This window comes from Sminthopsis crassicaudata, chromosome 5 (genome assembly GCF_048593235.1).
Source record: "Sminthopsis crassicaudata isolate SCR6 chromosome 5, ASM4859323v1, whole genome shotgun sequence".
Classification (NCBI taxonomy): Eukaryota; Metazoa; Chordata; class Mammalia; order Dasyuromorphia; family Dasyuridae; genus Sminthopsis; species Sminthopsis crassicaudata.
The window spans coordinates 236,692,639-237,136,276 of NC_133621.1; the positions used below are offsets into that span (position 1 = coordinate 236,692,639).

Below are 443,638 nucleotides of genomic sequence, written 5' to 3' on the forward strand. Positions count from 1 at the left end.
TTAAAATGGGTTGATGATTTAGGCATAAAGAATGAGATCATAAATAGATTAGAGGAACATAGGATAGTTTACCTCTCAGATTTGTGGAGGAGGAAGGAATTTATGACCAAAGGAGAACTAGAGATCATTATTGATCACAAACTAGAAGATTTTGATTACATCAAATTAAAAAGCTTTTGTACAAACAAAACTAATGCAAACAAGATTAGAAGGGAAGTAACAAATTGGGAAAATATTTTTATAGTTAAATGTTCTAATAAGGCCTCATTTCCAAAATATAGAGAACTGACTCTAATTTATAAGAAATCAAACCATTCTCCATTTGATAAATCGTCAAAGGATATGAACAATTTTCAGATGATGAAATTGAAACTATTTCCACTCATATAAAAAAGAGTGTTCCAAATCACTACTGATCAGAGAAATGCAAATTAAGACAATTCTGAGATACCACTACACACCTGTCAGATTGGCTAAGATGACAGGAAATAATAATGATGAATATTGGAGGGGATGTGGGAAAACTGGGACACTAATACATTGTTGGTGGAGTTGTGAAAGAATCCAGCCATTCTGGAGGGCAATTTGGAACTATGCCCAAAAAGTTATACCTTTTGATCCAGCAGTGCTACTACTGGGCTTATATCCCAAAGAAATGCTAAAGAAGGGAAAGGGACCTGTATGTGCCAAAATGTTTGTGGCAGCTCTTTTTGTAGTAGCTAGAAACTGGAAAATGAATGGATGCCCATCAATTGGAGATTGGTTGGGTAAATTATGGTTTATGAATGTTATGGAACAGTATTGCTCTGTAAGAAATGACCAGCAGGATGAATACAGAGAGCCTTGGAGAGACTTACATGAACTGATGCTGAGTGAAATGAGCAATACCAGGAGATCACTATACACTTCAACAATGATATTGTATGAAAATATATTCTCATTGAAGTTGATATCTTCAACATAAAGAAGATCCAATTCAGTTCCAGTTGATCAATGATGGACAGAAACAGCTATATCCACAGAAGAAACACTGGGTATTGAGTGTAAAATGTTTTCACTGTTGTCTTTTTACCCAGGTTACTTATATCTTCGAAATCCAATTCTTACCGGGAAATAAGAAATTTGGTTTTACACACATATATTGTATCTAGGATATACTGTAACACATTTAATATATATGGGATTGCCTGTCATCTAGGGCAGGGAGTAGAGGGAGGGAGGGGAAAATTTGGAAAAACAAATACAAGGGATAATATTGTAAAAAAAAAAATTACCTATGCATATGTTATATCAAAAAAATTTAATTATAAAATTAATTTAAAAAATAATTGGAATTCAAAAAATAAGCTAATTCTTGTTTTCAAGGAACTCACATTCATACATATATATATATATATATATATGTATATATACATATATATATATATATACATATATACATACATATGTGTATATATATGTATGATCCAAAAATTTAAGAAAAAAAGAAAAGATAAGTAAAACATAAGACTTTCAATAGAATACTTTTTCTCCAACTGGAGCTAATGCTTTTCTATGGGCAAAAGTGAAATTATGCCCAGCAAAGTGAATTATGTCAATAATCCAAATTACCAAAATTCAGAAAAAATCATATATTTTGGATTAAGTTGTTTGGGTGATTCAAGTGAGAGCGGGGTGGTTTGGGTGCAAATTAAAATATATTATCTATTTTACTTTGACCTTTACCTCCTTATCGTATCCTTCAACAGAGTTGCAAATTGGACTGTCACTTAAATATCCTATTAATGTCTTTTTTTTTTTTTTATGTGGTGAAGATCTGTAAAAGTCTGGTCAGTAAAAGACCCAAAAAGTAGTAAGTGAAAAAGGCAGCTCGCTATCCTTCTCATTTCATTGTAATCAGTGTTTTAGAGTTGTGCTCCAGAGGGTTTTAACATCTATGCTAGTGAGTCTTTGAATATAGTTCTGCAGAGAGGTGAAACCTGTTTTTTAGGGAAAACTAAACTTGTTATATAGAAACTTTTTATCGGTAAGTTTAATTTTTAGATGACAAATTCTTTGTCTATGCCAGTCAACAAAATAAAGAAAAATACAAAGTGGCCTCAGTTCTGTGTTGTGCCCTTCTGCTTCTAAGCTCATGATAAAGTTACTAATCAAGCAGTACCTAATGCATGATTATTCAACTATTTATAAAAATGGACTTCATATTTTACTTGTGAGATCTTTGTGTCAATTATCAATGAATTCCTTGGCATCTGTAAAGGAGAAGGATCTTAACAGTGAAAATGAAAAACAAACTTATGGTAAAGAGAGGAATACAAAATATACAATGACTATTTCAAAGTAAATGGAAAGAACAATAACCAATAAATGATAGAAAAAATGTTACAAAAATAATTTTTAAAATGATTGACCCCAAAGAGCAGTTATGAGAAAGCACCTCTCCCACTGATTTCTTTGCAAAAGTTTAGTATATACAAGGCTCTTAGATAATATTGGATTCTTCAGTTTGGTTTTGTAGATTTTTTTTCTTCCTCTTCTTTTTTCATTCCCCCTCCTTTTAAAATTTGCTATTATAAGTAATTGTTCTCTTGGAGGATAAATGTTTCCCCATAAGAAATTGTAGTCAATGTAGAAACAAAATATATCAAAATCCTATTAAATTAAAATAAGAACTAGCAAAAGTGATTTCCAAGCCACAGCCAATGAAATTCAAATGTCTGTGAAAAATTGGAGAAGGGCAAATGGACCAATATTCCAAAAAGGAAAGAGAACAGTATGTGAACTAGAGATCAACAGGCTTAACTTTGTTTTCTCAGAAAATTTGAGAATGGATCATTAAAGAGATGGCTAGTAAACAGCTGGGAAAAGAAACAGTCATTAACAAAAGCCAGCACAGTTTCATCAAGACCAGGCCATGCAAGGCTAATCTTACTTCCTTTTTTGACAGTGACTAAACAAGTATATAAGAAGAGGAAAGCTACAAGTTGGCAGAGTTGGTCATTTTGTCTAATAGTGAGCATAAAAAGCTTAAGCATAAACAAAGAAGAAAGATCATATTGTTTAATATCTGAATCAGAAGAGAAAGAAAGTAGGAAAAGTAACACAAAGAACTTGACAAAATGCTTAACCAGAGTATGTAGTGGTCAGAGTCAGTTCAAAGTATTGAATGCTCATTGTTATATTCTTGGTATGTGTATTTACAACACAGAAACACACAAAGTAGGGCTTGGTTTATTGTTTTGTTTTCTGGATTTAAGAAAGTGTTAATAATGCTGATCAAATTTCAGAGTATGTTCCTTCTTTTTTTCCTGGTTGCTAAATCCCAGTGGTATTTATCAGCATACAACTGTATTTCTCTATAAACATTGCTTGAGCACATTAGGAATGCAGTAGAAGCTCTGGGAAGAAAGTCATGACCAGATTGGAAGCGTGGTAATTGTAGTCTAACAATAATAAAAATGATACCTGGCATTTATATAGTGTAAGGGCCCTTTAAATGGGCAGACATGGTGCAACGGGAGATTGAGGCCCAGAAGAAATCTCTGTGGATATTAGGACTGCCTTGTAGGTGGGATCTTGGCCATACTGAGATAGCTTCCTAATGGGTGACTCTCTCACTGATTGGCTGTGTGTGTGACCTCACAGGCCCTATATAAGCCCACTGCAGACAACAGTCGCTCTCTTTAACCTGGCGCTCTTTACCCTGGCTCCCTAGCCTGGGGTAGCCAAGCCAAGATGGGTAGCCAAAAGAGGTAAGGATTTTGGTAGTGAACATGTGGGTCTTCTGACCAGGTGTTCACTTGGGAACCAACAAGTCAGGGCATCAAGTCAGGGCATTATGTGAGTAGGTATAATAAAGGCTTTTAAGATTACACGTGGCTGTCTTGAGTGCGCTACCGGTTATTAAGCTATAGATTCAAGAGATCGTGGCCAGAGACCTTTGAAGGCCTCAGAAGAGGCAAGCCGGGTAGAGTTGACACTGCAAAGGTCAGTGGTCAAAGGTACTCTGTTGGGCCTAGGGCAGACTAGTAATTGTAACTGCCAGGAGGGCATGTTACAATATAGCCCATTAAAATTTACAGTGATTTATATCATTTATACATATGAGGCATTTTAGTCTCACAACACATTTAATCTTAGCTTAGTCTCTAGCATATAGAAGATACTTAATAAATACTTGCTGCTTATCTGACCGATGACCATCCAAATCAAGTCAACATATACTCTGATACTTTGTGGTCTTCATTAGAAGATTTAAGGAAATTTTTAAAATATATTTTGGATTTTTATCAATCAAAAATACCAAAAATGTATCGATAATTGAATTCTTATTTCTGTTTTATGAATAATGTCTTCAATAAGTGTCAAAAAACACTAGATATGATCACTGAAAGATTTCCAACACACAAAATGATTTGTTTTTATCTTTCAAAATAAGAAGTGACTGGTTATTAAAGTGGAGGTCTTAGCAAAATCATCTGTCTTTGTACAATCAATTTAATCATCTTTGTTACAGATTAGTTTGAATAAATGTCAAAGTCAGCATCAAATAAGAATAGGCAAGAATGAAAAAGAAAAGAAATGAGTGTATGAGTGTAACAATTTCAGCCTAATCTTTGTAAATGAGCTAGGGTTGCTGAAAAAAAAAAGTGAACTAGAAAAATGAGAATTCCTTCTTATTGTTGTTTAGTTGCTTCAACTGTGTCCAACCCTTTGTGATCCCATTTAGGTTTTCTTGGCAAAGATACTGAAATGATTTGTCATTTCCTTCCCTTCTTACAAGTGAAGAAACTGAGGATTAAGTGACTTGTCCAGTCATGTAGATAATAAGTGTCTGAGGCCAGATTTAAACTTATGAAGATGAGTTCTTTCTGACACCAAGTCCGGCACTCTATCCACTGTGCCACCACTGTGCCACCTAGCTGCCTTTTCCTAGCTTATCATTTCCTCTAAGCGTTTAATTTATGTAAAGCAGTTTCTATAATAAGAAAGCTAAATGGGTTCAGAAACCACCTTAGTTTTCATATGCAATTTCTTTGCCATGCAGAGAGGCATGTCAGTAAAAGATAAAATTGATTTAGAATACAGATCTGCTTATAAAATACTGTAGAAGTTACTAATGGAAGATTAGGAACAGAATCAATTTAAAAAACATAGAAAAATGGTAACTCTATCAGATTTTATACATCTATATATGCATATGTTGAAGTTAATGTTAAAAGTGGTAATGAATTGTTTTTCATAAAATCACATTCACAAAATATATATGTCATATGATTTGCAACTCCACTCATTGCTCATCATGTTATTAGTACTATGAGGGTAAAAGATAAGAGAATTCCAGCTTGGCTGGACCATATAGTACAGGAAAGCTGAGGCAGCTGGATATCACAAGAAATAGAATGCTATTCTTGGATTCAGAAAAACACTGTTAGTGGATTTAATTTAAAAATGGGCTCTAATACTCATTATCTGTGTGCCTCCAGATAATTCATTATAACTTCTTTCTGCCTCAGTTTCCTCAACTATAAAATGAGGACAATAATATCACTTCCTCACATAGTGGTTCTGAGGATTAAATAAGATAAGAAATGTAAAGTGCTTGGCACAGTGCCTATTACATAGTAGCCACTTAGCACTTGTTCGTTTCCCTTTCCTACTTTTCATATAAATGTGATTGTAAAAAACCGAGTCTGTTCTATATTCTTAAGTAATTTCAATTGAAAAATGTGACAAGATGTAAGGTGATTTTTAGCTGTCATAATTTGATTTTCATCAGATTTTAAGTTGCTTGAAGGCATGGAGGTCTTTTGACTCTTTGTATCTCTAGAGTTTACAACATGCCTGTCACATAATAGGTATTTTACAAATGTTTATTGACTGACTGAAAGAATATTTTTCACAGAAATGTTTGAATTTTTTTTTCAATATCATGTGTACTTAGAATTATAGATCCAGAGATTTTATGAATTAAAAGCTGTAAAGGTTTTCATACATTGCTTTCTATGCAAAATGTTGTAATATTTTACCTTATTGCCTCTTTTGCTTAAGAAATACTAGAAATGTTTAGGATAGCAGGAAACTAGTCACTATACATCTTCCCTTTCATAGAGGGGATGAAAGCATACTTTTCTTTTAGTCATTGATTTCACTTTACTCCTTATGGGTTACTTTGCTGAAAGCAAGATATGAGGAAAGTAAACTTCATTGAAGTAATATTATAGTTCCTAAACCCCTAATTGCGATAGGATCTCCTTGATAGGGGGTCCAAACCTTTGTTCTTCTTACTTTCACTTGGGTATTTTGCCATAATGGGCTCAGCTTTTTCTAACTTTTTCTGACCAGTAATGAAACACATAGAATAGTAAGCGATATAATTAATGACTTTATATAACTTGCAAAATCAAAACTAATTAAACAGAAATTGTTAATATAACTTTAAAATGAGTAAAAACATGGGTTTTGGCATCTGCCTTCTCAGACAAGAAGGGGTGGTAGGCATTTCAGTCTGCATGGGTTGTCTGTCAGAATAGTTTAGAACAGATTGGATAAACCTCTCCCTCTGGCCTCAGGCTGTTCAAGCTGGTCGTGGTCCGGGAAGGCAATGGCAGAGACTGGTCTATCTTAAATAATGGCCAATCAGACTGTCCCTTCAACACTGTCTCACTATTCTCTTCAATCTGTCTCTTCTGTCTCCATTTTACTTCCTGGCTGTCATTATGGATCATGTGCTCTTAAGAATTCTGTTTTCTTTTTTTAGGATAAGGCAAAAACAGGTTGCCTTTTTCCTTCCAGTGAAAGTGAAAACCTCACTGTTTTCAGAGGCTGACAAAGATAGACATAAAGCAAGGCAGTGCTATGCAGAGTCATCAGTTTCACTCTTTCCTCCAGAAGCAGCTGAGTCAGGTAGCAAGACATGAATCAAGAATATTGGAGATGGCCCAGCTGAGGACTGTGCAATACAAGTAGAGAAAAAAAAAAAAAAAAAAAAAGGAAGGTTCCTGCCTGCAAAGAGCTTATATTCTAATGGAGTGAAAACAATATATAAAAGAAAGTTGAAAATGTGAAGGGAGGGGACAAAGGCAGCAAGAAGGAGGTATGGTAACAGGAGAGGTCAACCTAGAGAGGAATGACACATAGCTTCCAACCAGATGGAGAGACATCAAGGGCAGAGGGTACTTAACAATGTATGAATTCTAGGGCTGGAGTGAAACTTCTGGATAAAGAACTGAGTAATGGTAGATGAGGTTGGGAGAGAATCCTGGAAAGGAATGTTCTGCAGGTAGCTGGGAAGTGAGGTGAAGGCCTAGATCCAAGCAAGATAAGGAGAAAGTTCAAGTATTATAAGTTATAAGACTGTAGTAGGGTGAGTTAAGAGGATTAATGGAAAAATATGGGATTCTGCTGAGAGGGAATATCAAGGCCACCTTGACCCTTGATGCATAACAAGTTTTCTGCCATGTGCAGAAATGCCCTTGTTGAGCAAGGATCATTGATTTGTGTTGGTGGGAATGAGTGTAAACTGAGGGACACAGCCAGTGGTTACATGAACAGGTGTGCCTGAACAGGGTCTCTCGCCTGGGAGTGAGCTGCTGAATTGCTAGATTGGCTCTCCTCTCATTGGCAGTCTACTGTTTACACACTGATCACACTTGCAAAATGTATATCAACAAGGCTGTAAAGCATAATAAAGTGGAGCTCTTTTCATACCCTATGAGTCTCCTGCCCCATTTATTTTGCCTCTGAGATCAAAGGACTTATATGCCATGAACTCTTAAAAGCCCGCCACAACAACTGAGTCCCAGGGAAGAGGGATGAGAACCTGGAAGGGTGCCAGAGCCAACACTTTGTAGTCAAGTATTGCTACATGGTCAAGATAACCTCTAAGAGGATTCCAAAGGGAAAGCCCGCCAAACTGCACTGTTTCTGGACCAGACGTGGTGTGTCAGAGAGAGGTTAAGTAACCTAATGGGGCAGAAAATAGGCACCCTACACCCTTCAGACAGGGAAGCATGTATAAAAGAGCAGGGGTGCACAATTCAATGAGGAGACATTAGGAAATTCCTGGACATTGCTTACAAAGTTTCTCCATGGTTACCTAAGGAGGGCTGTTATAATTGTGATAGATGGATTGTTTTTGGTGAAAAGCTCTTCCCTTTTGATAAACAATGCCTAGGAAAAATGCAAAATTATCTCATTAAACAAAGTCTAAAATCAGAACCAGAAAAGGAGATCAGGAAATTTAGTCAGAGCACAGACAGGCCCATCCCTTAGCAGTAGATGTCCCTCTCCTGAGCTTGAACAAGATGATTTTGAATGGCCTTTCCCAATCCACCACCTTCGACCCCACCTTATTTTTGTGTCTATCCGGACCTACAGCCTTTCAAAACCTCTGCTAATATAAAAAATGAAATAAGAACTGAGGAAAACCAGGATCAGAAATATAAAACAAAGTGTCTTCCATGACACTTAGCAGGCAAAAAGCAAAAAGTAATCAGTCATAGTCTTTACCTTCACTTCAAAAAGTTTTGTAGCTGGCTAGAGATCAAGGAAAAGACATGGAGGGGTTGGAAGAATTATATCCTGTTACAGAGGAGGATGACCCTTTTAACTCAGGGCAGAGAAGACGCAGACATGAACCACTTCCCTCTAACATTCTAACCCAGCTTAAGGACTCAATTCATATGTTACAAATTTTTTATCCCAATGATTGGAAAGCCCTTGCACAGGCAGTGTTGACCAGGCCAGGCAGTGTTCTGGATGACAGAATTTTTAGAATGACTTGGTTGACTGCCACTCAGGTTGCTCCAGGAACAAACATGAAGTTATAACTTGACCAGCTTAGTGGCACTGGGGCCCCAAAACCAATCTGGGGAATGACAGCTCAAGTAGGGACAGATATAAATCAGGAAAGGAGAAACAGGTATGCAATTTAAGTGCCAAGGGACAATCAGAGTAATAAGACTCAGGAGCAATGATTATTACCACCTACCCCCTCATGCTATTTGTAAAGTGCCCTTTAAATAGTATCAAAGAGGAAAACAATTAAAAATCTTTATTACAAATCCTCCACTACTTGGTATTCATTAGCTATCTCAGTCATACAAATATATAAGGAAGTGCCTGTGTCTGTAACTATGATTAACACCAACAAAATTGAAACATATCTTAACAAGGGATAATGTATAGCTCAAGAATAATCATTCCATCTGAACTTACAGTTAGAACAGAAGATAATAATTGAGAATTAACCCCACAAATGGATCCAAATTTAAAGGCCATTATACAAATATATTTTACAAAGGATATCACTCTTACTCTGCCAATATTGACCCTTACTTTGAATAACCAACAGTTTGAAGGATTAATAGACACTGGACCTGGCAAGACTGGTGGTTGCTTCTCAATGGCCTCTAGGCAAAGGTAGGAGGCAGCATACTAGGCTTTGAGGTCCACTGAACCAGTAAGAAGGGCAAAAAGATGAAAAGACAAGAACCATTTTTTTTCTTTAATAATAGATGGATTACATATTAACTTATGGGGTAGAGATATATTTCATTAATTTAGGGATGAGATATAATCATAGGATTTTAGAAGGGGTCATTGCTGTTGTGGCTTCCACCACTCTAAAAATGACTACCAACACAGAGGTATGGGTAGAGAATTGGACCCTGTCCAAAGACAAAACAGCTGTTCTACACCAATTCGTACAAGAACAATTAGATTTAGGACATATTGAGGAAACAAATAGCCCATAGAACTCCCCTGTATTTGTTATAAAGAAAAAAATCTGGTAAATGGAGAATGTTAACAGATTTGAGACAAGTAAACTTAGTCTTGAAAGACATAGATTCTTTTTTTTTTTTTTTTTTTTTTTTTTTAATTTTTTTTATTATATATATATATATGTTTTATAATATTATCCCTTGTATTCATTTTTCCAAATTACCCCCCCTCCCTTATTCCCTCCCCCCGACGACAGGCAATACCATACATTTTACATGTGTTACAATATAGTCTAAGTACAATACATGTGTGTGAATATCATTTTCTTGTTGCACAATAAACATTAGAATCCGAAGGTACATGCAACCTGGGCAGACAGATATTAGTGCTAACAATTTACATTCCCCTCCCAGTGTTTCTTCTCTGGGTGTATCTACCTCTGTCCATCATTGATCAACTGGAAGTGAGTTGGATCTTCTTTATGTTGAAGATTTCCACTTCCATCAGAATACATCCTCATACAGTATCGTTGTTGAAGTATACAGTGATCTTCTGGTTCTGCTCATTTCACTCAGCATCAGTTGATTTAAGTCTCTCCAACCCTCTCTGTATTCCTCCTGCTGGTCATTTCTTACAGAGCAATAATATTCCATAACCTTCATATACCACAATTTACCCAACCATTCTCCAACTGATGGACATCCATTCATCTTCCAGTTTCTAGCTACAACAAAAAGAGCTGCCACAAACATTTTGGCGCATATATGTCTCTTTCCGCTCTTTAGTATTTCTTTGGGATATAATCCCAGTAGTAGCGCTGCTGGGTCAAAGGGTATGCACAGTTTGATAACTTTTTGGGCATAATTCCAGATTGCTCTCCAGAATGGCTGGATTCTTTCACAACTCCACCAGCAATGTTTTAGTGTCCCAATTTCCCCACATCCCCTCCAACATTTGTCATTATTTGTTCCTGTCATCTTAGCCAATCTGACAGGTGTGTAGTGGTATCTCAGAGTGGTCTTAATTTGCATTTCTCTGATCAGTAGTGATTTGGAACACTCTTTCATGTGAGTGGATATAATTTCAATTTCTTCCTCTGAGAATTGTCTGTTCATATCCTTTGACCATTTATCAATTGGAGAATGGTTTGGTTTCTTATAAATTATGGTCAGTTCTCTATATATTTTGGAAATGAGACCTTTGTCAGAACCTTTGTTTTTAAAAATATTTTCCCAATTTGTTACTTCCCTTCTAATCTTGTTTGCATTAGTATTATTTGTACAGAAACTTTTTAGTTTGATGTAATCAAAATCTTCTATTTTGTGATCAATAATGATCTCTAGTTCTCCTCTGGTCATAAATTCCTTCCTCCTCCACAAGTCTGAGAGGTAGATTATCCTCTGTTCCTCTAATCTATTTATTATCTCCCTCTTTATGCCTAAATCATGGACCCATTTTGATCTTATCTTGGTATATGGTGTTAAGTGTGGATCCATATCTAATTTCTGCCATACTAATTTCCAGTTTTCCCAACAGTTTTTTTCCGAATAATGAATTTTTATCCCTAATGTTGGAATCTTTGGGTTTGTCAAAGATTAGATTGGTATAGATGTACCCTTTTTTGTTCTTTGTATCTAATCTGTTCCACTGATCTACCGGTCTATTTCTTAGCCAATACCAAATGGTTTTGGTGACTGCTGCTATATAATATAGCTTTAGATCAGGTACACTTAGACCACCTTCCTCTGAGTTTTTTTTCATTAGTTCCCTTGCAATTCTTGACCTTTTATTCTTCCATATGAATTTTGTTGTTATTTTTTCTAGGTCATTAAAATAGTTTCTTGGGAGTCTGATTGGTATAGCACTAAATAAATAGATTAGTTTGGGGAGTATTGTCATCTTTATTATATTCGCTCGGCCTATCCAAGAGCACTGAATGTCTTTCCAATTATTTAAATCTGATTTTATTTTTGTGGCAAGTGTTTTGTAATTTTTCTCATATAATTCCTGACTTTTCTTTGGTAGATGGATTCCCAAATATTTTATACTATCAACATTTGTTTGGAATGGAATTTCTCTTTGTATCTCTTGCTGTTGCATTTTGTTAGTGATATATAAAAATGCCGAGGATTTATGTGGATTTATTTTGTATCCTGCCACTTTGCTGAAATTTTGAATTATTTCTAGTAGCTTTTTAGCAGAGTCTTTGGGGTTCTCTAAGTATACCATCATGTCATCTGCAAAAAGTGATAGTTTAATTTCCTCATTTCCTACTCTAATTCCTTGAATCTCTTTCTCGGCTCTTATTGCCGAGGCTAGCGTTTCTAGTACTATATTGAATAGTAATGGTGATAGTGGGCAACCTTGTTTCACTCCTGATCTTACTGGGAAAGGTTGCAGTTTATTTCTATTGCATATTATGCTTACTGACGGTCTTAAATATATACTCCTGATTATTCTAAGGAATAATCCATTTATTCCTATACTCTCAAGAGTTTTTAGTAGGAATGGATGTTGGATTTTGTCAAATGCTTTTTCTGCATCTATTGAGATGATCATATGGTTCTTATTAATTTGATTATTAATATGGTCAATTATATTAATAGTTTTCCTAATATTAAACCAGCCCTGCATTCCTGGAATAAATCCTACTTGATCATAGTGTATTATCTTGGAGATGATTTTCTGAAGTCTTTTTGCTAATATCTTATTTAAGATTTTAGCATCAATATTCATTAGGGAGATTGGTCTATAATTTTCTTTCTCAGTTTTCGATCTACCAGGTTTAGGTATTAGTACCATGTCTGTGTCATAAAAGGAATTTGGTAGGACTCCTTCATCCCCTATTTTTTCAAATAATTTATATAACATTGGGGCTAATTGTTCTTTAAATGTTTGGTAGAATTCACATGTGAATCCATCTGGCCCTGGGGATTTTTTCCTGGGGAGTTGATTAATAGCTTGTTCTATTTCTTTTTCTGAAATGGGACTATTTAAGCAATTTATCTCCTCCTCTGTTAATCTAGGGAGCCTATATTTTTGGAGGAAGTCATCCATTTCACTTAAGTTATCAAATTTATTGGCATAAAGTTGGGCAAAGTAACTCCTTATTATTTCTCTAATTTCCTCTTCATTGGTGGAAAGATCCCCCTTTTCATTTGTAAGACTATCAATTTGATTTTCCTCTTTCTTTTTTTTGATCAAATTTACCAAAGGTTTATCTATTTTATTGGCTTTTTCATAAAACCAACTCTTGGTTTTATTTATTAATTCAATAGTTTTTTTACTTTCAATTTTATTGATTTCTCCTTTTAATTTTTGTATTTCGAGTTTAATTTTTGGTTGGGGGTTTATAATTTGGTCTTTTTCTAGCCTTTTAAGTTGTAAGCCCAATTCGTTAATCTTCTCTTTCTCAATTTTCTTCAAATAAGCCTCTAAAGATATAAAATTTCCCCTTATTACCGCTTTAGCTGCATCCCAAAGATTTTGATATGATGTCTCATCATTATCATTATCTTGGGTGAAATTGTTAATTGTTTCTATAATTTGCTCTTTCACCCAGTCATTCTTTAAGATGAGATTATTCAGTTTCCAATTACTTTTTGGTCTATTTACCCCTAACTTTTTACTGAATGTAGCTTTTATTGCATTGTGATCTGAGAAGAAGGCATTTATTATTTCTGCCTTCCTACATTTAATTTTGAGATCTTTATGTCCTAGTATATGGTCAATTTTTGTATAGGATCCATGAACTGCTGAGAAGAAAGTATATTCCTTCCTATTGCCATTCAGTTTTCTCCAAAGGTCTATCATACCTAGTTTTTCTAATGTTCTATTTACTTTTTTAATTTCTTTCTTGTTTGTTTTGTGGTTTGATTTGTCTAAATCTGAGAGTGCAAGGTTGAGATCTCCCACTATTATAGTTTTACTGTCTATTTCTTCTTGCAGTTCTCTTAACTTTTCCTTTAGAAAGTTAGATGCTATACCACTTGGTGCATATATGTTTAGTATTGATATGGCTTCATTATTTATGCTACCTTTCAGCAGGATATAGTTTCCTTCCTTATCTTTTTTAACGAGATCTACTTCTGCTTTTGCTTGATCTGAGATAAGGATAGCTACCCCTGCTTTTTTGGCTTTACCTGAAGCATAATAGGCTCTGTTCCAACCTTTTACCTTTACTCTGTATGTATCTCCCTGCTTTAAGTGTGTTTCCTGTAGGCAACATATTGTAGGGTTCTGCTTTTTGATCCAATCTGCTATCCGTCTCCGTTTGATGGGATCGTTCATCCCATTTACATTTACAGTTAAAATGACTAATTCTGTATTTCCTGCCATCGTATTATCCCCAGATTATGCTTTTTTCCCTTGACCCCCCTGATCCCCTTCCCCGATATTTAATTTACAGACCCCCCTTGTGACGCGCAACCCTCCCTCTTTTTTTTTTTTTTTTTAGGATCCCTCCCCCCCTCCCTCCAAGTCCCTTCACTTATTCCCCTTTTCCTTTTCCCTTTTCCTCTCCCCCCTTTTAATGAGGTGAGAGAAAATTCTCTGAAAAACAAATATGTTAATTATTTACTCTTTGAGCCTCTTCTGATGAGAGTAAGATTCACACAATGATTCTCCCCCTCACTAAGTTCCCTCAGATATGGTGTATTTTCTATGTCTCTTCCTGGGATGTAGTTTCCCTCTTTTTATCACTCCTTCCCCTTTTTCTGAACCGACCTCCTTCCCTTTACTACACCCCCCTTTTTTTCTTTTATATCAGTAAAATCAAATTATCCTTGAGTATTTTTTATATACCCACAACAGAGTTACAGTTCTCAAGGGTTCTGTGTACCTTTTTCTGTTTCTCTTCAGTCTTGTGGATGTAGATCAAATTTTTTGTTTAAGTCTGGTTTTTTTCTTAGAAACATATAGAATTCCTCTGTTTCATTGAATGACCATCTTCTTCCATGGAAAAAGATGCTAAACTTAGCTGGGTAGTTCATTCTTGGTTGCAGTCCTTGATCTTTTGCCTTACGGAATATCAGGTTCCAGGCCCTTCTATCTTTTAATGTGGAGGCAGCCAGATCTTGGGTGACCCTTATTGTGGCACCTTGGTATTTAAATTGTTTTTTTCTAGCTGCTTGCAGGATTTTCTCCTTTGTGTGGTAATTCTGCAGCTTAGCCACAATATTCCGTGGTGTTCTTTTTTTAGGGTCTATTTCAGAAGGAGTTCGATGAATTCTTTCCACATCTACTTTCCCTTCTGTTTCTATTATCTCTGGACAGTTCTCTTTGATAATTTCCTGTAAAATAGAATCTAGGCTCTTTTTTTGGTCATAGTTTTCTGGAAGTCCAATAATCCGCAGATTATCTCTCCTAGATCTATTTTCCAGGTCTATAGATTTTCCCAGTAAGTATTTGACGTTGTTCTCCAGCTTCTCATTTTTTTTGTTTTGTTTGACTGATTCTTGGGTTCTCTGTGAATCATTCATTTCTATTTGTTCCATCCTGACTTTTAAGGAGTTATTTTCTTCTTTCACAGTTTTTAATTCTTTTTGTAAATGCCCAATTTCGTTTTTAAATGAATTATTTTGCTCTATTGAGTTTTTTTCCATTTCCCTAATTTTTTTTTTTTGAGAATTATTTTCTTTTTCCAATTCAGAAATTCTATTTTCTTGAGACTTTTTTATCTTTTCCAATTCAGAAATCCTACTTTCCTGTGTTTTTTTAACCTTTTCTAATTCACTAATTTTGTTTCCCTGCATCTCCTGTGAATTCTTTATTTTTTCCAACTCCAATTTCAGGACGTTGTTACTCTCTATCATAACTTCTCTTTCCTTTCCCCATTTTTCTTCGATCTCCCTCAATTTCTTAAGAGCTTCTTCTAGGAGAGAGTTATGTGATGGGGGGCAGGAATCGTTCCCCTTTAGGTTGTTATCTTCTGAATCTTTGCTGTTAACTTCCTCGGGGTTGGGTACCCGCTCTTTCTCTGTATAGAAGGAATCTATAGTTTTTCTAGCTTTTTTGCTCATACTTAAAAAATGTTTTGGGGTCTGTCCCTGGGGTAGGAAATTATTTACTTCTTTACCAGCTTCCTCCCAGACCGGATGGATGCAGCGGCCCCTGCGCCCGCGCTAAGAGAGAGCTCTGGGAGAGAGTTCCCCACCCCCTCCCTGGAAGTGCCTCAGAGGTGATTAGCACTGCTGTGCTTTGAGGGCGTAGAATAGTAAAGACAGCAAGAAGCTCAGCCTATGTGTCCGGGTGGGGAGTGGATGTCTGCAGCAGGTGACGTGAGAAGCCCCTGCGCTCAAACTGGAAGTGTCTGCCAGAAACCGCGGTCCCTAGTTCAAAGGTTCCGCTTCTCTGGGACTTCCTGGAGCTGAGTTCCACTCCCTCCAGCTAAGCTAGGCCGTGTGTGTTGCCTTGGGCCGTATCCACCCACTTGTCAGTCTCTTAACTATTCTCAGGAGGTAGCTGAGGCCACACCCCCTGGTGCCGATTCTCTGCTGAGTCACCCCCCAGGATCGGGGAAAATCTAATCTGACTTTTAAAATATTTTGGCTTTCTCTTCTGAACTGCTAAATAATTAGCAGAGAAGAGCTAACAGCCTGTGCCAGATTCCTTTACCTCAGTGGCTTCTCTGATCCCAGAGCCCCTCCCAGCGCAATGGGCGCAGTGTGCCCCTACCCCACCGTCTGTGCTGGTCTTTCTTATTCCTCCCCTGAGAACTGACCTTTCCTGTTGAAACTCCAGATTCTCTTCAGCTGGTAAGTCGTGCTTCCAGTCCTTGTGGTATCTATCAGTCCTGAGCTAATTCTGAGACTTAATTTATCTAATTGGTTGTGAGGGAGTGAGGACATTCACTGAGTAGTGTGTTTCTTCTCCGCCATCTTCGTAACTCGAAAGACATAGATTCTTTATAGGCAGGTTTGTCATCCCCAAACATGATCCCCAGGGAATGGCCCTTATGGATAATAGATATCAAAGACTGCTTTTACTGAATCCGTCTTCACCCTGAGGACAAGATTAAATTTGCTTTCTCAGTACTAACATATAATTCTCAAAGACCTGTAGGGCTGAGGACTAATCCCAGAGGTGACAGGCCAAATGATATATGACAAATGGATATTACATATATGGGAAAAACTATGCATTCATGTTACAGTTGACACTTATTCATGCTTTGTATCTGCATCCTCTTAACAGGGGGAAGCTGCTTCACATGAAATCACCTATTTCACTGTTTTGCCTCTATGGGTATCCCACATGCCATTAAGACTGTTAATGGACTTCATATACCTCAAAAATATTAAAACAGTTCTTACAGGAATTCTCTATACATCATTGTTTAGCATTCCTTACAACCCTATAGGACAGGCCATTCTAGAAAGGACTAATCAGACCCTCAAGAGATTTGTCAAAAAACAAAAACAGGGAGATAGAGGTAGGGTCACTCAGAAAAATATAGATAAAGCAGTGTACACAATAAATTACTTAAAATTTGATTCAAATGATTTAAGTCCAGCTATGAAATACTCTCTGGTGAACATAGAGAATCACTCAAAAATAATACCCCATCTTCCTTTTTTTTAAAATTTTTTTTAAATTTATTTTATTTTATTTTATAATTATAACTTTTTTTTTTGACAGTACATATGCATGGGTAATTTTTTACAACATTATCCCTTGCACTTACTTCTATTCAGATTTTTTCCCTTCCTCCCCCAACCCCCTCCCCCAGATGGCAGGCAGTCTTATACATGTTAAATATATTACAGTATATTCTAGATACAATATATGTGTGTACAACCGAATTTCTTGTTGCACAGGAAGAATTGGATTCAGAAGGTAAAAATAACATACACTCATTTCCCATTGTTCCTTTTCTGGATGTAGCTGATTCTGTCCATCATTAATCAATTGGAATTGGATTAGCTCTTCTCTATGTTGAAGATATCCACTTCCATCAACATACATCCTCGTACAGTATCATTGTTGAAGTGTATAATGATCTTCTGGTTCTGCTCGTTTCACTTAGCATCAATTGATGTAAGTCTCTCCAAGCCTCTCTGTATTTCTCCTGTTGGTCATTTCTTACAGAACAATAATATTCCATAACCTTCATATACCATAATTTACCCAACCATTCTCCAATTGATGGACATCCATTCATCTTCCAGCTTCTAGCCACTATGAAAAAGGATGCCACAAACATTTTGGCACATACAGGTCCCTTTCCCTTCTTTAGTATTTCCTTGGGATATAAGCCCAGTAGTAGTATGGCTGGGTCAAAGGGTATGCACATTTTGATAACTTTTTGGGCATAATTCCAGATTGCTCTCCAGAATGGTTGGATTCTTTCACAACTCCACCAACAATGCATCAGTGTCCCAGTTTTCCCACAGTCCCTCCAACATTCATCGTTATTTGTTCCTGTCATCTTAGCCAATCTGACAGGTGTGTAATGATATCTCAGAGTTGTCTTAATTTGCATTTCTCTGATCAATAGTGATTTGGAACACTCTTTCATATGAGTGGAAATATTTTTAATTTCATCATATGAAAATTGTCTGTTCATATCCTTTGACCATTTATCAATTGGAGAATGGCTTGATTTCTTATAAATTAAAGTCAATTCTCTATTTTGGAGACGAGGCCTTTATCAGAACCTTTGAATGTAAAAATGTTTTCCCAATTTGTTACTTCCCTTCTAATCTTGTTTGCATTAGTTTTGTTTGTGCAGAAACTTTTTAATTTGGTGTAATCAAAATGTTCTATTTTGTGATCAATAATGCTCTCTAGTTCTCCCTTGGCCACAAACTCCTTCCTCCTCCACAAGTCTGAGAGGTAAACCATCCCCTGTTCCTCCAATTTATTTATGATTTCATTTTTTATGCCTAACTCTTGGACCCATTTTGATCTAATCTTAGTATGTGGTGTTAAATGTGGGTCCATGCCTAGTTTCTGCCATACTAATTTCCAGTTTTCCCAGCAGTTTTTGTCAAATAATGAATTCTTATCCCAAAATTTGGGATCTTTGGGTTTGTCAAACACTAGATTGCTATTTTTATTCACTCTCTTGCCCTGTGAACCTAACCTATGCCACTGATCAACTAGTCTATTTCTTAGCCAATACCAAATGGTTTTGGTGACTGTTGCTTTATAATATAGCTTTAAATCAGGTACAGCTAGACCACCTTCACTTAATTTTTTTTTCATTACTTCCCTTGAAATTCTCGACCTTTTGTTGTTCCATATGAATTCTGTTGTTATTTTTTCTAGGTTATTTAAATAGTTTCTTGGAAGTCTGATTGGTATAGCACTAAATAAATAGATTAGTTTAGGAAGTATTGTCATCTTAATTATATTCGCTCGGCCTATCCAAGAGCACTGAATGTCTTTCCAATTATTTAAATCTGACTTTATTTTTGTGGCAAGTGTTTTGTAATTTTGCTCATATAATTCCTGACTCTCCTTTGGTAGATATATTCCCAAATATTTTATACTATCGACTGTTATTTTGAATGGAATTTCTCTTTGTATCTCTTGCTGTTGGATTGTGTTGGTAATGTATAAAAATGCTGATGATTTATGTGGATTTATTTTGTATCCTGCAACTTTGCTAAAATTCTGAATTATTTCTAGTAGCTTTTTAGCAGAGTCTTTAGGGTTCTCTAAGTATACCATCATGTCATCTGCAAAAAGTGATAATTTGATTTCCTCATTTCCTACTCTAATTCCTTGAATCTCTTGGCTCTTATTGCCGAGGCTAGAGTTTTTAGTACTATATTGAAAAGTAATGGTGATAGTGGGCAACCTTGTTTCACTCCTGATCTTATAGGGAAAGGTTCTAGTTTATCGCCATTACATATGATGTTTACTGAAGGTTTTAAATATATGCTCCTTATTATTTTAAGGAATAGTCCATTTATTCCTATACTCTCAAGCGTTTTTAGTAGGAATGGATGTTGGATTTTATCAAATGCTTTTTCTGCATCTATTGAGATGATCATATGGTTTTTATTAATTTGATTATTAATATGGTCAATTATACTAATAGTTTTCCTAATATTAAACCAGCCTTGCATTCCTGGTATAAATCCCACTTGGTCATAGTGTATTATCCTGGGGATGATTTTCTGAAGTCTATTTGCTAATATCTTATTTAAGATTTTAGCATCAATATTCATTAAGGAAATTGGTCTATAGTTTTCTTTCTCAGTTTTCGATCTACCTGGTTTAGGTATCAGTACCATGTCTGTGTCATAGAAGGAATTTGGTAGGACTCCTTCAATCCCTATTTTTTCAAATAGTTTACATAGCATTGGAGTTAGTTGTTCTTTAAATGTTTGGTAGAATTCACCTGTAAATCCATCTGGTCCTGGGGACTTTTTCTTAGGAAGTTGGTTAATAGCTTGTTCTATTTCTTTTTCTGAGATGGGACTATTTAGACTACTTACTTCTTCCTCCGTTAATCTGGGCAAGCTATATTTTTGAAGGTATTCTTCCATTTCATTTAAGTTATCGAATTTATCGGCATAAAGTTGAGCAAAGTAGCTCCTAACTATTGTTCTAATTTCCTCTTCATTAGTGGTGAGTTCACCCTTTTCATTTTCAAGACTAACAATTTGCTTTTTCTCTTTCCTTTTTTTAATCAGGTTTACTAAGGGTTTGTCTATTTTGTTGGTTTTTTCATAGAACCAACTCTTTGTTTTATTAATTAATTCAATAGTTTTTTTTTTTTTACTTTCAATTTTATTAATCTCACCTTTTATTTTTTTGAATTTCAAGTTTTGTGTTTGTCTGGGGGTTTTTAATTTGTTCCTTTTCTAGCAATTTTAGTTGTAAGCCCAATTCGTTGGCCCTCTCTTTCTCTATTTTATGCAAGTAGGCCTGTAGAGATATAAAATTTCCCCTTATTACTGCTTTGGCTGTATCCCACACATTTTGGTATGATGTCTCATTTTTGTCATTTTCTTTGGTGAAGTTATTAATTATGTCTATGATTTGCTGTTTTACCCAATCATTCTTTAGGATAAGATTATTTAGTTTCCAATTATTTTTTGGTCTATTTTCCCCTGGCTTTTCATTAAATGTAATTTTGATTGCATTATGGTCTGAAAAGGATGCATTTACTATTTCTGCTTTACTGCATTTGATTTTGAGGTTTTTATACCCTCGTATATGATCAATTTTTGTATAGGTTCCATGAACTGTTGAGAAGAAAGTATATTCCTTTCTGTCTCCATTTAGCTTTTGCCAAAGATCTATCATATCAAACTTTTCTAGTATTCTATTTACCTCTTTGACTTCTTTCTTATTTATTCTGTGGTTTGATTTATCTAATTCTGAGAGTGCAAGGTTGAGATCTCCCGCTATTATAGTTTTGCTATCTATTTCTTCTTGCAGCTCTCTTAATTTCTCTTTTAAGAATTTAAATGCTGCACCACTTGGTGCATATATGTTTAATATTGATACTGCTTCATTATTAATGCTGCCCTTTAGCAGGATATAATGCCCTTCCTTATCTCTTTTAATTAGATCAATTTTTGTTTTTGCTTGATCTGAGATGAGGATGGCTACTCCTGCTTTTTTGGTTTTGCCTGAAGCATAATAGATTCTGCTCCACCCTTTTACTTTTAGTTTGAATGTCTCATCCTGTTTCAGGTGTGTTTCCTGTAAACAACATATAGTAGGATTCTGACTTTTAATGCAATCTGCTAACTGCTTCCTCTTTATGAGGCAGTTTACCCCATTCACATTTATGGTTAGAAGGACTAATTCTATATTGCTTGCCATCCTACTAACCCCTGCTTATGCTTTTCCCCTTTCCTTCCCTCTTACCCCCCTACCCAGTATTAAACTGGTGAACACCACTTGCTTTTCACAGCCCTCCCTTTTTAGGATCCCTCCCCCACCTTAAAGATCCTCCCCTTATTTTACCCCTTTTCCTCAAAATTTCCGTATTCCCTTCCCCTTAGCTTACTCCTTCCCTTTCACTTTTCAATGAAGTGGAAGAAGTTTCACCATAAATCGAATATGTCTATTGATACACACTATGTTCATCTCCCTCCTTTCTTTCTCTCAGATATAATAGGTTACCTTTGCCTCTTCATGAGATGTAGTACCACCACTTTACACTTTTTTATGATATAATTTCCTTTCCACCTCTAGTTTCTAAGACAAATTGTACATATGTTCTTTACATATTTTTTTTGGCAGATTTGGCAGAACTCTCTTGAGTTCTGTATTTGAAGATCAAACTTTTTATGTAGGTTTGGTTTTTTCATCAAAAATAGATGGAATTCATTTATTTCGTTAAATGTCCATCTTCTTCCCTGGAAAACGATGCTCATTCTTGCTGGGTAAGTTATTCTTGGCTGCATACCAAGTTCCTTAGCCTTTCGGAATATAATGTTCCAGGCCCTGCGTTCTTTTAATGTGGATGCTGCTAGATCCTGGGTTATCCTTATTGTGGATCCTCCATATCTGAATTGCTTTTTTCTAGCAGCTTCCAATATCTTTTCCTTTGTCTGATGGTTCTTGAACTTGGCCAGTATATTTCTTGTCGTTTTGATTTTAGGGTCCCTTTCAGTAGGTGATCGATGAATTTTTTCAATGTCTATTTTACCCTCTGTTTCCAGAACGTCTGGGCAGTTCTTTTTGATAATTTTCTCGAAAATGGTGTCCAAGCTCTTTTTTTCCTCACATTTTTCAGGGAGTCCGATTATTCTCAAATTGTCTCTCCTGGATCTATTTTCCAGGTCTGTTGTCTTGCTAGTAAGGTACTTGACATTCTTTTCAATTGTTTCATTTCTCTGGTTTTGCTTGACTACCTCTTGGTTTCTCCTTGAATCATTCATTTCTACTTGTTCCAGGCTAATTTTCAACGATGTATTTTCTTCACTCACTTTTTTATATCTCTTTGTAATTGTCCAATTGAGTTTTTATCTTCTATGGATTTTTTTTTCCATTTTATCCATTTTACTTTTTAGAGAGCTGTTTTCTTTTTCCAGCTCACTAATCCTGTTTTCCTTGGAGTTGTTTACCTTTTCCAGCTCACTAATCTTGTTTCTCAATGATTTGATTTCTTTATCCACTCTGTCTTTGAATGCATGGGATGACTTCTCCAGGCTCTCTTGCCAAGCTTCCCTTTCCTTTTCCCATTTCTCTTCCAGCTCTCTTGTGAGAGCCTTTTTGATGTCCTCTAGGAGATTCTTTTGTATTGAGGAGCAGCTCATATCCCTCCCAGGGGATACATCTGGGGACAGTCTGTTCCTAGTCTCCTCAGCATTTGAAGTCTGCTCTCTCTCCATACAAAAGCTGTCAATGGTTAGAGCCCTTTTGAATTTTTTGTTCATTTTGTCAGAATAGGAATCGAAGAAAACAAACTGACAAGAGAAACAATTGGTCTGTTTTGCGGGGGATGGGGCTGGATGGTATTAATGGGCTTCCTCTACAGACTAGGGGTAGGGCAGCAGAGAGCCACTAACAGAACAGCAATGACTGTACTGAGTCTGCGCTCTGAGGCTCTGAGAACGCATTGAATCAGTCCAGGTGGGGGTTGGGGGTGGCCGGGTTCTGAGAGACTCTGGCTTTCCGGGGTTTTAATCTTCACCTCTGGTGTTTACACCCTCTCTGCTCATCCCAGCTTGCTGCCAAGATGGAGTATCCACACTGGGGAAAAAGTCTTTTCACAGAAACGGCAGAGATCGTACCCCTCCCCTTCAGGTCTGAGCTGTGTGAGCTGCCTGTCTCGCTCTGGCTGGCCTGCCCTCAGTCTGCGCCCAGTCTGATTGACCCTCCCCCGAGCAAACAGAGACCTTTTCTGGCGACTTTCAAGGATGTCTTCTCTTGGTGATTATTTGTGGGTTTCTTTCTGGGTCAAACATTAAGTCTGAGGCTTGTCATGAAGTAAGTTCTGAGAGAAAACGAGGAGCTCAAGCAGGTGTCTGCCTCCACGCCGCCATCTTGGCCGGAAGTCCACCCCATCTTCCTTAAGAAGTCTCCTTAAGAATGAGACCATGGTAATGAAAAAGGATCCTGAAGGATGGGAGGGACCCTATAGAGTTCTAATGTGGGGGCCAGGATATGCTTGTATTTCCATAGGAGAAAACCTTCAGTAGTGGATTCCCACCAGACACCTCAAAGTTGTCCATAGAAGTGAAAAGGAAAAGAAGGAAGAAGAGGCAATTTTCCAACAGGAGGAGAAGATGTGTCCCCAAGACTAGTAGATAGGTGTTTTCTGTACATATGGGTTTGTGTTACACACAATCAGGACTGGCAACAGAGGCCAAAAGGTGGGCTGGACCCACCATGGTCTAGGATTGTCTCATGGGGGAGGGGGTATCATGTGACACATGCTGGGCATTCAGGGGACGCCCTGTATAGCAACACCTTCATCTGTGGGAGGGTTGCAGCAGTGTGTCTACATAATGGATTATCGGTTGGCCCCTTATAAGGCACAAGCCTCCATGGGACACATTTTTGTAACAGAAGAATTGGGCAGGCAATTTGGTGCATGAAAAAAACATCTTGGGCCCTGTTTTTTGTACAAATGGCACGGGAATTGAATACCAGTGCTATACTAAAGACTGTCTGGGAGGGAAATATGCATTTATGTGGTGAGACTCTGTAACTGTTACCAAAGAAACATTAGATTTTTACAGTTACTTGTTGGAATTGTATACTAAATTTGAAACTATGTTTGTGATCATTAGAGCTCATGTATCAATGCTTCCTGTCAAAAGTGAGAAATAGACCTTAATCCCATTAGAAAAAAAAAGAGAAGTATCATTGGAAATAGGAGCACAAGTAGAGTTATTGAAACTCTAGGCTCAATTACAATGTGGATCCAGATAAAACTGCTAAAAAAAAATCAAACATTGGTTTTAATAATACCTTTTCATGGTGGTTAAAATTAGAATCATGGATTGCCCTGAATGCAATTGCAAGAATATGAGATTCTGCTGAGAGGGAGTGCCAAGGCCACCTTGACCCTTGATGCACAATAAGTTTTCTGCCATGTTGCAGAAACACCCTTGTTGATCAAGGAGCACTGATTTGTGATCGTGGGAATGAGTGTAATCTGAGGGTCACAGCCAGTGGCAACATGAACAGGTCTGCCTTAACTGGTCCTCTCACCTGTGAGCGAGCTGCTGAATTGCTGGTTTGGCTCTCTTCCCATTGGCAGATATCATGCATACGCAATGCCCACAAGCTGCTTCTCTGAATGGTAATTGGGGATTGTCTACTGTTCACATACTGATCATGCTTGCAAAAATGTATATCAATAAGGGTGTATAGCATAATAAATTGGAGCTCTTTTCACCCTATGAGTCTCCTGCCCCATTCATCTTGCCTCTGAAGTCAAAGGGCTCATATGCCATGATCTCTTAAAAGACAGTAGCAATAGATTAAGGCTGTACTTATTTGCTGGTTGATTGGCTTTTAGCCTTTTAATATCAAGCTTTAACTCTTTTACAATTTTGTTTATTAAGCAAAGGATACAGAGCTCCAAACTTAGATTTTTTTTCCCCCTTGAATGAATGTGCTGTCTAGTAATCAAGGTATTTGATAAGTCTCATGAATAGTACTTAAGCCTCTCATTGAAATAGGATTTCCTTGATTTCAAGGTAGAAGAGACATTAGAGATTATCTGGTCCAATCCTTTCATTCTACAGATAAGGAACAAATATACCCCAAATAAGAAAATATGTCCAAATTTACATCAGTAGAAACTAAAAGTGAGTGGGAAATGGATTTAAATTTAGGTTCTCAGTCTCTTTATTTCACATGATGAAAGAATCTAGAAAGAATCTCATGAATAATTCATTTCTGATCATTTTTTAAAATAGTATTTTCTTTTTCCAAATACATGCAAAGATAGTTTTCAATATTCACCCTCACAAAACTTTGTGTTCCAATTTTTTTCCCTCTCTCCTCCCCAACAACTGCTTCCCCCCCAAAGTAAGCAATCATGATATAGGTTAAACATGTGCAATTTTTCTAAAACCATTTCCATATTAATCATTCTGTACAAGAAAAAAGGAACAGATCAAAAGAGGAAAAAAAAAACAGAAGAAAACAAGCAAACAAGCAGCAACAACAACAAATGTGAAAAACTATGCTTTGAAACACATTCAGTCTTCATAGTTCTGTCTCTGGATATGGATAACACTTTCCATAACAAGCCTGTTGGAACTGCCTTGAATCACTTCATTGTTGAAAAGAGCCAATTCTATCACAATTTATTATCACATAATCTTGTTGTTACTGTGTACAATCTTCTTTTGTTCATTTCTTTTTTTTTAAATTTCTTTTCTTTTTATTATTAAAACTTTTTATTTTCAAAATATATGCACAATTTTTCAACATTGATCCTTGCATAACCCTGTATTCCAAATTTTTCCCTCTTTCTACAAACTCCTCCCCTAGATGGCAAGTAATCCAATATATATCATACATGTTAAAATATAGGTTAGTTTCAATACGTGCAAATATATTTATACAATTATCTTGCTGCATAAGAAAGATCAGATCAAAGAGGATAGAAAATGAATAAGAAAACAAAATGCAAGTGAACAACAACAAAAAGAGTGGGAATGTTATGTTATGATACTCATTCAGTTCCCACAGTCCTTTCTCTGGGTATAGATGACTGTCTTCATCATGAGGTCAGTGAAACTGGCCTCAATCATTTCATTTTTGGAAAGAGTCACATTCATTGGTTCTGTTCATGGTTTTAATTTGTCAGACTCTATTCAGAGGCTTAAGTTCATGTGTTTTTCAAGGGAAACTTAGGAAACTCTATCTGCTTTCTGGTTTCATTTCACCACCTTGGCTCCACTGCAGAACGTCCTGCTTCTACTTCTTTATTATGGCAAAAAGAGCTGCTAGACACAGCTTGAAGGAAAGAAAAAAATTTTAAAAATCAGAGGTCTGTTGAGGTGCATTTTACCATAAAGAACAACCAGCATAAAGACATGATAATGTATTGTGAAGGATGAAGAGCAGGACATAACATGAGGATAGATTTAGAAGAACTTTAAAACCCAGAGAACTTTGTACATTTTATCATGGAGTCATGAGGGAGACATTGGACTTCACTGATGAGGTAATGACTTGTTTTAGGACTGTGGCAATTGTATGAAGAATGGATTAGTGTGGGAAACACTTGACACAGCAAGAATAATTAGGAGGCAATTTTAGCAGTAAAGGAGAGAGGGATTAAGGATCTGACCAGTGTATCAGGTAGCAAAGCAAAATAAACCCAGATTTCATAATTTCCTCATGAATACATTTGTGTTAAAACAATTGCAAGAGAGAATGATAGTAATAAAGTTGATTCAGAAAACTTTATTCTTCCTCCCCCACTATTCTCTAAAAACCTAGATTGGTCCTGAGTTAAGAAGAAAATTTAGACACTAATAACTAGAAAAAGTCACATCATATACTCAAAAGAAAGCATAAGCTGGGAAAAGATGGTACTACCCACAAAAGTGAGAATAGTTAGTTATTCATTAGCTGTTTTCAGTCTCAGAGACATTTGGTATATAAGGATATCAAAGATTAACAAATGGGCATTTTATTTAAAAAATATCTATTGCCAGGGCTATAACCAGAATATTTTGTTTTTAGAAATGCATTGATAAACTGGAAAGCATTGAAAGGAGGACAGATAGATTGGTAAAAGATCTGTTATTTGAAGAGTCAAGTTAGAAAGGAGAACTTTTTTATATAGAAAAATGAAAATGTGAGAGACTAGAAGAGATGATAGTTGTCATCAAATAAGTGATAGAAAATATGGAATAAACTTATTCTGCTTGAATCCAAATTGCAGAACAATTAGCAGTGGCAGGAAGGGGCAAAGAACTACATAGGGTTTTAGGAGATGCTAACAAGTAAGATTATTTGGAAGTGGAATGGTGTGCCTTAGGTGGTAATACATTTCTTATCACCGAGTAGTTTAATAAATCTCATTCTTAAGGATGTTGCAGGGGAGAGTTTTGCTTAGAAACATATTTTCCTATTTTTCTTGAAATAGTGGTCAATAATGAGTTGCCAAGTGTTATATTGTTTATGGTGCCCATTATTTGCTACTACCAGTAACCAAATCACCAAAACTCTCACAATTCTTAATAGTAGTCTTTTATTATTAAACTTGACCATCAGGACTCAAGACTTTTCTGGATCCTGTCTGCACTCAGATAATGTAATGCCTGAAATAAAGAAAACCATTCTGCTAATCTTTTCAAAACCATTTTCTCCAAATGTGATACTGATTAATATTACTCCAAATGTGACAACCCATAAACTTAAGTTGTTACTCCGACTTACATGCTTTCTATGTTCCAGATTTAAAACAAAAGCCCATGCTTGGGATTTACAGAATGTTGACTGCTATTTTGTGTTATGTCTGTATGAAATATTTGTGCATTTGTACTCTTCTGAGGTTGGAATTATATTTATGTACTAATAAATGTTTTCATTTTACTACTTTTGGGTAAAATTAGATATCATATTTTGGAAAGGGTATTCTGTGATTCTATAAAATATTTACTTAGATATGGACACACATTTTAAACAATGGGATGGCCACACATTTTTTCAGAGATGGGCAGCTATGTTGAGAAAAACAGTCAATTGCTGAGTTTTAGGGGGAATAAATTTAGATATGAATCAAACTATATCAACAATTTATACAACAAACATTTTGAGTACTTATCATTTTGTTATCTGAGCAAAAAATAAGACCACTCCTACTCTGTTTAATTTCTGTGTCAGCTATTGCCACTTGTGTCTACAACATTTAAGGTAAGATGGTGTTGTGGGATAAGTACTGAATTTGACATCAGAAACTTGGTTCTTCCAACCAAGTTTAACCTTTGACAAATCACTGGATCTTACTTTCCTCTTTATAAAATGGAAGTGAAGGACTATATTACCTATAATCTACTTTTAATCTATTTAATTCTAATTTTAAATCTATTATCCAGAAGGAAAACCAGCTGCCCACATACATTTGTTATTAACATACTTCTGGCTAGTACCTCTTTATGAAAAGCACTTTCTGCATTTTTCTTGATAAGAATAAAAATCAGGACCAGATTTTTTGTGAAGATTTTTATCGTTCCCATTTTTGAAACCTCATAATGCTATTTGGAACTAATTGTTAGTATTCATATATTACACCTGTCAGATTATCAGATGAAGATAAGAAATATGACTTGGCCATCTTTTTATGTCTCTCAGTACTTTGCACATAATTGTTAGAAAAGCATGTTATAAACCATAATATATGTGATTTTTTTCACTTAAAATCAGAATTTTATTTTATTTTACTATTAAAATTGTAAACATTCTTATATATCTTATGACCACTAGATCATTATTTCTTTTTTTGTTATTATTGTAACTTTTTATTGACAGAACATATGCATGACTAATTTTTTACAACATTATCCCTTGCACTAACTTCTGTTCTGACTTTTCCCTTCCCTCCCTCTACCCCTTCCTCTAGATGGCAGGCAGTCTTATACATATTAAATATGTTACAATATATCCTAGATACAATATATGTGTGCAGAACCATATGGTTCTCTTGTTGCACATGGAGAATTGGATTCAGAAGGTAAAAATAACCTGGGAAGAAAAACAAAAATGCAAACAGTTCACACTCATTTCCCAGTGTTCCTTCTCTGGGTGTAGCTGATTCTATCCATCAATTGGAACTGAATTAGATCTTCTCTTTGTGGAAGATATCTATTTCCATCAGAATACATCCTTATGCAGTATTGTTGTTGAAATGTATAATGATCTTCTGGTTCTGCTCATTTCACTAAGCATCAGTTCATGTAAGTCTTTCCAAGCCTCTCTGTATTCATCCTGCTGGTCATTTCTTACAGAACAATAATATTCCATAACATTCATATACCACAATTTACCCAACCATTCTCCAATTGATGGGCATCCCTTCATTTTCCAGTTTCTAGCCACTACAAAAAGGACTTGTGCTATGTGATTTTAAGTTATTATCCTTATCATCATAACCATCATATTTTTTATATCTTGCAATTTTCTTAAAAATTTGCATTTGAAGTATTTCATAATATGCCACATATTCTCCTTTCTAACTATGGTATATACACATTAATTTACTTTTCTATTTAACCATCTGGGCCTCATAACCCTTACACATGCCATTCCATCTCTCATCTCCATTCCTTTGCATTAGATTGACCTTCATGTCTGAATTGCATTTTTTCGTTCTTTATAATTAATTTGTGTTTTTCTTGACAAAGATACTAAAGTAGTTGGCCATTTCCTTCTCCAGGTCATTTTACAGATTAGAAAACAGAGGCAATAGGGTAAAGTAACTTGTCTAAGATCACACAGAAAGTGTCTGAGGCCAAATTTGAAAAATTTGATTTTGTTTAGCCTTTCTGAGTTTAGGCCTGGTGCACTATCCTCAATTTTTAGTATCCTCAGTTACCCTCAAAGCTCATTTCAAATGTTACTTTCAACATGAATTTTTTCCTATTGCCCTTCAGCTGACAATACCTCTCTCCAAATTTACCTATTAGGCATATAAGTAATATATACATGTATAATATACTTTGTATATATGTATTAGGTAAATACTTATATTTGCTCAGGTTCTTTCCCTAAATGGAATATGGTTCATGAGGGCTAGGACACTTTCTTTTTTAATCTTTGTATTCTTTGCTCCTAGTTTGGTACCTAGCACATAGTAAGCACTAAGGTATTTGTTGATTAATCAATTAGTTGATTCTGAAATCTGTTTAACTATGCAAGTTACTACTATGTTTTTCTAGTTAATTTTCTGGTTCTAAAAACTTGTGCTGTAAATACATTATTTTTAAAATGTTGAGCTGAATGGATTTTGACCCAACTTGGAGATTTTGAATGAAAGATATGTTTTATAGAATAATCAAGATTATATTCACTAGGAATGAGTTTGTGGAGCAGTATATTTCATATCCTCTTGGGAAAAAAAGAACTACCTTGGATTTTTAGCATTCAGGAAGCTTTATTGACATGAGAGATGTGTAGCATTTTCAGATAAATCAGAATCTCAGATACCTACATTTTGCTCAGGCACATTGCATAGATTGAGAATGCTCTCTAGGGGCTCTGGCATCCATAAATCAATGCACAATTTGTGTCAGGAAGAGTAGGAGTAATAGATTTGTATTAATATTTAATAATATGTATAGAAATAATTATAGCCAGTACTTTGCTGCAGTCTATTTTAAAATGCATCAAAAACTATACAAGGAGCAACAAACAGTGAGATGCAGAGGCAACCATTTCTATAAAATGTCTCTCTGGGATAGTGCTTCCCATCCACTATATAGCACTTGCCCTTAGCACAATGCTATCTGTGCCCCCCTTTATCAAAATCCCAAAATGGATTTGTTTTTTGCACATTCCTAAATATGTAAAGGAGATAGCCAAAGGAAGAACTACCACTCCAGAGAAGCCAATATTGCTGTCAGGCTGCCTATTCAAAAGATAAAGAAAAAGAAAAGCTCATCTCCATTTCAATTAAGCAATTAATTCAATTAAGCATGATGCACTTGGAATCTGGAGAGACTGCCCAAGCTGTAATACTTAACACTTTATTGTTGCATGTTCTTTGGAAAAATATTTCTCTCAGAACATCAATTTTCTCATTTGTAAAATGAGGACAATGAAATACAATATGTATTCCACATAGGGTTACTTTGAGGAAAGCACTTTGCAAACATGTAAATAGATGGATAGATAGATAAGATAGATTACATGAAGAAAGAATACATAAACAGATGAATGATACAATTTATGAAGAGATGATAGGATATATAAACATGACATAGATGATAAAAAATATAGATGTCAGAATACATAAAGATAATTTATTGATAAAAATGCATCCATGCCTATGCAGTAAATAAATATTTATTTAGTACCTATTGTATGAGTCACTGCTAAACTTTGGATTGCTGTTGTTGTTGTTGTTTCTTCCTTTATTTTCAAAGAGGTCCAGTGATATCATAAGGTGATGTCTTGCTTTTTGCATGAATTGAATTTTTTTTTAATTTTTTAAAAGGTTTTCATTTTAAAAATATATGCACGGATAATATGTCAACATTGACCCTTGCATAGACTTGTGCTTCAGATTTTCCCCTCCTTCTCTCTACTCCCCTAGATGGGAGCATTCAGTTTCTGGTTTCTTGCCACTACTAAAAGGGCTGCCACAAACATTTTTGTACATGTGGATGGGGGTCCCTTTCCTGTGAATTCTGGGTTAGCTCCCTGGAGGCCTCAGAATCAGCCAGAGTCCTTAGTCTTTAGGGAGAGAAGTGAAGGAGGTGGACAAAACTGCAACAAACTCTCCACCAACCTCCTTTCTTATCCTCCTCCTCCAAAGTGACTCTGGCTTGTCTAGTAATCTCTCCTACAATTATCTATATACACCAAGAGATCAAACCAGCACAGAATAGTGAGAAGGGCCATTTTTCCAAGCATATGCTAATAGAGTATTGTTCATTAGGTAATTAGCCTTAAGTGCTCGGTTGTCTGATTCCAGTGCACCTATTCAGAGTTTCAGCCCTTTACACTTTCCCTCCTTTAAGATCTTTTTGGGATCAATAGAAACACTGCTGGATTAATGGGTATGCATAGTTTGATAACTTTTTCAGCATAATTCCAAATTGCTCTCCAGAATGGCTGGATAAATTCACAGTTCCACCAACAATGCATCAGTATCTCAGTTTTCCCACATCCCCTCCAACATTTCTCACATTCTTTTCCTGTCATCTTAGCCAATCTGAGAGGTGTATAGTGGTATAACAGAGTTGTCTTAATTTGCATTTCTCTGATCAATAGTGATTTAGAGCACCTTTTCATATGATTAGAAATGGTTTTAATTTCTTCATCTAAAAATTGTTCATATCCTTTCACTATTTGTCAATTGGAAAATGACTTGAATTCTTATAAATTTGAGTCAATTATCTATATATTTTAGAAATGAGGTCTTCATCAGAAACTTAAATGTAAAAATGATTTCCTAATTTATTGCTTCCCTTTTGATCTTGTCTGCATTAGTTTTGTTTGTACAAAATTTTTTTAATTTAATATAATCAAAATTATCTGCCTGGTGTTAATTTATGAGTTCCAATTCTTCTGTGGACACAAATTCCTTTTTTCTCCACAGATCTGAGAGGTACATATCCTATGTTCTTCTAATTTGCTTATAATAGCTTTCTTTATGTCTAAATCAAGAACCTATTTTGACCTCATCTTAGTATGTGGTGTTAGGAATGGGTCAATGCTAGTTTCCATACTAGTTTCCACTTTTCCCAGCAGTTTTTGTCAAATAGTGAGTTCTTATACCAAAAGTTGGGGTATTTGGGTTTGTCAAACACTAGATTCCTATAGTTATTGACTATTTTGTCCTGTGATTCTAATCTGTTCTACTGATCAACTACTCTATTTCTTAGCCAGTATCAAATGGTTTTGATGACTGCTGCTTTGTGAGTTAGTTTTAGGTCTGGCACAGCTAGGCCACCTTCATTGGCATTTTTCTTCATTGATTTCTTTGACATTCTTGACCTGTTGTTTTTCCAGATAAATTTTGATGTTATTTTTTGTAGGTCTATAAAATAATTTCTTGGGAGCTTGATTGGTATAGCACTTAATAAATAGATTAGGTATTATTGGCATTTTTATTATATTCACTTGGCCTATCCATGAGCACTTGATATTTTTCCAACTGATTAGATCTGTTTTTATTTGTGTGAAAAGTGTTGTGTAGTTGTGTTCATATAGTTACTAACTTTACCATGGCAGATAAATTCCCAAATATTTTATACTATTGATAGTTATTTTTAATGTAATTTATTTTATATCTCTTGCTGCTGGACTTTGTTGGTAATATATAAAAATGCTATTGATTTATGCGGATTTATTTTGTATCTTGAAATTTTACTAAAGTTGTGAATTGTTTCTAATAGTTTTTAGTTGATTTTCTAGGCTTCTCTAAATATACCATCATATCATCTGCAAAGAGTGATAATTTGGTTTCCTCATTACCTACTCTAATTCCTTTAATCTCTTTTTCTTCTCTTATTGTCAAAGCTTACATTTTTCCAGAATTGATTAGTAATGGTGATAGTGGGCAACCTTGTTTCACTCCTGATCTTATTGGGAATAGTTCCAGTTTGTTACCATTACATATGATGCTTGCCGATGGTTTTAAATAGATGCTACTGACTATTTTAAGGAAAATTCAATTTATTCCTATATTTTTTCATGTTTTTAATAGGAATAGATGTTGGATTTTATCTAATGTTTTTTCTGCATCTATTGAGATAATCATATGATTTTTGTTACTTTAATTATTAATGTAGTCAATTATGCTAATAGTTTTCCAAATATTGAACCAGCTCTGCATTCCTGGTATATCCTTGGTCATACTATATTATCCTGAGGATGACTTTCTGTAATTTCATTGTTACCTAGTTTGTTTGAAACTTTTGCATCCATATTCATCAGGGAAATTGGTCTATAATTTTCTTTCTCTGTTTTCAATCTGCCTGGTTTAGCTATCAGCACCATATCTCTGTCATAAAAGGAATTTAGTGGGAGTCCTTTCCCTATTTTTTCAAATAGTTTATATTGAAATTAGTTGTTCTTTCTTGTTAAACTTCACATGTAAATCCATCTGGCCCTAGAGATTTTTTCTTAGGGTTTGTTTTATTTCTTTTTCTAAAATGGTACTATTTCACCAGTTTACTTCTTTCTCTGTTAATCTGCGCAACCTATATTTTTGAAGGTATTCATCCATTTTATTTAAGTTATCAAATTTATTGGTATAAAGTTGGGCAAAGTAACTCCTAATTATTGTTCTAATTTCCTCTTCATTAGTGGAAGGTTCTCCCTTTTCAAGACTAACAACTTAATTTTCCTCTTTCCTATTTCTAATCAAATTTATATTTGATTTATATATTTTGTTAGTTTTTTCATAGAACCGACTCTTAGTTTTATTTATTAATTTAATAGTTTTTACTTCAATTTTATTAATCTCTCCTTTTATTTTTAGAATTTCAATTTTAGTTTTTTATTGAGTGTTTTTAATTTGCTCTTTCTCTAGCTTTTTTAGTTGCAAGTCTAATTCACTGATTTTCTCTCTATCTGTTTTATGCAAGTAAGCCTCCAAAGATATAAAATTTCCCCTTATTACCACTTTGGCTGCATCCCACACATTTTGGTATGTCTTCTCATTATTGTCATTCTCTTGGGTGAAATTATTAATTGTGCCTATGATTTGCTGTTTCACCCATTCATTCCTTAGGATGAGATTATTTAGTTTTCAATGACTCTTTAGTCTATTTTCCCCTGGCTTTTTATTGAATGTAATTTTTATTGCATCATGATCTGAAAAAGAATGGATTTATATTTCTGCCTTTCTGCATTTGAATTTGAGTCTTTATGTTCTAATTATGGTCAACTTTTGAATAGGTTCCATGGACTGCTGAGAAGAAAGTGTACTCTTTTTTGTCTCCATTTAGTTTTCTCCAAAGATCTATCATATCTACTTTTTCTAGTATTCTATCTCTTTGACTTCTTTCTTATTTATTGTGTGATTTTATTTATCTAATTCTGAGAGTGCAAGGTTGAGATCTCCCACTATTATAGTTTTGCTATCTATTTCTTCTTGCAACTCTCATCTTCTCCTTTAGGAAGTTAGATGCTATAGCACTTGGTGCATATATGTTTAGTATTGATATGGCTTCATTGTCTATGCTACCCTTTAACAAGATATAGTGCCCTTCCTTATCTCTTTTAATTAGATCAATTTTTGCTTTTGCTTGATCTGAGATCAGGATGGCTACCCCTGCTTTTTTTTTTTTTTTTTTTTTTTTTTTTTTTTTTTTTTACTTCACCTGAAGCATAGTATATTCTGCTCTTTTTACCTTTTATTCTGTATGTATTGCCCTGCTTCAAGTGTGTTTCCTGTAAACAACATATTGTAGGATTCTGGCTTTCAATCCAGTCTGCTATCTGCCTCCACTTTATGGGGGAGTTTACCCTATTCATATTTATGGTTAAGATCACTAATTCTGTATTTCTTGCCATCAAGAAATTATGCTTTTCTCTTTCCTTTTCCCCTTCCCTACTTCCCAGTATTAAACTTATGAGCACCACTTACCTCACATAGCCCTCCCTCTTTAGGATCCCTTCCTCCTCCTTAGAGTCCCTCCCCTTGTCTTAAACCTTTCTCTTTCAATTTCTGTATTCCCTTCTATTTATCCTACCCCTTCCTTTTTTGCTTTTCCCCTCCTGCTTTTCAATGAGGTGGGAGAAGTTTCTCTGTCTCATAATTTCTCTTTGAGCCAGTTCTGAAGAGAGTAAGACTCACATTATGAGCATCCTCCTCCCTTCTTTCCCCTCATATATAATAAGTTTCTTTTGCCTTTTTTTGAGATGTAGTTTTTCTCTTCTTACCTCCACTTTTCCCTTTTTCTGATACAATTTCCTTTTCACCTCTAGATTCTTTTTTTCTGTAAACCAAATTATAAATGTACTCTTTATGTATACCCATAACAGAAATACAGTTCTCAAAAGCTCTTTTTACCTTTTTATGCTTCTCTTGAGTCCTGTATTTGCAGATCAAACTTTTTGTTTAGCTCTGGTTTTTTCGTCAGAAATATGTGGAACTCACCTATTTCATTGACAACCTGGCCAGCGTGCAGACGGCCATCCAGTCCATGAATGGCTTCTAGATCAGCATGAAATGGCTCAAGGTGCAGCACAAGAGGCCGAAAGATGCCAATCGCCCTTACTGAGTGCCAGCGGGAGAGTCCCCCAGGGGAAACCAGGACTCACACAGGGCAGGATGCAAACAAACAAACAAAAAACATATTATATATATATATATATATATATATATATATATATATATATATATAAATGAGAACTGTTGGATGACACCTTTGACATATCAGCCAATATCAATATCAATCAAACTGAAGACTCCAGACACACTCTCTGACTGTAACATTTCTTCAAGTAAAGGATCTCGTCTATGGAGTTCAGAGGATACGTACTTGGGGGGGGGGGAAAAATATATATATATATAACAAAAATATACCAGAAAAGGAGGATGAAAGGGCAGAAATTGGGAAGAAATGCTGGTTATGGATCCACAGGTTTTTTCTGCCTATGGCGCCTTGTTGGGTGAGACAGGCTGGATGCCAGCCATTGGGCAAGGCAGGGCATGGTCCCCAGTTGTGGCCAAAATAGTGGCCATTGAGTATCTATATCTGTCATTCCTTTAGCTATTTAGGGACCAAAGGACCAAACTTTTCATTGCAGATGTGTAGCTCTATGTCAAATAGAGGGGGAGTTTTCTTCCCTGGAAGAAAATGCTCAGTTTAGCAAGGTAGTTTATTCTTGGCTGCATACCAAGTTCCTTTGCCTTTCAGAATATCAGATTCCAGGTCCTTTGATCCGTTAATATGGAAGCTGCTAGATCCTGAGTGATCCTTATTGTGTCTTCTCTATGTTTGAATTGTTTTTTTTTTTGTTTGTTTGTTTGTTTTTTTGTTTTGTTTTGTTTTGTTTTTGTTTTTGTTTTTCTGGCTGCTTGTAATATTTTTTCCTTGATCTGATAGTATTGGAATTTAGCCACAATATTTCTTGGAGTTTTAATTTTGGGATCTCTTTCTGTAGGTGATCAATGAATTCTTTCAATGTCTATTTTACCTTCTGTTTCCATGATATCTTGATGATTTCCTGAAAAATAAAGTCTGGGCTTTTTTTTTTTTTTCCATTATGTATTTCAGGGAATCCAACAATCCTTGATTGTCTCCCCTAGAGACAAGTTTCCAGTTTGGTTGTTTTCCCCACTAGATATTTTACATTTTTTTCTATTTTTTGGGACGGGGATTTGTTTGACTGATTCTTGTTACCTTATTGAGTCATTCATTTCCATTTGTTCAATTCTAAATTTTAGTGTGTTATTTTCTTCATTTTTTTTTTTTTTTTTACTTCTTGAATTTTTCAATGAGTTGTTTTGTTCTATGGAATTTTTTTTTCCATTTCACAAATTCTGTTTTTTAGGAGTTATTTTCTTTTCACAAATTTTGTTTTTCTGGGAGTTGTTTTCTTTTTCCAGTTTATTAAATCTATCTTTTAAGTATTTATATGCTTTTTCCATATCATTATGTCTATTTTATGTTGCCTTTTCCAGACTCTCTTGCAAGGCTTTCATTTCCTTTCCCCATTTTTCTTCTAGTTCTCTTTTAAGAGCCTTTCTAAGTTCTTCTAGGAGAGCCTTGTGTGATGGGGACCAGTTATTTAATCCCTTGGAGCTTCACGTGGAGACAATCTGCCTTTAATCTTCTCAGGGTTTGAAATCTGTTCTTCTCTTTCACCATAAAAGCTGTCAATTGTTAGAGTCCTCTTTACTTTTTTACTCATTTTTTTAAAGTTAAGTTAAGGTCTGCCTTAAGGGTAGGAGAGGTTTTTCCAAGCAACTGCAGCTATGCTGGGTCAGTGCTGATTCACTCCTGTTGCTGGCTCTGTCACATGGAGTCTTAGCAATGCCTTGGGGCTCTGTGCTGCTTGCCTTGGTGTTTGTGGTCAGAGTCTGCTCAAGCACCCTGAGACTGCACTGTTCCCTAACTCTGAGCCATCTGTGCTGGTGTTTGTGGTCAGCTGTTTGTGTTTCGCTGCCTCTCTCCTGTTTCTAATTGAAACATATCTTTTCTGGTTTGTTTCCTCTGGCAAATTCTCTGCACCAGGACACTGAGCTATCTGCACTGGCAATTGTACTGATTGCCCTGGCTACCTACCTCCCATTTCCAATTGAAACCAGCCTTTTTTGGCGATCTTTGAAATTATCTTCTACTGATGATTTGTTGCACTCCCAATATTTGTGGGTTCTGACTGTCCAGAGCTCATTTAGAGGCTGGATTTCATAATTATTGTGAGTATTGTAAATAAGATCAGAGAGAAACATGTGTGGTCTCCACCTTCTTGCTCGGTTTCTTGATAGATGAAATCCAAGATAACTTTGTTTAGTTACTCTCTGATCAAGTTAATGCATAAACTTAGAAACTATAAACCCACCAACAGTGGTTGCCAATGATATAAATAATGAACTTCTCAAAATTCAAATGAAAGATGTAAAGTTACTCAATTTCTCCTGTTTTTGGAAGATATGCTAAATGAACTGTCAACATATCACAGGGTCAGTCTAGCAACATATTATGGAATAATGAAGTGGAAATGTGTTGTCCAGATTTATATCATGTGGTTGGGTTACCAATCAATAAATATTTATGAAATGCCTACTATGCAACAGGCACTATGCTATTGCTAGAGATGCAAGAAGAGGCAAAAGAGTTAAAACGGTAGTAGTCATATATTTTGATCAAACATTAGATTAGTTGGGCCCAGAACTGGTCGGAAAGGAACCAGATTTGCATCTAGGAAATTATACAGCTGATTTCATTACTTTAATTTAATAAAAAAAGCCCAGGTTCAAATTCTATCTCTAACATATTATCTGCCTATTTTCAAGGCACTTAATCACTCAGTTTCCTAGGCAACTCTCTAAGGATCATAAATTGCAAAGAAATCATTGATCTGTGTTGGGTCACAGGCCTCTCTACATCAGTGAAATTTCAGGTCCAGTTCCTATATTTTTTTGGTATCATTGAAAATCTTCTCCTCTAACCAACTCATAAAAAGAAATATTATTAATTATTTATAATTTCCTCTAGATTTCCATTATTTATTTTTGTTTATGTGCTTAGAAGGCAGTTTGGGTTATTATTCCATTTTACATATGGGTAAGTCAAGTTTAAAACAATCTGCCAGAAGAAATAAAGGTAAAATTAGCTGTTGAACATTTTAATCCATAATATCTAGTTCTGCTTCTGTTCCATTCTACTTTTTACTTGCCATCTCTACTTGCCATCTCAATTGAATAGTAAGAAAAAGAAAAAAAAAAGGAACAATATTAGTAAAATTTTCTTTCGTCTTTTGAAAAGTGATCATTACTTAATTGGAATAAAATTGATTTTAGCTTAAATACAGACACTGATGTCCTTATTCTTGAAAATAGAAATGAGAATCCTTAAAATTGTAGATATTTGGGAAATTTAAGTAGGAGTGATAAGAATTTAACTTACATTTTGCATCCTAATGTTTCATTTCTAGTGAAACATAATTTGAATGTGGTCTCATGGAAAGAAAACTAGATTTGAAGTTCAAAGACCTGAGTTCAAGTATCAGCTTGAATATAAATTACTATATGCATTTTGTTACTTAATGAATGATTGTACAATTATTTTATCCCTCTGAGCCTCAATTCCTCCCTATTCTTCACAAAAGAGATAATATATATATATATATATATATATATATATATATATATATATATATATATATATATATACACACACACATATATATACATGTATATATATGTATGCATATATATATATATGTATAGCTTGGTTTTCAGGATTGTAATAAGGAAAACATTTAGTGACATGTTATAAATGTGTGAGTTATTAGTTCAGGGAATCAAATTTCTTGTTTTATTTTTTTTTCATGTACAAGCTCAGATCATGAATTTGTTTCTTCAGACTAATGTTGATTTACATTCATATTCCTAGTCAGTAACAGAGTCAGAAACAGAAATTAAATGTTCTATGTTCTGGCATAGTGCCTTAAGATTGACCTAATTTTATATAATCCACAATTACTTCTATTATCATAAAATAATTGGGGACCAAGAATAGTGTCACTTATAGATTTGCACATTACAATTTTTAAAACTATTTAAGAGTAATTCAAAAAGTAGAGAATGATATATTCTGTATGTACTTTTTTATGCTTTATGTGCTCAACTTGTGCATCCACTAGGGTATGGGGGGGGTGGGTCTGTTAGATTGACTGTCCTAAATTATTTATATATTCTCTCTTTACAAATAATAAATCTTACTTGAGAAGAACGTATTTTTACTCTGGGGCATGATTCTGTTATTATGTTACAATGGAAAAAAAAATTACTCTGAAGGGAATTCAGGTACATGCACCCTTAGGAGCTGCAAATAAGCTATCAGCATGCTTATTGAAAAAAATCACAGCCAATTACATTAATTGAAATTTACAATCCCCTCTCCAAAGGAAGCATTAGAACTACTTATGGGAAAACATGATGGCCACTGTCTTATTGTTTAGCTATTTAGCTATTGTTTCACTAATATGCTTGTATACCTTCTTCCTTTACAATTACACATTTTTTTTCCATTGAAAAGTTTCCTTTCCCAGAGACCTTCCTGTGTATGGAGATTGGATGAATTTAGGGAGGTAATGATAGAAACAACTCTCTTAAGAGGATGCTATTCCCTCTGTAAAGGATGGCAGTTTAAAAACTGCTAGGATGATAACATAGGTTAATTTTTTAAACTTTACTGCCAAATAAATGCTTTTAGATGTCTATTGAGGCTTCCAGAGAGCATGACTGTTCACCATCAAATAGATTTTGACCATCTAATATTTTGTCTTATCTTACTCAAGTCACAGGAGAGCTCCAGAATAACATGATAGTATTGTACAAATACAACTTATTCTTCACATATGCCAATGTAACTCTATCTTGTTATGGGCCAGAACTCCTGTATTTAAAACAAGGATTCTTACAAGGTGCTAACTCAGTGGAATTTGATGAGACAATGGTTATCTAGTTCAGCATGGTGCTTAATAGTTCTCCAAGTTCACTATGGTTGATTTAATCTTACAACAAATAATGGTTTCCTAGTGATATAATGATGGGTTTTTACTCAGTATAGGGCATATAAGCTGGGACAAACTCAGCCAGGACTGAGAGCCAGAGACAAGACTCAGAAGGACTCAGAGAAAGAGTTATCCCATCTTCATCAGCCATGTAGTGGCTGGTCTGTCCTCTTGCTCCCCTCTCTGAGTCCAAGGCCCTTCTGAAAGGCTCTCAAGAAAGCTAGCCCGGGCCCCAGGCAAGGAAACTAGATTATGAAAGAGATAATAAAGGATTTGGACTTTAACACCTGGTTATTCTTGTGATGATTAATCTGCTGAAAGGAAGGCTGCTCCCAAGACCTCCAGAAAACCAAAGGAGAACATTATACTGTCTCTTTCTATTACATTATTGTTTCTTTCTTTTTACTTTCTACTTATTACTTTCTATTACATTACACTGTCTACTTTCTAGAAAGTACACACTTTCTATGTGTGTGCAAATCAATCAGCATTGGACAAATTAATTAATTTTACTAAGCATATTGTTTAGAATCTGAAATGCTACCTAATTTAAACTTTTTGTATGTAATTGATCTCTTGTTATCCCAACTTCACAGGGAAAACATTCATTTAAAAATCCCTTTCAATTCAATAAGTATATATTTGTACTTGCTATGTCCATGATTATGTTATATCCTAGTGTGGATGCCAAATAATTAGAAATTCTTTAAGAAATCCATAGTTTAATTCAGAAGAAATAGGTAATGCAAAAAAAAAAAGATTTTTAAAATGAGTCTAAGTAAATGCATTTTCAAATATAAGATAATATGTGGGAATTCATTAATATAGAAATTTGAAGTGAGAAGTGGCATGGGATTAAATATACATGAAGTAGGTATCATGGATTGGGCCTTGTGCAGAATCTGTTGGTAGAGATTGGTGTGTTGGCATTACAATTCTCAATTCTTAGGATGACTTAAAAATCTTAGTATCCAAAGTAATTTATGATTGAATTGGATGGATTGTGGATGTGACGTACTTATGGCTTGGATACCATATGGCCTGGACAGTTTAAGTGCCAATATGTTGAGAGGCATAGAAAATCTGGGGAGGGGGAGATTGAGATGAGATGAAATTATTTCACCTTGTTGTATGTAGATTGAAAAGATAGAAAAAAATGGAGTTCAGGTAATTGTGTGGATAACCAAAAGAACTTCCACTTACTTTTGCTTCTGTTTTTTGGTTGTTAGCTTTTTGTTGTTATTGTTGTTTTTTAGTAAAAGTTAGGCTGAATTGTCTGAACAATGGCATCATTTGGTGTTTGGCTTGAAGACTCAAACTATGATGAGAGTAAAAGGAATGAAAAGGAAGCAAAGGAGAAAGAAATGGGAATGGAAGTAACTTTTGAGAGAAAACTAGGCAGAAATGAAGAATAAATAACACCTCACCTGAGCAGCAGAAAATCAGAGAACTAGAGAACCAACATTTCCCTCTGCAGATAAATCCTCTGGGACAATGCATCCAAGAAAGTTGGCCTCTTTAAATTAAGAAAAGAGGGGTCTGGGAAAGAAGGTAAAGCTTTATACTGTGCTTGATGTTTTCCCAAATGTTTTCATCTGTCTCCCACACTCTCTTAGGCCCAGAAATTACAGTCTTCTTGATAAACACAAAGCAAAGTCTCCTCTCCAATTCTGTGGAGTTTGTGTCCAACTTTCAGGTGCTGCTAAGAACAGGAGAAGTGAAATCGCAAGTTGAAACTCCAATGTGGTTTTAATATAGAAACTGGGCATGCTCAGTAGCCAAGGCAGGTTTAGATTGCAAATAAGAAGCTTTCTCATTCCACATGCAGCAGAACTGCCAGGCTAGGGAGGGACAGACAATGATGCGACCAGAAATTCGTTCCCTGCCGCGTTCGCAGTGAGTGCTTGTTCCCGAAGGCAATGACCAAAACTGATCAGGCATCTGTCTAGAGCCTACTTGGAACCCGATCCTGCATCTTCCTCCTGCCCTCTCTTTTTCCTCTATCCACCTCCCCTCCCCTCCCCTTGGGAAATCTAGGAAAGGAGGGTTTGCTGACGGTTGCTGTCAGCGCCACAGATCTTTCCACAACATCCAGGGTGAGATCTAGGAATCTTCAAACACGAACAATAAACAGCAAGACACTTGACCATCGACCCCTATAGCGTTTTGCCATCGGTGAGAGATCGCCGTGGGTTGATTCTTCTCATCTCTCCATGCAGTTACTATGCAGAGAGCAATTGGCTTTCCTGCACTGTGCCTGCTTGTTAATCTCCACGCTGCAGGTAAGATACTGTCGCGTTTTTAGCCAACGATCTAAATGAGCCTTGTAATCGCACATGTTTGAGGACTGTGGGAAGAATTGGTTTTAGGATATCAAGGATAGAAAAAGAAAAGGGAAGGCAACACGAATGTTTAGTGGGAAGAAAATGAGGGACGCACCTGTTGTTGGATGAAAGCAAGAAGCCTGACCTAAAATTGGAACTGCTAAATATACAGGCATATATACATGTGTGTGTATGTATATGTATGTATACATATATATGTATATATATATGTGCGTGTGTGTATGTATATATATACACACATACATATATGTGTGTGCATATGCATATATATGTATTACATAAGTACAATGCTATGCATTGTAAACATGTCTAATTCATAATAGTAATATCCAAATGTTCAGTGGAGATGCAGGATTTCAATTCCTCCCAGACCTCTTCATGTATGAAGACCCATGTACCTGGGTCTGTCTTTAGAAAGAATCTTATCTAAATTCTCCTGTAGGGAGAATTCCCATAAATGTAGTGACCCTAACCTGATGAACTACACCCCCGCCCAAGGATCGAAATAAATGGTCCACAGCAAACTGTTTAGAATACTATTCGGATCTTTGGTCTCTTTCCTTGTCAATCGAATCTTCACCAATAGCAGGAATGAGTATGTTCAACTGAGACCTGGTCTCATGCAGTCAGAACCAGTGCTTGCTGGTAATAAAAATCTGAACAGTAGTTTTAAATCCCTAACATTGGTCAGATACATATTGTCACTAAAACAAATTTGATACTCAATAGAAAAGACTAACTATGAGGACTGTCTAAAATCTTACAGCAGTTTATATTAAATTAGTCTTAAATAATATTAAATATTAAATAAGTCTCTTAGTGAAGAAAACTAGGGGATATAAGAATAGACTGGGATATTATGTGAAATCTCCAAAGGCCATGCTTTCTGGATGTAAAGCCTGAAAGGACCTGCTAAACACTGTAAATTCTTTATGCAAAATAAATAAATAAATAGACTATGGCAGGAAGGTTTTAGGAATATTGCTGCAACAGCAGTCTTCTTTTAGCACTGAAGCAACCATAAGACTGTGAATCTTTCATGAGCTTGCATAATTAAAAAATTTCATGAGAAAAAAAATAATCTTGGAATTTTTGTTGTTAATGTTTCTGAAGTAGCCATTAGAGGTTTTTTGTGGTTGTTGGTATTTTTGTTGTGAATTTATTAGACTGAAATATTTCACTTTTTCTGTTCTCCTTGAAGCTTTTTCTCAGTTTTAATGTATTATGAATCATGGAGGATGCAATAGATATATCTATTAAGATTATAATTAAACAAAAGTTTCAATGGTTATAAATAAAGCATTCCATTTTGAGGTTTTCTTTAATTCCAAGTGGTATGATTTGATTGCATCATTAAGTTAATTGCAAACACAATTTTAAATTTATATTCCTTAATTTTCATTGTTTCTTAAAATATCCCAACTGCACTGAGATCAGGGAAGGAAAAAATAGGCTCATATGGGAAGTTATAAGGTTTATTTCTAAAACATTCTATCAAATAATATGCTTGTATCTACATTTTGATAGAAATACAATTCCTCACTCTAATTTAGATATTAATCATGTGACCTGATCATATAGTCATATCAAATAAATCATTTTAAACAAGATAGCATGCAACCTATAAAATAAAGAGGCCAGCATTGAATGTCAAATTGAACATGTACAAATGGATTCTATTTTAAAATAACGTTTAAAGAAATTAAAAATGTACATATATATGTATATATATATATATCATTGATAACTTGCTGAAGAAAATGTTTGTAATAAGATGGAGTGAACACTTGTTTAGAGGAAAAGACTAGAAGTCTTAAATCCTAGATTATTCAGAGCTTTTCTAGGGGAATTTTGTAAAGAAATTTCCTTTTGGCACCAATGCCATCTTTTCTCTAACTGCCCAAGACATTCCAAAGGAAATGAACTTGATCTCAGATTATTGCACTCACTAGGACTCAGCAAACCAAAAGTAGTTTAGATGATTATTGACTTTTTCAGTTACTATAGATGTTATGTTCTAGGTTGTATGTTAGGTTGTACCTTCACAATGCCACAACAAAAATTCTTTTTAGTGATAAAATACATTTAATTTCTTCCAGGCCTTACACAAACCAAATCTTTACTACATTTTTTTAAATCAGTGGTTTTTGTGCTGTGTAGTATGTCCTTACTGACTTGAAAGGGTTGATGTAGTTAATTTACAAATACAACCAAGGCACTAATGAGAACCTGGCATCTGAATGATAGAGCATTCCATTTGGAATGGATTGGTTATAATGAAACCCAGAAGTACTAAAGATATTTTGGAGTTACTTCATCAATGACATTAAAAAGAAAAGGTGAAATTTTTGAATATTGTTGATTTTCTCAATGAAGTTCATATTTGTAATTTTAAAAGTAATGGGATGTGTTCCTTTAATATCTGAAACTCATATGAAACTCATATGAAAATTAGCATCACATCACAATATATTAAGTTTTATAATACTTCTTCAGTTTTGGAATTATATTCCAAGGTAAAGAGAAAAATATGTAAATGCAGAATAACAGTAACACCTTGTTACATCTTTTTTTTTTTAATACAATTTCTATTGCCCCCCCAAGTTTCCTATTTCTATTGATAGCATAACCATCTAGACATTTATTCATTTTGGATTTCTTCCCGTCTTTATTTCTCCATATTTGGTCATTCAATAAATTCTGTTGGTTTTCCTCTACTATGTTTCTGGGATCTGTCTCATCCTTTCTATTTCCATTCTTGCCTCACTAGTTCTTATTATTATCATTTTCATATTAGTTATTGCTGTAACCTCCTGAATAATCTTCCAACTTCCAGCTATTAACTTCTTCCCTCTGCCTCCCACATTGTTTCCAGATTAACTTTCCTAAAATATTATTTTGATCATGCAAATTGCCCTTCTGAAACAAAATAGACTTTGATTATAGGATTAAGTATAAACTACCTCATTTCACATTCAAGACTCTTTACAATCTATTCTCAACCCATTTCCACCCTTCCTTTTTTGCTTTCCCTAAATGAATACATGAAGGGGTTCTAGTCACCATTACTTCAACACATAATGTTAATTCCTGCTTCTGTGCTTTTTTTTTTCACATCATTTTTCTTCCTTTGATATACCTTATTTTTCTTTATATTCTTGGAATAACAATAGTAATATTTATATAATACTTTAAAATCTGTTATATTATATTTTATATATATTATATTTTTATAAATATCATCTCATTTTATATTGGGGAACTATATGCTATTATCATCTCAATTTTACAGATGAGGAAACTAAGGCAGACCATGGCTAAATGACTTGCACAGGGTCATACTGCTTGTAAATAAGACTGAATTTTAATTAAGGTGTTCCCAACTCCAAGTCCACTGTGCTAGTTAATTGATAGGAACCTATCCATAAAACCCAACTTAAATCCTGCTTATGATAATTATTATTTATATTTTTAGTTTAATCTTCCTCATATGCCTTTCTTTATACTGCATAAGTAATAACTAATAAATAAAAATAATAATAAGTAAAAGATATACTTAGAAAACAGGAAATAACCTATGAGAGATTAGAGAAGCAGGAAAATCTGTATGAATTGTTGCAAAGTGAAATATATAGTTAGGAGAATAAGTTAGGAGTATATAATAATTACAATGAAAATGTAAATGAAATTATTAAAAAAAATTAAGCCCTGAGCAAATGAAAACCAAAAATGGTCACAGAGAAGAATAATGAAGCATAGCTAAATTATCTTGACAGTAAGATAAAGTTCTGTATACATTGGTAAAGGTGGTCATTGAGACAGATGTTTAATAGTCTTACTTTTTACTGAGAACTATTTAGTCATTATCCTCCCACCTTGATGAAGTTCAAGAAGTATCATAAATTCTGGAAATGTTTATTGTGCATCTACTGTATAAATGTGACCCCTAGAAACACAACATTATCTATTGGACTGTACTTGAAATTCAGTAAATTATAATTAGCCCTACTACCTATTTACCCATTTGATGATTCTCTTTATAAGAGAAGGAGGTCTCTTTCATTACAAGTCTATAAGTCTGGGATAATTCAGATAATTCTCATTCATAGGAAAATGAGATTTTTAGAGTTGAAAGAGACTTTAGAATTGATTAAGGCTAAAATTCTCATTTTTTCCACTTATGAAACATTCATATAAGTTTGGTGACTTGCCCAAGTTTTCATAGTATGAAAAACACAATCTCTGGTATTCCTAAACTGTTTAACTTTGTATTATATTCTATTCTTCTTCTTCATAGAAAACTAAATATAGATAAAAGTTCTTTCATTATACTCTCAATTCTCACACTAATCCTATCTAAATGATTGGATCAAATTTCTACTTCCTTTTTTTGTTAATCATGAAGGAAGTCTTTACCAAGCAACAAAATAATTGGTTACATGAACTTGATAAACATTCATCATTTAGTACATGTGAGCATGTTAACACAAACAAACAAACAAGCTAAGGAACTTGTCTTCTACAGGCAGAAGGGATACGAAATATGTACAAATAAGTAATAAGTAGCAGATAATTTGGTAGGGGAAGAGAATGACTAATAGCTTAAGGAAATGGTTGACAAGATTGAGAGATAGGGGTAATGAAAAGGTTTTCCATGTACTGAGGATAGCATGTGCAAAGGCACAGAAATAAGAGATGGGAAGGCCAAGTTTGGCCAGAATATAGAGTTCAAGAAGCAATATGAAAGGTATGGAAAGTCTTACTAAAGTATAATTTTAAATTCTAGGCTGAGACATTTACATTTTTTTCTATAGGCAATGGGAAGCTACTTAGGCATATAGTTTTACCAGCTGTACAAAGGATGGATTGAAAAGAGGAGAAGTCTGGCAACCCAGTTAACAGATTGCACAGTCTAATTCCACAAAGAGTAAACAAATAGAAAGCTATTTCATACTCCAAGTTAGTGATGATGAAGGCCTGGTCTTGGGTAGTGACAAGATAAGTGAAAAAAGATACAAAATAATTTGGGTTCAACTATGGAATCTGGTTTATATACATTGTCTTAAAAGTTTTAGTGCAGTTTGAAGATGTAATGGCCTTAAGATCTAAGATTCTTGAGACAACCTGTACTTATTGTGATGAACTAGAATGAAACATTTGCCTTCAGAAGACATTGGCTTAAATGTAAAGTGATCAAAAATTCAAATATTCTTAGAACTAATGAGGGATTCAGTCCAATAAACATTTATTCTGTGCCTAATATTGAACATCCACATTATGGAAGATTGTGAGGACTTATAAAAGATACACAACAATTAAATTCTTAAGGAGCTTGCAGAAAAATTGGGTTAAGGTAAAAGTACATTAACAACTCTGATCAATTCAAGAGAGAGATCTAGGAAGTACTACACGAAATTTAAGAAGAAATCTTTTTCACTTTGGTTTAAAAAGTAAGAGAGTTCAAGAAGAGGTGTTCTCTGAGTTGGATTATTTAAAAAAAAAACTCAGTTCTAAATATTATGTGCCTATTTATATTTTGTAAAAATGTTTTTGTTCATTTAAATAATTTTTTGTACCTGTCAAAAGCAAATAAAGTTATAGGATGTTCCTTTCAGTAAAGATTTTTGAGACACATGGGCTCATTTATATAATGGTTATCAATTACATGTATTTTTAATCTTCAAATCATTTGTAAAGGATGAGACATAGGATAAGTTTTGATGTCAAGGGTTTTTAAAAATAACTTAAAGAAAGAGACTTATAGGATAAAATTGCTCCCTTTTCATATTTTTCCATAAATTCCCCAAGTAGTAAAGATCTTACCTCTCTGATCTAACATAAAACTTTACATTTTATTTTCAATGATCAAATGTTTATTGTTATTATTTTATTAGCATTATTGTTATTATTGTTGTTATTTATGTTTGTATTCTAGAATTTAAACTCAAAAAGGCAAAGGCTATGTCTTATCTAAGTTTTGTGGGATTTCGGTGTTTTCCCAGTGGGGAAAAATGTCCCATTCAGGTTAATGGTTTGTGAATGAGTTGTGTAATTGAATCTATATTAAATAGTTGTAAAATTCATTTGATTTATTTGTATATTCATTATCCTATTTGTAACCTGCATAGTAACTGAAGTTCTATTAGAAGATAATCATGTCTCTTCTAAAGAGAAAGTATTGACCTGAAAGGGTAATTGTAGTAATTTATATACATTTTAAGGCTTATTGAGCTTTTTTTTTTCTTTTTTCTGAGGTGATTGGGATTAAGTGACTTGCCTAAGGTCACACAGCTAGGAAGTGTTGAGTGTCTCAAATTTGAACTCATCCCTGACTTCAGGGCTGGTGCTCTATCTACCTTATACTGAGCTCTCTTCTCACAACTTTTTTTTTTTTTTTTTTTTTTTTTTTTTGAGGCTGGAGATAAGTGACTTGCCCAGGGTTACACTGCTAGGAAGTGTTAAGTGTCTGAGACCACATTTGAACTCTGGTCCTCCTGAATTCAAGGCTGGTGCTCTATCCACTGCACCACCTAGTTGCCCCCTACATCTTTCAAATAGTGAGCATCTAGGTAGTGCAAACAATATTATCATTATGTTACAAATGAAAAGAACTGAGGCTCAGAGAGTTTATTAGTCCAGAGTTGTACAAGAAAACAAAGAAGCTTAATCAAACCCAGGACTCTGAATCCAGTGTCCTTTTTACCTAACTCCTAACTTCAACCATTCTGCTTAATTCCTTATTTTATGTAAAAGTATTAGATACATTTCTGGAGGATATAATTCCATTTTTCTCTGTGGAACAAGAATTATATTTAAAAAGGGCATCAAGTGCTTTTTTCCATTAACTATATGTGAAATTCCTTGTATTGCATCTAAAAGAATCTAATTGCATCTCCTCAAGGGAAACTTTTTATAAATTTTTATTTTTATCTTTAGTAATGATATATCTTATGAATGGCTAAAAACAAAAACAAAGGGTTGTGCTTTTTTTTTTTTTTTTTTTTTTTTAACATTTTTTTAACAGCCAAATATCTGAAAATGGAAGGGGCTTCCTTCTCAGGTTGTGAATTTCTTGTCATTAGAAGTGGTAAAATTGTAGCTTAGATAGGGGTTGATTCTTCAAGTCCTTTCTAACTTTAAGAGTCTGATTCTAGGAGTCATTTCCTCCCATCTTGATTTTTAGTTTTATTTATTTATTTTTAATTTGTAACATAAATATTTCCACAACTTACTATAAAAAGATGAAAACTACAAATCTATTGTGTAAAACTTGCTATTTTTAAAAATTTATAACAAAGCTATCATGTAAATTTATTTTTAAAAAAAATTTTTCTTCCCTCCCTCCTGTCCTAGAGATGGCTATTATTAGATGCAAATGTCTCTGTGTGTGTTTGTATGTATAATCATTCTATACATACTTCATTTTTCTCTGGATGCAGATAGTCTCTCTCTTCATATGTTTTTAATACTTAATTTGGATATTTAGAATATTCAAAATGACTTATTTGTTTAAATTTGTACTTAATATAATACCGATATTACTGTATATTATGTTTTCTTGGTACTGCTGTTTCATACAAGTCTATCCATGTTTTTCTAAGATCATCAAGCTCAACATTTCTTATAGTATATTAATGTTCCATCATGATTATGGAACTATTATTATTAAACAACTTATTCTGCTATTTCCCAGTTGGTGGTATTTCCATAGTTTTCAGTTCTTTGCCAAGAGAGATGCAATAAATATTTTTAGAATATATAGTTTCTTTTCCTTTTCCCCTCATCTTTGGGAATAGTTCTAGTCAAAGGGTATGGGCAACTTAATAAATTTTTGGAAATAATTCCATCTTTACCTTTAAAAGTCCTATAATTGGCAAATTTACTCTGGAGAAAAGAGAAGGGAATAATCATTTTTATAGTGCTTACTATGTTTCAGATATTGTATTTAAGCATTTTTAACAAGTATTATCTCATCTGACCCTCACAAAAGCCTTGTTAGGTAAGTGCTATTATTAGATCCCCATTTTATAATTGAGGAAACTGAGGTAGACAGAGTCACAGAGCTAGTAACTATCTCAAATCAGATTTGAATTTAAATTTTCTTGACTGTAGGACCAGCATTATATCCATAATCCAGCAGCTTCTTTGATTATAATATATAAACATTGATATACCAACTAGTTCAGTATAGGCCCCTTAATAACAGGAATTACTTTGCTTTTTCTTCTTGAAATTGTATAACAGTGGTTCTTTAATCTAGGATCTATGGACAAATTTCAGAGGGTTCATGAATTGCGATGGGAAAAACTTTATCATTTTCTTCAATGAATGTAGGCAACAATGTATTAGTATAAAATGCCATAGACTTCCAAGACTGTCAGTGGACCCCAAGATACAAAAAGTTTAAAAATACTTGCTATATCAACCCCCAAAATTAAGTACCTTTTTACCCCCCCACTTTTCAGACTTCTGTGTTTTCTTCTCCCATTACATTTTCCTTCCTTCCTTCCTTCCTTCCTTCCTTCCTTCCTTCCTTCCTTCCTTCCTTCCTTCCTTCCTTCCTTCCTTCCTTCCTTCCTTCCTTCCTTCCTTCCTTCCTTCCTTCCTTCTTGTATTTTTATTTTCAGAACTTAATATAGTGCCTGACACATAATAAAGGTTTGAGCACTTGATAATTGTTATTGACTATTGGCTATACCAATATCTTGGATGTGTCTTGAGAAAGTACAATGAGACCTTTCTTCTTTTAGGTGCTATACTTACTGTAGTATTAGGTTATTATTGGTTGTCATGTCACATTAAATTCTATAAAGCTTACAATCTCACAAGAAACTATTACTTAAGTAGTGTTCCCCTCCCCCTCCCTCAATATTATGAGAAAGATATTTTAGATTTAAAAAATTCTTTGGATCAAGGTCCACAAGTCATGAGCCATCACCAATGTTTCTCTTTTGCTAGACTGAGAGGACACACTAATTTAAAAAAAAAAAAAAAGATCAATTAGTTAAATACCATAATAAAGTAAATAACAAAGACTACATTAGCAAGGACAACTCATGCTTCTAGAGTAGTAACCAGTTACACTCCTAGTTCCTTAAACTATTAGTTAATAGAACCTTATTGAACTACTACTGTCATCCACCTCTTCTTCTGTGCTATGAGCTATTGGTGTCATCTGCTGGGCTGCTTATTTCTCTGTATTGTAAGAAATGGTTATCTTCAAATGCTCTATTTTCCTCTAATACATTGCCATGTCTTGGTTCCCCAACTTGTTGTTTGTTACTTATTGATCTGCTGTTTCTCCATTAAATAATCTGTTTCGTAGTAAATGATATCAATTATTTTATCTTTTATCTTTAGAGCAAATATTTCTATGAACCGCTCCTATACACAAGAACAGCTCACTCCAGATTTTTTTGAGTCAGATTCATAACCATATAGTCAGAAAAAAATTTAATTTTTGGCTCAATTCTCTCTTTTAAAATTCCTTGATCTTTTAATTGCCATCCCTTTAGGTTAGAAATTTTCTTTCAAATTCCATTATGCTTCTGGCTGCTACTGTAGAATAAATGGAAATTACCATGAAGTTTCATTTAGTATAACTAACAGAGCAGATTTGCTTTTAAACCTTTATTCTGTATTCTTATGGATAACAAAATTGTTGTTCTCTCTATTTCTGCTATTTCTTAATTCACAGTTGTGGAAGGGAAAGGGAAAAATTATGAGAGATCAGTTTTGTGTAATTCAATACATACACATATATATATATTCTAATCTTTCTAATAATTTTTTTTCTAATTTCTTTCTACTAATTCTAATATTAATACATTCTAAAATTAAACACAATTTAAATTTTTATCCAGTTGTATGACTACATAGAATTAAACTTTCAAAATGTATATGTATATATTAGATGATCATATTTACAGATAATTTGATAGAAATATATTTTAACTGGTTAAGCAATATGAATTAGCCAAATAAAATTATCATTTCATAGATAAAATATTTGCTTCAATTATGCAGATGAAAATTTATGTCTGACCTTCTTTGTGCAACTCAAGTCTATCTCCTTTTATAAGCTTGAAAAATGGGGTCTTTCCTCAATTTCTCTTAGTACTGTGAAGATTACTATTGGAGTACTCAGGTGTTCACCATACAATTAGCACATTTTTTTTGATCATTTATTTCCCTATTGACATTGTTTATTCCATTCTTTGAAGTCCTTAACATATGTTAAATATTACAATATGCTTATACCCTCCAAATATCTTTTTATTCCACACTGTATAATTCATTTTTCTTTCTTTGGAGACTGTTGTATTCTTTGCCTCACAGCTATATTTTAAGGCTTAGGTAATACTGCTATTAAAAAGCATAGGTGGATAATGTTATCTATCTTCAGAGAAACAGAAGACAAACAAGTATAGTATGGCCTTATATAGATGTAAGTGAATGTCTATATGTATATAATTATATATATACACACATATATATATACACATAGCACATATATGTATGATTATATATGTGTATATATATTTATATATATATATGTGTATATATATATATATATATATATATATATATATATATATATATATATATATATGTACCTGCTTAATTGTATTGCTTAATTGCCTTCTTTGGGGAGGTGAGTGGGAGAAAAGGGGAAAAAACAACAAAGTAAAAAATACAAAGCAGAGAACAAAACAGAAAGCATAAGAAAGAAAAGATGAAAAATTCTGAACCCAATGTATAGTACTTAGTACAAGGCTTCCTGGAAATGGAAATTTATTGAATCCTGTCATGTTCTGCTACTCACATTTTTTCCTTTTTCTATTTTGTATTTAAGTTTTAAATAAATAAGTACATTTTGAAAAGAGTAAAAATGTGTGGCTACCTATGTATTGATGAATAAGGTTGTGTATTCAAATACTGTAAACAATTGATATTCTTCATCTACTTGTTTTTTCCTGGATAGATGGTACAGATAAAGTCTTTGAAGGGTTGCAGCTCTATTCCAGGAGGCTAAACAGTGTTTGGGGACTCAAATAGCCAGCACTTCACAATATCATTCCAAAACAAGTATATCTTGATTATTTCACTATCCAGACAAAGTCCTTGCTCAACGTGGATTCATCACTGCATCTTCTTTATTAAAGGGTCACAATTATAAAGCTCTGAGACTTTAGAAGCCATCTAATTTAACCTTATTTTACATATGAAGAAATGAGATCCAGAGGTTTTGACTTATCCAAGGTTATAAAGGTCAAGAATGCAACTCGGGTTTTATGACTTCAATTCTAACATGCTTGTCCCTTTTAGTAACAAACTCCTTTGGCAGTTATGCTTCCTTCAAATTCTTAGCATAATGTTTATGATCAGAAGGTCAATGAACAAGGACATTTATATTGTTATATTTTTGAGGAATATTTAATTATTTTGTTAAATGAATGAGAGTAATGCAGAAAAATTAGGACCTGTAGACATATACTTTATGAAAGCTCACTTTTTAATTGTTTAGATACTTTGCTCCAAATTTGCTTTCCTTACTGTAGGGTTGATGTTGTGAACTGTGAAAAGATATATAAATATGAACAACTGTTACTGTCTTGGTTTGGGTCTGTAATTTCTTTGGTATAAGAAACCCATCACCAATGCAGATCAATAACTACGTGGCAAGTTGCTTGGAAGCACTGAGAGATTAAGTGACTTCCTTAGAGTCACATACAGCCCATATATGTTAGAAGTGGTTATTTGAGTCTGTGACTTATTGTTCCCAAAGTCAATTTTCTATACTTTACCACACTGCTTCCCCATTGCTACCAGTATATCTTATTAATAATATATTATACATATGTATAATGTGTGTATACACACAAACAGTTGAAAAACAAGTATACCATCATATCAATATATTATTATGGCTACTAATTTTGTATGGTATAAATAGAAAAAATTATAAGGTGAAAAATAAGTATCTGTGTATGTTATAGTACTTTCTTGTAGATTTAAAATTTAATTCTGCTTTTAATTAAATTGTAACATTTTTTATTTTATTTGAAGGAAATATAAGAAAAATATTACTTGTATAACCTACTATGTAAGAAGTGGCCAGATAGTTTTTTGTTTTTTTGTTTTTTTTTCCAAAATGAGGAGTTGTTGTATAAAGCTTGGAAATCATTGCTTAGTAGACTACTTCAAAACCAGATTTGAGAGACTGTTCTAGAGATTTCAAAGAAATCATAAAAGAAAGATCTAAAGAAGTAACTTCATGTTGTTTCTTCAAGGGTTAATATTCATTAAGATGTATAGCTCTTTGAGTGGTTTCTTCTGGGTTAGAATTTCTCTGAAACTCTTCTGTCTGACTAAGTGTCCTTTCTTGGTACTTGAAGAGAATTTAGGTATAGTAGCATCCAGTATTATTAACCTTTCTCCCAGACATCACTCATATCTAATTCTTCACCAAAAGGATCTCTATCAGTTACAGAATAGCCTACATAAAAACTCAATCTCCTCCAAATGAAGAGTTAAGTTTTTCTTAACTCTAACACATGGCTTATTGTAAAAATCTGATGAAATAAGAAACTGCTAGATGGCAAAGTGAATAGAGCTCTGGGATTAGAAATAGGAAGGCCTGAGGTGAAATCTGATCTCAGATGCTTATACTAGCTGTATGACCCTGGGTAAGTCACTTAACTTTTATCTCTGTTTCTTTGTCTAAAAATTGGGGATAATAATAGCATCTACTTCCCAAGGTTGTCATGAGGATCAACTGAGGTAGTAATTGCAAAGTGACTATGTGGCCACTGGTACATAGAAATTGTTATGTAAACAATAGCTGTTATACTACTACTATTACAACTTATCTCTTTACTGTGAGCAATGCAAGTATTATGTGTAAGTTTCATGTAGAAAAATTTAATTGAGAATTAGAATATTGCATAGTTGTGTTAGTAGTAATACTAGTAATATTATAAAGTATTAGTAGTACTATAATACCAGTAGAACTATAATACAAATAGTACTATAATGATTTGGAGAAAAATCTATGTACAAATTCTTTTGAGACACCTCATGATTCCAATATATTTTGGGGGTCAAATCCTCAAACCTCAACAGTAGTAGTAGTAGTAGTAGTAGTCTTATTCAGCCCACCAAATAGAAGTTTTACAGCATCAGTTTTGGCTAAATGAAGGCTTAACAAATTTTAATTGTGAAAGGTTTAACAGTCTAGACTAGACTCATATTGAAAGAAGAGAATATGTCTACTAGCAAAGTTGGAATATTCCTTTGTAAAAATATTTAATATCCATGAAGGATTAGGTTTTTTGTTTGTTTGTTTGTTTTTGTTTTTTCTGACTGAAGACTCCCATAGTATTACACATGAAGCTGATGTTATGGAAGAAAATTGGCCATTTGGGTGTGATTTCGTGACCCAAGTTATAGAAATATTAAATAGTAATTAGTTAATAGAAATATTAGAAGTGTACTTGTACCCAAATTCATGGGATGCCTTGTTAAAACAGCAGACTTCAAAACCTGAAAACTATTAATGTTGACCCAAGGGATTATGTGTAAGATTTTTAACATCCTATTTTAGATAGCATTCCTGGAGTCAGGAATTCTTTCAATTATAATGTTATCTCAATTCTTTTTTGAGGAGTTGCTGATGGATAATATTAGTAAGTGAAAAATTTGACATTTTGTGAAGTTTCTTAATTTCTCAAAAATTTAAAAAAAAATGACTTTGAAGATCATGCAGTTATAGATTTAGAAGGAGAGAAACCCTTAGGGGCCATGCACTATAAATCTCTCATTTTGCAGATAAGGACACTGAGGGCCAGGGAAATACATAACCTGCCAAAGTTTCATAGGTGTTTGCAAGAGACCTGGAATTTGAGCTTAGGTCTTTTGACTACAAATCGCAGGCTCTTTGCATTGTACCATGCTAACTCCTTAATCCAAAACATTCATTTTGCAGAACTGGAAGGTGAAGGCCAGAGGGGTGAAGTAATTCATCAAAAACTGAAAAGACAGAATTCACATCAGGTCTTTTGATTCTATGGTGGAAAATTCTCCACAAAAAGCAATAGTTTATTTTATGTTAGTTAATATCAGAGTAAAAAAAAAACTGATTAACACTGACATGTTTAATACCATTGGATATTTGCTGCATTATAACAAAAATTGAAATTGATTTTTAAAAGGAAACTGATTTTAACTGTAAAAACAACATTTAATTAAAATCAGTTTATTTGTGTAGCCATAGCCACACACCATTGCTGTGATTAACTGAAGATAGTTCACAAAAGACAAAGACTCACAATCACTTTGCTTTTGATATCTTCTAAAAGTGAAATACATATGTATTCTATAAATTGCATTTCATCTTTTTTTGTAATTCCTTTGAAATATCTAGGACAGAGACTTCCAAGTCTCATTTTGAGATAATCTACTCTAGTGTGGTTTCCAAGATTATATTTTTGCAAAAATAAAGGTTGGGGTTTTTTGCACCATCTGCCCACATTTCACAAAAGAATCTACACAAATAATAATGTTTTTGTCTCATATTTATTTTAAATAAAATTAAGACCATATTACAATTTAAAAGCATAAATTAATCACAAAGCTACAGTGAAGCAATGTGATATTCAAAGATGCCTATTTCCATCTTATAATTTTCATATTAATAACATATATAATTAATAACCATCATAATATAATATGTCATGGGTAGGCTTGTTATTCATCATAAATTTCTTAAAACATGGCATCATTGATGATAATGCAACTCATAATTTATTTCAACCACTAATAAATATAATTTAAAAATCATCATAATATCTACAATAGACAACCCTTTCATGATAACGATATTATGAAAATCAGTAGAATTTTTATTATTTATAATTGTTAAGCTAAGTAATTATTTACCCATGGTCAAACTTTAAATTTATCTCAAATTTAAGCTTTTGTTTTAGTGTCCTATTATAAGACAAGCTCAAGCATAGGTTTTTGAAGTAACAAAATATCTCCTAACATCATTTTCAAAGTCATTCTGTACATATATAATCAAATAACATTTTTAACTACGGTTAGTTACTTCATTCATTTGTAACTACAAAATGGGAAGATTTTATTTCCTTAATAGATCACAAAAATTTTAGACTAATGGACAATTCTTCTTACTATCATATTATTTGCAAGTGGAACCATTGATGCTGATTTTCATATGACTTGCTAAGAATCATTTGAATCATATCAAAATCTTCAAGTAATATAAATATTTATCTTTTTAAAATCAAATTTTTTTGTTCTCAGCAACTGTGCATGTAAATGTGTATGTAAAATTTATGTGTAAGCATACACATATGATGCAAACAATATTTCTGTTATCACAAACATAATTTTTAAAGTATTCCCTCATAAAGGCATCATATTTTCAAAAAAATCCTATCAACTATATTCTACATGAACACTTTCAAGATGCTGCAATATATGAGATATCATGCTGTGACCAAAACAAAATCATGTGTGTAAAACAAATACAGTAAGTAGTTTTTCATCTCCAATAATAATAGTATTTGTCTATCCCTATGATGAATTTTATGGGTATGAGCTTTGGGGATTTTTTCAAATTCACTAGTTAAATTGCCTCTGTTGTCTTTGCTGTTAATAATTGCAATAACTTAAGGTGATTTACTCATCAAATCAGTTATTATTTCTCCATCACAGAGAAATATTAATTTACTTTTAAAAGTTAAAATGAAAACATTTAAATTTAAACTGTATTGTTGTAATGATCAAAATATTATCATTCTCAAATTTCAATTAAGTTTCGGGCTTTGTGGAAATCAGTTTATTATGCTCTAGCTACCTACATGAATAATATTGAGAAATATAACATATCAGAATACAAATATCATTTAACTTCAAGTTTACATTTTTCACTTTCAAAACCAGAGTACCATGCAATGACATAATATATCCATGTCATCAGCCTATACCAACCGACAGTATGGTAGAATACAATTCTTCAAGATTCAAAAAGTGCCCATATGTAATTTTTTGCCTCCTTTATGACTATCCTTTTATATACTTTAAAAACTATTGCAGAGTCAGTTTTTACCATATGCTAATACAGCTGTGGGTTTTTAATTTTGGATTTTATTAATATCTTTCCAAATATATCACTCTTTCTCTTCTTCTATCCAGGAAAACTTTCCATTAAATAAAGGACAAAAAGTTGTGGAAGGAAATATAACTTTTGTTTCTATTTTTTAAAAAAATTACATATATATATATATATATATATATATATATATATATATATATATATATATATATATGTGTGTGTGTGTGTATGTATGTATACTAGTTAGATTTGAAAACATCCATTTGCTTTGACTGTTGCTTCTTGAATCTCCTGAAAAAGTTTTTTCTGCCTGCCTCAGGGAGGGGACAGGGATAAAAAGACTTTCTAGAAAACTCTCTTGTACTGTTTCCACTTATTTCAATGAATGCTACAAAAATTATAGCATTTTCCAGAACAAACTGAGTTTCATTGATTTAAGCGCTCTTGATTTCTCTCTAGTGCTCTCTCCAATACATTTTGTAGCCTTCTTTTACTGAGTGAAATAAGCAGAACTGGAGAACAGCATTTACCATGTTTGTAATAATAAAAATGAAACAAGGCCAAAAATTACTTGAGTAATTCTTTTGACCAACCATCTTTGATCCCAGAAAGGAAATTGGGGAATATTGCCCTCCTTTCATTAGAAAGTGAAGAGTGAAGGGTACAGAATGATTACATGTGCTGTCAGATCCAGTTACCACATTGGTTGGGTTTGGCATAATTTGTTTTACTTCCAAGAAAACTTATAAAGGGGCTTATATGATGGCACAAGTTATATGCAGAAATAACTTTTATATAAAAAGAAATGGTACTTTTTTAAAGAAAAGATTTTCATTTATCCATACAGAAGATAGGAAGAAAAAGAAGGGAAGGTGTGATAGTATCACTTTAAATCACTTATCTAAGGCAGAAGGTGCCCATGATGCTTGAAACAAAATTATTCCCTTTTGACATAAAGATGAGGAGTGCAAGTCATTTTTTTTTTTTTTGGTGATTGTATACTTCTGTCTCTTTAAGAAAAGTAAGTTTGTCCTTTTTTTTCCCTTTCATAAACACGTAAATTGGCTTAAAGCAATTACACTCCAAGGCTTCATTCTGAGATTGATTGTATCCCATTCTGCCCAGCAAAAACAGGAATTATGTACATTGCTTTGACATAATAAATCAGAATATGATCTGCCCTAATGGCAATTCAACATATTTATCTGGATGTGTATAATATTTTTCTACATGAGTCCTTTGTTCTGTCTTGGATTATTGTGTTGCTGAGAAGGGTTGAGTCATTCAGACTTGATTATCATACAATGTTTTCATATTGTGTACAATGATTTCCAATTTTTGCTCATTTCACTTTGCTTCAGTTCACATAAGTCTTTTCAGATTTTTTTCCTAGAAATCTGCCTGTTCATAATTTCTTATTTAATGATAGTATTCTATATATTCATATACCACAATTTAATTGAGACATTTACAAAATTTTCAATATTCTGCCACGATAAAAAAGGATGTTGTAAATATTTTTATACATGTTGGCCCTTTCTCCTGTATCTCTTTAAGATACAGACCTAGTAGTGGAATTACTTGATCAAAAGGTCTGAATAGTTTGATTGCCCTTTAGACAGTTTCAAATTGCTTCCAAACTTATTAGATCAGTTTACAAGTCCACCAACAGTTCATTAGTGTCCCAATTTCCCCATATCCTCTCCAACATTTTTCATTTTCTATTTTTGTCATATTAGCCAATTCTATACGTGTGAAACCTCAGTTGTTTTAAGGGTTTCAAATTGTATCACTAATAGTATATCTTGAAAGGAATATACTCAGAGAATATGGATATTAGGTGAATTTGAGTGAATGACATGTAAAAAAATAAAGAATGAGAAAGAGGGTACAGAAGGCAGAAAGATGTAGAATGGTGTAAATTATTTAATATGAAGAAGTACAAAAGACCATTTACAGTGGAGGGAAGATGAGAGGGTAGACAATGAGCTTTACTTGAACCTTATTCTCATCTGTATTGACTCAAAGAGGGAATAATATTTGCAATCAGTTGAATATAGAAATTTACCTTACCTGGTAAGAAAGGAGAGGAGGACATATCTTGGGAGGTGGGAAGGCAGAAATACTAGCAGAAAGGGGTAAGAGAAAGGAGGAGGAATGATAGAAGGAAGGACAGATTGAGGGAGAGATTGGTCAGAAAGAAAACACTGGTGAGGAGGGTCAGGGTGGAAAGTGAGAAAAAAATATAAGCAAGAGAGATAATAGGATTTAGAGAAAAGCACAGCTGGTAATCATAACTATGAATGTTAATGGGATGAACTCTTTCATAAAAAGGAAGCAGATAGCAGAGTGGACTTAAAAAAACAGAAAGTGTACAATATATTGATTATAAGAAGTACATTTGAAACAGGTATACGCAGAATAAAGTTAAATGGCTGGAGAAGAATATGTTATGCTCCAGCTGAAGTAAAAAAAAAAAGTTCTCAGAAAAAACAAAAGCAAAAAAAGATATAATTAAAAGAGATAAAGAAGGAAACTACAATATGTTAAAATGTACCATAGACACTGAAGTGATATCAATAGTAGACGCATGTACCAAGTGGTATAGCATCCAAATTCTTATAGAAGCTAAATCAGCTACAAGAAAAAATAGATGGCAAAACTATACTAGTGGGGATCTCAATTTCCCCCTCTCAGAATTATATAAATCTAATCACAAACTAAACAAGAAAGAAGGTAAAGAAATGAATAAAATCTTAGGAAATTTAGGTATGGAAGACTTTTGGAGAAAAATTGAATGGGACAGAATTATACTTTTTTCTCAGTGATACATGGCACCTACACAAAAACTGACCATGTATTAGAGCCTAAAAACTTTACAATTAAATGCAGAAAGGCAGAAATATTAAATGTATTCTTTTAAAATCATAATGTAATAAAAATTACAAGTAACAAAGAGCCATGGAAAAATAGATTAAAAACTAATTGGAAATTAGACAACCTAATCCTAAAGAATGTGTGAGTCAAACAACAAATCATAGCTTATTTTTAATCAGTTATTCATTTATTTATTCTAAATCAAATTAATTGTAAAAATCATTAAATCAATAATTTAATCCAGGAGAATTGCAATAATGAGATAACATAGTTATGGGATGTAGCCAAAGCAGTTCTTTAGGGAAATTTTATATCTCTAAATAATTTCATGAATAAAATAAAGAGACGACCAATGAGTTGGGCATGCAACTAAAAAAGCTAGAAAAAAGAACAAAATTTTAAAACCTCAAATTAAATACCAAATCAGAAATTCTGAAATCAAAGGAAATATTATTAAAGTTAAAAGTAAGGAAACTACTGAACTAATAAATTAACTGCCAATTTTACAAAAAGCTCCAATAAAATAATCCTTTGTTTAATTTGATTAAGAAAATTAAATTATCAGTATCAAAAATGAAAAGGTTGAACTTAGCACCAATGAAGAAGAAAATAGCACAACAATTAGAAGCTATTTTGCCAAACTGCATGCCAATAAATCTGACAATCTAATTGATGAATACTTACAAAAATATAAAATGCCCAGATTAACAAAAAGAAAAAAAATTCTTAAATAACTAATATTACTCCAGCTTTTGGGATATGAACCCATTATATAACAAAAACTGCTGGGAAAACTGGAAAACAATAAGACATTAACTATGTTTAGACCAACATCTCATGCTGCATACTAAGTAACATAAAAATGGGTGCAATTTTACATGTATCCCTATGCATAAATATGATTACATGATATCATTAGCAAATTAAAAGAATAAGGAATAATCTATGTATCAGATCTATAGGGAAGGGGAAAATTCATGATCAAAATAGTGCTAGAGAGCATTCCAAAATGCAAAATTATATTTTGAATTATATTATATTAAAAAATTTTTGTAGAAACAAAACCAATGCAACCAAGATTTTTAAAATAGTGGAAAGCCTGGAAATTCTCTTTATAGCTATTGTCTCTGATAAAGGCTTCATTTCTCAAACATATGAAGAACTGAGACAAATTTATTTTTAAAAAATCATTCCTCAATTAATAAATGGTCAAGGCTATGAACAGGCAGTTTTCAGATGAAGAAACTAAAATTTTGTATAGGCATATTAGAAATCTCTGAATCACTTTTTATTAGAGAAATGCAAATTAAACAACTCTGAGATACCATTTCACACTTATCAGGTTGACTAAAATGACAAAAACAGAAAATGATAAATGATGAAGTGGCCACTAATGCATGGTTGGTGGAGCAGTTATTCTGAAGAGCAATTTGTAACTGTGCCCAAAATATTATAAAAACTGTTCATACCCTTTGATCCAGCAATACTACTACTACTATTTCAAAGAGATCATAAAAAATGGAAAAATTACCTAAATGTGCATTTTTCGTGTGGCAAAAATGGATAGGAAATTTTTGTTTACATTTTTTCTTTTTTTAAATAATTATAACTTTTTTATTGATAGTGCATATGCATGGATAATTTTTTTACATTATTCCTTGCACTCACTTCTGTTCCGATTTTTCCCTTCCCTCCCGCCACCCCTTCTCCTAGATGGCAAGCAGTCATACACATGTTAAATATGTTATAGTATATCCTAGATACAATATATGTGTGCAGAACTGAACAGTTCTCTTGTTGCACAGAAAGAATTTAATTCAGAAGGTAAAAATAACCTGGGAAGAAAAACAAAAATGCATTGTTTGCATTTAATGCCAATTTCTTGTATGCCATTTTTTTGTTTTGTTTTGTTTTTGTTTTGTTTTTTGTTTTTGTTTTTTTAAAAAAAACCTATGAACTTAAGAAAATCAGCAAACATGAGCATTTGAATCTACAAAGTATCAAAGAGGATTAAACATGAAACTAAATTTCTTTTGATAAAATCTAAATTATATTTGACACAATGACTTTCTTTGCTTTTCTGTCCCTTTCTGAACTTTATTTTTCTCCTTTGTGTATTTATAAAATAGTCATTGAGCTTCTTCCCTCCCTCTTTCCCTCCCTGCCTTTTCCCCTCACTCCCTCTCTCCTTCCCTCCCTCTCTCTCTTTCTCTCTTTCTTTTTCCTCCTCTTGCTCTTTCTCCTTCACCATTTGAAGATTGGTTAAAGAAATTACAAATGTTTAGCCTAGATAAAAATTTTTGTAATTGAGAGAGTATTAATTCCCAAATGCCTGAAGAACTGACGTGTAAAGCATAGCTTCTATTTGCCAGCATTAAGCTGCTGAAAGCAAGATGTAGAAGCAAAAGCATACCTTTCTGTATCTTGTCTGATCTCGCAAGCTAAGCAGGATCAGGCCTGGCTAGTATTTGGATGGGAAATTATAAAGTGCATTGCCTTCTTTGAATGCCATGATTGATAGTTCTGTGACATATCTTAAATGAATTCTAAAGTTCTTCAGCAAAACCTTAAGAGTATCCTTGAATCATTTCTTCTGATTTTCATATGAGCACTTGTCTTGTGTGAATGTGGCTATGTGAATAGAAAGAAAGAGATAAATGTCAAATATTTGTGGAGTGTTCTTCCCAGACCCTGGAGGAACTGAAGAATTCCATTTCATTATTTCCTACCCAGGTGTGTACATCTAGGGGTTGCTGAATGATATCCTATGATTGAAAATGGTAGAGAATGGACAGTGGAGAGCTTCTCCCAGATCTTCCTCCCAGGGCAGCAATCTCATCATTAATCATGTTGTTGCACTTCACTGGTCTTTGACTTCAGCATGCCTTCATTCTACACAAAACATTCCCTCCCTCTCTTTTTAGTTGCTTTTTGTATGTTGCCTTAGGATAGATTGTTACCTCCTTGAGAGCAAGGCCCTTCTTTTTCCTTTCTTTATATGCCCAGCACTTATCACAATTTCTATAGAAAGTTATGTATGAAAAACTGTTTTACTGCCCTACAGGATTCATGAAAAGGTTAAGCAATAAATAATAAACCTAAAAATTAAGGATAAGCTTAAAATGTTAAGGATTTTAAATGCCAGAGAAAGCTATATTTGATTCTAGAAGTAATGAGATAATATTAGAGGAAATTAGATCATATTTGTAATATGATATATGTATTAAATATAGTATAATATAATTTATAGTATATATTAAATTATATTACCTTTGTTGTAAGGATTTGCTGAATGCTTTTCAGGGCTGTTCATCTTTCTTTGGTATCCAACCAATCACCCAACTTTTACCTGTGGCTCCAAGAAGAAGTATCATGCACAATAGCCAGAATCTGATAAAATCTGTCTTGGTAAACAGGCCAAACTAGGTTGAGGGATAACCAAAAGGATTTAAGCCCATTATTAAGTTGGAGGATATCTATCCTAAGTATGTGAAGACCTTCCCTAGTGCAGATGAGAAAAATTTGTTCCAACAGCCAGAAGCAGGTACAGTGGAGCACTTAGAGTTTGCTTGGACATTGAAGATGCCAAGGTCATCCACTACATCCTAGGCATTTCCTGTCATTCTATCTTATGTCTTGCCACTGGATTTTGACAACTCTAGAAGAGAGAGAGTGAGGCTGACAACTTTGAGTTACTCTGCCTCACTTCAGTCCAATTCACACACAAGTTAAAATATCACACCATGATGCCATTGAACAAACAACTTAGCACAGTATCTGGCACACATTAGTTAATAAATGTTGTAAAGATAGAACTAATAGCACTTGGCAACTGATTTTGAATATAAGGATCCTAATGTTGTTAAGAAGGCTTTATACCTATATGACATTACATAAAATCAGAAAAAAAATCTTTTAAAAATAATAAGGCTTCTGGGAGGATATATATGAATGTTTTATCTAATAGGTTTGTCCAATTATATCAACAGGTTTCTGACTCTTATCTCTCTCCTTTTTTCCTTACAGGATGTTTCTCAGGAGATAGTGACCACCTTTTGGCAATTCATCAGCAGAAGAGTGGGAAGCCTGTATTTATCTACCACCATGTGCAAACTATTGAGAAGAGCTTGGACACAAGCCATGAAAAAAAATATAAACACGGCTTCCATTATCCTCATATACAAACAAGCAAACAACACCCTGCCATAACTGTTAAATCCACATTTCCTAAACCTGTCTATGACCCCTCTCTCAACTTGTTGGCAATGACTGGTCAAGATCTGGAAGTGGAAAACCTTCCAATCCCTGAAGCAAATGTAATTATTGTGGTGAGTGGTATTTTTAGTTATTCCTGCTAGTCTTGTTTTCTTTAGGAGGAGAGAAGGGTGATGAGAGGAATAACTTGAAAGGACTGGTTCATTGATGTCATGATTCACAAGGAAACTTGGTGAGGTTGTTTCAGGAAATGACTACTATATTTATAATGCATAATAGCTTAGGCTAAGTAATAGTTAGAAAGCTCAACTAAGCAGACTAGTCTTGCTCTTAGTTTCAGAAACTCAGCATTCTCAGTACTCTTTGATAATCCTTGAACCCATATTCTAATTCTAATCTTCCCTCTGTCCTATCCCACAGAACATGGATTCTTAACCTTTTTATGTCATAGATGACTTTGGAAGTTGTTGAGGTCCATGGTGATGTTTTTAAATTTGAAAGAAATATAAATTTTCAAATATTGGTGAAAATAAATATGTTCCAAATTAGCAGATCTTCTAATCTCACTTCCATTTCCCCAACATTTCATTTGTAGAGTTCATGGGAATTCATTGATTCCAGGTTTTTAAAAACTCTTGAGTTGAAGCTACAAAGTAATATAGATACTGAAACCCTTAATTGTGCATCTTAAGAAGTTTCATTATTTACTCAATCCAGGAGAGCTGAAAGAAACATGTTTCACAGGGCACTTTCTTGAAAAAATGATCTTGCAAAAACTTGAATAATCCTATAGTCTCTGCCACTCCAACATAGTTCTCCTATATCCTCCCTCACAAAATTATTTTCCTCCTTCTACACAGTCTTTGACTACAATAGTGGTTTTGTGCTTTTATTTTTTTCTGAATAAATGATTTCCTTGGGGGAAATAGATTAACTTAGATAACTGAGTGACTCTGAAGATTATCTTGGCAGTGGGAATGTTTATATAGACATTTGACCATTTGTTGTGGGGGATTCCCTAGTCAGTTTTCGTAGTTATTTTCAAGTTGACAAACTTCCTGATTGTCACTAGATATTAACAAAAGGGCAGCTATATTGACCAAATGTCTCAAAAGAAATCTTTCTCAATAATAATGAACATTAAGAGGGACTCTGGGATACAGATAATTTTCCCATCCCTATTATAGTCAGAGAATCTTAAGATGACTGCAATCTGAATTCTTTATATAGCCTTTTTATTCCCTTGGTATTAGAATTAAAGATTTCATAAGCATGGGCACCTCTCTGACACAAAATGTTCCCAAAATTAAAATTAAATTCCCTACTATAATTACATCTTTTGGGGGGAGAGGCAGCTAGTTGGTGCAGTAGATAGTATACTAGACCTGGAATTGTAAAGACCTGAATTATAATCAGGCTTTAGGCACTTACTAGCTGTATGACCCTGGGCAATCTCTGTTTACCTTACTCCATTGGAGAAGGAAATGGCAAACCATCATAGTATATTTGCCAAGAAAGCTCCATAGACTCACAAAAAGTCAGAAACAATACAACAATAACAATACCAAACAATAATGACAAATAATAAACAATAACAACAACAAATTAAAAAAAACAAAACCAAAAACAAATGGCCCTAAGATTTGGTGCTTCTACAGAGCAGGAAGGATATAAACCTTGTCCTGCCAAATCAGCTGGAACATTCTCAATGGACATAATCAAGCATTCTTGCCCCTAAGTAGAAAAAGTTTTCCTCGTAGAAAGAAAAAAAGGAAAGAGGTGATCCTGTAAAATAAGATGTCTCTAGATATTTAACCACCTCTTCCTATTTTTTATTGTAAACTCCTTGAGGGCAAAAGCTGTCTTTCTTTTTATTAATTTAATTCCATTGAAAGAATAAAATACAAGTAATTTCCCAAAGCTTAGTACAGAGTCTGGCATAGTTAAGTGTTTAATAAAGATGGATTAGATTGATGGATTTATAGATTGTTTATTATTGCCAGACATTGTGTTAAACCTTTGGAATACAAATACAAACAAAAAGAAAGACAGTTTGTGACTCAATGAGCTTAATTCTTAAGGGGAAAGATAATACATAAAAGGAAGCTGGACTGGTGGTAAAGTGGAAGTGGGAAAGATGTAGGGTCTTAAAAGAGACCTAACTTAGAGAGGAGTCTGAATTTTAGCTTGGTGACAAAACCCAGATGCCCTTTTTGACTGAAGATTCTGGAAAGGGATGTTTTATAATAGGGATGTGTTTCAGAGGTAGAAAATTATTTCTGAGGTTTGAAGTGCAGGGTTGGAGTGATCTGGGATGAAGAGTTTTTGGAGCATAGTGAAGAAGTCAGGAAGAAAGTCTGTTGAGAAATGAAGAGAAAGATGGGTAGATGAATGTATGGAAAGTAGAATAGGGTAAATTTGCACTTTTATAACTACTATCTACTTTAATAACACATTTATTTTTTTGTCAAGCACTATGCTAAACTCTGGAGATAAAAACAAAACAATTCCTGACATCCTAATGGGGAAGTTAACTGATAAAGATAATTATAAAATAATAGATAGAGACATCCTTAAGCAATTCTCAAGTAGGAAATGGATTAGAGGCCTCGTTCCAGGCAAGTAACGGTGAAAGATCACCTATCAAAACCCATTGTCCCAGAGGCAAAGTTCCATTGGGACAAATATGAGGATGAGTCAACATTACCTACATATATGAATGGAAAGTAGTCTGGAGACTTGATTTGGGGCAAGATAAGGCAAAAATACCTATTAATCTCTAACCTAGAGTTGTGACTTTTTGGAAATAGCATTGAAGAAATTTGTTTTGATTTTACCCTGCAGTTAATTGTTCTACTGCTTTTCAACTTCACCCTGAAATCCTGAGTCTAATCTGGTGATCACACTTCCAGCCAACTGACAAAATTTGAAGTACCTGGAAAGTTCAACACACCTAAAGTAAAACACATTCCCTTTTACTACAAACCTTCCCCTATTCTGAACTTCCTTATTATTGTTAAAGAACATTATCATCCTTTGACTTATCCAGGCTTCCAAACTGGGGGCCATATTTGACTTCCAAAATGAATGCCATGTTTGATTGTTAACTCTCAACTCATTTTACCTATAAAATATATTCTTAAATTTTATTGTTATGGCCTTTATCAAAGCACTTGTATGTGCCCCCACATTTTTCTTCACTCAAACAGACACAGCATTAATTACTTTGTCACCTCTTGCCTAGACTATTGCAATCACCTTCTAATTCTTCTCCCTACCTCAAGTCTCTCCCCTATGCAATCTACAATATACTCAGCTGCCAAGGTGATTTTTCTAAGAGTAGGTCTGCCTAGGTCACTCCCATCCCATTAAATTGTCCTATCACCTCCAGAAAGGTTTCATCACCTGAATCTTTTCTACCTTTCCATATTTCTTATATATAATTAGACTTTTTATATGTTCTATGATTCATCTACATTGGCCTTTTTCAGTGCTTTGAATACAGTGTTTTTTTCTTTCATCTCTGTATCTTTGTACTAGTATTCTTAGAATGTTTGGAAAGCTTAAAATGCTTCAGTCCATCACTTCTGCCATAATTTCCCTGCCTTCCTTCAAGACACAGCCATTTCCAGTCCCGCTAGTTGTTAGTGCCTTCCTTTCTCAGATTACCTTCCATCTACTCTGTATATATCCTGTATGAAGTACTATGGCTCTCATTAAACAATAAGTTCCTTAAGGGTAAGGTGGTCATGTTTTGCTTTTCTTTGTATCTTAGTGCTTAGCACAGTGTTTAGTACACAGGAACTATTAAATAGGAACTAACTCAGTTTTGTTTTGCACATTTTGAGTTTGAGTTATCTTCACAACAGCCAATTTGAAATATTCTAGAACACCAAGTTTAAAATATCCAATACATAGGTGGTGATATGGAGCTCAGGAGAGAAATGGGGCTATATGTATGCTTATGAATCATCTTTAGAGGATGTATATGTATGCGTATGTATATGTAATAATTAAACCCACAAAAGAAAAAGAGAATTATGAAAAGAAAACAATAATATCAATGCAAAATCTTAAATAATTTCCTAGGAAATGAATTAATTGATATATGGAAAATTACTATAATCACACTGAATTTATATGAGGGTAAAAAGGTGGTTCATTTTTAAGAAAACAAACATATTAATTAATCACAGTAAAGATAAAAGTAACTAAAACCAAAGTAACTTGATTATATTATTAGATGCAGAAAAAGCTTCTGATAAAATACAAAATTCTTTTATGCTAAAATTGATGAACAAAATGTTAGATCCTAGGCATATAAAGGCCATTAAAATAATGGCTATATATATAATGGCTATGTATGCATTTATACTAAAAGGGTAGAATTGTTTACAATAGAGAAGTACTAAAAGTTTTCTCAGTGAATAAAAGACATATACTAAGGACATATTTTTCCCTAGTATTTTTTGATCTAACTCTAATTAAGAGAGTAGGAGCAATTGTTATTGTTCCTTTGTTTCAATTATATCTGACTCTTAATGATCCCATTTGGGAATTTTTTGACAAAGATACTGAAGTGATTTGCCATTTTCTTCTCAAGCTCATTTCACAGATGTGTAAAATAAGGCAAGCAAGGTTAAATGAATTACCCACAGTCACATAGCTACTAATTGTTTGAAGTTAGATTTGAACTAAGTAAAATGTGTCTTCCTAACAATAGGTCCAACACTATCCACTGCACCAACTAAATGCTCAGCAATAAAAATAAGACAAGGACTAAAAAAGGAGGGCTTAAACAAAATAAAATTAACACTTTTGCAGACAATGTGATGGTTTTATTATGAATCCACAAAGAATATCTCACACTGAATGTCAAGATAAGGTTAAAATAGGTATATATGATTTACATATAAACAGTGATACCATAAGCAAATTAAGAGAGCATGTGGAATGGTTTGTTTGTCAGATAAGGGAAGAAATTAGGCCAAGGGCGATATAGAGAACATTATACAATGTAAAATGGATAATTTTGATTATATAAAATTTAAAAATATTTGTACAAACAGAACTAATGTAACCAAAAATTATAAGGAAAACAGAAAAGTGAGAGGGAATTTGCAATGAGTATGTCTGATAAATTTCAAATTATTTAAAATTTATAAAAACACAAATTTAAATTTATAAAAATCCAATTGATAAATGGTCAAAAGATATAAACAGGCAGTTTTCTTTTTTTTTTTTTTTTTAATAAACAGGCAGTTTTCAAAAAAAAAGAAATGAGAGCTATCTATAGTCATATGAAAAAATGTTCTAAATTACTACTGAACAGAGAAATGAAAATTAAAACAACTCTGAGGTAACACTTTGTACCTATCATAATGGCTAATATAATACAAAAATATTGGATGTTGGAAGGGATATGGGAAAACTTGGAAACTAATACATTATTGATGAATGTAATGTTCTGGCTAGCTTTCAGCAAAATAATCACCATGAGAATAGTCAGGAATAAAGTTCAAAGTCTTTATTATCTCCTTCACAGTCTGTCTCCTTCAACTGGGCCGGGAAAGCTTTCTTGAGGGACCTTCAATCTGAAGGGCTTTGGTTTTGGTGGAGGAATGCAGAAAGCAGGAAAACCACCAGGATGGTGGGAGATGGAATGTCTCTCTTCCAATCCTTGTTGGCTCTTATAAACCTTATTGTAATTACATCATTACAGCATACTGATTATGTGTGAACTTAAAGAACCATTATATCACCATCCTAAGTACTAAGTATATGTAAATTAGATAACCATTGTCTCATCAATTCCTCTGAGTTAATACCTTGTTAACTTGTATACTTCTCCAGAGTTCTGGCTCTCTACATCTCCTGCTTTCTTTTGTTTTAGAACATATGTGGTCACACCCTCCCTGACTTCTCAGGAAGGGAGGGAAAAACACCAAGAAAGAAGATGATCATGCCCTCCCTGATGTCTCAGGAAGGAAGATGGAAACATCAAAGGGAAATGGGGATTCAAACCAGATTTTGTTAGCGGGTTTCTGAAGGGTTTTACTTGAAACAGGTATACATAAATCCATCAGCATAAGAAGTTATTATACAAGCACATAGTAATATAACACAGGCTGGTAGTGATATAAGAAGCAACATGAATCAACATAGTAATATAACAAACTATGAATATACATGTCCATAAGTCCTAGAAGGAGGGTATATAAATAACAATTGCACACATACACTTCCTTCATCAGCCAAAAATAATCCAGAACCAATCTATTATCCATCACTTCACATGTCAGGGAATCCAATGATTCCTGCAGATTTTGAAGTTCTGCCATAGTCTTATTATGTGTTAGGGAATCCAGTGATTCCTGATTGTTTAAATCCTGCAACAATCTTATCATGTCTCAGGGAATCCAATGATTCCTGTGGGTTTTGAAGTTCTATAACAGTCTTATCAACAATTTTTGATGTTCATGAGTCAATTGCAAGACACATTGGGTTTAACAGTCATGCTTTTTCAGTGGCACATGTGGTCAGAGATGGAACCACCTGATGTTTATTGAGTTTCCTCCTTTGTTTGAAGGTTTTTCACTTTTTCTGTCTCTCTGGTGGAAAAGGTGAATACAACTTGTTAGCACCCATCTGCCCTCTCCCCCAAGCACTTTACCTATCTGGTCCCTTCCATTCACCACTCTGGATCTCTCCACATCACCTGGTGATTATATTGGAGCTGCTTGCACTGGACACTGCCTTTCTATCAATTATAAAAATCTGTATTCTCCCCAATTATAATCCCTTTCTCCCATCAGATTGCTTTTTGGTTGATTGATCATGTAATCCTTTTCTTCCATCAGATTGATTTTTGGCTACTTGATCATGACAGAATACTGAACTTCTAAAGACTCTTGGGGTGTAACCTGGAACTGGGACCCACCTCTCGTTTCCCTGAGTCAATCTACATTCTGATGCCCAATGGAAGCCTCTGTTGCATTTTGGACATAGGGTTTTGAGTCTTGTTCTCTCACCCTGTCTTCTCACTCTATTTTTATGCCAACATACTGGAGAAGTATACTTGAAACAAGGTGTTAACTCAGAGAAATTGATGAGACAATTGTTATCTTGGTTCTTAGTTCAGTTTCTTGGGGATCTCTAGGAGCAACCTTCTTTTCAGTTCAGTAATCACCACAAGAGTAGCCAGGGGTTAAAGTCCAAATCCTTTATTATCTCTTTCAAAGTCATGTCTCCTTTCCTGGGGCCCAGCTAGCTTTCTTAAAGGCTTTCCGGAGCCTTGGTTTCAGTGGAGAATTGAAGGAAGAAAGACTGTCACCAAGTCGATGTGAGATGAAGTGAATGAATCTCTCTGAGTCTTAGGGTTGTGCTTCAGCCTCCAGCTACCACAAAGGTGGATGATGGATTGAATCTGTCTCAGCCTTTGCTGGCTGTTATATACTCTGTTATCATAGGTGTGAATCTTGTGGAATTATATTAAGTACTAAGTACATGTACTGAACTGGAGAACTATTTAAGCACCATGCTAAACTAGATAACCATTGTCTTTATCAATTCCACTGGCTTAACACCCTGTAAGAATCCTTGTTTCAGAGTTCTAGCCCATTAAAAATTTGCATATATACTTAGTACTTAGCATGGTGATGTAATGGTTCTCTAAGTTCACACATAATCAGTATGCTGCAGTGATGTAATTACAATAAGGTATGTAAGAGCCAACAAGGAGTAGAAGAGAGACATTCCATCTCCCTCCATCCTGATGGCTCTCCTGACTCCTGCATTCCTCCACTAAAACCAAGGACTCAGGCTGGTCCCAAGATCTTCCAGAGTGCTAGTCTGGATACTATATTTTAATCCACCCCAATGTGAGGACTCTAGAAAGCAATGGTATATTTTGTCACCCCAACTTGGGGGCTCTAGAAAGCAGGATATTACATTTGGATGTACAGACTGCTGACTGGCTGACTGGCTGAGATTGCTGACGTAGACTGGGAGACTGAAGGAGACAATAAAGACTTTGGACTTTATCCCGACTATTCTCGTGGTGATTATTCTGCTGAGACCAAGGTTTGTCTGAATGTCCTCCAGAAAGCTAACCAGAAAATTACAGGTGAAGTTATGAACAGATCTAACCATTTTGGAGAGCAATTTAGAATCATGATCAAAGGCTTTAAAACTGTGTATACCCTTGATCTAGCAATATCTCTTCTAAGTCAATATCCTAAAAAACATCCAAAAAACAGGATAAATTCTCAATATATCTCTATTCTAACATAGAATGTAGCAAACCAGGATATGTTTGATCAGATGGATGTTAACTGAAGGATAGATGCTTGGGGTTTACAATGGGTAGGTGTTGCAGTGGTAGAGAACTGGACTAGAGCCGGGAGCATCTGAGATCAAATTTAGCCTCAAACACTTCTTAGCAATGTGATCCTAGGCAAGTCATTTGTCAGCCCTGCCTTCTGCTTTTCCCCATCTTTTCCCCCTTTTCTACTCTCCTCTCTTTCTACCTAGGGCATATGCTTATCAATTAATATTAAACTTTTTGCCTCAGTTTCCTCAACTCTAAAATGGGAATAATAATAGCACTACTTCACAAGGACAGGATGAGGATGAAACAAAAGATATTGCTTGTAAAGTTCTTAACAGTGTTCTGTGTATTCTCTCTCCTCTCTTTTCCTTCCTTTTTCCATTACACAAAAATACAGTCCTAAAAATATATACATATTTCAATCTGCTACAAAGTAGAATGAAAATCATTATTTTAAATTTATCAAAATCATAGTATGGAAAGGACATCAATTTCTGAAACTATTAAAATTTAATTCAGCATTTTAGGAATCAGTCAATTAAGTTAAAAAGAATGGTAATATTTAATTTAAAAATGTGCTTCCTGGAAAGAACTGTCTTCAAAGTGGATATAATCTTTGAAAAATTGTCTTGCCTTTGGACTTTCAGAAATTAAAAAACATGCTTGAAGATTAAAGTTGAATAATAAATGTAACATTACATAAAAGTGGGATAGGTATAAATCATTTATGACTTCTCTGCTTGTCAGGAATTGACTCTTTGATTCTTAATTGAAAGCTGGTGGGTCTAGATAGTCAAAAGAGTAAATTGGTTATGCTGATGACAGCTGTAATTAAGGCATTAATTACTTTTAGAAGACAGAGAGCTTAGTACATTAAAAATGCTTAACATTCACGAGTCATAAGCCTTTATTTAATTCCTGGCTTCATCTGGCCAATAAGGATTGTTCATGTTTTATTTTAATTTTGATCAACTTTTATTGCAGTATGAATTTCTGTGGGTTAGAATCTCTGTGCAACAAAAATATTGCAAAGAAGGGTTTATTCTAGAGAAAGGGGAAAAAAAAGTCTGCAGCCCTTAAGTCTTTTTATAGCATTCCTGACATTGTCAGCCCTCCCTTCTGCTTTTCCCATCTTCTTTCCTTTTTTAGTTACCCTTCTTCTTCAATATAGGACACATGTCCATTAATTAATGCCCCAAACTAAAAGATTAAAAACCAGAAACCATTGTGAAAAAGGAAAATTATTATAAGGGTTTTTATGTTATTGTTTTCTTCTGGAAAAATCAAGCAGTGGTTGGAGTGTGTGTGTGTGTGTGTGTGTGTGTGTGTGTGTGTGTGTGTGTGTGTGTATGTGTGTGTATGTTCCTTTTTTCATGGAATTATCCACCCAATTTTTTGGTTGTTTTTCTTAAAATTGCTAAGCATTTTAGCCATCTGCTTTCTGCTGTTAACTAATCCATTTGTATGTTTATTATGCCTTCAAAGAGCTCACATTCCAGTGGGAGACAGGGGACAATCTATAAGTGAGAACAAGCAAGATACTGTCAGAGTAAATGATTAGTAACCTTAGAGAGAAAAGCACTGGCATCTGGGGCTGGAGGGGAAAAAAGGCTTCTTGGAGGAACTAGTCTTTATTTATTCTTTAGTTTCAGTTGTATCTGACTCACCATGTCTCCATTTGGGATTTCCTTGGAAAAGATACTAGAATGGGTTTAACATCTCCTTCTCCAGTTCATTTTACAGATAAGGAAACTGAGGCAGAGTGGAGTGACTTTCTCTGGAACACACAGCTTATGTCTGAGGTCAAATATGAGCTCAGATCTTCCTGACTCCAGAGCTGATGCTCTAAACACTTCACCCCCTACTTTCCCTAAGTCTTATAAAAAGGCAGGGATTCTAAGAGATGAATTTATGAAGGAACAGCATTGGCATGCAAAAGTGCAGAGATGGAAGACGTAGTCCTAAAGTAAAGAACTACTACAGATGGGTGATGGAATAGGTAGAGGGGGGTAGAATGTAAAATGATTGGAAACTGATCAGGTTGTGAATACCTTTAACTAAATTATAGAAGAGTTTATATTTGATACTAAAGGCAATAGAAGACTACTGCAACTTAATGAAATAGTGAAAAAAGGAGAGTTTGGGAGAAGAGGTAAATGGCCTAGAAATGGCATTCTAAGACCTAGGCTCTGGTTCTAGTTTTAACATTTTTGGTGAAATCTCTGGTTTTACCACACTCCCTAATGTAGCATGCTTGATTATATAATCCATATGTAATTATGGGTTTATTAAGACTTATGGCTAGTTCACATGAAGGTGACCTTTCCCTTGTGCCACTATGCATTATTTTAAAAATCCTTATGATTTAGTCACTTAATATTTCCTAACTTAGTTTTCTCATCTATAAAAGAGGAAAGCCATGATAAAATCAGAACAATTAATACACATTGCAAGGGGAAGTTGGGGAGCAATAACAAAAGAAAAGAAAATAGCATCATAATTATATCTATCCAGAAAATAGGATGAGTCTCTGAGAAAGGCAATAAGCTTCCCATCATTAGAGATAAGCAAGCAGAAACTGCAAAAGGACTTATTGGGGATGCCTTTCAGATTGGGGTTGTGCTAACTTATTGATAGCAATGGTAGTTGGATTGATGGTTGATGGCAATGATAGCACAATAATAAAGCACTTATAGTTTGCAAAGCACTTTACAAATATTATTTCTTTTTTATTCTCACAATAACTTCAGAGATTATTATTATCCCCATTTTACAAATGAAGAAATGAAAGCAGAAAGAGATAAAGTAACTTTTCCAGGGTCAAATAGCTAATAAGTATCTAAAGCTAGAATTCAGAGGCCACCCAGTTACTTCTGATGCCCCTTTCTGAGATCCTGTGAAATCTGCTTTTATTGACTTCAGGAAACTATGATAAGGAAAATGTCATGGAAACTATAAAGTGCAATGCAAAGTAAGCCATTTGTATAATAGATAAATCTCTCAGAAGCATTCCCTCTAATATCCTAATATGCTACATCAAGCTAAAACCTTCCTCTACAAAAGTATCCCTCTTTTCTTAATAGATATTAATTCTTAACAATGAAGAGACCAGAAGTTGAAAGACCTTCTATACCACTCTAGGCAAAAAGTATCAGACTTATATATAGAGAGAACTTGGGTTTAAATTCCAGCTCTGCCGCTGACTACAATCCTCAGAAGATCATTGAAAATTTCTGGGTCTTAATTTTCTCATCTGTAAAATGAAGACTTTTCCTCTTTTATTCTCTCCCCTCCAGATATGGCTACTATTAGATACAAACAGGCATGTATTTGTGTGTGTGTGTATACATACACATATATACACATCTATGTAAAATTATTCTGCACATATTTCTATTTATCAGCTCTTTTTCTGGATGTAGGTAGTGTCTTTCTTCATATGTCTTTTATAGTTAGTTTGGATAGTAATAGACAAAATAACTTATTCACTCAAAATTCTTAAAACAATATTGTTATTATCATATTCTCTTGGTTCTATTCATCTTGCTCTTCATTATTTTGTGCAAGTCTTTCCATGTTTTATAAAAAAGTTAAGAGATTGGGCGAAGCTAAGATGGTGGAGAAGACAGACACTCTTTAAGCTTCTCTCATGCCCTCACTACCAATCTTTCAATTTAGCCTCAAAAATAGTGCTTGACTGGTGAAATTCTTGAAGATTAAAGGTGCAATGACTTACCAGTCGAAAATAATTTGGAAGACTGCCAGAGCAGGTTTGTCCTGAGGGGCAGGAACAGACCAGCGGCAGGCAGAGAAATAGGAAAGTCTGGCGTCCTGAGCTGACCAGGGACTGGGGTAGCCTCTGTGGCTAGAAGAGCAGTGGAAATGACCCTGCCATAGGCTGACTGCTTTGCCTTGATTGTAAAGCAGAGGACCAGCACAGAGATTAGAGCCAGAGGTACAGGGTACTCTAAAAACACCAGAACTGTACTCCCCCTTCCCCCCAAACTAGAAGTGACTCAGCATAGACCAGTGCAACTGTGCAGCTGCACGCTAAAGCCAGGGCAGCTGCAAATCTACATGGCAAGGGGGATTCAGTCTAGGGCAGTGTCTAATCTGCACAGTGGGGGACTAAGCCTGGGGCAATAGAACTTCCACAAAGCAACTGCGCTTCTGGGGCAGAAACACTTCAGATCTGAGCATGGCTATTCAGCTGGTCAGCTGCTAATACCCACAGCTCCACAGCTGACTTTGGATTGGGGTAGTGACAATTTCACTGCTCAGACTCTTGCCTCAGGGCAGTTGTTAACCTGCACAGCGGGGTTCTTAGGAGGGCATCCCCTGCAGCCAGGCGTGCAGACCTGAGTCACTTCCATTGGGGAACTATTTCCCAGAGCACTCCCATTTGGCCATTCTTTGTAGCCGGTTGACAGGCCGTCCATACACCTATCTCTGTTCTGCAGAGGAAGCTGGTAAACTCCTGGCCCTGAAGGCAGGCCATACAGGCTTTAAAAAATGAGTAAAAAAATTAAAAGGATGATTGATAACTTCTATACAGAAAGAGAGCAGGTTTTCAACCCTGAGGAGACTAATAGCAGTCTGCAGACAATTGTTGGTCCCCAACACAAAAGGCTCTCCTAGAAGAGACTTTTAAAAATCTTAAAAAAGAGCTAGAAGAAAAATGGGGAAAGGAAAGAGAAGCTGTGAAAGAGAGTAACAACTTCCTGAAAGGTGAACAGGAAAAGGTAAACAACTTCCTGAAAGGTGAATTGGAAAAGGTAAAAAACACCCAGGAAGTGCAGGGAAACAGAACTTGTGAATTGGAAAAAGGTAAAGAATTCCCAGGAAAGTAGGATTTGTGAATTAGAAAAAGAAAATAACTCACTAAAAAAAAAATTAGTGAAATGGAAAAAAAATTCCATAGAGCAAAACAACTCATTTAAAAACTTAATTGGATATATACAAAAAGAAGTAAAAAAAGCTAATGAAGAAAATAACTCATTGAAAATCATAACTGAACAAATAGAAATGAATGATTCCCTGAGACATCAAGAATCAGTCAAGCAAAACCAAAAAAATGAAAAAGAGAAAGAAATATTACATATTTACTTGGAAAAACAACAGACCTGGAAAATAGGTCTAGGAGAGATCTATTTTCAATAATCTGAGGATTATTGGATTTCCAGAAAATTATGATGCAAAAAAGAGCCTAGATACTATTTTACAGGAAATCATCAAAGAGAACTGCCCAGAGGTAACAGGAGCAGAAGGGAAAATAGGGATTGAAAGAATTCATCAAACACCTTCTGAAAAAAAAAACAAAACCCTAAAAAAAAAACAACTCCACAGAATATTGTAGCCAAATTTCAGAACTATCAGACTAAGGAAAAAATATTACAAGCAGCCAAGAAAAAGCAATTCAAATATCAAGGTGCCACAATAAGGGTCACTCAAGATCTGGCTGTATCCACATTAAAGGATAGAAGGGCTTGGAATCTGACATTGCAAAAGGCAAAAGAACTGGGAATGCAACCAAGAATAAACTACCCAGCTAAGCTGAGCATTTTCTTCTATGGAAGAAGGTGGACATTTAATGAAACAAATGAATTTCATTTGTTTTTAAGGAAAAAAACATATAAACAAAAAGTTTGATCTCCAACCAAGAGAAGCAGAAAAAGGTAAAAGGAATTCTTGAGAACTGTATTTCTGTTGTGGATATACATAAAGTCCACATGTATAATTTGATTTTACTGATATAATATAAAAAAAGAAATAGAAATGGAAAGGGCATAGTATAAGAAAAAGGGAAAAGGGGAGATAAAAAGAGGGAAACTACATCCTAAGAAGAGGCAAAGAAAACCTATCATATCTGAGGGAAGTTAGAGAGGGGGAGGAACATTGTGTGAATCTTACTTTCATCAGAGTTGGCTCAAAGAGAAAATAATTGACATATTTGTTTTACAGAGAATTCTCTCTCACCTCATTAAAAAGTAGGAGAGAGAAAGGGGAAAGGAAAAGAGTAATAAGGGAAGAGTACAAAAAAGGGGAAGGGATTTAAAGGGAGGGGAGAGGGATACCGAAGACGGAGAGCTGTGTGATGCAAGTGGAGCCCATAAGTTTAATACTGGGGAAGAAGTTCAAGGGGGGCAAAGGAAAAAAAAGCATAATCTGGTGATATTATGATGGCAGAAAATACAGAATTAGTCATTTTAACTGTAAATGTGAATGGGATGAACTCTCCCATAAAGCAGAGACGGATAGCAGACTGGATCAAAAGTCAGAACCCTACAATATGTTGTTTACAGGAAAAACATTTAAAGTAGGGAGATACATACAGAGTAAAGGTAACAGACTAGAGCAGAATCTCTTATGTTTCAGGGGGAGTCAAAAAAGCAGGGGTAGCCAGATTTATCTCAGAACAAGCAAAACCAAAAATTGATCTAATTAAAAGAGATAAGGAAGGAAACTATATATATATATGTATATATATAAATATATATATGTATAAGGGTAGCATAGACAATGAAGCCATATCAAAACTAAACATATATGCACCAAGTGGTATAGCATCTAACTTCCTAAAGGAGAAGTTAAGAGAGTTGCAAGAAGAAATAGACAGCAAAATTATAATAGTGGGAGATCTCAATCTTGCCCTCTCAGAATTAGATAAATCAAACCACAAAACAAATAAGAAAGAAATTAAAGAGGTAAATAAAATATTAGAAAAAATTAGGTATGATAGATCTTTGGAGAAAACTGAATGGTGATAGAAAGGAGTATACTTTCTTCTCATCAGTTTACAAAAATTGACTATATATTAGGACATAAGATCTCAAAATTAAATTTAGGAAGGCAGAAATAGTAAATGCTTTCTTTTCAGATCATGATGCAATAAAAACTACATTCAACAAAAAATTAGGGGTAAATAGACAAAAAAGTAATTGGAAACTAAATAATCTCATCTTAAAGAATGATTAGGTGAAACAGCAAATTATAGACACAATTAATAATTTCACTCAAGATATAATGACAATGATGAGACATCATACCAAAATTTGTGGGATGCAGCTAAAGTAGTAATAAGGGGAAATTTTATATCTTTAGAGGTTTACTTGAATAAAATAGAGAAAGAGAAGATCAATGAATTGGGCTTGCAAATTAAAAAAAACTAGAAAAAGACCAAATAAAAAATCCCCAATTAAATACTAAATTTGAAATTCTAAAATTAAAAGGAGAAATTAATAATATTGAAAGTTAAAAAAAAACTATTGAAGTAATAAATAAAACTAAGAGTTGGTTCTATGAAAAAAGCAATAAAATAGACAAATCTTTGGTAAATCTGATCAGAAAAAGGAAAGAAGAAAATCAAATTGTTAGTCTTACAAATGAAAAGGAGGAACTTTCCACTAATGAAGAGGAAATTAGAGCAATAATTAGAGCAATAATGTGTTACTTTGCCCAACTTTATGCCAATAAATTTGATAACCTAAGTGAAATGACTACCTCCAAAAATATAGGCTTCCCAGATTAAAAGAGAAGGAAGTAAATTGCTTAAATAGTCCCATTTCAGAAAAAGAAATAGAACAAGCTATTAATCAGCTTCATAAGAAAAAATCCCCAGGGCCATATGGATTTACTTGTGAATTCTACCAAACATTTAAAGAACAATTAGCCCCAATGTTATATAAACTATTTGAAAAAATAGGGGATGAAGGAGTCCTACCAAACTCCTTTTATGACACAGACATGGTACTGATACCTAACCCAGGTAGGTTGAAAAACGGAAAAAAAAAACTATAGACCAATCTCATTAATGAATATTTATGCTAAAATCCTAAATAAGATATTAGCAAAAAGACTACAGGAAATCACCCCCAGGAATATACACTATGATCAAGTAGGATTTATACCAGCAATGCCGGGCTGGTTTAATATTAGGAAAATTATTAGTGTAATTGACCATATTAATAATCAAATTAACAAGAACCATATGATCATCTCAATACATGCAGAAAAAGCATTTGATAAAATTCAACATCCATTCCTATTAAAAACACTTGAGAGTACAGGAATAAATGGACAATCCCTAAAGTAGTCAGGAACTTATATTTAAAACCATCAGTAAGTATCATATGTAATGGGGATAAACTGGAAACTTTTCCAGTAAGATCAAAAATGAAACAAGGTTGCCCACTCTCACCATTACTATTTAATATTGTATTAGAAATGCTAGCCTCAGCAATAAGAGTCGAGAAAGAGATAAAGGAATTAGAGTAGGTAATGAGGAAACCAAACTGTCACTCTTTGTAGATGATATGATGGTATACTTAGAGAACCCCAGAGATTCTAATAAAATGGTATTAGAAATAATCTACAACTTTAGCAAAGTTGCAGGATACAAAATAAATCCACATAAATCCTCAGCTTTTTTATACATCACCAACAAAATCCAATAGCAAGAGATACAAAGAGAAATTCCTTTCAAAATAGCTGTCAATAGTATAAAATATTTGGGAATCTATCTACCAAAGGAAAGTCAGGAATTATATGAGCAAAATTACAAAACACCACAAAAATAAAGTCAGATTTAAATAATTGGAAAGACATTAAGTGCTCTCGCATAGACTGAGCAAATATAATAAAGATGGCAATACCCCCTAAACTAATCTATTTATTTAGTGCTATATCAATCAGACTCCCAAGAAACTATTTTAGTGACCTAGAAAAAATAACAACAGAATTCATATAGAAGAACCAAAAAATCGAGAATTTCAAAGGAATTAATGAAAAAAAAATCAAATGCAGGTGGCCTAGCTGTACCTGATCTAAAACTATATTATAAAGCAGCAGTCAACAAAACCATTTGGTATTGGCTAAGAAATAGATTAGTCGATCAGTGGAATGAATTAGGTTCACAGGACAAAATAGTGAACAACTGTAGCAATCTAGTGTTTAACAATCCCAAAGATCCCAACTTTTGGGATAAGAATTCATTATTTGACAAAAACCGCTGGGAAAACTGGAAATTAGTATGACAGAAATTAGGAATGGACCCACACTTAATAACATATATATATATATATATATATATATATATATATATATATATATATATATATATATATATATATATATATATATATATATATATATATATGTATATATACCAAGATAAGGTTAAAACGGGTTCATAAATTAGACATAAAGAACACGATCATAAATAAATTAGAGGAACATATGATAGTTTACCTATCAGACTTGTGGAGGAGGAAGGAATTTGTGACCAAAGGAGAACTAGAGATCATTATTGATCACAAAATAGAAAATTTTGATTATATCAAATTAAAAAGCTTTTATACAAACAAAACTAATGAAAACAAGATTAGAAGGGAAGTAGCAAACTGGGAAAATATTTTTACAGTTAAAGGTTCTGACAAAGGCCTCATTTCCAAAATATATAGAGAACTGATTCTAATTTATAAGAAATCAAACCATTCTCCAATTGATAAATGGTCAAAGGATATGAACAGACAATTTTCAGATGATGAAATTGAAACTATTTCCACTCATATGAAAGTGTTCCAAATCACTATTGATCAGAGAAATGCAAATTAAGACAACTCTGAGATACCACTACACACCTGTCAGCTTGGCTAAGATGACAGGAACAAATAATGATGAATGTTGGAGGAACTGTGGGAAAACTGGGACACTGATACATTGTTGGTGGAGTTGTGAAAGAATCCAATCATTCTGGAGATCAATCTGGAATTATGCCCCAAAAGTTACCAAACTGTGCATACCCTTTGATCCAGCAGTGCTACTACTGAGCTTATATCCTAAAGACATACTAAAGAAGGGAAAGGGACCTGTATGTGCTAAAATGTTTGCAGCAGCCCTTTTTTTAATTTAATTTTTATTTTATTTTATAATTATAACTTTTTATTTTTGACAGTACATATGCATGGGTAATTTTTTTACAACATTATCCCTTGCACTTACTTCTGTTCAGATTTTTTCCCTTCCTCCCCCACCCCCTCCCCCAGATGGCAGGCAGTCTTATTACAATATATTACAATATATTCTACATACAATATATGTGTGTAGAACCGAATTTCTTGTTGCACAGGAAGAATTGGATTCAGAAGGTAAAAAATAACAGTTTACACTCATTTCCCAGTGTTCCTTTTCTGGATGTAGCTGATTCTGTCCATCATTAATCAATTGGAATTGGATTAGCTCTTCTCTATGTTGAAGATATCCACTTGCATCAGAATACATCCTTGTACAGTATCATTGTTGAAGTGTATAATGATATTCTGGTTCTTGCAGCAGCCTTTTTTGTAGTGGCTAGAAACTGGAAAATGAAGGGATGCCCATCAATTGGAGAATGATTGGGTAAATTATGATATATGAATGTTATGGAATATTATTGTTCTGTAAGAAATGACCAGCAGGATGAATACAGTGAAGATTGGAGAGACTTACATGACCTGATGCTGAGTGAAATGAGCAGAATCAGGAGATCATTATACACTTCAACAACAATACTGTATGAGGATGCATTCTGAGAGAAGTGGATATCTTCAAGAAAGAGAAGATCTAATTCAGTTCCAATTGATGGACAGAATCAGCTACACCCAGAGAAGGAACACTTGGAAATGAGTGTAAACTGTTTGCATTTTTGTTTTTCTTCCCAGGTTATTTTTACCTTCTGAATCCAATTCTTCCTGTGCAACAAGAAATTCGGTTCTATAGTATATCTAGGATATATATACTATAACACATTTAATATGTATGGGACTGCCTGCCATCTAGGTAGGGGGTGGAGGGAAGGAGGAAAAATTCAGAACAGAAGTGAATGCAAGTGACAATGTTGTAAAAAATTACCCATGCATATGTATTGTAAAAAAAAGTAACAATTATAAAATTAACAAAAAATGTTAAAAAAAAAAAAGGTGAAATCACCATTTCTTACATAAAATTAAAATATATAAAAACAGTTTCTAGACTCCAGGTTAAAAATCCCTGCTAGATGATTTATTCAAGTCCCTTTCAGCTCTGATGATCTTCTTGTATCCTATCCTTGACGTTTGTCTGGTCAAATGCTTACTTACTGTCCCTCAATAACACATCATGCAACCTAGCATCATCTTCAATTTGACTTCAGATCATAATCTATCTTCATACAATCTATCTGCTGAAGCATTTGATTAGAAAGAGCATTACCAATTATGGCTACCTGCCTGCATTTTTTATTTCCTTCACAGGCTAATTATACACTATTTCAAAGTCCGATTCTTTTTGTGCAGCAAAATAACCATATGGACATGTATATATGTATGTATGTATAGTATATATATGTATGTATATGTATGTATATATATGTATATGTATGTATAGTATATATGTATGTATATGTATGTATATGCATATATGTATGTATATGCATGTATATATATGTATATATATAGTATTTAACATATACTTTAACATATTTAACATGTATTGGTCTGCCTGACATCTGGGGAGGGGGTGGGAGGAAGGAGGGGAAAAATTGGAACAAAAGGCTTGGCAATTGTCAATGCTGTAAAATTACCCATGCATATGTCTTGTAAATAAAAAGCTATAAATAAAAAAAAAAATAATAAATATGTAAAGAAGAATTGGGCATGTTTTTAAAAAAACACCAATTCTTAACATTTATCTTCTGCCAATGTCGGAAAAAAATGAAAAGACTATATGGTATAGCATAAACTTGTTTAATTCATAGATTTCCATAAACTTCACCATATCACTTCAAGTCACCCTGCCTCAGGACTAATGGAATTAGTAGGTCTAAGTGGAAGGAGCAGCTGCTTTTTCTCTTCATTTTCTTCCTGATAGCTCCCCTCTGTAATGGCCAGGCTAGCTCTCTGGAGGATCTTGGGACCAGCTTTGATCTTAATTGAGGAGTGCAGGAGGCAGAAGAGTCACCATGAGGATGATCAAAGATGGAATAGAATCTAAAGTCTTTATTGTCTTCTTCACAGTCTGTCTCCTTCACAGTCTGTTCACTCTTGACTGACTCATCCTGTCCCCAGTTCTCACAGCTCTTAAATACCCTATTACAATTACATTATAACAGTATACTGAGTATATACCAACTAGAGTGATTATATCATTATAGTAAACTAGAATGACTATATCATTATATCATACAAGATATATGTGAACTAGATAACCGTTATCTCATCAATTCCACTGAGTTAACACCTTGTTGTAAGTATCTTTGTTTCAAGTATACTTCTCTAGTATACTCTACATCTCCTGCTTTCTTCTGTTTTAGACCACAAGTGGTCATGCCCTTCCTGACTTCTCAGGAGGAGAGGGAAAACACCAAAAAGGAGATGATCATGCCTTCTCTGACTTCTCAGGGAGATGAGAACAACAAAGCAGATATTGTTAGCAGGTTTCCTCTGGCCTGAAGGGTCTTATATATGGTATACATATAAAGTATATATACTGTGTACACCAGCATGGGAGGTATTACACAGGTACTTAGTAATATGACATAGGCTAATAGTGATGTAGCAAACAACAGAATCAATATGAGGAATTATACATGTCCATAAGTCCTAGAAGGAGGGTATATAAATAATATTCACACATATATCTTCTTCAGCAGCCAAGAGATAGTCCAAAACTAATCTATTGTCACTTACTTCATGTGTCAGGGAATCCAATGATTCCTGCAGATTTTGAAGTACAGCAGCAGTCTCATCAACAATTTTTGATATTTACAGTCATGCTTTTTCAATGGCATGTGTAGTCAGAGATGGAACCATCTGATGTTTCCTGGGTCTTTTCCTTTGTTTCAAGGGTCTTCTCTTTTTCTGTCTCTCTCTGATGGACAAGGTGAATACGACTCATTGGCATCCATCTGATTCCTTCACCATCTATAGAGATACACACAAACCCTCTCCCCCTAGCAGTTAACCTATCTGGTCCCTTCCATTCACCACTTTCTGATCTCTCCACATCACCTGGCAATTATCTAAAGATAGTGGAGCTGCTCTCACTGGCCCTTCTGGCAGATTATAAAACCTGTCTGCTGGAGCCAGTGCATATTCATCCTTAAGAACAGTGATATCACAAATTAATATTCAATTAGAAGTATTAAAATTTATGGTCCTTTAAAATTTTTCATTTAGGATATAAGAACTTTCCACTTCCATTTAGGGGCTGCTACTACATAATTGAGCTAAAGTATCAGATTTTTTATTGTACAATGGTAAGTCAGTTTCTTGTCTTATAAGAATGAATGAATTCATATTCCGGATCATCCCAATTTGAAATGATTAAAGAAAACTAGTTGAGCATATGTCAATTACATATTAAACATCAGAGAACAAGACCACCTAAATATATATTTCAAATTCACTTGTTACTTAGACAACATTGAATATTTGTAATTTTGTCTTTATAATAAAAAGGAATCTTTCACAAGCAATTTTCAGGTCTACAATAACCTTATGGAAGAAGCATAGTCAATATATTTTAATCCCTATTTTATAGATGAAGAAACTGAGCCTTAGAGAAGTAATAATTCATCCAGTATCAAGCCATAAAAGCTTTAAAAAATATTTATTATATGTTAGACACTATACTAAATGCTAGGGATATACAAAACAAAACAGTCCTTGCTTCAGGGAGTTTACAGTCGAATAATTGGAGACAACATGTACATTTACATCATCTGTATAAGTATATAGAAAATGGGCATATTTTGTATAAATACAAAAATTCTAAATATAAGGTAGTTATAGAAAAAAAAGAGTTAGAAGGCTGTGAAGAGACTTTCTGTAGAAAAAGTACTTGTTTTGTGTCTTGAACATAACCAGAGATTCTCTGAGGCATAAATAGGGGAAGAGTGCATCTACTCTTGGAGGGAATGCCAAAAAATAAATCTCGCCATCTGAATCCTTCTCATTTCAAACCTAGAGCTTCCAAAGCAGCCCATCACAGTTAAACTTGGTAATTGGGGTACAAAAGAAATTCTCCTTTTCTTCTTTCGTCCTCCAGGTGGCCCTGTTCTCAAACTTAGTTACATACATATGAGTGTTCTTGTATGTGTGTGTGTGTGTACACACATACACAACTGCAAATATCTACACATGCACAAATATAGCTTCCTAACGGTTTTCTGGCATAATTTGCCATGATCAATTATATATGTAGTATAGTATAGAATATAGTATAGAAGGGAAACAACAACCCAAATAAATCAAATATATTCAGGAAATTTCTCATCTCATTTAGACTAATGGGCATGTCAATTTCTGATATTGTATCATTGATAATACCAGACTTCTTTCTTTTTTGGGTCTTCAATAGTGGTAGCTATAGCATTTGTAGGAGCAATTGTCCTTCTGTATTTTCATAGACATTTCTCAAAATGGAGACTGTGAGCACCAGAATGGCAGCATTACTATTTTCTGGGATTTGGGGTTTATGTCCCTATCAGAATCTGCCTGGTACATGCTGCTTCCTTTTTTCTCCATCATAGTGCCTCACTACTGCAACTAGGCCATCTTCTCTGCCCTATATAGGTTGATTGCTGGCCTCTTCTGAAGAAGAGTTGTTTCCCTGGATGATTGCTATGAAGGAAGGGCTGGAAGCAGGAAGAGGGTACTGCCATTCTCCTGCTCCTGTGTCTATCTGCTTGTTGATGACATTTAATTAACAGTTGGTGCTGATGGTGTTGAGAAGATGAGATCCCTTCTCCACAATGATTTCTTCTTCCCATGGTGACGCTTATGGGGACTGGGTTGGAACCTAAACTAGTGACTTTAGGTTCTTGAGTTCAGGATCCTGGGCTATCTTCATTAGGATCTCAGGAAAAATTATAGTCAAAGTTTAATTTGTCTGCTCATGTTACCTTCTGTCACTTGGTGATTTGATGCTCAATGTAAGTAGCTTAAGTCTATAGCCTAAGTCCCTTGTAATATTATTCACCTGTTTCATATGTGTCTTATTTAATCTCTTGAGGGCAGGGACTGAATCCATAATCACATTGGGATATTTGGAAAGATTGTTTTATTTGGTGTAATCTCAGCTTTTGTTGGAAATTCATTCACCCTCAATCTTCTTCAAGATGCATATTTGTTTACATTCAACTGTGCTCAAGAACCATTTATAGAATTCTATTAAAGCCTAATTGCCATAGTAGATAGAATGCTGGACTAGGAATCAGGGAGACTTGGGTTTAAATAATTTCTCAGATTCTTGCTAAGTATGGAATCCCAGGTAAGCTGCTTAATCCCATCCAGATGGAAGAACTACCATCATCAAGGGACACATTCTTCCTTATCCCTCACCATTTATTTTTCTCATCCCCTCCCCCAGTTCTGGATAGTCCTAGAATCTATCAGAGAGCCAAAAAGCAAGAAGACCAGATACCACAGGAACTCTCTCCTTCCTTGCCTTCCCCTTATGTTTCCTTTCCATCTCTGGGACAACTGAAAACCCATCCAGGCTGTTTAATTGCTCCTATGTCTTGGATGGGATGGCAATGAGTAATTTTATTCCTTCTAGTGATTTGGAGAATAATTAATTTTTACCATCTGCCTGACAGTGATTGCCAAGATGTCTCTAGGCCTTATCATCTGACTTACTCCTGTTCCCAGCATACTCTTGGCCCCATTATCTGACCTACTGGCATAACCCAAGGTCACCTAGGACTTGCCATCTACATAATTGCTGCTATGTTAGGATTCCTTAGTCTTTTCATCAGCCCTGATAAGTGGGAACTCCATTTGTATTCCTATCCCTGAGCATAGTGCTTAATGAATGCTTTTTCATTCATTCATTAATTCTCTCAGTCTTAGTTTCCCCTCCTGTAAAATGTTAATAATAATAGCCCTTACCTCAAAGGGTTGTTATGAGAATCAAACACCTTATAAACCTTTAAGCAAAATATATATTTGAGTTATTAGAAATATGTTTTTAAATGCCTGCAAAAACTCTTTGCTTTGCATAGTAGCAGTACATGCTGGTACTTAACAAATATCCTGAATTATAGACCAATAAGGGAAAAGAAGAATCGCTTGTATAATACCCATTATGTACTAGATATCATGCTAAGCATTTCATAGATATTATCTTGTTTGAGCTTCACAACTCCTTCTGTAAGACAGGAGCTATGTTACACTTGAGGAAACTGAGGCAGGCAGAGGTGAAGTGACTTGCCCAGGGTCACATAGCTAGTAAGTTTATAAGACTGGATTCAAACTCAGGTCTTCTTGCCTCCAGGTTTAGGACTTTAAATACTATCATCTTGCTGCCTCTATATACTATGTGGCAGACATTGTGCTAAGCACTTTATTACAAAGTGCTTTAAGCACTAAGCTAAGTGAGTTATCTCATTTGATCTTATAACAACTCTGGGAGATAGGTGCTTTTGTTATCCCCATTTCACCTTTGAGGAAACCAAGGCAGTTAGTATTAAACTCAACTTCCTGAGGATTTGAGTCATCTCAAATGAAATAAATAGCCTTGGATTTAATGGATTCTTTCTTACTAAAGGGTCTTCGAGAAGAGACTAGATAATAATTGATCAGAGAAAGGATATTTATTCACCTAAAGTTTGGTTTTATAATGTCTTTTAAGTTTCCTTTGATCTCTAATTTTCTTAATAATTAATCTCTGAATATTTAAAAACCTCTTATAGATGTTTTGGCTACAGAATCAATCTTTTCATATCTATTTCAACTGGTTCACAAGACTCCTTTATGAGAGCAGAAATTCAAGCCATCAGAAATTAAAAAGCTTGAACTAAAATGTTGTCTAAAATATTTTATTTCTGTGTGGGACAGCAACGCAACCCCTGACTCAAAATGACTATTCAGAGATGTCTCAAAGTGAAGATTAGAAGTTTTATTAAAATTTCCTAAGAAGTTCAGGGGCAGTCCACTCACTGAGTTCTTCAGAGAGAGGGAGCCTATTTTACAGAGGTTAAAAGTGATTAAATAGTAGACCATAGGAACCCATGACACCTTCCCCTTATTAGTTAATTTTCACTGCCTGCTCAATGTTTGCTCATGTGGAAGTAGCAAAGGTTTGCTAAATTCTAGTCAAGCTGATATAGTTAACTCATTGCAGGTATGTTTGCCTAAGTTTATTGTGGTCAGCTTGTTACAATGTTTGCAAATGCTTGCTTGAGCTGATATGAGCATTCTATTGTAATGTTTGTACAAACAATTTCATTTTTTCCAAACCCATCAGACCTTCATATACTAAAATTTAGGTTATAGTTTCAAATCTACCTTAGTTGATGATTTTATGATAACTTAAAATAACTAAGGAGGCTTTCTCAATCAACAAATAGAGATAGCCAGTTTGGAGGTTTCTGGAATATCTCCAGGCCATTAAATAATTAGTCAGGTTCTTCTCTAAGCACTTGAGTAAAGGTCAAGGGATTACCTCAGGTATTTTCTACTGGAAAAGTAAATCTTTGCTCTTTTTCCCAGAGCCTAATGATTAAACAGGCCCTTGGTGCTGAGTCTTGAATTACCTAAAGTTATTATTCTGAGAAGTCCTCAGTTTCCCATTTCACTCATTTCCTAATGTTATGCCACAGTCTCCTTGAGCTGTTCTGCCTCAGTTTCCCTGCATTAGTTTCCCTTATTGTCCTGACTGAGTTTCCCTGAATTGTTCTATCTCAGTTTCCTTAACTGTTCTGCCTCAGTCCCTTAAGTTGTAAAACCCCCCTGGTTCATTAAGACTGACCACCATTTGCTCTAAGGTTATCAATGGGAGATGAGGAGCAGATCAGACTTTCTGGCTCCTAGGTCCTTCTGCCCCCAAGAATTTATGACACTATTCCTCTAAAATATTCCAAAAGATAAGACTATCTTGGATACTTCACTGACATCTTTACTTCTGTTCATTCGAACTTCCCAACTCTGGCTTTTAGTAAGAAATTATAGTCTTCCCCCATCTTGACAGAACCAAGCTGTTCTAACTTTTCCTGCTCTTCTTCTTTTTTTTGTCTGAAAAGCTATAAAAGGGTTTTTCATTCCCCCATTCGTTACTGGATACTTTGAGACGAGAGTCCTGTCCAGTCAATTAAACTCTCCAATTAATAAAATATTAAAAACTCTCTAATCTCTATCTTGCCTCAGTTTTTTCAGCATTACATATAAGATTAAGAAGTAGTTGTTTTTGAGTCATTTCATTTATGTCTAATTCTTCATGACCCTACTTGGGGATTTTCTTAGCAGATTTATTGTAGTGGTTTGCTATTTCCTTCTATAACACATTTCAAATAGTGACGAGTAACTTTCCCAGGGTCCCACAGCTAGTGTCTGAGGCCAGATTTGAACTGAGGAAGATGAGGCTTCCTGACTCCAGAATGGGCATGGGCCACAAAGTTCCTTTTTAAACTCTGCCATTTATTTTCTGTATGACTTAGCCATCCTTTCTCTTTTCTATGTTTCAATTTCATCATCTGTTAAAATGAAGAAATCAGACTAGATGATTTCTTTTTTTTTTTATTATATATATATATATATATTTTATAATATTATCCCTTGTATTCATTTTTCCAAATTACCCCCCCCTCCCTCTATTCCCTCCCCCCGACGACAGGCAATACCATACATTTTACATGTGTTACAATATAGACTAGATGATTTCTAAGGCATCCTTTAACTAGCTAATCCTAAGATTCTAAGTCCATAAATTTTTAAAAAATTATTTTGGAACCAATGGGAAAATCAATTTCAAAATAATTGAAACAATAAATCTCTGACTGGAGAAAAACAGGTCCCTGAAACTGATATTAACAAAGGAAATTAACAAAGCTAGTACTTTGTGTCATAAGGAAATTTGATCAGAAGGCACATTTATCTGTAATCAGCTGATTTGTTTTCATTTCTTTAACTGAATGGAAGATAAGAGGAAGGATATAAATTGTTTATTATTTAAGTGTAATCTGGAATTTAGTCCCAAATGCTGGTAAACCAATAATGTTATTGCATCCGTAAAAAATTAACTTCTGTGCTTTTGTCAACTCTGTAGCATTTTATTCATGAATAAGACCATAACAAAACATAAGCTTATGTAAGCTCTGTTTGGAAGGATCCTTATTAATTTAGAGTTAGTTTTTACAAATCTATCACAAATAGATTTGAGTTCCAAGAGTTCCTTTGTGAATTGGTTGCTTAGAACTAGAAATACATTTTTTCCTTATAAATGTTTCAGATGATGGTGGAAATAATTAACCTATTATATAATTGAAACTTTTGTGAGTACTTTTAAATATTTACATAGTAAGAATGTTGCAGCAGTATGGGTTCTTCAAAGTCAGCTACTTATTCCCCTATTTTACAGATAAGGAAGTAGAGGCTTGCCACTCCAAGTTCATCTAATTAGTAAGACAAAGATGAATTTTGAACCCTGATCCTCCTATTCCAAATTCTGTTCTTTCATTAAATGTGAAGTGCTGCTTCCTATTCCCTCATTATATAGACAAGGACTATGTAACATAAGGGATAATTCACAAAAATTCACACAGGTAGAAATAGAAAAGCAAAGACTTGATGAACCTTATGTTTTCTGATTCAAAGTTCAGTATGCTTTCTATGTTACTACAAAGGATGTGTAGTCAATGGGTTGTTATATTTGTAGTATTCATTCTAAAAGCCAACTCATTTCAGAGGTCTGAAAGCTAAATGGAGTACAGATGTTTTCCTACTGAGTGCCTTCCAGTTCTTATTGTTTGGGGTAGAGTGATGGAATTTGCTCTATTTCTTACCAAAAGTATGTAGTCTTTGAAGTTTCAGACCAAGAATGATAGTCATGTGAGAGGATCTGGTATCTAGCCATGGTCCTTATAATGAACTTTTCCAGTGAAGGGTTGGATATTGCTCCCTTGGTCAGAGCTATAGGAATTGTGTGTGCTGGAGATTCTAGAGAAAAAAACAACAGTTCAGAGATTGCTAGTTACAACCAGATAGGGAACAGGAGGTTCTTCGTTGCAGTAGAGAATTGCTCCATACTCATCTCACTTCATCTCTTTTCTGATTTACCTAAACAGGCTGAAGGCAAGAATTAATGCTATATACTCGCTTGTTATTATAGATTCAACTCCAGGTGTTTGGAACTGTTATCTACTTAAGCAGTATTTTAAATTTCTTGCTTTTCATTTGAAACTTTATTAAAACCAGAAATTTCTTCTACTTATTTGCTTGAATGCAGAGAATTTGGAAAGGAGTGTAGACAACCCAGAAGGGAGGAGAACTAAATTATTTAAGGTTTAAAAACCCAATTTTTATTTTTTTCCAGTTAAAAACTAAGTGGAAGTTTGGAGACACATATTTAATAGACATGAGAGCATATTAAGTTGTTTGAAAATTTGTCAGGAGAGAGATTGAACAAGTCTGGGTGGGGGGACATGCAATAAGTTCAAGTAGGTATAGCCCTAAAGGTGGTTGAATACATTGAAGATAGGCAGTATTTCTTCTCTCTAGGAGGAAGTACATATCAAGTATGAAAGAAAATCACAAAGTCCTATCTCAGAAGAAGAGGGTATTTCTTGGAAACTCAAATCACACAAAGCTAGTGTGTTTCCCAAGCCTGTTCACATAGATCCATAGGCACAGGAGTGATTGACATCTTTGTGTGATTTACTTGTCAGTATCACCTTATATTCATATGTAAAACATAAAAATATTTTAAAATTGGAAACAGAATCTGAATGTACACGGTAAATTCTATACATTTACTATAAGTAAATTTGGTGTCATATATGGAGGGTAAAAAGGGAACTGAAAGTACACTAGTTCAATACCCTCTTTTTACCAGATGAAGATACTGATATCCATGGAGACTAAATGATTTAGACTGGTCACATAGTGTAGTATGGGCCAAAAGTGGGATTTAAACTCCAGAGCCAGTGTACTACAAATTTTCTAAGAAGTTTCAATGGGGATTATTTTATAATTCATCCTTTCACAAACTACAAAAGAATTCATTAAGAGTAAGCTTTTAAGTGAAAAAACTTTGTCCCATTCTTGATATGTAATTATAAATGTAATTGATATGTAATTGATAATTACATCTTGATATGTAATTATAAATCTTTGCTCTTTAAGGCCATTGATGGAAGAAGCAGGACAGAGACATAAAACAGAAGGAGAGAAAATGAAGCTGAAAATGCATCCAGAGAAAATAATGTGGAGCTTGCAATTCTCCCTTTTCCCTATTGCTCTGACCAGAATGAATAAAAATAGTATTTGCATTTTCTGAGTTGATTGGAAGAATGCTTTTGCTTGCAGGGAACTGATTAGAGGGGAAAAGAATTCTCTGTTATTGGGCTGGGAAAAGCATGTAGCATGGTGAACTTCAAATCTGGTGAGAAAGATGTTTGAATCTTAGCTCTGACACATTAAAATGAAACTGTGGAAGAATCATTTAATTATTTGAAAACAAAACATTTATCATTAAGATAAGCAAAGTGCTATGGAAATAGGGATAGGTGCCATCTAACAGTACAATGAAAGTGTTTCCTTTGCAAATTATGGTCTATAGTTGCTTATGGAAATATCCACTATCCATTCTCTTTTCATGGTCATTTTGCTAACAAAAACAACAAATAAATTTATTGGTATATTTCAAGTAACAGGTAAAAAAATCTCTATCTTCTTATAGAGATTAGCTACAACCAGTACTTTTGACTTACCTTAAATTTATAACATGGCAATTGTCATTCCCATTGGGTTACAATTACTTATTTATCTTCATAAATGTTCTTATAATCAGATCTTGCTGGTTTATGATCCAATGCATAATAAAGATAATGAGGGTTTATTGTTATTATTTATCTTTTGTCATTTCTAGCAGAATGAGCCTGGAAGTTTTCACTCCTTCCTTAAGGTCCTAAGTAACAAAAATAATGGTCCCATAATTATTGGCTGCAAACCTAGAATATCACTAATCTTTTAAAAAAATCTAATTTATGAACACATTTTCATGACATAATAGAATAAAAAAGATCATTCATTGCTAATGAAACTGCAAATCTATTATGTATTAAGTCCATAGTAAAGTCATCATGTAACTTTCTTTTTTCTCTCTTTTTTTCTTCCCTCCAGCTGTCTTACTCTGGAGATAGCTACCATTACACAGAAATGTGTGTACCTGTGTGTATCTGTGTGTGTGTGTGTGTGTGTGTGTGTGTGTGTGTGTGTGTGTGTGTGTGTGTGTAAAATCACTTACTTCTATTTATCAGTTCTTTCTCAGGTTTCAGATAGTGTTTTACTTCATAGGCCCTTTGTAGTTAATTTGGGTATTTAAAAGTGACTTAGTCACTATTACTGTATAAAATTTATAGTCATGAAAGAATTATCTAAATCCTTATTAGTTGGAGAAATACAAATTAAAACAAACTTGGGATATAATTTTAAATCTATTAAATTGGATGAAATGGAGAATGTGACAAATGTTGGAGGGTATGTGGAAAAATTGAGCCACCAATTCAATGCTGTTGCAACTATGAACTGATCTGATCATTTTGGAAAGCAATGTGGAATTATGACCAGAGTTATTAAACTGCCTTTACTCTTTGAACCAACAATACTACCAGTAAGTTTATTTCTAAAGATGATTAGGGGAAAAGGAAAAAATATTCTAAAATATTTATTGAAGTTCTCTTAGTGTTACAAATAACTGAAAATTGTGAGGATGCCTGTTAATTGGAGTATGGCTAAACAAGTTGTGGTGTGTGATTGTAATGAAATACTGCTATACTATAAGACATGATGGGCTCATTGTAGAAAAATGTGGGTAGACTTACATGAAATAATGAAGAGAGAAAAGAGCAGAACACGCAGTAATCTTGACTTGCCTTTGATTGGCAGCAATGGACTAAATGTCATTTTCATTGGATGATTAGTACTTAATGATAGTAAAATCTTCATGATATATGTGTACTTATATGACCTTCCTCCAAACAACCACTTTTCTGCGGGCAAGCATGATTTCAAGAGTGGATGTAGATTTGATTTTGTCCTGCCTGAATGTATCATACTTTTCAACTACATAATGACAACTCTCCAGGAACTTTTAATTTGATCACTACCCTAATGATAACTTTTGCCTCTATTCAACTCATCCCTTTAAATGCATATTTAAAAGCATTTATGGTGATATGCCATATTTGTGTAAATCAGTGAACAATGAACATAGCACATATTGTAACATTTTCTAAGAATTGTCCCATAAATACTTTAGTTTAATTATTTAACACAATGAGTTGTTAATTGGACTCAAGCATATATTAAGCGTATACTATGTGCTAGCCTTGCGTTAGGTGCTGGGGATATTAAAAAAGAGCAGAAACAATTGAACTTAAAACAAGAACATTTTGTCCTTCTTAATATCCAATGGGGCAGACAAACATTGTTGTGACCCTCGATATCTTAGAATCAGCCCGAGTCAGGATAAGCAAAAGTCTTTATTCTTGGTCTTTTGGGGTCCCCATCAGGGGATTAGATCTAGCAATCTCCACACCTCCTTCCTCTCTCTCCACCACCAAAAGAATGATCCTGCCTGTAGTACTCCACCCTCTCATCTCTCTCTTTTCCTTCTTTGTCCACACCCACCGATCCAGCACAGAATAGTTGGGAAGGGTCATTCTCCAAGCATATGTTAATAGAGAATTGTCCAATTGGTAATTAGCCTTACGGGCTAGGTTACCTTGTATCTGCTCAGTTCTAGCCCTTTACAATCACTAATTAAGGATGGAACCCTGACTAGTGCATTCAAAGCTTTCATGGACCCATATCTCCTTTAAGTTTAGAAACCAAAAAACAATCTTGCAACTTTTAACAGTAGAAGATAAGGGAATATAAATTAGGCATTACAATTATTTTTTGAGAAATTTATAATTAATTTATTAACTTAATGCCAAACATGGACTGAAATAACCAATGGAACCAAAAGGAGTAGAAGTTATAAATATATAAGCACAGAAGTTACTGTTTTGTTTTTTTTTTTAGTAGATTATAGTGAAAGGCATAAAAGATCACCTTGATTACAGGACAATTCATATTGATCTTTAAGGTAGAAATCAACTTATTTAAAGTTATGGATTTTTTGAGAAAATAACTCATAACAGTTGGGCATCTGGGCATCTATAGCATATGTTTAATGTATGTTTGATAATTAAATAATAATTTATTATGTTGAATAATTAAAGTATTTATTTGTAAGGTAAAACTTGGTTGTTCCAACATGTGCTTTGTTCATTTCACACTGATTTACAAAATATGACTTAACACTATAAATAGTTTTGAATACACATGGTAGAATGGACCCTGTTAGGGGCCAGAACTTGAAACAAGGTGCTAATGCTTATGTACTTAGTTCACACCTTTAAAGGAGTTCACACATTAGTTCACACATCTTTAGAGAGCATATATAAGGAGGAGTTCATAAGCCCACTAAAGGACAAGCCTACTCTTGGACTTCAGGAGATTCACAACTAGGATTGACTTTGGGAGATTCATGAGTCAGAAGCCCACAAGCCCACTCTCTTGGAGGCAGAGTCAGATTCACTCCAACTTCCACCTTTGTGTTGGCTGGGGACTTCGGGAGATTCAGAGCCAGGATTCAGTCAAGGAGATTCACAAGTCGAGCAGAAAAAAGGAAGACAGAGAAGGGGTGGCAGGAGAACACTGAATGCAAGATTCAGAAGGCCTCCAGAAAACTAGCTGAGCCCCAAGTGAAGGAGATAAGATGGAAAGAGACAGTAAAGGATTGGACTTTAACAGCTGGCTGCATTTCAGGTGATTATTACTCTGAACTGAAAGGAAGGCAGCTCCCAGAAGCCCCCCAAGAAATCTGCTCCCAGAGAACATTATATTTTAGAGAAGAACATTACAGGACCCTGAAAGGGAAGAGTTAGGGAAAATGGAGACAAATTTCACTAGTCTAAGTGAGGTTTATTGTGGAAATTCCTTCCACTAAGCCAGAAACTTGATTCAATCTTGTATAATTCTCGGGACTCTGAGAGGATTGAATTTCCACATTATAACACAGTTAGCATACATAAGAAACTAAACTTGAATCTATAAGAAACTAAACTTGAATCTAGATCTTGTTTCCAAGAGTTGTCTTTTCACTTGTTTACTGTCTTACATTATTTCATTTGGAATTTTTTCTTAATAGAGCTCCACCAAAGCAAGAAAATTCCATGTATACAACTTAGTATAGAACAGCAGATAATCCTGAAATTAGAAGAAGAAAAGCTGAGTTCAAATCTTGATTGTCTCTTATTAACTGTCCTTTGGCAAGTTTTATCATATTTCTTGATCTTAGTTTCCCCATATGTAAAAAGGAAGTATGAGCACTTTGGAAACAGTGAAACATAGTATGTATAAGTAGGAATTATTATTACAATTATTATTACAATAATTACAAAGCCGTTTCAGTTAAACAAATACTTACCAGATGTGAGTTACCTTCCCTCCTCAGTGTTCTAGTCTTTCATATTTTTATAGATATCAAAAGAGAAGTATCAATCACTTTCTTTGGGAAACAGTTTGAGAACCAGACTTTCCATGACTCTGGTACCCCTTTCTGGTATCCAGATGTTTCATTAAATTTTTTTTTTCTTACTAATGTCTTTCCATTTTACCTAGTCATACTTCATTCTAAGCAATTTCTTTTCTTCTTTGGCACTTAGATCTTTCAGATATTTGTAGATTGTTATGCTATTTTCTTTTAGTTATAACTTAGTCAGGCTAGATCTACTATACATAGCACTTTTTACAAATTCATTTACTTAATCATTTTGTTGTGCCTTGGCATTTTTAAATAATTAAGTAATCTTTTAAAAATTTTCTCCCTAAAGACAAGCACCATAGTTTGTATCCTGTTCCCTAGCTCACCTGTGTGTCTAACTGGGAGCAAAAATTCATGGAGAAGGAGAAGGATAGTCATGGGAGAATTCTAGAGAGCTTAAGAACCAGATTTAAAACTATTTAATGATGAAGCCAGCAAATAGGGCTTCAGAAATAAAGTAGTCTTTTTCCAAACCCTTCTGGACTTTGTCCATCTAACTCATTCCCTCCTACTCTTTATTCCTAGGAATCACAAATTTTCTTAGTTGGAAGAGACCTCAGAAGCCATTTAATTCAACTTGTAGCTCCAACACACCTAATATGTAGTCATCCAGTTTTGAAGACCTCTACTGAGAAAAACCTATCTTCTAAAAAAACAAACATACCAAAAACCCCAAACTCATTCCATTTTTTTGAAAAGATCTAAGTATTAGAAAAAATTGTCTTAACATTGTCTTAATATCTGCCTTATCGTATTTTTTTTCATTGCTCCAAGTTTTATTCACTATAGCGAAACATATATTGAATTTCCCTTTCATAGGGTACCTATTCATCATTCCTTTCTCTCTACCTTAACCCCTCCAAAATTTACTTTTCTCCTGGCCAAAGACTCTAGTTAGGATATAACTCCATGTAGGTGACATAATGGATAGAGAGTTGGATTTAGAGTTAGGAAGACCAGAGTGTGATTTGTGCCCTTTATTCTCTGTGTGACCTTGGGCAAGTCACTTAATATCTCAACCTCAGGTTCCTCATCTATTTTACAGAATTACTACAAAAAAATCAAATGGCATGTAAAGAAATTTGCAAACCTTAAGATGTTGTAATTTTGTGATAGGTATTAGTATCATTTAATCAAATTTTAATGACATGATCAAATTATTTTAATCAATTGTTGATCATCATGCCCTTTAGAGATAGCATAGAGCAGTGACAAGAGTTCTGAACATGCAAGCAGAAAAACCTGGATTCAAATTCCATGTTAGATGTATTACCTTACTAGACATATCACCTGGTACAAACTTCTCCATGCTTTAAATTCCTCAACTGTACAATGAGAGGGTGGGACTGTATGGCTTCTAGCTCTAGAATTATGAATGACTGCTTTCATAGGATCATGAATCTAGAATTGGAAAGGACTCTAATAGACATTGATCTAGTCCTTTCATTGAACAGGTGAAGAAACTAAACTATAAAGAAGCTAAATGACTTAACAAAGGTCACATAGATAGGAAGTCTCAGAAATAGGATTTGAACTCAAATTCTTTGAGTTCAAAAGCCAATGCTTTTTACACTATACCATATTCTTCCAAAAATGTTACTACTATTAAAAAAATGATGCTACAAATATTTTGGTTCATACAGAACCTTTTTTTTAATTGATCTTCTTGTATTATTATGTCTAGTAGTGGGACTTAAGGGTCAAAGGTATGGAATTTTAGTCATTTAGCAATATTGCAAATTTCTTCTGAGAATTATTGGATATCCACATATATTCATTAGATGTTCATTAGAGTATCCAAATTTCTAGGGCTCCTTCATCATTGAATATTCAAATCTTTTTTGTAATCTTTGGAGAGCTTTAAATGTTAAATAATTTGTGTTTTATCTTTTTAATATTAAGGGGTCTCAAACAAGAGAATGACCAAATTATACCTGTGTTTTAGGATGTAGACTTGGGAGATGTATATAGAATGGATGGGAAAATGCAAAATAGGGAAACTGATTAGGAGCTTATGGCACTCGTGGTGAGGGCCTTAACTTGGAAGTTGGCTACATGGGTTAAGACAAGAGGATGGCTGAGAGATTATCGAGGTAGAATCAAGAAGATTGGGCCATTGTTTAGAGAAGGGATAGAAGGAAAGGGTGGCTTTGAGGTGACCAACACCATTTGGTGACTGAAGGAAAAGTGGTGCCTTAGAAACATAGAATTTATGAAGAAGGATGGTTGGAGCATTAAAGATAATTAGATTTGCTTTGAACATGTTAGGTTTCAAATATCTACCAGATCTAGGTGATATATTTATGGATCTAGAGGATCTAGCAGGAAGCTGATGACTAGAGAAATGAGAATGTGAATATTTCATTCTGGAAGTTATTTTTATAAAGATAATAATTAAATTAATGATGAACAGGTCACTGAAAAAATTAAAGAGAGAAGAAAAGAAGATCCACAGAGTTCTGTGATGTACAAGCATGTATGGAGGCAATCATATGATTTTACCAAAGAAGAATAAGAAAATAGAACAGAAGAGAACCAGGAGAGAGAATGGTGTCATGAATTGGGGGGAGGAAACGTATGGCTAAAATTAATAATGCCAAACATTGCTAAGAGGTTAAGGAAAATGAAGCCTGAGAAAAGACCATTGCAGTTGATAAGTAAGGAATCACTTGGTAAACTTGGAGTGGACAGTTTTAGATAGGTAGTAGAGTTGAAATTTTAAAAGGATTGAGAAGTGAATGGTATATGAGAAAATGGAAGCTATGAGTACACATGGTCTTGATGAACTGTTGTAAATTGAGAAAACATTTTGAGTTGCTGAATGTTCAAGGAGCTTGCATGAATTCATAGAATCAATATGTCTTCAAGGCAGGACTTGAACCCAAGTTTTCCTGAAGCCAGTATGCTTTGTTGCCTCTTTATGATTCTTATGTCTTCTGTGTACTTTGTCACAAAACTTTCTTCTCCTTTTCCTTCTCTTCAACCTTGGGCTTTCTCTTTTCCCACCTACTTCTTCTCCTTGAGAAGTTATTTCCTTTAATTTCCTTAGGAAAAATATTACCATTGTTAACTGATAAAGGCTTCCAATAAAATTAAATTCCTAATGACAGGAGATTTGAGTCCTAGAACTAGTTAAAGGAATCTGGGAATACTAATAGTGCAATCTGACAATGTTAATAGGGAGCTCTATGCTGACAATCAATATTAGTAAACAAGTTTATATGTTCAATGTGCCCATACATGTACCTACATTAATAAAATATTGATTGGACTTTCAATTTCCAGCAGAAAATGATTGATTCTAAGGAATAAAATAATTAAGTGGGGGCTGACATAGTCAATGAATAGTCAAACTTTAGGTGAGATTTATTATATCAAACTAGTAAAAGAGTTTATCCTCTTTTTGTTTAGTCTAAATGAGAGTTTGGGGAAATGTTTAAATAATGTGAATTTTTTTATTTTTTGCTATTGAATTTAATATATAATTATGAGTCTTATGTTCAAGGAACTATAATTTCCTCTGACAACAATTCTCTCCTGTACTTAGCTAGTGGATTTAATATACTTTATCATAATTTCTTTCTCCTTTCCCCCTCCTCTCTCTCTCTCTTCCTTTTTCTTTTTCTCCATCTGTTTCTATTTCTCTCATTTTCTCTGTCTCTGCCTTTCAGTCTCTACTTCTATTTCTCTTAATGCATTTGTGATTTCATTGATGCCAGGAGCTCCCTGCAAATATCCTTCTCCAGCAAAATAGGGACTTATAGGCTTACAGAGTTGCCTAAGGCCCTAGGAGGTTAATCTTTAATTTATTTATTTTTTTAACACACATTGCTTTATGAATTATGTAGGGAGAGAAAAATCAAGGGGAAAACCATAAGAGAGAAGAAAAAAAGCAAAAAAAAAAAAAAAAAAAAAAAAAAAAAGAAGGGAAATAGCATGTGTTGACTTACATTCAGTCTCTGTAGTTCTTTTTCTAGATGTAGATGGCATTTTCTGTCCAAAGTCTATTGAGATTGCTTTGAATCACTGAACCACTGAGATCCAAGTCTTTCATCATTGCATATTCTTGCTAGTATTGTATACAATGTATTCCGGATTCTGCTTATTTCACTCAACATCAGTTCAAGTAAATCTTTCCAGGAATTTCTAAAATCAGCTTGTTCATCCTTCCTCTTGGTAATTGTGAATTAGGAACTTTGCCCACCTTGTGGTAGTATAATAAAGCTTTGCCTCTAGACCTGAGAGATGGTTTGAGCCTGTGAATTCATTCCAGATAGCTCCTCACCTTCATAACTTGTTGGATCTTATTATTTTCTCTCTTTTATAGATGAGGAAAATTAAACTGATAGATGTTAGTAGGTGTCTGAAACAATATTGGAATTTAGGTTTTGCTGCCTTCAGGTTAGACATGCTATTCACAATGTCACCTTGCTGCTTTGGGGAACATTTTGGATATGATGAGTTGGATTTTGGTTACATTTACAATTATTAAATGTTGGGTCCTGCTTTTTGGGGCCCCACATTGGGGTGATAAAATGTACCCTGCTTTCTAGAGCCCCCATGCTGGGGTGATTAAAAGATATCATTTTAAAAGAGAAGTTATGAGGTTGGACTCCCGAGGATGGTGGAAATATGGAATCTGTTTATTTTAAGGACTTACCCCTTTTTATACCCTCATAACCTTATGTAAAAAAAAAAGGGCTGGGCATGCATCAAATATGTGCTGCACACATGGAAGAAAAAACAAAAAACAAATTAAAACAAAAAAAACAAAAAAAAAAAACAAAAAAAGAAAACAAAGAAAAATGATGTTTTGCAATACAAGCTTATGGTTTATGCTTACTGTGACTGGCATCAGAATTGTTTTTTAAAACTTCAAGTTTGAAATTTTTAGAACACAAGAAAACATTCATGATGTAATAAACTGAATAAAGATTATAAGTGCTAAGAAAAAAATCCATTTTTCTCAAGGTAATTTGTTTTATGATTGTGATTGAGTATTGAGGTTAAAGACATCTCAGTTTTGTTAAATGTTATTCTTATGCCAGAGTACCAGGAATGCTAACATGCATTTTGGGAGACATGCTTATAAAAAAAAAAAAAAAAAAATTGTTTATTTTCTCAATTACATGTAAAAAAATTGTTAATATTTGATTTTTAAAATTTTGAGTTCTGAAATCTCTCTATCCTTTCCTCCTTCCAGAGAAAAAGGGTAAGTTACATAATAAAAACAACACTTGAAAATTAACACAGTCTTTGTTACCTCAGCACTATGACTCTGAACCTTAGGCTGCATAATAACAGATCACATTGCTATAGAGTACAAAGATTTATAAAATATTTTCATTACTATAACTATTATAAAATATTTTCATTACTACAACTCCCTGAAGTAAGGAGAATAGTATTATTATGTGATTAAAAAATAAGAACATTAAAATCTGAAAGAGTGACTTGCCAAGATATGTAGCCAAAAATGTAGCGCCATTATAAATTATGGCATATGAATGTAATAGGATGTTGTTTTACTGGGGGAAAAAAGATGATGAAATGATGGATTCAAAGAATCCTGAGAAAACTTATGTCATTCAGACTAATGATCCCTCCCAGTAGAGTAATTTTTATAATGACATTTAATTAACAAAAATATCTTTGATAGATTATTAATCTTGATGTGCAATAACCAATTATGACTTCAGAAAACTAGCAAACATGAGTCCCAGTTTTTAACAGTGTTGATGACTAGGCATAAAACATAAGGTTTTTAGTCATAATCAACATGTCAATTTGTTTTGCTTGATTAAACAGTTGTTAAAAGGGAGGAGAGGGGACTATTTTTATGAAATGATAGAGAAGAGGTTAGTGGGGAACTATATTAATAAAAAAGAAAACTTCTCAAATTATCAACAGAAATTGTATTCCTGTTGTGTTAAATTGTATCATACTTTAAATTCAATATAATTTTTATAAAACCTGCACAACAAAGCTTTGATTTCATATCCAATCCTCTGTTCTGACCTTTGTATACTGAAATGTTTATACTTGCTCATGTTAAGTTCATAATAAGACTTTTTTATACCTATAAACAAAATCAACCCAATATAGTAATTTTTCCTACTTGATACAAAAAGGCTAGAGAGCAGAAGAAGAGAAAATAGATGCAGAGTTTACTCAGAGAGAAGGATTTCAGGTCAGAAATGTTGAAAAAAACAACAGAATGAGTGATTTGGTGTTCTAGAATCTAGAGGTCAGGTGGGGAAGAAAGAACTCTTTTAAATCTATCATTATTGGATATAATAGTGGTGTCAGAGTCAAAAAAGCAAGGTTCAAAACTCACCTTTGACAGTGAAACTTATGAAACTGAGCAGTACCCCAAAGCAATTTTCTAAATCTATGAATTGCAGATCCACTGCTGACCTCTTTGGGAAGAGGGATTTTTTTCACCAGGAGTTCCCTGAAGGAATAAAAGCATCTGTCTAATCAAAAACATAATTTTTTTTAATTTAAAAATTTAATTTAAAAAATATAATTTTTTTTTTATTCCTGAGGCACAAATAAAATAATTTCTGGACAGCACTTTGTAATATTTCAGACATTATAAAATGTCAGTATAAGCTATTATCTTGGATGTAACTTTTTATATTAATATTATCTCCTCTATTCTACTAAAAATCCTCCTGAAGACAGGGATTCTTTTTCCTTTCTTTATATTTTCCCACACCAAAATCCTGACTATGGTAAATACTTAATAGATAAAGCATACTCTTCGATTTACTTAATAACTAATTGAGGTTCTAAACTTATTATCTTAAAACTTGAGTATAGCAGTTTGGAAAGAATGATTTTTAAGAAACTCCCAAGTCAAGACCAAACAATTTAATCAACAGAGAATAAACAGTACAAGGTCCAGAAGCCATATTAAGAGAGGATTAAGAGAATCTTTTGGATTGGATTTAAATAATTTGATCCAAAGTAAAATGATTCCTAACAATACAAGAGACAGCACTTTAAGAGTGACTGTTGAGAATCATGGCAATGAGTCAGACACTATAAATATGATTGGGGAAAGGAAATGCTTTCTTAGCAAACAAGGCAAAATGCCAGTGGGTATGTGCAGATAAGCCAAAATCAGGGATGAAAATTACAGCCTGCCATCTGCCTCTTTCTCTCCAGAACCAGTAGACAAAATGAAAATGTAGCATTTGTTTGTGGGGGTCAATTTTGAAGCACTTGTAGCAACAGAATGCAACAAAATATTCAGTTAAGTTTTAAGGAAGCCAATTGAGGTTAGAGCCAGAATTTCAGATGAATATGCTCTGATGTTAGAGCTTTTACCCTGATTAAAGAGGCAAAAGTCAGGGGAACATTTTTTAAAAAGAAGTAATTTATGCATCACAGAAGCATAGTGAGTCTATTGGTGAAACCCAATCAGGAAAGAGCCTTCCATATTAGGGAAAATGTATTTTGAATGAATCACACAGTCATAAGTGCTGCTTTAGCATCTGCCTAAGCATTTTGAGTGGTCCACACTTCCTTTGTATTTTTTTTCCACTAATTTTGTTGATGTTCTTAATGAATTTTGTTATTTTTTTCTAGTTCTATAAAATAATATAGTTATTCTAGTTATATATATATGTGTGTGTGTATATGTATATATATTAATTCTAGTTCTATAAAATAATTTTTGTCAGTTTGATTACTGAACAAGTAGACTAATTTAGGCAGAATTATCATTTTTAAAAATATTAGCCTATCCTTGAGCGATTGATATTTTTCCAATTGTTTTGATCAGACTTTATTTGTGTGAGAAGTGTTTTGTAATTGTGTTCATATAGTTTGTGGGTTTGTCTTGGCAAGTAGCCACCCAAATATTTTATTTTGTCTCTAGTTATTTTAAATGGAATTTCTCTTTCTATCTCTTGCTGATAGGCTTTGTCAGTTATATATAGAAATGCTGATGATTTGTGTGAGTTTATTTTATATCCTACAGCTTTGCTAAAGCTGTTAATTGTTTTCAGTAGATTTTTAGATGATTTTGTAGGATTCTCTAAGTATATCATTATATTATCTGCAAAGAATGATAGTTTTATTTCCTCATTTTTGGCCCACATTTCCAATAAAGCTAAATGAGAATTATTGCCACATCTTATAAGAGGAAATATTTTTAGAGGGCATTCAAACTATCCTCTCCTGGAATACCATCATCCCCAAACTCAAGTGAGATTAAAACATGAGGATAGTTCATCACCAGTAGATCATTTTTTGGGGCAGGGAGAGCATTGTTGTTGTTTTTCTTTAGTCATTTCTAATCCTAATCTTAACTCTAACCTTAATTCTGACAAACCCAACACTAAATGTCCAACTCTAGCTCTAATCCTAACTTTACTCTATCCTCCTTCAAGTCCTTATTGCTTTTTAGCTGTGCTATTATAATAGTATATTAATGGGTTCTCCCTATAGTTTCTTATCTTCTTAAATCTATCCTATGTGATTCTAAAAGCACAAGTCTGATAATATCATGTAACTCTTTTATAAATTCCAAAGACTTCCTATGTCAATTCAAATACAAACTCCTCTAGTTTGGTATTGTAATTTGAATCCAACCTGTTTTCCCCATAGTTATTCTTTATTAACTCCATTTTACTCATTCTGTGGTACAAATTGTTTTTTTTTTCTTATCAACACATAATATTTCATTTTTCCTTTCCATGCTTTTGTACTAATTATCCCCCATGCTTGAACTGCATTTTGACCTCATTTCCATGTCTTTGAATTGTTAATTTCTTTCAAAACTCTTCTCAAATTCTATCTCCTACAAGAGACTACTAGTACCACCTATAAAATGTTTTATTTCTCTCTAGTTAGTTTAAATGTTGTATTCCCAAAGTAGTTCTTGAGAACAAGTATTGTTCCCCTTTTTTGTCAAAGTGTCATTATCAATGTGCCCTTCACAGTGCCTGGTTCATAATAGATGCATACTAATTGCTTGCAATATTGATTTGTGTGGAATCTTTTTAGTCATTTGCAAATTTGACACATATGTTGTTTGGGTCTTTTTCCTTTTGTGGATAAAATGACTGTCTAGCCTCAAGGACAGGTTTCTAGGGTATGCCATGAAGATCTCACTTTATGTTATCTAGACATGTAAACAATTCCAAAGCTACCTACACCATAATATCTATTCCATATCGTTCCATTTTGTCAACACAGATACTACAAGAAATTTTTTCAAATGCTTTATTAAACTTTATAGCACTTTTTGACCTACCTGTTACTGGCTATACTATGCCATACTGCTTCCTAATCCTGAAGAGTAATTTCACAAAATCACATAACCTGACTTTAAAGGGATTAAAGAGATCATCTAATTAATACTTGATTGTTATTTAGAATCTGTTCAGTAGTATACCCAACATATGGCCTTAAACTCCTTGTGAGGGACAACTCATCAGTGGGCTAAATTTAGAATTACAATGCTTGAATTCAAATCCATATTCTACCATTCATTATATTGTGATCTTGTACAGTCATTTAAATCCTCTAAATCTCGGTTCCTTCAGTTGTAAAAGGGGAGGGGTTGGACTAGATGACCTCTAAGTTTCCTTCCAGCCTTAAGTCTATAAAACTATTAAAAAAAAAAAAAAACTGAATTCAATATCTTATACAAGAAATGCTTAGGAACAAACTTTAAAAAGAGTCTTTAAAAAGAAAGAGAAAATATAATTGATAGCCCTGGAATTTGGAGAAAGTACTTGGTTGTTTGTTGAGCAATTGATTAAAAATAAGATATTGAGGATGTTAATCTTCGGGCAGTTATATTATTTAACTATTTCCTTAATAGATCAATTGAGTATCTTGATTGACTGGATAGGTGAGTTCCACATGAAGAGGGACATGAGTTGAGTAAACTCAATAAGGGCTTTAAACTCTGAATGTGTGATGTCTGAATTTTTCTTCTCTCTCTACCCTGTACTGTGCAGTGTTCTGGAAAAACTTCTGTCCTGAAATCCCACTCTCCTAATTGGTTACTGCTTTCCCTAACTGCTATTTCATCTGGGACCTTAATCTTGCTTCACTTTATACCCCAAATTTCTAGACTTCTCTTTCTACTCTATTTCAACCTCTTATCCCTTGTACAACATCCATCCCATATGGGTGAAATCATTGAACATTTAGGTATAGGTACTTAAAATATGTTTATGCCATGAAATTTGGTATTTACCAAGAGAATTATCATAAAATTCATGTATCATTTTATAGAGTTATGATTTAAATACCTCTCAGATTTTCTATTAGACTATATACTACTTGGAGGAAGGGGCTATGTCTTTTTTATCCTTATCAATTCATTGAAAATAATTATTAGATATATGAGATAAGTCTCTGCAAAGAGAGGAGGAAAGGATACAGGGGGAATTTAAAGTAATGTAAAAACAAAAGATATTAACAATATTTGTTTAAAAAACAGTGCCTTAAACATAGCAAGGATTAAAAAAAAATTCACCATATGAATATACTTTCAAATTACATCCTCTTTCTAGCAATTCCATCTGTGATGAAGAGGGTGAATTTTATTTATTTATTTATTTATTTTTTAAACTTTTTTTTTTTTAATTTTTGTATTCATTTTTCCAAATTACCCCCCCCTCCCTCCCCCCGATGACAGGCAATCCCATACATTTTACATGTGTTACAATATAGTCTAGGTACAATACATGTGTGTGAATACCATTTTCTTGTTGCACAATAAACATTAGAATCAGAAGGTACATGCAACCTGGGCAGACAGATATTAGTGCTAACAATTTACATTCACTTCCCAGTGTTTCTTCTCTGGGTGTAGCTACCTCTGTCCATCATTGATCAACTGGAAGTGAGTTGGATCTTCTTTATGTTGAAGATTTCCACTTCCATCAGAATACATTGAGGGTGAATTTTAAATACAACTAGCCAAACACAGAAGCATATCCTATGCCTGTGAAATAGTTTGAAGGTGACATTGTTATTTATTTTACCCTTATGTCAGATACTCTCATGTAATGACAGGAAAAAAATGTGGTTCATTTTGGGTATACACTCATCTCTCTGGTTCATTACTTTTGACTTTAAAAGTCTGGAAGCATCATTATAGGACACCTTGCAGTTGCTAATGCCAACTACCCTTGTATACACAGAGATTGTAAATTCAAGGAAGAAAAAGTTTTGTAAGGCAAAGGAAACAAGTAGCATTTATATCAGCATATGGGGGAAAATATTGATACATCATTGAACAAGTTTGTTTGTTTGTTTTTTGTTTTGTTTTGTTTTGTTTTGTTTTGTTTTGTTTTGTTTTGTTTTGTTTTTCCCAGAGACTTGTATAAATCATAGTCATTTACAGTTTTACAAATTACTAGGCAGATTTCCCAAAGGTTTTTCACAGAATTTCAGAAGACAACAGTTGCCCCAGCTCCCAGCATCAGTTCCTCTTAAACTCTGCAGCCTCTCCCAGATGAATTCCCATCTTCAAATCTCCATGGCTCCAGATAGGCACTATTATTAACCCTTTCACAAAGGGTGGGGAAACTCCAGGAAACCTTCTGTGGTGAACCTATCTCCCTATGGAAAGGGAAAATTTTTTTTTTAAATTTCCCATGTTCTTTCTTTCTGGTAGCTCTAAAGCAGTAAAATACAGGCACTCCTAAGACTTTGCCTTGAGTTAAGATCCCCTCTGACTTCTGACTTTACATGTGAGATCTTTCAAGAATTATGCTCTTTCTGCTAAGTGAAATGAGCAGAACCAGGAGATCATTGTATATGGTAACAACAATATTATATGATAATCAATTCTGATAGACATAACTCTTCAACAATGAGATGATTGAGGACAGTTTAAGTGATCTTGTGATGAAGAGAGCCATCTACACCCAGAGAGAGGACTGTGGGAACTGGGTATGGATCACAACATAATATTCTCATTTATTTTATTGTTGTTCACTTACATTTAATTTTCTTATTCATTTTTCCCCTTTTTGATCTGATTTTTCTTGTGCAGCAGGATAATTGTATAAATGTTTACATATATTAGATTTAACATATATTTTAACATGCATAACATATTTCTTAATTGCTTGCCATCTAGGTGAGGGCATGGGGGAAGGAAGGGAAAATTTGGAACACAAGGCTATGCAAGGCTCAATATTGAAAAATTATCCGTACATATGTTTTTAAAATGATAAGAAAGAAAGAAAGAAAGAAAGAAAGAAAGAAAGAAAGAAAGAAAGAAAGAAAGAAAGAAAGAAAGAAAGAAAGAAAGAAAGAAAGAAAGAAAGAAAGAAAGAAAGAAAGAAAGAAGGAAGGAAGGAAGGAAGGAAGGAAGGAAGGAAGGAAGGAAGGAAGGAAGGAAGGAAGGAAGGAAGGAAAGAAGGAAGGAAGGAAAGAAACAAAGAAATAATTATCTTCTTTCTCTGGACTGTCCCCCATCAGGTTGAGACAAAATGGATTCTCCAGCTCCCAAGTTTTATTCTTGCCTATATCAGCATTTCAGGCTAGAAATTTCATATAACACTTTTATAGAACACCTTTGACATAGTTTCCTAAAAGGGTCAGCTCAAGTGCTCCCTTTTATAGGAAGCCTATTGTAGTCCCAAGTTGCCAAGATACTAGAAATGACTTTGTGATAACTTCATCTACATTTTGTATTTATTTATGCATAAGTTTTATAAAAAAAAATGCAAACTCCTTGAAAACATGAACTGTTATTTTGTTTGTTTGTTTGTTTGCTTGTTTTTATAGTAGGCAAGTGCCTGCTAATGTTTATTGTCTTTCAAGCTGCTGAAGAAAGTATTGATTAAGAAAAGAAGTGTGATGAGAATTCTATAAAAGTTACTGTGTGGATGTTCGTCTGTTTTTAAGAGACACAAATGCAATGAAAGTCAGGAGAGAGTAGAGAAGAGAAAATCTAAGGAGCCAAGTGTTTTTCTTTATTCTTCTCTTCCATTGGAGAAGGGAATGCTGATTGAATTTATTACACAGAGGGAGGAGCATTATGACAGAGTGGGGAAAGTATTGGATTTGAAGTCTGACGACTTGCACTGGAATCTGGGCTCTTCTCTTCAACAATTTTAGCCATACGTCATTTTATTGCACTTCATAAATGTTGCATTTTTTTCTTTCTTTTTACAAATTGAACATTGAACAAGTATATAGGTACCATTTTCCAACAGCATGTGTTCATTTCATGTCTCTGTGTCACATTTTGATTAATTCAATATTTTAAATTTTTTCATTATTGTTATACTTGTTTTGGCAAAATATGGTCAGTGTTCTTTGATGCTACTATTGTAATTGTTTTGGAATGCCACAAAAAAAAATGTTATGTGTATTCTGATGGCTCCACTTAACCAGTCATTCCCCATTCTCCCTGAAGGCTTCCCTATTCCGGGAGACAGAGTAACATTGAAATTAGACCAGTTAACAATCCTATAATTGGCATAACTTTTATATATACTGGAAACAAAAGAAATCGTGCAACTTATTTTATTATGCTATTTGCTTTATTGAGATACCCACAGTATCTCTGAGGATCAGTCTCTTAGCTTTTAAATGATGGTATATTTGAAAATGATGAATTGGTCAATTGGTGAGAGCAAGGGCTAACTTATAGACAGCCCAAGACACATTCAAATAATATCCTCATGATGTCAAGAGAAAGCCAGGAAGTAGTTCATTCTGTTGGGTGAACCCCTTGATGATGAATTTATGACATCTCAATCATCATCTTGAACTTGAAACCTTTAGTGATTCCCCTTCCCCAAAAAAAGCACAATGCCTAGTTCCCTTTTTACGTATTTGTATATATCTGTATTTATTCATTTTATGTTGTATATGTTTTTATACGTACTTGTTCCCCCTCTTTAGATGTGAGCTCTTTGCAAATAGGAATTGTTTCATTCTTTATCTTAAATGTAATATCTGATCTGTATCACTGGAGATAATATTCACATGGAAGAGGTGGACTAACTGGACTAGTATGTGCCAGATCCTGTATTAGGTACATCTTTTCTGACATCAGCATCTGGCACATAATAAGTACTTAATAAAAGCTTATTTATTCATTGGGAAAAGTTGCATGGGATCAGTAAGCATAGATAAATTATGATCTGCATCACTGGAGATAATATCCACATAAAAGAGTTGGAAAATCTGAACCTAATATTTGTACTGCTTGTCTTTGAACATTATTGCAAAGAAAGTTATATGATGTCTTCACATAAGCATAAGTTATTGTATTATAAAATTTATAGTAATTAGCACATTAAAGCTTCAATCCCATGACACTAACCTTATTAGCATCATGACTTCTTCAGCTAAAACTAACAACCTATTTGCAATACAGAGCCAAGAAAACCAGAATTTAATAGACATGTTAGATCTAGAAGCGACCATTTAGATGGTTTTATTCAATTCCAACATTTTACATACTTTTACTGGAATTCACACATTTTTGAAAACTCTATCATGGCATTTCCATTTATGATAGTTTGACCCTGGTCCTCAGGGGCCAATTTATTCAAGATCAAAGTACACATTTCTAAGTCATATTTAGAATAAGGAATAGCACTTTTTATAGTAGCTGAAGATAGATTAATTTCATTTCCTATTCTTTGACTCATTCATTTTATTTCTGGAAGGTAGAAAGAGTTATTTTTTTATCAATTTCCCAGAAAGCCCATATCTTGTACTGTAATTTAATTATAGGTTTTCTGACACCAGTGTGAACTTGTCCTTTCTCTGCTTTATGGGTACAATGTGTCTATCACCAAAGAGATAAATAATGAAAAGATAACTAATTTGCTCAGTTGCTAGAATCTGTGATCTGTTTTTCATGAACAATAAAATTAATTTTTTAAATTGAGAAAATTAAATTCAGATTATACCATTAATTTGCCTTTTTTTCCTTCCTGGCTACATTCATTTTTATTATTATGATACAAAAATGTATAAATAACCTACTATTTTTACAATTTGAAAGACTTATCATTTTCCCCCTAAGGCTCCTGCTGTCTTTATAACTGAACAGTATCTCAAATAATTCCAATTCTTTTAAATTTATGAGGACATGTTTCTCCCCAGTAGCTCATGGTTCATTCCTCTAACACTGCTAGAAATTGTTCAGATGAAATCAAAGAGGGTCAGACATGCTGAAATTGTTTTGATAGAAACCTCTGAATTTGAATGCCATCCTCATTTGGACATTACTGTGTAAATCCAAAGTGTGTAGAATATCAGTGGATTCCATATATAGAAGACCTTTAAAATATAACAAATGGAATTTCAGGTCTTTAAAACATTAGATACTTTAAATCATCAAAAACTTAATGCTTTTAAACTATTTTTTTCTAAACTGTTGTCTTTAAATTTACCCTTTCCACTCTAACTCTTTTTTTTTTCCAGAATGAGAAGCTGCAACATAAAATGAATATTCTCCAATAATAATATAAACTCCTAGGGGCAAGAACTGATTTCATTTTTCTATTTTATCCCTAGCTTTTAGCACAGTGCTTAACACATAGTAAATGTTTAATAAGTACTTTTTCATTCATTCAAGTATGTATTGTATATGTACATACTCATTAGTGAAATGGCAGTTTTGCCATAAATGGCTAAGGATTCCTTCTAAACTTAATGTTTTATCACTTAATGAACCCTAAGTAATTCCATCATTTGGGGAGGCATGTTATAGGGATTATAAGGCTAAGAAATCTCAGGGATTTTCAAGTTCAAAGACTTCATTATGTAAGTGATGAAATTGAGACCTAGAGGTGACCTGAGTTTATAAAATTAGGTGTTAGCTGAGCCAAAACTAGAAGCAAGGCTTATTGGTTCTTGGTCTAGGGTTCTTTTTAGTACATTATACTTCCATTGACAAGACAATTCTCAAAAATAAGTGTTAGAATGGAGCTGGTCACCTAAGCTCCACTTATAATGTTATTTCACATTTCTTTCTTTCCAATAGCTTTGTCCACTCTCATCCTTTTTTCTCTTCTTTATCTTTTGCTATAGCATTTCTGTTTAGTGATTTTCCTAAAGTGTAATATGGTTAAAACTGAATACTTAGAATCCTTACAAAACTTTTGTTGAAGAACCTGGAAGTGTATGCATTAATGTATGAATCAATGTAAACACAGCAAATTTGTCAAATGGCTGAAACATCTTCAATATCTCTCCCATTTCTGTATCTTTGCCTCTTCTAGCATCCTAGTGCCATCTGCTCTAAAACTCTTATTATCCATCTATCTTCTACCTATCAAAATTCCCTTCTTCTGTACCCTTTTCTCTGCTGATCTGTAGGGGATTAAGGATCTGATGCAAGTAATTCAGTACATCTTAAGACATCTTTGGGCTAACACTTTTCACAGCAGTGTGGCAAAGTGAATAGGCAGCTAGCTTTAGCATCAAAAAGACCTGGGTTTGAATCCCATCTCTAAAACATACTGACTCTGATGTATATTACCTAACCTCTCAGTATCCACAAGCTATTCTTTAAAATTCTAAAGTTACAAAGAATGTGCCAATCTGTCAGCACAAAAGAACCATATAGAATGATCTCAGGACTTGTAAGGTCTAGGTTTATCAACAGGAATTACACATTCAGCTGAAATCACAAGTCTGGTCAAAATCGAAGAAGATAACAACAATAAAATTAGCAGACATTTATACAACACTTTAAAATATCTGAAATAGTTTTATAAATATATCTTCTAAATCCAGATCAATATATAAGCACTGTGCTAAGTAAGCATTAAGAATACAAAAATTTTGCATCCCTGCCCAGTTACAAGTATGTAAATATAATGCTTTGCATCTATTCCTATATTTGTCTATCTTTAGCTATTTGGTCAGCTAGGTAAGCCATAGATAGAGTGCTGGTCCTTTAGCCAGGAAAACTCATCTTCCTGAATTTAAATCTGGTTTTAGACACTTATTAGATGTATGATCCTGGCTCACTTAATCTTGTTTGCTCAGTTTCCACATCTATAAAATGAATTAGTGAAAAAAAATAACTAATTATTCCAGTATCTTTGCCAAGAAAACCCCAGATAGTGTAATAAAGAGTTGGACATGACTGAAAATGACTGAACAATAACAACAACAATCTGTTTGTTTATTTTGTCTCCCTCTGTGCTCTCGGTCTCTGTCTCTTTGTCTCGATCTTTCACTTTTGCTATATCTCTGTGTGTCTGTTTCTGTGTCTAAGTATGTTTGCCTTCTCCTCCCCTCTTTCTATTTCTCCTGACAGAATATAAGGTCTTTAAGGATAGTAAGTGTCTCATTTACATATCTCTATATTCATAGCATCTAGCATATCCTATGATTTTTCTCTTAGATATGATTTATTCTAGGGAATAAATATGGACTGGTATATTTTTTATATTGTTGCACTTCCTTTTTCTTCAAAAATAACACTTGAGGGTATCATTTTTATTAATATGATGGAGGCTTCAGTTCATGGACCTGGTTAAAGGTCAGTGTTTGCAAATGTGTTTATTCATTTATATCTGATGTTCACAAATATTTGTGAACTAAATGACTCTTACCTTCTTTACATATCATAAATATGTAGGGGAATCACTCCAGGAAACAAAAATTATTAAAACAAATAACTGAAAGCTATTTTTAACCATAAACACTGCCCTCATGAGTTGGCTCATTCAAAAGATATCATTTAAGAATATCATTCTATTTATATTTGTAGCAATTAAGTGTTCAGTACAAGTGAATAACAAAAAGTAAAGGGAAAACAGATTTGGCTATTTAATTCAATTGAACAAAAATTAAGTATCTCAAATTGTTTCTTACACTAAGAATACAAAAAATTCTTTGTCAGCTTAAAAAGAAGAGGTCTACAAATCAATGCAAGAGAAACAAAGATAGTAAAAATCATAAATTTTACAATTATAACCTTATGTGTAAATGGATTAAGCTATCTAACAAAATTAAATGAGTTTCAGAAAGGATTAGAAGAACAAAAGTCAAACATCTTTTTCATAAAAATATAATAATGCTGGTCTCAATGAGCTTCAACCTAGAATTTATATTTGTTTTTACTGTATCTTTAAAAGAAGCAATGAAATCTTGAGAAACTGACAATTTAACTCTTATTCAGAAAAGTATAAAGATAATGAGATCTAGAGAGAAAGGGATGGAGAATCTGTGAGAGAAGTTTTAATTTCTATATTACAAATAAATATTAAATAAAGAATTCTGAAAGGACTTTGATGACTATTATCCTAAGAAAACTGAATGGTAGATCTCTATTCTGGAAATAAGGAGAAGTAAGTAATTTACTTTTATCTTTTATTTTTAAGTTTTAGAAGCAACTCTGGTTCTGATCTTTCTCACACCTGAAATAGTGTAAATAATTATTTATGTCTTTGTTTTATTATTATATAGCTATTATATATTATACAACTTGATATAATATAAAATTATACAAATAGCTATTAACTTTCACAGTTTGATAAGTTTTTGAGCATACATAGTTCCAAATTGCTCTCCAGAATGGTTAGATCCATTCACAGTTCCACTAACAATGTATCAGTGTCCCAGTTTTCCCACATCCCCTCCAACATTGGTCATTATTGTTTCCTGTCTGTCATTTTAGCCAATCTGACAGGTGTGTAGTGTGTAGTGATATCTCAGAGCTGTCTTAATTTGCATTTCTCTGATCAATGATGATTTGGAGCACCATGTCATGTGACTAAAAATAGTTTCAATTTCTTCATCTGGAAAATTGTCTGTTCATATCCTTTGACCATTTATCAATTGGAAAATGGCTTGAACTATTATAAATTTGAGTCAAAATAGAAATGAGGCCTTTATCAAAACCTTTTAATGTAAAAATGTTTTCCAGTTTATTGCTTCCCTTTTAATCTTGTCTGCATTAGTTTTGTTTGTACAAAACCTTTTAACTTATCTATTTTATGATCAATAATCTCTAGTTCTTTGGTCACAAATTGCTTCCTCCTCCACATATCCACATATCTTCCACATATCTGAGAGATAAACTATCCTATGTTCTTTTAATTTCTTTATAATATCATTGTTTATGTTTAGCTCATGAACCCATTTCAACCTTATCTTGATATACAGTGTTAGGTGTGGGTATATGCTTTGTTTCTGCCATACTAGTTTCCAGTTTTTGTCATACACTGAATTCTTATCCTAAAAGCTGGGGTTTTGGTGTTTGTCAAATAATAGATTGTTATAGTCATTGACAATTTTGTTCTGTGAATTTAACCTATTCTACTGATCAACTTCTCTATTTCTTAGCCAGTACCAAATAATTTTGATGGCCACTGCTTTATAACAAAGTTTTAGACCGCTACGCCACCTGCATTTGCTTGTCTTTTCATTAATTTCCTTGAAATTCTAGACCTTTTGTTCTTCCAGATGAACTTTGTTATTTTTTTCTTGGTCAGTAAAATAGCTTCTTGGGAGTTTGATTGGTATAGCACTAAATAAATAGATTAGATAGTATTGTCATCTTTATTATATTTTCTTGACCTATCCAAGAGCACTTTATATTTTTCCAATTGCTTAGAGCTGACTTTATTTGTGTGGAAAGTATTTTGTAGTTTTGCTCATATAGTTCCTGACCCTCCCTTGGCAAATAAGTGCCCAAATGTTTTATCCTATTGACAGTTATTTTCAATGGAATTTCTCTTTGTATTTCTTGCTGTTGCATATTGTTAGTGATGTATAAGAATGCTGATATTTATGTGGATTTATTTTGTGTCCTGCAAATTTGCTAAAGTTGTGGATTACTTCTAATAGTTTTTAGTTGATTCTATAGGTGTTAATTCCAAGGTTAATTCCATGGAGGCCTCAGGATCAGCCAGAGTCAGGATAGGTAAAAGTCCTTGATCTTTAAGGGGAGGAGTAAAAGAAGCAGGCAAACCGCCAGGAGTTTGCCAAAAATGTCTGCTCAGTTCTGGAGTTTAGAATCTTTACCTTTCTCCTCCTGGTCCTGCTGCCAAGTGAAATCTTGCCTCTCTCACCCCACCCTCTAATCCTTGCCTATGATTATTTTAACATCAAACATTGAGCCAACACCAATGGTGAGAAGAGCCATTTATCCAAAATATATGCTAATAGAGTCATTGTCTCATATCGAATAGGTAATTAGCATTAAGTGCTCTGTTGTTTAAATCAAGTACGTCTTTTCATAGTTTCAGCCCTTTACATATACATATATGTATACCATCATATCATCTGCAAAGAGTGATAATTTGGTTTCCTCATTACCTACTCTAATTCCTTTAATCTCTTTTTCTCCTCTTATTGCCAAAGCTAGCATTTATAATACAATATTGAATAGTAATGGTGATAGTGGCTATCCTTGTTTCACCCCTGATCTTATTGGTAATGATTCCAGTTTATCCCCCCTTACATATGATGCTTGCTGGTGGTTTTAAATAGATGCTATTGACTGTTTTAAGGAAAAGTCTATACTTTCTAGTGTTTTTAATAGGAAAGGGTGTTGGATTTTATCAAATGTTTTTTCTGTATCTATTGAGATAATCATATGGCTTTTGTTAATTTGGTTATTGATATAGTCAATTATGCAAATAGTTTTCCAAATATTGAACCAGCCCTGCATTTCTGGTATAAATTCTATCCCTGGGGAAAATTTTTTTGTAATCTCTTTGCTAATATTTTATTTAAGATTTTTGCATCAATATTCATTAGGGAGATTGGTCTATAATTTTCTTTCTCTGTTTTTGTCATACCTGGTTTATGTATCAGTACTATGTCTGTGTCAGAAGGAATTTGGTAGGAGTCCTTCATTCTCTATTTTTTCAAATAGTTTATATAGTACTGGAGTTAATTGTTCTTTAAATGTTTGGTAGAATTCACATGTAAATCCATCTGGGCCAGAGGATTTTTCTTAGGGAGTTGATTAATAACTTGTTTTATTTCTTTTTCTAAAATCTGACTATTTAAATAATTTATTTCCTTTTCTGTTAATCTGGTAAATCTAATTTTTTGTAGATATTCCTCCATTTCACTTAGGTTGTCAAATTTATGGGCATAAAGTTGGACAAAGTAACTCTTAATTATTGCTCTAATTTCCTCTTCATTGGTGGAAAGTTCTCTCTATTTTCATTTTTGAGACTAAAAATTTGATTTTCTTCTTTCCTTTTCCTAATGAAATTAACTAAATGTTTATCTATTTTGTTGGGGTTTTTTTTTCATAAAACCAACTCTTTGTTTTATTTATTAGTTGAATAGTTTTACTTTCAATTTTATTAATCTCTCCTTTCATTTTCAGAATTTCAAGTTTGGTATTGGATTGAGGGTTTTTAATTTTCTCTTTTTCTAGCTTTTTTAGTTTCAAGCCCAATTCATTGATCTTCTCTTTCTCTATTTTATGCAAATAAGCATCTAGAGATAGAAAATTTCCCCTTATTACTGTTTTGACTGCATCCCACAAATGTTGGTGTTAGTGTCTCATTATTGTTGTTCTTTTGGATGAAATTATTGTGTATATGATTTGCTGTTTTACCCATTCATTCTTTAGGATGAGATTATTTAGTTTCCAATTACTTTTTGGTTTATTTTCCCCTAGCCTTTAATTGAACGTAATTTTTATTGCATCACGATTTTTTAAAAATGCATTTACTACTTTTGCCTTTCTGCATTTAATTTTGAGGTCTTTATGTCAATTTTTGCATAGGTTCCATGAACTGCCGAGAAGAAAGTGTACTCCTTTCTGTCTCTTTTCAATTTCCTCCAAAGATCTATTAAATTTATCTTTTGGTAGTATTCTTTTTGCCTCTTTAACTTCTTTCTTATTTATTTAGTTCTGAGAGAGCAAGGTTGAGATCTCCCACTATTTTAGTTTTGCTGTCTATTTCTTCTTGTAACTCTCTTAACTTCTTTAGGAATTTAGATGCTACACCACTTGGTGCATATATGTTTAATATTGATATTGCTTTATTATCTATATATTTTGCTTGATCTGAGATCAGGATGGCTACCCTTGCTTTTTTTGCTTCACCTGAAACATAATAGATTCTGCTCCAGTCTTTTCCCTTTACTCTGTATGTATCATTCTGCTTTAAATATGTTTCTTGTAAAGAACACATTGTAGGACTCTGGCTTTTAATCCAATCTGCTATCTGCTTTGGCTTTATGAGAGAGCTCACTTCATTCACATTTACAATTAAAACTACTAATTCTGTATTTCCTATCTTATTAATCCCAAATTATATTTTGCTCTTTCCTTTTCCCCTTTCCCTCTTCCCCAGTATTTTACTTATAAGAAATACTTGCCTCAAGCAGTCCTCTCCCTTTAGAGACCCTTCCACTTTCTTATACCTTTCTCTTACTATTTCTGTTTTCCCTTCTATTTAACCAACCCCTTCCTTTTCCCCTTTCCCCTCCCACTTTTCTATAAGGTGAGAGAAATTTCTTAGTGAAATATCTAATATTCTTTCTTTGAGTCAAATCTGATGAGAGTAAGATTCACACAATATTCATGACTCTCCCTTCTTTCCCTCAAATATAATAGGTTTTCTTTGCCTCTTCCTGAGATTTCCCTCATTTTTACCTTCACTTTCCCCTTTTTTCTGGTACAATCCTCTTTCCATCTCTAGTTTCTTTTCATATTATAACAGTAAAATCAGGTAATACATGTACACTCTATCTATACCTATAACAGAAATACAGTTCCCAAGAGTTATTTTTTTTCTTTTTACCTTTTTATGCTTCTCTTGAGTTCTATATTTGGAAGGTCAAATTTTTTGTTTAGCTGTAGTCTTTTCATCAGAAATAAAAGGAATTCACCAGTTTCATTGAGTGTCCATCTTCTTCTCTGAAAGAAAATGCTCAGTTTAGCAGTCTATTTGGGAGTCTATCTGCCAAAACAAAGCCAGGAACTATATGAAAACAGTTATGAACACTTTTCATACAAATAAAGTTAGAACTAAACAATTAGAAGAATATCAAGGCTCATAGGTAGGGTGAACTAATATCTACTTATAAAGTAATTTCTTGGCAGTTTGATTGGTATGGCACTGAATAAGTAGATTCATACCAATCAAACTGCCAAGAAATTACTTTATAGAGATAGAAAAAATAATCACAAAATTCATCTTGAAAAACAAAAGGTCAAGAATTTCAAGAGAAATAATGGAAAAATGCAAATGAAGGTACCTAGTCTAGGTACCAGACCTAAAACTATATCATAAAGCAGCAGTCTTCAAAAAATTTTGCACTGGCTAAGACATAGAATAGTGGCTCAATGCAATAGGTTTAATTTCATAAGACACAATAATCAATGATTATAGTAATCTAGCGTTTGATAGACCCCAAGACTCCAGCTTTGGGATATTTGACAAAAAATGCTGGGAAAAAGGAAAAATAGAATGGCAGAAAGTGGGGATTAACCAACAACTAACATCTTATACCAAGATAAGGTCAAAATGGATTCATGCTTTAGACATAAAGGGTGATGGCCAAAGAAGAATTAGAGAATATTATGAAATGCAAAATGGATAATTTAATTGTATTAAATTTTAAGCTATGTACAAATAAAACCAATGCAGCCAAGATTAGAAAGTAAGCAGAAAACTGAGGAGAAAAAGTTTTTTACATCCAAAGTGTCTGAAAAAAAGGCTTAATTTCTAAAGCATAAAGAGAATTGACGCAAATTTACTAGAATATGAGCCATTCTCCAATTGATAAATGGTCAAAGGATATGAATAGAATATTTTCAGATGCTGAAATTAAAGCCATCTATAGTTAGATTTTTAAAAATGCTATGTACGTCCAGCCAAGATGCCAGAGAGGACACATGCATCTATCTAAGTTCTTTCTCACCCTCAGAATACTTTTTTTTTTTTTAATGATATGGCCTCCAAATTAGTGATTGACTGAAAAAACCCACACATATATTACCAACAGAAGATATCCTCGAAATTCTCCAGAAAAGGTCTGTTTTTGTTCGCAGGTGGGGACGGTTAGACCAGGCACAGACTGCAGGCAGGCAGTGAGAGCATGGAAGGCACCTTACGCCGAGGAGACCAGAGTGGGGCAGGGTATCTTCACAGACGTGGGAAAATTTGCAGAGAGAACTTTACCACTGTGTGAGCTGCTTTGCCCTGGCAGCAAGCCAGTAGATCAGCAGAGAAGCTATAAACAAAGGGGGTAAAGACTTCAATCCTGAAACCCTGAGGTTTCTCAGGACCTGACACACCCACCCAAAACCCAGAGTGATTCAGCATGCTCTCAGACTCTCAGACAGTGGTTGCTGTGCAGGCAGCACAGCCATTGCTATTCCAATGCTGCTTCTTTGCTACCTCCTGTAGTCTATAGAGGAAGCTTGGCAATACTATACTGCCCAAAAAGCAGACTGCATTTGGGTTTTTTTTTTTTTTTGTTTGTTTGTTTTCTTTGATTCTTTTTTGTCAAAATTAGCAAAAAAAAAAAAAAAAGTAAAGCAAACTCTAATTGTAGATAATTCCTATATGGATAGAGAGCAGACTTCAAACCCTGAGGAGACTAAAAATAGATTGTCTCCAGGTGAATCCCTAAAGGGTGATATGAACTGATCCCCACCACACAAGACTCTCATAGAAGAAATTAAAAAGGCTCTTACAAGAGAGTTAAAAGAAAAATAGGGAAAGGAAAGGGAAGCTTGACAAGAGGGTCTGGATAAGTCATGCCACTCATTTAAAAACATAGTGGATAAAGAAACCAAATCCCTGAAAAACAGAATTAGTGAATTGGAAAAGGTAAACAGTTCCAAGGAAAATGGAATTAGTGAATTGGAGAAAAAAAAATAGCTCTCTAAAAAATAAAATTGGCAAAATAGAAAAAAAATTATAGAACAAAACAACAAAACTAAATTGGACAATTACAAAAAAATTAAAAAGTAAATGAAGAAAATAATTCATTAAAAATCAGAATTGAGACTTCTGGCAAGATGGTGGAGAGGACACACACATCTGCTTAAGCTCCATGTTTTCTCTCAGAATAACTTATTTCATGATAAGCCTCCGAATTAGTGCTTGACTGAAAAAAAAAGCCCACAAATAATTACAAAGAGAAGATATCCTCAAAAGTCCGGTTTTGCTCATGGGTGGGGATGGTTTTAGATCAGGCAGTGAAGTCAGGCAGCTGAAGCACAGCAGAGTAAAGGCAGACAGCTCACAGCTGAGCAGACATGAGTGGGTGGAGTGTGATCTCTACCATTTCTGTGGAGAGAGCTTTAACACAGTATTAGCTACTTTGCCCTGACAGCAAGCCAATAGACAAGCAGAGAAGCTAAAAACACAGGGTGAGAAGACTATAACCCCAAAAAGCTAACATCTATCAGGATCTGACCACACCCACCCAGAGTGTCTCAACACACTTTCAGAGTCTCAGAGTGCAGATACAGCACAGCCATTGTTGTCCTGCTAGTGCCTCACTACTACCCCCTATAGTCTGTAGAGGAAGCTCGGTAATACCATCCAGCGGCCTCCCCCCAAAAAAGCAGACCATATGTTTTTCTTGTTAGTTTGTTTTCTTTGACTCTTCTTTGACAAAATGAGCAAAAAATTAAAGCACATTCTAATTATTGATATCTTCTATATAGATAGAGAGCAGACTTTAAACCCTGAGGAGACTAAAAACAGACTGTCCCCAGATGAATCCCCAAACAGGGATATCATCTGTCCTCAGCACACAAGACTCTCATAGAAAAATTAAAAAGGCTCTCACAAGAGAGCTAGAAGAAAAATGGTAAAAGGAAAGGGAAGGTTGGCAAGAGAGTCTGGATAAATCATCCCACTCATTTTAAGATAGAATGGATAAAGAAATCAAATTCTTAGAAAACAGAATTAGTGAGCTGGAAAAAGAAAATAGCTCTCTAAAAATAAAATTGGTGAAATGGAAAAAAAATTCCATAGAACAAAACAACTCACTTAAAAACTCAATTGGACAATTAGAAAAAATAGGGATTGAAGGAGTCCTACCAAATTCCTTTTATAACACAAACATGGTAATGATACCTAAACCAGGTAGAGTAAAAACAGAGAAAGAAAATTATAGACCAATCTCCATAATGAATATTGATGCTAAAATCTTAAATAAAATATTAGCAAAAAGACTACAGAAAATCATCCCCAGGATAATACACTGTGACCAAGTAGGATTTATACCAGGAATGCAGGGCTGGTTCAATATTAGGAAAACTATTAGCATAATTAACTATATCAATAACAAAAAACATGTGATCACCTCAATAGATGCATAAAAAGCATTTGATAAAATCCAACATCCATTCCTAATAAAAACAATTGAGAGTATAGGACCAAATGGACTTTTCCTTAAATAGTCAGGACCATATATTTAAAATCATCAGTAAGCATCATATGTAATGGGGGAAAACTGGAACCTTTCCCTGTAAGATCAGGAGTAAAACAAGGTTGTCCACTATCACCATTACTATTCAATATTTTATTAGAAATGCTAGCCTCAGCAATAAGAGTCTAGAAAGAGATTAAAGAAATTAGAGTAGGTAATGAGGAAACCAAACTATCATGCTTTGCAGATGATATGATGGTATACTTAGAGAACCCAGAGATTCTACTAAAAAGCTATTAGAAATAATTCAGAACTTTAGCAAAGTTGCAGGATACAAAATAAATCCACATAAATCCTCAGCATTTTTATACATCACCAACAAAATCCAACAGGAAGAGATACCAAGAAAAACCATTCAAAATAACTGTTGATAGCATAAAATATTTTGGAATCTATGTACTAAAGGAAAGTCAGGAGTCATATGAGTAAAATTACAAAACACTTTCCACATTAAAAAAAAAAAAACAGATTTAAAGAATTGGAAAGACATTAAGTGCTCTTTAATAGGCTGAGCGAATATAATAAAGATGATAATACTCCCTAAACTAATCTATTTATTTAGTGCTATACCAATCAGAGTCCCAAGAAACTATTTTAATGACCTAGAAAAAATAACAAAAAAATTCAAAAGATAGAGAATTTCAAGGGAATTAATGAAAAAAAAAATCAAATGAAGGTGGCCTAGCTGTAGCTGATCTAAAACTATATTACAAAGCAGCAGTCACCAAAATCATTTGGTATTGACTAAGAAATAGATTAGTTAATCAATGGAATCAGTTAGGTTCACAAGACATATTAGTCAATAACTATAGTAATCTAGTGTTTGACAAACCCCCAAATCCTAACTTTTGGGATAAGAATTCATTATTTGACAAAAACTTCTGGGAAAACTGGAAATTAACATGGCAGAAATTAGGCTTGGACCAACACTTAACACCCTATACCAAGATAAGATCAAAATGGGTACATGATTTAATCATAAATAACAAGATCATAAATAAATTAGAGGAACAAAGGATAGTTTACCTCTCAGATTTAAGAACTAGAGGATCATTATTGATCACAAAATAGAAAAATTTGACTACATCAAATAAAAAGCCTTTGTATAAACAAAATTAATGCAAACAAAATTAGAAGGGAAGTAACAAACTGTGAATACATTTTTACAGTTAAAGTTCCTGATAAAGGCCTCATTTCCAAAATATACAGAGAATTGACTCTAATTTATAAGAAATCAAGCCATTCTCCAATTGATAACTAATCAAAGGATATGAATAGACAATTTTCACATGATGGAATTGAAACTATTTCTCATATGAAAGGGTGTTCCAAATCAGTATTGACCAGAGAAATGCAAATTAAGACAACTCTGAGATACCACTACACACCTGTCAGATTGGCTAAGATGACAGGAAAAAATAATGATGAATTTTGGAGGGAATGTAGGAAAACAGGGACATTGATGCATTGCTGTTGAAGTTGTGAAAGAATCCAAGCATTCTGGAGAGCAATCTGGAATTATGGCCAAAAAGTTATCAAACTGTGCATACCTTTTGATCCAGCAGTGCTACTCCTGGGCTTATATCCCAAAGAAATACTAAAGAAGGGAAAGGTACCTATGTGTGCCAAAATATTTGTGGCAGCCCTTTTTGTAGTGGCTAGAAACTGGAAACTGAATGGATGCCCATCAATTGGAGAATGGTTGGGTAAATTGTGGTATATGAATGTTATAGAATATTATTTTTCTGTAAGAAATGACCAGCAGCATGAATACAGAAAGGTTTGGAGAGACTTTCATGAACTAATGCTGAGTGAAATGAGCAGAACCAGGAGATAATTATATTCTTCAACAACGATACTGTATGAGGATGTATTCTGATGGAAGTGGATATCTTTGACAAAGAGAAGCTTTAATTCAGTTCCAATTGATCACTGATGGACATACTCAACTGTACCCAGAAAAGGAACACTGGGAAGTGAATGTAAACTGTTTGCATTTTTGTTTTTCTTCCCAGGTTATTTTTACCTTATGAATCCAATTCTCCCTGTGCAACAAGAGGATTGTTTACTTCTGCAAACATATATTGTATGTAGGATATACTATAACATATTCAGCATGTATAAGACAGCTTGCCATATAAGGGAGGGGGTGGAGGGAAGAAAGGGAAAAGTTGAAACAGTAGTGAGTGCAAACGATAATGTTGTAAAAATTACCCATACACATATTCTGTCAATAAAAAATTATAATTAAAAAAACTGGCAAAAAAAAAAAAACAGAATTGAAAAAATGGAAATAAATGACTCGAATCAAGAATCAGCAAGCAAAACAAAACAAAAAAAAAAAAAAAAAAAAAAACAATGGAAAAATAGTTAAATATATACATGGGAAAACAACAGACCTGGAAGATAGATCTAGGAGAGATTATCTGAGAATTATTGTACTTTCTGAAAATTATGATGAAAAAAAAAGAGCTTAGACACTATTTTCCAGGACATCACCAAAGAGAACTGCTCAGATGTTATAGAAACAGAGGATAAAAGAGCCATTGAAAGAATTCATCAATCACCTACTGAAAGAGACCCCAAAATCAAAACTTCAAGATATAGTGTGGCTAAATTCCAGAACTATCAGACCAAGGAAAAATACTACAAGCTGCTAGAAAAAAAAATAATTCAAATATAGAGAAGCCACAATAAGGATTACTCAGGATCTAGCACTGTCCACATTAAAGGATCAAAGGGCCCAGAATCTGATATTCTGAAAGGCTAAAGAACTTTGTATATAGCCAAGAATAACTTACCTAGCCAAAATGAGCATTTTTTCCAGGAAAGAAGATGAACATTCAATGAAATAGGTGAATTTCATCTATTTCTGATGAAAAAATAATAACTAAACAAAAAATATGATCTCCAAATATAGGACTCAAGAGAAGCATAAAACAATAAAAAGAAATCTTGGGAATTATATTTCTATTATGAATATACATAAAGAACCATGTATAATTTGGTTTTACAGTTATAATATAAAAAAGAAACTAGAGGTGAAAACGAAGTTGTACTAGAAAAAGGACAAAGTGGGGGTTATCTCATGAAGAAGCAAAGAAAACCTATTATATCTGAGGGTAAGAAGGGTGGGGGGGTGAACATAATGTGTATCTTACTTTCATTAGAATGGCTTAAAGAGAAAAATATTAGACATATTCAGTTTATAAAGATACTTCTCCCACCTCATTGAAAAGTGAGAGGAAAAAAGTGAAAAGGGAAGGAGTAAGCTAAGCATAAGAGAATACAGAAATTGTGAGGAAAAGGGGTAAGAAAAGGGGAGGAACTCTAAGGTGGGGGGGAGGGATCCTAAAAAGGAAGGGCTGTGAGAGGCAAGTGGTGCTCACAAGTTTAATACTGGGGAGGGGGGGTAACAGGGGAAGGAAAGGAGAAAAGCTTAAGCTGGGGTTAACAAGATGGCAAGAAATACAGAATTAGTCATTTTAACCATAAATGTGAATGGTGTAAACTCTCCTATAAAGCAGAAATGGATAGCAGACTGGATTAAAAGCCAGAATCCTACAATACAAGAAACACATTTGAAGCAGGGTGATACTCACAGAGTAAAAGTAAAAGGCTGGAGCAGAATCTCCAAGCTTCAGGTAGCCATCTTTATCTCAGATCAAGCAAAAGTAAAAATTGATCTAATTAAAAGAGATAAGAATAGGCACTATATCTTGTTAAAGGGTAGCATAGATGAGGAAGCAATATCAATTTTAAACATATATGCACCAAGGTTATAGCATCTAAATCCTTAAAAGACAAATTAAGAGAACTGCAAGAAGAAATAGATAGCAACACTATAATAGTGGGAGATCAACCTTGCACTCTCAGAATTAGATAAATCAAACCACAAAATAAATAAGAAAGACGTCAAAGAGGTAAATAGAATACTAGAAAAGTTAGGCATGATAGATCTTTGGAGAAAACTAAATGGAGACAGAAAGGAGTACACGTTCTTCTCAGCAGTTCATGGAACTATACAAAAATTGACCATATATTGGGATATTAAAAACCTCAAATTCAAATGCAGAAAGCAGAAAGTTAAACTCATCCTTTCCAGATCACAATGCAATGAAAATTACACTCAATAAAAAGCCAGGGGAAACTAGACCAAAAAATAATTGGAAACTAAATAATCTCATCCTAAAAAATGATCGGGTGAAACAGCAAATCATAGACATAATTAATAATATCACCCAAGAAAATGACAATAATGAGATGTCATACCAAAATTGTGGGATGCAGCCAAAGCAGTAATAAGGGGAAATTTTATATCTCTAGAGGCCTACTTGCATAAAATAGAGAAAGAGAAGGTGAAAGAGAAGGTCAAGTTGCAATGGGCTTGCAAACTAAAAAAGGTAGAAAAGGGAACAAATTAAAAACCCCAGTCAAACACTAGACTTGAAATTCTAAAGATAAAAACATAGATTAATAAAATTGAAAGTAAAAAAAAAAAAAACTATTGAATTAAAAATTAAAACTGAGTTGGTTTTATAAAAAAAAAAAACAAACAATGAAATAGATAAACCCTTAGTAAATTTGATTAAAAAAAAGGAAAGAAGAAAATCAAATTGTTAGTCTTAAAAATGAAAAGGGAGAACTCGCCACTAATGAAGAGGAAATTAGAATAATTAGGAGTTACTTTGCCCAACTTTATACCAATAAATTCAATAACTTAAATGAAATGGATGAATATCTTAAAAATATAGCTTACCCAGATTAACAGAGGAAGAAGCAAATTGGTTAAACAGTCCCATTTTAAAAAAAGAAATAGAACAAGCTATTAATCAACTCCCAAAGAAAAAATCCCCAGGACCAGATGGCTTTATGTGTGAATTTTACCAAACATTTAAAGAACAATTAACTCTAATGCTATATAAACTACTTTTTAAAATAGGGATTGAAGGAGTCCTACCAAATTCCTTTTATGACAAAGACATGGTACTGATACCTAAACCATGTAGGTTGAAAACAGAGAAAGAAAATTATAGACCAATCTCCCTAATGAATATTGATGCTAAAATCCTAAATAAAATATTAGCAAAAAGACTACAGAAAATCATCCCCAGGATAATACACTATGACCAAGTGGGATTTATACCAGGAATGCAGGGCTGGTTCAATATTAGGAAAACTTTTAGCATAATCAACTATATCAATAACCAAATTAACAAAAACCATATGATCATCTCAATAGATGTAGAAAAAGCATTTGATAAAATCTAACATCCATTCCTTTTTTTAAATTAATTTTATAATTTTAATTTTTTTGACAGTACATATGCATGGGTAATTTTTTTACAACATAATCCCTTGTATTCACTTCTTTTCCAAATTTTCCCCTCCCTCCCTCTGCTCTCTCTCCTAGATGACAAAACATCCATTCCTAATAAAAACACTTGAGAGTATAGAAATAAATGGACTTTTCCTTAGAATAGTCAGGAGCACATATTACATACGTAATGGGGAAAAACTGGAACCTTTCCCTGTAAGATCAGGAGTGAAACAAGGTTGCCCACTATCACCATTACTATTCAATATTGTATTAGAAATGCTAGTTTCAGCAATAAGAGAAGAAAATGAGATTAAAAGAATTAGAGTAGGTAATGAAGAAACCAAATTATCACTCTTTGAAAATGATATGATCATATACTTAGAGAACCCCAGAGATCCTACTAAGAAACTATTAGAAATAATCCACAACTTTAGTAAAGTTGCAGGATACAAAATAAATCCACATAAATCCTCAGCATTTCTCTGCCAAAGGAAAGTCAGAAATTATATGAGCAAAACTACAAAACACTTTCCACACAGATAAAGTCAGATTTAAACAATTGGAAAAATATTAAGTGTTCTTGGATAGCCCAACCGAATATAATGAAGATGACAATACTACCTAAACTAATCTATTTATTTAGTGCTATACCCATCAGACTCCCAAGAACTATTTCAATGACCTAGAAAAAATAACAACAAAATTCATATGGAAGAACAAAAAGGTGACCTAAAATTATATTATAAAGCAGTGTTCACCAAAACTATTTGGTATTGTCTATGAAATGGGCTAGTTGATCAGTGGAATAAGTTAGGTTCACAGGACAAAATAGTCAATAAGTATAGCAATCTAGTATTTGACAAAGCCCAAGATCCCAGTTTTTAGGATAAGAATTCACTATTTGACAAAACTGCTGGGAACACTGGAAATTAGTATGGCAGAAACTAGGCATGGCCTCACATTTGACACCATACACCAAGATAAGATCAAAATGGGTTTTTTATTTAGGTATAAGGAATGAGATTATAAATAAAAGGAAGGAATTTGTGACAAAAGAAGAACTAGAGATAGTTATTAATCACAAAATTGAAAATGTTAATTATTTCAAATTAAAAAGCTTTTGTATAAACAAAACTAATGCAAACAAAATTAGAAGGGAAACAATAAACCGAGAAAATATTTTTACAGTTAAAGGTTCTGATAAAGGCCTCATTTCCAAAATATATAGAAAATTAACTCTAATTTATAAGAAATTAAGCCATTCTCTAATTGATAAATGGTTAAAGGATTTGAACAATTTTCAGATGATGAAATCAAAACTATTTCTATTCATATGAAAGGGTGTTCCAAATTACTATTGACCAGAGAAATACAAATTAAGACAACTCTGAGATTCCACCACACACCTGCCTGATTAGCTAAAATGACAGGAAAAGCTAATGACGAATGTTGGAGGGGATGTGGGAAAATTGGGACACTGATACATTGTTGGTGGAATTGTGAATGGATCCAGCCATTCTGGAGAGAAATTTGGAATTATGCTTAAAAAGTTATGAAACTGTGCATACCCTTTGATCCAGCAGTGTTACTACTGGGCTTATATCCTAAAGAGATACTAAAGAAGGGAAAGGGACCTGTATGTGCCAAAATGTTTGTGGCACCCTTTTTGTAGTGGCTAGAAACTGGAAAATGAATGGATGCCCATCAATTGGAGAATGGTTGGGTAAATTATGGTATATGAATGTTATGGAATATTATTGTTCTGTAAGAAATGACCAGCAGGATGAATACAGTGAGGTTTGGAGAGTCTTACATGAATTGATGCTGAGTGAAATGAGCAGAACCAGGAGATCATTATACACTTCAACAACAATACTGTATGAGGATGTATTCTGATAGAAGTAGATATCTTTGACAAAGAGAAGATTCAATTCAGTTCTAATTGTTCAGCTACACCCAAAGAAAGAACACTAGGAAATGAATGTGGACTACTTGCATTTTTGTTTTTCTTCCCAGTTTATTTTTTACTTTCTGAATCCAATTTTTCTGGTGCAACAAGAGAACTGGATGGAACTGCACACATATATTTTACTTCAGATATACTTTAACATGTTTAACATGTATGAGACTGCCTGACATCTAGGGGAGGAGGTGGAGGGAGAGAGGGGAAAAGTTGGAACAGAAGTGAGTGCAAAAGACAATGTTGTAAAAATTACTCATGCATATGTTCTGTCAATAAAAAGTTATAATTATTTTAAAATGCTCTAAATCACTATTAATCAGAGAAATGCAAATTAGGACAATTCTGCGTTATTACTACACAAGTCTCAGAGTAGCTAAAATGATACGAAAAGATAATGATAATTATTGGAGGGGATGTGGGAAAACTGGGACACTAATGCATTGTTAGAGTTGTGAACTGATCTAACCATTCTGGAGAGCATTTTGGAACTATGCCCAAAGGTCTATAAAACTGTGCATACTCTGTGATCCAGCAATATCTCTTTTAGGTCTGTATCCTAAAGAGATTATAAAGAAAAGAAAAGAACTCACATATGCAAAAATGTTTGTAGCAACTCTTTTTGTAGTGGCAAGGGACTGAAAACTGAGTGGATTATCAGTTGGGGAATGGGTGAGTTTTGATATATGAATATAATGGAAATTATTTTTCTATAAAAAATTATTATAAGACTGATTTCAGAAAGTCCTGGTAAACTTTAATGCTAAGCGAAGTGAGTAGAACCCAGAGAGCTTTGTATACAGGAACAACATGATTATGGGCAGACCAACACTGATGTACTTGGCTCTTTTCAACAATGAAGTGTTTCAGGCCAATTTCAATAGGCTTTTGATGGAGAGGATGATGGGGACTGAATATGGATAACAACATAGTATTTTTCACCTTGCTTGCTTGTTTTTTTTTTTTTTGTTTGTTTGTTTGTTTTTACTTTCTCAAATTTTTCTCCTTTTGATTTGATTTTTCTTGTAGAGCATGATAAATATGGAAACGTTTAGGGGAAGACAAAGATAAATAAAACAAACAAACAAATCTAAAATAGAGTGAAATTTTTCTACATCATCTCCAAAAATAATCTGTTATCACTCTGAAAGTTGACAAAGACATGCTCCTCTTTCTTAAGGATTCCTTTTGAATTTATAGAAAGAACAGCAACTAAGGAGTTGGGCATCTGGACAGAGTACAGTAAACCACAACATGAGTAAATGTTATAAAAAGAATCCTGAGGGATGTATATTTGTGTACCCATAATTGTAGATTGGTTAGAGTCACTTATATAGGCAGAAGAAGGTATTCTGAGTTATTAACAAAAGTTCAGTGCTGCCAAGGCTATTATTGTGTAAAAGAATAAATGCCATCTTGCTATAAGAAAACAGAATCATTTGAATACAGGCATGAGGCTTAAGCAAGGACAGTAGAGTAAAAGTGGGATCCAAGGCTCCAATTTATATTCAGTTTTCTCAAAATTCAGCACCTTGGAAAAAGCACTGTTCTAATCTTGGCACCTTGACTTCTGAAGAGAACATCTTTTTCCCAGAAGAAGATATGAATCAAAGGTAAGGAATTGTGAATTTTGGGTGGTTCTAGCTCTGTGATTCTGGGCAAGTCTTAACTATTCTCAGCCTTGATTTCCTCACCTATAATATTGAGATAATGATAGCACTTTCATCACAGGGTTATCAGGAAAATTCAGTGAGATAACAAATATAAAATACTTTACCCTCTGAAAGCATCTTATGAAAGGCTACTGTTATTACTACCATAATTATCAAGTGGCATCATGGTACATATACTGTGACCCCCCTCCCCTTCATTCTAAAGAATCACCATGCTAGAAAATATTATTTCTTCATCGTGGGCCTTATTAGTTGTTAAGTCTTCTAGTTCAGGTTTTTCAATAGATATGGATCTTTGAATATGATTATAAGGCATTTCATTTTCTCAGTGAATATTTCAGAATAATATTATTATCCATATTGAAAATGTGTGTGTTTTCCTTCTTCACAGGTAAATAAGGCTAGCTGTGTTTCCTGTTTCCTACTGGGCATAGTAAAAATGATAAGAAAAGCCTTGTTTCTTTGCCTTCATTAATAGTTAATGATGTTAATTAACTCAGATGGGAGATGTATGTTGGGAAATCATCTCCATCTTTCCTAAAAGCACTGCAATATTATTAAAGAGAATCATAAGGCAACAAATAGATTTGATCTTCAGGGAATTAAAACTAGTGGGCCTATGGATTTTTCTTTCTCCCTACTTAAAGCACTTAGGATGATCATTGTGGTCAGTAAATCAATGTTAATGCTTCATGAAAGTGAGAACACTCATGTACTTAAAAGATTTATATGTGTGAGAGCCTGGCTGCTTATCCTTTGTGGTACAGCAGCTGGATGGGCCCCACCTTGCTGAAGGGAGTTTTGCTGTGGCTGTTGTTACTGGTGAAACTGAATTTTCGTTGGCATTTAGAAGGGTAGCATATTGTAATAGCAGAAAAAGGAGAAGATGAAAGAGAAGGAGAAAGAAAAAAAAGGAGGAGGAGGAAAAGGGAGGTGGAGTAGAAAAGAAAAAAAAAGAGCTAGAATTGCTATAACACTAAATTTGCAAAGTGTTTTACTTATATCCAGTCTTCTTACAGCCTTCTCCCTAACACATACTCTTTGATTCAATGACAGTAGCCTCCTGGTTATTTGATGATGATTTGATGATTTGATAAACATTTCTCAGCTCTGGAAATTTTCTCTCTGCCTCTCTCCTCCCCCATTCTTGGAATGCTCTCCCTCATCTCCTCACCTTTCTTGCATCCTTTAAGTCTCAATTAAAATCTCACTTTGTTTGGGAAGTCTTTCCTAACTCCTCTAAATTACAGGGCTTTGTATCTCTTAATTATTTCCTATTTATCATGTATATAATTTGCCATGTGTGAAAGCACATACGTTTGTTTGTATGTTGCCACCTCTATAAGATTGTAAATTCATAATGAAAAAAAATCAAATGAAGGTGGCCTAGCTGTACCAGATCTAAAATTATATTATAAAGCAGAGATTACAAAAACCATTTGGTATTGGCTAAGAAATGGACTAGTTGATCAGTGGAATAAGTTAGGTCCAAAGGACAAAATAATCAATAACTTTAATAATCTAGTGTTTGACAAACCCAAGGACCCCAGCTTTTGGGATAAGAACTCAATGTTTAACAAAAATTGCTGGGAAAATTGAAAATTAATATGGTAGAAACTAGGCATTGACCTACACTTAACACCATACACTAAGGTCCGGTCAAAATGTGTTCATGACCTAGGCATAAAGAATGAGATTATAAATAAATTAGAGGAACATAGGATAGTTTACCTCTCAGACCTGTGGAGGAGGAATGAATTTATGTCCAAAGAGGAACTAGAGATTATTATTGATCACAAAGTAGAAAACTTTGATTATATTAAATTGAAAAGTTTTTGTACAAACAAAACTAATGCAGATAAGATTAGAAGGGAAACAGTAAACTGGGAAAACATTTTTACAGTCAAAGGTTCCAATAAAGGCCTCATTTCCAAAATATATAGAGAATTGACTCTAATATGTAAGAAATCAAGCCATTCTCCAATTGATAAATGATCAAAGGATATGCAGACAATTCTCAGATGAAGAAATTAAAAGTATTTCTAGCCATATGAAAAGATGCTCCAAGTCATCATTAATCAGAGAAATGCAAATTAAGACAACTCTGAGATACCACTACACACCTATTACATTGGCTAGAATAACAGGGAAAGATAATGCACAATGTTGGAGAGGATGTGGGAAAACAGGGACACTGATACATTGTTGGTGGAATTGTAAATACATCCAGCTATTCTGAAGAGCTGTTTGGAACTATGCTTAAAAAGTTATCAAACTCTCCTTTGACACAGCAGTGTTACTACTGGGTTTATATCCCAAAGAGATCTTAAAGAAGGGAAAGAGACCTGTATGTACAATAATGTTTGTGGCAGCCCTCTTTGTAGTGGCCAGAAATTGGAATATACATCGATGCCCATCAATTGGGAGAATGGTTGAATAAATTGTGGTATATGAATATTATGAAATATTATTGTATTGTAAGAAATGACCAACAGAATGCTTTCAGAGAGGCCTGGAGAGAGTTACATGAACTGATGATGAGTGAAATGAGCAGGACCAGGAGACTGTTGTATACTTCAATCACAATACTATATGATGATCAATTCTGATGGATATTTCCATTTTCAACAATGAGATGACCCAAATCAGTTCTAATAGAGCAGTAATGAACTGAAACATCTACACCCAGCATAAGAACTCTGGGAGATGACTATGTACCACTACATAGAATGCCCAATCCCTCTATTTTTGTCCGTCTGCATTTTGGATTTCCTTCATAGGCTAATTGCACACTATTTCAAATTCCAATTATTTTTGTACAGCAAAACAACTGTTTGGACATGTATACATATATTGTATTTAATTTATACTTTAATGTATTTAACATGTATTGGTCAACCTGCCATCTGGTGGGGGGAGGAGGGGAAAAATTAGAACAAAAGGTTTGGCAATTGTCAATATTGTAAAATTACCCATGCATATATCTGGTAAATAAAAACTATTTTAAAATATTGTAAATTCCTTGATGTTAGAGGCTGTCTTTAGCTTCTTTTTGTACCCTAGCAGAATACATGGCACATTTGTTATTTAGTTGTTTCAATTATGCTCAATTCTTTGTTTGGGATTTTCTTGGCAAAGAATGGTTTGCCATTTCCTTCTCCAGCTTATTTTACAGTTGAGGGAACTGAGAGAATAAAGGTAAAGTGACTTCCCTAAAATCACATAGCTAGTGTCTGAAACCAGATTTAATCTGAGGTCTTCCTGGACTCCAGGCCAGGTACTCTATCTGTTGTATCACCTAGTTAACCTGCCTGGCACATAATATGTGCTTAATAAATGTTTATTGAACTGAATTGAAAATCTGAATCCCTGAGAGCAAGATTCTCATGGTGATGATGAAAACAACTGGCAAAGAAAACCCCTCGAGAGACTAACTTTTCTAACACCTGGAATAGTGTTTTCTAACAGGTGTTTTCTAATGGCTGAATCTGGGAAAAGTAAGTGACAAATTTAGAATTTGAAGAGGCCTTTGAGGTTCAGCAATCTAGTCCTCTAATTTTACTAGTTGAGATTGGTGGAATGACTTACCTCAAGTTACATGACTAGGAAATAAGAAGGGAGTCTGCAATTCAAGCTCAAGCTTTTTTATTCATTCCTCCTTGAAAATTTAGAAAGAAGAATTTATAATTGTCTTCAAACAGAAATCACATTAAAGATGACTCCTGACTTAAATGGATGGATGCCAGGGAATAGTCTATATAAAAGACACTTGAGCACTCTCTTGGGGCAACAGGTAGATGTAGCGTAGAGAGTCCCAGTTTAAATTTGGCACTTCAAAATTCAGCAAAAAAGCCCCAAACTAGTTCTGGCAATAATGTTTCTATGTGTTTTTCACAAAGGATCTCATTGAAGTGGTGATTGATGGATTTTTTCTATTTCTATTTTCCCCTCATACTCTATCTTCTAAGACAATTTTCTTGGATTATTTCTTGCATTATTGTATCAAGGTCCTTTTTTTGGTCACAACTTTCAGGTAGTTCAATTATTCTTATATTTTCTCTTCTATTTGTTCCTCAGATTTGTCATTTTTCTTATAAGATGTTTCACATTCTGTTCTATTTTTTTCACTCTTTAAAATCTGTTTTGTTATTTATTGATGTCTCATAGCTTCATTGACTTCTTGTACAATTCTAATTTTCAAAGAGTTGTTTTCATCTTTGAGACTGTATCCCCTTTTCTAGCTGGTTAACTTTTTTTCATAATTTTCTCATTTTTCTTGCATGATCTTTATTTATTTATTTTGTTTACCTCAATGTCTCTTATTTGATTTTTTTATTATTTATTGTAGCTTTTTATTTACAAGATTTATGCATGGGTAATTTTTCAGCATTGACAATTGCAAAACCTTTTGTTCCAATTTTTCCCCTCCTTCCCGCAACATGTTAAATATATTAAAGTATATGTTAAATACAATATGTGTATGCATATCCATACAGCCATTTTGCTGCACAAGAAGAATCAGACTTTTAAATAATGTACAATTAACTGTGAAGGAAATCAAGAATCAGGTGGACAAAAACAGAGGGATTGAAAATGCTAGGGGTTTACACTCATCTCCTAGAGTTCTTTCGCTGGGTGTAGCTGGTTCTATTCAATATTGAACAAATGGAACTGATTTGGTTTATCTCATTGTTGAAGAGAGCCACTTCCATCAGAACTGATTATCATATAGTATTGTTGTTGAAGTATATAATGATCTCCTGGTCCTGCTCATTTGATTCAGCATCAGTTCATGTAAATCTCTCCAGGACTTTCTGAAATCATCTTGCTGGTCATTTCTTATAGAATAATAATATTCAATAACATTGCTATACCACAATTTATTTAGCCTTTCTCCAATTGATGGACATCCACTCAGTTTCCAGTTTCTGGCCACTACAAAGAGGGTTGCCACAAACATTTTTGCACATATGCAAGCCCAGTAGTAACACTGCTGGATCAAAGGGTATGCACAATTTGATAACTTTTTGAGCATAGTTCTAAATCACTCTCCAGAATGCTCTCATTTGATTTTTTAATTCTTTTTTGAGTTCTTCTATAAATTCTCTCCAGGAAGGGAGCCTTTTAGGTTATTTTTTTGCATAAAACCTTTTTTTTTTTTTTTTTTTTTTTTACTTCAGTATCCACCTCTGAAGATGAACCCCAGTCTTTCTTATTCCCATAGTATGTTTCTATAATTGGGTTCTTTCTTCTTTGTAGTTCATTTTTTAAATAAGTTACTAGTGAAATATTTCTAATCCTGAGGTGACGGAAAGGTGCCTCAAGATTCACTTCAGCTCTCCCCTTTGATGTTGACTCCCAAACTAAGAGCTCCATCCTCCAGCAAGTACCTGAAGCCAGTAGCATCCCTGCCCCACTGCCTCTGCACTCACTAGTATGCTGGTTCCCTCTAGCCCAGGATCACATCCCTGCAGCACAGCTGGCCTAGTGTGTTATCACTGCAGTTCACACAGTCTTCCAAGATCTATATTCCAACTTCATGAAATCCGGGAGGTGAAAGTTTCTGTAGTTCCTAAGAAAGTTCCAGTCACACCCATAATAGCCCTAGGACTCTTCATTTGATGTTTCTATGGAGACAGCCTAGAGATGTTCACATTTTACATGAGTTAATCTCAAGCCCTGGATCTTTCTTTGGATTTTCTCAGATTGTATCAGGAGGGACCCCTGTTCTGCCTCAAATCTTCTTGATTTTCCACCAATCTATGTTCATCCTAAAGAGAAAATTTGTTCTATTTGTGGGGGAAATCAGGAGAGTTTGAAATTTACCAATCTACTCCACCATCTTCCCCAGAATCCTTAGTGGAACAATTTTTAATAATAATAATAATGGTAACTGACATTCATACGGGTGCTAGGAAGATTACAAAACACTTCCACATATAATCTCATTTGAGCCCCACAGCAATCTTTGGGGAAGATAAGTACTTTATTATTTCCACTTTCCAGATGAGGAAACAAATCTTGCAGGCTAAATGACCTAGAGAGTTAGTATGTGGCAGAGGAAAGAATGTGATCTTCCTGTTTTCTTGAATCTATCAAGTACTTACTTCATGCTGACTGAGGCAAAGAAAATTGAAGGACATTAGATAGTGCCATTCAAAATAGAACACATTAAAATATTAAAATAAATAACCAATGGAATTATTAATTATTTCCTTATTGATTTGAACTTCCAGCTACAATCTGCACTTGGGTCTGATTACATAGATGGTTTAGGATTTTAAAAACAAAAGCTGGATGGGGATAAATTTGCATTTACTTAAATTTAAAGTAAAAGTGCTTTTTTTTTATCCATGGAGACACAAGCCCAAATCTGAGGATGTTTTGAGATGTTTTGTAGTAGGTATTAACATTTGACTTTGATATTTAACATTTACCAAGGAAATTCTTTCTAATTAATAAAGACTAAATGTATGTACATATTCACATTTATATGCATCAACAGACTATGACAACTTTACTGTTATTTCTTTGCTTTGAAAGCTATCTGGAAGGTTTCCTATTTCCTATTTGAGAATGTTTACTGTTTCTGTTACATAATTCATCACAAACATAAAGGAGAATATATTCTATATGGTAGGCAGCTGACATAAGTCACTACAAAGGTCCAGCAAGCATATTGTGAGATGAAGTGTCTCTTTATCATTCCACCTTATTTGGCCAAAAAAAAAAAGCCTTGCCTATTGAGAGACAACAACTAGAAATGTATTTCATTTGTCTTTGGACTTGGCTGTTTTCCTGGAGGTAAGATTCTCTTATTAATGAGCTTTCAGAGAAGTGGAGATGAGACACGAGGGCAAGATTTGGCTTTCCTTTGACAATATTCCACTTCACATTCAATAACCAAGGCTCTTTGGAAGGCTAATAAGTTCATTTAGACCATTTCTAATGTTGACAAGACATGCAGAATTGAATTCTCGGGGTGCATTTCAATTAGACTTGAGTCAATAATCTAAAAGATCATAAAAGCTAATTGACACAGAATGTTTTTATCTTTCAATTGTTAAAGACAAAAATGTCATTATACAGTATGTCTGAGGAAATAGTAATATGGAGGTCAATAGTATTTACCATTGTCATTTAAAATACCAGGCATATTTGGGGCATGAATACTCTAGTTCTGGTTGGAGAGCTACTTATGATGAAATGAATTGCTTAAAGAAAATTCTCTCCTAATAAGTCACATGCTTTATGGGCATGAAATGTCACTGGTGGGTCATGTAGGAGGAATCAAAACCAATTTACATGTTCCTTAGTTACCACATAATGTTAAAAGACCTCCAACAAGTTGGATGGGACATAAGATTTTTGTCTTATTTTTGTCCCACAGGAGGGGCATCTAAGTTGCTATCTATTTCATGGGAAGAAGTATTTATATTTGTATTAAATTCCTAATATTGCAGTCAATATAATATATTCCAAACTCCATTGGTTTTGAGTATAGTTTGTTTTTTTTTTTTTTTTTTTTTTCTGAAGCCATTGGGATTAAGTGACTTGCTCAGGGTCACACAGCTAGGAAATGTTAAGTGTCTGAGGCCATATTTGAACTCAGGTCCTTCTGACTTCAGGGCTGGTGTCACCTAACTGCCCCTAGTTTTCATTTTCATTGTATACAACATCTTAGGCATCTTTATTTTTAATTGTAAAGAAATGAAAAATGATTTTTTAAAAATGTCATTCCATTCTATGACTAGTTTCCTCAGTCAGTTTCAAAGAAGTCTATCCAAAAGTGTTTGGGATAATTGTTTGCTATTAGTTTTTTTACTATTAATGGCTTCATTTGAATTTAAATCTGGCCTCAGACACTTCCTAGCGATATGACCATGGGCAAGTCGCTTAACTCTGTTTATGTCAATTTCTTCATCTACAAAATGAGCTAGAGAAGGAAATGACAAAACACTTCAATATCTTTACCAAGAAGACCCCAAATGGAGTCTTGAAGTCCTGGACATTCTGAAATGACTGAATAACAACAATAACAACAAAAAATTTTAATGCTTTCAAATTTTTTTTAATTGCTATTTTCTATAGCTCTCTGCCTAATTATGATTCTATTATGGAAATCAATTATAATTACCTGTTTGTTCATGTCTCATATTTTTGTCAGTGCTCTTGATTGGAATATAATTTACCCACATGGTTATTTTAGTCAGCACATGAGTTGATGATTGCTTATGTTCTCACAATCATCAAAGATTGAATACAATAAGTTCCTGATTTTCTTCTAGTTATTTTCTTTTTTTCCAGCTTGAGGGTATAGGTTTTTGTTGATTTTTATATTCTAAATGTAACAAACACCAAAAAAAGATAACATTTCCATTAAAAAAGTAGAACAGAAAAACTATTATGTATAAAATTATTATTTTTAAACAAATATATCATAAATTTAATATGTTACTATCAAAGTTCTCCAGCTTGTATGTTTCCTTCTGAACTTCCTTCTGTATTTCACCAGTTGTCTTTTTGAGAGTAAGGGACATTATCCCTGTCCCCAGCAGCTAAACTTTTCTCAAACTTTATAACTCATTATGACCCAACCACAGAATAGAACTCAAAAGAAAATCTCCAAAATGAAATTTATATATACATATATGTGTGTATGTATATGTATATATATATATATAGATATAGATATTCTTAAACAAGTATTTTAAAAATCCTTAAAACACAGAATAGTGACTCATGCCAAACAGATTGTTCATTCACTTTCACTCGTGACCAGTATAGTTTGTGTAACTCATAAGTCTAGATCTCATGATAAGCTTTCTTTTTTCTTTAGGTTATATCATCCTCCTGGAAGTTTCTCTTAAAAGTGATGGGTCTTCTCCAAGAAGAGGTGTATTGAGGGAAGCATATTTTATTTGGGACCTGGAAATCAGGAATCCCCAATTTCTTGAATTCATGAAGTAGCTGTCAAACTGGACAATTTCCCTCTCTCAAGATCAGTTTGGTGACCTGGACTGTGAGAAGGAAGCATATAAAGAGAGGGGAAACAGAATAGTCAGGAATCTATGTTCCAATTTCCAGTTCATCTACCCAAATACATATACTCACTGCTATGTATTTATAGCTCTCATGGCCAATGAGAGTAGAGAGGGAAAGAAAGGAGAGAAATTTGACATATCTAACTGGTGAAACAAACAGAGAGACAAACAGAAACAGAAAGAGACGGACAGAGAGTTGCTCAAAATGGAAGAAGAGAGCTAGAACATTTCTCATCACTTCTTCCAGTTGACCATGTAGACACTTCCTCTTGTCTCCTTTCCCTGTGCTCAAAAGTTTTTGGCTGCCTTATTTGTTTAGTACCAAGCTGGGGTGGAACAGCTAACTTTTGTTTCATTTTAATTTTCTTGATTATTATTTGACCTGGAAGTGCTAGTTCCTTCCATGACCTTTTTCTTCTCTATTTCATCCTAAAGTACCATATTGCTTTCCAAAATGTATAAATCACTTCACAATTCCACTAAAGATTTTCATACCTTTTTATCCCAGTTATCACCAACTTTTGTCATATTTTTAACCAATTACTTTTAATAGTTTGGTGGATTCAAGGTCATTCCTAAAATTGTTTTAATTTAAGTTTTTTTTTTAATTGATTGTGATATTGTATTTGTTTACAAGTAATTATCAATGTGGCAGCTAAATGGTATAATGGATAGAGAAATGGTCCTGAAGTAAAGAAGACCTTAATTCAAATCCATCCTCAGACGTTTCTTAGCTGTATGATCTTGGGCAAGTGACCTTGGGAAAGTCACTTTACTGTGTACATAGGAACTCAGCTAGTTGCTCAATAGATAGAGCACTGGGCCTGGAATTGGGAAGACCTGAGTTCTAATCTGACCTTAGACACTTACTACCTGTGTGACCCTGAATAAATTACTTAATCTGTATTTGCCTTAATCTCCTGGAGAAGGAAATGGTAAAACACTCCAGTATCTTTGCCAAAAAAAAAATCCTATGGGTAGTATGTTCCTTAGGGACATGAAGAGTCAGAAATGATTGACCAACAATTGTGAATGATGTTTATTTTTTTCTAATTATCACAAATTTGTATCAATTATCTGTGATTTCTATCTCACTTTTATCAAAAATATTTAGTACAATTTTTTTCACAGAGGTTATTTCTTTCTTATTATACTGGTACATTGCTTTTGTTTGAATAATAACTTATAATGGAGAAAAGCTGCACATTAATTAAAAATTCACAAACAAGTTCATTTAGCAGATAAGGTCCTGAATTTTACTTTGGGAATGAGTTAATAGTTTTCCATTTAAAAGTTAACACATTAAATTTTGTGCTAAAATGCAAATTAGATAAAATATAACACTAAATTTTACAAAGTGTTTTCACAATTGTATAGTATTTAAAGTAAGAGAAAAAAACACTGGTGTGAATGCAAATCAGTTTACAACTCTAATAATTGAGTTGTAAATTATTTATTAATGGACATTTCAATATTTTTACAGTTTGTTGGAATTATGAAATAATAAATTAGATTTTACAATGTTTTTAAAGTGGAAGAAATAATATATTTTGGTTCTTTAGGTGTTCCATTTGGTATACAAGTAAAAGTTATATTTATAATATTAAATTTACTGAGATTTTTGGGTACTGATGCATTTGTGAATCAGTGGGAAGAGAAAAATAAAGGGGAAAAGATGTCTTCAGAAGATCTGTAATCAATTATATTAAAAACATGAATTTCATAGAATCATAGACCTGCTACTGCAAGGTCTTAAAGGCCAATCTAGGACTTCTTAAACTTTTTCCACTAGCAACTCCTTTTTGCCCAAGAAATTTTTACTGAGATATAGAGATATATGAAATAGGTATACAAATCAAACATTTACTGATAATAAATCAGAATTTCACTACTCCTACATTCAGTTATAAGACCCTAATGGGTTTGCAACCTATTTTAAGAAGCTGGGATCTAGACGAACCCTTATTTTATTTTATTTTGGGTAGACAATTGGGATTTAATGACTTGTCTGGATCACACAGCTGGTTAGTCTGAGGCCACATTTGAACTCAGGTGCTCCTGACTCTACTGCTGATGTTCTATCTGCTATACCATTTAGCTGCCTCAATCTTTTCATTTTATAGAAACTGAGGCCCAAAGAGGTTAAGTGACTTACTCTAAAGTTATACAGCTAGTAAATGTCTAAGGTAGGTCTTCCTAAATCCCAAAACAAGTCCTCTATCCATGGAGCTGATGTGCTTTCTTTGATTATTAGATGGCATTAAAAAAAAATCATTGAATAATAGAATGATAGACGTCAAATCGTCTTTAGAAATAATTCAGTAAGTTTCCTCCCTCTATAGATGAGGATTCTATGGCCCAGAAAGGTGAATGACTTGCTCTAACTTACATAGTTAGTAAACTGCAGAATTGGGACAGGAGTCTAATATTCTGACTCTCATACTGCCCCTGAGGCTATAATTACAATTAAATTGACACTTGTGGTTTTGAGAAGAATGAGCAAAGATAGACTGAATTTCTAGTTGTCTTATGATACTATTCCAAATTCTAGAATATAACCTTAAACTTTCTTAGATTTTGGCAATTTCCCACAGGGTCCTTCCTACTTCTACAAATTACCAGAATTATTGTAATTATATGGAGGAGAACAAATAGATGAGGAGTTAACACTGGTTATACCAAAAAACCCAAGTTTCTGACTGCTAAAAATGTCCTTTTGTCAAAGTGATTTCATGTCTCCTTGGTTACTAAATATTTTATATTTGATTTTTATCCATACATAAATTCCCTTCCTCAGGAATTTTTTCAAAGAAGAACTGGAACTCATAATTGAACAGCAAATAGATAATTTAAATTATATTAAGTTAAAAAGTTTTGTGCAAACAAAACTAATACAGATAAAGTTAGAAGAGAAGCAATAAATTTGGAAAACATTTTTACATTTAAGAGTTCTGATAAAACCCTCATTTCTAAAATATATAGAGAATTGACTCAAATGTATAAGAATTTAAACCAATCTCCAATTGACAAATGATCAAAGGATATGAACAGACAATTTTAAGATGAAGAAATTAAAACCATTTTATGTCATATGAAAAGGTTCTCTAAATCACTATTAATCAGAGAAATGCAAATTAAAACAACTCTGAGATACTACTACACACCTCTCAGATTGGCTAAGATGACAGGAAAAAATAATGACAAATGTTTTCCTACTAATAAATTGTTGGTAGAATTGTGAATGAATCCAGCCATTCTGAAAACAATTTGGAACTATGCTTAAAAAGTTATCAAACTGTGCATACCCTTTGATACAGCAGAATTTCTACTGGGCCTCAATCCTAAAAAGATCTTAAAGGAGGGAAAGGGACCCACATGTGCAAAAATGTTTGTGGCAGCACTTTTTATAGTGGCAAGAAACTGGAAACTGAGTGGATGCCCATCAATTGGAGAATGGCTGAATAAGTTATGGTATATGAATGTTATGGAATATTATTGTTCTGTGAGAAACAACCAGCAGAATGATTTCAAAAAGGCCTAGAAAGACTCACATGAATTGATACTAAAGTGAAATGAGCATTACCAGATCGTTGTACATGGCAACAGCAATATTTATATGACAATCAATTCTATGGATGTGGCTCTTTCCAACAATGCAAGGATTGAGGCCAGTTCCAACGATCTTGTAATGAAGGGAGCCATCTACACCCAGAGGGAGAACTGTGGGAACTGAGTATGGATCACAACAAAACATTTTCACTCTTTTTGTTGTTGTTTGTTAGTATTTTGTTTCTTTTTTGATCTGACTATTCTTGTGCAGCAAAATAATTGTATAAGTATGTTTACATATATTGGATTTAACATATATTTTAACATGTATAACATATATTGAATTGCTTATCATCTAGGGGAGAAGGTGGGGGAAAGGAGGAGAAAATTTGGAACACAAGGCTATGCAAGGGTCAATGTTGAAAAATTATCCATCTGTATGTTTTGAAAATAAAAAGCATTAATGAAAAATTTCCCTTCCTCTTTATATTCCCTGAAAACATCATGCAACTGTGAAATATTATGAATACTATGTCCATAAGTATTGAATTAAAGTGAAATTGCTGGAAGGAAACGGAATATTCCAGGAGGTCTCCCCATTCAAAAAGAATTGATACAGAAATTTGTGAATACCTCACAAAGCTTTGAGCTCTGTATAAATATAAGTTGTTACTTGATTATTGAATATCACAGCTAGAATTTGACTTACCACAAGTAAAGAGCAGCTAGGTGGTACAGTGTATAGAATGATCAGTCTGAAATCAACAAAACCTAAGTTCAATTTCAACCTCAGACATTTATTTTCTGTGTAACCTTGATAATCTGTGGTTTTCTCAGTTTCCTCATCTGTAAAATAATAAGAACAAATACCTCTCAAGGTTGTTGTCAGCGTCAATATTGTAAGGCACTTAGCACAGTACCCAGAATGCAGTAGAGACTGTATAAATGCTATTTATTATTAATAATTATAATTATGGAAGTACCACAATGATGTGGAAAGAGCATTTGATCTAAAAAGGGATTTGAATCATGGTTCTGCCACTTCCAAAAGAAGTTGAACTTTACTGACAGATGAAAGTCATTGAAGAATTTTGAGTAGCTTGATATGAACAGGAATAAGAAAGATTATTGCAACTTTGTTCATGTTACATTTTTGAGGCTGCATTTCTGGGAAGCTGTTAAACTATTTAGATGCTTTTTCCTCTCTGTGATTATCTCTGTATTAGTTTGCTTTGGAGTTTGGATTTTCAGCTATATAATCTATGCATGTACCCAATCCAACCTCTATGGTTATGAAAATCTTTTTACTATAGAGGTGAATTGGTGGCTTGTCATGACTTCATCCTTGGAGAGTTTGGCTTTTCACTTAATTTTCACTAGAGCAGAAGGATAATGCTGATGAAAACAGAAAAGAATGTAACCTCTCTCGGAAGTCTGTGACTCCTAGGCTTATAGGAAAATAGGAGCAGTTCTAGTTTATGGATCTTTGGGGAAAAGAGAGTGCTGAAAGAACAAGGGCATTCACTCACATTGTTTATCAGCCACAACACAGGAAGCAAAGGTCAGCTACACAAAATACTGCTGCAAAGATTTAAACTGAAATTACCATGGATGAGTAAGATTTCTTCAGGATGCCAACATCCATGGGGGAGGCACACCTTTACAGCATAACTATTCCTGGGCCACCCATCCTGAGGTACCATCACTGTAGCAACCCTCTCTTGAGGTTTGCTATTCAAGCTGCTTTGGGGCAAGGACCTCCTCCCTTTACCTGACAGCTGAACCTGTAATTGGACTATGTACTCACTTCAGCCACTTCCTTCCAACTATTTTTGCCCTATATTAAAATATTCCTAGCTATGGTTCTGATTGTTTTTTTCCTCACCCATATCACTCCCACCCTTGCTTGTTCCGGAGCAATCTTTTAACTTAGATTTGGGAACAGAAATATTGCCTGAAATCCCACTGTGCCCATGGGTGTTGAATCATAGTGGAATTACTGAAAGGAAACTGTGAATATTCCAGGAGGGCTCCCTATTCAGAAAGAATAAATTCCAAGAAATAGATGTGAAGAGGGAGTCTGGGACTAGGTATTGAGGACAAGGTCATTGTCTTTTCAGAGTCCTACTCTAGGCTTAAACCCTACCCTAATTCTATTACCCCTTCTTGTTTTGGTCCCTCCATATCTGTCCTCTTAAGCAACTTACACATAACTAGAGTCTATCCCCAAATGATGAAGTAAGAAAGAATGACAACTGAGATCTAGAGAACCCAATCCCAGGATTGAAATGTGTACATTGAAATTCTTATCTGAGGACTGTTCTGTGGTTCCCTCTGATACTTGGTTAACTTTTCACTGCTGCCTATAGTCCAACCATCATCCATCCATTTTAGAGGCAGCTAAGTAATACAGTGGATAGAGGTTCAGTGTCAGGCCTAGAATTGGGAAGAGTTGAGTTCAAATCTAGCCTCAGTTATTTACTAGTTGTATGACTTTGGACAAAACACTTACCCTCTGATTCCTTCAATTTCCTCAAATGTAAAGTAGGAATAATGACATCACTTACATTTAGGATTATTAGAAAAATGAAATGTAATAATTGTAAAATGTCTTTAACACAGTTCATAGTAAAGCACATTGTGGGTGCTATATAAATGTTTATTCCCTTCCCTCATTTCTAGAATTTTGGAGCCCACCATTGGAAGTAAATCTGATAAATGTTCTTTCTTCTTGAATTAATTATTATTATTCCAATAATACAAGCCAAGTAAACCATGCCCGTATTTATGCAAAATAACTTCAAATAAGATGTTCATGTATTTCCTGTTGGGTGAGAATTGTTTGGATTGATGTGATAACAATAACAATAATATCAACTAATAGAATGTGTTTAAATAAGTAGATTAAAGCTTAAATCATTCTAGATATCTGTCCAGCATTTCAGAAAATGCCTTTTCTTGATAATGTTCTATGGCATGGCATATGACCAGAATTTAGAAAGAATGAAAGTTAAACTCTTTCTGTTCTCAAAGAACTTAAATGCAATGGTAAGAGTGGAGGGAAAGGGAAAACCTGGAAAGTGCTTTGTCTGATTTAGGTTGAGCTTGCTTCTCCTTAAAGGGTAAGGGAGCTAACCATAAGACTTGATTGGGCTTAGAACCTAAGGCTGACCTCAACACAATTTCCTGGTATTTTGTGCCAAAAATAGTCAAATTAATGAATTGGTTTTCTAGAGACTTGATGGAATTCTCATATTCATTTGAATCATTGCATCTTTCTGACCAAGTGCTACCATTGAGATAAATTTGGAGGCCTAGGGGAGCTGCATTTACTTTAGTTAATATTGTATCTTTAATGTATCTCTTTATTTTCAAGAAAATTTATTTTCATTGGACATTATATAACTGACAAGCATTTCATTACATTCCAGTACCAAGACTGGCTTACTTTCCTAGCATTAATTAGATCCTTCTTGGAATTAAAGAAATAACAAACACAGAGAAAATAGAATATACAATATATACAAAATAACTTTTAGAGGAGGGAAGTAACAAGTGGTGGATGGATATATGTATATATATATATATATATATATTCAGTTGTTTTCAACCATATCTAACTTCTATTCTTAATATTCATTAAATCTGTCCATTGTTATTAATTTTACTTTTTATCTTTCCTAATTCTAAATTATATTATACCACACATCACTAACCTAAGATTACAAAGAATTTAGAAATATTTCTCCTTCCATCAACCTTCCTTCAGATATTATCCTATTGTTATAAAAGAAAAATGTGATTTTTCCTTTATATTTACTGCCTGATTTCCTTTAACTACATCCTAGTTTCATTTAGCTCTTTTGTATAGTTTAATTTTCATGGGTGATTTATTTTCTGTTCTTTATTAAAGTCATCCAATAAGTAATGAGAACTTGGATCCAAACTTTTGAAGACCTGAGATCTAAGCATATGTTGGAGGTGGGAGATAGGGATAATCACTTAATCACTTAATTTAATGCTTGAAAATATTCAAATAACTAAGAAGCTGCTTGGCAAAGTGGGTAGAAATCCAAGCTTCTGATATACATTGTCTCTTTGGCACTAGGCAACCCACTTAACCTCTCAGTAGCTCTAAGTAACTCTTTAAGTATGTAAGTTGTAGACCTGAATTGGCAAAAAGAATTCCCTCTTTTAGGAGTTCCCTTTGTTAATAATAATAATATGTTAATGTTAATAATAATGATAGTGCTAATAGAAGAGAAAATAGAAGTAGTAGGGGAAATATATAAGAATGGAGAAGGAACTCTAAAAGGGAAGGGCTATTTGAGGGAGGTGATGATCAGAAGCAAAATACTGGGGAGGAGGGGAAGAGGGAAGGGGGAAAGGAAAGAGAAAAGCATAACAGGGTAAATAAGATGGCAGGAAATACAGAATTAGTTATTTTATTTTTATTTTTTTAAATTATAGTTTTTATTTACCAGATATATGCATGGGTAATTTTACAGCACTGACAATTGCCAAACCTTTCGCTGCAATTTTTCCCCTCCTTCCCCCCACACTCTCCCCCAGTCTGTCCAAACAGTTATTTTGCTGTACAAAAAGAATTGGAATTTGAAATAGTGTACTATTAGCCTGTGAAGGAAATAAAAAATTCAGGTGGACAAAAATAGGGATATTGGGAATTCTATGTAGTAGTTCACAATCATCTCCCAGAGTTCTGTCACTGGGCATAACTGGTTCAGTTCATTACTGCTCTATTGGAACTGATTTGGTTCATCTCATTGTTAGAGAGGGCCACGTTCATCAGAATTGAGCATCATATAGTATTGTTGTTGAAGTATACAATGATCTCCTGGTCCGGCTCATTTCACTCAGCATCAGTTCATGTAAGTCTCTCCAGGCCTCTCTGAAAGCATCCTGTTGGTCATTTCTTACAATACAATAATATTCCATAATATTCATATACCACAATTTATTCAGCCATTCTCCAATTGATGGGCATCCACTCAGTTTCCAGTCTCTGGCTACTACAAAGAGGGCTGCCACAAACATTCTTATACATATATGTCCCTTTTGCTTCTTTAAGATCTCTTTGGGATATAAGCCCAGTAATAAGACTGCTGGGTCAAAGGGTATGCACAGTTTGAGACCTTTTTCAGCATAGAAATTGCTGAAATTTCTCTCAAAAATGGATGGATGTATTCACAATTCCACCAACAATGTATCAGTGTCCCTGTTTTCCCACGTCCCCTCCAACATTGTACATTATCTTCCCCTGTCATTCTAGCCAATCTGACAGGTGTGTAGTGGTATCTCAAAGTTGTCTTAATTTGCATTTCTCTGATTGATAATGACTTGGAGCATTTTTTCATATGGTTCGAAATTGTTTCAGTTTCTTTGTCTGAGAACTGTCTGTTCATATCTTTTGACCATTTATCAATTGGAGAATGGCTTGATTTCTTATAAACTAGAGTCAATTCTCTATATATTTTGGAAATGAGGCCTTTATCAGAACCTTTGACTGTAAAAATGTTTTCCCAGTTTACTGTCCCCCTTCTAATCTTATCTGCATTAATTTTGTTTGTACAAAAACTTTTCAATTTGATATAATCAAAATTTTCTATTTTGTGATCAATAATGATCTCTAGTTCTTCTTTGGACATAAATTCATTCCTCCTCCACAGGTCTGAGAGGTAAACTATCCTATGTTCCTCTAATTTATTTATAATCTCATTCTTTATGAACCCATTTTGACCTTATCTTGGTATATGGTGTTAAGTGTTAAATATCTAATTTCTGCCATACTAATTTCCAGTTTTCCCAACAATTTTTGTCAAACATTGAGTTCTTATCCCAAAAGCTGGGGTCTTTGGGTTTGTCAAACACTAGATTATTAAACTTATTGATTATTTTGTCCTTTAAACCTTACCTATTCCACTGATCAACTAATCTATTTCTTAGCCAATGGTTTTGGTAACCACTGCTTTATAATATAATTTTATATAATATATTATATAATATAATTTTATATATTACATTATATATTTTATATATTATATGTTATATAATATAATTTTATATCTGGTGCAGCTAGCTTCATTTGATTTTTTTTCATTAATTCCCTTGAAATTCTTGGCCTTTTGTTTTTCCATATGAACTTTGTTGTTATTTTTTCTAGGTCATTAAAATTGTTTTTTGGGAGTTTGATTGGTATAACTCTAAATAAATAGATTGTTTTAGGTAGTATTGTCATCTTTATTATATTTGCATGTAATATTTTTCCAATTGGTTAGATCAGACTTAATTTGTGTGGAAAGTGTAGTTTTGCTCACATAGTTTCTGATTTTCCCTTGGCAGATAGATTCCTAAATATTTTATACTATTGGTAGTTACTTTAAATGGAATTTCTCTTTGTAACTCTAACTGTTGGATTTTGTTAATGATATATGTAAGAATGCTGATGATTCATGTGGGTTTATTTTGTATCTTGCAACTTTTCTAAAGGTGTGGATTATTTCTTTTTTTTTTTAATTTTTTTGACAGTATATATGCATGATTAATTTTTTACAACATTATCCCTTGCATTCCCTTCTGTTCCAAATTTTCCCCTCCTTCCCTCCACCCCCTCCCCTAGATGGCAGGCATTCTCATACATGTTAAATATGGTATAGTATATCCTACATATAATATATGTGTGCAGAACTGAATTTGATATTGTTGTTGTTGTTGCACAAGAAGAATTGGATTCATAAGGTAAAAATAACTTGGGAAGAAAAAACAAAAATGCCAACAGTTTACACTTTTTTCCCAGTGTTTCTTCTCTGAGTGTAGCTGATTCTGTCCATCCTTGATCAATTGGATCTGAATTAGATCTTCTCTTTGTTGAAGATATCTACTTCCATCAGAATACATCCTCATACAGTATTGTTGTTGAAGTGTATAATGATCTCCTAGTTCTGCTTATTTCACTCAGCATCAGTTCATGTAGGTCTCTCCAAGACTCTCTGTATTCATCCTGCTGGTCATTTCATACAGAACAATAATATTCCAAACCATTCATATACCATAATGTACCCAACCATTCTCCAATTGATGGGCATCCATTCATTTTCCAGTTTCTAGCCACTGCCGGTGGCTGCCGGGGTGGATTATTTCTAATAGTTTTTTAGTAGAATCCCTGGGATTCTCTAAGTATACCACAATATCATCAGCAAAGAGTGATGATTTGGTTTCCTCATTACCTACTCTCATTCCTTTAAATCTCTTTCTCAACTCTTATTGCCAAAGCTAGCATTTCTAATACAATATTGAATAGTAATGGTGATAGTGGGCAACCTTATTTCACTCCTGTTCTTACTGGGAAAGGTTCCAGTTTATATCCATTAAATATGATGCTTACTGATGGTTTTAAATAGATGCTACTGATTATTTTAAGGAAAGGTCCATTTATTCCTACACTCTCAAGTGTTTTTAATAGGAATGGATGTTGGATTTTATCAAATGCTTTTTCTGCATCGATTGAGATGATCATATATTTTTGTTAATTTGGTTATTAATATGGCCAATTATACTAATAGTTTTCCTAATATTGAACCAGCCCTGCATTATTGGTATAAATCTTACTTGATCATGGTGAATATCCTGGGGATGATTTTCTGTAGTCTTTTTGCTAATATCTTAAGATTTTAACATCAATATTCATTAGGGAGATTGGTCTATAATTTTCTTTCTCCATTTTCAACCTACCTGGTTTGGGTATCAGTACCATGTCAGTGTCATAAAAGGAATTTGGTAGGACTCCTTCATTCCCTATTTTTTCAAATAGTTTATATAGCATTTGGGCTAATTGTTCTTTAAATGTTTGGTAGAATTCACATGTAAATCCATCTGGTCCTGGGGATTTTTTTTCTTAGGGAGTTGATTAATAGATTGTTCTATGTCTTTTTGTGAAATGGGACTATTTAAGGGATTTACTTCCTCCTCTGTTAATCTGGGAAGCCTATATTTTTGGATGTAATCATCCATTTCACTCAGGTTATCAAATTTATTGGCATATAGTTGGGCAAAGTAACTCCTTATTATTGCTCTAATTTCCTCTTCATTGGTGGAAAGTTCCCCATTTTCATTTTTAAACTAACAATTTAATTTTCCTCTTTCCTTTCTCTGCTCAGATTTGCCAAAGGTTTATATATTTTATTGGTTTTTCATAAAACCAACTTTTAGTTTTATTTATTAATTCAATAGTTTTTTTTTTTACTTTCAATATTATTAATTTCTCTTTTTAATTTTAGAATTTCAAGTTTAGTATTTGATTGGGGCTTTTTAATTTGATCTTTTTCTAGCTTTTTAAGTTGCAGGCCCAATTCATTGATCTTCTCTTTCTCTATTTTATTCAAGTAAACCTCTAAAGATATAAAATTTCCCTTTATTACCGCTCTGGCTGCATTCCACAGATTTTGATATGATGTCTCATCATTGTCATTATCCTGAGTAAAATTATTAATTGTGTCTATAATTTGCTGTTTCACCCAATCATTCTTTAAGATGAGATTATTTACTTTCCAATTAGTTTTTGGTCTATTTACCCTTAACTTTTTGTTGAATGCAGTTTTTATTGCATCGTGATCTGAAAAGAAAGCATTTATTATTTCTGGTTCCTGCAATTAATTTTGAGATCTTTATGTCCTAATATATGGTTAATTTTTGTATAGGTTCCATGAACTGCCGAGAAGAAAATATACTCCTTTCTCTAACCATTCAGTTTTCTCCAAAGATCTATCATACCTAACTTTTCTATGTTCTATTTACCTCTTTAATTTCTTTCTTATTTGTTTTGTGGTATGATTTATCTAATTCTGAGAATGCAAGGTAGAGATCTCCCACTATTATAGTTTTGTTGTCTATTTCTTCTTGCAACTCTCTTAACTTCTCCTTTAGGAAGTTAGATGTTATCAATACTAAACCACTTGTTTAGTATTGATATTGTCTATGCTACCCTTTAGCAAGATATAGTGCTCTTCCTTATCTCTTTTAATTAGATCAATTTTTGCTTTTGCTTGATCTGAGATCAGGATGAAGCATAATAGATTCTGCTCCAGCCTTTTACCTTTACTCTGTATCTCCCTGCTTTATATATGTTTCCTGTAAGCAACATATTGTAGGGTACTGACCTTTGATTCACTCTGCTATCTGCCTCCTCTTGATGGGAGATTTCATCCTATTTATATTTACAGTTAAAATTACTAATTCTGGATTTCCTGCCATCTTATTATCACCAGAATATGTTTTTTTTCTTTTTCTAGTACCCCCACCCTCTTTCCCAGTATTAAACTTATGGGTCCCACTTGTGTCAAACTTCTCACCCTCTTTAGGATCCCTCCCTCCTCTCTTTAAATCCCTTCCCTTTCTTGTACCCTTCCCTTATTACTCTTTTCCTTTTCCCTTTTCCTCTCCCCCTTTTTAATGAGGTAAGAGAAAATTCTTTGTAAAATAAACATGTCAATTATGTTCTCTTTGAGCCAACTCTGATGAGAGTAAGATTCACACAATGTTCCTCCCTCCCTCAGATATGATATGTTTCCTTTGCCTCTTTGTGGGATGTAGTTTCCCTTTTTTTATCCCCTCTTTCCCCTTTATATGACAAAATCCCCTTTCCATTTCTACTTCCCTTTTTTATGTTACATGAGTAAAATCAAATTATAGATGTAGTCATTATGTATATCTACAGCAGAAATATAGTTCTCAAGAGTTCCTTTTACCTTTTTCTTGAGTCCTATGGTTGGAGATCCAATATTTTGTTTAGATTAGGTTTTTTCCTGGAAAATTGGAATTCATCTGTTTCACTAAATGTCCATCTTCTTCTTGGAAGAAAATGCTCAGCTTACCTGGGTCATTTATTCTTGGCTGCATTCCAAGTTCTTTTGCCTTTCGGAATATCAGATTCCAGGCCCTTCGATTCTTTAATGTGGAGGCAGCCAGATCTTGAGTGATCCTTATTGAGGCACCTCGGTATTTGAATTGTTTTTTTCTGGCTGCTTGTAATATTTTTTTCCTTAGTCCGATAGTTCTGAAATTTGGCCACAATATTTCTTGGAGTTTTTATTTTAGGATCTCTTTCAGAAGGTGTTCAATGAATTCTTTCAATGCCTATTTTCCCTTCTGATTCTATTACATCTGGGCAGTTCACTTTGATGATTTCCTGTAAAATAGTATCTAGGCTATTTTTTCATCATAATTTTTGGGAAGTCCAATAATCCTCAAATTCTCTCTCCTAGATCTCTTTTTCAGGTCTGTCATTTTTTCAAGTAGATATTTCACATTTTCCTCTAATTTTTCATTTTTTTTGGTTTCTTTGACTTATTCTTGAAGTCTCAATTAATTATTCATTTCTATTTGATCAGTTTTTATTTTAAATGAGTTATTTTCTTCATTATCTTTTTTTTTACTTCTTTTTGTATATGTCCAATTGAGTTTTTAAATGAGTTGTTTTGCTCTATGGAATTTTTTTCCATTTCACAATTTTTTTTAGTGAGTTATTTTCTTTTTCCAATTCACAAATCCTACTTTCCTGTGAATTATTTACCTTTTCCAATTCACATTTCAGGAAGTTGTTACTCTCTTGCATAGCTTCTCTTTCCTTTCCCCATTATCCTTCTACCTCTCTTTTGAGATTTTTAATAATCTCTTCTAGGAGAGCATTATTTGGGGTATTGTCTGGAGGCTCTTTGCTATTAGTCTCCTCGGGGTTGAAAACCTGCTCTCTTTCTGTATAGAAGCTATTGAGCATCCTTTTGATTTTTTACTCATTTTTAAATACCTTTAGGATCTGTCTTCAGGGCAAGGAGGTTACCAGCTTCCTCTGCAGAGCAAGGATGGATATATGGACAGTAGCTGTCCTCTCAATGGGCTACAAGGAGCAGCCGAGCTGTAGGGGGTGCTCTGGGAAGAGCTCTACACTTGAAGTGACTAGGCCTGGGTATCACAGACAGGCTGTGTAAGTGCCCTGCAAGGAGCCCTGCTGTGAGGATTAGTGACTGCCTTGGGGCTAGAGGTTAAGCAGCGAAAGTATCACTGCTCCCCACAAAAGCCCATTTTGAGTATTAGCAGTTGCCCTATCCCTCACAGCACCAGAAGTGTTTCTGTCTGGGGACCTCAGTCAAGCTGGGGAAATTCCATTCCCCCAGGCCGAGCCCCCACTGTGCAGATGAGAGGCTGCCCCATTCTCTGTCCCTTGTTGTGCAGATTTGTGACTGCCCCCCAACAAGAGCCCCTAGCTGCAGAATGCTGCTGAAGAGCTGTGTTATGGTCTGCACTGAGTCACTTCCTGTCCTGGGTGGGCACAGCTAGATCCTGTTATGCTCTGGGGTCCTTCAGAATACGCTCTACCCTAGGTTCTAATTTCTCTGCTGGTCCTCTACTCTGCAACCAAAGCAAAACAGTCAGGCTATGGCAGAGAGTTCTATGTAAACCTTCCAACCGCAGAGGCCATCTCTTCCTCTCCCCCACTCCCTCCCCAGCTCCTGAGTCTATCCCTGCCTGTGCTGGTCTCTCCTCCCCTTTCAGGACAAACCTTTTCTGGCAATATTCCAGATTATCTTCAGCTGGTAAGTTGTTGTGCTTCCAACCTTCATGAACCTTACCAGTCTAGAGCTATGTTGAGCCTGATTTTAAAAACTGGTAATGTGAAGAGCTTAGAAAGTCTCATGTGCTTTCTCTGCCACCTTGGCTCCGCCCCCCAGAATTAGATATTTTAACTGAATGTAAATGGAATGAACTCTCCCATAAAACAGAAATAGATAGCTGACTGAATTAAAAGTCAGATTCCTACAATATGTTGCTTACAAGAAACACATCTAAAACATAGTGATATACAGAGAGTGAAAGTAAAGGGCTGCAGCACAAAATATTATGCTTTAGGTGAAGTAAAAAAGCAGGAGTAGCAATCCTGATCTCAGATCAAGTAAAAGCAAAGATAGATCTAATTAAAAGAGATATGGAAGGAAACTGTATCTTACTAAAAAAATACCATAGATACTGAAGCAATGTCAATCCTAAACATATATACATCAAGTGGTATAGCATCCAGATTCCTAGAGGAGAAGTTGAGAGATGCAAAAAGAAAGACAGCAAAACTATACTTGTGGGGGATCCCAACCTTGCTCTCTCAGAACTAGATAAATTGACCCACAAAATAAATAACAAAGTATTTAAGGAGGTAAACAGAATGTTATAAAAGTTAGATATGGTAGATCTTTGGAAAAAAATGATTGGAGACAAAAAAGGAGTTTCCTTTTTTCTCAGCTGTTCATGAAACTTATACAGAAATTGACCATGTATTAGTGCATAATACTTTAAAATCAAATACAGAAAGGCAGAAATAATAAATGCATTTTTTCAGATCATGATGCAATAAAAATAACATGCAATAAAAGGCCTGGAGAAAATAGATCAAAAATTAATTGGAAACTAAATAATCTAATCCTAAAGAATGTTTGGGTGAAACAACAAATCATAGATATAATCAATATTTTTATCTAAGAGAATGACAACAATGATACAATATGTTAAAATTTGTGAGATACAGCCAAAGCAGTTATTAGTAAAAAATTTATATCTCTAGATGCTGACTTGCATAAAATAGAGAAAGAGAAGATCAATGAACTTTTTTAACTAAAAAAAAAAGCTAGAAAAAGAACAAATTAAAAACCATCAATTAAATACCAAATTTGAAATTCTGAAGATAAAAGGGAAGATTAATAAAATTGAAAATAAGAAAACCATTGTACTAAAAAATAAAACTAAGAGTTGGTTTCATTGAAAAACCAACAAAATAGATAAACCTTTAGTTAATTTGAGTTGAAAAAGGAAAGAAGAAAATCAAATTGTTATTCTCAAAAACAAAAAAGGATAACTTTCCACTAATAAAGAGGAAATTAGAGCACTAATTAGAAGTTATTTTGTCCAACTAAATGCCAATAAATTTGATAACCTAAGTGAAATGGAGTAGTACCTACAAAAATATAGATAGCCCAGGTTAACAGAAGAGGAAATAAATTACTTAAATAGTCCCATTTTAGAAAAAGAAATAGAATAAGCTATTAATCAGCTCCCTAAGAAAAATTCCCCAGAACCAGATGGATTTACATGTGAATTCTACCAAGCAGGTATTTTACATTTTCTTTGATATTTTTGCATTCTTTTTAGTTTGACTAATTCTTGATATCTCATAAAGTCATTAGCTTCCATTTTCCCCATTCTAGTTTTTAATGTGTGATTTTCTTCAGTTACCCTTTGTATCTCTTTTTTCATTTCATTAATTCTACTTTTGAAGATACTGTTTTCTTCAGTGATTTTTTTTTTTTTTTTTTGCACTTGGCCAATTTTTTTTTTTTTTTAAGGAATAGCCTTCCTTTATCTAAGTTGTTGACTCTCTTGCATACTTCTCTATTATTTTTTCATTTTTTCTTCTCACTATTTGCCTTTTAAAGTCTTTTATGAGCATTTTTATTTGCACCAAAAAAAGCCTCTTTAGGCTTGAGACCAATTCATATCAGTCTTTGAGATTTCCTCTGTGGACATTTTTCCTCATCTGAGTTGATGTTTTGATCTTCCCTGTCACTATAATAGCTTTCTGTGGTCAAAGTTATTTTCTGTTTCTTGATTATTTTCTTTGCTTATATTTTTATATTTCCTTTTTTTTTTTTCTTTTATGGTTGCACTCTGCTCCTCGAGTAAAGGAGGAACTGTTTTGAACTTCCTGTGCCTTGGCTTTGAGCACTGGGCCCTTTGTGTTTGCAGGAGATGGCTTTACTTACTCTTTCCAGAAAATGGTTTGGTTTCCAAGAAATTGCCTTCAGAACTGGAAGTGGAGGCTGCCACATTAGGCTGCCCTGCTACTGAGACAGGACCAAGGCTCTCAATTGCTGATCAAGACCCTTTCACTGACTTCCCCAGGCTCTATCTAAGCTGAGTTGAACATCCCTTTTTCAACCCAGTGAAACTGACCTTTCTTGAAGTTTTTCCAATCTATCCTGAGTTGGAGAGTGGTTTCATTGTCAGACTCAATCAGAAGTTTGGTTTCGTGTAGTTTTCAAGGGCAACTGGAAGAGCTCAAGCAGCTTCCTTAAACTTTCCTTTCCTTTCCATTAAATAAAAGGAAACTCTTATTTTAATAAAATTTAAATAATTTAATAAATAAAAGGAAACTTCTAATTTTAATAAAATTAAAGGAAAGGAAACTCTGCCCCCAGAAATCTTCAAGTCACTTTCAATCTCACTTTCCTAATATATTAAAGAGAAGACTGGACTAGATGTCCTCTGAGATTTCTTCATCTCTAGATCTATGATCCCATTATCAAATATTTTTCCCTTATCTATTTATCGTTAAGATTCTATCAGTCATACTTTTTTTTTTTTAGTTCTGTGATTTCTAACTCTGAAATTCCCCTTCCTGATAATTTTTTTTTTCCTGAGGCATTTTGGGATTAACTAACTTGCCCCAGGGTCACACAGCTAGGAAATGTTAAGTATCTGAGATCAGATTTCAGGGCTGGTGCTCCATTCACTGCACCACTTATCTGCCTTGTGATAATCTTTTAAATAATAAAAAGATCTTTTAAATGTCCATATCTTCCTCTGCTTTTGTACTATTCTTTGGGAGACGGTTTCTTGGGGGGCTTCTGGGAGCAGCCTTCATTTCAGGCATTCCACAAGTGCAGCCAGATGTTAAAGTCCAAATCCTTTATTATCTCCTTCAAAACCCTATCTCCTTTACTTGGGGCTTAGCTAGTTTTCCTTTTCCTTTTTTTTCCGAAGTATTCTCTCTCCTTGGCTTCCAAGGCACTGTTTTTTCTTAGTTAAGCTCTGATCTGTCGGATTGTTCTTTTTAAGTTTTCTTTTTTTTTTTTTTTCTTTTAAGGGTGGATGCTTCTCAAGGCTTTAACTTGGGCTCTTTTCACTCTATACTCTCTTCCTTTGGTGATATAATCATCTCCCAAGACTTCAATTATCATCCCTCCAAAAACAAGTACCTTACCACTTAGCTTTAACCTATATCACCAACAATCTCAGTAGTATTTCAAATGCCATATATATAAAACATAATTCAACATCTTTTGCACTTCTCAAATTTTTTCATTACCATTCTTTATATGACCTTCACCATCCTTACTCTTCCTTCTCCATCACTCCACTCTCCACCATGCCCATCAATCATTTGTTATCTTGTTCTTCACAAAGTCTCTTTTAACAGCTTTTCTGAATTTCTAGAGCCAAATCTTAGTTCCTATCCTCATTACCTCTCTCTGGAAATATTGTTGATTAATTGATTTGCCTGTTTCTTTTCAAAGGAATCTTCCTATGACACAAATCTAGCCATGTTACTGCTTGCTTCCTTAAAATTATCTAATGGGTCTGTATTGCATTTTATTATAGAGAACTCATCTTAGCATTTAAGAAACTCCTTGATTTTCTCTCAATTGATGTTTCCATCTTTCTCTCTTCATGATAGACTTTCTATCTCCTAAATTTGTAAAATCTTTCCTTTATGGCTGAAATGCACACCTTCTTGTTCACCTGTTGGAATCCTTACCTTCCCCAAAACCTCAATTGTTTCAATTGCTTCTATTGAAGGTATGGCAGACCTTTCAGTTGTGGATGCTTTATCCATCCTCAGATTACCTGTATTTATTTATCTGTGATGCAGAATGTTTTTTATTTTTGTTTTGGAATCTTGAATATCCATTTTTGTTCTTTGAACAGAAGCATAAGGCACATTTTTGTTCACTTATTAAATTGGACCTAATCAGTTCTTACTTTAGAAGTTGTGTGTAACTCCAAATTAAGAAATCTTATTGGGAAATTACTATGAAGAATGAGACAAAATTTTTTCTAGAAGAAATAGCCTATTAATGCTTGCAAATTTTATTTTAATCTGTAAAATGTCTTTAACATCCTTGATAAATGTTTTTCTTTTATTTTTCTGCATCTTTCAAATAGCTATGCTAAATAGAAGGGAAAGAAGTATAGACAGAAATGTAATCTTGTAGAGTTACTGTGTTTTTTTTAATCCAGTCTGCCTTGGAAAAGAAAAAGGAAATGGCAAGAAAGGCATAGGGCTATATAGAAGGAAATTAGATCTCAAAAGAAATCCACCAGTGGAACATTTTTATAATTGGGTTGAAGAGAAGATTCATTCCCAGACAAAGAAAAAGAAAGTTGTAGATATCAGTAAGTCTGAGCCAGATCAATATGAATATGCTTCCATAATGATTTTAAAATTAAACCAATAGGAGCACCTAAGTGGTACAGTAGATAGAACATAAGCCTTAAAGTCAGAAGGACCTGAGTTCAAATCTGGCCTCAGACACTTAACACTTCCTAGCTTATTTATGACCCTGGGCAAGTCATTTAATCCCAATTGCCTCAGCATAAATAAATAAATAAATAAATAAATAAATAAATAAGAAATGTAAAATTAAATCAGTGACTTATGTCACCAAATTATGTTTGTGTTAAATATTCATCATAGCCCATCAATTGGAGAATGGCTGAATAAATTGTCCTACATGAATATTATGGAATATTATTGCTCTGTAAGAAATGACCACCAGGATGATTTCAGAAAGGCCTGGAATGATTTACGTGAACTAATGCTGAGTGAAATGAGCAGGACCAGGAGATCATTATATACTTCAAGAATAATACTATATGATGATTAATTCTGATGGATGTGGCCCTCTTCAACAATGAGATGAACCAAATCAGTTCCAATAGAGCAGTAATGAACTGAACCAGCTAAACCCAGTGAAAGAAGTCTGGAGATGACTATGAACCACTACATAGAATTCCCAATCCCTCTATTTTTGTCTGCCTGCATTTTTTAGTTCTTTCACAGACTAATTGTACACTATTTCAAAGTCCAATTCTGTTTGTACAGCAAAATAACTGTATGGACATGTATACATATATTGTATTTAACTTATACTTTAACATATTTAACATGTATTGGTCAACCTGCCTTCTGGGGGAGGGGGTGGGTGGAAGGAGGGGAAAAGTTGGAACAAAAGGTTTTGCAACTATCAATGCTGAAAAATTACCCATGCACATATCTTGTAAATAAAAAGCTATAATTTTAAAAAGCAATATTCATCATAATGGCAGTGATTCTTACTTGATTTTTATTTGGCTAAAGGTATAATAGAATTATTTCATCTTAATCATAGAATCTAAACTCTTTCGTTTTACAGATGAAGAAACTGTCCCAACTAGGTTAATTGACTTGTGAAAGACCATAAAAATAATGATTAATAATTAAAAATTAGCATTGTAAAGTACTTTTTAATTGTTGTTTAGTCACTTGTCATGTCCAACTCTATGTCTCCATTTCAGGGTTTTTGTGACAAAAATACTAGAGTGATTTGTGATTTCCTTCAATAGCTCATTTTTTAGAGAAAGAAACTGAGACAAACAGGGTTAAGTAACTCATTCAAGATCATACAACTAGGAAATACTTGAAACCAGATTTGAAATCCGGAAAATAAGTTTATGCCTGGCACTCTAACCATTGTTCCACCTACCTATCCTATATAATATTTTAAGGCTGGCAAAACTTTTACTTATCTCATTATATCTTTACAATGTTATTGTGATTCCCATTTTACAAATGAGGAAAGAATCCTGATTTGAACCTATGTTCTTTTAATCTAGACACAGCCAATATTTAATTATGCTACACTGTCTCTATAATCCATTACATTTTTTTCTTCTTATTTACCTAGCAACCTTGTCATTTAAGGAGAAAGTACTTAGAAGCTCTAAATATCTATAGCTCAAGTCCAAATTCTGCATACAATCATGTAACTTTAATATGAAAATGAAAATTGAAATCTCCAGTTCTAATTCACCTCTGATTTACTGTTTGTTTTGGGTAATTTTCTTACACTTTATATATTTGTGCATCTATAATGTGAACTTTCCATCTCACAGCAATTTTGCTTTTTTTAAAAAATGATATTTATTCCTTGGTCATAGAATTTCTGATATGAAATTATTCAGTCATTTCAGTCGTATCTGACTCTTCATGATCTTGTTTGGGATTTTCTTGGTAAAAATACTGAAGTGGTTTGCAATTTCCTTCTCTAGCTCATTTTACAGATAGAGAAACTGAGGTAAACAGGATTAATGAGTTGCCTAGGATCACTTAGCGTTTTAATTCAGGAAGATAAGTTTCCTTGGCTCTACATCTGGTATTGTATCCACTGTGCCACTTAGGCACCCAAGCTTATCTTAAGGATTTTAGGATCAAGCCCAGAAATTAGATGTTATTATCATCTCCATTTTACAGTTGAGGAAACAAGCCAAAAGAATAGAAGTGGCCTAGAGCCACACAGCCAGGAAGTGTTTAAAGTCAGATATATCTGATTCTGGGCTCAGAGGGAGTTGGATTAGATAGCTTTTAAAGTCCTTTTGATTTAAATTACTAGATAAAGTCTATCAGCTCTCTCCTTCCTTTGAACAACTGTAGCCCCAGACTCACAGTGCCGAACATAATGATCCTTCTTGAAAAGTTGTCTTTCCAAGCATCTTCTGATCATGGATCCCCCCCCCTTCCCTATCATCAATTTTATCAAACAACTCTGGTTTTGAAAACTGTTGCCACAATTGTAAGTCACAACTTAATCACAATCCTGGGAATTGAGTCCTCAAGAGTTCTTCACAACCTTTAGATTTCCTGTTGCTAGCACAAGTTGTAAAGTCAAAATTACCTTTCCCTTAGGGAAGAGCTGCAAGGCTAGATAAACAGTGATGATCAGCAAGAAGCTTTTGCAAAGGGCTGAAAAAGTGCATGTGTCAGCCTATCTTCTTAGAAAGACCAAAGAACAGATACTCTAGTACCAAAGTGGCAGCCATTCTTTCTTTTCTCATCAAAGGTACTAACTGAAGTGAGTTTTTGTAATTTCTTGGGTTAATCAGAGGGATATGTTATGTTGTGTGGATACTCACTAATGTAGTTTACAGTTTATTATTGTTTGCCTCTTGTCTGTTAGATAATCCCACATCTCCTCAAAGGCCAATTTAAGCATCTCAAACAGTGCTAGTCTTAAATTTATGAAGACTTTAGTTAAAATTCTACTTCAAATACCTCATTTTTTTCAGCTTAGACATTGTAAATTGAGGATAGTAACAGCAATCACTACATTGTGTTGTTATGATGCTCAAGTGGAATAATTACGAAAAATGCTTTGCAAACCTTAAAGTACTATGATAGCTAAAAGTGCTGGTTATTAGAAACTTTAGTATTATTTAGTGGGCACAGAGGTAATAGTGTGAAAACAGTCTATTTCACACTAGCATATTGCTGTTAATAAAATAGAATCTTATTATACGTGGAAGGGAATTCAGAGATTATTTAATCTTTTGTCATTTTCTGTCATTTTCAATCATGTCCAAATCTTCATGACCTCATGACCTTGAGTTTTCTTGGCAAACATACTGGAGTGGTTTATTTCCTTTTCAATCTCATTCTATAATGCCAGAGAAACAAGACAGAGATCAGAGCATTTTAATATTTTATTTGAAAGGGAGAGATTTCCAAAGCAATCAGCCCCTAATGTGTGCTTTCCATGAAGTATACACATGGCTCCAAACTACCAGGGGATAGACAGAGGTGGGGCAGAGTCAGAGCACTTAAAGTACTGAGAGATGGAATGGATTACCTGGTTCTGACAGGGTAGGGAGAGGCACCAGACATTCTGATAAGTAGGGAAGGTTTGGGATCATGATGTCTAAGATAGAAGATCTTTCTTCTTATCTGGATTAAACATTTACAGTTTATAATCTTAGCATACCCTGCCCTAAATTATATTCTAATGATCAGGAGGGAAATGTGGTGATTGAGACAATTAGCAACTTAGGCAGAACAATTTAAGGGAAACAGGCATGACAACTAGAAGGGAACTGTGGCACAACATCAGCACATATGCTGCTTTGTATATGTCTATAAACACATACAAACACATATATGTTACATACCATAGATTATTTAGAATAAGTATGCTGACACATATAAAAACTCTGCCTGTGTGTGTGCATATGTATATATATATATATATATATATACACATACATATACCCCACATATTTGTATGTGCATATAAATGCATATACATGTGTTACATATAAGAATATATACTTACATATATTTGCATACATAAAATATATACATATATATTTTTATGTAAGTATATGCATATATTTGTATTTTTATATACATATTTAATGAACATCATATTTTTCTTTAACTTTAAGTTTTCATTGATAGATTGAGATTTGGATAAGATCTTAGAAAACATATGGCTGATGATTGCGTATTATACAGAATAAAACAGGCCCAGCGATACAAAGTGATTGCTTAAGGCTATCATCAGAAGAAGGATTTGAACTCATATTCTCTAGACTCCATCTATATCCAGTGGTCATTCTGCTATTATCACAATAGTTTTCTCAAAGGAACAACTCATGTTTCAAACTGGATTACCCTACCAATTTAGTAATTATTCATTTAACCTTCATAAAACTAATGAATTGAATTCCATTCATTTGCCCATTAGCTCTTCCACATGTGTTCACAACTTCACTGTTTCCATTTCTTTCTCTGTCTTTCTGAGACAATATGGGGGGGGGGGGGGAAACACTGGCAAACCAAGGGTTTGCTAAAAGCCAACATAATTATAAAGGTAAATTATATGCTGAGACTTTTCTTTTGAGACCCTATGTATATCCTCTGGCACAGTGTAACAAGAGATAAAATTGCCACTAAGTCTTTGATGGAAGTTAATATAACCTTTGTTTTATTTCTGAAGTAGAGAAAGTGTCTGGATTTGTATAGATATACCTCTATCGATGCATAGCAACAAATGTTATGAAATGTATTATCTTGGATAGTTTCCAAGCTCATTGTGAGGGTTCTTATTTTCTCAGGGTCACACATCCAATATACATCAGAAATGACACTTGAATGAAGGTCTTCTCAGTGGTGTCAACTCTTTCTGAAGCACAGTATATTCCAGAAAAATTTCTCATGTATCTCATTTCTATTATTGAAGGGATACAGAAAATTCCAGTTCTTATAGAAAAATTACACTGTCTATAACCTTTGCCCCAGGGATCTCAGGGATAGGCATACACCTTAAAGAGGTCAAAGAAACAGGAAAATCCCAATTATACCAAAATATTCATGGCAACACATTTTTTTATAATAGTAAATGAACCATGTATCTATCCATTTTTATGGCTAAATGTAGGCTATGGGCTATCACTCTGGAGGGCTTCTGAGTCAGCCAGAGCCAGGATAAATTAAAGTCTTTGGTCTTTAGGGGGAGAATGAAAGAAGCAGGCAAGCAGAATCCTGGATTCCGGAGTCCACAGTCACCAACTTCTCTCTTCCTTGTCCTTCTGCCAAGTGCCTCTCTGGCCCCTCTCCCTCCACCCTCCAATCCTTGCCAATCATTATCTTAACACCAAACATTCAGCAAGTACCAATGGTGAGAAGAGCCATTTATCCAAACATATGCTTATAGAGTCATTGTCTCACATCTAATAGGTAATTAGCCTTAAGTGCTCAGTTGTCTGATTCAAGCACACCTTTGGAGTTTCAGACCTCTACATCTCTCCTTTTCTTTTGTTTTAGAATACAGGTGATCACTCCCTCCCTGACTTCTCAGGAAAGGAGGTGAAAACACCAAAAAGGAGATGATCATGCCCTCCCTGACTTCTCAGGAAGGAACATGAAAGTATTAAAAAGGAGATGATCATGTCCTCTCTGACTTCTCAGGAAGAGAGATGAAAAACACCAAAGAGAAGTGGGGAGTCAAGCTAGATGTTGTTAGCAGATTTCTGGGTTGAAGGGTCTCACTAGAAATAGTGCACAAACCCATCAGCATGGGAGGTATTACACAAAGACATAGCAATAAAGCAGTGATGACTCTCCCCACAGCCAGTGCAAGTTCAATGTGGTGTAACAAACATGAATTATACCTGCAAGTAGAGATATAACAAACAATATGAATCAACATGGTATTGTAAAAGATTTCCAGAAGTCCTAGAAGGAGGGTATGTAAATAGCAATTGTATGCCTCCTTCAGTAGCCCAGAGATATTCCAAAACTAATCTATTGTCCATTACTTCACGTGTCAGAGATTCCAATAATCCCTGCAAGTTTTTGAAGTCCTGCAACAGTCTTTTTATGTATCAGGGAATCCAATGATTCCTGCAGATTTTTGAACAGTGTCAGTGAATCCAATGATTCCTGAGGATTTTCAAGTCCTACAACAATCTTATCATGTCTCAGGGATTCCAATGATTCCTGAGGATTTTCAAGTCCTACAACAATCTTATCATGTCTCAGGGATTCCAATGATTCCTGAGGGATTTAAAGTCCTACATCAGTCTCATTAACAATTTTTGATGTTCATAAGTCAATTGCCATAACTGCCATGCTCTTTCTGGGATGGGCACAACCAGCAATGGAACCATCTGATGTTTCTTGGGTCTTCTTCGTTTCAAGGGTTTACTCCATCTCTCTCCGATTGACAAGACAAATGCAACTTCTTGGCACCCATCTGATTCCTTTACCATCAAATACACAAGCAAACCCTCTTCCCCAAGCAGTTAACCTATCTGGTCCCTTCCATTCACCACTTTCTGGATCTCTCCACATCATCTGGCAATTATCTAAAGATAGTGAAGCTGCTTACACTGGACACTGCCCTTCTGGTGGGTTATAAAATCTGTCTGCCGGAACCAGGGCATCTTTGTCAAAAATCAAGAAATTAATTGTATAAAGAGCTAAATTTAGAAGTTCTCTAGGGTTCTCTATGGCTCCTCCTTTCTTTTGTTTTTGGAGGAGTGTCGTGATGTCTCTGTTTCTCCTCTCTACTCTTGCCTGACCTTAAGGATTAAAAGGTATGCCAGTGGTGTGTAAAATCTTATACTGTGAACAAAAGTATGCAAAATGTTAAGAAATATATGCAGGTCCATTATTTGTTTTTATTGCTTCTGGAACACCCATAATTGCAAATGAATGTATAAGTAATTGAGTGACCACTTGGGCTGTCTCTTTTGCTGCTGGTATTGCAAAAGTGAATCCTGTAATGGTGTCTACTACAACATGGATAAAAGACAGACAACCAAAAGATTTGTTTTGGGTCACATCCATTTGCCAAATTTAATTGGGTCTCAAACCATGAGGGTTCTTCCCTGGAGGGAGCATAGAAGCATGGAAAGGAAGACAAGCTGTACAGGCTTTTACTATGCTCCTAGCTTGCACTCTTGTTATCCCAAATTATAAACATAAAGCTCAAGCGGCCTGATGATATTTAGAATGAAATTCTTGGGCTTCCTGAAATAAAGAAGTATTGGCCAAACATGGTTAGAAGGCTATCTGCTGTTGAATTACCATAAAAAATAGGATCTGGAAGTTCACTATAAGAGTGGACATGCAAGATATAAATCTTACCTGGATGCTTTCTCACTTCCTCTTGAAGTTCCTTAAAGAGCTGATATATATTGGAAATTTTATTTGGGCTGTGGCAATTCTTTTTACCACCCCTACTGAATAGGCTGAATCAGATATTATATTTATATCTCCTGGATAATAAGTAAGAGCTAGAATGATTGCATACAATTCATTCTGCTGAGTGGACTGAAAAGGAGTTCTGACTACTCTCTTTATACTTAAGTCACAAGAGTATACAACACAAATATTATGTTTGGATGCATCTGTAAAGATAGTTGGCCCTTTAAGAGGAACTTTAGAAACCTTTTCTTCAAGAATCGATTGCTAATTATGTAATAGTCTGGTTATCGTTAATGGAGACCTGTGTGTAAAATTTGGAGCTGTGGCCAATAAAATTTGTCACCCTGGGATAGTTTCACAGCATACATTGATTTGTGCATTGGTATAAAAGGTGTATGTCTTATTAAGTCTTATGCCAAATAATTGTACTACTTGCTTAATGGCCTTTAATAAAATTCTAGCCACAAGCACTGGGTAAGGAGTAAGGCTTTGTTCTGGTTGTGCCCACTCTATCACACTGTGTCCTTGATGGAGGACTGCTGTGGGTGCCTGTTTTGTAGCAAAAACTGATATTTCCAAGGGTTTTTGAGTGACTCTTTTAACCACATTGAATAAAGCCAATTCAACTTCTCTCAAAGCCTCTTGAGTTTCTTTTATAAGCTGGTGTGGTGAGTTTAAGTCACATGTCATATAATGGTTGCAATAAATAAGTAGTCAAGCCTAACACTGGATGCATCCATTGGACATCTCCTATCAATTTCTGAAAGTCATTTAGCTTTTCTGTTCAGCTTCTGTTCAGCTTTTCTGTTCTTAAAGAAAGATTTTGTACTGTAAGCACCTTAGGATATACTTTATATCCTAAATATTGAAAAGGAACATGCCTTTGAATTTTTTCTGGAGTTATATGCAATTTGTGATTCCTTAATGTTTCTATGGTCTTTTGTAGACATGCTTCTAACATTTGCTCCTCAGGTGCACATCCCAATATATCATCCATGTAATGTAATGTAATGTAAAAACATTACTTTTGGAAATGCTTTTTTTACTGGAGTAAGAGCAGCAGCAACATACATTTGACACATACTAGGGCTATTTTTCATTCCCTGTGGCAAAACTGTCCATTAATATATTTTATAAGGCCCAGCTGTTAATGCTGGATACTAAAAAGGCAAATCTTTTCATATCCTCCTTATCTAGAGGGGTAGAATAGAAACAATCCTTAATGTCTATAACCCAAAGAGTCCATTCTCTAGGCAACTGAGTAGGAGTTGGAAGTCCAGCTGAAGAGTTCCCATAGTTTCCATCTGTTCATTTACTTTTCTTAAATCAATCAACATCTTCCATTTTCCAGATTTCTTTCTTACAACAAATACTGAAGAATTCCAAGGACTTAGAGAAGGTTGTATGTGTCCTTGGTCAAGTTGCTCCTGTACTATATCTAATAAGGCCTGCATTTTATTGTAATATTCTTCTCTAAAATGTAATCTTCTCTGGGAGCAGGTTTATTGGGTGGCTTCTGGGGGCAGCCCTTCATTTCAATTCAGTAATCACCCCAAATGCAGCCAGGTATTAAAGTCCAAATACTTTATTGTCTCCTTCAAAGTCTTGTCTCCTTCATTCGGGGCTCAGCTAGTTTTTCTGGAGGCCTATCTCTCTCCATGGTTCCAAGAGCTTCTGCTCCCACCTGCCTTCTCTGGCTTCTGAATCTCCCAGACTGTCTTCTCTGATTTCTGAATCTCCCAGACTGAATCCTGGCTGAGGTTCCTAGCTTATATATGTTCTCTTAAAGGTGTGAATCTTGTAGAATTATAGTAAATACTAAGTACATGTACTGAACTAGAGAACTGTTAAATACCATGCTAAATAATCATTGTCTCTATCAATTCCACTGACTTAATACCTTGTTTCAAGTGCTGGCCCATAACATTTCCTGCTTTCTTTTGTTTTTAGAACATGACCTCCCTGACTTTTCAAGGAGGTGAGAATTCAAAAAAAGGGAGGTGATCATGCCTCCCTTGACTGCTCGAAAAAGGAGTGAAAACACCACAAAAGGAGGTGATCACACTCTCCCTGACATTTCAGGAAGAGAGATGAAAACACCAAAGGAAATGGGAAATCAAATCAGATCAGTAGGTTTCTAAAGGGGCTCACTCTTAAAACAGGTTTACATAAATCCATCAATATAGGAAGTATTACACATAATTACATAAACACATAGTAACATGATACAGGCTAGTAGTGATGTAACAAATAACATGAATTAACATGAGGAATTATACATGTCCATAAGTCCTAGAAATAGTCTAAAAGGAATCTATTGTCCATTATTTCATGTGCCAGGAATCCAATAATTCCTGCAAGTTTTGAAGTCCTGCAATAGCCTTATCTTGTGTAGGAAATCTAATGATTCCTGCAGATTTTGTTCTTAGATCTTCTCTTTTGTTTTAATGTTTTTCTCTTTATCTGTCTCTCTCTGATGGACAAGGCGAATATGTCTCTTTGGTACCTATCTGATTCCTTCTCCATCTCTAGAAATACAAGCAAAAGCTCTTCCCAAAGCAGTTAACCTATCTAGTCCCTTCTATTTACCACTTTCTAATTCTCTTCTCATCACCTGGTAATTACATTGGAGGTGCTTGCCCTTCTGTTGGTTTAAAAAGCCTGTATTTTCTCCAATTGCAATCCCTTTCTGCTATCTGATTACCTTTTGGCTGATTGATCATATCTTAATATTGAATTTCTAAAGAGTCTCTGGGTGTAACCTTGACTGCCATCATGTCTCACCTGGGGCCCTGAAGCTGGGCCCTATCTCTCATTTCCCTGGGTCAATCTTCATTTTGAGGCCCAGTGGAAACCCTCATGCCATTTTAGACATAGGGTTTTAGGTCTTCTCTCACTCTGTCCTCTAAATCTATCTCCAAACCTATATTGGGCTCTCAGATGTCCTATTTTTCCACACTGAAAGCATCAGCGAGTTTCTGTAGAAGTCCCTTGCCAAGAGGGACCCTGTTAAGCATTTGTGCCCACTGTGGCACAGCATCTTATGATCTCCTCTAAAGGAGCATCTTTGTGTAGTCCCCATATAATTCTTCTGCAAATCTCATTAGCATTTTCCTGTCTTATCATTATTTCTGTAGCTGCATTTTCTCCAATGGTTCTTATGACAGCTGTTTGCAGACATCCTACAAAATCCACAAAGGGTTCTTTTGGGACCTTGCTCTATTTTTGTGAAGCCTTCCCCTTGATCTTTTCCTGGGAGGGTACCTCAAGTTTTTATACCAGCAGTAGCAATTTGTTTATACACTCCTATGGGGTAATTAATCTGTGCTGAATCTTTGCATACTGACCTTCACCTAATTGTTGGTCAAAGGTGATTCGTATGTTAACTCCAGTTTGCTTATTGCATTGGACTTCAATCCTATATAATTCATGATACTCTGAAAGCCACAATAAGTTTTGTCCAGGTTCTAAACATGTCCTTGCTATGGACTTCTAATCGCTAGGGGTTAAGATTTCATAAGCCAAATTATCTAGTAACATCTTAACATAAGATGATGTAGCTCCATAAAGAGTGCAACCTTTTTTCCAAATCCTTATTTTTTCCCAGATCAAAAGGAGTGTATCTTCTCCTTTTTTGACCTGAAGAGTTAAGCTTTTCAATCACACACTTTTTAAATCAAATATATCCTCTCCTTCTCTCTTAGACTTAAACAGTGCCTTTTGTAATCTTGTCATAGACTGCTTCATAGGAGGTGCTGATTGTGTCACTGCCTCTCCCCCTCCTCCTTCTCCCTCCACCCATGAACGGTTAATTGAGGGAAGTAGGTCAGAGGATGGGAAATGCTCCTGCTATGAAGTGCCACACTCAGAATTGTACTCAACTCTATTCTTATCTGATTATTCATCCTTTTCACCTATTTTATTAGATCCTCCCCCTCCTTCTCTTTTGCTTTTTTCCTTATTCTATAACTTATATAATTTTCTAAAGTCAGTTGTATTAAATTGTATGTATAAAGTGTATCTTTGGAGATTGAATCAGATCCATTTTCATTGTAGAATTCACATAGTTGCTCTCCTACTAATTTCCATACTTCTAGATCCAATTCTTTTTTCCATAGAGAACCAAGTGTACTGTACAATTTCTAAAAGTTCAATGATCTACTCCCAAATTATAATCAAATCTTGGCATTTCATAACTCTGACAATGCTCTCTACACATTTTCCTTAAAGAGAAACAGAAGGCCATTTTCTAAACATCTGTCCCATTTTAGCTGAAATACTACTTTAACTCTTAACAAAGTTTCCTTGTCTATTTTTGTACTCACCCTAATTTCTGGGTCGAGAGACTTTTCCACTGAAATAAGGGTTGTGTCTTTCCCTCATTCAGATGTCAAAATGTAATATTCTCTAAAATGTAATCTTTTCTTGTTGGGGTTTCCTTGGGGTAGCCTTCATTTCAGTTCAGTAATCACCCCAAATGCAGACAGGTATTAAAGTCCAAATCCTTTATTGTCTCCTTCACTTGGGACTCGGCTAATTTTTCTGGAGATCCAGCCTGCCTTCTCTGACTTCTGAATCTCCCAGACTAAATCCTGACTGAGGCTCCTAGCTTAAAGGTATGAATTTTGTAGAATTATAGGAAATACAAAGTACATGTACTAGAGAACTTATATTTTAGAGAAGAATATTACATTTTGGCGTCCAATGTGGGGTAGACACAATCCTGATTTCAGTGGAATAGTCTCTGATCCTGAAGATTTGTCTCTGGAGGGAATTTAGGTGTGTCTAGGTCATGGACAGGTAAAAAGATTAGTTTTCCAACTTCTTGTAGCTTCTCTCTTATCTCTAAAGACAGAGGGTGAGACAAAAAGATTCCGTTTGTCAATTTGCAGCAATTCTTAAAGAATTGTGCCCGAGTGTACGCCCTAACAATGATCCAAGCCTGAAGGGGCTTGGATATCCACTGCAAAATAGGAAAAGAAAAAAAAAAGTATTTTACCTTGTCCAGAGTTCCTGATTTCCTGGTTCTGTTATCCCTAAAAATAGAATATGACAAAAAGAGTACTTTTTGCCTGAAACGCAAGTAGTCTCCATGGAAGAATACTGCCCATAGCCCAGACTAGGTGCCCACTATCTTTAGAGACAGGATGAGATGAAAGAAGGAACACAGATATTCTTCCCAGAAGAATACTGCACAAATAGCTCAAAACCCAGATTGGTTCTGAGAGCCCTGAAAAGTTAAAATTCTGTTTGGTAGCCAAATTATGTCTTGTTTTTGAGGATTTTCATCAGAGAACCAAATGATGAGAACTATATAAGGGCTACCTAAATGAAATTAGGTTTAATTAAGGTCTAGTGGCAGATTTGGGGTACAGGGAGTCAAATAGAGCTCCCCTGCAACCCTTTGAATTCAGTGCAAGGATACAGAGTTAAATGAGGTCTAGGAGTGGTGCAAGAATCCTCTGTAAAGGAATTTACAGACCAAAAACCTAATTGATAAAAGAGGTTTATTATGGGGTTTGGAAATAAAGTTAAAAGGTCTTAGGTAAAGAGAGGAAGGACACCAGAGCCAGGGTGGTTCCAGTGGGCAGAAATCCTTGACATGGCAGGGATAAGGATGTCATGTTTGGGATCTCTGCCGAGAGTAGACTCCAGTTTGGCTCTTGTTATAATAGGAGGCTTTGGACAATCTGAAGGGGCTTGTGGATGGAGTTCCAGGTTGGCTTCAGGCTTGAGTTTCAGCCAGGATTAGAATTTGAATACAATTCATAGGTTTGGGGATTGAGCCAGATAAGGATGAAACTGTTTTGTTTGGGGTGAAGTCCCTTCCCTGAGGCAGAGTCCAAGGAGGTTTTAAGAGTTTTGGGGTTTCCTCATCAATACTGGGAACCTTGGGAAAGGAACAATCTAGCTGGTTTTGAAAACCTTTCTAGTGTGCTGGGAAGATAGCCCTTTAGGAAGAATTGATTGTTTTATTTGGGCAGGTGTGAGGATCATGGAAGAACTGTGGAGCTCCTGAGGACTAGGTGTAAATTCTTTATTATTGTTGTTATTATTATATTTTCTAGTAAATTTGTTTATTTTTAATACACATTACTTTGTGAATCATTGGAAGAGAAAAATCAGAGCAAAAGGGAAAAAAAAACATGGGAGACATTAAAAAAATGAACATAGCATGTGATTTAATCTCCTTAGTTCTTTTTCTGGATGCAGATGGCATTTTCTGTCCAAAGTCTATTTGGGATTGCTTTGTATCACTGAACCACTGAGAAGAACTGAGTCTTTCATAGTTGATCATTGCACATTCTTGCTGTTATTATGCACAATGTATTCCTGATTCTGCTTGTTTTGCTTAGCATCAGTTCATGTAAATCTTTCCAAGCCTTTCTAAACTCAGCTTGTTCATCATTTTTAATAGAACAATAATATTCCATTATGTTCATATACCACACTTGTTTAGCCATTCCCCAACTAATAAGCATTTTCTCAGTTTCCAATTTTTTTGCTATTAGAAAAAGAGCTGCTACATTTTTGTACATGTGTATCATTTTCCCTCTTTTAAGATTTCCTTGGGATACAGACAATAATGGCACTGCTGGATCAAAGGTTTTATGGATTTTGGTCCTTTGGGCTTTATGGCTAGACACAGTTTTATGGTCCTTTGGGCATAGTTTCAAATTGCTCTCCAGAATGGTTGGATCATTCACAATTCTACCAACAATGCATTAGTTCCCAGTTTTCCCACATCCTCTCCAACATTTATCATCTTTTCCTGTCATCTTAGTCAATTTGAGAGGTGTGAGGTGGTACCTCAAAGTTGTATTAATTTGCATTTCTCTCATCAATAGTGATTTAGAGCATTTTTTCTATATAACTATAGATGGCTTTAATTTCATCATCTGAAAATTATCTGTTCATGTCCTTTGACCAATTGGGGAGTGACTTGTATTCTTACAAATCTGACACAGTTCTTTATATATTTTAGAAATCAAACATTTATCAGAAATACTGCCTGTAAAGATTTTTTTCCAAGCTTTGTATTTCCCTTTTAATTTTGTTTCTGTTGGTTTTGTTTGTGCAAAATTTTTTAAATTTAATATAATCAAAGTTGTCCATTTTGCTTTTCATAATTCTTCATTGATCATAAATTCCTCCCTTCTCCAAAGATCTGATAGGTAAATTATGCCTTGTTCTTCTAATTTGTTTATGGTGTCATCTTTTATGCCCAAATCATGTACCCAATTTGCCCTTGTTTTGGCATAGGGTATGAGATTTAGGTCTCTAACAAATTTATGACATATTTTTTAGTTTTCCCAGCAGTTTTTGTCAAATACTGAGTTCTTATTCCAAAAGCTGGAATTTGGGGGTTTATCAAATGCTAGATTACTATAGATCTTGATTATTGTGTTGTGTATATGTATAATCTATTCCACTGATACATCACTCTGTTTCTTAGCCAGTAACAAATGGTTCTGATGACTGTGCTTTATAATAGAATTTTAATTTTGGTACTTCTAAGCTACCATCTTTTGTATTTTTTCATTAATTCTCTTGATATTCTTGACCTTTTGTTCTTCCAGATGAATTTTGTTATTATTTTTTCTAGTTCTATAAAATAATTTTTGGCAGTTTGATTGATATGACTTTGAAAAAGTAGCTCAATTTAGGCAGAATTATCATTTTTATTATATTAGCTCAATCATGAGCAATTGATATTTTTCTAATTGTTTAGATCTGACTTTATTTTTGTGAAAAGTGTTTTGTAATTGTAATCATATAGTTATTGTGTTTGTCTTGGCAGGTAGACCCCCAAGTATTTTATTTTGTCTACACTAATTTTAAATGGAATTTCTCCTTTTATCCCTTGCTTATGGGCTTTGTCAGTAATATATAGAAATGCTGATGATCTATATGGGTTTGTTTGTTTTTTTATATCCTGCAACTTTGCTAAAACTTTTATTTATTTCCAGTAGGTTTTTGGATGATTTTTTAAAGGATTCTCTAAGTATATCATCATATCATCTGCAAAAAAAGTGATTTCCTCATTGCCTATTTTAATTCCTTTAATCTTTTTTCTTTTCTTATTGCTAAAGCAAACATTTCTAGTACAATGGTGAATAATAGTGGTGATAATGGGCACCCTTGTTTCATAGCTGGGTGTAAATTCAAAGGAGTCTTCAATACCTGGCTGGCAGGTTTTTATGGCTTGGGCTCTAGAACTCCCCTCCTTACCTCCACAGCAAAGTGAGTCTGAGAATAGGAGCATGATTGATATAGAAAATCTGTTTGTGTTTGTATGAGTGTGAACTTGTGCTTTGTCTTCTGTTTCTGTCAGTCAGAGGAACTACAAAGGAAAAGATCTTGCTATTTGGGATTTAAAATTGCTTGTTTTACATATAATTGGATTTATGCAAATAGCTTTTAGCTAGAGAGAGGAAAGAAGTTCTAAGATAGTGAAAGTTTTTAACTACCACATAAAAAAAAGAAAAAAATCCTGACATTTCTATGGACCTAGAACTGGCCAATTAGGGGCTGGAGAAATAGTTAAGGTTATAGAACTGCTAAAACATTTTAGCAGATTCGAGGGGTTTTGAGATTGTTTTAAGTTGCTTGGCACTATCTCTGTCAGCTAACTTGAGTTGCTCTATTGTATTTTTATGTAGGTCTAATTTATATGATTAAAAGCCTTCTGAGGGCCTGAAACTGAGGCTTACAATTGAAAAAGGTTAAAAAAAAAAAAAAAAAAAAAAAAAAACCTTTCTGCAAAAGAAAAAAAAACACACAGTCTCTGAGAGTTTCCAAGTTTCTCTCCTTTGGAGAGGTTTATGGAATCTATCCTGGCTAGGTAGGCATCCTCACTGGTCTGGATTCTTCTGGTGTTTGTGCTAGTGCCCCAATATCTTCAACATGGCCCTTTGGCATTTGTGGCACGGAGGATGGACTAGTTATTGGGACACAGACCTGGGTCCAAATTGCTCTCTGCTACTTTAGGAGGGATTAGTAGAATAACATTAGAACAAATTGTACTCAAGTATGGATTGGTAGAGACTATTAATTCTGATATTTTACTTCTAAGATTTTAAAAGACATAATGGGGAGGGATTGCAAATTGAGTAGCAATTTGATACACTTGGGCAACCACCCTCATCAAAGAAAGTAGAAAGAATGAATCAGATTCTTAAGAAATGGATTATTAAATTGATGGTAGATATTAAATTGCTTTGGACTAAATGTTTGCCTATAGCTTTGTTAAAGAATTTAGAATTGCCCCCAGAAGCTATCTGAGACTTTCCACATATGAAATACTGTTTGGTTTGCTTTATTTAGAGGAGAAAGGGAAAGATCCTCAGTTGAAACAAAGGATAAGTTTTTAAGGAATTATTTACTGGCAGTGTTAAAGTTAGGTTTTAGGAAGCAAGGATTACTGGCTCATACAACACTTTTGGAGTTTGCATTTCCAGAAGAATGGGTGCTTACTAAGTCCTGGAAGAAGCAGAATGGGAAGGATCTTATCAGGTGTTGTCAATGACTGAGACTATAGTTTGGACACTGAGGACATTAGAGCTAAAGGACCTGTGGAGGAACCTCAAGAATGGATCATTAAGGAAAATTTTAGCCTCTAAAATTGACTTTGCAATTAAAAATGTTTTGTGATTAGAGGAATTTTAATAATATTGGTGTTGTACCTGTTATTTATATTTCCAGAAAAGTTTATAGAGAGTCCTTGATTGGAAGAAGTTGAATTAACATTTTTTTAGGATGAAGAAATTATTAATGTTAATTCTAATAGAGCTTTTTAATGCAAAATTAGAACAGTATATTTTATATTCTATGTGAATTTTAATTGGTTGTATTGAGTCATTTTAAAGATGTTCCCATTATTTAGGGATATTATAAGAACAGTGGTTTACATTTTTGTTCCTTTGAACTTGGTTAATACCTGAACATATTTTGATATGGATTGCTTTTTGGGCATCTTAAACTAAAATGATTTCTGTAATGTTGAATTTAAAGCCCATATGAAAATAAATTGGGCACTTTCTTTTGTTTAATTAATAATTTTTATTTACCAGATATATGCATGAATAGTTTTACAACACTGACAATTGCCAAACCCCTTGTTCCAATTTTTTCCCTCCCTCCCCCCACCCAGAGGGCAGGTTGACCAATACATGTCAAATATGCTAGAATATAAATTAAATACAATATATGTATACATGACCCAACAGTTGTTTTGTTGTACAAAAAGAATCGGACTTTGAAATAGTGTACAATTAGCCTGTGAAAGAAAACCAAAATGCAGACGGACAAAATTAGAGGGACTGGAAATTCTATTTAGTGTTTCATAATCATCTCCTAGAGTTCTTTTGCTGGGTGTAGCTGGTTCAGTTCATTGCTGCTCTTTTGGAACTGATTTGGTTCATCTCATTGTTGAAAATGACCTCTCCATCAGAATTGATCATCACATAGTATTGTTGTTGAAGTATACAATGATCTCCTGGTCCTGCTCATCTCACTCAGCATCAGTTCATGTAAGTATCTCCAGGCCTTTCTTAAATTATCCTCTTGGTCATTTCTTACAGAACAATAATATTTCATAATATTCATATAAAACAGTTTATTCAGCCAATCTCCAATTGATGGGCATCCACTTAGCTTCCAGTTTCTGGCCACCACAAAGAGGGCTGCCACAAACATTTTTGCAATACAAGTCCCTTTCCCTTCTTTAAGATCTCTTTGGGATACAAACCCAGTAGCAACACTGCTGGATCAAAGGGTACATACCGTATGATAACTTTTTGAGCGTAGTTCCAAATTGCTCTCCAGATTGGCTAGATGTATTCACAGTTCCACCAACAATGTATCAGTGTTCCTGTTTTCCCACATCCCCTCCAACATTCTTCATTACCTTTCTCTGTCATTCTAGCCAATCTGACAGGTGTGTAGTGGTATCTCAGAGTTGTCTGGTACAACTGGGCCACCTTCATTTGATTTTTTTTTCATTAATTCCCTTGAAATTCTTGACCTTTTGTTTTTCCATATGAACTTTGTTGTTATTTTTTCTAGGTCATTAAAATAGTTTTTTGGAGAGTCTGATTAGTATAGCGTGTAATAAATAGATTAGTTTAGGTAGTATTGTCATCTTTATTATATTTGCTCGCCCTATCCAAAAGCATTTAATATTTTTTCAATTGGTTAGATCAGACTTAATTTGTGTGGAAAGTGTTTTGTAGTTTTGCTCATATAGTTTCTGATTTTCCCTTGGCAGATAGATTCTAAATATTTTATACTATCAGTAGTTACTTTAAATGGAATTTCTCTCTGTAACTCTAAATATTGGATTTTGTTAGTGACATATAAGAATGCTGATGATTTATGTGGATTTATTTTGTATCCTGCAACTTTGCTAAAGGTGTGGATTATTTCTAATAGCTTTTTAGTTGAATCTCTGGGTTCTCTAAGTATACCATCATATCATCTGCAAAGCATGATAGTTTGGTTTCCTCTTACCTACTCTAATTCCTTTAATCTCTTTCTCCACTCTAATTGCCAAAGCTAGCATTTCTAATACATTATTGAATAGTAATGGTGATAGTGGACAACCTTTTTTCACCCCTGATCTTAATGGGAATGGTTGCACTTTTTCCCCATTGCATATGATGCTTATTGATGGTTTTAAATAGATGCTACTGATTATTTTAAGGAAAAGTCCATTTATTCCTATACTCTCAAGTGTTTTTAATAGAAATGGATGTTGGATTTTATCAAATGCTTTATCTGCATCTATTGAGATGATCATATGGTTTTTGTTCATTTGATTATTAATATGGCCAATTATACTGATAGTTTTCGTAATATTGAACCAGCTCTGCATTCCTGGTATAAATCCTACTTGATCATGATGTATTATCCTGGGGATCATTTTCTGTAGTCTTTTTGCTAATATCTTATTTAAGATTTTAGCATCAATATTCATTAGGGAGATTGGTCTATGGTTTTCTTTCTCCATTTTCAATCTACATGGTTTGGACTCCTTCACTCCCTATTTTTTCAAATAGTTTATATAACATTAGAGCTAATTGTTCTTTGAATGTTTGGTAGAATTCATCTGTGAATCCATCTGGTCCTGGAGATTTTTTCTTAGGGAATTGATTAATAGCTTGCTCTATTTTTTTTTTTTCTGAAATGGGACTATTTAAGCAATTTACTTCCTCCTCTGTTAATCTGGAAAGCCTATATTTTTTTTTTTTGTGGTAGTCCTCCATTTCACTTATGTTATCAAATTTATTGGCATAAAGTTGGGCAAAGTAACTCCTCATTATTTCTCTAATTTTCTCCTCATTGGTGGAAAGATCCCCCTTTTCATTTTTAAGACTAACAATTTGATTTTCCTCTCTCTTTTTTCTAATCAGATTTACCAAAGGTTTATTTATTTTATTGGTTTTTTCATTAAACCAACTCTTAATTTTATTTATTAATTCGATAGTATTTTTACTTTCAATATTATTAATTTCTCCTTTTAATTTTAGAATTTAAGTTTAGTATTTGGTTGGGTGTTTTTAATTTGGTCTTTTTCTAGCTCTTTAAGTTGCAAGCCCATAAATTGGGCACTTTCTAGGATGAATCTCTTATTGTTATCAATATAAGATTATAGTCATTACTTATTTAGGATATGTAATCCTTGAGAGTTAAATTCAACTAAAGATGTTACTTTTTTTTTTAAATTTGATAAAGACTTGCTATTTGAAATAAAATCTTTTGTGACTGTAGCTGATATTATTTGGAGTTTTAAATTTGGTTATAGTTGTTTGATGGATCATCAAGCCAGTAATCCACCATCTGAAAGAAATATGCCACAGGCTACTCAGAGGAATGTGATCCTAAATTGTTACAGGTAGAGGTAAGCATCTGGGTAAGATTTGGGAGGATAAATCTGGGGCAAGTGTTCAGTAGAAACTATGAGCACAATTCAAATATGTAAGATCTTGCAGTTTCCTATCTGAAAATATATGGTCATTATATCCTAAATAATGGTAAATTTATTTAAATAGTTAAATAAGTATTTGGCCTAGTCATCTATCTGTTACTAGATGCATATATCCATTTCTTTTAACATTTCTAAATGTTATTAGGAAAGTTACTTACTCTAATTACTGCGGACACAAATGGTTGGGGTGATAGATGGCCCCAAATAGGAGTTGGAGTACAGAGCTCTAATTTGTATGCTAAATAGGCTCATTGGACTCCAAGTTATGGTAGAAATAATTATTAACTAGACCACAAAGGCACTAGATTTGTTAGCAGAACAAGCTACGCATATTAGAGAAGCAGTACTCCAGAATACATTGGTATTAGATTATTTGTTGGCTGATAATAATAGGTAAGTAGTGAAGGAAGTTACCAAGACAGTAGAAACTTGGCCCATATCTTATTCCAGATCTGATCCTCATCATTTATCTCTTGGTGACATAGTTTGAAAGCAGTTGGTGAAAACAGATTCTTAGGTTCTTGCTGATAGTTTTCAATGGAGTCATACTCCTCCTTGTCTGCCTCCCCTGTGTGATACAGCTTTATCACAAGGACAATACAGACATCACTGGTCCAGTTAGACAAGGATGGACCCCAGTAGAGAAAAAACAAAAACAAAAAAATACTGAATGAAATGAGGTGAGATCTTTCAAGACAGTTGTGAAAATCTAGTAAGGCTTCATCTACTTCAGAGTTTGAGTAGGCCTGAAGGACTTTGAGGATTGAGGCAAGGACATAATTGAGTCCCCTTCCTGCTATCCTCCCATGACACCATTTCCTCACTATTTCAGTCAAATATGCACAACTATGTACTTATTGGTCAAGTTGAATTTCGTGGGTAGATCTCGAGTTTAGAATGTAAGACTCTCAGCCAATGAGGATGAGGGTCAGTGGTGGGAGGGGGTATTTGTGTTAGGGATTAAAGGTGCTAATCCTCTCCACAGAAGGGGCTTCCTCCCTTCGATTGTCTACTGGATGGGTGGGACGCCTTTCTCCCAAGAATATACAATAAACTTTGTTTTGCTCTAGCGATCTCTCCAGCTTTTTTTTTAATTAAATGGTGACCCCTCACCATTTCTGTACCATACAAAACAAACCAGCCCCAGAAGGATTGGCAACTGAGAACAAGATGGTTAAGGGAATTACTAAAAATGATATGAGAGATCTTCAAAGGTTAATAAATAAAGAAGGGCTGAATGGAATAAACTGAGTGAAGACTTCTCATGGGAATGTGACTTGAGATTTTGCAATAACAAGTTGAGCCATAGATAAAAAGTTTCAGGTGTTTGTCTTGGATGAACATTTCCTCTTCTGTTCCCCACCCCTAAAACTTCTTAATTAGCATTTAAGTACTTGATGGATAAAGAGTTTGTTATTTACTAGTATCTTTTTGTTTCTGGGATAGATTTCTACATTTAGAATGTAAGCCTGGACTCCCCCAGACAATGGAAGAAAAGGCTGGGGGATGTGGGTGGGGAAGAGGGCCCTTCTGCCTTTAAGGTTTATAAATCTTGTGTTTGATGTTTGTGCTTTGCACTCCTCTACTGACATCTTGTTTGTTAATAGTTGCCCTTTCTCACAAAACCATAATAACTTTTTTTTTTTTTCTGCTTTGTATCTTGAGAGTCTCTGATTTTAATTTGAGTAAAGGTCACTATCCCTCACACTTCTGAATTTGATTAGCTGTGTGACCCTAAGTAATTCATTTAATTTCTCTGAGTATTCATTTCTTCATTAGTACAAAATGGACAGTCGTGTGTCCACTAGCCATTTTAAAGAACTAAGGTCAAAAGTCCTTTGTAAAATTTGAAAGTCCGGGGGAATGGAGCCAAGATGGCGGAGAAGATATACGGGAACTACTAAGCTCTCTCTTACCCTCAATACCAATTATTTAATTCAGCCTCAAAAATAACGCTGGACTAGTAAAAATCACGAAGATTAGAAACTCAACAACTTACCAGCTGAAGAGATTCTGGAACTTCATCAGAAAATGTCTGTAATGAAGGGAGGGGGAAAAGCACAGACAGTGATAGAGTGGTAGAGTAAAGGCTAGCTTACTGTGCCACTCAGGCTGGGGAGGCCTCTGGGGTTAGAAAAGCTACCAAGAGGATTCTGGCATAGGCTGATAGCTCTACTCTGCTTGCAAAAGAGCAGACCAGCAGAGAAGTCAAGCCACTTTAAAAAAAAAAAAACAAAAAAAAACACCAGAAACTGCCTATAGCTACCCCAACCCGAAGTGAGATAGCACAAATCACAGCACGCCTTCTGCTGTCCAGGGCTTTTCCTTGGGGCAATTAAGAACCTGCAAGGCAGGGGGGACACAGCCCTGGGCAGCCTCTAGTCTCACAGTGGGGGACTTGGCCCGAGGCAGTGGAACTTCCACAGCAGCGAAACTCCCACAACAGTAACTGTGCTTTGAGGTTAGAGACACTTCCCATTTGTGAGCTGGGGCTATTTGCCAGTCAGCTGCTAATATCCAAGGCCCTACTGGGGACTTTGGCCTGGGGTTGTGACAATTTAACTGTTCAGCGCTAGCCTTAGGGCAATCTCTAGGCTACAAAACAGGGTTCCTTCATTGGGCACACCCATAGCCCCGCTCTGACTCACTTCCAGTGGAGAAGGAGGGAACTCTCTCCCAGAGCACCGTCATACCTTTTCCACCCCTTTCACAAGACAGCTGCCTTCCATATCTCTGTTCTATAGAAGAAGCTGGGAACTCCTTACTCAGAAAGCAGACCCCATAGGTTATTAAAAATGAGTAAGAAATTGAAGAGAATGATTGACAGCTTCTGCATAGAAAAAGAGCAGATCTCTAACCCTGAGGAGGTTAACAGCAGACTGTCTCCAGATAATACCCTGAAGGGGAATGTTACCTGGCCCCCATCACATAACTCTCTCCTAGAAGAGACTATTAAAGACCTGAAAAGAAAGTTAGAAGATAAATGGGCAAAGGAAAGAGAAGCTATGCTAGAGAGTAACAAAGTCCTGAAATTTGAATTGGAAAAAATAAAGAATTCACAGGAAATACAGGGAAACAAAATTTGCAAATTGGAAAAGGTTAAAAAATCATAGGAAAGTAGGATTTCTGAAGTGGAAAAGATAAAGAATTCTCAAGAAAGTAGGATTTGTGAATTTGAAAAAAGAAAATAACTCATTAAAAAAATTAGTGAAATGGAAAAAAATTCCACAGAGCAAAATAATTCATATAAAAACTCAATTGTACATATACAAAAAGAACTAAAAAATGTAAATGAAGAAAATAACTCATTAAAAATCAGGACTGAACAAATAGAAATGAATGATTCATTGAGACATCAAGAATCAGTCAAACAAAATCAAAAAAATGAAAATCTGGAGAATAATGTCAAATATTTACTGGGAAAATCTATAGACCTGGAAAATAGATCTAAGTGAGATAATCTGAGGATTATTGGACTTCCCGAAAATTATGATGAAAAAAAAAGTCTGGATTCTATTTTACAGGAAATCATCAAAGAGAACTGCCCAGAGATAATAGAACCAGAAGGTAAAATAGGCATTGAAAGAATTCATCAAACACCTTATGAAAAAGACCCTAAAAAAAAAAAAAAATTCCACGGAATATTGTGGCTAAGCTGCAGAACTATCAGACTAAGGAAAAAATATTGCAAACAGCCAGGAAAAAACAACTCAAGTATCGAACTGCCACAATAAAGGTCACTCAAGACCTGGCTGCATCCACATTAAAGGATCGAAGGGCCTGGAATCTGATATTCTGATAGGCAAAAGAACTTGGAATGCAGCCAAGAATAAACTACCCAGCTAAATTTAGCATTTTTTTCCATGGAAGAAGATGGACATTTTTTTTGTTGTTGTTGTTTGTTTGTTTGTTTGTTTGTTTTTTGTTTTGTTTTGTTTTTGTTTTTGTTTTTATTTTTTAAAATTTTTTTATAATATTATCCCTTGTATTCATTTTTCCAAATTATCCCTCCCTCCCTCTACTCCCTCCCCCCGATGACAGGCAATCCCATACATTTTACATGTGTTACAATATAACCTAGATACAATACATGTGTGTAAATACCATTTTCTTGTTGCACAATAAGCATTAGATTCCTAAGGTACAAGTAACCTGGGCAGACAGACAGTAGTGCTAACAATTTACATTCACTTCCCAGTGTTCCTTCTCTGGGTGTAGCTACCTCTGTCCATCATTGATCAACTGGAAGTGAGTTGGATCTTCTTTATGTTGAAGATTTCCACTTCCATCAGAATACATCCTCATACAGTATTGTTGTTGAAGTGTACAGTGATCTTCTGGTTCTGCTCATTTCACTCAGCATCAGTTGACGTAAGTCTCTCCAAGCCTTTGTGTATTCCTCCTGCTGGTCATTTCTTACAGAGCAATAATATTCCATAACCTTCATATACCATAATTTACCCAACCATTCTCCAACTGATGGACATCCATTCATCTTCCAGTTTCTAGCTACAACAAAAAGAGCTGCCACAAACATTATGGCACATACAGGTCCCTTTCCGCTCTTTAGTATTTCTTTGGGATATAAGCCCAATAGCAGCAATGCTGGGTCAAAGAGTATGCACAGTTGGATAACTTTTTGGGCATAGTTCCAAATTGCTCTCCAGGATGGCTGGATTCTTTCACAACTCCACCAGCAATGTATTAGTGTCCCAGTTTTCCCACATCCCCTCCAACATTCATCATTATTTGTTCCTGTCATCTTAGCCAATCTGACAGGTGTGTAGTGGTATCTCAGAGTTGTCTTAATTTGCATTTCTCTGATCATTAGTGATTTGGAACACTCTTTCATATGAGTGGATATAGTTTCAATTTCATCATCTGAGAATTGTCTGTTCATATCCTTTGACCATTTATCAATTGAGAATGGTTTGGTTTCTTATAAATTAGGGTAAGTTCTCTATATATTTTGGAAATGAGAACTTTGTCAGAACCTTTACTTTTAAAAATATTTTCCCAATTTGTTACTTCCCTTCTAATCGTGTTTGCATTAGTATTGTTTGTACAGAAACTTTTTAGTTTGATGTAATCAAAATCTTCTCTTTTGTGATCAATAATGATCTCTAGTTCTCCTCTGGTCATAAATTCCTTCCTCCTCCACAGGTCTGAAAGGTAGACTATTTTCTGTTTCTCTAATCTATTTATTATCTCATTCTTTGTGCCTAAATCATGGACCCATTTTGATCTTATCTTGGTATATGGTGTTAAGTGTGGATCCATATCTAATTTCTGCCATACTAATTTCCAGTTTTCCCAACAGTTTTTTCCAAATAATGAATTTTTATCCCTAATGTTGGTATCTTTGGGTTTGTCAAAGATTAGATTGTTATACATGTACCCTTTTTTGTCCTTTGTATCTAATCTGTTCCACTGATGTACCGGTATATTTCTTAGCCAATACCAAATGGTTTTGGTGATTGCTGCTATATAATATAGCTTTAGATCAGGTACACTTAGACCACCTTCCTCTGACTTTTTTTTTTCATTAGTTCCCTTGCAATTCTCGACCTTTTATTCTTCCATATGAATTTTGTTGTTATTTTTGCTAGGTCATTAAAATAGTTTCTTGGGAGTCTGATTGGTACAGCACTAAATAAATAGATTAGTTTGGGGACTATTGTCATCTTTATTATATTCTCTCGGCCTATCCAAGAGCACTGAATGTCTTTCCAATTATTTAAATCTGACTTTATTTTTGTGGCAAGTGTTTTGTAATTTTTCTCATATAATTCCTGACTTTTCTTTGGTAGATGGATTCCCAAATACTTTATACTCTCAACATTTGTTTGGAATGGAATTTCTCTTTGTATCTCTTGCTGTGGCATTTTGTTGGTGATATATAAAAATGCTGAGGATTTATGTGGATTTATTTTGTATCCTGCGACTTTGCTGAAATTCTGAATTATTTCTAATAGCTTTTTAGCAGAGTCTTTGGGGTTCTCTAAGTATACCATCATGTCATCTGCAAAGAGTGATAGTTTGATTTCCTCATTTCCTACTCTAGTTCCTTGAATCTCTTTCTCGGCTCTTATTGCCGAGGCTAGTGTTTCTAGTACTATATTGAATAGTAATGGTGATAGTGGGCAACCTTGTTTCACTCCTGATCTTACTGGGAAAGGTTGCAGTTTATTTCTGTTGCATATTATGCTTACTGATGGTCTTAAATATATGCTCCTGATTATTCTAAGGAATAGTCCATTTATTCCTATACTTTCAAGAGTTTTTAGTAGGAATGGATGTTGGATTTTGTCAAATGCTTATTCTGCATCTATTGAGATGATCATATGGTTCTTATTAATTTGATTATTAATATGGTCAATTATATTGATAGTTTTCCTAATATTAAACAAGCCCTGCATTCCGGGTACAAATCCTACTTGATCATAGTGTATTATCCTGGAGATGATTTTCTGAAGTCTTTTTGATAATATCTTATTTAAGATTTTAAAATCAATATTCATTAAGGAAATTGGTCTATAATTTTCTTTCTCTGTTTTCAATCGACCTGGTTTAGGTATCAGTACCATGTCTGTGTCATAAAAGGAGTTTGGTAGGACTCCTTCATCCCCTATTTTTTCAAATAGTTTATATAGCATCGGGGCTAATTGTTCTTTAAATGTTTGGTAGAATTCACATGTGAATCCATCTGGCCCTGGGGATTTTTTCCTGGGGAGTTGATTAATAGCTTGTTCTATTTCTTTTTCTGAAATGGGACTATTTAAGCAATTTATCTCCTCCTCTGTTAATCTAGGGAGCTTATATCTTTGGAGGAAGTCATCCATTTCACTTAAGTTATCAAATTTATTGGCATAAAGTTGGGCAAAGTAACTCCTTATTATTTCTCTAATTTCCTCTTCATTGGTGGAAAGATCCCCCTTTTCATTTGTAAGACTAACAATTTGATTTTCCTCTTCCTTTTTCTGATTTAGATTTATAAAGATATAAAATTTCCCTTTATTACTGCTTTAGCTGCATCCCACAGATTTTGGTATGATGTCTCATCATTGTCATTATCTTGGGTCAAATTATTAATTATTTCTATAACTTACTGTTTCACCCAGTCATTCTTTAAGATGAGATTGTTCATTTTCCAATTACTTTTTGGTCTATTTACCCCTAACTTCTTACTGAATGTAGCTTTTATTGCATTGTGATCTGAGAAGAAGGCATTTATTATTTCTGCCTTCCTACATTTAATTTTGAGATCTTTATGTTCTAATATATGGTCTATTTTTGTATAGGATCCATGAACTGCTGAGAAGAAAGTATATTCCTTTCTATTGCCATTCAGTTTTCTCCAAAGGTCTATCATACCTAGTTTTTCTAATGTTCTATTTACTTTTTAAATTTCTTTCTTGTTTGTTTTGTGGTTTGATTTGTCTAAATCTGAGAGTGCAAGGTTGAGATCTCCCACTATTATAGTTTTACTGTCTATTTCTTCTTGCAATTCTCTTAACTTTTCCTTTAGAAAGTTAGATGCTATACCACTTGGTGCATATATGTTTAGTATTGATATGGCTTCATTATTTATGCTACCTTTCAGCAGGATATAGTTTCCTTCCTTATCTTTTTTAACTAGATCAACTTCTGCTTTTGCTTGATCTGAGATAAGGATAGCTACCCCTGCTTTTTTGACTTTACCTGAAGCATAATAGGTTCTGCTCCAACCTTTTACCTTTACTCTGTATGTATCTCCCTGCTTTAAGTGTGTTTCCTGTAAACAACATATTGTAGGGTTGTGATTTTTGATCCAGTCTGCTATCCGTCTCCGTTTGATGGGAGCGTTCATCCCATTCACATTTACAGTTAAAATTACTAATTCTGTATTTCCTGCCATCATATTATCCCCAGAATATTCTTTTTCCCTTGACCCCCTGGACCCCTTCCTCGATATTTAATTTATAGACCTCCCTTGTGATGCACAGCCCTCCCTATTTTTAGTATCCCTCCCCCCTCCCTCCAAGTCCCTTCACTTATTCTCCTTTTCCTTTTCCCTTTTCCTCTCCCCCCTTTTAATGAGGTGAGAGAAAATTCTCTGAAAAACAAATTTATCAATTATTTACTCTTTGAGCCTCTCCTGATGAGAGTAAGATTCACACAATGATTCTCCCCCTCACTAAATTCTCTCAGATATGGTGTATTTTCTATGCCTCTTCCTGGGATGTAGTTTCCCTCTTTTTATCACTCCCTCCCCTTTTTCTGATACTACCCCCTTCCCTTTACTACACCCCCCTTTTTTCTTTTATATCAGTAGAATCAAATTATCCATGCATACTTTTTATATACCCACAACAGAGTTACAGTTCTCAAGGGTTCTGTGTACCTTTTTCTGTTTCTCTTCAGTCTTGTGGATGTAGATCAAATTTTTTGTTTAAGTCTGTTTTTTTTTCTTAGAAACATATAGAATTCCTCTATTTCATTGAATGACCATCTTCTTCCATGGAAAAAGATGCTAAACTTAGCTGGCTAGTTCATTCTTTGTTGCAGTCCTTGATCTTATGGAATATCATGTTCCAGGCCCTTCTATCTTTTAAAGTAGAGGCAGCCAGATCTTGAGTGACCCTTATTGTGGCACCTTGGTATTTAAATTGTTTTTTTCTAGCTGCTTGCAGGATTTTCTCCTTTGTGTGGTAATTCTGCAGCTTAGCCACAATATTCCATGGTGTTCTTTTTTTAGGGTCTATTTCAGAAGGAGTTCGATGAATTCTTTCGACATCTACTTTCCCTTCTGTTTCTATTATCTCTGGACAGTTCTCTTTGATAATTTCCTGTAAAATAGAATCTAGGCTCTTTTTTTGGTCATAGTTTTCTGGAAGTCCAATGATCCGCAGATTATCTCTCCTAGATCTATTTTCCAGGTCTATAGATTTTCCCAGTAAGTATTTGACGTTGTTCTCCAGCTTCTCATTTTTTTTGTTTTGTTTGACTGATTCTTGGGTTCTCAGTGAATCATTCATTTCTATTTGTTCCATCCTGAATTTTAAGGAGTTATTTTCTTCTTTCACAGTTTTTAGTTCTTTTTGTAAATGCCCAATTTTGTTTTTAAATGAATTATTTTGCTCTATTGAATTTTTTTTCCATTTCCCTAATTTTTTTTGAGAATTATTTTCTTTTTCCAATTCAGAAATTCTATTTTCTTGAGACTTTTTTATCTTTTCCAATTCAGAAATCCTACTTTCCTGTGATTTTTTAACCTTTTCTAATTCACAAATTTTGTTTCCCTGCATCTCTGTGAATTCTTTATTTTTTCCAACTCCAATTTCAGGACGTTGTTATTCTCTATCATAGCTTCCCTTTCCTTTCCCCATTTTTCTTCAAACTCTCTTAACTTTTTAATAGTCTCTTCGAGGAGAGAGTTAAGTGATTGGGGGGCAGGTATCGTTCCCCTTTAGGTTGTTATCTGCTGTCTCTCTGCTGTTAACTTCCTCAGGGTTGGATACCCACTCTTTCTCTGTGTAGAATGAGTCAATGGTTCTTTTTGGCTTCTTACTCATGATTAAAAAATCTTTTGGGGTCTGTCCCTGGGGTAGGAAAATATTTATTTATTTCTTTACCAGCTTCCTCCCAGACCAGAGCCTAAGCCGGCCACACCCACAGTGCTGAGATCTGCTGAGTCACCTCCAGGATCAGGGAAGATCTAATCTGGTTTTAAAATTTTAAGCTGGCTTGATTTCTCTTCTGAACTGCTGTTTTATAAGCAGAGAAGAGCTAACAGCCTGTGCCAGATTCCTCTATCTCAGTGGCTTCTCTGATTCCAGAGCCCTCCTCAGTGCGATCAGAGCAGTGAGCCACCACCCAACCATCTGTTCTGGCCTCTTTTTTTTTTTTTCCTTCCCTGGGCACTGACCTTTCTTGTTGAAACTTCAGATTCTCTTCAGCTGGTAAGTAGTGCTTCCAGTCCTTGTTGTTTCTATCAGTCCAGCGCTATTTTTGAGGCTGAATTTATCTAATTGGTTGTGAGGGAATAAGGATGCTCACAGAGTTGCGTGTATCTTCTCTGCCATCTTGGCTCCGCCCCCGAGGATGGACATTTAATGAAACAGAGGAATTCAATTTGTTTCTTAGAAAAAAAAAAATTGATCTCCAATCACAAGACTCAAGAGAAGCAGAAAAAAAATAAAAGGAATTCTTGAGAACTGTATTTCTGTTGTGGATATACAGAAAGGCCACATGTATAATTTGATTTTACTGATAAAACATTAAAAAATAGGGAAGTAGAAAGGGAAAGGGGATAGTATCAGAAAACGGGAAAAGGGGCGATAAAAAGAGGGAAAATACATCCCAGGAAGAGGAAAAGAAAATTTACCATATCTGATGGAATTTAGAGAGGGGGAGGAATATTGTGTGAATCTTACTCTCATCAGGGTAAGCTCAAAGAGTTAATAATTGACATATTTGTTTTTCAGAGAATTCTTTCTCACCTCATTAAAGGGGAGGAGAGGAAAAGGAAAAGAGTAATAAGGGAAGGGTACAATAAAGGGGAAGGGATTTAAAAGGAGGCAGGAGGGATACTAAAAAGGGAGGGCTGTGTGACACAAGGGGGGTCCACAAGTTTAATGCTGGGGAAGGGATTCAGGAGGGACAAGGGAGGAAAAAAGCATAATCTGGGGATAATATGATGGCAGGAAATACAGAATTAGCAATTTTAAATGTAAATGTGAATGGAAGAAACTCTCCCATTAAATGTAGATGGATAGCAGACTGGATCAAAAGTCAGAACCCTACAATATGTTGCTTACAGGAAACACATTTAAAGCAGGGAGATACTTACAGAGTAAAGGTAAAAGGCTGTAGCAGAATCTAGTATGCATCAAGTGAAGTCAAAAAAGCAGAGGTGGTCATCCTTATCTCAGATGAAGCAAAATCAGAAATTGATCAAATTAAAAGAGATAACAAAGGAACTATATCCTGCCAAAGGGTAGCATAGACAATGAAGTCATATCAATACTAAACATATATGCACCAAGTGGTATAGCATCTAACTTCCTAAAGGAAAAGTTAAGAAAGTTGCAAGAAGAAATAGAAAGCAAAACTATAATATTGGGAGATCTCAACCTTGCACTCTCAGAACTAGATAAATCATATCACAAAACAATAAGAAAGAAATTAAAGAGGTAAATAGAACATTAGAAAAACTAGGTATCATAGACCTTTGGAGAAAACTGAATGGTGAGAGAAAGGAATATACTCTCTTCTCAGTAGTTCATGGAACCTATACAAAAATTGACCATATATTAGGACACAAAGATCTCAAAATTAAATGCAGGAAGGCAAAAATAGTAAATGCTTTCATCTCATATCACAATGCAATAAAAACTACATTCAACAAGAAGTTAGGGGTAAATAGACCAAAAAGTAATTGAAAACTAAATAATCTTATCTTAAAGAATGATTAGGTGAAACAGCACATTATAGAAACAATTAATAATTTCACCCAAGATATTGACAATGATGAGACATCATACCAAAATTTGTGGGATGCAGCTAAAGCGGTAATAAGTGGAAATTTTATATCTTTAGAGGCTTACTTTAATAAAATAGACAAAGAGAAGATCAATGAATTGGGCCTGCAACTTAAAAAGCTAGAAAAAGACCAAACTAAAAACCCCCAACCAAATACTAAACTTGAAATTCTAAAATTAAAAAGAGAAATCAATAATATTGAATTAATAAATAAAACTAAGAGTTGATTTTATGAATAATCCAATAAAATAGAAAAACCTTTGGTAAATCTGATCAGAAAAAGGAAAGAGGAAAATCAAATTGTTAGTCTTAAAAATTAAAATGGGGATCTTTCCATCAATGAAGAGGAAATTAGAGCAATAATAAGGAGTTACTTTTCCCAATTTTATGACAATAAATTTGATAACTTAAGTGAAATGGATGACTACCTCCAAAATATAGGCTTCCTAGATTAACAGAGGAATAAGTAAATTGCTTAAATAGTCCCATTTCAGAAAAATAAATAGAACAATCTAGTAATCAACTCCCTAAGAAAAAATCCCCAGGACCAGATGGATTTACTTGTGAATTTTACCAAACATTTAAAGAACAATTAGCCCCAATGTTATATAAACTATTTGAAAAAATAGGGGGTGAAGGAGTCCTACCAAATTCCTTTTATGACAGACATGTACTGATACCTAAACCAGGTAGGTTGAAAGCAGAGAAAGAAAACCAATCTCCTTAATGAATATTGATTTTAAAATCTTAAATAATATATTATCAAAAAGACTTCAGAAAATCATCCCCAGGATAATATATTATGATCAAGTAGGATTTGTACCAGGAATGCAGGGCTGGTTTAATATTAGGAAAAATATTAGTATAATTGACCATATTAATAATCAAATTAACAAAAAACATATGATCATCATAAGAGATGCAGAAAAAGCATTTGATAAAATACAACATCCATTCCTACTAAAAACACTTGATAGTGGGGGGGCGGAGCCAATATGGGGGGGGCAGAGCCAAGATGGTGGAGAAGAAACACACGACTCTGTGAACGTCCTCACTCCCTCACAACCAATTAGATAAATCAGCCTCAGAAATAGCCCTGGACTGATAGATACCACAAGGACTGGAAGCACGCCTTACCAGCTGAAGAGAATCTGGAGTTTCAACAGAAAAGGTCAGTTCCCAGGGGAGGAAGAAGAGAGGCCAGCACAGACGGCTGGGTGCTAGCATACTGCGCCGATTGCACTGGGAAGGGCTCTGGGATCAGAGAAGCCACTGAGATAAAGGAATCTGGCACAGGCTGTTAGCTCTTCTCTGCTTATAATATAGCAGTTCAGAAGAGAAAGCTAAAATACCTTAAAAATTCAGATATATTGGATTTTCCAGGACCCTGGGGGTGACTCAGCAGATCTCGGCACCAGGGGGTGTGGCCTCAGCTCCCTACTGAGAATAGTTAAGAGATTCACAAGTGGGTGGATACGGCCCAAGGCAACACACACTGCCTAGCTTAGCTGGAGGGAGTGGAACTCAGATCCGGAAGTCCCAGAGAAGCCAAACCTTTGAACTAGGGACCACGGTTTCTGGCAGACACTTCCAGTTTGAGCGCAGGGGCTTTTCACGTCACCTGCTGCAGACATCCACGCCCCATGGGGACACATAGGCTAGGCTTTGTGCAGTATTTACTGTTCAATCTCAACCTCAGGGAAGCCGCTAAAACACACCGCCCTCGGGGCACAGCAGTGCTAATCACCTCTGAGGCACTTCCAGGGAGAGGGTGGGGAACTCTCTCCCAGAGCTCTATCTTAGCTCAGGCTCTAGAGCGGCTGCATCCATCTGGTCTGGGAGGAAGCTGGTAAAGAAGTAAATAAATAACTTCCTACCCCAGGGACAGACCCCAAAAGATTTTTTAAATATGAACAAAAAAGCCAGAAAAACCATAGATTCCTTCTACACAGAGAAAGAGCGGGTATCCAACCCTGAGTAAGTTAACAGCAGAGAGACAGCAGATAACAACCTAAAGGGGAATGATTCCTGCCTCCTATCACATAACTCTGTCCTTGAAGAGACTATTAAAAAGTTAAGGGAGTTTGAAGAAAAATGGGGAAACGAAAGGGAAGCTATGATAGAGAATAACAATGTCCTGAAATTGGAGTTGGAAAAAATAAAGAATTCACAGAGATGCAGGGAAACAAAATTTGTGAATTAGAAAAGGTTAAAAAATCACAGGAAAGTAGGATTTCTGAATTGGAAAAGATAAAAAAGTCTCAAGAAAATAGAATTTCTGAATTGGAAAAAGAAAATAATTATCAAAAAAAAAATTAGGGAAATGGAAAAAAATTCAATAGAGCAAAATAATTCATTTAAAAACGAAATTGGGCATTTACAAAAAGAACTAAAAACTGTGAAAGAAGAAAATAACTCCTTAAAAGTCAGGATGGAACAAATAGAAATGAATGATTCACAGAGAACCCAAGAATCAGTCAAACAAAACAAAAAAAAAAAATGAGAAGCTGGAGAACAACGTCAAATACTTACTGGGAAAATCTATAGACCTGGAAAATAGATCTAGGAGAGATAATCTGCGGATCATTGGACTTCCAGAAAACTATGACCAAAAAAAGAGCCTAGATTCTATTTTACAGGAAATTATCAAAGAGAACTGTCCAGAGATAATAGAAACAGAAGGAAAAGTAGATGTGGAAAGAATTCATAGAACTCCTTCTGAAATAGACCCTAAAAAAAGAACACCACGGAATATTGTGGCTAAGCTGCCGAATTACCACACAAAGGAGAAAATCCTGCAAGCAGCTAGAAAAAAACAATTTAAATACCAAGGTGTCACAATAAGGGTCACTCAAGATCTGGCTGCCTCCACATTAAAAGATAGAAGGGCCTGGAACCTGATATTCCATAAGGCAAAAGATCAAGGACTGCAACAAAGAATGAACTAGCCAGCTAAGTTTAGCATCTTTTTCCATGGAAGAAGATGGTCATTCAATGAAATAGAGGAATTCTATATGTTTCTAAGAAAAAAACCAGACTTAAACAAAAAATTTGATCTACATCCACAAGACTGAAGAGAAACAGAAAAAGGTACACAGAACCCTTGAGAACTGTAACTCTGTTGTGGGTATATAAAAAGTATGCATGGATAATTTGATTCTACTGATATAAAAGAAAAAAAAAGGGGGGGTGTAGTAAAGGGAAGGAGGTCGTTTCAGAAAAAGGGTAAGGAATGATAAAAAGAGGGAAACTACATCCCAGGAAGAGGCATAGAAAATACACCATATCTGAGGGAATTTAGTGAGGGGGAGAATCATTGTGTGAATCTTACTCTCATCAGGAGAGGCTCAAAGAGTAAATAATTAACATATTTGTTTTTCAGAGAATTTTCTCTCACCTCATTAAAAGGGGGGAGAGGAAAAGGGAAAAGGAAAAGGAGAATAAGTGAAGGGACTTGGAGGGAGGGGGAAGGGATACTAAAAAAAAAAGGGAGGGTTGCGCGTCACAAGGGGGGTCTGTAAATTAAATATCGGGGAGGGGGATCAGGGGGGTCAAGGGAAAAAGCATAATCTGGGGATAATATGATGGCAGGAAATACAGAATTAGTAATTTTAACTGTAAATGTAAATGGGATGAACGATCCCATCAAACGGAGACAGATAGCAGATTGGATCAAAAATCAGAACCCTACAATATGTTGTTTACAGGAAACACACTTAAAGCAGGGAGATACATACAGAGTAAAGGTAAAAGGTTGGAACAGAGCCTATTATGCTTCAGGTAAAGCCAAAAAAGCAGGGGTAGCTATCCTTATCTCAGATCAAGCAAAAGCAGAAGTTGATCTAGTTAAAAAAGATAAGGAAGGAAACTATATCCTGCTGAAAGGTAGCATAAATAATGAAGCCACATCAATACTAAACATATATGCACCAAGTGGTATAGCATCTAACTTTCTAAAGGAAAAGTTAAGAGAATTGCAAGAAGAAATAGACAGTAAAACTATAATAGTGGGAGATCTCAACCATGCACTCTCAGATTTAGACAAATCAAACCACAAAACAAACAAGAAAGAAATTTAAAAAGTAAATAGAACATTAGAAAAACTAGGTATGATAGACCTTTGGAGAAAACTGAATGGCAATAGAAAGGAATATATTTTCTTCTCAGCAGTTCATGGATCCTATACAAAAATAGACCACTAATATATGGTCCATATGTCCATATTATGTCCATATATTAGGACATAAAGATCTCAAAATTAAATGTAGGAAGGCAGAAATAATAAATGCCTTCTTCTCAGATCACAATGCAATAAAAGCTACATTCAGTAAAAAGTTAGGGGTAAATAGACCAAAAAGTAATTGGAAACTGAATAATCTCATCTTAAAGAATGATTGGGTGAAAGAGCAAATTATAAAAACAATTAATAATTTGACCTAAGATAATGACAATGATGAGACATCATACCAAAATCTGTGGGATGCAGCTAAAGCAGTAATAAGGGGAAATTTTATATCTTTAGAAATTTATTTGAAGAAAATAGAGAAATAGAAGATTAACGAATTGGGCTTACAACTTAAAAGGCTAGAAAAAGACCAAATTATAAACCCCCAACCAAAAACTAAACTTGAAATACAAAAATTAAAAGGAGAAATCAATAATATTGAAAATAAAAAAACTATTGAATTAATAAATAAAACCAAGAGTTGGTTTTATGAAAAAGCCAATAAAATAGATAAACCTTTGGTAAATTTGATCAGAAAAAAGAAAGAGGAAAATCAAATTGTTAGTCTTACAAATGAAAAGGGGGATCTTTCCACCAATGAAGAGGAAATTAGAGAAATAATAAGGAGTTACTTTGCCCAACTTTATGCCAATAAATTTGATAACTTAAGTGAAATGGATGACTTCCTCCAAAAATATAGGCTCCCTAGATTAACAGAGGAGGAGATAAATTGCTTAAATAGTCCCATTTCAGAAAAAGAAATAGAACAAGCTATTAATCAACTCCCCAGGAAAAAATCCCCAGGGCCAGATGGATTCACATGTGAATTCTACCAAACATTTAAAGAACAATTAGCCCCAATGTTATATAAATTATTTGATAAAATGGGGGATGAAGGAGTCCTACCAAACTCCTTTTATGACACAGACATGGTACTGATACCTAAACCAGGTCGATTGAAAACTGAGAAAGAAAATTATAGACCAATCTCCTTAATGAATATTGATGCTAAAATCTTAAATAAGATATTATCAAAAAGACTTCAGAAAATCATCTCCAGGATAATACACTATGATCAAGTAGGATTCATACCAGGAATGCAGGGCTGGTTTAATATTAGGAAAAATATCAATATAATTGACGATATTAATAATCAAATTAATAAGAACCATATGATCATCTCAATAGATGCAGAAAAAGCATTTGACAATATCCAACATCCATTCCTACTAAAAACTCTTGAGAGTATAGGAATAAATGGACTATTCCTTAGAATAATCAGGAGCATATATTTAAGACCGTCCATAAGCATAATAGGCAATAGAAATAAACTGCGACCTTTCCCAGTAAGATCAGGAGTGAAACAAGGTTACCCACTATCACCATTACTATTCAATATAGTACTAGAAACGCTACCCTCGGCAATAAGAGCTGAGAAAGAGATTCAAGGAATTAGAGTAGGAAATGAGGAAATCAAACTATCACTTTTTGCAGATGACATGATGGTATACTTAGAGAACCCCAAAGACTCTGCTAAAAACTACTAGAAATAATTCAAAATTTCAGCAAAGTGGCAGGATACAAAATAAATCCACATAAATCCTCGGCATTTTTATATATCACTAACAAAATGCAACAGCAAGAGATACAAAGAGAAATTCCATTCCAAACAAATGTTGAGAGTATAAAGTTTTTGGGAATCCATCTACCAAAGAAAAGTCAGGAATTATATGAGAAAAATTACAAAACACTTGCCACAAAAATAAAATCAGATTTAAATAATTGGAAAGACATTCAGTGCTCTTGTATAGGCCGAGCGAATATAATAAAGATGACAATACTCCCAAACTAATCTATTTATTTAGTGCTATACCAATCAGACTCCCAAGAAACTATTTCAATGACCTAGAAAAAATAACAACAAAATTCATATGGAAGAATAAAAGATCGAGAATTGCAAGGGAACTAATGAAAAAAAACTCAGAGGAAGGTGGTCTAAGTGTACCTGATCTAAAGCTATATTATATAGCAGCAATCACCAAAACCATTTGGTATTGGCTAAGAAATATACCGGTAGATCAGTGGAACAGATTAGATACAAAGGACAAAAAAGGGTACATCTATAGCAATCTAATCTTTGACAAACCCAAAGATACCAACATTAGGGATAAAAATTCATTATTCGGAAAAAACTGTTGGGAAAACTGGAAATTAATATGGCAGAAATTAGATATGGATCCACACTTAACACCATATACCAAGATAAGATCAAAATGGGTCCATGATTTAGGCATAAAGAGGGAGATAATAAATAGATTAGAGGAACAGAGAATAGTCTACCTCTCAGACCTGTGGAGAAGGAAGGAATTTATGACCAGAGGAGAACTAGAGATCATTATTGATCACAAAATAGAAGATTTTGATTACATCAAACTAAAAAGTTTCTGTACAAATAATCCTTTTTTTAAAAATTTTAATTTTATTTTATAATTATAACATTTTTTGACAGTACATATGCATGGGTAATTTTTTACAACATTATCCCTTGCACTTACTTCTATTCAGATTTTTCCCTTCCTCCCCCAACCCCCTCCTCCAGATGGCAAGCAGTCTTATATATGTTAAACATATTACAGTATATTCTAGATACAATATATGTATGTAGAACCGAATTTTTTGTTGCACAGGAAGAATTTGATTCAGAAGGTAAAAATAATAGTTTACATTCATTTCCCAGTGTTCCTTTTCTGGATGTAGCTGGTTCTGTCCATCATTAATCAATTGGAATTGGATTAGCTCTTCTCTATGTTGAAGAAATCCACTTCCATCAGCATACATCCTCGTACAGTATCATTGTTGAAGTGTATAATGATCTTCTGGTTCTGATCGTTTCACTCAGCATCAGTTGATGTAAGTCTCTCCAAGCCTCTCTGTATTTCTCCTGTTGGCCATTTCTTATAAAACAATAATATTCCATAACATTCATATACCATAGTTTACCCAACCATTCTCCAATTGATGGACATCCATTCATCTTCCAGCTTCTAGCCACTATGAAAAGGGCTGCGACAAACATTTTGGCACATACAGGTCCCTTTCCCTTCTTTAGTAGTTCCTTGGGGTATAAGCCCAGTAGTAGTATGGCTGGGTCAAAGGGTATGCACATTTTGATAACTTTTTGGGCATAATTCCAGATTGCTCTCCAGAATAGTTGGATTCTTTCACAACTCCACCAACAATGCATCAGTGTCCCAGTTTTCCCACAGCCCCTCCAACTTTCATCGTTATTTGTTCCTGTCATCTTAGCCAATCTGACAGGTGTGTAATGATACCTCAGAGTTGTCTTAATTTGCATTTCTCTGATCAATAGTGATTTGGAACACTCTTTCATATGAGTGGAAATAGTTTTAATTTCATCATCTGAGAATTGTCTGTTCATATCCTTTGACCATTTATCAATTGGAGAATGGCTTGATTTCTTATAAATTAAAGTCAATTCTCTGTATATTTTGGAGATGAGGCCTTTATCAGAACCTTTAACTGTAAAAAGTTTTTCCCAATTTGTTACTTCCCTTCTAATCTTGTTTGCATTAGTTTTGTTTGTGCAGAAACTTTTTAATTTGGTGTAATCAAAATGTTCTATTTTGTGATCAATAATGGTCTCTAGTTCTCCCTTGGACACAAACTCCTTCCTCCTCCACAAGTCTGAGAGGTAAACCATCCCATGTTCCTCCAATTTATTTATGATTTCATTCTTTATGCCTAAATCTTGGACCCATTTTGATCTAATCTTAGTATGTGGTGTTAAATGTGGGTCCATGCCTAGTTTCTGCCATACTAATTTCCAGTTTTCCCAGCAGTTTTTGTCAAATAATGAATTCTTATCCCAAAATTTGGGATCTTTGGGTTTGTCAAAGATTAGATTGCTATTTTTATTCACTATCTTGCCGTGTGAACCTAACCTATGCCACTGATCAACTAGTCTATTTCTTAGCCAATACCAAATGGTTTTGGTGACTGTTGCTTTATAATATAGCTTTAAATCAGGTACACTTAGACCACCTTCCTCTGACTTTTTTTTCATTAGTTCCCTTGCAATTCTCGACCTTTTATTCTTCCATATGAATTTTGTTGTTATTTTTGCTAGGTCATTAAAATAGTTTCTTGGGAGTCTGATTGGTATAGCACTAAATAAATAGATTAGTTTGGGGAGTATTGTCATCTTTATTATATTCGCTCGGCCTATCCAAGAACACTGAATGTCTTTCCAATTATTTAAATCTGACTTTATTTTTGTGGCAAGTGGTTTGTAATTTTGGTCATATAATTCCTGACTCTCCTTTGGTAGATATATTCCCAAATATTTTATACTATCGGCTGTTATTTTGAATGGAATTTCTCTTTGTATCTCTTGCTGTTGGATTGTGTTGGTAATGTATAAAAGTGCTGATGATTTATGTGGATTTATTTTGTATCCTGCGACTTTGCTGAAATTCTGAATTATTTCTAATAGCTTTTTAGCAGAGTCTTTGGGGTTCTCTAAGTATACCATCATGTCATCTGCAAAAAGTGACAATTTGATTTCTTCATTTCCTACTCTAATTCCTTGGATCTCTTTCTCGGCTCTTATTGCCAAGGCTAGAGTTTCTAGTACTATATTGAATAGTAATGGTGATAGTGGGCAACCTTGTTTCACTCCTGATCTTACAGGGAAAGGTTCTAGTTTATCACCATTACATATGATGTTTACTGAAGGTTTTAAATATATGCTCCTTATTATTTTAAGGAATAGTCCATTTATTCCTATACTCTCAAGCGTTTTTAGTAGGAATGGATGTTGGATTTTATCAAATGCTTTTTCTGCATCTATTGAGATGATCATATGCTTTTTATTAATTTGATTATTAATATGGTCAATTATACTAATAGTTTTCCTAATATTAAACCAGCCCTGCATTCCTGGTATAAATCCCACTTGGTCATAGTGTATTATCCTGGGGATGATTTTCTGAAGTCTATTTGCTAATATCTTATTTAAGATTTTAGCATCAATATTCATTAAGGAAATTGGTCTATAGTTTTCTTTCTCAGTTTTCGATCTACCTGGTTTAGGTATCAGTACCATGTCTGTGTCATAGAAGGAATTTGGTAGGACTCCTTCAATCCCTATTTTTTCAAATAGTTTACATAGCATTGGAGTTAGTTGTTCTTTAAATGTTTGGTAGAATTCACCTGTAAATCCATCTGATCCTGGGGACTTTTTCTTAGGAAGTTGGTTAATAGCTTGGTCTATTTCTTTTTCTGAGATGGGACTATTTAGACTACTTAATTCTTCCTCTGTTAATCTGGGCAAGCTATATTTTTGAAGGTATTCTTCCATTTCATTTAAGTTATCGAATTTATCAGCATAAAGTTGAGCAAAGTAGCTCCTAACTATTGTTCTAATTTCCTCTTCATTAGTGGTGAGTTCACCCTTTTCATTTTCAAGACTATCAATTTGCTTTTTCTCTTTCCTTTTTTTAATCAGGTTTACTAAGGGTTTGTCTATTTTGTTGGTTTTTTCATAAAACCAACTCAGTTTTATTAATTAATTCAATAGTTTTTTTACTTTCAATTTTATTAATCTCACTTTTTATTTTTTGAATTTCAAGTTTTGTGTTTGTCTGGGGGTTTTTTAATTTGTTCCTTTTCTAGCAATTTTAGTTGTAAGCCCAATTCGTTGGCCCTCTCTTTTTCTATTTTATGCAAGTAGGCCTGTAGAGATATAAAACTTCCCTTTATTACTGCTTTGGCTGTATCCCACACATTTTGCTATGATGTCTCATTATTGTCATTTTCTTGGGTGAAGTTATTAATTATGTCTATGATTTGCTGTTTTACCCAATCATTCTTTAGTATAAGATTATTTAGTTTCCAATTATTTTTTGGTCTATTTTCCCCTGGCTTTTTATTAAATGTTATTTTGATTGCATTATGGTCTGAAAAGGATGCATTTACTATTTCTGCCTTACTGCATTTGATTTTGAGGTTTTTATGCCCTAGTATATGATCAATTTTTGTATAGGTTCCATGAACTGCTGAGAAGAAAGTATATTCCTTTCTGCCTCCATTTAGCTTTCGCCAAAGATCTATCATATCAAACTTTTCTAGTATTCTATTTACCTCTTTGACTTCTTTCTTATTCATTTTGTGGTTTGATTTATCTAATTCTGAGAGTGCAAGGTTGAGATCTCCCGCTATTATAGTTTTGCTATCTATTTCCTCTTGCAGCTCTCTTAATTTCTCTTTTAAGAATTTAGATGCTGTACCACTTGGTGCATACATGTTTAATAATGATACTGCTTCACTATTGATGCTTCCCTTTAGCAGGATATAATGCCCTTCCTTATCTCTTTTAATTAGATCAATTTTTGTTTTTGCTTGATCTGAGATGAGGATGGCTACTCCTGCTTTTTTGGTTTTGCCTGAAGCATAATAGATTCTGCTCCACCCTTTTACTTTTAGTTTGAATGTCTCATCCTGTTTCAGGTGTGTTTCCTGTAAACAACATATAGTAGGATTCTGACTTTTAATCCAGTCTGCTAACTGCTTCCTCTTTATGAGGCAGTTTGCCCCATTCACATTTATGGTTAGAAGGACTAATTCTATATTGCTTGCCATCCTATTAACCCCTGCTTATGCTTTTCCCCTTTCCTTCCCTTTTACCCTCCTATCCAGTATTAAACTGGTAAACACTACTTGCTTTTCACAGCCCTCCCTTTTTAGGATCCCTCCCCCACCTTAAAGATCCTCCCCTTATTTTACCCCTTTTCCTCAAAATTACTGTATTCCCTTCCCCTTAGCTTACTCCTTCCCTTTCACTTTTCAATGAAGTGGAAGAAGTTTCACCATAAACCGAATATGTCTATTGATACACGCTATGTTCATCTCCCTCCTTTCTTTCTCTCAGATATAATAGGTTACCTTTACCTCTTCATGAGATGTAGTACCACCACTTTATGCTTTTTTATGATATAATCTCCTTTCCACCTCTAGTTTCTAAGACAAATTGTACATATGTTCTTTACATATTTTTTTGAGAGAAGTATAGTTCTCAAGATTTCTTTTTACCTTTTTAGAAATCTCTTGAGTTCTGTATTTGAAGATCAAACCTTTTATGTAGGTCTGGTTTTTTCATCAAAAATAGATGGAATTCATTTATTTCGTTAAATGTCCATCTTCTTCCCTGGAAAACGATGCTCATTCTTGCTGGGTAAGTTATTCTTGGCTGCATACCAAGTTCCTTAGCCTTTCGGAATATCATGTTCCAGGCCCTTCGTTCTTTTAATGTGGACGCTGCTAAATCCTGGGTTATCCTTATTGTGGATCCTCCATATCTGAATTGTTTTTTTCTAGCAGCTTCCAATATCTTTTCCTTTGTCTGATGGTTCTTGAACTTGGCCACTATATTTCTTGGCGTTTTGATTTTAGGGTCCCTTTCAGTAGGTGATCGATGAATTTTTTCAATGTCTATTTTACCCTCTGTTTCCAGAATGTCTGGGCAGTTCTCTTTGATAATTTCCTCGAAAATGGTGTCCAAGCTCTTTTTTTCCTCCCATTTTTCAGGGAGTCCGATAATTCTCAAATTGTCTCTCCTGGATCTGTTTTCCAGGTCTGTTGTCTTTCTGGTAAGGTACTTGACATTCTTTTCAATTGTTTCACTTCTCTGGTTTTGCTTGACTACCTCTTGGTTTCTCCTTGAGTCATTCATTTCTACTTGTTCCAGTCTAATTTTCAATGATGTATTTTCTTCACTCACTTTTTTTATATCTCTTTGTAATTGTCCAATTGAGTTTTTATCTTCTATGGAATTTTTTTCCATTTTATCCATTTTATTTTTTAGAGAGCTGATTTCTTTATCCAACTCACTAATCCTGTTTTCCTTGGAATTGTTTACCTTTTCCAGCTCACTAATCCTGTTTTCCTTGGAGTTGTTTACCTTTTCCAGCTCACTAATCTTGTTTCTCAATGATTTGATTTCTTTATCCACTCTGTCTTTGAATGCATGGGATGACTTCTCCAGGCTCTCTTGCCAAGCTTCCCTTTCCTTTTCCCATTTCTCTTCCAGTTCTCTTGTGAGAGCCTTTTTGATTTCCTCTATGAGGTTCTTTTGTATTGAGGAGCAGCTTATATCCCTCCCAGGGGATACATCTGGGGACAGTCTGTTCCTAGTCTCCTCAGCATTTGAAGTCTGCTCCCTCTCCACACAGAAGCTGTCAATGGTTAGAGCCCTTTTGAATTTTTTGTTCATTTTGTCAGAGTAGGAATCAAAGAAAACAAACTGACAAGAGAAACAATTGGTCTGTTTTGCGGGGGATGGGGCTGGATGGTATTAATGGGCTTCCTCTACAGACTGGGGGTAGGGCAGCAGAGAGCCACTAACAGAACAGCAATGACTGTACTGAGTCTGAGCTCTGAGGCTCTGAGAACGCACCGAGTCAGTCCAGGTGGGGGTTGGGGGTGGCCGGGCTCTGAGAGACGCTGGCTTTCTGGGGTTTTAATCTTCACCTCCGGTGTTTACACCCTCTCCGCTGCTCCTGGCTTGCTGCCAAGACGGAGCATCCACACTGGGGCAAAAGCCCTTTCACAGAAACGGCAGAGATCACACCCCTCCCCCTCCGGTCTGAGCTGTGTGAGCTGCCTGTCTTGCTCTGGCTGCCTGCCCTCAGTCTGCGCCCAGTCTGATTGACCCTCCCCCGAGCAAACACAGACCTTTTCTGGCGACTTTCAAGGATGTCTTCTCTTGGTGATTATTTGTGGATTTCTTTCTGGGTCAAGCATTAAGTCAGAGGCTTGTCATGAAGTAAGTTCTCTGTACAAATAATACTAATGCAAACAAGATTAGAAGGGAAGTAACAAATTGGGAAAATATTTTTAAAAACAAAGGTTCTGACAAAGGTCTCATTTCCAAAATATATAGAGAACTGACCCTAATTTATAAGAAACCGAACCATTCTCCAATTGATAAATGGTCAAAGGATATGAACAGACAATTCCCAGATGAAGAAATTGAAACTATATCCACTCACATGAAAGAGTGTTCCAAATCACTACTGATCAGAGAAATGCAAATTAAGACAACTCTGAGATACCACTACACACCTGTCAGATTGGCTAAGATGACAGGAACAAATAATGATGAATTTTGGAGGTGATGTGGGGAAACTGGGACACTAATACATTGCTGGTGGAGTTGCGAAAGAATCCAGCCATTCTGGAGAGCAATCTGGAATTATGCCCAAAAAGCTATCAAACTGTGCATACCCTTTGACCCAGCAGCGCTACTACTGGGCTTATATCCCAAAGAAATACTAAAGAGCGGAAAGAGACATATATGTGCCAAAATGTTTGTGGCAGCTCTTTTTGTGGTAGCTAGAAACTGGAAGATGAATGGATGTCCATCAGTTGGAGAATGGTTGGGTAAATTATGGTATATGAAGATTATGGAATATTATTGTTCTGTAAGAAATGACCAGCAGGAGGAATACAGAGAGGCCTGGAGAGACTTAAATCAACTGATGCTGAGTGAAATGAGCAGAACCAGAAGATCACTATACATACACTTCAACAACAATACTGTATGAGGATGTATTCTGATGGAAGTGGAAATCTTCAACATAAAGAAAAGCCAACTCACTTCCAGTTGATCAATGATGGACAGAGGTAGCTACACCCAGAGAAGAAACACTGGGAAGTGAATGTAAATTGTTAGCACTAATATCTGTCTGCCCAGGTTGCATATACCTTCGGAATCTAATGCTTATTGTGCAACAAGAAAATGATATTCACACACATGTATTTTATCTAGGCTATATTGTAACACATGTAAAATGTATGGGATTGCCTGTCATCAGGGGGAGGGAATAGAGGGAGGGGGGATAATTTGGAAAAATGAATACAAGGGATAATATTATTAAAATATATATATAATAAAAAATTATTAATTAAAAAAACACTTGATAGTATAGGAATAAATAGACTATTCCTTAAAATAGTCAGGAACATATATTTAAAACCATCAGTAAGCATCCTATGTAATGGGGATAAACTGGATCCTTTGCCAGTAAGATCAGGTGTAAAACAAGGTTGCCCACTATCACCATTATTATCCAATATTGTATTAGAAATACTAGTCTCAGCAATAAGAGTCGAAAAAGAGATTAAAGGAATAAGAGTAGGTAATGAGGAAATCAAACTACCATTCTTTGCAGATGATATGATGGTATACTTAGAGAACCCCAGAGATTCTAATAAAAAGTTATTAGAAATAATTCACAACTTTAGCAAAGTTGCTGGATACATAAATCCTCAGCATTTTTATACATCACCAACAAAATGCAACAGAAAGAGATACCAAGGGAAATTCCATTCAAAACAACCTCCGAGAGTATAAAATATTTGGGAATCCATCTACCAAAGAAAAGTCAGGAATTATATGAACAAAATTACAAAACACTTGCCACAAAAATAAAGTCAGATTTAAATAATTGGAAATACATTCAGTGCTCTTGGATAGGCCGAGCGAATATAATAAAGATGACAATACTCCCTAAACTAATCTATTTATTTAGTGCTATACCAATCAGACTCCTAAGAAAGTATTTTAATGACCTAGAAAAAATAACAAAAAAATTCATATGGAAGAACAAAAGGGCGAGAATTTCAAGGGAATTAATAAAAAAAAAAAAAAATCAGATGAAGGTCGTCTAGCTGTACCTGATCTAAAGCTATATTATAAAGCAGCCATCACCAAAACCATTTGGTATTGGCTAAGAAATAGACTAGCTGATCAGTGGAATAAGTTAGGTTCAGAGGACAAAATAGTGTACAACTATAGCAATCTAGTGTTTGACAAACCCAAAGATCCCAACTTTTGGAATACAAATTCATTATTAGAAAAAAAAAAAACTGTTGGGAAAACTGGAAATTAGTATGGCAGAAATTAGATATGGACCCACACTTAACACCATATACCAAGATAAGATCAAGATGGGTCAATGATTTAGGCATAAAGAATGAGATCATAAATAGATTAGAGGAACATAGGATAATTTACCTCTCAGACTTATGGAGGAGGAAGGAATTTGTGACCAAAGGAGAACTAGAGATCATTATTGATCACAAAATAGAGGATTTTGATTATATCAAATTAAAAAGCTTTTGTACAATCCAAACTAATGCAAACAAGATTAGAAGGGAAGTAACAAATTGGGGAAACATTTTTACAGTTAAAGGTTCTTATAAAGGCCTCATTTCCAAAATATATAGAGAACTGACTCTAATTTATAAGAAATCAAACCATTCTCCAATTGATAAATGGTCAAAGGATATGAACAGACAATTTTCAGATGATGGAATTGAAACTATTTCCACTCATATGAAAGAGTTCCAAATCGCTACTGATCAGAGAAAAATGCAAATTAAGACAACTCTGAGATACCACTACATGCCTGTCAGATTGGCTAAGATGACAGGAATAAATAATGATGAATGTTGGAGGGTCTGTGGGAAAACGGGGACACTGATGGAGTTGTGAAAGAATACATTCTGGAAAGCACTTTGGACTATGCCCAAAAAGTTATCAAACTGTGCATACCCTTTGATCCAGCAGTGCTACTACTGTGCTTATATCCCAAAGAAATAGTAAAGAAATTTTCTATAATATAGGGACCTATATGTGCCAAAATGGCACATAGAGGCAGCTCTTTTTGTAGTGGCTAGAAATTGGAAAATGAATCAATGCCAATCAATTGGAGAATGGTTGGGTACATTATGATATATGAATGTTATGGAATATTATTGATCTGTAAGAAATGACCAACAGGATTTATACAGAGAGGCTTGGAGAGACTTACATGAACTGATGCTGAGTGAAATGAGCAGAACCAGGAGATCACTATACACTTCAACAATGACACTGTATGAAGATATATTCTGATTGAAGTGGATATCTTCAACATAAAGAAGATCTAATTCAGTTCCAGTTGATCAATGATGGACAGAAACAGCTACACCCAGAGAAGGAACATTGAGAATTGAGTTTAAAATGTTTTCACTATTGTCTTTCTACCGAGGTTACTTATACCTTCGGAATCCACTTCTTACCTGTGCAACAAGAACTTTGGTTTTACACACATATATTGTATCTAGATTATACTATAACATATTTAATATGTATGGGATTGCCTTTCATCTAGGGGAGGGAGTAGAGGGAGGGAGGGAAAAATTTGGAAAAAATGAATACAAGAGATAATGTTGTAAAAAAAATTATCCATGAATATGTTCTGTCAAAAAATTATAATTATAAAATTAATAAAAAAAAATTTAGGTCCTCATCACAACTTATCCCCATCATGATTTTGATATATGATCAGCATAAGAAATTAATTGTAAATTTTGGGGAGTTATAGGTGACACACAAAGGCCCAAATGATAAAAAAAATATATTTTAGAAACTCAGAAATGCATAAAATATATGTTTTGTATAATATCAATATATTTTATCTTCGCATACTATAATAATTTAGTTTTGTATGAAGGGGAGGGCCAAAATAAACTTTACATGACTTTCCCAGATGGAAGGGGGAAGGTGTCAAATTCCTAAATCCTATGATGAAATATCTGTACTATTAAAATGTGAATTATTATTTGGTTAAAAATTTAACAAGCCAAGAACTCTAAGGACTTATTTTCTTGGTTAATTTTTCTTTTTTTCAGACACTGCAAATGGACATAAACAAGCTTAACATAACTTTGCTTCGAATATTTCGACAAGGAGTGGCAGCAGCTTTAGGACTCTTACCACAACAAGTACACATCAATCGCCTAATTGTAAGCTGCCCAGATGTTGTCTGTCCAAATTACAAAATATCTTTTAATTAAACAGTATTTCATTGCTTAAGGGAGGATTCTTTAGACTATTTCTCTTGTTGTCAATGTATAGTCAATATAAGCATTCAAACATTCTTATATAAATAGAGCTAGAAGGTACCTTAAGAATTATCAGCTCCAGTTCTCTAGATGTGAGGAAACTGAATCAACTAGTTTGGGCTAGAGTACCTATTATATTATGTTTGTGGTTTTCTCAAAACTACAAGATTTTCTGATTGGCTGAATTGTGTCTTCCTAATTCCCCAATTCCTTGTTTACCCAAGGCTTCTGAGAGATTGAAACTTAATTATTCTGTGGAATCTTAACCTTCTTTAACTTCTCACATTCTGAGTGGTACCCACTCTCCTACACAGCCTTGAACCTGCAACATTTTGTGGAAACCCAACTTTTCAGAGTTTCCCACACTTCTAATAAGGGGCTGACATCACCCCATCATCATGTCACATTGGACAGAAAAAATATCTCTATACCAGACCATTACCAGGTATATCAGACCACTCCTAGCCTTGGGCTATGTAAACAAAATGATCTGTCTCCATTCAAGTTTGAATAGAACAATGGCATTTCCCATCCTAGATAAAATTCCTAGCTAGGTTGGATGCATCTGACTGAGATCAGCATAGCTAATGCAATATCATCATCAGTAATGTTTATATATGTGCATATAAATGCTTAGTATATGTAATTTAAAATTCATATATTTTACATGATTGCATATGTAATAACACCCCCAATATACATTTTCAGTTCTGAAAAATGGACCACAACAGATATGGAAACCTATATAATATTAATGAAACTCAGAACCCATCAGGTTCCTAATCTAGAGTCTGTGAGCTATTTCAACCTTTTGTAATTCTATGTATTTTACTTTAAGCATTTAGAAAACATTATCCTTAGCGTATCCATAGACTGCACTATGAGATTGCTAAAGAGGTCCATGCTCCAAAAAGGGTTTAAAATCTAGTTTAAGAAACTCAAAAAAGAATGGACACTTTCTGATCAAAAAGGAGGAAGAAGTTTGATCTTAGATATTCTTAAAGTACATGATAAATAGATCAAAATCCAATAGAAATATTTTTTGCAACAAATATATCATTGAACAATAATAGAGGTTATTTAACAGGGACATACTGGAATGTAATGGACAGTAATCTAGTTCTGAATGGAGCCTCTAAAATGGCTAAGATCCAAGATTAAAATCAAAATATCATCAATGAATGACATTCACATTAACACAACAAATACTATGTCAACCAAGAAATAACATTAATATTAGTCCCTCAGTGAACATTTATTAATAAGTTTGTACTATATGTGGTCAGGCATTGTGCTAGGTGCTGAGAATAATTTACTTAAAATTAAATCACAGAATCTCAGAGTTGGATAGGATTGCAGAAATATTTTCTTAAAGAAATACTTAAAGAAATTAATTCAGGCTATTCATTGTAAGGACAAATACTAAAGCTGAAACTTAAATACTTTGGCCACATAATGAGAAGATAGAACTCACTGGAAAAGACTGGGTGTTGGGAGAGGAAAAAGAAAAGGAGAGAAGCAGAGAATGAAATGGGGTAGATAGTGTCATAGAAACAATAAACATGAATTTGGACACACTTAGAGAAGTTGTTGTTGTTTGTCCTTTGTTCTCAAAGAGGATCATGGTATCAGGGAGGTGATGCAAAGGTATTGGATTTAAGTGAGAAAGGACTGCTTTGAGAGATAGTAGAGTGTAAAGGACCTACTATGCCATAGTTCATGAAGTCAAGATTGAATTACTAGACAACAACAATTGGAAGAAAGATTTAAAGATAAAATAGACATTAGAGGCAATTAACTCCAGCCCCCTCAATTTTACAGATGAGGAAACTGAGGCACAAAGAGTTTAAGTGACTTGCCCAAAAAAGTATTTGAGGTAGGATTTGAATCTAGGTTTTTCCAGACTCCAAGTTCAGTTCTAATACAAAAAACTGACTTACAATTAAACAAATGGCTGAGACAGATATATTTGTGAGGGAAAAGGAAGGTGTGGAACAGCAGTCTGTCTAAGGAAGAGAAAAGAGGGCCAAAGTTAGAAAAAGAGAATATTAAAGCTTTGACATTAAGTATTAATCCCATCAACTGGGGAATGGCTGAACAAGTTGGGACATTTGATTATGATGGAATACTGTTGTGCTATAAGAAAGGATGAGTTAAAAAAATTTAGAAAAAAAATGTTAAAAGACATAAATTTATTGAGTGAAATGAGCAAAATCAAGAGAACATTGAATATAGTAATAGCAATATTATTTTTAAAATGATTTTAAGAGAACAAATTATTTTGACTATTTTAAATACTCAAATTAACTATAAAAGACATATAAAGATATTATCTTTATCCAGAGAAAGAATTGATAAATAGAATTATGTATGGAATAATTACCTGCATATATACATGTATAAAATATATGTGTATATCTATCCATCTACATTTATTTATGTTTAATGGCAGCCATTTCTAGAGTAGAAGAAGGAGAGGGAAGAAAAAGAGGGGGGAAAGTAACATTATGACTTTATTATATATTTAAAAGGAATAGTAAATTGTATATTATATTTGCAGTTTTATGTGCAATCATTTTTATTATACTATGTTATGAAAATGCTGATTTTTCTTCCATAAGCTTAATTAATTAACTAGAATTAAGAATATATATTAAGTATCGGTGTTGTATCCCGAGTAATTTCTCCACTTAAATCTTGAATGAGATAAAAATACACGATCCAAATCAGTAAATCACACAATATAAACATATATATGTGTGTCTATCACAACTACTTAAAAGGCATTGTCATAAGATAGATAAACAATTAGATAGATGGCTAGAAGATACATTATAGATTTATGTATATACTTAAAGAGAGGTCAGCATAGTGTCTCTAAGAAAGCTCCCTCTTTTTCTCTCTCCCTCCCTCTCTTTTCATCCTCCTCCTTCCCCTTTCTTCCCTCCTTCCTTCTCTCTCTCTCCTCCCCTCCTACCATATATATGTATATATGTAGTAGTTTAATATTTTGTCTATGTCATCCATGATACATATGCTTGTTCATTAAAACAAATGTTTAAAATTAATTTTCATAGCCCAGTGGCAAAAGCACAATCTCATATTCTAAAAATGTTAATTGTCAGTTTTGAAAACTGTAAAATGTCTGCTGTGGTTTGTTGCTATATTGTGGGAGGCCAACTTAAGAAGATAAAATTTTTTTTAATTACAAATTATAAACTCATGTTAAATAATAAACATTCACTCATAGATATGATCTGTTGGTCATAATAATTTCTTTTTTATTTTTTGGCACATTAATTTCTAAAAATAAATATATTTGGTGATTCTATATATCTTTAAAATGTTTATTTAAGAATTATCATAGAACCATCTCAAATTTTACTTGTTCTTGTAATATCTAAAGATGTTCTCCTTTTGCTTAGGGGAAGAAGAACAGCATTGAGCTGTTTGTATCTCCAATAAATAGGAAAACCGGAATTTCAGATGTTCTGCCATCTGAAGAAGCGCTGCATTCGCTTAATATCAATGTTTTACATCAGAGTCTATCTCAATTTGGAATTATAGAAATCTCCCCTGAGGTATGTAATCCACGGATGACTTAATACTGTTTGTATATATTACAAAACTAATAATTATACTAGAAAGAAGTAAACTTTGGCCTACAAAAATTATGAAGAAATATAGTATGATTTCCTAAAAATCTTACCAAAAATAGTACAGTTAATAATAGTTTCAATGTTCTTTGAAGATAAAACACTTCTTCATGTCTGGTATCCTTTTTTACCCTTTTCATTCATTCCTTGGCAAAATTCCCACAATTCCAACTGCCTGCATATCGCTTCTTCTATCTCCAAATTTTCATGTCAGGTTCTGACCTTTTAACTGTACAATATTGTATTTTGTAAAGTTCTATAACATAACTCTTAAATTGCATTTGTTGACTCATTAGTATCAGCATTTAAAATTTGTATATTCAACATGAAAATTATAACCTTCTCTTCCTTTCTTGATGTATCATCAAAATTCCATTATCTACATAATCTCAAAAATTTACAAATTTGAAGTCTTACTCTTCCTTTTTTGCTTTGTTTCATAGACCCAAACCATGTCAAGTTCTTCTAGTATGATCTTTGAAATGTTCCTCCATCTTTTTTTGTTATTATCACAATTGCCATTAATTCACATCTAGAACATAAATTATTGTTTCTTTGTTCATCTCCTACCACTCTCACCTATATAAACTTATTTGAATATTCTAATGAACTTTCTTCTTTCTAGTCTTCTTGAGCCATACTCCTCTTAATATATTCTTCAATCTAGTGAAATTAGTCTTTATTGTTCCTAACATACAACATGCTACCTTCCAACTCTAGGTATTTTCACTAGCATCCATTAAGTCTGGAACTCTTTATTTCAGTTCTACTTCCTTCCTTCCCTAGCTTTCTTTAATTCTAAAGAAAGTCTCATCTTCTGCGAGAAGCCTTTCCTGGTCTTTCTTAGTCTTAGTGCTATTATTATGAAAAAAATTCCAATTTATCGTGTGTGTGTGTGTGTGTGTGTGTGTGTGTGTGTGTGTGTGTGTGTGTATTGCTTATATATAATTGTTTGCATGCTATCTCCTCCATTAAACTGTGAGATCTTTTAGGATAGTGATTGCTTTTTGGTTTGGTTTGGTTTTGAATTTTTATCATTCTTTATATCCTCAGTACTTAGCAATTCTCAGCACAAAATAGATGCTTATGAATGATTTGGCTTAACTTCTACATCAAATTGTGTCAACATATACTTAAACAGATCTTTGGTCTCACCTGTTTGGAAATTCCTTTCAATAGCCCATCTATTCCTATTTATATGGTACCATTTTTATCCTGAGCTTCCCATAAGCTTTTCAAAGAAGGTCAATCTGACATGGCAGAAGCAGAAGTCTTCCTACTTTCTTTAGGATAATTCAAGGGAAACTGTTGGAATCCAAATGTCCATCTGTCATCCCTCATCCCTGCCACATGAGCAGCTCATCTTTTCTTTCTTTCATGTAATTCTGGTATTTTTTTTCATTTCTATTCTTTGAAGTTCTGAATTATACTTTTCCATTGCCCTTTCTGTGAAATTGTTTCTCTGTCATATAGCAATGCCAAGAGAATGTTGGCATTAAAAATATGGGCATTTGCTATTGTGAGAATCTTGAGGTCATTAAAAGAGTTTTTGTAGCTTCCCAAATATAATACAACCTGCTTTCCATCTAGGATCATCTCATTTTTTTATCTATGTTTTCTGTCCCAAAGATTTTGATGGAGAAGATGTAAAAGTTGATTGTATGTAATTATTTGTCATATTATAATCTAGACAATGGACTGGCTTTTAATCATTCACTTGGTCTTTACTTGTGTGGATAGTCAGACAGAATTTTTGGGGGATACTGTAGAGTCTTGAAAGAAGCCAGGGAAATTAAGAGATGAAATCAGTCTCAAAACATTTTAGTACCTACTTTTTGTCAGGCACTGTGCTAAGTATTAGGGATGCAAAAAAAATGCAAATGGTAGTATACTTTTTCAAGGAGTTCACAATCTAATGGGTGAGACAACATGTAAACAATTAGGTCTGTTAACATCTACACAACAACAACAACAACAAAAACTAGACAATAGTGGGAATAATTTCAAAGGGAAGATACTGAAATTGAGAAGTATTGGGAAAGTCTTCTGGAAGGGGAAAATTGAAGGAAACCTAGAAAGCTGATTGTCAGAGATGGAAAGGAGTGGGTTCCAGGAATGAGGGAACAGTCAATGAAAATCCCCAAAGCTAGACAAAACAAGGTTATGAATGTGAGGAACAACTTGAATACCACCAACACTGAATTGCAAATTGTGTGGAATTAGAGAAGATATAAGAAATCTAGCAAGGTAAGACACATTTTGTTATGAAGGCATTTTGTTATGCCTGTTTAAAAGAGGCAAATTGGAGTTGTGACTTCCCAGAATCACATAGCTAGTAAGTGTTAAGTGTCTGAAGTCTAATCTGAACTCAGGTCCTCCTGACTCTAGCCATCTAGCTGCCCCTATGAAAGGCTTTGGAGGCTAAATAGGGGATTTTATGTTTGGTACTAAATGTAAAATACACTGGAATTTATCAGATAGTAGCATGACATTATCACTCTGTGCTTAAGGAAGATGAGAGAATAAAGCATTCAAGGGATGGGGGAGAGCCAATGCAGAGGAATTGCTATATTCAATATATAAAATATTAAATATCAAAATAGAGGAGTAAATACTTGATCATGGAAATGATTGGGAAATACAAGAGTTCATTGAGCAGGAGGATATTTTGTCCATGAGAAAATGTAAATCTTTTTTTTTGCAAATTTAAGATTACTTGAGTTTAGATCCAGATCTAGAAGATTTCAGAAACTCTTTAGTCCAAATATCCTCATTTTATAGATGAGGAAACTACAATTCAAGTAAGATTAAATGATCTGTCTAAGATCACATCGATTGTAAGTTAATTTCAATACTCAAGTTCTCTAATTCCACAACATAAAAGTGAAAAGTTAGAGGAGTTTCCACTCAGATTGCCTTAAATGTCAATAAATTCCAAAAGTCTTGTACTTTAATCAGAGAGCCAAATGTCTTTAATACTATCATGCTGATAATCTTGGTGACTCTCTCTGGAGAAAAAAAATAATTAACCTTGACTGTTTAATAACAGAATCGCAATACATGAATTTTGATTGTTCTTTCAAACTGAGTTCATTGGCTTGAATTATTTTTTTAAAAGATTTCCAGTCTATATAGCATTGCCATTCTTTGAAGATTTAATTGAGGCTAACAGCACCTAAAATATATATTTATCATATAAAATAACATGAAATTTTGAGGAAAGAGTATAGTTAAAATATCTAAGAGAATTACACTATTGAATGTAATTATCCAGCTTAGCCAAGTATACCAATAAAATTACCTAATAATTATAAAATGTATATTCCACTTTTTATGTCTACATTCTCAACATTACTTCCTCTACTTAAATCCAAAATTGTTGCCCAATCAATTAATTAACATTTATTAAGTGTCTACTGGTGTAACCAGGATATACAAAAAGAAGCAAAAGACTGCCCTTGCCCTCAATGTAACTATTGAGACTAAGGGTACAAGATAAGAGAATTATTATACCTAAAGTGTCAAGCTGATTGTGTCTATAGTGCCATTTAGATCAGGGCAGGAAAAAATGTAATTTATCTTTTTCATTGTTAAGGTATTTATGTGGGCAAAGTGGAAAATCTCAAGGAGATTCCAAGCACGAATCCTTAAAATTTTAGTGTGAGGAGTTACACTTCTGAAATTAGCAAATGCTATAAATTGGGGAGTTACATTGTTTTTGTTGATTTCTAGACTTGAGAACTTGATGAAAAACAATGTTAAGAATGTAGATTAAACTTCAAAGTATGGGGACAATTTCTAAGATATTTCAGGATGCACAAGTTATTGCAATAACCCATCAATCAATAAGCCTTAATTAAATACCTACTATAATGATTAAAAAATGAAATGCCTTCAAAGAGCTTATATTCTATCCATAATGATCTGATTCAGTGAAATATTTTCATACTGTATCCACCTTATAGGATTCTCATAGACAAGTTCATAATCCTTTCCGAAATCCAGAACCCCTGGAGAAATACATAAGATTGAGGTAGTAAATTAACTCTCTTAAACTTGATAGAACCAAAGCGGCTGAGCTAAAAGAGAATTTTTAGAGCATTTAGTCCAAGCCAAATGCTTCATTTTATAGATAAGGAAACTGAGTCCAAAAAAGGTTAAAGTGGCTTTCCTAAGGTGATATAGGAACTAAGAAACAGCTGAATTTGAATTTAGGTCTTCCGACTATTCTACTTCCAACTACTACTCCTCTTTCTATTGTACAACCTACTAATTAGGTAAAACTACAAGGGAGAGAATGATTTAAAAAAAACAGTATGTTGCTATGACCTTAGTTGTTTATTATCATGCCTCTCTCTGTCTAGTGTCTTGAAGTTCTATACAAATATAATAACTCAACTCTATTTTGATAGGAAATAAGAAAATAAAATGACTCAGTTCAAATAGTTCAAAACTCCCACAAGAAAAAGTAGGGATTTTTTTAAATCTGGGCAAAATATAGCTGGGATAATGTTGAGGGGACATAGAAGGCAGTTATGGAAAAGGTGGGAAAGTAGCAGTACAAAAAGCAATCCATCCAAGCATATCCATAACCCAGCTTACTCACTGCGTCTGAGGATTGTCTCTCCTCCAATTCCAGGAAAACAGGATCCAATTTGGAATCTCTTGGGAGAGTAGACAGTGTGGCCTGTCCTATAGGGAAGGGTCTTCTGAACCTCAGTTCTTTGAATCCTTCTTGGGCTCTTCTTGCTCCATGGGAGTTGTCCAGTGGAAAACCATGAGGAGTGATGGAGACTGGGAATACTGTGTCCAAACTACCTAAAAGGAAGGGGGAAAAACATGCTCACAACCTGAGAAGGAAACATGGCTTGCTTCCTAATGTAGGCCCTTTAGGCAATGTTCTAAAATCATTTGTTTATTTCACTGTGGGGAAAATTAAATTAATATTTTGCCATCACTAGTACTTTATGTGGGGATGGGGGGGAAGAGAGAGAAAGATAACTTTAATTACCAAAGTTTGTAGGGTTAAGACAGAAAAAAAATGACAAGGGCCAGCTAGGTTTAGGGAATTAAATTAAGGTATTTTTTATTGTTGAGTTGTTTTAGACTTGTCTGACTCTTTTGTTACCCCATTTGAGGTTTTCTTTGCAAAAGAAGTGATTTGCCATTTCTTTCTCCAGCTCATTTTGCAGGTTAAAAATTTGAGGTATATACCTTTCACTTAAAATGCTGAAATTCTACTTTGGTTCCACATAAAGGAAACTTAATGTCCCTACCTCCCTACCATCATTGTTTAGATAAGCATTATAGCTCATCTAAATCACTCAGGTATTAAAGAATTGCTGTGCTCCCTGAAACCTTAAACTGGAATTTATGATTTCATTGATGTAGAGAACACCTGATAAGGAAACTCCCACTCCCTCTGCAAATCATGTGTTCTACAATTTATAATTTATGACTCATAGAGGACAAACAACAACACAGTCCTAGAGAATTACCTGGGACACTGAGAAACTAACGGACTTGCCCAATATAATATGTCCAATATACTTCAGAGGGATGATCTGAACTCAGATTTTCAAACTTCAACAAAGACTGGCTTTGTATCTATCATTCCAATATTTGATTGATTAAAGACACGGAAAAGATAACTGATATATAACCAATTATTTTGCAAATTGCTATTCTAATTGAATCTCAATACAGTCCCATGAAGAGTTACTAGATTATTAAATACAGGTATCATTATTAGCATTGTACAGATGGGAAAACTGACAATCAGTTAGGTTAAGTGACTTACCTCTGATCACACATTTAGCAAGTAATCAAATGAAATATTTGTAAAGCGCAATGCTTGGAATATAGTAGGCATTTAGTAATGATTGTTCCCTTTCCAACCTTTCCCTTTAGTGACAGAGGTGGAATTCCATCCCAGGTCTCTTTTAATTCCAGGTCAGTATTCCCCATTACCTCTCTCAGAAGATTCAATTCAAGTGCTGTCTGTTGATTTCCACAAAACTACATTCAGTAGTTACAAAACTTTTTTTCATGTCTAATTTCAATAAATATTGATTTTTACAACACTTAGGGGATGGGGATGGAAGTAATGAGAAATCAAACCAAAAGTGTGATTCTTTCAGTCTAATCATGCTTCTCCACAGCAATCAAGAAGAAATAAACCATATTTATGTGCAGAGTCGGGGTAGGTTGGGGAGGAAGATGCATCTTATTCCCCAGTAGCACTATTATTTTCCCTGTTCACATTTGCTTTAAAAAGTGTAATATAGCTAGTAATCCCCAATGTTAGAACACTGCTTTAATCAGCATCATGCACAGTGGAATTGTTTTTAAAGAAGCAACAAAAAATAGCACTCCATCCTGTCAGAGTAGGTTTCTTTCTGAATGCATCATGAGATTCCCTTCACACCTGTTTCACTTTTGCTTAAAGAGAAATGAGCACTATTCTAGGCAGGACATGAGCTAGGTGCAGAGGAAGGAGGCACAAAGCAGGCAAGCCCAGAGAGTCTGTGGAAGGAATTTCCTTCAGAGGAAGAAAGTCCCAAGTATCTTGGCTTATGGACTCAGGAATTGCCAAAGAAGAACAAAAGGGGACCCTAGAATCAGAATGTGGCATGTCATGTAGAGGATTCAATGAGAAGACTAAGCATCTTTGTGGATGTGTTTGGATTTGTCCTATAAACACTTCCTAGATAATTTGTTTAGTTCGATTTGTTTAGTTGTGGGAGCAGTGAATGCTGGTGTGCTCTACCACACCATATGGAACAAAGCTAAAAATAATGCCAGTTCCTGATAAGAACTTTGATCTATTTTCCTCACCCTTCTACTCCTCAACCCCACTACATTTTTCATCTAATCCAAGACTCTCTTGTTTTGCTTTCAAGACCAATGTCTTACAAGGGCAACATGAAGCGGATAAGATCTGGAGCAAAGAAGGATTTTATGCTGTTATCATTTTCCTCAGTATCTTTATAATGATCGTAACTTGTCTGATGGTAAGTTCTTTCTTTTTCTTTTTTCTTTTTTTTTATTATAGCTTTTTTATTTGCAAGATATATGCATAGGTAATTTTTCAGCATTGACAACTGCAAAACCTCTTGTTCCAACTTTTCCTCTCCTTCCCCCCATCCCTTCCCCCAGATGGCAGGTTGACTAATGGATGTAAAATATGTTAAAATATAAGTTAAATACAATATATGTATACATGTCCAAACAAAAAGAATCAGAATTTGAAATCGTGTACCATTAGCCTGTGAAGGAAATCAAAAATGCAGGTGGACAAAAATAGAGGGATTGGGAATTCCATGTAGTGGTTCATAGTCATCTCCCAGAATTATTTTGCTGGATGTAGCTGGTTCAGTTCATTACTGCTCTATTGGAACTGATTTGGTTCATCTCATTGTTGAAAATGGCCACATCCATCAGAATTGATCATCACATAGTTTTGTTGTTGAAGTATATAATCATATTCTGGTCCTGCTCATTTCACTCAGCATCAGTTCATGTGAGTCTCTCTAGGCCTTTCTGAAATCATCCTGCTGGTCATTTCTTACAGAACAATAATATTCCATAATATTCATGTAGGACAATTTATTCAGCCATTCTCCAATTGATGGGCATCCATCAATTTCCAGTTTCTGACCACTACAAAGAGGGCTGCCACAAACATTCTTGCACATACAGGTCTTTGGGATATAAGCAGAGTAGTAACACTGCTGGACCAAAGGGTATGCACAGTTTGATCTTTTTCTTTTTTCACATGCCTACTCAGCAAGCCACTAGCTGAAAGAGGTTGAAAGAGAGAGATAAGAATATTTAATGAGACTATTCTTATGTAAGGAATATTTGACTGCAATGTAATTATTCTATGAAAGCCTACAGAATGATAGGATGTTAGCATTGCATTGGGGGATTCAAGTAACTTGATCAACCAGGAGAGTGAAGCTTTTGAAAGTGATTTATTGAGGTCATTATAACCCTCAATGTTATTAGAACTTGATAGGCACACTCTGGGCTCACGCTGTTTTTCTCCAACATTCTTCTAAAATATAAGCAAAGTAAACAGATTTATTTCTTGGATTGTTGGTCTAGGTAAAGCTTATGTTTTCCTTCCTAAATAAAAGAGAGAGCATATTGTTATATATGCCAATTCCTACACCTCTCTTCCCAAATATTGATTGATTCTGTTTTTGTAAAGTGCCTTTGGAAACCATCAATTGAAATATGAGAATAGGGTCATAAAATATGAATCAAAGTTAGCCATTATACTCATTTCTTCTCTGCTTTGTTATATCTTGGATTTCTTTAGTGTGGATATTTTTGCCATCAATACAAACCACAGTCTCTTAATGCCCTTTTGTTCTGCAATTTTCTATACATGATATTAATCATAATGCACATTCTCTGTACTAATTGCTTTAAATTATAACTTTATGTTTAGATTCTTCTAATAATTCTTTGTCTCTTTTGGAGAGGGGGGTAGAATTAGGAATTACATTAGTTTCTTTTAGAGAAAATTTCTCTACCAATGCAGATCTGCAATTAAATTAAAATCTGGGAAAATTGCCTGGGGGACTGAGAAGTTGAATGATTTGTCCAGGATCACACAGCTAGTAAGTGTCTCTGATTCTACATTTGAATTCAGGTCTTCTTGACTCCAGGCCCATGTTCTATCCATTAATGCACTGATATAAGGCAAACCTCTGTTTGACCTATATCCCCTGGAGAAAGAAAAAGAAAACCACTCTAGTGTACCAGGCTGTGAAGGGCTTGGGCTTATGTCACCTGAGGATCAGTTCAAGAAATTGGAAAATATATCTCCTAGAGAAGAGAAGATTATGGTCAGATGAGAGAGTTGTTTTCACATGGAAGGAAGATCAAAATTCAAATCTAACCTCAAATATTTATCAACTGGGTGACCCTGGGCAAGTAAATAGCTCCTTTGTCTCTTAGTTTCCTTGTCTGTAAAATCTGAGCAATCATTGCAATTACCTCCCAGGGTGTTGTAAGAATCTTAAAATAAAATGTGTGAACAGTTTTACAAACTTTAAAGTGCTCTAAAATAATTAGCTACTACTAGTAGTTTTATTCAGTTCTCAGTCCCTGGAAGGCTTCCATTAAGGTTGGATAGTCACATTCAGTTATGTGATTCCATATGAAATTATGATCCAGAGTTTAAAAAGTTTTGTACTATACCACACTTCCTCTTCAGATCATTTGTTAATGATTATGATAAATGATAATAATAATACCAATAAATATAAAACAAATTGAAAATTGGAAGAAACCTCAGCTGTCACCTAGTCTAAACCATATCTGATCTCTTTTGTAACATGTCAGATGAGTGACTATTCAACCTTAATGGAAGACTTCTAGTGAGGGGACACCCAACAATAGCTACAATAATAGCTAATATTTTAGGGCACTTAGAAGTTTGCAAAACTTTACATGTGTTATCATATTTGATCCTCACAACCCCTGAGAGATAATTGTTATGATTGCTCATATTTTATAGACAATGAAAACAATAAATAACATCAATAGTAATTATAGTTGAAAGTGTGCAGAATGATTTATCCACATTATAACATTTGAGTTTCACCCCAACAATATGATGATGGAGGTAATACAGAGGAGGAAACTGAAACTGGTTTAGTGATTTGCCCATGGTTTCATTATTAGTAAATACAATGAGTGGAATTTCAATTGAACTTTTTTTTTTTTTACTCCAAGAACCAAATGCTATTATTCGCTACAACAAGGGTTCTTATCCTAGGGTCCATGGATATATTTCACAGGATTTGTGAACGTCAATAGGAAAAAAAAAGATTACATTTTTATTTTCTTTTTCTTTTTTTTATCATTATTTATTTATTTATTTTAAATTAATTTTATAAATATAAAATTTTTGACAGTACATATGCAGGGGTAATTTTTTACAACATTATCCCTTGCATTCACTTCTTTTCAAAATTTTCTCCTCCCTCCCTATAACCTCTCCCCTAGATGATAGGCAATCCCATACATGTAAAATGTGTTACAATATATTCTAGATACACTATATGTGTGCAAAACCAAATGTCTTGTTGCAAAGTAAGAATTGGATTCAGAAGGTAAAAATAACCTGGGTAGAAAGACAATCGTGCAAATAATTTACACTCAATTCCCAGTGTTCCTTTTCTGGGTGTAGCTGATTTTGTCCATCATTGATCAACTGGAACTGAATTACTTCTTCCCTATGTTGAAGATATCCATATCCATCAGAATATATTTTCATACAGTATTGTTGTTGAAGTGTATAGTGATCTTCTGGTTCTGCTCATTTCACTTAGCATCAGTTCATGTAAGTCTCTCCAAACTTCTCTGTATTCATCCTGCTGGTCATTTCTTACAGATCAATAATATTCCATAACATTCATATATAATAATGTACCCAACCATTCTCCAATTGATTGGCATTGATTCATTTTCCAATTTCTAGCCACTACAAAAAGGGCTGCCACAAACATTTTGGCACATACAGGTCCCTTTCCCTTCTTTAGTATTTCTTTAGGATATAAGCCCAGTAGTAGCACTGCTGGATCAAAGGGTATGCACAGTTTGATAACTTTTTGGGCATAGTTCCAAAGTGCTCTCCAGAATGGCCGGATTCTTTCATAACTCCACCAACAATGCATCAGTGTCCCAGTTTTCCCACATCACCTCCAACATTCATCATTATTTGTTCCTGTCATCTTAGCCAATCTGACAGGAGTATAGTGGTATCTCAGAATTGTCTTAATTTGCATTTCTCTGATCAGTAGTGATTTGGAACACTCTTGCATATGAGTGGAAATAGTTTCAAATCCATCATCTGAGAATTGTCTGTTCATATCCTTTGACCATTTATCAATTGGAGAATGGTTTGATTTCTTATAAATTAGGGTCAGTTCTCTCTATATTTTGGAAATGAGGCCTTTATCAGAACCTTTAACTGTAAAAATATTTTCCCAATTTGTTACTTCCCTTCTAATCTTGTTTGCATTAATTTTGTTTGTACAGAAGCTTTTTAATTTGATGTAATCAAAATTTTCTATTTTGTGATCAATAATGAACTCTAGTTCTCCTTTGGTCACAAATTCCTTCCTCCTCCACAAGTCTGAGAGGTAAATTATCCTATGTTCCTCTAATCTATTTATGATCTCATTCTTTATGCCTAAATCATTGACCCATCTTGATCTTATCTTGGTATATGGTGTTAAGTGTGGGTCCATATCTAATTTCTGCCATACTAATTTCCAGTTTTCCCAACAGTTTTTTTTTTCTAATAATGAATTTGTATTCCAAAAGTTGGGATCTTTGGGTTTTTCAAACACTAGATTGCTATAGTTGTACACTATTTTGTCCTCTGAACCTAAGCTATTCTACTGATCAGCTAGTCTATTTCTTAGCCAATACCAAATGGTTTTGGTGATGGCTGTTTTATAATATAATTTTAGATCAGGTACAGCTAGGCCACCATTTGATTTTTTTTGTCATTAATTCCCTTGAAATTCTAGACCTTTTCTTCTTCCGTATGAATTTTGTTGTTATTTTTTCTATGTCATTAAAATAGTTTCTTGGGAGTCTGATTGGTATAGCACTAAATAAATAAATTAGTTTAGGGAGTATTGTCATCTTTATTCTATTCGCTCAGCCTATCCAAGAGTACTTAATGTCTTTCCAATTATTTAAATCTGACTTTATTTTTATCCAAGTGTTTTGTAATTTTGCTCATATAATTCCTGACTATTCTTTGGTAGATGGATTCCCAAATATTTTATACTTTCGAAGGTTGTTTTGAATGGAATTTCTCTTGGTATCTCTTTCTGTTGGATTTTGTTGGTGATGTATAAAAGATTTATGTGGATTTATTTTGTATCCAGCAACTTTGCTAAAGTTGTGAATTATTTCTAATAACTTTTTATTAGAATCTCTAGGGTTCTCTAAATATACATCATATCATCTGCAAAGAGTGACAGTTTGATTTCCTCATTACCTACTGTTATTCCCTTTATCTCTTTCTTGACTCTTATTGCCGAGGCCAGCATTTCTAATACAATATTGAATAGTAATTGTGATAGTGGGCAATCCTGTTTAACTCCTGATCTTACTGGAAAAGGGTCCAGTTTATCTCCATTACATATTATGCTTACTGACAGTCTTAAATAGATGCTCCTGACTATTTTAAGGAATATTCCATTTATTCCTATACTCTCAAGCAGTTTTAGTAGGAATGGATGTTGTATTTTATCAAATGCTTTTTCTGCATCTATTGAGATGATCATATGGTTTTTATTAATTTGATTATTAATATGGTCAATTATACTAATAGTTTTCCTAATATTAAACCAGCCCTGCATTCCTGGTATAAATTCTACTTGGTCATAATGTATTATCCTGGGGATGATTTTTTGAAGTCTTTTTGCTAATATCTTATTTAAGATTTTAGCATCAATATTCATTAAGGAGATTGGTCTATAGTTTTCTTTCTCTGCTTTCAACCTACCTGGTTTAGGTATCAGTACATGTTTGTCATAAAAGGAATTTGGTAGGACTCCTTCACCCCCTATTTTTTCAAATGGTTTATATAACATTGGGGCTAATTGTTCCTTAAATGTTTGGTAGAATTCACATGTAAATCCATCTGGTCCTGGGGATTTTTTCTTAGGGAGGTGATTAATAGCTTGTTCTATTTCTTTTTCTGAAATGGGACTATTTAAGCAATTTAATTCCTCCTATGTTAATCTGGGAAGAATATATTTTTGGAGGTATCCATTTCACTTAAGTTATCAAATTTAATGTCATAAAGTTGGGCAAAGTAACTCTTTATTATTGCTCTAATTTCCTCTTCATTGATGGAAAATTCCCCCTTTTCATTTTTAAGACTAACAATTTGATTTTCCTCTTCCTTTTTCTGATTAGATTTACCAAATATTGGTTATATTTATTAATTCAATAGATTTTTACTTTCAATATTATTAATTTCTCCTTTTTCATTTTATAATTTCAAGTTTAGTATTTGGTTAGGGGGTTTTAATTTGGTCTTTTTCTAGCTTTTTAGGTTGCAGGCCCAATTCTTTGATCTTCTCTTTCTCTATTTTATTAAAGTAAGATATAAAGATATAAAATCTAAAGATATAAAATGTCCCCTTATTACTGTTTTAGCTGCATCCCACAAATTTTGGTATGATGTCTCATTGTTGTCATTATCTTGGGTGAAATTATTGTTTCTATAATTTGCTGTTTCACCCAATCATTCTTTAAGATGAGATTATTTAGTTTCCAATTACTTTTTGGTCTATTTACCCCTAACTTCTTGTTGAATGTAGTTTTTATTGCATTGTGATGAGATGAAAGCATTTACTATTTCTGCCTTCCTGCATTTAATTTTGAGATTTTTATGTCCTAATGTATGGTCAATTTTTGTACAGGTTCCATGAACTGCTGAGAAGAAAGTATACTCCTTTCTCTAAACATTCAGTTTTCTCCAAAGATTTATCATACCTAATTTTTCTAATGTTTTATTTACCTCTTTATTTTCTTTCTTATTTGTTTTGTGGTATGATTTATCTAGTTCTGAGAGTTCAAGGTTGAGATCTCCCACTATTATAGTTTTGCTGTCTATTTCTTCTTGCAACTCTCTTACTCCTTTAGGAATTTAGATGCTATACCACTTGGTGCCCACTTGGTGCATGTATGTCAATATTGATATGGCTTCATTGTCTATGGTACCCTTTAGCAAGATATAATTTCCTTCCTTATTTCTTTTAATTAGATCAATTTTTGCTTTTACTTGATCTGAGATAAGGATGGCTACCCTAGCTTTTTTGATTTCACTTGAAGCATAACAGATTCTACTCCAGCCTTTTACCTTTACTCTGTATGTACCTCCCTGCTTTAAATATGTTTCCTGTAAGCAACATATTGTAGGTTACTGACTTTTGATCCAGTTTGCTATCCATCTCCACTTAATGGGAGAGTTCATCCCATTCACATTTACAGTTATAATTACTAATTCTGTATTTCCTGCCATCATATTTTCCCAAGATTATGCTTTTTCCCCTTGTCCCCCCTGAACCCCTTCCCCAGTATTAAACTTATGGACCCCACTTGTGTCACACAGCCCTCCCTTTTTAATATCCCTCCCCCCTCCTTTTAAATCCCTTCCCCTTCATTGTACCCTTCCCTTATTACTCTTTTCCTTTTCCCTTTTCCTCTCCCCACTTTTAATGAGGTGAGAGAGAATTCTCTGAAAAACAAATGCGTCAATTATTTTTTCTTTGAGCCAAGTCTGATGAAATTAAGATTCACACATGTTCTTCCCCTTCTCTAAATTTCCTCAGATATGATAAGTTTTCTTTGCTTCTTCCTGGGATGTAGTTTCCCTCTTTTTATCTCCCCTTTTCTTATTTTCTGACACTATCCCCTTTCCATTCCTACTTCCCTTTTTATGTTATATCAGTAAAATCAAATTATACATGTGAACTTTCTGTGTATACAGAACAGAAATACAGTTCTCAAGAGTTCCTTTTCCCTTTTGTTTCTTCTCTTGAAGCTTGTGGTTGGAGATCAAAATTTTTTCTTTAGATCTGTTTTTTTCCTTAGAAACAAATGGAATTTATCTGTTTCATTAAATGTCCATCTTCTTCCATGGAAGAAAATGATAAACTTAGCTGGGTAGTTTATTCTTGTCTGCATTCCAAGTTATTTTGCCTTTCTGAATATCAGATTCCAGGCCCTTTGATCCTTCAATGTGGTTGCAGCCAGATCTTAAGTGACCCTTATTGTGGCACCTCGATATTTGAATTGTTTTTTTCCTGGATGCTTGCAATATTTTTTCCTTAGTCTTATACTTCTGCAGTTTGGCCACAATATCCCGTGAAGTTTTTTTTTTTTTTTTTTTTTTTTTTGGGGGGGGGGTCTTTTTCATAAGGTGTTTGATGAATTCTTTTAATGCCTATTTCACCTTTTGGTTCTATTACCTCTGGGCACTTCTCTTTGATTATTTCCTGTAAAATAGAATCTAGGCTCTTAGTTTTCATCATAATTTTTGGGAAGTCCAATAATCCTCAGATTATCTCTCCTAGATCTATTTTCCAGGTCTGTCAATTTTCCCAGTAAATATTTGACATTATTCTCCAGCTTTTCATTTTTTTTTAATTTCACTAACATCTACTTGATATTTGGCATCTCTTTTCAAGTATTAATGAAACAAATCACTTTATTATCAGAGTACTAGTGATTTTATCTCTAGTTGAAATCAGCTAATTTCATATCACGTTATAGTTGTTGAAACTTATGTTCAATACCACTTCAAAATTACTCAAGTTTTTAGACCTTACCTCAAGATAAGTTACTATATCACTATTTTAAAAAAGATTTTTATAACTATTTCAATAAAATCAAAATTTCCTTGGTAATCATATATCTTGTGCTTTATATATTCAAAAAGATTATTTTGGACATGGATCATTAAGTTCTACCATATTACTAAAGAATCTATGTCATAAAAAAGTTTTGAGTTTTTTATATATTTTTTGATTAATTTTATAATTATAAAAACATTTTGACAGTACATATGCATGAGCAAATATTTAATAACATCCCTTGTATTCATTGTTCCAAATTTTCCCCTCCCTTCCTCTACTCCCTCCCCTAGATGACAGGCAATCCCATACATATTAAATGTGATACAATATGTGTGTGTAAATCCAATTTTCTTATTGCACGTTAAGAATAGGATTCTGAAGGAAGGTATAAGTAAACTGGGTAGAAAGACAGTAGTGCTAACAGTTTACACTCAATTCCCAGTGTTCTTTCTCTAGGTATAGTTGTTTCTGTCCATCATTGATCAACTGGAAGTGAGTTGGATTTTCTTTAGATTGAAGATATCCACTTCCATCAGAATATATCTTCATACAGTATTGTTGTTGAAGTGTATAGTGATCTTCTGGTTCTGCTCATTTCACTTAGCATCAGTTCATGTAAGTCTCTCCAAACTTCTCTGTATTCATCCTACTGGTCATTTCTTACAGATCAATAATATTCCATAACATTCATATACCATAATTTACCCAACCATTCTCCAATTAATGGACATCCTTTCATTTTCCAGTTTCTAGCCACTACAAAAAGAGCTGCACAAACATTTTGGCACATACAGGTCCCTTTCCCTTCTTTAGTATTTCTTTGGGATATAAGCCCAGTAGTAGCACTGCTGGATCAAAGGGTATGCACAGTTTGATAACTTTTTGGGCATAGTGCTCTCCAGAATGGCTGGATTCTTTCACAACTCCACCAACAATGCATTAGTGTCCGAGTTTTCCCACATCACCTCCAACATTCATCATTATTTGTTCCTGTCATCTTAGCCAATCTGACAGGCATGTAGTGGTATCTTGGAGTTGTCTTAATTTGCATTTCTCTGATCAGTAGTGATTTGGAACACTCTTTCATATGAGTTTCAATTCCATCACCTGAAAATTGTCTGTTCACATCCTTTGACCATTTATCAATTGGAGAATGGTTTGATTTCTTATAAATTAGGGTCAGTTCTCTCCATATTTTGGAAATGAGGCCTTTATCAGAACCTTTAACTGTAAAAATATTTTCCCAATTTCGTTACTTCCCTTCTAATCTTGTTTGCATTAGTTTTGTTTGTACAGAAGCTTTTTAATTTGATATAATCAAAATCTTCTATTTTGTGATCAATAATGATCTCTAGTTCTCCTCTGGCCGTAAATTACTTCCTCCTCCAGAGGTCTGAGAGGTAGTCTATCCTGTGTTCCTCTAATCTATTTATGATCTCACTCTCTATGCCTAAATCATGGACCCATTTTGATCTTATCTTGGTATATGGTGTTAAGTGTGGATCTATATCTAATTTCTGCCATACTAATTTCCAGTTTTCCTAACAGTATTTTTCAAATAATGAATTTTCATCCCAAATGTTGGCATCTTTGGATTTGTCAAATACTAGATTGCTATAGTTGTACCTTTTTTTGTCCTTTGTATCTAATCTGTTCCATTGATCGACTGGTCTATTTCTTAGCCAATACCAAATGGTTTTAGTGACTACCACTTTATAATATAGCTTTAGATCAGGTACAGCTAGACCACCTTCATCTGACTTTTTTTTTCATTAATTCCCTTGAAATTCTCTACCTTTTATTTTTCCATATAAATTTTGTTGTTACTTTTTCTAGATCATTAAAGTAGTTTCTTGGGAGTCTGATTGGTATAGCACTAAATAAATACATTAGTTTGGGGAGTATTGTCATCTTTATTATATTTGCTTGGACTATCCACGAGCACTGAATGCCTTTCCAATTATTTAACTCTGACTTTATTTTTGTGGCAAGTGTTTCATGATTTTGCTCATATAATTCCTGACTATTCTTTGGTAGATGGATTCCCAAATATTTTATACTCTCAACATTTGTTTTGAATGGAATTTCTCTTTGTATCTCTTGCAGTTGCATTTTGTTGGTGATGTATAAAAATGCTAAGGATCTATGTAGATTTATTTTGTATCCAGCAACTTTGCTAAAGTTGTGAGTTATTTCTAATAACTTTTTTATTAGAATCTCTAGGGTTCTCTAAGTATACCATCATATCACCTGCAATGAGTGACAGTTTGATTTCCTCATTACCTGCTCTTATTCCCTTAATCTCTTTCTCCACTCATTGCCAAGGCTAGCATTTCTAATACAATATTGTATAGTAATGGTAATAGTGGGCAACCTTGTTTCACTCCTGATCCTACTGAGAAAGTTTCCAGTTTATCTCCATTACATATGATGCTTACTAACGGTCTTAAATATATGCTCCTGACTATTTTAAGGAATAGTCTATTGATTCCTATACTTTCAAGCGTTTTTAGTAGGAATGGATGTTGTATTTTATCAAATGCTTTTTCTGCATCTATTGAGATGATCATATGGTTTTTATTAATTTGATTATTGATATAGTCAATTATACTAATATTTTTCCTAATATTAAACCAGCCCTGCATTCCTGGAATAAATCCTACTTGATCATAATATATTATCCTGGGGATGATTTTCTGAAGTCTTTTTGCTAATATATTATTTAAGATTTTAACATCAATATTCATTAAGAAGATTGGTCTATAGTTTTCTTTCTCTGTTTTCAACCTACCTAGTTTAGGTATCAGTACATGTCTGTCATAAAAGGAATTTGGTAGGACTCCTTCACCCCCTATTTTTTCAAATAGTTTATATAACATTGGAGCTAATTGTTCTTTAAATGTTTGATAGAATTCACATGTAAATCCATCTGGTGCTGTGGATTTTTCCTGGGGAGTTGATTAATAGTTGTTCTATTTATTTTTCTGAAATGGGACTATTTAAGCAGTTTACCTTCTCCTCTGTTAATCTAGGAAGCCTATATTTTTGGAGGTAGTCATCCATTTCATTTAAGTTTTCAAATTTATTGGCATAAAGTTGGGCAAAGTATCTCATTATTTCTCTAATTTCCTCTTCATTGGTGGAAAGATCCCTTTTGTCATTTTTAAGACTAACAATTTGATTTTCCTCTTTCCTTTTCCTGATCAGATTTACCAAAAGTTTATCTATTTTATTCATTTTTTCATAAAACCAACTCTTGGTTTTATTTATTAATTCAATAGTTTTTTTTTTTTACTTTCAATATTATTGATTTCTCATTTTAATTTTAGAATTTCAAGTTTAGTTTTTGGTTGGGGGTTTTTAATTTGTTTTTTTCTAGCTTTTTAAGTTGCAGGCCCAATTCATTAATCTTCTCTTTCTCTATTTTATTCAAATAGGCCTCTAAAGATATAAAATTTCCCTTTATTACCGCTTTAGCTGCATCCCACAAATTTTGGTATGATGTCTCATCATTGTAATTATATTGGATGAAATTATTAATTGTTTCTATAATTTGCTCTTTCACCCAGTCATTCTTTAAGATGAGATTATTTAGTTTCCAATTACTTTTTGGTCTATTTACCCCTAACTTCTTGTTGAATATAGTTTTTATTGCATGTGATCTGAGAAGAAGGCATTTACTATTTCTGCCTTCCTGCATTTAATTTTGAGTTCTTTTTGTCCCAATACATGGTCAATTTTTGTATAGGTTCCATGATATATTCCTTTCTATCACCATTCAGTTTTCTCCAAAGGTCTATGATACCTAGTTTTTCTAATGTTCTATTAACCCTTTAATTTCTTTCTTATTTGTTTTGTGGTTTGATTTATCTAATTCTGAGAGTGCAAGGTTGAGATCTCCCACTATTATAGTTTTGCTGTCTATTTCTTCTTGCACCTCTCTTAACTTTTCCTTTAGGAAGTTAGATGCTATACCACTTGTTGCATATATGTTTAGTATTGATATGGCTTCATTGTCTATGCTACCTTTTAGCATGATATAGTTTCCTTCCTTATCTCTTTTAATTAGATCAATTTCTGCTTTTGCTTGATCTGAGGTAAGGATGGCAACCCTTGCTTTTTTGGCTTTACCTGAAGCATAATAGATTCTGCTCCAACCTTTTACCTTTACTCTCTATGTATCTCCCTGCTGTAAGTGTGTTTCCTCTAAACAACATATTGTAAGGTTCTGACTTTTGATCCAGTCTGCTATCCGCCTCCTGTTTAATGGGAGAGTTCATCCCATTCACAGTTACAATTAAAATTATTAATTCTGTATTTCCTGCCATCATATTATCCCCTGATTATGCTTTTTCCCCCTTGTCCCCTCTGAACCCCTTCTCTAGTATTTAATTTATAGACCCTACTTGTTTCACGTAGCCCTCCCTTTTTAGTATCCCTCCCCGCTCCTTTTAAGATCCTTCCCCTTCTTTGTACCCTTCCCTTATTCCCCTTTTCCTTTTCCCTTTTCCTCTTCCCCCTTTTAATGAGGTGAGAGAGAATTCTCTGTAAAACAAATATGTCAATTATTTACTCTTTGAGCCTACTCTGATGAGAGTAAGATTCACACAATGTTTCTCCCCCTCTCTAAATTCCCCCAAATGTGGTAGATTTTCTATGTCATAAAAAGTTAAGAAGCTCATCACTACACCAAACTCCCTCTAAGTTTGCAAGTCAAGGGTGTGTGTGTGTGTTTGTGTGTATGTGTATGTGTATGTATGTGTGTATCTATACAATGAGACTTCCCATAGATATCAAAACAAAGAAAAGCAAAATTCAAAAAAGACAAGAAGAACAAGATAAATTCATTGATGATAGATCAATAAGAGACTATTCCAGGAAATACATTTTTGGAGGTTACTGCACATAAGTTTTCCTCTAAGTATGCTTCAAAAACAAGCAAACAAATGAATAAATAAAAAACCCTGAAATATCCCCAAGCTTTTTAAAAAAATTAATTTTATATTGTTTTTAAAAAGTCACTTAGAATAATTTTAGAGGATTCAATTTCATGGGTCCTGACAATTGGTTTGAACTGCATTTTTTAAAGTAAATGTTTCTACCATCATAGAAAAGTTTGGAAACCTCTGCTCTAAATCATGAACCTTTGTATTTGCTTTCAGGGAAGGTTACCAAACTCAGAGTGTTGGCCTAGATTAGCTATAACTTTAATATCCAGTGTGGCTCTTCTTATCAGCTCATGCCATGTAAATTTTGCATTATCATAGTAAAGAATTTTTTTGGAGAAGTAGATGACTAGCATCTGTTTTTTTTTTTTATGTGCTTGATTTTTTTCTTCTTATTGATGAGAGAGTAATATATTTAAGCCAAGATTAAGATCTAATATATGAGACATCACTTTCTACTCTGATTTTCTGACTTAAGACCAAATGCAATGAAGGAGTTATTGATAGTTTTAGAAAAAAGGCATACTCCTCAAAGGACTGACTTTTTGAACAAGCAAAATGGCATTGACTTTTGCTGTTGTTGAGTCTAAGTCTTTGTGAGCCTATTGGGATTTTGATTTTTGTTTTGGCAAAGATACTAGATACCATTTCCTTCTCCAGCTCATTTCACAGATGATGTAAAGAGGGTTCAGTGATTTGCCTACGGTCACATAGCTAGTGGCCTTTTCTGTATTTGAGGGAAGAGAAGGTACCAATATTTATTTGAAAAACAAAAAGCTTCCCCACCTATTCCAATGAAGTTTGGTTCTTTATCCATTTATTTGGGGAGATTCTGAGCTACTTGAAATGATTCATTATAAAGCCAAGCTTGCCAGCTTCTGTCAGATTGCTTTAGTTAATTTCTTTTTTCTGAAGAAAGTTTTGAAATTTGTTCAAGTGATTTTTTTTTTTACAAAATATGCTATCCAACTGTGCAAACTCTGATTCTTATTCTCCCACTGTCAAAGGAATTATCTCAGAATTTTATTCTAACATTACATTATTATAGTAAAACTTCATAAATCCTCGATTTGTCCCCATTATTCATAGATACCACACAGTTTAATCAAAACAGAAATGAAAAGTATATGCAATTGGGGGATAAGAAAACAGAACAAAGAATTTCAGAGTTAAAAAATATTAGAGATCATCTCTGTTACAATAACTTAAAAATAGCCTGCCTTTTCATAATGTAGCATTGTTTATGTTCTTCACATATCACAATTTTACAGATGCTTCTAGGCATCCTATTAGACATCGATGACATTTTGAAATATGTGGTTTGTTCAGCACCTTTCAAAAAGGAGTCGAGAGAGTCAAGTGATAAATTGTGAGGCACTGACAATTTTCCAAGAAAATGTATATGGGTGACTTGTATTCCATTCAGGCAGTTTTAGATGGAAAGATTTGAATCAATAATAGAATGAACATCATTTGTCATTCACATGAAGTCTTTAGATATAGGTTGTACTTTATAAAGCAATTAAGAAGGTGGAAACATCCTAGGGAAAGAAGAGGAGGGAACTGAAAAAGGAAAGGGGGGTTAGAAAACAGAATTAACTTTTTATAAACTCAATTTATAAACTCAATTTACAAACTTAAGACAAACTTTATAAATGTGAGTTGTTGCTATCATTATTATTATTATTTTGATCTATAGCTGGAAGAGATCTCAGAAGTTACCTATTTCAACCCCTTCATTTTCCCAACTTAACATGCAGGAAGATTGAAATGACACAGGTCATTTTTCTCTAGGGTCAGTATTCTTTTCACCATACTATATTTCTTCCTTCCTATTAAGAATGATAAAAATCTATCTTTAAAAACTTAGAGTTAATCACTCTTTGCAGATGACATGATGATATACTTAGAGAATCCCAAAGACTCTGCTAAAAAGCTATTAGAAATAATTCAGAATTTTAGCAAAGTTGCAGGATACAAAATAAATCCACATAAATCCTCAGCATTTTTATACATCACCAATAAAATGCAACAGCAAGAGATACAAAGAGAAATTCCATTCCAAACAAATGTTGAGAGCATCAAATATTTGGGAATCCATCTACCAAAGAATAGTCAGGAATTATATGAGCAAAATTACGAAACACTTGCCACAAAAATAAAGTCAGATTTAAATAATTGGAAAGACATTCAGTGCTCTTGGATAAGCCGAGAGAATATAATAAAGATGACAATACTCCCCAACTAATCTATTTATTTAGTGCTATACCAGACTCCCAAGAAACTATTTTAATGACCTAGAAAAAAATAACAACAAAATTCATATGGAAGAATAAAAGGTCGAGAATTGCAAGGGAACTAATGAAAAAAAGTCAGATAAAGGTGGTCTAGGTGTACCTGATCTAAAACTATATTATATAACAGCAGTCACCAGAACCATTTGGTATTGGCTAAGAAATAGACCAGTTGATCAGTGGAACAGATTAGGTACAAAGAACAAAAAAGGGTACATCTATAGCAATCTAGTCTTTGACAAACCCAAAGATACCAATATTAGGGATAAAAATTCATTATTTGAAAAAAAACTGTTGGGAAAACTGGAAATTACTATGGCAGAAATTAGATATGGATCCACACTTAACACCATATACCAAGATAAGATCAAAATGGGTCCATGATTTAGGCATAAATAATGAGATCATAAATAGATTAGAGGAACAGAGAATAGTCTTCCTCTCACACCTGTGGAGGAGGAATTTATGACTAGAGGAGAATTAGAGATCTTTATTGATCACAAAATAGAAGATTTTGATTACATCAAAGTAAAAAGTTTCTGTACAAACAATACTAATGCAAACAAGATTAGAAGGGAAGTAACGAATTGGGAAAATATTTTTACAGTTAAAGGTTCTGATAAAGGCCTTATTTCCAAAATATATAGAGAACTGACCCTAATTTATAAGAAATCAAACCATTCTCCAATTGATAAATGGTCAAAGGATATGAACAGACAATTCTCAGATGATGAAATTGAAATTGTATCCACTCATATGAAAGAGTGTTCCAAATCACTACTGATCAGAGAAATGCAAATTAAGACAACTCCAAGATATCACTACACATCTGTCAGATTGGTAAGATGACAAGAAAAAATAATGATGAATGTTGGAGGGGATGTGGGAAAACTGGGACACTAATACATTGTTGGTGGAGTTGTGAAAGAATCCAACCATTCTGGAGAGCAATTTGGAACTATGCCCAAAAAGTTATCAGTGCTACTACTGGGCTTATATCCCAGAGAAATACTGAGGAGGGGAAAGGGACCTGTATGTGCCAAAATGTTTGTGGCAGCTCTATTCATAATGGATAGAAACTGGAAGATGAATGGATGGCCATCAATTGGAGAATGGTTGGGTAAATTATGGTATATGAAGGTTATGGATTATTATTGCTCTGTAAGAAATGACTAGCAGGAGGAATACATAGAGGTTTGGAAAGACTTACATCAACTGATGCTGAGTGAAATGAATAGAACCAGAAGATCACTCTACACTTCAATATTGTATGAAGATATATTCTGATGGAAGTGGAAATCTTCAACATAAAGAAGATCCAACTCACTTCCAGTTGATCAATGATGGATAGAAACAACTACACCCAGAGAAGGAACACTGGGAAATGAATGTAATTTGTTAGCACTACTGTCTATCTACCCAGGTTACTTATACCTTCGGAATCTAATACTTAATGTGCAACAAGAAAATGGGATTTATACACATATATTGTATCTAGGTTATATTGTAACACATGTAAAATGTATGGGACTGCCTGTCATCTAGGGGAGGGAATAGAGAGAGGGAGGGGATAATTTGGAAAAAATGAATACAAGGGATAATGTTATAAAAAATTTACTCATGCATATATACTGTCAAAAATTTATAATTATAAAAAAACAACTTAGAGTTATCTTGAAGCCTCAAAGCAATTTTCACCCTTTTTGAGTCAACCAAAATCATTTAGGAACTATATTTCTTACTCAATTCCTAATCTGATGTTCATGGGGCTAATGAGATCACAAACTCTTTGGCCAATTTCACTGGTCTCAAAAGGATCGAGTCAGAGAGTATGGAAGAATCTATACCTCAGACACTACTTTTACTTTTTTCATTTTGGGTCCAGACCTGTGATTTCGAATACTCACTATCTGGGGGACTTTGATCAAGAGACTTATTCTCCTTAGGTTTCAGTTTCCTCATCTGTAAAATAAGAGAATTAGATTCTCTGAAGTCTCTCCTGGCTCTTGCTCCATGTTTGATTGGTTTAATGATCAGTATAGAAACTCCTTCAAGCATTACAAAAAAATTAACTCACCAGGATCATCTAATTATTTGTCAAAGGCAACAAAAAGTTAAATGACTTGTCCAGGGTCATATCAGAAGCAAGTTTTGAATCCAAGTCTTCCTGAGTTCAAAGCCAGCCCTCTACATTATACTGCTTTTATCCAATTCCCCTGACTTTGAGATACCTAAAATAACTTCACATGACAATAGATCAATTGTATTTGATCATTAAAAAATGTTTTTACATGAAAACAATATTTACATACTTCATACGCAATTATTATTTTATGAAAATTATTGGTTACTGTTTTTAGTTTCTTCTCATCTCTGCTTCTTCATTTCTTTTTCTGGTATATACTTATCTTGCTATAGGTTTGCTTCCTTTCTTTACCTATCACTTGAGTCTTCTTTTTTCTTTTTTTACCAATCCCAAGATAATTTACTTTTATTCCTTTCCTAAAATTCAAACAAAGTCCATAGAAAATAAAAGTTCCCTTTATTGGTCCATTATGATTTAATTTCTGTATGATTTTTGAAATGATAAATTGTGATTCAAACTATCAGTCTTCTAAATTTCATTCTCTCCTTTTGGTAACAAAGAAAAAGCTTTATCTTCTGCACTCATATAAATTTGAAATGGAAGCTAAGGTGACTGAAGATGCATTGTCCTGGAATTTGAGAGACAAAGGAAGAAATCTTTGTATTCCTGGGGCCTAGCACAGTGTCTGCAGGCCCTTAGAAATTAATAAATGCTATTTGATTGATTTCTGTTATGGGCAGGAACTTGAAACAAGGTGCTAATGTTTATATACTTAGTGCATACCTTTAAAGGTGTTCATACATTAGAATTCACAACTTCAAGAGAGTTCACACCTTTAGAGAGCATATATAAGCTAGGAGACTCAACTAGGATGGACTTTGGGAGATTCACAAGTCCACTCTTGGAGGCGGAATCAGATTCATTCCAACTTCCACCTTTGTGCTGGCTGGAGACATTGGGAGGACAAGAGGCTGAAGCCGGCAGAGACAAAACACTAGCGGCAAGAGCTCTCAGAACCAAAGAGAGAGATAGACCTCTATTAAAGCTAACCGGGCCCCTGGAAAATATTCAAGACTTTGAAGGAAAAAATAAAGGAGCTGGACTTTATTTAACTCCTGGCTGCTTTTGAGGTGATTAATACTCTGAACTGAAACTAAGGCTGCCTCCAGAAGCCCTCCAAGAAATCTGCTCCCAGAGAACTTTATATTTTAGAGAACACTATAGATTGCTTCATTGATTAGCCAGTTTCATGATAATCTTTGTGAAATTTGGATATTTAACTTCCCTGGACCTTGACTTTTTCACCTCTAAAATGAGAAGGTTAGAACTAAGTAGATCCTGCATATATTAAAAATTCATGGTGTGACTTTGGGAAATCTATAGAATCAGAGAATCTTAGAGTAGGTAAAAATTCCAGAGATCATCTATTCCTACCAATATCTGAACAAAGTTCTGAATTCACCACACCAGCACTAATAAGTCATTTGGTTTCCACTTGGAAAACTCCTATGATGGAACACCTATTTTCTTGAGTCAGCCCAATACATCTGGGACAGCAATAATAGTTAAGAGCTCAAGTCAAAAATGTATTAAGTACCTCCTATGTCTGATGAAGCTTTACAAATAACTAAGGAAAGGAGAAAAGGAAAAAGGGGAAATATATAACCAAGTAAATACAGAATTCCAGTGAACAAGGAGTGATAAGGTTTTCTTAAGGAAACAATGCAAAGAAATAGATGTAAACTGTGAAATTGAAAAGAGAAGAGATTTCTTCAGGAAAATTGGAAATATGAAGGAAATGATTCATGCAAAAATTGGAATGATAAAAGACAATAATTGCAGAGAAGTAGAAGATAGTAATAAAAGATGGTAAGAATATACCAAAAGACTATTCAAGACTGTTAATCTTGTTCCTGTGGTTACTGACCTGGAACCACTTATCCTGGAGAGTGAAGTCAAGTGGACCTTAGAGAGCATTGCTAACAATAAGACTAGTGAAGATGAAGGAATTCTGGACTGAACTAGTTAAAATCCAAAAGATGATTCTATTGAAAATGTTGCACTCAATATGCCAGCAAATTTGGAAAACTTGAAAATGACCACTGGATTGGAAAAGATCAGTTTATATCCCAATCCTAAAGAAGGACAATGTCAAGGAATGTACTCATTTCACATACTAGTGAGGTTATGCTTAAGGTTCTTCAAGGTAGGCTTCAGCAATATGTAAATTAAGAATTAGCAAAAATAGAGCTTATTTTCTTTTTTAATTATAGTTTTTTATATACAAAACATATGCATGGGTAATTTTTCAACATTGACCTTTGCAAAACCTTCTGTTCGAACTTTTCCCCTCTTTCCCTCACCTTCTCCCCTAGATAAGGTTGTCCCATACATGGTAAATATGTTAAAATATATGTTAAATGCAATGTATGTATACATATTTATAGTTATCTTGTTGTACAGGAAAGATCGGATTTAGAAAGAAGGTAAAAATAAATTGAGGAGAAAAAAAAACAAAAATTCAAGCAAACATTAACAAAAAGAGTTGAAATGTTATGTTGTGGTCCATACTCATTTCCCAGTGTTCTTTTTCTGGGTGTAGCTGGTTATGAATCAATTGGATCTAATTTGGATCCTCTCATTGTTGAAGAGAGCCATGTCCATCAGAAATGATCATCATGCAGTATTGTTGTTGAAGTGTATAATGATCTCCTGGTTCTACTCATTTTGCTTAGCATCAGTTTATGTATGTCTCTCCAAGCCTCTCTGTATTTATCCTGCTGGTCATTTCTTATAGAGCAATAATATTCCATAACATTCATCTAACACAATTTACCCAATTCTCCAATTGGTGGGCATCCCTTCAATTTCCAGTTTCTAGCCACTACAAAAAGGGCTGCCACAAACATTTTTGCACATATGGGTCCTTTCCCTTCTTTAAGATCTCTTTGGGATATAAGCCCAGTAGTAACACTGCTGGATCAAAGAGTATGCACAGTTTGATAACTTTTTGAGTATAGTTCTAAATTGCTCTCCAGAATGGTTGGATCTGTTCATAACTATATCAACAATGCATCAGTGTCCCAGTTTTCCCACATCCCCTCCAACATTCATCATTATCTTTTCCTGTCATCTTAGCCAATCTGACAGGTGTGTAGTGGTATCTCAGAGTTGTCTTAATTTGCATTTCAAAGAGATAGAAGAACTGGTGATTAAATTGCCAACATTTGTTGAATTACGCAGAAAGCAAGGAGTCTTCAACAGACTCTTCCAAACTAAGACCATCAAGAGGTGTTAAAAGATGAGGTTCAAGCAAACTTCTGCTTCAATGACTATACTAAAGACTTTGACTGTGTGGATCACAATAAATTGTTGCAAGTCCCCAAAAAGATAAGATTATTTGTATCCTGAGGAAGCTGTATGGGGCCAAGAAGTAAAAGTTAGAACTGAACATGGAATAATTGATTAGTTCAAGATTGGGAAAGGAGTACCACAATTTTCTATTATCATATTATTTATTTAACTTATATGCAAAGTACATCCTAAGAAAGACCAGGCTAGACAAATAAAAATTTAGAATTAAGGTTGCCAGGAGAAATATCAATAATCTCACATATATGCAGACGATATAACTCCAATAGCAGAAAGTGATGAGGAATTAAGATTTCTCTTTCTTGATGATGGTGACAGAAGAGAATGTAAAAGCTAGCTGAAAGCTTAACATTAAAAAAAAAAAACAAAAAAAACAAAAAAACTATGATCATGGTATCTGGTCACATTGTTTCCTGACAAATAGAGGGAGAAAAAATTTTAAAAGTATCAGATTTTATGTTCTTGGGTTCAAATGTCACTGCAAAAAGTGATTGCAGTCATGAAATTAAAAAATACTTGCTTTTTGAAAGAAAGCTATGGGAAATCTGAGGAGAAAAAGTAGTGATATTATCTTGCCAATGAAAGTTCATATGATTAAAGCTATGGTTTTTCCAGTAGTAATGTTTAACTATATTATATGAGTTGGACTTTTGGCAGAATCCATGCTTCCAAACTTTGGTTTTGGAGAAGACTTTTGAAAGTTTCTTGGACAGCAAGGAGATCAAATCTATCAATTCTTAAAGAAATGTATTGTATTGAAAAAGACAGTTAGGTAGCTCTCTTAATAGATACAGCACCCAGACCTGGAATCAGGAAGTGCTGAATAGAAATTCAGCTTCAAATACTTACTAGTTGTGTGACCCTTTTAGCCTCTCCTTCCTCATCTATAAAATAAGCTAGAAAATGAAATGGCAAACCACTCCAAGATGTGTAGGACAAAGACCACCAGCTCAAATAATCAAGGAGATTTCTCAAGGTAAAAGCATAAAGGAATTTTATTAAGATCTTGCAAGAAAGGGCATTTCCCTCCCAATAAGCAGTCAGATAAGGAGAGGTGAAGTCCAGCTGACAAATAAGAATTATATAGAGGCCTGGACTAACAGTCCCTATAGGCTCGACCTTTGCCCTGATTAGTCAGGACAAATGACCTCACATTCTAAGTCATAAATGAGGAAAAACTTCTAACCCAACCATTTTTTTAATATTTCTAAATTACCTTATATGGGAGTTTTAATTCCAAGGTGGCCTTAACTTATTCTCACAAAGAAAAAGGGCTATATGATTCACTCTTTGTAAACTACATAATTTTGGAAAAAGAAACTTGGCCCTGGGGTACAGCCAATCTTTACTTAAGTTTTAGAACATTGTCTCCATCTTGTGAAATAGCTTTCACAGTTCACTTCATTCAATTCCCCTCCCCCTTTATAATTTGAAAGCTTCTCACACCAAAGTTTACACATTTCTTCAATTTCTTGATTGACTTCATTTTCGGGGTCTAACCCAGGCTCCAGTTCCCACCCTTGTCTCTTGAGCATCACCAGTAGAGCTAATCCCATGACTGTAACTACTGTCTTAATTATTTTGGACAGTTTTTTGAACCATAATGATAATTAGTTGCATTTTACAGGAAACATACTCCACTGAGGGTTATTAGGAGAAATCATAAAGCCTGTCTCCAACAGGTGAGGTTCAAGTTTGAATCAGAACATGTCTAATTTTCTGATGTCTTTTTTATTTATTTTACCAAGGCAACAATTAGTATTTTCTATTGAAAATATGTCTTTTCTCATGGGAATGTTAACTATGAAATCACCCAGACAGCTTCCTCTCTTCCTTACTTTTCATTCTAATCATCTTGGATAGTACAGATTGGACATAGAAGGACCCTACCAAGTGCTATGAGGAAAGCCTTCTACAGACATCTTCATTTTATTGATTGGAATTTTCTTCTTGGGCTCAGGTAGCTCATCTATCTTCCCAAACAGTTATGTCCCCCATAATTGGAGTAGTAATTCACGTTATTTATTCACAAATAAAGATGCCTACTACAAAAGTCACCAACAACAGAAATGTTAAAATAAATAGACAGACAGATGCACTCAGCAACAGATAGATGACTAAGCCAAAAACCTACTTTAGGATATAATGACCACATAATTTTTTTGAATTGTGCTATGATCATAAAAACTTGCCATAAGATAAAAAAAGGTCAGACGCTTGATTTAAATAGCATCAAAACTGTTCCTTCAAGCCTTGACCTGAGAGCACATACCTGATACAGGATAAAGCATCCTTAACTCAGTTTTCCTGCAGATAATTGCCAGTTTTCAATTAATTAATCACATAGTAACGATTCCACCTTAAGCCAAATTCAGAAATAATAAGGAACTTCTTATTCAAAAGAACACCACTGGGAAATTGAGTCAGAAGGATCCCACCTTAAGCTGGTAGGCCAAGATTATCCTTACAATTCTTACCCAGATACTAACTTTCACTTGTAACAATTCAATATCACATTCTTCTGAGTAGCTTGTGGCATATTTCTTTCAGATGATGGATCTGTAACTTGCTGATGCATCAGACAGTCATACCTGAATTTAAAACTCCAAATAATATCAGCTATAGTCCCAAGAGATTTTATCTCCAATAGCAAATGAGGTAAATGTAGTTCTCAAGGATCACATATCCTAAATAGATATTGACTATGACCTTACATTGATAACAGTAAGAGGTTTACAGCTTATCTTTCATATCTAAATAGATGGTTTTAAGTTCAATATTACACGAATTATTTTTCTTTTAAAATGATCAACACATAAAAAAATTCTAAATTGCATATTGTCTATAGCAGAAACATGTTCAAAGGGGAAAAGGCAAAAACTATTATTCTCAGAGTCCTTTTAAATAATACAACTTTAAATATAGTACAACTTTAAGATGTTACTATAACCAATTAAAACTCACACAGAATATAAAATATCCTAATTTCACATAAAATAATTTATCAGAATTAACATTAATAATTTCTTCATTCTAAAAAAGTTAATTCAACTTCCTCCAATTGAAGAAACCTTATAAACGTTTTTGGAAAGATTAATAACAGGTACAACACCGATACAAACATTGAATCAAAATTTTTAACTTCAAATCAAATACAGATTTAAATTTCTAGTGACAATACTTTAATATCAATGCACACATTTCTAAACTCTTATACCTGAATAATCAAGTTCACAATTTTAACACTCATGAGTTAATAGTAATTATCCCATACAATTTCAGAATCAAAATTCCAATTTAAACACACACATACACAGCCCCAAAACTTAAGATAGCAGAAAAACTGCCCTTTCAAGTCTGACCAGGGGGCTTTAAGAAATTGGCAAACTCTAAGACCTTGGGGGAAGAGGGTTGGAGATATTTGGACCCAGGTGCCTGGCTACAAATCTGTGGCCAAATTCTATACCAGTAGTGCTGGGGAGGGGACCCCTGTCAAACATGTTGGGGCACCAGCACAAACCCCAGAAGAATTCAGATCAGCCAGAGACACCTCTCTAACCAAGATACATTGCACAAATCTGAAAAGTTTAGAAAAACCCAGAGAGAGATTTGGAGTTTTGTTTGTTGGTTGGTTGGTTGGTTTCCCCACCCCCCTTCAGCAGTTTCCTTCAGAAAGCTTTTAATTATGTAAATTAAGCCTAAGAAAATAGTGCCAGTTAGTAACTGATAGTAGCTGATAGTGCCAAGCAACTTAAAACTTATTCTGAAAAATCCCAGAATCTGCTAAAGTATTTTTAACAGTTCTATAACTAAACTATTTCTGCAAACTCAAATTGGCCATTTCTGAGTCCACAGAAATGTCATTTTTCATTTCATTTTTTAAAAGTGGTAGCACACTGCTTTTCCATTTTCCCCAGAGTTCCCAAACTCTTTAATCCCTTTCAATTTATGCTCTTCTCATTCACATATACTTAAACTTCCTCATTAATCTTTCTATATACATATATCTCCTTTCTTCTACTTGCTTTTACCATCTTCACTATTAAATATATTTTCCTCTTCTCTCTCCCTCTTTTACAAAGCTGCTGCAGTTGGCCAGACAAAGGAGAGAAAGAGAAAAAAATTATCTTTTCTTGGGCTAAGGATGCCAGAATTAGCTCCCAAACTACCTTACCAAGATGAAAAGCCAATATATTCATCCATCCAGAGTGACTTCAGTTAATGATCTTATCTTGAGCCTCTCCAAAAGAATTACTATTCTGAATTCTAGCAATTTTAACAATTCAGCCTGATCTTTTCCAAACCAGCAACACAAGCTGAATCCTTATCTCTCACAAGCTCCCTAACTTTTAACACTGAACACAGAATGCAAAGCAGACAAACAAACAGAAATCACACAGACACACAGAAATCTATTTTACAAACAGATTTGTCGCAAGTACTCTATTAATCCTGGGAACATCCTCCCCATATAGAGCAACAATATTTAATCATTTTATTTTTTGCCCTTCTATCTTCCCAAGGAACCATCTACCAGTATTTCTATTTTATTTTCTGTGGAGGGAGGCTTGGACTGGGCCCTTCCCATTTTGAATATTTGAAGAGACTTTTCAGAATCAAGTGCACTTAGATCCCAGTTTCTCATACCCAATTCAGCCTACAGTCACCTCAAAAGATCCTGACCCTCCAACAATCTAGTGCTCTCAGATTCCAAGATTTAGCTCCATGCATGAAAGTTGCCTGACTGACTGCCTTCCAATCCCTACTAGTCAGTATTTGCCATGAATTTGCTGACTTTCATTTTGCCCTGAGTCTCTTTATCTTGAGTCACTTTACCTTTTTTTTTTTTTTTTTTTTTTTTTTGAGGCTGGGGTTAAGTGACTTGCCCAGGGTCACACAGCTAGGAAGTGTTAAGTGTCTGAGGTCAGATTTGAACTCAGGTCCTCCTGAATTCAGGGCTGGTGCTCTATCCACTGCGCCACCTAGCTGCCCCCAGGGGTCACTTTACCTTGAAGAACAGGGAGAGATCTCTTAAGTTTGCAAGACAGGGCACTAGAACTGCTAATGCTCAAGATCCCACCCATCCATCAGGTCACATGATCCCAGAGAGCTCCATAAACTATGTGGGACAAAGACTACTGACTCAAATAAATAAAGAAGATTTCTCAAGGTAAAAGCAGAAAGGAATTTTATTAATATCTTGCCAAAAAAGGCAACAAGAAGTCAGACAAGGAGAGGAAAGGTCCAATTGACAAACAAGAATTATATAGGGACCTGGACTAACACTCTCTATAGGCTGGACCTTTGCCCTGATTAGTCAGGACAAATGACTTCACATTCTAAGTCATAATTGAGGAAAAACTTCTAACTCAACCACATCTTTGGGATTACTAAATTACCTTATATGGGAGTTTTAATGCCAAGATAGTCCTAACTTAGTCTCATAAAGAAAAGGGATATATAATCCCACTCTTAGTAAACCTCATGATTTCTGGAAAAAGAAACTTGGCCCTGAGGCACAGCCAATCTTCACTTAAGTTTTAGAACACTGTCTCCATCTTGTAAAAGAGGTTTCACAGTTCACTTCATTCTAGGAGTTTTGCTTAGAAAACCCTAAATAGGATCATAAAGAATCAGATATAACTGAAACAACTGAATAGCCACAACAATGACAAATTCATTGGAAGGACAAATACTGAAGTTGAAGTTGAATCTCTGACCACATAATGAGAAGACAGGACTCAGTGAGAAAGATTCTGATGCTAGAAAAGATTGAAAGCAAAAGGAGAAGGGGATAATAAAGGATGAGATGCATAGATAGTGTTATGGAAGGATTGAACATGAGCTTGGCAGACTTTGGGAGATGGTGGAGGACAGAAGGGCCTGGCATATTACGGTCCATATGGTCATGAAGAATTGGATATGACTGAACAAATGAACAACCACAAGAATTTGGGCCTTCATTATTCCTCAAAGTATAATCATTTTGTAACTCTCATATCTATCTCTTTTTTATTACCTTCTGCAATTACCTTATTTTACATCACCTTTTATTTTCACGTAGACCATTATAATAGCCTTCTAACAGAACTTTCTGTCTCTAGTTCATTCTCTCTCCAATCCATCCTTCACATAGCTAACCCAAATAATTTTCCTAATTCAGAATCCTTTTCATGTAACTCTTCTACTCAGAAACCTTTAGAGGTTCCCCATTACAAGAATAAAGAATACACTCTTAACTCTGCTATTCAGGTTTCAATATTTTGGCTATAACATATCTTTTCAACTTTAGCTTCACTTTATCCTCTTTATTTTCTAGTCAAACTCTTTAGCATATACTTGTCCTGCCTCCTCCCATCTCTATGCCTTTGTTAATATCACATTGCTCCTGACCCTTTTCCTATTCTTTCATTAATTAGGCATTTATTGTCTTTTTTCTAAGGCATTATGCTAGGTAATAAAAAAGTAATGATTTTAAAAAATTAATGTAGCCTTTACTGGTAGATACAAGTTGTACACAAGCACAACACAATCTGTCTAGGAAAGTTTGAATAAGAGAGAATTTTGAGGCTTCTCTTCAGGGTATGTGTCAAGTTGTTTAAGGAAAAGCATTCCTCAATATCCTCCTATTTCCTTCAGCATTTTGACTAAACTACTCCTTTCAATTACTGTATCATATTTTGTCTTGTATTCAAAATACTCAATGCATTTGTGATGTCATTGATATAGATGGCTCCTCTAATGTTGTAAGACTTGATCCATTAATGTCTTCTCATTTTGTTAGATTCTTGTCCTTATTCTCCCTGGTTTTCCCAGGGATCCACTCACTGTATGGAGATCTTTCCTTACTTTCCCTCAATATTGATAAAAAATTCATCCTGTCACTGAAATCATCCTGAAAGCTTTTCTAGTATGGTAGAACCTTTTAAAGTGTACTCAATAGGCATAGTTTTTGAAAACTCAGAGTCACCTTTTTTCTTTCTCATGCTCTTTTGATCTGACTTTTCTTGTGCAACATGATGAATATGAAAATATGTTTAGAGGAATTGCACACATCTAATTTATGTCAGATTGCTTGCTATCTTAGGGAGAGGAAGAGGAAAGGAAAAATTGGAATCTAAGGTTTTGCAAAGGTGAATGTTGAAAAAGTCTTTGCATGTATTTGGAAAAATTAAAATACTAGTAAAAAGGGAAAATAGTTCCTTGAGAGACTCAAATCTTGATGCTTTTATGTTTCTAAGGAAAGTGCCTTACACATAGAAAGAATTTCATAAATGTTTGTTGACTCAAATCATTGCTGAACAAAAATATTTATTTTGTTACTCAGGAAAATTGCTTTTTTTCTTTGAAAAACATTTTGGATTATTTTAATAAAAGTTGCAGGAATATAATTTAGTTTTTTGTCAGCTAAAATAAGTCTCCAACAAACTCCAATTCATATTATTCTAATGTATGGTTTGTTATTGTGGAATAGTAGCACTTTGAGTGGGTTTTTGAAAAATTAAGGCAATCAGTATTTTAAAGTTCTATTCTTTGGATGCTAATCAACTTGATTATTTTCATCTTTAATACTTTTAATTCTGTAGTTTAAAAACAAAAATACTAAGCATTTGAAGATTTTTCTAGCATCTTGGGAAAGTTATTCCCTCTATTTTCTAGTCTTAAATATTTGACCAGGAAACTATGGCTATAGCCAAAATGTCCTTTAGAGGTATCTGCTTTTTCATTTTTATTTTTATAACTAGATAGTCCAACCAAAGTTCGTTCAGTCATCATTCATTTATTCACTGATGCTTTCATCAATTCCAATTCATTAATTAGTCAATTTTTTGGTGAGGAAATTAGGGTTAAGTGACTTTTCAAGGGTCACACAGCTATTATGTGTCAGGTCTCTGAAGCCACACTCCAGGACCTCAGGGCTTGTGCTCTATCCACTGTGTCAAATAGCTGCCCCAGTTAGTCAATATTTATGCAAAGAATTATTCTACTTGCCAAAGAATCTGCAAAGGGCTTTAAGCAGGGATGTAGATGATGCAAGAGAATAAAGTAAGATACAGAATTGCTGTTTTTCTATGATGGTTGAATGAACTTTCATTCTTCTAATTTTCTAGACTAGTGAAATAACAGGTATAAAAAATTTTTAAAAAATATTTTAAAGAATTTTACTCCTTTACTATTTTTAATATATGCATAGGACCATAATTTTAGAAAACTTCTTAGAAATCATGCAGTCTAAGCCTCTCACTGTTAGATGAAGAAACTAAAAGAAAAGGAAAATGACAAGCCCCATGTCACTCGGAAAATAAAGAAACATAACAAATGCTTTAAAACTAAGTCCTCTCTACCTAAAGTCTGGGATCTTTCCATTACATTATGCTACTTTCATATGAGATATATGTCCTCCATATATTTTGTGGGAATTTTCTTCCTTTTTTCTCTTTTATTATTTAAAAAACAGTTAAGTATACTGATATTATAAAAATAACAAATAAAAACAAATCCAATATGCTTCTTTAAATCCTTAAAAAAAATAAAATTTTGCACATATTTAACATGTTATTTGCACAGTAAATAATATTACAAACACAATTTTGATAAAAATTTATACCAGGCATAGAGAAAACAATGCAAAAACCTTTTATTTAAGACAAGGAAATGATGAAGACTTTTTTTTTGTATTCCTATGATTTTTTTTCCACCAGTGGAACAACAGCCACTATTCTATTTTTCTCTCTTTAAAGGTTCTTTACAGACTAAGAGAAAAATTTCAGCTTTCTCTGAGACAAGACAAGGAGAAGAACCAAGAGATCCACCTATCTTCCATCCCATTACAGGCCACCCAATCTGACACAAAAACAGTCACCAGCATGGTCCAGCCTGAGCACACCCCTAAAATGGTGAATGTCATAGTGGATCCTCAAGGCCCTCCTGAGGTCAAACCTGCTATTTCTGCTAGTCCATCACCTTTCAAAATGAAATCTGTAGGACTTCAGGAGAGGTAAGAAAATGTTTCTAAATCCACTTTCAAGCCTGACTACACAGATGCTGATGAATTAGACCCAATTAATTCATTAGTCTATTAATTTAATCTAGAAATGTTTGTATCATAGGAAGACATTGAGAAACAATAGTTCTTGTTACCAGAGAAGCAGGTCTTTTAGACTGAGCTCATTGAGATGTTTAATCACATATGATTCTGCCAAACTGTCAAAATAGCTCAAAGTAGCAAACATCATGGGTACTGATCTACTATGTATGATCAAGAGAAAATTAGGTCTTTCAGACATCACACATAATATAGGAAGTAAAATGTTATCAGATTCCATTTCTGTTTTCTTTAGAGTGTGAATAAACAATGAGGTCTTTGAAAATGTTGATATTTTTATTCATATTGGCTTATCTGGTCTTCACAAATTATTTATAAAGATGTACCATGATTTGAAACCTCATAGTGAATTCCAATGATCACATTGTTCAGTTTCTCCAATGAAAAAGGTTCCAAGTGTTGTTGTGGTTCCAACCTGTTTACCACTACCAAAATTTGACATCTGATAGTCAATCTTGCGGTGATTGAATACCTTGTAGATATGCTGGTATTGTGGGCCATAAGTTGGAGAACTGTGTAGCTAACCCTCCATTCGACTCCCACAGCACTCTGGAACTGTTGTAAGAAAGCAGTGATGCAGGATCATTGAGGCTAACATTGCACCAAGCTAGATTGATTTGCGTCCTAGTGGTGGACCATTTGAGCAAGAGGAGTATAAAACATATTCCAATGCAAAATAAGGATGCAAAATATTCATCAAAGAGTATATAAAGAAAGAACTCTCCTTTACACACACACACACACACACACACACACACACACACACACACACACACATATACATATATATATATATATATGCATATATATATATATGTAAAATTTAAATGTACAGACATACAGATTGTCTCCTCAAGCTTCTTGTGGGCACAACTGTCTTTTACTCTTCTTTGTATTTCCAGCATTTAGAAATGTATCTGTTACACAATAAATGCTTGCTGACTAATTGAACATCCAAATAATTAGAACTATTAAAAGATTAGATAAGTTACTGTAGGAAATAGTAAATTTCCCATTACTGGAAGGGCTCAGAAAGAAGCGAGAGGACCATTTGCTGGGGATCCCTCAGCAGGGATTCCACTTCAGAAATTTCACAAGATGATCTCTGAGGTCCACTTTAACTCAATGAATATACAATTTTTCTAGCTTATTTTCTCCAGATTTCCATTTTTCCCAGCATTGTTCTCTTTGCTTTGGGTTTTCAGAACAAGTACATAATTCATGAAGGAGATTATCAATACAGAAACTAAGCTTCATTTGTATTTCCTCTAATCCCTAGTGTATAAGTAGCACTTATTCAAATACTGTCAAATTATATAATATGCAAGCACATAGCCAAAAAATGTTCAGAAGAACAAAAGATAAATTTGGTTACCTAGAATCTTATTTTAGCCTACAAATATAAAAATTAAATAGTAAGCACTTTGTAAAAGTAAAAGAAATAATTAGCCTTCTATCAACATAATAGAGGCTCAAAGGAATAGAGTCAGGGCATGTTTACTTTCCTCAAATATGTGAAAAGCTCTCATAATGAAGAGGGAAAAAACATTCTCCACAAGGTAGATCTAATGTTCAAAAGTAGAAGGAAGCATATTCCATTGCAAAAGAAGGATGAATATGAATTCATCAAAGGATATATGAAGAAAGAATTTTCTTTCCTTTACACTCAATGTAATGACTGAGTGGATGGAGCATTGAGTCTGGAATCAGGAAGACTTGATTTCAAACACAGCCTCAGACAGTTACTAGCTGGAGACCCTGAGCAATCACTGATTCCTGTCAAAATGGATCTACTAGTGAAGGAAATGTGAATGAATCACTCCAATAGCTTTGCAAAGAAAATCCCAAATGAGATCAGAAAGAGTCAAATACAACTGAAAGACAACAAAAATCATAATAATAGCCAGCATTCTGTAACACTTTAAAGTTTACAAAACACTTGAAAAATATTTAATTTCATCCTTGCAATAACTCTGGGAGGTGGGTGCTTTTATTAATCCATTTTATAGATGAGAAAAATAATATAGAGGTTAAATGATTTGCTGAGGATTACATGGCAAATGTTAAATTCTTGCTAATTAATTTACTCTTTTATTTAGGATCTATTCTGCCCTTCTTTCACTTGAAGGCTTTAAACTTCTCTTTACTCATCTGCCTGATAGAGAAGATAGAACTTTTTCTGTCACCATTAGTAGAGTCCAGATCTGGGTTCTAGTCCTTTCTATTTAACCTCTATAAATATCAGTTTTCTATTTTGTAAAATGAAAGTGTTATACCAAATAAACTTTAGCATTTTATTTTCAAAATATATGCATAGTTTTCAACATTCACCCCTGAAAAACTGTTTTCCACATTTTTCTCCCTCCTTTTTCTCCATGCCCTCCCTTAAACAGCAAGCAATCCAATATATGTTAAGCACATGCAATTCTTCTATACATATTTCCACAATTATCATGCTGTACAAGAAAAATCACATCAAAATGGGAAAAAATTAGGAAAAAAAAACAAAAAGCGAGCAAACAACAAAAAAAGGTGAAAATACTATATTGTGATCCACATTCAGTTCCCCACTGCTTGCAGATGGCTCTCTCCAACACAAATTTATTGGAATTTACCACCTCATTATTGAAAAGGGCTTCATCCATCAGAATTGATCATTGTATAATGTTGTTGCTGAGTATAATGTTCTTGTAGTTCTGCTCTCTTCATTTAGCATCAGTTCATGTAAGTCTCTCCAGGACTTTCTGAAATCATCCTGGTAATTGTTTCCTATAGGACAATAATATTATATAACATTCATATACCATAATTTATTCAGCCATTCTCTAGCTGATGGGCATCCACTCAGTTTCCAGTTCCTTGCTACTAGAAAAAGGGCTGCTACAAACATTTTTGCACATCCTACTTTGTTTTAATAATCAAACCAGCTAATAGACACAAAATGCATTAGAGATCTTGAAGCATTATATAATATCTTCTTGAAGATGGGATGGAATCCCAGATCTGTGATTTCATTGATATGTGCCATGTGCATAGAATCACTGAAACACTGTAGATCAACAATTCATCTTTAATTTAGCATCTTAGAGAATTGTTTGAGGCATTAAGTGCCCTTTTTATGATTGCACAACAAATATGTGTTGTTTCAGAGACAAAAGTGGAACCCAGGTCTTCTTGATTTATCAAGTTGGTCCTTATCATTATGTCACACAGCTTCTAGTCTATTATTTTTACTCCTGCAATCTCTTTGTAAGTTTCAAATATAGTGTTAAAGATCTATTCCATAATTAAAATTCATGTAAGTATTTAAAGATAGTAAGAATGATGTTTTATTTTTTCTTTGTATTTTATTATGGTTTCTGGCCTAGTACCTTATATTAAATTAATAATGAATCAATGAATGAATGAATGCCATTATGAGTGAAACGTGAGTGAAGAAATGCCTTACTAGCTCAATACTCCCTTACTATTCAACTATTACCATGTCTCCTGCCATAAACAGAAACATTTTGACCTTGAGATAGATTGGTAAATGCTATCATGTGTTAGGATCCTCAAAAGTCCAGAAAATTTCTCTGACAATATTAAGCCACGAAACTCATTTGCTACTTGTGTAATTTTGCAATATCAAGGTTTATAGTTCAGCTTATCTTGTCATTGTAACTAAGTAATTATCCTCTGTTGATGACACAAAAGTTTGCTTCCCTGAAACTTCCTATGAAATGATAATTTTGACATCAGGAGTCAATTCTCCCAGAAAATTATGATTGTGTTATATAAATTTCTCCTATCTGACCTAGAAAATTTATTACATTCCTAAATGGCAAGATAGACAATTATAAAGAAAATTCATTGATATTATGTCTATTCCTAATTGGGAAAGAAAGGGCCACTCTAAAAAGAAAAAAAAAAGTAAATGGATTAATTTTTCAAACAGTAAGTGAATAATTTACTTTCAAGGATTCAAAAAAATCAAACAAAATCAAACAAGAAATGATTACCTTTCCATTATGCAATCTAGTTACTCTGTCAGTCATCAAATTGTTTCCATTCTTCCTTCTAGATTTCTCTCTTATCCATTTCCTTTCTTACATTGTTATTATATTTACCACCATCACCACTGATTGTAAAAATGGAAACTGCTTACTAATACCTTTCTGTTTAGGTGATATTTAAATACCTATTAAGGAGACAGGAGATTCATCAGTAAAGAACTAAATTTGCATTAATTTTTTTGTTTCTCAAAAAATTTCTCTTAAAAACAAAGATTGAACAAGGATATTAAGGGAAATTATCTTGCAGATAGTATGGGGGTCATTATAATAAAAGCCAGCAACTACTTTTTTGTTGAATATCAAACAGCAAGTCCTTTGGCATTTAAAGATCGTACAACCTGTCCCTCTTCTACCTTCATAATCTTCTCACATTTGACTTTCCTCCAGTTACTCTATGATCCAGCCCTACTGGTCAAGGAAAAGTCCTTGCTCTTCTTCAAAATTGGAATTCCTTCTACCATATCTGTGCCTCTACATAGACTGACTGTCCCCATTGCTAGAATGCTCTATGTCCTCACTTCCATCTTTAAGAATCCCTGGCTTTCTTGAAGACTCAGCTCAGATGCTAAGTTCTTTCTTAACACCTCCAGCTGCTGGACTCTATCCCACTAAACTTCATTTCCATCTGCTCCATATGTTCCTATCTTCATGTTGACTTCACTATTCTAACCTAAGTTCCTTAAAGACAGGGACTGGTTTTGCCATCATTTGTATCCTCCACATAGTGCCTGGCACATGTTGTTATTGTTCAGTCACTGCAGTTGTGTCAAACTTTTTCATGATCTCTATTTGGGATTCTCTTAATAAAAATACTGGAGCAGTTTACCATTTCCTTCTCCAAGTCATTTTACAGATGATGAAAACTGAGGCAAATAAGATCTCAGCATCAGAGAGCTTGTTAAGTATCTGGGACTGGATTCAAACTCAGGTCTTCCTGACATTAGGGCCAGAGCTCAATCCACTGTGACATCTAGCTACTCCACTTGGCATGTAATTGGTGTTAATAAATTTGTGTTAATTAATTAGGTTGATTTCTTGATTGTTTTGCTAGATCCATAAGGGAGGACGATTAACAACTAATACAAGTTTTAATGTGTTTTCATAACTAATTCGAAATAATTCAAAGAGATTCTCTTGTAGTCAGAGAAAACTTCATCAACACAAAAGAGAAATGGATCAGACTTTAAGAGAGTCTGTAATTAGTAAAAGTTTGGAGAGCTTTAAATTATGAAAATTTGGGCTTCAATCAGCAATCAGCCTAATGTATGAGAAAGCTAGGTTCAAATCAAGGAGGAGCCAGAATGTTTTAAGGAAATAGGATGTATTTTAGCAAAATATTATCAATCAGTTGAGGAGACAAATAAGAAGTCAGGACGGAGCTTTTACAGGAGATAAGTAAGGAACAGCAGGTGAGATTTTTTTTGTTTTGCATTCTTTAGTTAGACATGCAGTTTTGAGTAGATTCTGGACACTGACCCATTAGTTTCCTAATAGTAATAGAACTACATGTTCTTATGGGTTCTTGACACCCAAAGTATTAAACAGAAGAGATAGGATTGGAACCTAACACTAGGGATCCATGTTTACTATTGCTTCTATTATACCAAACTGTCTTCAAGTTATAAATATCTTCTGATTTTCCTTCCCTGGGTTGTAACATAGCATGCATTCTTTTCATTTTCCAGTTGTAGTAGAAAACTTTTATACACATTGCAAGCATGCAGACTTAAGTTATTTAAAAATAAAACAACTAGACTGTATTTCCCAGACTTTCTAGAGAAAGAGTCCAGAATAAGAAATGGATTAAAACAAAAGTCCTGGCCAAGAAAATATTATATACACTGGCATACAAGTTCAAAATACCTATTTATTGTGATTTACTCTCAGCATACTAGAAGGCAGCCATCTATTCCCTATTCCTCCTAGTGGAATGTCATAATATTGTTATATTATTTTCTAATTAATAACAAGCAGGTTCTCTGTGATTCACATAAAGTCCTCAATTCTTCAGCTGGGTAAATAAATAAGAATCAAATGGTATGACATTCATAAAAATAAATGTATGTAGGAAAACAGTTCCTTATTTCAAAAGAGAAACATGAAAATTTCATGAAAATTTGTATATATATAAAATCAACCATTTCATGAATTATTTTGATTTCCTGGAGCTGTTTTTATATTGTATCTCAAATTGTTTGATAGTAGCTGTAGAGGGCTGAAACTCTGAAAAAGGTGTGCTTGAATCAGACAAGAGAACACAAGACTAATTACCTATTTGATATAAGATAATGGCACTATTAGTATATATTTAGATAATGGTTCTCCTCATGATTGGAGCCTACTGAATGGATGGTAGTGAGGTAATTGTAGGAAGGATTGGAGGGCTGGAGGAGAGAAGTCAGAGACACTTGGTGACAGGATGAGGAGGAAAGAGGCTGGAGACTGGACTCCAGAATCCAGGATACATCTTTAGCAAGCTGTGTGGCAGCTTGCCTGCCTCCTTCACTTCTCCCTCTAAAGACCAAGGACTTTGATTTATCCTGACTCAGGCTGATCCTGAGGCCCTCCAGGGAGCTAGTCTGGACATTATAAGTAAAAAAGGCTTTGGGTTTTTTTGTTTGTTTTTTAATTTTGATACCATTGGTATGGGCTCTGAATAAATAGGAAAAAATCTAGAAAGGGATCTCTTTTATTCTTAAAGAGCTAAAACTCCACTAAGAGAAGGGAGAGAAAAAAATCTGAAGGCAGGGTTTTAAAGAAAATCTATTGAACAACAAATAGCAAGCCCACAGGATGAAATGTGATGGTGTTAAGTGAAAACAAAACGAACATTTCCCAAAAATTAAACAGAATAAGCCCGGTGAGAAGAAAACAGAAGCTGATGATGAAATAGTCAAACAAATTAGATTAAAATTAAACAGCAGTTTAAAAAAGGAAAAGAAATAGGCAAGATAATAAATCAATGTTTAGAATGCTTGCTAGCACAGATTTAATTTCTAACAAAACAGATGTTATAATGATTGCAATTCTGATAACTGAAAACCAAGAGACAAGCACTGGAAACAGTAGTGATAACTACAACATTGTCTTTTTTGGCTGTATCTGAAGTCCTCTGCAAGAACTGGATTCTCTAGTATACACAATATGCTATTGCATCTGTCATCAAAAATTCAGCTGCTCTTTGGGAAATCTGGAAGTGATCTTGGACAAATCCTTAACTTTAGCATGGTATCATTGAAAGAGCAGCGGGTTTAGACCTAAAAGCCCTGGGTTCAGATTTCAGTTGTCATTTACACAGGTATCTTTGTGACTTTAGGCAAATTATTTGTTATCTCTGGCACAGTTTCTACCACTATAAAATGAAAAGATGTCTAGAGAACTTTCTAGGTTTTATGAACCTGATCTAAATACCCTACCTCCCTCAGCATCTTTCCCAACCTCCATCTCTCTTAAATTCCAATGAACATGCCTATTTTCTTGCAGTTTGTAAAAAGATACCAGAATTTATATTGTTATATTTTACATTGATTCCTTTAAGTGGAGTTGGAGTTGGGATGACTTGAGTTTCATATGTTAGCTATGTGACTTTGGGCAAATCATTTAACCTTTGTCAACTCTATCTGTGAAGTAGTAATAATAATAATAGTATCCACCTCAGAGATTTTCATAAGGATCAAATGAAATAAGATACATAAAAGCACTTTTTAAAGATTTCAAACACTTTTAATAGTGATGTTAACTATTTTGCATTGCACTTTTTAGTCAGAATAATGGGAGTTTTAAAGATCCTGATAACTGCAAGTACTGATATTTCATTCTATAATCTGCATATTTAAATCTCATTACTATTTATTAAATGTCTGCTACATGCAAGAGAAGTGATCTAATTTAGTGACTAGAGAAGGGATAGTCAGGATAGCTTGAATTCCTGTCCCAGTTCTGACATATATATTGGCTATGTGATCTTATGCAAAGTCAATTGCCCCCCACAATACTCATAAAAGTTGCAGATCAATTGCCCCCCACAATACTCATAAAAGTTGCAGATCAATTGAATTAATAAGGTTTTCTCAAATGGAATTCCCTATACTGGACACTCTACCCCCAAAAATGCCCCACCAAAAAAATATTAAGCATGGAGATGGGAAAGTACTAGATATACACTGGTCACTTTTAAATGAAATTTCATATATCTTCTGGGGAAGTATATAAACATTCATAAATATAACCAATTGAAAGAATTGAGTGAAAACCTTGGAAAGATTTTATTCAGGCCAAATGTGGAGCCAATTCCCAGAGCACCCAGAGTTGGCTGCCTTCAGTGACATTCTTGAATAACCATTTTGTATACTTGTACCAGGAACCTGGACTGAACTATTTGCATTTGGATTGATGGAATGCAGGGATGGCCTCTAGTATGTGGGACAGTGATCACTAACCCAAAGCAGAAAGCAGTTTATTCAATTCCTGCAGGAAAGGAGCATCACTTTCACCAATGTAGTATAAGGAAGGAATACAAAGGACAGACAACAGAGCAGGGTTTTTTATACCCTGAAACAATTTTTATCCCATCTTGGGCCTCATCAGTCCCTGACTTAATATGGGCTAATAATCCATCATGGGAATCCACTCCATCCTCACGGTACAAGAACTAGGGGACTATATCTTTCAAAGTGATTTGTGTGAGATTAAACAAGGATACAAACAAGCAGGATTTCGCTGCCCTAAACTATAGCAGGTGTCAGTTTTCTAAGAAGGCCTCATGCCCATCCCACTTAATCCCTCCTCTTATTGTGTCCATTTGAAGACTTCTCACACCAATAACAATACAATTTTTCAACTTCTATATCTATCTCACCTTTAGGACTTCCTCTGTCTTCTTGATTTATGGGCTCCCACCCCTAATTCCCATTAAATGTATATTACAGAAGTTACAGGACATGAATCTCCACTTTCATTACATAGCAAGTTTCTGTTCCCAAAGAGCTTACACTCTTTGGGGAGAAAATAAACTCCACCCTTGATTATTTTTTGATGTCCTGAGTTTCAATTTTCTAATTTAAGTTTCATTTCTCCAATTTAATTTTCATAACTGTGGAAAACAAATGCCCATCCATTTCTTACAATCCCACATTTTTCTTTTTAATAATTTGATTTCCATGTTCTTTTCTAACCCCTCATATTTGGCTATTATTTTTACATCCCACTTCAAAGAAGACTATCAACTTCTGCACATATCTCTTTATTCAGGATGAATAATTAATTCCTAAATTCTCTGCTTATCCTTCTTTAGGAGTGAAATTTCCAATTGTAACACATGGTCCTCCTCTTCATACTAGTGATCTTTCTAGAGTAATTCTATTTAACCATGCCATTCTGCTAGTGACATCTAACTATTGTGCTATTCCTTCTCTGGTGTAACTTATCCAATAATATTTACTCACCAAAGTATGAATGACTGAAATCCAGAACTAGATTTCTAGCTTTGAATTCATCAGTTATTATCCTTAACTTAATCCTTCCTGATTCAGTTTGTTTTTTGTTTTATTACATGCCAAGGTAAAAGGAATAGTCAATTTGATCAGTGCATAGGTGTCCCCTCAGTTCCCAGGCAAAGCAGATTTGAGAGTGAGTAATGCCACCATAATATCACCCAATATTTGCGTGGGGTATGCTCATCTGAGAAATTGCCAAAGCAATTGTGGAATTCCAGATTCAGGCATGTGCCACTACAGTCCCTAGATTTTGGAATCTTTCACTCTGCAAGTTGATTATCTCCAGAAGAGAAGGACTAGTATAAAGCATTGCAATTCTTTTTTTTTTTTTTTTTTTTTTTTTAATTTTTTTTTATTATATATATATATATATTTTATAATATTATCCCTTGTATTCATTTTTCCAAATTACCTCCCCTCCCTTATTCCCTCCCCCCGACGACAGGCAATACCATACATTTTACATGTGTTACAATATAGTCTAAGTACAATACATGTGTGTGAATATCATTTTCTTGTTGCACAATAAACATTAGAATCCGAAGGTACATGCAACCTGGGCAGACAGATATTAGTGCTAACAATTTACATTCCCCTCCCAGTGTTTCTTCTCTGGGTGTATCTACCTCTGTCCATCATTGATCAACTGGAAGTGAGTTGGATCTTCTTTATGTTGAAGATTTCCACTTCCATCAGAATACATCCCCATACAGTATCGTTGTTGAAGTATACAGTGATCTTCTGGTTCTGCTCATTTCACTCAGCATCAGTTGATTTAAGTCTCTCCAACCCTCTCTGTATTCCTCCTGCTGGTCATTTCTTACTGAGCAACAATATTCCATAACTTTCATATACCACAATTTACCCAACCATTCTCCAACTGATGGACATCCATTCATCTTCCAGTTTCTAGCTACAACAAAAAGAGCTGCCACAAACATTTTGGCACATATATGTCTCTTTCCGCTCTTTAGTATTTCTTTGGGATATAATCCCAGTAGTAGCGCTGCTGGGTCAAAGGGTATGCACAGTTTGATAACTTTTTGGGCATAATTCCAGATTGCTCTCCAGAATGGCTGGATTCTTTCACAACTCCACCAGCAATGTATTAGTGTCCCAATTTCCCCACATCCCCTCCAACATTTGTCATTATTTGTTCCTGTCATCTTAGCCAATCTGACAGGTGTGTAGTGGTATCTCAGAGTGGTCTTAATTTGCATTTCTCTGATCAGTAGTGATTTGGAACACTCTTTCATGTGAGTGGATATAGTTTCAATTTCTTCCTCTGAGAATTGTCTGTTCATATCCTTTGACCATTTATCAATTGGAGAATGGTTTGGTTTCTTATAAATTATGGTCAGTTCTCTATATATTTTGGAAATGAGACCTTTGTCAGAACCTTTGTTTTTAAAAATATTTTCCCAATTTGTTACTTCCCTTCTAATCTTGTTTGCATTAGTATTATTTGTACAGAAACTTTTTAGTTTGATGTAATCAAAATCTTCTATTTTGTGATCAATAATGATCTCTAGTTCTCCTCTGGTCATAAATTCCTTCCTCCTCCACAAGTCTGAGAGGTAGATTATCCTCTGTTCCTCTAATCTATTTATTATCTCCCTCTTTATGCCTAAATCATGGACCCATTTTGATCTTATCTTGGTATATGGTGTTAAGTGTGGATCCATATCTAATTTCTGCCATACTAATTTCCAGTTTTCCCAACAGTTTTTTCCGAATAATGAATTTTTATCCCTAATGTTGGAATCTTTGGGTTTGTCAAAGATTAGATTGCTATAGATGTACCCTTTTTTGTCCTTTGTATCTAATCTGTTCCACTGATCTACCGGTCTATTTCTTAGCCAATACCAAATGGTTTTGGTGACTGCTGCTATATAATATAGCTTTAGATCAGGTACACTTAGACCACCTTCCTCTGAGTTTTTTTTCATTAGTTCCCTTGCAATTCTTGACCTTTTATTCTTCCATATGAATTTTGTTGTTATTTTTTCTAGGTCATTAAAATAGTTTCTTGGGAGTCTGATTGGTATAGCACTAAATAAATAGATTAGTTTGGGGAGTATTGTCATCTTGATTATATTCGCTCGGCCTATCCAAGAGCACTGAATGTCTTTCCAATTATTTAAATCTGATTTTATTTTTGTGGCAAGTGTTTTGTAATTTTTCTCATATAATTCCTGACTTTTCTTTGGTAGATGGATTCCCAAATATTTTATACTCTCAACATTTGTTTGGAATGGAATTTCTCTTTGTATCTCTTGCTGTTGCATTTTGTTAGTGATATATAAAAATGCCGAGGATTTATGTGGATTTATTTTGTATCCTGCCACTTTGCTGAAATTTTGAATTATTTCTAGTAGCTTTTTAGCAGAGTCTTTGGGGTTCTCTAAGTATACCATCATGTCATCTGCAAAAAGTGATAGTTTAATTTCCTCATTTCCTACTCTAATTCCTTGAATCTCTTTCTCGGCTCTTATTGCCGAGGCTAGCATTTCTAGTACTATATTGAATAGTAATGGTGATAGTGGGCAACCTTGTTTCACTTACTGGGAAAGGTTGCAGTTTATTTCCATTGCATATTATGCTTATAAATTATGCATATTATGCTTACTGACGGTCTTAAATATATACTCCTGATTATTCTAAGGAATAATCCATTTATTCCTATGCTCTCAAGAGTTTTTAGTAGGAATGGATGTTGGATTTTGTCAAATGCTTTTTCTGCATCTATTGAGATGATCATATGGTTCTTATTAATTTGATTATTAATATGGTCAATTATATTAATAGTTTTCCTAATATTAAACCAGCCCTGCATTCCTGGAATAAATCCTACTTGATCATAGTGTATTATCTTGGAGATGATTTTCTGAAGTCTTTTTGCTAATATCTTATTTAAGATTTTAGCATCAATATTCATTAAGGAGATTGGTCTATAATTTTCTTTCTCAGTTTTCGATCTACCAGGTTTAGGTATCAGTACCATGTCTGTGTCATAAAAGGAATTTGGTAGGACTCCTTCATCCCCTATTTTTTCAAATAATTTATATAACATTGGGGCTAATTGTTCTTTAAATGTTTGGTAGAATTCACATGTGAATCCATCTGGCCCTGGGGATTTTTTCCTGGGGAGTTGATTAATAGCTTGTTCTATTTCTTTTTCTGAAATGGGACTATTTAAGCAATTTATCTCCTCCTCTGTTAATCTAGGGAGCCTATATTTTTGGAGGAAGTCATCCATTTCACTTAAGTTATCAAATTTATTGGCATAAAGTTGGGCAAAGTAACTCCTTATTATTTCTCTAATTTCCTCTTCATTGGTGGAAAGATCCCCCTTTTCATTTGTAAGACTATCAATTTGATTTTCCTCTTTCTTTTTTTTGATCAAATTTACCAAAGGTTTATCTATTTTATTGGCTTTTTCATAAAACCAACTCTTGGTTTTATTTATTAATTCAATAGTTTTTTTACTTTCAATTTTATTGATTTCTCCTTTTAATTTTTGTATTTCGAGTTTAATTTTTGGTTGGGGGTTAAAGCATTGCAATTCTGCTCAAGAATGTTAATTCAATCTCGTCTTTTTCCATAACCAAAGGGAATGGTACCATCTGGGCATGAGGCAATCTGAAACACAGACGTAGAAATTGTTTTTTGTTCAGACTCTTTACAGAGTACTTTACCAATTCTACCCAGGCATTGGGGTCTATCACTTGTCTTAAATCCTAAACTTGATTTCAAATCCTCCTAAGACATCTATAACTATTACATGTATAACCAACCTACTCTTTAATCTGCATTTTCTAAATGTCTAGCTCTTGGAGCAAACCAAACATAATTCCAAATTGGAGAGGCAGTTCCATAAAACCTTTTTTCTCTATTAAGAAGGCTAGTCAAGGCTCTACAATTCTATAATTTGACAAGCATCAAACTGAATTGTTTATGCAATATGCTTTCCCAGTAATATTAACCCAAATATTAACCTAATGTCACCATCCTAAGCCCCAAATACTATTGCAACAGAGGAATAGCATTAATCCCCTTCACAGGATTGAGGAACCTACTCAGACACTGAGTAGTTTTGGGTCCATTCACCAACCATTTCCAATTCCTTCCCAAACAAATGGGGCCCAAAATCTTTTGAGGGATGGGGCAGTGATCTCATCTTCTGAAACTACTTCCTGCTGAGAATGAACACTGAGCTGGGTCATCCTACAGGGTCCCATTTGAAGGGGCTTGAACTGATTGAAGATCCAGTGGGTTGAGGCAAGACTCCTGAAGCTGGTCAATACAGTTATCTAGTGCTGGCCATTTGAAGGTAATTGCTTGAGCCTAGAGGAAAACAAAGCTAAGAGAACTGGAGAGAGAGAGCAAGTACAAAGAGCAAAACCCTCATTCTTGGGGATGTTTATACCTTTCCTGAAGATTCTATAAATAGTTAAGTATTGTCTCTTTTTTAGAGACTACATTATAAATATAAGTGACTTTCCCACTGATGAAACAAAATATTCCATAAGTTATATTCCTCTAAGAAAACTTGAATACACTAAAATCCTCTTCTCTAAACCATACAAAAAATATTTCACAATAGGTCCCATAGAGTGTTGTATCAATTGTTTTTACGTTTGCATAAGGTCCTTAAACGACCTTATTTCATGAAGACACATACATCTAGCAACAGATAGATGAAACAGGCCAAATACTCATTTATCTAATTATAAGACAGAATGACTACATATTTTCAGATTGAAAACAGACAAATATTACACACTTAATTCATGCTTTGGGGTTCTATTGACTACTTCCTCTGATTATAGAAATTTGCTGTAAGAGGAAAAAGTAGACATGATTATAATAGCATCAAAACTGATCCTTCAAGGTATTCTGATGGAAGTGGATATATCTTCAACATAAAGAAGATCCAACTCACTTCCAGTTGACCAATGATGGACAGAAATAACTACACCCAGAGAAGGAACACTGGGAAGTGAATGTAAATTGTTAGCACTACTGTCTATCTACCCAGGTTACTTATACCTTTGGAATCTAATACTTAATGTGCAACAAGAAAATGGTATTTACACACATATATTGTATCTAGGTTATACTGTAACACATGTAAAAGGTATGGGATTGCCTGTCATCGGGGGGGAGGGAATGGAAGGAGGGGGGGATAATTTGGAAAAATGAATACAAGGGATAATATTATAAAAAATTACTCATGCATATATACTGTGGGAGAAAAAAAGAAAAAAATAAAAAACTGATCCTTCAGGGCCTCAGTCTGAGGGCACAGTTTTTAACCAATCATGTAGTAACAATCTCACTTTAACCAATTCAACTCTCAAATGGTGAGTTTCTAAATTACTCATTCCCAAATTCAAAACTCAAAAAAAAAAGTTTTAATCCTAACATATTTCATCTCAGTGGCAAGTTTCACTAATAAGATTTTAATTCTAAACTATCTATTCCATGTACCTGTAGAGCACTTTATAAATATTAAATAATTTGCTGAATGGGTTTTGAAATAACCACTTTCAGAGAATTTGCAATTAACCAGAAATGTAACAAACTTATCTTCAAAGTTCTCTGCATTGCTAAGTAGTAGAACCTTTGATATAGCATCACAAATGACTTTGTCTTAAAACAACCATAGACTTGAAAAATAAAAATAAGCATTCAGTTATTAACTATAAATGTAAATGTAAGCTATTCCTTCAAACAATAGAAGCAATTAATGTCAAAGTAATTTCACATAATCAGCAGCAAGGGGGTTTGGTAGAAGTTAAAGGGTGAGCTCCAGTAAGTAGGTGTATTTTCTCACTTCTAAGAAGCAGCCACTGGACTAAGCCTTCACCTTCCCAAGCCAACAGATCTTTCCCTTTCCTCTTCCCCTGTTAGGATTCTTACAAGGTGCTAAATAAGTGGAATTGATGAGGCAGTGGTTTCTGCTCTGGCAAGTCCGTCTCTTTGAGCTTCTACTTTCCCACAGTGGGATCTCCCCTGTCAAGTCCAAAGACCACTGGGGCTATTCTCCTGACAGGCACCTTCCTTTGGAAGTGATGGGACAGAGTCATCAGTAAGAGAGCACAAATCCTGGACCAGCTCCCATAAAATTGTGTGGGGCACTAACCCAAAATAATTAAAAAAGTCATTTCTCAGAGCCAGAGCAGAAAGCAGTTTATTAAATTCCTGCAGGAAAGGAATATCACTTTCACCAGTGTAGTCTAATGAAGGGATGCAAAGAATAGGCAACAGAGCTGGGTTTTTAATATCTTGAAACAATTTTTACCCCATCTTGGGCCCATCTGTCCCTGACTTAATATCAAGGTTCACAATCCATCATGGGATCCACTCCCTCCTCAGGGTACAAGAACATGGAAACTATAGATTACAAAGTGGTTTGTTCAAGATTAAGCAAGGGTTTTTGTTTTGGGGGTTTTTTTTGTTTTTTTTCCTGGAACTGTAGTCCTAAACTATGGCAGGGGTTAGTTTTCTGAGAAGGCTTTAAGTCTGGATGGATTTCTTACATAGTAGAATTTCGGGTTTTGTTTTGTTTTGTTTTTGTTTTTGTTTTTTGATTTTTTATTTTTTTTTCTGAGGCTGGGGTTAAGTGACTTGCCCAGCGTCACACAGCTAGGAAATGTTAAGTGTCTGAGACCAGATTTGAACTCGGGTCCTCCTGAATTCAGGGCTGGTGCTCTATCCACTGGGCCACCTAACTAACTGCCCAGCATGGTAAGATTTCAAGATATGTAGTATATCTATTTCATTTAATGCATTGTGCTTACCAAAAAGGAAGATTGATGCCACAATCAGCAGAGTTTATCATATTATAATATACATCACATCTGTCACAGAGCTAGTTAAATTAAGCCCAAAGAAAAATGAATCAACAATGTTAGGTAACTTCTAAAAAATGGTTTTGACCTATATGAACTCATTTTGAAATTGGTGCCTTGATTCTTTGTAAATATTTTACAAGTTTTTTTTCTAATTTTTCTAATATATCATACACATTTTAAAAGTACAATATCCATAAGAAATCATTTGTAATCCTCTGGGCTCAATTTAAGTATAGATAGAAACTTAACATCTGAATGCTATTTCTGAAGCAAACTTAGGAAAGCCTGAGCCTGGAAAAGCTCATTTTGGATCATGTGGGAATAATGCCATCTAGTGGGTAAACAGGACTAGAACAGGTTAGGAGGTACTAGGCCATTTTCTAGTGGGAAATGAATATTAAAAGGCAATTTATTGATGATTGTTAGCAAGTTTGTGGTAGCATTTAAATATGATAAATTTAAATAAACTTTGGAAACTGTTAGGAACATCTCTCTATTCTTATTTACCCCAGATTGGATATTGGGACAAAAAAGAGTCCTAACACACTGAGTAAACAGAAGGTTATTTTAACCTAACATAGCAAGGGGATATAACAAGGATGCAAGGCACTTAGTTCCTCTAGATTCAGCTCCCATCATCTCCATATATTTGATCAGCAGGGCAGGTGATAGTGAAGGACATATTCATTCCCCTTGTTTTCAGAAATCCACAAATCCAAGGGGCCTAGATTCAATATGGTTGTGTTATTTTTTAATATCCTAAAATGACCAAGAAGTTAAATTAGGTGACCCAAGGTCAATTCCATAGGTCAGTCAGTTTGGGAAAGCATAGTTACTTTTTCTTCTTTTAAATAAAGCCTCCTTATTTTGTGGATGGAAAGGAAAAAACTAGCAGGGAAGTATTGATCCTATCACACATCACAGAAATATAATAGAAATTTATCTGAAAACTGGGCAACTTGTTTATTTTATTCCAAGGATTCAAAACATGGGATCCATAAAATTACTCTTTTAAAATAAAGATACAGATAATTGTTTTTCCTTAATAATCCTTTGTATCATATTTTATCTATATATAAACATTATTCAGAGAGTCTGAAGATTTTGCCAGATTGCTAAAGAGGATCCAAGAAAAATGTTAAGAATCCCTGAGTATAAATTATTGGGTAATGACTCTGGAGTCAGACAGAAGACTACTAAGAATTAATAGAACAAAGGATTTGAGTTAAGATGACTTGTTTTCAAATCCTTGAAAAAACAACTGTGTAACTGTGAGAAAATAATTTGATATCTTTGTGCCCCATTTTCTTTGCATGTAAAATAGACATGGTAATAGCATCTATCGCAAGGGGTTGTTGTTGTTGTTGATAAATTAGTAAGTGATTTAATATGTGTAAAGTACTTTGTAAACCTTAAAGTATTGTATAAATGAGACCACAGTTATCATCATCATCATTATTTTTCTGATACTTATTAATGACTTGGACAAGTCATTAAGACAATGGATCAATTGATAAATCGTTAAAGGATATGAACAGACAATTTTCAGATGATGAAATTGAAACTATTTCTACTCATATGAAAGTGTTCCAAATCACTACTGATCAGAGAAATGCAAATTAAGACAATTCTGAGATACCACTACATACCTGTCAGATTGGCTAAGATTACAGGAAAAAATAATGATAAATGTTGGAGGGGATGCGGGAAAACTGGGACACTGATGCATTGTTGGTGGAGTTGTGAAAGAATCCAACCATTCTGGAAAGCAATCTGGAATTATGCCCCAAAAGTTATCAAAATGTGCATACCCTTTGATCCAGCAGTGTTACTTATAATCCTAAAGAGATACTAAAGAAGGGAAAGGGACCTGTATGTGCCAAAATATTAGTGGCAGCCCCTTTTGTAGTGGCTAGAAACTGGAAAATGAGTGAATGCCCATCAATTGGAGAATGGTTGGGTAAATTGTGGTATATGAATGCTATGGAATATTATTGTTCTGTAAGAAATGACCAACAAGATGAATACAGAGAGGCTTGGAAGACTTACATGAAGTGATGCTGAGTGAAATGAGCAGAACCAGGAGATCATTATACACTACAACAACAATACTATATGAGTATGTATTCTGATGGAAGTGGACTTCTTCGACAAAGAGAAGATCCAATTCAGTTCCAGTTGATCAATGATGGACAGAATCAGCTACACCCAGAAAAGGAACACTGGGGAATGAGTGTGAATTGTTTGCATTCTTGTTTTTCTTCCCAGGTTATTTTTATCTTCTGAATCAAATTCTTCCTGTACAACAATAGAACTGTTCGGTTCTGAATACATATATTTTATCTACGATATACTATAACATATTTAATATGTATAAGACTGCCATCTAAGGGACGGGGTGGAGGGAGGGAAGGGAAAAGTTGAAACAGAAGTGAGTGCAAGGGATAATGTTGTAAAAAAAATTACCCATACATATGTACTGTCAATAAAAAGTTATAATAAAAAATTTTTTAAAAGACAATGGAGCTTAGGTTTCTCATCTATAAAATGCAAAGGCTGAATTAAGGAACCACCTGCATCTAAACCTGTGATTTTGTGATCTTCATTCTAATAGTCTCTGTTCTCTAAGGGGAAGAAAGAATATGTAGCAGGAAAGAACATTTTCTTAAACACGAACATATTTACTGTATGTATATATCAATCAACAGGCATTTCTTAAACATCTAGTGTATTCTAGGCACTAAAGATACTAAATATTAAAGATACAAATGAAAAAGCTGCCTTTGAGAAGCTTATATTCTATGGGAGAACATTTCATCATTTATGCGTATGCTGCATGCAAAATTAATACAAGTAATTTTTGAAGGAAAATTGCTCACCACTGGGAGAAAGGTATAGCAGTGAAGAAAGAGTTCATGTCAGAAGTGGCATTTGAGATGATTTTTCAAAAAGATGCTAGGTATTTCAGGAAATGAATAAGCATCCAAAGAACCAAGAATATCCTAGAAAAAGGATACAGATTCAGGAAATAGACTGGCATGTATGAGGAAAAGCAAGAAAGCCATTCTTGTTGGACCAAGGAGTATGAGAAAGGAAGTAATAGTTAATAAGGTTGGAAACAACATGAGATTGGAATCCTATTGTGAATAGTTTTAATGCCAAATAAAGTAGTTTGTATTTATGCCTGTAATTACTACTTTGTGACTTAACTGCCCGTAAGCAAGATGCACAACAAATTGCTATGTGAAACCCCAAGTAGAAGAGTGCTATTGATATAACAGTTCCTGGGAACCAGGGAAGATTTCTTGGAGGAACTAACATTTTGTGCAATTTAAAGGATGGGTAGAAAATGAAAGGCAAAAGAGGACATTACAGTCATGAAGAACAGAATGAATAAACCACAGAGTCAAGAAAAGATGAACATAAGTGAATTCAGTGGGACAAAGAATAGTTTCATTTCCATGGAGAAGAAGATTCATAGAAAGAAATGATATGTGATACAACTATAACTATTAAGTAGTATCAGATTATACACAACCTTTAATGTCAAACAAAAGAGTTTCAGATAGTAGGGAACTAATGGAGATTTTTGGGCAGCTGACTGATATGACCAGGTTTATACAGAAGAAAGATTACTCTGATATTTGTATGAATGCTAGGTAGGAGGCAGAAGATACAAAAGACAAAAATATTTTAAGAAGTTCTTATTGTGAAGGTATGTGCTAATGAAGTGTACACTAAGGTAATTATGGTGAGGGGACAGAGATGGGGATATCCACTAAAGTTAATTCTGAGTTGAACTGAATTTAATGTCTAAATAGAGATGTGAGATATATGAAAGAATCAAAGATAACCCCCAGGATCCACCCATGGGCTACAGGGTGAAGGGGGAAGAAGGAAAAAAAGAGAGGAGAGTAGAAGAAAGGAGAAGTTTTTTTTTTTAATTTTTATTTTATTTTATAATTATAACATTTTTTTGACAGTACATATTTGTAACGAGCTGTCGTCTCTAGAAGCTGCCGGATCACTCTCTGGGAAGAGATCTGCTGTGTCTTCTACTCAAATCTCTCTGACAGATTCTTCTTCCTGTAACGAACCGTTGTCTCCAGGCAGTTGCTGTTAACTCTTGTCCAGAGAAGTGACTTCCCTTCCTGCAGAGAGCCCCGTCAAGCCTGATGCAATTCAGAGTCTTCTTCTTTCTCTGAGAGTCCTCTCTTTTATTCTCCCAGAGAATGGGCGTGGGATAATGCAAGGGCTTCTGGGAAGAACCACCCCAGCCAATGAGCTTGCCCCCTCTATCAAGTCAACCTGAGTTCTCACCTTGTAATTGTCCAGAAAACCTGAATTCTCACCTTGTCACTGTCCAGACAACCTCAGTTCTCACTTAGTAATCCTAACATCTCCCCCTTTCTTTTGATTTAGAACATAGGACAGTCATGACCTTGAAACATAAATCCATCAATATGGGAAGTATTACAGATAATTACATAAATGACCTTGAAACATAAATCCATCAATATGGGAAGTATTACAGATAATTACATAAATTACATAAGCATATAGTAACATAGTAACATAACACATGCTAGAAGTATATAACATAATCATAAATTGAAAATTTATAAATGTCCATAAGTCCATTGTCCATTAGTCTCATCTTGTGTGAGGAAGTCCAATGATTCCTGCTGGTTTTAAAGTTCTTTAACAGTCTTCTTATTATCCATGCTCTTTCAGTGTCAGATGTTTCTTAGATCTTCTCCTTTATTTTGAGGTCTTTCTCTTTTTCTGTCTCTCTCTGATGGACAAGGCGAATATGACTTGTTGGCACCCATCTGATTCCTTCTCCTGCTGAAGAAATACAAGCAAACCCTCTCCCCCAGGCAGTTAACCTATCTGGTCCCTTCCATTCACCACTTTCTGGATCTCTCCACATCATCTGACAATTACATTAGAGTTGTTTGCACTGGGCACAGCCCTGTTGGTTTAAAAGGCCTGTATTCTCCCCAAGTGTAATCCATTTTTGCAATCTGATTGCCTTTTGACTGACTTATCAGGTAATCCCTTTCTGCCATGTGATTGCTTCTCTGCTGATTGATTAAATCAGAGTCCTGGCCTTCTAAAGGTTCTTTGGGTGTAACATCAGCTGCCATCATGCCCCAAGTCTTTTTTGCCTGGGGCCCTGGACCTGGGCCCCTCATCCCATTTCTTTGAATTATTCTACACTCTGATGCCCAATGGAGTCCTCTGTTGCATTTTGGACATGGGGTTTTAGGTCTTCTCTCATCCTGTCTTCTCACTGTATCTCCATACCTACACTGAGCTCTTAGATGTCCAATTTTTCCACATTGAAAACATTGCCGAGTTTCTCTAGAAGTCCCTTGCCAGGAGGGACCCTGTCTTTCCACATTCATCATTGTCCGGGTGTAAAAAGCATTTGTTTCCACTGTAGCACAGCGTCTTATGATCTCCTCTAAAGGAGCATCTTTGTCTAATCCCCACATAATTCTTTTGCAAATCTCATTGGCATTTTCCTTAGCCAGATGTCTGGTCATTATTTCTGTAGCTGAATTTTCTCCAATAGTTCTTTTGACAGAAGTTTGCAAACGTCCCACAAAATCTGCAAAAGGTTCATTGGGACCTTGCTGTATTTTAGTGAAAGCCTCTCTGCGATCTTTCTGTCCAGGGAGGACACCCCAAGCTTTTATTGCAGCCTTAGCAATTTGTTCATATATTGTCATGGTATAATTAATCTGTTCCGAATTCTCTCCATACTGACCTTCACCAGCTAAGTGCTCAAAAGTGAATTGTGTGTTAACTCCTATTTCCAAATTGCATCTGACTTGAATTTTACATAATTCATGAAATTCCGCAAGCCATAATAAATTTTCTCCAGGTTCCAGACATGTCCTTGCTATGGATTTCCAATCATTCGGGGTTAGGACTTCATAAGACAAACCATCTAGCAACATTTTGACATAAGCTGATGTAGCCCCATAAAGGGTACAACCTTTTTTCAAATCCTTAATTTTATTCAAATCTAAAGGTGCATATCTTCTCCTTTTTTTACCTACAGAGTCAGTATTTTCAATCACAGGATATGCATGTATAAAATCACTTATATCCTGTCCTTCTCTCTTAGCTTTAACCAATGCTTTTTCTAATCTTGTCATAGGCTTAGGCTTCTTCACAGGCAATTCTGTTTGTGTTTCTGCCTCTTCCCCTCTTTCTTCCTCCATCTCTGAAGGTGGGGTTGATGTGGGCCTGTCAATAATCGGTTCTCTAGGCAGGGTTGAAGCTTCTTCAAGAGAATCATACCATAATTCCTCATTTAAATCCTCTTGCTCTAGGGAAAGATCTTGATCTTTCCTTTTTTCCTCACACTTCCTCCTCTGTTCATTTTTAGAACTTTTCCTTTTCCTACAACTTGCTTGATAGTTTAAGGCTAATTGAACTATGTTGTAGATATAAAATACTTCTGCAGAAATTGAATGAGGCCCATTTTTTGCTTGAAATTCTTTCATTTCATATCCCACTAGCTTCCATTTATCTACATCTATCTTTTCTTCCTCTAAGAACCAAGGGGATGTGCGTCTTAATGCAGCCAAGAGTTTAGCAATCTGTACCCAGGTTACAAGTAAACTCTGCTCCTCAATTATCTTAATTATACTCTCTATAGTACCACTCCTGAATGGGGGTGGAGCTGAGGTTGCTTCTGGGGCTGGGGTTGAGTCGGCTGAGGTCCAGGGATTGAATATAGCTAACATCTGCCCCATTTCAGCTATAAGAGATTCCTGGTTTAGCCCTTAACAAGTTAAGTTCCTTATTTATCTATTAGCACGCTCACTTAATCTTTAACAAAGTTTCCTCGTTACTCACGGTTCTGGGTCAGAGAGACTGAGATCTAGATCGGAAGCTTTTCCACTGGAATCAGGACCGTGTCTGTCCCTGTTCGGGCGCCAAATTGCGAAGGTCTGGTCTAGCTCCTCTTGTCAGGATAAGCAAAAGTCCTTGCCCCACGTTGGGCGCCAATTGTAACGAGCTGTCGTCTCTAGAAGCTGCCGGATCACTCTCTGGGAAGAGATCTGCTGTGTCTTCTACTCAAATCTCTCTGACAGATTCTTCTTCCTGTAACGAACCGTTGTCTCCAGGCAGTTGCTGTTAACTCTTGTCCAGAGAAGTGACTTCCCTTCCTGCAGAGAGCCCCGTCAAGCCTGATGCAATTCAGAGTCTTCTTCTTTCTCTGAGAGTCCTCTCTTTTATTCTCCCAGAGAATGGGCGTGGGATAATGCAAGGGCTTCTGGGAAGAACCACCCCAGCCAATGAGCTTGCCCCCTCTATCAAGTCAACCTGAGTTCTCACCTTGTAATTGTCCAGAAAACCTGAATTCTCACCTTGTCACTGTCCAGACAACCTCAGTTCTCACTTAGTAATCCTAACACATATTCATGGGTAATTTTTTACAACATTATCCCTTGCACTTACTTCTATTCAGATTTTTTCCTTTCCTCCCCCAACCCCCTCCCCCAGATGGCAAGCAGTCTTATATATGTTATCTTATATATGTTAAATATATTACAGTATATTCTAGATACAATATATGTGTGTAGAACCGAATTTTTTGTTGCACAGGAACAATTGGATTCAGAAGGTAAAAATAACAGTTTACATTCATTTCCCAGTGTTTCTTTTCTGGATGTAGCTGGTTCTGTCCATCATTAATCAATTGGAATTGGATTAGCTCTTCTCTATGTTGAAGAAATCCACTTCCATCAGAATACATCCTCGTACAGTATCATTGTTGAAGTGTATAATGATCTTCTGGTTCTGCTCGTTTCACTCAGCATCAGTTGATGTAAGTCTCTCCAAGCCTCTCTGTATTTCTCCTGTTGGTCATTTCTTATAGAACAATAATATTCCATAACATTCATATACCATAGTTTACCCAACCATTCTCCAATTAATGGACATCCATTCATCTTCCAGCTTCTAGCCACTATGAAAAGGGCTGCCACAAACATTTTGGCACATACAGGTCCCTTTCCCTTCTCTAGTAGTTCCTTGGGGTATAAGCCCAGTAGTAGTATGGCTGGGTCAAAGGGTATGCACATTTTGATAACTTTTTGGGCATAATTCCAGATTGCTCTCCAGAATGGTTGGATTCTTTCACAACTCCACCAACAATGCATCAGTGTTCCAGTTTTCCCACAGCCCCTCCAACATTCATCGTTATTTGTTCCTGTCATCTTAGCCAATCTGACAGGTGTGTTGTCTTAATTTGCATTCCTCTGATCAATAGTGATTTGGAACACTCTTTCATATGAGTGGAAATAGTTTTAATTTCATCATCTGAAAATTGTCTGTTCATATCCTTTGACCATTTATCAATTGGAGAATGGCTTGATTTCTTATAAATTAAAGTCAATTCTCTGTATATTTTGGAGATGAGGCCTTTATCAGAACCTTTAACTGTAAAATTTTTTTCCCAATTTGTTACTTCCCTTCTAATCTTGTTTGCATTAGTTTTGTTTGTGCAGAAACTTTTTAATTTGGTGTAATCAAAATGTTCTATTTTGTGATCAATAATGCTCTCTAGTTCTCCCTTGGCCACAAACTCCTTCCTCCTCCACAAGTCTGAGAGGTAAACCATCCCATGTTCCTACAATTTATTTATGATTTCGTTCTTTATGCCTAAATCTTGGACCCATTTTGATCTAATCTTAGTATGTGGTATTAAATGTGGGACCATGCCTAGTTTCTGCCATACTAATTTCCAGTTTTCCCAGCAGTTTTTGTCAAATAATGAATTCTTATCCCCAAATTTGGGATCTTTGGGTTTGTCAAACACTAGATTGCTATTTTTATTCCCTATCTTGCCCTGTGAACCTAACCTATGCCACTGATCAACTAAACTATTTCTTAGCCAATACCAAATGGTTTTGGTGACTGTTGCTTTATAATATAGTTCTAGATCAGGTACAGCTAGACCACCTTCATTTAATTTTTTTTTCATTACTTCCCTTGAAATTCTCGACCTTTTATTCTTCCATATGAATTTTGTTGTTATTTTTTCTAGGTCATTAAAATAGTTTCTTGGGAGTCTGATTGGTATAGCACTAAATAAATAGATTAGTTTGGGGAGTATTGTCATCTTTATTATATTCGCTCGGCCTATCCAAGAACACTGAATGTCTTTCCAATTATTTAAATCTGACTTTATTTTTGTGGCAAGTGTTTTGTAATTTTGCTCATATAATTCCTGACTCTCCTTTGGTAGATATATTCCCAAATATTTTATACTATCGACTGTTATTTTGAATGGAATTTCTCTTTGTATCTCTTGCTGTTGGATTGTGTTGGTATTGTATAAAAATGCTGAGGATTTATGTGGATTTATTTTGTATCCTGCGACTTTGCTAAAATTCTGAATTATTTCTAATAGCTTTTTAGCAGAGTCTTTGGGGTTCTCTAAGTATACCATCATGTCATCTGCAAAAAGTGACAATTTGATTTCTTCATTTCCTACTCTAATTCCTTGGATCTCTTTCTCGGCTCTTATTGCCAAGGCTAGAGTTTCTAGTACTATATTGAATAGTAATGGTGATAGTGGGCAACCTTGTTTCACTCCTGATCTTACAGGGAAAGGTTCTAGTTTATCACCATTACATATGATGTTTATTGAAGGTTTTAAATATATGCTCCTTATTATTTTAAGGAATAGTCCATTTATTCCTATACTCTCAAGTGTTTTTTAGTAGGAATGGATGTTGGATTTTATCAAATGCCTTTTCTGCATCTATTGAGATGATCATATGGTTTTTATTAATTTGATTATTAATATGGTCAATTATACTAATAGTTTTCCTAATATTAAACCAGCCCTGCATTCCTGGTATAAATCCCACTTGGTCATAGTGTATTATCCTGGGGATGATTTTCTGAAGTCTATTTGCTAATATCTTATTTAAGATTTTAGCATCAATATTCATTAAGGAAATTGGTCTATAGTTTTCTTTCTCAGTTTTTGATCTACCTGGTTTAGGTATCAGTACCATGTCTGTGTCATAGAAGGAATTTGGTAGGACTCCTTCAATCCCTATTTTTTCAAATAGTTTACATAGCATTGGAGTTAGTTGTTCTTTAAATGTTTGGTAGAATTCACCTATAAATCCATCTGGTCCTGGGGACTTTTTCTTAGGAAGTTGGTTAATAGCTTGGTCTATTTCTTTTTCTGAGATGGGACTATTTAGACTACTTACTTCTTCCTCTGTTAATCTGGGCAAGCTATATTTTTGAAGGTATTCTTCCATTTCATTTAAGTTATCGAATTTATCGGCATAAAGTTGAGCAAAGTAGCTCCTAACTATTGTTCTAATTTCCTCTTCATTAGTGGTGAGTTCACCCTTTTCATTTTCAAGACTATCAATTTGCTTTTTCTCTTTCCTTTTTTAAATCAGGTTTACTAAGGGTTTGTCTATTTTGTTGGTTTTTTCATAAAACCAACTCTTAGTTTTATTAATTAATTCGATAGTTTTTTTACTTTCAATTTTATTAATCTCACCTTTTATTTTTTGAATTTCAAGTTTTGTGTTTGTCTGGGGGTTTTTAATTTGTTCCTTTTCTAGCAATTTTAGTTGTAAGCCCAATTCGTTGGCCCTCTCTTTCTCTATTTTATGCAAGTAGGCCTGTAGAGATATAAAACTTCCCCTTATTACTGCTTTGGCTGTATCCCACACATTTTGGTATGATGTCTCATTATTGTCATTTTCTTGGGTGAAGTTATTAATTATGTCTATGATTTGCTGTTTTACCCAATCATTCTTTAGTATAAGATTAGTTAGTTTCCAATTATTTTTTGGTCAATTTTCCCCTGGCTTTTTATTAAATGTTATTTTGATTGCATTATGGTCTGAAAAGGATGCATTTACTATTTCTGCCTTACTGCATTTGATTTTGAGGTTTTTATGCCCTAGTATATGATCAATTTTTGTATAGGTTCCATGAACTGCTGAGAAGAAAGTATATTCCTTTCTGTCTCCATTTAGCTTTCGCCAAAGATCTATCATATCAAACTTTTCTAGTATTCTATTTACCTCTTTGACTTCTTTCTTATTTATTTTGTGGTTTGATTCTATTTCTAATTCTAATTCTGAGAGTGCAAGGTTGAGATCTCCCGCTATTATAGTTTTGCTATCAATTTCCTCTTGCAGCTCTCTTAATTTCTCTTTTAAGAATTTAGATGCTGCACCACTTGGTGCATACATGTTTAATATTGATACTGCTTCACTATTGATGCTTCCCTTTAGCAGGATATAATGCCCTTCCTTATCTCTTTTAATTAGATCAATTTTTGTTTTTGCTTGATCTGAGATGAGGATGGCTACTCCTGCTTTTTTGGTTTTGCCTGAAGCATAATAGATTCTGCTCCACCCTTTTACTTTTAGTTTGAATGTCTCATCCTGTTTCAGGTGTGTTTCCTGTAAACAACATATAGTAGGATTCTGACTTTTAATCCAGTCTGCTAACTGCTTCCTCTTTATGAGGCAGTTTGCCCCATTCACATTTATGGTTAGAAGGACTAATTCTATATTGCTTGCCATCCTATTAACCCCTGCTTATGCTTTTCCCCTTTCCTTCCCTTTTACCCTCCTATCCAGTATTAAACTGGTAAACACTACTTGCTTTTCACAGCCCTCCCTTTTTAGGATCCCTCCCCCACCTTAAAGATCCTCCCCTTATTTTACCCCTTTTCCTCAAAATTACTGTATTCCCTTCCCCTTAGCTTACTCCTTCCCTTTCACTTTTCAATGAAGTGGAAGAAGTTTCACCATAAATCGAATATGTCTATTGATACACGCTATGTTCATCTCCCTCCTTTCTTTCTCTCAGATATAATAGGTTACCTTTGCCTCTTCATGAGATGTAGTACCACCACTTTATGCTTTTTTATGATATAATCTCCTTTCCACCTCTAGTTTCTAAGACAAATTGTACATATGTTCTTTACATATTTTTTTGACAGAAGTATAGTTCTCAAGATTTCTTTTTACCTTTTTAGAAATCTCTTGAGTTCTGTATTTGAAGATCAAACCTTTTATGTAGGTCTGGTTTTTTCATCAAAAATAGATGGAATTCATTTATTTCGTTAAATGTCCATCTTCTTCCCTGGAAAACGATGCTCATTCTTGCTGGGTAGAAAGGAGAAGTTTGAAAAGAAAACCAGCATGTTATCTGCATTATGACAAAGAGATAATGGACTACATATACAGAATGAGCCGTGTTTTCACACATGACCAACATGGGAATTTGTTCTTCTTGACATTGAATATATCTTAAAAGGTTTTATTTTTCTTTAATATGGAGGGTGGAAGAGTGAGAGAGAAGTCATGAAATATAAAAATATCTGCTTTACAATTGAACAAGTCAATTTAAAAATAAAAAAGCTAATTCTCAATTCAAACATGTTTGAAGTGCCAAAGTGAACATTTATTCTCTTTGGTTCGGTTTCCTGGAGGTCTCTGGGAGAAGCCTTCATTTCAGTTCAGTAATCACTACACAAGTAGCCAGGGGTTAAAGTCCAAATCTTTTATTGTCTCCTTCAAAGTCTTATCTCCTTTCCTGGGGCCCGGTTAGCTTTCTAAGAGGCCTATTTCTGTCCTTAGTTCCTAGAGCTTGAGCTCCCGCCTGCCTTCTCTGGCTTCTGAATTTCCCTGAATCCAAAGGTTTGTGCTTCAGCCTTCAGCCACCACAGAGGTGGATGATGGAATGAATGTCTCAGACCTCCGAGAGCTTCTAGTATGCTTGTCTTTTCTGGACATTATATGCCCCACACTGAGTATACACCAATAATTATATCACTAGGAAACCATTATTTGTTGTAGAATTAAATAAATGCTAAACTAGATAACCATTGTCTCCTCAATTCCACTTAGTATCTTGTTTCAAGTTCTGGCCCATAACAACAAAGACATAAAAGTGATGATGTGCCACAAGTATTTAGAAATAAGACTTTGGAGTGCAGACATTTGGTCTGTGCTAGAATTAAAGAACTAAGCACCATCCTTTTAGAACTGATACATTTAAGGGTAAAGGAAAATGTGGAAAGAAAAAGGAATAGGGCTAAGATAGAACCTTTGGGAATACCCACCTTAAAAGGATCATCAAGAGGAAAAAAGACAGAAAACAAGTGCTTAGAGAGCTGAAGTACAAGAACAATACAGTGTCTTAGAAACTGAGGCTACAATCTGGACTAGAAGTTTCAAAAGGGTGTTTTTAGGCTCAATTAGATTAAAATAATTAGGATGATATGAAATGAATGGAATACATTTCCTCAGAAGGTTGTGCATTACTTAACGCTAAAATTATCAAGAAAAGATTGGATGAGGACCTGTTTGAGGTGTTATAAGGGAGAGTCTTATTCAGGAAGGGGTGGAACCAGGGACCTCTGAGGTCTTTTCCAACCTTGAGATTTTCTGATGATGCCTCTTCTACACTATCGCATAAAAGTTAATTTCAAATTCTATTATTTTATGAAAATAATGGCTTACTTTTGACAGAGAGGAATTAATTTTTTTGGGGGGAAGGATAAAGCTAATTTCAAGTTGTAAAAACGGTTATTTGGAGCATCAGTTTGTTTGTAATGATCTCATTGCCCTCAGTAATAATCATGAAATCTTAAGATGAGAATAGAATAGAAGGCAAAGACCTTTATTCTACATTTCAAAGTTTAACGGTCATCTGTTTTTGAGAAGATGTAGGGAAGGAGCTTAAGGAAAATCTTTCCTAAACTTTCTTGCTAATATATTCTTCAAAAGCTTCCATGATTTTAAGAAACTGATGTAGCTTCAGACTAGAGCGTTTAACTATATAAGGTCCCAGTTGAAAAAAGACATCTTCCAGGAGCCATTCTGTAAAAAGTCAAAACAATATCCACAAAGATGCAATATAACATCACTGTTGGTGAGGTATACTCCCAAGATCTTTGACAGAGGAATTGTCAGACACATTTGTCATTGCTAGTACTAGTGATAGCATCTCAAAAAAGAGGTCAACCAAGCAAAGGGAAAGATAAAAACATAGAGGAAAAACGTTTCACAAGCTTTTAAGTGCTACATAAATGTCAGCAAAGATCATTTTCATTATTCAACATGATTAACTTGGGAAATTGCAAAATAATAAAAGTTATTTAATGAAGAAAGGCAGGAGCAGCTAGATGATACAGTAGATAGAACACAGCAGGATCTGAGTTCAAACTTAGTCTCAGAAACTTACTAGCTGTGTGACCCAGAGCAAGTCACTTAACCCTGATTGCTGGAGAGAAAGAGGCTGCCTTAGGAGGCTTTAATGGCTTTCATCTTCATAGCTTCCAGCTTCAGAGCAAAACTTGTGTAAAGTTACTTGTTAAAGATTTTACGACATAGTTTCTTGTTCAAGTCTCCACTGAATTCCAGCTCTAAGATTCTGTGATTCTATGAATAGCTTTTGCCCTAACATTTTCTGAAAAGTAAAATAAAGGTAGCAAAAGGAAACCGAAATCCACAAAATAGGACAGTAAGATTACTCCTAAATCCTCTAAATCTCCTATAAAATTCATGTTGCATGTTGCAGGGAGGTGGGACCCTGAGTTCAAAGGTAGCCTCAGATACTTATAAACACTGTATAAGACACAACCTCTATTTGCCTGTAAATGCATATAAAAAAAGCACTTGACTTCTAGCATTGATGTGAGGATCAAATGAGATAATAATTGTAAAGCATTTAGTACAATGTCAAGCATATAGTATTACATTATACTTATATAATCTATTATACATATAAACTATTATATAGCTAGTTATTTTTATCATTATTGCTGTTCAGTTATTTCAGTCATATTAGACTCTCTGCCCTTTTGTTGGAGTTTCCTTAGCAAAGATGCTAAAGTGGTTTACTATTTCCTTTAGTTTACTTTTTACAAATGAGGAAAGTTGAGTTAAACTGGATTAAGTGACTTAAAAGTTTGAGTTGGATTTGAACTCAGATCCATCTGATTCTATTACTAGAGGTCCATTGAGCCACTGAGATAAATATACTTGAGTTCAAACATTTAGCTACTTAAGAATGAAGAAGGCATGGTTACGAGGCTCATGTTAAACAACAACAACAACAACAAAAAAAACAAGGCTCCCAAACTACTAGTAGTCCATTAGGAATTAAAAATGTGATTGTTGTTGTTGTTCAGTTATATTCAACTATCTCTGTCCTTATTTGGGATTCTTCCTGACTCCAGGCCCAGTATTCTATCCACGGTACAATCTAGCTCTCCTATCATCATCATAAGTCATCATCATCATCATCTTCATTAACATTTAACCTGGGTGTTCAACTATAAAATGGGAATGGGAATAATAACACATCCCTCCTAGAGTTATTATGAGATATTATTTGTAAAGTGCTTAGCACAGTGCGTGGCACATATTAGGTGCTTAAGAAATCCTTTTTTTTAATTTCAATTTTATGTGAGGCCCATACTAAGATTAGATCAAAATGGGTCCAAGATTTAGGCATAAAGAACGAGATCATAAGTAAATTGGAGGAACATGGGATGGCTTACCTCTCAGACTTGTGGAGGAGGAAGGAGTTTGTGTCCAAGGGAGAACTAGAGACCATGATTGATCACAAAATAGAAAATTTTGATTACACCAAATTAAAAAGTTTCTGCACAAACAAAACTAATGCAAACAAGATTAGAAGGGAAGTAACAAATTGGGAAAAAAATTTTACAGTTAAAGGTTCTGATAAAGGCCTCCTCTCCAAAATATACAGAGAATTGACTTTAATTTATAAGAAATCAAGCCATTCTCCAATTGATAAATGGTCAAAGGATATGAACAGACAATTTTCAGATGATGAAATTAAAACTATTTCCACTCATATGCAAGAGTGTTCCAAATCACTATTGATCAGAGAAATGCAAATTAAGACAACTCTGAGATATCATTACACACCTGTCAGATTGGCTAAGATGACAGGAACAAATAATGATGAATGTTGGAGGGGCTGTGGGAAAACTGGAACACTGATGCATTGTTGGTGGAGTTGTGAAAGAATCCGGCCATTCTGGAGAGCAATCTGGAATTATGCCCAAAAAGTTATCAAAATGTGCATACCCTTTGACCCAGCCATACTACTACTGGGCTTATATCCCAAGGAAATACTAAAGAAGGGAAAGGGACCTGTATGTGCCAAAATGTTTGTGGCAGCCCTTTTCATAGTGGCTAGAAACTGGAAAATGAATGGATATCCATCAATTGGAGAATGGTTGGGTAAATTATGGTATATGAATGTTATGGAATATTATTGTTCTGTAAGAAATGACCAACAGGAGGAATACAGAGAGGCCTGGAGAGACTTAAATCAACTGATGCTGAGTGAAACGAGCAGAACCAGAAGATCATTATACACTTCAACAATGATACTGTATGAGGATGTATTCTGATGGAAGTGGATATCTTCAACATAGAGAAGAGCTAATCCAACTCCAATTGATCAATGATGGACAGAATCAGCTACATCCAGAAAAGGAACACTGGGAAATGAGTGTAAACTGTTATTTTTACCTTCTGAATCCAATTCTTCCTGTGCAACAAGAAATTCAGTTCTACACACATATATTGTATCTAGAATATATTATAATATATTTAACATGTATAAGACTGCCTGCCATCGGGGGGAGGGGGTTGGGGGAGGAAGGGAAAAAATCTGAATAGAAGTAAGTGCAAGGGATAATGTTGTAAAAATTACCCATGCATATGTACTGTCAAAAAAAAGTTATAATTATAAAATAAATAAAATAAAATAAAATAAAATAAAGCAATTAACAGCTAAAAAAAATTTTATGTGAGGCCCACTTGAAGACAAGGTCAATAAACTGAAAAAAAATTGGATTTGAAGTCACAAGTCTTCATACTCTGAATTCAAAATTTAGCTGTACTAAATGCAGCTGACTAAAAATGTGATGTGGCTAAATCAGTCTTTGAGGGCCTTTCAATTTCCTCACCTGGAAAATGAAATAATGGATTTAATAACCTCCAAATCGCTTCTCTAAATCAATGATCCTAAGTCACTTTACCACTGTGAGATTTAGTTTCCTCCTCCATCATATGGAAATAATAGTATTTGTTCTGTCTTCCTCACATCCATTTGTACAGCCTTGAGAAAGGTGCTTTGCAACTTAGAAAAAGCTATAGAAATGTGATCTATTTGTATTTGAGAGGTCAATGTTCAACTTTTTTGCTTGACATACTCTGACAAGTATGGATCAAAGATTCTAAAAAAAATAGACTGAGTGTTGTTTTCTTATTTTTATGAAGATTCATGTTAATGCTAATCCTTTTTCCAGGATCCCCTACCCCCTTATACTGTTCTACTAGTTTGTGCTTTGAGTCTAAATACCAGGATATATATAATCATGAAGGTTTACGATTGAGATTTGTTTCCTTTATTTTCAGTTCTCTATTTTTGAACCAATAGATGTGGAATCTGAATATTATAAATATGCCAAATTCTTCAGTGACAAAAGTATGAGAACTTAATATATTGACAGGAAGGGCCCCAGATTTCCTGTCCAAATATGGTTGTATTGCATAGATTCGGTGGATAATTTTACTCCATTGTGTGGAACTAAGCATGCTTTATTTATTCTTAATATAACTCCTTAGAATTGTTTTCAGGAAAATGTCAGGGTAATTGTTCAGTGCTGGGCTATGTCATTCTCTTGAGAATATTCTGGCTAAAATACACAAAGGATTCCTCCTCTTATCAAAAAGGATTCCTCCTACACATCTTAGGAAAGGATGAAGAAAGGCAATAGAAAGCATTCCAAAATAAAAAGTCATTGGTTAAGTCCCCCAGGAATCTTGGGACATAAGGACCAGATCTACCTACCCTCCAATCTTCTTTTAGTCTTGACAGTGGAAGGTTCTTTTTTAGTGCCTGCTTTTCAAATATTCTTTCTAACACTTGTCTCAAATGGTTCACTCCTTCCCCTCTTTGCCCCCACTTAAGTAAGTTAATATTCCATCTTTTTTAGGTTCTAATCTCTATAGCAGCAAGTGTATGTGGGTGGATGTGTATATTTATTTATTTTCTCTAGAAGCAAATGCAAATGAGGTTTCAAAGTTTCATTGGGCAGGGAGGGTTACATTAAAATAATTTAAGTGATTTGAATTACTCCAATTGATTATTTCAATTATTTCAATTTTCAATGTTCTGACTGAGAAATCAAAAATCATAAAAGTAAATGCTTGTGACCTTAGGGGTCATCTAGTTCCAACCTTTTTTTTTTTTTTTTTAACTGGGGAAGATGAAGCCAAGAAACTGATGGGCTTGCCTAAAACCACATATGTAGAATAGATAGTGGCAAAGCCAGGATTCAGGCCCAGGTTTTCTGATTCCCAAACCTAGCATTCTTTTGTTACTAAGCCATAATGTTTCTCACATCAGCAGGAGACTTAAGCTCTTGCTTAGACTCTTTTATTAATCATCTGCAGGACTTTAATCAGAAAGGTAAAGTAACTTAAGGCAAGTCACTACCTCTCTGGATGGGCCTTAATTTTCTCATTTGTAAAAGAACAAATTTATACTCTATGAATCATTCATTCAATAAAGAAATTTTCTTTACCTTCTTTAATAGTCAAAAAAGATTTCTAAAAGTTGACCGGTTCCAATAAGTTTTAGATTAGTGATTTATGTGTTTTCTTTCAGCACATTTGGGTTTTTTTAAATTACTTTGTCCAATATGTTCCCAAGTCTTATCTGTGACAAGGCATATATTGTATGTAGCTGGGGAAGGTAGTATTTAAGATGGAATCCTGAATTCAAACTTGACCTCAGATACTTAACATGTGTAGCCTTGGTCAACTTATATTTACTTCAAATTTCCTCATCTGTAAAATGGGGATATAATAGCAACATCCTTCCAGGATTATTGTAAGATCAATATTTAATAATAATATTAATATGAATAATTCTTATGTAATAAGAATTTAATATTTATTTATTAATACTAAATAAGAAAATAATATTTGCAAAGCACTGTATAAATGCTGGCTATTATTATAGTAGTAAAGTTTTCTTTTTAATTACTCATTCTCAAAGTAATTGTCAATTGCAAGTACAGAAATCAGAAAGGGCAAAAAAAAAGTCCATATAGAAAATGGAGAAAGGAAAAAGGTTAGAAACCAGAGAATAGTGTTTTTAGTTTTTAATCATTTTTATTATCATCAGTATCAGTATCCTATTATTACTAATAATATTAGCCATTATTTACAGAATGCATAAAGTTTGCAAAGTACTTTATTTTATCCTCATACCCACCTGGGAAGTAGGTACTACCATTCTTCCTATTTTATAGTGTCTGGGACCAGATCTGAACTCACATCTTCTTGATTTCATATCCAGAATTTTTCTTAGAGTAATATTATTTTCCCCAAACCATAACCATTATTTTAATCCCTTGACTAGGAAACCAATTCAAAACTATTGTTACCAAAACCAATCTGAATTGTTCTTCCCCTTGCCATATACATATTACTAAATGGCTTATGTCTATGGTAAGTCATCTTTGGCTTAGAAAAGAGCTACAAGGATTAAGTAATCAGTTCTAGTATGCCACCTAACACTTATTTTTAATATTTAAAATAATCATTATGATTAAGTGGGGCAAGGATGTTGTTCCAGATGGTGTGGGTAAGAAGAAATAAAAATGTGTTAAATAATGGGGATTAAGAATCAGAAATATGATGTTTGAGGAAAAGAAAAAAAGTGGGTGAAACAAAACACTCAACCTTTTTTGTGACTGTAGATTCTTAGCCATATGATACAATGAGGAAAGAACTGGTTCTGGAGTCAGAGGGCCTAGATTCAAAACCTGGCTCAACTTTTAACTACTTCAATCATCTTGGAAGATCAAGGATCTTCCTTCTTGTGATCAAGGAAGTAATAAACCTCTAAGTTTCAGATGTCTCAGGTCAGTTGAAATGAATGCATTAGATTGCCCTCTACAATGATGCTCACCATATTTGAGGATTTATTATTGATCATTTTTATTATTTATATCCATCATTAGAAATTCTCAATCCTAATTCTCTTTATGGATCGCTTGGGTCAAAATAGGAATTGGAGGCAATATGAAATCCTGAAAAGTTCATAAAGTAGCCATCAGGAAATTTGAATTTTTATATCTTCTCTGCTACAAACTAGTTATTTGATTTTGGATAAGTCACAATCTTTGTGTGTCTCAGTTTGTCTGATGCTCTGCAAAAATGTGTGTAATGATTTCTATCTGTCTTACCCATATGGTTGTTGTGATAAGCAAGGGAAATATAATAAAAATGCTAAACAAGAAAAAAAACTTTAAAAAATTACTTCCCATGGTATACAGATAGGTAGGTAGGATAGACAAGACAGTAGTGAGCTAATTTCTAAACAACTTTCTACACTCCTTTGAGATCAAAATACTTATTCTAAATAATGCCTTTTTTCCTGCTGTTCTATTCAAGATGAGCAAGTTGAAAAAAAAAAAAAGTTAAACTAGCTAGTTTAACTTTTTTTTTTTTCAACTTGCTCATCTTGATAATTTCAAGTTCTAAATCACTGAAAAGGATCAGGGCCCATAGAACAAACTTTTCATCTCATCTTCAAGACTGGCAGATGCTCCACAGTCAACCTAGTGCAAAGCTTCTTAAACTGTGGGTTGTAATCCCATATGGAATCATGTAACTGAATGTAGGGGTTCTGAAATTATGATTTATTATCAGTAAATGTTCAATTTACATACCTATTTTATATAACTTATCTCCCTGGGGTCACATAAAAGTTTTTCAGGTGAAAATGAATTGTGAGTGGAATAAGTTTAAGAAGCCTTGCTCTATGGTATCCTGGAATAAATATTCTTATAAAGGTGATGGCTACCATGACCCATTAGCCATCACAGTCAAAGCTCATTATACAGATCAAAAATTGAAAGGGAAAATAGAGGTCATAGAGCCCAACTCCTTCATTTAACAGGTGAGGAAAATTATCCCATTAATAGTTAAGGGACTTAGCCAAGGGCAGAGTCAAGATTGAAACTCAGCTCCTGTGACTGCAGGTTCAGTATCTCTTTCCATAATAACATAATAACATCAAATTTAGATGCCTGATTTTTCGTAATCACTGTCAAACAATAATCATTAATTGGAAATATAGTCAGCTAAATGGAATAAATAGATAAAGCCCTGAGCCTAGAGTCAGAAAGACTTGAATTCAAATGCAGCCTCAGATTTTTCCTAACTGTGTAACTCTAGGCAAGTCACTTAACACTGTCTGCCTCAGTTTACTCATCTGTAAAATGAGCTGGAAAAAGAAATGGCAAAGCACTTCAGTAGTTTTGCTATGAAAACCCCCAAATGGAGTCATGAAAAGTTGAACATACCTGAAAAATGACTGAACGACAAAATACATGCCAAGCACTGACTGTACTAGGCACTGGGGATACAAAGACAAAGGATAAAAATACAGATACAAAGAGAGCCCCTGCTCTTGATGAGAGTTAGGGAAGGGGAACCCCCTTTTTGGGTTGGCGCAAAGATAGTTGCGTGATGGCACAGAGTCCCCTGTAAATGAATTTACAGGCCTGAAAACCTAGATTGATAAAAAGGGTTTATTGTAGGCATTTGGAAGTAAAGTTTAGTTAATAAACTTAAGGGTAGAGATAAAAGGGCACCAGATTAGGTCCAGTGGGCAGAAACTCTTGGCATGACTGACATAAGGATGCCATATTTAGGACTTCTGCAAACGTGAACTCCAAAAGTAGCTCCTTTTATAATGGAGGCTCTTGGTGATCTTGAAGGTGGATGGAGTCCCAGGCTCCTGTCGGGCTGAAAGCCAGGGTCATCATTGAATAGAATTCAATGGGTTTAAACTGTGGGGTTTGGGAAAACCCAAGTTAGCTCAGATTTGGTGGGGGATGGGGAAAGCAAGGTGACCAGGATTTGTAAATCAAAGGTCAGCCGTGGGGAGGGTTTCTTAAAGGGACCTCAACCCCCATCACTCTCAAACAGTTTACATTCCATTAAGAAGAAACCTACACATACGTAAGTATATTACAAAGTATATCAAAACAAATACAAAGCAATTTGGGGAAAAAAAGGAATTAGCAGTGGGGGACTTTCTAAAAAGTCTTTATACAAACAGTGACAGTTGAGCTGAACTTGGAAAATAGGAGAAGGGAATAAACATTTATTAAGGATCCATTGTATGAAAGGCACTGAGTTTAGTGCTTTACAAATATTATTTCATTTGATCCTTTGAAGAAAACTACAGTCTAAAAGGCAAAGAATGAGACCAGACATTCCAAGTATGAAGGAATAGCTTTATTAAAACATCTTGTTTAAGGAACTGCATGAAGACCATTTTAGCAGTGACATAGTATGAGTGAAGGAGAATGATGTGCAAAAAAATACGTGTCAGAAATGACAAATATGTGCGTCAAATATATATAATATCACTGGTAATATTAATGATGTTCAATCTAAATAGAGCTTTTGCTACTGTTATGCATCTTGATAAGCAATGATAAAAATAATTTATTTTAATTAAATGATAATTGAGAATATTACATTAACGAGAAATGAGAAATTGTAAAACAACAACAATAACAATATTAATAATAATGAGAGGCAAAATGGTGAAATGAATGGCTCCAAAATTGAGAAGATACAACCTCAAGTCTTAATGATTCTTAACACATCCTGGCTGTGTTAGTAAGGGTTGTACCTCTTAGAATTCTTAGGAGCTTTTTGAAATTGTACTCCCTTTCTCACTTAACTGGACCATCACCTATTGGCCAGGCATCTTAACTTTTGTCCTGTCACTGAATTTTGTTTAGAAGGAGTAAAGCTTTGCATAGCTCTGCATCACTTAAATTCAATTAACTGGCATCATAACTTTACATCATAATGTCAAAACAGATCTGTTCCAAGGAATAATAATTATTATTATTTATATAGCACTTTCATATTTCCAATATACTTACTAGAGTTCAAATCTGGCCTCAGATACTTATTACCTATATGACCTTGAGCAAGCCACTTAATTTTTCATATGTAAAATAGGATAATTATAGCACCTCCCCAGGGTTGTTGTGAGGATCAAATGAAATAAAATTGTAAATTGTTTAGCAGAGTGCATGGCTCTATGTAAATGTTAGCAAACTTTCCCATCCCCCATTGATACAGGCAGGTCCATTCTCCAATAGATGGCTATTACGTCCAGCTTCAGAGTCCCAGGAGAAATTAAGGGGGAAGATAAAGTATTTTTAATCTAGTATTATTTCACATAAGCCCCTATCAGGGTGCTTCCACCTTTGGTTACCAATTAATATCTATTAGTCAGATTTAATTAACTCTTAAAATGGGTAATTGTTTAGTAAGAAGAGCCAGTACAATAATAACATTTCCTCATACCAGGGGTGCTCTATCCCATCACTACATAGTTGACTGAATGGTGTAGTAGATATTTTGAAAAAATATTTTGAACTGGAAAGAACTAAGTTTAAATCCCATCACCCCTGTTATGGGATCCTGAGCAAGTCAGTGAGCCACTTAATTCTAGGAAACTCTCTTAGAGGGGAAATGACAGAAGACACTGACCTATGTTGCTAGGTATCATCCCACTTTGAATTTCCTATACAAATAGAATAACAGGTCTGTTCCCAATCCCCTTTATCTTCCTTATTAAACAAAAATCTGACTTTCTATGAATTACAACTACTGATTTCTAGTTCTCATCTAGGAGACCAACTAGAATAATAGCTCTCACTCCCCCTCTCCCTAAACCTTATTTTCTCTTTAGTTAAACATCCTCAATTCCTTTCAGCAATCTTTTTTGTGACTTGGTTTTAAGTACTCTCATCTTGTTCACACTCTTTTCCTGTCTCAATTAGTTCCTCCTGAAAAGTTGTCAGCCAGAGGTATAGACACAAAACACAATTACCACAAGTTATAATGCTAAGTTTAATCTCTTCAAAGATGAAAGAAAATGTTCAATGTGCAAGTAGATCATAGGACATACGTAATTTAGGGATTTGTAGCTTTTTAAGATTTCTTGTTGTTATAGGACGGGGAAAATTTAGAGAAAAAGGCAAATGTAAAATGTTTCCTGAGGGCTGGTGGGTAGTAAGCATTACCCCAGGAATTTTCTGGTTGGGCTCTCAGCCTGAAGTTTTTGTTATATGATTTTATTTCATTTCCAGACTCTTATCTCAGGGCTATTCTTGTTACATCAGTTGCTACTGTTTTAACTTGTACACAGGAAACCACAGTGCCAATCAACTCAGTTCCCAAGGTGACAGGAAATTCTGGTTGGTCAGATGTTGATTGTGCTTGCTAGTGCTCCACCCATCACATTTTCTTCCTTTTTGGCTGAACTTAAGACATTAATCAGTGGCTAACATCTGGCAGATAGTTTGGGGGGCTTGTCATGGATTTGTTGAGCTGACAAGTTGAAAACTAAAATAGAGCCAACAAAGTTAAATAGACCATCCATATGATGCCAGTCTCCCTGGAGGACTGAAGAATCATCTTTGAATATTTGCCTTGCAAATGGAATGTATGATAGCCCAACTCCTACCAGCTCTGTTTTATTGTCCAGTTTGCTCCATCCATGTAAATTACAAAATGACAGCTGGAGGGGGAGGGATGGAGAAAAAGAATGTTGGGGGCAGCTAGATGACACAGTGGAGACAGCACCAGCCCTGAAGTCAGGAGGATCTGAGTTCAAATCTGGCCTCAGACACTTAACAGTGTGACCCTGGGCAAGTCACTTAACCCCCATTACCTCAGAAAAGAAAGAAAGAAAGAAAGAAAGAAAGAAAGAAAGAAAGAAAGAAAGAAAGAAAGAAAGAAAGAAAGAAAGAAAGAAAGAAAGAAAGAAAGAAAGAAAGAAAGAAAGAAAGAGAAGGAAGGAAGGAAGGAAGGAAGGAAGGAAGGAAGGAAGGAAGGAAGGAAGGAAGGAAGGAAGGAAGGAAGGAAGGAAGGAAGAAAAGAAAGAAAGGAAGGAAGGAAGGAAGGAAGGAAGGAAGAAAGAAAGAAAGAAAGAAAGAAAGAAAGAAAGAAAGAAAGAAAGAAAGAAAGAAAGAAAGAAAGAAAGAAAGAAAGAAAGAAAGAAAGAAAGAAAGAAAGAAAGAAAGAAAGAAAGAAAGAAAGGTGTGAAAAAGAATGTTAAGCTTTTTCACAGGCCCTCCATTGATTGAGATTAATCAAATCTTTGACCTCCTGCATATTATATATTCTATTCTACAATATCATTACTTCTTCCTAATTGCTCTGAGAAAGACTACATCTATATTTCTAGAGCACTAAAGATTTTTTTAACGTAGTTAAAATCTGAGTTAAAATCAGCTTTGTTTATTCTCTTTAAATAATAAAAGGCAATCTGGCATAATGGAGAGATCATTGTATTTGGAGTCAGAAGACCTGGATTTTCTATTTCTATTCTATCTCTGTGTGATCTCTAGCAAATTATTTTAGTTCTCTAGACCCTAGTTTCAAGGGATCAAATACTTCCTTCCTAAGATATAGATAATGCCAATGGATGCTGAGAAGTTTTTAGGGAGTCTCTTCTCTCAAAAAAAAATTTATAAATCTTTGAATACTTCAACATACATGTGATCTCAGAAATGTGAGTATCCCTTCCCTTACTAGTATAAATTGCAGTCTACTCAACCCCCACCCACCCCCATCACCTTAATGGTGGCAGAGCAGAGATTAGTTTATCTTTTTCTGTATGTCTAGTTATTAGCATATCCATCAGAATTTTACTCAATAAATGCATGTCAACTGATTGACTGATCTTAAATTTTAGGCACTTCTCTGTCTTTAAAAAGAAAACATAATAATCTTGCAACAGAAAGGTCATTAGTCAAATGTAATGAACTTAGTCTTTCTGCTAAGCTAATGTCAATACAAGAAAGTATACTGTATTGAGATCAAGTGTTTCTGACAAGTGTTCAAGAAATATCTCTCTGTCCCAATGGAAGAAGGTGACATTAAGATAAACCTAAGGGCAGGTATGTTGTACTGGATAAACTGTTCCTGTTCTCAAGATATCTTGTGTTCTTATACAGGAAAATATCCTTATTTACCCAAGACAAATGCCTATTTTAGGCACTGGTCCTAAAATCATTCTGGGTTTTGGGTGAGGGAGAGGGAAAAATTATGAGTGAGAGAGTGGTTGGCAAATGTTGAAGCCAAGATACATCAGGAAAAAATGAATGATTTGAAGACATAGATTCTGGGTTCAAATCCTGGCTTTGCCACTTGCTATCTCCTTTCCTTCCTTGGGGAAAATATTTGGGTCTAAGTTTTCTGATCTCTAAATTGAAAGGGTTGGGAAAAGATGATTTATAAGGACCATCCCAGCAATAAATTTCATAGGATCATAGACTTAGAGCAAGAAGGAATATCAGAAACCAATAAAACCAGTACTCTCATTTTACAAATGAAGAAACTGAGGCACAAAGAAATTGACTTGTTCAAGATCACACAGCTAGTAAGTGTCTGAAGCAGGATTTGTACTCACTTTTTTCTATTTCCTAGCTACCACAGTTTCAATATATCCATTTTTATTTTTATTTTATTTTCTATTACCAATAAGCACAAATAATTCAGTATTCAGAGAAGTAGAAAGAAGCTTATGTTAAGAAACTATGAATTTTTATGCATGATTTCTTTGTTTTTAAGAAGAATATGTGTGTAGGATAGCCACAAAACAATAAGAAGGATCTGTTAATCCCTTTTCTCAGCATTTTAAAAAGGGAAAGACTGAAGTCCAATTTAAGCATTTTTAAGTATGCTACGGTGAGGATTTTTTGGTGCATGTGTTGGGCCATCTGGCTGCTGAAGTCTTTTTAACTCTCAGAAGATACGATTGCGTGATTCTGGCTTCAAACATCTAGAAATCATATTAGATTTTTCTTATTTAAGTATTATGGCTTTTCCTTAACAAAACAGAATCATCCCTCAAAAGACTCCTGATTTGCCACTTGTGTACTATTACCTTGATTTTTCTGAGTTGACTAAGAAGAAGCAAAGCCCCAGAGTTATAGAATGCTATTAAAAGAATCCTGGAAATAGGTACTTGCCCAGGCCCTAAAATGAATGATAAAGCAAGTTCTAAGAAAACTAGTCATGTCCCTAAAATGAATCCAATGGATCCAATTCCTTTCTCTGTTTATCTATGTCTCTCTCCTTCCCCTCCCTTCCATTAATACCAACATTCTCTTGATAATTTTCTAAGAGGAATCATGAAATACTATCATTTTTTATTAAAGTTTTTTTTTTATTTTCAAAACATATGTATGGATAATTTCCCAACATTGACTCCTACAAAATCCTGCATTCCAAATTCTCCCCCCTTTCTCCAACCCACTCCCCCAGATGCCAAGCAATCCAATATATGTTAAACATGTTTAAAATATATGCTAAATCCAATATATGTATACATATTTATACAATTATCCTGCTGCACAAGAAAAATCAGATCAAAAAGGAAAAAAATGAGGAAAAAATGCAAACAACAAAAAGAATGAAAATGTTATGTTGTGATCTACACTCAGTTCTCACAGTCCTCTCTCTTGGTATAGATGGCTCTCCTCATCACAAGATCATTGGAACTGTCCTCAATCATCTCGTTGTTGAAAAGAGTCATGTCTATTAGACTTGATCATCTTATAATCTTGGTGCTGTGTACAATGATCACCTGGTTCTGCTCGTTTTGCTCAACATCAGTTTATATAAGTCTCTCCAGACCTCTCTGAAATCAATCTGCTGATTGTTTTTTATAGAACAATAATATTCCATAACATTCAGATACCATATCTTATTCAGCCATTCTCCAACTAATGGGCATCTACTCAGTTTCCAGTTTCTTGTAACTACAAAAAAGGGCTACCATAAACATTTTTGTACATGTGGGTCCTTTTTCTTTTATGATCTTTTTGGGATATAAGCCCAGTAGAAACACTGCTGGATCAAAGGGTATGGACGTTTTGGTATCCCTTTGAGCATAGTTCCAAATTGCTCTCCAGAATGGTTGGATCACTTCACAACTCCACCAACAATGTATTAGTGTCCCAATTTTCTCACATCCCCTCCTACATTCATCATTATCTTTTCCTGTCATCTTAGCCAATATGAGAGATGTGTAGTGGTATATCAGAGTTGTCTTGATTTGCATTTCTCTGGACAATAGTGATTTACAGCACCGTTTCATATGACTAGAAATGGTTTCAATTTTTTCATCTGAAAATTGTCTGTTCATATCCTTTGACAATTTATCAATTCTTATAAATGTCAGTCAATTCTGTATATATTTTAGAAATAAAGCTTTTATCAGGACCCTTGAATGTAAAAATGTTTTCCCAGTTTATTGCTTTCCTTCTAATCTTGTCTCATTGGTTTTATTTGTACAAAAACTTTTTAACTTAATATAATCAAAATTATCTATTTTGTGTTTGATAATTAACTCCAGTTTTTCACTGGCCACAAATTCCTTCCTTCTCCACAGATCTGAGAAGTAAATTATCCTTTGTTGTTCTAATTTGCTTATAATATCACTTTATGTCTAAATCATGAACCCATTTCATTGTTAGGTATGGGTCAATGCCTAGTTTCTGCCATACTAATTTCCAACTTTCCTAGCAGATTTAGTGAGTTCTTATCCCAAAAGCTGGGGGTCTTTGGGTTTGTCGAAAACTAGATTACTATAGTCTTTGACTATTTTGTTCTGTGAACCTAATCTGTTCCATTGAACAACTATTCTATTTCTTAGTGCCAAATGGTTTTGATGACCGCTGCTTTGTAATATAAAATACTATGAGAGATATTAAGGAATCCAAGATTGATATTTTTGATGACAAATTAGCCCATCTCTTGTCTCAATTGTTACTTAGCCCTTAATTATTGAATTGTGATGCCTCAGATAAATTGGAACCTCGAGGGAAAAGTCTTGATTTAGAATGGTCAAGGTCACTCATTGTCTCTAAGGCCATAGCCAGTCATCTTTACTTTCGTCTTGTCATTGAATTTTGATGAATATAGGAAAGAAAGAGGAGTAGCTATGCCTCACTTAAATCCAATTCATGAGAAAATCAAATATTACTCTTGTGATGTCATTGGTCATCTTTTAGAAAGAAAGATAAACAAAGGACAGTAGGGAATGAGCCGTTTGCAAGACAAGTAAGTAATTCTTCAGGAGAAAGAGTGTGGATATCATCAGAGAAATATTCTACTAGATTTTGGGGGGGGCTTTTTTGTGAGGAAACTGGGGTTAGGTGACTTGCTCAGGACACAGAACTAGTGGGGCTAAATGACTGAGACCAGATATGAATTCAGATCCTACTGACTTCAAGGTTGGTGCTCTATCTACTACATCAACTAGTGCCTCATAAAGATGGACCAGTTAGAGATGGAATCAACAGAGAGGCCATGTTTCCCATAGGCAAGCCCCAAAGATTGCAAGAATATCAGTCCACTAACATATTGGATGGAAAGTTTATAGGAGGGGATAGACAAAAGAGTGGGCAGACCTGGACGTGTTGTGATGAGCAACATTGGAGGGAATGGCATTTGGCTCACAAATTAGCTCATATTAGTCTATCAGGCATTTCTTTTACACTGTTTTTCCTGAAATCTATATAGGGACAGTCCCATGCTCATAGTTTCCTAACTTAAGAGCATTGGCAAGAGTAAAACAGTGTAACAAGAGAAGGAAGTTTCCATTGGTTGATATGGAGAGCATTTTAGAAACCATATGATCTTTTTTAATAAGCAATCTTACTTTCTACTTCTACTTAGAAATCAAACATATACACATATATATATGTAAATACAATATCATTTGAGGAAGGTGTGTACTAATAAGAGGAATCCTGAAATGCTATATTTGCCACTTCTCTGTGACCTTAAGTAGGTCACAGTCTTTATGGGCCTCAATTTCCTAATCTGTAAAATGAAGTTAAACTAAGAGGGCTAAAAGATCTGTATAAATGATATAAATGTATAAATAATGGCTTTGGAGGAGTAATAATGTATTAAATTGAAGTATGCAGACCCTCTTAGCACTCTCCTGCTAGTGAGCAGTTAGATTTGATTGTGAATAGCTGGTTAAGGTTGAATTTTTACTTTGTGATCATATTACCAATACATATGTAGCATTTTAAGACTTGCCAAACTCTTTTACAAATATTATCTAATTTGTTCCTAACAACAAACCTGGGAGATAAATGCTATTATTATCCCCATTTTCCAGATGAAGAAATGAAGGCAAACACATTACGTAACTTGCCCCAGGATCACATAGCTAATACATGTCTGAGGTTAGATTCGAGCTCAGCTTTTCCAAGCTCCAGATCCAGTGCTCTGTCCACAATGCCACCTAGCTTTTTAAGTGTATACTGACTGGAACCTTTGTTTGTAGTGACTGATTAGTTGTTGTTGATCAGTCATTTCTGTTGTGTCTGACTCTTGCCATTTGGGGTTTGCCATTTCCTTCTGTAGCTCATTTTATAAATGAGGAAACTAATGCAACCAGAATTATTAAGTGACTTTCCCAGGGTCTACTAGTAACTTTTTTTTTGGGGGGGGGGATTACAGTTGTACTTTGCTCTAACGTTTATTGCAACTCAAATAAGTTCAAATAAGTCATGTATACAGATCTTAGAGCTCTATATCAACAACAGGGATGATTTTTGTAGATCTGAAAGAGACCTCAGGGATCATCTAGTCAAAACCTTTCATATTACACAGGAAAAAAGTTAAATTCAAACAAAGTGAGGTGATTTTTCCAAGGTCACCCAGGCCAGCATCATCAGGACTTGGATTGGAGCCCAGACACCACTGGCTTCAGGGCTAGTGTCCTCTTCAAGGCATCATACTTTTAACTCAGGAGGCTTCATTCTCCCTCCAAGGGACTCTGGAGACATCCTTTCCCCCTCCCCTGCCTTAACAGGTAATTTTTGTACAAATCCCCAATCAGGCGAGCCGAAGGACAAGTCATAATTTTTAAATGCTTCTGCACTCTTCACAGAGTTGTGTCCCAACTGGAGCTTGATATCTGATAGTTCAGTTATCAATGTGTATACATTATTTCTGATACATTTGAATAGACTTGTCCCTTCTCTCTTATTATAAAACTGTCATTTTAAATGGTTATTTAGTATGCAAGAGACAGAGTGAAGCCCAACAGGGATCCAGCCACAGTAGAGAGTAATGTATTATAAAGAGGGAAAGGGGGCTTTGCCACATACAAGGGGGCTTTCTTGGGTTCCTTTGCTGAGCCTCTATTTCTCTATCCTTGCAAAACCAGGTGTTCCAAATTTATCTCTGTCCTTTTCCATCTCCCTTCTTCCTTGGACAGCAAGAAATTCAATATAGGTTAAACATATGCGATTCTTCTAAACATATTTCCATATTCTTCATACTTGTTCTGTAGGAAAAGAATGATTTTTCCAAGCCACACAGTCTAGGCAAGCTGGGAGCCTCCATACTTCTGCTTTCCAATTTAAGGCACCTTTGCTCTCTTCTGGCCATCAAAAGCAGGGCTATCTTGGTTGTGTGTACCAGAAAGAAGCATTCATTGCATAGTGCTGGAGCCTCACTTTCAGTTCATCATTGCTCATGGCTGCCTTGGCAGGACCATTCCAAATGCCCACAGGCCATGTGTTCCCCACTTCTGATCCTGTGTTCAAGGCACCTGATCCAGACCATTCGAAAGAATGAAAATAAGCATCTGTTTGACTGCTGAGTATTGTCAATGTTTTCTGGAGGATCTTGAATAATTAAGATACTTAGTATCGACCTCCCAATCCAGGTTCCAGGTGGTAGTAAGAAGGGAAAAGAGAAAGAGGGAGAGAAAAAAGGGGCTACTAGTTAAGTTTCTAATGCCAGATTTGAGCCCAGATCTTCTTGATTTCAGAACTTGGGCTCTATGCACTGCATTACCTAGCTATATGATACTTGCTATGATCAAAATTAAGTTTGTCCTGATTCACTTTGGGGAGGCAGTGTATTGTAATAAAAACAAAACTAAACTTCTAAACTTCAAGTCAGGAAAGACAAGGATGTGAATCCCTCCTTTGGGACTTACTAGCTATGTGATCTTGATAAATTCTGAGGCTCTTTTTTTTTTAATCCATAGATAGAGAAAAATAATCTCTGAAGAGCTTTCTTCATAAGATTGTGATGAGGATTAAATAAAACAGTGAAAAAAGCATTAAGAAAATCTTTCAGAAGTAGAATAATTGGCCTGGTAGAGTAGATAGAGACCTGGCTTTAGAGCCAGAAAGATCTGGGTTCTAGTCTTGTCTTTGATATTCTGGACAAGCCTCCTAATCTTGCAGCTCTATAAGAGAGTAATTAACATAAAAGGTGCTGATATGTACTGGAGAGAACTTAATTTTTAAAAATTTTTCTCTTCTCAATAATATTTTAGTTTTCCAATTACATATAAAGATAGTTTTCCACATTAAATTTTGTTTGTGGGGAGGGTTTATTTTAAAAAATATTTATTTTTATTTTTAAATAATAGTAGCTTTTTATTTTCCAAAATACATGCAAAAGTAATTTTCAGCATTCATCATTGAAAAACCTATTTTTCCATTTTTTTCTCCCTGCCTCCCACCCACCCCTACACAGCAAATAATGAATATAGATTAAACATGTACATTTCTTCTAAATATATTTTCACATTTATCACTCTGTACAAGAAAAATCAGATCAAAAGGCGGGAAATTGAGGGGAAAAAAACAGGCAAACAAACAACAGAACAACAAAGGTGAAAATACCATGTTGTCATCTACATTCTGTTCCCATAGTCCTCTCTCTGGATTCAAATGGCTCTCTCCATCACAACTCTTTAACATTAATTTTTGGTAAGATTTTGAGTTCCAATTTTTCTCCTTCCTTTTTTTACTCCCCCCTAAAGATAGCACACAATCTAATATAGGTTAAACATGTACAATAATTTAAAATATATTTCCATATTAGTTGCACTGTAAAAGAAAAATCAGAATAAAAAGGAAAAATAAGAGAAAGAAAACACATACAAACACAAAAAGGTGAAAATAGTATGTTACAATCCTTATTCATTCTCCATAGTTCTCTCTCTGGATGCAGATGATATTTTCCTTCCCAAGTCTATTGGAATTGTCTTAGAACATTGTATTGCTAAAAAGAGCCAATACCATCATAGGTGATTATCACACATCTTGCTGTTATTGTGTAAATTTTCTTGGTTCTTCTCACTTCACTTAGTATCAGTTCATGTAAGTGTTTCCAGGATTTTCTGGAATCTGCCGGCTCATCACTTCTTATAGAAGAATATAGAAGAATATTCCATTATGTTCATAACTTATTTAAACATTATTTAATTTATAGATATTCCCTCAGTTTCTAATTCCTTGATACCATAAAAAGGAGCAACTACAAGCATTTTTGCACATGTGGATCTTTTCTCCTCTTGTGATCTCTTTGGGATACAGAGCCAGTAGTGAGACTGCTCTCAAAAAGGTATCAAAAGGTTATGAAACATTTTATAACCATTTGTGTATAGTTCCAAATTGGAGATATTTCTTATCTGGAAGTTCTTTATATCCTTGTCCCTATTTCTGTCTTTGGAAAAACTTGCATGATAAACAGACACATCACTTGTCATGAAGAAGCTAAACTAATTAAACAGTATGGAGCAGGCTCTCCCCAATGTGCCCCCGTTTTTTAATTTCCTCTATCTTCATTGGAAATGGGCATTTCCTCAACCCACCCCCATATAAATGTCCGTTGTTATTCTATTCACTTGAACAAACAGATTTAGGAGGTGTGGTTGCACCATAAGGAAATTAGTTGCTTTTTAATGCATTTGTCTTCTATAGATTTTCTGCAAATAATAATAATAAATAATTCTCAAGTATTTATGCTTGCCATATGGAATATGATTGTTTCTTAATAAATTATGCTTTCTGATCAATGAGTCATTAAACATCCCAATAAGATTTGAACTATTTCATATGAATAGATTCTATTGAAAGAAAGAAAGAAAGAAAGAAAGAAAGAAAGAAAGAAAGAAAGAAAGAAAGAAAGAAAGAAAGAATGACTCATTGATCCAAAAAGCATTTATGAGATACCTACAATGTCTAAGGCATTATAAGAGGTGAAAGGAATGCAAAGATTAAAAAAAAAATCCATTCTTACCTTCCAGGACCTTATTCCTTTAGTGACATATACACGATAAGCTTCAATATACAGTATAAGAGAAACCCAAAGTGATTTATAGAAGCAACAACTTAACAGTTAGAAGTCCTTGGTGAGAAGTTGCCACATGAATGGAATCTTGATTCTAGGATTTTAGGGATACAAGAATTCTAGGCTTATAAGGAGACATTCTAGGCAGTGAAATAGAAGGCACTGCTGTCCTATAAAGTATTAAACTAATCCTATGGAACAAAAGATATCCATCTCTATCAGTACAGGGCCTGAACATTAACTGACTATGCTCATTATCAATTGAGCCTTTACCCTAACTACAATGATCACACCTATGTGCCATGGTCAATAGACTAGAAGTTTTGGAGTCTGAAAGACCAGAGCTCAAATCCAGTTTCAGTTACTATGTGACTAGGCAAGTTATTTAACCTCTCTTTTCTTTAGTTTCCTCATCCATAAAATGAGGATAATAATAGTGCCTATTTCCCAGAGTTGTTGTGGGGATCAAATGAGATAATTATTATATCCTTGGCATACAGTAAATGCTATTTAAGTGATAGCCATTATTATGATGATTATTATTACAATAAAAGAAAATGGGACTGAACAGTTAACTGCTATTTCACTGGTTAAATAGGTAAGCTAGGTGGTACAATGGACAGATTGTTGTATAAAGAACTTGGAGTTAAGAAGACCTAAGTTCAAATCCAGCCTCAGAAATGTGCTATCTATGGCTATGTGTTTCTGGGCAGTCCTTTTCCCTCTGTCTGATTGAGTTTCCTTGTCTGTGAAATGGGAATAATAATGTCACTTGATTCCCAGCGTCATTGTGAGAAGCAATGGAAATGCCATGTGTAGTGTTTTGCCAAACTTAGCTATATAGATGCCAGCTTTTAAATACAAGTTAGGGAAAGTAATGAAAAATATTCAGGAAATACATGTGAGTCAGGAAGAGGAATGAGATCATCCTAGTTCTCTTAATACTTGGAGATCATGTTTTCACATGCAATGTTGCTCCTCTACTTTCACACCTCTCTTGTCGTGGCTTCTTTTTCAAGAGTAATCTTTTTCTTGAGACTCTTCTAGCACCTAGCAACTATCCAAGACAACCAGCCCATCTTTTTTATAGTCACTGCTGACTATTTTTGGTGCAAGTGGGTTGAATGAGATTATGTCAGCAAAGAAATAGAAACATTCAAGACTGTGGAGATAGAGTTTCTATACTTATATATCATCTATATTTATAATATAATATGACATAAATTATACCTATACGTATAGATAGTTTACACTATATTTTATACATAAATAATATTGCAGATGTTATATCTTGTATATACAATATTATATATCATATATATTGTATATGTAATAACATACTGATATAATTTATATATTATATGTGAATATATTGATTTCCTACAATCCTACTATGATAAAGGAGCTAGATTCAGCCTAGGAGAGGAGCCACCAATGTCATATTTTGTCCGATAGGTGGCACAGTTGTGCCAAATAACTGCAGAGCCCAATTTGTATTTTCTGTGTAATTATTATGAGGTTATAGCTGCTTTTTCTAAGGACAATAATGGTTCATTCTCCACTGCACATTCAATCAACTGTGAGACACTGGCAACCATTTTTTAAAATTAAAAAGTTCATGTCAAATATAGAAGCACTCTATGTCTTTTGATGTCTTTAGGGTTGACAAGGCAAAGTATAATTCTCCTTTCACAGATGTTCCTACCTTTTCTAGGAGGCAATCCCACCAGGAAAGGATGAGCACACTATACTCATTAGCCTTCAGGCAAAATAAAATATAATTCAAGGTTACTTAGACTAAATTCACAGCACTGTTTATAAGTTTTAAAAACATGTGTACTTACAGGGCTTCCAATGGACAGTTTTTAATGCCCTTTAGAGATTTTTCCTAGATATTAATTGGGAAGCATTCCTCTGCCTCTGATAAAATGTTTGTTCTGCAGAGGCAACTTAATTCTTCCATTTAACCTGCAGATACAATGGCATTAGGGTACATATGTTATATATCTACATGTGTGTCTGTGTATAAATACACATATATATCCTTAAGAGAGGAGGGGGTAGGGGGAAGGATAAATGAATTTTCTTTTTGGTTTCTCACTACCACTATTGCTATCACAGCTGCCTATATTATGTACTTAGCCAGGGATCTGATCTTTATGGATCTCATTTAGCTTTTATCTCAAGAAGAAATATGTAGGATAGTAGTATAATCTATGTTAATATTATGTGCCAACACTGTTTTCATCAGTGTGATTAAAGACTGCTCCTCAAGACCAGATTTTAAAACCCAATGCAATAGTAAAAATATTTGCAAGAAAAAATGGAAGGTTATATAAGTCTGCATTTGTGAGCCCTCAATTCCTGTAATGGTACACAAGCCACAGACTTAGCACAGACACAGGATTCAATTGGCAGTACATTAAAAAGTCTGATTAAAAAAGGGAATAGCTCTCATGTCAGCTGTTTTTCCTCCACAGGATACTGATTTCTGTCTTTACCAGATAATGATTATTTAAAGCTTAACCCAAGAATTCTTGTCAAAAACTGTTTTCTTAGTGTATTTTGATTTGCTGAGACTTGAAGAATTTTGGAAACATGTTAGGCGTGGTAGGGCTATGACCTGGATTAGAAGGATTCTATTCTGTTCATGTACATGGTACAAACTAACTGTAATCTCCATGTCCCAAGTTCTTCTCAAACTTCTTTCTTTAACCATTCTAATCAGATACATGACTTAATATAAGAAAGGCTTTCTGATGAAATTTTTGATCAAGACTGAGACCAAGCCCTTTGATTTCTTAAGGATCCCCTTATGATATGGAAACATCTTCTACCAATAGGAATAGGAAGCCATATAGGTCATTGCATAGAGCACTGGAGAATCAGGAAACCTGAAGTACTGGTTCTGGAATTGCATGATGTGTTCAGATCTCATCATTACCATGTAAAGACATGTGACCCTAAACAAGTCACTTAAGCCCCTTTCTTCATCTGTAAAATAAAATGTTTGGAAGATGGTCTCTGAGATCCACCCCAGCTCTATATCTATGATCTTATGAATGCCCTTTCAAAAGAGTTCAAATGAAAAAGAACTCAAGATTTCATTCTAGCTCTAGAGTTATAATTCTATGATATTGTTGGATCTTATTGTCAAAACCTATCATTTATTCCAAAGAGTAATATTACATGAAAAATCATGAGATGGCTATTCTCTTATAGTTGGCCTTCTTTTATAATTGTGTAGTCTTAAATAAAACATGAATTCTAATGCTTTGTTCTTTTGCAATTAATAAAAAAGAATACAAATAAACAATTAAATATTTATTTCCTATATAAGATTTATTATCCCCAAGTAATCCTTGATAGTTTTAATTCTTATGTTCTTTCGTATATCTGCAAATCACTCCCTACAAGAAAAAAATAAATAGAAGCATAGAAGGAATAGAAAATATTTTTAGAATACTGGTATCAGTTTGAATAACATATGATTATTTATTTTGATAATAGAGTAAGTTTTAAACATTATACTTATATAAAATTTTTCCTTTAATAAAATACAAGTGATGAAAAGAGCAAAAATCTTTGCTATTATTGTTGTTATGCTAAGTCTCAAGTATCTAAGGCCAAATTTGAATTCTGATTCTCCTGACTCCAGGATCAGTGCTCTATCTACTACACCATCTAGCTGTCTCATTGTTTATCTTATAGATCAGAGAAAACTGACTTTTGTTAGTTATGTTGTATTGAACATATCCTATATAGAGAGAAAACTGAAACTGAGGATGAGTAGTTAGACATGTAGAAGAACCAACAAAGAGCAATGTAATGAAAATTTAGAGATAAGAGAATGTCCAAGGAGAAGAGGGAGAGAAGTCAAGAAAGATAAGGATTGAGAGACTATTAGATTTATCATTTGAGAGATCATTGGTAACTTTGGAGAGAGCAGTTTCAGTTGAATGATGAACTAATCCTATTGTACTTGGAAAATAAATATCTGAATGAGGCAAGAAGAGCTGCTTTCTTTGACATAAAATAAATTAATGGCATGGATTATATAGCTATCTGGCAATCATCCAAATCATTTGATTATAATAAGTGAATTGTGAAATTAAGGCTTGAAAGGACACTTTGGTCATTGACTAAAATCAAATTAACTAAATAATTGCTAAATCTCTGCTTCAATATATGCTTTATGATTATGCTTTTAACCAAACCAGCTTGATTATTTCTATTCTGTTATTGGATTCATTTGCTATTTTAAATTTTAAATATAGTTCTATATCCAACAATTCAATTTTTATTGAAAATAAGGTAGACACTATTCTATTACTTTTTCCTTCTTTTCTTTTCCTTTTTATTAAGTTAAAACATAATTATCCCATATATTTTGTGATTTGCCTAATGTGTTTTTATTATCTGTGGAAGAATAAAAGAATTATATTTTTTCTATGCAGAATAAAAGGTTTTATTTTTAAATAATAGATTTGTTTCATCTTTGGAAATGGGTCCAAAACACACACACACACACACACACACACACACACACACACATGCATTCTAACTCCCTGTCTTATTCTGTGCAAGTCTCTTTTTTCCTCCGAAAAGTTCTCTTTTTATCTCTGTATGCCTGCTTTTCTTGTGATTCTCTATCTCTAGCGAAGTATATTTCTGTCTTCCCACCTCCAGAATCTGTCCTCAAAGATTCCAATATATCTATGATCTCATCAATATAGGCACTCCTCTCATGACAAAGAGAACCACCAATACATGCCTGCCCATCCTTCTCAGCTTTTGTCCATGTCTTCCCATAAATCTAACACAGGGGTCTGTCCAATGCAACTGAAGTTCTTCTCATTTTTGGCAATGTATGGATACTTATGGGATACTTAGAGTGTGCTTCAATTATCTCTTAGTCTGACTATATAATTGACCCATCCTTTTCTTTAGATATACTTCTCTTTTCTGTTCATTCATGTACCTTTCTATTTTGGATGGGGCAATAATCCTTAACTTTACTTCTTTGGAGTTTGCAATATTCCATGATTTGAAATCATCCATCACCAGAAAAAAATAATCTATGCTAAAAAATTTTCCATTTCATGGAGGAATGCTAAAATATGCACAATTTCTCCAAAGAAATTTGGTCCAATCTCCTCCTCATGTTCAATTCTTGCCTAGCTCATTTTTTATTTGCATTATATGTCCAAGATACATGTATGTATTGATGGATGAGTTCCATCAGCTATCCATCTAACTCTGTATTGTAGGACGAATAACAAGCATATATCATCTCCTTGGGATGGTTAAACCAAATTCTTTTAAGAAATTAAGCATCATAATTAGGAGGCACTGAAATCTTTAGATGCTTGATGCAGAGTGACATCCAATATTAGGAGTCCCTGGAGTACCTCACAATAGGATTTGCATATGACACTGATTCTTTTGCTCTTCATTTGATGCCTTGTATAAGAGCAATGAAAAGGTCATTGTTATCTCTTAATCAATCTCATCTGACTTTGATATGGCAACTAAGAGCAACTCTGGTTTAGAATGAAAACTCCTTTGTAAAATCTTATGAATAAGAATGGTGGGAGACTATAATAGAATCACTTCAAAGCTTAACAATCTACTTAAACACAATGAAATTAATAGAACCTGTATTCCAAATTGGGATTTTCCTATTCTTCTGACATGAATCATTTCTTGTATTAGTTAATGGCTATTTGTAAAGTTATTTTCACAATTAGTTCTTTGGCTTTAAGGAGAAAAATGAATGATTATGAATGGTACAAATCATTGGCAAATATGTTAGAGAAGGAATTCTATTGTTATAGTTATATTGGCAGAAATATGATATTAGTGATCCAATCAACCTTCCTAGCTACAATCACAGCCAACGTGACTCTTCCAGCTAATTGATGTCTTCCTTCCACTTGGAGAGTTGACATAACTTTCAGAGCAAACCCTGGCATAAGAGAAATCCAACAAACTCATTGGACTCCATTATACCAAAAGGAAGTCACTCCCTTCTCTGAAATTTCAAGGTGAAAGGGCAGCGATTCATAAAGGTCAATAGTCATCCTTTATTCTCAAAGAATTTAAACCAACTAAAGCACAGGAATGGAACACAGGGTGGTACCATTTGAAACAGGGTCTGAACAAACAGTGGTGTGTATATTTAAAGAAATGACTGATCTTGGATAAACAGTTAGGGAAAACTTGGAAGACAGCAGATTTTCCTAATTCTGACCAAGATCATTTTAGGGCAAAGGTAGCCCTAAACCTGACCTGATTGATGACTTAGAAATCTCACTAACTTGCTGGATGACAGAATGGTAGATGAAGCTCTATGCCCAGAGTTTTCAGTTAGGCTCGATATTTAATTGACCTGATAAAGCATATACTGAAGAAAATGCTTATCAAATATTAAGGTATGTGTGATTTCTAGATGCTTCTAATGAATTAATAAAAGCATATTTGATATGCAATTTATTGGCATTTCTGAAAAACACAAAGCAGTACATATATACCCAGACTAATATTGAACACTTACAAGTAGTCATCTAGGAAGCCTGAATAATTTTTCTTTTAGTGCTAATAGAGTCATTCCTACCATTCCTACACTAGAGATGTCCAGAAACACCAGGTCATTCCCTAATGATTGATTATTAATTAGTAGGGATCTTATCTAGTCAAAACCCATTATTTCACAAATGAAGAAACTAAGGTATGGAGGGTTCTTGCACAGGTCCTCTGTCCTATGTGGCAGGAAGAGAAAGAACCAGAATTCAAACCCAGGTACTTGACTCCAAATCCATCACCTTTTTTTTTACTATAATATTTTTTACTATAATTGTTATATAATTTTTACTATAATATACTACAATATATAATAATATATATTACTATAATATATAATATATATAATTACTATAATATATAATTTATATATTTTTTACTATAATATTTGAACTTTATTCAGATTCTTAATTATAATATGGTACAGTAAAAAGGGTGAATATTCAGTCCTCACTTTTCCCCCTTCCTAATAAAAAAAAGAAAAGAAAAGAAAAGGAGGTAGACAGATATAGAAACACAGAGAAATAGACAAAGAGAAAAGAAGTAAAAGAAGGTGAAGGAAGAGGAGGAGGTAAAGAAACAGTAGGAGAAGAAAGGGGAGAATAACAAATTCTAACCAAATAATTACAACTGTCATTTGTATAGTGCTTTTAGGTTTGCAAAGCACTGTTTCCTTCATTTAAGCCTTACAACAACCAAGGCTCAAAGAGCTTGTTGGATTTCTCTTGCAGTGGAGGCTCTTCTACAAAATTGAGACTCAAGGAGCTTTAGTGACTTATGTAAATTAACACAGTCAGAAACACATCAAAGATATAATTCCTGTCAGATACATAAAAAGTTATATCTTCTTGAATCTCTTTGACTCTCTTAATAGTTTCTCTTAGAGCTACTGCATATCCATATAAAAAGAGAAAAACAGGATCAGTAAACAAGATATAGGGTAGCAGAACACAATGGAAAAATGAAAATATATCCATTCAGTAGTTCTGCTGGAGCTTTTACTGGTTATGCCTAAGCTGCCAGAAATCAGCACCAAAAAGAACACTTAAAATTGCAGTATAATTCTCCCATAATTCCTTCCATGAAGTTGTAAATACATTAGATAATTTACTTATACAATATGTCCCAAAATTCTTACTGCAGTTTTAAATAAAGTAACTTTGTATTGAAAGTATTAATTGTATTTTTCAATTATCATATAGATTATGGTACAATAATATAAAAGTATTATGTAAATATTTGTATTTAATTATTAGTAATATTAAATTAATAATTAATATTCAATTACATATATTATATATATATATGTATAACAGTTTTTTGAGCAGCTGGAGAAGATAGTAGATAGAATGCCAAACCTAGAGTCAGGAAGACTTGAATTAAAATCTAGCTTCAGACATTTACTCACTACATGACCCTGGGCAAATCATTTGACCTCTGCCTCAGTTTCCTCAATTATAAAATGAAGATCTTAATAGTGCCTAGTTTCCAAGATTATTGTGAGAATCAGTTGAAATAACATCTGTAAAGTATTTAGCACAGGTCTAAATGAAGTAAGTACTTCATTAATACTTGTTTTCTTCATTTATTCCTTTTACTCCATGATTGGTTCATCTCCTTTGATAACTCTAGGTTTTCCTAATGACAGTCTTTATAACATTTTTGTATAATTCTTTAGTTGTAAGGTTTATAGCATCCTGTTTATATTGTACATGTGCATCACCCTTACCCGCTGAGTGATCATCATTTTAATTTTTCAGACATTTCAATATTCGATGACTTGGAGTCAATACAAATTCACCAGAAAAATATTGGTGTTGGAGACAGTGAGGTGGCACAGTGGATAGAGCACATACCGGGATCAGGAGGACTTGAGTTCAAATCCAGCCTCAGACATTTGACACTAATTGTGGGTGAACTTGGGCAAGGCACTAAACATTTATTGCCTGACAAAATAATAATAATAATAATAATAGATATAATAATCAATAGAATAAAAGAATTTGGCAATTATAAGAGATCTCAAAGACCAGTCTAATCTACCCAAATAGAATCTCTTTAATAATTTGCCCAACAAATGATTGGGTTTGCTCTTGTTGAAGACCTCTAGGGAAAGCAGACCTTTCCACTACTTTGGGGTAGCTTTAATTTCCAAATTAGACATCAAGAAAAAAAAAGTGAACCTACATTTCATCTAGAAGATTGTTGTAATGAAAAGCATATGCTGTTTCCCAAAGACAATTCACACTGCTCTCTTCCTCCTATTCAAAACCAGGCCCAACAAATAAGATATAATTATATACTATTGAAGTTGTGTTTCTTAGATAGTTCATCCACCATTTCTGAAGGCAATGGCTAAAGAAAGATCCCCTTTAAATTTTGAGTTATAATACCATGGTTGAAAGAAATGTATGGCCTCAGTGATGACAAAGAGGGTCACTGCATTCATATCTTTGGTTTCTGATCTGTTTGTTCAAAATAATTCCTATGACTTTATTTCATATGCTTTACCATAACAAATACAGAAGAAAATATATTTAGAAGTACTTGAAAAAATACAAAAAATAGTATTTCTCCTAAAGAAAAGATTCATTTACATAAGGATTGCAGAATAAAATTATGAGAAATTGCATAATATGAAAAGCAATAATAAAAGCAAAGAAAAAAAGAAAATAATCACAGAGGCTGAAATTACATATTTTCAGATGATATATATTTTGGAACATGAAGCTATATGTGACAGTCTAAAAAACCTTACACTTTAGGTTATTATAACCATTCGTACCACATTTGAAGTATCCAACTTAAACACATGTGAATATTCAAAGGCTCTGGGATTTTGTTAGTTTGGAAAACTCCAGTAATAGGAATATGCCAAAGGGAGTTGCCTGATCTACAGAGAGAATAAGTGATTTTCCCAGGATGACAGACTGATGGAATAGGAATGAGAAAGAAGAAGCGAAGGGAAGGGAGGGTCACTGTTAGTGCTTTTCCTTTACCTCCCATCTACTCTCTATATATTTTACATGTGAGAAATACTGAAAAGTAAACTTCGAGGTAATCTTACATTAGTAAGATAATAAAGTACCACTGACCAATGGGTTTTCAGAATGTGAGAAATTAAGGAAGGTTAAGATTCCACCAATTTTCTCTCAGAAGCCTTGAGCAAAGAAGGAATTAGGGAATTAGGAAGGCACAGGTACTCTCAGTCAAATCAGTAAGAGTCTTGTGGTTTTGAGAAAACCACAAATTTAAGTTAGTAACCTCAAATTGATTGGGGTCAATGACCTGATTTGATCACTATTGTACATGCTTAATAGGCTAATTGAATATTGAACAACATATCCTGTAGGAAAAGATTTCCACCATTTTTGAACATGGGATATATGATAAGGGAGTGGGGACATGCTTATACATGTTTGAAGAGAAACATACAGTGGCCATATCAGAAAGATTATAACCTGGAAAGGAACAGACCAATTCATTCTCTAAAGGGAGGAGACTCCTCCATGCTAACAAGTATAGAGCTTCTTTTGCTTCTGTGCTCAGTGCTCTACTCAAAAAGGAACAGAGCCTGCTTCTGGCCAGAAACGTTAAGATGATTCCTTAAGATTCTTCTTTAATAAATTTTCCTCGATATCTGATTTTCAGTGTTAAATGTGTTTCTAATATTGTAGGTATTGACTCAAAAATTCCACAAATAATCATTATTTATTTTGTATTTTACTTTTATTTATTTCATTAAATATTTCCCAATTATATTTTCATCTGGTTCCAGACTTACTTGAATATTCTGTAGGACCATGACTATGACAACATCTCTTTATAGGTTCTCTCTCCCATTTAAATGTAACCTCTGTGAGGCAAGGACTGTGTTTGCTTTTCTTTGTATCCCCATAGAGTCTGGCACATAATAGGCATTTATTAAATAGTTTCTAACTTATTGTTGATTTACCAATTGACTTCAAACCTGTCATTCTATCCACCAAATATAATCAACTCTAAGATAAATATATACTTTTTATTGTGTTATTGTTCAACACAAATGTTTCCTAAAATTAGCTTTCCCAATGATTAAGTAAAGGGAAAGAAAAGTCATCTTAATTGGATTGCAATTCTCAGTATCAGATGCTAGCAAATGGCATTTCTTGAAATCTGCTACTTTCTGTGAAGTTGGAATGAAAAAAAAAAAAAAGAGCTTGCCTACTTCAGAAAGAATGCCTCAACTTAAGTGATTATTAGTAATGTTTCTCTAGGTCACTTTTTCTGAACTAATTCTTTCAACTAGAGGAAACTAAAAAATGAAAATTAAAATTAGAGATGGAATCATTTTCAGTCTTTTGTTAGAAGAAAAACAGCTTTTTCACCATTAGTGACTGATGGGATAATAGTAAAAATCAAAGAATAAAAATACAAAGTTTTAGCTGTACTTTGTTGTAAGATAAAGAGCTATTCCTTTTTCCCCTTTTCCCCAGCAAACAACTAATGTTTTTTTGATAGAGTTAATATTGGGAAATTGATTATATTTAAATAAAACCCTATAACATGTGATCTGTGACATTTGCCATGTTTATAATTCTTTACATTAATTAATTTCCCCATCCTTTGAAACAGGATTCCCAAACCTAGAACCTTAACTATTATGGAGTAAACTTGGCTTTGGCCCAGGAAGCCAACATTTAAGAGAATGTTCCCAGGTTATTATACCAAAAGTCTCATTATCCCTCTCCTTGGACCCATCTTCCCTTTTCCAAATCTGGTGATGAAGTTCAAATTCTTTGTGGAATAAACCATCCCTTCCTCAAACATGACTGTGCCCCCTGTTTAATTGGCTTCTAATTTACCCACTGTATCCTTATCACCTGAATTTGATCTTGCATAGTAATTAGAGAACTGATTTCAAAATTCAACTCCCATCTCTAACATATAACACCTACTCATTGTGTAACCATAGGTAAGTATCTTAACACCTCCAACATCTCATATTGAAGTATTAAACATGAAACCTTTTATGGAGAGGAGAAACAATGTACTTGAATCAGGTTAAAATGTAATTGAGAAATATTTAACAAAGTGAATAAAAATGTAATAGAACATAGATATCGTTATGTGGATTCTAAATCAACATCCAATACAGCCTCCCTTTCCCTTTCTGTTTGATTTTGATACCACTACTCAAGACAGCTAAGATTATAAATTGCAGACGTGTCTCCCATTTTTCTAGCTATAAACTTTCTGGAGATGATGGTCAGTACACATGTTCAGTGCCAGAACTTTCCTTGATATTCAGTTCAAGATTTCCATTATCTGTCAAACATTGGCATTTGTACAGAAAATTAGTGTGTCCAAAAGTGAACTCATTATCTCTAAAGCTTGTCTGATTTCTCTTTCTCTTGAAGAAAGGCACCTTACACAGTGCTTCATAAATAGGATCATGTAATAATGCTGCTGTATTGATTATAAAGGCATGAATCGAATATGAAAGGGAAAAGATCATGATTATTGTATGAATATGTCATATGTGTATACTATTGTCCTAACAAATTCAATTGAGAAGTGTACCTGGTAACTGTGCTATAGCACTCTAGGCATCATTCAGGTTGTATGCTTTGTTTCACACCTGTTCAGATACTCACCTAATCAGGATTATTTTGAAACTACTTCTTCCCTTGTTTCACAATTATAATAAAAGTTGTTATAATCAGAATTACTTTTGTAGTTGTTTCAGTCACATCCAACTCTTTGTGACCCCTTTTGGGGTTTTCTTGGCAGACACTAGAGTGTTTTGCCATTTGCTTCTCCAATTCATTTTACATGTAGAGAGCTGAAGTGAACAGGAATTAAGTGATTTGCCCTGGGTCACATAGTTAATAAGTATCTGAGGCTGAATTTGATCTTAGGTCTTCCTGATTCCAGGCCTGTCATTTTGTTCACTGTGCCACCTAGCTCCTCAATCAGAATTGTTGCTAATCATTAAATTATCAAGCTACATATTTTCTTTGCTGGATTCCAAAAGAAATTTCTGTATAGCACATCAGTCATGAGAACATATTGTAAGAGAGCAGTCCTTATGGTATGATATTCAGAAAATGACCAAAAGTCCAGAGTAGAGGTAATGGAGAAATAGTGGTAAGACCTAAGTTATAACTGTAACTTAAACCAAATTACTAGATAAAGCCCATTTAAAGATTATAAAATGGAGACAAATGAAATGGAAAAAAATGAAAAAAGAGCAAGTTAAAAATTGGGGGGCTTGTTGAAAACAGCATTAATTTGAGGAAAGGAGTTTGAGGCCAAGATCAAGTAGGTGTCATAAGAAATCATTTCAGCTATATCAACAACCAAGTTCATAGGATCATCGATTCAGAGCTGAAAAAGATTTCAGTGTAACTACATTCCACTTTTGAGAGCCACTAGCAGAATCATTACTTAGTGTCCGTTGTTCTAACAAATTTGCAGTGACCCTCAAGTTACGAGACCATATTGCAAATTGATGGTTCAGTGATTTCTTTCTTCATTGAAAGATGAGTTGGGCTCCAGAACATAAAATTTAAGATCATAAAAATACTCAGAGGATTAATCAAGTCCCCTGAATTGACTTATGAGGCCTTGCTGTTGCTTTTCATTAAACTTATCTTACATTTCTCAACTCTTATTTTCATCATCCCTAATGTCAGTCAACAGTTCATACTGAGGATCAATGAAGTCTAAGCAGTAGAAATTTCTTTCCTTTAATCACAACCATCTAGCAGAAATTGTAGGTTTTCCATTGCCCCAAAATCTGAAAACAATTTTGCCTATTTTATCATTTCTTTCTTTTCTGATGGGGGGGATATTTTCTAGTAGTGGTTTTAATGGAGGAGGATTCTGGGAAGATGGCAGAATAGGTCAGTAAATTTCAAGTTCTCCAGAGAAACTCTCCCGAAAACAACAAATTTTCACCTCAGGGTAATAAATAGACTCGTGAAAAATCAAGAAGACTTGGGGCAAAACAGGAGTTATCCTGATACAACCCAAGGAAATCCAAAGAAAGATCCCAGGCTGGGGATTAACCAGTGTGAACAGCAAATACCTCTGGAGTAGCTCCCCTGAAAAACCAAGTGAGGAACCCTGAGTTTGGTTGGTGCCTCAGCAGGAATCACAGAAACTTTCATATTCTGGAGTGCATGTGGAGTCAGGGGTGTACAGGAAAACTAAGTGAATCTTTACTGATTAGGAATGCCAGGTTTAACTGTGATGTTTAGATATGGCCCTGGGGGAGAAGGAATTAGCATACTTGGTAAATGCAGAACCCGTGGGGCAGAGATGCTGCTGGTTGCGTCATTTGCAGGAGAGTGGAGTTCTTGGTTTAAGATTCCAGGTCAGAGAGAGAACTGAGGTGAAGCTAGATGCACTATTCCCTCCCATCCATGATTAGAGGTGCTTAATTAATACATCTTATTTAAAAAAAAAAAAAAAAAGTGAACTGGCAAAGAAGAAATAGCACAACCATAGAAATTTACTATGGGAACAGGGAAGACAGGGCTTCAGAGAAGGACATTGAAGTTAAAAAAAAAAAAAAAAAAAAGCTTCTTCTATCCCAAAGAGTAATGTTAAGTAGTTTCCTGCCCAGAGAAAATTTATAAAAGAACTCAAAAAATAATTTAAAAATCAAATGAGAGACACTGAAAAAAACCTAAATAAATAAATACTATCCAATAAAAACAAGATTATGGGGGGGGGGGAGTTAACCAACTAGAAAAAGAGATACAAAGTTTCAAAGACAAAAGTAAATGTTTGAAAATTGAAATTGGGCTAGGGGAAGCTAGTGAAACTATAAGATATCAATAAATTAGAAAACAGACAATAAAGAATAAAACAATAAAATAGAATGTGACACATGAGAAAAACAACAGATCTGGATAATAGAACAACAAAAAAAGAAAATATAAGAATAATTGAACTCTCTGAAAGCTGTGACCAAAAAAAAAAAATTTTTAATGAATTTTGACCCAATAATGCAAGAAATAATCCAAGAAAGGTGTCCTGATGTGACAGAACATAAAGGGAAAGTAGAAATAGAAAAAAAAATCCACTGATCACCACCTCAAAGATATCCTATGGGGAAAACACATAGGAATACTATAGCCAAATTTTAAAATCCCCAGATCAAAGAGAACATTTTGTAAGAAAGAAGAAAACAAATTCAAATACACTAGAGCTATAGTTAGAATTATACAGGACTTATCAGTGGCCACAATAAAAGATTGCAGGTCCTAGAATCACATATACCAGCAATCAAAAGAACTAGGCCTGTGACCAAAAATATCACATCTGGCAAAATTATCTATAATATGGAATGAGAAAAAAAATGGACATTCAAAGCACTTTGAGATTTTCAGGACTTTGAAACTGAACTTAATAGAAAATTCAACATATAAGAGCTAATATCAAAGATCAATTTCAGGGAACTTGAGATAAAAAATGTTTAATTTTTTACGTGGAAATATATACCATATGTTTAAGATTGACATCAGCAAAAGGGTAGCTCAGAAGAAAGATTGGAGCAGAGTTAAGGTAAAAATAGTAATTACGTTATACAAAGGAGTTATAGAGGAAGAATAGACATAGAGACATTAGATAGGGAGAAGGACTCGTAGTTCTAAAAATCTATTAACATTATAGATTGGTTAAATAGGCAATACTATATATGTATATATACAAACTCTATAAAGAAATAAGGTGGGAGGGATGAGTGAAAGGGAAAGCAAAGGGAGGGAAAGAAAAAAGGAAAGGATCCACAGGTGGGGAAAGGTTAGGTAATAGCAAGGCAAGCTAAGGAGCAGAATTAAAGTAAAAAGTTAGCAGAGATAGGAAAGATATGTGTGTATATGTGAGGGAAAGGGTACAGTGTGTATGCACCTGTATGTTTATGTATGTATGTATGTGTGTGTGTGTGTGTGTGTATATATATATATATATATATATATGTATATATATATATATATACACACACATATATATATATGTATACATGTATATACAAATACACACACACACACACACACACACACACATATATATATATATATATATATATATATATATATATATATATATATATATACCTGCATATATAAATATATCCTTTCTTAAGTATAGTCATCTTGAGGGTAGGTGGAGAGGATGAAAGGAGAAAAAATAAATAAAGTAAGAAAAGTACATAGCAGAGAACAAAACAACCTACAAGGAAGTAAAGAAAAAATAGACACTCATAAATGTAATTTCTTCCACTATTATATTTCCTTTCTTGATCCAGTAATTTATTGTTATACATTTTAAATTCTTCCCTGATATTTTCTGCTGGGCACATGAAAATGTTCTGTTCTGTTCTGTTTTATTCTTCTTTTATATTTTTTTCTTTTCTTTTCTTTTCTTTTTTTTATAAAAATAGTGGATTTAATGACCATCAAACTAAGGGTTTCCACTTATATGTTCAAAAGATTGAAAACAGCTAATGCTCTTTTCAACATAATAAAACTAACACAGAATACATTTTATAGCATGAAATGCATCTCTTCCATACTATAATTTGATGCCACTCGATGGTTCAGGGACCTGGAAAACCCCTATTATATTTATATTTTTTGGTTGTGATGCATTTCTTTGATCTCAAGAGAGCTCTTTATTTTCCCATTTCCACAGCAACAGCTGCCATTTGGTTTCAGACTTCCTTAGTATGGAACACACCCAACAATTAATAGAAACAGTGCCTTGCACTTCAAAGAGGAAAAGTTATATACATTCATTAATGACTTTTAGATTTTATGTCACTACTCAGAAGTATAATGAACTTCCTTCTCAGTGTTCAGCATTAATCTGTTAAAGACTTGGGGACAGGAATAAAAAAGACCACTATGTGGGGATAATTAAGCTTTTTAATTTTTAATAAAGATATAATTTGTTATCTTTCCAAGTACTAATCTGACATACAGGAATTATATATTTTATACTCATATCCTCCATAATGGCATATCCTTTGGGAAAAATTTATCAGGGAAATTTGACAAATACGATCTCCACTATTCCAATCCCTAGGAATTTAATTACTTTACATTTATACCAACATGAACTTTTTTCTTTCTTTTTTTCCTCTTTTTTCTATTCTCCCTCTTTTTTCTTTTTTCCACTCCTTTCTTCTTTTTATCTCTCCTTTTTGTCTGATTTATATTCTCTGCTTTCTTTTTTTCATTTCAAGGCATCAGGATTCCTAATTATCAAAAACTGTGGCTTTCTTCTTTTCTTTTCCTTGTTAAATATTCTTGATTTCTTGAACTATACTCAAAGATTATAATCTTGAAGATGTCCTACTCAAATTTGTCTAGATACAAAGCAAGATAACTAGAACTTTGCTCTAGGAAAAAAATATCCCACAATGGACATTGATGAATGTATAAATTTATCCTTTTAACATAAAAGCAATTGAATTTAGCACCTGGATATGAAGAATAATTCATTAAAATAGGAAGTTATTCAAAATAACCATCTGGGAGCAATGATAATAACTAATTCTTCCTTTCATTCAAGTGACTTTATCTTGATTACTTCCCATATTATTTTCATATCACAAAATACAAATGTTTTTTGAAGTCATGGTTTCCAACTGTTTACCTATAGTTTAATTTGTATTATTTGTACAAGGTGTCAAAATTATCATTTATAATTCTACTAAAGCTTATCAAAAGGCTTCCTAAAATGTGGCAAACAGAAGCAAACACAGCATTTAGAGTTGGTCTCACCAGGATAGAATTCAACAGGATCACTATTTTCTGAAATCTATCCAAGGTCCAATGAAGGTTAAGATTGTATTTTTTCTTTTGTTTTGTTTTGATTTACTATTTCAAATTAATTCAGATTGAGTTTATAATTATTTAAAACCCTATGAAATTTTCAACTTTTCATATGAACAACTGTCTGGCTAGGCTTTCATATTTTTTTTTAATATTTGTGAAGTTGATTCTTGAGCTCAGGTAAAAATAAGTCCCAAGAACCAGTTGGTTCCTGTGAAGGAATTATTTTACTGATGTAATCAGATTTATAACCAGAGGAGAAAATGGGAAATTGATTTATATAAAATATTAAATTATTTTTTATTACATTGAACCCAAAATTAGATATTTAAGATTTTTTTGTTCCATTTACCTAAACTTTAAATTTATTTTATTACATTCAAATCAAAATTAGGTATTTAAATTTGGGAAGGATCCCAACCCTATTATTTAATATGCTAGCTATTCCTAATAAATAAATATCCAAGTTTATTGTTTCCCTTCTAATCTTGTCTGCATTAGTTTTGTTTGCACAAAAGCTTTTCAATTTGATATAATCAAAATTTTCTATTTTGTAATCAATAATGATCTCTAGTTCTTCTTTAGTCACAAATTCCTTCCTCCTCCACAAGTCTGAGAGGTAAACTATCCTATGTTTTTCTAATTTATTTATAATCTCATTCTTTATGCCTAGATTTTTGGGCTGATATCCCAAAGGAATCTTAAAGAAAGGAAAGGGACCTGTATGTGCAAAAAAATTTCTAGCAGCCCTCTTTGTGGTGGCTACAAACTGGAAACTGAGTGGATGCCCATCAATTGGAGAATTGATGAATAAATTGTGGTATATGAATGTTATGGAATATTATTGTTCTGTAAGAAATGACCAACAGGATGATTTCAGAAATGCCTGAAGAGACTTACATGAACTGATGCTGAGTGAAAAGAGCAGGACTAGGAGATCATTATATACTTCAACAACAATACTATGTGATGATCAATTCTGATGATGTTCTCTCTTCAACAATGAGATGAACCAAATCAGTTCTATTTGTTCAATAATGAATAGAACCAGCTACACCCAGTGAAAGAACTCTGGGAAATGAGTGTGAACCACTGCATAGCATTTCCAATCCCTTTGTTTTTGTCTGCTTGCATTTTTTATTTCCTTCACAGGTTAATTGTACACTATTTCAAAGTTCGAGTCTTCTTGTGCAGCAAAATAACTGTATGGATATGTATACATATATTGCATTTAACATATACTTTAACATATTTAACATGTATTGGTCTATCTGCCATCTAGAGGAAAGGGTGGAGGGAAGGAGGGGAAAAGTTGAAACAAAAGGTTTTGCAATTGTCAATGCTGAAAAATTAACCATATATAAAATACCCATATACAAGATATATGTAAATAAAAAGCTATAATAAGAAAAAGAAATATAAATAAGCTCAAGAAGGGTAGAGCCAAGATGGTGGAGAGCAGACATAACTTTCTATGACCTCCTCTGACTTTCTCTCAAAGCAACATAGATTAAGCCTCTAAACTTGTTTTGGAGTCACAGAACTCACAAATATTTGGAGTACAACACATTTCCAGAAGAAGATACCTTGGAAGAACTTCAGAACAGGTCTGTTTCAAACAGGCAGGGGGACAATCTGATGAGCCCAGACTGCAAAACAGGGAGCCAGGGGCAAGGAGCTGGGGTGGGGAGCCAGAGCATTGCAGCTTCTATGCACCCGGGAATCTTCTTAGGCTACTATGCCCTGGTTGCAAGTAGTTGATCTAGCAGATTTGCTACAAATTGTAAACCACTGTGCCTCGGAAGAACACAGTACCTAGTCACAATTACTCAGCACTAGAAGTCAGTCAGCAGAACTGCCCCATGGCAAAGTAAAGCAACTGTTTCTCCCTTACAAGAGAAGGCCTAAAAAAAGAGAGCAAAAAAACAAAAAGAACTCTCACCATAGACAGTTTTTATGGAGAGAGAGAAGAGACCTCAAATCCTGTGGTTCCTAAAGGAAAATCAACTCCAGATGAAGCCCCAAAAGGAGATATGAGTTGGTCCCCATTTCACAAAGCTTTCTCTGGAAGATTTCATAAAGGATTTTAAATGAGAGAAGAAAAATGGGGAAAGGAAATGAGATCTTTGTAAGAAGGGATGGGAAAATAGATTTGATGAAATGGAAAAAAGCATGTAAGTCCCTATAAAATAGATATGAAAAAGATAGCAATTCATTTAAAAACAGAATTTGTGACATACAAAAGAATGCAATGAACAAAGCAATTCAATTGGCCAACTACAAAAGGAACTAAAAAAGGCAACTGAACTAAATAATATACTAAAAATTAGAATTGAACAAATGGAAGTGAATGACTCAATAAGACATCAAAAATCAGTCAAACAAAACCAAAAAATGAAAAAAATAGAAGAAAATAGGAAATACCACTTAGGAAAAAGAAGTGACCTGGAAAATAGGTCTAGGAGAGACAATTTAAGGATTTTTGGACTTCCTGAAAGCCATGATGAAAAAAGGAACTTAGACATTATCTTACAGGAAATCATAAAGGAAAATTGTCCTGATGTTCAAATAAGATAAAAATAGCCATTGAAAAAATTCACTGAATATTATGGCTCTGTAAAAAATACTCAGCAAGATGAATACAGAGAGGCTTGGAGAGACTTACATGAACTGATGCTGAGTGAATGAGCAGAACCAGAAGATCACTATATACTTCAACAACAATACTGTATGAAGATATATTCTGATGGAAGTGGATATCTTCAACATAGAGAAGATCCAATTCAGTTCCAATTGATCAATGATGGACAGAAACAGTTACGCTCAGAGAAGGAACACTGGGAAATGAGTATAAAATGTTTTCACTGTTGTCTTTCTACCCAGGTTACTTACACCTTCAGAATCCAATTCTTACCGTACAACAAGAAATTTGGTTTTACACACATATATTGTATCTAGGATAACTGTAACACATTTATTATGTATGGGATTGCCTATCATCTAGGGGAGGGAGTAGATGGAGGGAGGGGAAAATTTGAAAAAGTGAATACAAGGGATAATGTTGTAAAAAAAATTACCCATGCATATTTACTGTCAAAAAAAATTATAATTATAAAATTAAAAAAAGAAAAAAATTTCACTGATCACCTCCTAAAAGAGATCCCAAAATTAAAACTCCAAGGAATATTGTTGGCTAAATTTTAAGGACTATTATATCAAGGTAAAGATATTGCAAACACCCAGAAAGAAACAATTGAAATACTGAGGAGCCACAATTAGAATTACCCAGGACCTAGCATCTTTCACCTTAAAGGATTGAAGGGCCTGGGCTCTGATATGCTGAAAGACAAAGGAACTTGGATTACAGGCAAGAATAAGCTATCCAACTAAAATGAGCATCATCTTTCAGGGAGAAGATGAACATTCAATGGTCAATGAATTCTACCTATTTCTAATGAAAAGACCACCTGAACAAAAAAAAAAATTTGATCTCCAAACATGGAACTCAAGAGAAGCCATAAAAAGATAAAAAGGAAAGAACTCTTTAGAACTATTTCTGTTATGGGTATATTTAGAGAGTGTGGGTATAATTTTATTTTGTTATGATAATATGAAAAAGAAACTTGAGGTGGAAAGGGGATTGTACTGGGAAAAGAGGAAAAAGGAAGTAAAATAAGAGAAATTACAACTCATGAAGAAGCAAAGAAGACTTATTTAATTGAGGGAAAGAAGAGGGGGGGGGAAAGCATTGTGTGAATCTTATTCTCATCAGATTTGACTCAAAGAGAGAATATAAGACATATTTAGTTTCACAGAGAAACTTGTCTCACCTTATAGAAAAGTGGTAGGGGAAAGGTGTAAGGGGGAGGGGTCTAAAGGGGAGGATTGTTTGAGGGAAGTGATGATCAGAAGCAAAATACTAGGGAGGGAGGAAGGGGGAAAAGAAAGAGAAAAGCATAATGCAGGGTAAATAAGATGGCAGGAAATATAGAATTGATCTCAGATCAAGTAAAAGCAAAGATAGATCTAATTAAAAGAAATAAGGAAGAAAACTATATTTTACTAAAGAATACCATAGATAATGAAACAATATCAATACTAAACATAAATGCACATATAGCATCCAAATTCTTAGGGGAGTAGTTAAGACATACAAGAAGAAATAGACAACAAAACTATATTAGTGGGGGAATTTCAACCTTGCTCTTTCAGAACTAGATAAATTGAACCACAAAATAGATAACAAAGAAGTTAAGGAGGTAAACAGAATGTTGGAAAAGTTAGGCATAATAGATCTTTGGAGAAAATTGAATGGAGACAGAAAGGAGTTTACTTTTTTCTCAGTTATTCATGGAATCTATACAAAAATTGACCATATATTAGGGCATTAAAAACCTCAAAATCAAATGCAGAAAGGCAGAAATAGTAAATGCATTTTTTTCAGATCCTGATGCAATAAAAATCACATTCAACAAAAGGCCCAGAGAAAATAGCCAAAAATTAATTGGAAATTAAATAATCTAATCCTAATGGGTGAAACAACAAATCATAGACACAATCAGTAACTTCATCCAAGAGAATGACAACAATGAGACAACATACCAAAATTTGTGGGATGCAGCCAAAGCAGTTATTAGGGGAAATTTTTTAACTCTATGCTTACTTGCATAAAATAGAGAAAGAAAAGATCAATAAATTAGGCTTGCAATTAAAAAAGCTAGAAAAAGAACAAATTAAAAACCCTCAATTAAATACAAAATTTGAAATTCTGAAAATAAGAGGGGAGAATAATAAACCTGAAAATAAGAAATAAGAAAACTATTGAATTAGTAAATAAAATAAGAGTTGGTTTTATGAGTAGGTTTCATGAGTAGGCTGAGCAAATATAATAAAAATGACAATACTACCTAAATTAATCTACTTATTTAGTGCCATACCAATCAAACACCAAAGAAATTATTTTAGAGACTTAGAAAAAAAAATAACAAAATTCATCTGGAAGAACAAAATGTCAAGAATTTCAAGGGAATTAATGGGAAAAAATGACAATGAAGGTGGCCTAGCTATGCCAGACCTAAAACTATATTATAAAGCAGTGGTCATCAGAGCCATTTGGTATTGGCTAAGAAATAGAGTAAGACAAAATAATCAATAACTATAGCAATCTAGTGTTTGACAAATCCAAAGACCTCAGTTTTGGGGATATGAATTCACTATTTGACAAAAACTGTTGGGAAAATTGGTAACTGGTATGGAAGAAACTAGGCATTGACTCATACCTACCACTAAATATAAGCAAATTATAAGAACATAGGTTAGTTTACAGTTTACCTTTCAGATATGTAGAGAAGGAAGGAATTTATGTCCAAAGAAGAACTGGAACTCATAATTGAATACAAAATAGATAATTTTTATTATATTAAGTTAAAAAGTTTTTGTATAAACAAAACCAATGCAGACAAAATTAAAATGGAAGCAATACAATGTGAAAACATTTTTACATTTAAGGATTCTGATAAAGGCCTCATTTCTAAAATATATAGAGAATTAACTCAAATTTATAAGAATTCAAGCCATTCTCCAATTGATAAATAGTCAAAGGATATGAACAATTTTCAGATGAAGAAATTAAAACCATTTCTAATCATATGAAAAAATGCTCTAAATCACTATTGATCAGAGAAATGCAAATTAAGACAATTCTGAGATACCACTATATACCTCTTAGATTGGCTATGATGATAGGAAAAGATAATGATGAATGTTGAAAGGGATGTGGGAAAATTGGGACACTAATACATTGGTGGTGGAACTGTGAATTGATTCAGCCATTCTGAGATTAATTTGGAACTATGCTCAAAAATTTATCAAATTGTGCATACCCTTTGATCCAGCAGCATTTCTACTGGACTTGTATACCAAAGAGATCTTAAAAGAGGGGGAGGGACCCACATGTGCAAAAATGTTTGTGGCAGCCCTTTTGTAGTGGCAAGACATTGGAAGCTAAGTTTATGCCTATCAGTTGGAGAATGCCTGAATAAGTTATGGTACAGGAATGTTACATGAACTGATGCAAAGAAAAATGAGCAAAACCAAGAGATCATTGTATACAACAGCATCATTATTATACAATAATCAAATCTGATGAATGTAACTGTTGGAATAAGAGGGCACTATTGGAATACATGAGAGCCACCTGACAGTGGCTGCTGGAGATCCAACCCAGACCTGCAGAATGGATCTCCTCTTGTGAGAGGCTGATAGAAGGAGACTGAGAGGCAGTTGCTGTTCTCTCACCTCTCTGACTGAGAGGCTGTTGCATTGTCTGACCTCTATCCTCTTCCTTTGGCCTCCAATTTATCTTATTCCCCGTCCACAACACCTGTGTCAGCAAAAGCATCCTTCAGATGCTATGATCCACAGCTGTGGAGGCTCTCAGAAAATTGACCTGACCCTTAACATGTCACTCTTTCCAACAACGAGACGATTGATGTCAGTTCCAATGATAATGTGATGAAGAGAGCCATTTATACGCAGAGAGAGGCTTATGGGAACTGAATGCAAATCACAACATAACATTCTCACTCTTTTTGATGTTGTTCACTTGTAATTTTATTTTCTTACTTGTTTTCTTTCCTTTTTGATCTGATTTTTCTTGTGCAACAAGAGAATTACATAAATATGTTTACACATAATAGATTTAACATATATTTTAACATGTATAACATATATTACTTGGGGTGAGGGGAAGGAGGGGAAAATCTGAAACAGAAGGCTATGCAAGGATTAATGTTGAAAAATTATCCATGAATACGTTTTGAAAATAAAAATGCAGTGGTCCTCAAACTTTTTAAATAGGGGGCCAGTTCACTGTCCCTCAGACTGTTGGAGCACCTCACACTCTGTCTCCGCCTCCTCAGCCCAGTGCTAGAAATGTGCATTGCTAATGCGAGTTTAAGTCGAACATCACTTCCAGTCTGATTTTGCCATAGGCAGGCCGCATAAACTTCCTCAGCAGGCTGCATGTGGCCCATGGGCTGTAGTTTGAGGACCCCTGATAAAAAGATTAAAAAAAAAAGAAATATAGATTAGCTCTAATTACTTCATTCTTCTTCTAAGAATGTAGTAAAGTAAATGAAATTAATTTGACATGATCTTCTGTTTGTTGATCAAGACAAGCTTATGATCATTACTTTCTTTTCTAGATGTTCACTAGCTATTCCCTTAATAATATGTTTTAGAATTTTGCCAGGAATCAGAAGTCAAGTTCACTGACCTAAAAGTCTCATATTCCATTTTCTTCTCTTTAGTGAAAATCAGGGTACTTGGGGCAGCTGGATACATAGCCCTGAAGTTAGGAGGACCTGAGTTCAAAATCCAGTCTCAGACACTTAACACTTCCTACCAGTGTGACCCTGGGCAAGTCATTTAACCCCAATTTTGGAAGGAAGGAAGGAAGGAAGGAAGGAAGGAAGGAAGGAAGGAAGGAAGGAAGGAAGGAAGGAAGGAAGGAAGGAAGGAAGGAAGGAAGGAAGGAAGGAAGGAAGGAAGGAAGGAAGGAAGGAAGGAAGGAAGGAAGGAAGGAAGGAAGGAAGGAAGGAAGGAAGGAAGGAAGGAAGGAAGGAAGGAAGGAAGGAAGGAAGGAAGGAAGGAAGGAAGGAAGGAAGGAAGGAAGGAAGGAAGGAAGGAAGGAAGGAAGGAAGGAAGGAAGGAAGGAAGGAAGGAAGGAAGGAAGGAAGGAAGGAAGGAAAGAAGGAAGGAAGGAAGGAAGGAAAGAAGGAAGGAAGGAAGGAAGGAAGGAAGGAAGGAAGGAAGGAAAAGAAGGAGGGAGGGAGGAAGGAAGAAAAGGAGGGAGGGAGGAAAAAGGAAGGAAGGGAGAGGAAGACAGAAGGAAGGAAGGAAAGAGAGAGTAGAGAAAGAAACAAACAAACAAACATTGGGTTAGTTGACAGTATCTGATCTGATAGTACTTCTACCCTTCTCTATAAACATTCCAAAATTGAAAACCCACAAGGCTCATAATATTGAAATCATCTTCAACTTTTCATTCTTCCATACCCTATTATTTCCAATCAATGAAGTCTGAAGAGGATTATCATTTGTGTAATCAAATTTTCAGCAATTGCAGTTCTTAAAGACTATCTTCAAAGTTTTAGAGGGGTTATGATCTGTGTTGGTGCATATAGAATCCACAATAATGAAATTACAGGTATTCTAAGTATTAAAATAAACTCATCTGAAAGAATTGTATTTGGCTGCCTTGTTCAAACTTTAAATCACAGAAGAAAAGTCATTTAATTCTTTTAAAGTAGGTAAGCATTTTAAAGTAACCTTTTTAGTAATTACTTCTTTTAAATAATTTCACTAATGCAGAACCAAACTATTTTCAAATACAGACGAGGATCCAATGTGTCTCTTACTTTGGACATGAGTGGTTTGGGGAACATTGAGCCTTTTGTGGCTGTACCAACACCACGGGAGAAAGTAGCAATGGAGTACCTGCAGTCAGCCAGCCGGATTCTCACAAGGTCACAGCTGAGGGACACCATGGCAAGTTCTCATTTACTCCACACTGAATTCATGGTGAGTCTTTCCCTTTACACATGGGACTATACAGCACAAGATTAGACATATTAAGGTACAAAATGTGTCAAAAGGCTTAGATAATATTGCTAATGCTCTTTTAGTATTGTTAAAGAAAGCTGCTTTCTCAGAAACTTAATTTGTGTTCTTCCCTATTCTCTCTGGTATGTCTGTGATGAGGTCACAGAATGTTTATGGCATAAAGTCAGGAAAAGTGTGTTTTTGTTCATAATGGACTATACTTAGGGAGCTCATTTTCCATGTTTTATATCAATACATATCTTACAAATTAGTGTGCTTTTAAAAGTCATGCATACCTTGCACATGAAATTGGCATTTCTATAGAATATCTAGTAATAGACTTAATCTGCTATTCTGTGATCAGAGTCATTATAGGAAGATATTTGATAAAATCAAGAAAACCTAAGTAAAGAATTCAATTAAATAGAACAAGCTATTCTAAACATAATTCTGTTTCTATTGACAATCTCATGCATATTTTAATTTTTCCCTCTAGGCATTGACTAATTCAATATTTTCTCTGTTATATCTAAGATAACCAAATGGAAAAAACCAACATTTTCATTTTCTTCTCAATGGTTTATTTTGTTAGTACAAAGGCTCATCCTCATAACAAAACTTTAACAAATTTGTAGATTGATTAAACATAGGGGATAATTCAAATGAATTGTTTGACATCTCATCCTTTTCAAATAATGAAATAAGAGATACCACGATTTTGCTTGATTTAATATTTTGTATAAGATGCTGAAATATTTTTTTCAAAGTAAAGAGTATATAAAATGAAAATTGTGGTGTCAATTGGCAAACTATTTTAGCTGAGAAGTTATTGTAGTTGTTGTTAACTTTCATGGAAGTCAACTATTTTGAAACTTTCATCACTGATTTGCCCAAATTGGCACCTCCACAGGTAAGAGTCAGCATTTGAACATAGGACTTCTTGACTTCAGGATCAACTTTCTCTAACTTGCTTTCTGCCTAAAACATTATTTGTTTCCTTTTCAAAACTTTTGATTATTGTCTTTTCCTCCCCAACCCACTAGATTAATTTTCAATGTGAATATATCCACCAACTTTTAGGTCTGATCTTGATCAATAAATTCTAAGCTGCTTTTTCTCAAATAACTTGAAATTTATATCAATTATTTAGGCATTTATTCTTCCACAAAAGAAAGTGCAATTGAAGGGACAAGTTAAGGAGAAATAATTGATATAGAATATACATATTCCTATTTGGTGGGCACAGATGTAATTGACCACTGATAAAATTATAAGGTCTGCTAGCAACAAAGGGAACAGTTGGGTTATGAATTTTTTTCTCTTTAAAATTGTTATTATTGCTCTCTTTTGTTTTTAATCTCACCTATATTGTCTAATATATCCTTCCTCCTTCCCTTCTCAGAGAGCCAACACTTACAAAGATAAGAGAATAAAAGATATTTCAATTAAACCGATTAATACATTGACATCAATCTTATATTCAGTTTTCCATACCCATAACTTCCTATATCTATGAAGAATGAAGGAGGGTACACTCTCACATTTCTTCTTCAGGATGGGGTTATACCACTGTAATATTTCTCAGAATTGTTTCAGTTGTTTTGTTATTGCTGTTCTTTCCATTTATATCATAGTAGACTTTGGATATGTTGTTTCCCCCGTTCTTCTTATTTAATATTATTCTTTTATGGGGCAGCTAGGTGGTGCAATAGTTAGAGCCCCAGTCCTGAAGTCAAGAGGATCTGAGTTCAAATCTAGTATCATACACTTAATACTTCCTAGCTATGTGTCCTTGGGCAAGTCACTTAATCCCAATTGCCTCAGAACAAAACAAAACAAAACAAAACAAAACAAAAAAGATTATTCCTTTTATTCATTTTCTTATAAGACAATAACATTCCATTTTTCTATAGTTTGCTTAGCCTTTCTTCAATTGATAATTATCAATTTGTTTCTAGCTCTTTGCTCCTTCAAAAAGGTGCTGCTAAAAATATTTTGATATAGAGAGAGCCTCTCTTGGATTTCTGAGTTAAAGAGATGGCTATTTTTGTTACCTTATTAGTATGTATCCAAATGGTTAGGATGGTTGGACTAATTATTCACAGCTGTTACACCTATCTTTTTACAATCCCTTCAATAATTACTATTAACATCTTTTTGTCATCTTTACCATATTGTTGAATGTATGATAAAAGAGGGGTTTGTTTTTAGTTTTTTGTTTTTTGCTGAGAGAATTGGGGTCAAGTGAACTTGCCCAAGGTTACACAGCTAGGAAGTGGTGTCTGAGGCTAGATTTGAATTCAGGTGCTCCTGACTTCAGGGTTGATGCTCTACCAACAATAAAACAGGTTTTTAAATTAAATTTTATTTGGTACAATATTTCACATGGTTATTTATAAGTTGTGATTTTTATTTTTAAAAGTTTATTTCTAATGACTGGATGTCCATCAATTGGAGAATGGTTGGGTAAATTGTGGTACATGAATGTTATGGAATATTATTGTTCTGTAAGAAATAACCAGCAGGATGAATACAGAGAGGCTTGGAGAGACTTACATGAACTGATGCTGAGTGAAATGAGCAGAACCAGGAGATCATTATACTCTTCAACAACAATACTGTATGAGGATATCTTCAACAAAGAGAAGATCTAATTCAGTTCCAATTGATCAATGATGGACAGAAGCAGGTACACCCAGAGAAGGAACACTGGGAAATGAGTATAAACTGTTTGCATTTTTTGGGGGGGGTTTCCAGGTTATTTTTACCTTCTGAATCCAATTCTTCCTGTGCAACAAGAGAATTGTTCAGTTCTACACACATATATTGTATCTAGAATATATAGTATAACATATTTAACATATATAAGACTGCTTGCCATCTAGGAGAGGGGATGGAGGGAGGGAAAGGAAAAATCAGAACAGAAGTGAGCAAGGGATAATGTTGTAAAAAAAATTACCCATGAAGATGTACTGTCAATAAAAAGTTATAATTACTTTTTTTAAATAAATAAAATATTCCTTCTGGGAAAAAAAGGAAAAGAACTAAAACAAGACTTAAATAAACTCTCAAACAAAAAAAAAGTTTATTTCTATTGGGAAAATAATATTCAATGAGATCCAGTTAACAAAATCATGGATATTTGATAGTTTTTCCTTATTAATTGCTGCTTCCATTTTTTCCCAAGCTGTATTAATTATGTTTGTATAAAATCTTTTTTTCATTTTAAGGAATCAAATCTATCATATATTTTATGATTATTTCTCCTTCATTTTTGGTTTAGCATTCTTCCCCAGGAGATAGCTATGAAAAATACCAGGTTGAGCTCTCTTCAAATTAAAAAAAACAAAAAACAAAAAACAAAAACAAAAAACAAAAAAACTGCTATGTCCTTTAATGTTTAGATCCTATAATTATGTTAAGCTTATTGTATGTGACAAAAGATCTTTGCATAAATCTAATTTCTGCCAAACTGCTTTCCAATGTTTTTAGCAGTTTTTATCAATTAGAGAATTATTGCTCAAGTTATTTATATTCTTGAGTTCATCAAACACCAAATTATTAAATTCAGCTATTTCTGATTTTTCCTTATTGTTCTGTTGCATTGATCTGCTTAATTTTTTTTTCTAACCAGTACTAAATAATTTTGATAATTATTACTTTGTGGTATATTTTAAGATCTGAAAATAATATTCTGCTTTAATTACTCCTTTTTCCATTCGCCATTGCTTTGATTCTAATTTCTAATTTCTAAATTATTTGTTCCTCTAAACAAATTATCTACCTAGAAATTCTATCTAGCTCTATTTGTCATTTGATTGATATAACACTATATCTATATTTTTTGGATAATATTATTTTTATTATATTGGTGTAATCTACCTATGAATACTGAATGGAAGGAGCATTTTATTCAGGTCTTCAATGAGTGTTGAAAAAAATGACTCAGAAATTTTGTTGATTTTGTCATTTTTTTTTAAATTTTACTTTCCTTAATGTTATTTTAACTAATTCTTACCAGAAATAAAAGCCTTTAGGGAGGAAGAACTGAGCAACCTTAAAAAGGATATTATTAGTGATAAGCAAATAGAACTTCTATTCCTAGGTTTGATTAATTAATTAATGATTTACATTTATAAATTAATAAATTACATAAAGGTATTTAAGCATTTAGTAAAATATCCATAGTTTTCAAGAACCCATTTATGTAATAAACATAGGGAAAATATCATATCCTAGCTCTCTACTATTTATTTTTTTTACATGTTAAAATAATTTTATTTATTTATTTATTTATTTATTTATGTACATTATTGACAGAATATATGCATGGGTAATTTTTTACAACATTATCCCTTGCACTCACTTCTGTTCCAACTTTTCCCTTTCCTCCCTCCATCCCCTCCCTTAGATGACAGGCAGTCTTATACATGTTAAATATGTATATCCTAGATACAATATATGTGTGCAGAACCATACAGTTCTCTTGTTGCACAAGAAGAATTGGATTCAGAAGTAAAAATAACTTGGGAAGAAAAACAAAAATGCAAGTAGTCCACATTCATTTCCCAATGCTCCTTCTCTGGGTGTAGCTGATTCTGTCCTTCATTGATCAGTTGGAACTGAATTAGATCTTCTCTTTATCGAAGATATCCACTTCCATCAAAATACATCCTTATATAGTATTGTTGTTGAAGTGTATAATGATCTCCTGGTTCTGCTTATCTCACTCAGCATCAGTTCATGTAAGTCTCCCCAAGCCTCTCTGTATTCATCCTGCTGGTCATTTCTTACAGAACAATAATATTCCATAACATTCATATACCACAATTTACCCAACCATTCTCTAATTGATGGGCATCCATTCATTTTCCAGTTTCTAATCACTACAAAAAAAGGCTGCCACAAGCATTTTGGCACATACAGATCTCTTTCCCTTTTTTAGTATCTCTTTGAGATATAAGCGCAGTAGTAACACTGCTGGATCAAAGGGTATGCACAGTTTGGTAACTTTTTGGGCATAATTCCAATTGCTCTCTAGAATGGCTGGATTCATTCACAACTCCACCAACAATGTATCAGTGTCCCAGTTTTCCCACATTCCCTCCAACATTCATCATTATTTGTTCCTGTCATCTTAGCCAACCTGGCAGGTGTGTAGTGGTATCTCAGAGTTGTCTTAATTTGCATTTCTCTGATCGGTAGTGATTTGGAACATCTTTTCATATGAGTAGCTCTCTACCATTTAACAAGGCTTCTTTTCAGTTCTCCTCACTAATGACATTCTTTAACATAACTCATAATCTCATGAAGAAGAGACATTCTCTTAGTAGTAATATTTTTGGACATTGTCCCATCCACTCTTGATATGTTTATGTACTAGATGAGTGTTAATATGCTAAAGAATGAGAGTCTGTCGTTTGTTTTTTCTGTTTTAAAATTACTTTCATCTTCAAAATAGCTAAATTTCAATCCAAGCCGATTCAGTTCAATAAGCATAGTGCCAAGGACCTGATGGAGTAATTCAAAGTTTAGGTAAGACCTTATCCCATCATCAACAAATTACATTTAGTAGGGAAATCTAACACAGATCAGAGATTGTAGGATAATTGATTTGGAATTGGAGAAGATTTTAAAGGCCACATAATCTCACTCTTTCATTTTATAGATGAAGAAACTGAGGCTAGGGAAATTAAATGGCTTGCCCAAGATCTACACAGGTACTAAGTAGCAAAATATGAATTGAAATTCTGGTGCTATGATATGAAATCCAATACTTTAGCCATTGAATCATACTTCATCTAGAAAAAATTGCTAAATAATAGATGATAGATTTGTTTATTTTACATATTTTTATTAAAAGCTTTTTATTTTCAGATATGCATAGATAATTTTCAACATTCACCCTTGCAAAACCTTGTGTTCCAAATTTTTTTCTCCCTTCCTTCCTCCCCTCCTCTCTCCCCTGGATGGAAAGTAATTCAATCTATATTAAACATGTGCAATTCTTCTATACATATTTCCATAATTATCATATTGCACAAGAAAAAAATAGATGATATATTTAAATGAGGCAGTAGGAAAGCACTAAACTTGGCCCCAAGTGAAAAAATTTTTTTAAATATCCTTTTTTCTCTTTTTTACTGACTTCTGTTTTTTATTTTTTCTTTGTTACCACCAGTGCTTAGCAACATACCTGGAATTTAATAAATGCTTAATACATGTTTATTGCTTGCTTAGTAGATTGCTGTGATGAGAAACTATGGGTGGGAAATATCACATACTTTCAGACTCACTGATATGCTGATAAATTGTGTTGAATTACTTCTGATTTTCTTTCTATTTTTATTCTTTGTTGCAAAGAAAGGTTCAATAGATAGGGAAGGAGGGATATATTGGAAATTAAGCATTATAAGCATAAAAGATATCAAAAAAATTTAAAATATAAAAACAGTAGTATGAGACAAAAAGATTTATTCTTAACATATAGTAATCAGGGAGACTTCCTGAAGGAAGTGATGTTTTAGTTGAGCTTTAAAGAATGAATAGGGGCAGGTAGATGGCACAGTGGATAGAGTGCTCCGGCTGGAATTAAGAAAATTCATCTTCCAGAATTCAAATCTGATCTCTTCACTTTCTAGCTATGTGACTTTCTTAGCTTCAGTTTCCTTATCTGTAAAATAAGCTGCAGAAGAAAATGATGAACCACTCCAGTATCTTTGCCCAGAAACCCCCAAATGTAATCACAAAGAGTCAGACACAATTGAAATGACTTGAACAATAGGAATGTCAAGGTTATAAAGATGCTTGGGGTAGTGGGGAAATTATTGAATTTATAGTTTAAAAATCTGAATTTAAGTTCTAGGTATGACAATTACTTGTATGATCTTAATTTATCCTCTGTGCTTCCAATTCCTCATCTTTCCTATTCCTTCCAATTTCAAACATAGTGTTCTTTGTTTGACCTTGAAGCTCTTTACCACCTGACTGCTCCCTAACTTTCTAGGCTCTTTATGCAGAACCATTTGGGTCTTTGCTGTTTTGAACAAGAGTAGAACTGCTATCTACATGTCTTTGTCCTGGCAGTCTGCCTTTAATTCTGCCTTTAAAAAAATCTCTGGTTTCCTTTTAGACTCCGCTCAAATGCCACCTTATGCAAGAAGCCTTTCCTGCTTCTCACCTCATCTATAATGGTGAATAGCACAGAATCGCATCTTTATTTTTCACTAGCTTATGGTATTTAGCATTCCTTCAATTAGTCATTTTTTGCACTCTTTTTCCCTCTCCACTGAGAAAAGTGACCAGGACCAAGAGAACATTATACACAGTAACAATAAGATTCCGTGATGATGAACTGTGGTGGACTTGGCTCTTCTCAACAATGTGGCAATTCAAGGCAATTCCAATACACATGTGATGAAAAATGCCTGTATCAGAGAGAAAACTATGGAGACTAAATGTATATCAAAGCATAGTATTTTTATCTTTTTTTGTTTGTTTTCTTTCTTGTGATCTTTTCCCCTTTAGGTCTGACTTTTCTCCCACAACCTGACAAATGGAAATATGTTTGTTCATATTTGTGTTTTTAAAAATCTTGTTTATGTTTATGATTAAAATGTGGTTATGTTTAAAAGAATTGAACATATTTAATCCATATTAGATAGTTTGCTGTCTTGGAGATGGAGGGGTCAAAAGAGGGAGGGGAAAAATTTGAAACACAAAGTCTTACAAAAATGAATGTTGAAAACTATCTTTCATATACCTGAAAAAATAAAATATCAGTGAAAATCAAAAATAAATAAATAAAATAAAACTGAGTACCAAATTTTCTCTCATCCTTCTCACTCTCTATGAAAAGTCCAGCAATTTGAAATAGGTAATACATCAAAATATATTTCCATATTAGTCATATTCTAAAAGAAAACAGACAAAATTAAAAATCCAAGAAAAATAAAGCAAAAAAAAAAAAGTTTTGATCTATATTCAGACTCCATCAGTTCTTTCTTTGGGAATGAATAACATTTTTCATCATAAATTCTTCAGAGTGGCTTGTATTGTACTGCTGAGAATGATTTGCTTTATTCCTAGATCAAAAAGTAAAAGAGGAGAGGGAAATGAATCTGATCCCACTCACTCTCTCATCAAACTCAGATCTAAGGTGTGATACCAAAGATGAGTGTATTTATTAATTCATACTGGGAAAAAGTTGTAGTCTCTGGTGTTGTATTTAGCTGGTCAGTTGGCAAAATGTCCCAAAATTTCTGGAGATATTACTTGAATTGTTTATTTAAAGCACTATATAAATTAATTATTTCAGAACCAGCAAAGGAATAAAAGTGAGAAAATGAATAGAGGAAACTATAGAATATGAGATCAAATAGGTTAAAAAAGTATCATGGTATCCAATTATTGGAAGCCTAGAAATTTGTACTCACTAGGTAATAAGGATTCATTGAAGTCTGGAGTTTTTTTGTTTCTAAATGGGGTAAAATAAACAGATTTATACATGAGAGGTAAGTCTGGCAGCATATGAAACAGTTTGTTCTTTGTTATCAAAGAGGACTAATAATACAAGGAGGGTGATGTTTTGATTTTCAAGTGAATTGGATTTAGTGAGGTAAAAAAGTCATCAGCCTCACTATCTTCTCCAGAATCACCTAATTCCAATGGTAATACATAGGTCAAGAGGATTGATTGTGGCCCTGAATTTCCCAGGTTTCAATTTGTTTGATACAATAATTATTCAGTGATGAAAGGTGAGGCAAGAATTGAAGCAAAAGATGGTTCACTTTGCCTTCATAGAATCAGTGTGAGAGGGGAAGACCCTCAGAGTTTCTAGCCAGAATAGAGAAACAATTACTAATTATAGTATGAGGAAAAGTTTGAAAGTAGAAATAGGAAAGCCTTTTAAGAAATAGGAAGGCCTTTAAAGAGATTATTGAAGTAGTCTAAGTCAGGTCTAGATAAGAGTCAGTACTAATGTGATCATTTGGGGGATAGAGAGGAAGGAAAAAGTAAATTTTAGTGAATGGGACAAACAAATGGGGGACATGGCTCTGAAAGGTGCCCTTAAAACAACTTAGTTATTTTGTGCTGTGAAAACACCACAAGGAATTATCTTAGATGAATTTATTCAGTTAGGAAAGGAAATTAGTTACTATAGTAGCTGATTATAGGTGTTATTAACAATGCCCAGAAATCTGTAGCTTCTTATTTGAATGAATTATTCCTGTTACCTAAGTTCCTAGAAAACATTCCTAGCTGCTGAAAGAAGGAATATTTTCATTTTTTGTATGCTCTAATATTTGTTGCCCTGTGATAAAGCTCCAGTAGTACTATGCTGGTTGTAGTCCTGGATACAATCTATACTGCTGAGGTGGCACCATCAAGAATTAGTAGCTAATGGGCATTGAAAGGAGAATGAAAAGATAATTCAAAAAATTCAAATTTTATCCACCAGATACGTACTTACAAAGATCTCCCAACATAGCATTATTAGATATACTAATCTGATGTCATTTATTCTATGTAGGAAATACCAATGAACTTCGTGGATCCCAAAGAAATTGACATTCCGCGTCATGGAACTAAAAACCGCTACAAAACCATTTTGCCAAGTGAGTTTTTTCTTATAGATTTATAAATGCTATATGTGCCATCTTGTAATAAGCTCAGAAGAATACAGTTTAAAATAAATCTACCTTAAAGGGAGCATTTTTTGATGAGCAAGTCATTTAACCTTTCTAAGTTCCAGCAACCTCATCTGTAAAATTAATGAAAATTATTGGTCAGAAAACTCACTCCAATAACTTATGCTATTAACTAATGCCATTAAGATTGCTTCTAGTCTTTAGAAAGATGGGTTACTATAGAAGCCATATGTGGTACACACCATCAAAGCCTGTTGTTCTGTCAGCTTTTTGAATGTTTTGTTTATTATAAGAGAATGTTTAGAGAATATTTAGTTTGATAGCGGGAACATTAAGGGGACAACTATTTTGGTGCAAAACAAAATGCAGCAATCAATTATAGATTACGTGCTAGCTCCCTGGAGGGCCTCAGGGGCAGCGATAGTCAGGATGCATTAAAGTTCTTGGTCTTTAGGGGGAGAAGTGAAGGAGGCAGGCAAGCAGAATCCTGGATTCTGGAGTCCAGAGTCACCAACCTCCCTCCTCCTTGTCTTGCCGACAAGTGACCCTGGCCTCTCCCCATCCCCAACTTTCTAATCCTTGCCTACAATTATCTTAATACCAATCATTCAGCAAGCCAGCAAGCACCAATGGTGAGAAGAGCCATTATTCAAATATATGCCAATAGAGTCATTATCTCACTTCAAATAGGTAATTAGCCTTAAGTGCTCATTGTCTGATTCAAGTATATCTTTTTGGAGTTTCAGCCCTTTACAATCAATTTGTTTTTAAATTAATAAAATGAGTGATCTCTAAGGATCTCTCCAGTTCTGACATTCTATGCTGGACTATTCTCCATTCCTATATAGAAGTCCTCATTAGGACTAGAGAACATTAGAAATGAAGCTTTCTCATGGAACAAATAACAGATGAAATTGACATTCAATCAAATGACAGTGTAATAATGTTGGAAAAGAAATAATTGATTAGCCTCTTATTCCTATGACTTCTCATCTTCTCTTAATGTGTCTCCTAAACTTTAGGAAAATGATTACTCAGTCAAATAATAGTCTTCATAATATGGCCAACTTAATTCCATACATGGTAAGGACATTAGAGGAAAAGCTTTTGAAGGAAAAATATTACAGAATCCCTACTAATGGGGAACTTGGAGAAATAAAACCTGTCTTTGCACTTTCATTTTCAGTAAAGCTGAAATCTTCACTAATTTCATTCCACTGAAATGCATCTTTAACTAGTCCACCTAGCTCAGTCTGGGTACCTGAACTGTGGTCTTTGTTGAGAGATACTCTATTATAGCCTTTGGCAGCAGTTAAAATGCTGTTTTGGATAGATATGGTTCTTTTTTTTAATCCTTTAAATTCTTTTGAAAGGAAATACCTGCTGAATTTCTACCTTACAGTATATTTGGTTCCAAATCTTCATTAAATCTCAAAAAAAAAAAAAAAAAAAAAAAAAAAAAAAACATTTTGGAAAAGATTTGAATTATTTTTTAAAAAAAACTATAATTCTCCCTATTTCGAGTTCTGATGATATCAGACTAGTGCTTTTATATTCCTGTGTCAGCTTTTCCATTTCCAGAACAGGGTGGATCTCTTGATCGAGGGCACCTGTGGTGACAACTGATATTGTACATAAAGGATTTTCTGCTGAAAGTTTCTGTAGTCTGAGTGCCCCACCCTCTGCCCTGCTAAGTTATTTCTCAATTAGAAAATGTAATTTGCTCAAATCACACTATTTCATGAGAAATACTTTCTGAGAAGGGTAGGCGGATTATGCTGATCTATCTGCTAGAAAACACTTTGGAATTGTTTTGGGAGCTAATTATGTTAAAATATTGCTCAAATCAACAAGCATCTATTAAATCCCTAATACATACTTATATTGTATGTGTTGTATACAAAAAAAAATTAAATTATAAACTACCCCATCCTTTCAAGATATTAAGAGATACTATTTTCCACATCTAAGGCTCAGCAAGCATGCTATGCTCTGAGCTTGGCATGTCAAAAATCTTTTTTGTTCTGAATGATCTCAGCCACATCAAAATCCCAGAACTGATTCATATAACTATTAAATTGCTTTGACCAGTATCAGGTGTTCTCTGAGTCTGGAAAAACACCTGTTGTTTCCATATTCTAGTCATGAAGCCTTGCTATAAATCAAATTTGTCACATGTTGCTGTTACCCTTCATTGTAAGGACTGCAGCTCACTGAGTAGCCATTATTAATATAGAGACAATGTATAAATATTGAGATTTGGTCACACTAAAGTGGGTCTCCTTGCTAGGGAGGATTATCTAGATCCTTCCTTGCTTGCAAGCCATTTCTTTCACTTTGAAATTAAAGTTCATTTGATTCCTAACTCTCTAGCCTGCTCTGTTTGACTTTGGATGACAACGATAGTTATTAAATTTACCCTGAGCAAAATCTTCCCAATTCTTTTATTCAATCTTCATAAGGAATAGATTTTTATCATTCTGACTGCCCTTTGGATTACCTCTACTTACCAATGTCATTTCCAAAATATGATGCATAAAACTCAAAACAATATCCAACATATAGTCTAATCAGAGCAGAGTACAGAAGTCACCTCCTTATCATTGCAAACATTAATTCAGTACCAAAATAATTAGCTTTTTTTGCCTGTCTATATTTAAGTGATTTTTGAGTCAATTTTTGAGGTGATTTTGAGTACCTTGAATTGCCCAAAATATTTTTCAGATAAACTGTTCTCTATTTCATTCCCATTTTATATTTCCAAAACTGATTTCTCAAAAACTAAAAATTAGATAAATTATGTCTATTAAATTTTATCTTACTAGATTTAGTCAGTGGTATGCTGGAGACAGCTCATTCTGGCTCATGAGAAACGATTGTTAAATTTTCAGTGTGAGCATTTAACATATCAGAAATTGGCAAATTCTATAAATCTACAAATTTATCCATTGTTTTATTGATTGTCTAGACTTACTAAAGTGAAGGGAAAAATGTTAATGCAAATTAAATTTTAAAGTATGTCTTAGTTCAATTTTTAGTGAGCCAGTTACACATTTACCAATACACCCTTGAATTCCACTGGTGAATCTGTCAAGATCTTTGGATTGTTTTATTTATGAATATATTAGCTATCTTCTGCTAGCTTTTTGTCATCTGCAGGTACATTTTATGCCTTTATCCATATTACTATTCATTCTTTAATGCCCCCTTAAAACAAACTCCTTCAATCCATATAAGTCATTGCTTCTGTCCTGTCCTTTAAAAGCATGGGACTAATTTATATGAGTATTAAGAAAGGTGATCGCAAGTGGTATTATGGCCAAATAACATCTAATTGGATTTTATGCCACCTCATAAAATCTTTCTTTACACCATGCTTCATTGAGAGTATCCATATATTTCATTGAGCAAGTTGTATATAGTTCCATATATATATATATATATAGTTTTATATTCTTATTCATTTTAAATTATATATATATATATATATATTTTCTTTATAGTCTTTGTCATTTGTTTCATTATAGCTACTCCTCTTATTTTAAAGGAACTTGAGCTACAGCTTATATTCACATTGGTTCAAAAGGGTCACAGGTATTTGTTATATAATCAATTATTTATTCTAAATAATTTATTCAGGTACCCCTTTCTTAAGTGAACAATTTGCTTGTTGAAAAGAACAATACAGGGGCATGCTGATCCATATTTAACAGTATTCATGACACTTTAAAATTGATCTGCATTTTTATCATTTTTTTTGGTATTACTTTCTTAAGACTAAGTAATTAAAACAAATAGTAAATCCAATTCCGATTTGTAGCACTTGCTGATTTCCAGAGGATAAATGCTCATTCTGAAAATTTTACAACTGGCTCTAACACACCCCTGGGACAGTATTTTATAAAGAAATTGAAATATTATTGGATAGTAGATTTATTGTAGTTATATTATGCCATTATTATCATATGTAACAAAATGGCAAAGAGTTGTGATTTATGTTCATTGTGGGGAATAATTATCTGTTTAAGAATTAAGTTTACCAATATAGCTATGATGGTTTACCAGTGAGCTGTAATTTGCATCTTTTGGATATGAAACATAATATCAATACTAATAATAACTAGCATTTTATACAGTATACTCACCATGTGCCAGGTAATTACTAAGCACTTTACAATTATTGTCTCATTTAACCTTCTCAACAACACTGAGTGCTGTTACGATTCCCAATTTAAAGCTGAAGAAACTGTGGCAGACAGTAGTTGATGTATTTGCCCAGAGTCACACAGCTAGTAAATGGTTGAGATTGGATTTGAACTCAGGTCTTTCTAACTCCAGGCCCTCCATTATTCCTCCTAGATGCCCCCTGGTATATAGAGATTAAATGTCTTGCCTAAAGTCATACAGCTACAAGGTGATGGACACAAGTATAAGAATTCAGATTTTCCTAATTTCTAAACTAAGCATTTTGTGAACTATAGTGTCCTTATATAATATCCCTATGTAGTATAAAATATGTTAATAATGACATTAATGGTATAACTCAGGCACTCATTCATTTAAATCAGGAGGGTTTAGAGTCTGTTTCATATGTGTGTACGTATACATATATGTATATATATATATTTGATAACTATCCACATATATATATATATGTGGATAGTTATCAAATATGGAAATGTTTGATAACTGCATTCTAATATAGTTGTTTTGCTTTATATTCTTATTCATTTTAATTTATTAATTTTAAAAGACATTATTCTGAGAAAGTGTTCATAAACGTTACCAGACAGCTGAAAGGAGCTAGGATATAAAAATATCTAAGAACCCCTGACTTAAGTTCAGCTATTTTATTAGCCTAAACTAACATTTTAAATTAAATATTTTGGCAGAAAATGTATGATTCCTCTTTTACTAGCATTCTGTTGTATTATTGATTAATAAGAAAAGTATTTGAGAACCATCAAATCTTGGGAACTTCTGTAAATTATTAATTTACGTGTATAAATTTACTGTTAAGTAGGGAATCTGTCTAAGCAGTTTTGTAGGGTAAAGGTCACACTACATCGGGTTCATCATAGGCATTGTGAAAGCTAAAGGAAATGGGCGGGTTTTTTCAAGGCTGAATGGTTTAGAGTGTTTGTGGAAACTTCTAATAATCAGTGTGTACAGAAAAAGAATGAGAGGTTTCCTGTCTGCATATTGCTAAGAAAAGCAAATTTTCCTTACTGGAGAAGTCTGGGAGGGAAGAATAAAATTTTCATTTTTCCAATGCAAATTGTCCAGATCATTTTTGCTTGTAATTATCATGCTGTGAGAAAAAGCAGAGAAATATTCTAAATTCTGTGTAAAGGATATTTTGTATGTATGTTTCTTCTCACAAATATTTAAATACTTTAATGGTTTGTGATTCATTCATTTCAGTACACCCTCTGTTAACCCACATTTGAGATCCTCTATTATTTAGCAGACTAAAGAGTCTTCATAAATTGCTAGAGTCCTGGATTTCACCTCTCAGCCAAGCCAAGTTCACCTCTCTGAACTGGTTCAAGAACAAAAGATAATAGCAAGTGATTAGAAAAATTTCATCTAAGAGGTAGACTCTGAGCTGTACTTGGAAAAAAAGTGAGAACTTCTACAAAGTAGAGGTGAGGAAGGAGTACATTTTAGACAGGCAGGACCGCTTATGAAAAGACCCAATTCCATTCTACAAGCATTTAGTAAGTGCCTACTAAGTATAAGATACTGTATTGAGATATGAGGAACACCAAGGCATTCCTTGGTATAGCTTCCATTATACTTTCTACTTTGGTGGGGCCAGCAGTCTATTGGAGCCATAAAGAGAGCCATCAAGAATCTTAGATGACCTCTACACTGTGATAAAACATCTGAAAAGGAAATCAGTGGGAGACAAAAATCAATAACTTATTTTATCTAACAATTTGTGCCTTGAAAGTTTTGTTATATGATTTTCTTTGCCTGAAAACATTACCCTAGAATGTCAAATACATATGCAATGGCAAGCAAGCCAGTGTTTTGTCAGGGAATAGTCAAGTGTACATGAGTAAGATGTTTTTTCAGAAGTTTTTGCAAGGGTCAATGTTAAAAAATTACCCATGCATATGTTTTGTATATAAAAAGCTATAATAAAAAAGATATTAAAAAAAGAAAGATGTTTCTTTCTGACTGTACTTGGAAATTTCAGACTGGAATATCTACCTTCAGCTCACTAGCTAGAGCAGGATGACATTATATTAGGCAATATAGGGACACCATGACTCACCTATTCATGGCACAAATCAATATCATTGTCTGCCAATTTACCAAGAGGAATGACCAGGGAGGAAATAACGGAGTTGCAGACCTGCTTGATTCTACTCTGACTTACATCATTTGGCAATTAAGTGTCTTTAGGGCATCCCACTAGAGCTTATTTTTCTGTTTTCTCCTGTGAATTGAGAGATTGGAAGTTCTTAAATTATATTGAAATTAAGATATAATTTTCCCCATCCAAATTCATACACCCCTTAATATCAGCCCACATATGTTGGATGGGAAAATACATTTTCATTACAAAATAGTTGCCTTTGTAATCTTTGTTTTATTTTATTCTTTTATTATGCATATATGGTGTATTTTTATGTTTATTGAAAAAATGATTTGGGCAAGGGGGTCCATAGGCTTCACCAGACTGCCAAAGGGGTCTATGATCATAAAAGAAAAGATAAAGAACTCCTGGACTGAATAATAATGATTTCTACACCATCTTCTGGTTTGACATAAGTGTGCTAAATAAAATTTCATTTAGGTTAATTTGAAAATGTGTTTTCCTCAGAGTTAGTGCTAATCATTAATCATCTTTCAAGTTCCCTGATTGTTTGAGTAGCTTATTTATATGGCATGTAAGGGACCATATGGGAAATATTTTCAGTAAAAGAATATGTAGGAATGGGTGAATCTGGGAAATATTCTTCCTAATTTTTGGCACAGATCACTATCCTCAAGTCTCTGATGATTGCTCTATGATATAACTGAGATGCTCTTTTTCTTCACAATTTGTTTTTAGAAAATCTGTCTCATTTCCCAGCATAGAGCTGCAATTAAGTTTTTCTTCTGAAGCATAATATATTGATATTACCACTCCATCTCAGATGGTTGGTTTACATATCTTTCTCTCAAAGGTCTGAGGCAAAGATCTTCATCTTAATAGAATGGTATCTTCACCACCTTCTGGTTAGATGTTATTTGTCCACACTTAAAACTGGTCAATTATATTCCTAGACTAATTAATTAGCTGACATACTGTCCTCAAAATTTATCATTCCCATGAAACCAAATATTGGGCAACTTCAAGCATTTTGGCTATCACAAAAATATTAATATTCACTTACCAGGCATTGAGTTTACAAAGAAAAAGGAAAAATGTTTGCCCTCAAGAAACTTACATTCTAATAGTGGGGTCAATAAGTAAATATATATTATATGGAATACTATATATGACAGTATAATTTACATGACATTAACACAATTTTATTTATATAAATATTAGGTCCCATTTAACATTACAGGATTTATATATGTTTGAATAAATGTGATGCCTACAAAGTATATATACAATAATGTTAAATCTGGAATATATAACATTTTTGTATCGTAGACTCTTTTGGCCATCTAGGGTAGGATATAGAGCCCTTCTCAGAAGAGTATTTTAAATGTCAAAATAAATTACATAAGATTACAAAAAATCCAATTATATTGAAATATAGTTATTGACATTATGCTTTTAAGTTCATGGACTCCAACTTAAGAATCTCTGCTTTAGAAGGAAAGGTCCAAGCCTCCAAATCTTCCTTCTGAATTAGTAAATTCCCTATTGCTTTAGATATTCAAATAGAGGATACTAGACTGTTTAAATCCTCCTGAGAATATGACATATGAACATAATCTTGAAGTAAGTCGCTGATTCTAGGAAATGAAGGTGAAGAGAAAGAGCCTTGTAGACATCGACAGTTAATGGAATGGTAGGAAGAAAAGATATGGGGGTTTTATTGTGTATGGGGAAAAAAAGTAGTCTAGTATGGCTGAGCTATAATTTTTTGACATTTACTTTCTTCCCCAAGTACTTTTTACTCCAGTGTCATTTAGCACTTTTGAATTAACCCTAGATATGGCATTATGAAAGGCTGGTATTGTAAATGGTACAAACCATTTTGAATGACTATAGAAAGAATGAGTAAGAAAGAAAATTCAACTGCCCCATTGCATCTCAAAGGGAATAGAGTCACAAGAGCCCTACAGGCTAGATGATTTTCTGAGCAGGGCCATTCCAGGAAATGGTTGGGATAAATGTTTGTTGAATTGAATTAAAATGAGTTACATTGACTTAAGTCAGGAGATATTTTTATGTAGTCAGTAGGTATTGACTATTAAAAGACTACATAGTTTTTTCCATGTCAGTAGTAGCAATAAAATAGAACATACCAGAAGCACTGAATTATCTGACACATACTTTCAAGTATGGTCATGTGGAAGAGGGATAAAATACATTTGGAGTCAGTCTAGAAGACAAAACCACCAATAGGAGATTTGGACTCCATATAAGAAAGAACATTTTAATAATTCTGCTTCCTTCTGAAGTAGTGAGTTTCTCCATTATTTGAGATATTCAAGTAAAAGATGGCTAAGACATCTATCTTATATTTTAAGTGGGTGAAGATTCTTTTAGGAGGTGAGAAGTACACCTAAAAGTCATCAGGAGTATTTTCAGTTCTTAAAGTTTCACGATTCTGTCATTTATCATTCATGATTCATCATTCTACCCATTAATACTTGAATTCATCAGATAATTTGTATAGGATAATCTGCTTGATTTTCTTTTTTTATTATTAGATCCTCTTAGCAGAGTATATTTGAAGCCAAAAAATCCAACTGATTCTTTGAGCACCTATATTAATGCTAACTACATTAGGGTAAGTAAATAAATATATATTTTTTCTAGATGGTTATACAATCTCATTCCTTGCCCATCCCATCCTCTCATTCCCGTTGAAATATCCTAAAATTAATTTGATTTCATTGTTAACTATTTTATAACTTTTTCTTAACTGTTAGCATTTTTAGTGGTACATTTATTATGTCTTAATATATCTGAGCCTTGATGGTCTCTTGTTCTCATGGTATGTCTGAATGGATACCATGATGTTACGCTTGGCTTGCTAGAAAAATCACCATGTAGAATTTGATGTGATATTCAGTGACATTCTTCTAGTCTATGTTGCTTTTGGACTCATACAGTTATTTTGTTTTGTAGATTTTATCTAAATTTCTAAAGCAAGCCATGAATTACAAGCCAATGTTTTTATCTCTGAATTTAAACTAGGGTTACAGTGGTGAGGAGAAAGCTTTCATCGCCACACAGGGGCCCATGATTAACACCGTGAATGATTTCTGGCATATGGTCTGGCAGGAGGACAGCCCCGTCATTGTTATGATCACAAAGCTAAAAGAAAAAAATGAGGTATGATTTTTACATGCTTGCCAATATTACGTGTGAACTCACACTGAAGGAAAGATCTTTCATTAATAAAAATGGGATGCTCTTGATAATAGACATTTTAAAGATGGAAACTTCCATATTCTTAAGGCTTAGGCAATTTTTATGCTTTCAGATGGCCTACTATCAGTATTTTCTGAATTAGCATGATATCTTTCTTCCAAAGAGGTAAAAAACAGTATATCCAAAAATCACCTGTCATATTGACATCATCAAAGGATTATAGATTCCTTTCTCAAAAAGATCTTAAAAATCATCTTGTCCAACCCCCTCAAGTGAAGAAGCTGAGAACTAAGGGTTATTTGCTCACATTCACAAGCACGCATCTGGAGTAGGATTTAAATCCTGATCTCTCCCATCCTCCTATCCACCCAGATCTCTATTTACTATACCATTAGAGATGGGAAAATCAAGACCCATAGACAATTAATTACTTGCCCCAAGAATCTTATATATAATTCAAAAAGTGGGGGGAGGGAAGGGAGTATCTGAGTTTCCTATCCATTGTACGTAAATCTCTAATGGAGAATAGGGTCATAGACAACTAGAAGTTACATTTAATAGAGGTGTTAGCTCTGGAATCAGGATACATTGAGTTCAAATTCTTAAATTCTTATTTAAAGCTAAATATTCTAAGGTGAAATTTTGCTAGGAATAAATATAAAGTCAAAACTTGAAAGAAGACAAGAATGCTAATATATACATTTTTCTAGAAGTAAGACAGGGAGGGAATATTTTTGCTAGATTATTAGAAGTAAGATATAGTCTGTCATCTATTGAACTGTACAATTGTACAGTTGAGTTGATATATAAAAAACATAAATTTAGAAAAGTACATTAGGAATCATGTTGTAGGAGATCTGAAATGAAAAAATGGGTTATATTTTAGGCCATGAGAAGTCATTAAGGTGATGAAGAGTTTGAGAACCAGAGGAACATGGTCAGACTTGTGCCTTGGAAAAATTATTTTGACAGCTAAGTGGGAGACAGATTGGAAAGAGCAGAAATGAGGATGAGGATGAATTAGGAGAATTAGAAGGGAAACGCTAATGAAGGATTCAACTAGGAAGATGGCTGAGAAATATTGTGGAGTTTATACCCACAAGAGAGCTAAATAGATATGGAGGAAAAGGGAATAAAGAATGATTTTAGAGTTATATATCTTGGTGCCTGAGAATATAGTACCTTCAGCAAAGAGAAGGAAATTTAGAGTGGGAAGAGGCTTTGGGGAGAAAGACATATTGTATTTGAGGTGCCTACAGAATGAAGATACTCTCTAGATAAATGTATGTAGTTGTATGTGAATTTATATGTAACTATATATGTATATTATGGAGATATACATGCATATATATGGGATATGTCCATTTGTCTATGTTTATCTCTATATATATTATGTATGTATACATATGTGCTAGTGGATTTATTATAGAGATTCAGAAATGGAATTCCAGTGATATAATATAGATATAGATAAACACAAGTAGGAAGACAGATATCTGTCTATCTATATTATGTCATTATAGTTATATGGGCACCTAGGTGGTGCCGTGGATAAAAATACCAGGTCTGAAGTCAGGAAGACTGAATTTCCTGAAATCAAATCTGATCTCATATACTTACTAGTTTTGTGATACTAGGCAAGTCACATTAACTCTGTTTAACTCAGTTCCTCATCTGAAAAATGAGCTGGAGAAGGAAATGGTAAACTGCTCCAATATCTTTGCCAAGAAAATTCCAAATGGGGTCAAAAAGATTCAGTATGACTGAGATCAATTGAACACCACAGTTTGTACACACACACACATTTCTATTTATGTATATGTATGTATATATAGAGATATAATTATATAGCTATAATTAGGTATATAGAGATATATATATAGACTGTGTGTATATATTCTCTCTCTCTCTCTCTCTCTCTCTATATATATATATATATATATATATATATATATATATATATATATATATTAACATATATATATATATTAACATATATATATATATTAACACACTAGCATATAGTACATAGAAATAGATATAGGTGGAGAGAGAGAGAGAAAAAGCATGACAGAGAAGACACTTGAACCCCAATGCCAATAACATCTAGAGAGGAAAAAATATAAAGACAAAAGAGAAGAGGGTCCAGGATAAATCCTTCACTAATAGTCATACTTAAAGATGTGGGAGATGGTAATCTAAGAAGTAGTCAGATGGGTAGGAAGAGAATGAGGAAACTAACAGAGGACAAAGTTCCAGGAGAAAACAATAGTGAATAGAATCAAAAACTATAGAGAAATAAAGAAGGATGAAAATTAGGAAAAGGTCATCAGATTTAGCAGTTAAGCGATAATTTGGAATCTTGGAGAACAAAGTTTCAGTCAAATGACAAGCATCTGAATTTAGATTGCAAGAGTCTGAGATGTAAATAAGAGTGGTGAGAAAGTAGAGACAACTAATAGAGATGATTCTAGTATAGATGTTAGCAATTTAAGGAAAGAAAGGCATAAGATGAAGGGATGTCAAAATTAAATGAATGCATGTGCTCATGTGTGTGTGTGTTTGTAAAGAATGGAATAATCCTACAATTCTACTGTTTAATGTCAATAATTCTAAAGTCATCAAAATAGCTAACATTTCTACAGTCTTGAAAATTTATAGTTTTGCTCCTTTCAACAGCCCAAAGAAATAGGTCATATAAAAACTAACATTCCCATTTACAGATGAAGACAATGAAGGTTGGAGAGGTCAACCCATGATCACACAGATAAGCATCTCAGGCAGGATGTGAATCCTCTATCCATTATTTCACAAGGTCTCTCCAAAGTGAAATTCTGTGGTACAGCGTTTTACCAAATAGTGTTAATAATTTGACTCTGTTGTTCTATCATATAAAAAAACAAGTCAGGAGATTTATTTCATTATATGGTCTGCCATTTACCATTCAGCATTTATTTTTCTTTTGAATATTCTAAAACAAACCTGGCTTATAGTATAGTATAGAATACCATCTTTTCTCTTCTCTTTCTCCCTTGGAACTTTTCTTTCCCTCTCATTTCCTTCCCTTTTTTCTCATTTCCCCTGTCTTTCTTTTCTTTTTTCCCTTTGCTCCTTTCTCTTTCACCACATATCTCTTTCTCTATTTTCTATTCCCTCTCTATCACTCCTTTCACCTCTAAATCCTTAACTATGATTGTTTTCATATCTTCTGTTTCTCTCTATTCTCTTTTGATCTACTGTGCCATTAATTACTTCTTAATTACTCCATCTTAATATGTTCTCTTAAAGATATCTTATAAAATTCATGATACTGTCTTCATAGTTCTTCCAACCAATTTTTTGGTAAATTGTTGTGAGGTTGTATTCTTAAAGTGTACTCTCATATTTTAGTTTCCTGAATGTTTTTTTTAATCTCATGAATTTTAATGGGGAAAAATAAGACCAAATTAGTACTTTTCATCTATTTACATAATAATGTAGGTGTTTAGGGAGCAGAAATATAGTTTTCCCCAAACAATTATTATTTTGTCATGTTGCATATTTATTAATAAATAAAAATACAAAACAATATTTATGACACACTATATTACTTAAGAATCTTAGGATACATTGCCATCATTGTGGAAGTCTATCATGAATTGCCTTCCATTTAATTTGTCAGCATGATAGTACATATAAATTATTTTCTATTCTGTAAGATAGAAAAATAAGAATCATTGGATCATTCATAATAGAGCTTCAATCTATCAGAGTAAGATGTATTAATAAGTTTCTGTCACACAGAGTATATAAATGACATAAATTATAATTATATTTAAGGGCTATTATATTTAATAGTATATTAATAATAATAGAGGCAGTGAATAGAGTACTGGGCTTGAAATCAGAAATTCATATTCAAAAATTAAAATCCAGCTTCAGATACTGGTAAAAGTGTGACTTTTGCTAAAAGTGTGACACTTCATCCTATTTGCCTCAGTTCCTCATCTATAAAATGAAATGGAGAAGGAAATGTCAAACTGTTATAATACTTTCACCAAGAAAACACCATATGGGGTCACAAAGAGTCAAACACAACTTATAAGACTCAACAACAACAATAGCAATACTAAATTACCAAAAGGTTGCAGTATGAGTTAGTGGAGGAATTTCTTTCAATGAGTTCCTTGGGAGATAAAATCACAGATCACATAATAATGCTTAAATTTATATATAAAAATAATTGCCATTTAGTTTAAAAAAAAACTTCAAGGTTTATAAAATGGTTTGTTTGCCACAACTTTGAAAGGTAGGTAGCATAAATAATTTCATCCCCATTTTACATATAAGGAAATGGAGACTCAAAGATGTCAAAGGATTGTAACAGATACATGTCACAGCTGGTATTTAAATCTAATTTTTTTTCTCTAAACTCTCCTCTTCATTATTCTTTTTCAATATCTGTCTTGGCCTTCTTGGTTTTGCCTTGATGGTAGTCGTTTTCTTTTACCACTGCCATGACCAACTCCATTTGTCATTTTGGTCTTACCAAAGTACATGCTGTTAGTGTGTGTTAAGAAGTTATATTAAGTCACAACTTTATCAATGACTATACTTTTGCAAAGGCCAAGTTGTACAAAATTCCACAGATATGTGTTCTAAGTGGGACAAAGAAAAGGACTATATTGCTCAACTGGCCAGTTCCAGTTGGAACTCCAGTGGGGTACCTCCTATTCCTATTCCCAGATGTAGTTCTTCATTCTTGTATATTAGTATACATGTCATATACATAATATCAGGGAAATGATGCTATAACATGCAAGTGAATTAGATTCTTTCCCTTCCCTTACATCAGTTCAATAGGGTATCATACACTTAGCATACCTTATGGTCCAAACCCTTGACCTCTTTGAGTCTTAATTTTCTCCTATGTTAAATGTGGATGGAATTATTTATTCTATCTACCTTACAAGGGAATGTAAATTTTGATCATTGAAACCTCTATCTTGGGATTTGCAGGCAAGGTCCATGGCTTAAACCCAAATTACTTTGGCTCTCATTGATTGACCAATAATTAGTACCAGATCAAGCCCCACTTGGTCATTGTTTGGCCTTGATCAACTAACTCAGAGTAAATGTAAATAGCACTTGTCTCTGTTTTGGTCAGAAGCCATGAGGTTTTCCCCTCTCAGATTTATGTGTGTGTATACATATTTACACATATATGCACACATACACACACATACACAGGGTAAAGGAGGTCAGTGTTTGCCTCCTTTCTTATTTAGCCTTAATCACTGATAGGGAAATGCCTCACTCAAACTAAAGCTATTAAAGACTGTTACTTAAAAAAACCAAGGTCTTCTACTCCATCTAGGGCCATTTCCAGTCTTCCTGATCTATATCTTGCCGCTGAACCTAGATAATAGTCTAGGAGAAAGTAAGATTAGTGACTTTGCACATACCACTTTCATTTAAATCCAGCTTACTTTCATGTCATGATATTACTTCCTCAGTGTCATAGACCTCTTTGAGAACAAAGGACTAAAAAGAGGAACAACAATTTCTCAATTCTTGCAAATACATTGAAACTTCCAGTAATCTCATAAAACTATATATTCTTAGCATTAAAACTAAGTGGATGTCTATATCCCATAGAAAGTATGAAACAGTAGAAAGAGGATAGGTTTGGAGGTAAGAATGCATGGATTTGGATCCTATCCTTGAACACAGCTATGTGAATATGTGACTTAAACACTCTTACCCTCAGCTTTCATATCTATAAAATGGGAATACTATTAACTTTAGTATCCTCAGTGTAGTTGTGAGGATTAGATGAGATAATTTGTCCCCAAAGCTTTGCAGTATTTAAAGTCACCTATTTTAGGGGTGATAAAGCTTTTTCTGCTTGTTTCCTTTTAAATTTTTAAAGGCAGACATGAGAAAGAGTCCTTTCATATTTAGGCTCTTGCCTTTCAAAATACCTGAATTAGAACATACATACATTGAATTAATATGTTCAAAACATTATGATTTATGTTTTTCCAATATATCCTGCTGTATGCAATTTCAAAGCATCAATGCCAATGCTGGTTGTTGAAGTAAATATGGATGAACTGATGCTGAGTGAAATAAGTAGGACCGGGAAATCATTATATACTTCAACAACAATACTATATGATGATCAATTCTGATGGACATGGCCTTCTGTTAGGATTCTTACAAGGTACTAAGACAGTGGAATTGATAGAGATAATAATTTTCTAATTTAGCATGGTTCAATCTGAAGCACTCCTTCAATCTGACAATACATTTCAAACTAGACTACTTCTCCATTATCTTCATCCCTATTGCACTATATGTCACATGATCCATCTTAGAATTCTCAACATGATATATACATGCAGACCCCAATGTCCACCGATTTTTCAAATACCTAATCACAGTATGATTGATCTGATCCTACAAGGAGCTGTTATGGGCCAGAACTTGAAACAAGGTACTAAATGGAATTGAGGAGACAGTGATTTAATACTACAACAAATAATGGTTATAATGATTGGTGTGTACTCAGTGTATATCATATAAGCAAGAAACTCTCAGGACCAGACGCGCAAGCCCATTCTCAGAGGAGGAGACAGATTCATTCCATCTTCCACTCTTGTACTGACTGGAGACATTTGGAGGGAGCTAGAGGCTGAAACTGGCAGAGGCAAAGGACTAGCAGCAGGAACCAAGGAGAGAGATAGGTGTCTAAGAAAGCTAACAGGGCCCAAGGAAGGAGACAAGACTTTGAAGAACACATAAAGGATTTGGGCTTTAATTCCTGGCTGCATTTGAGATGATTATTGAATCTGAACTGAATTATTGAACTGAAAAGAAACCTGCTCCCAGAGAAAACATTATATTTTAAACAAGAATATTACAGCCCTCTTCAACAATGAGATGAGCCAAATCAGTTCCAATAGAGCAGTAATGAATTGAACCAGTTACATCCAGCGAAAGAACTCTGGGAGATGACTATGAACCACTACATAGAATTCTCAATCCCTCTATTTTGTCTGCCTGCATTTTTTATTTCCTTCACAGGCTAATTGCACACTGTTTCAAAGTCTGATTCTTTTTGTACAGCAAAATAACTGTATGGACATGTATACATATATTGTATTTAACTTATACTTTCATATATTTGACATGTATTGATCAACCTGCCATCAAGAGGGGAAAAGTTGGAACAAAAGGTTTTGCAACTGTCAGTGCTGAAAAATTACCCATGCATATATCTTGTAAATAAAAAGCTATAATAAAAAAATAATAAAAAAGAAGTAAATATGGGGGCAGTTTTCCTTGTTGACATTTAATGAAATTTCATGGTATGTCTAGACTGTCCAGAAATGTGTAGATGATATTATAAAGGAAATACAGAAATGTCACATATTCAAACAAAAGAGAGAATAATAGCTTGAAAGCAATGTTTAGTTGTTTTCAGACTATGAGGAAACTGCATGTTTACCAAAGTTGCACTGACTTTCAATTAGTATTTACAGTCATTGTTTTTGAACAGACGGTTGTCATTTCCTCCTAATTTAGAAGGAGGAGAAGGAGGAGGCACCCTTAGGAATTCTTAGGCTTAATGTTCTCATGAATTATCTTGATATTTTTGTAAGAAATTTTTGGCAGGAAATATACCATATTTTTAAATTTATTACTAAGATTTTCTTAACATTTTGAAGGAGAAAAATGGATGGAAGAAAGACTATTTTTTGTCTTTAAAATACAAATTTTAGAAATTTAAAAATTTGAATTACTTCAGTCAGGCAAATAAGAGAATTCCATTAGAGCAAAACCAAATGTGCTAAATGTTGGTGCTTCAAGCCAAATGTTCCAAATGTTGGTATTTAAAGTATTTTTTTAAATTACATTACATCATTACTAGAGAAGAAATGTTAGCTAAAATCTACAATGCTCAAGAGATATCAGTCCAAAAATAGCAAGTATAGTATTTGAATTCAGTAGTCAAGCAAACAAAACATCTACTCTATGGTCAAATCCAACTTGAAGAAGGCAGGTGAGTAGCTGGGGAAAAATGATTTATTGCAAACACTTGTGGATATTAAAAACACAGAAGTAGAATTTTTAAAGCAAACCTCAATACAATAGTGGCCAACTGAGGAAGCAAGAACTTAAGAGGGCTAGTGACCTCACTATTCTAGAGAGTATCTATAGAAATCCAGAGAAATCTAAGATATTCAAGAAATCTTTTATGTAGGGAAACAATTGATATTTACTTTTAAATATTTAATATAATTGTACTTTTCTGTGATTTTGTTGTGGTAGATACTCATTCTACTAACACACAATTGAACCCATCTACACCTTAGATGGTCTTCATGCTTTTGCTATTGATGAGGTTTAGAATAGGGTGTACCTAAATGAAATTAGGGTTTAATTGAGGCCTAGTGGCAGGTTCAGGATACAGGGAATCAAATGGAGCTCCCCTGCAACCCCTTTGGATTTTGCGCAAGGATACAGAGTTAAATGAGGTCTAGTGGCAGGGCAGAGTCCCCTGTAAAGGAATTTCCAGACCCAAAAACCTAGATTGATAAAAGAGGTTTATTATGGAGTTTGGAAGTAAAGTCTAGTTAGTAAAGTTGAAGGTAGAGATAAGAGGGCACCGGAACCAGGGTTCCAGTGGGCAGACTTTGGTGCCAGGCATGGTGATGGCATGTTTAGAGGGCTCCAGTCTGGCTCTATTATAATAGGGGGCTTTGGCTACAAGCTGAAGGAAGCTTGTCAGTGGAGTCCCAGGTTGGCTCAGGGGTGGGTTTCGGAACTGAGCTGACCCCACTCAGATAACAAAGCTGAAACTGTTTGTGCTTGGGGTGCAGTCCCCTCCCTGAGGCAGGTTTTCTCCTTTAAGGATTTTTCGGAGTTTTGGGATTTCCTCATCATTAGGACTAAAAAAGTCATAGTTCTGAGGCATCTCATGAGCCTTTCTGTTGCCTGGAAAACTCAATGTCTTTCTAGCTTAGTAGGACAGGTTAATGTACTTGGCTGGTGAAGCTCTGAGTACCCAGATTTACCTTTGTATCACAAAGGGTCATTGACAGAAAGACTTTAAGAACAGGAGTATAATCTCTCTTTGGCTGCTCTTCTGAATGAAGTATATAATGATGTAGGTACCATTAGTTATTATTATTACATCTTTAAGAAATAAATAATGATTCTTAACCCGGTATCCACAGAATCATTGATATATTGCCGAGGAGGGGCAGCTAGGTGTTGCAGTGGATAGAGCACCAGCCTTGAATTCAGGAGGACCTGAGTTCAACTGTGATGTCAGACACTTAACACTTCCTAGCTGTGTGACCCTGGGCAAGTCACTTAACCCCAGCCTCAGGAAAAAAAAAAAAAAAGATATATTACAGAGGAATCTGTGAACTTGCTTGGAAAACAATTATATCATCATTTTCACTAACCTAAAATTAAAATTTAAGATGGCCTTCAATTATGAATGTAAAAAACAATATTATTTTGAGAAATAGTGACCATGATTATTTACTAGCTGACTATATATATGTACACACACACACACACACACATATACCCATCCTGATAAATATACACCCTGATAAATACCAGATTCCTGTAGGTCCCACAAACAAGACATTCCATCTTTTGATTCAAAGCATTCTCTCCGAGTATCCCCCCATACCTGGGGCAGGGAATTTACATTATTTCATCCTCCACTTATACTACAGGAAGCTTTCTCTGATCCCTCTTAATGTCCAGTATCTTCCCTTTGCTAATCAAGTTCTTATTTTATGTAAATTTGCATTACACAAACTCAATTTTATATAAAGAATTCTGAAAGAAATTCATATTTAAAAACAATCATAAAAAACATGCTGTTAACTTCAGTGTATATGTTTTCTCTTTGCTCCTGCCCCTCAGTTCAGCCCCTGGTCTCTTACCTCCTCTCCACTCAAAAAAATAAATAAATAAATAAAATCCTCCAAGGCTTGTAGAGAGATTGCCACTGCCATCTCCCTGGATCAAAGATTTAAAATACAGACTTCCTTTGACTTGAGAGTCAATGCCCCACATGACTATCTCTGATCCCTATTTTCCTCCTCCTGCCCTCACTTCTCCATTCTCAGCCCCTATGTGTCCTTAAACCATCTGCTGAACCCTTCCCTTAGTAAATAACTTCTTTCCTGCTTTCTCCCCCCCCCCCCCCCCCCCCCCCCCCGCTTTCCCCAATTCCAAGGGCAAGTCTGCATTACATAAATTTAAAAATTGCTTTAATAGATGTCTATGGAATGATCCACTTAGGTGTAGTAAGAACTATGTAAATGCTTTATTTATTTTGAAAATCTCTTGCTTTGCATACTTTTGTTTGTACATTATCTTCTCCATTATATTATAAACTCCTCATGGACGGGAGCTATGTTTTGCTTTTTATATCCTCTTAGTGCCAGGTAGATGGTAGGTACTTAATGTTTATTGATTGATATAAGCATGAATCCTGCCCACATAACTATTCAGCCTCATAATGATCTTTCCTCTCTCTGAATTTCTTCTACATTTAATGCTTATAATATTTATTTGATATTTAGCAAAACCTGCTTTATATTTTCACATAGGTTTTTTTCACATATATATATATATATCTTTTCTCTCCAACAAGGTGTATATATAATTCAGTGAGAGAATTATGTCTTTTATTTTCCCTGCAATTCCTAATATAATGCCTTAAATATGTTAACAAATTTGTTGATCAATTGACAAAAGTTACAGAATAAATTTTGGTGAAACCATAAATATTTAATATACTAGAGCTATGCAAGAACTCAATAGGAAGTAGTTCAACCCACTTGACTCCTTCTAAAAATGAAGTTCTCCCCAAGAGTGGATACTATAGGTACACATGGAAACACAACTGGAGAGTGTGCTGGCAGTGCTGAATCACTTTGTAACGTAGTCAGCCAAGCTTGATAAATATATATTTAGATAGCATTCTATTCATTTCAGAGGAAACAGGTGACTGTCCCTTTTAGAAATGTTAACAAAAGACTGGGCAAGTTGACACCCTCTGGAGTTAAATGCTGTTTAAGTTATAATAAGAAAAATTTAAATAGAAATTTCTTGTGTGAATATAAATTAACACACTGGGGAAACTGTTTTTCCTTCTTATTTTCTCATACACTTTCCATATATGATGGAAAGAAGAATCTTTTTAATTAGTATTTCTCTTCCATGAATGAATAATGAATTTTGTCACTTTCAAACATGTTTCATATTTAAAAGAAAGTATTACTAATTTCTTTTATCTGAAAGACTCCCAAGCATTTGTATTGCCTTTGATATGTAAGGAAGAGAAGGGCAGAGAAGAAAAGTAAGAGGATGATGAGAAGGAAAAGGACAGGAGTCTATTCAATTCAGCATAGATTTATCAAGCACCTCCTATTCGCATACCTCCATAAAGTCTGGGAGCTGGGAAAAAAAAAAATAAAGCAGTCCCTGATGTCAAGAAGTTTATTAAAATATAGGAGAGATATTTAAATACAAAATGATTTCAAGAAGTAAAGAATAAACATTCATCAAATACTTATTATGTGCCAGGAATTATGCTAAATGCTGGGTATGGGGGCGTGGGGAGGGAAGGAAAGAATCAAAAGACTCAAGAAGCTTGTTATCAATGGGGAGATATCGTGTAAATGATGAAATTCATGTCTGCCATATCAAATGATGAGATTGAGTAGAGCAATTGAAACTGAATGTTGGGGTTTAGCCATGTGATGAATTCACAATGGCCTTTCTCTTTTGCCAAAAAGTTTTTTTTTTTAATTTATCATAAGAGGTTACAAACAAAATAAAGAGATAAAATAGGCATTAGGAGTGATAAATATGAAATATACTTGAGAGAGCCTATAATTAGGAAACAAAAGGGTTTTAACAATTACGAACAGAAAACATAAGTTCTCCAGTGGAACTCACAACCAAGAGAAAGGGTATATACCCTGAATTGGAGACATACCACTAACTAGCAGGCTAAATTCATAGAAGAGTCTTGGCAGGCTAACCCAAAAGAGATTCAACAAAGATAGTGTAAGCCTTGAGCAATTTTTTAGGGGAAACTTAACCTTGAAGGTTTGACATTATAACTTTGCTATCTGATTAGATACAGTAAGGTGGGTTACACAAAAACTCCACAGAGGTTAAGATTGATCTCCATCAGTGTTCATCTCTGCTTGCCTCAGGAAACAATCTTATCAGTACTTAAGGCTTTCTCTGCCAACCCCACCTAGTTACCCAGGACCTCATCACAAATATATAGCTAAAACAAACTGATGCTGAGTGAAACAAGCAGAACCAGGAATCTATTGTATACAATAACAGCAAGAATGTGTGATGATCAACTAGGAAAGATTTGGTTCTTCTCAGTGTTTCAATAATCCAAAGCAATACCAATAGACTTTGGATAGAAAACTCCATCTACATCCAGAAAAAGAACTATAGAGATTTAACGAAAATCAACACATACTATGTTTACTTCTTTTTTCTCTTTTTTTCTTTCCTTCCTCATGGTTTTTCCCTTTTGCTCTGATTTTTCTCTCCCAAAATGATTCAGCAATATGTATTAAAAATAATTAATTTTAAAATGTATTTATAGAGTAAAAAGAAAAAAAACCCAAATATATGGATTCAAACAAGCTTTATATAAGATAAATAGAAAATAAATGAAAGGGAAGATACTAGAAGTAAGAGAAATTGGGAAAGGCTTCCTGTAGAAAAGAGCTAATTAGAACCTTGGGTAAAGGGGTATTGAAAACTCATGAAAGATTTTATGAAGACTTAGGTACCACATCGGTATTTTGAAGGAAAACTAAGAATTATAAGAAGCCGGAAGTGTGTGTCAGGGTGTACCTATGCAAAGGCAATAGAATTTCTCAAACCTAATTTGATTTAGTTTGGTTAGTTTGATATTGATAGTCCCTTTTTTCTCAAACTTCCTGGCGTGGAACCTTCCATAACTTTTCCTTATAGTTCTTCAATCAATTGAATGATTTTTTTTTCCCTTTCCTTCTTCTCCATCTCCTCAGGAGAATAATTTATTGCCCAAAATGCATTTTTTACATAAAGAATTCTGTCTCAAAGAATGGAGAAGAGTCAAGGAGAAGAGGAACATTAACTAGATAACGATACTGGTTTTTATTCAAACATTTTCCTTTCTCTATAATCTAATTCTAACAAGTTATTGAATCATTTATTTTTTATGTAGGATTATCATTTCATTTTTAAAATTTATTTATTTTTAATAAATATTGCTCTATGGAAAATGTTGGGAGAGAAAAATCAGAGCAAAAGGGAAAAACCATAGAAGAGATTAAGAAAAAAAAGAAAAGAAAAAAGAAGTGAACATAGCATGTATTGATTTACATTCATTCTCTGTTAGGATTCTTACAAGGTGCTAGTCACTGGAATGATAGAGCTAATAATTATTTAATTTAGTATGGTTCAGTATGATTGATCTGATCCTACAAGGAGAAGTTATAAGCCACAACTTGAGACAAGTTAATGTACTTAGTTCACACCTTTAAAGGAGTTCATACCTATAAAGGAGTTCATACCTTTAAAGGTGTTAAATCATTGGACACATTAGACTTCATACCTTTAGAGAGCATATATAAGGAGGAAAGGAAAAGCCTGCTCATAGACTTCCAGGAGATTCACAAGCCCACCCACAAGCCCACTTTCTGGGAGGAGGAGTCAAGAGTCATCCTAACTTCCACCTTTGTGCTGGCTGGAGACATTTGGACAGAAGCTCTTGGGAATGAAGGAGAAAGATAGGCCTCTATTAAAGCTAACCAGGCCTGAGGAAAGATTCAAGACTTGAAAGAGAAAATAAAGGATTTTGACTTTAACTCACTTGAGGTGATTATTGAAACTGAACTGAAGCCAAAGCTGCCTCCAGAAGCTCCCCAAGAAACCTGCTTACAGAGAGCGATTACAATTTAGAGAACAGAACATTACATTTCGGCGCCCAAATGTGGTACAGACACAATCCTGATTTCAGTGGAAAAGCTTCTTATCTTGATCCAATGGAAAAGTCTCTCTGACCCAGAAATTAGGGTGAGTACAGCAAGGAAACTTTGTTAAAGAGTTAAAGTAGAATTTCAGCAAAATGGGGAAAATGTTTACAAAACAGCCTTTTGTTTTTCTTCAAGTAAAATGTTTAGAGAGCATTGTCAAGGTTATGAAAAGCCAAGGATTGATTATAATTTTGGAGGAGATCACTGAACTTTTAAAAATTGTGTAGCGCATATCTCCTTGGTTCTCTATGGAAAAAGAATTGGATCTAGAGGAATGGAAATTAGTAGGAGAGCAACTTTGGCAATACTACAAGAAAAATGGACCTTGACTCAATTTCCAAAGACACACAATACATACAATTTAATGCAACTGCATTTAGGAAATTATATAAGTTATAGAATAAGGAAAAAGAAGAAAAAGCAGGAGGTGGAGGTGCCAACTAAACTAGGTGAAAAGGATGAAGATAAGAATGGAGTTAAGTATAATTCTGAATGTGGCACTTCACAACAGAAGCATTTCCCAACTCTTCCTCTCTTAATTAACCCTTAATGGGTGGAGGGAGAAGGAAAAGAGGGAGAGGCAGTAACTCGATCAGAACCACCTACTAAGCAGCCTATGACAAGATTAGAAAAAGCATTGATTAAGGCAAAAAATGAAGGAGAGGATGTATCTGATTTTATAGATGCATATTCTGTGATTGAAGAGCTTGACTCTTCAGGTCAAAAAAGGAGAAGATACACTCCTTTTGATTTGGATAAAATTAAGGATTTGAAAAAAGGTTGTTCTCTTTACATCATCTTATGTTAAGATGTTACTAGATAATTTGTCTTATGAAATCCTAATGTTTTCAATGTGGAAAAGTTGAACTCTTGTTCAGTGTAGATATGGAGATAGAGTGAGAAGACAGGCTGAGAGAAGACCTAAAACTCTATGTCCAAAATGCCACAAGGGCTTCCACTGGGCCTCAGAATGTAGATTGACCCAGAGAAATGAAAGGTAGGGCCCAGCTTCAGCTCCCCCAGGTGGGGCATGATGGCAGCCCAGGTTACACCCAGAGAAATTCAATATTAAGACATGATCAATCAAAAGGCAATCAGATGGAAGAAAAGGATTAAAATTAAGAAAAATTGAGTTGTATGCAGTAGGGACTACTGAGATATTCTCTGGAAAGGCGAAATCTGTTCCTGTTCAGCCTATGGATCCTTTGCCTCCAGGCAGAGTAGGCTTGACCATTTCACCCCCTGAGAGTGCTTATAAAACAGTGTTCATCCGTACACTGATGTGAGAAACTGGAGCATGTGTAGCTAATATCCCAGTCACTAACACAGGTAGACAATGTGTGATTTATCAACCAGGAGAAGTAGTAGCATCAGGCTTATTGTTACATACCTCTAATAAGCAATCTGGTGATAGTTGCCCAGATTCTGACTCCAAGCAACAAAATCCAGAAATATACTGGACAGCAGCTGTGACAACTGACCAACCTATGCTCACTATTATATAAGTAGAATACTATTAGAAGGATTGGTAGACACGGGTGAGGATTGTACAGTCATTAGAGGTGCCAACTGGCCCAGTCACTGGCCAAAGATTAAGGCAGACACCTACATGTCTAAGATAGGAGGATCAATAGCAGAAGAAGTTAGTGCTGCCCCTATGAGATGGACATTTGAAAATAAAACAGGAGTTTTTACTCCTTTTGTGGTTGAAAAAATCCCCATCAATCTATGAGGAAGAGACATTTTATAGCAGATAGGATTATAATTAAGTACTCCGGTTTTTTAGGCAGGGCTGCTGTGGAAGGCCTGCCTGTGCTCTCACAGGTTCCTATTCAGTGGAAAACTGATACACCAGTATGGGTAGAACAATGGCCCTTAAGAAGTGATAAAATTCAGGCCTTATTAGATATAGTGCAAGAGCAACTTAACCAAGGACACTTACTACCTTCTCTAAGTCCTTGGAATTCCCCAGTATTTGCTGTAAAAAAGAAATCTGGAAAATGGAGGATGTTGACTGATCAAAGAAGAGTAAATGAACAGATGGAAACTATGGGAACTCTTCAGTGTAGACTTCCATCTCCTACTCAGTTGCCTAGAGAATGGTCTCTTTAGGTTATAGACATTAAGGATTGTTTCTATTCTATCCCTCTAGATAAGGAGGATATGAAAAGATTTGTCTTTTCAGTGCCCAGTGTTAATTTAGCTGAGCCTTATAAAAGATATGAATGGACAGTTTTGCCACAGGGAATGAAAAATAGCCCTACTATGTGCATGTTTATGTTGCTACTGCTCTTGTTCCAGTAAGAAAAGCATTTTCAAAAGTTATATTGTTACATTATATGGATGATATATTGGGATGTGCACCTGAGGAACAAATGTTAGAAGCATGTCTACAAAAGACCATGGAAATACTAAGGAACTACAAATTGTTCATAGCTCCAGAAAAAAATTCAAAGACATGCTCCTTTTCAATATTTAGGCTATATCCTAAGGCACTCACAGTACAAAAGCTTTCTTTAAGAAGAGAAGTTAAACACCTTAAATGATTTCCAAAAATTAATAGGAAGTATCCAATGGCTGCGTCTAGTGTTAGGCTTAACTACCAATCAATTGCAACCTCTATATGCCATTTTAAGAGGAGACACTGCTTTAAACTCACCATTCCAGCTTACAAAAGAAGCGCAAGAGGCTTTGAGAGAAGGATCAATGTGGTTGAGTCACTCAAAAACCCTTGGAAGTATCAGTTTTTGCTACAAAAGAGGCACCCACAGCAGTCCTTCATCAAGGAGACAGTGTGATCGAGTGGGTGAACCTCCCAGCACAACCAGAACAAAGCCTTATTCCTTACCCAGTGCTTGTGGCTAGAATTTTATTAAAGGCTATTAAGAGAGTAGTACAATTATTTGGGATAAGTCCTGGAAAAAATATACACATTCTATACTAACACACAAATTAATGTATGCTGAGAGACCATCCCAGAGTGGCAAATTTTATTGGCCACAGCTCCAAATTTTGCACATGGGTCTCCATTAAAGATAACCCAGCTACTACATAATTGGTGATGGATTTTTGAAAAAAATTTCTAAGATTCCTCATAAAGGATCTTTACAGATGCCTCCATCATAGTTTCTTGGGGAGCTTCTGGAGGCAGCCTTGGCTTCAGTTCAGTTTCAATAATCACCTCAAATACAGCCCAGGAGATCCAAATCCTTTATTTTCTCTTTCAAGTCTTGAATCTTTCCTCAGGCCTGCTTAGCTTTAATAGAAGCCTATCTTTCTCCTTCGTTCCCAAGAGCTCTTGTCCAAATGTCTCCAACCAGCACAAAGGTGGAAGTTAGAATGACTTTTGACTCCTCCTCCCAGAGAGTGGGCTTGTAGGTGGGCTTGTGAATCTCCTGGAAATCAATCCTAGTTGTGAATCTCTTGGAAGTCTATGAGCAGGCTTTTCCTTTCCTCCTTATATATGCTCTCTAAAGGTATGAAGTCTAATGTGTGAACCAATGAGTGAATGCCTTTAAAGGTATCAACTCCTTTAAAGGCGTGAACTAAGAATCTTGTCTCAAGTTCTGGCCCATAAAATCTCCTTGTAGGATCAGATTAGACATACTGAACCATGCTAAATTAGATAATTATTGTCTCTATCATTCCAGTGACTTAACACCTTGTAAGTCTTCATATGACTATAGATAGCTTTAATTTCATCATCTGAAAATTGTCTGTTTCATATCCTTTGACCATTTATCAATTGGGGAATAGCTTGTTTTCTTATAAATTTGACACAGTTCTTTATATGTTTTGGAAATAAGAACTTTATCAGAAGGTCTGTACTGACTGTAAAGATTTTTCCCCCATTTTGTAATTCCCTTTTAAGGAATAGGAAATAAGGAAATAAAATTGTTACACTTTGCAGGTGATACGATATAATTAGAGAATCCTAGAAAACCATACAAAAGCCTACCTCTTATCATGATTCATAAAGCAATGTGTATTTAAAAAAAGAAATAAATTTTTAAAAATATTTATAAAAATGTTTTTATACAAACAAAATCAACAGAAAAATTAAAAGGGAATTACAAAAGAACAAAAATTATTGAAAATTATTGAAAATTATATTAAATATAATTCTCTGTGTGTGAGCGTGTGCATGCATTCATGTGTGTGTGTGTGTGTGTGTGTGTGTGTGTGTGTGTGTGTGTGTGATGAACTCTAGCTTAAGAACGCCAAAGCTAAAGAATCATAAATTCAGAGCTAGAAGGGTCTTTCAAGCTAACTTTTGTCATTTTGCAAATGAAAATGCTGAATCAAAGAGAAGGTCTCATGGATAATTTGTACCATTCAGGATTCAGTCCAGGAGCTTTGATTTTAATCTCAGAAACTTTCTGTTTCTACCATGACTTAAAAATTGAATCTGACCAAGTTTTCTTCATATTTTAACTGTTAGTGTAATTCAAAGTATAGGTCATTTAAAATGAAAGTTAAGTCCTGAGACACTTTAGATCAGATAACTTACTATGAGGGAATAAAAGTAAATTAAGGATCAAAAAATGATTTAATCAGGACTTCTAATGGGATTTTTTGTTTCTTTTGTAATTCTATGAATTTTATGCATTTAGTAACATTCTTCTGAGAAGGCCATCATGGTTTCAGAATACCAGAAAGATTAAGAACCCCTGCTCTAGGGAAAATATATGAGTGGAATTAGTGATGAAAATGATATCAGATATGTTATTTCGAAATTAGTGAGTTATCCCTTATTTCATTTTCATCATTATTTTTGGAACAATAAGAACCCAGTTCTGGTTGCCAATTGCTTTGCTGGTAATCATAGTCAAGAAAAAATACTTTCAAGAGGCTAGTGAAGTCTTGAGAAAGTCACATTTTATCAAGGAAGCTTAGAAGCCTTCTCCACTGGGTGCTATATGCCTGATGAACTGGTTCTTTTCATCTTGACAGTGACATCTAACCCCCCAGGGAGATGCATACTGCTTAAGTCTGATAATAGACTATGAAGCTCATGTGCCAAAATAGATAATGACAGAAATTTTCATTGCCTTTTTATTTCCCCAATATTTTATTATTATGATTTTGGCTTTGGAATTATTCTGGGCATCTTCCAAGGGGCACAGATTTTAGATATCCTTTAGTTTTCTGGGTCTTGCAGTGAAATGGGTAATGTCATTTGAAAGAAGCTGGATATATGGGTCAACAGCATTTACCTTTCTCGAAATGGGTAGATTTTAAGCATTGTACAAGTTAAAAATGCCAAGGGAATGAAGAGGTTGTGTTTTAGCATGTTTTTTCTGTGCCTTACAATATTGACATTCAATTAAATTTTTTTTTTTAGTATTTTTTTCACCCCTTATTTTTTTTATTAATTTTTATAATTATAACATTTTCTTTGACAGTACATATGCATAGGTAATTTTTATTTTTTTACAACATTATCCCTTGTACTCGCTTCTGTTCCGAAATTTTTCCCTCCTTCTCTCCATCCCCTCCCCTAGATGGCAGGCATTCCCATACATATTAAATATCTTATAGTATATCCTAGGTACAATATATATCTGCAGGACCGAATTTTGTTGTTGTTGTTGTTGCAAAGGAAGGATTGTGTTCGGAAGGTAAAAATAATCTGGGAAGAAAAAAAAAAAAGTGCTCACAGTTTATACTCATTTCCCAGTGTTCCTTTTCTGGATGTAGCTGATTCTGTCTGTCCATCATTGATCAATTGGAATTGGATTAGCTCTTCTCTATGTTGAAGACATCCACTTCCATCAGAATACATCCTCATACAGTATCATTTTTGAAGTGTATAATGATCTCTAGTTCTGCTCGTTTCACTCAGCATCAGTTGATGTAGGTCTCTCCAAGCCTCTCTGTATTCCTCCTGTTCCTCATTTCTTACAGAACAATAATATTCCATAACATTCATATACCATAATTTACCCAACCATTCTCCAATTGATGGACATCCATTCATTTTTCAGTTTCTAGCCACTATGAAAAGGGCTGCCACAAACATTTTGGCACAGACAGGTCCCTTTCCCTTCTTTAGTATTTCCTTGGGATATAAGCCCAGTAGTAGCACTGCTGGGTCAAAGGGTATGCACAGTTTGATAACTTTTTGGGCATAATTCCAGATTGCTCTCCAGAACGGTTGGATTCTTTCACAACTCCACCAACAATGCATCAGTGTCCCAGTTTTCCCACAGCCCCTCCAACATTCATCGTTATTTGGTCCTATCATCTTAGCCAACCTGACAGGTGTGTAATGATATCTCAGAGTTGTCTTAATTTGCATTTCTCTGATCAATAGTGATTTGGAACACTTTCATATGAGTGGAAATAGTTTTAATTTCATCATCTGAAAATTGTCTGTTCATATCCTTTGACCATTTATCAATTGGAGAATGGCTTGATTTCTTATAAATTAAAGTCAGTTCTCTGTATATTTTGGAGATGAGGCCTTTATCAGAACCTTTAACTGTAAAAATGTTTTCCCAATTTGTTACTTCCCTTCTAATCTTGTTTGCATTAGTTTTGTTTGTGCAGAAACTTTTTAATTTGGTGTAATCAAAATGTTCTATTTTGTGATCAATAATGGTCTCTAGTTCTCCCTTGGACACAAACTCCTTCCTCCTCCACAAGTCTGAGAGGTAAACTATCCCATGTTCCTCCAATTTACTTATGATTTCGATCTTTATGCCTAAATCTTGGACCCATTTTGATCTTATCTTAGTATGTGGTGTTACGTGTGGGTCCATGCCTAGTTTCTGCCATACTAATTTCCAGTTTTCCCAGCAGTTTTTGTCAAATAATGAATTCTTCTCCCAAAAGTTGGGATCTTTGGGTTTGTCAAACACTAGACATTCAATTAAATTCAATATTTTGCAATCAGCCAGGATAAAATCTTCAGTGGTTTTATAGCATTCAAATGTTCTGTATAGGTATGTTTTGGGAGAAGATGGGTGGAGAATCCAAGATTTCACTTGGTGAAGTAGTTGCAATATCTGTTCATTGTGGCATATTTCTGGATATCATAATAGCCTTTCAATATGTCTTCCTTCCCCACCTTCCCCAGTTAATTCTTGTAATATTAAGATAATTAATTTATGCCTATAATTAGTAAAGTAAGCAGTTCTTTTAAAAATAAGCCTGAAATGAATGTGAAGAACAAGATATTCAGTGAGTAAAGAAAAGCTACCTGAGAAAGGAAAGATAGAGGCTATACCTTTGCTTTTAAAATCCTACTTTACCTATTTCTACCCCCCACTCCAAAGATATGTGTTTCTAATGAGAAATTAAAATCCTGATTGATGAAATAATACAGATGTATTTAAAGATGTGTATTTTAAATCAATTAGTTTGATACTTTATAAGTTCATTTGTTTATTTTGATTCTAGTATTTTTAGGCATAATTGGAAAGAATCTGTGTTTCCATAGTCATTCAAACTAACTAAATAATAACTAGTTAAGAACATTTATATATTTATACCAATGAAATCATAAGTTGAGTTAAAAATATTACTGAACATAAATTTGTATGTGTACTGAATATTTTCTGTGTTTGTCATATTACTAAATCTTATTGCCAATTTTCCTACAAAAAGGTAGTCTGGATATATCATATGAAACCTTTGGGTTTGGGAGGAGGGAGAGAGGAGAGAATAGATAAGGAATTTAGGTAATATAAAGATAAAAAATGTCAATAAAAAGTTACCTTTAAATATATGAGTTAAGAAGCTTCCTGTAATCAACTTTTCAAGTAGTCATATGGAAAATTGGAGATCAATAAGATTTGTATTACTTAGAAAAATGATGCTGAAATATTGGACCAAGTGAATGAAGGGAATGGAAGGAGTTACAGCAATAAGGGCAAAATCGCAGAGATTATAAACCTGATAGAAAAAAATTTCACAGGACATCAGGTTTATACTTCTAGAAAATATTCTATTTGAAGCTTAAGGCAGAGTTAAGATCAGATTTTGAAAGCCTCTAAATGAAATTTGTATACAAATAGATAGATGGATAAAAAGGAGAGAGAAATAGAGAGAGACAGAGAGAGAGAGAAGGTCTGTTTTGTATGAAAAAATATTAAGAACTCCTGATCTCCAGCATTTAGTACTTCTTTTGAAACAAATTTTGGTTTGATGAAGGTAGGAGTTCTGTGTTAGAGTGGCAAAATAACACTTTTATTTTAATTTGGCTTCAGATTAAATCTGGTTAAATCTGGTTTGCTGTAAAATTAAAAAAACACTTTGATTCCATTCTTCCTTTTCAGTTTGCTCTCTCCCTGTCCTTTAGATAATTCAGCAGTTACTGTAAGGACTGAATTTGAACAATGCTTCTCAAAAAAAAAAAAAAAAACATTTACTTCTTTGAATGAAATATGTTCTAAGACCAATAAAAGCTCTTTATATTTTCTCAGTTGTACTTTTTTTTTTTCCTAGAAATGTGTACTTTACTGGCCAGAAAAGAGAGGGATATATGGAAAAGTTGAAGTTTTGGTTCATGGTGTGAAAGAATGTGATAATTATACTGTCCGAAACCTTACTCTAAAGGTAAGAAAGATTCTTCTCCAAAATAAATATTAAGATTATAATAAATCAATTGCATTATGTTATATAATAAAATTGTTATCTATTACTAATATGCTATTTTCTAGAAAATCTGCTTTGAAATCAGGATGCTTAATAAAATAATCACACCAAATTCAAAGGAAATCCAATAAAATTCCAATTGCAAAATAAATTAAAATCAAATTTTAAATTTATTTTTAGCAATTTGAATACATAAATCAATTGAATTTAGATCCTTAAATTCATAATGAGGTGCTATGATATTTTTCATAGATAAGTGATTCCTGATTTAATTTGTTGAAAAACATTTAAAAATAGAATTTCAACTATTTTTTCTATTCACATATAAAGTATTACTATAGTAAAGGAGGAAAATTTGTTTGGACCTGAGCCCTATTCACTAAGGCTTGAAAACTGTGAAAAAGACAATTTGTGCTGGTGGGTAGCAAGATAAGACAGAGGTACTAGTGAGATCTTCAAAAACTTAAGAGCTACTTTCTAGTGACTTCCCAGACCATACTGTCACAGCAAAACTACATGTTATTCACTGATGTTTGAGAATATCCTAGATATGGCCAAGAAATTACTTTTACTGTATGATAATTGACCCCAAAGATATCAGTCTTATATTGATCATCATTTGTAGGTTAAATAAACTCTAGATAGTAATTGATTTCACTGAGAAAATTTGTTTTTCATTTTTTGCTGAGGCAATTGGAATTAAATGACTTGCTCAGGGTCACACAGCTAGTAAGAGTTAAGTGTCTGAGGCCAGATTTCAACTGAGGTCTTCCTGATTTCAGGGCTGGTGCTTTATCCACTGCACCACCTAGCTCCCCTGAGAAAATTTGAAAAGAAGATATATAGATATAGATATAAATATATATATATATGTGTGTGTGTGTATATATTCATATAGAATTATGTGATAAAGAAATAGGAAGAGATTCTGTACATAGTTATGTGTATGTTTTTATATTAAGTGATGTGTTTATGAAAAATAGGAATGAAAGACATAAATATGTCAATTTAAGAATTGTTAATTTAAAAGGATTAAAAATGCCACATTCTCACATCTAAGTAAAATATTTTTCAAAATATATTTCAAAGTATATTCAAAATGTTTCCAAATGATCACAAGACAACTTTAAAACTATAATGGATGTATCTGTGATTTGTCAATGGTGGATGTATTGATTGCATCTCATCTATGCCTTCTCATCTTGTATGCGTTTTATTAGACCTATGAATTTCACTTTTAAATAAGTTGTTTATTTAGTATTTGGAACAAAACAAATCACCTTGAAGTTCATGCCATAGACTGGATATCATTTTGGTCCCTTGTGCAGCTGAGGTATGTTTTTGTTGCCATTGTTACTCTTTTCAGCAAGGAAGTCACACCCAACATGTGAAGCATTATTGGTATACATCCTGGCCGGATCATAAAACCCCCAACAGTGCTCAGCCCCTTCTCCAACTCATGCTGGATGTAGAAGATGACAGGATTGCCTCTTCTGGCAGAGGACCTATAATTGTACACTGCAGGTAATGTACATGTACATTGTCTAATGGCAGATCTCTAGTTAAGAAGTGGATATTTGTAGCATTTCTAGCTAAAAAGTAGATATTGGACAGCTAGGTGGCACAGTCAATAGAGCAACAGACCTAGAGTCCTTTACCCTATCTGCCTCAGTGTCTTCAGCTATAAAATTAACAGAAAAGGAAACAGCAAACATCTCCAATATTTTTGTTCAAGAAAACCCCAGACGGGATCATGAAGAATTATACAGGATTCAAGGAACTCAAAATGGGTAGAACATGGAATTTTCCAAGTATGCATGAGTTATATTGGCAAATATTTCAGTGAAGCCAAGTAATGATTCCACAGAATGTCTCAATTTGCTTTGATTTCCCTCTCACCATCCATCACTGGATCATGTTATTTCCATGGGACTAACAATAGCAACACTATTTATATAGCACTTTAAGGTTTGCCAAGTACTTTAAAAACCTCATTGAATTTTATCCTCACAATAACCCTGAAAAGTGGGTATTATTATTACTACCCCAGTTTTACAGATGAGGAAACTATGGCTGGAGGAAGTTAAGTAAGTTTTCTAGAATCACACAGCTAGTATATGTGATCATATACCAAGTTAACTCGGGTTTTTTGTGCCTCAAGGCACAGCACTCTATTTACAGAAAGACCTAGCTGTCTCAGTAATTTTATTAGGGATATTAAAAACTAATTCTCAATCTTGAAAAAAATGGAAAATCTTCATAAATTTTTAATACCCAAACCTGCATGTTGCCCAAGATGAATCTTTACTAAATTTATGACAAAATTATTCAGACTGTGGTCATGCCCCTTTTGAATAACATAGATTTTTGCTTTGTGGTACAGGGACTTGGAGTCAGGAACACTTTAGTTTGAATCCTGCCTCAGATACTGTGTGACCCTAGACAAGTCACTTAATTTCTCTACCTCCATCTCAGTTCCAATATTGTCTTTGATGCATAGATGACACAGACATAAATGGTGGGAAAGTCACTTGATTTCTCTGATCCTCAATAATCAATCTCATCTGACAAATGAACATTACAATACTTGTATCCCTCAATTCCCAGCACTATTCTGAGGTTCAAAAGAGACAATGTATTAAAAAGAGTATAATAACTTGAAAGTCCTGGAGTGAGGATATCAAAAAGCCCTAGAATTTCAATCACAATTCAGAGAGATATTGCTTTGTGATAATAGCAAGTTGCTAAGCCTCACAGTGACCCAGATGACTCATTAAGACTATATATTAGATATTGGTTGCAATTGAGTTGAATTTCTAGAATTTACCATGCTGGAGTTCACTACTCTGATTAAATAACAAGTCTGGAACAATAAAAATAAAATATCAGATATTATGTTATCTCTTTTTTTCTCAGTGCTGGAATAGGCAGAACTGGATGTTTTATTGCCACATCCATTGGCTGTCGACAACTGAAAGAAGAAGGAGTGGTTGATGCACTCAGCATTGTATGTCAGCTACGTGTAGACAGGTGAGTTGCTAAAAGAATCAGAGTCTTTCCTCAGCAGAGACTCGGCACCAGGGGGTGTGGCCTCAACTACCACCTGAGAATAGTTAAGAGATTGACAAGTGGGTGGATACGGCCCAAGGCAACACACACTGCCTAGCTTAGCTGGAGGGAGTGGAACTCAGCTCCAGGAAGTCCCAGAGAAGCAGAACCTTTGAACTAGGGACCGCGGTTTCTGGCAGATACTTCCAGTTTGAGCACAGGGGCTTCTCACGTCACCTGCTGCAGACATCCACGCCCCACCCGGACACATAGGCTGGGCTTCGTGCTGTCTTTACTATTCTACGCCCTCGAGCACAGCAGTGCTAATCACCTCTGAGGCACTTCCAGGGAGGGGGTGGGGAACTCTCTCCCAGAGCTCTCTCTTAGCTCAGGCGCGGGGCCACTGCATCCATCCGGTCTGGGAGGAAGCTGGTAAAGAAGTAAATAATTTCCTACCCCAGGGACAGACCCCAAAACATTTTTTTAAATATGAGCAAAAAAGCTAGAAAAACTATAGATTCCTTCTATACAGAGAAAGAGCGGGTATCCAACCCCGAGGAAGTTAACAGCAGAGAGACAGCAGATAACAACCTAAAGGGGAACGATTCCTGCCCCCCATCACATAACTCTCTCCTAGAAGAAGCTCTTAAGAAATTAAGGGAGTTTGAAGAAAAATGGGGAAAGGAAAGGGAAGCTATGATAGAGAATAACAACGTCCTGAAATTGGAGTTGGAAAAAATAAAGAATTCACAGGAGATGCAGGGAAACAAAATTTATGAATTAGAAAAGGTTAAAAAAACACAGGAAAGTAGGATTTCTGAATTGGAAAAGATAAAAAAGTCTCAAGAAAATAGAATTTCTGAATTGGAAAAAGAAAATAATTCTCAAAAAAAAAAATTAGGGAAATGGAAAAAAATTCAATAGAGCAAAATAATTCATTTAAAAACGAAATTGGGCATTTACAAAAAGAACTAAAAACTGTGAAAGAAGAAAATAACTCCTTAAAAGTCAGGATGGAACAAATAGAAATGAATGATTCACAGAGAACCCAAGAATCAGTCAAACAAAACAAAAAAAATGAGAAGCTGAAGAAGAATCAGAGTCTTTCTAGATGCAAAATGACAATGACCAACAAAGGAGGCCCATGATGTTTTAAGCTCAGCTGTTTCTAAGCAAATATGCCATTAAACTGAAAGACAAGAGAATGTGTATGTGTTTATATGTATATATATATGTATATAAACATATATATGTGTGTACTATGCATGCGTAGTCATGTGTGTACATTGTCTAATGGCAGATCTCTAGTTAAGAAGTGGATATTTGTAGCATTTCTAGCTAAAAAATAGGTATTGGACAGCTAGGTGGCACAGTGAATAGAGCAACAGACCGGAAATCCTTTACCCTGCTTGCCTCAATGTCCTCATTTGTAAAATTAACCAGAAAAGCAAACAGCAAATGTCTCCAATATCTTTGTTCAAGAAAATCCCAGATGGGATCATGAAGAATTATACAGGATTCATATATGTGTGTGTGTGTGTGTGTGTGTGTGTGTATATATATATATATATATATATATATATATATATATATATATTGCATTTTAAAAGTAACATTAAGAAATCATTGTTTAGGTGGCAAACCATCTGAAACCCCCCCCATTCTGAAGTCCATGTTTAGCACTTCCATTTTTATGTCACAGTGTATTTATTTTGAAAACTGTTAATACCTCCTTACTTCCCCTAATTTTTTTCTATTTCTTTTTCTGTTCTCTGTATTTCCATGTATTTTAATCATCAATGTTCAGCACTGGAATCCACTAAAGTTGCCTATGTGTGTGGCATGGTGAAAAGATTGTTTCGGGGAAGAAAGATATGATAACAATTGGGGTGTCTATACTTTATGCTTTGACTCCCATTTAAGAGGGTGGAAGTAAACACACAATGTGCAATTATTTTGGATTGAATGGGTCAATAACAACTAATGAACTCTAGCCAGCACAGGGTGACTAGATTTTTAGAGAATACTATGACAAGCTTGTAGGGACAACTGGGGGCACAATGGATAGAGCACAGGCCCCGAAGTCAGGAAGACCTAAATTAAAATCAGGATAGCTTACTAGCTATGTTACTACACAAGTCACTTATCCCCTATTTGTCTCAGTTTCTCATCTGTAAATGGAGACATAGTGGAGAAAGAAATGGCCAACTATTCTAATATCTTTGCCAAGAAAACCCCATGAACAAGGTCTATGGGATCACATAAAGTGAGACATGACTGAATGGCTGAACAGTAACAAATGACAGCCCTGAAAATGTTCTAATGGTAGGAACAATTAAAAAACAAGAACTATTAGTTTTAAGAAGGTAGGTTCCAGGCTAACTGGAAGGCAATAAGCATTTATTAAGCACTGTTCTAAGTGCTTGGGATACAATTGAGAGAGAGACAGAGAGAGAGGAAAGAAAGAAGGGAAAGAGGGATAGTCTTTGCTCTCATGAAGTTTGTTGAATAAGGGACAGAAGGGGGAGGTACCCATAAAGGGGCATAGTGTCAAATTGCAGAGAAGCAGAAGGGGGTAGGAATGAAAGATCACTGGCTTAGGTTGCATCCCAAAAATGAAGATCTCAGGAAGAACTCACCAAGGAGGATTAGCATAGAAAAAAAGATATTCCAAGGTGAGAAGAAGGAAATTCCAAGGGATTGAAGGAAATATTAGGGTGAAAAAGAAGGATATGGAGGCAAATTCTAGATCTTCAGAGCTGGGAAGGAAGGCATGCTTTCTTTCCTTACTTCAAATTTCCTGCTTGCATCTCAATTGTTTTCCTTCCCTCAATTACAGAGCATCAAGTTCCTTTATGGCCTAGTAATATATTGGAGTTTCTGTCTCTCTCAAACATTGTGCTTCAATGTCCAAATTCTTTCCTCTCTCAACTGGATATGTCTTGACAAAGTTGATTTGAGGATACTTCTTATTAAAACTGAGAATTGCTGAATATAATTCTGCAGTGGATGAAATATATGTTGAGAGTCAGAGCCTAATGAAGGAGAATCACATTCTTTATTGTGGTAGTCTCTATTCAGTTTCTTTTTTTAATTGCTTTATTTTTTTCTGATTATACATGTACATTAATTTTTTTTATATACGCATTTTTTATAAATCATGTTGGAGAGAAATACAAAAGGGAAAAACCACAAGAAAGGGAAAAAACAAGAAAAAGAAAAAATGAACATAATGTGTTGATTTACATAAAATCTCTATAGTTTGCTCTCTAGATGCAGATGACATTTTTCTATCTAAAGTTTGTTGGGATTATTTTGGTTCACTGAATCACTGAGAAGAACCAAGTCTTTCATAATTGATCATTTCAATCTTCCTATTACTGTCCACAGTGTATTTCTGTTTCTGCTTGTTTCGCTCAGCATCAGTTCATATACATCTTTCCCAGCCTTTCTAAAATCAGCTTGTTCATCATTTTCTTATAAAACAATAATATTCCATTACTTTCAAATACCATAATTTATTCAGTCATTTCCCAATTGATGGGCATCCATTCATTTTCCAATATTTTGGTACCACATAAAGAGCTGCTACAGATAGTTTTGCACTGTGAGTCCTTTCCCCTTCTTGATGATTTCCTTGGAATACAGACCCAGATGGTCTGTATCAAAAGGTTTTATAGCACTTTGGCTATAAAACTAAATTGTTCCAATTGTTCCAAATTGCTCTTCAGAATGGTTGGATCATTTCACAACCCCACCAACAATGCATTAATGTCCCACTTTTCCCACATCCCCTCCAATATTTATCATTATCTTTTTCTCTCATCTTAGCCAATCTGAGAGGTATGAAGTGGTACCTCAGAGTTGTTTTAATTTGCATTTCTCTAATTAGTGGTCATTTAAATTCCCTTTCTATATGACTTTAGATGGCTTTAATTTCAACATCTGAAAATTGTTTATTCACATCCTTTGATTATCAGGTTGGGAATGACTTGCATTGTTATAATTTTGACATTTTTAAATGTATTTTGGAAATGAAATCTTTATCAAAAACAGTCTATAAATAATTTTTCCCAGCTTTGTACTACCCTTTAATCTTGTTTCTATTAGTTTTATTTGTGCAAAAACTTTTTAATGTACTCAAATTTGTCCATTTTGCATTTCATAATGTTATCTACTTCTTCTTTGGTCATAAACTCCTCCTTTCTCCAAAGATCTGATAGGTAAACTCTCCCTTGCTCTTCTAATTTGCTTATGATATTTCTCTTTACACCCAAATCATGTGCCAATTTTGATCTTATTTTGGTATGGAGTATCATATGTAAGTTTATGACAAGTTTTTTACATATTGTTTTCTAGTTTTTCCAGCAATTTTTGTGAAACAGTGAATTTTTATTCTAGAAGCTGGAGTTTTGGGGTTTATCAAATACTAAATTATTATAGGTATTGATTATTGTGTCATGGATATCTAACTTATTCCACTGATCTACCATTCTATTTCTTAGCCATTACTAAATGGCCTTGATGATTGCGGCTTTTTAATATAGTTTTAGGTCTGATACTGCTAGGTGCCATCATGTATTTTTTTCATTAATTCCCTTAATATTTTTGCCATTTTGCTCTTCCAGATGAATTTTATTATTTTTTTCTAGCACTATAAAATAACTTTTTGGCAGTTTGACTTGTAAGGCATGAAAAAGCAGACCAATTTAGGTAGAATTGTCATTTTTATTATACTAGCATGGTTTACCCATGAGTAATTGATATTTTTCCAGTTGTTTAGATCTGACTTTCTTTGTGTGAAAAGTGTTTTGTAATTTTGTTCATATAGTTTCTGGGTTTGTCTTGGCAGTTAGACACCCGAATCTTTTATTTTGTCTCCAGCTATTTTAAATGGAATTTTTCTTTCTATTTCTTGCTGCTGGACTTTGTCAGCAATATATAGAAATGCTAATGATTTTATATCCTGAAACTCTGCTGAAGCTTTTAATTATTTCAAGTAGGTTTTTGGATGATTTTCTAGGATTATCTAAGTATATTTTCATATCATCTGCAAAGAGTGACAATTTTATCTCATTACCTGTTCTAATTCTTTTAATTTCTTTTTCTTTTCTTATAAAAGCCAACATTTCTAGTACAATATTGTGTAATAGTGGTTATAATGGGCATCCTTGTTGCACTCCTGATCTTATTGAGAATGTGTCTAGCTTCTCTTCATTACAAATAACTCTTGCTGATGGTTTTAGATAGATGCTGCTTATCATTTTAAAGAAAACTCCCTTTATTTCTAAGCTCTCTAGTGTTTTAATAGGAATGGGGACTGTATTTTGTCAAAAACACTTTCTGCATATATTGAATTATCATTATGATTTCTATTGGTTTTGTTATTGATATGGTCAATAGTTTTCCTGATACTGAACTGATTCTGCATTCCTGCATTCAAATCCCACTTGGTCATAGTATATTATCTTGCTGATAAGTTGTTGTAATCTCTTTGTTAATATTTTATTTTAAATGTTTACATTAATATTCATTAGGGAGACTGTTGTGTAATTTTCTTTCTCTGTTTCCTGGTTTAGGTATCAGTACTATATTTGTATCATAGAAGGAATTTGGCAGGACTCCTTCTTTACCTGTTTTTCCAAATAGTTTACATAGTTTTAGAATTACTTGTTCTTTAAATGTTTGGTAGAATTGACTTACAAATCCCATCTGGGCCAGGAGATTTTTTTCTCTAGCTAGTTCATTGATGGCTTCTTCAATTTCTTTTTCTAAGATAGGACTATTTAAGTAAGTTCTTTCTTCTTCTGTTAATATGGAAAATTTCTATTTTTGTAAATATTCATCTATTTCAATTAGATAGTCAGAGTTGCTGGCATACAGTTGGGCAAAAATTGCTCCTAATTATTGCTTTAATTTCTTCTTCATTGGTAATAAGTTCACCCTTTTCATTTTTGATGCTGGTAATTTTTTTTTCTTTCCTTTTTTAATCAATTTAACCTAAGGTTTATCTATTAAAGATCCATCTTTTTTCATGAAAGATGATTCTCAGTTAATTCTTAGTTGTAACTCCAGGTCCTTTGCCTTCCAGAATATGGTATTCCAGGCCCTCCAATCCTTTATTGTAGAAGCTGCTATAGCTTGGGTAATCCTGACTGTTGTACTTTGATATTCGAATTGTTTTTGTCTAGCAGCTTGCAGTATTTTTTTCCTTGAGATTATAGTTCTGTAGTTTTGCAACATTATTCTTTGGAATTTTCCTTGTGGGATTTCTTTCTGGAGGTGATCCATGGATTCTTTCAATAATTATTTCCTGCTCTGGTTCTACTATATCAGAGAAGTTTTACTTGATGATCTCTTGAAGAATGCTATCCAGGCTCTTCTTTCGGTCATGGCCAATAATTTTAAAATTGTCTCTTTTGGATCTATTTTCTAGGCCAGCTATTTTTCCAAAGAGGTATTTTGCATTTTCTTGCATTTTTTCAATTTTTTTAGTTTGTTTGACTGATTCTTGATGACTCATAAGAGTCATTAGCTTCTATTTGCCTGGTTTTAATTTATAACATATGATTTTCTTCAGTTAGCTTTTATATCTCCTTTTTCCATTTAGTTATTCTACTTTTCAAGGTGTTGTTTTCTTCAGTGGATTCTTTTTACATTTGGCTTATTATGTATTTTAAGGAATTAATTTCTTCAGTGATTTTTTTTTTTTTTTTTGCATTTTGCCCGTTGTATTTTTTAAGGGATTGTTTTCTTTACTAATTTTTTTTCTTTCCTTTTCCAAACGTTTGATTCTCTCTTGCATACTTCTTATTTCTTTTCTCATTTTTTGTTCTACCTCTTTTATTTGCCTTTTAAAATATTTTATGAGTACTTCCAGGAAGCCTCTTTGGGTTAGACCAAATCATATCACTCTTTGACATTTCTCCTATGGGCATTTTGTCCTCACCTAATTTGGAGTTTGGGTCTTCCCTGTAGCTTTCTATAGTTAAGGTTTTTTTCTGTTTCTTTCTAATTTTCTTTCCTTCTTGCTTTCCCCCCTCTTTGTGCCTTTTATGGTTGAACTCTTGCTCCTGGGGTAAATGGAGCACTATCCCAAACTTCCTGTGCAGCTCTGAGCCATGGCTTTGAGCACAGGAGCCCCTCGTGATTGGTGTCTTGATTACAGCAGGAGTAGTTCTAACTGCTCTCTCCAGAAAACAGTTTGGTTTCCCTAGCTGGCAATGTGCCTTCTATACTGGGACTGAAAGCTGTCCCACTGATCTACTTTGCTGCTGAGCCAGGACAGAGGATCTTATTTGCTTATCTGCTATGATTAAGACCTTCTCACTGTTTTTCCCAGACACTGTCCGGGCTGGGCTAAATACCCCTTTCATCCCAGTAAGACTGATCTTTCCTGAAGTCCTTCCAATGTGTTGAGCTGGAGAGTGCTTTCATTCTGTCAGACTCTGTTCAAAGGTTTGATTTCATATGTTTTTCAAGGGAAAGCTCAAACAGCTTCCTGGCTTTATCACCAAATTGGCTCTGCCCCCAGAATGTTATATTCCCTTTCTATGTTTTGTATCCAAATTGAGAGTCCAGAGATGTTACTTCTACAACTTTCTCTATCCCAAATTAGCTGTGTGACTTTAGATAAACCATGCCATTTCTCTGGGTCCTATAAGTATCACATCGAGTTTGAGAGATGTAAGGGACTACAGCTGTGTAAGCCATGCATTAAAGAAGTCCTCATTATAATACACTCAACAAATAGTCATCCCACCTCTGCTTGACTTCAAAGGAAGGTCAACTTTCTAGGAAGCCTTGCTTTGCTTTGGGAAAGCTCTTATTGCTGCTCACCAAGCATTTATCAGGGGCCTACTATGTTGTAGGCATTATGCTAAAAGATTTTCTTGACATTGATCCATGTAATTTCTACCTAGGGCAGCTAGATGTCTCAGTGGATAGAATACTGGACCTAGTATCAGGAACAGCTGAATTCAAATTCTACTTCAGATACTGTCTGGTTGTATGACCTTGGACAAGTCATTTAACCTCTGCCTAGATGGCACGTAGGTGACTTGGTGATAGAGCTCTGAGTTTGAAGACTTCCTGACTTTGAATATCCTGATTTCAAATATGATTTCAGACATTTATTAGCTGAATCATTCTGAGCAAATTAATTAGCCTCTGTTTGCCTTAATCCACTAAAGAAGCAAATGACAAACCATTCTAGTATCTTTGCCAAGATCATAGGGTTACAAAGAATTGGATTGACTGGACATGGACAACAGCAGTTTTTATCCATTCCTTCTGGTTCTGCCCTCTGGGGCCAAATGAAACATGTCTAGTTTCTGACAGCTCTATAAATGCTTGAACAACTATCACAATCCCTTTGCATCTTCTTTTCTCCAGACTACACATTCCCCATTTCTTCAACCCATGGACTCAAGGCTCTTCACTATCATGGTTTATTCCCTTTGGACACTCTGTTATTTATCAGTGTCTTTTTTACATCATGGTGCTCAGAACTGAACACAATATTTCCACATCAGTTCTGATGAGGACAGTGGGACTATAATTTTGTATGTAGATATTTTATGAAGTTTATATGCCCCCCCATAATGTCTTCAGCAGAGTACTTATATATAAGATGTTTGTATTGTGAGTGTATTAATGAAAGGAAGTAATGAATAAGATAAATGTATATAAATCTAATAATGTGTTATATATGTTACATATATATGACATATGGGCCATAACATACATTATTTCATTTACTTATCACATAGATCAAATTATTATTATTGGTGTTATAAGAAATATTTACATATTATGAACATTTACAATTCTTCCTCCACCTCAAAATCCCCCAAACTTTCCATACATATCACATATGAAATTATTATGAATTCAATAGTATAAAAATTTCATTGTTTTCTCTTGATTTTCCATTTTTCTCTTTCTGTAGTGTGTTTTTAACCCTTGCATCTAGTTTTTCTCTCTTTTATATGTCTGTATGTATCACCATTTCTGATCTCCCAGAAAGTCTTTATTACCATGATCCTGAATTCTTTATTATTCCTTTCTTCCCTCTTCTTTTTAATAAGACCTCTTAAGTTGTTTCTTCGTAACTTTAGTTTGCTTCCTATTTTTACCCTCATAATATTGGCTGAATCACAAAGGTTTTTCCAATCATGCGCTCATGATCACAGAATTAATAGATTTTAGACTTTAAAGGGACCCAGCTGACATTTAGACCAACCTATACCTCGAAAATATTTCCTTGCTGACATACCATACAACTGGTAATCTAGCCTCTGTTTCCAACAACAAAGAACCCACAACCTTTCAAATCAACCAACTCTTAGATATGTTGGGATAGCTTAAATTTGTCTCTGTAATTTTTGTTTATTGCTATTTGTTCTGTGCGAAGGTCTGGTCTAGCTCCTCTTGTCAGGATAAGCAAAAGTCCTTGCCCCACGTTGGGCGCCAATTTGTAACGAGCTGTCGTCTCCAGAAGCTGCTGGATCGCTCTCTGGGAAGAGATCTGCTGTGTCTACTCAAATCTCTCCAACAGATTCTTCTTCCTGTAACGAACCGTTGTCTCCAGGCAGTTGCTGTTAACTCTTGTCCAAAGAAGTGACTTCCCTTCCTGCAGAGAGCCCCGTCAAGCCTGATGCAATTCAGAGTCTTCTCTTCTTGAATCCTGGCTCTGAATCTCCTCCAGCTCTTATCCTTCTCCAGGCCGATCTGCCCTCTGCGCCCAGTGCTGTCTCTTTTTATCCTCCCAGAGAATGGGCGTGGGATAATGCAAGGGCTTCTGGGAAGAACCACCCCAGCCAATGAGCTTGCCCCCTCTATCAAGTCAACCTGAGTTCTCACCTTGTAATTGTCCAGAAAACCTGAATTCTCACCTTGTCACTATCCAGACAACCTCAGTTCTCACTTAGTAATCCTAACATCTCCCCCTTTCTTTTGATTTAGAACATAGGACAGTCATGACCTTGAAACATAAATCCATCAATATGGGAAGTATTACAGATAATTACATAAATGACCTTGAAACATAAATCCATCAATATGGGAAGTATTACAGATAATTACATAAATTACATAAGCACATAGTAACATAGTAACATAACACATGCTAGAAGTATATAACATAATCATAATCATAAATTGAAAATTTATAAATGTCCATAAGTCCATTGTCCATTATTCTCATCTTGTGTGAGGAAGTCCAATGATTCCTGCTGGTTTTTAAGTTCTTTAACAGTCTTCTTATTATCCATGCTCTTTCAGTGTCAGATGTTTCTTAGATCTTCTCCTTTATTTTGAGGTCTTTCTCTTTTTCTGTCTCTCTCTGATGGACAAGGCGAATATGACTCGTTGGCACCCATCTGATTCCTTCTCCTGCTGAAGAAATACAAGCAAACCCTCTCTCCCAGGCAGTTAACCTATCTAATTTCCTTCTATTTACCACTTTCTAAATCTCTTCTCATCATCTGACAATTACATTGGAGTTGTTTGCACTGGACACAGCCCTGTTGGTTTAAAAGGCCTGTATTCTCCCCAAGTGTAATCCATTTTTGCAATCTGATTGCCTTTTGGTTGACTGATTGATTGGGTAATCCCTTTCTGCCATGTGATTGCTTTTCTGCTGGTTGATTAAATCAGAGTCCTGGCCTTCTAAAGGCTCTTTAGGTGTAACATCAGCTGCCATCATGCCCCAAGTCTTTTTTGCCTGGGGCCCTGGACCTGGGCCCCTCATCCCATTTCCCTGAATTATTCTACACTCTGATGCCCAATGGAGTCCTCTGTTGCATTTTGGACATGGGGTTTTAGATCTTCTCTCACCCTGTCTTCTCACTGTATCTCCATACCTACACTGAGCTCTTAGATGTCCAATTTTTCCACATTGAAAACATCGCCGAGTTTCTCTAGAAGTCCCTTGCCAGGAGGGATCCTGTCTTTCCACATTCATCATTGTCCGGGTGTTAAAAGCATTTGTTCCCACTGTAGCACAGCGTTTTATGATCTCCTCTAAAGGAGCATCTTTGTCTAATCCCCATATAATTCTTTTGCAAATCTCATTGGCATTTTCCTTAGCCAGATGTCTGGTCATTATTTCTGTAGCTGCATTTTCTCCAATAGTTCTTTTGACAGCAGTTTGCAAACGTCCCACAAAATCTGCAAAAGGTTCATTGGGACCTTGCTGTATTTTAGTGAAAGCCTCTCCACGATCTTTCTGTCCAGGAAGGACACCCCAAGCTTTTATTGCAGCCTTAGCAATTTGTTCATATATTGTCATGGTATAATGAATCTGTTCCGAATTCTCTCCATACTGACCTTCACCAGCTAAGTGCTCAAAAGTGAATTGTGTGTTAACTCCTATTTCCAAATTGCATCTGACTTGAATTTTACATAATTCATGAAATTCCGCAAGCCATAATAAATTTTCTCCAGGTTCCAGGCATGTCCTTGCTATGGATTTCCAATCATTTGAGGTTAGGACTTCATAAGATAAACCATCTAGTAACATTTTGACATAAGCTGATGTAGCCCCATAAAGGGTACAACCTTTTTTCAAATCTTTAATTTTATTCAAATCTAAAGGTGCATATCTTCTCCTTTTTTGACCTACAGAGTCAATATTTTCAATCACAGGATATGCATGTATAAAATCACTTATATCCTGTCCTTCTCTCTTAGCTTTAACCATTGCTTTTTCTAATCTTGTCATAGGCTTAGACTGCTTCACAGACAATTCTGTTTGTGTTTCTGCCTCTTCCTCTCCTCCTTCTTGCTCCACCCATGAAGGGTTAATTGAGGGAGGAGATGGGAGGTGCTCCTGTTGCTGTTGCTCAGAATTGTACTTAACTTCATTGTTATCTGATTCATCCTTTTCACCTAGTTTAGTTGACACTTCCCCATTTTGCTCCTTCATCTCTTCCTTTAGAATAACATTTTTTAAAGCCATTTGGATTAAATTGTAGGTATGAATTGTATCTTTGGAAACTGAGTTTGGTCTGGAACCAAAGGGCAAAATGTCACAAAGGCAATTGTAGTGTTCACCTAATTGCTCTCCTACTAATTTCCACTCATCTGGATCCAGTTCTTTTTCCAGAGAAAAAGAAGGACATATAACCTTCACAGTTCTTAAAAGTTCAGTAATCTCCTCTAAAATTATAATCAATCCTTGGCTTTTCATAATCTTGATGATGCTCTCTAAACATTTTCCTTGAACAGAAGGTGTTTGCCCCATTTCACTATAAGAGATTCCTGGTTTAGCCCTTAACAAGTTAAGTTCCTTATTTATCTATTAGCACGCTCACTTAATCTTTAACAAAGTTTCCTCGTTACTCACGGTTCTGGGTCAGAGAGACTGAGATCTAGATCGGAAGCTTTTCCACTGGAATCAGGACCGTGTCTGTCCCTGTTCGGGCGCCAAATTGCGAAGGTCTGGTCTAGCTCCTCTTGTCAGGATAAGCAAAAGTCCTTGCCCCACGTTGGGCGCCAATTTGTAACGAGCTGTCGTCTCCAGAAGCTGCTGGATCGCTCTCTGGGAAGAGATCTGCTGTGTCTACTCAAATCTCTCCAACAGATTCTTCTTCCTGTAACGAACCGTTGTCTCCAGGCAGTTGCTGTTAACTCTTGTCCAAAGAAGTGACTTCCCTTCCTGCAGAGAGCCCCGTCAAGCCTGATGCAATTCAGAGTCTTCTCTTCTTGAATCCTGGCTCTGAATCTCCTCCAGCTCTTATCCTTCTCCAGGCCGATCTGCCCTCTGCGCCCAGTGCTGTCTCTTTTTATCCTCCCAGAGAATGGGCGTGGGATAATGCAAGGGCTTCTGGGAAGAACCACCCCAGCCAATGAGCTTGCCCCCTCTATCAAGTCAACCTGAGTTCTCACCTTGTAATTGTCCAGAAAACCTGAATTCTCACCTTGTCACTATCCAGACAACCTCAGTTCTCACTTAGTAATCCTAACAGTTCTGCTCTCTAGGGACAAGAAGAATATTGTACATGTTTCATCTAGAGCCCTTTAGAAACATGGAGATGGCTATCCCACCCTTCTTTTCTTTTCTTGAACTCTGGGAGCTTCTTCAGTTAATCCTCATATGACATGAAGTCAATTAAATCATGTTAAGTCAATATGAATTTATTAAGTACCTACTATGTACAAAACAGTATTAATTACTAGAATTTTTAAAAAGCAAAAATTCCAATTCAAAAAGAGTTTTCAAGTAATTGGGGAGACAAAATGCAAATAACTATATCATACTGAGATCTATACATGGTAAATTGGAGGTAATCAATAAAGGAAAGGCACTAACCTTAAAAATAAAAAACTTTAAAAAAAGATCAGAAAATATTTCCTGCAGATGGTAAGGTTTTACCTGGGATTAGAAGCAAGCTAGGAGATAGTAAGGAGGCAGGAGAGAATTCTAAGAAAAAGGGACAGTTGGTGAAATTGCCCACAATGGGAGATGGAATGTCTTATAGGAGATCAGGTAAGAATTCCAAGTCACTGGATTACAGAGCAATGGCAATAAGGTATGTGGACATTTTAAAGGTAGGAGGTAAATCTCAAGTCCTTTTATTATTTCTTGCTCTCTTCTAATGTTCTCTAGTTTTCAAAGTCTTCCTAAAATATAGGCTCAGAACTAAACAAAATATGCACATGAGGTCTACCCAGAGCAGAGCAGAAGAAAACTCACTTCCTTACTCCTTCATTGTAGTGTCTGGGTTAGCTTTCTGGAAGATCCCTGGATAGACCTTGGTCTTAGCGGGAGAGTCAACACGAGGATGGTCAGGAATAGAGTCTGGAGGCTTGAGTCTTGAGTCTGGAGTTTAGAATCTGAGATCGAGCTCAAGCACACACACTCACACCCTCTCCTCTCCAGTCCTCTCAGCCCTTAAATACCTTAGTATGATTACATCACTACAGCACACTGAACATGGGCCAAGTGTAGAACTATTACATCACCATATCACACTAAACATATGGGAACTAGAGAACCATTATCTCATCAATCACGTCGCATAAACACCCTATAAGTATCCTTGCTTCAAGTTGAACACAGGTGGTCATGCCCTCCTTGACTTCTCGGAAAAGGTGTGAACACTAAGGGAAATGGAGAGCCAAACCAGATATTGTCAGTGGGTCTGGGCATTTTATGCAGAGTTTCCCCCACTATCTGCTGCCCTCTACACTTCATGCCATGCCTTTCTGTTCAAATTAAAGTAGCATTAATTTTCTTGACAGACGTGTAATACTATTGACCCATACTGATTGATGTTGAATTTCTTCTTCCCATGCTTGACTTCCCTCCTTTTTTTAAGCTAGTTCAATTTCACAGGTTTGTGTGTATGCATATATACATAAATATATATGATATAGCATATGTATATGCATATACATAAATGCTAAATATTTTACATATAGTATACAAATTTAAAGGGTGGAACTTTGGAGAAGTATACTTGAAACAAGATGTTAACTCAGTGGAATTGATGAGATGATTGTTCTCTAGTTCACATATATACTTAGTACTTAGAATGGTGATGTAATGATTCTCTAAGTTCACACATAATCAGTATTGCTGTAATGATGTAATTACAGTAAGGCATATAAGGGCTAACAAGGACTGGAAGACAGACATTCTATCTTTGATTATCCTCATGGTGACTGTCCTGCCTCCTGTCTCCTGCCTCCAGCTTCCTGCCTCTTGCCTCCTGCACCGTGGGAGAGACTTGCAGATTGGCAGACTGCTGGAAGAAACTGGGGACAGTCAATCAGACTGTGAATCAGACTGCTAGAGGAGACTGAGTCAGAGTGAGACTGGGTTAGACTATGACAGACACAGACTGTGTAAGAGACAATAAAGACTTTGGACTCTATTCTTGTCCATTCTCGTGGTGTCTATCCTGCTGAGACCAATGCCCTTTTGCAGGACCTCCAGAAAACTAGCCCGGACATTATATATAAATATTATTTAATGCTATTTATGAATAAATTACTACATATAATTAATAAATAGTATGTGCTAATATATGTTTATATATATATATACTATATGTGTATGTGTATACATATATATATACATGTATGATACACACATATATACGTCTCTCTTAAAAATGTTCATTGACTAACCAACTGATATCTATTCCTATCCCTCTTATTTCCTGGCTACTTGGTGCTTTGTCAAATGTTGTTCTTTAGACCTCAGTTGGCTGCTAAATATTTTACATATAGTAGATAAATGTAAAGGGTGGAACTTTGGAGTTCTTTCTCTGTTCTTGCTTGGATATAATACTTTTCCTGTCTTTTCCCTGTTGACTTCTGATTTCTGGTTTCAGAATTTCCTTCATGTCCCCAAGTGATCATTCTTCAAATAATCAACCATTTCCCCATATTTTGATACTAACTTGTTATCTATGGGTCAGCTTCAGTCTGTATCTTCCCAAGACTACTTCTTCCTACTGTCAATTAAATTTTAGTTCTTATCAGATCCAGGCTGCATATGAGGTTTTTCTTAGAGTGCTGCCATCCTATAATTCTCCATTAGCTTGCATGAAAAATGTATTATTCAGGAAATATTTTACATATTTCTGGTTACACACTTCATTTTGTTGACTTTCACTCCATCTTCTTTGGTGTTCCTGATGTCTATTTTAAATACACATTTTACTTACTCTTCCAATATTGCCAAAATAGTATCATAAACCATAACTGGATTTATTCTGTCCATTTACATACAGTAGTGCTACATGACCAACTTTATCTAAATGTTCTTGGAGTTTTCTAGGCAAAGATACCAGAGTGATTTGTCTTTTCCTTCTTCAGTTCATTTTACAAATAAGGAACTGAGGCAGAAATGACTTATCACACAGTTATTAAATCTAAGGTCAGATTTGAACTCAGGTCTTTTTGACTCCAGGACTGGTCCTCTATCTATTGTACCACATAGTTTCCCCTTTTAATAATTTAATGATTTTAATCCATTAAATACTTCAATTATGAATACTTGTTTTTGTCTAAAACTGTTGGTCAATAAGAATTTATTAATTACTGATATGTCAGATCCTTTCCTAAATGCTGGAAAAACAAAAAAATGAGAGAAAGATGAGGGAGACAAAGAGGGAGAGAGAAGGAGGGAAGAAAAAAGGAGAAGACAGAAGAATATAGGAGAGAGGAAGGAAAAGAGGGAGGGAGAAAGAGAGACAGAGACAGAGAGAAAGAGGGGAAGAGCGAGAGACAGAAAGAGGGAAAGAATGAGACAGAGAAAGAGAGACAGGGAGAGAGATATTGTTTTTCAAATTTAAAAAATCAGAAAATGTTCATGTGTTATATGTTTTCCTATCTTTGTCACTATTTAGTTCTTAATGATTTATGCTTTTGGTTTCTTTATGTCAGAAAATGGAAGGACAATTAAATCATTTATGTAATGCACTACTAACTACATACTGCCATTTAAATGTCAATTACAGCCATGCTCCATTTATTCAGGTCACCTATCTAATAACCAATACATAGAGCATAGTCAAGAATCCAGATAAAAACAAAAGCAGATAAGTTCTGCAAGCATATCACAAAATCCATTTGCTACAAGATCAAATGAGAAAATAATTTTAAGGTGTTCATTACCATGCTTAGCTATAATTATTATTAGATCACTCTCTTAACTCTGAGGAAAAGTTACTTCCCCTACGTTAAACAGGATTTACTCCCAATTTCAAAAAACTACTTAACAGTCTTGGTTATCTGTTTTCCCAATCAAAAGCAGCTTAAAAATATTTAGGAGAGGGAAATAATTAGGACAACAAAAAGGCAAACTAAAAGCAACGAAGAATATCTGCTGATATGGAAGAAAGAAATAGAAAAATAATTTTAGAAATGGTAAGATGGTTTGGTGAATCAGAAAACTGGGATTCAAATCTCTTTTTTTGGCATTTGCTTCCTGGATATCCTTGGACATGTCACTCCCTAAATCTCAGTTTCTTCACCTCTAAAATGAAAGGAGTTTATTATGTGACTGCTAAGGTTACTTTTAGCTCCAGAGTTATGATCTAATGTTTCTATGAAAAACTAAAGACACAGAATTCTGTCTCCAGAAATCTGGAGACAAAAAAAAACATATCTAATACGTTCTAATAGTGAGAGGTACATATATGTTTCTAGCAGTGTATGGAATAGAGGATTAAGGATTGGCAAACAGCAGAACTAATTACTTCCTCTTGGCTGTCCCTCACCTACTCGGATGGCATTTATTTCCAAATCCTTCCTTCTGGTGTAATTGTCTTTTTAGTCAATGCCCTCAGTTCCACACCACAGGGGGATGGATTTTTTTTCAACCTTCCAAGAAAAGAATCAAAGGAATATCAGAAGCTAATACCACTGTCTCAAAGACTCCTATCAGATCAGTTAATTGAGAAAGGCCTCTTGAGCTCCCATTCAGGGAATATTTTCTTTTTTTTTTTTTTAATTAAAGCTTGTTATTTTCAAAATATGTTCATAGATAATTTTAAACATTCACCCTTGCAAAATCTTGTGTTTCAAAATTTTTTCCCTCCCTTACCACCCATCTCTTCCCCTAGATGGCAAGCAATCCAATATATGCTAAGCATGTGCAATTCTTCTATACATATTTCTACAAATATCATGCCACAAAACAAAAATCAGGAAAAAAGGGAAAAATGAGAAAGAAAACAAAATGCAAGCAAACAATAACAAAAAGAGTGAAAATATGTTGTGATCCATACTCACTTCCCACAATCCTCTCTCTGTGTTCAGATATCTGCCTCTCTTCATCACAAGACCATTGGATCTGGCCTGAATCATCTCATTGTTGAAGAAAGCCAAGTTCAGGGAATATTTTCAAAAGTTGTGAAAATTCTATCTACTTTTCCCACCCATTTGCCTCCCTTTCAACTACATTTAAGTCCAACACACATAATGAATGTCAGAGAAACGAGTTTCCTCTAAAGTAAATGACAAAAACAAAGGATTGACAGATTCATCTGTGCCTGGAGAGAAAATAAGAGAATAGGGAAAGAGTTCACAATGAGAGTATAGAATTCCCCAAGTTTATGTGACCATTGCATCAGAGACACAGTTATCATTCTGTCTGGCTTATACTCAGTCTTGATCACATAAATATGGTATCATAGTTTTAGCAACCCCTTCTCCTCAATCCCAGTACTATTCTGGTTGAAAGTACTTAATGTACTAAGATCGTGCTAAGGGTAGACAGCAGCTGGTGCCTCTTCATGTTAGTTCCTGGCCTTTGTATTTCAGCAGTATGTAAGCTTCCCTGTCCATTCTACTAGATCTTTTCATGTCAATCCCTCAGCAAGCTGCCTTACTTTTCATCTTTCTAGTTTTGGGGGGTTTTTTAATTTTATTTTTTTTTAGCAATTCTCCTTCCCTTTAACATGAGAAAGAAAGGGAAGGAGATTACCCTTTCAAATACTGTCATAATGCAAGGAAATAGATAATAGGAGAATTTTTATCAGCCATTAGACAACAATCTCCAATGCCCCACTTCAACCTATGTATTTTAAGAACTCCTGACCATATCATTGACTTAAGAGCATAACAAAAAAAACTTGAGGTATCCAGTGACAAGTCTGAATTTTCAAGAAAAAAAGTAAAAATTTTTTCACTGTTCATTGTAGAAAAACATGTGATTCATATTTAATATCTCTATCAAAAATTGAGCTATGGTCTCTCTATGTCCTCCTGGTTGAAGAGCCACTTATAAACCCAAATCCACTGCTAAATGACATGGAAGTTTGACCTACTCCATTTCTGACCTGGACCAGTTCATTCATCCTTAGGAAGTCTAGTTTTCACCTGTCCCCTACTCCCATTCTGCTACTAGGGGCATATTGGCACCCAGCTTAGTGCAGACACCAAATTGATTTTAGCCTTACCAGATTCAGAATTTCCAAACACCAGCCTACCCAGTAGTAGGAATTACAGGTGTTTTACACTAGCTAGTTTTTAACATTTAAAGGAATATTTCAGTTACATGGAAAATTCAGTTATATGAATTATGGTTATTTCCTCATAATATACCATAAATGGAGCAAAAAAAAATTTTTACAGTTAAATCAAATGCTCCCAAACAACAACAAAAACAGTACAAGCAAAGTGCATAACCATTACAAATTCCTTATTCTTATGGATTGATTCTAAATATTTGGTTTCATGAGTAACTTTTTGATTACCTCATGCTAAACTGAAATGTTTCTGGAGAAATGTACTTCTAAAACCATACTTCTTTTTTATTAAAGCTTTTTAATTTTCAAAAAATATACATAAATAATCTTTCAATTAACTCTTCAATTAACTGAATAATCTTTCGATTAACTCTTGCAAAACCTTGTGTTCCAATTTCCACACAATTACTTTTACTCCTACTATTTATCCTTTCACTTACTATACTCACTTATTATAATTTCTACTGTACTCACAATAATTTCTCTTCTCTTAGAACTTCATCATCTTCTGCTTTCTTATGTTATTTTCATGATTCTAGTTTGAATTCCTTATGTCCTTGTATTTAGCCTTTGAAGACTTTTCTCTGAGTCCCATCTTTCCTTTTCCCCATTGGTTCCTCTTTTTGTCTTAGACTGTTCTCCTTATTACTTCCTTCTGGAACCATAGATTTTCTTCATTTTCTTCAGAGTTTTCCTACATTGATTTCCCTGAAAGTCAATTAACAGCTTATTTTATCCTTTTATCCGTTGGAAAATTAAGATATTAGTTTAGCTAATCTCTTCCTGTTCTAAAGAAAGTTCCAAGATACAATGTTAGGAAAGAGTGACATGGGTATGGGGTAGCAGAAAACATGGGTAATTGAAATTGATGAGATAAAAGGGTTTTTCCTTTAAAAAAAAAAAAAAAAGACACGGTTTAGGAATAGAGGAGATCTCTTGAAAGAAAAAAGGCAGAAAACACTTATTTCTGAGAGACTGCTTTGTATAAAATATTTAGATCTCCCTCTCCTCCCCCCAAAAAAAAACTCAAGAAAAACAGTCAAAAAATATTTTAAAAGAGAGACACAGAGAGATGGGTTTGAGGGAGGGAGGAAGGGATAGAGAAAGGGAGAGAAAGAGAGGGGGGGAAGGGAAGGAGGGAGGGCGAGAAGAAGGGAGAAAGAGAGAATAAGATTTAAACTGTATTCAGACACAATCAGTTTCTTCTCTCATCGATTAGATTTTTTTATCATAGGTCTTTCAAAGTAGTCATTGATCATTGTGCTGCTGAGAATAGCAAAACCATTTACCACTGATTATCGCAGAATATCACTATTGCTCTTTTTTTTTTTTTTTAAACAATATATTTCACTTTGCTTGTGTTCATGGAGAACTTTCCATGGAGAGCATTATATTCATCATTTCCCAAAGATTTCTTTTGTGAATCATGCCTAGTAGTACTATTGTTAGGTCAAAAGATAAGCACGAATTTATAGCCCTTTGGGCATTGATCATATCTTTTGATCATTTGTCAATTGAGGCATGGGTCTTATTTTTTATAAATTTGACTCAGTTACCTCTGTTTGAGAAATGAGACCTTATTAGAGAAACTTGTTTCAAAGTTATTTTTACAATTGCTATTACTGTGTCAATACTTTAAATTTGCAGAGTACTATAAGACTATATATACATATATATATATATATATATACATATATATATATATATATTGCTTTAATGTTTGTAAAGCATTATGGATATATATCTTATTTGATATTCCCAACAACCCTGATAGCTTTTATTATTATCTCCATTTTATAGATGAAGAAACAAAGTTTCATGGAGGTTAAATGACTTGCCCAGATAATAAGTGCAGGAAGCAGGCTTTAAAATGAGGTCTACTTGAGTCCAAATCTAGCCTTCTTATTATATACCATTGTACCACCTACCAGCCTCATTCTGTACCCTGAATGTTAGCTTATTGTTTCTTGTCTCCCCTTTATCATGCTAGGCTAATTTGCGTGAATGGGTTCCCCACTACCATCATGAAGATTAATCATAGTATTCTTTTATATATAAAAAAATGTTCTATACTTCAACATATTTAGCATGTATAGGATTATTTACTTTCTAGGGGAGGGGGTGAAGGGAAAGAGGAGAAAAGTTGGAATAGAAGTTTTTGCAAGGGTCAATGTTGAAACATTGCCCATGAATATGATTTGTCAATAAAAAGCTATTAAAAATTATTATGTTCCCCTTCTCCATACTTGAAAAATATCTCAAAACAGTGTATATATCACACTCTGAGTTATTGAGCACTCTATGCCCTAAGTTTTTATATGCCCTCTAATGCTAATTATCCTTCTTTGTTCTTTAATGAAAAGCTCCTTTCAGGAAGTAAGTTTCATCTTCTCTTGGCTATCCTTCAAATCATCCTTGTATCCTTGTATCCTTCAAGCTAAACATCAATAATTTCTGCCACTTGCTGAAATTGTTCCAAAGTTCATAAGGTTTAGAACTAAAAAGACACAAGAGGCCATCTAGACCAACCCCTTATTTTATAGATGAGAACCCAAGTCTCAAAGAGGCAATTAGTGTTAAGTGACTTGCCAAGAATTAAGCAGCTAGTAAGTATCTGAGGCTAGATTTGAACTCAGGCCCTCCTGACTCCATGGCTGGTGCCATCTAGCTACCCCCAAATTTAACACTGTTTAGACTAAACTGTTTGTGAAGGTCTGAGTCTTTAAGTTATCCTTCCAGACTGCTGTCTCAACTCACTCTCCCAGCTTTGCTCCTCCTTGCCTGACTGCCCTCCTCTTTTATCCTAGCAGAGATTGGGCTAGTGAGAACTCAACAGGGCTTGTGGGAAATACTTCAACCAATGAACTGGCTCCTCTTAAAGGTACAAACTCCTTTAACGGTGTAAACTCTCCCCAAGAAGTCCAAAGGTGCAAACTCCTTTCAAAGGCCTGAACCAAAGGTGTGAACTAAAGGTGAACTAGAGAATTGTTTAGACAACCTGAGTTATCACCTTGTAATCCTAACATCTCCCCCTTTCTTTTGATTTAGAACATAAGGTGGTCATGGCCTTGAAACATAAATCCATCAATATGGGAAGTATTACACATGATTACATAAATTACATAAACACATAGTAACATAACATATGCTAGAAGTGATGTAACAAATAACATGATCAAATAATCATAAATTGAGAATTTATAAATGTCCATAAGTCCATTAGTCTCATCTTGTGTTAGGAAATCCAATGATTCCTGCTGGTTTTAAAGTTCTTTAACAGTCTTCTTATTAGCCATGCTCTTTCAGTGTCAGATGTTTCTTAGATTTTCTCCTTTGTTTTGAGGTCTTTCTCTTTTTCTGTCTCTCTCTGATGGACAAGGCAAATATGACACATTGGCACCCATCTGATTCCTTCCTCTCCCCCAGGCAGTTAACCTATCTAATTTCCTTCTATTTACCACTTTCTAAATCTCTTCTCATCATCTGGCAATTACATTGGAGCTGTTTGCACTGGACACTGCCCTGTTGTGTTAAAAGGCCTATATTCTCCCCAAGTGTAATCCATTTCTGCTATCTGATTGCCTTTTGAATGACTGATCAGACAATCCCTTTCTTCCATGTGATTACTTTTTGGCTGATAGATCACATCAGAGTCCTGATCTTCTAAAGGCTCTTTGGGTGTAACCTCAGCTGCCATCATGCCCCACCTATCTTTTGATTGATATCTTGGAGCTGGGCTCCACCTCTCATTTCCCTGAGTCAATCTACATTCGGAGGCCCAGTGGAGACCCTTGTGACATTTTGGACATGGAGTTTTAGGTCTTCTCTCACCCTGTCTTCTCACTCTATCTCTATATCTACACTGAGCTCTTAAATGTCCAATTTTTCCACATTGGAAACATCGACGAATTTCTCTAGAAGTCCTTTGCCAAGAGGGACCCTGTCTTTCCATGTTCATCATAGTCTGGGTGTAAAAAGTATTTGTTCCCACTATAGCACAGCATCTTATGATCTCCTCTAAAGAAGCATCTTTGTCTAGTCCCCATATAATTCTCTTGCAAATCTCATTGGCATTTTCCCTTGCCAGATGTCTGGTCATTATTTCTGTAGCTGCATTTTCTCTAATAGTTCTTTTGACAGCAGTTTGCAAATGTCCCACAAAATCCGCAAAAGGTTCATTGGGACCTTGCTCTATTTTAGTGAAAGCCTCCCCCTGATCTTTCTGTCTGGGGAGGGAACCCCAAGCTTTTATTGCAGCCTTAGAAATTTGCTCATACAATGTCATGGTATATTTAATCTATTCTGAATTCTCTCCATACTGACCTTCACTAGCTAATTGCTCAAAAGTGAATTGTGTGTTAACTTCTGTTTCCAAATTGCATCTGACTTGGATCTTACATAATTCATGAAACTCCACAAGCCACAACAGATTTTGTCCAGGTTCTAAACATGTCCTTTCTATGGATTTCCAATCATTCGGGGTTAGGACTTCATAAGACAAACCATCTAGTAACATTTTAACATAAGCTGATGTAGCCCCATAAAGGGTACAACCTTTTTTCAAATCTTTAATTTTATCCAAATCTAAAGGTATAATTCTTCTCCTTTTTTGACCTACAGAGTCAATCTCTTCAATCACAGGATATGCATGTATAAAATCACTTATATCCTGTCCTTCTCTCTTAGCTTTAACCAATGCTTTTTCTAATCTTGTCATAGGCTGCTTAACAGGAGATTCTGTTTGTGTTACTACCTCTTCCCCTCCTCCTTCTTCCTCTACCCCTGAAGGGTTAATTGAGGGAGGAGATAGGAAATGCTCCTGTTGTTCAGAATTATACTTAACTCCATTGTTATCTGATTCATCCTCTTTACCTAGTTTAGTTGGATCCTCCTCCTCTGGCTCTTTCTTCTTTTCCTTTAGTCTAATAATTTTTAAAGCCACTTGGATTAAATTGTAGGTATGAAGTATATCTCTGGAAATTAAGTTTGGTTTGGAATCATTGTGTTCTCCTAGTAGCTCTCCTACTAATTCCCATTCATCTAGATCCAATTCTTTTTCCAGAGAAAAACAAGGACATATGACCTGCACAGTTTTTAAAAGTTCAGTAATCTCCTCCAAAATTATAATCAGTCCTTGGCTTTTCATAACCTGAACATTTCCTTGAACAGAAACAGAAGGTATTTGCCCCATTTCACTGAAATTCTACTTTAGCTCTTTAACAAAGTTTCCTTGTTACTCACGTTTCTGGGTCAGAGAGACTTTTCCATTGAGATCTGGATCGGAGGCTTTTCCACTGAACTGAGTTAAACAGACCACTCGTTAGGGAACCCAGGTTCCTACAACCTAAGTGGTGAATTAAGGAGACAAACTTAATTTACCAGTCAAGGAGCTACAATTGAACTAAAATAAGGGACAATGCCTGACAGAAAGAGGGAAGGAAGGAAGGAAGGAAGGAAGGAAGGAAGGAAGGAAGGAAGGAAGGAAGGAAGGAAGGAAGGAAGGAAGGAAGGAAGGAAGGAAGGAAGGAAGGAAGGAAGGAAGGAAGGAAGGAAGGAAGGAAGGAAAGAAGGAAGGAAGGAAGGAAGGAAGGAAGGAAGGAAGGAAGGAAGGAAGGAAGGAAGGAAGGAAGGAAAGAGCCAGAGTTCAGCTGTTCAGAAAACATTATTGGTTTTTTGGGTTTTTTTTAACCAATGTATAGTGTCATCTCTGTATGAGAGGCAATATAACATAGAAGGTATAACATAGACTATAGAAACATAAAGACGTTGGTTGAAGCTCTTCCTCTGATATAGACTAGTTGTATGACCCTGGGTAAGTTCCTTCACCTCTTTCTGCCTTAGTCAACTTCCTAAGACAATAATTTTATAATAGGTACCAACTTACATAGGTAGAAAGAATTTCTTCATCTGAGAGTTTCCTATGCCAATGAAATAACTCCAATCTATCCATGACTATTATTAAATCTGAATAAAATGAAACAGTTTTAGCCTTGGTCTACTAAGAGTTTCTTCAGCAGCCCTAGCTAATTTTTTTTTTTTAAACAATGTATTATCCAAAATAAATCCAATCTCTCTACCAATCTGAAACAGCTTCAAATACCTTACTTTTCAATTCTGGAATGGTTTCATATGTCCCTTGGATGCCTACCAACTGAATTAATAATCCAGTTCCCTGTGATATAGTATCTTGTGAAGAAGTCTCTCTATCTCTAATGAAACAGGTCCCCACAGCATATCTTCCCTGGCAATTTCTTCCTGCTGTCTGTCCCTCCTCCTCCCACATAAACTACTGGGGTGGGCTTATCTCCTCTGTCCCCTTTATCTTCCCCTCCTACAGACAGATAAAGAAACAGTCTTTCTTTCCTTTCCCATTCTCTTACCCCATACAGCAGACTCTACCTTTTTGTTTGTCTGCCAATACTTTATCCCGATTCCCCACATTTAATCCAGTTCCAATACCTCAATTTTTCTCTATCTCCCTTCTTCAAATTTTCATCAGTTTCTGACTGCTAATTTTTTGCTATGTCTTTGGATGATGTCCAAGGAAAGAAAAATCCAAAATCTTCTAATTTAAACATGTATGATCGTATTACTGCTGCTTTTTGAATAACAACATCAACAATAATAATGTAACTACCATTTACTAAGTGCACTAAATATCAGGGACTGTGCCAATCCCTTTATAATTATTATTTCATTTGATTCTCCTAATCCTGAGAGGTAGGTACTCTTATTATCCCCATTTTACAGTGGAGGAAACTGAGTATGGGAGGGATTAAATGACTTGCCCAGGGTGCTGGTGGTGGTGGTGGGGGTAGTAGTAATAGTAGTACTAGTGACAATAATGCCATATTTATATAACTTTTTATATTTTTTTTTCCTGAGGCTGGGATTAAGTGACTTGCCCAGGGTCACAGAGCTAGTTAAGTGTCTGAGACCAGATTTGGACTCGGACCCTCCTGAATTCAAGGCTGGTGCTCTATCCACTGTGCCACCTAGCTGCCCACTATAACTTTTTATCTTTATATTTCTTATCTTATCTTATTGGTGCTATTATTATCCCTATTTTGGATATAAGTAAACTGAGACAGAGGCTAAGTGACTTGCTCAGGAAATGATAACAATAATAATAAATCACATTTACAGAACTCTTTTAGTGCTTTACATTTTTATAATAAACTTTGGAGGTTATCCCTATTTGAATTATTCACAAGCAAACTGAAAAGTTAACTGATTTGTCCAGGTTCATGCAGCTAGAGTCTAAGGCAGGATTGAAATTCAGGTCTTTCTATTTCCAAATTCAATGCTTTATGCATTTTATCATGGTTGTCTTGTCCTACAGGTGTTATTTATTTATTTATTTAACATCCCCATAATTTTTCCATGGCTTGTGTTCATACAAATGCCTCATGGCTTTTTCTTATTGTTATTTGCATTTATTATTTATTTCTTTAAACATTTGTATCATCTTTCTTCCCCTACAACTCCATAGCTTTGTGATTGGATAGAGAAGTAAACCTTTGTAATATGAACCAATCTAATAAGAATGCCTGAAATCAGGGATTATTATCTTGGATTAAGAAATTCTTGGATAAGGATCTGATTAGATATTGGACTTGTGATTTTATTCATATAGAGTACTCTTAGTTGAAGACATTCCCTCTACCAAGGTATGCAGGCAGTTTCATATTAACTTATGTTCTTAGGTTATTGCCCAGAATACTACAAGAGTAAGTAATTTGCCCAGAGTTATATAGTAGGTGCCAAGGGTATATCTTGGACCCAGAACTTCCTGGCTCCAAGGCCAGTTCTTTGTTTATTATGCTAAGTTATTTCTCAGGAACTGTACCTATTTAAAAATCCAAATCCTTTAGAATGCACTAAGCCTTATCAGACCTAATTTGATTTCCTTCAAAAGATAAATTAATGTTATTATACAGAGGAAGGAACACTAGACTGTTAGGATAAATACCAGGGTTTTCATATGTAAATTGTAGATAGTCTGGGCAAGTCATTAAATCACTTGAAATCTTAATTTCTTTCACTAAAGAAGACTGTATTTGATAGGTCACTTGCAGTTTGAATTGCCTGAAAAGGGGCCTGACCTCAAAACCAGGAAGACTTGGATTCAAATTCTATCTCAAGGTGAAAAGTGTACTAAAAGAAAAACTCCATAAACTTTTTTAATCCCAATCTTGGTTAGGAGCTAAAATATTAAACTAATGGCTTAATTTATGAGTGAATACAGAAGTAGAGTAAACCTTGATAGTATGATGAAAGGAATTTTGGGAAAGTCCCTGCCCCAGAATGTCCCAACCAACCAAGTAGCAATGCTTGAAACTTTATCATTAGGGATTCATTACCTTGGATTAAGGTCTCTGTTGGGAGGAAATTGGAAAGGTCACCATTCTTTCTACAAATGGTTATTAAATGCTTATTATATACCAAAATATTTGAGAGACAAAGACAAAATTGAAACAATCCCTGCCTTCAAGGTGTTTACATTCTTTAGGGATAAGGGAGACAATGGATTTAAAGAAAATTAAATACAAAATGTATAAGAAGTCATTCCAAGAAGAGGTCATTAGCAAGTACTGGGATCAAGGTAGACTTCCTGTAAAAGATGACACTGAAGTTGAGACTTGAAAGAAGTTTGGGATTTTGTAAAGATGAAGATGAAAAAAAGTGTGCTCCATGCATGAGAAACAACCTGAACAAAATCATAGGAAATATCAGATGGAATGATTTATACCATAGATTGTCTAAAAGAGAATAATGTACAATAATTTTGGAAAGATTAGTGGGATTGGATTGTGAATGTTTTTAAGAATCAAAAGTTTTATCTTATCTTAGAGGAAAGAGGGAGCCATTGGACTTTCTTGAGAAGAGAAATGATCTGGTCAGGTTTTAGGACTGTCAATTTGGCAGCTATGTTGAGGATGGCTTGAAGTACTAAGAGATGAGAGGCAGAGAAGACTAAGTCAGAGGTTATTGCAAAGATCTAGGAAACATATGATAAGTAGCAAAGGAGCTGTGTGGATGGAGAAAAGGAGAAGGATATTGATGAGAACTAGATAAGGGGTACCTAAATGAAATTAGGTTTAATTGAGGTCTAGTGGTAGGCTCAGGGTACAGGAAGTCAAATGGAGCTCCCCTGCAATCCCTTTGGATTCAGTGCAAGGTTACAGAGTTAAATGAAGTCTAGTAGCAGCACAAGAGTCCCCTGTAAAGGAATTTACAGATCCAAAAACCTATATTGATAAAAGAGGTTTATTATGGGGTTTGGAAGTAAAGTCTAATTAGTAAAGTTGAAATTGGAAATAAAAGGCACTGGAACCAGAGTTTTGGTGGGCAGAAATCCTTTGACATGCCATGATTGGGACCTCTTCAAAGAGAGGACTCCAGTTTGGCTCTTTTATAATAGGGGCTTTGGACAAACTGTGGATGCAGTCCCAGGTTGGCTTCGGGCTGGGTTTCAGCCAGGGTTAGAGTTTGAATAGAATTCAATGAGTTTCTGGACTGAGCCAGATAGATAACAAAGATGAAAACTGTTTGTGTTTAGGTGGAGTCCCCTCCCTGAGACAGAGTCCAAGGAAGTTTTAAGAGTTTTGGGGTTTCCTTATCAATATGAGAAATGTTGTGAAGGTAGAATCCACAAAACTTATTATCTGGATGAATGTGAAAAAAGAGAAAGAGGAAACAGTTAAGGATAACTCAAAATTGCAAACCTGGGTGATTAGAAAAATGTATGTTTGTTTTTTTCTCTTTCATATTGCAGTTGGTTCACCCTGCCTAAGAGGAGCAGAGCAAACAATAAAGTTGATTGATCCCTCACATTTCAAGAAATAGTGTGGTATGGTAGATAGTGCCAGACTAATCATCAAGAAGACATGAATTCAAATTCTATCTCAGATATTTATTATCTGTATGATCTTAGATATGTTATTTAATCACTTTGTGCCTCTTTTTCCTCATGCGTTAAAATGAAGGAATTAGATATGATGACCTCTCAGGTTCCTTCTAGCTCTAAATTCATATTCCAATCATCTTCACTTAGGGAGAGGAAGAGCCAGAGATCAGAAGATCCAAATGAATGAAAATCACAAAATGGCTGAGGAACCAGAGTTTCTTGGGAGTACTAAAAGATACATACTAAAAGACAAATAACCAGAGGGAAAAAATAAGACAGGTTAAAAAAAAAAAAAAAAAAAAGGCAGACTGTCAGAAGTATAGATAAAAGAACTATCTTAATCTATCACTCCAAAATAAAAGAACTATCTTAATCTATCACTCCAAAATTTTGGCCTTTTCTCTTAGATCACTGTCTCCTATTCCCAGTTTTGATGTTTTAACCTGACCAAGAATTGGATCTACTATGTCCCTTCTTGATCTATGAAAGGCTAATGAGACCTTGGGTTCACACAAAGGGAAGAATTAGTGTGTGTAAGGATCCCAGGGCTGAAAAGACCAAATCCGTGTGATTATAATGACAAGCCTAGCCAGAGAGATTTAAGAACTGCAGCTCTTTTCCTATTATGTAGAGGTGAAGGACTAACTACAGGTGGGAAATATTCTGCCCAAACTGGGTTGGTGTCTTCATTGATTTTTTTGAACAGCTTTTTTTTTTTTTTCTGTTTTTAAAAAATATTTCATATAAGTGATAACGCACTGGATTAAGGAAAGGGAGAATGATACCTAGGGAATGTGAATTATGTAAAAACAAAAATAACAATTAAAATAAACTTAAAGGAAGAATAATTTGGAGATAGTATCAAAAAGTTATGATATAGAATTAAGAGAGAAGTTATATATTTTTGATATATTTTGATATATATATATATGTGTGTGTGTGTGTGTGTGTGTGTGTGTGTGTGTGTTTTCGTCAATATAGATAATCTCTCTAACCATGCAAATTTTAAACCTTCCATACCTTCTCTTCATGCTGCATGACTCTAGTATTCTATAAATCTGTTATAAAGAATCTACTCAATGTACTAGAGTTCTTCAACTCTAGTTGAATATGGATACCAATAGAACATGCAGCTTCTCCATCAAATATCCCACAATCTCTCAATATGTAACCAGGCTCCCTCCCTTTTTCTTTTTTGTCATACATTTCTCTCATGACCACCATTATGTTGCTTCTCCTGAATAATTTTTGATTTATAATTTGTTATAAGCTACTTTTATATAGAATCAATTCTTTGCTCTTGAGTGACTCACAATTTCAATTTTTTCAGACAAAATATATTTCATGACACATAATCACACAGTGAATATAGATAATAAGAAGATTAGCTTTTATTAGAACAGTTTAGACATGGAAGAATCAGAAACAAAAGAACTCAATCCAATGTTTGATTAACCTAAAATTATAATTGAAGAACAACTCCCAATCAAACAGAGGTTAAGTGACTTGCCCAAGATCATATAGCTAGTAAGTAGCTGAGGTCAGATTTTAACTAGGGACTTCCTGATTCCAGGTTCAATGTTCTATCCACTGTACCTCTATTGTCCCAATGAATAAAAAGGTATTGTATGACAATCAATTCTCATGGACATGGCTCTCATTAACAGTGAGGTGATTCATACCAGTTACAATGGTCTTATAATGAAGAAATCCATCTGCACCTAAAAAAAGGATAGTTGAACCTGAATGTGGACCACAACATAGTATTTTCACTCTTTTTATTGATGTTTGCTTGCATTTTGTTTTCTTTCTCATTTTTTTCCTTTTTGATCTGATTTTTCTTGTGCTGCATGATATTTGTGGAAATACATATAGAGGAATTGCATATGTTTAATACATATTGGATCACTTGCTGACTGAAATATGTTAAAGAGTATGGTAAATACAATCTATGTATACATATTTATACAGTTGTCTTGCTACACAAGCAAGAGGAGGTGAGGGGAAGGGAGGGAAAAATTAGGGCACAGGGTTTTTTAGGGGTGAATGTTGAAAATTATCCTTGTATATGTTTTGAAAATAAAAAGCTATAATTAAAAAAATAAAATAAGAAAAAACTTCATGATCTGCAATAATTTAACTTATATTAATGATATGTCTACTCTATGCAAGACACTTTATTAGGTGTTAGCAAGACCAAGATGAAAAGTTATAGCCTCTTCCCTTAAGGAATTTAAGATATATTAAGTAGGTTTGGATAGGAAAGATAAAACAAGTATAAAAATATGCAGGATGAAAGATTAAGATTGGAAAGGAGTATTGTGTTGTAATAGATAAAGTTCTGGATCTCTGCTTAGGATGATTTGAGTTGAAATTTAGATTCAGAGACACTAGCTATATGACCCTGGACACATCACTTAACTTCAGTCTACCCCATCTTACCCAGTTTCCCCATCTATAAAATGGGAATACTAGTAATACCTGTCTCCCAGGATTGTTATGAGACCAATAGTATATGATATTTGTAAAGTCTTTGCAAAACTAAAGCTCTGTATAAATTGTAGTAGTTATCATCATCGTTGTTGTCATTGTTATCATGGTTGTTCTTGAAGTAAAGGAGAGCCAAATAGAGTGTTATGAGAAATTTCAGGATGAGGGAGATGAATCTCTTAAGTCCTCTTTCCTCAATGGGAATTGGACTAAATGATCTCACATTCTCTAATTCTTTGTGTATGAGAGTGTTTGTGTGTATGTGGGGTGGTGCTACAGAGAGTGCTGGTCACCACTTCCTATGGACTACTCTTTGCATTAAGACCTAGGTAGGAAATAACAAAGGGACAGCTAAGTGGTATGGTGGATAAAATACTAGGTCTGGAATCAGGAAGAACTAACTTCAAAATCAACTTCAGATACTTACTAGCTATGTGATTCTGGGCAAATTACTTCAACTATTTTCCTCAGTTTCTTCATCAGTAAAATGATATGGAGAAAAATAGCAAAGTACTCCTACATCTTTGCCAAGAAAACCCCAAATAGGGTCATAAAGAGTCAGACACAACAGAAAAACTGAACAAAAAGAAGAAATAACGAAAGAACAGTTGCTATAATCTGGGATCTAGAAGGATGAGGAGGGGTACAAAAGAGGCCCTATTGTCCAGATGTCATTTAACTACTAATTTTATCTGTCATGAGAATTGGTCAGGCAACTAATATTTATTAAGCACCTATTTTGTGCCAGATTACTAAGCACTGGGAATATAAAGAAAAGCAAAAAATAGTTTCTGCCTTTAAGGAAAGATGTAATGAAGGTATTAGTAGTTTAACCACAAGGTTTTTTGTTTTGTTTGTTCGGATTTTTAATTATAGCTTTTTACTTACATAGCATATGCATGGGTAATTTTCCACCATTGACCCTTGCAAAAACCTTTGTTTTAACTTTTCCCCACCTTCCCTTCACCCTCTCCCCTAGATGGCAGGTAGTCCCATACATGTTAAATATGTTAAAGTATATGTTAAATGCAATATATGTATATATATACATATATACGTATATATATACATATATGTATGTGTGCGTGTGTGTGTGTGTGTATACACACACAGTTGCCTTGCTGCACAAGAAAATTTGGATTTAGAAAGAAGGTAAAAATAACCTGAGAAGAAAAACAAAAATGCAAGCAAACAACAGAAAGAGTAGAAATGCTATGTTGTGGTCCACACTCATTTCCCAGTGTTCTTTCGCTGGGTGTAGTTGGTTCTGTCTTTTATTGATCAATTGAAACTGATTTGGATCCTCTAATTGTTGAAGATAGCCACTTCCATCAGAATTGATCCTCATATAATATAGTATTGTTGTTGAAGTATATAATGATCTCCTGGTTCTGCTCATTTCACTTAGCATCAGTTCATATAAGTCTCTCAAGCCTCTCTGTATCCATCTTGCTGGTCATTTCTTACAGAACAATAATATTCCATAACATTCATATACCACAATTTGCCCAGCCATTCTCCAATTGATGGGCATCCATTCAATTTCTAGTTTTTAGCAACTACAAAAAGGGTTGCCACAAACATGTATGCACATACAGGTCCCTTTCCCTTCTTTAAAATCTCTTTGGGATATAAGCCCAGTAGTAACACTGCTGGATCAAACGGTATGCACAGTTTGATGACTTTTTGAGCATAGTTCCAAACCGCTCCAGAATAATTGGATTCATTCACAAATCCACCAACAATGCATCAGTGTCCCAGTTTTCCCACATCCCCTTCAACATATCATCATTAAAAACAAAACAAAACAAAAAAAAACACACAAGTTTTTTTTAATAATTTTTTATTATTATCCTACCTCTGATAGTATTTTTAAACAAGTATCCAAGCCAGAAAATAACTTAGGTGGTCTCAGTGTATGTGAATTATATGATAATAATTTATCCCTATTTTAGTTAAGGGGAGAACCTATACTGAAAAATCTGGAAAGTAGCAATGCCTAGGTTCAAACCCAAGTTTTTTAAGAAGTCTAATTTTTCCCCTTTATATTGTTCTTTTAATGATATATTTATTATGTATGTGACATATATATTACATATATATTTGTTTATTCAAAAGATATCTCAATTTAAGTAGCACTATTTCCCCCTTCCCTTTGTATCTGTGATTTATAAGCATAGATAGATCCCAATGTGGATCTTCTCTACATCAATGAAAAGTAACAATTTATACCAGTGTTTAAGAAGTGAAATAATTGCATGAGATGTAGATCTTCCTGATGATCCACTTCTATTAACCTTGGTCCCTTTCACTAGTATAACCTACTCTAGTGCCTTTCAGCAGTAGAAGTGAACCTGGATTCAAAAAGACTTTACCAATAGAGAATATCCTGCCAAGCTGGAAAGACTTCAAGTTCAAGGCAGATGACAGATGGCCATCTAAGCACTAGCTAGGTTAAGTTCAAAGAGATTTATTACTAAGAGGTTGACCACTAGTAAACTTGATAAGACGCCAAATGAATCACCTTTAACCAAATCACATTCATGCTATAGCATAGGAGGTAGACTCTCATTTATTAATGTTTAATTACAGTATGTTGGGGGAGGCAATATGGTATATTTGATAGAGAACCAGCCTTAGAGTTTGGACAACATTAGTTCAAATTCTGTTTCTGACACAGATTAGTGATTTAACTCTAAGCAAGTCTTCATTCCCCATTAAATAGTGTGTGGTATGGCAAATTCAATTTACAAATACTCAGAGATATCTCAAGTGAAGAACAGAAGTATTTATTCTAGAATCTTGCAAGAAGTGAACTTCTTTCCACTGGAGTTTTACAAGTAGAGAGAGGTTAATTTCCACAGAGATTAAAATGAATTATATAGTCCTGACCACAAGAATAATGCATGAACTTGTTAAATATTGACCTGAATTTTATGATGGTCATTTTCACAAGGTTTGCAACTGTTTGCAGGTTTGTTTTATGGTGACCAGTTTTGCAACTGCTTAAACTTATTTACCCTATTTCATTCCCCAAATTCCCCAGATAAACTGAATCTAAATTATACATTCAATCTACCTTAATGATTTTATAAGAAATCATGTAACCCCCCCACAAAGAGATTTGTTTAGTGGTAAGTAATCCATTAAACTAGAATAACCAAAGAGACTTAGTTTGCCTCAGGCTTCCTCAACAAATAGAGATTAGCTAGTTTATAGACCTCTTAGAATATCTTCAGGCCATTAAATAGTTAGATTCTTCTCTAAACAGTTAAGTAAAGATTCAAGAGATCAATTATTTCTACTAGAAGAGCAAGTCTTTTGTTCTCCTTCCCAGAGCCTTACTGATTAGCATACTTTTGAAATTGGGGCTAGAGTTATTATATTATATTATTATTATATTCTTGAGAAGTCCTCAGTTTCCTGTTACACTCAATAGGGAGTTCCTTAAGGGCAGAAACTATTTTTTGCTTTTCTTTGTATTCCCAGTGTTTAGTAGTCTGGCACAAAATAGGTGATTAATAAATATTAGTTGCCTGACAAACCAATCCTTGAGAGATAAGATTAGTAGTTAAGTGACATCTGGACAATAGGGCCTCTTTTGTACCCCTCCTAGATTTGTACACTCTTCTAGATCCCAGATTATAGCACCTGTTCTTTAGCTATTTCTTCTTTTTGTTCAGTTTTTCTTTTGTATCTGATTCTTTATGACCCTATTTAGGGTTTTCTTAGCAAAGATGCAGGAGTAGTTTGCCATTTTTTTCCATACTGATGAAGAAACTGAGGAAAATAGTTGAAGTAACTTGCCAACTTCATCAATTTGTCTTCATCTTATTTCAAGATGAAATTTCATTTGGTATTCTGCTCACAGGAAGAATTTGAAACTAGAATTTAAGAAGCAGAATAAAGAATTTTTACTTCCAACATGTTTTTGTCATTGTTGTTGTTGTTGTTTGGTTTTATTTTTGTTTTTCTTTGAGTCTCTGTGGTCATATCTTAGAGTCTCCTTCATGTTCTTAATCTTTGAGGCTTGATTTTGGAGCAACATCCAAAAGTTTTTGCTTATGGTTTTCCAGAATAGTGGAGAGTGCTCCCATCATTTCTAAATGTTTTGATCAAACTTTTTAGGTTTGTGGGAAATTTGGCGTTGTTTTGTTTTGTTTTGGTTTGGTTTTGTTTTTAAAATAAAAATTCTTTTGGTACTTACTCCTTTTAAAGAATAGAAATGTGCTTTGTTTCCAGTATAAAATGTTGGCTAAAGCAACTTTAAAGTTAAAATTTTCACATTCTAGAACAATTTACCTTGCCCTCACTTTATAGTGAATTTTTAAGGTTTAGAGCTGAAAGAGAACATAGAGACTAGTTAGTCCAATCCTTTCATTTTATATATGGGGTTCAGAACTAAATTTGAGATTTAATTGCCATAGCAAACTATCTCTACCAATTCAAGCATATACCTCTACTGTAGTTTATATTTAATCTCAAAACACTGAAAGTTTAGTAATTTGTCCACATTCATACAGCTAGCAGGTTCATCCAACTCTCAATCTACTATGCCACAGTTTTTATAGATGAAGTACTGCTTCTCATGTCATTAAACCAAACCAGGTATATAGAAATTTCACAAAAATTGTACTACCACACCAAAGTACTAAAGCAAAGTGACCCAGGCACCAAAATATTAGACATGGAATCAGGAAGACCTGAGTTCCAATCCTTTCTCAGACAAATAGATTTTTTTAAAAATTATACTTTTTATTTGCCAGATATATGCATGGGTAATTTTACAGCATTGACAATTGTCAAACCTTTTGTTCCAATTTTTCTCCTCCTTCCCTGCCCCCCCCATGGCAGGTTGACCAATACATGTTAAATATGTTAAAGTATAAATTAAATATAATATATGTATACATGCCCAAATTTGTATATATTTGTGTATATATATATATATATATATATATATATATATATATATATATATATATATATATATATATATATATATATATATATATATATATATATAATGTCCAAACAGTTGTTTTGCTGTACAAAAAGAATCAGACTTTGAAATAGTGTACAATTAGCCTGTGAAGGAAATAAAAAATGCAGGTGGACAAAAATAGAGGGATTGGGAATTCTATGTAGTGGTTCATAGTCATCTCCTAGAGTTCTTTCGCTGGGTATAGCTGATTCAGTTCATTACTGCTCTATTGGAACTGATTTGGTTCATCTCATTGTTGAAGATGGCCATGTCCCTCAGAATTGATCATCATATAGTATTGTTGTTGAAGTATGCAATGATCCCCTGGGCCCGCTCATCTCACTCAGCATCAGTTCATGTAAGTCTCTCCAGGCCTTTCTGAAATCATCCTGTTGGTCATTAGTTTTTTGTTTTTGTTTTTAATATTTTAATAGTTTTTATTTACTGGATATATGCATGGGTAATTTTACAACATTGACAATTGCCAAACCTTTTGTTCTAATTTTTCCCCTCCTTTTCCACCCCACAAGATGGCAGGTTGACCAATACATGTTACATATGTTAAAGTATAAATTAAATACAATATATGTATACATGCCCAAACATTTAATTTGCATTTCTCTGAATTAAGACAACTCTGAGATACCACTACACATCTGTCAGATTGGCTAAGATGACAGGAGAAAATAATAATGAATGTTGGAGGGGCTGTGGGAAAACAGGACACTGATACATTGTTAGTGGAGTTGTGAAAGAATCCAACCATTCTGGAGAACAATCTGGAATTATGCCCAAAAAGTTGTCAAACTGTGCATAACTTTTGATCCAGCAGTGCTACTACTGGGCTTATATCCCAAAGAGATCTTAAAGAAGGGAAAGGGACTTCTATGTGCAAGAATGTTTGTGGCAGCCGTCTTTGTGGTGGCCAGAAACTGGAAACTAAGTGGATGCCCATCAATTGGAGAATGGCTGGGTAAATTGTGGTATATGAATGTTATGGAATATTATTTTTCTGTAAGAAATGACCAGCAGGATGAATACAGGAGGATTGGAGAGCCTTACATGAACTGATACTGAGTGAAATGAGCAGAACCAGGAGATCATTATATACTTCAATAATGATACTGTATGAGGATGTTTTCTGATGGAAGTGGATATCTTCAACAAAGAGAAGATCTAATTCAGTTCCAATTGATGGAAGAATCAGCTTGCACCCAGAGAAGGAACACTGGGAAATGAGTGTAAACTGTTTGCATTTTTGTTTTTCTCCCAGGTTATTTTTATTTTCTGAATCCAATTCTTCCTGTGCAACAAGAAATTCGGTTCTGTACCACATATATTGTATCTAGGATATACTATAACACATTTAACATGTATGGAATTGCCTGCCATCTAGGGGAGGGGGTGGAGGGAAGAAGGGAAAATTTGGAATAGAAGTGAGTGCAAGGGATAATATTGTAAAAAATTACCCATGCATATGTACTGTCAAAAAAAATTATAATTATAAAATTAATAAAAAATGTAAAAAAATTTGCATTTCTCTGATTAATAATGACTTGGAGCCATCTTTTCATATGGCTAGAAATAGTTTCAATTTCTTCTTCTGAGAATTGTCTGTTCATATCCTTTGACCATTTATCAATTGGAGAATGGCTTGATTTCTTATAAATTAGAGTCAATTCTCTATATATTTTGTAAATGAGGCCTTTATCAGAACCTTTGACTGTAAAAATATTTTCCCAGTTTGTTGTTTCCCTTCCCTTCTAATCTTATTTGCATTAGTGACAAATAGATTTTTGACACAGGGTAAGTCACTTTAATTTCTTTAAACCTGTTTTGGAGCAAATGACCACACCAGCCACACTCACTTAGAACTTGGTTCCTCTTCTCAGACTTTTTATCTTGCCCCATAAAGGTACCCTCCTCTCCTTTATATTTTCAGGGTTTTTTTGTTTGTTTGTTTTTTTGTTTTTTAATGGGGATAAGGGGCTATTTTTATTGGGAATAGGGGCTGCTTGGTTTTTTTTGTTTTGTTTTGTTTTTTTTAGTTTTTATTTGTATTCCCAGTAATTAGCATAATTCCTGACATAAAGTTAGTGATTAATAACTATTATTTCTACCTATTTATCTGTTATTGTTATCTGTAAACAATTATCTATTTGTCTATCTACCATTTTTCTATTTCAATTTTTTTATTTGCAAACAGGGATAATAATTAAAGGATGGTAAGGATGAAATTGGGCAAGTAGCGCCTAGGCAAGTGAAGTTCAAGGTTTGGAGTCAAGAAGACCTGAATTAAAGATCTAAGCACAGACATTTACTATGTGACTCTAGGCAAGTTACTTCACACTTATTGCCTCAGTTTCCTCATCTGTAAAATGAGCTAAGGAAGAAAATGGCAAACCAGTACAATGCCTTTGCCAAGAAAACCACAAATGAGGTCATGAAGAATAAAACACAACTAAAATGACTGAATAACAACAAGGAGATATTTCCTATCTCCTTGTTGATAGCTTTGTATTAACTGTGTGTTGTAATTTAAGATTCATTAAACTAAGCCCTGTCATCGCTTATCTTGATCTTGACTTTCTAAACTGACAAATTCATCCTCACATACTTTAAATATTCCCATATTGCAAGGGATTATACATCATTAATGTAGTATTTCTGGGTCACAATACATTTTTTTGCCTACCCATCCTATGATATTCACATCTGTGAATAGCAGTGCTTTTGGAACTAATGAAACAAAAGCAAATATTTATGAGGATCATAGATTTAGATTTTAAAATGACCTTTGAATCATCTAATTTTTTTGTACAAGAGGCCAAAGGGCTTGTCTAAAGTCACCCAGTTAGCAAGTATAAAAGCTGGAAATTGATTTAGAATCTTTGATCTTCAAATTAATAATACCTTCCAAGAAACAATGTCACATATTTTGTGGACTTTTTCATAATTGACATATCTCTACAAGCATTGGACAGAATATTAAGAGAAAATAGAAAACATTTGCAAATGCATATGAGAAGCAATGCTAAGAATATATAGAAGGCTTTATAATCAGATATAAATTTATATCCTTAAACCTGAAAACTGTCCAGAATTTTACAATGAATTTGAGCTAGCTATTTATGTAATCAATGAAAAAGAGATCATCATTTTCATTTGACATTGGATGGTGAAGAGTCTTTATAGTTCAACTGAAATCATACTATAGAATCATCCTAGTTTTCTGTCTGCCTCAATATAGTGTTATTTATACAGAGGAATTGCAGCTGCAGTAAGAAATATTCAGCCACTAATTTTCTCAGCACTATATATTATTGTGAGAGTTTTATTCATCTTAATTTTTAAGTTTTAGATCTTTGTTCTAAATTTGCTTTACCAAAAAAAATTTCAACCTAGGAAAAAAAACCGAAGAAGTGTAAATTCCTTTGCTGGCTCTGAAGTGAGTCACCATTGCAGAATTTTTCTGTCTACTGATTAGACCGGATACATGATAGGCGTTACAGGAAAAGCAGCTAACTGTACGTGTGCATTAATGGTCACAAAAGGTCATGATTTTAGCATGTCTAGAACCAAATTCCTATGCAGTTCATTTCTTTTGTTTGCATCTAAAAGGGTTTTAGCAACATGCACTCCCAAGGATTAAGAGAATTTTTTAAAAAATATTCATTCTAAATTCACACTAATTGTGTGAGTGTGTTTGTCTCTGTGTGTGTGTCTGTGTGCGTGAAAGAGAAACAGAGCTAGAAAGAGAAAGAGAAAGAGAATTACTGGGTAAAGTTTTAAGAGGAATGCCACTATGATATGAATGGGATGCTCCCTGGAGGAGATTAGCCAAATCAATCAATAAATAAAACTATATGGGAATATATCAATATTCCCCTTTCCAGGAACAATGGCAGTATTTATTTGATTATGACTGATTTGATTATGTTTCCAAAATGAGAAAGGTGGAGGAAATGTCAAAGTTAAGGCAGAAGATATCCAGGTAGAATGTGAATCAAAGCATTTTGTTTGTTTGTTTTTTCTTTTCTTGTCTTTTTTTATCACTTTTGATGACTTTTTTTTTTTGCACTGCATGACAAATATTGAGATATGTTTAGAAGAATTGCCCATGTGTAATCTAAACCAGATTGCTTGCTGAATTGGGGATGGAGGAAGAGGAAGAAAGGGGAGAAATTTGGAATACAAGGTTTTGCAAAGGTTAATGTTGAAAACAATCTTTAGATATATATTTGGAAAAATAAATTATATACAAAAAAGAAGATGTCCAGGTAGTAGAGAGTAAAGCATGGTTGGAGTTGCTTGAAATAGTGAGATAGAATAAGCCCTCACCAATCAGGACAGTAAGGCCACAGGAAATGAATTCCAATTCTGAAAAAGCCAAGATCTCCAGGTTATGAACTCTGGTGTTGGAAAACAAGAGGGTTGGCAAGAAGATAATCAATATTTAGAAACAGCAGTTTTATTAAAAACTGCTAGGTGGTACAGTAGTTAGAGCACTAATCAGGAGCACTAGATCTACATTCAGGAAAATTCACCTTTCTGAATTCAGACACATACTAACTCTATGCCCCTGTTTGCCTCAGTTCTCTCATCTGTAAAGCTAGCTAGAGAAGGAAATGGCAAACCACTTCAGTATCTTTGCCAGAAAACCCCAAATGGGATCATGAAGAAACAGATAAGATTGAAAAACTACTGAACAACAGTATATTTTGTGGTCTTTTCGATTTGCAAGTCTTGCTATATTGATGTATTGAGGGAAAAATTTTTTGCTATGATAGCCAGTGAATAATGGCCTAGGAATAAAATATCCTAATCCTTAAACTAATTAATATTCATAAGCGTATTTAGAGAGTTCCATTAAGGCCTACTACTTTCATTCTACTGCTCCAGCCCCAGTGGGTAGTGCCTCGTGTTTCCAAATTCTGGGGCTCTATCACAAGTTATTTGTCCCACATCTCATTTCCTCACGATACTCTGCTGATAAACTAATGACTACCTAGAGTGCCGGGCTTAGTGTGACTCTTTTCAGGAAATGTATTTGCATTCAAAGGGGACTACTGAGAGACAAAGTGATTAATGATAAGAATTTCAGTTGTTAAAAAAGAACTTCTTAGAGTCTCTCACCTAGAATGCTTAGAGCTGGTATTTCATCTTACAACAATCTTCTTGATTAAGATGGAACTACAAGGACTGGCATTCCATGTGGAAACATTACTTATCATTTCTATAGTAGGGAACTCATTACTTAAGGTGGTACCATTTCATTTCTGAGGAGCTCTAACAAAATGTAACCTAACCTAACCTAACTTGATATAATACAACACAATATAATATAATATAACAAAATTTAACATGATATAATATAAGCATAACATCACTAAGATAATATCCTATCTTTCCCTGGAGAATACCCCTTCTGTCTCTTTTAGCCATGTATAGAGCTATGTAGCAATAGGGAATTCATACTGAGGGGTGTGTGTGTGTGTGTGTGTGTGTGTGTGTGTGTGTGTGATGCACACACCCATGTGTATGTGTATTAATAGCTGGCATAAAACTGGTATAATATTACGATAGCATAGCATATCATTGCATGATAAACTATATCACATATAATTTTTCATAAAATATATAAACATCATAAATTTAGAAATTATATATGAGCCTTCTTAATTGTATACATATATGTGTATATATACATACAAATACACATATATAATACATACATACAAATTTGCAAAAATATAATTTTTATCACTGTAAACTTTTACCCATTTGTTCTCTGGGATGAAGCAAAAGATATCTAATCATTCTTTCACATGACAATCTCTTAAATGCCCCAAGACTCCTTTTATGTCCTTCACTATATCTTCTCTTCTTTGGAATACTCCCCTTAGGGAAAAAAAGCCTAATTTTGAGATTTTTCATCATTTTAGTTCCCCAGTGAATCCTTCAAAAGACAACTAATTCCATTATTTTAAAGATCTCTGATTTCATCCACCCACACACTTCATCTCCAGTTTATGATCTGGTCTTGACAGTTAGGTATCCTAAAAGACTAAATGTTAGACTTTAAGTAGAATTAGGAAGATGTGAGATCAAAGCCTATTTCAAACACTAGCCCTGCGTTTTTGGACAAGTCGGTTTCCTCATTTGCAAAACTGATTGTTTGGACGATCAAATAAGGACAAAATATTTATAACATTTTGAAAACCTTAAGGTGCTATATAAAGATTAGATATTATTATTGTTATTATAATGAATCATGGTTTCATGGTTTTGAAGTAGAAAGAGGGCTGATCTAATTCCCTTCTAGATATTGATGTTGTGGCTAAAAAATTTATCTTCAAGCAAACCCTTGAGGAGACATCTGAATCTTAGCTGGGCTGGTCCTCAGATGAAAGTCACTACTTAGTGAGACACCAATTCCTTCTCTAGATAAAATTATAATAATAATAGTAGAAATTTCCATATTGCTTGCTATGTGTCAGAAACTAAGCACTTTACAATTATTATCTCAGTTTATCCTAACAACAATACAGAAAAGTAGATGCTGTTATTATCCCCATTTACAGTTTAGAAATGAGGTAAATGATTGGTAAGTGACTTGCCCAAATTCACAGAACTAGTGTCTAAAGCTGGATTTAACTGAAGTCTTTCTGACTCCAGACCCAACACTTCATCCATAGAGTCTCTTAGCTGCCTAAATAGCTCTAAATATCAGGAAGACTGTACACATAAATATGTTAATATATATGTATTTGTATATTTAGGATAGCTTTAGGAAATTTGTATTCATTTCATATATTATTTGTATTTCAATGGAACTTTTGACCATTTAATCTAATTTGGAGTAGCTCTAATTAATTAGACTAGATCTTCCACATGATAAACTTAAATGTTCAAAGCTTCCTGTAATAACCTCTGCTAAGTCTTTTTTTCTCCAGTATGATCAAACTCTAATTCCTTCAACCAATTCTTATATGATATAATTTTGATTTCTCTCACCATCCTGATCATGCTTTTTATATATTCTATAGGTTATCAATGCTTTTCTTTAAAAAGTTTTATTCAACTATTCTAACCAGGAAACTATTTTGGATAATGCCACCTTCCCTTTCCTTTATATATCGCACCTCTGTTAATGCATCCTCAGACCTCAGTGTTTTGTTGGGAGTTTCATCTGTAGTCATTAAAACCACTAGATATTTGTCACATTAATTGATTTCTACTTACAACTCCCTAACCTTCACATGCACAATTGATCTTATTATTTATAAATTAGATGCAAAATAAAATTGGGGAGAAGGATAAATAGCATGAAGGGAAGAAGGTCTGGCATTGTAACTGATTTTATAAGGAAGGACTGGTGTTACCTTAAGCAGACTTGCAACTCCTTATAATTTAGAGTCTTAAAGAACTGCCAGGGTCATTGAGAAATTGGGAGATTTCTCCAGGGGTATTCATTCAGTGAATCATATGTGAGGGTTTTTTCGGTCTGGATATTTTTCTTGACTTAGAAAACAGAAATGAATAGTATTTGAGTAATTCTACCTCCCCTCTCTTATAATAATCATCTACATTTATGTATGTGTGGATATATATAACTACATGATATATATTGTATGAGGTTTTTATATGATCACATATATCTATTCATGAATATAAATATTAATGTGTTTGTATAATATGTATTATATGATTACATAAAAATACATATATACATACACATAGGAGATACAAAGACACAAATAATAACAAATTGATCCCTTCCCTCAAAGGGTTTGCAAACGATTGCAATCTAGTAAGAGACTAATCTTAAAAGAAGGCACACAATCAGAGGAATTGTAAAAGACTTCATCTAGCAGGTGGCATTTCTTTTGAGCATTGAAAAAAGTTAAGGAATTTTAAGTGACAAAGGTGAGGATGGGAGTACATTCTAAAGATAGGAGTCAGCCTGAGCAAAGGTATGGAGATAGAAGACAAAATGTGATGTATGGAGAACCAGAAAATAGATTCTTCCGCATATAACATGTGAAATCAAGTAATGTTTAATGAATGTAAAAAGATTTGCTAGAGGCAGATGATGAAACACTTGAGAAAAAACCAACAGAGGGATTGATACAGTTTCTGATATTTAGAAATATCAGTATGGCAGCTTAGTGAAGGGTGGATTGAAAAGGTTAGAGACTTCATATAGGGAGAACATTAGGAATCTATTACTACCATCCAAAAGAGGATTGATTAAAATTGAATTAGTGTGGAAACTATGTGAACAGAAAAATAGAAGTGGATTTGCAGGGGGGGGGAGGAATGATAAGTGTAGTTTGGAATATCTTGAATCTGAGATCCTTAGGGACATTCAGTTGGGCATTTCCAAAAGGGAGCTAATGACACATGACTTAAAGTCAATAGAAAGGCTCAGATTAGATATCTAGATCTGAGAGATGCATAGAGATGATCACTGAATCTATGAGATCCAACGAGATCATGAAGAGAAACAATACAGAAAGAAAAGAAGAGGGCCCAGGCCCTCTTAGATGACACCCATAGTTATGGCTCAGGAACTAGATAATGATAAAAAAAAAAAAAAAAAAAAAAAAAAAAAAAGACCAAGAAGACTTGGTCAGGCAGTTGGTAAAAGAACAAAGCAATGTTATGAAAACCCAAGGGGGAGAGAACATCCAGCATCCAGAAGGAGGGATTGGTCTACAATGCCTTTTTTTTTTTTCTTTAATGATTTGCACTGATAGGGAGGAAAGATTAGGATTATTGCTTAAAGAGATGGTAAAATCAAATGAGAATTTTTTTAAGAATGGGAAAGACCTAAACATATTTATAGGGAGGACAGAAAATATCTGTAGATAGGAAGAGATTAAAGTCTAGGGAGATAGTGGGGTGAGGAGATAGGAGAGAAAGAAATTAAAGCCATAAGATAAATTGACCTTAGTAAGGAAATAATCTCTTCTGAGACTGAAGTAAAGAAGAAAAAAATAGAGATATAACATAAAGGGTATTTTAGTTGTAGAGAAGAAAAGAAAGGGGGAATTCTATGTGAATGTTTAACAAATAACTGGGGGGTAGGAAATTAATTAAAACTGACTAGTTTAATCTGCATTCTTAACATTTTTTCCATTATTTTATTAAGTATAATTAATAAAACTAACTCAAGCCTTGGTTACAAAATTTACTGATTTCTGAGGTGTAAATATTTATGCTAAAAATGTAGCTAACACTAGATACCAGCAGGTTCTTGCTTGGCCTTTGCTAAGAAAAAGGGCAAGGAAAATATATAGGGAATTGACTCTAATTTATAAGAAATCAAGCCATTCTCCAATTGATAAATGTCAAAGGATATGAACAGACAATTCTCAGATGAAGAAATTGAAACTATTTCTAGCCCTATGAAAAGATGCTCCAAGTCATTATTAATCAGGGAAATACAAATTAAGACAATTCTGAGATACCACTACATACCTGTCAGATTGGCTAGAATGACAGGGAAAGATAATGTGGAATGCTGGAGAGGATGTGGGAAAACAGGGACACCGATACATTGTTGGTGGAATTGTGAATACATCCAGCCATTCTGGAGAGCAATTTGGAACTATGCTCAAAAAGTTACCAAACTGTGCATACCCTTTGATCCAGCAGTGTTATTACTGGGCTTATATCCCAAAGAGATTTTAGAGAAAGGAAGGGACCGGAATGTTTGTAGCAGCCCTCTTTGTAGTAGCCAGAAACTGAAAACTAAGTGGATACCCATCAATTGGAGAATAGCTGAATAAATTGTGATATATGAATATTATGGAAAATTATTGTTCTGTAAGAAATGACTAGCAGGATGATTTCAGAAAGGCCTGGAGAGGTTTACATGAACTGATGCTGAGTGAAATGAGCAGGACCAGGAGATCATTGTATACTTCAACAACAATATTGTATGAGGATCAATTATGATGGATGTGGCTCTCTTCAACAATGAGATGAACCAAATCAGCTCCTTTTGTTCAATAATGAATAGAACCCGCTAAATCCAGTGAAAGAACTCTGGGAATTGAGTGTGAACCACTACATAGAATTCCCAATCCCTCTATTTTTGTCTGCCTGCCTTTTTTATTTCCTTATAATTTCCTTATAAGAGCATTATAAAACTCTAGCAAGATTTTAAAAATTCACCAGGGGCTGTTAATCTCTGGCTTCTAAATGAGGAGTTCTTTTTATGAGAACTTTTTACTATTTTATCTCTCAGTGTTTTTTGTGGGGAGGGATAGGTATACCAATAATGCCACTGATAGAGGGAATTCCCATATAAGGTAATGCCCTCTATTGATGTCTCTTCTTAGAAAAGCCATCTAGAACATTGTACAGTTAAGTGACTTACATGCCAGAGGCAAGACTTGAACCCAAGTCATCCTAGCTTTCTATCACTATATCATGTTGCATATCTAATATTCTTGAATTATAGAAAAATACTAAAAATAAATAAATTATATATATATATATATATAATTTGTAGAATTTCTTTCTGAAGTTAATTACATTAGTCCTAAAATGATAAACATAAAGTCTGTCATTGGTAACATAACTGAAAACCTTTTCAGCTTGGTAAAAACCATAGAAGCTTTCATTCTACTGTCATGGAGATGGTGGAGGACATAGAATCACCTTACCACACTAAGGCATCAGAATAATCATCATCATCATCATCATCATCATCATCTGTGAAGATGAGATAGGATTTATGTTGTTTATTTTTAGCATTCTCGAATAGGGTTGTTTTAATTTGTCCCAAGATATACCATGGACAAATACAAATTCTTCACTTAAGTTTTTAAAATCAATTTAAGAAAGCAGAAGGTTGGAGAAACTTATCTTGACAATTCATATGAAAAAAGATCCAAAGACTTGCGTTGACAAATTTAACATATTGATATAAAATTATGTGTGTGTATGAAAGTATTATGATCTTGGGTTGCATTATAAGAAATAAAGAATTCGGGTAATAACAGGTATCATTTTATAGTACTTCAAGTTTTATAAAATACTTTGAAATTTTTTTAGTTTTATCCTCACAACAACCCTAAAATATAGATAATTTTACTATCCCCATTTTACAGATGAGGAAACTAAGGTACTAACTTGTCTAGGGTCTGAGACCAGATTTGAACTCAGGTCTTCTTTTCTTCAAGTCCAAAACTCTATCCACTGAGACACATAGCTGTTTTCATAAAAGCATGCATCAGGATCATAACCAAAGGCAAAGGAATAAGAGCTTTAACTATATTCTGTAATGGTCAGACAATACCCTGGAATATTATTCCATTCTGGGTTCCATAATTTCAGGGGTAGAATATGCTGACAAATAAAAGGACATGAAGCAGTTGGTCAATCAACAAATATTAAGCACCAATTATGAGCCAGGCATTCTGCTAAATTGCTAGAGATACATCAAAAAGCAAATAGTCCTTTCTTTCTAAGAGTTCACAGTTGAATGGGGGATATTATATGCATAAAACTATGCACAATGAAATATATATTGCAGAGGAAAGACAAAACATTAAGGAAAAAAAAGAATTTTGCCTGAGGCTTAAAGGAAGCCAGGAGGCAGAGATAAAGGAGAGATTTCTAAGCTTGAGAGACAGCCAGTGAAAATGCACTGAGTCAAGAGATGAAGTGTCTTGTTCTAGAAAGTTGAGGAGTAATTGGATCTTAAAGAAGTAAGGGATAAGAAGACCACAAAGACCAGAGAGTTAGGTGGGACCCAGACTATGAAAAAACATAAAAGCCTAGTAGAAGGCTCTGCAATGGGAGAAGGTGAGGGGGGTGAGATGCAACATGATCAGACTTGCAATTAAGAAAAATCAATTTAATAGCTGAATGGAAGATAAAGAGCATTGGGCAAATATTTGAGGCATTAAGGCCAGAAACCCAAACAGCAAACTATAGAACTATTTGAAGCTGGTTGTAATGTAAGAGGAGAGAAGGAGATATATGTGAGAGATATTACAAAGATAGAGCTTAACCACAAAAAGGAATGGAAATGTAAAACAATAGCTAGTGTCCCTGGAAATATTCAAAAAGATTCTGGAGTTCTAGCTTCTATGGGATATTCCTATTTCTCCACTAGGAGAGAAAGGTGTCCTGTGACACAAAGATCCTATTATGTTAATTTCCATAATAAGTAGGAAGTAATGCATTTAAATTCATTTTTAAAGTCTTCAGAGCTACAAAAATTTCTACTAGCATGAAGTTTTCATTGCTTCTCATGCTATTTAATCATCATTAATTCTTCCCTCCCTTCCTCCTTACCTTTTCCCCTCTTCCAGTCATATTAATTTGAAGATAATAGAAAGAGATAGGATTTATTCACTTTATTTTAGATCCTAATGATATAAACCAAACACTTTTGAATAGGGCTATTTTTATTTGTCCCAAGATATTTTTCTTGTCTTAGGCTTTTGTGTTTATGTATAAAATAAAGATAAGAATCAGATATTTGGGGATAAATATTACCATTAGATTCTTCTGAGAGATTTCACTTTACTACTAAAAAAAGTTTATTTCATGTTTTTTTTTTACTTTATTATTATTTTTATTAATTTTTATAATTATAACATTTTCTTTGACAGTACATATGTATAGGTAGTTTTTTGTTTTTTTTTTTTTTTACAACATTATCCCTTGTACTCCTTTCTGTTCTGAGTTTTTCCCCTCCTTCCCTCCACCCCCTCCCCTAGATGGCAGGCATTCCCATACATATTAAATATCTTATAGTATATCTTAGGTACAATATATATGTGCAGAACCGAATTTTGTTGTTGTTGTTGCAAAGGAAGGATTGTATTCCGAAGGTAAAAATAATCTGGGAAGAGAAACAAAACAAAACAAAACAAAACAAAAAAACCAATGCTCTCAGTTTACACTCTTTTCCCAGTGTCCCTTTTCTGGGTGTAACTGATTCTGTCCATCATTGGTCAATTGGAATTGGATTAGCTCTTCTCTATGTTGAAGATATCCACTTCCATCAGAATACATCCTCATACAGTATCATTGTTGAAGTGTATAATGATCCCCTAGTTCTACTCGTTTCACTTAGCATCAGTTGATGTAAGTCTCTCCAAGCCTCTCTGTATTCCTCCAGTTGGTCATTTCTTACTGAACAATAATATTCCATAACATTCATATACCATAATTTACCCAACCATTCTCCAATTGATGGGCATCCATTCATTTTCCAGTTTCTAGCCACTACAAAAAGGGCTTCCACAAACATTTTGGCACATACAGATCCCTTTCCCTTCTTTAGTATTTCCTTGGGATGTAAACCTAGTAGTAGCACTGCTGGGTCAAAGGGTATGCACAGTTTGATAACTTTTGGGGCATAATTCCAGATTGCTCTCCAGAACGTTGGATTCTTTCACAACTCCACCAACAATGCATCAGTGTCCCAGTTTTCCCACAGTCCCTCCAACATTTATCGTTATTTGTTCCTGTCATCTTAGCCAATCTGACAGGTGTGTAATGATATCTCAGAGTTGTCTTAATTTGCATTTCTCTGATCAATAGTGATTTGGAACACTCTTTCATATGAGTGGAAATAGTTTTAATTTCATCATCTGAAAATTGTCTGTTCATATCCTTTGACCATTTATCAATTGGAGAATGGCTTGATTTCTTATAAATTAAAGTCAATTCTCTGTATATTTTGGAGATGAGGCCTTTATCAGAACCTTTAACTGTAAAAATTTGTTACTTCCCTTCTAATCTTGTTTGCATTAATTTTGTTTGTGCAGAAACTTTTTAATTTGGCATAATCAAAATTTTCTATTTTGTGATCAATAATGGTCTCTAGTTCTCCCTTGGATACAAACTCCTTCCTCCTCCACAAGTCTGAGAGGTAAACTATCCCATGTTCCTCCAATTTACTTATGATTTCGTTCTTTATGCCTAAATCTTGGACCCATTTTGATCTTATCTTAGTATGTGGTGTTACATGTGGGTCCATGCCTAATTTCTGTCATACTAATTTCCAGTTTTCCCAGCAGTTTTTGTCAAATAATTCTTATCCCAAGATGTGGGATCTTTGGGTTTATCAAACACTAGATTGCTATTTTTATTCCCTATCTTGCCCTGTGAACCTAACCTATGCCACTGATGAACTAGTCTATTTCTTAGCCAATACCAAATGGTTTTGTTGACTGTTGCTTTATAATACAGTTCTAGATCAGGTACAGCTAGACCACCTTCATTTAATTTTTTTTTCATTACTTCCCTTGAAATTCTCTACCTTTTGTTCTTCCATATGAATTCTGTTGTTATTTTTTCTAGGTCATTAAAATAGTTTCTTGGAAGTCTGATTGGTATAGCACTAAATAAATAGATTAGTTTAGGGAGTATTGGCATCTTGATTATATTCGCTCAACCTATCCAAGAGCATTTAATGTCTTTCCAATTATTTAAATCTGATTTTATTTTTGTGGCAAGTGTTTTGTAATTTTGCTCATATAATTCCTGACTCTCCTTTGGTAGATATATTTCCAAATATTTTATACTATTGACTGTTATTTTGAATGGAATTTCTCTTTGTATCTCTTGCTGTTGGATTGTGTTGGTAATGTATAAAAATCCTGAGGATTTATGTGGATTTATTTTGTATCCTGCAACTTTGCTAAAACTCTGAATTATTTCTAATAGCTTTTTAGCAGAGTCTTTGGGGTTCTCTAAGTATACCATCATGTTATCAGCAAAGGGTGATAATTTGATTTCCTCTTTTCCTACTCTAATTCCTTGAATCTCTTTCTCAGCTCTTATTGCCGAGGCTAGAGTTTCTAGTACTCTATTGAATAGTAATGGTGATAGTGGGCAACCTTGTTTCACTCCTGATCTTACAGGGAAAGGTTCTAGTTTATCGCCATTACATATGATGCTTACTGAAGGTTTTAAATATATGCTCGTTATTACTTTAAGGAATAGTCCATTTATTCCTATACTCTCAAGCGTTTTTAGTAGGAATGGATGTTGGATTTTATCAAATGCTTTTTCTGCATCTATTGAGATGATCATATGGTTTTTATTAATTTGATTATTAATATGGTCAATCATACTAATAGTTTTCCTAATATTAAACCAGCCCTGCATTCCTGGTATAAATCCCACTTGGTCATAGTGTATTATCCTGGGGATGATTTTCTGAAGTCTTTTTGCTAATATCTTATTTAAGATTTAGCATCAATGTTCATTAAGGAAATTGGTCTATAGTTTTCTTTCTCAGTTTTCGATCTACCTGGTTTAGGTATCAGTACCATGTCTGTGTCATAAAAGGAATTTGCTAGGACTCCTTCAATCCCTATTTTTTCAAATAGTTTATACAGCATTGGAGTTAGTTGTTCTTTAAATGTTTGGTAGAATTCACATGTATATCCATCTGGTCCTGGAGATTTTTTCTTAGGAAGTTGGTTAATAGCTTGTTCTATTTCTTTTTTTGAGATGGGACTATTTAGGCTACTTAATTCTTCCTCTGTTAATCTGGGCAAGCTATATTTTTGAAGGTATTCTTCCATTTCATTTAAGTTATCAAATTGATTGGCATAAAGTTGAGCAAAGTAGCTCCTAACTATTGTTCTAATTTCCTCTTCATTAGTGGTGAGTTCTCCCTTTTCATTTACAAGACTAACAATTTGCTTTTTCTCTTTCCTTTTTTTAATCAGGTTTACTAAGGGTTTATCTATTTTGTTGATTTTTTCATAGAACCAACTCTTAGTTTTAGTAATTAATTCAATAGTTTTTTTACTTTCAATTTTATTAATCTCACCTTTTATTTTTTGAATTTCAAGTTTTGTGTTTGGGGGTTTTTAATTTGCTCCTTTTCTAGTAATTTTAATTGTAAACCCAATTTGTTGGCCCTCTCTTTCTCTATTTTATGCAAGTAGGCCTGTAGAGATATAAAACTTCCCCTTATTACTGCTTTGTGTGTATCCCACACATTTTGGTATGATGACTCATTATTGTCATTTTCTTGGGTGAAGTTATTAATTATGTCTATGATTTGCTGTTTTACCCAATCATTCTTTAGTATAAGATTAGTTAGTTTCCAATTATTTTTTGGTCTATTTTCCCCTGGCTTTTTGTTAAATGTAATTTTGATTGCATTGTGGTCTGAAAAGGATGCATTTACTATTTCTGCCTTACTGCATTTGATTTTGAGGTCTTTGTGCCCTAGTATATGATCAATTTTTTTATAGGTTCCATGAACTGCTGAGAAGAAAGTATATTCCTTTCTGTCTCCATTTAGCTTTCGCCAAAGATCTATCATATCAAACTTTTCTAGTATTCTATTTACCTCTTTGACTTCTTTCTTATTTATTCTGTGATTTGATTTATCTAATTCTGAGAGTGCAAGGTTGAGATCTCCCACTATTATAGTTTTGCTGTCTATTTCTTCTTGCAGCTCCCTTAATTTCTCTTTTAAGAATTTAGATGCTGCACCACTTGGTGGTTTAATATTGATACTGCTTCATTACTGATGCTACCCTTTAGCAGGATATAATGCCCTTCCTTATCTCTTTTAATTAGATCAATTTTTGTTTTTGCTTGATCTGAGATGAGGATGGCTACCCCTGCTTTTTTGACTTTGCCTGAAGCATAGTAGATTCTGCTCCACCCTTTTACTTTTAGTTTGAATGTATCACCCTGTTTCAGGTGTGTTTCCTGTAAACAACATATAGTAGGATTCTGACTTTTAATCCAGTCTGCTAGCTGCTTCCTCTTTATGAGGCAGTTTGCCCCATTCACATTTATGGTTAAAATGACTAATTCTTTATTGCTTGCCATCCTATTAACCCCTGCTTATGCTTTTCCCCTTTCCTTCCCTCTTACCCCCCTACCCAGTATTAAACTGGTGAACACCACTTGCTTTTCGCAGCCCTCCCTTTTTAGTATCCCTCCCCCACTTTAAAGTTCCTCCCCTTATTTTACCCCTTTTCCTCACAATTTCTGTATTCCCTTCCCCTTAGCTTACTCCTTCCCTCTCACTTTTCAATGAAGTTTCACCATAAATCCAATATGTCTATTGATAAACACTATGTTCATCTCCCTCCTTTCTTTCTCTCAGATATTAATAGGTTACCTTTGCCTCTTCATGAGATGTAGTACCACCACTTTACACTTTTTTATGATATAATTTTCTTTCCACCTCTAGTTTCTAGGACAAATTATACATATGTTCTTTACATATTTTTATGGCAGAAGTATAGTTCTCAAGATTTCTTTTTACCTTTTTAGAAATCTCTTGAGTTCTGTATTTGAAGATCAAACCTTTTATGTAGGTCTGGTTTTTTCATCAAAAATAGATGGAATTCATTTATTTCATTAAATGTCCATCTTCTTCCCTGGAAAACGATGCTCATTTATGCTGGGTAAGTTATTCTTGGCTGCATACCAAGTTCCTTAGCCTTTCGGAATATCATGTTCCAGGCCCTGCGTTCTTTTAATGTGGACGCTGCTAGATCCTGGGTTATCCTTATTGTGGATCCTCAATATCTGAATTTCTTTTTTCTAGCAGCTTCCAATATCTTTTCCTTTATCTGATGATTCTTGAACTTGGCCACTATATTTCTTGGCGTTTTGATTTTAGGGTCCCTTTCAGTAGGTGATCAATGAATTTTTTCAATGTCTATTTTATCCTCTGTTTCCAAAACGTCTGGGCAGTTCTCTTTGATAATTTTCTCGAAAATAGTGTCCAAGCTCTTTTTTTCCTCACATTTTTCAGGGATTCTGATTATTCTCAAATTGTCTCTCCTGGATCTGTTTTCCAGGTCTGTTGTCTTTCTAATAAGGTACTTGACATTCTTTTCAATTGTTTCATTTCTCTGGTTTTGCTTGACTACCTCTTGGTTTCTCCTTGAGTCATTCATTTCTACTTGTTCCAGTCTAATTTTTAATAATGTATTTTCTTCACTCACTTTTTAAATATATTTTTGTAATTGTTCAATTGTGTTTTTATCTTCTATGGAATTTTTTTCCATTTTATCCATTTTATTTTTTAGAGAGCTGATTTCTTTATCCAGCTCACTAATCCTGTTTTCCTTGGAGTTGTTTACCTTTTCCAGCTCATTAATCCTGTTTTCCTTGGAGTTGTTTGCCTTTTCTAATTCACTAATTTTGTTTCTCAATGATTTGATCTCTTTATCCACTCTGGATGACTTCTCCAGGCTCTCTTGCCAAGCTTCCCTTTCCTTTTCTCATTTCTCTTCCAGCTCTCTTGTGAGAGCCTTTTTGATTTCCTCTATGAGATTCTTTTGTATTGAGGAGCAGATCACATCCCCCTTAGGGGATTCCTCTGGGGACAGTCTGTTTTTAGTCTCCTCAGTATTTGAAGTCTGCTCTCTCTCTATACAGAAGCTGTCAATGGTTAGAGCCCTTTGAATTTTTTGTTCATTTTGTCAGAGTAGGAATGTGTAACGTGCTCTCCTGGCAGTTACAATTACTAGTCTGTCCTAGACCCACCAGAGTACCTTTGACCACTGTCCTCTGCAGTGTGAACTCTACCTGGCTCGCCTCCTCTGAGGCCTTCTAAGGTCTCTGGCCACAATCTCTTGAATCTATAGCTTAATAACCGGTAGCGCACTCAAGAACAACCACGTGTAATCTTAAAAGCCTTTATTATACCTACTCACATAATGCCCTAACTGATGCCCTGACTTGTTGGTTCCCGAGTGAACACCTGGTCAGAAGACCCATGTGTTCACTACCAAAATCCTTACCTCTTTCGGCTACCCATCTTGGCTTGGCCACCCAGGCTACAAGCCAGGGTGAACAGCAGGAGGTTAAAGAGGGCGGTTGCTGCCTGCAGTGGGCTTATATAGGGCCTGTGAGGTCACACACACAGCCAATCAGCGAGAGAGTCACCCATTACAAAACTATTTCAATATGGCCAGGATCCCGCCCAAGGGCAGTCCTAATATCCACAGAAATTACTTCTGGGCCTCAATCCCGATGCACTGTGTCCGCCCATTTAAAGGGCCCTTACAATTCCCTTTCTCTTGTTTTGCGGGAACCGCACATCTCACCAAGCTAAACTTTTAGCACCAGCTGTAGTTCACTTGGTCCATGAGATGACAGAGTGTTATGCCCAAGGAGGTACAAAGCAGCAGATCAGTAAACAGAAGTATGACAATGAGAACCAGGCTCAACAGTGGCCCAAATGTTCAACCCATTCATCAAAGTCATACTCGAGATAATATGCCAAAGAGGTAGGATGTCAACACTGAGGTGGGAAGTCAACAAGGTAAAACATCACAATTCTAGTTAACAAATATTAGTAGGTAGGTTGTCACAATTCTAGTTACATTTATCACAGTTCTAGACCAATTCTAGTTTCTTACAATTTTCTGTTGCACTTTTCACACTCCTAGAACAATTCTAGCTTATCACAATTCTCAATTGCACTTGTCACAATCCTAGAGCAATTCTAGTTTCTCACAATTCTCTATTGCACTTTTCACAATTCTAGAGCAATTCTAGTTTATCACAATTCTCAATTGCATTTGTCACAATCCTAGAACAATTCTAGTTTATCACAATTCTCAATTGCACTTTTCACAATCCTAGAACAATTCTAGCTTATCACAATTCTCTATTGCACTTTTCACAATCCTAGAGCAATTCTAGCTTATCACAATTCTCTATTGCACTTTTCACAATCCTAGAGCAATTCTAGTTTCTCACAATTCTCTATTATACTTTTCACAATTCTAGAGCAATTCTAGCTTATCACAATTCTCTATTGCACTTTTCACAATTTCTAGAACAATTCTAGTTTCACAGGTGCACATAAGCAAAGTCATGTCCAGTAACATTGTCTCAATAACAACGGCAGGTGGGTGTGTTGGTTTTTCACCCACTAATTTAAAAGCATAGTCCTTCAATAGAAAGCATAGGGCAAAGCCTCTCCCCAGGCCACCATATGGCAAGTAGCCATGGGAGAAGCAAGCAGGCCCATTGTCCATTTACAGTCTTTCTTTATATTGCGTATCAGCCAAAACAGTCCATCTCAGCTGCAACACTGGAACTGTGTCTGCTGTCTCTGGTGTCATGGTCAGGAGGGACATTGCTGCCATCAGCGTCTGAAGGGCTGCGGACATCTGGCTGGTCCCTCTGTTGTCTGGTCCTTCTCTTGGATCCCCAGGTTACAAATGTCTCTGGTGGGGATGAACTCTGCTGCTGGATCTGCACCTAGGAAGGAATGTCCCCAGGGCCCAACTTGGGCCTTTCCAAATGCCATCCAGGCCTTTCCACATCACAGTGGAAACAAAGTTGTTGTCAAAAAGATTAACAAGTCAGACAAAAGTCAGTCTGTCACTTAGCTGCACTTTCTGTGTATGCCCGAAGTGCATTGCTAAGGTAAAATGCAAAGAATTTAAAAATGTAAAACCAAAATAATTTAAAAGTGTAAAACCAAAATAGATTAAAAATATAAAACCAAAATAACTTTAAAATGTAAAATCAAAATACTTTGAAGATGTAAAATCAAAAGTGTTTAAAAATGTAAAATCAAAATTTAAAAATTGTAAGCAATCACATATCCCAAAATTCCCTTCTCTTGTTTAGAAGAGAAGATCTTGGGGATAGTCTGTGCAGTAATGACTTTACTAGAACACTCGGCTATATCCCTGAATTCTTTTGCCTAAAAATCAAAGTTTGAGTTTCTGATACCGAATTGTACTTCAGGAGTGTGAATCAATAAATCTGATATTTTCCTCCTGGGTCAAAGATCACACACTGTCTATTTATTCTAGTGATTAAAACAGCAATTTTCCAACCCATTCTAAACATAAACACTGTTTTATAAGTACCCGGAGGGGGTTGGGAAATCAAGCTCACCTGTGGAAGTGGAAAATCCACGAGGTAAGAAAAGAGGAGTTCCAACTCTCCAAAGACGATCCTAGCAGTTTTAAAAGTATAAAACTCCACTCTCTCTAACTGCAAGGCCTTATCCCTGTAAGGTTTCTTAGAAATTAACTGAACTGTATTTTTAAAACTTTTCTGATTATACTCAATACCCCACAATTCCTTTTTGCCTTGGGGCATAAAGCCTACTCCTGTCTTTTGAAAAGACACTGGAGTTTTAAATGGATTAATGGGCAGTGCTGATGATATTATCGCCCTTCCTTTTCCTCCTCCCCCTTCTCCCTTGGCCCAAGAAGGTGAGGCAGAGGGAAGAAGAATTGGAAAATTCCCCAAAGGCTGATTTAAAATCAAACCTGAGCTTTGCACATAAAACGAACTAAACTTCTCAATGAAAGAGTAATCAATAAATTCCTTAAAACAACAATGCACAAGGTAAACCAACAAAACGCTAAGAAGAATTTCTACAACTGAAGTCCATGTGGTTCGTTTATTTCCTTCCTTAGTTTCAGCCACTGGTTTGAACTCTTCCTGTTCTATCTGTAGTAACCTAGCTTTTTCTTCTTTCTCTATCTCCATCTGTAGTTTAACCTGCAATTCCAGCAACTCTTGCTGTGGCATTTTATACTCTATACTGTCATACATACGCATTAGCTCTTGGTTGCTCCCTCTCCGAGCTATGTTTAATGGGTGTGGGGATAGCCTTCTGGGAGCTTGATTACAAGCTTCCTGCTGTTCTTCAGTGGTGATCTTTGTTAAAAGATCTTCCATCTGGCTCTTTAACCTCTTTATATAATAAGCATTATGTTCAGCTGTGTCCTTGAGCCTGATCCCAGATTTACCTGGGTCCATATTGCTTCTCTGTCTTCCCTCTTAAGTGGCGTTTCTACCGGATCTTTCAGAATCTTAATTCTGAATATTAAATATTTTCAAAACCTGATAATTCCTGATGCGTCCACCACGTTGGGCGCCATTTGTAACGTGCTCTCCTGGCAGTTACAATTACTAGTCTGTCCTAGACCCACCAGAGTACCTTTGACCACTGTCCTCTGCAGTGTGAACTCTACCTGGCTCGCCTCCTCTGAGGCCTTCTAAGGTCTCTGGCCACAATCTCTTGAATCTATAGCTTAATAACCGGTAGCGCACTCAAGAACAGCCACGTGTAATCTTAAAAGCCTTTATTATACCTACTCACATAATGCCCTAACTGATGCCCTGACTTGTTGGTTCCCGAGTGAACACCTGGTCAGAAGACCCATGTGTTCACTACCAAAATCCTTACCTCTTTCGGCTACCCATCTTGGCTTGGCCACCCAGGCTACAAGCCAGGGTGAACAGCAGGAGGTTAAAGAGGGCGGTTGCTGCCTGCAGTGGGCTTATATAGGGCCTGTGAGGTCACACACACAGCCAATCAGCGAGAGAGTCACCCATTACAAAACTATTTCAATATGGCCAGGATCCCGCCCAAGGGCAGTCCTAATATCCACAGAAATTACTTCCAGGCCTCAATCTCCCGATGCACTGTGTCCGCCCATTTAAAGGGCCCTTACAGGAATGGAAGAAAACAAATTGACAAGAGAAACAATTGCTCTGTTTTGGGGGGGATGGGGCTGGATGGTATTAATGGGCTTCCTCTACAGACTGAGGGTAGGCCAGCAGAGAGCCACTAACAGGACAGCGATGACTGCGCTGAGTCTGCACTCTGAGGCTCTGAGAACGTGCTGAGTCACTCCAGATGGGGGTTGCGGGTGGCCGGTCCCAAGAGACGCTAGCTTTCCTGGGTTTTAATCTTCACCTCCGGTGTTTACACCCTCTATGATGCTCCTGGCTTGCTGCCAAGATGAAATATCCACACTGGGATAAAAGTCTTTTAGCAGAAATGGCAGAGATCATGCCCCTCCCCCTCTGGTCTGAGCTGTGTGAGCTGCCTGTCTCGCTCTGGCTTGCCTGCCCTCTGTCTGTGCCCAGTCTGTTTGACCCTCCCCCGAGCAAACACAGACCTTTTCTGGTGAATTTCAAGGATGTCTTCTCTTGGTGATTATTTGTGGGTTTCTTTTGTGGTCAAGCATTAACTCTGAGGCTTGTCATGAAGTAAGTTCTGAGAGAAAACGAGGAGCTCAAGCAGCTGTCTGCCTCCACGCCGCCATCTTGGCCAGAAGTCGAAAAGAGAAGTTTCAATGAAGGCCTATTTCATGTTGTAAAGATCCTCACTACTGGGGATTGCCAGAAGAGTTACCTCCACAAAGATTAAAGAAGAATTTCATGACATGTATGGGAGTGTTTTATTACTTGTCTAGGAGTTCCTGCACTACTTAACTACCAGGGACATATTTGATGGTTCTCAAGATGTCACTGGTACCAAAAGGAATAGAAGAGCTAAGATTCAATTCCTTGAGGCATCTCTTTTTTTTTTTTTTTTAACTCAAAATACCTTCTCCTCTGTTTTTATTTTTGCTACTTAGACAAGTGTAAATGGTGCATCAAAATCCTTTTAAGAATTTGTCCTTTTATATCAGCTCTTTGGAGAAGGGAGGAATTTATGACCAAATAAGAACTACAGAACATTATGAAATGCAAAATGGACAACTTTGATTACATTAAGTTGGAAAATTTTTGCACAAACAAAACCAATAGAAACATTATTAAAAGGGAAGTACAAAGCTGGAGGGGGGGAAATTTTACAGCCAATGTCTCTGATAAAGGTCTCATTTCTAAAATATATAAATAACTATGTCAAATGATGAAATTAAAACCACCTACAGTCAAATAAAAAATGCTCTAAATCACTATTGATTAGACAAATGAAAATTAAAAAAAAAAAAAAAACTCTGAGGTACTTAACTCCTAATACCTCTCAGATTAACTCATATGACAGGAAAAGATAAGGATGAATGTCAGAGAGAATGTGGGAAAACTGGGACACTAATATATTGTTGGTGGAGCTGTGAAAAATTAAATCATTCTGGAGAGCAATTTAGAATTATGCCCAAAGAGCTATAGAATTGTGTATCCATTTGACCCAGCTGTTCTATTACTGAGGGAGAAGGATCCATATGTGCAAAAATGTTTGTAGCAGCTCTTTATAGTTGTAAAGAATTGGAAAATGAGTAGACGCCTATCATCTGGAGAATGGCTGAATAAGTTGTGGTATATGAAGATAATGGAATACTATTGTTCTATAAAAAATGATGAACAAGCTGATTTTAGAAAGGCATAGAAAGATTTACATGAACTGATGCTAAGCAAAACAAGTAGAATCAAGAATACATTGTACACAGTAACAGAAAGATTGTATGATCAACTATGAAAGACTTAGTTCTTCTCAGTGGTTCAATGATCCAAGGCAATCCCAATGAAGTTTAGATAGAAAATACCATCTACATCCAGAGAAGGAACTATGAAGATTGAATATAAATCAACACATGTTTTGTTCACTTCTTTTTTGGTTTTTTTTCCTCCCATGATTTTTCCCTTTTGTTCTGATTTTTCTCTCCCAATATGTTTCACAAAGAAATATGTATTTAAAAAGTTAACACACATGTGTAACCAGAAAAAAAACAATTTAAAAAAGAATTTCTCCTTTTTAGGCCTTCATATTTTTTAAAGATGTAAGAAGCTCATTTAAACCTTTGAACTTTTGCATGGTCTCATTTATGAAAAGGTCAGGTACAGGGATGAAGAATTCACGGGGGTATAGATTTCTGAGGCATAGATTATTTTGTAACTTTTTCCTACTCATTTATTACAGGAACTCTTACTCAGACCTAGACTCATTGTTCTTTTCCTTGCTAGATATTTTTCTCCACTCCAGTACCCAGAATCAGATCTCTTTTCAGCTCCCATTGCCTTTACTTTATCCATTAGAATGTAATCTCCCTAAAGGCAAAGATTTTCTTTTTGCTTTTATTTGTATTTGGGCAGCTAAGTGATATAGTGGATAACATGTCAGGTCTGGAGTCCTAATACATGACTTCAAATCTGACCTCAGACAATTCCTGACTCAAGAACCAGCATTTTCCCCAGATCACCTGGCATGTGGGATATGCTTGTGAAAAAATATGCCTCAGACTTAAGGGAAGGTGTTCTGTTCACTTGTCCCACAATGCCATTTCAATAGAGCTAATCATTTATCCTTTGATTGACTACAGAATGGTAAACAGCTTTCAGTAGGGGGCTCATGAACTATAGTTTTAAGAAAACAAAATCACACAGTACTGGAACTTGAGGGACTCAACCTGTCAGTTGAAAGATAGCTCCAAAGAGAAATTGCAGGAAGTATCAGTAGAATGTAGGGAAAATATGACCTCACTGGAGGAAAATTACCTCTTGCTAGCCAAAAGTCCACATCTATAATTAAGTGCTGTCTGTAACTACTCTAAGTTGTCCTATCTTTATTCTTGAGACAAACATTTTACTTTAATAATAGCCTTTTCAAGATTTGAATTCTGATGAAAAGCTTTTTTCTGCTTCTCTTCTATCTATCCTAAAAATATATCATCAGTAACCACACGCCAATTCATTTCTGACCAAAATTCTTTTTGAAATCATTGAGGTCTGACCACATTTCTTTGACTCAAGTGTAATGCTTTTTTTTTTCATTTAAAACAATATTATTTGCATGTTACATTTTTATCTAACCTAATTAAACAAAGTAGCAGTTATGAAAAAGAAGTAAATGGATAAAAGGACACACATTGTCCTAAGAAATTTTAACTAATCTAAATCAGTCACCACACTGAGACATATATGCTCCCTAAACCCCCCCAAAAAATGCTTTAGGAAAATGAGTGGTGGCCAGGACAATACTGGTTTAGATTATAACCTCATATATTTATATCTTAATAAGAAAGGATAGTAGAAGATTATAGACAATATCAGTTCATAAAATAAAAAGAAGTAGAATTGGAGGAAGAAGACAGCAAGTTTATAGGAAATGAGGAAAGACTCAACTAGACAAATCATTGACATTTATTAAATTGCCAAATGTTTATTATTTTGAACTGTGGGGTCTAAATTGTAAGCATAAACAGAATGCCACTGATGGCTCATCATTTTAACCAACAATTATTTTGTCCCAAAGAACTATGTAATATAATTGAAGACTCAAAATGACCTAAGAATTCAGATTAGAACTAACAACCATCTTATAATTGCTCAAAAAAAAAAAAAAAACATTTTGTCTGGAAAACAATTTTAAAGTTAGTTTTGCACTACATGATTACAGAGGTTTTATAGGACTTATAAACTGTCAACAACTGCATCATGATTATTCAAAATAGCAAATAAGAAGCAAATAAGAAGAATTTCACAAATTCATAGAATGAAAGAACATTAAGGGACCACAGATGTTATGAAACATAACCTTTACTTCAACAAGAATCCTTTCTTAATATAGCTGAAAAATTATTATTTAGCATTTACCAAAAGACCCCCCACAGAGATTCCTCCTCAGGAATCTCACTCCATTTTTAGATATCTTCTATTGACAGCAAATTTTATTATACAATTAATCAATACACAAGTATTTTAAGTGCCTTTTATGTGTCCAAGCACTAGAAATACAAATATAATAACTGAGTCTCTTAAACAAACATATAACATATGCAAAATATTTTACAAATCTTAAAATTCTATATAAAATACTAATTATTATTATTAAGAGACAGCTAAATATCACAAGGATAAAGCACTAACTCCGGAATCCGAATTAAAAATCTGACCACAGACATTGTGTGATCTTGGACAAGTCACTTAACTTCTCTGCCTCAGTTTTCTCATCTGTAAAATGAGGATAGCATCTCATAGCATCTATCTCCCAAGGTTATCATGAAGACAAAATGAAATATAGTTGGTAAAATTTTTGTAAACCTTAGGGCACTTTGTAAATGCTAGTCAATATTATTGTGATTATTATACATGAAATATTTTCACATACTTGAAGATGCCTCTCAGGTCCCCTCTAAGACTTCTCTTTTTCAGGGTAAACATATCCGTTTTCTTCAAGAGATCTTTGTGTGTCATTAAGATCTTCTTCTAGACAAGTTCCAATTATCCAAAATGTGCCCAGAACTGAATATAGTGCTCTTCTTTCTACCTCACATAGTTAAAAGCATACTCTACCAGGACAAGAAAAGCAAGACACACATTTCTGTTCTTAGGAGAGAGAAAAAAAGTTTTTGGTCTTCAGACCTCTCTCTCTCCTCTCTCTCTCTCTCTCTCTCTCTCTCTCTCTCTCTCTCTCTGTATATATATATATATAAAACATATGTAATGTATCTAATGATACAGTGTATATATACATATGTATATATATGTATACATATGGTATCTAATGATATTTGCTGCATTAAACATAAAATTATAATATTATAATGAAAATGGTATTGACCTCATGTCTCTATGTCCATTGATTTATACCCAGCTCTCTCTAACATAGTTCTCCTTCCTCATATATGCATGAATAGATGAACTTATCAATTAAAATGCATTTATTGGTAGGAAGTTTTATCATACAACCAATTAATACACAAGTATTAATTAAGTGCCTCCTGTGTGTCAAGTGCTATACAAATATAATAATTGAGCCTCTTATTTTTATGCATTAGTCCTACTTCTATAATCTGGGCCCAAACAAACAAATATATACATATGTTGCTTATACTTTTACTGTATGCCAAGTATTGTGATAAGCTTTGGAGTTAAAAATACAAAAACAAAAAAGATAGTTCTTGTCTCAAAGAACTTATATTTTTTGTTTGTTTGTTTGTTTTTTGAGGCAGTAAGGGTTAATGACTTGCTCAGGGCACATAGTTAGTAAATATCTGAGGCTAAATTTGAACTGAGCTCTTCCTGACTCCAGGATTAGTGCTCAATCCACGAGCACTTTGTTAGGGATAAAAAATCAAAAGTCACTTCCATTTAATGCTAGATATCAAAATAGGACTAGAAGGGAGGAATAATCATGATTACAATGGTGATTATAGTGATGAAAGGAAGAAGTTAAGAGATTCCTTTTTTCTCTAAACCAAAGCTTTTTAAACTGTGGGTCAAAACCCCGTATAGAACAGCATCATTGAATGTGATGATTTCAAAATAATGATTTATCTTTAGTAAATGTTTGACTTGTACACTTATTTATATACCTATATACCCAGGGTCACATAAAAATTTCTCAGGCAAAAAGAAACCATGAGTGGAAAAAAATCAAGAACCCTTGATCTAAATCTGATTTTAGCAAACTATGATCCACATGAACAATGCAAAAACAGGCAGCAGACTAGTTTGTGGACTCTTGTTCTAATTTGTTCAAGGAGTCATTCATTGTTATTTTTTAAATTCCCTTCATATCCCAAGTTTTGTCTTTATGATATCCTCAGCATGCTTTTCTTCATCTCTGATGATAGTTAAGGTATTAATTAACAAATCAGACCATTGTTGGTCAACATAATCCAAAGACCAAAATAATTGATATGTTCAGTGAAATGAATCATAATCAATAATAATTGATCTTCAAAATAACCAGACACTTGTTGAAGAAGAGACTCAGGATTAGTCCTTTGTTTATTTCTCAGTTTTATCTTATAGATGAAACTTAATAAGTAATAATAAGAATGTTGATTCTAAGAAGCAATCTCTTTGAAGTAATGGTTAAAGGTTGGTTGTAATCTCTATAGGATAATCAGTCATTACTTAGGATTACTAGGTCAAATTATAATTTTATTTTTTATTTTTTTGCAGGGGTGGTATGGTTCAGACAAGTGAACAATATGAATTTGTTCATCACGCACTAAGTCTCTATGAAAGCAAGTTGTCTGCAGAAACTGTCTAGTGAAATGTTGAAGATTCAGCTTAATGACAATCTCTCAGGAGAATTCAATGTGTTGCCTACCAATGACTTCTTCCAAGAGATTCCTGGGATGGAAAACAACAACAATGGAAAGCTTGAAAACCAGCTTATGATGTGGATTATGGAAGACCTGAAAAACTATGTAAAGATTACCAGACCTTGCCTGTATATGAATGTATTTGTAAGCTACCCTAAAATGATTTTAAAGAAAGTACTATGTTAATGGGGTCATTGATTTTACATGCATTTTCAAGAAGGACATTTTTTCTGTAATGACTGTCATACAGAATGCATGTATGTAATTCTGCTAAAGTCAGTCTGCTATTAAAATACCTCCTGAAGAAATGGTTATTGAGTGTATAATTGCTATAAAGTTTGCAAAAATTTGTCTTGTGAATGAACTGTCAGCTGTTAAACTTTACCTGTCTTAAGTGCTATTATTGTTGTTGTTGTTGTTATGTGGTGAGCTCCTTCTCCAGCCACCAGAATCTTGCTGCTAAAGTTGCAAGTAAAGTACAATGGAATTTTCATAAAGAAATACTCATTTTTGAAAATAATCAAAAGCAGTAATTCTTTTATATGAAAATGTGTTCTTGATCATCTCATATATTAAGTATGTATTTGTAGCAGCTCCTCTCAATCTATTACAGAGCACAGTATTGTCATTTGATGTGTGTGGGTGTGTGTGTATGTGTTCATTCTATACTATTGTCTTAGAAGGCTGCTTCTGCTCCAAAGTTTAATGCAGTGTTTTTATAAATTGTGAGTTATTTTACTTTTTTTTTTTTCTGAATTAGGATTTTTGCAATTAGGGTTAAGTGACTTGCCTAGGGTCACACAGCTAGGAAGTGTTAAGTGTCTGAGACCAGATTTGAACTCAGATCCTCCTGACTTCAGGGCTGGTGCTCTATCCACTGTGCCACCTAGCTGCCCCAAGTCCTTTTACTTTTAAAGAAAACTTTGTAGATTCTGAAATACCAAGCGTTTTAAATACACATCAGTCTTTTACTAAAAATGAATTTTTTGAAAATGTTATTTACCTATAGCCTTTCTTTCTCTTCCTAGTAAGTAATGAATAATCTTGAGAATAGTGCAAACTGCTCTTCTGAAGGAGGCTGCTGGGTACATTCGTTCAGTTTCTATGAGGATCTCATTTTGAAGAAATATATAGAGCATCAGCTGTAATTATGTTCAGCAAGCAGTCTGTGACTTATTCAACAAATACATGAGATTTCAATGCAGTGATGATGTTGATTTTGCTTCATACTGCCAATAAACTCACTTGATACTAAACATTGAGTGAATCATTTATATTCCTCCATCCCAATCCCTCCCCCCCAAAAAAAAAACATTTTCATTTTTAGAAACATTGATGGGTAAATATCATTGCATATGAACTATTTCACTTCAATTTGACTGTTTCTAATTCTCTGTTAAGTGTTTTCAATCGCCTAATATGCTATTTTCAGAAAAGATAATAAATAGAAAATAAGGACCATTGCCATATATTATTTTCCCTTGATAAGTTACAAGCCTAACATTACCCAAACAGTCCATTTTTGTAGTTTTTATTACTTGTCACAGATCTCATAAATTACATGGTTTGAGTTTATTCAGCAAAATCCACATCACTTGAAGATGGATATCTTTGGGGGAGATTATATTCATTTCCTATATTAGTTCTTTAGGCAAAAGGGAATC

General features: G+C 34.4%; 1 protein-coding gene across 3 annotated transcripts; it reads left to right on the top strand.

Annotated features, from left to right (window-relative positions):
* The first annotated feature begins 43,328 nt into the window (after nt 1-43,328).
* On the top strand, nt 43,329-442,058 carry PTPRR (protein tyrosine phosphatase receptor type R). Of its 3 annotated transcripts, XM_074270547.1 has the most exons (14): nt 43,329-43,817; nt 66,925-67,226; nt 214,058-214,171; nt 217,696-217,851; nt 224,829-224,939; nt 254,773-255,029; nt 331,668-331,854; nt 341,408-341,492; nt 350,415-350,494; nt 350,905-351,042; nt 373,608-373,718; nt 375,124-375,281; nt 376,674-376,787; nt 441,829-442,058. In XM_074270547.1, the coding sequence occupies exons 1-14, from the start codon at nt 43,760-43,762 to the stop codon at nt 441,917-441,919; spliced, it is 1,962 nt and encodes a 653-aa protein (XP_074126648.1). In that variant the 5' UTR covers nt 43,329-43,759; the 3' UTR covers nt 441,920-442,058. The 3 variants fall into 3 exon arrangements, with proteins under 3 accessions (XP_074126648.1, XP_074126649.1, XP_074126650.1); XM_074270548.1 differs by lacking the exons at nt 43,329-43,817; nt 66,925-67,226 and adding an exon at nt 198,110-198,247; XM_074270549.1 differs by lacking the exons at nt 43,329-43,817; nt 66,925-67,226; nt 214,058-214,171; nt 217,696-217,851 and adding an exon at nt 223,860-223,878.
* The last annotated feature ends 1,580 nt before the right edge of the window (nt 442,059-443,638 follow it).

Coding starts and splice junctions, on each gene's coding strand:
- PTPRR (XM_074270547.1), top strand. CDS start 43,760: ATGCAGAGAGCAATTGGCTTTCCTGCACTGTGCCTGCTTGTTAATCTC. Junction 331,855..341,407: donor TACTCCACACTGAATTCATG/GTGAGTCTTTCC, acceptor TATTCTATGTAG/GAAATACCAATGAACTTCGT. Junction 341,493..350,414: donor CTACAAAACCATTTTGCCAA/GTGAGTTTTTTC, acceptor TTTTATTATTAG/ATCCTCTTAGCAGAGTATAT.